This window comes from Falco peregrinus, chromosome 1 (genome assembly GCF_023634155.1).
Source record: "Falco peregrinus isolate bFalPer1 chromosome 1, bFalPer1.pri, whole genome shotgun sequence".
Lineage (NCBI taxonomy): Eukaryota > Metazoa > Chordata > Aves > Falconiformes > Falconidae > Falco > Falco peregrinus.
Genome location: NC_073721.1, coordinates 80,973,444 through 81,498,291, shown reverse-complemented (window position 1 = coordinate 81,498,291; position 524,848 = coordinate 80,973,444). Strand labels below are relative to the sequence as shown.

General features: G+C 40.5%; 14 protein-coding genes across 34 annotated transcripts; 7 read left to right on the top strand and 7 right to left on the bottom strand.

The window, feature by feature from the left end:
• Positions 1-57,318: 57,318 nt before the first annotated feature.
• Positions 57,319-73,163, bottom strand: EHF (ETS homologous factor). The gene is made up of 8 exons (XM_005243770.3): positions 73,040-73,163; positions 70,244-70,489; positions 69,868-69,927; positions 67,348-67,416; positions 67,190-67,258; positions 64,122-64,181; positions 61,470-61,665; positions 57,319-60,680 (listed from the first exon to the last, which is right to left on the bottom strand). Exons 1-8 carry the CDS (start codon positions 73,134-73,136, stop codon positions 60,581-60,583), a joined length of 897 nt encoding a protein of 298 aa, XP_005243827.1. The 5' UTR covers positions 73,137-73,163; the 3' UTR covers positions 57,319-60,580.
• Positions 73,164-128,359: 55,196 nt separating this feature from the next.
• On the top strand, positions 128,360-140,780 carry ELF5 (E74 like ETS transcription factor 5). Its single transcript, XM_055811267.1, is given in 7 exon segments — positions 128,360-128,486; positions 136,095-136,328; positions 138,534-138,584; positions 139,233-139,288; positions 139,743-139,838; positions 139,840-139,931; positions 140,559-140,780. Coding segments are annotated over 7 exon segments (825 nt in total). The 3' UTR covers positions 140,728-140,780.
• Positions 140,781-148,469: 7,689 nt separating this feature from the next.
• PLA2G4F (phospholipase A2 group IVF) lies at positions 148,470-177,466 on the bottom strand. 3 transcript variants are annotated; one of them, XM_005243769.4, is made up of 20 exons: positions 174,848-177,466; positions 170,622-170,694; positions 168,392-168,528; positions 166,943-167,071; positions 165,492-165,532; positions 164,839-164,881; positions 163,540-163,606; positions 163,077-163,246; positions 160,862-160,975; positions 160,332-160,369; positions 159,276-159,411; positions 158,431-158,567; positions 157,071-157,293; positions 156,368-156,482; positions 154,560-154,697; positions 153,966-154,073; positions 152,907-153,101; positions 152,415-152,581; positions 151,598-151,784; positions 148,470-150,343 (listed from the first exon to the last, which is right to left on the bottom strand). In XM_005243769.4, the coding sequence occupies exons 1-20, from the start codon at positions 174,956-174,958 to the stop codon at positions 150,114-150,116; spliced, it is 2,559 nt and encodes an 852-aa protein (XP_005243826.1). In that variant the 5' UTR covers positions 174,959-177,466; the 3' UTR covers positions 148,470-150,113. The 3 variants fall into 3 exon arrangements, with proteins under 3 accessions (XP_005243826.1, XP_055651667.1, XP_055651673.1); XM_055795692.1 differs by having other exon boundaries at positions 150,095-150,231; XM_055795698.1 differs by lacking the exon at positions 148,470-150,343 and having other exon boundaries at positions 151,646-151,784; positions 152,415-152,591.
• A 150-nt stretch (positions 177,467-177,616) lies between these two features.
• VPS39 (VPS39 subunit of HOPS complex) lies at positions 177,617-203,645 on the bottom strand. 4 transcript variants are annotated; one of them, XM_055795666.1, is made up of 26 exons: positions 203,407-203,645; positions 201,729-201,794; positions 200,852-200,878; positions 200,336-200,400; positions 199,506-199,548; positions 198,410-198,504; positions 197,185-197,280; positions 196,421-196,513; positions 194,685-194,868; positions 194,051-194,171; positions 193,575-193,695; positions 192,653-192,782; positions 191,352-191,494; positions 190,375-190,518; positions 189,670-189,811; positions 189,296-189,382; positions 185,959-186,032; positions 185,234-185,332; positions 184,862-184,979; positions 184,259-184,387; positions 183,669-183,771; positions 182,665-182,710; positions 181,945-182,094; positions 181,641-181,775; positions 180,956-181,047; positions 177,617-179,788 (listed from the first exon to the last, which is right to left on the bottom strand). In XM_055795666.1, exons 1-26 carry the CDS (start codon positions 203,477-203,479, stop codon positions 179,713-179,715), a joined length of 2,652 nt encoding a protein of 883 aa, XP_055651641.1. In that variant the 5' UTR covers positions 203,480-203,645; the 3' UTR covers positions 177,617-179,712. The 4 variants fall into 4 exon arrangements, with proteins under 4 accessions (XP_055651641.1, XP_055651637.1, XP_055651646.1 ...); XM_055795662.1 differs by having other exon boundaries at positions 197,185-197,283; positions 203,407-203,644; XM_055795671.1 differs by lacking the exon at positions 200,852-200,878 and having other exon boundaries at positions 197,185-197,283; positions 203,407-203,644.
• A 2,862-nt stretch (positions 203,646-206,507) lies between these two features.
• On the bottom strand, positions 206,508-231,159 carry TMEM87A (transmembrane protein 87A). 2 transcript variants are annotated; one of them, XM_055816724.1, is made up of 20 exons: positions 230,976-231,159; positions 229,963-230,020; positions 226,008-226,105; positions 225,026-225,142; positions 223,415-223,468; positions 223,259-223,315; positions 221,502-221,649; positions 220,702-220,763; positions 218,610-218,793; positions 217,667-217,766; positions 216,966-217,059; positions 216,480-216,551; positions 214,686-214,794; positions 213,479-213,537; positions 213,121-213,224; positions 212,688-212,761; positions 211,315-211,376; positions 210,070-210,125; positions 208,709-208,739; positions 206,508-208,352 (listed from the first exon to the last, which is right to left on the bottom strand). In XM_055816724.1, exons 1-20 carry the CDS (start codon positions 231,105-231,107, stop codon positions 208,311-208,313), a joined length of 1,713 nt encoding a protein of 570 aa, XP_055672699.1. In that variant the 5' UTR covers positions 231,108-231,159; the 3' UTR covers positions 206,508-208,310. The 2 variants fall into 2 exon arrangements, with proteins under 2 accessions (XP_055672699.1, XP_055672705.1); XM_055816730.1 differs by lacking the exon at positions 216,480-216,551 and adding an exon at positions 215,852-215,920 and having other exon boundaries at positions 230,976-231,108.
• Positions 231,160-231,303: 144 nt separating this feature from the next.
• Positions 231,304-258,831, top strand: GANC (glucosidase alpha, neutral C). The gene is made up of 24 exons (XM_055816675.1): positions 231,304-231,419; positions 232,464-232,526; positions 234,016-234,124; positions 235,632-235,759; positions 236,286-236,468; positions 237,333-237,378; positions 238,792-238,858; positions 240,213-240,309; positions 240,879-241,059; positions 241,931-242,084; positions 243,312-243,547; positions 244,706-244,832; positions 245,691-245,770; positions 246,672-246,815; positions 247,198-247,294; positions 247,675-247,776; positions 248,248-248,491; positions 250,191-250,255; positions 251,595-251,671; positions 252,893-252,967; positions 253,392-253,505; positions 254,067-254,179; positions 255,706-255,809; positions 256,716-258,831. The coding sequence occupies exons 1-24, from the start codon at positions 231,388-231,390 to the stop codon at positions 256,823-256,825; spliced, it is 2,748 nt and encodes a 915-aa protein (XP_055672650.1). The 5' UTR covers positions 231,304-231,387; the 3' UTR covers positions 256,826-258,831.
• Positions 258,832-258,968: 137 nt separating this feature from the next.
• On the top strand, positions 258,969-290,542 carry CAPN3 (calpain 3). Of its 7 annotated transcripts, none has more exons than XM_027795789.2 (24): positions 258,969-261,663; positions 267,793-267,862; positions 269,694-269,812; positions 270,445-270,578; positions 271,012-271,180; positions 271,821-271,961; positions 274,436-274,519; positions 274,916-275,001; positions 275,738-275,815; positions 276,273-276,433; positions 277,021-277,190; positions 277,846-277,857; positions 279,026-279,234; positions 279,920-279,956; positions 281,018-281,035; positions 282,194-282,295; positions 283,590-283,667; positions 284,354-284,411; positions 285,014-285,078; positions 286,106-286,174; positions 286,743-286,821; positions 288,390-288,506; positions 288,848-288,906; positions 289,538-290,542. In XM_027795789.2, the coding sequence occupies exons 1-24, from the start codon at positions 261,370-261,372 to the stop codon at positions 289,562-289,564; spliced, it is 2,436 nt and encodes an 811-aa protein (XP_027651590.1). In that variant the 5' UTR covers positions 258,969-261,369; the 3' UTR covers positions 289,565-290,542. The 7 variants fall into 7 exon arrangements, with proteins under 7 accessions (XP_027651590.1, XP_027651589.1, XP_027651584.1 ...); XM_027795788.2 differs by having other exon boundaries at positions 282,194-282,333; positions 283,616-283,667; XM_027795783.2 differs by lacking the exon at positions 282,194-282,295.
• A 1,092-nt stretch (positions 290,543-291,634) lies between these two features.
• Positions 291,635-334,557, bottom strand: ZNF106 (zinc finger protein 106). 3 transcript variants are annotated; one of them, XM_013304329.3, is made up of 22 exons: positions 334,401-334,557; positions 326,196-326,281; positions 325,164-325,225; positions 319,564-319,761; positions 315,249-317,339; positions 313,817-314,435; positions 312,861-312,930; positions 311,095-311,249; positions 310,940-311,000; positions 310,273-310,614; positions 305,746-306,526; positions 305,315-305,370; positions 304,702-304,847; positions 304,256-304,390; positions 303,212-303,328; positions 302,204-302,395; positions 301,070-301,132; positions 300,058-300,177; positions 299,535-299,606; positions 297,890-297,961; positions 297,163-297,309; positions 291,635-296,140 (listed from the first exon to the last, which is right to left on the bottom strand). In XM_013304329.3, the coding sequence occupies exons 2-22, from the start codon at positions 326,247-326,249 to the stop codon at positions 296,084-296,086; spliced, it is 5,610 nt and encodes a 1,869-aa protein (XP_013159783.2). In that variant the 5' UTR covers positions 326,250-326,281; positions 334,401-334,557; the 3' UTR covers positions 291,635-296,083. The 3 variants fall into 3 exon arrangements, with proteins under 3 accessions (XP_013159783.2, XP_027651582.2, XP_055672644.1); XM_027795781.2 differs by having other exon boundaries at positions 305,746-306,523; XM_055816669.1 differs by lacking the exons at positions 325,164-325,225; positions 326,196-326,281; positions 334,401-334,557 and adding an exon at positions 319,898-320,157.
• Positions 334,558-334,716: 159 nt separating this feature from the next.
• On the top strand, positions 334,717-354,654 carry SNAP23 (synaptosome associated protein 23). 5 transcript variants are annotated; one of them, XM_027795813.2, is made up of 8 exons: positions 334,717-334,735; positions 343,554-343,658; positions 344,224-344,265; positions 345,987-346,035; positions 346,559-346,676; positions 350,065-350,217; positions 350,785-350,929; positions 353,448-354,654. In XM_027795813.2, exons 2-8 carry the CDS (start codon positions 343,602-343,604, stop codon positions 353,511-353,513), a joined length of 630 nt encoding a protein of 209 aa, XP_027651614.1. In that variant the 5' UTR covers positions 334,717-334,735; positions 343,554-343,601; the 3' UTR covers positions 353,514-354,654. The 5 variants fall into 5 exon arrangements, with proteins under 5 accessions (XP_027651614.1, XP_055672719.1, XP_005243819.1 ...); XM_055816744.1 differs by lacking the exon at positions 334,717-334,735 and adding an exon at positions 335,840-335,977; XM_005243762.4 differs by lacking the exon at positions 334,717-334,735 and adding an exon at positions 336,205-336,436.
• A 5,436-nt stretch (positions 354,655-360,090) lies between these two features.
• LRRC57 (leucine rich repeat containing 57) lies at positions 360,091-365,205 on the bottom strand. Of its 2 annotated transcripts, none has more exons than XM_055816639.1 (6): positions 365,067-365,205; positions 364,179-364,356; positions 362,736-362,871; positions 361,444-361,712; positions 360,894-361,079; positions 360,091-360,298 (listed from the first exon to the last, which is right to left on the bottom strand). In XM_055816639.1, exons 2-6 carry the CDS (start codon positions 364,260-364,262, stop codon positions 360,257-360,259), a joined length of 717 nt encoding a protein of 238 aa, XP_055672614.1. In that variant the 5' UTR covers positions 364,263-364,356; positions 365,067-365,205; the 3' UTR covers positions 360,091-360,256. The 2 variants fall into 2 exon arrangements, with proteins under 2 accessions (XP_055672614.1, XP_013159788.1); XM_013304334.3 differs by lacking the exon at positions 365,067-365,205 and adding an exon at positions 364,724-365,020.
• On the top strand, positions 365,123-369,935 carry HAUS2 (HAUS augmin like complex subunit 2). 2 transcript variants are annotated; one of them, XM_055816626.1, is made up of 6 exons: positions 365,123-365,466; positions 366,022-366,126; positions 367,435-367,504; positions 368,335-368,467; positions 369,130-369,238; positions 369,376-369,935. In XM_055816626.1, the coding sequence occupies exons 1-6, from the start codon at positions 365,206-365,208 to the stop codon at positions 369,517-369,519; spliced, it is 822 nt and encodes a 273-aa protein (XP_055672601.1). In that variant the 5' UTR covers positions 365,123-365,205; the 3' UTR covers positions 369,520-369,935. The 2 variants fall into 2 exon arrangements, with proteins under 2 accessions (XP_055672601.1, XP_055672607.1); XM_055816632.1 differs by having other exon boundaries at positions 365,192-365,466; positions 366,022-366,114.
• Positions 369,936-372,518: 2,583 nt separating this feature from the next.
• On the top strand, positions 372,519-486,469 carry STARD9 (StAR related lipid transfer domain containing 9). Its single transcript, XM_055793754.1, has 34 exons — positions 372,519-372,632; positions 386,648-386,717; positions 389,482-389,598; positions 422,701-422,817; positions 424,828-424,860; positions 424,959-425,020; positions 425,636-425,748; positions 431,185-431,254; positions 434,453-434,525; positions 435,462-435,529; positions 436,515-436,612; positions 436,828-437,028; positions 437,439-437,536; positions 439,711-439,788; positions 440,632-440,706; positions 441,411-441,590; positions 445,432-445,483; positions 446,388-446,525; positions 447,421-447,503; positions 448,537-448,640; positions 450,876-450,923; positions 458,720-458,910; positions 463,254-463,737; positions 464,633-475,858; positions 476,665-476,862; positions 477,638-477,818; positions 478,750-478,896; positions 479,533-479,638; positions 480,260-480,402; positions 481,011-481,075; positions 481,164-481,369; positions 481,761-481,840; positions 482,243-482,401; positions 483,451-486,469. The coding sequence occupies exons 1-34, from the start codon at positions 372,586-372,588 to the stop codon at positions 483,550-483,552; spliced, it is 15,213 nt and encodes a 5,070-aa protein (XP_055649729.1). The 5' UTR covers positions 372,519-372,585; the 3' UTR covers positions 483,553-486,469.
• A 241-nt stretch (positions 486,470-486,710) lies between these two features.
• On the bottom strand, positions 486,711-520,269 carry CDAN1 (codanin 1). Its single transcript, XM_055793764.1, is given in 29 exon segments — positions 486,711-488,489; positions 489,229-489,336; positions 490,052-490,254; positions 491,445-491,508; positions 491,892-491,999; positions 493,554-493,711; positions 494,723-494,801; positions 495,304-495,367; positions 495,819-495,965; positions 497,474-497,577; positions 498,255-498,388; positions 499,409-499,463; positions 500,641-500,730; positions 501,426-501,507; positions 502,108-502,274; positions 502,924-503,067; positions 503,847-503,961; positions 504,714-504,922; positions 507,431-507,506; positions 508,557-508,646; positions 509,352-509,461; positions 510,494-510,614; positions 511,007-511,085; positions 511,987-512,106; positions 512,546-512,739; positions 514,956-515,128; positions 515,130-515,181; positions 516,786-517,486; positions 520,037-520,269. Coding segments are annotated over 29 exon segments (3,969 nt in total). The 5' UTR covers positions 520,133-520,269; the 3' UTR covers positions 486,711-488,363.
• A 180-nt stretch (positions 520,270-520,449) lies between these two features.
• Positions 520,450-523,312, top strand: LOC129783667 (uncharacterized). Its single transcript, XM_055793772.1, has 2 exons — positions 520,450-521,058; positions 521,925-523,312. Exons 1-2 carry the CDS (start codon positions 520,590-520,592, stop codon positions 522,581-522,583), a joined length of 1,128 nt encoding a protein of 375 aa, XP_055649747.1. The 5' UTR covers positions 520,450-520,589; the 3' UTR covers positions 522,584-523,312.
• The last annotated feature ends 1,536 nt before the right edge of the window (positions 523,313-524,848 follow it).

The following is a 524,848-nucleotide window of genomic DNA, read 5'->3' as shown; positions in this document are numbered from 1 at the left end:
AAACTACTGCAGGAGTGGGGTAAAGAAAACCATTACATTGCTTCCTGTTAAGCCACTGGTAAAACATTGAATCAACTCAGAGATGGGTCCAAACAGAACCAGAACTGGGGCAAAAGAGGAGATGGCTGAAGCCAGAGATGGCAGACGCTTCCCCCATTTCACAGGGATGAGTATTCAGACTTATTCAGCTACTTGTGGACAGGGTTTTGCTGTGGGTGTTCTGAATAATTCGGAAAGAACTGGAATTGTGGAAAGTATTCCGCTAAACAAAGAAGGCAGGAAGAAACTTACTTTTCACCCATTACTGAGCATTGAATTTTCTTTAGTTATGTATGTCAGACTACAGATTATAGAACTACATGCCATTGGTCTCTTTAGTTACTGAAAATTGTGTTGTACTGAACTTGCACAAAAAACATCCTACTTTGGCTTGGTAGGTATTTGTGTCCCCACATAACAGTCTGTCACTGGGCTTCAACAAAACTCCTTTGCAGTTAAGCCATCATGGTATAAGCGAAGTGTATGCTGACCTGATCCAGCCTGCTGGGTATCAGCTGTTTCTAAGCAGTAAGATGTGGTCACCTGTGCCAGGACAGTCTGGTGTAGGCCACCAGAGTTGTTGCTGCTATGCTGCCACTTTGTCAGCAGCCAGATCCCCCTTATCTCCACATGTAGCAGTTATAGCCTGTCTTTTTATGCTGTACAAGAGAGCATGTTCAGCATCTGATGCTACCAACCCAACAGCAGCTGTCAAAAATGATGTCAAGACCTCAACTGATGAAGTAACTACTCCACAGGAATCATTCATTATAGAAAGACCTGCTGTCACAAACTTGCTGAGTACTCATCTACCAGGGTAACATACCCTCACCGCTCTGGAATGCTTCACATTTTCTCAACAGGAAATACCTAAGCTTTGCTCTCAAATTTTCCTGTCCCTGTCAGTGAAATATCAGCTGAAGAGTTGTTAAAGATGTAGCCGTGTAGTTCAGATAGGCTTCTTTTTTCCCCCCGATGACTGGACTGCAAGACTCACCAATGTTAATTACGGTGAATTTAACAGAATCTTTGCCGTTCTATTCTTACATTAAAGGAATAACCGTGTTTAGTTCTTTTCTGGATCTCCTTATGCATTTTAGGAACACAAGAACAGCATTGGCCATTTTCTGATTTATGCCATTGACTTCATTTCTGAACTCCCATCAGAAATGCTTGTGCTACCTGATTCTTAGAATACATAAAGAGTAGTGCTATGCTGACGGACTGGCAGGTTTCTTTAAGATCAGCATCTTGTGACCACTAGGCATCTTTCTGCTTCTCTACTGTATGTAGTGTTGTACCAGTAACCTTTAAAACTTAGGGGGAGGGTGACCTTGATTATTGTGAAAGTTACTGCAGGTTGTTGACTGTATGTTTGTTGATAAATTTTTTCATTATTAGGCATTCATTTGTCAGTGGCAAATGTTTTGCAGTGACTCCACATCTATGTGGACTGCAGTAAGAATTTCAGTGAAAAATGGGTTTTAGATCAAAGAGTGACTTTAGACAGGCTGCATACTCCCCTACTCCACTTAAGCACAATACACATCCCTAAGTATTCTCAAGACTTCAGAGGTACAACCGACATGAAGGGAAAGCAGACTGTATTCCCTTAGATTTTTTCCCTATGGGCATGCTCATGAAAATACTTCTTTATGTGACAATCCACTTAGTCTTGAAATCTAGTTACTGTCTATATTGATTGTGACCTTTAATTCGTTATTTAAACTGCTAGATTTCTGCAAAAAGCAAATTCCTGTGGTATTCTGATGATGCTTTCAGAATAGGTCATAATTGTATCATTCCCTAACACTGATGTTTTGTAAGGATAAAGATGTTTTTACACTTGGTGTTGTTTTGTTCTGCATGTATAATGACAAACTACAAAAGAACACACACAAGGAAAGGTATTTTATGCCAAATATATTTCTCTGGGGTCATGTTCATTACAAATACTCACTTCCTCATCCAGCTACAATTTGCCACTCTGCTGCCTTTCTAAAATCTGTGTGTAATATCAAATTTCTGTGGTAGCAGTTAAGTTCTTTCATATAGGATTCTGAGATGCTCAGAGTCCCGTTCAGTGGCCTGGAAATGAGCTAAATACACTCCTCGCACATCTGTTTGTGTGTGAACTCTGAGCAAAGAAATCAATGACTTCACAGCTTTGGCGGCTTCATAAACCTGTGAAATGATTACTGTTTCCTGAAGTGTTCAGAAAGCTCTTACAGTTCAGCTCTGATTACATAGACCAAAAATATTGGAATTTCCCATACGATTTAAAGCTTCTAAACTCCCATAATTTTTAAGTCTAGATCATTTTCTGAATTGTAGGCTAATAAGCCTACTAGATATTTTTATACATTTACAGCAGACTTGATCTCCATCGAAGCAAATTATCTTGGTTTAGTATCACCAGATAGATAGGTTTATGTAAAAATGACATAATCCCCATTTCAAGTGGGTCATCCAAAAAACTAAATAAGTTCCAACATTTCCCAATAAAATTAATTTCCTAGCCAACATCTTATTTGCTTTCCAAGAAGGAAATAAATTTGCAGAATACAGCATCTTGAAATATTAAGAGATAGAGCTCTAACTTAAAGTAAGCAGTTATGATGCCAGTATAGGTCCTCTAGCAAATGCCGTAATTCCTGAACAACTGGCATCCTATTTCCTGTAACCCTGAAATCATAATTTAAAAATTAACATCTAAAAAGGTCCACTGACTAGTAGCCTTCCTCTAAATTATTTTTGGCCACACTTTTTGGCAAATATGTCTGTAACAATTTTTTGTCATTTTACAGAGAATGGCAAATTGGCAAAAAAAAAACCCCAACCCTGGAGCACTTTAGGTGGCTTCTGTACCAAGGAACAAAAAATGTGTAATTTGATACTAATGCTTCTTAATTTCAAAATTGTTAAAAAACCTCTGAGCTGATACAAGTTAAGATACCCCTACTAAAGGAAGTTATCAGTCATGTACTCCCTTGATAAGCAATGAAGAAATCAGGAGAATTCTTCATTTTTGAAGCCACGTTGGATTTGTAGTTCCCTTTTGTTATAAGGCGAGATGAACCCTTGCAGGCTTTGTATTTGTTTTCTTCCCCTACATGTCAGGTGAAATAAAAGCTGTGCCTTACAGATGTAGGTTGTTTCCAAGGACAGCACTCCGAGCTGAGGCTGACTTTTCAAACGGAGAATACAGAGGTGCCTGCAACTGCACTTTGCTGCCAGCTAATCAAAGCTTTCATAGAAGTCAGAGAGTCCGTATGTTTGGTTTAAGTTGGCTTAATGCTAAAAGTTTAATATTACTCCAGCAGAATGCTACCTGACATGATTCCTGAAAGAGCGAATTTCTAAGTCCCTGAGTCTAAAAAAGAGCTCTCAGGCATTTGTCCTGTGCTACCCAAGGGCTGACTACACAGATCAGATGGTAAATAAAATCTCACTGTTTTTTCGTTGACATCATTAGCACAGGGATGTGTTTCTGCTAAATTTGAGTGCTAGTGATTCAGCACACTGAGTACGCCACTGCAAAATTATTTTGGAGCTGGAACCACAACAGTAGGCTATTAGGACTTTAATCTATTGAAAACAAAATCAATTCCAAATGGTAATTTGTAAATTTTTTCTGTCTTCAAAGTTAGTCTAGAATCTGCTAGATTTTGCTGGAACAGTTAGAAAAAAAACCTAGTGACTGGCTAGTGCTCAATACCAAAAATGGACTGAGGGTGTTTGACTAGATGGCATTTAATGGGGAATCACAGCAATTCATATTGCCTGCATAGCATTTGCAAGCACCCACTCTCTCTGTACTTACGTATACGTGTTGGGTTATTTTACTCCAAGATACTATGCTGTTGTACTAGCAAGTTTCTCCCATCTCTGACAGACAAAATTAAAGAGTTTAATCTCCAGAAACCAGATCAACAAGAATTTATTTAAATAGTTAAGCATAAATTCTCGCTCCTTAATAAGCCTCAGATTAGCTCTGATTTCTCTGATGGTAATTTCTGGTAATTACAAACAGAATACACTGGATATAGAAGAAAGAATAGGTCTTAGATTTAAAGCAAAGAGCTGGATGTCTAGATTTTGTGGCTGATTCAAGTGTTACCTTAAGGTCATGCCTTGAACAGTTCACTTTGATGGGAGTTTCAAAAGAGCTTGAATGAATCAGATACTACCCTAAATCCCATTGGAAAGTTAGGTGCCTAATTTCATTATGCTGCTCTGTAACTGAGGCTTTAGCTGTCTGTGGTTCCATCAGCGCAGGTAACAAAAGAAAGGGGGACAGGGGTCACCTGAAGCACTAGCCGTCAACTTATCACTAGTGTATACCAGATTGACGTCAAATGCTTAACTGCTATTTTTTCCCTAAAAAGAAAACAGAAACCCTTAGTTTAAGAGAAAAAAGTTACCGAAGATAATTTCACCTAGCAGGGATTTAAAAAGTAAAAAAATCAAGAACCGGGCTTTCCTGTTGTGTGCTCAGAGATGTACATTAATACTACCACAAGTAGCACGACACAATTTTTGTGACTTCAGTTCTTCCCCTCCCAAAGGATGCCAGCATTCTGTCTTTCCAGATGAAACATCGGATTCCCATTCTTAAGTTCCTGTTCTCCAGACAAAGCAGGTTACTCTCACAGTCCCATTTTGGTGCAGTTCCTGAAAACAACATCAATAAAGTACGTCTATATGCATGAATGATGATGGGAGACTACCTGGGCTCACCAGGTTGCTGTACATTTAACGCTAATGGTTATGCTTCTTTTGTCTTTATGCTTTGTCTCATTTCCATATTTTATTCAGTTTTAGTTCTGCTTTTCTGTAAGATTTTTCTCTACTTCCCTGTTTTCCTTACAATCTTTGAAACCAAATGTAAACTTAATACCATAGACTTTCTGGTTGAACTTTCAAACCCAGGAATATTTTTGTGTTAGGAAACTTACCACTTTCCTGATTCATCTGCTACATCCCTGACATATCCGAGCATGTCCTGTTATTTGCATGTTTGCAAAATTTTGTTACTTAAAGGGTTAATGTGCCTTTTGTGCCTCAGACACACTCGGATTTTGCAAGCAAATGTCTGTTGGTTGCAAGAGCTTATGAGCAAGTATGAGACTAATTTCCTGTTAAGGAGTCGCTACATTAAAAGGATATTTGCATAATCATAGACTAAGATAATGTAGGGAAAAACCCAGAGATCATTCTGATGCCAGGATTAAGCCAAGCCCAACATGTAATTTATTTGAATGCATGAAAGCTGCTTCTTATCGTTCACTTCTATCTCAAGTCCCCAAGCACTTTAGTTGGCAGCAGCAGGCTCTAACTCCTCCTGGCTAATTCATTATCCTCAACAACATTTAAAAGGGTTATTTTAAGTTTAACTTAACAGTTCCTGCAACTTAATTCATACAATAAAAAAAATTATTCCTTTTATTAGTTGTGTCACATGTTCAAAATCAAGCTACCGCATCTTCTTGGGTCATCATTTTATTTAATGCCCTCGCCTTCAGGTTATGATAACTTCTGAAATATCACATGCACCACAAAAACAAGGGTTCAGGATTACACCTATGAAAAACATAGCCAAAGCCAACGAGGTTTCATAATGCAGGTGTTTTTTTCAAGTTGTATATAAATAAAGGAGTGCCCACATAGGAGTTTAGCAGAAGGGCCTCAAGAGAAAGTACATTAGCAATTAAAAAATCAAGACAAATGTTTCTGCACAGATTAATACTTAGTCAGGTTGGAGGTCCCTGACTTTCATTTTAAATCCAGTTGCATGCTTAAAATTTTTACTTGGAGAACCTATTGCCAAAGTAAAGAATTTCTCACGTGTCACCTGATACTTCCTCCATGTAAACACGCTTAGAGACTTATGGCTGGGGTGCTGTAGAGGTGTCTGAAATGCTATTTAGTTTTTACTCAACTTGGATGATTAAGTTATTTGAACCCGAAAGTCCAGTTGCCAGAAAAAAAGAATAAAAAAGAAAACAAAACAAAAAACCAAGGCTACTGTCATGCTTGCTTGCCATGGTTATAACAAATGGGGTTACAAAGACGTGTGTAGGAGTAGGAAGACGTCAGCTGCTGTTTCTGAAAAGCAATAGAGGGAGGAGAACTCATTCAATAGCATTTCAGTGACAGCTCAGTCTATCAAGCCTGAAGCCATAGCATAACAGGGGAATAATATTTTGAGTGAGGGAAGGGCAAACATTATGATAACAAATTAATTGTAGTAAATCAAAAAGAGAATATAATTAAGGTCTCAGACACCTAAATAAGACAGCATTTAGTAGCAATGGTAGCAACATCAGTAGATAAGCACAGTTAAATGAATAGGACAATGACCACTGCTTATTGCAATTGAAGCAATAACAGAACACTTCATTGTACTAGAAAATAGTACCATGTTTTACTATACTTTAACTATGATTAAAACAGCACAATCCTGGTAGTCTGAATGGTTTAGTCCAGTATTATTAGTTAAAACATCATATACTAACCTACATTAAGATGTATTGTCCTGTTTGAAATTTCTAGTCCTCAATAAGGAAGACTGGTATATCTGAAAGAGAGAGTCTAGACATTTTAAGTAGTTAATACAACACAGATTGCTCCTAAATTTTGGAAATGTTAAGAACAAAACTATCTCATACTGAAGATGAGGAACTTACTCTAGTTAGACCAGAAGAGAACAATGGCCAATCAAGTAGAGAATACATGATAACTTAGTGTAACCTGAAACTCATATTGCACAAAATTAATTACCAAAGAAAATTAAATGACAATACCTTGCAACCTGTTCCCATAGCAGCCACACTTGGCCTTGTGCTATAGATGTCAGCTAAACTGAAAGAAGATTGCCCATTGCAGGATTAAGTTTATCACACAATAAGCTGTAAAACAAAGGTGCAAATTGAATGTGCTCGGAAGCTAATTGAGAGATCAAGAACTTTATGGTCCATCCCACAAGCATCAGCTTAGTTACAGTTGTAATTATCCCCTCCTTTAAAAAAATATACTAACAATTGATTCAGGATATTTCTCATTTGCATATTTTTTTTAAATCCTTCAGCTACTATTTTGAATTGCAGCTGACTGAGACAGATTCTTTTTTATTTTTCTGTATTTTTTTAGAGAATTTTTTCATCCTACTTCATCCAGAATTAACATTCCAGTGGAAATGGCAGAGTTCAAATTCTGCAAATAAGAGAGGAAACTTGTTTTCAAAGTAATAAACAAAAGCCAGACAGCTGAAGCGCAAGAGGGATCACTGAAATGCCATTAGCCAGGGAAGGTTAAAGTCAGGATAGTTTTGTGAGTTGTATTTTCACACCTTATCAGCTGTGCGGTGGAATTGTACTTTTTTAATATTACTAATGTCTATAGAGGAAAATTTTACTGCCTTCTATGCTCTTTACATGGGGCAGAAAGACTAAAATGTCAAAAAGTCATAGGCCAGAGATAATCTGACCAGGATGGATAATAATGTGAGCAACTGAAGCCTTCCTTGCAGAACTCGAGGAAGCTCTCTGTTAGGGGTTGAGCATAAGACACTGATTTCAGGAGCAGAGGGTACAACTTCTTCAGGATTTATGGATGTCCTTGGGAATTCACTTCTGTAATCCAAACAGTCTCTTGGGACTGTCTATAATATCCTATTTGGTCATTTCAGCTTCAAGTGAGCACAGCAGTATGAAATTAGAACATCTTCCCCCAGACTGTCACTTCCATGCTTGAGTTCTTGGAGGGTAAAACTAGGATTTCCTAGTTGAGTAAAAATCACTTCCTGTTCAGAGAAGTAATAGCAGGTCTTTGACTATGGTCCACCTAAGCTCTGTAAAGGTTTTGTACTTCCTTATGCATCTTTCAAGCACTTATAGCTTTCAAGTGCTATCAAAAAGAGAAAAAGGAGTTAGGTTTCTGGTACTTGTGATGGACTTCCTTGTAGGAACTGATGTATTCAAAGGTTAAAGATTTACATTTTTAAAATACAAGCTGTATGTGAAGAATAAGCAACCAGTAGGAAACAACATGAACAACAGCAGGTCTTCAATCTTAGGCCATATCTGGGTGTTAGACTGAAAACAGAAGAGAGCGGCAGCCCCTTATTTGAGAAAACTCAGCCTAGAATCCATTCCTAAAGATGGATGCCCAAGCACTGTCTTTGAAAAATATGTAAGCAGGGATTATTAATTTATTCCCGAGAAGGAAGTACCAGCTCCTTCAAAATGTCACCAGGCAGTTAGCGCTCTCATTCAGAATGATGAAAACCTGGTACCTTTTCATAATAAGGAGGTGCAGCCAAGTTTCTCCCATCTCCATGAAGAGAGCTAAAATTTCAGTTATTCTAAATTTAGAGGGAGTACTCTCATTCCTTCTAGCTGAAGATGCTGTGAAACTATTGACTGGCTCTGAAAGAGAAAGCATGGGCACCTATGAATCCTCAAGCAACCAATTGATCGTTTACATGAGGAAGGGCAATCTTGAATTCTAATCTGTTTTTAATTCTAAATCTAATCTCTATTTCATTTATAGATAGATACTTGAACTGGAGAAAGATGAGTCAACAGAAGGACATTAAAGCACTGTCACTCAGCAAAGCTTTTGTCATGGCAGATGCAGATATGAAGACCCTCCAGCAGCAGAAGGAATTAAAGAGTGTTGAAGATTTCAGAACAAGTATAATTTATATAACGTGATATAAGAAGATACTTTCCTGTGTCACTTAGTTGTGAGAAATATTTTATTCAGAGCCTGACCTAGATGTGCTCACACCCTCCAAAGATCTATCAAGAGACTGCTTCCTGGAAGGACTTAGATTTGATATAGGCGCTTGGTTACTCAAGGCTTGTGGTGACTACATAATTCTAGGAGAAACACGGATGATAAAGGAAAAACCATAGATTAGAAACCTCCAGTGGAAATACTTAAGATGCTTGAGAATAGTCCTTGATGCTTGAAATGGAGGTTTGGACAGGCACTTTAGAACAAACCTAAAGAAATGAGCAAACACAACTTTCAGGCCTCCCTTTTAACCAAAACCTTTTGCTTTCCATGATTTTTACAATCTTCTTTTGGTCCCGAAATGGGTGACAGATGCTTTTACCAACCATTCATCTCAGCCAATTTTTCATTTTTCAAATTAGTAACCTTTAATAAACACACCCCTGTAATTTGCATTGATAATCCTTCTCCCCAGAAGAGTGGGTGTTGCCGCAGGAACATGTCCAAAGGTTGCTCTGCAGCCAGTTACTACTGAATAAAGCACCATGCCATTAGCAATTATGACTCAATAATAGATTGAAATCTCTTGTTATGTGTTAAAATGGGATAAAAACTCCCTTAGAATTTCCATTAATAATGAAGCCCCTTAACAAAATACAGACAAAACAACAGCTGCTGTGAACTTCTAGTAGATACTGTTTCTGCAAGATCTCTGTATTACATCAGCACTCAAGACATTGCATTCCAATCTTCCAGACACCCAGGAAAAATGATAACAGGCCCAATTCAGTTGCTGACATGTGGTACAAATGAGTAAATGCGATTTCAGACCATACAGTAACACAGGTATAGTGTGCCTTTGTGACTATGGTGATGTTACATTACATAGCATTAAATACTACATCATTCTGATTAGAAAGCAGTTAAGCTCAACTGAAATAAAGGCAGAAAAAAGCCCCTTGCAGTGTGTCACATCAGAGGAAGGGAGTTTGTTGTATCCATGTAACAGTGTCGTTGTAACTGGTGAAGCCTTCTAGTGTAAAGAAGTGATTTAACACAGTTAGGTTTTGTCTTGGAATAGGAGTATGCACTTTAGAACTTGAATAAATGACCTCTTATTTGTGCCCAACTTTATTTTGGTGTTGATCCTTATGTATATTGACTGTGGTTCTTTCTGTCCACATGAAAGCATGGATGCTAAAATCCATCGAGAAAACCTACTGATTCAAAACTGCTTTTAAGAAAATTGAGGAATAGATGGTTCTTTATTTTTCAGAAAGTCTGAAGTTCAATTTTCTATCAACCGAATATTCATTTCCATGTTGAAGACTTAGAATCTCATTATTAGATGCATTGATGATTATTTAATTTCCACTACCGCTAACAGAAGCTGATTCTATCTTGCTCTCAGAATTAGAAGTTTAGGTTTGGAGAGTTAGAGGTAGAAATAAACTGACAGAACAGTAGTCTTTTTCCTTTGTAAATGAGATAGAGCTGAGCATATGTTTTACCATGTAACTCAAATAACCTTCCTTCACCCAAATAATTTTCCACAGAGGAGGACAAAAAAACCAAAAAGACTACTTGATCTTCATTTATACATGTTAATCAAGTACCTCTTTTCTTTCTCATTCTCTCCTCCTTTGCACATCTTTCCACATTTCTGTGCAGCAGAACATGGGTGGAATTCAATGAAGGCACTTGCTCCATGTTTCCCCATTTGTTTTGAAATAAACTATGATAACTATTGTCAGTAATGTTTATGGAGGTGGTAGCCTTTTCTTGCTGTGTTAGCTTGGGATTTTATGTGCAAGCATATTTCCAAAATGTCGTTTTGTTTGCACACCAGTCAATTACATGATTAGTGGAAAACAGCACAGACTGAAAGCATTATCTTAAGTTAAACAAGCAAGTTACTGCCATTGCTGATAGAGTCACTGAATAGTTACCACCAAATAATTAATATTTTTTTCCACAGTAACTATGCAATTAACTTGTGTGCCTAGTGTTATTTCAAGATGGGTGTACTGTTCAACTTACTGGCGTTATGCAATACAGGTGTTCTATAGTTGATGAAACATCCTGTAACCTGAGATCATTGCCACTGGTTTGGGTGGAAAGATACCCACTCAGCAAAGTCGCCAAGGGTTAGTAAGCATAGAGAATAAACTGTTCTCTCTGGAAAAGTACAAAAGAAAAGAGAAAAGAGAGAGCACACAGGGGGGAAAGGTGTGTTTAAAAAAAAAGAGAGAGGGAGAGAGACATGACTGAAGGCCTTGTGTCAGTGGGACTCATCAAAACTCCCTTTTTTCCTGGATTTTACTAAGGGTTTTATTGCTGTCCCTCATACCATCTTTCTGGACAAGTTGTCCACCTGTAAGATGAGTAGGTTCACGGTATGCTCAGTGAAGAACTGGCTGAAGGGCAAAGCTCAAAGGATTGAAGTAAATGGGGCTAATGTGGCTGGCAACCAGTCTCCAGCAGTGTTCCTCAGTGTTCAGTTCTAGGGCCAGATCTGTTCAATGTATTTATCAATGATCTAGATACCGGAGTTGAATACACCATTAGCAATTAGCACCATTAGCACTGACAATGCACCACTGCTGACGATACCAAACTGAGAGGTGCTGTTGACTCTTGAGGGACAAGATGCCTTGCAGAGGGATTTAAGATTAGAGCACTGGACAATGATTAATGGCCTTAAATTTAACAAGACCAAATGCCGGATTCTGCACCTAGGATGGAGTAACCCCAGGAACAAATATAAATTGGGAGAGGAGTGGCTGGAAAGCAGCCCTGCAGAGCAGGATCTGGTGGAGCTGGTTGACAGCAGGTTCAATGTAAATCAGCAGCGTGCCCTGGCAGCCAAGAGGGCAGACCACGTTCTTCGATGTATCAGAAACAGTACAATCAGCCAGTTAAAAGAGGTGATTATCCTGCTGTGTTTAGCATTGGTGTGGCATCACCTTGAGTACTGGGTACAGTTCTGGCCCCGCAATTTAAGAAGGGTGTTAAGGTATGAAATGTGTCTAGAAGAAGACAACAAAGCTGGTGAAAAAGCTGGAAGGAATGTCCTATGAGGAGGGGCTGAGGACTTTGGCTTTGTCTAGTTTGGAGAAAAGGAGACTGAGGGGCAACCTCACTGCTCTCTGCAGCTTCCCGAGGAGGAGCAGTGGAGAGGGATGTACTAAGGCACGTGGGAACATTCAGAGCTGCATCAGGGGAGATAAAATCTGATGACATTAGGAAGCATTTCTTTAGAGAAGATAGTCAAACACCGGAACAGAACAGCCTTCCTAGAGAAGCGGTCAATGCCCAAGCCTGTCAGTGTTCAAAATACATTTGTACAATGCCCTTAAATAATATGCTTCAAATTGTGGTCAGCCCTAAAGTAGTCAGGCAGTTGTACTAGATGATCATCATAGGTCCCTTCCAGATGAGATACGCTATTCTATTCTGTTCTATATGGTCTCAAGCCTGAAAGCATTTGGCTTCCTTACATGGGTTAGGTCAAGACACTGACTGGCCAGAGCCACATTTTGCTTATCTGTGAAAGGAGGATAAAATTCCTTTCCGCTATGCTTTGTAGATTGTGACCAACATAATAGAACCTCATGCTCGGTTGAGACTGCTTAAGCGCAGTTAATAAATAAATACAATACTGGGGAAAAGGGGGGGAAATATGCAGGAGACAACGAAGGAAAAAAAGGCAATGAGAAAGGAAGAAGCAAGTATATTGAAAAAGTCAAACATGACAAAGACTTAAAGATATCAAGAGGACATGAAGACATACACAAAAAAAGAAAACATTAAAAAATATCGGACAAAGGGCTTAGAACAAGAGTATCTGAAGAACATAAAAATAGCAGAGCTTAGAAAAACATTTACTTTCTAAATATGGCTGATAACAGAAAAAGCAGAGGCTGTGTCATGAAACAATGAGTACCCTGTGGCAGACCATCCATTTTCCCCAGGCTGGAAAAACAAGTTTCTTTCCCCTGTAATTGCTTGCATTTCTCTGGTACAGCCAAACCTTCTGGACCCTTCTAAGATAATGAGAGCTCCGTAGTGCAGAGATCCTCACAGAGAAGAGCAGATGCCTGTGAACGGAAGATACTTGCAGAGAAGTGCTACTAATAAATTTACCCTGAGGGTAAGTTTAAGACAAATTAAAGTGGCTGATTAGCAGCTTTGAAAAGGGTGGTTCCAGTCTTCCACAGGATGGTCAGAGAGTACTTTTAGTTTGTTTCTGTGTACGTGGTGCAGCTAGCACATAGTTCCTGGTCCCTTGGAGCAAAGGTACTTACTTTTCTTCCTTATCCCTCTCTGTGGAAACTTCTGAAGTTACCAGTGCAATGGAATTCATGCCTTTGGTGGTCTTCCGTTATTCGCCTCTGCTAACCCAGATTCTACAAACGAACATCAGCCAGCAACGGCTGAAGTGACTAGCTTTGACAGTCGTTCTTAACCTTTGTGTTGGTGTTGACTCAGTTCGTTCGTCCTCCCTCATGTGCTGTGAGCTTCATGCCATTCCAGAATACCCAGAATAAGCGCAGGGATATGGTACCAATTTGTCATTGGTTCTTGAGGTAGGGATGGCCAGGGGCTTCCAGCTCAGAAAGATCTGTGAGAGCTGTAGGATGAGAGAAAAAAAGAGGAGGGGCAGCTTTGGAAGAAAGGGCAGCAGCTATGAGGAGAACTCTGCTGGAAGAAGTCTTTCATGCCTGATAGGGATTTAGCGACAATTTTGACATTGAATTATCTCAGTCTCAACAGGATCCTGTTGTTTTTGATAGAAACCTGGTGGCAATCCAAGGAAGTCAGGTTCAGAACATTTTGGAGGGCTGTTGAGGTTGTGGGGGGGACAGGGGATGCAGGGTTATTAAAATAAAAGGAAGAATCTTATTTTGCAGAAGAATAAGCAAAACCCTTGATTACCTAGCATTCCCCCACTCTCAGGATACAGCATTATTTTTTTTTAACTGCATTGATGTTTGCTAATGTGACTTCTGCTTTTATCTGCCCATGTCCAGGGCCTCTGTTAATTCACACAAATTCCTTGGTGCAACAACTAAACATGTTAAGCACATACAAAAGCCAGATGTATGTTTTGGTTCAAAAAAGCGATCCAATGAGGTGCTGTCTGTAACAGATTTCTTGAAGGCAGAATGCCAGCCTCAGTCAGCTGAGTATAAAAGGGCTCAGTACAAATTGTTTTGTTTCACCCCTGGGGATGGCTAATCAACAGCCTGGAAGAAAAGTCTGGGCCCTGACTTTTTAACAAGTCCTACAAGACTACAAGATGGAGTAATCAGGCCAGCTGATTTAGAACTACTGATGTATGGAGTGGGTAAGGACGAAAACCTAGACTAGGTCTGGAAGGTTTTAGTAAGTTACCACTGCACTGTGCAAACACCTCTATATCTTGCTCCCTTATACCCAGCTGGGAAGAAAGTGACCCCCAAGCATGATGAAAGTGACTGTCCTCAATTTGTGCAAACAACTAATAGAAACAGTCCTATGAACTGGGATACGTGTGTACGGTGTACACGGATTTTTCATACTGGGCAAGTACATAAATTATTCCTTACTTGACCTAGGGAAACACCACACCCACTCTGCACACAATTACATCTTTTATGTTCTGCATGAAAGAATATACTGTAAATGAATCTTAGTACAAAGTTTAAATAAAGAATTACCAAGTAATAATTAACCCAGCCTGTCATTTATTATGATTAGACACTAAGGTAAGGTCAGTTCCCTTTAATGCTTCTCAAAGAATATACTCATTTTAGAACAGGTATGACCAGTTACACAGAGGTCTCAAAAGACATAGTGTTCTCCTCCCGGCTTAGTGATGCACAGTGTATTCATTTTTATTGCTGGTTTTGACCCAATTATCGATATCACAGCCAAGGTGACATGCTGAAAGCCAAGTCACACTGAAGTTATGACCCAGGACTTTCACTGGTAACCTCTCCTGTAAGGTTTAGCTAAGGATCGCTTCACCTCTGTGATGAAACACTTTCCACTGCAGGACTGGATATGTTACTGTGGTTCAGACATGAGTACTCCCAGGTTAGCTTTTTTATTCCTAAACTCCATTAACGTGGGAAGCTTTTTGTGTGCAAGTGGTCAACCAGAGGTTAGTAACAACCAATAAATCAGTAAAAAAATCTTATGACAGCAATACTTTTTGTTCCAACTTCCTAGTCCAGGTGGTGTTTTGAAAGGAAACTGTGTAGACTTACATATGCATAGTTCCCCAAATCTGTTAGCATCGTCCCATATTACCAGGCAGGACTTGTCTGGTGGCGAGATTCTGTTGTGGCACCCCACTGCTTAGTTTCCTCCCAGTATACTGCTAATCACCTACTACTACTGAAGTCTTATTTTCAGATTTTTGGGTTAGAGATAATGCTAATCTAACAAAGTTATCATTTACTATTTATATTATAGTTGCACCCAGAAACCCCAAATGAAAGGATTTAATTTAATTAGGTGTTTTGCAAACAATAAGAGATAGTTCCTGCATCAGAGATCTAACAGTGTTCTTATCGGCTGGGATAAAAGCAATGGATAGAACAGATAAGCCACAAGGCGGGAGTGGATTGGAAAGACTGAATAACTGTAAAGAAAACAGACTTCACTGCAGCTCCCTACTTGCCTAACCAATGGGAGTGGTTCGCAAGCATCACTAGGGATTTGGAGGAGGATAAGGTATCAGCTTTATGGATTTTGGCAATGACTGGTTTCCACTGCTGGGTACTGCAGCAGAGAAAAGATTTAGGACATCTGCCTATCACTGAATGAAGCACAGCTGCTTAAGAAGCTGCACTAGGTGACCACCCCTCACTTTAATAAATTAATTTGTATAACCTCTGGTGAAAGATGATTTTGCTAATTGACACAAGTCCATTTAATATCTATAAACTGGAAAACAGCTTTAATTTTCATCTCCTATGAGTATATATAATTATATCCTCTCTGTTGTTTATCCTGAAGTTGATCGTGCTCCAGTAGGGCTGGAGTCCAGAAAGCATAACTGTATGTTGAAATGCAAATTGCACAATAACCATCATCACAGAGACTTAAAGGGAAAATTATGAGATTTGTTATAATCTGGCCTTACAGGAGATTTTAAACCAAAAAAATACAAAAACTGTTTTTTGAAATAGAAAATATGACTGCATTTCACAAAAAATCTAAAGTTTTTCTGTTGTGGGTTGAACAAGATTGTTTCTTTCACACCTACTTTTATGCTTTCAGTGGAGACAGTTGCAGTCTGTGCTCAATACAGTTGTTTTGGAGTTGATAATAGATAACATTAATAATAATATTGTATCCAATTTATGTTGCACTACAATAAACAGCTAAATTTAATTCAAGTTAAACTCTTGAGAATGTAATAAACCCTCCTAAAATTGATTATGTGTGCCATTGTCAGCTGCAAACCCTTTCTCTCACTCTGTTCCCTACTCCCACTGACTCTCCAGGGTCCCTGGATGCTATTCCAGCTGTGACTGTTCATCCATTAGCTCTGCATCCCTGGCAGGAGCCTCCCTCTCCCACCAGTCAGGAACTCTCATTCACCTAGTTGCCTTTAACCACATATTTAAATCAAGACCAGATTTGTTGCTCAGGTTCCCTTTACTGATGTAGCACAGTAAGTAATGAATCATGATGCTGGTTCAAGCTACTTTCAAGCAGCTGAATCAAAAAATTTGTATGCAAATCTCTCCTCCACACCTCCCCTCCCCTCTTTATTTACATCTAATCTGTTCCTTTTACATTTTGCCATGCTTCTCCTATTGCTTAGCTTCTGTCATCAATCTGCAACACATTTTTCAATTGTTTAATGATTTATCCATACCATGTGCACCCATGCTAGCTCCAATCACTGTCTGCACCATGTGTTCATGCTGTAAGTATTCGAAGGCTATGTTCGGTCATTTCCTGGCTTTCATGTCCTTATTAAAAGACAAACACAGACCCTTTGACGGACTATAAATAGCCTGCTAGATCACTTCCTCCCTAGCTACCAAGTCAACCTCTCAAGCACCCCATTACTTCAGTTGCACAGTTCCAATAATTAAGTCTATTTTTTTCTAGGCCTCAATTACATTGTTTTCACTGACACCTATAAAGTCTTATTTCAGGAAACAGGAAAATAAACCACAAACTTTATTTACATCCACCATCCACATAAAATAAAACCTAGCTAGAGTTGTTAAAGCACCTGGCACAGGTTTAGAAACATAATTACAGTATCAGAGAATCAGTCAAAACACCAGTTGCTCTTTCTCTCCTCTATCTCTTTCATCAGCTACATATCATTCACTATTTAGTGAGAAGATTCAGTAAAGATTAAAACGCATCCTAAACCAAATCCATTATGCAATCATATCTTTATTTTGCTGTGATAGCTAAGCACCCCTTGTACAATCTTTGGAAAGAGGCTATGGGGAATAAGTAAACAACTTCTAAAAAGAAGCATTAATGTCATCTTCTATCATGAAGCCCAGGTTACTGCACTTATGGCACGGTTCTGCCACTTCTATTGCTCAGAAACTGCTTTCATGTAATGGTGAGAAATGCATTGAACAAGTCTACCCTTCCCACCAAATCAAAAAACAAAGAATTAATCATCCAAATAAGATCTAAAATAATTCCTACAATATACAATTGTCTGATAGGTAGCAAAAAGTATTTTTAAAGGTCAATAGATATGGGGAATGCAGAATTAAATACTGATTAATCCAGATAGGACTGGTGGTTGATTTAAGAGCAAGTTAACCACCTACTGTTGTAAATAATTACTACTCTTGTAAATTTAACGTCCGTAAGTACAGCAAGAGAGGCATACGTTCAAAAAACTGGGGAATTTATATATATATATATATATATATGTATGGGTGAGAAAGGTTGCAACGGTGTTCTTCCAGGCAGCCTGCCAGGCATTGGGTACTGCCCACGTAGCAGTTAGGGGTGTAATTCAACTGGTAGCTGTACAGTTTCACTTGGGACACTTTCAGGTCAGCCAAGATATTTCTGCTGATCCAATCTGGATTTGCATCAGATTGCATTTTGGCTATTGTAGGTTCAGAAATCCAGGAAAACCACGACAAGATTGTAATTGTCAGTTAAATACACAAGTTTTCCAGGAACCCGTGTTCTGTACATTCACTTTAGATGCTCTGCAGAGGGTGAGAGGCTGGGAAAGAACTCCCAGGTTAATATTAGCACTAGCAGGACTGAAAATGGGAATGACATACTGTGTCAAAATGTATACCCAAAAAACATTAATGCAATCCAGAAACCTTAGTAAACAGGTACTACATTAAACTTAAATTAGTATAGCAATTGTCTGTCATATTTAAAAATCAGCTCTTTGTTAAATATGGGTTACATCCAAGTATACATTCTCTTATTATTTCTTTTATTAGTAACAACTTATTCTGCAGTGGGATTAGTCATGGTACTTACATATTTTCTCCACAATAGGTGGTGGAAAAATATGTGCAAACATTTCTCAGTAACATTAGTAAAAGCATGAAGCCTTGATGTAACTAACGATTGGAGTGCAAGAAAGACTCTCCAGGACTGCACTTGGACTGCATGCTCCAAGCCCTCTCAAGGGGCTGAGAAATTTGATTGATTACTTGCCTGGCTGTTTGACTTTCCCTCTAAATATAAAGTTTAGCTACATCTCTACAAAATCCAAGATTCCCCTTCTCCCCCTTATTGGTTTTTGTTTTGGGTGTTGTTTTTTTTTTTAAGCCAGCTAAAAACTGATAAATATCTGTCAACAAGCAGTTCATCAAATAGCAATGTGAATCTTTGGTATATCAAAGGGCAAGAGATCATAGAACAGACATTTGTCTAAAATGTAGCCAGATTTTCCAAAGAGCTCAAGGATAATTTTTTTCAAGTGCTCGGCATCCACCTCTATAGGCAAATTTTCAGAAGTGCTTAAAGCCATGCATGCTAAAAGCCTTTAAGAATGCTGCTAGTTGTTTTGATTCTTAAAAAGAAGCCAAGCTTTTTGAAAAGCCTGCCCTCTTTGAAATATTTCTGCTAAAGGATATTACAGTATTCCTCAGTTATTATTTTGGGTTCTATATGTATCTGTAGATCTCTACAAAATAATCTTGCTGTAAACCCGGGTTTTTGTTAAATGAAAAACACACACAGTTGCTTTGGAACATAACTCTTCCCTTTTGTTATTTTTGAAATGGCTTCCTAGGCAGCCTTTGTATGAAATACTTCATCCATGGTTTTGGAAACTTTGTATCGTAAGGACATGTCATTTTTCCTTTGCATCTATTTATTAAGCAGGCATTTTATTTTTTCCCCTTTACACATATATCTCTTCCTAAACTAATGCCTATTTTCCCAACTATAGATACCGTGACTTTTACAAAACAGCATTACATTTGACATGTGTTAATCAAATTGTTCTGTTGGTTTTTGAAGTGCTGCACCTACATTTTACTAAACCCTCGCTACTGAATAAAGCATGGAGAACCACCACAGAAAACAGCACCAACTGTTCTAGCTGTCAATAAGAAAATTCGGGAAACTGGAATAAAAACAGAATCAATTTAATAACAGGGTCAGGTGGAAGATGCTACACTTACACAGAGGTGTTCAACAGTACAAAAGGGGAATGACTGTCCAGAAAATAGTTTTGAGTACATGGAGACAGGGCATCTATCTGAGCACAGGCTGCACTTGAGTATGCTGCCACAACAGAAAAAAAAGAGAGGCTAACATCACCCTTGGACGTGTAAAGCAGAGCACAGCCTGACAGCCACATGAAATACCAGTTTTCAGTGTTAGACTTTAGCTGGAATACTGAGCCAAGGACTGGGAACCCCACTTCAACAAGCATGACATCTGGAAGTGACATAGAGGAGAGCAAGAAGGGGCATGGGTCTTCAAAAGACTGCAAGAACTACAGCTTGTTAGCTGAAATAAATAAATACATGTTCACTACACTTGCTGTTGCAAAAGGGATGGGTATTATCTCTTTATCAGTGACACCTCCAGCTGGGAGGAGTACAATTCCAAGGTGATAATCAAGTCTGCCAGAACTGTGAGATATATTGATATATTTCAGGGAGGGGCACCACTAGGTAACTGAATTATCCAGTGCCAACGGAGATGAAAAAGAGAAGGTTTGCGCTAGAGAGATGGAGCTGGGGAAGGCTCAGTGCCTGTTCAGCAGTAGAAGTGCAGACACTTCTCATGCTGCCACCTTTCACAGCTGCTGTTTTTGCTGAAAAGCGTACATCAAACGTAGAATGAATCCCAGAAGACTACTAAGTATACACCATAGTTTCTGACTGGGTATAAAGGAAAAAATATTTCAATGAGAAAATGGAGTATTCAAACAGGTCACCAAGAAAGGCTGGGGAACGTGTCCTTGAAGGCTTTCGAGACCCAGCTGGGCAAAGCCCTGTACAATGTGGTCTACATTCATAGTTCACCCTTCTCCGTGATGGCGGTCAGCCCAGAGACCTCCTGGTGTTCCTGCCCACCTTTATGACTCTGCACTGACCCTATGGATTCACCTTTCCTCAAGGCCACCAGCCTTGGAGGTGACCAATTGGGAAAGAAATCCCTTTGCAAGAGAACACTTTGCCGGTCAGTGGGTGCTGTGGGGGCACCTTCAGGTAAGCATTCCACCAGCACATGTCTCTGTGCACGAGCGTGTCCATGCACAGATAGCGATGCACAGGGCAGCAATCAGAGGCTGCGTTCAAACCTGGAGGCTCTCCAAGGCGCAAACGTCCATCATTTAGGTAGACTTCGACGAAAGATTAAAAGAAATACTTGTGTATTGCTTGGCTCAGAACACCCAGGAAGGAGAGGAACTATACTGAATTGCCCGCGGGAGTTTACAACTAGGAGCAATGGGGTAAAGTCAGGTAAAGAAAAACAGTTTGTACATCAGTAAAATTTCCTAACTGTGACTGTTATTAGACAGGAATAATCTCCCCTAAGGGAAGCAATAAAAACGACATCATTTGCATCTTTGCAAACTAGACCAGACAAAGCACTGGGAAATATCCTGTGAGGAATAATCCTGTAAAATGATTGCACTAATTTTTCCCATGTATTCTTTCTTCATAGGATTGCTTCATACATGGAATGTGCCATACTCTTTTTCCTGTTACTTTATTCCCTTTCCTGTGGGCTGAGTAAAAAAAACCCTGAAGGAAATTATACCATTCTAAGTAAAAAGTAACATATTAAAAGAATTTGCATCTTTATTTTTAAAAAAGACGTCTTTTCCTTTCAAAATATAACCAGTGATAAACTCAAGAGCATATTCCCTAGGACAATGACACACTTCAGTACCCTAGGCAATTAGATTTGCCTTAAATTAATTATTATTTGACGTGCTGCTCATATAAATACTATGTGTAACAGGAGGAAGTCAGTTTGACCTTAATTATTGCCTGTAAATAGTCCCCGAGTTGTAACTAAGTAGTGCCTTTTTAAATGTAATTATTATAATACCAGAGCTTCAGAGCTCATTGATTTATAATTACTTAATTGTTTATACTCATTAAACCACAGCTGTGATCGGTTCATCAGACCTATATGCACTAGCCCAGAAACTGATTAAGTATGGACAAGAACTTAGGTTGTTATCTGCCACAACTAAACGGCTACAAAATTGTTGCAGTCTAGTCAAGGCCAGCAACGGTCATCAGATGGCTGACAGACTGGGAAATGAGATGGCCATTTCAGCACGCATCCTGCGGAGCAGGAGAGGGGGATATGAAATACAGGCACCTCCAGAGTGCTGAGCTCTCACCAGCTAATTCAGACAAAAAGCTACTTCTTTGTGAGTTTGTCTTCACACTTTCAGGGTCACAATGTATAATGCATTGTTGGAAGTACTTTTAACTGTGCTACTGGGAAACAGAATAGCCATGCACACCCATAACCCATATTGTTATGAAATTTTCTCCTCCTTCTAAACACAAGTTATGTAGTTTGCACACTTCCATGCAAGGGAGGGACTGTCATTTTGCTTCTTATACCTTGCACCATAACACAGTAAGAGCATTTCCCAGAGCAGGTTCAAGCAGGCTGTCGTGGTTTAACCCCAGCCAGCAGCTAAGCCCACGTAGCCACTCGCTCACATCCCGCCACTGGGGTGGGGGTCCTAGCTGGAAGGGTAAAAGTGAGAAAACTTGTGGGTTGAGATAAAGACAGTTTAATAGGTAAAGCAAAGGCTGTGCACACAAGCAAAGCAAAATAAGGAATTCATTTACTACTTCGCACCAGCAGGCAGGGGTTCAGTCACCTCCAGGAAAGCTGGGCTCCATCATGCATAACAGTTACTTGGGAAGACAAATTTCATAACCCTGAATGTGTTCCCCTGCCTTCCTTCTTCTTCCCACAGCTCTATATGCTGGGCATGACACCATACGGTATAGAATATTCCTCTGGTCAGTTGGGGTCAGCTGTCCCGGCTGTGCCCCGTCCCAGCTCCTTGTGCACCCCCAGCCTGCTCACTAGTGGGGTGGGGAGCAGAAAAGTCTTTGGCTCTGTATACGCCCTGCTCAGCGGTAGCGAAAACATCCCTGAATTATCAACACTGTTTTCAGCACAAATCCAAGACACAGCCCCATACTAACTGCTGTGAAGAAAGTTAACTTTACCCCAGCCAAAACCAGCACACCTACACGTGGTCCCTTTGGCTTTAATATACTCAGTTTTTTTCTGCCACTATCTGCTAATCACCATCCAGACCACTCTGCTGTATTACACATATTTCTCTTTTGTGAGTGGGGAAAAAAAGGAGATACAAATAATAAAGCATTTAAAAGTAGTCAGCATGACACACTTTCACTTAAATTGTAAATCCCACCTGTCAGAGGAGTGGAAAAGCCAGTGCCTCTCTCGGATCTTAATTCTCAGAAACAGAACTGCTTTTTGTTGTAAAGATCCTACTACATTTTTCTCCAAAGAAAGTGGTGGTATTTAGAGATAAACTGTGTGGATTTTACAGCATTAAAAGATTTGAGCCAAGTAAAAGTTTTAATGTCTTACAGTGAAGTCAAAACCAGCTCAGAAGCATGTGAATTCTGTGTTACAGAAGTAGACCATAGAAGGAACGGTAGAGCTATGAACTAACCACCCAAATACCCAAGCTAGCCGTGAGTATTCACAAAGGTCTCGGGAGTAAGAGGTTATGTATATTCTCAGTAGTCACACAAATTCTTACATATTTCCTAAAAACGTAATATATTTTGAAAGCATGAAAAAACTTGTCCTGTGTTACACCATCAAAGAAGTTTCTACTATGAATTTCTTCAGAGTATGCCCAAGACACTGAAGGTAAGAACAAAGATTTTTGTGCAACCTGTACCTATAGTTTAGGAATTAAAGCAATTAACCCTTCAAGGATTTGAAGGCCCTGTTCCAGTCTCAGGCTTTCCTAGTCTGTACAACATGGAGGGAAAAAAAATACCAGCACCGTTCATCTCAGTCTCTGCACTCCTAAAAAGGGAATATTAGTCATGTAGGTTCACCAGTCAGGTTACATCTAAATTCCCCATGGTAAATGAGACTAAAGAAATGCAAACTATTCTAGTACTGTACAATCCAGATGGAGTGATAATGCCCTGCTTGTTATTACCAACATTCCACAGCAATTAGGGAATTGTGGCAGAATTCTAAATCTATGGGAAGAAAATCAGATTGCCTTGAAGTGTGGTCCTGTCCCATCATGTGACTGAAAGTGTAGGATTAAAGGAATCTCTATCTCAGTGTTTCTTGTGCACTTTCTAGTTTATAATTGAAAGCGCTGTTTTTTTCAACTGTCAGTTATGCAAATACAGCACAGGTCCTTGCCCTTCTGTGTACCCCCACCAGTCATCAAGGCTTTGCAGCCAAACTCTGCTCCCAGTTCTACCTGCACAGACCTATTCCTTTCAATCTTTCCATGATATATCAACAATAGGCAAAGAACAACTTGCTTAAATGCAGGAGCCATCCCTTCCCAAGTGCTGATCCCCTTAGAAAGGTGATAAACTCCTCTTACCTATTCTGCTTTTTCAGATGCAGCATGAAAAAAAAGCATAAATTAAAAGAAAATACATTCATTCAAAAGAGTTTCATTTATCTTCCTTAGTTGCAATGCCTGCTGAAGAAAATAATGTTTATATTTCTGGCATCCTGCGATTTTCTTCTTCTGTGACCCACTGGCATCTCCGGCTTATAAATAGTCTCTCTATTGCAAGTGCTTTCATATCGGTCTGTGTTCCTCCATCATTCTAGCCAGAGCAAGAACAGTAAGGAATAACTGTTTTGTTTTGTTTAACAGAGTATTTGGAAGACTAGCTGGTATGTGAACTGTATCCTGAAAGAGTAGAGTATTATATAAATAATATGGACATCTGGATTTTTCTTAGCTTCCAGAATTTTGAGTTTATTTTCTGAATTATTTTACCTTGGCAGAGTGCAGCACTTGGCTGAAATAATCAAAGGAACTTTAAGCAATAAAAATAACTGTAGATCCAAAAGCATAAAATGCTAAAGGTTAAAACTGATATCAGTGCTACACTGCATAGGAAGTAGCAAACACCCAAAAAGTAAGCAAGCCAAAATACTCACAATATAAACAATAGGGGGAAAGATGCAATTGTGAAGAACTAGTAAATAAATAATCATTATAATGCAAAAAAGAGTTACTTTCCTGACATACAAAGGACCAAAAGAAGGAAAATACAAACCCTAAAGCTCCTTATTAAAAGAAACTGACCCAAATCTGTGCTGGTAATTCAGGGAGTGAACTTCTGATAAGCCTGATGACAAGAACAGCAGAAGTTATAGTTTTGTTTTGCAGTATCTGGTGAGTTTACAGTATATTTGTTGGATATTTTAGCTAACTGAGATCTGGGAGTGGCCCTTAGCTGTTTACCAGAACTGCAATGAACAGCATTTTTGGTTAAAACTTAACTAAGGCAGTGTAGGATGGCCTTTAAGAAAACCTAAGGGTTGTTTTTGATCCATCAAACCACAATATTCAGCAACCAAAGAAAACAAAGGAAAAACAGGAACTTGAAAGCTCTATGATTTGAGTACATGCACTGAGACACTTTTAAAAAACAGATTTTCAGAGATGACTACTTCACACTAGAAAATTCCAAACAAAAACGCCACCAATCAATGCACAAGGACTGTGAGCACTCAGAAACAAAATTTTCCAGGTCCACAGTAAACCCTTACACTGGGATAAGTTAAGCAAATAACACCTCTCCCAATAATTCCTAATAGAAGCTCATTACTAATTCATTCAATAGTACTTTTCCATGCTGGGCAAAATGGGTGTAGCAGCGAGGCATTCCCCAATCCTGTTACCAAAACCTGCTCCAATATTTAGCCTGTATCTACACAAGCCTTTCTGCTTCTGCATCACCCTGTCTGACAGAGGAAGCCTTTCTTCCTCCTTACCCCACATGTCCTGCAGCTGTACCCGGCGTAATAACTGTGCATGCGGAAAACGAGCAAATGTATTGAACCAGACTGTTATTGACGGTGAGGCACATCCTTAAGGACTGCTCTTCCACAGGGGGAAATCAGGCACAGCAATTGCTGAAGGGATACCCACAAGTGCAGACAGAAAGGGCAATATACTACATCATATAACAGTCCTAAGCTTGTGCAACACATCCTAAAGAGACCTACTCATTCAAGCTCATTGGCAGAAGTTTGCTTTATCCTCCTCCAGTACTGCATGAACTCACTCCATTTTTCAGAAACATTATCAATATATAAAAATAACCTGTGCATAAAAAAGTTACTAATAAAAAGAAAATTATAGTAGCACCACAACATATAGCCTTCATTCTTTAAAGCATTTGTGTACATAACAAAGAGACAGCCCCTACCTGAAAAAAATAAAAATAAAATGTATGATCAAAGCATAAAACTAACTTTGATAATTGACAGTCTTACTTGAGGACACCAAACAGCAAATAAAGAAACACACCTCCCTGTGTTTCACTCCTCATTTCATCCTCCCAGAGGGAAACTTCTGCAGGCATGATGCCCTGCTCATACAGGACCTATTAGTACAGGGACTAGCACATTTTTAACCCTCTTTGAATTGAGATCTGTAAGTAGTAAAATACAGACTGATGTTGCTCCTAATTAAGTACACCTGCCTCTACCCAGAGCACTTTTCTGTCAGCTTGAAGGAACACCCAGGACTGGCAAAACAGATGCCTTGAATTAGCACAGGTCACAGATGATGACACGCATAATATAAGCAGATTGTCCCACTTTTCCACCCACTGAGTTCTTGTTGCTAATCCAATTAATGCCCTCTGATTACTTCAGATGGTCACTTGGGAAGGGACAGCAAAGATAAAATGCTCAGATGTCTGCCCCATTCCCAGCACACTTTCCTTTGCTCTGTTTCTCTCCTTCTATCTCCCATCTTAGTGTTCACCACTTGCAAACATGGTGCCTCTGCTTCCCAGCTTTTGGGAGAAGTATTGAGATACAAGGAACCTGGCTGAACTAGAAGCCCAATGTATCTCTCTCTTTCTCCTATGTTTTTTCAGTTTATTGCCTCTGTTCTCTTCTGTATCCCTTCCCCTTTTGCATTCCCTCCTCACCTCTCCCATCCCCGATACTCCCTACTCCTCACTTTGCCTGTGGGCCACGCAGCTCTCGCAAACCCATCCCCTGCCCACTGGCACAGTGTTGGTGGAGAGGCCACAGCTGGGGCTGAGGGCCACGCTGGGCAAGATATAACCCATGGAGCCGGGGGACAGTCCTCACCTAGAGATCTTCCAGACTATGTGAAGACAGGAGTGGAACAAACAAGGAGGATGCAGATTTGGTACAAGGTAAAATATTTATGTTTATTCTATGTTTGGCCATTTTCATGCATTCTGGAAACAAGTAAGAGACACTGATGATGTAGGGTGGTAGTTCCTTTTCCAGGCACAAAGGGGATATATTTTCCCCTCCTTGTTCTCATACTCACCTCAGATCAAGGCTACACAAAGCCATGAACAACCATGGTAAAACAACCCGGGAAACTACTAGTTTTTGGGCTTGAGGTGATCTGAAAAATTTTATATAAAATTGACTTATTTTCAGTAATAAAAGCTCACACCAAAATAAAAATAAGGTCCTTCTGTCAAAGAGTTCTGTTCCCAAAAGAACAGATACCAAACAGCAAAATATCTATTGTAATCCAAGAATGATAGTTAACTAGTATGTGTAGATGTGATAGACCTCATTGAAGAGGCTTTTTTAGAGGTGGTAAGCAAGTGGAAGCAGTGCATTAAAAATCATAATGCTCATTTATGTGAGAAACAAGAAGAGCTGCACAGACCTGGGAGGGTGGGAGCAAACAGGATTGTCTCTGCAGAATGGATGGCTTCATGACAAGCTAAGGGCACAGCAAAGGGAGCGGGTGAGTGGATCAGGGCTCCTTTGAATGAAAACCTGGTGATTGTCAACCTTTTATGTCCACCATTCCTGCACTCCTCGCAAGTGGCTCACCTTCTCCATTCAGAAAACACTGCCTGCATAACTAACACCATTCTTATAAAATGTCTGATCTAAATTCCAACTAAGTCATCTGGAAAAAAAATAAAGAAATTGTGATAACATCCCCCAAAATTAAGCAAAGACTACTAAGTGAGTGCAGTTACTGTGTTTTTTAACCTGAATTTCAAGTATTCCCATGGCAAGGAAACAGTCACAGTATGACTAAGCAGGTTTGTATGAAAACATAGCCTTTGTGTTATAAAAAAATCTTTGCTTATCTGAAGAGGGCTAGTATAGCTGTGCATTTTCTTTTTATGCAAACCCCACTCTAGTAAAGCAGAATTCTTTAGAAAAAGGCTTGAGAGATGAAACTTGAACTGTACTAAGACCAACATTTCACAAAGCTTTTGTTATGTTGGATTTAACATGCTGCTGGGAATAAATACAAAATTTTCATTCAGTCAGACAGAAAAAATAAAGACCGAAAACATGAATTCTTTATCATCATAGTCTTAACGCTAAATCAAAAATATTGCCTTGTTAGTTGCACCATCCTATTTTCTCTTTGGGAAGTCACTAGAGGGCATCATTACCTACTCAATCTTGCCTGCAGACCAGGTCAGAGCGTTCATACCCTGCCCACACCCTGAAGTTCACCAAGGAACAGGAGGGGTGCACCTACGCTGCTGCCTGTAGGATTGCCCAGAGCTCTGAAGAGTCCGCTTTCCAGTTGTTCCCACCACCCTAGCAGAGGGGGACTTGCATAGCACCCTGAAAATGGTCTACCTTGGATCACAGCAGAGAGAAGAATTCAGGAGTACTTGGCTCTCAGCACCCTTTAGCATTCAGTGCGCACAGCGGAGGACCCTGGACCACTCACCCCCTGGTTAGAGCTATCATTTGCTTGGCAACCACCCCTGCATGGCAGGTCCCCCTCAACTACCTCTTAAAAATGGCACTGCTAAACAAAAATGCCCATCCTCTGTCTAATACTCACAGTTTTGTAAGATTATCTGTAAAAGCGCTCACATAGTGACCTTTCCAAATTGCCCTGGCGATTTAGAAAGATGAAATGCTGAAGAGATCATGAGAAGATGATTAGTTTTGTTAGACTGAGGGCAGGAATAATCTCCCACAGTTTCATCATAAGGCTGAGAGAGTTGGGTTGTTCAGCCTGGAGAAGAGAAGGCTCCATGGAGACCTTATACCAGCTTTTCAATACTTAAAGAAGACCTATAAGAAAGATGGGGACAGACTTTTTTGTAGGGCCTGTAGCTATAGGACAAGGGGTAATGGCTTCAAACTGGAAGAGGGCAGATTTAGATTAGATATTAGGAAGAAATTCTTTACTGTGAGGGTGGTGAGGCACTGGCAGAGGCTGCCCAGAGAAGCTGTGGATGCCCCATCCCTGGCAGTGTTCAAGGTGGCCAGGATGGACGGGGCCCTGAGCAATCTGGTCTGGTGGCAGGTGTCCCTGCCCATGGCAGGGGGGTGGAACTAGATGACTTTTAAGGTCCCTTCCAACCCAAACCATTCTAGGATTCTATGATCATAAATGTGTCTACTGTGCAGCACTCGTACAACGACCCAGGTCCCTTTTTTACACTACTGTTCTTAGAGTGAGCATGACAGTGGATGGGTCTGGCTGTTGCATGAACTACAAACACAAGGGGGAATGTCCAGACAATGACTTGAGTATTTTGCACACAGCTGCTCTACCTCTATTCTTTATCTCTTTCTCTTGCTGCTTGTGCTTCCTAAAAAGGCCCAGGTGAGTCATCTCCATGGCTTGGTATTCATTACCATGAGCACAACCTGCGCTGTCCCAGGATTCCTTAATAACATCACTACTTGGACAGCTTTGCTGGAGGTAAAGCATACACATACAAACTGGGAGTCAGGGAGCTTCTGAGCACTCAAATCTGATTACAGATACAGCTGCACACATACAAACTCACACCAGGGTGAAACCCAGGTACCTGCTACCCCCTGCATATCACCACCACGTTCCCATCCCACAGCCCAGGAGTGGTCTGGGCATGATGGGGCCACAGGACTCTTGTTCCCTTGTCTGTGCCCAGGTATGGCACAGGGAGAACCTGCTCCTCAGCTAAATTCAGGGCAGGAGAGTTTTCTCTCGTTCTCTTTTCTCTCAAAAATTATTTTCGAAATTAATTTCTTCTATGGGTGGAGAGCTGTAACGTCTTGAGAAAGATCCTCATCAGAGGACTTGGAAGGAAGCACCCCTTTTTTCATGAAACAATGGAGTTCAGAGAGACCACGGACAAGTGACACAATGGCTCATGGCATGCATAACACACCTATGTCTCGGCAGGGTCTTCCAAGAGCAGCTTTGGACCATCTCCAAAGCCCGGAGCAGTGCAAAAAGCACCTGAAGTTCCAGTGTCAGAAACACCTGTTATACAAGGAGCAGGTCTACATACAGGTCATAAAAGGTTTGTGGCATTTTGATTTTTACCTGGGATTTTCCCTGCAAAGGGTGGGTCCCTGGAGCTGTTCTATCCAGGCTGACTCTCAAGTGTATGCTTTAGTTTGGAGGGAATAAATAAGCAGTAGGTGTAGAGCACCCCTGCCCTGCACTGTTGGCACTGCTGTACCCAGTGTAATGTGCAAGGGAGCAGCCTTGTCAACTTGTTAGCAAAACAGATCGAATGTTGGAAGCACAACAGGAGCCAAAAGGAAGGGAGCTGGAGGGGACATTGATGTTTATCACTAGAAAGGTGGAGGGGCAATGCCATAAAAGGCAGGTAAGGTAAGCAGACAGGGAGGCGAAAGAAGGGGAAAACATTGGAACTAGATTCCAGCTGAAGGGGTAATCTATTTGGATTGAGGCACAAACAATCTTGGTAGCTGCGTTGTCTGAGGCCTGGTAAAGATGACAAATTTGCATTCAAAAAGTCAAAAAAGTGGACTCAAGTGTGGTCACAAGTCTTAAAAAATTTGAGTATCAAAAACTCAAACCTGGTTAAAAACCTCTGCAAAAATGTCATGGGACTTTCTGTGATAGAAATTACCAGTGTTTTCATGGAACACCAAGAAAAATTCACTTTAGAGCGAAAGCTCGATTTTTTTTTTATTTTTTTTTTTTCCTATATATACACTGAGTGACGAAGGTTTCCCTGGACTGGAAAGAGTGGCTTCTACATATCTGTGTACATACAGTGGGAGGGTACTTGGTGATTATTATTCACTAAAGCTCCTGAACTAGGCAAAGGTACTGTCTGAGTCACTCTAACAGAAACCCACCCATTCCCAGGCCCACAGCACTTACTCACAAGCCAGCATTTAGATATGCAAATAACAACATATTGTTATCAGAAGCTTGTCCAATAATACTTCCTTTGTTTCATCAAAAAGGCGTATCAGTTTTGTACAGTTGGCAGTGAACATGCAAAGAGGAATTTGAAAAAGCAGGACCAGCCGGAACAGCAGCCTCTGCCAGTCTGATTGCAGGCATCGCTGATGTCAGGTGATGGATCAGCTTAGGGTGCTAACGACTTGTTGATGTGCTTGACGTTATACAGCTATCCCTTAGCAGGTATTTTCACGGGTGATATTGTTTTTATAGATGTTGCCATATTACGCACAAACTGGAGGTTTCAAGGGAAAATTTTGAGAACAGGATGAAAGCTCGAGGGGACAGGGAAGAAGTGAGAGATAAAGCTTGTCTGAACCCTCGCTTACGTAGTCCAAAACACAGAAACATGAAATATCTTGTCCTTGGTCACAAGCCTGTTATAGAATGAGAAATATAGGACACCTGACTTCATCTTCTCAGCTACAGTCATTTGTTTATATTCAGGTATACACATATATTTATAATCGGCTGTCATCCTTGAACAGAAAAGTTCAAAAAAAGAGGAGAAAATTTGAAGTAATAGATCTAACTAAATTATCATCCTGAAATAATCTGGCTAGTTTGTCATCTTTGGGTTTTTGTCTGTCTTCTTTCCTTTGGAGATTTGCAAGACAATCTTTAGAGCCCGATTAACTTTTTGCATGAAGATGCACTCCTTTCATTTTGGAGAATGAATCGCATTTAATCTGCAGACACTAGCCATTATAGCAAATCTGTCTGACCGCTGTGACAGATAGATTATGAGAAAATAAATGGAAAGTAACATTCGGCTTAGTCTGAGAATGTTTTCAGCAGCCCTCAACTAGCTTTTCTAGTTACCATGACTTTAACTCATCATCACTTTTTCATTACAACTACCCGATTAAGTAGGTTAGGTTGCCAAGTGGCTTTCCCGGGCATTTTTTATGACAGTAATGTTGTTTATGTTTGAAGTTATCAAACCCCTTCTGAGTGAATTGCTTTCTTAAATATAGAGTACCTTGATGTCAGCTAGAGACTGGGTGTGTGGGGCAGTTTTGGAGTCAAAGCACTTTAGGCACAGAGGAGTACAGATCCAATTGATAACAGGGGAGAAGAATTCATTAATGCATTTTGGGCTGCATACCCAAGGAACTTTGTTCCAGTAGTGAAGTGCTGGAAAAGATAACATTTTCTTACAAGGGACTTCTCACAAAATAAAAATGTGCGTACCTCTATGAGAAGGCAACTGAGCAAGAACACCAATGCAGGAAAATATGTTCTAAGAAGGAGTAGGGGGGGAAGAATGAGTTCTTTCTAGATAAAAGGATTCCATAACTATGCCAATAAAAGATTTCATAAAAACTATTCCATAAAAGGTTTCCATAACTATGCCAAAGAAAAAGAGATACTGGTTTTGTGTTTTGCACTTCAGCCAGAAGTGCAATCAGTACTTGCAGAATACGTGCAGAAATAGGGCTGTTTAGGAGAGCATGTGTTCTAGGGTGATTTATATCAGCTAAATAAAGGTAATTAAAGATATAAAGGACTGAAGCAGTAAAAACAGGACTGAGTTATTTAACCAAGTGTGACAGCTTTGCATGACTGATTATTCATGAACTACTCCTAGGTAGTTAAGAAGCATAAAATGTGATTCATAACCTCTAGAAAGAAAACAAGCTATTTATTAAGAAATCTAACTTTATGATGCTCCTAAAACTAGTATAAATATTTGAATTCTTTTCTAAAAACTTTCTTAAAGACATGAATAAATACACCGATTCACATAATACAGAGATATACATATATTTCCAAACTGACAGTTAGAAAGTAGGCACTCTATGTATGTAACATAAAGACATATTCCAAAAGCATTACAAAATTAGCTACTGTTTCTACCAAATTCTTACCATGTATTTTTATGGAGATCGGCTCTATCAACTAAGAAATGCTAAATTAGCAGGCTTTTAAAAAAGAAAAATTATCTGCAAAATTATTTTCTGATCAGGATGAAAGCTCCTCTTCACAGGTACCTAACTGTAGAGTGTATTAACAACTCTTCATTAACTCTACATGTGCAGTAATTGCAGCTCCTTTACTCCACCAGTTAGCTACTAACACTGACTTGCACTGCTAGCGTATACACATGGAGGGGTTAATGTGAGAGCCACTACAAGACCATGAATTATCAGGTCATTGGACAGCACCTAGGAAATCCCTAATTACAGCTCACAATTCAGTAATGAACTAAACATATATAATTCTGCAAAGCAATCTGTTAACAAAAAAAGTGGCAAGTAATTCTTGTTTAATCATCTGGGCATCACAGCAGGAATGGAGATAAGTGTTCATTTCCATGTGATTTGGGGTTTTTGTTAAATCTTTTTTTGTTTTTTTTTTTTCCTTTCTCATTTTCTCTACCCATTCTGCTGAAAAGTATGACTATTTCTTGTGGGTTTTCAAGGTTTTTTGCATTGATGAGGTACAGTATGTAAATCTATAGAATTACAAAAAGTCATGTCACTATGAGCGTGCTTTATTATGAGCCTGCTTTAAAGTGAACATAAAACGAACACAAGGAATTGCTATCAAAGGTAATTACCATAAAGCAATGTAGCTTGACTATCAAATGCCGTAACTGGATATTGCTACAGTTGCCAGTGCATCTGTAGTTCAACTTTTCAGGTATTCTGTGGAAGTAATTACCCTGGAATATCCAGCTGAATCAAACACTAGATTTCACAGACTAGCTTAAACATGGATATTCCAACTTTTTTTTTTCAGGGCAAAATCATGGCACAACTTCTGCAGGATCTGTTTTGGAATTGCCAGATTGTAGTTAGGTTTTCCTTCATCCTATGTTACTTGCATTTTACTCAAGAAGAAAAAGATTTTTTTAACATATGTAAGCACAAAAAAAGCCAACCCTAAACGCCTTCATATTGATTTCTACAATAATTTTCCTTCTTGTTTTGCCTTAGTATTTCATGAATAATGTATAGTAAAATTTCTTACATTCCTAGATTTGTTCAGTTTTGATTGCAACTACAAAGTTCCCTTGAACAAATCAAATCTTACATTAAAAGTCCTTTAAGTTATATTCATATTAGAGGTTACTTTTTAAAATGCAGTGGCCTTTATACGGTTGCTGCTGTATTTGACTCCACTGCAGCCTTGCTCGCTTTTCTTGGCCACCGATTTAAGAGTTGCAACTAAAGGAAAAGGACAGATTTTGCAAGGGATCTGCAATGGGATATTCAGCTTTCTCTCCTTTCACTGGCTGAAGTTTTTCTTTCTCTTACTACTGCCTAGGGACAAATAGTCGTAATAAAGGCATATATTCTAATTTTCCTCCTGGAAATTCTGTAGAATTTCATGGCTAATCTTTCTGTAAAAACTTTAAAAGATCTATGAAGCTCTGCTACAACAATAGCAATTTTTATATTCAGTAGGATGAGTTACAACATCCTACCAAAAAAAAAAGTTTATGCATGGCTTGAAAAGTTTTCCACTGGATTTTGCAGTATTTCCTTCCTTCATCTTTTTAATACAACTTATCCACAGTGCTTAAATGCAGTTTTGAATCTATGTCCCTAAAGATACTAACAGCTGTAAAACAGTGTCAGCAAAATAAAGGCAGACCTACCTCCAGAAAAAAACGTGCAGTTTTGCAAAACACAAATTAATGGTATGTTCATAGCATTACATATGGAAGATACTCATGGAAGTTGTCTGAGCTGCCTCTCTATTTAGGAAGGCTTGAAACATCTAGAGACTAATATAGCCAATACCAAACTGGTAAACTCTTGTGGTATCTGTTACTCGGACAACTGAACTTCCCATGTACTAAGCACCTGCTCTGAATTACCCTCCAAACCTACCTTGTTTCAAGAGGCCTTTGTAATAGCAGAACAATTAGCCCCAGTGTTTTAATACTGCAACATTGTCAGCCCAAAAGAGGAAGATACACAATGCAAATGATGACCTGAGGACTCGGGAATTTAATAAGCAAAAACACCACATGCAAACTCTGGTGGGTAGAGATTCCTCTAATATGTATGAGTGTTGGTTTTAGAGTGAGATGGAGTGATCTCGCTGGAATAAATTGTTGCATAAGTGTGGAACATCCCTCTTTGACCTGCTGGATTCAGACAGCCTGGCTCTGGGCTGACATGTGATGCTCTGACCCAAAGCTATTCTGTGGATACTCAGAAATACTTTGAAAGAACGCCAATGGTCTGGGTTTTAGCTGTAGTCAAGGCATTTAGGCTGTATGACCTAAGCATTTGCATTGCATGATAAAAAGTGTTTGTGGCATCTAATAAACTCATTGTCTGGTTCATGTAGGTACTCACTGCTGTTGTTATTGCTGTGGTTTGTAGCAGTAGTGCTAATATCAGAGTAGCAACTGCCAAGCTCAGTAGAGACTGGGCTTTGTGAAAAATTAATAAATTAAAAGCCAGAAACAGTCTCTAAGAATTTATGCTGGAAATAACATTTCAAATTTTCTTTAGCCGCAGCTGAGGGGCCGCGAATCACCGCCATGCACTGCCACGTTTCAAAGCAGAGTAACAAACCAAAAGCAAAAGAGCAATTTGTGTGCACTTATCAGCCTACAACCAGAGTACATCAGAAGCTGACACTCTGCCTTGCCTTCGCCCCCATTGCAGGGCAATAACCCCTGGCAGACAGGTGTGGCAGCCCATCATGCTGCTAATCTCTTTGATCAACCCAGCATGAATGGGTAGAGCTCCTGAATCAGAGTCCAAAGGGTGGATGCAAAAGCATTATCCTGCCGATGCCTAGGGAAGCGGAGGCAGCGTCTCTCCTGTAAGCAGGGCAATTTCATCTGCATTCGTCCTTGCCCTCCAGAGTGTGGGGCCTTCTTGGCTAGGAAATATGAGGAGCAAAAAAAAAATTTGGCACCACTAGGGCAGGAAGAAGCTTTGCGCTTTGCCGGGGAAACAACCTCACATTCGTGCCCCAAAGACCAAAACCCCAGTGCTGCCAGCTCACCAAAGGCTCAGCTAAAAAGGCAGCCTTCAGCCTGGGGTGCCCAAGTGACAGCCAGTTTTGTCCCCCCTGCTTCCCTGGGACCACGAAGCACGCTCCTTTTGCAGATCCTGCCACTAGGCCCCTGCAGGCAAACCGAGCCCTGCGGTCCCTGTGGCCATCGGACTCCCTCGCCCCCAACAGGCTTCCCGTGGGGAGCGGCTAGTCCTAAAACATGCTGGGAGCTGCTCGAGAAAGTGGCAAAACACGTGCCAGGGATGTTGTGAGACTGCAATGGTATAAATGATCAAGCAAGAAGTGTTTCCTCGCTGTTTAATTGATCATCTCAGATAGAGCCACAGAGGCCATGCACGTTTAGTTCCCGTCGGAGCTTCCCCGAGCAATTACATCCAGGCGCCAGCTCTGTGCAGAACGGACCAAATCCACTGCCACTGTGTCACCCCATTCATGTCAGCAGAATTGCAGGAATTTGGTCAGGTGAGAGAAGCACTGCACCCTTCCTGCTGGCCTGAACTGTCCCAATTCTTGAGACTTTACAGAAAATACTCACTAGGAGAGAGACCAGCTACTGTAAAATTTCTCACCGTTCTCTCCTCTAGCCCTGTTCACATGTGTTCTCTGAAGGGCTTCTAGTCAAAAATTTTTGCTTTTTTATTGCTACTGTTTTGCTTCAGTGTGAAAGTAAAACTGAAGAGAAAAGTTGGGGAAAAAGCATTTGCTCCTAGAAACAGAAGAATGCATAATGCTTGAATGGGTAGAGGGGCTTTTTCCTTACAATCTACATGCCCAAATTAATTTTGCAGTGAAATTATTCTTCCTCCAATTCTGCCTTCCCTTCTTTCATTAACCTCACACTGAAATAACACTCTTAATCCCAAGAAGCATCAATATTTTTGCTGCAAAGTGTTGCACAACTTGTGGTATGGACTAATGCCATGCATTAGCCATGAAGCAAGGTTTGACGTAGCTAAAGAACATCAAGTACAATACCACATTTTATCAAAACCAAACAGCAGAACAATGCACACAAGCCTCTTGCAAATATACCAGACCCGTCAGATTTAAATCTGATAAAGTCAATACAGAGAAGAAATATAGGGTACAGTCTGTCTTCATTAACACAGAAATAGGCCCAGGAGTTTCACTCTCCCTCTGCGCCATGCTCTTAACCCAACAGACCTGGGGACCAGCCTCTCAGGCTGAAATATTGGGAATTTAAAGATCTGTGTGTTTTTCACCAGATCAGATGAACCTCAGAAATGCCATGGGAGGAACTTGCCCAGCTTCTCACCCAGGCAGAAGGACCAAGCGACATCTTGGTCTCTTAGGAGGACCTCTCCAAAGACCTTCTGCAGGGGACTGACCTCTGTCCCCAGTTTTGCCTGCAGCTAAAAGGGAGGCACCACACGGACAATCAATTAGCCAATAGAGGCTTAACGTCTGTGTTAGGTTTGTCATATGTGCCCCTTCTAATGAGGAAGAAATTAAAGAAGAAGGTGGGATGCACCTCAAGGAAAAGCTGGAGAGCAGTTGGAGAGGGTCAGGCTGAGCTCTGGCCATCCATGTGAAACCAGGTGGCTCACCAGCGCTGCAGCCATCCCTCACCTTCCTGCCATGGGTGTCAGCACCAGGAGCACCAAGGACACCAGGGGTGCATCCTAATGGTGTAAGCAGGCAGCGTGATGGAGACAGACCCCAGCTGCTTTCACCTGGAGCTTGCAGGTCTAGCTGTGGTTGCACAGAGCACCGCGCGGGCTAATTGCCATGGGGTTTACCCCATTTCCCAGGCGGGTTTGGCTGCTGGCCACACATGCCCAGTTCACATGCCACCAGTACCTGAGCAGGCTAAATGAAAGCTACCTCAGGTCCACCTGTGTGCCCAGCTGACATATTCTGTTACAACGTGGGTTGTCTACATTGACAACTGAGTGTGCCTTTCATTGTTCCATTACAGGGGCAGAACATCTGATCAGATGGATCAGTTTGTCTGTCAGAGTGCAGGGCAGCACCATGTGAAAGTGTACAAACCAGTCCAAACACCAGAAGCAACATCACTCTTAGAGCAGCGATCCACCTGATGATACGAGATATTAACGTTGTGAATTAAGGAGCTACAACAACCCTGGGAGCAAGTGTAAAACCACCTGGGATGCCTCTGTGCTGCACCAGGTGCTGTGCACAGGCAGTTCTGTAGAGGGTCTGTACTAATTTTGCAGCTAGCCTGCTTCCAGCACCCAGCCTGGCTGCCCACAGTGACCCAGGGCACCCCTGCGCTGCACCCTCAGTTGCACCCCAGCTGAACCTGCTGGCTCCAATGCAGGGGGGGCCTCAGCACACCAGGATGCTTTTCTTATAAACACAGCTCTTACTGGCATCACCAGGTTCCTTGGTCACTTTTTCTGCTCGTTCTGGGGGGAGATGTATGGGGTGCACATTGCAGAGGGGCCTGACTGCACTCCATAACCCACCACAGCCCACGCTGGGCTATGTTTCTCTTCGGTGGAAACCACAGGGTTTGGGTTATGTTCCTTAGAGCCCCATCTTTGTGGTTTGCTTTCTGGTTCATGCCTCTTGTGCGGGGCCTAGAGGGAGGAGGAGGGTTGGAAGGAAAAGTATTAACTCCTAAGGCTGGAGCCTGAATAACGTAACTCACCTTTGACAGGTCTAACAAAAAAGGTTAAATCCTTGATTGCTACATTAGGCACTTGGTGACAGGGAAAGATGAACAGAGAGTGAAGTGCGAAACTGAAGATAAATGAAGAAGCACACGCTGCTGAAACTCCCGCTATGACGGGTTTACAGTGGAGCCAAGGTTTTGCTTAGTTCAGTAAATACTCTAATTTAGACACCAAGCCAAACTCCCTGCAATGAGACACATGGAGATGCTGCAAAGAGAGCCTTCCAGGGCTCCCGGCTATCAAGAGTTTGAAAGCTATACTGCAAGACTGATTTTCCCCACCGTGTTTTCTCTTTCAATCACAAAACCAGATAACACAAAAGGTGAGTGGAAATATTTTTAAAAGGAAGAGTTTCTAAATCTTTATTGCATTTGTTATGGGCAAAGACCTTGTCTTTCTGAACTGTTTTGTTCTATGCAGTAACATGAGTGATTTATTTTCTCAAGGCTCGTTTTAAGGGGCAGGTAATGGACATTTAGTTATTTCATTAAAAGAAGAAATGCATGAGGACCAAAGGTTGGTCTGATTTATGGCTGAGCTGTCTGATATGTTATAGCTTGGATTTACAATAAACCATTGTGGCTTAAAATTAAATAGAGACCAGAAGTGGAAAATGTTTAAAAGGCCATTACATAACTGAATAAATGGGCTGAAAAAGTTGTCTGCGTGCCTCTCCCACACACATTAGCTGAGGATGATGGCTTCATCTCAGATTGAATCTGATCTGTTGCTGCTATACCTTTTGCCAGGCTACAGCAAATATTACAAATCACGTATAATTATTTTTAACAGAACAGTGAGGGAAAACAAATATGATCAGATAAACTGACTCCTTTTGCAACTTCACTGTCTTCTCATTAACTTTGCTTTAGCATCACCACATGTAGCAGAGGCAAGAAAATGACAAACAAAAAGAAAATTACCTTTTTATATACAGAAACTAGAGGGGACAGTTACTAGGGGACAAAGGTTTACCTGCCAGGTGCTTGGTTTAGCACCCAGATATCAAGGTAAGCATTGGGTTATGCTGCCAGCCACCATTCTGTAGCTCATGTGGAAGGAAAGGCAGGATCTGAACCCGAGGAACCAAGAACATGAAGCCATGAGCTACACCTTCCGCACACAGCAGCGCCCCGTCATTGCCGAGAGCACGCATGACTACAGCCTGTAAACCGAGAGACACAAAGTCACCTGAGGCAAAAAACTCCAGCTAATATCTGATTCAAAAGTGACCATAGCATTGCCGAATGAGCACCGGGGGTGGGGAGCAAGCTTGTGTGACCGGCAGGGACTCTGCAGCAAATGCTGTGGTACCAGCAAGTGCCCAGGCTCCCAGCCTCCACCAGGCTCTCACTCCCGGGATTTTGCTCAGAGGCATCCAAAAGGCCACAGAGACACTCGTGTTATCCCTGGGCAGCTCCCCAGTGACCTGTGCTCACTTCGCCAAATCCTTCCCCCCAACATTTAAAAAATAACAGTTTGCTGATGCTTTCTTGTGAAAACCTGTCAAATGCTTGATCAACTGTGTTCACTTATAAAATTCTTCCACTGCTAGTCTGAATTACCTCATTAATTTCACCTATCTGCCTGGCTTTTTGTTTAGACTATATTCTTCCATATGACGAACAGAAATGGGTCAGAATAACAGAAACAAGCCACAGGACCATGCTCACCCTGGCACTGCCCACCCGGCGCCGGGCAGCCCCTGCCCTGCCCATGCAAACGTGCAGATCTGCCTCCAGTAAAGCCCGTTGTTCTCCGCCAGGCCAGGCTCCGTGGGTGACAGGGGCCCTGAGGTGCTCGGAGCAGAGCGTTTACTTTAACTTCAGCTATCAAAGCGCGTCTCCTGGCATTCCTGTGCGCCCCTTCTCGTCAGCTTCTGGGAAGGGTTCAAGGTTTCTCAGTCAGTTGTGATGATTGATTCTGCATGCGCCTCTACAACTTCATTTTACAACAGCATAGTAAATCTGTTATCAGTTCATAATTAAATACATATTAATCTGAAGCACTTCATATGAATGCAAATAGCTGTTTGTGAAGATTTCTCCCATAACCAACTTGGAAGGCCCCTAAATTATTTTTCACTGACAATTCAGTTGAAATCCATGGTGAAAAGTCACATCACAGCTTTGATTCCAGGTGACTTCTCTATAAGTGCAAGGGAAAACTCTAACCAGAGGAAGTTTCCAGTTTCTGTGCCACAGTGAATTTACAAATCTGAACTATTTGGTATGACAAGAGGCAACCCTATCAGTTCACAGTTAACAAATTGCCCTCTTTCCAGAGAATCAAGATCAGAATGTGTTTTTACTACAAATTGACAACTTTGGGTGTGTTGTATAGCTGAGCAGTGAGTAATTGGGATACGGAGTCTTTCATCTGCAGCAGTCAGCTCCAATTCACAGCCCTTGTCAGGAATGACTGAAACTGCCAGATGGTGCCGACACGGTAGCATCATCCCCGGTGCACAAAGGTGCTGCCTAACAGGACCGTCGTCCCCAGCACCATCTCTCCATCCCTCCTCCTGTCTCTTGTGGTTGAGGAGGGGTGAGGCAAGAGTTGATTTTAAAATTACCATGAATTCTGCAAAGAAATCATAGGCAAAATTTCACCTTAGCAGTTTCTAGAAGTAGAACATTTCATGCCAAAGTATCATGACTGCTTCTGGTCTGGAGCAGGGGACAGGAGTATTCCAAAGCTATAAATCTTTCCCAGAATGTCAGATAACAGGTAACAGTCTTAAATCTGTGAGGATCATAATTATAAGCAGAAAATTCTGCCACTCTCCTGCAATGGTGAAAGCAACAGAGAAATTGTATTTGGTGATTGCTCTGCTTTCTTACAACTTTTCAGTACTCTTCATTTACATTTCAGGATTTCTGTAACATTTTTGGCAAAGGTAAGTATATGCAAATGTTTTTTCTGCTCTGTTTCATTCATTAGTAACGTCTAATTCTGCAGGCTTGTGTATTTAAATCCGCATCCATAGCTTAGCTTGTGGTCAAGATGCCAGCTGTTCTTCCACATATATTTAATTTCCCTAGATGAAATGCTGATTCAAGTGGACTTAATAAAGAAGCAAATCATGTAAGCATGGAAATTAAGCTGTTGCATGTGAGAGATCTTCTCCACTCATCTCATTACTGCATACTAATGCTGCAGTTTAATCTCTCCATCTTTTGTTTGGTCTGATTAGGCATATCCCAGTTCCTATTAGGCATCAGGAAGAGAGCAAGTTATCCTTAGAAGATAGCAGCGTGAGGATCAGCCCTTGCTTCCTGACACATCCAAATCCCACATCATTTCATGTGCCTGAGGATGACAGTACCAGGTGCCAAGTCATTCCAGATCTCCAAAATCCTTTTTGCTGTGGTCTGGCAAGTTCAGTAAGACATTTCCATCTTGTAAACTCTTGGGTCATCCTCCCTCTTTTGATTTTGCACTGAAATTCTCCAAACACCAAGGTTTGTTGTAAGTAGTAGGACTAACTTAGTAGTATGAAGGAAATTAGTTGTTAGCACTTACCTATAGTTGCTACAAACTGATCTGGTCTGACACCAGAACCAGCATATGTTTTGCATAGGTTTTTTTTATTCCTCCTGGGGTGCTGTTCAGAGTGGGCTGCTTACCAGCAACAAGTTTGTCTGCTGACTCAACACAGACATCACATCTGCATGTCTCAAACTCAAATGCAAACACAAAAAGCTTTCACTGACTACAGGTGATCCTCAGGTGATTAGTCTTGGTAGGCTGCAGCCAGTCTTTTGTTACTACCTCCCTAAATACCAAGCATTACTCAGAAGGTTGATGTTAATGTATTTTCTTTGTATCAGCTGTATTCTGGATGGCTAGATCTCCTTTTCTTGTTGCTTTGTTGATAGTCATATGGAAGTTCAGTGGCAGGTGAGATTTCCCAGCTTCTCTTATCTTAAGCTACTTATAGAGAACTCAACTGAAGACTGAAACTAGAGGAGAATGATACCAGAGAATGAAAGTGTTGCTGAAGATATGATCTACATGGTATGTGAAAGGAAAAAAAAAAAAAAAGAGCATAAACTCCTTTAGCTTGTTCTGTTTCTTTTGAAACCGTTTCTTCCACATATCCACCTTCCACTGGGACTCCTTTGTCTCCCACTGGTCAACAAGAAGTATGAGAATGGCCAGAAGTTTGAATTGGACATGAAAAAAAAAGCAACCCAACTTGACAGGCTGATTAACAAGATCAACGGGATTTCCTGTTAAACCAGAAATGTTTAAGTTACTTTGCATTTTCCAGGGGTTTTTTTTGGGGTGGTGGTGTTTTTTTCATTGGTTGGTTGGTTGGTTTTGGTGGTTTGGTTTGTTGTGTTTTGGTTTTTTTTCCTAAGATCTCGCACTATTCATTTACCACAATCCATTTTGCACAGACTGGCAAATTTTCATAAGAATTTTTCTTAAACCAACAGAAAGATGACAAAAAATAATCAAGCCATATTGTTTTAACACTTTCATCAAAACCAAAAGCATTTCACTAGAAATGGGAGTGCCTCCACTAGGAAGTTTAGTGCCTCATGACAGGTAAATGAAAGGAAAGAATAATCCCAGTGCAGGGCAGCTGCCTGTATCTGGCATCTGGTAGATGCATTCGCATTCAGGATGTCTCTATTTGCATGACTGATGACGTTGCTTCAGCTCAAGTCTACACAAGTACACAAGCATCCCAAAAACACCAAACAGATCTTGGTTTTAATTTCTGTGTATAAACAATGTGTAAAAAGAGGATAATTGTACTTCTGTCTCTGGCAGCAATATTTCAAGGACAGGACTGAGAGGTGTTTTAGGATAGTACATCAGGATGGACTATATAAATGTTATATGCATTTAGGAAAATTTTTGTCTTATCTTTCCGTAGATAGAAGGGCAGTTACTTGCAGCGCATGATGTAGAAGTGTAGGCCAATCTAGATTAATGCTCCCCACAATTTGACATCAACAACCTCTCCTAATTCCTTTTAAAACTTGAACTTGCTTTATCACTTCCCTGCAGGGAAACAGTACACAGTAAACAATTACCTAGCAGGTTAGATAGGTGAGGCTCAAATGTAACTCAGAGTATGTCACTGTGTTCTGTTCTCCCTCTTGGCCTCTGTGGCCACTTTGAGTTTTGCACATACTCTCCTTTAATTGGAATGTCCACATGCTACTGTTCTGTCCCAGAAACACCTGTAATTTCTTGCAGAATATAGAAGTAAGTGACCGGATACAACACAAAAGGCAACTTTACAAACTGTCAATGCATGCAGCTTGGCCAAAAGATCTGAAAAAGCTATATTTGAAAAAAAATTTTTGAAAAAAAATATTTTTTCCATAGAGATATTCATGTTTCATCAAAACCTACATGACTTGCGAAGACATATTGCAGAATCACAAAAAGCCAAGCTGGAAGAGATCTAAGATCATGCCAGTCAATCCCTCACCCAAAGGAAAGATCAGCTGCAGTTATGTAATTCCCAGAAGATGCTGGTCTGACTTGTTCTTATAAATGTCTATTGTTGGGATTCCTATCCGTCCCATCACAAACCTCTTGCATACATCTAACCTGAATTTCATTTGCTATAGTTTAGGCTTGTTATTCCTCATTTTGTCTCACTGGAAACAGGGGAGGGTTTATCTTCTTTCTGACAACTTCTTACATGTTTGAAGAGTATTACCAACTTTTTGTAAGATAACCTCAATTTTCTAATCTTTCCTCACAAAACATGTCTATTACATCTCTAGCCCTTCTTGCTATGCTACCAGGCTCCTGGTTTTGCTTTGGTTTTTGGTTGGTTTTGTTTTGTTTGGGGTTTCTTTTTGAAGTAGGGCATCCAAAGCTGGACACGGTACTGTAGCTAAAGCTGGTCTCACTGCTGCTGAGTAGGCTGGAAGGGCAGTGTTGTTATCTCACAGTTGTCACACCTATTTATATTTTCTCATCTGTTTTTTCACAACAGCATGGCACTGCCAGCTCATGGTTAACCTGTGATCCATTGCAATGTTACAATCTTTTTTTCTACAAAACAGCCACCCAGTAAGTCATTTACTATCTCATACCTGTGCGACTGTTGCATGTTTGTGCAATATATTGAGCCATTGGTTTTGCTTTTGCCTGTCTGGAATGGCCTTTTACTTATTTCAGATCATTTCTGTAATGTGTCATCGTTGTTTTCATCCTTTCTTTCAAAGGGTTTACTACGTCTCCCAGGTGGCATGACCTACAAACTTAGTGAGTTGACTCTCTTTTTTTTTTAATGAGCAATGTCATTAATGAAAATATTGACTAGTACTTGGCCCATGACAGATCACAGTGAAGCTACATTAAATCCAACTTAGTTTGACAGTGAATCACTAATAATCACTCTTGAAGTACAAGCTTGCAACCAGCTTGAACACAGTTTTAAGTAATTTCATGAAGACCATGTTTCCATAGCTTGTTAATGAAAGATTCCTCTGAAGCAGTATTAAGTTGAAAGCTTAGCTCATTCTCTCTCATATTCCTAAAGAAATGTCAGCCTGTCGTGCTATCACAGAATAAAATTGGTTGGAACGGTGCTTGGAAATCCCTTGTGTTTTTTGTAGGTGTTTTGCAAATGCATTGATAATTTGTAGCAATAGTTCTGGAAAAGCTGAGGTTTTACTTCCTGACCTGTATTTGCCTTGGTCCTCCTCTCACCACCCCCTGTTATAGTTTCCGTATTTGTATTTTTCTGTTTACCAGACCTCTGCTTTTCTTTTTTGAATGTCATTGTTAATAACTCAAAGATTGCCTCACCTACCATCCTAAGCAGTTTTGAAAGGATTTCAAAAAGATCAGCTGATGTGAAACATCTAATTCATATTCTTTTACCTGTGCAGTCTGAAGTCTCATTTCTTTTTTTGCTGATCTTAATGTGTGTGGGCACGCTGATCAGAAGTCCAACAAAGTTTACAGTGAGAAAGTTTCAGTAGTTTGAAATGCTCTCACTAGTCAGATGGGGACAGTGAAAAAAGGAAAACAAATCTATTCCAAACTGAAAAACAACAATTTTTTGCATTGTAATATATTTTTTTTTTAAAAAAAAAAAAAGCTTACAAGAGATTTAAAAACATAACATGTTAAAACTTTGGAAGTTATAAGTTATGTCTGCTTTTACCTATTTGTAACAAGCCTTCGGGGGAAAAAAAAAGGGAAAAAACTTGTGATTAATTTAAGAAGATTAGTATTTCTTTTCTGTTTTTCCCTGGGACACACATCAAGGAAAACTTACTAGCAGCAATTTTCCTTTGTCATACCATGCTATATGTATCAAGATTTAAAGCTGTGTTATATGCCTACAGTACTCAGTACCCAGGCTATGATTTCTACGTGGTGAAATAAAACTGACAGCAAACAACTCCAGAGACCACTACCTGAGCTGTCTCATCTGTGGATTATACTGGTTCCCATTGGCAAATTATTGCTTTCTCCACATTAGTGCAGAAAATAAAGGTGTATAATAAAACAGAAAAACATTAACCTATTTTATTTTCAAGGCATTGCAGAAGTAGTATTTTCAAGCACATCACACTGCAGAAATAGTTTAGTGAGATGAGGTGCTGTGGCTTGATTCTCACTCTCACACACACGCATTTGTGTAAGTCAGCGTTCTGCGCGCAGTGCCTCAGCTGCAGTCAGTCACCTGAGGCACTGAGAAAGGTTTGAGTCTGGAATACAACACGGCACAGCGATAAACAGGACAGTCTCCACCTGAAATGGCTGATACCATCCACTGCAAGATCTCCCCAGGTGACCAAAACCAGTATGGCACATTTCATGTTCCCGCACACATAACAAGTCCCTTATTAAGCACCCACCCAGCACTCCACAGAGGTGTGAGCATACTACCCCAGTTATCAAAAGCAGGAGAAACACATTTACAATTACACTTGGAAGGAAAAAAGAATGAGGCCTCTAGCTCCACTACCTTAAGACAACAGCTGGAGAAAATAAAATCTGACATTACTGCTGAGAAAATGAGAGGACACATGCTGGAGCAAGTTTGGACTTCATAGTGAAGACCATTGGCTTTTTCTGGGAAACTGCTCATGGATGATCACATGGGTACATTTTCACACACAGGTAACGATCCAGGTCATATTTATTATTTAAGCTTTATTGCATTTGGTAGATAGAAAACAATATCTCAAGACCATCTTAAAATAGTAAAACTTTAACACTTTCAACATTAACCCTTTCCATTGCAAGGCACCCTCAGTGCATTTGCCTGCTTTTTCACCAGAGCCTGGCAGGCATAGGAGGATGGATGCTGCTACTGAACCTCTCAGCCTCCCTAGATACAAAGGGGTCCCATTTCTGCTAACCAAACATTTAGACCACAGACCTCTTACTATCTTGAGCTCCTTATGTAGGGTTAGATTGAAAGGATACTTGTAGCTATCTTGCCTCCAAAAAAACCCCTCAAATTTACTCAGTGAGAGTCATATTTTCTTTCCTGACTTTTCCTGGAAGCAAGTTTTACTCCTTTTGATTACTGGAATCATCTTTTACTCCTCACAGAGCAGTTCCCATCTCCCCTTTCCCACTGCCTGAGCCAGAGAAGCATCACGATGACTCCACCTGACCCCTGCGTCCTTACTCTTGGGAAGGCGTGTGCAGTGAACCCCAGCATGTAGTTGCTGCTCAGCATTAGGTGGGAGATAATTTATTCTGCCTTGCACCTTTGGACAGAGGTAAACACAGGGAATAATCTAGCCCAGAGAAATTAATTGTCTGTAACCAAGCCTTTGCAGTGTTGTAATGATCCACTCTGCCTGTGGTTTCTTTGGTTGGGTTTGTTGTTTGGTTTTTTTTTCAACAAGTCCTTTGAGTGGGCCGAGGAACGGAGATGTGGGAACTGACTGAGGAACAGAGCTGTGTGGGTTGATCACACAGTATTTTATTTTTTCTTTAATTTTATTATTTTAACAAGCATATTAGGGGAATGCATACAGCCAAATCATAAAAGTGTGAGATGGAAAGACCATAATAGGTCACACCTATGCTATCCCTTTGCCTGTACCAGATTGTTATCTGCAGTTTATTTTCCGTTTTGGTTCTTCACGGGGTAAGCGATTGCTCACTGCCTCTGAAAATCAGGCCCTACTGGTGCTCAGTGGTGGGGCCTCAACCACTTCCCTTAGGAGACATGAGGTAATTGTTCTTAGATATTAATATGCAAATGCAGCATCCAGAGTTCAAAAGGACTAGATGCATCACACTGCAATTTCAGTCATTACAGTCATAATGGTTTTTAATTCCAATCGTGCACTGCAGCACAGCGAGCACAGTGCAGCTTTGCAACCCAGGCACCTCCAGCTACACCACCAGCCCTTCCGAAGGACAAGCTGCACAGTCAAGGCGTTACTACCAAAATTCGTCTTCTCAGTTTCTCCTTTTCTTAATTATATTTTGCCACTTATAACACATCTCTTCGTCTTGGTGATACACGCTCCCCGCCCCCCCAAAACCCCAGACAACCAAACCCATTATCAGTAGGTTTGATCCCCTTTCTTCCCTTGCTCCCCAGGCAGCATGGGCTGTACGTACCCTCCCAGGCAGCACGGACGCCGGAGTTTCACAGATCCCTGTGACTCATATGACCTCCTTACCATCCTGTGAGGACATCCACTGGTGGGAGGTATCTTTCCCAAACTGACACCCTGTGTTACTAGCTCCTCAACAAACTCATCCTTGCCACTTAGCAGAGGAGCCTTGCAATCACCCTGGAGTCCCACAGTCTGTGTTACATCGGGGGCGGAGGGGGTGGGGGGCAGTTCCCCAGTTTCACACCCCAGTGTCACCAGTTCCTGGAGACCTGTGCTTTACCAGGTGCACAAAAGCACTCTTAAGACCAAAGAAACATCATGGCAAACACACGGTAAAACACAGAATTATTTCATTACTATAGAAAATCTAAGGAAAAGCATTGCTTTATTTGCCAGAGCATAATATACCTGCTGAGTCCCTCTCTGTGGAGCAGGTGATCACCTGAGGTTTCATAAACTGGCTCACGCTGACCTAACTGGAAACAGCTGCTAAAGGGGTAGGAAGCCACCGCCCCCTGCTCCTCTGGCTGCAGGTTTCTACCTTCTCCCTTGGGCTGTGACTGATGACCCTGTGACCTCAGGATGCACAGATCCAACCAAAGAACTTACCCTTTTTCACTTCGGACTGATTTTGGGAACCTGTGAGTGAGCGGGGCCAGCCCATGCAGCAGCACTGGGGCCAGCACCAGGCACCAGCAAGCACAGAACAACAGGACCAGGCAGCCAGAGCAGCCCTCCCAGCAGGGACCTCGAGTCAGCTTAAACAAGCGATGACTAAATTAACCTGCAATCAAGCTCAAGGTGCTTCACGTGGTGGCTGAGCTGGGAAATACACATCTGATAAGGCCCCGCTTCCAGCCTTGCCTTCCCCCCGGCTGCAGAAAGGCTTGCTGGTGCACAGCCCTTCTGGGCTGGTGGAGCTGCCTAAAGGTCCCCTGCCCACAGGTTCCCTGTACCTCGTAACCTTCACATCTGGGGAAAAAAGAGTGTCAGTCTGTACTATTTCTCCCACAGTGTCCTGGCTGTTACAGTGTGACTTTTCCTTGAAACGTAAAGAGGCTTTAAAACTGCTGATGGCCCTTGGGCGTAGCCACATGGAGCTATTATCTTGTGAAACCATTTATTAAGGGTGACAGCAAAGCTTATTAGCTGACTTTGTTCTTCACTTGAGTATAAACAAATGGGTTATCCGTGCATAGTGAATCAAAAGCTTTCTACACACCAGAAAAAAAGGAGTTTAAACTCCAGCAGATAACTTTTTGTTGTATGTGTATTGAAAAATTACATTTGATAGAATAAAAGATAAAAAGCAGGTCTCGTTACAACTGTTCATGGAGACCAGGCTTCATGGCAACAAAACATACCTGGGACGAGGTGGCGCTTGCTCAGATCCTGGGACACCGACAATGGGTCTTTGTGTTCTGCCCCCTTAAACTTGACAGCACTGGGCTGCTCCACACCGGTGCAGGCACACAGCCCAGCATGGGGATTACTTTACTGAAGTAGTGACCTTAGGTTTTAGGGAGCCAAAGGGCGATTCTCAGCCTCAAAATTTATTGCAGTCCTCCGATCCTTCACATTTTCAGCACTGCCACCCTTGGTCTCTGTTTTCAGAGCAAAACGAAAGAGCTGTTCCGCCTGGCACGCTGCCAGCCCCCTGCAGCCGCTGGCAGCGGTGGGCATGAGGGGGCTGCCGCAGCGGGGTGCTTTGCTCTCTTTAGCTGCCCGGCTCGCTCAGAGCTCTGCAGAAGCACACTAGCTCACAGGGGCATCGCGCAGCCCCCGAGCCGTGGGGACTGGCGTGTCTGGGCAGGGGTCACAGCAGTGGGCAGGAGCCAAGCTGTGCCGAGGGCAAGTCTGGGGAGGTGGAAGGGCAAAGCGTGTCCTTCTTCCAGTGGCAGACAGGTAATAGTTGGATTAGCTTCATCATCTAACTCTAAATTTCCTTGAATGCAAATATACCTTTTATTATCCACTCACCCCCAAACCTACCGGAAAAGCAGAGTGTCCATAAGCTGTATGTGGTTGTGTGAAGGCTGCTGAACATGCTGTGCATCCCCGCACAGAGTCCCATTGCCATTAGATGCCTCCTGGCATGCCAACGATTTCAGCCTGAACATGCTGAAATGTTTCACTCATGAACAATAAAATACTGAAAAATATTGGTTTGGCATGAATAACTGGTGAATCATTGGCATTTGTAATTCTTCGGGGGTATGGAGGCAGTCTTGGCTTATTTGTATTCTGGTTTCACATGAGAACATTGATATGAAACAGCAGTAATTGAATCTGATAAGCTCTGGTGAGCCTTCCCCCAGGAAAGGAGGTACGATTTAAAGAGAGATATAAGAGTACAGAGGGAACGCTAGAAGGATGCATGGAGACTTGCCGGTTGCCTCACATCGCAACTCATAGATTTTATATACTCCTGAAATGAGTGATCATCATCTTAGGCAAAGTTAATTACCTGAGACATTATGATTCTATCTGCCATGAGAAGGATGAAAATCAAGGCGTTTCCCCTGCCCCTCTTTTTTTAATTAATTGTCTGTCTATTTAAGCTTTCTTTGAAAATAAGGGGATCTTAGACAGCGTAAGACTACAGTCACAGGATCACAGAATGATCAGGGTTGGAAGGGACCTCTGCAGATCATCTACTCAAACTGCCTGCTAGAGCAGGTTCACCCAAAGCAGGTTGCACAGAGTCAAGTCCAAATGTGTTTTGAACATCTCCAGAGAAGGACACTCCACAGCCTCTCTGAGCAGCCTGTTCCAGTGCTCTGTCACCCTCTTTGAGTAAGGTAAGTAAGTAAGTAAGTAAAGGTCTTCCTCATTCAGAAGGAACTTCTTGTGTTGCAGCCCATTGCCCCTTGTCCTGTCACCTGGTACTACTGAAAAGAGCCTGGCCCCATCCTCTTGACACTCACCCTTAAGATATTTGTAGACATCGATAAGATCCCCTCTCAGTCTTCTCTTCTCCAGGCTACACAGGCCCAGCTCTCTCAGCCTTTCCTCACAAGGGAGATGCTCCAGTCCCCTCAGCATCTTTGCAGCCCTCTGCTGGACCCTCTCCAGTGGTTCCATGTGTCTCTTGAAGTGGGGAGCCCACAACTGGACACAGCACTCCAGATGCAGCCCCACCAGGGCAGAGCAGAGGGGGAGAATCACTTCCCTTGACCTGCTGGCCACACTGCTCCTAATGCACCCCAGGGTCCCATGGGCCTCCTTGGCCCCAAGGGCTCACTGCTGGCTCATGAGCAGCTTGCTGCCCACCAGAACTCTCATGTCCTTCTTGGCAGAGCTGCCTTCCAGGAGGTCAGGCCCCAGCCTGTGCTGGTGTGTGGGGTCGTTCCTCCCCAGGTGCAGGACCTTACACTTGCCTTCATTGAACTTTGTGAGGTTCCTCTCTGCCCAGCTCTCCAGCCTGCCCAGGTCTCACTGGATGGCAGCGCAGCCTTCTGGTGGATCAGCCGCTCCTCCCAGTTCTGTATCAGCAAACTTGCTGAGGGCACACTCTGTCCCCTCATCCAGGTCACTGATGACTAAGTTGAACCGGATTGGACCCAGCACTGTCCCCTGGTGAACACCACTAGCTAAAGGCCTCCAGCTGGATTCTGCCGTTGATCACAACCCTCTGAGCTCTGCCATTCAGCCAGTTCTCAGTCCCCCTCACTGTCCACTCATGTAGTCCACACTTCCTGAGTTTTTGTATGAGTATGTTATGGGAGACAGCGTCAAAAGCCTTGCTGAGGTCAAGGTAGGCAACGTCCACTGCTCTCCCCTTGTCTGCCCAGCCAGTCATTCCATCACAGAAGGCTATCAGGCTGGTCAGGCATGATTTCCCCTTGGTGAATCCACACTGACTGTTCCTGATGACCTTCTTTTCCTCTGCATGCTTAGAGATGACCTCCAGGATGAGCTGTTCCATCACCTTTCCAGGGATGGAGGTGAGGTTCATGGCCTGTAGTTTCCTGGGTCGTCCTTCTTGCCCTTTTTGACTACTGAACTCCTCAGGCACCTCTCCTGTTCTCCATGACCTTTCCCAGATGATGGAGGGTGATTTGGCGATAACATCTGCCAGCTCCCTCAGCACTTGGGGGTGCATCCCATCGGGGCTCATGGATTTGTGGGTGTCAGGTTCGCTTAAGCGATCTCTAACACGATCCTCCTTGACCAAGGGAAAGTTCTCCTTTTTCCAGATTTCCTCTTTTGCCTCCACGGTCTGGGGAACTGGAGGGCCGGCCTTGGCAGTGAAGACTGAAGCAAAGGTGGCATTCAGAAACTCCTCCTCTGTGTCCTTTGTCACCAGGGCACCCACCACATTCAGCAGTGGGCCCACATTTTCCCTAGTCATACTCTTCCTGCTGATGTGCAATGTTATATCTGTCCTACTTGGGAAAAGGGGATAAGGGAAAGGATTGGAGGCAGGAGCTGACAATGAGCAAAACTGGCAAAACTTGAAGGAGAAGGTGGATCCACTCTTCAACTACACTTCATGATCTGCAGTGGAGGGCTGTAGCTCAGCGTCCTCATGGCAGCATCACCTCCAGGAGCTTCAACAGTCCCATCAGTCTCCTGATCTTTCTGAAGCGCTCACAGTCATGGCATTTGGGGTGCTCCCCCAAGAATACTAAAAATCTTCAGCCTACACCTGCTCAGCATATCTGAGAAGTGCAAGACCCACAGCCTGGTAGATGAGGGTGTACAGTGGCACTAAATCTCTGTACACAGTGAATCCTACAGTCTCCAGAGGCTGCAGCCTGCATAAGTGCAGCACTTTTCCTCACCTTTTGGTTGCTATGGAGCCATCCTGCAGCCCTCCCTCGAAAACTGTGAAGCACAATAAATTCCCTGCCACACAGTGCTGCAGGTCAGATTATTGCCCAAAGTTTTCAAGATTCAGAAAAGCTTATAAGGTGTCGTGGTCAGCCCCTGAACACCTTCAATTCCAAGAAAGAGGCTTTCAGAGAACCTTTGTGCTATGATGGTCTCTGCACCATGCTTAGAGAGGGGTTGCTCCTCTGCAAAATTCACAAGATGTGTCACCGATAATGAGATCATTGCTTAAAAAGTCATTCACTCCTCACTGAAATACCCATAGCCTGAAATGAGGAAATCCTAGCGCTTATCATATACTTATGTAAAAATCTGGGATCAGTTAAGAAGCATCTGCCAATGGAAATAAAGTGATTTTCACCATAAATGATATTTGCAATAAATAGCCCACCTGCTAATCTCATTTTGTGATCTGATTGACTTAATAAGTCACTTGAACTAAATCACTAGAAGCAGAATCTCTTTCAACATCTTGAGTGCCGTAAAACTGCAGGCTCAGATACAAATGAAAAATCAAGTACCAGACACACACAGAATATATAACGCCAGTTGAAACACATTTATGAAGCGCTCCTGCTTCCCCATGGCCAAGAAGTACTGCATATGCAGCAATCTTGTGTGCAAAGTCATGGGGCAAAAGCACATTTTGTGTTGCTCTTGAGCGGGCCTTGCAGGCCAGCTCTAGGAATAGAAACTGCACTTCTGGCACAGCCTGTCTCCCCTTGACAAGATTTGAGAGGCAAAACAATTTGCAGTGTTGAGATTTTTGTCGATTGAGCCCAGATTTCCCCTTTTCCCACCTGGCATTCAAAGGAATGCTTCAGATCAAACGCCGTGTCAGACAGATGTTAGGGGCACGCACTGGGGCTGACAGTGAAACGTGATGTGGTAGACAGGGCGGGAAGCAAGGCAGCAGCAATGATCCATCAGGATGTAAATTTCATGGGGCAGATCTCAATTAGTTAAATTATAATAAAAAACTGTAATTGCTTATGTCAGATCTGCTTGTGAACCGTAACACTTTATGCAAAATACAATTCTAACTGCCAGGTGCGGTTGATTTTTACCTAGAAATTTTCATTAAGAGGGTTCTCCTAGAAAAACCTCAACCTGGAACAAACTTTCCAGTGAGGGGCAGCTGAATGCTGAGCTAGTGATGCCAACATAGTGAGCATGGGATTTCCAAAGAGTCTTGAGCTTCATGATTAAAGGTGCTCACCACTCTGTTTATCTTTGGAATTTCTTAAAACAGGCGAGTCACTGGGGAAGTACAAACGTGTCACCAATACCCCTCCTGGAGCTTCCCTTGACAGTCTGTCCACCTGTGGGGCTTCTCACCAGGCTTGAATTTACATTATCATTGCTGAATGGTTTTCTTAACAGATCTTTAGTTGAATTGTATTAATGTAACAATTTCTTCGAGAGATTTAGGCAAGCCAGTTCCTGTGGGAGCATCCCATCCAGGATATGTCAGCATGCATATGTCCAAATATGTGTCTATAGAGAAAGGTATTCAACAAGTGCTGTCAGTAATTAAAATTTCTCTCTGTCTTCATCTGCTCAATAGGATATAGAAAATATATAATATTTTTTAAAGGGTGACTCCATTAAGTCAGATTCACTGCTGGTGCAATGACTGTAAGGGAAAAGGCAGAAACAAAATGACAAAAAGGAGGTTACTACATAACCTTTTCTCAAAAGTTAAAAATAAAATGACAACTTTTTGTCATCCTGTTCTATTTTGTGTTATTTTTGTGCTATGTTGGAAATCTGTTTGGTTTTCAGTAACAAAATTTGCCAATGAGAGCTTTTGAACATTAAAATACTCTTGTAAAATATACCTTGGTGTTAGGCTTTTCCTGCAGAAACAATACAGAGTTATTTAAATCAAAATGTAAATAATTGATCATGTTCCAAATTTCTCACAGAAATAATCAGCCCTTTGAAAACAGATTTAGCTATTCAAGTTAACAGTCCCGTCTCAAGAAAAACTATACTACGTGGTATAGTAACTGACTGGAGCAGACACATTAGAACCTCAGTTGTAGAAAAAGAAACATTTGCAATCTTAAAAATAATTTTATTTTTCCTTTTCATTTTAGTGACATTACATATTTAGACTAAATTTATCCCCACCCTCACACAAAGCACCTTGTTCCCAGGAACAGTATAAATGCTGAATGAGGAACCAAAAAACTTAGGAAGAAGAAGCTTTACTTTGCCTATTCGATTTGCAGTACCTGCTACACCACCACAGATCATCCATCTCCCTCTTCATTCCTTGTGCTGAGACTGAATCTTATTGTTGAAAATTCAAAATGAGATGAAAGCAAAGGAGACTATCATACCATTCTGAAGACAGAGGGGGGAAATTGTTCAGCAGAAATAATGCTTCGTTCATTTTACTTTCATAATTAAATATTTTTTTAGTGTCACAAGATTATGCAGCGCACATAGGCATATTGCTCTAATTTTTTGTTCTCCTTACATTTATGATTAGACTTCTAAACACTAATTTATGTTTAATTTTTGCAACCAACCTCTGACGGAAAGACTATAAATACTGACTTCGATGTCATCAACTTTTCTGTGCATACAGGCTTTGTATTTCCACACAAAACTGTTCAGTGCAGTAAAACCTGGCCATCTATTCGGTCTCTTTCTCCTGCTTTTTTTGTTTGGTTTTTTTTTTTTCTTTCTCTATTATTTCCTCTAACATTTTAATGTTTTGAAACCGGTCAGGTGACTGAAGGAGCTAAATATCTAGGGAAAGTCAGCAAGACTGGTTGTTGGAGGAAATTCTTGGCTGATATAAAGCTCAGAACTTGGACTGCATTGTGCAAAGCTCCATTCGCAAGGGAGCAAATGCTGAAAACCCAGATAGATAATCTATCTTTCAAATTATTATAATTATCCCACTTACACTTCTTGGTAGCTATTAGTATTGGTAACCCTTAATTGCTCATCTTTCTGCAGTACCACATTTCACTTACCTGAAGCAGTTCTCACTCGTCCTTGATGCAGTCATGCCCACAAATTTGTATCAGGTTTAGATGTGGCTTGGTAGACTCTGTTTATAGTACTCCTCTTACTTATTCTCAATTTACATAGGATTTGCAAACTCTGAATTTTGCCTTGAATTTTTATTTCATATGGCCTTAGAATGCAGCTGAAAGCTGAAGTTTTGCTTGATTTTAAGTCTCAGCCAAAAAGAGTTGGTTTTTTTTTAAGTGTGCATTATTTGTATGTTTCCAAATACTATTCTCGTTTGTATTTGTCTCAAATATTGGCCTCAGCTTGCTTGAAACGAAAGGCCTGGCCATTTACTGTAATAACCAGCTGTGTATTTATTTAAAATTCAGTCTGAACTTGCTTAAAATATGGTTCCAATTCCTTTTGAAACCTGGCTTGGGACTCCCAAGTTCTCAAACTATGACAACCCTTTCAGGGCACTGGCCTGGTTTTGCACGTTAAACATGACGGTTGTAGCTCTATTTAAAATTCAAACATATTCTCCTACTTAGGTGGACATGATGCTGGAGCCCCTTGAAATTCTGGGTTTGAATCTAGGCTGATTCAGTATAGACTGAACACTTGCAAAGTCACTATCCTCAAACATCCATATACATAATTTCAAATGCAGTGCAGTGCAATCACTCACTTGCTTAAAATTAAGCACATTTGCAGATTATAGAGGATGACAGTGCGGTGTGTCCCATTGCAGTGAAGCTCCCAGTTTGAGAATCAAGCCCGACTCCAGACATGCTGGCACAGCGACAGGCACAAGTCGCCGCAGCAGATGTGCCGCACTGTACTACCGTGGTGCCGCGCGCTGCCCATCAGCTAGGGACACCGCACGAGGTGGTGGCAGGGGCCGCAGGCTGGCTCACGGCAGCTCCAGGCACCGCACCGATACAGCCACAGTCCGCCAGAGTGCAAATGCCAGACGATCCCACCTTGACTTTCTCTTAATTTTAGGGTTTTCACCTTTTTCCCTCAAGCTGCAGACCAAATCAGGAGAGATGTTCTCTTTGTTTATTGAGCGCTTTTGTAGCCACCACTTAGATGGAAAAATAACACGAAGGACAGGATTTCATAGTTTCAGCTGCTTTGATTCAGTAAAGGAAATGCTCAGTGTGAGTAATGGCATCCTTAATCAGCCTAGCCCTTGCACACACTTCAAAATAGCTTGAAGTTAAATCAGTGCTGAAGTAAGACCTTTGTACAGTTTAGCAGTCGAACAAGAAAGTCAATCTAGCTGTGTCGACACAATCAAGTATTCCAGCGAGGCCTGTGAGACATAAAACAGGTTTGGGAAATCCAGTATCTTCACAATAGATGGGCTATTCAGCATGTCAGCGAATTTATGCTATTGGATTTTGTGGTAATTACATCAGTCCTTTCGCCAATCTTGAAATATTGTCCAATATTGAAAGAAGTCACTTCCAATCTCAAGGCATAAAAAAGTGAAGATGAACATTCATCAGAAAATTTCTTTCATGAGTGTTTTATTTGAATTTATATCATATCCACAAAAATAGAAACAGCCTTTAGAACCATTTTGTGATACATCGTCTCCAAGCTGAGGTTTACAATGACAATAGTGAAATATCTAACTTGGATTTGTTTCCACATGTATACATTGAAGATGATGCTGTGAGAAGCAAGCAGGAATTACGCAATGTGCTGCAGAAAGATGAAAATGTAACTAAACATTTTAATGTCTGTGTAGTTCACCAGCTTACATACAGTTTCTCAGGATGTTTTTAGAGTAAATTGCTCTAATTTTGTGCAGAAAACATAGTTTGAGAGTGCTCATGCCAACACCTTTGACACTGTGATTTGCTTGTAACTATATAAATATAATATACTTTCCTTTCTAGAGCTTTATACATATGAAAAATTATGGTACAATGAAAATCTATACACACGGTGCTACCAGTTCAGCAGCTGCTAATTTAAAGGATACATCTAAAAATATGATTGCTCAGCCTCTGAAATATAAAATAAAAGAGCAATCAGAAATTCTTCTTGTTTAAATAGTAATTTACATAAACATTAATCTCTTCATTTTCTCCATTTGCTTAGGTCTGGTAAAAAGACTCCCTTTGCTTGGTTGCATCTGTCCTTGGCAAGAACTGTAGTTTTAAACAGTCCTTTTTGTTTGTCTTACACAAAGGTTAATATATTTGTAAAAGAGAGTAAATGTTGGCCGTCTTCTATTCCAGCTTTGTGCTATTTTAATGCTGAATGACAAGTACATAGTCTGAAAAGTTCTGCAGAGTGGGAACAGAAACCTGCATGATTTTCACGTGCTGAAAGACATGACGGTGGAAGACTGGCATTTATACTGCACCCCAGCATAAATCACTCTCCAGATTTATACAGTATGCTTCTAAATAAAGCTTTAGCCTTCACAACCTTTAAAAGCAGGTTTAGCTGCTGCTCAGTAACCAAGCAGTGACACGTGTATATCACAAGTTCATTTATCTCCCAAGAAGTTTGTTGAGAGATCTGGTAGAAAGCAGCTTTATGAAGGTATTACAATCAGTTGCTGTACAATGCACGGTAACCTGAGATAAGGTACAACAGTACTGCAGATTTGTGATGGTGCCACTCGTTTCAGATTTTCACCCAAGGTGTGGATTGGGAGTGGTGGGTGGTGGTGAAGAGCATGGAGCAAAGGGCTGCAAATAACCATGGGGTGGGGGGAAGGAATGGTCTTTGGAGCAAAGTGAAGATGTTCTCCTTGTCTGGTGGCCTGGTTCTTGTTATATGAACTACAAAATTATGGTAAAGGAAGTGAAATGTAGCTAATCAAGCTAAAAAAAAAAAAAGGAAATTATTGAGTTGCGCAAAAGCAAGCAAGGCTAGCACAGTCAGTCCAAAAAGAGAAAGAGACTGAGAGAAAAAAATGCTTTGAAGTACAGAGACTTATTATTTGATTTGTAAATAAGATGAACCTCTCTCCACCCAGGTTATGAAAAGTAAAAATTGTCATGTATGGGTAATTGATGGTGACAGCTCTGGCATACAGTGTAGGAGGTGGTGTTATTGTTTGACATGCCCTACATGTGTAGATAACAAGCTAGGCTCTGATGTTTGCTTACAAATTGTTGCTAAGCACATTTGATACCCTTTATATTGATACTTCTGTTGTCTCTTGATTTCATCTCTGTTAACTTTTAAGACAAACAAAAAATGGAATAACCTACAACCTCCAGCTGCACCTTGCTGCATTTCAGGCTAATCTTGATTAGGGGATCAGGGGATGCCTGAGGAAATGGTTATTGGATGGATTTAATATTCTTAATTTTCTTTTTTTTTTTTTTCTCCTGGACTTCTCAGTCCCCGTTATTGTTTTCCAAATTCCCCATCCCTGAAAAAGTGAGTTGGAATCAATCTTGGTTTCACCTCTGTTAACATCACCAAGAAAATCCTGTTTCTCAACTCCCATATCTCACATACTCAGTGACCTAGTGAAGTGCTGCCTCCTCTAGTTTTTATTTCCCCATGTTCTGTGTGTGCTTGGTGCCAGCAGGAAGCATTTGTGTCTTGGAGAAAGAAAAAGCTGCCAACAAACATTCAGTCTCTGCATTGCACTTCTAGAGATGAGCCCAAAATACTGACTGAGATCTGAATGTCCCCAGACTCTCAGGGTCTTTGTGTTGGTGGGTTTTTTTCCAGCTAAGAATCCCAAGCACAGCTGACAAATACAATATAGAGTTAGACTTGAGAAAAGCAAAGGGAACTCATATATTACAGGCAATGGAGCTTTGCATTTCTCAAAGTTTTTTTGAAATTATCTGTCCAGGTGAGACTTGATCTGCCAGGAGGACCATACGACTTGAAGGGAGACTGCTCCCTCATGCCATGGGATTAATAAATGTTCTGCTTGCCCACCCCCTCACTACTTCGTATGGCATGGATTTGAATGCTTTAATTAGGAGTACAAGAGGGTGGGAGGAGTATTAGTGTTTCTACTGGGAAACCAGTGCCTTTTAGTAAGTTTGCTCAGTGAGAAAACAACCTTCTTTCAATAGCTTTTGGTCCCCGAGATTGACTCTTTCTGCAGTTCACCTCAAAAATGTATAGCCCTTTTCCTGGGATGAGCTGAATGCCCTTTGGAGATTAGGGAGGATACACAGTACCAGGTAAGGTCAGGTCCTAAACTTCTGCCTACAAAAGAAGGTCCCAGTGGTGGAGGTAGTATGGGTTCTCCAAATAAATGCTGACAGCCACCTTGCAGAGCCACTGCTCTCTGTGGCTGGGATAAGCTAACTGAAGAGGAACCCACTCTCTGACTCAACAAAAGCAACTGGAAGCCAGCAAAGTGTTACTCAGAAATTAGAGGAGGGAAGGAACAAGTGATATTGGCCAATGAAAGCTATAAACCAGCTGACTATGGAAGAAGACTACTTGGCTCAGAGATGCTTTACTTTTCCTCCACTTATAGTGGCCTTCCAAAGTGTATTATCTTACTCCCTAAATGCCCTAGTATTTTGTTCCTTCCCTTTCTTTGCATGACTCATAAATCACATTATGCCTGTATGATTTTTAAAAAAGAGAAAAACTTCACAAGAAGGGAAAAATAATCATAATTCTATAATGTTAACTTATATCACAGAAAACTGTGTACATTTTTTCCCCATACAGGACATACTTCAAATAAAATAATTTTAACACCAATAATGATAATGCTCCTTCTTCCCGACAGAAGTAGAATTGGTTTTTCACCCCAGTTTGGTACATAAATATAAGAAAATAGTCTTTGAATATTTACATCCAGGTGTTTTAAATGTTATTTCTTGACATATTTAATTCTCATTTTCTCTCCAGCCACGGGCATTCTTTCCAAATTTATATACTAATCTCCGACCATCCACACGCTCCAGGATTTCTCTTTTATAATAGTATCTGTTAAAATAAAAACATAGAAAAAGATTGAAGATTAAATTCACCTACGGTCCTAAAAGGCCACTGCCAAATAGGCAATCACTTAGCTTGCTGGAAAGTCTTAATACCTAAGATTATTATAACTGAAAGATAGAGAAGAATAAATTGAAGTCTTCTTTTTACTTTATATTAATTATCTTCTTATTTTGAATTTCACCATATTTCAGGTCATAGCATACCGCTATATTTATCACACACTCATGAGATTTCACGGGGTTTTGTCCAGATAAGCCAGGATCTGAAATCAGACCAGGAAAGAATCTCAGCTTCCATTTAAAATTATAACTTTCATAGATGACAGGAAAATGCTCCAAGTGTTAAAGCAAAGAGCAATGGAAACTCTCACATACAATTTGTAAACCTATTTTAAGATAATGGGTGGGGGATATGTCTAGTTTCTGAGCGCTGCTGCAAATAACAAGGTATCTGGACATTACTGGGCCATTTAAGCCTTCCCTGATCAGCAGTAGCACATGAACTTTCAGCTTGCTACAACCATGTTTCTTTCTGACATTGGTTGTTTGGGTGGACAGCAACAGAATGTATGTGTTATATATATATATATAACAGCAGGGGAAAGAAAAGGCAAAGAAGAACACAGTGTTACAATTTCAAAATTAGTGGGAGACCCCCAAATGTCAAAGAAAGCAACTGGTGCTGCTGACAGTTCATTTTTAAAAGTCAACCAGATTCTCCATTCAGGTAGTTTCTTTACATGTCCCCGTCTCCTACAGCGACATCTCAGCTCACCTCATAGCCCGGCTGAGTTTCTCGTAAGTCATGCTGCTGTTGTTTTTCTTCTTTCCCCAGAGCTGAGCCACAGCTTCGGATTTTAAGAATCTGAAGACACCTTCTGACCGGTCTTCCCACTTGATTAATCCTGGATTTTTCTCAGGATTGAGAAGAATATCTCGAATAAATTCCCAAAGATGAGTTCCTCGAGGGTCTGAAAGAGGAAAGGGGACAGGAAAAAGGAGTGTCTAAAGAGGTCTCCAGGCTATGCTTGCCATTTTTATGTCATGTTCTTACAGCATGTCATCTACAGACAGTGACCACTCGGCCAGGACAAGCTATAGTTCCTGGAGTGCAGGACCCCCACCTCGGAGATATATAGGCAAAAAATGCTGACAGCCTTTTACGTGGAGGTGGAGGAGAGCGTCAGCCTTTGGCAGTCTGAGCCCTGTGGCAGGCAGGTAGAAGCCCCAGCAACCAGGGGAAGCAGAGTCCAAACCACTCACTGCTTCCTTCTGCCTTTGGCACTGTTCCTGCCCTGAAGATAACATGTTTAACTCTTCCCCTCATCTCATTTGCCCATTTTCCTGATATTCTTCTACAGCATGGCATGTAACCTGATATTATCATGTGGTACGTGAAAACGCCAAGATAATTGTGAAGCAGGCACTGAATCTCCATGCATTTAAAAGACAGACGGAAGGCAAAGGAGGTGAAATGCCATTCCACATTAATGAGTATTTGGTCCCAGGTCTCTTAGGTATACATGAAGAAGTAAGGAGGCATAGAATGAATAGAGGGATAGTGAAAAAGCTGGCTAGCCAAAATTGTATGTGAAAAGGGTGTAAAAAAGTTTGACCGTGGTATCAGAAAAGGCAAAACTACATCTCTGAGTTCAACAGGCATACCTCCCATTTTAAGCACAAATCCATCTCACAGTTACTGTAGAGGCGGCACCAGAAAAAGAGACTAAATAAGCATGTCAGATGTAGTAGTTTATGATGGAGAATAAAAAGCACAGTGACAAGGCAGGCTAGAAAGATAGGAGCCCTTTGGTCTGACTTCAAAAGTATGCGAGGGTTTAGACCAAATTAAGAAGGAAACAAGCAAGTCAAAGATGTGAAGGTAAATAGAAAGTGGTACACAGTGCGACATGAGTAGATTTCAGTCAACTAATCCAATATTTTTCTTTATTATTATAACTGTTTTCTAGAACCACCAAAATGTGGTGGACCTAGTCTATCTGGACATCAGTAACATACCCAATAGGTGATGACACAGCAGTCCTGAAGAAACTGAAAATGTTGGGGATTAGCCCAATATGACAAGATGACCTTTTCTATATGCCAAGGCTGTGATTGAGTTCTTAGAACCACAGAATATCTTAAGTTGGAAGGGACCTATAAGGATCATAGAGTCCAACACCCTGCTCCTCACAGGACTATCTAAAACTAAACCATATGACTAAGAGCTTCATCCAGATGCTCCTTGAATTCTGAAAGGCTTGGTGTTCTGACTACTTCCCTGGGGCGCCTGTTCCAGTGACTGACCACTCTCCCAGTGAAGAACCTTTTCCTAACGTCCAATCTGAACTTCCCCTGATGCAGCTTCATTCCATTTCTTCGTGCCCTGTTGCTGGTCACCAGAGAGAGGAGATCAGCACCTCCCTCTTGCTGCCCTCCTTGAGGAAGTTGTAAACTGTGATGAGGTCACCCCTCAACCTTCTCTTCTCTAAGCTGAACAAATCAAGTGACCTCAGTTCTTCGCATGTTTCTTCAGACCAGTCCCATCTAACCCTTTAATTAGCCACCTTGATATACACACAAGAAAAGAAAAAAGCTATCTGCGTGCAGATAAAAAGTTTAGGAGTTCTGGCTGGCGAAGTCACAGAGCAAGCTAAGAAGAGGAGTCAGGAAGAGACAGTCAATCTGGATACCATATTGAAACAGGAAGACATCAAATACTACAAAATGTGGTGAGGGACAAATATTGGGGGGTTCTATTACAAATAGGGAATGACAGAATGACACGGGATGCAAAAGACATACACAAGATATTTTCAGCATTAAAATCTCAGTAAAGTACATTAGTGGAACTATTTCCAGAAATCACAACTATGGTAACCTCTACAGAGTCAGGTTCAATCAAAACTAGCAGAAAAAGCAGATTAGGGGAGTACAAAGACTGTCGTATCAGGGGAGATGAAGGTGTCAGGATTGAGGGGCAGGTGCTTGCTTGTAATGCCGTACATGAGAAGTTCTGCAAGGAGATGCTGAGCAGGGTCTCTGGTGCATGCTGCGCCCAGCAGGTGCAGGCACAAGCGTGGCCATGCCCACGGACCTTCCTGATTTAGTCCTAGGTTGCCGTCATCATTCCTTTACTCCCTTCCACCAGCTCAGCTCAACATAGGGCAGAGGCAACTGGTTTCTGGTTGCTTCCCCATAAGCCCTCACTGATAAAAAGCAATTTGAAAAGTATAACAACACTGAGTCAAAAATAGCATAAGAAAACATTACTACAAGCAGTCAGATCCTTGGAGGATTCAATCGTAATAAGGATCTAACCAGTTTTGTTTTCAAAATGCTTCCTTTTCTCTCCCGAAGGGGATTTACTTTTAATGGGTTTCTCTTCCTCGGATCCTAACCGTCCTAAACATGGATGTCAACTTACTGTGCTTCTTGGTGTGGGACTTTGGGGCATGATCTTGCGATTTTTTCACATCTGAAGAATCTGCAGAGAAGGAAAATGAAGCCTATTTGTAAATTTGATTAAAGGCTTTCCATTGACTAGCAGGTTGAAAGAAATAAAACCACAAAAAAGAACGAATATCTCTTTTAAAGATAATCACTTTTCAGAAGGTAATCTAAGTAAGGAGGAAGGGGGACAGTTTTGTTTTCTGTACTATATGTTAATCAGCACACTTCACAAAGAGATCATTGATGAATAAAGAATGAATGCAGAGGTAAACATTTGGCTTTTGAAACCTAAATTTGGTTAACAAATACCTCACCTCATGTTTTGTGTGAGAGAGAAAAAAATAAGATGATCACCTCTACAAAACGAATCCTGAATTGTCCCATTATGTCTTAGTCTTTGCAGAAGCATGTATCTTTGGGGGCTTATTTGTTTCTGAAGAGATGATCTAATGTGAAATGTATGCACTGGTACCAATGCACAGAACACCTACCTGACTAAAACATAATGAACTGGCAAAGCACTGCTGTTTAGGGGGGAACGGGGAGGGGGGAACAGGGCTGCGCTGGTAGGAGTTTTTGGCAGCTGGACGTGCATATATTGTTCCATGGCTCAGAGCCATAGAAACAAGCCATTTCTCATCAATGGTACTTTATCAACTGCAGCCAGCCAGAGCAAGAATAGGATTTCTGGCACAAGTGTTTCTTCAGAAATGAAGAAAAAGAAAAGTTCTGCTTGTTCATAACTGTAACCTACCTTGCAGTCTGCACGTTCAACCCTCCTGCCCTCAAACCACCGCAGCCTGGCTCTCCTTTTGTCATTAATGAATATCTTTCATCTGATTGCTCTAAGTCTCGCAAAATCTGTGGGATAGTCATAAGAGGGAGCCCCTTCTGTGTTTGCTTTTCAGCCTACTTCATGCCTGAATTCCATAAAGCAAAGCTTAAGGTCCCACGCATGTTTTCCCAGCTTCTATGAATGCACGATTATCATACTTTTCATGGAACCCGGGCATTTGCATGGGAAAATGACTCACAGGAAATATTAATTTGCATAGAAACTTGTCAGATTTGCACAAGCAACTGCAACAACTGCATGTGAAAAGGTAGATGCAAAGCTATTCACACACCTGCTTTATTCATACATAACTGGAAATATAAACTGAACAGGTCAGTGAGGATAAGCCTAACCTCCACTGTTCTGAGCCTGACATAATTATTGTCCTTGACCCCCAAGCAGCAAACGTGCTCTGAGTCATTTTGCCTTCCCAGTCTCAGAGAGCAGGAACTAGCCTGAACCTCACTCAGCTTGGGGGGAAAAAGTAAAATTAGGCTTATTTCGCTGCCTTTCCCCAGATTACGATTCCCCTGATGTTATTAAAAGCCTGTGGGAACTCCGGGCAAGGAAAGCAGGACTCAGTCCTTTATTTGCCCTTACATAATTCCTTCTCATTTTGTAATCCCACAATTCGCTTGCAAATGTTTGTTATGCTCCACTTAGCTGGAGATTTATTCTTGGAAGTTTAGCTGCCTTCTGCCTATCTGGTGATATATTCTGGATTTCAGCTGTGTAAATAGCCTCCCGCTCTGCCTCCGCTCCTACGTGGAGACCAGTTTCAAACATGCCATGTTAGGAGGCTGAGGCCTGACAGATGAAAAGAGTTATGATGCAGTTTCAACAAAGCTGTCTTACAAAACTTTTGACAAAAGGTTGCACAGTATTTGCATATGATTCAGGAATGAGCCATTTTTTTACGGGATATACAAATTTAGTTTTTACAGGAGGCTGTGCCCTTGGCGTGCCACCCTAGCTCTAGGCTTAAGCAGTCAGCGGGTAAACACACTGTGCCAGGATCTTGACTGGTCCCCATTCCTGTCAGAGAGCTCTGAAATCCTGGTAGCCATCTTGTGAGAGTGGGTGGAGGCAGTGCAGAAAGCAAACAGAGTGCTTGGTTGGGTTTTTCTTTAAGATTTGGTGGTTTTCTCTTCTGGTCAGGTTTTCTCTCTTTTATTTATTTATTTATTTGTTTGTTTGTTTATTTATTGCTGAGTTTAAACTGTATGTCACTTGGGAAATGCGGCTGTGCTGGGAGGCCAGGGGATGCCGTGAACGGGCATCACAGAGCCTGTGACTGCCTCCCACGTGCAGCGACACCGGCTGCCCCCAGCGCGGAGGCAGCGCCTGTGGGGTTGCACCTACAGCAGTGTGCTTTCCTCTCTCATCCCCCCCTGAGCTTCACTGCTTTCCCCCTCGGGTCTGTTTGCTTAACAATCTCCTAAGAAGGACCTGCCTTTCCTTCCCGCCTTTCTCACTCCCCTGCCATCTCTGCTCTCCTCTTTTCCTGCTGCGTCGCTCTCCCGCCTCCACCCCCAGGGTATGGCCCACAGTCCCATGGCCCCTACACATGTGCCGGGACTGCACTTTTGCCAGGCGCTATGGCAAATGGGTTTGCTCTTTCTCCTGCCCTTTAGCAGGCAGATTGTAGCTCTGCCTCATGGAAGCATGGTGAAGAGGCGTGCAGTGCCTGACCTGCTGTCAGCTGAGACAGGCTCCACGAAGAAGCCCTTCTGCTGGCACAGTTGGACTGAGGGCTTGGTGTTAGCCCTACGGCTCCCCCAGGCCAGCCCCAAACCCAGCCACCTACTCAGTGTGAACCACTGGCTCACGAGGGAAATGCAGACACTTCTGGGGAGGAACATGGCACTCATTTGCCCAGATCCAGCTTACACCACAGAAAAGTGTGGTGGATCTGAAACATCTCATCTCTGACACTAACACCTTCCCCTTTGACTCAGCCATTCCAAAAGATAAGTGGAGATTGCAGATTATGTGATCTTCTTTGTCTTGACAGAGAGAAAAGCATTTCTTTAAAGCAAGCTATTGTAATAATGATAGCTAAAAGAGCGTCAGAATCAGTATTACTTGTTTTAAAATTACTGGAGGCTCAGATTCAATCCTACAACAGAACACCACAGAGACTATTACACGTCGGTAGCTCTGGGACAAGTGACAAACAATTAACAATATAATTACAAGTTCCTTACCAGGAGGCTGGTGACTAGGTGTCGTCATGGAAATCTGAGCACGACAGAATGTTTTACTGTCTAATAGCTCTGGGAATTAAAAAGAAGACGTTTATAGCAATAGCTTCAGACAATAAAAACCATCTCAGAAATGCATGAAGTATTGTGATGTTAGTTACCTACTGTGCTACCATAGCCACTGTCATATAGGTAATTCTCCTCTTTCCAGGACACCATTAGTGACGGATCTGAAGGTAAAGGACCAAAAGGAAAATTAGTTCACTAAAAGAACATTTTTTAGCACAGAGGTGAATACTGAGCACTGAAGGAATAAGAAATGTGCAAAAAAAGAGCTGTGAAGGGAACCAAGAAGTGAAGGGGCTATGCACGAAATTATTTTCTTTCACTCAAAATTATGGATGGGGTTTTGCATGCTCAGGCAAATGTACTTACACAAAGCACTGACTTTTAGAAATAACGTATTAGGCTCTTCCTTTTCCTGGCTAATATATCATTAATGCCTGCCCTTGAAAGAGGTTTCCTATGGCAGATCAACTCTAATTCTATCCAATCCAGTCCTGAATTCTCAGCCCCTGGTGATCATGACAGTGCTTTGGTGCCATAGAGATGAAAGTCTTCTCAAATATCTAGTAAAACAGGAGGATGCCTATAATGAGTATTTATTTCTATAATGGTAGAACTCAAAAGTCCCTCCTGAAACAGCTTCACGTGTAAGCCCATAGTGAGAAACATGAAAGCCTCATCCTAGATGAAGGACCATTTTATTCCAGGCATGTCAGGTCCCCATCCTTAACCTAAAAAGCATCTCCATGATAAAAGAGGAATTATTTTTAGTGACCTTCTGGTCAGATGGATCAAGATAAGCAGAACAGAAGTATTTTCTTTATGACCTGTACATTGCAAGATATACAGAAGTATTGTCTTTATGACCTGTATATTGGTCAGAAAAATATTCTCTTCACAGTGCATTTTTTGAGGTCAGAAGCCTTAAAAATCTCTTTTCTATTTGAGTCCAGCTCAGAAAGGATAAGATGTAAGGTTTACATCTAGGTTTTACTTCATTTTTTTTCATGTTCATATAAATAAAATTTTAAAAAAATCAAAAATTAGTTATAGCTAAATCATCATGTTTGGCTGAGTTACCACTTACGACATAGGAATTTAGCAGGCATGCTAAGTAATAGCTGCATGTTTGGGCACCCTGAGCTTGCGTTCCTACAATAGCACACACCCTTTGCTTGCTTGGACACCTGATCTGCCTAATGTTGCCTCTGAAAACAGGCCTTACCTAGCCAGAACATGGCGAGACAGCTTGTCTTCCTATTTTGGCCTTTTTCAGTACCCACGTCTTTCCAACTGCAACAGTCTACTAGGATGAGGCAGGCCACCCCTCTAAACCGCCAGCCCCATCCCTGCTGGCTCACAAGGAGTCCCCTTCGCGGCAGCCCTAATCCGTACCACCTGTTCCTCCCCATGCAGAAACTAAACCTACTCCCACTGCCCACGGTCAGCGCTGCCAGAGCCCCACCATGCCACTCCTGATTCACCACAGCTAGGAGAACCACCAGTTAGTCCGGGGCTTTGACCTTTCTAGGATGTGCAGCTGAGGTACTTTGCATTGCCCTGTGTATCTCTGGTGGGAGAAGGAACTAATATTATACCAAGATCTCATAAATTAGGACTTGAAGGATTACTGTAGTTTCCTATATGGCAAGCATTAAGGCTGCTGCATGCACATCACCCACACTATGCAGGCACAGGCAGAGAGTGGATGGCAGATTGTAATGCCTGGCCCACTGCAAGAAGAAGGTAAATAGTATCCCTGGCTGGAGAGGCTGGATTCCTCTGGATTAGCTGAATAAACAGGCTGGCAGTATTTGTCAGAGACATCGCACGCTATGAATCTGCATTCATTCTGCCATGAGATACTAAAACATGGCTCACGAACACACCCACATACAAAGGAGCTGGGACTAGTGGGATAGAGAGAGTTCGGGTACAGACAGAGGTACTCTGGCAAAGGAACCAGGAAAATAATCATGTCTGAAGAGTGGGATTGAACCTAGCTGATGTTCTTTCTCAGTGAAACAAAGTCCTGGGAGAAAAGGGATCTAGCTATGAACACAGTAGAAAAAGAGACTGCAACAGGAAAAATGCAGATTTATTCAAACCAAAATGCTACCTGAATTTCAGTTTCATTGAAATGTGAAGAAATGGAAATGTAACATTTTTCTCTCTCTCTAAGTTGTTTTGTTGGGAAATTTCCTCATCTTTCAAGCACTAATAGCACTTCACAACAAAATATTTTTTTTCTCTTTTTTTATAAACTGAGAATACTGTGAAAATAGTTGGTTTTCAAATCTGCTGAACGAAGCACAGAATGAAGTCCTCTACAAAGCCACACTCACTGAACACCGCAAACTATTCCAACTCTGAATAGGAGTATATACTGCTGATACTGCAGAGGTCTCCCAGGAAAAGTGGCCACATGCAAACTAAGATCGGTGGTACTACCTGAAACTTCAAAAAGGAGACACTGACTGATATTTGTGTTACTCCTTTATCCTGCATGATACACTTTCCATTTAATTTAATGCCACTTTGACATAGCTCTCTTGGAATGAAGAGTTTCCCCCTTTTGTCATCATTAAAAGACAGCTTACCCAACTGTTACTCACCTGTTTGCTCTGTCTTCACGATGACATTATGAGATTGGTACATGTCACTTCCACACTGGCCTGCAAGAAAACATGGCAGATAGGATGTATGACAACAAGTACAGAAGAATCAAAGGTATTAGCTCCAAGTGGCAACTGCTACAGCTGAGCCAGAGGGCTATATCTGGAGCAGGAAACATACTCTTTGCCCTGGTCCTTCAAAATTCTGTGTTATGTCATATCTAAGCAATTTAGCAATAGAGTGAATGAGGTGTAAGCAGTATAGTAAACATAGCAAATGAGACCTGCCAGCTAGGTCTCTGGGGAATGTAAGCAACTTCTGACAACCCCAGAATTCTGACCACTGTACATGCATCTTTGCCTCACATCTATTTACCGTTCCATTTTAGGTGTTGAAGGTTGCTGTAAAGCAGTTGCCCTGCTGTCCCAGCTGCCTGAGTGAATTCCTGCAGGCTCATGCTGCACAGATGTTCCCCGTTGATATCAAACTCCTGGAAAGGTATGCAATTGGCATCCAGTTGGTTGGTATCAAGAAGATGCTGCAGCCACTCCCAGACTTGAAATTTAGTCCAGTACTGCGGGTGTATTTCGTGCCACTGGGTTCCATAGAAGCTGCTGGACACTGGAAAAGAAAATAGGTGTTTGCTGTCTCTGTTAGAGCCACAGGATTACGTCTACAACAAGAAAGGTCTATAGCTAAATTGCACCCCCTGGAAGTACACAGATCTAGATTCTTTTCTCAGTCCTTAACACTAGCTCAGTAGCTATTTCTGGAGAAGGTATTGTTATGCGGTTTTGCCTCAGTTTTCCAATTAAAAACTGGGAATTATTACATTACACATCTCTTGGCAGATTGAGTATGTAGGAATTAATTTATTGATGTTGGCTAAATACACCAAAATTCTTTGATAGAAGATACCTTACAGAAGTACTGTTGAAAAGGTATGTTGATCCTCAAGTGGGAAAATAATTTTGTGCATCAGAAAATGATGGAGAAACCTTGCAAAAATCTCATAATGTGACATGGAAATTTTCTCTGAATAAGGACTTAATAAGAACTAAATATGAACTGTGGGATTTAATCAAAGAATGATAAAAGCCAAGGCACTCTCATATTGCTCCACAGTGAAAGCCTATCACTATTCAGCTTCATGACAGAGCCCACTTTCTGATGAATGCACGTTACTTCTGTAGTCTGGTAAGGTGATTTCTGAATGCAGTTGTAAAACTCATTTTTAGTTACGAAAGCCGCCTAATTTTCTTGTCAGGTTGTCTGAATCTTTTCCTGACAATCTTTTAAACTGCCCTCAGTTTTATGTCATTGCATGACAATAATTTATGTGACCAAATGAAAGAAATTGTATGTGGGGATAGAATAATTATTAAAGAGCAAAGGCAGCACTGCTTTGGTCAGCCATCACAGAAGGGCTGGCAAAAGGAGTTCAGTGCAATTTATTCCTTGGGAAAGGAGGACAATGGAGTATGCCAGGCACAGATGGTGGCATGATAAAATGCTCACAAGTGCATAAAGGGTTTAAGGATGAGAGAATGAGAAATTGCAGAGGTGGCTGAATTACAGGAGGAGCAAAGACTGCCACAGCCTTGCTCTACAGTAGCCTCACTCCAGGATATGGTGCCAGTCCGTTCTCAGTGTCCTCAAGAAAAAATTACCCACATAGCTGTCAGAAATACTGACAACAGTGGATAGTGCTAGAGGACCACAAGCAACAGAGCTGGCACCTTTCAGGAAATCACCTCCCCTCAGTTCCCACTAGACTTCAGGCCTCTTTGGTTGAGAAAGGCTGTGCGCAGTGCTAGTTTCCAGGTAAACACAAAAAAGCCCCACAGTTACTTGGGTTTCTTCATAAATATTGGCCAACAAGGTCCGTGTCAGTAACCTAGGAGTTTGCAGGACTGTCTCTTATCCTCCTGTTGAAGGATTTGGGGAATGAGAGTGCAAATTATGAAGTGTCATATGTCAGAGAATAAAGATTTGATGGACTGTCAAGTATACCCTGAAAAGGAGGTTGATATGTATTTCCATCACTTCAGAAGCATATAGGAACTTCAGAGGCCACTAGACTCTTAATGTAAATGGAGAACCTTTAGTGAGAGGAAATACTAGCTGGGTAAAAGGAAGTGAAGTGGTGAATGATGATAGAGGCTGGTCAGAGCTTTTGGCTTCCTGTCCCTCTAAAACATAAGTGAATCCTGAGGAGCTCCATCCACACTGGAAACATGAAAATAGACCCCACCGTTTCCCTCCACAAAATCCTGTGCAAAGTGAAACTCAGCTAGGACATTTTTCCCCATGAACATGCTACAGACAGGTCAGCACATTAATTAAGTGCATACTTACATATTCCTGTGTATTTAGAAATTTATAAATTTAGAATTAGTGTAATAAAACCCCCCAAAAGTTTAGTTGAGAGGGAATTTGTATTGTAAGTTTTGTACAGCATTATTTGCATTAGAACAACTGCACTATGTGTTCGTCTGCTTAGATTTTAAGATTTACCTGTCAATTGAGTGATAAAAATGATTTTGAAATTGTATCAGACACTATAGATAGATAGTTAGATAGATAGATATATACTTCTATCTATATTTTTATACCGAGGGGGAATATATATAAACATATTTTTATATATACAGCCATATAATCAGAAAATAGTAAGAAAAAAATAGTTCTCAGATCACAAACTATCTAGTGCTCTAACGTCAGTCTAATTAGAAAGTTATCAAGTAATCTGAGCTGAAAAAACAAATATGGTAAAGCAGCAAAAAGACCATTCCCCCTGGAAAGCTGGGGGGTGATTAGCAACGAAGAGTAATGTTGGTTCAGAGAAAGCATCAGGGGTAAAGATAAGAGAGAAAGAATTCCGGACCAAGGAGGGGGAATATTTGGCACTTTCAATTTACCACTAAATTAATTCTAAGAAAAAGAACCACTAAGGAAATGAACCATAAACCGGTCACTTTCAGAAACTTAGTGTTGCAAGTTTAGCTTTTTACAAATAAAGTAGCAAGGAAAATTTTCTTACCAGAAGTGAAACTCCAGTAAACTAGTATTACTGAAAAATAACATCTGTGCATGCTTAAAGGTGTAGTAGCCCCTTCTCCTCTGCATTCCCCAAAAAAACACGGCTCAGAGCCACTAAATTCCTCCTACCATTACATGTGGAATATCCGTCTGTCCAGGAAGGCTGCTGATGGAGTAGATTGCTGCCGGAATTGATACTCATTCTGCCAGCTCCTTCCAAAATCATGATCTGTAAGTGAATCGAACAGCTTGCTTAGTGAGCTGTGTCTAGTCCAAGAAGTAAATGGCAAAAAAAAACCCTCAAAAAATCCACTGAAAGTGAAGTGAGGAAGCCAATTTCATTTGTAGAAGATACAACTGAAATCAGGAACATGTTGCCACAACCCCTTTTCCACTGCCACAAAATCTCTTTATGATAAACATTACCATGATTGATTTGCATATGCAAGAAGCAAGTTTCTACAGCTGCCCATCCATAAATGAATAACCTGTAATCAGAAATGAAGCTGAATGAAAAGACAAAGCTCCTGACAGAGCAATACAGGAAAATTGCCAAGCTTTAAGAAATGAAATACTAAATATTTTCATTATTTTACATGTAATTTGAAGACAAAAATGGCTTAAACAAGCTTTTATTTTTTTCTTTTCTTTTCTTTTCTTTTTTTTTGAGAGAAAAGACTTTTCAGTAATTGCAAATGAAACTATACAGTTGACAACAACCCATGTTCAGAAACTCCCTCACATAGAAGGACGTACATGTTAATGCTACAGGGAGGTGATGTTACAAGGAATATTTTGTCAGGTGACCCACTTTCTTATCTGATCTGTGTCAGCAGTGTCTATAACACTTCTCAGTAACAAATATCACAGATCACACATTTCAAACTACTGAAAAATCAGATGGTCATAGATCTCATAAATGAGAAAGCCACTGTTGTAACAGAAACAGCATTTTGGAGTGACACCACCCCGAAGCCAGCATTCTCTCTTTTAAATAACACAAACTTTACTTTCTACTTACCTAGAATTAGCACTATGAATAAAACTGTCCTTTATTTCAGTTATACTTAAAAAACTCCACCCTGCTTTTACGAAATTTTAGAAAAATGTCACATATTTATCACATGCTTAATCATTCCAGTGAAGGTATACACAGTTCTCCAGGTATTTTTTATATTTTAACTTATCTTTCAGTGGTTTGAAGTTACAATGTTTAAAAACACACATTATAACCATGGACATTCTTCAAGAGTTTGGAAAAATAATTTGTTAAATACTATAAAGGCTTCAGATTGTTACTCTTATACAAATACACAGGGAAAAAAAAACAAACTGTTGTTCAAAAATATTCTAAACAGAAACCCACAAAGTCTGTAAAAACAAAATCTTAAACATCAGGATGGCATGTGCACGCAGCTAGACATCGCCCTGGAATTAAAAAGATGATGAAATACAAAATGGACTTGTGAAAAGTAAGGTCACTGGTCTTGGTTGTTTTCTCACTGAGGCCAATGAGAAAACTTCCATTGAGAGCACAGCCTGACCCCCTACAAGCTTATACCTGCAACCTTTTTGTTAGAAAGAGTCAATAGAAACACTTACCACCTTGGTTTTAAAGAACAGCCTGAAAATTACCTGGGTTGGTGTTCCCTTCTGTCATTTAAAATAAATTATGCAACTTTTTAAAATTACAAGTCTCTCTCTCTTCCCTCTCCCCTCAAAATGTATTTAGAGTGGGAGAGGGAGAGAGAATTTACCAAGAATTGCTTAAAAAGCCAAAGTGTTAGGGAGTTTATCACAGGGAATGGTGCTTCACAGTATAACCTAGTTCAGGACCTTTTTTTGTAGCTATACAAAATGGCAAAATCAAACCACGGATGTTTTACCTGTTGTTTTTCACTCATAATCCTCACCCATCTGTGACTCAGTGACCACCAGCAAGGAGAATTTAATTTCTCATAGAAGGTATGTGGGGTATAAAATATTAATAATTAAGAGAGGTACCTATTGTCCCGCTCTGGCCAAATAAGGCTGACTGTCATATCAGTCAGTGCATTTATGCAAGTCAAGACATTTTTTAGTCCCATTTAAAGCCAACTGACTTATTATTGTGAGAGAGAAAGTGTAAGGAAGCATTTAAATTTATTATACTGATTATAAAATTGTTCAGCATGTATGTAATTTATCTCATATACCTGATACATAAGACTTTTTAAGCTATAATGCATGTTTGACAGTCAATACATACACTTCTGAGACTGTATTGGTTGATGATATATCAAGTTATTTATTTACGTTGGGGTTTAATCATTTAAGACAATTAGGTATGAATGAATGAAGTATTAATGATGAAGACCTTAATACAGTATCAAATAGAGGTGAGGTAGAATACCGGCTATTCTGGAACAACTAGAAACTTGAGGATTAGCAAAACACTCTTAGGAACTTAGCCTGGTAAATTCACTTCTTTTTTAAAAATTACAACATGTACTTCATACCGGATTTCAACTTGTTGATCTGAAGTCACATTTTCAGAAGCCACCTCAGAATTTCAGGTGCTGTGTTATGTGGTTTTGTCTTCTGCAACTTACACAGTTTCTGGAATTCTACGCAAGTTTCATGCCTGATACTCATGCAAATAAAAATATGTCTGGGAAGATGTGTGCATATCAACTGAAATTATTTCTGTGTTCAAGCTCCTGTGTAATTTTGCTCTGAAAATTCAGTTAGGTAAACTCTCATTTTTCGTTCTTCATAACTAATCAGGAGAATTTCCAAACCAAAAGATCCTATGACACTTTGATTTAGCAAGTGAAACTATGGATAACTAAATAAACCAAATCATGTGTCTTGCATAGTTTTTGCACCCCAGCAGTACCCAAAACCAATGCACATTAGAGACTTCTGAAGAAGCACTCTGACAGCCTCTTCCCTAGATGTGGATTTCAGTTATTTTCCTCAAAAATCTTCTTCCTCCTTCACTGACTAGCAGACAACTCCTCTCCACAGTATCCGTAAACAATCATAGTATTTTCAGATAATGTCCATGGAACTTGCTTTACAAATTAATCAATGAATACATCCCATTTTTGAAAGTTATATAAGTCATCTCAACCAGAATAATCAATTTCCATCACCATCTGTGAGAATAATTGTGCATAAGAGGAAGAATTTGCAATATGACATCAATTACAGGAACAGGACTGGATTTAGCTTTAATCCAAACTTCCCCAAAGTTCTCTGTATTATTCAAGGCGCTGTTTTTTTGGTGACCTGAAAATTGTCAAGTCACCTCCTTTATCTTAATGCAAGGGTGTTCCTTATTTGGAAATGATTTTAGCACTCTGTTCAGGGTGAGCATAAAGTCATAATAATCTAACTTCCACACCTTTGCTTGGAAGCGTACTGCATCACCCTCAAGAATATTTTCCCTATGAAAACCAAAATGTGATTTTCTCCATTTCATCCTCTGTGTGCCTTTCTTTGACACAAGTTCATGGCAGATTTATGCTTATAGCAGCACCTCATCCCATACTTGGAAAGACTTTGAGTCAGGATATTGGAAGGGGTGTGCTCTTCATTAGTTTAAGGCCAAATACTCAAATCTCCCTTGTGTACAGACAAACCTGGTTAAAGGGTGTGAAGCCTCAAGGGGAAGGACACATAATATGTTCAGTTCTCTTTTAATCATATGCCATGTATCAAAGCGAACAGTGGAACTAATGAAGCCTGGTTTCCTATGAATGTGTATCTTGTGGTTGGATTCTCTAGTGTCTAGTAAGATGTGAGCACTGATTGAAGTTTTTCCCACGGTTGGGGCATTCATAATATCTCATTGTCTCAAAGAAGTGAGCTCAAGCTTCACTCTTTCTTTCAGACGGAGTATTAATAGATTTTCCTCCTGTACTTGGCAGCCAGTTTTCATTAATCCTGCAAGAACTTCATATCTTTGAGACTTCTACCCCATATCAAATTTAATTAAAATTAGTGATGGAACTCAAAGATTGTTACAGGCCAAATGCAAAAGCCAACACACAGGCAGAATAACTACAAAAGCCCCATTTCCTTAGGAAACTGTGTTAAAAAGGGATTCTATCTGAGCTGAGATTTTGGAAAGCAATATAAAGGTATTGGGATCTGTCTCTCTACTAAGATGGTACATTATAAATGAAAGCACACATGAAATATATGTGTATATATTCACATGTATTTATATACACACACACCCCTCTCTGTGTGTGCATTGCAGGTATCTGTACAATATCCGTACACACATTTCCACTCTTCCGCTGAAGAAGGGCCATCTCTGGCGTATAATCTTGTAACACTAGTAGGAACACTGCACAGTTATAAGAGGAAGCAAATAACACTTTACTCAATCAGCAAGGTTAAAAATAGTTGTCCACTGGTGTTCAGCAACATTCTTTCTAGAGAGAGTCCTATGAGAAAGGATGAATGCATTAAAAAAAAAAAAAGATCTTTCCCCTACATTCAGTATATCAGGTGGTATTCAAAGACCAAAGCCTTAAGGCCTCGCTTACTGAAAGCTCTTACTTGGAGTCAGGAAGAGCTTTGACCGAGCCACAACCCAGCAACTTGGCAGTAACAGGAGGTCATTTGCTCTGTTTGTCTTGTCTTCCTTGACCGCCTGAACACTCTGAGTAAACAGCAGTAATGGAAAGAGCAAGGAGCCATGGCCAGCCCATGGAGCAAATCCAGCACTGCAGAAAAACATATTTACAAATCCTTGAACCTTGAACACTGTATAGTGCACTCTATTCAAATTATTTTATTGCACTACAGGTGTGCTCTGAAAATAAATTACTCTGATCCTCATTTCCACATTCAACCCAATGAGTCTTAACATCCAGATAATGAGTTTCTCCTTTCTTTGAACCAGAATCTTTCAAGAAGAGCTCATATTACATGACAGGAAAAATGCTGAACACAGTATGAAAGGCAAGGAAGCAGCACAGAGAAAATGAGCAAATCCTAAAGTACTACAACCAGAGTGATTGTTCTGACATTGATAAATAAGGGTCTCATTAATTACAAATATGAGGGGGTGTGGGGCCCATAGGGGAAGGGAGCCTACAGCCTTCTGGTTTGCAAAGCTATGTACTCTATGCAAAACACAAAAAAAAAGATGTCTAAGGCAAAACTGACTGAAACTATTAAACTATGACTCCACCCGTAAGCTATGCAAAGTCTAAAAGTGACTTCTAGCTGAGACAAGCTCGGTGCAGCTCCTCCTGGCGTGTCCGAAAGGGTGGATCTCTTTTGGTGTATTTACCTATGGGATCCTTCCCCATTTTTCCCCTTTTACCATCATGGCTGAACTTCAAATGCAGATTTCACCTGGGCCTATTTTCTTTGAAGTATGTTATGTACACAGTGAAGACACAATCCCTGCTTTTCAGGGCTTGGAGTTTATGGAACAAGTATCTACAGAGTATGTTAAGTATTTTAGATCATTACTGCACCTTGGATTACAGTCAAGCACTTAAACATCAATCTAAAATAAATGATACCCAGTAATAACTGCAGCTGCAGAGGAATAGGATCTGGATTCTAATCTTTTTCTTGAAATAGCAAAAGACAACCAAGTGGGCCTACTTTTCAAGCCACCAGAAACAAAGGACATATACAACAAAGCAGGTGGACCTGCTTTACATATATGGTTACTTCAGAAACATAAATGCATTGTACTTGTATATGATCAATTAGCTGTTTTGCATTCCAACCACCTAGTTTACATCTCCAGTGGCAGTAAGGGCAGGCACAAACTGAATACATGAATGTTGAGAGTCTGTTTGTATGTTACTGTGAGCTTTAGGTCTTCTGGTGGGTTTTTTTCCTCTCATTTAATGTGTATTACTACCAGGTCTTATTCTGAGCTAGTGTGCCTATAGGTACAGTTATGGCTGACCCTAAGATTGCCCTGTGATCTCTCTCTGATTTACAAAGGTCTCAGGTTAATCCCTGGTGTCTGTGCCAAACTCCCAAATAAGATACCATCCCTGGCACAGCTCAGTTTCAGATATGACCTATTCTGCAGTGTGTTAGGATCTCTCCTGGCCATGTAGATCCACATGTAGCCATCGCACACTTCCTTGTTTCCACCTCTCTGTTTTAGTACCTCAAAAGCAGAGAGAAGCCTCAAAAGAAACAACTCATCTGCCAGCTGGTTCCCAGAAGAGATCTACTTCACAACAAAAAGCTCAACTTTGGACCACTTTGCTAGGACCTGCAAGGTACCATTCAGATGACAGCATATGCAGCTTGGCCTGATGATAATCTCAAGACTCACCACTAATACCACTGCAAACATACCCCGTAAAAATTTGTTTCCAATCTCTTTGAAAGCTTTGAAGAAAATTCATATGAAGAAGCACTATGATCACACTCATTATTTGTTGTATAACATACCAAGTGTTTGATGCACTTCATTTTTATTCCATCATATGTACCTTTGGGCCACAGTAACAAAATGTGTTTACTGAATCACATTGCGAGTGTGAAGTTCAAGGAATCATTTTTATAAGAAAATTTTCTAAATAATCTCCAAAACTCTTTGCATTTAGGATCTGGTTTGGGCCTTTGAGGCCAATCTTCTTCCCTTCTGCACCTCTCTGAACAGCACATACCTATGCTACTATATTTTTGGTGTATACAGCTGCGGTTCATATGCATAAACCTACCTTTGCATGTGCAAAACTGACTCTTGGTGAGCTTTCAGAGACTACATTAATACCTTGATCATTTACTGTTGTGGGCTTTTGGAAAGGAAGAGTTGGGTTTATTCTTTTGTTTTCTTTGAACCTTGTATATTAAATGTATACATGAAGGTAAACTGAAAGACCAGAAAAAGAAAGATTAATAGAAAAGGAGCATTTACCATTTACCTACATTACAGATAGGATCATGATAAACAAAATCAAATAAAGCTTGATTGGAATCTTTTATTACTAAAGATCTGATTTTCATGATGCACTACAAGGCAACTTTTGTATATGTGGTGGTTGTTTTAACATGTTCATATGGATGCTTCAAAATCTTGCATATATATTTTAACTAAAGAGAAGCTTGGGTAGAAAAGTTAGGATCTAGATCTGTATCTGCGCTATCCCTCCGCTCCAGGGTTTGGGTTTGGTTCTTATCTCTCTTTTAACGATGTAATTTAAAGACAAAACCATAGTACAGTTTCCTTTTTGAGAGAGAACAAAGTTCATTTTATGAATGCAAAAAAAGAAGAAAATTTACTTGATGATATGCAAAGTCTCATAGGTTGTTTTTCCTCTGACCCCTTTTTTTCACAATCAACAATCTTCATATGAACTGACTTCAATTTTCCAAGGTACTCATTAGTATAATGAAAATAAAAGGCAGAATTTTAAAAGAGGTTTTGTTTGTTTGTTTTTCTAAATCAGAAGCAAACAAAAGGCCAACTGTGAACAGAGAGTCCTCAAGGCATAGATGTGTCTGACAGTGCTAACTGACAAAGGTTGGTACTTCTGCAAATTTTACCTAAACAGAGGAAAAAGTCAACCAGAACCTGCCTCTTAACAAGGAACCAGTGTTCCGGATCGGTGCTTCCTTGCCACATCACAGACTAGATGTGCCTCTTCTTGCCACGCCACTAGTTTTTGAATATAAAAAAAGAATATCAACGCTTATTTTACTGTCAAAAAGCTCATTCTCCCCTTGCAGAAGATCTGTGCACAGATCTGTGTATTATTAGTGGAATTGCTAGTCATAGAGCTAAGACAAAAGAGAGTCAAGAAAAGGTTTTATTTCTTGTCATAAATATTCATGTCATTTTTGCATTAACATATCCTTAGAATGTTTGGAACAAGTAGATACATCTGCTAAAAACTGGCAAAAAAGCATGTTTTTTTCTTTTTTTATTTTTTCAGAGTTAGTGCTGCAAAACATGGCTTTGACCGGCATATGGCACTCCTTTCATTACTGTCTGCACCACCTCAGCAAGTTCATGATAATTTGGGTCAGCCATTTTTCCTGAATATTTAGAAGTCATTTGCCATAGATTCATCAGTCTAGCCTCAGGGATACAGAGTCTTGGAAACACAATAATGGGAAAAACTGCCTTTGCTCTTTATTCTTCTTTCAGCACTTAATACCACACCTCATGGAACAACTCCACACCTCCTTTCATGTCCTTCCTATCTCTCTGGTACATCCTTCCTCTAACCAGGAGCCAGCTCATCTCCCTAATCTCCTTTTGCTAAACATTTTTCTTTTGCTTACAATACACTAAATATACAAATGGCCAAAAAGCGCTCTAGATGGCCCTGAAGCTTGACGAGCCACATGTCTATAATTAGGCAGGAACCTCATCAGCTAACAGAATACTACCATCGTGTTCTAACACCTTCTCCTTTTCCCTTGGCTCTGGTTCCCCAACCACTTCCCTCTACCTTCCACGACAGCTTCTCTTTGTATTGTGTTAAATACTAACAGCATATTGAGGGAACTGCTTTCCATACTGCTAAGGTAGTCTGTGTGACTGTTCAGTTATTAGTGAATAATGACAAATAATAACAATAATAGTTATGTTTGTATTCATGTTTGGCTCTCATTAGCTGCTGAAGTGTTTCTGACATAACAGCCACTCAGATACATGCAGCTGCAGCAGCCAGTATTTCATGGAGAATTTTATTTTAACCGCTACCACCACCAGCACATCTCTCTTGTTATGGGACTAGTCTGGTTTTTAAGAGTAACAACCACTAATTTGCCTGCTTCCAAAGTAAAAAGATCCTTTTTTTTCCTCTTTTCCTTTTTTTAAACTCTGTTTCATACATTTTGTTTTTTCAAAGGGCATCTGCTTGGAAACTGCAAGTTTCCTCTTTGGGGCTGGTTTTCAAGTGAGAACTAAACAGACTAAGGAACGTGGGATGGACACCAAAATCAGGAAAGTGTCTTGGGGAACATGCAAATTTTCCCATTGGGACTACTGTTTTTTTACATGAATCAATTCATTCGATCAATAAACTAATCGTGTCTCTTCATTAAATCCATGAGGGGCACAGCACAAATTAGCTAGTATGGGGAAGCTGGAAGCTGAGTGTAAAGCATTTTATCATAAACTAAGTAGCTTGCCGGAGGACTAACCCAGTCAATAGCAGTGTTTACACCTTATTATAACCCACGGCCTGACTAACCACAATCTGATCACACTTTTGCTGGCATGATGGCAAAAGGCTATTTCAAGGAGGAGACACAGCAGAGGCACTGCAGAGCTCATGGTGGGAAGGATCATTCTGTGCAGCCAACCGGGAGGGTTTATATGGCTGACTATTAACTCCTGTGCCTGGGTCAGCCACATTTCCTAGTGCCAAGCTGGGACTCGCTGATCCCACCTGTGTGATAGCTCCAGCCAGAATGCCTGCTTCCCCTTCATTCCTCTCTAGACTACCAAGTATCCCAAGGTGAGCAGCTATTTGCAAAGTAAAGGGTCTCCAGGTGGGCAGCTATCACTGAAATACTTTAATGGAGCTCACTGACCCTGTTTCAGAAAACTGATGTTAGACCATTACTTGACTGTCATTAAGGTTTTCACGTTTGTGTGTGTTTACTAAACATTTATTTGGAGACCAGCTATATCCATGCAGTTTCTTCGCATTGTATTTGTTGTGTAAAAACTAAGAGTTTGCAATACCACCCTGGCATCCCAATCCACTGGCTGTACAAGAGCTTTCTGCTTCAGCCCTGGGTGTAGCAGCAGGCTTATTTGGCCCTGAGCCTCCTAGAGACACATGGCACTGGGACAGTAGCTGACATATATGTTGGAGCTCATTTATGCTCCCTGTCTTCACTAAAAATAACCAGAATATGGGGGGGAATGAAGTTTCCTTGCTCTGCAGCCACCTTCTATAACTAAGGCAAGAAGCTGTGGGAAACAATGTCTCTCCACTTTTGTAAAAGCTGAGAACAGCTTCCTCCTCACTCTCCTGCCTGTGGTTAAGAAGAAACACCTCCATGGCATCGCTCATTCTCACCTGGCACAGCAAGAACTGCCCATCCTGTTTCCATTGATTTCTCTAGTGGCTGTGTTAAACAATACAATGGAGTATTTATGTGTCAGTGTTAGGAGCAGGTTATTAAGTAAAACCCACCGTAAATAGAGCCGTTAATTCAGTTGCTGGCATGGTGCTCTGTTATCTTCTCAATACCTCCCAGAGGGTATTAGTCTTACCCTTTCGTTTGAGTTGGCAGCAGAGTTATTTTTTTGCACCTGCTGCTGTAGTCCGATAACTACACAGGTCAGCTTTGATTTGTTGGAATATAAACAAAAAAGCAAAGTCAGGCATCTGCCTCTACAGCCTGGGCCGGTTTGACGATAGAGCTTTTCCCATTGGGTTTTGTGCAAATGTACTCTTTCAATTCTTACGTGAACTCTCTCCCGCTTCATGAATAGTCCTTTGCTACAGAATAGCTTGGTGTCGGAGGACAGCTCAATACTGTACTTTTCCATCAACTGAAACCTCAACAGGTCGAAGTAACACGCTGTTCTAAGACTTAAGTCAGAAGAGGTATCATAAAATATACATGAAGAAAAATCAGCTGAGACACAGTGGTTCAAAAAATAGCAGGAAAAAGCAACAAATTAAGTGTAAGCAGTAAAGGAACATTGCTGAGAGAGAAAGCAAGCACTGGGAGGGTTTGCTTTCCATTATGAACCTACACACACTCCAACCCTTAATCCACTATTTTAAAATAAAAGAAAGTAAAAAAATAAGTCCATGAGAAGTAGGTACTCAGGTAGGAAATGGGCTACTTTTAAGTTCTGAAAATTAAGCCTGCAGGGCTCATCTACTGTAAAAGCATCTACAGTGATGGAAGAACTCCTAAAGCATTGACATCCACCAGACAGAAAAGGGAGAGTCCACAGAGACAACGAAGGCAGTAAACAGCACAAAGCACAGAAATGAAGGACCTAGCATTCCTTACGTTACCTCCTTATCACAAATAGGTAAATTGAGACACAGAGTTGAAATGATTTGCTTAAGTCATATAACAAGTCAGTCCAACTCATACCTTCCAGTTCAAGACCCATTGCTACCCATTGCATCACATCTCCAGCAAAAATTTCAACATGCAGATGAATTAGTCTGATCATGGGGTTTTTGAGGGTGAAGAGAAGGTATTAAATAAGGGAAAGAATTTTCTATAAAAAAAGAAACCTGTTCAGACTGAAACCAAGATTCATCATGGCTATTTCGTGCCTAGTAGAGATTTGAATGCTATGTTAGCCAAACAATTAAATCTACACACAAAGTATTAAATCAAAAAACCTGCCCTTGACCTATGTATGATCCTGAGCTAGAAATTCCTAAGTAGAGCTGGCTGAAATTCAAAATTTATGTTCTGTGGAACTGTGGCTATTTCAAGGCATTGTTTTTCTTTCTTTTTCTTTTTTTTTTTAATCACAATGAAAGAAAGGAATTTTAAAAAGCAAGTTCCCTGGCAACAGAGGGGGAGGATCCCCATTCAAATCAACTTACATGTAAAAACCTATATTCAAGTTGTCCAAGTAATGAAAGTGCAACTCAGACTGCTATGTAGAATTGTTTATAAAGGACAGAAAATATCAAATACCAAGCTAAGATATTACTGCAAACAGGCAGTAATGTCCCCATGGAGCAGCTGCGCTAGAAGCAATAAACTTGCCTAACATGGCTGTTGTGTACATGGTCACCAGGGAACCCTCTGCAGAGCCTCACCATGGTAATCCTGAAATGCAGACTTTGCGGACTACCAGATTGGACTGTCTCAGACACTACCTAGGATATGAAGTTTGCAGTCCTGTTCCTCCTCTTTTGCTGATTGCTGCTGTTCCTTCTCTTCATCCTTATTTCTTTTATTTTGCTTTTTTAAAAATTTTGTTTCATTTTTTCCCTCTCTCATTTCTTGCCTTCTACTTAGTCAGACTGGCTGACCTGGCCAAGGAAGCTTCTTTCAACCACCACTGTAAGCCTGTAACCAGTAAACCAGACAAAAACACAATCATCTACCTGTGGCACAAGAGTGCCAGGTCTTACAGTAACCGCAGTTTGTGGCTGGTCTCTAGGATGGAGGCTGGAGGAGTCAGAAACAGGGAAAAAAGCTTGCTTCCCTCAGTTCTTTTTGCTGCCCTGTACAGGTATATATCTCACTTTGTCCTCAAGGTAACTGGAACAGGTTTCACCAACAAAACCAATAAAAGTATTTCCGGACTATTTCAAACAACTGTTTTCTTCAAAAGGAGATTTATTACCATGTGAATTATACTAACTTTTACATTGTTCTAGGAAATTAGTGTTAGCAGAGATCCTTATAACAGCTATTTTCAGGTGCTGGAGACTGCTTTTGTTTTCTTTTTATCTTTAATGATTAAATCTTTGTAAGATTTTTAATATTGAACATGTGTCATAACACAAGGCAAGCTGATAACTTGGTCCTAAATGACCCAAAGCCGTTAGCTTTTCACATGTACAGCAGCAGCGATTACATTAACACCTTTGAGTCCGTGCCTTCTCCATTTTATCAGTGCCAGCGTACAAGAGCCTGGCTGGTGCTAGAGCTGCAGACCGGCCACCCACGGTCCGGGGTTTGGGGAAGGGCAGCCCTGAGCATACCAGCTGTCAGTCCGTGCACGTGTTCCTGCACGAAAAACTACCGTGGCACAGGGCAAAACCAGCAGGCGTGGAAGTCGCAGACAGCTCGGCCTAAGGATCTGGGCATGAGCAGCCCCTCGCTGCAGGACCATGCTAGTCAGTCACTTATACCTGCCAAAATACACATATATATCAAATAACAAAAGCAAATAGCTTTGCATTTTAAAGTATTAAATGAAGGAGTTACTCTGATTAGCAAATAGGTTGAAATTGGGGCAAATATCTGAATTCCTGTTTTAAAAAGTAAAGCAAGAAAGCCTGCACAGGAGATAAGGGATGTGCATGTGCATGTACTTTATGCAGTATGTTTGTGTGAGTGTATGCATATCAGGAGTAGCTACAGGCAGACTAGGAAAAATTTACTGGATTGACTACAATTTGACTATCATCCAAAAACATTTAATCATTTAAGATTTTAAAGAAGGAAGAGAAGTTTCTACCTGTTCTTACAAAGTATTACAGCTCCAGCCAGAAAAGACTTAGAGAGGGTAAGGATATCAACAAGTCACTAAATGAAGGAAAAACTGTATTTCATGTTGTACGTCCTGTTTTTGATAAGTCTGTAAGTATATCTTACTCATCTAATCACCTATTAATTCAGTCTTCTAAAACTTTTTACTCTTCCTCTGTCAGGGCAGCTGCCTGGACATATTTCAAGTAAAATTAGTTTTATGTGAGTAGTGTTAGACCCCACTGCAAAAGAGATGAGAACAGCACCCTTGAATGTGTCAGAATTTGACTCCCTGATAAAACCCTTCCATAGCCATGCCAATCTATGAGACAATTGCTTAACCAAGCATACTTTGAAAGTGCATCATCAAGATGCAAGCTTCTGAACTGTTGTGTAATAATAATTACATGTTTCAGTAAAAATCATTAAGAAAGTGGGGGGGTAATCATTATATCATGGACTTAGTCTGATTCCTGACCATGGCATCTTGGGGAGTTTTACATGAGTTCGCTAATCATACAGCAATATAAATTAGTTACCTGTTCACTGTTAGATGAAAGAAAACCCAGAGCAGCTTTAAAAAACAAAACCAATTCTCCTGCTGATGGCACTAGCAATTTGGACAACAGAGCATATTTTTACACAGAGTTGCTTAATCCTTACAGACTTGTAGGGGCTCAGGAGACTATTCTGGCTACATCTGATTGTGAGCTGAGGAAATACCTCAAGTTTATGCCTGCAGCTTTCCTCTATCATAGGCAGGAACTTTTATTTTACTCTATGTGTTTGCAGATCCTTTAAATACAATTACTTTCTTTTAATCGCTACAAAGCAATTCTTTTTTATTGCCCCATCTCATTGGTCTATAACCAGTGATTATCCAGCCCCAGCTAGCTGTTTTGTCTACTAGTTCTCATACCCTTTCCTGTGGAGCACATTTCACAAGATCAGCAGAGGAATAGGTAACGATAACCACGTGCAATGTCAGCTTTTAGAAAGGAAGCCTTTGAGGGCTCTACCTTAGAGAGAGACGCAAAATGCCAAACGCCAGTTGATTGCTCCACTGCCTACATGACTTCATGTTTACTCATTCTCACCTGTCTATAGACCAATGACCAACAAATGTCCCAAGTATTTTAGGCATTCAGTGAGGGATTTGGTGCAAGATGCATCCACAGTAAAGCTCAAAGGAGCTAAGAAGGACTCCAGGTGACTTCCACAGAAATTAATCTAATCCTTACTTTTCCATATACCAGCTCTGCAAACAAACCCTTCTTTGTTTACCCTTTCTATCAGTAATGTTACTTATGAATTTCACCCCTACCAAATTTGCAATGTACCCTTTCCTTGGAAACTTAGTAAAATAAACCCTTGGTTCACCAGGGGCCAAAACACATGTAAACTGCAGAGTGTGCTGAACCCAGGGACAGGGAGAAAGGGAAGCAGAGGTTTATGATAAGACATCTTGAAGCGCACTTGAGCACTAGGCTGGCTGAGGGGTTAAAGCCAGCACGCTTTGCTGAAGATGGTGTTGGACTTCGCCGGTGCTCACAAGGCACTTATTAGGAAGAAAACTCCATGACTTTATACTTGAAAGTTCAATAGCAACCAAGCTGTTAGACTGGGCAGAGACTTTACTGCACTAAACATCACAAACTATGCAAGCTACAAAAATCGTTAGCATTTGTGTTCTTTTCCTCATGTACAGCAAAGCCTTTTTATATTTGGTTCTACCACATCCTAACATCATGTGTCATTAGCAATGACAACTGACAATTAAGTTTGTGACCCTTTTCTTTTTATGTGTTGCTTGCCACAGAAACCTAGTCCTCAACAAGAATACCTACTTTACGGCTGTAGGAAGGCTGATGAGAAAGAGAGCACTGCAAGAACACCTCAGAAAATCCTATAAAGGGTGGTCACATTATAGGTGACATTCTATAAAATGGTCACATTACCATCAGAATAAGAAGAGGTCATTCGTCTATATCCGTAGCTTGATCTCGGCAGACTGACCAAGTTTTAAGCCAGACAGGCCTGTCCTGCAGCACTCACTTTCCAACCTGTCTCTCCATGCAGCTGGTCATTGCTCCAGTCCACAGAGATGGTATTCACTGTATTGCAGAAAGAGCTCAGACACTTGTGCAGGAATTGAATGTAAGTGAGTAAAGAGCAATAGAAAACATGTAACTGTAGGCTCTACAGGATAGATCCAGGCTACATTGCAGCCTGTAGGAAGTTTGCCTAGGAGAAGACTGAATGGTTTGGTCCTGAGACCAAGTTAGACATCTTTATAAAGAGCATGTAGGGGGTGAACAAGGGAGGGAAAGTAAGCACTGATTCTGGAAAGGTGTCTTGGCTCATGGGCAGATCTCTGAGTTCACTGAGGCAATAAAATCATTAATCCTCTTCTGTGAGAATTGTACATAAATAGTCCCTTCTTCATCAGGTGTAGAATTTCATCCTCACAGGGTTTTATTTTTGGTGCAAATTGCTATGGGACATGCAACAGGCTAACATATCAGTCCTGTCTGGAGAAAGACACACCTACAGAAACCCTCCTTTTCCTCTCTAATCAATCTTCATCTGTGTCTCTGGATGATTTTTTCTTTTAGTTTGATCTCTCTCCATTGCAATTTGTTACCTTGCACCTCCCAGACAGAACGAGTACTGATGTTAACAATAAAATTCATTGAGAATGAAAAAAAAAAAAGTTCAGTGGGAGCCAAAAGATTTAATTTTACCTTTGTCCAACTGTCCTATTGTCTGTTCCCATCACTGCTGAAAACTTGCAACACCCTGACAATATCTGAAGTAATATGAAATTACTATGGCAATACCACAGCGTATTCTCTCAGGTGAAAAGAGGGTAATAATATCTCATGTTAAACAGTCCACATTCTGTTACCTGTTCTTAGCATGACTGGGGTAATACGTACTGTTGTCACCCTATAAATTGCTGTGAAGGGCTACTTAATTTGTGCCAGGAAAAAAAAAAGCATTATTCTGGCCTGATATGAGAGCCTTTACTACTATGACTTGAGGAAAATATACTTTTTTACCATCCTTATAGGCTTTACAAATGACACTGGGACTGGAAAAAAAAAAAACAAAGAAAAAGAAAAAAGCAAGCAAACATAAACTCTACTAATGACAATAACCTTGTCTCTTCATGGAGGACCAATGCTCAAAGGCGAGAAGGGGGTCTGGAGGACAACAACTAAGAAAGCCTTGGGCATGCTTTATAAACCCCTGACCGTGACCTCCCAGTATATTGACTCACATTACCTTTGTGTTTGGCGCTGTAGTTCCTATAGCCTGTGTCCAGTTCTGACATCCAAATTTCACAGCAGATGTTGAAAAATTAGAGGGGACAACTGAAGTGATTAAAGGATGGAAAAGCTTACAGTGGAACAGGTTTAGGTCCTAGAGGTTTTCATTGTAGTGTAAGTTTTCTCATGAGAGGGATGAGCTTATGGAGCTCGGTCTACCACAATGATCAAAGACAGCTAAAGAAGGACTTGTCCCGAGCTACCTACACAAGGAAAAGAAATTTGCCACTCAGGAGGACTTCACACTGATCATCAAAAGACAACAAAATCAGATGGCTGAATGTTGACGCTAGACCACATCAAACTGAAAACGAGATAAAATATTTTTAGAGGAATGGTATTTAATTGCTGGGACACTTAAAGTTCTGGTGAATTTCCCATTACTGGACTTACGGATTTATATATTTTTTTTTCATTGGCAGATTGGAAGTTTTCTAGAAGATAAGCTCCACTTCAAGTCATGTAGTTAAACTCTGAAAAACTCTGGGAAGTCCTGTGTCGTTTCTGCAGCAGTCACTTCTGGTTTTGAAAACTGTAAGGACCAGGAATTAACCTGTCATTGTGATATTTGTTGGTGAAACACCTTAATCCTGTTGTTGTTCTAGTTTCATTTGCAACTGGTTTTTTTCTAGTTTCTGCATTTGCATTAAATATAAAACTCCTATAGTTTCCAGCTCTGTTATTTGCTACAGTGAAAAACAGGTGTCAGAAAACTGACTCAAATTGCCACCCTCAAATCTGCTACCAAAACAAAACTTAGAGGAGTGCTTTTTCTTATTCCACTACAGTTTTCACAAATTATAGGAAACACTTGTGTGAGATAGGTATATTTAACTCAGTCCCATGTGACACAAGTACAAATGAAATCACTAAATGAAACTTTTACCTCAAGGTTAATTTCTGTCATTATGAACTGGTTTCATTGTCTAAAGAATAGGAAAAAAAAGGATAGTTGGATGTACTTTAGAAGCGCAAAGGTGACACAATATTTTTAGATGAAGCAATCCAAAAGCGCATTACTGATAAAATTCAGTAACTTTATAACCATAGATACAGGAGTATGTGCCTAAAATAACTCGTGGTGAAATGCAAATATTTAAATGCAAAACCCATTACACATATTTTACAAAATCAACATAGATTTTGCACAACTTTTTCTTTACATTCACTTCTACCATTACTTTAACAGCTGTGTCTATACCTTAAGGGGCCAATTCTGGTTCTATTAAAATAAAATTACCATTGAAAGAGAAACAAATTAAACAGGCAAAGACACTGCAGGTCTCCCTACTCACACTGCATTTACCTACCCAGTGCATGAGCTGGGTTCTGTGTGGTGCTTTAGCTTAAAAGAGACTGTGATCGGCAGAACACGCATTACCACAGGAACTGCCAAGAAATTGCCTTTAGGATAAAACCAAGCCAAATTATAAATGTCCTTTAGGATTTTTTTGTTATCAGTACGATCACCATCAACATCCTTATCACTAAAAGCAACAGAAACACCATCATTGTAAAGTGTCTCCCAGTTCTGCGACACCAGCACTCTCAATGGTATTAGGAAGGTCTACTTTCTCACCCCTTGCCTTACTGAACAGATGACCACTCTGTGGACAAAAGCAGCAGACCTAGGACCCAGAATATTTTTAGATACATCATAATGAAAAGAATACTCAGGAATCTTTAAGTAATCCTGATGAAGCCACTGGCTCAATTCAAAGTCAATGACATTCAGGGTAAGTAAAGGCAGCAGGTCTGGCCCCAGTCAAACATACATAAACACAACAGAAATATTTAAACAGAAGAAAGATACAAATTCAAAATAGGAAAACAGAAGTCTTTACTGTAATGTTAAAAAAGCCTTTTGATGAAATGAGCTTAGCTGCTGTTCCAAAGTGGGAAGGGAGGGGCTTGGTAGGGTGGCCATGAATCCAGTAGACACCTCTCTTTTTTTTTTTTTTTTTTTTTTTTTAATTCTCACTGGTGTTAAATTAAAGGAAGTATATTAAAAAAAATACCCCAAACACCTTACCTCATTTAGCTGCAGATTCTGGAGTGGAAATCCTTAACTGAGGCAATGGGAAAACTGTCTACAGAACAGTAGGTTGGGTAAACACAGGTACTAGGTTATGTCTCCTAAAGACTCCCAGGAGTGAAGATAAATGAATGTGATATTAATTTTAAAACATTTTGCTGAACACTCGGGCAGCCAATAGGGAAATTTCTTAGGTCACTTCCTGTTCGTTTGATTGGGTCTGCAATGACAACAACCAAGATGAGGTTGGGAGCATTTGCATAAGGCCAGCTCAGTCCTCAGTATTCAAAGAGAACAGGTCTAACCGGGTTACACGCGTGGCTCCAGAACAAAAGAAAAACCTGGTAATGGATGAGGGATTGATTTCTTTGGAGTTGTTTTTTTAAGACCATCCCTATTTTTTTAATGGAGGTTATTTCAGGTAGATAGGGAGATTATAATTAGAATGAGGAGAACTGAAAAGCAGGAATGTCCTAAATTAAGATTAGTCTGGAAATAACATTAGGAGATGCATGGTATGGAATAACCCTGTGCTGGCAGGGAGGTGGACTGGGTGAGCCAATATCATGGGCTCAATTCTTGCTTTTCATACATTGAGCATCCTGTGAAATGCATGACTCTGCAGAAAGGGGAGTCTTCGAGCTTCTCTGGGTATTTAAGAGAAAGTAAAAAGAAAATGAGGAAAAAAATCATCACCATACATGTCTATGGGGTTGAGTATGAAAGCTCAACTACATGCAGGTTAGCAGGTGGGCAGATGAATGCTCAGTTTTACATTTCCCTGCTTTTGATCTTTCTAATTCTGAAGGTTAAGACCAGCAAGGAAAGCTAAAACTTTTCGTAAGGTACCTGCTCCACAGTACATGGAAGTCGGGCAAAATATTTTTTGCTTACTCTTGCGAGCCACGGCCTGAGCATCACATTAGAGGCCTTTCACTAATTCAGTCATCAGTTCAGCCCTCAGCTGGGGTGAAGAGCAAAGAAAGGCTGTTTCCTCATGGAAGATCGGTGCTTGCAGGACCGTTCTGAGTTGTGAGTCCAAAGTTTTCCTTGATTATGTGTGGGTTACCTTTCCAACTTGCAACCATGACCCTGAACAGGAAATGAGTTGCCTAAATGCAAATATGAACCCTCATCTGTCTCTCATTATTTCACTTGTCAGAAAAGGCATCTAACATAAAAACAGCTAAAAATGTAGTATTGTAAAATGTAGAAGGTTCTGAGGTTAATTTATGTGCATAAAACACAAGAATATTATTATACAGTGACTGTTCAGTGGTCTGTATGAGTTTTCCAGTCTTCGTTCACTGTTGGTTCTAGGTCTCATCATAAATTCCCCTCCCAACAGATGCTGACAAGCATTCTCAGTGTTAGATTTAGCAAGCACGGGGAATGAATTATTCTTCAACATCCAAAGATACTATTAATTATTAATCAAGGCTCATTGTCAGTGTAAGGGAAATATTTCATACATGTTACTTATGCTGAACCTGATTTCAAGATAAATAGTGGATCTCAGATTCAAGGAATGTCACCCTTGCTCCTATCATCGACACCAACACCAATTACATTAAAACCTGAGTTGCTTTTGTTCACACAAATATGATGTACCTGTGCACAAGTGCTGCTTGAAAAGATCCCATTGCTTTTCACCCAGATTACAGCCAAATTCCATGGCTGCTCACTTTGATTCTCATCTATCAAAGAAAGTTGCCCTTGAGGATGAAGGAAGGCTGTAAATGTCTGTCTTGGAAAGCAGTATTGTCTTGTAGTTTTAACACAAAGAGTTAAGGATGTCACTGAAAACAGCTAGGCAACTATTTGGAGATTTCATAAGTAGGTCTACTACCTGTCAGATTTCTCTAAGCATTCATGTCACCAAGTCTAAGTATTTGCATACCAGTTCATGTCTTGGTGAGTATTTATACTAAAGCTTTCATCATCAAAATCATGTCTTATCATATCAGCATGGATGATCAATCCAGAGCAGGAAAACAAGAAAAAGCTTACAAGTAAGCAAAGAAAGAAATAGGAAAACAATAAAGAGCACTTCCCTTCCCAGGAAGGACATCTTTAACAAGGAACCCACCTTTTACATCATCTCACTGAGCTAAACGTGGGAGATTAAGAGTCACACTGTAATACATCTCTTCCATATGCTGCAGAAGCACCACAGGAGGATGTGACCGCTGGATCTCAACATAGCTAGGGAAATCAGACTTTTCCTATTGCTAGAAAGGGTACCAGCAAAAGCAGCAGAAATTTGGTTCAAATACGGTTCTTTGACTGGTGTGTCACTTTCTTTTTGTGTGGCTGTAATCCTTTTCTGTCTCAGCTCCCAAGGGCAGAGACAGCTCTGGTTGCTAAGACCCAGAATACTTCCAGACAGACAAAAAAAGTACATTGTACCAACAGGTCTGGGCAAGGTGAGGCTAACTTAGTCGGCATACCAGCATGCATTATTTACTAGTGTGCTATTTTCAAAGGCAGGGTGCCACACAGGGGTGGTGGCTCCTTAAATTTACTGCCCTGCCTGGCCAGCTATGCTGCCCCCATGCTCCCAAGTATGCTTATTGACACTTACATGTGGTTCAGCACAGAGAGGCTTACAGGTGGCTTTCAGAGACAGGCAGACCTTTCCCTCTGCATATCCTTCTCCAGCACTGCAGCCACAAAATTAACATGATTTTGGTCCCCACACAATTCTAGCTGGCAGAGTAAACATGAAAACCTCTATAATTAGGAGCTAGGAGGCCACATTCACAGTATGGCAGAAGTGTCAGTGCAGATTCCCAGAATTAATTTAATTATAGCCATCAAGCATCGAGGGAATTATCTAAATCTGTCTAGATTCTTAAATTGGCGTCTGTTACTGTAGTGTCTGACATCTAATGAAAACAGAGAACAAATGTATGGTAATTTCTACTTTTCCATTAATATTAATCTCTGCTTAATTTGTTAAATTCCAGAGGAGTATCAAAAGGAGATTGTAAGAAGTTGATATGTAGGTTAGAAATGCCAAGCAATCAGAGAATTCAGGGTATGATTTTCCTGCCTTCATTCTTCAGCAAAATCAAAACTGATTCATGAAGTTTGCTGTAAAATAGTACACTGCCTATAAAAACATCACTAGAGAAGCCAGAAGGAGCAAGACAGATGTGATTTCCAAGATGTGTTCAATGTTATAGGCAAGCACCACCTATTACTAAGGTTGCCCATTACTTAGGCTTGCAAGACCTTGTAATTTTTTTCTTTACATTTTGACAAATTCTAGCCCTTAGCTGTTTGGTTAAACTCTAATTTTCCATCACAGACATTTGCTCTGCAATAAAATTTTGAATAATTGTCATCCATGATAGTGTATGTTTTTCTGACAAATTAAAAAAGACAGGGTAAAAAATACTGTGTTTTGTATTCATAGTAAAAAACATTCCTATCTTTTCTTTGGAAGGCTCAGGAAATATATCTTTGAAGCACGGACTGATTACAACAGGTTGTCAAGTTAAAGGTGTGCTATTTAGGATTCCCAATAAAATCCAACTAATGTTAGCCAGTTTAAAGCTCAATGAAAAATCATACTCCACATAATGGATTCCATGATGAAGAGCCGCATTCCTTGCAGCTTCCTTCTGCACTGAGTGTTCTCCACTTCCTGGCTTCACAGGGCTTTCCCAGCTAACCAAGCCTATTCTTGTGCATCCAGCCCCTGAAAAGGCAAATTTTGCAGCGAGTTCCCCACTTGGCCCAGCAGCTGCTTTTAGTACAACTGGCAGAGATCTGTACAGGGGAGCTAAAGGTTTTATTCATGGGCTTAACCGACAGGATCCCCAATGCTGAAATACCTGTCTCTGCACATCACTTATGTAAAACCTAGAAACCACTCACAAGAAACAGAACTAAAAGAAAATTATTAACATTGTGACAAGTTAGGAATTACTGTACTTAAGACATAGCCAACATGGTACTTGTTTGAAGACAAGCTAGCCAATACTATGCATTCAGGGAGTGGCCCTGAGCTGTATTTGCTGCACATGAATCAAACTTGCTCTGAAAACTTCTATTAATTTCCTCATGAGTTTTCTTATAGCACTCATCCTTATGGTATTTGAAGTATTATATTAACACATTTATTTATAATGTATATTAGTGCATTACATTATATTAACACATTAGCACTAATACTACCATTTTAGCACCAAAAATTTATTTATCTTTATGATTCTCTGGTGAGGTGAGAAGTTAATAATTTATTATCCCTATTTTAATGGGGAATCCTAAAGACTAGATAAAGGTGTGTAATAATTCAAGGTATCCATTCTGAGATGCCTAAGCACCAGGTATTTAGAGAGCTTAGTATAGTTATGTATGTACTGAAAGCAGAGCTCTCATACACTTCCATTTCAGAACTTAGCACATAGCAGCTCTGTAAACCAGACTCTTTTTCTCCCAGAAAAAGGAGGAAGAAATTGATTACTTTCTAAAAAATGTGAACAAATAGTGGCATTAGTCTAGGAGATAGCATAACCACTTTGTCTGGATTTTTCCAAACATGCTCAACCTCAAGCAAAAGCCCATTATAGCTGGTGACCATTTGGATAAATTATAAGTAAAGGTAGACACTGTGGAACTAGGGCACAAGGCACTATCAGCTTTGCATACAATTCTATGAAGGTTCAATTTCTAAACCAATACAGCTATGTATATTAATATTTTTTCAGCTTCTTCACACACATCCCAATCATCAGGCAGACCGTAACTTGCTGTAAATGGAACCAATGAACTGGAAGTAATTGAGTAACAAATCCTTTTGGTACTGTATACTCTCCTGATGAAAAGAAGATGCCCTGCAAATCCAGACATGCCTCAAAAGGGATACTGGACAACCTGATGAACAAAGGGACAGAAACAAGCCCCCTCAAATTCCTTCCCCAGCAAAGCCAGTTGCCAGCTAGCAAGTACCACTCAAGCACCACTTCTGTTCTGGGGAGGAGCCCCGCCATCTTGACCCATTGGTCTCCTTCCTACACATCACAGCTCAAGGGATGGACATTTTCTTTGAAACATCACAGTGGTTTCTCTTCTCATGGCAGTCTAAAGGTAAAGAGAAGGCAAAATCCAGTGTGCATCTGTTGATTTACAGACTTGCAGGAAAACATATGCAGGAATCTTTGCAAGGATTACTGCAAAACTGTCCGTGCTCTGAGAGAGAGATTCATGGAAAAAACCATAAGACACCTGGACTGAGAAACTGATTGGGGATAGGGTAGAAACCAAATAAATATTTCAAATGACAAGTTTTCCATGGAAAAGATAAGGGTAACAAAGGGCCAGAATGAACCAGCAGGGCAAACATGAAATGCTTACACAAACACTGAAAGAAAAAAATGCAAATCCTAGAGAAAATGTAGGCTTATTATTAATTATGTATTTGTTTTAGTCTCCTCAGTGTGCAGGTCAAACCAGCTCAATATAACAGTGCAGTGGCATCCAGCCACTCCTTTGTGCAAGACCCATTGTTGCTCAAACTGTCAGGAGTAAACTCGTGTGAGAAATGGAGAGAGAGGTTAATATTAATAAATAATGTCTGTGACAAATAAAAAGATATGTAGCACCAAGGAGAACACTAAACCCAGTGCTGCACCAGTTATGTTTCTCATTTGAAGGAAAAATGTGAAAAATTTGTAAGGAGTCCACAGGACCAATTTGTAAGAAACTATTTATAAGACTATTTTTTGCCTATATGAACCTGATGCAGTTCTAGGGATTTCTGTGAGGTTTTGGCAATGTACGTCTAACAGCATTTTTTAATATAGTTGTGTATATTGCCTTTTCAGGAGTCAAAAAATATATAAGGAGGCTATACTGACTATGAATGATCTCTCAGAGAAAAAACTTCATAACTATGCAATAGTAGGTGTTAAACAACAGGCAGGGCAAAATGACCTAATAGGTCTTTTCTATCTGTTGTGGTTTGAATCTCTTAGCAAACATCTTGATGCTGCCATACCAAAGCAAAACAAAACCTTTAATTTTTCAGAACATAAAACTGTCTTTCACTGAATGCAAACACAAAGTAATGCACAAATATAAACAATGGAGCACAAATACAGTGAGACAAACTTTTAGCAGGGCTCAAATACTTTTCCTGTTATATTCATATACCAGGACATGACAAAACCACAGGGGCGAGGAGAGGCACAACCATTCCTATGACCGTAGCACCTCTCCCTCCCAAAATGTGGTGAATATAGAAGTGCTTGTGCTATTACCATTCGTGACTACAAACCACTGTGTAATCCCCCAGTTGCCACTTGTTCACAGATACAGGAACTGGAGCACAAGTATAGAGCTTAGAAGAGGCCTTCTGTCATGTGGATACCTTAGTATTGAGCTGCAAATATAAGAACAAGTGGAGATAAGCACTGTGGGTTGTCTGAACAAGAGTTCAAGTTAATTCCTGCATTTAGATGCTCATCATCGACTCTGTACCTGTATTTCGCTATGGCATTTTACATACAGCATGTAATGGCAACCCTTTTAAGAAACCTACAAATAGGTAAGAGGTTCCCAGCTGCAGAACGCTGATTCTAACTTTTTCTTATCAAATTAAAATTCTGCCACTTCAAGGGTGTTGGATTCCCTAAGAACTGGCTGGGGTCTTTGTAAATCTAAATGGTTTGAAGCCTCCCAAAATTACAAGCTGTTCAGAGATAATCTGCAGCAGAGGCCTACAAGAGCAAGTGTGGTTTCTTTTATGTGCTGGGAAAGCAGGAAATTAAAAAGTAAGAACAACAGGCTGACATAAGACCAGTTATATGTCATAAAGATGATCAAGAAGCCAATAAAACAGGAGTGAAAAGGGATGGCAGGGCCAGTTATGTGAAAATGGACATTGTTCACACTGTAATCAGCTACTTTTCAAGGCAGTCACCCTTGTAATCCATATGGTACGGCAAAATGAAATAGAGATGAGGACTCAAGGACATGCCTGGACACAAATACCCGCATCCACATATAGATCAAAAGCAATTCAAGGGCAGGACAGCACAACATAGGCCCTAACGGAGAATACAGAGACAGACAGGCTGGGGTGCAGGGCATCTGACAGGGAGATTGCTGATTTGATTTGTTATGAGGAATCAATGGCACCAGTGCTGCTCCCCTGGACTGCTGCAGTAGGGACACACCCAACAGAGTCCCATGGCAGCATGAATATGTGGGTGACCAAGTTCTTCAATATGAACTTCTCACTCTTCATGACATTGAAGAGTAATGACATTCTGTATGAGCGCATTTTCATGCATGTCTGTGTGCATGTGGGTGAGCGTTGCATGACTGAATGACTGAGGAGGGGATTAACTAAGAAACTCATTATGCATATGTCTGTCTTGGTGCATAAATGTGAGCTGAGTGCATTCAAATGGGCGCATTCATGTATTTGGGAAAGACTATTAAAGAAGCCTCCAAGATTTCAGCATTTAGTCAGGAAGTGGATGCATCTGCCATAAGGCAAAGTTGGAATAGCATCACAGAAATGAATGAAGGGGGGCTAAGAACTGCATAGTACAAAGGATATTAAAAACCCAACCCTTTGTCGTTAAACATACCAGAAGAGATCTTTTGGGGACATCACAAAGCAAGCAGCTACCCCCAAAACGGCATTAGATGCGAACAATTCATAGGCTACCTTCCAATCTTTGTGATTATGAGAGGATTTCCTTTGCCAGCACCTGAGCAGGGCAGTGAGGGTTAACCCTTAAACATAGCTGAAGCAGTCAAACCTTTCCAAACCAGTTTATCCCAACTCCAATATCTACAAAATGTTCAGTGCCTGTGATATGCAAATATCAGGTTTATGATTAACTGTGTTAAAATTCCATGGAACTTTTATTTGTTTGTATAATGAAATTAAAACAATGCACCCTTTCCTTACTATACTTTCACTTTGCTAGCAGTTAAAAGGAAATCTTTCAGTAGATATATATGCCATATCCTTATATGTCCCAGGAGTTTCCTTGACATCCCTTAGTTCAACATGCCAGTACACTATCTGCCAAGGAACGTGCACGTTCACTGCATGCATGACTGGGGCAAATATTGTTCTACTGGAGATGGAGGATAGACTAAGCAAATATTTTACACTGACCTCAGAGAAAGTCAGCTGGTTCCCACTACAGAACTTGCACCGTGGAGCAGATATTTTTGCTAAGCAGGACATCGACAGGACTTCAGAGTCCTGAGTTGCCTTTCAGCAATTTGCCTCTCTAGGTCTATCTAGTCTATGATGCAAATGAGATAACTCTTCTTGTAACAATGTAACACTATAAAGATGAATCCAATCTTGTTTCTGAGACATTCCAAGGCTCAGTGGAAATGTCTAGATATGAAGTTTCTACAGAGTTAAGCAGGTACCCCATAAACAAAAATCTTGTGTATGTCAGACAATTGTACTAGCACTTCTCGTGCTTATTAAACTTGAGGGGCAAAGAAGTTCAGGCTTTGTCCTTAGTATTCTGCTGCATTAGTCTTTGAGACGGGCTGTCCATGTCTGGCAGCAATATTTTACACATGCCTTTTACTCTGCAAAGATTTCATTTTTCTAATCCTTACATTTGGCACATTGTTCCCATCTGAAAGTATGGAACACCATTTTTGCCAGGAGAAGGGACCAATTTTATTCAGCTATGTAGTCGTTTGATCAGTGAGCACTGGAGAGCTGTATTTGCCTTTTACCAACCAGGCTGTTAAATCGTGGAAAATGACCATGTGAACAGTATCACGGGTACTGCAGCGAGGCACGCTGGCGTGAAGCTGGCACCTCGTCACCCCTGTACAGTGTTACTATGCAACATTCCATTACTCAGAATTAATTACTTGATTTATTTAGAAAGAAATACCTTCTCTCAGGTTTCTCCCATGCCCTTTCTGAAATGGCTTTTAGCAGCTGGCATGGTGCATCTGTGGGAGGAAAGAATGAGAAAAATTGTAGTAACTTTACTAGGACTCATTCTGTGGCTTGCAAACTAGACTCAGTGACCCACAGCAAAACAGCCCTGAATTTCAAAGGAGTGAGTGTCTCCTTGAGCTGCTCCCTATTCTTCTAGTAAGCCAGCGAAAGCCTTGGAGCTGGAATTGTGATCTTCAGGCAACTCCACTGCTGGTCTCATGCCCTGCAGGCAATCCTTCTACTTACAAGAAGTTTCTACAGAAGAGCTCTACAAGCTTATTTTGTGTGCAAGTAATTCTATGTAAGTGTCAGAGTGTCAGGACATATTAACAGGTAGCAATGCCTGCTGCAATCACCCTAGTAGTGGGAGTCAATCCCCCCAAAAGAGTGAAGTGACCTGCTGATTAAGCAGACAGGTGGCTTTACCATGCACCTCCACACACATACACACATTGCAGAAATGCCTCTCAAGAGCATACCTGAAAGAAGCACCTATGGAGCATCCACATCTGGAGGAAAGAATGGTCACCGTCTTTAAAACAATTTCTGTACTAGTAGATTGCACCATTGCTAAAATGAATTAGCTATTCTGTCATTACTGCCAATTACATAATTTAGTTATTGCTCTTGATGATCTAATCTAAATGGTGACTGACACAACATGCTTATTTCTGAGCATTCTTAGGTATGGACCCAAGAATGGGTGCACAAAAAGCATCTTCTTGGATCACGACACAGCTACACAGGAAAGTGTGTTAATATGCCTAGGACTTAAAAAAGAAGAAAAGGAGAGAAGAAAAGGAGAGGAAAAAAAAGGGTGGGGGAAGCAGAGAGAAGGGGAAGTTTCAATTTACAGATTGTATAGGAAATGGTACAGTGACTTTTTGTATTTTTCTTCACTATACGCTTGGATGTATTTATTTCATAGGATAATTCACATTGGAAGGGACCTCTGAAGGTCTCTAATTTAATCTCCTGCTCAATCCACAGTCAGCTAAGTGACCAGACCAGGTTGCTATAGGCTTTAGAGCTTTATCTATCCCTCTAAATCAGTTCCTTGATCAATCAGGTGTATTCCACAAATTGCAACTACTATTATAACTACCACCGTAACTAGACTATCATCTAGCTAGTTTTAAGTGTTCCTAAGGGCAGTACTTGTACCTCTTTACAAGACCATTCAATGATTTATCACATTCTGTCAAGAAGCTTATCCTAGTCAGCTGTCTCAGTTTTGCTCTGTTCGTGTTCAACCATGTGCTCCAATAATAATCCACTGTCATATTCCTCTTGCCATGTCACTTCACCTTCTAAACTGCACATCATATCCCTTTTCATACCTCAAATAATGCTATATGTAAAGGCACTGAGTCACTGTGAAATCCATTGTCCACAAGGGTACAAGTTAAAAGAAAGCAGCCACCTGTTCATGTGCAATTGTGTATAGTAAAAAAATAACAGAAGAAAATTCACCTGAAAATGATGGTTAATTATACATGAGTTCAACCATTGCTAAATATCACCTTCAGCATTTCTCTCCATATAGCATAGCTGCCGAGAACAAGCTCCATTCCCAGCACCAGCTCTCATCCCTGGAAAAATCAGTGGTAGATAAGGAGGTAAGCCATGATATGTTCATACATGGATTCATCACTCAATGAAAGATATTAAAAAAAAGAAATTATGCTAGAACTTGCAGACATATCAGTAGTCTTACCATTCTAATCATCTTAACACCGTAACATATGAATTTAATGTGACTTTCTAATGACACAATTCTTCAAGAAACATGCTTTTTTTTTTTTTTTTACAGTCATAAGAAATATAGGATGTACACCTTAGCATCCTTGCATAAAATATTTGGTATGCAAGTTCTAAGTGAGGAACTTAATCTTGCTATTTACTAACACTGATTTATTATTATTAAAATAATGGAAAAGATGGAGGGGAGAGAAAGATTAGCAAGCACCTATTGAGCACCATTCTGTAACTATTAATATTTTTGAGAGGCAAGGTGAAAACCACAATCTGTGTATAAAACAACACATTTTAAAACCACCATCCAGATCAGATTTCATTCATTTAGAATTGAGAATTTATATATATATATATATAATTTTGACTGAAATCGATCTGAACAGAAGTGGCCATTTGCAATACTCAGAAGTCAATGAAAGCTTTAAACTACACAATGTACTTGCATAGAGATCCTAGAGCTGACAGGAAGCTTTAAACTGATATAAAGTTTTCCAAGAGGAAATTCTTTGCTGTTCATTCCTGACAGAGTGCACTCTAATACCCTGCCTAGAAGATCCAACAAATCAACTTGTTTTTTTTTAAAGGCCCTCTTAACATCGATGTTATTCACAGCCATGGATTTTGTGTCCTCATCAACTGGGAGCAGAACTAGTCCAAAGAGTACAGTAATGCTCTGATGATACTCAGTTTAGCCCTGCGTTTGGCTGTGTGCTGCATTTTCCTATTTAAAATCAGCTCCTCCTAACTAATATCCAATGGTGTCACTGCAAATAGCTACATCACCTGGTATTTTTCAAATTGTTTCAGCTGCAAATTTTATAGACAGGTGAGTCCATTGGACAGAGCTGTGAAAATAACAAATCTCTTATACGAAAGGACAATAAATCATGACTCTGGTGACTCACTCACTGTATAGAGGATGGAAAATGAAAGGGTAAGTCCTTGAATAAGAAGTGACTGAGACCTGAGTGAGACCAGTTACTGAGATAATTAGCCGATGAATGTGAGATGAAAGCTAAAGTCTTTTCATTTATACATTAATGAACTAGAAGATCAAAGACCTTGGCCAGGCCTAAAACCACGACTGCAACATTGGCTTGCTATGTAATAATGAACTCATTATTAGCTGCTTTCATAAATTACCTGTGGTAGACTATTTTATTTTTAATACTGTACATAAAGGAAAAAAACAACTACAATGTTATTTTAGAATATTTTAATTGCTAAGCATGCACTTTTGTGTAATAAGCACGTTCATCCTTTCAGCTGATTGCTGCTACCAACTCTGTTCTTCCCTTGGAAGTTTCCCGACAGGTGGCAAACCTCTTTGTATTTTGTGGAAGAAAGGGGAAATAAGCGACTGAAAGACTAAAGTGAACTTGAAGTGAGATGCATCACTTAAGAATCTGAAAATCTACCTCAGAGGGAGGAAAAACAGATCATCATGCTAGGACTTCGCAAGACTGGGAAAAGTAAATATTCTGACACTCAAGCTCACCCCATCATTTTGTGCCAGTATACTTCTGCCATTTATCACAGTGAGGACACTTATGACTGGACCCATGACTGCAGAGTTGTTGTTTAGCTTGGATGATTGTGCATTTAAGGGTCTGGGGTTGATCTTAGGAAAACTAGAGTGCATTTCTCTTTCTACCATAGTCTTTCTCCAAGACCGTAGGCAGGTTATATTATACCTGCCTTTCGGGTCGAGACATGTAAAACATTATATCATTTTATACACATGCTGGAAGAAAAAATGTATATATGTTCACAATCTATATTTGAGAAGAGCTTATAAATACACATCTGATTGAAACTTTCAGATAAAATACCAGCAGTTCATGAAGGAAGTTGTGAATCAACAGTAAGATGTGATATAGAGAAAAGCTTTGTCACAAACGGACAAGTAATTATGTGGACATGTTAGTACGTGCCCTCTTTTAAAGGGAATAGGAAAGAAAGGTATTATGTCTGTTGGCAAAATTTCTCATGCAAAGAAGATATGTTCTCATTTATTTGTGACCCACGCAGAAGATCTGACACTGCTGGTGAGAAGTTTAAGCTTAGGGGATTAAGCCATCAGTTGCTACAGCAACACAAAGAAATATTCACTGCTCTGGGACATAGGGTAAACCTGACATATTGATTTCCACTCCTCCCCCCTGCCCCCCTAAATATTTTACTTAACTATTTATGACCAGATGATTCACAGCTCAGATGCAAATAAGGGTGAGTGAAATCCCCACATTGAACAGTTTATTCATAAACTCTTGTTGCCTGGAAATTATTCACAAGCTAACATTTTTCTGTGTGTTCCATCATTCCGAACTGCTCTACAAACTTATGTCAACCCCCACAGTTCTCACTGAGTATTCACCAGAGCTTTTGTTTCCAGCATGACTATTCATAATGTCTTATTCATCCTTGACCTCAGTAGCATGTTATGGTTGTTTTTCTCTCTAACTGGATGACTTGAGAACCCACAAAGATCTAAGATGGCTGCAGGAACACTTCCACTGAAAATACTCGTGCGTGTCAGAGCATGCCATTGCAGAGGTGCAGCTAGATGGATGTTTATGGCTTGTCTCTATTTCACAAACACTATAGTAAACAAAATGTCAAGCCAAATGCAAAGACCAGCAAGTAGAGTCCAGGGTTGTTATTAAAACATATATTCCCAAAGCTCTTTGAATGACTCTTCCAGGTTCCCTTGAGAAAGACAGAGAGAAACTCATCATTGCTTCGTTAATATGCAGGTCCTATACAGTACAGTTTTGTCGGCTCTTCTTGTGCCCTAGAGAGAAAAAGGGGTATGACTGAGAGACCTTCAGCTAGATGCATTTCCCCAAGAAATGCTCACAGTCTCTGAAAAGGGTGTATCAGGCACAGGAGCTATGTCTCAGTGGGTGCGAAGGGGCATTGTCAGTGCTGCAGAGTGCCTCATACTCCTCACTCTGCCTTTAAACATCTTTCCTGGGGACTTTAGTAGTGGATGAGAACTTGACCTGGACATTGAATTCTTTTTGGTAATTAAACAGGGTGTTTACCATAGTGTCTATGGAGGGGAAAAAGTAAAAAAAAAAAAAAAAAAAAAAAAAAAAGGAGGAGGGAAAAAAAAAAAGAAAAAGAGCCCTCTAACACCCAGCACACAAATCTAAATGCAGAGGGCAAAGTCAGAAGACATGTGCCATCAACTTCAAGGACACCAGATAGTGCTAGCCCAGCAATCAATACCACAGCTCCATGCCAGGAACAGTGTCCATCTGAGCTGCATAGCTGATAGCTGGAGGCTTTCTGGAAGGCACATTCTTGTCACTTCAGCTCTGATAAGCTCTGAATCGTGGCAGTTCCTTAGTAACCTTTAGGAGGCAAAATCCACTCCTTCCTCAGAGGGTCCTGCTTTAGCTCACCTGATCATAGATTTGTAGCTGTTAATTTCAGAGTCGAGACAGAACTAAGACATTAGATCAACCTACCACTCTTTGTCAGTGCAAGACTATCTTCATTGTATTATGTGAGTCTATGACTCAACAAAAGCCATTTCTCCTAGTAACTTTTGGCCCATTAACTATCACTAGTGCTACGCTAAACATCAAGAGCCCAGACAGACTGCACCAGGCCCAGCAATAGAGCTATTCTTCCACTGCCCTAGGCCGGCTGGTATAGGGAGGAAGGATCTCCAGACCCTTCCCAAATCTTGACATTACCTTTTCTCTTGCCTGCCCATGCCTGAGACTGGTAAAGCAAGCTATCCATTCCTTTGATCTCAATACAAAGTATTATATCAGCTTGTTGTAATTCTGAGCACTAGCTTATCTCTATCCACTTGTCATTAAGATGTTTTAAGGAAGGCCAGCACAGTTTCAAACTGCGTGATTGTCTTGAGACAAAAACACTTTTTATTGGATTAACTCTACTGCACGCATACTATACAATTTGCACTTCAGCAAAGTGAGTATTTCCTGCAGCCCTATTGTCCCATCTGATGAAGACTTGTGACTGTTTCCAAATCAACTTTCACACGTCAGTGTAATGTTGGGTCATCTGGCAAAAAATCATTCACAGAGACAGATGAATCAAACAGTTCTGAATGGGAAAGAAAGAATTCATTTAGCCACAAATACTCTACATTTTTTTCACTTGGGTAGTGGATCAGATGAAAGCTTAAATTCTTCCAATAATTTTCCTTCTCCTGTAAATGCAACCTACTTTTAAAGTAGCTGGAGAGTGAAGAGGAGAAGCCCACTCCTATGATTTGGTTCTAAAGGTAGGAAAAGACCAAACTGAAACAGACTTTCCAATTCATACTAACAAGCAGATCTTGAGCCATAGGATTTGCTGTCATTTGCTGCCTTCAAGTATTTGGCACAAACACGTGATGGCTCTATCACTATAATCATAACTGTGGGGGTACATTTTTGCCCCTTTTCGCTTAAGCGTGAATCTGTCCATGAAGGTGATAGCACCTAGCCATTTGAAAAAGCAGGAAGCACAAACCTCACAACAGATAACGTGATCTGATACACACTAAAACATCAAGGAAAATCAAGCTCAAGACAGGTCTCAAGGTCCATGCAACTGGGCACCATGCAGACTGAGAAGAAGCTATTTGTAGTAATCAGCTAATTGTTGGTGAGGAAAATATAATGCTTTTTGCAATTTAACTAAATGCAATATCCACAATAGCATATAAGACCATGAAAAAACATGAAATCAGAGGGGAAAATGAAAATTGAAACTGAAATTATTCAGTTACAAACTTTTTTTCTCACTAAAAGAAGGAAAAAATGTAGAATAGAATTTTAGTTCAGCTTTCTAGCAAAAGTCCTAACTGTTTTTAAAACGGTACTTCATCTACAGCTGAAAGGACCTATGTGAATTAGCAGCCTCCAACAAGAGGTGATAGGGTTCAACAGTTACAAGCCTTAGGTTTATTACAGTCACATGTTCTCACCAAGTTTTTCTTTAATAATTTTTTTCCCTTTTTAAATCTGCCTCTGTTACAGAGTCCCCAGAATGCATTATGAAGATGCAAACTACAGCCCAGGCATACCTATTCAACACCGACTCACCACACACCCTGGGCAAGTGTCTGTCTTATTTCATGAAGAGGTTAACAAAGGAGTGATAATTCTCGGTCTTAAAAAATACTTTAAGCACTTCCTATGAAAAGTCTTAATTCCCTAACTACAATCTCTTACCTCCCTCCTTCCTAGCCAAGTAACATCACCAGAACAAAGCACAAAAGTCCTACAAAAAAAGCAAATCCTACTGCCCACCATCTATTTATATCAGATGTTGGAACCCCCACCCATTCCTGACACTGAGTTAATCATTGATCATCTGGCAGGTGTATCTCCTCAACACCACCAATAATACACTATCTCTGGGGGGGTGGCAGGGTGGGGACGGACAGCAGGCTAAATATATGGAGAGGGAGAAAGAAATAAAGGAAAAATTTTACAGCAAAATATATGCTTAGTTATTTTAGGAGTTTTACTTAAAAGAAGGTCCATGGAAAAGGCAGAGGTGAGGCCTATGGAGAGCTGTGAGCAGGCTGAGGATGCTGATAGCTGAAGGACAGGGCTGCAGCTGGGTCTGTAGCCCTCCCCCCTACCACTAAGCAGCCAGTGGCTGGGGGCTTCTCAGGTCCCACGAACGTTATTTGTGGACTGGTGCCTTTACTATTCTGAGTGGTGTCGCTACGTACATCTAAAATGACAGGGAATGTGTTATGGGACACAACATTTTATACTTTTCAGAGCTTTTAGTAGAGACAAACAAAGCCTTTACAACAACCTTTCCTGGCTATCTTCCTGGTACTAGACACATGGGGAAGTTACAAGAGCTCTTTGGTGAGCTGCTCTGGGTGAGCCAAAGTGCCTTGGCTCTGCCTGCTGGAAGATCAGAGCTTGCCCTCAGCAGGGAGCAGACAGCCTGGTGACCAGGCAAGTGCTCTGGAAATCACAGGATGCAGACGCCGTAAAATCAGATTTGTTTCCTGCTTGACTCAGCCTTTGTTTTTAATTTGGCATGTCATCTACTTGTTTACAGCGATATAGACCTAGTCTGGAGAAACCAATACATAATTTCCAAAGAGCTAACACATTCCATCACAGGTCATAATTCCATGCTTGATTAATGTATCATGACCACTACCAGTCATGCTGGTGTGTGGCATTGCACAGAGGATACCTCATTTCTTGGTTTGCTTGCCTCAGTGCCATAAAGGTGAATATGTATGGTGGTAACAAAGCATTGGGATGTATTGATGCAATGTGATTCGACTCAGTTGCAGTATCACAGTCTTGCAATGAAGCATAAGGTTTTGAAGAACAAAACAGACACCAAACATCTTGTAAAGCAGGCATGCACAACTGCAGGTCAGATCTGTGAAAGCAGAGCTGGCCAAAGGCAGTCACCCAGTGGCAATGCATGCAGGTGCACAGCGTCGATAGAGACAGATAAAGAGACGCAGAGGGGCCAAGTAGTAATTGATTCGGATTGGCCAACCACCACCTCAGCACAAGGGAAAGGGCACCACCTGGTGGACAACAAGGCAAAAGTAAAAGCAGCGATCGTCCTGATCTGTTTTGCATCATCATCTTGCAAAGAACAAAGGAGTTGCTATAGCCTCTAACTCACTTTGCGGAACTCTGGGAACACCTAACTTACTCTTCGCAGATCAGCTCTGTCCCACTTGACGTATGTAATCTGTGCAACTCATCACATATGATAAAATGGGTCTGTGAGTCTAGGGAAACTTGGAGTTGAAGTATGGTTTTGATTTAAATTCCTGAGCAGAATTAAACCCAGCTATTATATGTCTTTAAATTGAAAAAAAAAAAAATATCAGGGTTTTACTTTAATTCTAAAAATCTGAATTATCTATATGCAGTCTGTTGCAGTTCTTAAGACTACTTTCTAATGATATGCTTTATTGAAAATTCTCTGCCTGAAGTGAGTTTGAGGTTTCTCAGGGCCACAGGATATATAATTTCTTCCTTAATTATTCTGTTATTCTTCTGTTTGTTTGTTGTTTGGTGTTTTTTTCCCTTAATGAGCTAGTAAGAGAGATGGTTGCAAAATGAGTCTATACATCTCACGTAAGGCTACCGCAGACAGTCAATTGATGCCATTTACTGTAGCTGATTGATTAAGATGCATAACGAGTTTCAGATCAGAGTTCCATTTTGTGAAGTACTTACAAGGACTGGCTTATACATAAATTGTGGACAGAATTTTAATGGAAGCATATTCAAACTCCTGGAGCTCTAGAACACTTAATAACATCCTGAATGAGCAGCAAGGGACCGTTGCTGTTGATGTCTCCTCCGTATTTTTATCCTTGTTCTATAGGTAATTACAAGCAGGACTTCTGAGACAATTGTGCTATCCAAACCTGCTTTCTGCTGAGGTTTTTCAACAGATTCTCCTCTAAAAAAATAGGTTATGTATGGTTATTGTATCCATTTCAAGAATAACATTGCAATGACAGATGAAACACACTGATGCTACCTACCTTCCTATACTTAACCATTCATGTATCTTAAAGGATTTTAGTTATATTAATGGGAATGACACTCTAAAATTTACCTCATCAGGTGCCTAGGCCAATGAGGACAGCAATCAGCTTAAGCACTAAAGATTTCTTCCAGGTACAATACACAAATAAAGGGACTGTTCCCATTTGAAAACCGAAATGCCTATTAAAAATCCCTGAGATGCTAGAGATTCCTTCCAAAAAGATAATGTTCACAGCTTTACACAAAAAAAAAAAAAAAAAAAAAAGAGAGATAGCACAAAGAATAATATTAACTACTGGCTAAAAAAATGAAGCAAGAAATGGCTGTAAAACTTACATTACTTGTCACTGCAGAAGTGGTATCTGTTAACAATTGTATCCCACTCTGGGTCTAGTCTATAGGACAGCTAATGCTGTGCTAACGCAATCTCTGAGATATCCCAAAGGAAAAATTGAAATTTTAAAAACACCACTGCAGACCCCAACAGCAAAAATGAACAAGGACACCTTCCTCATCTTGTAGGTGTTTGGCACATGCGCAGGACAGCCGTTCCCCATTGCTCCCTGCCTCTGCCCTCCCAGGGCACCTCACTTGCAGCTCTTCCCCCATGGAAATGTACAGAGACATATTACAAGCAAATGTTCGCAAAGCATGACAACTGATCACTATCTGACTTGGCCTTGGTACAGCCTGAGCATGTTAAGACCTGACAGTATTTCAGTGTTGTAAGAGGAATTGGCCATGCAGTAAGGATGTGCCTCCTAAACTTCCTCACTAAAACTTCGTTTGGGAGAGATCTGTATCCAGCATAATGGAGAATTAATGAGTGGTAATAGGAGGTCATATAAGCTGAGATCCATATAAAAAGAAAAACATAGCAATGGTTGCAGAAACTAACATACTTGTTAGCTCCCAGTTCAGCTCCCTTGCTTCCTGGACAACCTTTGACTGTCATTTATCTATTCAGGAAAATGGACAGGAATTAGTCAAGCACGTGAAGTTGATATGTATATGCTAAACCTCTAATTCAGTGCTCTCATGTAGCCTTAAATCGCTGTAGCTTAATCCCCAAGAGTAAGATGTGCTAGGTTAACAGTTGGACTCTAAGATCTTAAAGGTATTTTCCAACCTAAACAATTCTATGATTCTATGATTCAAAGATGATGATATTTAACTTTCTTTTTAACAATGACAATTTATCCTAGTCTAGCTTTCAGTCTATCTTCCATCAAATTTTTGCAGAGCTGTAGTCATATAGTCTTGCATTCTGATCCTTTAAGAGCTCTTAAACAAGGCCAGGTCAAATACGACGACTAGTTGGACATGAGATGGCCAAAAGTGCGATTGCTGTTGGCAGGCATTGACCCAGCAAGTGGAACGGTTCTGTCCCAGTACCAGAGCATGACAACAGTGGATGCTGCATTGCTCTCATTTAAAACTTATATTGTTTATAATGGAGTTTGAAAAACACTTTTTACAGGAGTAAAGGTATTCCCAGTATTCTGGCCACCTTCAAACCTGGATCCAAGCTGTCTGAAACAGTATGGTAATGGACCATTCAGGGAAGGTGAGGCACTTTCTCCACTGATGCTTTTTAATAAGAAGTTGGATGAAAAATTCTCAGGTGTTATCTAGATGCTGATTATGCCTCAAAACAGAAGAATGGACTGGGCCAGCGATTCCCAAGATTTCTAGTTAAATCTTGCTGTATGTGTTACTGCTTTTTTCCTCTGTCTCCTCATTTCTGCACTGGTATGCTTTCATACCTATCATCCGCACCTCCTGCTCCTTTGCTTGTCCTCTTACTCTCCTCTTTGAGCAGAAATCTAGTTACCAGGTTCCACTTACAATGCTGAAAAGCCTTACTAATGAGGAATTAATGAGGAACTCCTCAGCTAAGGCAAGGACTGACTCCATCACTGCTTTTGCAAAATCCTGAGCAGCACCACAGTGACAATCTTTCCAGGATGTTTCCCTGATTGCAGTAGTGGCCTGAAAGCCACCTTCTCACCTCCCCTTTATAAACTGCAGCATGTAAACTCAGCACAAGTTAACACTTCCTCTGATCCATTTCTTGTCATGCACACAAAACTTTGCAGCATGTCCACCCCTGCTGCCCTTCCTCCATCACTCATCTGCCCTAACATTTACAGTTTTTCCACCAAGTTCCCTGGGATTCTTAGTTCAAAAGTGAATCCTTTGTAATGACAAAGGGTAAGCCAAATGCCCTCTCCCCAGTGCCTTGTTACTGGCCACCAGATCATGAGCATATTCTTTTGGGATGTGTGAAGGGTTAAGGATTGTTCTTCATGCACAATGTGCATTTATCTGCTAATCCTTCATGCTTAATTCCTGAAACATCAAAAGCATTGTTTGAGCCAACAGCATTGGCAGCATTAAGTTTTCTGTTCTGCCCAATGTTCCTGAGAAACAGCAGACACAGAAATTTTCATTTCTTTCTCAAATCCATCTAGTTAAGGCTTAGTTTCAGCTGGCTGCTGTGCCAATAGTTTACAAGGTCATTTGAAGGAGAAAATCAACATGATGAAACACTAAAACAAGCTTAAGTGACCTTTCCAAATAGTGATGGACAGTCACTGACTGTGCTTCCATATAGTACAAATTACTGCTACACCTATTTTCAGGATTAAACTGAAGGAAAACTCAAATGGGTGCATTTCCCCAAAGAAATGCATAGTATGGCAAGAAGCCAGCCACAAGTGTCCTTGTTGCTAGCTGCTTTCTGTCGTCCCTGGGCTGTACTTTGAGCGGCTCTTCACTGTGTCCCAAAGGACCTGCATAGGACACTGAGCTTCCCAGCCATGGTTTGAGAGGACTTTTGAAGCAACATTTCCTGCCAAGAAACTAGTGTGCAGTATTAATGGTATGCTGCTTGAGAAAGAAGAAAGTCTTCCAATGAAAAGATGCCTACCTATTTGACCTACCATCTAGACAGTCTAATTTGGGCAGAAGAACCATTGCTCTTTTCCTGTCTGTATCCTCCAGATGCATTTGAATCAGGATAAGTGAACATTTTGTCCTTCTATGTTGTACCACTGAAGATGAAAAAATGTTGTTGAAATCCAACTAGTTACTTGGATAGTCCCATTCATTTGCAAGTCTCCAGGACAGTAGAGGGTCTTGCAGGATTTAATGATTCTCATAAACCCGTTTTTTCCAACTAAGGCTGTCATGAGTATTTCCACTCTCTGATTCTTGTGCCGCAAGTCATGAACATCTCCATGAGGTTAGATTAGTATCGACAGACAAGCATAAGAGGCACTTTGTGCTCGTAAGAGAGAATTTGTTTCTCATACAAGGACAGAGAGGAAAGAGTTTATTTAACTGGAACTGTGTGCAGCTCTATGGTTGAGAGATGTCCACCTTTCTGGTCACTAAAACATATCAGCTGCTTTTGCAGGCAGTGACAGTCATGCACAGGTGTGTAGCAACTAAGAGGTTACTTTTCTGTGCCTTTCAGTTTCAAGGATTAAGAAACAGGCTCAAACACTTTTTGAAGTTTCATCTTTCATTGAATCCCTTAATCCCTCCAAACTTGGCACCATTTCTCACTCATTTGTTTATATTTTTATCTAGAGTTTCTCACTTGAGAACTACATTGCCCTTTTGTTTAAACCCAAGGCTATGAGTGATGGTGCAGCTGGGAGTTTTGTTACAGCTTTTCTAGCTACTTCTCACGCCTTGGGTGGGGAGGGGGGTGGGGGGGTGGCGGCAGGCAGGGGCAGGGAGTACGCACATGAACACCGCGTGACACATGAACACCGCGTGACGTTGATCACATCCGTCACAGCTGATTTGAGCTTTGCAGGTTTTGTCACTGGGCCTGAATGCTGATAAGCTAAGTCAAAGCAGTCATAGAAAGCAAAGGATCTGACACTGAAGAATGAATAAATGTCATCAGTCCCTGGGGGTTAGATGACCCTTACATTTTAAACAGATACTAATTAGAACTGTTAACAGAGGTAAGCATTTATACAGTGCTAGCAAAGAGTCAGATCTCATGTTTCACACATAACACTAAAAGCTTGGCTTTTTGGTACACTGTAGGATCACGAGGAAGAAAACTGTCTTGCACAAACAGCAAGTGCGAGGAAGAGAGGGAGCTCATCAGTGAGCGATAGGCAAATGGTCCTCTCATGCCAGCACGAGCTGTGAGTTACTGGGACCTTGCTTTACTCATCTTCTAGGGGAGCTGCAAAGCTGCCCTCTCTTATCACCCTGTCCTCTATCCCCACCAAATACCACAAATGGGTGCTGCTTATCTGTCCCGCTATGCATTTGCTGGGGATGACAGAAAAACCCACACCCATCCCACCGGTGGCTGTGATGCCCCAGCTGCAGCCCTGCACCCAGAGGCTATATGTGGGGTACAACACGCTCTGGCAGTCCTCTGGCTGCAATGGGACCCCACGGCCATGGTGCACCCTCAGCAAGGCTGTGTCAGTCTGTGCTCAGGCCTGGTTCTGGACTGGTCATCAGGAAGCAGTAAGAGACAGGAAACCAGATCCCTCCACACTGCAATATGCTGTGCAAACCCTGCCGAGCAAGGGCTCCAGTTGCTTTGTCTGACTTCCAAATACAGTAGCACAAATATTTGTCCCAGGTCCTATTTCCTTCCTTTCACCCAGCTTATGATGCTGCAGCTGGAATCTCTAACTTCTAACCTGCTTTTTCCTCCTTCATCCTTCCTCCCCTTCCTTTGCAATTTTTTGCTGGGAAAGGAGGGTGTTCCTCTACAGCAAAAAGAGGAAGCTCTGGTTCCTCTCAGCCCTTGTTTGAATTGCTGTGCTTGGAAGCAATAGTGGCAGGTTAGGGCTTGATCCACACAAGATCTCTTAGAGTTGACTTCAGCAAAGAGTCATACAAAACTAGACTGAAAATATACAGGAGGGAAAAAGGTTCCATTTCCTTGCTGCTGTGTTAACAAGACATTGCATTCTTGAAGATGTGTCTTAAGAATGAGGGTGATCAACAGTGACCCCTAAGAGGAAACATTTTCTACAGCAGCCCTGCCTGTAGAATTTGCTGCTGAAGGTGGTTATCACTGAGACAAACGGGGCAGCTGGGTTTCAACAACTGCAGCAGCATGATTATCCACTTCAGTTATGCAGACAGACAGCAATAAATGCTTTTGAACCTTATGGCTCATGGCATCAGCTGATGACTTAAGAGTCAAGAGGGGAATTTTTTTCCCCAACTTTCACAACTGGTTGTGCGCTCTCTGCGAGGCTTCCCCTTCCCAGGATATATTTACTGCCCTTCCCTCTTCTTTGTTCTGGCTTGGAAGAGTCCGGATAAGAGATGTGATCTGAACCAGGCTCTGCTTTGTGCCAGGGTAGATAATATACAACATGTTTCCCTGTACTTCCCTGTAAAACCTAATAATTATGTGATTACATAGCACCTTCCACTCAAATTTCACAGACTGACCACCATAAACTCACATAGCTGTCATGCTGCCCAAACCTGCAGAATCAGACTCACAGATTTTACTCAAAAGAGATCAAAAAATCCTCATTTATGCTGGTTATATTCTCCAGTTACCAAAATGTCAGGTTTCAAGCACACTGTCTAGGACCCACAGAGTCACCCTTCCTCAGCCACCATAATGGAGGCATCCAAGCTCACCAATGTCTCCAAAACTTGCCTAGCACAGAGGGCTTCAGCCAAGTCTTCCACAGAACGAACTGCCTTTCAGTCCAGGGCTTTGGATGCAGAATTTGAAATTCAGACTCCCCCTCTGCCTAAAGACCCCACATTCTTTACTGCTTATGAGACAGCCATGTTGTAGTATGGTATTTTTTTAATTAGTCTAATTAAGGGGATTTCGCATTGCATGGACTAATTAATTAAGCTGCAATAAGTCTGAGCCAAAGCATGAGGAGGATTGCTTTTACAGCTCTATGGTTAGGGCACTGAACTTAAATAAAGGTGAATCTACCTTAATACACAAGGTATTTTTAAAGGGTGATAGTTTTTGCAGCACTAAATTGATCTCTCCTGCTGTTTTCTAACCCTTATGCTGTCTCAGACTGATCAATACTATTATTTCCTAACCCCTCCAAGCTTAGTCTGTAGGGGAACTCCAATCACACTTCAAAGGTCAAAGACACACCTTTGATTTTCTGCATCAAAATTAATCCAGCAAAGCAGCCTCTTCTATACAGAAGTCAAAGCCATGATGCTGGGCTGGCTGGAGAACCAATGTTTCCTTTCCGACTCACCTCCAGCTACAAATGCAAGCAGCTGCAGCCAGATAAACTCAAAAAGCTCATGAGCTCCCTGTTATTCACCACCAAGGGTCTAATCAGGCTTTGGTTTTTTCTCAATATTTCTTTCTGCCACCAGTATATTCTAATATATGCTAATACTGAGAACATTCAACAACGGCTTCTCACAAAAAAATTTTAAGAGCAGTAAACGTGCAAGACATGAACCTTTAGCAGACAATGATTGTCCCACGTAACGCCAAGATTGTCAGTGCTTCCACCATTCCCCAGTCCCACTCTGTCTGGTGTAGAGGATCTATAGATACAAGGGAATGATATGTCAGAAGAGATTCTGGGAATCTGTGGTATGCTGCAGCCTTGTTTTAACATGTTACTAATTGTGTTATCACTTGGGGACTCCTCTGTCCCTAATCAGTAGCACTATTTCTATGTGGGATTACACAGGAAAAAATCCCTTGGAAAATCTGTACTTTTTCCAGGAGACTGAGAAAATCTGTGGGAGTAAAGGCTACAAAACCCAGCAAAAACCTGGATAACTAACTATTCATGCCACTAGTAAACACTGAGCACCAGAGCGCTATCAGAAGTGTGATAGTTTAGGCATGTCTATGCATGAGCTGATCACATTCAGGTTGCAGTGTGGCAGAAGGTAGGCATAGTGAATTACTGATTGGCAGATTATTGCAGGAAGACATTGAGGGGTTTTAGATATGCTGGAATGTGAGAAACATCTGAAATTCTAGTTTCTCCATTGGTCAGATCCACGGGGTTTCGTTCCTTACGGAGCTGTACGAGGAATCTGTGCAAGTTACACTCCTTTGTACATGACAGTTTCCTCTGTGGCCCCAAGGTTCATGTCATCCTGGACCAGCCTCCCAGTTGCCAGAAAAGAGCCTGGAAGAGGCTCTGGTTCATCCTCTGAACTGCCCTCCCCACTGTCTACCATGGAAAAAGCTCACAAAGTCATGTCTGTGAACATTTATGCCAGTCCAGGAGCCTGAGAAATCCAAACCAAAAATTACATCACAGTAATATTTCAGTCTATTCAACCACCTAGATTTTTGGAGCATTTTTACTTAACCTCACTGCAAACGTCAGGGTGAGACATGAGGTGACACAATGTTAAATGAGGGAGCAATAGAATATTTAAGATATATCATGCATGTCACTAAACCTTTAGATTTTTGTTTTTCAAACAGTTCTTCAGAAGTATGTCAGTATTTGTAGGGAACACTATTGTGGAAAAGAAAAAAAGTTAATTTATTCAGTCAGTCTATATTTCATTAAGCAGGATATCTTTTTCCAATAAATATTCTTCCAGACAGATCTCCTAGAAACTTCTGCTACTCTGGAAAAAAGTGGCATGATTCTTGTTAGAGGGTCTACGTGTGCACGTGTGTTCATTGCATCCTCTCCCATCATAGGAGAGTTGACCTTGAGTTGTTTGGTGTTGGTCAGTTTGAAATGGAGGAAACAGAGTTAATCATGTTTTCTGCTGTTTTAGCTGAAAGAAAAAGCTAGATTAGTGTTTATGTTATTATCACCACCACACTTTCCAGACCATATTGATATAAGATTTATTTACTTTAAAAAAGAAAAAACACCTGTTGCTGAGCAGAGTCAATCCCTCTTCACCTTTGAACAGAAGAACTCAACCACCAGAAGAAAAGTGCAGTTATGCTGGACTGTGATCCCATAAGGTTTCAAGAACAGCCCTGCTCCGGTAACGTATTGGCAAAGGAACTGGAGCCATGGCAAGGTAAATACCCCCACAACCAATAACTTGTCCTAGTGCCCCATGCAGTAACAGCCATTCTAGAACAGAAAGAACATCACTGGATCTCTCCTAGTCAACTAGTAAGATACCAAGCCAATGTAGCTAGAACAAGATGACACCGATCTTAAAACAGTAACCTCCCTGAACCCTGCCACGCTGTTGCCTCTCTCAGCACAAGAACCTAATCTTGGGAAATCAATGAGCAGATGCAGCAGCAAGAAGGCTGGCAATAAAAGGATCGATACTAGAAGCACTGATACCCAAAAGAAGAATGCGTTTAGAGTTACCAAAATATACAGAAAAGGAGATAAACTGGCTGGAATACTAAAACGTTCCAAAAATTCTGAAGGATGGTGGGTGACACATGATCATCAAATATTAATATCTGTAATAATGATGGAAAAACTCATGCAGAAATGGGGAACAGAAGCCTTAGTAGACAGTATCAAAAGATATACTGTAGGACCAAAAATGTAGATCCTTGCAGATATCACTGTGAAGAAGTGCCAGATGTGCTGCATGAATAATCCTAAAATCCAAAAGAAACCACTGGCAGGAAATGTGAAGAGTAGAATTGCTCCTAGGAAACACTGGCAAACAGGTTTTTCGGAGTTAACAAGGTGCAATCAGCACAAGCATTTGCTTCTTTTAGTAGATACCTTTTCACGATGGCCAGAAACTTTCCTTTACTGTACCAATTGGGCAAGAGAAGTCACTAAGGTAACATTAAAAGAAATAATTCCTAGATGTCGCAGTCACTCTCCAAACTATCAAGGTGCATCAAGGTCCTTTACCACCTCATACCAACACATTCTTCATGCCAGCCCCTCTGCTGCCTTCTCCTCATCTTGCCTCATCCACGGCCTGCTCTCTCTTCTCTTGCTTCTTCCTCGGCTGCTCTCTCCTCTGGCTCTCAAGCCCTTACCAGAACCAGCCACAGCTGCACCTTATCTACATCGACCAACCCACTGCCCCTGAAGCCAGCCCACAGCTGTATGTTATCAATGTTAATTAACCCAGCTTCATCCCTCTAAACCTATGATATGGAGAAATAGTGTGAAATGGGGACAATGGACATCGATCGTGATTGTATATGTCTGCTCAAGGAATGTGGGTATGGTGACTGGTCATGGGTGTGGTGTATGGTCACAGAGGCAACAGCTTTGAGGAGACACCTGCCCTTCTTCCTCTAACAAAGGGGCTATTTATGAAAAGGATGAGAGACATTCCAATGCTATCTAGAGGGAGGGAGTGCTAAGTCTCCTTGCTGGAGAAGATCAGATGGTCACAAGGACATGAACCACCTACAAACCTGCAAGACCACCACATTCCAGGCAAAGGACTGATAAGCTAATTAACATACGAAGCAAGAGTAAGCGGGTTTAGGTAACGAATATGTATAGGTGTTAATTGAATATTCATTTGCTTTATTGTATAAATGTGAGATGGTTCCTCACTTCGGGCATGCACGCTAGTGGAGGAGCGATCCCCCGTGCATCTGCACGCAATAAACATACCTACTTTATAACTTTCAAGTTATAGAGTTTAATTCCGTACGTCACCTAGACTTGGGATTCCAGAAGGACTGTCCTCTGGTAATAGACACCATTTTGTTGCAGAGATAGTCCAACTAGTGTCCAAATTCCTCCAGTTTAAATGAACTTTGCACACCCCTTGGAGACCACAATCTCATGGGAAAAGAGAAAGGATGAATTAAACAATTAAGAGATAAATAACAAAACGGTGCCAGGAAACTCATATGAAATGGATTGAGGTATTACCTGTGGCCCTAATGAGAATTAAGATTGACCCTACAACAACAGAAAGGGTTAGTACATTTGAAATTTTATGTGGGAAACCACATCCAGTCAATAGCCTAACCACAAAAGAGGACCAAATGCATATTCATAAATGAATAAATACTAAGGAGACACTTAATCTCTCTGTCATGGATCTTATCCTCCTTACACAGATATGTAAATCAAAAAGCTCCTTTGCCTTTGGATTCACCAGTACATCAGTTTCAACCAGGAGATTTGGTTTACCTCAAATGTTGGAAAGCTGAACCACTAAAAGAAAAGTGGAAAGGACCACGTACTGCTTTACTAACCACCCACACAGCAGTGAAATTAATCCTGGATACATTATACCCAACTGAAGAAAGGACCTATAACAAAACAGTGGACCATGGAACAACCCAGGGACTGTAATACTAAAGTTTGATGAACTGTACAAAGGATTCTGGAAAACTATATCTTGAATTAGATTGCACTTAATTTTGTATTATTAATGCTATTAATAGTAATAAGTAAAAAGAATAGCAGTAGTAATAGAGTGTGTCGTTGTACTAGAAATTGCTATCCTTTGCTTAGTTACAGTGATAGAATAATGTAGGAACCCTGAGAGGCAGCCATTAAAGGACCTTCGAAAGAAAAATATGCACTTTAAAACTAATACAGAAAACAATACAAATAGTAAAAGGAACCAGTTGCTGGATCTGTACGCACTTCTGAGGAGCCTCAGAATGAGGAATACCATTCTAATGTATCTTGGGGAGAATTATGGACAAACATATCCTTTAATATAAGCCATGGAATAGAACAGGAATGGGAAGTAACTACCCCTGATCTCCCAGCTCCAAAAGGAACAGGTAAATTAGATTGACATGCCATTAGCATCTAAGGGGGGTATGTGTACCAAAGTGGTAGAATATCTACCGACCTTAATGAGATTTGAAAACAAACTAAAAGTTTACATGAGATACAAAGGAATGACACTTCTGTTTGCTTTGCTGAAAAGTGGAAATGGCTGACCTCTTAGGTATCAGATTAAAATTCATGGATAAAAAAAGTGATACACACTGTGGTTCTAAGAGTTCTAATATTTGATAAGTATACATGTATTAATTCAATGTACATAGAAATGTTTGATTTTGGGTGGATGAATTAATGAAAAGATGAGAGTAATATACGGGAAAAATATAAAGTCTTCCCTTATACAGTATCAAAAGGGACATTTGATATAAGAATTATTTACTTTAAAAAAGAAAAACAGAGGGAGAAAATGTAAGTATCTATAGTGAAAAACAAGGGAAAGAATTTGAAAACCAGAGGATGTTAGTTAAATTCTTACAAACAGTTAAGAAAACATGGCCTTGGGAGAAGGAATAGACATCATAAAGATGTCAAGCTGGGACACAACAAGATAAGCTTAAGGAGAACCAAATGTTTAATGAGACTAAACAGAAAATTATTTGAACTATGTGTGAACGATCTTAATTAGCACACTAGAATATCCATCAGAAGAGGATAAATAAGGAAATAGGAAATGGACCATTTTAGGGCAAATTCTGTGCCTTTACCAGCTAGCCATTTTAATGAATTTAGAACCCTCGAGCAAAGAAAGTTTCTTACTAAAAAAGACCCCTCCCCACAAAACATATGCAGTGAAAAAAAAGAACGTTTAAATAGAGATGAGGTTCATAAGAAACGATGAGAATTAAGTGTGACTAAATGTAATTGTAAACAATTGGTCAAAGTTTTACTATGTATTAAGAGGGGTGCTAGCTTTGCGGATTACGACTAGCACCCATCTCTGCACAGACATGCAATAAACAATAAACCTCCACTCTGTGAGAGTGAGATAAAAAATAATAACGGGCCATAAAATGAGAAAATATCAAATGAATTGAGTTTAATAGTCTGTGAACAAAGTTCAACTGAGCCAGTCAAAATCTGAGATGTATTTGAATCAGAAACATCTCACTGTGGAAATCTTGAGTGTCCCTTTGCAGTCATCAGCAATACCTCTCCAATCAGGCTGCAAAGCTCTGAGATTGGCACTCTCATTAAAAACTGTGAAAGATGGTGTCAAGGGCTAATCCAGTAATAACTTCTTCCTGCTACTCAGTCAATCTTACTTAAAAGCAGGTCTTTGTTCATAAACTGAGCACCAAGGCTCAGGCACTTCTGTGCAAGACAAAGTACACAGCAGGGACCGACACTGCCTTGTGAATTCACAAGTGCAGAAGCATGTCTATAAGAAATGAAAAGAGAAGTCTTCCACATCCTTGAGAATTGCACATTTTCTTTAAATATGTTCATGGAGTGGCAAAGAAAGGAGAGGAATTATTTTTTTTTTCTGGCTCATTTCTTAGGGCTATACCTATCATGTTGTTTACACAGCCTTTGAGATCCGTTCTGCACAGTACAGTAACTGCTACTCCTTATTTAAACAGTTATTGATATTTACAAGGTTACCAAGAATTTCCTGTCTGGATGATCGCACAGTCTGTATGCTGCTTGATCAATGCAAAAGCCACATTGCAGGAAATCAGACTGTTGCTTTGGACAAACTGATAAGCTATTGCACAAACTCCTTTGTTTGGCTTCACACACAGTGGATGATTGTGTTTCTGAAAGGATCTGCTTGCAACAGAACGACCACAGCATATATGCATTTTCCCCATTGGTAGAGGCAAACTCCATCATTATGTCATTTTGAAAGAAAAGTGGAAAAAGAAAAACAGAAGAAAGGTAAGCAGAGAAGAAAACAGAAAGAAACAGAAAGAAAGTGGGAGAGAGAGAATTTAGTTTAAGGACAGCGAGGCGAGTGCAGTTGAGCAAAGGAAGAAGGGATCATCTAGGGCTAAGGGTCTCCCACATGGGAGCCCGCAGACGAAGCTCCAGTCATGTTTGTCAGACACCATCTTGTGTAATGGAAGGTACGTCGCCTGGTACAATTGCTGCTCTGAAATGGCTAGCCAGGACACTACTCCAGGTTGGCTCTCTGCCAGCTTCATTAGCACTGCATCTTGGCATGGCCCATATTATGTTGGGGAGATAAAATGTGACACTCCCTCTGAGTCACTTGTATTCACACCATGCAACAGCATTACCTTACATCAGCTGCTTCTCCCTAGGCATGCTGTGCAGCACCACTAACACGGCATGTGCACAAGAGCAGCACAGTGAAGCTGATGAGGCACTCTAACTGCACAGCAATGGAGCAAATACATGCTTTCACTTGAAGCAAGAACACAAAAGAAAAGAAGAAAACTGAACCAAAGGGATCCTGCAAGCTTCTGCCTCTGTTGCCTCATTTAGAGAGCTGGGCAGAGACAGACCTAATGAAGTTCAACAAAGGCAAGCGTGAGGTCCTGCACCTGGGGAGGAACAACCCCCCACACCAGCACAGGCTGGGGCCTGACCTCCTGGCAGGCAGCTCTGCCGAGAAGGACTGGGAGTTCTGGTGGGCAGCAAGTTGCCCATGAGCCAGCAGTGAGCCCTTGGGGCCAAGAAGGCCCATGGGACCCTGGGGTGCATTAGGAGCAGTGTGGCTGGAAGGTTGATGGAGGTGATCCTCCCCCTCTACTCTGCCCTGGTGAGGCCACATCTGGAGTGCTGTGTCCAGTTGTGGGCTCCCCAGTTCAACAGAGACAGGGAACCACCGGAGGGGGTCCGGCAGAGGGCTGCAAAGATGCTGAGGGGACTGGAGCATCTCCCTTGTGAGGAAAGGCTGAGAGAGCTGGGCCTGTGTAACCTGGAGAAGAGAAGACTGAGAGGGGATCTTATCGATGTCTACAAATATCTTAATGGCGAGCGTCAAGAGGATGGGGCCAGGCTCTTTTCAGTAGTGCCCAGGGACACTGAAACGCAGAAAGTTCTTTCTGAATACGAGGAAGACCTTTTTTACTTTGAGGATGACAGATCAGTGGAACAGGCTGCCCAGAGAGGCTGTGGAGTCTCCTTCTCTGAAGACATTCAAAACCCGCCTGGATGTGACTCTCTGCAACCTGCTCTAGGTGAACCTGCTTTAGGAGGGGGTTGGACTAGATGATCTCCAGAGGTCCCTTCCAAGCCTGACCATTCTGTTGTTCTGTGATTCTATCACTCCTCCCTCCTCCATCCCTCTGCCACCCCAAATGACAGGTCTGGTTGACAAATTCTTGAAGACGGGAAAATTTTAGTACAAAGGCCACCTAAAATACATTAACAATGAGGTATTTTCAGTATTAGAAATAGTATGTCTCAGGAGAATTGAGGTGACCTACGTGCCTAAATTTTTAATTCTTGCTGGTTATGCAGGCATCCTCAAGAGACTACTAATTAACATGGGCCTCTGTGGCACAAAAATATATTTTGATTTAGGCTGACCAAAGCTCTTCCTAATTTATACTAAAAAGAAGTATCATTTTATGTTAGATGTACTCATTTCAGTCTCCATCCTATCCACCGCTGGTGTCTCTGATCTGGTGCTTCTAATAATGCCAAGCATCATATCCATGAACATTCAAATCACTTTACAGCCATTTTAGACCTAAAGGCAGCTGCATCTGGGCTAAAATCCAGCAGGTTTTGTGGATCTCAGAGGCACTGTGCTCAGCCAGAGAAGTTGTCTGACACGAGATGAGTGCTGTCCTTTCTCTAACACATGCAGTGTGGTTTGCTGCATGACTTTAAGCCAGTCGTTTTTCTGCATCCTGGTCTTTGCCAGATGTAAATGGTGAGAATGTCACTCCATGGGCTTTGAGAACTCTGAACAAAATGCGACAGCCCTTCTTACATGCTAAGGTCTTGAAAGCAACAGTGAGAGTCTCCTTAGTTCAAGTGCTTAAACAAAAGATTTGCTTAAGGTGGTCCAAGACTCATGCTCACATGAATCAATACTTTTTAGAGAAAGGAAAAAACAACATGGGATAAAGGTAAACTTTCCACACTTGAGAATGTTTCTCCCTTGATTCCTGGGCTTTGTTATACCATATATTATCACTGTCATCAAAAGGGGTGTGTGTAAGAACTTGAAAAACTAAACGAACCTGTCTGTAAGGTGTTCCATGGATCACAGTCCTGCAGGCGGCTTTATTTCCAAAGTGTCAGGCTGTGCTGCTGTTAAAGCCTCCTGCTCCCCCTTGCTTCCAAGATCTGCTTCTGGACTTAACTGCCGCATCAGGCATAGTTACCTACCTACAAGTAAGCTCCATTTCTTTATTGAAGTCATTGTTTTTAAAAGAGCTATAGACTGTCAAAGTGGTTTTGCTGTGATGGTTTTATCAGGCATCAAACTGATGTACTGCCTGCCATTCTCATTTGTGCATCACGAGTTTTCTCAATGATAAACAATTGACCTGATTTAATGAATGAATAGTGGAGACAAGGATGAGCCTCAACAAATACTTTAAAAAAAATTAACAATCTAGGCCTGTCTACCTAAATCAAGAGATCGTTTGTAATGTGACAGCTAATTAATAGCTTCTTTGAACCCAGTACCAATTGGAGTAAAACCAAGAGCTGTAAAGCACTCCTGTTGTTTAGAAAAACCTGCCTGCCTCTTCCCCTTTCTATGTCCCCAAAGTGTATTTAAGCAGATATATGTGTGTACATAAGCAGCACCAGCTAACTGAAATACTATTCGATGTGACCCAAACCAATATCCTGTTTCAATAAAATATTTGAAAAGAGATTATCCTTGCCAATGATATGAATAATTAACATTATTTTCTGGAACACCTATAGCTCTACATGGGAGCAGCAGTAGGGATAAAACAGGATTTTTACTTCCCAAATGGCTTTTGCTGCCTGTCTCAATGTGGTCAAGCCTGTTGGTAGGATTTGAAGCCGGCAGCTTTGCCTCACACCTGTGAGCCCACGTCTAGTCCTCAGCAGGGGCTGAGGCTGCCATTCCACATCACTAAGTTAGTTTCCCAGCTTGGAGAAATAAGTTTCCCTCACAATAAACTACAAAACCAAGCATGAGCCTAGTTCTGAATTTTTTCATATCCAATGGTTTTGGTTTGGCTTTATTTCACACGCCTCTTTGCTTGTAACAGTTCATTCATCTGCCCAGGTATCATTTCACCTTGAGCAAATCTACTTTCCACATTTGAAAAAACATTATGAAATTCACAAGCAAGGTGCTAAATCTGCTAATCTGCCATTACCATTTGGATAGCAGCGGTGCAAATATTAATATAACAGCTTCTTACCTTTCTAGCTAAATCTTACCCTGATGGAGGAAGGATTATAATCTTGCATAACATTGTTTTATCTAAGCCGTGAGTATTTCCATTTTTTTTCTTTTTTCACTAAAAGCACTAGCCTAAAAATGTCAACAGAGAAACTGTAAAGAAAATGTGAACTCACCTTCCTCTCACCCTTTTTAATTTCCATTTCTAGTAAGAAGTAACTCTTAAACTTGTGAAACTCTCAGATAGAAATTATTTCTGCTGACAGCCAGTACAAATAAACTGTGAAATTCTATCCTTGATGAATTTGATGGGAAAATTCTGTCTTGAGTAGGACTGGGATTTCATTCTAGGCATTTATCTGTGGGAAATCTTACATATGGGGAGGCAGATATAGAGAGTGGGGGAGACACTCTGAACAGATTATCTTTGCAATCATTCTTAAAACATGTCTCTCCAATGATATGCAGAGATATTCTGTTCTCTCCAGAATGGCAATTTCGCTTTCAGTTTATTTCTGACCACTGAGTCAGTACCAGGGTATACTCACAACATGCAGCTCGTAGCCCTGTGGGGGTGACTGTTACAGGAACAGGAGTATGCTGGCTGCAGAGGGTACAGGTGGGAAGATCGTGGTCACAACACATGTCCTGAAGGTCTCCACCTTTTTCAGAATTGTTAACTGGCATCATTTACTGCACAGATGTAGGTACCTCTCTGGCAATGTCCTGTCACTACAGATCTGGGTTGTCAACGACTCAGTTCAACCTGTACTTCTGTGACTTTCTATCCAGCTCCTCTGCATGTCTCTGTCCTGCCACCCCTTGGTGATTAATGAGCAGTGAAATTCTTCTGTTGAAGAATTCCCATTGATTTCAAGAGGGCCAAAATAATTTTTCCTTTGGGTAAACAATTATTTTCTTTTACCTAGATGGTAAACATGAGTAGGTCTCTACTTTGTTGCTTTTCAAAGACACTTGGGTCAACACACTTGCATTGTAGTAAGAAGTGGTTGATCTCTTTCTACCTGGCCCTGTGAACTTCAGAATTCTGTACATAGTAAGCCAATATCATCTTATTAAAGTAGGAATTAAGCATTAAAGCAATTGCACAAAAAACTAAATAAGTGCATTTTGTACTTATTTTGATTTGGATTACATTATGCAATAACTCAGAACTGATAAAAATGTCACTGTTTTGACTTTCTACATGGATATGACACTGGGAACCTTCCTCTCTGTGGGGCACTCAGAAATAAAAAAATCAGACTGGAACCATCACAATCTTAAATTCTGGTAATCCTCTTATATTTCAGACAGGACCACTGGATTCGCATGGATCACTTTGTATGAATTCTGTAAAATTCTGTATTGCTCACTGAATATATGGTATACATCCAAAAGCACAATTACACATATATATGTGATGTTCGTGAACTATTACCTTGCCCTACATATGAATTTCAGCATATCAAAGGATTTCAGGAGCCTTCCAAATGTTTCCATGCTCCATATCTCACCAATTCTTTATTTAGACTGAGATCAGAGTTTTCTTTCAGTTCTGCAACCTATCCATGAAAACTTCTGAATCCTTCACATCTCCTCAGTATACACAGCTTTATGGAAAAATTTTGACTACACGTTGATCATATTACCCTTCTAACCATCTCAGATGTCTTTTGCTAAAAATAGTTATGAAAGGCAGAAGCAGCTTACGTCTGAAGAAAAGAGCCAAAACTAGTTCGAGCAGTTTTGTGCAATGTCTGAAAGTCAAGAGCCACAATCAGGTCCATTTGTGTGTTCACAGCAGTTAGTCCATGGAACATTTCCAGTCTATCTCGAACAGGAAAGCAGACATGAAATAGAACATAAAGAACCATAATTCCTTCCTTCAAGTCTTTTAAGCCATCACCATTTCTACTAAATCTCATACGGCAGGTGTAGGGACTCAGGCATTATGAGTCTTAGTCATAAAGAACAGATGAATCCATGCATGCATATGTATATGATACATGTATAAATGAAAGGGAAGGGCAAAAATTATCTTCTTCTGTACCTACTACTTTAGTTCATATTTTCCTTGGCCACTCGTTTGTTTCAGTGAAAGAAACATTAGTTCTCTGCTATTTTATTCTTCAGTCATCTCAGTTTTGGTGCAAGAACCTTCTTCCCTGAAGGTACAACCAATTTTCTGCATAATATCTCAACTTCTAATCTCTTTTGAAAACACATTTTTTTCTCAGACTTTGTTAATCTTCCCACACTCTGGACTGGCTGACATCTGTGGCAGTGTCCTACAAAGTCAGTATCCTTATGGCCCGAATGATGTTTTCTCATACATTTCTATGGGGACTTGCAAAAGATTTTTAACCAATGATGTCATTAAACCACAATCTCATGCACACGTTTCTAATTATTTTATGGCTTATACCTCATTCATTTTTACATACATAAATTGCATTCTCAAATTCCTATGAACGTATCATTACAAACATTTTTACTGTAAATCTACCTATTCTATATTCATCACCCACATTGTTTCTGAATTTCTTGATTCCTTCACTGTAGTTTCAGAAGACCATCATTAGCTTCTGCTGAGGTTTAGGCAATGGTGGGCAATGGTCCCTCATAGATCTGTACATACACAGTAAGGGAATAATGCCTGAAGTGTTATGACTTTGGTCCTTAGTACTATCATTTGATCTTCAACTAATGTGTTAATATTTTAAGATGATGCTAGAGTCAGTAACTGAGAGCATGTCTCTGTCAAACAAAATGGTTTGTGAGCCCCTGATGTCTTTGACAGGGTTATTTGGGACAACCAAATATTACTATACTGCCTGTGATCATCAAAAAGGTATGTAGATAGACACCAATAGAAAAAAAAGTACAATGTTCAAAACTCAGGAGTGATCTGAATTTAATTCATTCAAGACTATTCATGCAACAAACAGGCTATGGATTCCGAAACTGCTCCTTAAGCCTTCTATTATATGCATTCTATTTCCTCGTCTTACTGACCTTTTCAGGCATATCACCAGCCATGCAACATAAAAGTGCACAGGAAGAGTAGTAAGAAGTAACAGCTTTAGTTCTGTTATGCCTTGTGTTGATCTGATGCTTTCCCCTTCATCTGAAAAAATGCTACAGCTAATGCAAGCAGAAACTTCCAAAGGACAGCATGGTTCATTAAGAGGGGCAGGACAACTATGACCTCAGATTCTTGATTACTTTTGTTCACCCCATCTGATTGAAATGCAGCATTTATCACTGAAAATATTCCCAAATACAGCACTTCAGCTACGTAACAGAAGTGTAAATTTGGGAGATTTACAGTTGCTCAAATGCTTTGCAACTTTGTAATGCCTAGCAGTGACTATATAAATGAAACTAGAGCTGCAGAAAGCCACCAGAGAACGGTACAGCTGTAGAAATGCATCCATAACAACACAACAGTTCTCCACTTGGCAGAATTTGCCAACATCAAGCACGCAATCCTCTAACTGTGCATATGGAAATGCTACGCTTTACCGGGCCACACATCCCATGTGGAGATCCCAACTCTGAAGGAATTCCAAATGTCCTGGTTTCAGGCCAGGTTGCTGTTCAGAAGCTTAAGTATTACTTGTTAGAAATCTTCCCCCTTCTAAACAGTCCTAATATTCTTCTCTGCACTCAGGCTGAATGATTCAACAGGCTCTGAAAGGAAAATTAGCACAAGCCACTCATAGAATCATTTAGGTTGGAAAAGACCTTTGCTATCATCAAGTCCAACCATTAACCCAGGACTGTCAAGTCCACCACTAAATCATGTTGCCAAGCACTGCATTTACACATTTTTTAAACACTTCCAGGGATGGTGATTCCACCACCTCCCTGGGCAGCCTGTTTCAATGCTTGACTAACCTTTCAGGGAAGAAATGTTTTCCTAATATCCAATCTAAACCTCCCCTGGTGTAACTTAAGGCTGTTTCCTCTTGTCCTGTCACTAGTTATCTGGGAGAAGAGACCTGCCCCCATCTGCCTACGGCCCACTGTCAGGGAGCTGCAGAGAGTGATAAGGTCCCCCTTGAGTCTTCTCTTCTCCAGACTAACAACCCCAGTTCCCTCAGCTGCTCCTCACAAGGCTTGTGCTCCAGACCCTTCACCAGCTCTGTTGCCCTTCTCTGGACACGCTCCAGCACCTCAATGTCCCTCTTGCAGTGAGGGGCCCAAAACTCAACACAGTGTTTGAGGTGCAGCCCCACCAGTGCCCAGTACAGGGGGACAATCACTCCCCTTGCCCTGCTGGCCACACTGCTTTGGACACAAGCCAGGATGCTGTTGGGTTCTTGGCCACCTGGGCACACTGCTGGCCCACGTTCAGCCGGCCGTCAGCCAGCACCCCCAGGCCCTTTTCCCCCAGGCACTTTCCAGCCGCTCTGCCCCCAGCCTGTAGCGCTGTGTGGGGCTGCTGTGACCCACGTGCGGGACCCGGCACTGAGCCTTGTTGAACCTGGTACAACTGGCCTCGGCCCACGGGTCCAGCCTGCCCGGATGCCCCTGCAGAGCCTGCCTGCCCTCCAGCAGCTCAACACTCCCCCCAGCTCGGTGTCGCCTGCAAACTGGCTGAGGGTGCACTCGATCCCCTCGTCCAGATCGTCGATAAAGATACTAAACAGAGCTGGCCCCAGCACTGAGCCCTGGGGAACACCACTTGTGACCGGGCACCAGCTGGGTGTAACTCCATCCACCACCACTCCTTGGGCCCGGCCATCCAGCAGCTTTTAACCCAGCGCAGAGTGCACCCGCCCAAGCCGTGAGCAGCCAGTGTCTCCAGGGAAAGCTGTGGGAGATGGTGACAAATGCTTTACTAAGGTCCAGGTAGACAACATCTATCATGTTTAAGCAAAATATGGGTTTCTGCAACATTTTTTCTCTTCCAAAGCTATTTTTGTCCTTTTACATGCAAACACTGTTGATCTTACAGAAAAGACCATTCCTGCCAAGGCACAGTTTGAATAATAAGAAATAGAAACTTCTACATGGCTTCTGATGGTACTAACCCATGATCACTGACGATGTACTGTTTTGTTTCTGTATAGCCAAGTTTGACATACAAAGCAGAATACAAATCTCTTCTTTCAACTAAATGGCTGTATTTAAAGCTCTGCAGGAACTGAATTTTTATTGCTAAAAAACTCATATTGTTTCCATATTAGTTTTCATTCCAACTTAGAACACAATTCTAAATTCCATGTGAAATCACACAAGTATTCTGTTTTAGAATTTAAATACGCATTTTTAAATATCTGATGTGATTCAATTTAAACTTAATCTTGGATCAGTCAGATAATTCTTCTTTTGCCTTAATTTTTGTTATAGATTTTCCGGTTATTAAATTTTCTTCCACTTTTTTAAACAAACAAAAAAACCAACCCACAAGCACAAAACCCACAACAGTGAAATTGAAATAATCCCAAAAGAATTTCTGATATCAGCAGATCAGCATTTGCCAAAGCAGCCTGTTTGAGGCATTTTGACAATTTCTAGCTTTACTGCAGTCTGTTACTTATTAACAGTATAAAGTCTGTAACCCCACACCTGTGCAGCCCTGAATTCATCCAGGTGACCCGTGGTTCAGCATCTATACCCCAGCAACTTTGTTATCGAACACCAGTTGTAACTAAGTGCAAAGCCCCCTCAGTTCTTAAGATTCACATCTCTGGGCCACAATCAGGTCATACTGCCTCTTGCAAAGCAAAGCCAAGCTGAGGAAATAATTAGCCTTTTCTGACCAGGGTAGTAGCTCGACAATGTTTTCTATTGGAGGACTAAACATGGTCCTCCACATGTTTTCTATTGCTCAATTTTTGATTATTTTAGGTATTCCAGGAGTCCTTCACAATTACAGTAATTTCTCTCCTGAATCAAATTTAAACCAGTCAGTGAGTTGTCTTACCATCCTTTCCACAGTAGCCGAGGAGTACATTTAATATTTCTAGCACACACAAATAAAACCACTACTGCAGTGCCACTAGCATTGCACAAGCAACCCTTGAACAGAAAAGTACTTTGCTCTGAAGCCAGAGAATAATGTAAATCAACATAGTAACATTCAACCTACACCTTCTCCTGGTGACAGTAATAGGCTCAAGGGTTGTGATGGCTATAGCTTTTGAAAAACCAGTTTTGTACTTCCTAGAAACAAAGTAGAAGCTCAAGGTTCAACAAATGAAAAAGGGATGGCAAGCCTGCCTAGAAAGAAACAGATTAAGACCACTGATTTACAGGCTATCACTGGGCTCAGCTCTTGTGCTAGAAAGAGCACTAGTATTTTTATGTATAAGGCCAAAGTAATTTTCTACAATATTTTTTCAAAAAATGTGCAATTGTTCCAGCAAATCCAATCAGACTTCAGCCTGGAACAGTGCACCATGCCTATGTTCCTATGGGGTTTCCCTTTACAGTTCCCACATTGCTCATTTTAATGTTTTTATTTTCTGGCAATCAGAATATATCAGGATTTATATTTGGGGGCATCTTTTTTTTTTTTTTACATACAAAGTGGAGGAAGTTACAATCTGTGACACAAAAAATATTGTATCAGTTTAATTTCTTCTCTTTGTTTTCCAGCAGTGGGTGAAAAAGGAAAAGCAGTACAGAAAATACACAAAAATTCTAGCTCCAAAAATTAAAACATTATGCCTAAATGAAATATATCTTTTCCAGCTGACAAAAATCTGGGCCTAATTATACAGGAATGATCTGCCTCCCCTATATTAAACCTGGGCTACAAATAAACAGATCCTCCAGTTTTGGTATGGCTGATAGCAGTATTCCCCCACTGTAAGCACACATACCGTATTAGCTTGCCTGCACATGCCATGCAGAAATCAGTGCATCCCAGGAAATTCTGGACAGCTGCCTTTTATTTGGCCTGCATTCCTGAACCTACTTGATACTTACTGCCTTCCATAGCTTTGCTTGTCACCACTGATAAAAACCACGTCCCCCGCAAGGCAGGAGACTTATTTCAGCAGTGTCACCTTAGCTAGGGGACATGAATCAAGTCTACTGATTGAAACAACCTGTGCAGTCTGGGAAGATAATGTCAACAAATGCCATTCCCTGAGGGCTGGACACTACCCAGCACAAAAGGGTTTAAACACCCAGGCTCAAGGGGAAGTACAATAAGGTCATCTATGTAGTTGAACAAGCAGTGGAAATCACCTTAAAATGGTGGAAAGGGCAAGGTCTGAATACTGTGCTTTCTTCTCTGCTCTCAGCTACCCACCATCATCCTTCCAGCTGTCGTCCTCCTCCGCCGCCTTCAGGCTGTAGTTTTAGGCACAATTCTGGCATGTTCCTGCCACTGGGGTATCTACCTGCCCCCACCTTATCTTACTGCATAGCTTTTACCCTTATATTTTTGTATGGTGATACGAAATTCTACCTGCCCCTTTCTTTTTCTCTAAAAGAAAACCTGAATCTTCCATAGAGCCTTTGTCTTTGGCAGATCTTTTCTTCCACAGTGGCATAATACCTTGGGCACGTCCATCATTTAGAAGATGGGAAAGCTCCCTAAATGCTTAACTCTGATATGAGAAATAAAAATTGTGAACACACACAAAGGCGAAATTTTGGTGTCAGCACCTTTTAGATGCTCACCATACACAACAGTGCTTCAGGGGGACCTGAAATACTCTAAAAAAAACCCTAAACCCACAAAAAAATTAGCCTTTTCAAAGCCAAAGCAAACAAGGAAGCTGGACCAGATGAGTGCTGTTCCATGAAAGAAACATGCTGTACCATTTATATGACACTACAAATAATTGTCAGCAAAGCTGATATTTATCACAATCAAGTCAAAGTTTCAAGGCCAATGGCCAAAATATTTCAAGATTGTTCACTGTACTTATGAAATGGTGTAATAAATAGTACTGCTTTTCTTTCATGTTGCCTTAAGATAGAAAAAAAAATAAAGAGCAATCCAACAGTCTTGTAGATAGAAAAACAAAGCTATGACCTTTGCACTCGGCTATGTATTGCACACAGATACATGAAAGGGTCTGGGCTGGCTTGCTGCAGTAACACAGGGCTAAATCACACCCAGCCCCACAGGGAGGCCCCTCTGCCAGTCTAGCTGAGGATGGTGATGCTCCAGTTTTCCAAAGGGTGGCTGAAGGCTGTTGGCAGAGGATTAAAAAATAAGAAAAAGCCTGGTTCACAAAGGGATCGGTTCAGCTTTCTGCTTTTCTTGAGCAGCCTCTGAAGTTGGGATTCCTGTAGAGCTCAAGCCTAATTTTAAAGATTTTTTTTTTCCTGGCAGAAGCCTTGTGAGCCTGGTGCTCCCAGCACTCCCATTCTTCCTGAAGGAAGCCTTCAGACTCTGAAATAGCCAGGTGCGTGCAGTCTGCAGGGCTCAGAAAGCCGATCCAATGTCAAACTCATCTGATTTTCCTTTTAAATAAGGAAGTAAATAAAATCTGAGATTGAAATATCCTCAAGCTATGGGTCCCAAAAGTCAGACCCAGTACTTCTGCCCACCTCTTCACTTTGCTAGGATCTCACAGTAACATCTCAGAGTTTAAAACACAGTATTCAGTATGACATTAATTCTGTATGTGCATACATATGAAGATATTTATAGCATGGGAAAGATTCATGAAAGCAACCACAAATTCCTCTGTAAACTTTTATGACTTATAATTAGAAGTATTAACTACTTTACACGAAGCCATGTAGGATGCAAGGTCCACATTTCAGTGATCCTGTCACAAATTTTGAACCCTTTGGGTTAATTTTACTACGGAAACTCATGCAGCCTATTTGCGTCATTTTGCACCCTGAACTGGCTGTCTAGACAAATAACAGACACAATTCACTTGGCTTGCAGTGTTAGCATAACCCATTTTGATTAACAATTTTATATAAGCAATGCCTAAAATCAAATATTCAGGATTCATTTGAAAATGAAATAATAGATAATGGATGACTGGACTAAGAAACTGTGAAATATAAGTGCAAGATGTTGTAAAACGTGAAAATAAACTAAACCTTTTATGATTTCTTTACACTACTCTCATTCATATGTTTGATTGCCTTTCTGTCGCTATTTACTGTTCTGTAACTGTGCCACTCCAGTGATATGCTAAGTATTACAGATAACATATTCCAGTTTAAAATCTTTAAAGCTCCTAAAGCAATAATGTGTCAAGGCTGGGATACCTATAACTGCCTAAGAATCGCACCTGAGAGAAATTACTAGTTAACCTTAAAAAGTTTAACATAATACAAGTAACTTGAGTAATGAATGAAATAATGATTCCAAGATGTAGACTTGAATTCTATTTTCCCTAAGCGTTATCTGAACGGATACAGAAAGGACGTATCCTTGCCATTACTTAGAATTCTTCCAATCACCCAGAAAAGCCATCTGCATATGCACAGACATCCAACAGAAGACTGCAAGATTAGACCTTCCCATGCATGTAGCTGTCTGGGACAGAGAAAGAAAAAGCAGAGCTTTTTGAAGAGTGCACCCATCAATACAAACCCAATCAGCTTCAGTAATAGAAGCCTGTGTTTGATTCTAAAGAAAAAGTGTGTGATTCACAAATTATGCTTGTTAGCTGCAGCAAACAGGTTTATCATAGCAGGACTACATTTCACATCAGTAATAGTTAAAATATGCTATTGTAGGGAAAAAAATGTTTATTGCAAATACAGATATATATTTCTACAGATTCTGCTGGTAACTGCATTGCTGAGAAGAGAAGCCTGTTAAAAAATTGGGCATTTAACTGGCAAAGTAGTTTTAGGTTACAATAGCCTTGCAGGTTTACTTGGAAGCTCTTTCACTCTTCCTTTTATCTGTTAAATGCTTCTCCAGTGGTAAGTGTGTCAACAGTAACATATTTTTCAGTTTCTGATCTAAAAAACCCACTATATTCTCTACAACAACATTAACAAGATTATTTTAGATGAAAGAACTTGCTGGAATTGTAAAGAAAATAATAATAAATAGATGGTATTTACCCATCCGCCACAGAGTGTAGCTCGGTGTCTTTGAATGAGAGTACTTTCACATCTAAGACCCAAAGTTATTTCAGTCTAGGAATGCATCACTCCTTTTTATTGCAGAGTTCTCACAAATTCTGTACTCTAATCTTTTTTAATTGCTTTGAATTGCCATTTTAAGAGGGGCATTTTCTTTCTTTTTTTTTTCACACGTAAGCACTTTCTCTTGAAATGTCTCACACAATTAGTACGAATATTTGAAATACAAAAGGCTGTGACAACAGGAGACAGAAAAATGCAAAAGGCAGGGCTTGATGTGTTCTAGAGGAATAAGGAAGGAAGACTGCAGTTGTCACCGAAGGAGGAAGAGGGATTAGTTTTGTTTGAAATACACTTATTAAAATGAAGCACACTATGACTTTTACATTGCCATGTTCCTCTTCCTTATCAAATATGTTGGCAGATTCTTATTCTTTTTGGACATCCATCCACCCAGAATACCGGAGTAAGCACAACATCTGTGAATGGTTGAAGTTTTGCTGTGAGCAGTGCAAACTAGATGCCAACTGCATTTCCTTTCCCCACTTTAATATCAAGAGCTTACAGCTGTGCAACATGACTCAGGAAGAGCTCCTACATGCTGCAGGCATTTAAGGCAGATACTAGTATTTCATCTCACAGAACATCAGGATGCACAGTTAGTGTTCCAGATATCAAACACAAAATAAAAGGCATTGCATTTTTGTGTGTTTCATGATAACAGAAAATATGGGATACACACCTCAAGTACTGAAGAAAGGCAAACCATAGAGGCCATTTAGATATGAGGAGTACACAGAAATATGTCAGGCAGAAGAAAAGCCCAATGCAACTTTGGACCTCACAATTACACGCAGACCAGGCTCGTCTCTGTAAGCCAGTCAGATCTCCAAAGAGACCCCAGCACTGGTCTGTCCTTGGTCTTTCTACTGAAACTAGTCAGCCAGCATAAAATCTGAAGGAGGTTTACATCCTGGATATAGAAAGACATATAAATATTGTAATTCTTGTAATTCAAAATAGTGAAGGTTGCTCTGCTTCTTAAAAAGTAGGCAATTTTTTTTTTGATGGGGTTATTATCAGTGCAGTATGCACTGATAATCCACCTCATTAGTAGCATTTTTCATGATGCTCTTCAATGGAAACACTTGTAATTTACTATTTTCACCTTGTCTTGGAAGATTTGTTACTGCTTACATTAATCTAGGTTCAAAAACTAAGTTATTGACAGGTTTTTTTAAGTGAAATAGAAGTTAAATCTGTGTTGCAGACACCCTTTCTCTATATTCACTAGTTCCCAAAGATTAAATAGTGTCTATACCAAGATAGGGTAATTCTACCGGTGTCCTTTGTTATGGTATGAACAAAAGAGTTTCCACTAAGCAGGGAAATTCAGAAGTTAATTTCCCTATGCCCTAGCAATGAGAAACTGAGGAGCATTTTAGTTGCTTGAAGCCCTCAATAGCTTAACCCTTCCCTGGCTTAGAGGAGTATTTCACCAAACTGGAGCCATAGGGCTGCTGGAAAACGATGAAGGGCTTAGGCATGCAAGTCCTGAGGGTCCCATGGGAGCTGACACTGCCAGTGGCTCCTGATGGTGAGCAGCTGCTGTGTCACAACATGTTAAGAATTTAACCGTCCCTTACTGGTCCATTACCCACCTCTCAGCTGCCCAGTGGGCAGAGCGGCCAGTGACACACAGGGACCAGAAAGGGAGAAGGCAGCATTGCAGGGTGATCTAGGTACATGGCAAACATGATGGGGCAGGCTGAAGCTGAAAGGAACAGGAGCACTGAGAGACTGGGAAGACCAGTGACAAGGCAGTGCATAAGAAAATATGTATATGCCTTTTCAAATTGTTATAGGGTTGTGCAGTGATTGAGACTGTTGTCAATAGATGTGTAAGACTGGTAGAGATCAGCAAGACTTAGAGGCTGCCAGAAGAACAAAACAACTCTGTTTTAGGATGGCACAGCTCTCCTGTGGGACTGACAACCATCTCTGTCTTCCACCCAGTGTTCATGTATCATGTCAGACAGGCCATTCAGAAGAAAATTATCGAATGCAGAAGACAAAGATATTATTAAGGGAATTAAAGAATACAGAGATGGGAAGAAAAGTTTATTAAGAAAATTAACTTTTTCTAGTCAGTTCACAGACTGAACACTTGACAGTAACTGAAATACAACAGATCATGCATATTCACCTATAACGAACTGCACAAGGCCTGTGAGGAAAGGCAGTATATGGTCCAAAACTGTAAGAGTTTGCCACAACATACTTAAGTGATGGACCAAACTATGGCCACACAAGCAGACTTAATTCTAGCTTTTTCCAATTTTGCATGCTGGACTTACAACATGAATTAAGTTCCTTGAATGCAGATTTGTATGTGCGATGCATTTATTTATGAGTTGTAAATGTAATGACTCCTTTAAATGGTGACACTGTCCTACTAATACAGACAAGGTCCAGCCCTGTGAAAATCTGAGTTCAAACAGAGATTATTTTTAGTTAAGAGGAGGAGGGAGGGAAAACGGCAGGAGTAGTTTTAAAGGGACAAGAGGCTGAATGAGAAAGGACTAATACAAGTGTAAAGAAATGGTGAGAAGCTATGATACAAATGGCAGCAGAAACCAAGTGCAAAGGGACCAGAGAGAAAGGAAACAGTACACATGAAATCATTTTTGCAGCAGATAAATTGAAAAATCAATTCATACTTGTACAGTCTGCATTTTCTACAATGCCTATGCTGAGCTATATTCACTAGCAATGATGCAAAAGGCCAGGACTTGGCTCTCAATTTCAGTTCAGAAATTATGAAGAAAAGTACTGAACACTGAGTTATCTTTTTCCCTTTTAGGCATTTCCTTTCTTACTCAAGCAGAAGAAACTAAGCCAGCCAACAAGAACTGTAAGTAAACTTGTTTGTACATAATGAGCTCCATTCAATAGGAAACATACTTTTCAAAGATTAGCAGTATAGAGCAGTTCAAGCCATTTGTAAAAATGAAAAAAATCCAGGCAATTTTTGTCTAATGCTTTTCCTGAAATACCTGGAGTATGCAGAGAAGTAAAGATTAGCAGAGATCCCAACATTTCTGAATTGGTATTTTGAAGGGAAGCAGGATCCCAGGAGCCTTTGTATATTCACTGAGGCTGCAAGCCAGCCACTGAGCAGAACAAAGCTGTTCTTTTGGCCACAGATTTCAAAAGGGCAGAAGTACAGGTTCATTTCCACGAGAATACTTTAAATTTTTGCAGGAGGTGGTGGTGGACTAACATGCAGTCAGCAATACAGATCCTATTCATCCTAAACACAGCTGAGCTTGCTATTTATCCACTGAGGAGGCAAATGGGTAAATCTAGCAAAATATCAGGTGTCTGACTGCCTAAGCCCAAACAGAATATTCTGTAATCACTCAGATTTGGCTATCAACCAGCTCTAATAATCTAGTAACTCTCAATGAGCTCTGGGGTATTAGCACTTCTGGCTAGATTTACCTGCATTCCACATTAGGATTTAGGCAATGTGAGCTACTCCTTTTGTCAAACCCTTCAGCCAATAAAAGAATACTGAACAAATTCATTGACATGAAAGACACCAGTGAAAATAAAGTCATAAAAATATATATTCCAGAATACTGTTTTACCAATTCTAGCTCATGCTCTATTGGGCCAGCAGTAGACTCCGAATATGCCATGAAACCTTCATAACTGAAAGCATAAGGCCTTGGTGATCATTGATGATCAGTGGAACAGAAGCTATCAATGACATAAACGTTGCAAGACAGTAAAATTCACTAGTTTCTGGAGTAAAAAACAGATTCTAGCATCATAGGTGTTTTGCATCACCCTGATTTATTTTTTTCTGAAGCAAGTAATCTGAAGCCAGTTACAGCAAGGCAATGCACTAAAATTCTGGACGTTAAACTGAGATAAGTAGAATTGATTTGTGAGCTTAACAACCCATTAACAAGATGCATTGTAAATACAGTTATGCCTTAGTACTTTGGCATGAGTAAGAAAACATGCTCTAAATAGCTGTTTTCTTCCTGTTCAAGATCTGTAGAATTTTCATTTGTGGAAATTTGTAAGAACTCTGCTCCTTTCTCTTGAAGAAAACAGTGGCATCCTGGAATGGGAAAACAGGGGACAAGGCATTTTTGGGGGTTGTTAAATCAGAAGCTCTAGCAAAGACGTGGGGACAGAGGAAGAAAAATGACAGAATGAAATATGAAAAATTGAGCAGTGCTCTCTGGTGAGGTAACAGAAAGCAGGATACCTCATTTCAGCTGACTTCTACTTCAGCATCCATTTTTCATAACTATCCTGAAAACTCGGGGCGGGGGCTGTGGTGGTGGTGGTGTTAGGGTGACTGGTTATTTTCTTCATCTTTTTTCCTATAGTCGTGAGATAGCACCCAGTCTCCGCTTCTAAACAATAGCATGGGACTAAATGTAAAGTGGTACAGTTATAACTCTACTGATGACAACAAAGCTGTCTCACTACCTCAGCTGAGAATTTTAGACTGTGTTTGCCAAATGACACACACACACAAAATGGCCCTTGTAGCAGTAACACTGCTGATCTCTTCTGAACTGTGGTAATCTTAAGGAAAAAATACAACCAACCAAAGACCCCATTTATTTATAATTCTTTTATCTCTCAAACAGTGGAAGGCATACTCCAAAGCACCTGGGAGAGTTTAAATTGCTCTTGTGACTTTAAAGAGCTTTAACAGAAAGAGGAGCTCTCTGACTTTAAAGGACACTGACTTCTGCACTCTGCTGCTGCCATGAAGTCCACCTGAAGGACCCCTCCTACTGTGACTGGTACTACTACTTTCTACAAGGTTTCTTTTTTTTTTTTTTCCCCCACCCTGCAGTTACAATTATAAAACTGACATTTTTGAAAGAGTGGACAGAAGGCTGGTGTACAAGTTTGGAAAGAATGCCCACGGATGGCAGAAAACCAAGATAATGAACCGCCCCATGCTTCCTTCTCAGCACAAAACATGCCACAGCCTGAATTATCCAGGTGCAATGAACATTTGAGGGAACATTTTCTGCTCCCTCTCTCCCCTCTGCCAGTCTGGATAAATTCATTGTAGTCTGCTTCAAGAGACAGACTAGAGTAACAAAAACAGCACTTGAATTTTGGAGTCATCTTCCCCTTTGTGCTTTCTGCCAAGCACTATCTCCTAGTACACTTTTAGGAATATCCTTACTGCTGCTCAAGATACTAGGATAATTTTAATACTTAAAAATTCCCTGCATCTCTGTCTCAACCAGTTTGTCCACTGAGAATGATTAATTTCCTGCCCGTTTCACTACCATTAAAAAGAGATTGTTTAGGGACATTTCCCAGTTAGGTGCCCATACTTCAGAAGAACACGGAAGAGTTTTTTTCATTTCATAAGGAAATCACTTTTCTCATCCATCGTACCCTAAGCCACTGAATTTCTCAGATATGCTAGAAATCAGTATGTTGTCCAAAATGAATAGTTCGGCCCTGTCTATTTGTCTGCATTTAATATGTCCCATCAATATAGTTAACAAAGAAATAAAGCTCTATTCTGAATTATTTATCAAGCAGCTACCTCCTTTGCCTACTAACTCCATCCATGCAAATATATTAATCCATATATACTTGGTGTATTTGGATTTTTGAACCTAAAAAGAGTTCACTGTACTGTTCCTTCTGTAATATTGCTGAGTTACAATTCATCACACAATATAAATTCTGGTATTTAGCAGAATGAATATAACTTTTATTATAAAGAATTTTGAGGGAAAACAGTCACTTCTGTGAAATCCAAGTTCACTTTATACAAATTCTCATCCATGAAAGTTTGAATTTTCTTTCTATTAACCTTCACAAAGGTGTATTCAAGTCACTTTTGCATTTAGAAGAAGCCATTCTGGAAAGATTACAAGCATTTGCTGAAGTTACTACTTTTGAATTGCAAATGGCTATTTGTGGAGAGGTTTCTATAGAGCATTTGTCCACATCTGTACAAACATAGGTTTAATTCTTCAAGCAGCCTATACATACAGTTGTACCTATACCAATAAAAATGAATGTGCACTAACTGCTCTCAGCTGCTCCATACATCAACTTACAGTAGATCGGTTAGAATGAAAGGTGGTATATGAAAGTTCAGTTGTGGTCTTTGAAAGTATCATAGCTGTTTGGTAGTTCTTACGGGCATTGTTTTTCCCTCGTAATGAATGTAAGCAACAATTATAAATCCATCAACCATTTTAAGCCTACTACAACTAGCATTCAGGGAGTGTTGATAGGGCTCTGGTCTTGCTTTCCAACAGATTGCTCTGCAGCATGTTATTGCATGTAACCTCAGTTCAATTGTCAAGTTCCTTTGCTCCTTAGCCTTAAAAGTCTCATTCTTGTAAATCAGAAAACTATGGCAGTGTCTGCAATACCGATTTGTTTTAAAGAAAGCATTTGGTTTAAGAACTGGGATTATCAAATCAAGTGCTGCTGCAGCAATACTATTTTAGGTTGGTACCACACCACCGAGGGTTAACAGGCAATGGCTGGGATACAGGAGGGCTGTTACTGACTTTACAACCTAGATCATGTCCCAGCTTCATCTCTACCAACCAAACATTGCAAAATTCAGATCAGTGATGTCTATCACTGATATTTCTTCCAAAAATTATGCGTATCTGTTTGGATATCCTCCTCTTACTCATTTTTCCAACCATTTGTTTTTATCTGCATAACAGCTACACACATTCTTCCCGAGAGGTAACCCCCCTGAGGATATGAATACAGTATAAAAGGTGTACTGTGAAAAGTGCTCTAATTTTATTGCAGCTGCCTATTTCATAATGAAACAATTACTTTGCTAAAAGAAAAACCAATAGGCACAGCCAAAACAAGGGTACTGAACACCACAGAAAAATGTTTCTCAGTCTGTTGCAATAAATAGAATTAAGCAATGAGCACATTCAAAATAAATTTTACTACCTAAAATGCACAGTTGTGGTACAAACATATTCTGTTTGGGCTGCTAATTAAAGTAGTACTTTCAAAACCTTGAAAATTTGGAGGAATCACCTTGTGTGTCCTAACCTGATGCTGCACAGCCATCAGCATCATGGACAAAACCCACAGAGCTGGCACTCCTTTCAACCCATCTTCCACCATGACAATCCATCAACCACAAGGCCCTAATGCAGTTATGCAGATTTACTGTAAATATGCTTTTAAAATGTGAATGACTAAAATACCTACTTCTGGGCTTGTATAGTTTCCTTTAACTGCAATTTGTTAACAACATGAATGAAAAATTTAATAAGCAAGACACATGGCTTTTTTTTCTACTCATATTTTTCTAACCTGTACCAGAGGTGCCCCAGACACCTCTGCACATTTATGAACAGCTATCTATGACCCAAACACAAAAATGTTTCAACAGCCCATCTTCTGGCATTTTTCTTTTGTGTATAATGGCTTGATGTAAAGAGAAAAGCTGCACTAAAGGATCACATTATTCACAAGCCATGTGGGCTCTGAAGCATGTGTATGCAACTGCCTCCTCACGCAGAATCCTGGGGTTAGTGCGCACCCTCTGCGTTAGCAGTGCTGTAAGACGTACAAGGAGGAGGATGTAAGATTGTGCCAATGCCAATGTTGCTGGTAGGGCACTGCAGGGCTAAGGGCTCCAGTGGCTCCCCAGGGCCTGGCAGCCACAGCTTGTGCCACTGCACCAACAGGGAGAAGAGCCATATTATAATTGGCTGTTCCTTCGTGCCAAGAACAAAAGTACAGAAGACATCCCTGTGACAGGTATGCCATGCAGAACAGTTTTCACTGGGACAAAATTTAATCCCCCATCTTAATTTTCTCCTTGCACAATCCAACTGAGCAGCAGTAGCTCAGGGCTAGTGCAGACCAGGTGCTCCTCATCACCGCCACCACTCCACAGAAACACCTGTCTCAGTGCTCCTCACCTACTAACAAACCCTTCATGCTGTATGAGATATCCAATAAGGAGAGGAGTGACAAGTATCATGCTCATCTGTATCTTGATTTTTTGCAAATTATTTTGACATCTGCACAAGTATTTGCATAGAAGGAAGAAGAAGAAAATGAAGATTGCCTATACTGTTTCTCAGCAGGGTAATTTTACTTCCAGTGGTCCTGTATTGCTGGCACTGAATGTCTCCAGGACTAAACTCAGCCAACTCTCCCTACCACCCACCTAGTACAAATAACCTCTTCTTGCTCTTGAAACTCAACAGTAATTACAACTTCCACACTCCACAGCCAATGTGTTTTTTGTCAGAAGATGCTTACACAGGGTCCTGATGCAATCAATTATTCTCTTATCCATACAAAAGCAGAAACACAAGAGCACTCAAAGTCTAAGTAGTACATGCCAGCTTCCACATCATGCCTTCTAACACTGAGCATCTACAGATTCCTCTGCATCTCCAGAATTGTGAAGAAGGTATTTCCATCCACATCCATAAAAAAACACCAAGTTTTTTACTTCTATTACTTTCTTCAACACAGAAAGTACATTTCCTGGGCTATATGTGTGAGCAAGGCAGAGTGTGATAGCCAGCAAGGCATCAGGTATGAAGAATAATCATATTTTGGGTTGTTTTGCATTTTACTGAATATTCCTTATATTAAAAGGATGCAGAGAATTTTATTCTCGATTTACTTTGGCATTCCAGTGGGAGCACTTGTGCTCAGAAGTACAGTTCATCTTTTCACATTCTTGACAGCTATTTCAAAATCAGCTGATCTGCACCACTGCGGTAGTCCAGCAGAGGCTACAGTTGAGCTAGAACAGCTGTGTGCTGGGCAAAGCTCGGTTCTTTACCAAAACCCCAGAATTGTGCAGGCTCATAACGTTTTCAGAGATGCCTCTACTATTTAACTTGTAAATATCTCTTCTTTCAACTTGCAAGATCTTTACATGCTATGACAGGAGATAAAATTTATATAATCCCTATTAGGTTTTATAGGTAGAAAAACATTTTCACATGCAATTTCTCAAAACATTTTTTTTCTAAGACATAAATCCTCACATGCCATTTAGCATATTTAAATTTTACTCCAGCAAGGCTCCTGTGAAGAACTGTAAAGTGCAGGAGCTCAATCTTTAAGTAGTTAAGTGAAAGGCTATACCACTGGCTGGATTTTTTTTCCCCAGCAGTTACACTTTTTTGCCCATAGCACAAGAATGCTCTCTCCACACCACCTCTGAAAAGATAATTTATAGGCAAGTGATGCTTAAACAGCAATAGTACAAGCACAAGACAAGACTCCGCAATGGCTGTCACAAGCAGGTCCAAGTCCACAATTGCTTGTATCTCCATATTTCTATAGCTCTAACAATATCACTGATGAAAAAAAATTCTAAGGCTAAGATAATTCTTGGTATTTTGTATGTTTAAAAATGTAACGAGTATCAATATAACATTTTTTGCTTATCCTTTAATTTTAATCACTTAAACACTGTTACGTGAAGCCTCTATTGTTGATCTTTAATAACAGTTAATTCTTGAACAAACAGGAGTTAATTTAACAAATAACCTGGGGTTTCTGTTCTCAAGCATTATGGGTACTATAACGTACCCATTCATTATCCTTTTGATATTTCTATATAGATGTGGAAATAAATTTCACAGAAGAGAGATTAAAATTAGGTCATTTGACCCACACTTAAGAACTCAACAAGCCAACTCAAAATAATGCGCAAAATCCATGAGCTTTTTTGATGGTTTTAAAATCAAACCATTTTAAAGTAGTCAATTAACAATTAGAAGACTCTGTCACCTACTGCTTTGCTCTAACAGGAGTTTCTCTAGGCTCCCTTTTTACAAAGTGGAAAGATTTTCCTACTACAATAAATACTTTTGCATGTAGATGCATGGATTAAATCTGGCCCATCAGCGCTGTGTTGGAGGAAGAGGAATAAAAAACCCTAACAACAGATCTTTACTCTCCCCTAATCCTAGTAGGCCCTAACCCTAACTTTACTGTAACCCTAGACTTAACAGGCCCTAATACTAACCTAATATTAGCATGCCTTAACACAAATGCTAATGCGCCCTAACAGACCTAACCCTAATGGCCATAAAACTTACACTAATGGCTTTCACCTTTACCATAAGCCTAAATGTCACCCTAACACTAAACCTTATAGGCCCTAACCCTAAACCTAACCTTAATCCTAAAAATAAACCAAAATCACTAGGGCCCTATCCCTAACCCACACTTCTAACTCCCACCTGAACCCTAACCATACTCCTTCAACCTTGCCAGAACCCAAATTCAAAAAAGAAAATCTCCCATCTTCCTACACAGAAGATACAAGTACTGTGTTGCTGGCACTAACCTTCCCTTGCCAGCCTATTTACAATCCCATCTACATGGGGGATCTGTGCTTGTTCTGACACCTAATGATTTCCATCATCTACTACCTCCCTTTTGGCAGGTCTAATAATTAACAGAGAAAACTTCCAGGTAAGGCTCCCCCACAGGACCAGCAAGGGCTAGTGTTACCGGCACTCACCTTTTCTCGGCAGTTTACAGCTTCATCCAAACAGGGTCTCTTGTCTTTGCTCTGAACACCTCATAGCCCAGCAAGAAAACAGCCAGGACAGGTAGGGCTCCCACACAGAAGTGGCCAGGACTGAAAGCTGTTGCCAGGCCTCAGCTGCCCTCTGCAGCTCATCCACAGCACCAACAGCAGTGCTACTCGGTGCTTGTTCTGACACCTGATGATCTCCCTCATCCTTCTTCACTCCAGCTAGAGCCCAGATCCAAAAGGCGAAAACCTCCAGCAAGGGCTCCCAGGCACATGGGCTAGGACTGAAAGATCTTGCTGGAATTTACTTACCGACAGCAGCCCCATAATATCGCCAGCACCACTGGTACTCTTATCTTTACTGTAGAAACTAATCATCACCTTTGCCATAGACTACAAGAAAAGGGACGGCCATCAGCTAGGGCTCCCAGATAGAAGTGGCCAGGAGTGAGAACTGTTGCTGGTCCTCACTCACTCCCCTCACGGTCCCACCAACTGAGGGGATCTGCACTTGTTCTGACACCTCATGGTTTCTGTCGTCTACTGCCTGTCTCTAGCCAGACCTAATAAACAATGCAGAAAGCTTCCAGGCAAGGCTCCTACGGTGAACTGGCAGGGGGTAACAGCTGTTTCAGGCTCCCACCTTCCCTTGGAAGCCCCTCCACAGCCCCACCAACGGTGCCCTGCCCCTGCGCTAACACCTGACCCTCCCTTGCCAAAGGCCAGGAACCTAAGGCAGAGCCACTGCCCAGGGCTCCCCCTCGGCGTGGGCTAGGGCTGGAAGCCGTTCGTACACCTGGTTCTCTTTGCAGTCCCCTCACAGCGCCACCAAACGGGTCCCCCACGCCCAGTGCTTCCCTCCACGGTGCACCTTTTCCCCCACACGTTCACACCTTCGGGTGTCTCCCGGCAGTGCCTGGAGCTTCCCTCGCTGCGACGGCTGCGAGGCCATGGGGGCCGCGTTTCGCGGCGAGCCCCGACCCGCCGCAGCCCCCCTGCCCGCGCTGACTGACCCCCCGCCCCCGCCGGGCTCCGGCCAATCACACGGCCCAGTCCGCCCCTCCCCGCCAATCGGTGCCCGCCTCCCTTCCCGCCGCCGCTGCGCCCACGCGCTGGCGAGGGGGTTACGGCTGCAGCGGCCGGGCCGGGCGGCGCTGCCGGTGGGACCGAAGGAGCCGCCGAGGGGAGGCGGAGGCCGCCGACGCCTCTCGGTCCGGGGCATTCCTGCAGGGGCTCATCAGCTGACAGGAGTTAGTTTCAGACCTGGTCTGTAGCCAGGGCGAGTGGAATGCTGACGAGCAGCGTAGGGTGGCAGAGCACGAGCAAAGCTGCTGTGGTGCTGGCTTGTGAAGAATGCGGTAACAGGAGCTTGGAGCCACCAGCGCTTTCAGGCTCCTTTCCCCATTGGCACTCCTTTGTGAGAGAGCTTTAATCCTGGGCTCTGCAAAAAACCCCAAACCAACCAAAAAAAATCTCAAAACAAAACAGTCCCACAGTTACCCGCTTCCCATTTCTCCTGAATGCTCCTTTGACTTGGGATGCCAGGCTGATTTCAACTTAATAACTAGAATAGAATTTACATGCCAGGGACAAAAAACACATTCCTTCTAAAAGACAGAAGCTTTTTAGCAAGACCGAAGAACATACGCTGCACAGTGAGTGCACAGACTTGTGGACAGCGCTCCTGCCATAGCTTTAAGTGAGGGGGCTACTTACACACCAGTTTACGAAATTAAAATTCACTATTAGGGCCCCATACCTTGTTCCAACAAAGAAGCCCTGTCACTGTGAAAGAACTTACGGAGAAACTGTGCCTTAAAAGATTCCATTGTATATGCCTAGTAAATTTGAATAGATAGAGTTCTTGGAGAAAAATGTTCCATCTTCCCATCCATCTGCTGACATCTAAATACCTATATCTCCACAGTGCCCAAACACTTCCCATTAAGAAAGGACCTCAAAACCAAGAAAGTAAATCAAACCAGGCAGTTCAACTCAGTTTCATACCAGAAAAAAAAAAAAGGAACAACTCAGGAGAAACAGAAGAAACGACCATCCTGCCACAAACAAGCATTCAAAGGCATGGCAGCAGGCTGAAACGCAGGCAAGACAAGAATAGTTGCGAATCTTATGTGGAAAAAACACAAAGGTCGCTCAGTGAATATGAGATATCCAAATCCTACATAGCAGGTAGCTGCGTGGCAACAATTACACAGAAGAATGTTAACATTAAGTTGCTGTTTCTCTTATTTCAGCTTAAGTAGACACATACAAAGAACTTTAAGAATACATCTTTCCAGATACCAGGTAAGTCTAATCACCCAGATGAAGTCACTGTTCAAAATACATCTAAAAAATTCAGTTATGAGCCATGCTTCCTCAAAGAGGAGTCTCACAATGAAGAGATTACTTCCCACTGCTGTGGATACCAGTCCGAGATAGACTTGTCATTTTTCTCACTGTCAGGTATCCTGATGTAATAAACGAAACTAAGCAATATAGTATTACATTGACTTTTTTGCTTACTTTTTATTAGAATAAGGAAAAATATATTAAGTGTTTATATGAAAAATCATGAAAAGCACATTAACAAAACTAGTATTTATAAAGAGAAACATATTAAAAAAATATCAAGAATCATACCTGTTTATAAGCCTTTACATAATTTCAGAAAAGACAAATTTCCTGTCTCCAGTTTTCGAGTACAGAATCAATACATTCAGTTCAATGTAAAAGCCAGAAAGGTACATGGTGTTTGTTTGCCGCCATTTTCTATTAGATATTTTCCAAGTGCATAATTCAGTACTTCTCCCTGAGCTTTCTGCAAAGTGAGGTGAATTCCATCCCACACCGTAGCAGCATTTGACATTTTATTCATTCACATTCATAAGGTGTGCCTACTTTGAATATTGATGTTTCTAAAATATATAGATACACAGAAATAACTTGAACAAAGGTCTGGCTGAATTGCAAGCCCAAGTGTAAGGTAAAAATATCTAATTCAGATTCTTCAAAGGAGCCTTCCTTCCTCTTACAGAGAAAGCAAAAGATTGAACTTACAGCATTTTGACTGTTTCATCAGTTTGTGATGATCAAACTGTAGGAAGCAGCAACACAATCCCATGATATGTCTTTAATTGTTACATATAAAAAAAGGGAACTATTATTTCCTCAAAACCAAACAGTTACCTAAGTAAGGTACTCTACATTGAACTTCTGGGAGACTAAAAGCCATTATAATCCTTCCGAAGAGTAGGATGGGAATATCACAGAGATCCTTGAAACCACGAATGGCAAAAATGGAAAGCAGATAATGACTGTTCAGTCTTGAAAGTACATGGGCATCAGGCAGTAGCAAGTTGAAAGCAAAAAGGACACATTCCCTCTCTCAGCGCATAGGTACAATCTGTGGAATTCCTTGACAGACGATGTAAATTGTAGTTCATGGAGGGAGGTTCATAAAGCAAGAGAGATAAAGGTATAGAAGAAATTAGTGTTTCCTCAAACATTGCTGCACCTTTGACAAAAAGAGATGCCTCACTCAGTGGAATCTCAAAGATTATTCTCCTGATGCTTGAACTGTTTGAAAAGGTGGTCCTAGTCATCTGGTATCAGCCACTATCAGATGAGATACCATGCTAGATAATTCTCTACTCTTCCCCACAAAACAAAGCAACATCCATGTTGTACTGTACATCCCTTAAGTTTTCATAAGAACATCTGTTATCCAGAATGAATTTTCAGTGTCACTAGTGCCACTCACTTCCCAAAAGGGCAGCTTCCAGCTATGAGTTTTCAATATTGTGTCTCGCACCACATGAGTTTTGTACGCTGCAGCCTGTCTGTATCCTCAGCTATGGAAGCTGCTCATGTGTTGGATGTATTGATGACTTTCTTCAACTTTCTCCTTTGCAGAGCCAAGTTTAGGGTTTTGAAGAGAGTGTCCTTGCTGTTCAGAACGTTGTAGCGATTCACTTCCACTAACCTGTTGAAATCATACGGCTCAAAGGTGAAATTTAGTGTACGGTAAGGAGAATCTTTTGACTCAATGACAAAGTCACCAAAGGATTTCTCTTCTTCTGACTCACGTTTAACTCCTGCAGCAAGGAAGGGGGGTGGGGGAGGAAAACACAACCCAAATCACCACCAAAAAAACCCAGCTGTGGGACACTCATTTTAGTTAGGATTCTGCAAGGAGTCTATCACAGATAACTCTGTTGTACCCAAACTTTTTCCCCAAAGCTCCTCCTCATAGATTTCAGCTCCTTCGGGATCCAAAATGTTTGGAAGCTGAAGGTAAAGTATTGTTATCCTTCCACTAGATTGATAAATAGTTCAGTGCATCCACGATTATCATACTCAAAATGGGAAATACAAAGCTCAATCCTTCCTGAAAGTGCTGTTCTGTACTAAAAGAAAAGACACTAGCACCCTGCTTTCAACTGACCTTAGGAGGTTGGCAAGTACTCTTCAAAATACAGTAACCTGTGTTTTTAGCACCCTGCCACTTACATTTAAATACCGATCTTGAAAGACAAACGTTAAATTTGCTAAAAACACTTCTGCTTGTTGCTATTACAGAAATAGTAGTCTTGAAGCATATTGAAGCCCAGCACTTTGAAACTCTTCATTGTTGATGTGGAAAAGCAGCCAGGGCCTGCCAATATTTATAGTATTAACACAGGCAGCATCAACAGAGTCCCTTACACCTTCTTGTCTGCGTCAGTTCTGCACATTCCTTCCTACGTATTCCAAAGGACACTGAATTTTGTCTATCCCTTCCTAAATATACAGCTCTCTTTCATCCCAGTGCTCTTGCTTGATAGACTGAGCTGGGCCTTGTAGTTGGTATTTATCACATTAAATGAAGCAAGGATCATTTATCACTTGACCTTACCCTACAAGGGCACAGGTCACTTAGCACTGAGTTACATGATCTGACATACAGATTGGTCCCCAACACTTTGTTGATTAATGGTTTATTCATATCCAATAAATAAAATGAACTTACAATTTAATCTGATTTATAGTGCCTTCCTATATATTCAGAGTAACTACAAGTAACAAAATCAGGTATCAGGGCAGAAATGTTCAGAAAGAAGCAAAAATGCTGCCTAATTTTGATTCTTCCAGCCTTCAGATTTTATTTTTTTTAAATTGTCAGCTGCTTCTTCATCTCCCTCTTCCAAAAAGCTAGTGGAAGCTGATTCTTCTTAAAGTGATGTAATAATTTATTAACAACATGGTAACACTAAGAAGAATGAAAGGAGGGATATTGAGCCCACTGAAATTTACCTATCAACACACCCGAAGGATTGTTAAAATAGCTCTTTAAGACACAGCTCCCTTACCTGGAGCTTTGTATTTCTGGAAGGTGTCATTCACCAGTGGGAAATGGAGCACAATTGGAGCCTTTGGATTATCATCATCTACAAACATGTAACACTCTTTTGGCTTCTTTTCATCTTCCTCACTCAATTTGATTCTTGGAAAAGGAATTTCCCGCTCCTCACAGTATTTCTGAGTCAGTTCTAAAACCTGTTGTCAAAGAACAAAAATAATTTTGGTAGAATACCAGAAACATGTATAAGATCATCTAACTACAATACACAAAGGGAGAGAGACTTTCACCAAAAAAGTGACAGAAATCCAACTTCAAATTGGCAGAAACAGTTTTTCTGGCTAGTGATACAGAAGAACGAAGAGCAGAACTGAGAACTGCTACCAAACATTAACAGTTTGCAGCTGAAACTTTGTTTGTTTTATTGCTCTAAATATATTCACCTTTACTTTTCCACACTTAAAAATAAACACTCGTGTATACAGGAAATGATTTGTTTGCATGAAGAAAATCACCAATAGCCACTTTCCCATTAGAACCACATATCTAAGTAACATGGATCATACAAGCTACACAAACACTCTTATTTTAGGTAACAATCTATTTAGGCCTCTGAAAAGTTTGGAATCTTATTATATTTGTCACTTACTGTCTCCTCATGATATTCACAGTAAAAAGCATAGCACAATAATATTTGAAAGAGGAAAGGATTTGTTTTAATGCATTCTTTCATTAGTGTATGTATTCAACATCAACCGACCTGCTGCCACTGTGAATATGATTCTATGCTTTATCTTCATGTAATAATGCTCAGCTACATCTCTCACCTCAAACGGAGCTTCCCAAGAAAAATTGAATGACAAGATAACATCCACATCCCTCTCTGGCTGAAGTACCAAAGGAAAGGGAGAGTTGATAGAAAAGCCACCATCCACTAAATACAAGTTCTCTTCCATGGGGGTCAGCTGGTTGGGAAATGCATCCAGATGAGTGCCTGGAAGAGACTCCAAGTAACACAAGTAACTATAATGATTCGTTACACACCTCTCGGTACATGCAATAAACAAAGCTTATGCTGGGGCTATGAGAAGAAAAAAGGACATTCCAACGTGCACGTTCATCTGAAACTGACCTGTAAAGTCTGATGATAAGCTTATATGACAGAACATACATAGTGGTTCACAATTTTTGCTATCGTATGAGGGGGGGTAAATTCCCTGACTTCAGCAGAACCAAGTCAAGCTCACTTATGTTCTGTAACGACCGTTACAAATATTAACATACTATTTTATATCCCAGATACAGACAGATTCATTTACCTCTCCAAGCCACAAATTTCTTGATATTAACATAATCTTTATGAAGATACAATCCCTGCATGAAGTTGAAGGTTTCTCCACATGTGACCCGGGACTTGAAGAAATCCTGAAAAATTTGTAACAAGGGGCCCCCAGGTATAACCAAGCGAGTCTTCAGTCGTGTTGGATCTCGGAAATGGAATCTTCGGCAGTCATCTGCAGAAGCCACAGAACACATAGCAAGTGCTTGTCCAGCTCCAACATTTTGATCAGACTTTTTTTCTACAATTTTTAACCAGCTGTTCTAAGGCTGAATTTTTCCTTTAATTAAAAAAAGAGTATTGTCATGAAATTTAAATCAGCCGCATATTCTATAGTTGGATAATTTACCTGCCCTGTTTAAAGGGAATAGCATTATTCATAAATCATTGTCCACATTGATTTCAAACCCAAAGAAACTCTTGTTACCAAACAATGACTGCTTCTGTTTCATAAGACAAGACATCCACACACAGCAGCATTTATAGTTACAACAATAAAAATGTGGGCAGAAAAAACCAGGGCTGTGAAAGCAGAGAATTAAAAAAAAATATCTCCTCCCACTACTTACTGTAAGGCTATAATTATACACCTGAGCAACTTTAATACACCTCCTTTTCACTGCTAGGGAGGCATTGCACAAATGGAGAACAAAGCATAAACATACAACTAGCTTATCCAAGAATAGAAAAATCGGGCCAAAGAGGGAACTGAAAACCTATTTTTCACCTCCTGCTTAGCAGTACAGCTTCTGTTCTTCCTCTTGTCACAATTAAGACCCCTGCAATGCAGTATGTGTTTAAGACAGCTCCTAGAACTAGCTGATTTATAGTAAAGTCAGACATAAAATTTTAGAAAAGGAGGAAGAGAAAGTGTACTGATAAACGGTATGAAAGATCCGTCCAAATCCATCTTTTATGCTAATCTTGAAAACTATACACAGCACACTAAATCATATTATTTGTATGATTTGTATTCCAAAATCAGGAATCTTTCAAAAAAGTTGTACTAGTTTAATGTATGTTTAACGTATGTTCTTACCTACAACTCTGATAACATCTTTGAAAGAATCTAGAAAGCCCAGTCCTATACCAATCACCTTCAGGCAGATATCATCCAAGCTTGCAGCAAAGGCACTGCCCCAAATTCCTGCAGGAGAAATTTGGAAGAATTTAATATTCAAAAGGCTTTCCACAGTCTAACCAGAGGGCCTACAATTCAGCTGCCATTTGTCATGGGGAAAGGTGTCACATGACCCCTACTATTCTAAAAGATGATGACTGAGTTTAAACCTTTGATTTAATCACATGACAAATTCTGATATAATAACATTATGCAAAAATTTCTCCCAACAGAAAATCTCTTCTATCAGCAAGGGAAAGATAGCAAGAGATTGGGAAGATCTAGAGCCAAAGATTTTGACAGGCTGCTCATACTACAGTTGTCTTGCAACTCAGAATATTAGACTGTAATACTATGAATGTACACCTAAACCTTTGGAGAAAGATTTGACATTTTTCCCTTCTTCAAATTCTTTAGGAAGACACAAAAATGCATGGGTTTAAGTTGATGAATCCCAAAAGCAGCATAGCTCCCTTCCACCTGCCCATTTCATTCATTACTGTAAGATCATACCTTGTAGAAAACAAATCCTAGGCTCTGGACGTTTCCGGATGAGCCGTCCCATGAAGAACTCACTGTCAAAGTCCTCTGTTTGGACAAAAGCTCCATATTTGCGAAATCCAACTTCATAGGGAGTGAACTCGCACCATTCTAAGAACAAGCCAAGAGGATATTTACTCATCCCAGAGTAAACACTTGGTGAAAATGCTCACTTGACTTCTGTTCACACAAGGGAGACAGAACAGTCTCCCTCCACTGTTCACCATGACTATGGATTTCCCTGTCACTCCTCAGTAAATCATCTTACACATGATTAATATAAAAACTTGTACAAGCTTTCATTGACTAAATACAACATCCTTCCTTCCTGGCCTTTTTTTTTTAATTTTTTTTTTGGGGGGTGGGGGGCCATGGGGAGGGCAGGGAATTCATCTTGCTCCATCTTGACTGTTTTTCTGCAGAAATAGCCTGCCTACATTACTTCCACTTTAAACCATTCTGGTGGCTCCCTTTTCCATCACAAATGGAGCCTACTTCACTTTTCTCAGCTTTCTTCACACTACTTACCATCTCATAAACTGTTATCATACTGACTTGAAAATTCAATTGACCCATTGTGTCAGACTTCACTGACTGCTTATCAAAGAGTTCTCTCATGCTTGAAAGCTTTCCACAAATATTTACAGATCAAATTCACTGGCATACACACACTCTCCTCCAGAACAAGGAAGTCTCATAGTGGTACACAGATGGAGAAAAGAATTCACGTTCCTGTCCCACTGTATCTATCCTCGCTTGTTGCACCATATTTAAAGTTTCAAGTGACCTGGAGTAGGACTGGCCTTCATCTTTTACTGTAATTGTATAACCAGCAGAACCCAGGCTGCTAAATACCACAATTTTCATGATGCATGCTACAATACTGCGTTGAGTTTTGGGCCCCTCACTGCAAGAGGGATGTAGAGGTGCTGGAGCGTGTCCAGAGAAGGGTAAGGGAACTGGTGGAAGGGTCTGTGGCACAAGTCTTATGACGAGTGGCTGAGGGATCTGGAGTTGTTAGTCTGGAGAAGACTCAAGGGGGACCTTACTGCCCTCTACAGTTACCTGAAAGGAGGCTGTAGGCAGGTGGGGGCAGGTCTCTTCTCCCAAATAACAAATGACAGGACAAGAGGAAATGGCCTCACGTTGCACCAGGGGAGGTTTAGATTGGATATTAGGAAAACATTTCTTCACTGAAAGGGTGGCCAAGCATTGGAACAGGCTGCCCAGGGAGGTGGTGGAATCACCATCCCTGGAAGTGTTTACAAAATGCGTAGATGCAGTGCTTAGCAACATGATTTAGCGATGGACTTGGTAGTCCTGGGTTAATGGTTGGACTTGATGATGGCAAAGGTCTTTTCCAGCCTAAATGGTTAAACGATTCTAAGGTTACCAATCCATCATTTTACATGAATCCTATACAAATTGATTATCTGAGACTATAAAAGTCAGTCAGTCACCTAATAACCAAGGACTTCAATTCTCCTATTCGGATACAGACTCATGTACTGTAAGAATCTTCCCTCTCAGCTCCTGAAAATTTCAGGCACTTCCTAGCAAAACATGGGCAGTGGCCAGCAGAGTTGAATCTGTTTTCTCCATTATAGCCATGAAGACATTTACAATCAGGACGATAACACTCTGCCAATCCTATGGCCTCTTGCACTACCAGCTGCTACTTGAGCCATGTTTCCTGTTAGCTACTCACTACCCAAGGAACTCTATATGTTAACAGGATTTATGGATTTTAGCAAATAAAAATAAATTTGTGATGTTCATACCGGCAAAGTCGCCACTGCTAATATTGGGTCTCACGTTGACAGCTGCATAGATAGGATAAGGGTTCTGGGCCCATTTCACTGCTTCTTGCTGATCAGACAGCTTTGACGGATCTTCCTGGTCACAAGCAAGGAAGAAGAAACACACTTTAATCAGGTAAGTTCTATACCCTTATTTCAATAATTTGAAGCTCTTGCTTAGCATTTTAGACTAACAACACCACTAATTCAAAGTCCCTTTTCCTCCCTCTGCATAACCCATGCATATGGTTAGATTTTGCCAGAATATTTCTGCAGTTGCATGTTTCGAATGTTTGGTGTTTGTTAATAAACTAGTTACTCTCTGACTTCTGATTGCAACTAGCATGAAAATACTGGTTAAATACCGGTTTGCAAAACCAACATCATACTCTTTACCTGCCCAGTACAACAGCTATTGATTTAATAACAGTCATTCCAAATAAATACTACCTTTTCCTACAGCACTGGCCTACACTACTTCAAAATTCTTTACTAAACAAGGGTGCTGGGAAACTCAGGGCAGAAAGAGATAATAATTCCCTATGTTTATTCCACAACATCTATCCCAGGACAGCTCTGGGTAGTTAGAGAGAAGTTGGTTTCTAGACACACAATATACGGGGTGTTCAGAGCTCCCACCTGGAAGACAAACAGCAGTACACACCCAAAACATGAACTCTTTTACCTTCTGTTGTAGGAAATATTCCACAATAAGGCCCCACAAATCTGTAAAGGAAACCTTCCGTCCACTGATCTCCATTGCATTCAGCTCCTGGAAATAGTACTTCAGTCGTTCTGGGGAAAATGCCCCTGCTTTACTGCTGGACACAGTATCCTGAGCTCTTCTGATTGCATCTTGAAGGTCCTTCTGTGACCAGTTAGGGTCTTGATACAATGTTGATAAACACCTGAAAATGCTTATATTAATGTCATCAGTAGTAACAACTCTTGTGTAAACAATAATTTTAGCTAGTCATAATTAGTGCTGCAGCACTAAACTAAAAGCTTAAGAAGTCTAGCTAAAAGATAAAACCATGAAAAGAGACCATAAAAACGATGGATCTCTGAACTCTAGAACACGCTGAAAACCCTGACACCTAGAGGACTTCATCCTGATTGCTAACCTACTTTTCAAGGATGTTCCAAGCATCACATGCTAGCTAGCGCACATGAACCAGTTCATAAATATAAGCGAACTCCAGAACCTTGACAGACTGGCTGACAGTAAGGGTGCTATACTGCATACAACAATAGAGGCCACAGCCTTTATCAGAACACAGGTCTGATTAAATGAGAAACTAGTTTGGACTACTGGCTATCCACATGAACAGATGCCTACATTTGAAAGTTTGCCTCTGAATCAAAAGGCGCAGATCAGATCATGAGGTCAGTGGAAGAATACTAGGTACATAGGAGTTAATTTAACATACAAAGCTCTGGAAGGAAAGATTATACTGTAAAGTTGCACAACTTGGTGAAACCATTTCACAAAAACAATATGTACTTATGAAGGATGATTTCACCACAAACTCCAAGAACTGAGCTATTGAAACATTCTAGCCACATCTAACATTTCAGCACATTGCTCCAGTCCACCAAAGGGTACGCCGGTGCTATTCCTCTATTCAGCCACATATGCCATTTTGGAAGGTGGTAACCTAAGTGGTCTGTGAGAGCATGTTTCCAGTGACTTGCACCACCTCAGTCATCCTCTTGGAAAGAGCAAGGAAGTGGGGAGTGTTTGAAGTCAGGGCTCTGAGGGAACACACAGCAGTTTTATTGATGTAACACATTCTAATATTCAACTGCCAAGCTGTTGCAAAAGCAGCAGACTGATAAATTTAGGCAGTAGCTGTATCAGAAGTGATACTGAATCTCTTAGACTCTTTAGGACCCCCATCAGAACTCACAGATGAGAACTGATAAAATATTTGACTTTGTTGTCTCTCTACAGATGACACAAATGCAGTTTTGACCTTGATTTACATCAACACTACTACATATTCACATCTAAGTTTCTGAAATCAACATTGAATGTAACTTACCAAGTAGAGCCAGAAATCCCACACACATACATTGCAGCATCCAAAAGGCCCAGCTGCTGAAGCCCAGCAAGACTGCCGTAGAACGATGTCAGTGCTCTCATCCCACCTCCAGACCCCAGTACCGCTACAACTGGGACCTACAGATCAGGAGTCACAATGACAGACTTTTGAATTGCCAACAAATTACAGAACTAATCCTATTTAAGTCTCATTCTTATAAAAATAAGAGATAAAATCTCTATTTCTACACACATTTCAATTTCAGTTAGATTTCAACCATAATTCCTTTCTCTATTTTGTAATTGAAATATACTGTTTACTATAAGACACAGCATGTCATCTTAGGGACAATCACTGAAATTATTTTGTATATTACCACACATTTACTTGCATGCCATACAATATACACATAAGGACAAAAAAAAGTAATCATTCTTATAACAGCACACTAAGAACACAGAGCAAGGTATCAGGCTATCTAGATATAAGTGTGTCCTCAAATTATGAAGCTGTTCCTGTGGTCTGAGCTTCAATTTAACTATTCTGAAACAGATTTCCCCATCACAATTCAGAGTTCAAAGCCCAAGATACAAGAGTTCAACTAAAGAAAGTACACACATTCTGAAATTTCAATGTTTTGTGTTCCAAAACACACCCCCATCCTTCAAAATTTTAGAAATACACCATTTCAGACTTCAGAACTGAAATGTCCCAGGGATGTATTTCATGCCATGGTGACTGCAAACCATGTTTTCTGTTGGTTACAGGCAAGAATCCTACAATACCTAATTATCAACCAAGCACAAAGGATTTTATGAATCTCACTACAGCACTGAGCTCAATACCTCATCTTTTGGAGGGGATTCTTTTAAGTGAAGAGTTTTCCTCAGTGCCTCAGAAACTATTTTCTTCCTTTTGTCCAAAAATTCTCTCTCCTCTTTACAGAGGTCAAAACCCAGACGTATATCAAGATCCCAAGTGCTGAAATAGAAATTAAGACAAAAAAAACCCAAAATTTTGAAGGATTTGTAATTACCAGGGGAAAACAGTTTCTGTGAACACGCGATCTTGGTGCTGATCTGAATCACTGGATCAAACTCTTAAATGAACTTTTAGTGTGTATATCTATACACCAGCTATTTTGAAACAACCGCTTTTGGAATTTAAAATTAAATTTCTCCCTTAATGTCTAAATACAAAGCTTGTGTCAAACAGCTCTCAGATTAAGCTTCAGGAATTTCACAAAGTAAAGATTCTCAGTAGGTGAAGATTGTATGAGGTGCAACTGAGATCACTGTACTGACATGGAAAGAAATGAAGAGTAATTTTAAAACAGAAATTTCTGAACTTACAAGGCAGAAATGGACAAGTGAATGCCAATAAACTTGTTATGAGTTTGTAAAAGTGGAGCAGAATCTTCAGTTAATGACTATATACGAAATAACCCTATCAACTTACTAGCCAACTGCTCAGTTTTGTGTGTTATTCTTCCCCTATCACTCCTTTCTTGCAACCTTCCTCTACTTCACAGCTCAACCTCTTCACATGCAGAGACGTCCCTTCCTATTTGTCAGTACAGCGCTGCACATATTCTGGGAACCATGTGTCCCTAACAAAACTACTTAAGATTTACACTGTCAGCTATTTTACACTTAAGTATTAGGAACACAAAATTTGTTCAGATTTCAGCAAGACTGACACCATTCCAATACAGTATCAGCAAAGCAAAGAGTCACAGCCTTCAGAAGAAAAATAACCAGCAATATTTTTCTTTAACCTACCCCAAAAGATCAACAGAGACAAGAGACCTCCCCAGAATATCAGGGAGAATCACTCAGCTACTTCACTATGAGAAGAAAGGCCTTTCCTGATTTTTAGAGGTTTATGAGGTTCCCACTCACCTCTCTTCAGTTTTCAAACTCATATCCAAACTTTGTCCCTGTGAAGAGAGAACACATCTTGCAATTGATAGCAACTACGCAGGTGAAACTATTAACTAGAGGTTATAACATAAGCGGGGTCACTAGATACTAACCAGAACAGCAATCTCACCCACAAAACTCTCTCTGGAACACCTTTCCCTTGCACTTATTTCAGACACTTTCAGTAGTCTCCACAGAAAGTAGAAACAAGTACTCTGAGAGCAGGGTGAAAAAAATTATTTTTTCTGCAAGCTTCTTGCTTTTCTCTTCCTCTGATATTTTCTTTCACAACCTAACAGACTTTTTTCTTTGGGAAGTGATGTACTTTATACCTATTCTGCAAGACACATCCATGACAACATTTTTTGAATCTCAGTATTTCATTCCAGATATTCAAGAAAACAGCACTCCTAAGAATCACGTGCAGATTAACTTTCCAAATCCCTACAGGCAATAGGGGAAAAAGTTATTCCAAGCATGTTAAAACAAATGCAAAACATTGACGTTACCTCTCCCAGAGAAATGATTCTTTCAACTTTTTGTCCAATAGGAAGGGAATTAACTAGCACAGTTCCCAGTCCCAGAACTGTAGTATGCTTTTCAATATCAGGGTTCATACCATCCTAATAAAAATAAAATGTTATTTTTATATTTGGTGTAATGAATAATGAATAATAAAATAAATGAAAAATCCAGAAAAAAGTTAAATATATTACTTTCATGTGTCAAACCAGCAAACAACCCTCAAGATCATTATAACTAAATCTCTCCCAGAAGTTTAAGGTTTTTCAAGATCATCCTGCTCTCTGCTTGACAGATCTTTTCTGGGATTATTTGTGTCACTCAAATAGCTTGTTGTTGTTGTTGTTGTTTTTTAATATAGATGTCTGCCACAAGCAAAATTTCTCCATCTCCAAATAGAAAATTTCCCCCCAAAATAACTGTGGTCTGACATGTATCAGAAAGCTTACAAGTAAGCTTGGCATTCTGTCTTGAAAGCAGGATTTGGAAAAGATACCAGCAAGGCAATAGCATTAGACGTACAGAACAAATACCACAAAATAGAAAACAAAATACAGCCTTTGGGACAAATGGTAGTATGTAATTAAAAAACATAATCATCTTATACAAGCACAGCAAAACAAAGTTTGCCAGGCTGTATTAGCAAGAGCAAGTTCACTCAATACAGAGCTGTGTGCAGTTTCCTATATTTAAAAGGGGCATATAAAAAACCCTCTCATATCACAGGGCCACACTCAAAACCTACACAGCCTACCACGTGGGCTGGAGCCTTTACAACCACTGCAGGCCTCAACCCCTGGGAGGAGACAGCACCTTAAAGAAACAACAGGTGGTCACCCTTCTCACAACAAGAATTGGACAGACAAGGAACTACCCACAGATTCCACAGATGTATTCTGACCAAAACCATGTGTCCTAAGTCAAATGTCCCTCTAAGCCCACTGTCCTTCTAACAGGGACAAACAACATGCATTTAGGTACAGGGCAAGCAACATGACTATGTTCCTGTCACTCTCCTACCTCTGATAAGATAGGAAAGGTCAGACTTGATAGCTTTGTGCTCTATGCCAGCTCTTGAAGGAGTACATTCTGCTAGCTACCACGGGTGGTTTGGTTGAGGTTTACCATCTGGACCAATCTCCACAGTCAACTTCTACTGTATTTTTGCTTGCCTGGCTCTGAGGTTTTGACTGCTTAAGTCCAGGTCTCTCTCTTCAGCTCATATTTGCTGCCCAATCAACCCCACTGCAAAGCTATTCTTCCATATTATTTTTTGTGTTCTCTTCTCCATAGTTGCCTCTAGAGTAGTCAAGATCACCATCCGCATTCATGCTGCCCAACTGCTTGTGGGGATGAAAAACATCACAGAATATATAGTTTCCTTGCTCTCGTTTTTGGTGTTAGGCCATACTGGCAGCAGTTATCACAATGAATATTCAGCCATTCCTATGGGACAGACACACTGTGTGGGTATCTGTAGAAACTGTGAAGTTATAGACAAAGCTAAATAAACCTTTGCAAGTGGCAAGTGCTCCACAAGCTTCTAATAGAAAAGACTTTCTACAGAGTATCCCAACAGGCAAAAGGAAAGATGTCTTTAGGTGGCAAGCATGTGCAGAATCAGATTTTTTTAATCCCCAAGTCTGAACAGATTTTAAAGAGTTGGCGAGGGTATACTTTTAAGACAAGTTCACCTCCTTACCAAAGTCAAAGACCCAATGTGAAGTCTGACATTTTTCATCAATTTTTAAAATAAAAAATAGTAGTGTAAAAAGCAACACTAGAGAAAAACTTATATCTCTGCCCATAAATTTCTAATATATAACCAAAAAATAATACATCCATTCAAGACAGGCTTCTAGTCTAGAAAATTTTGATCTGAGCGGTTACAACATTATAGAGTTCAGTTCAAAAAGGTGTAACTGTAAGTGATTAGTAACCTTCATAACAGATGGTCCGCAGCACCACATACATATAGTAGCCCACAGGAAATCTGCTTCCAATGCCAGCTTTTGATATCCACAGGTACCCAAATAACATACCCAAAACTGACATCCCTAAACATCTGAAGTTGTCCCTGGTTGTCTTACGTTAAATTAAGGCCATTCAAGTACATTTTCATAGTCCAAAAGGCACTGCTTTCAGAACGGATTTATTCAAAAGTAGGCTGTAAACTTCCTAGCAGTCAGCCCAGTTGCTTACCTGTAAGACAGATATGGTTTGCTCCAGCTCCACTTGCAGTTCTGGACACATTTCTTTATCCATATGAAACACAAATGAGGTTCCATAATCCTTCTCATTGTCTGGTCTCCAAGGAATGCACAACTGCTTCTGATACGCCCCTGGAACAGACACCTTGACCTCACAGCTCCCTGTGCATTAGAATAAGAAGTTTAGACCACAGGAACCATTTAAATAGATGCTGAAAATCAGGTACTTGTTAAGTATAGCTAAGATGATGAAAACACAAGCAAAAACTCTTCTGTGGTACCTAGTGAAAGTGACATGATATTATTTAGCATTAAAAATAAAAGCAAAATTAAAAGTCAATTTGCTAGTCAGTAAATAAAAATGTGCTGGATAGACAGAGAATCAAGTCTCCCCTCTCTCCCAAGGAGTAAACATGCTGAAAAGTAGATCTGACAAACTCTTCAGGCAGCCCTACCTTTCTGTTTCTCTTTTTTTTTTTCCTCTTTGTTGATAGTGCCTTGCAAAGACAAGCAAGGATGAACCTATGAAAAGAAGAAACCAGTTCTGGTTATGAGATTTTTAGTTTGCTACTCTGTTGAAACTTAATCCACCTACTATAGAAGATGTAGATTTACAGCTGCAAGCTGTCAAAAAAACCCACTAAGTATTACATTGATCTTTCAAATAAAGGGCAAGTTGAGCAAATATCCCATCCTGCTGAAACATTTCAAAATCAAAACTACCCTTCCTATTCCAGTTACTGGAGGTTTTTTTGTTTGCAACCAGTACTTCATAGTTACAAGTTCTCAATGCCAGGGGTTTTTCCGTTTACCTTGGTTTAATGTATGTGTGAGTACCTATTCTGAGCCTGTGCAGATCCAAGCAAACACTTGATAAATTCTGCCATGACTTTCTGTCCTGGATTGTCCACATGCTCATGAAGTTTAGTCTCTCACACCGTTCAATCATCAGCTTCCCTTCTAGGGCAGCAGATAAAATACTTAATTGGCCATAATTGCCCTAAAGGATAAGAAACTCCTCCACTGCTTGAATGTAAGACTATTTGCTAAGGGAAATGGGAACACAAAAGTCTCTCTCCTGTGAAATAGTTTGCAGAACTGTGCTGTAAAATGCCACCGACTTTTCCTGAAAGAATGTTAAAACTCTACATTTCAACAATGATGAACTCCTTCCCATCCTCTTTTCCTTATTAAAAAACTTTGGTCCCTTTCCTTTGAGGGGACAAAAGAGGTGAAAACACCTGTATTTTTAAGATATAATGCACTGATTTTCTCTGATTAGGACTTTTCATCCTAATGGATGTGTCTATTCTGTGAGGGTAGAGTCTGGAGAGTGGGAAGCATCACTTACTTATTAATGGTACTGTTAAAAGCTTACAAATAATAGGTGTTAAAGTGGCAGACTATACCTGGCCAGCATCTACTCTAGAAACTCAGTAAAATGTGCAAGATTCACTAGCCTTCTAAAGACATTTTTTGTTTACATCTTTTAGAACAACCCCACTGGAAAAAAAATCAACAAAAAAACAACCAAAAAAACCAAACTACCAAAACCAACCCTTTCTGTGAGTTGGTATCAAGTTTTAAAAATTGAGGAAGCTTTTTAAACCAGAATTAAAAGAGAGGCAGATGCTGGAGAGAATAGGAGCTATTTGGAAGCCAGGAAGCCATTCTCAACAATTCTTGTCTTCTTGCTATTACCTACCTTCAGGAGTGAATGCCAACATGTATGTAATTGGCTTCCATGTACTCACCACAAGGACTCCATTAGTCAAAACCTCTGTAGGGGCATCTGAGCTGTGAAAGGAAGAGATTTAATGCAAATTAGTTTTGTTACTAATTTACTTCATCCTACTTTACAAACTATCTGCCTGGATAAACACTGGGGGAGAAAGTCCTCAGTGTGAGAGATCTATGCAAACTAGATTGACACAAGTATACTCTTCATGGAACAATGTGGGGGGAAATACTGAAGAAAAAAATTGTGTGCAACTATAAGCATGTGCTATAAGGTCTCCCCATCTCAGTTATTTTGACAACCTAGAGAAAAGCTGGGCTTAGATTGACTGTCAGATAGATAAAGCCTTTATTTCTTTATATTGCAAGGTTAATTGTGAAAGCTTTCCACTCCTAAGTAATTCATCTACAAAATGTTCATTTCTTTTGCAGCACTGCCATTCCCACAAAGTCCAGCAAATTTTATTATTTTTTTTTAGTATCCCAAAAGTTTTGGTGACTGGTGTTTTAAGGATATTTGTGATCTGCCATTGCTGAATCAACTCAAACATCACCGAGAACTGTTAAGCATTAGCCTTTTTATGGACAAGACTGTCCCTGCCCAGAAAAAGCAACTAAGAAAACGTATTGGTGGAGCACAAGTTCTTTCAGCTTTTCAGGTAAGACTCACCATTTCTCCAAGTAAAACTCTACATCCAGCTCTTCATTAGCCTTTAAAAATAAAAGTTGGACACAGGTGACCCTTGATCTTGAATATAAGGCTTTTTCCAAGAGATTAAGCTTTCTTCCTGTTACAAATTATAGTAACTACTTTTGTTGCTTTTACAGAAGCTCCAGTTTTTTGGAAGGTCGAAAACTCATGCTTTTTGTTGTTACTCTTTTAAAGATTCCTCTCCCCCTGGACATATCTTATATGACAAGACACAAGTACACACAAGTGAGAGCTGGGTCTCAGATCCACTACTCTGCTAATGAGAAAAAACACACTCTTCTGGCTCAAGTATCACTGCAGTGCCGCCTCCGCAAACAGGTTCTACATGAGGTTTTGTGCTTCCTCCCATTTATTATTTCAGTAGGTTGCTCTCTTCACTCATTGCTGTCTTTGTATTGTACACTTTGATCCAGCCATCTTTTCCCCTACCATAGCAATACAGTAAATGCTCGATAGCAGACCTAATGCAGTTTTTAAAATAACCAAGTAGAAGCCAATCTAGGTAATTCTATTTACTGAAGTTTCTAGTTCCGTAATTACTGATCAAGATGACTTAAGCATTTAGCAAACAGGATGGCTAGTGGAAAAAAAGGGAGTTTCTAACCCTCTTTCTATGATTACAAATCATTTAGAGTGCTTGTAACACTGACCAAAACCTTCCTGCTAACTTCATACCAATTAGCTTGCTTCTGACTGCACCAACAGCACTAAAGTCCAATTTCTCAAGAAACAAGCTCAAGCTTCCCTTTAATCCAGATCTACTGTACCAATGTGTTTGAGGCAGTTACAAAAAAGATCAGAGTGGTGATGTGGCTTTACGTACATAAAACAAGCTGTCTTATTGCAAGTCCATAAACAGGTCCATGGGGACTGAGAGCAGCTGATATGCACCAATGTCACCCACCTGAAGCAGAGGCTAAATGTAACTGAACATATCTCAGGGACGTAAGATTTCCTTAGGCTTTTGACTTATTAAATATAGAGCTAACTTTTACAGCAATAAACTCCTTCACTGCAAGCTGATGATGATCAACTAAAGACTGTCTGCAGACCCCACAATGACTGCTGCCTGTAAATGCTTTTAATTTTGAGCCCACTTTATGCCCCTCTAGTCTTCTGAAAAATCAATACCCTTTAAAGGTGTTTTAACATCTTCTGAAAGACAGCAGTCATTCCAAGTTTTATTTAGGTGGGCATCTCAAAAGCTGTGGAACACATAACACAAAAAAAAATCACTAGGGATTTTAGAAACATCTGACAGTAAAACCATATATGCTGTCATTACCTGCTGACACATTTTCCCCTTCTGGCTTCTACAACAGAAAAGTCAACCAGCATGTACTGCCAGATTTCTGTAATGATGAGCTGCCGCTATTCACAGTTGACCTGGGAAGAAGCCAAAGACTAACCTCAGGGTTCAACCTGAAAGTACGCAGCAGGGGCTGACCCAGCTTCATGCCCCCTACATCAAAGACAACAGATGTGAGCTCATCGCTGACGAGGACATCCTTATCATAGAGTGTCAATTCCAGAATGTTCTAAAACCAAACAGAAACAGCCTCAGATAAGACAGAAACACTTCCATAAACCTGGGTAGCTGTATACAATGGAAACTTTAAGCATTAATCAATACCCTTCCCACTCCTGAAGAGAATTCACTATTTCCAGCAGGGCTTACAGCATAGTTAAGCAAAAAGCTCCTAGATAACAGTTTTTAGCTAAGATTTTCTGAGCTTCCCAAATAAAGAGAGGTCCCAGATGAGTGCATGTGCCAGTATTCTCCACCACCTTCAGGTACAGATTTGCCTGAAGAAGCAATAGCAATTTCCACTCTTTCAGCATGATTTAGTCCAGGATGTTATAGGGAACTATCACTTCCTGCTCAGCAGTCTCAGAGCAGGTAAATCCAGCAGAAACTAATTGAAATAGACATAGTCAGTATGTATGGCACCTAAAAAGTGGCCTTGCAACAACTTGTCTCTTCAAGGAGACAAAACTCAAGTTAGAATTGTGCTGGCACAGTCTCGCAGCAGTAACCAGACTAAGGCCTCATGCAGGGGCGGCTGTCCCCCATGCAAGGGAAGAAAAAGGTCACACGCTCTAAAGCTTAATTTACAATTTCCTTATGATTTAGGTCAATTACTATTCTGCCTTTGTCACCAACCATTATGGAAAGGTACTCCAGTGAGGGAGTTTGTTTCTTGTTAATAAGCACCTTATTCCAAAGGCTAGGATGCTATTGAAAGCAATAGTGTCATAGTAAATCTAACCTTTTAAAGTACAGTTTCCTTCCATCTACCATTAGCGTCTACTTTGAGAATGAACGCTGACAATCTGAAGACTTTGTTCAATACTCTATTGGTCCTGCTCAGACAGATGTACTGTCTCTAGGAGTTTGAATTTTGCTTTTCTTGATCATAGGAATTGATGGCAAGACATGACTGAATGAACTAAGTGGCAATGTGACTTGAAATTTAGTTCCCATTACCTTCACTCAGCCACTTGGCTGTGTAAGGCAAGTAGAACTACAAGAAGGTAACAGCTACTCTGTCAAAGTAAAAAGCAACCTTCAAATAGAAACTTGCTTTACCAAGGAACTTCCTTGTACCGCCATAACTCCCCTTTCCTGAATTGCATCACAAGGATATTTATGGAAAATTCTAGCTGCAACTTGCATAAGTGCAGTTACAAATTGCTGTGGTTATCACTGGACATGCATGGTACAGCTTTTTGTACCACTGAAAACAACTGATACCTTACAAGCACCACTGGTTTTGAGGGTAATAATGAATGATCAAAAGTTAAGTCAGTACACAAATGCACACAGCTCAATCAGCTCCACAAAGCGCATTCCTTACCTTAACAGCACTATGGATTCGATACTTGAAAGTTTCATTCCATTCTGGGTTATCAGAGTTGTCAACAACCTGAGTTCGGAACACTTTGGGAGACGCAGTGGGCAGCTTTAGCTCCACATAGCAGTCTGCCTTGGACACTAGAGCACAGTGTAGAGACAGATATCAGAATAATGTTAATCAAACATACTCTTTCCCATGAGCTCATTTTCTAGATCTCATTGCATCATAGAAACTTGCAAAACCAAGGCTGGACTTGTAAAGCAAAAGCCTTTAATGAAATACACATTTTTAAACAGCATCAAAGTGAACATTAGGCACTTCTATTTATTTTTTCTGATTCATTCAAACCATAAAGCCCTTCATAAAAGAGACTATTATTCAAAATGAAGAATGTCAACTTTTCAAAAAAGACTACTCCTGATATCAGGCCCATTGCCTCTTGTTCTGTTACTGGGCATCACTGAAAGAGTGTGGCTCCATGTCCTTGACACCCTCCTTTCAGATACTTGTCCACATTAATACGGTCCCCCTGAGCCTTCTGCTCTGCAGACTAAGCAGTCCCAGAACTCAGCCTTTCCTTATATGAGAGATGCTCCGGTCTGTTTACAGTCTTAGTGGCTCTTCAATAGGCTCTCTCCAGTAGCCCAAGTATCTCTCAGAGGAAAGCCCAGAACTAGACACAGCACTCCAGACGCAGCCTCACTGCTGCTGAGTAGAAGGGAAGGATCACTTTGCTTGTCATTGCCAACACTTCTCCTAATGCAGCCCAGGACACTGTGAGCCTTCCTTGCAGCAAGAGCACACTGCTAGCTTATGGCCTGCTTGCTGTTCACCAAGACCCCCAGGTCTGTTTCTGCAAAGCTGTTTTCCAGCTCATCAGCCCGCAGCGTACACTGCTGCACAGGGTGCAGGACTTCCACTTCTTTTTGTTCACCTGCATGAGGTTCCTGTCAGCCTACTTTTTCAGCCTGTTGAGGTCCCTCTGGATAGCATTGTGACCCTTTGGTGTACCAGTCACTACTCCCAGTTTTTTTAACATCAGCAAACTGACTGAGGGTATACTTAGCCCCATCACCCAGATCATTAATGAAGACATTGAAAAAGATGGGGCCCAGAACTGACCCCTAGGTTACACCACTAGTTACTAGCTTCTAACTAGACTTTGTACCACTGATCATCACCTTCTGAGCTCTGCCACTCGGCCAGTTTTCAATCCAACCCCGTCTGCTTATCCAGCCCATATTTCATCAGCTTCTCTGTAAGAATCTTATGGGGGACAGTGTCAAAAGCCTTACTGAAGTCGAAGTAGACAATATCCACCACTGCTATACCCACATCTAGTGTGGCCAGGAGGTAAGCTTTCCGTTTCTTTTCTCTGAAAATAACCAATTGCCTCAGATTCCTTCCTTCTTCCAGTTAAGGCCCCTTTAACAACATAAGCATGGGGACCATTCATCACACCAATTGCGCAGAAAGGCCATAAAATGAACCTCTCTTCACAGTGTGACTCTAGCCCTCAGCCTTTCAGAAGGGTTTTTCATTCCCTGGACAGTCATTTAGCATTCCAGCAGTTCAATGTTGGATGTCAGATATAAACTTAAAGCAGGCAGACTACCTTACTACATTATATCTGAAGTAATTGAATCTCAAATTACTTTTAAAGATCCAAATGACCCAAACAGCCCTGAGAGCTTTACTCAACACAGATGCGTAACAGGAAGGGAATATATACCATGCTATCAAAAACAGGAACAGGTAAAAAGCAGCTTGTCCTGGAATCAGACAACCACCTACCTCCTTGAAAAGTTTCAATGACAAACAAAATAGCAGGCATGTGAAAGAAAGCACTGCTACAACTGAGAAACATCTGGAATCTAGAACTGAAGATTGCTGCTTCCAGGTGTAAGACGACTGCTCAGCAGAAGCAAGCGTGAAATTTGCCATGGCCAGAGCGCTGAATCCAGACCAAGGAACACAAAACGGGCCACAATAGAAGATGTAAAGAAGCAGGGAAGCAAAACATTACCAGGACTTACCCAATCTAATTCTGCATAGTAGAAGGGTTAATTTGCAGCTTGGCCTCAGATCAAGCTTTACAAGAGAAGCCTTTATTCAGACCAAAGACAATACACTATGTGTCAGTAAGAAGTTCCCATAACAACGTCACCTGTGTTACAGATAAGCACCAAACAAACTATCTATTTTCATATAAACTTGACTAAATACTTACGCAGATCTGTACCCTTGATGTTTCTGGCTTGGAGGACTTTTACTGTTAGGTTGTAGTAAGGGTGCTTCTCCCACTGAAAAGAGAGGAACAAGCTCAGCACCTGTCTCAATTGCAGTGCCCGTTCTATAACCACACTAGTATCAGTCCAGAGAAATGGATCAGACCAGCCAACCCAAAATAAACTATTGAGTCAGTCTGGGAACATATGCAGCACTCTCAGTGCCCTGCAAGAAGACTAAAGGAGTCTAGAAGGAAACTAAATTCCCTTTCAGCAGGGCAATGAGTGATGTCTTAGGGTAACTCCTCACAGACTTCAGAAAATAAGCTCCTTATTTAGGGCTTCCTCTAATTATAGATCAGTTTTTAATTCCTTCATTAGTTCATTCCTGCTGGAGGATAAACAGATACTAAAGCTGCTCAAATAATTTTAATCATGACTTGGATAATTTAAGACTACTTGCCAAGGGCATATGCATGCTTGAGTAATACCAGACATGACAAGAATCTTAACAGCATGGTCTAAAGACGTAAGAAGCATATGCTGTTTACAATGAGGGGGGAAAAAAACAACCACCAAACCACTTTCTTGTAGGAACACATACTTCATGGCAGTCTGAGCAAGAAAAGACAAACCTTAAATTCCTTTTCATTCTGGACTAGTTACTAGTGTCAGCACTCTAAACATGCATGTGCCAATTCACAAGCACAGATCAAAATGTAATTCTTGCTCTTGAAAGCTTCTGGGACACTATTTTTGGAAAGTAATATTAGTATTTAGATGTCTGGATGTGAAGAGGGGGAAAAAAAAGCCTGACTGAATCCTAGAAGATCAAGAACTGGCAGGGGAGGGCAGAAGAAGACAAGAGAAAATACCTTGAAGGGAATTAGTGCAGAGACTGCCCAGCAACAATTGTATACGGTGAAAAGAATGGGATTCTGCCTCATTTCCATAAGTTATGACACAATCCTGGCAGGCTAAGAACTTTTTCTATTCTTAAATCTCATTTCAAAATGCTTTTCACAAGTGGTCACTATTTCATGTTCATAATTTTCTACATAGCTGACCTGGGACCAGACTTTAATTTCAGATAGGCTAAGCATTCATCTACAACTGAATTCAACAGGATCTTCACTTACAACAAAGTGCTGCAGAGTGCCAAATATTATATAAAAACATAGGCCCTACATATCACTAACTAGGATCTCAAGGAAACCAATGAACCTTGAACTGTCAAACTTCTCTTGAATATTCCTTAGCTGATAACTGGAACTGTACTATGTTTGTTAGGCAGTCACACACTTGTGGTGTTTTACTTCTTATCACTTCAAGGTACTTCTCAGCTTACCAGGTGAACAACACAAAACCAAGACACACATCGTATATTGAATGTCTTTGTATTAAGTGACTACCATCCACCCTGATGAACGAGTGAAGGATAAAAGTTACACACGTTGTCTAAGATCTCTCACACTGGTGCCAGATTAAATTTGTGCAAATAAATTCCAATTATATTATTATTACTCTTAAAGTGTTCTTATTTGCAGCATCAACATGCTGAACATACTCTTTCCCTGATCTGTTTCTAGGAGCAAGACATACCTTCACATTGAACTTAACCATGAACTCTACCCTTCAGATGCTAGTTTTTCTTTTAAAACTTTTCCTAATCACCTCTATTTTGCTCAACCACCAACGCTAGTTTCTGAGGCAATACCTAACCTCCTTGCTACCTCACCAAGTTGCAGAATGGACTACAGAGAGAAATTTAAGATTGCATATGTTATTCTCACCAGCTTCCTAAAGGTGCTGCAACTCTTCAGGTTGTTGAGAAATGAAGCTACGTAATCACACTCCCAACTACTGCCAAAGCAATCTTTACTCACGTAGCCTGGCTATTGCCTGAAATTCAGACACTATCAGCAGAGGAAGCACAGAACACCCTCCTGAAGATAGCATAGCCTTCTTTTAACCCACACCATCTGTCAACGTATAGCTACATGTTCAAAAGAAAGTCCTTCTGAAAGTCTCTAATGAACTTCGATTTGCAGTCAGCCATCAAACAGCTGAGGACACATTTTCCACGCCCAGATCATAGTTTAAGGGCATATAACAGACTTTTCACTGGGCTTACAAGTCTGTGCTATACCAGAACCCTCCCATCTGCTTTTTCTATTTATCTTTTAGCCAAGGCACAGCAAGGTCATAGCATGGTGCAAGGTGAGCTTACAGAGTAATGAAGCTTGAGAGTATCAGATATGATCCATTTGAATGTGTCAGGGAAAAGGCAGGCAAGAAATCTGTACGGGAAATGAACAACAAATAATGACAGTTTTGCCTACACCAGTGTACATGACAGCATACCAGTGTATGCGACTGATGCAACCAAACAATTTCTACTTTGCAGCTTAAGGATTTTTCAGAATCACCCCTTTTCCAGAGCTCAAGAGAGTTCATTTGAAGCAAAAAGACCTTGAAAGCCTTAAATGAGGGTACAAAACTGAATTTTCACACATTCAGCCCCGCTAAGCACTGTCTGTATCTTCCCTGTAAGCTGAAGATGCTGATGCAGCAGCAAGTGACGGCAAAACAGATTACCCCAGCTGTAGGACCCAGCAGTCTTTATTCTCATATGGCCCAGAATACTTGCCTTTATACAGGGGGGTGTAAGTGCTGGGATCCACTCCACATCTCTCAGTGGATGCAGAGGACTCACTATAAGCATGCCAATCACATTACAAAAATGTCATCAATAGCAAATAAAAATGTAACTTCTAAGCCATGTTTTCTTTTGTGTTCACAGCTACTAGGCAAATCAGGTGGGCAGAGAAGTGTCTGGTTTACCAAGGAAGCACTCTCTCCCCTGTTCCTGCTCCCAAGGAAAACACTGCTGCCTGTAATTCCCTTCCTCATGGCCAGAGTGCCGGAAGTTTGCTTTTAAACCAAAAAGCAAACTCAGATGGCCTAGGCACCCCTAACTTTCCCTCCACCCCCAGAAGTGTACACCTAGTCATAAAAGGAGACTTCAGACCCAGTCACAAGAACCATGATCTTCTGGAAGGCAAGTTTTATAATCGGTCAGGCAATACAGGTAGTGTTACCAGCTTGGTATCACAATAGTGGCAAACAGTGGGCTTGTTTCCAGTTTACCATTGTCTTTAGATATGTGAAACCAAGGCTAAGCTTTGGAAAATAAGAAGATCTGATCACGCTGAATTCACCTAGAAAGCCAAAAGGGTGATCTTCTGTTCCATCTCTTGCTCAGTTGCTATTAACTAGTCAATACAAATTCTCTCCACCCCAGCCAGCATAAGTTTGCTAAGTAGTGTTGAAATTTATTTATATAGTGAGCGCCTAAAGGGGAAACATCACATCCAGTGGTTTATGGGTTAATGGAATTCACACAGGCTAACACTAGTCTCTTCTACCCTGATTTTCCAAGTACTAAACTACAACATTAAAAAAAAAAATCCACCACCTATCAAGATAATTTTTATCACAGAGCAAGCAGAAGTGTGGAGAGGCATACAGGCAGCAAGCCATACCATCTTGTGACATTTAACAGTCACCTCAATTTTAAGTTGCAGATTTTGGGAAACACACACACACACAGGTAATCAGACAACAGATCAGACCTCCTAAGCAAAGGCTCCTTCACAAACATTTAGCGTAATTCAAAATCAAGGTTACTGGCCAGACTGTCTTACACAATGGAATGATCTTACACCAGTTAAAGGACAAACACACTGAAACCACTTTAATGTAGTTGTACTGCATTATGAACAGGGGGTGAAGTAATCATTAATCTTTGTCTACTTCAGACCATTAAGCCCCATGGGATAAGGTAGAGAGCAGAGAGGAAGTGAATGGTAATCAAGGACATTTTGCAAGAAAACACATAAGCAGTATTTTGTCTCTACTGATGAGAAGCACAGTCTCCTGAACTCTCCCCTGCCCCACCAAAAGTACCTGACATCAGCTTAGCTGTTCCCCAAAACCTAAGGAACCAGAGACCTGCTCTGCATTGCCTCACACAGACCCTGAATTTAGTAAAAACCTGGAACATCCATTAGCACTTTTGTTATCCAAAATCTTCCCCGACAAACTTTTTGATCAATTCCTGCACAAGTGCAGGCCTGGTTTTCCACACATGCAGTCACAGCAAGTCACTACTGAACACATTGGCTAAGGAACGCTGTCTCAAAAACAGTGCTACCGTTCCTCTTACCCGCCAGTGATAAAACCCCGTCTCCTTCCTCTCCTTCCTTTGGAAAAGCACAGCTGCCAGAAAAGGCAGCACTCTGGGTGGAAGCGGGCCCCGCAGCACCTCATGGAACATGGGGAAAACGTCCTGTTGTCTCCACAGAAAACCTGACAGGGAAACGCAGAAAATAAGAGTCCCTGGACCCTTGGCTGTGGCAGGCTGCAGGCCACCGGCTCCGTCTGAAGTCTGAAGCTTTGCTTTGCGCAGGACCGGGCTGCCTTCCAGCTGCAAGCAGAGGTGTGGCCTGCACTTGACAAACAACCCAGTTCAAAACCTTGCTGGCAGGTTTTTCAAGTACTGGTAAGAAGATAAGGGCAGCAAAGCAGCACTGGACGGACATGGAAGCCCTAGGTAGGAGGAAGCACCGCTCAGTGATTCTGCCACAACCTCAAAACCCCTAGCCCAGATTTACTTTGAGTGTTCCAGCAACCTCATCTAGAACTTTGGCCATTTTAAACCCTTTCAAAATTTCAGCATACCCTAAAAGAATATTTTTAAACAGAAATACCCATCTTACAAGGCTGAAGCAAATCCAGACTTGCCATTGACTGCAGCCATTCAGAGAAGCTGCAGGGAGGCGAGTAGAGACACTGCAGCTCGGTCTGCGTTAGGACGCCCCAGAGGACACTGACTCACCACCTCCCCTCACTCTGTGAGGAGCCTCCATGGGTCCCCCCTTTATTCTCATTTTCCATGTAGCAGTCCTGATTCTTCCACCAAAGATTCCTGAAAAATGGTACAACTGATAGAGCAGATTTTTATATTTTTTTAATGAGTCTAATGTGCCTTAAAAAACATTTAAGCAGCAAAGGAGATTACCTGGAAGCAATTAGTTTATTAACAGCTGCTGACAGTTGGCTTGTCTGGAGCTTTTATTAAAGAGCTTGAAATGAAGCAAAACAAATTTAAGTGTTTCAACAATTAGAAAGTGGCAGAGAATGTACAAAAGCCAGTAATGCAGCGTATCACCAGTTCTACACAAACATGAGAATGTGACACATTCTCAGCAAGATCCCATTCGTTAATCATTTCCTGTCATTAGTGTCAGTCACTAGATCAGAATTTAAGAAAATTAATAAAAGCACAGGCACTGACATCTGGAACACAAGTCAGTCCTAGTTAGCAAATTTACAGGCTTAAGAGTCAACGCACAGGCAAAAAGCAAACACCACCATTGCAAAATGATCAGCAACGGCTGTAAAGCTCTCATGTGGTACTAAATGGTATGGTAAAGATAAGACACTGGACTGAAAAAGCAGTTTCTTTGCATTTCTACATACCACTGCATTGAAAGTCAAGGGCTATCATACTAGGTTTTATCTACCTTTGAAAATTGCAAAACCATGTGATTTATTTATATTTAATCTAATCTAAGCTTGACTATAAATTACAGTAAAACTGAGGTGGGCTCACACAGTAAGCTAACATGGAGAAATCAGACTTACTATAAACAGTTTATTACAGGCAGTAAATAAAGCCTGTACTTTATCTTGTGAGTGTCCACTTGCATTTAAAAATCTGGCTTACCTGCGTTCTCCTGAAGTTCTCTCTCCTCTTCCAGTGAAATCTCAGCACAAGGATCTCATGTTTATAGAATTTCTCTTGAATTTCTCTCTCAAGAAAAATCGAAAGCTCTTTAGAACATATGTTTAAGATTTGTTCCATTAGCAAACAGTGTTTGCGTGCAGTTTTAGCTATCTACAGACTCTGTTCACAGCCAGCTTAATATCCAAAGAGAAGCTACTTGCTTTTGTCATTTCCCAGCAGACTAAGGAAAAAAACGAAAGATGAGGCAACAGCCTCATACCTGGTAACTTTACTTCTGCTTGGATTAGCATCCCCATAGTGGTAAAGGTAGATTTATATCTACATTTCATTCAGTTATTTTTTTGTCAGCATGAATAGATGACACCAACTATACTATACAGTATTTAAAATATGCACAGATATCACAAGGGACCCCTTTAGCTCTCCTCTTAGGGCTGCTAATGGGAGCAGAGATGCAGTGCATAATTAGAAGAGATCAAGATTCCAAAGGATGCTAGCAAGGTTTGATTTGTGGTGTGTTTTTTTGGAGGTTTTGGAGGGGGGCGGGGGGTGGTTTTGGTTGGTTGTTTTTTTTGGTGGGTTGGTCTTCTCCAGAAATAGCCATATACTTAATTGTGCAATATGGAAACAAAAGACTATTCTTCAGTGCTGATTACTCCCATTTCTACAGAATGGCAGAACTGGAGATCTGTATTCTACTTCAAACGCTAGACTAGTCTATGACCTACAATTCAAACAGCTGCAAACCTGTGAATCTAGATATTTCCTGACTTAGTCACACAGAGCTCAACATTTCTCCCACCCCAAAATAGCATACCACCACTCAAAAAAAAAAAAAAATTGTCAGTAATTTTAGTGTTCTCTAGTAAGTACATATTTAATGGTACAAGACTTTCAAAAAATTACTCAAAGAGAATACAAAAGTGATGTAGTAGGATTCTGAGAACATTCACAAGCATACTAAAAACTTGTAGATTTAAAAACCAAAGGTGAGAAGCGATGACAGCTCTCATATGACATGGTCTCATCTGAGTTACATATACTAAAGCAGAAGTGATACTGGGAGTCCCTGCATTGGGTCTTCGAGGAGACTTTGAGGAGAAAGTGAGGACTAATATTAAAAAAACCCAACCCTAATCTACAGCACCCCAGAGAAACTTAACTGCACAATGACTGAAACACACACTGGTTCACAATATTTATTACAATCTATTGCTTTAGATAAACCTGCTGTATGGCTAGTAAACCCAAACCACATTATAAGAACCAACAAAAAAAAGATACAGCACAAACTACACCTCTGTAAAAGGTATGCAGTGGAGGTGAAGAGAGGCACAACCTTAACCATAGTAAGAGCACAATGAAGATCCTCATGTGAATAAAGCTCTCCTGGCAACAGATAATGAAGGTGAATAAAAATCAGACTAACAGTACTAAACATAAGATATGAAAAAATCAGAGCAATATTGTTATATCTGTATACAAAGAATACAGGGACTTTTTAAATACCCTTCTTCATTCTCAGTGACCTGTAAACACAACTCTCCCAAACCATCCTCCCTCTGTACCCGAACTAGTATATAAAGATCTATACAGAATGTGCAAATGCAATATAAGTATTTTCAGGCTCTCTTCTTCAAAAAGAAGAAATACAAGATTAAAAACATTAACACCACAGACTCCCCCTACCCAGCCTCTGCAGAAAGACATCAGCAGCAATACTGCCCAAGACATCCAAGTACAGAAGTAGCAAAACACCGGACCAAGAGATCCACAAAAATGCATGGCATATGAACAATAAATACAAACACATGCGGAAACAGAAAAAATAAGGCTAAAGCAAAATTATTAACACTGGCAAATGAAAGTGAATTAGGACTCGTCAGCCTGCAGCAGATCTGTTCCTAAAAAACATGTAACAATGGCTTAAGTAAACCTACAATGTTAACTGAGATCCAATTACATCTTAGGCAGACAAGCTTTATTCATCTACATGTCTGTTAAGAGGTGATACCTCATAGTTACATGCCATGCTCTGTACTATTTAATAATTACATATTTATAAGGATTGCTAGACCAGGATGCTGGGAGTCAAATAGCCACTCTACTGGTTTATTTGCTACTGCTGCCTTTTCATTACCACTGCACAGACTCTTTCTGCACCAATCAAACATTTTAATAGCCCTCATACCAATCTACTATAGATTAAAAGTTTGTGGAAAAATAAGTTAGACAAAAATATTACAGCCTACAAGGAGTACGGTACAATCTAGTTCTTGTAGTTAAGATTTCCAGCCCAACAGTAACTTCAGAACAATACTAGCCTGAGCAGAACGCAGTTCTACAGGATTTAAAATGAAGATGTTGAAATAGTCTGGATTTTACTTCAATGCTGGAAAGTGAACTAGAGACCAAAGAACTTACATACACAAATCTCAAGTGTAGTCTAGAAGCTCAAGCAATAACTATAGCTCACTCCCTTCAGAACTTGCTTCTCAAAGTGTTCTTTGCTTTTTGCTATAAGTGCAGATGTGAACTTCTTAGAACAGTCTCTGAGCTTCCACTCATGCTAAGAGTGAACATATTCAGTGCAAACATACAAGTTGATTCAATTTACAGCTCTTGAACTAAAGTAAAAAAAAAAATCCTTACTACTGTTTGTCTGACTGTCTCCTAATCAGAAGGTCAGGTGATAACACTGAGTACCAATAAAAAGATTCCTTTTGCCAGCACTTAAAACATTCCCGTTACTGAGATGAAAGTAAAGTTATATTTTCTAGGTCTAGAAATAGGCATAGAAGCCTTCTCCATGCCAAACCCCTGGTGATCTTCATGCAATACTGATACAGCTGCAAAGATTTTAAAATAATTTTCTTTTTTTTTTTTTAAGAACTATTTACATACAAGGCCAAATCACAATATTGTCATCCTAGGGAAGTAAGTTTTATAGTAAAACTTGACTTGTGAACACCCAACAGTTGTCTAACAATTCATTCGCAAGGCTGGAGTGTAATACAAAACTCAGTACAAAAATCAGTTTCTGTTCTTCACATGAGTACTGAGAAGTTCAGTGTAGTTGCCCACACTGTAACAACATGGTTAAAGTAATTTTCTAATAAATCAATATTACCAGGTAGGTACAGTCAGTCCAAAGATACAAATGACTTCTACCCAGTGTAAGAGAACCTAACAACAAGCCTCAAAAATCTCAGAGGCATCAACTTCTTAAGTCGTCAGTTCTGCATTTCATATGAATGTTGGGATTATTGACCATGACAAGGTCAGGTGTCCAATGTGTTGACTTCTTTGGAGCAGAAATAATGCACAACGATTGCATTAGGGTATCGAGCAAATGCACTGTGAAGAGACAGAACACAAAACCCAACTGTCAGTAGTTACAAACAGTTTTCCCCAATTCAAACAAAAACATCCAAGTTGTGCAGAACCATGCTTACAGGAAAGTGACACTGTGTAAATTACAGCCTGATTTATTCTCAAAAAAAAAAAAAAAAAAGACAGACAAAAGAATTCTATGGATTTTGTAAGCTTCATTTAAAAAAAGGAAAAAAAATCTATGTTTTTGTTTCTATAAATACACTTTACTTTGAAGTCACTGCTAACAAAAAAGACTGGGTGACATGCTGACATGCTTGGCCCTTTAAAATCTTGTTGAACTTCACAGCATTAGAAAAATCCTAAACACCTAAACCAATACTGCATATGCAAATTTAAAATCTGATGCTACATGCCACACACTAACCGCAAAAAATCATATATGCATAGCAATAAGTATATTTAGACTTATGTTCATTAAAATGCTTTGGAAAAAAACTTTCCCCTATCATTGTGAATGCTATTGATACCTCAGAAGGGTTCACATCAACAAAAGAAACAGTGAATAAGCTAGTCACATTGCACTTCACTGGAGTTCAGAGGGGAAAAAAAGCAGATAAAATTTATATTCTATGATAATTAACTACTAGGAATGGTAGAAGGAAAGTTATTGGCATCTGGTTATCAAGTGAATTAATTTGACTTTTACAAGTCCCAAGATAATTAGGCTACAAAATGTAAATAAGCCAGTGAACCACAAAGCCATCAGATACAGAAAAGTATTACACATGTACCTTAGTTTGACATTCTTTATATCATCCTTCTTAATTCTAGTTAAGTGGGTATTAGGCAGTGTCCTTAAAATTTTTTCCAAATTCAGTATGAGAAGCGATTTTCTGCCTTCTAGAGTTGTGAAATAAGAAGCCTTAAGAGTTTCTGAATGGATTTTATTCTCCTTTGTTGAAAGCAGGATTAAACGCTTGCAGTAAACTTCCCTAACTAAAGCTTTGATGTTTTCTCAGCCACCCAGTTGAGTGATGTAATTTGTAAACTGAAACACCCTTCAAATGTCTCCCTCATACTGCTATTCTGTGTACATAAAGATTCCAAGTTTTGCAATATTCTTAGTTTAAGTGTACCGGATTCATATTTGATGTAATTGCACAAGTTTTAAGATACATGGTCGCTCACCTGTTACCTATCTTCTTTTTACATACAGTGCACACTTTCTCCTCTGTAATAACGCACTTCACTTGCTGATGCAAGATTCGCTCCTCCTGGACCTAAAGAAGAAGAAAGAAAGAACTTTTTGAACAGGTAACGCCACACCACAGCTCCTTTCTAGTCCGGTGAAACTGAAAACTGTCACAGTGTTTAGTTTTCAGTGGCTATATCCACTGTATAGCAAGTTGTACAGCACAGAAGCAGCAGGTCTGTAGAGCAGAGCAGGTACGCTGAATACCCAACAACCACGCTATATGAATTGCAGGATGTTATTTTCAACTAGTCTGGTCCACAGATAAATCATTTTAACCACTGAGGGATGTGCAGGTGAACTACTGAACTGCACCATCTGGTTTAGCTTATTTGAAAGAAATCCAGTCCATGCTCTCTGAAATCATCCTGCAACGCACACCAGAGCACAGTGAGTCCAGAGACTCACAGCAAAGACACACACCTCATCCAAACTAAAATGAACGTACTCGCCATCTCCAGAAAAAGGGACATTCAATCTACTTGATGCCCATCTACTAATTTCAAGCGCACTAGAGTGTCACCTAGATGACACACATTCCGCCTAAGGAACAGTTAATTTAAATATTGAACATCTGTTTTACACCACCATTCCAATAAATGACAGGTGGTGGGTACTTACCCTCAGAAACTCTGCATGGAGAAGATTCTTGAGTACTTGATTAGATCTTTTCTTCTGAGCATTTTCTTCAAGGACTTTCTCTAAGAAGATTCGAATCTCACTAATCTGTGTATTTGCTGGGAGCAGGTTTATTGCCTAGAGCAAAATACACTTACTTAGCAAAACTTAAGAAGGAACAGAGAGCAAAACAGAATAGAAATCAGCACATTTAGCTTGACAACAGTTACAATCTGTTCACTTGCCTACTCCAGTGCCTTCTATCACCTTCTGTCAACAGTACAGAGTACTTGCAGGTCTTTCTTACCTTGGTAGTATCCAGTTTGCTGTGATGTAGTTCCAAAACCTGCAGAGCAGCCTGCAGATTGGCTTGAGGCTCCAGTACTTCCATCTTAATTGGTCCCAGGCAATGAACACTAGGTGGGGAGAGATACATCCGGAGCAGTGACAGATAGACCTGTGGCGCACAAAAGGAAAGTTCCGAACCCATTACATGCATCCAGAATTGACAGAGCTGGTAGAACACAGCGATGGTACTAGAACATCGTACCCATGCCATTCAAAAATTCTGAAGTGTCCATTTAAACAGCTCTATTCTTAAAACAGAAACTTAAAAGTACCAGTGATGTTCAAGGCCTTTTAAGACATGCATTCTACACTAAGGTTTTTCGATAAAAGCAGTTTTAATCATGCTTCCTTCATTTAACTCACATAACTCATAGCCTTTAGAAGCCAACACTTCATTGTTTTTTAACGTTAACTTCTCTGTAGATGTGGAATACACATGTACATATTCTGTCTTCTGAATTCTGTCAGAACTTTAGCTACAGAATATGCACTCAACTCCAATTTCAAACCCCCAATCATCTAGTAATTCCAAAATTCCAAGAGCTTATACATAGGTTCCCATCCACCTACAGAAACCGTGAAGTCTACATTGAGGAAAAACTTTAAAGTCCCTAACATGGTATGAATAGTCTAATACATCCTTAATGAAAAGGAAGGCTGCAAAGATGAAGCTACTTACATCTTTGTTCCCATCTTTGTTTCTGTCATAATGTTTATGGCAGTAGCTGGAACAGAAAAGAATCAAGTGAAATGCAGGGACAGTTTCAGAACCCAGAGAATCAGTCCACAGAAATTAACATTTAAACGCTTTAAATACTGAATTAGGTGACCGCACATCTGATTTTGATCAATTAATCAAGTTTGCACAACAAAATTACATCATTTACTTTGCATAACAATGCTGAGAAAAGGGAGATTTCATGCAAGTCCCCCACTTCCAATCAACTTAAAAAGCTTTAATGCAGAAACTTAACTCAATTCAGCTGTGTAAAAAAAAAAAAGGGGGGGAGATTTCTCCAGTCAGCACATCATAGTATAAAAATACGTGTAGATGTATCCAATTACTGTACCTGAATCATGAAGAGAAGGTGTTCATTAGTGTACACTGCATACCAGGGTTGAATGTTCTCCGACAGGCATTTGCTGAAATTAGCTTCAAAAGAAGCTATGTTGAACAGGCCCCAATGTTCAGATATATCTGCTATTATCAGTTAATTCCATTTTCACTTAAGTACTTCAGATTCATTCAGAAGGTTCCCTGACAAGATACATCCAGCAAAACGCTGTACCTTTACTAGAGAGGATTCTGCTAACTGAAGGAGCTTAACTTTGCATGTGGGCTAATGAACATCTCTCCAAAGAGAAAGGAAGCAAAACAACGTACAGAAGTTCACAAGCAAAGGACAGGTGGAAACAAGGAACTCACTGATGACTGTCATATTGCTCTGAAGTGCAATTACAGAAGAGCATGAGAAGGTAAACCTCAAGGGGACAGCATAATCATCTGTAATGAACAGATACCTGGAAGAGCCTAAAAGTCAAGAAAGCATGGAAACCCAGAAGATCCTGAAGGCTTACAGCATTTATGCTCCACATAAAGCAACATTTCATTACATATCCTATCCACAGGGCAGGGAGCAAACCAAGTCTTGCAAAAAACCAAACAAACAAAAAAGCCCTTACTTTTCAGCCATGTTGGTGTCCTTCAAAATATGAACATAAATAAACAGAGCTTGCTCATGCTTCCCCATACGACCCAAGAGCAGAGCACGTTCTTCTAGGAGACCTAGTGACAGCAATGAAGGATTAGCCAATAGCTACACAGAGAAGTGACAACATAAGCTCATTAGTGACCAGACTAACAGAAGGAACTATAAACCAAAGTCTAAGCACAGGTTAAAGTTACACTGAGACTGTAAGCCTACTTCACACTGGTCTCAGTAACATTTTATGAATTCTTAAGCAACTTAAGAAACAACAAACTTCAGATCTGTAGACCATTTCAGGCTCATCAAAAAGTTAGGCTAAATATTTAAGTGATGGGAGATGGCACAATGTCTTGGGCCCACAGTTACAGGAATCCTGCAGGGATTGGTAAACCTAACTACGCCAGCAAAAACAGTCAGTATACACCAGTATATACACCAGTGGTCTACAACTACAGATATAACCATCTTCTGTTGCTAGTTACCACGACTCTACAATAAGTGAGGAGGTTTTGCTGTGCAATGCAATAAGCTAGGGTTTAAATAACCTAGGAAAACTGAACTCACCATCAAAGGGGAAGTCACTAATTAGTCGACTGGGTTCATACCAGCTAGACTTCTCCAGAAAAAGCAGAAGCTTTTTCCGGTAATCCCCCAATTCTCCTCCTTCCTCTCCAGCAGGCACTGGAGTTTTATCTATGTGGAAGAAAATGACACAGGCCATGGTATTACAACTATTTCACCACACTAGTACACAGAAAAAAATAAATAATTATGAGGAAGAGCCAAGTGCTGATGAAACTGTTACAGGTGGGACTGGGACTCTGACTCTGATGCACCTGCCAAATTACATCAGCTCCTTAAAACGCATTAAGTGGGTGGTTAAACAATAGACTCAGCTATTCAAGACCCTTCTCCACCCTCAACATGCAGAATTCAGGAAGCAGTAGCTGCCATTCCACTTAATCATGAATAAAGTGTCGCTTGGTCCTTTAAGATCTCTAGGGAGGCAGACTTCCCTACAAACCCACAACTTCTGTTGTTCTAGTTCCTTCATCACTTGGGACATCTTCTGGATGTGAACAGGGAAGACTTAAAGCAATACACTGTGAAGGCTCCCCTGTACAGTCCCATGCCCCTGGTCTTCCCACCAGAAAAGGCTAAACATACCTGCAGGGAAAGAACTGAGATATTCTTTCATTAAGCCTTGCACCTTCTCACAGTACAGCTGGATCAGACAGTTGTGAAACTCTGCACCAATTTCTTCCCAGACATGAATGATGTGTTCCTGTAAATACATAGTCAGGTTCAGTTACAGACACTTCCTCTGGAAAGTCATTTGTTATAAGCCACAGTCCCATGCCTGCCTTTACCAACCTTGACTTCAGGATTTCATATATTTTAATTATTTTTTCTTTGCACAATTTATGGCAAAGCTAGCATGCTGTGAGATAGCATCAAGCTCAAACGCTTGGAGAACTAAAACCCTACATGTAACATGTTGTACCAAATGTAGTGCACTAGTAGAGACTGAGTTCTTACCAGATAAGGAATAGTCAAGCTTTTAAAATTTTCTATCAAGAAGTTGAGCACTTTGTCTCGAGGCAAAGCTTCTACTTCAGGGAGGTCTTCTGTAAATATCTGTTAAACAAAAGTTTATCCACAGAATGGTGATTTAAAAAAAAAAAAATAAAAAAAATTAAGCACCACAGTGTACTTTCCCCGAGACGCCAATACCCAGCATATCATCACATATGTCCACAAAGTACAGGAAGTATAAAAAAAATATCTGAACAGCTTATTTAGGCTCTGAGAAGCTCTCTCGCATCTGAAAGGATTAATAAACATTCCCACTTCTGCCTTAGTTAACACTCTTTTACAGTGCCCAACACCTCCCAAATACAGGGAGTAAATTATATATCAATGAGGAAAGGAAAAATAAGAAAGGCAAATTAACATTTCACATTCAAATACTCAGGCTCTTGTACAAAAACTGTGACATCAACAACAATAAATGTTATATCAAAGGTTTCTACCTACTTGTTGCAAGATAAGGTAACTCCAAGAATGAAAAAGCATAAGGAAAACTGAAAGGCTGTCCTGTTGTATCTACTGCTAATCTTACCGTAGTACTGAACATAGAAAATATAAAGTATATGTTTAATTGGATTTACCATTAATACATCACTTCTTACATTGAGCTCTCCCACTTCCATACACTGCACTAAGAATCTCAATGGCAAGGTGTCTGTTTCAACCGCACTTACCTTCAGTCCATCTTCAGGAAAATCTCTTAGCACCCAGACAGAGTAGGAAAACACCAAGTGCAAGTTCTCTGTGCCTGGAATACAAAAGACAACAGTGCTCAATGTTAAAATCCTTAATATCTATCTACTCCCAACACAAGCAAATGCTTTCAGAGCCAGCAAAGCTTAATTTACAGGAAGAACTTCATTTGGTTTTTCCCTGCTCCAGTCAAGTAAATTACACATTCCAGATTAAAGCCACAACTTCACTGCTCTACAAACATGATTTTAAACAGAAATAAGAACTCAAATACTAAATGCCACAAAACATAAATAATTCAGACCACAACCAAGCTCAGTCATCTTAACCACATTCCAAAGGCCTTCCCTTACAATTTGTTTTTATTACGGTAGAAAAAGCACTGTACTTTTCACTTGTGTAATTTGCTTCAGTCCATTTTCAGCCTGCGAGTCTACTAACTTCTACAGCAAATGGTCAAATAGTAGTAAAACATCATAGTACTGAAGTAACGGGCACAGAAACTACATGACAGGTAATAACTTTTCAACTTTTAAGAAAATTCAGGACCTGTCTCTTTAAAAAAACACTTTCATTTAGACAATTTGGTTTATAAAACATGTTAGGAAAACAAGCCTTTCCTCTCACCCTCCTGATGAGAACCACTGAGGCATTCACTGCCCAAACAATGGAGCAACACAACTATACAAGCTATACAAGAAACAGAACCCTACACCAACCCTACAGAAAGGCAGTCATTGCTCTTTTTTTCATCCCACAATACCATAAAGAAGTTACTACTTAAACAAAGCAGCATCTTCATAGTAGCAGTATTTTGAAAAACAGAAGATGGGTGCTATGAAGTAAAACAAAGTATAGTGCCCAGAAGAGTCAATTTCAAAGTTTCAGGAACAAAACAGTAACTTGGCAAGTGGCACTAAGGTCATGGGTCTGAATCTTGCTGAACTTTGATTAGCTTTCTGAATTAACAGGGCATTGTATGGTAATGGATTTGCTAGCCTCACTGAAAAAATTTAAATAAAGGGCAGGACAAGTCATGGGAGTAAGTTCTTATGTAGAACAAGAGACAGAGAAGAGGAAGTTAACTCCTTAATCAAGTGTGAGTTTAATAAGAATAGCTCCTTTCCAAAGCACTGAATCAAGTTGCCTCTGCTGAAATGGCAACCAAATCAAACATGAAGTTACAACCTACTCAAAATGCTCAAGATGGCAGGAGAAAAGGAACTCATCAAGCTTATAGATCACAATACTGAAAGGCCAACATCACACCACAGAACACTGGCTCCCTCAGCACACAATATTCAGCTAAATGGCGATTTATACTGAAGGTCACAGGCAAGGATATTTTCTGCTCCTAGAATTAAAGCCAACACTGAATTTCTAAACTTTCTCAGCAACAAATCCCTACTCTAAATATGAGCTATAATAGGAAGAAGTTCTGCATAACACTTTTAACAGATAAAGAATGGTGTAATACAGAAAGCTATCTACCACGCAATTGAATACATTAGTTCTCCTGTGCCTACCCCTGCACAGACTAAATATATTTTTGATGGACATGGCCAATCACGGAATTAACAATTAATATTTGCTTTAATGCAATGAACAATAAGTGCTTACTCTGCTGACACATGGCAAGTATCAAATCCAAGTCAGTAATACGTACTTGATGACTTAGAAGACCACAGCTACAAGCCTGAAGGAAATTTTCCCTAATTACCTGAGAACTATTAAAGACTATTTCATTAAATGCCCCAAAAAACAGATAAGAGATAAATAAAGAAGAGTTTCTACTTCACTCAATGTGAAGTGAAAGCAACTAAAAATCCATCCTGCATAAATAAAATTGAAAATGTATTATTTTTTTAAAAATCAAATATTACTTAGATTAGAAATTCATAACTACAGAAGCCTCACACCAAAAGGGGATGGGGCTGTCAGAGGGATAAATCTGGAGAAACCTCAGTCTGAAATGCTTTTATCACCTTATTTAAGGGACTCCCAGAAATGAAACTTACCAATCAAGGCAGAATGGACAGCACAATTTAAAAAAACACACACATGCACAGTATTACATTTCTGCTATTTACCCATCTGCAAATCTGCAAGCAACACTAGTGTGAAACATTCCATTTATTACCAATAGTTATCTTTCTAGGCTGTTTCCACCATATTTCACCACTCTGAAGTGAACAGACTCAAATGTCCTTTATCAGTTTTAAAGAGCTGAGCAAGAAGCATACAGGAAAACTGATTTTCAGGAGGTCCTGAAACAGAGAAGCTCCAGAAGTCTTAAAGAAATTTATCAAGCTGCCAAGATTTTAGAGAAGTATTCCAGACACCTCGGATAATTCTAAGTCTTAAACATCACCAATCTCACCAATGAAAAAAACAAATGAACAGCTGACACAGGTCAATCAAGATGAATTTATCAAGATAACAGAATTCTTTTTTAAGTTAGATTAAAGGTTTGTTTTGTAAAGCTGTATGCTGCATATAACATACCTATACTTCTCTGAGTGATGTTACCAAATTACACCAATGCACAAGAAACATGAGAGATGTGATACAAATAGGAAAGGTCTCATGTCATTTTAAATAACATTATCAATGAATAAACAAACTGCCAACAGAAGCCAGTAGTTCTGTAGTAGTTATTATAGAAAAAATATCAAACTTTGCCAACAGTATAAGACTATGAGATGAACAAAGTTATTTCCCTCATAAACGACTTGCTTTCAAACTAATAGTGCAATACTTTTTAAAAGCTGTGCATTTAGAAATAAATAATATTATTTGATGGGAGGACTATTCTCAAAAGTTGCAAAAACAAAAAAGGACTTGGGAGTTCACAATTAGTAGTCAGCCATTCAAGTTGCTACCGTGATGCTGTGACCAGCAACTACAACTGTTAGGTCATTATCTGTATCTACCTAAACACAGAAAAAAACCTTCTTATAGGACTCATCTCAGGAAAGATAGGAGCCCCAGCAACTAGAAGTCTGACTTTCAGCGGGAAAGCCTAAGCCAGAAGTTAGACTTTCCTTTTGTCAGTGATGGTAAATCATCACTGGAAGAAAATTCAAAATACTACTATGGCACATTTTCTACCAATGGAAGTTTTTATTGTAAATAAGGAGTGTTTTCCAGTAAGATACTCAAGTTTCAACAAGACACTCAGAAACTAATCCTTGAAGTTTCCCTTATGCAAGAAACCAGACAAGATGACAAGGACATGCTTTAGCTTAGTCGTCTCTATAAAGTTGATGAACAGTACAGTAACTGCTAAGCCCAGCAAATGCTCTCCTTCATACTCACCCAAATGCTGCAGATATTGCACTGTCCTCTCATGACCCTTCAATGGTGAGTTTGCTTTCTTTGACTGATCCACCAGTACCTGTAATGCTTTCAGAACAACAAAAAGGTTCATTCCTTTGTAAACAAAGTATCATCCCAACTTGACCCACAAAAAAGTGCACTTTTCCTTTTCTGCTACCAAACACAATACAAGGGTTTGTTTTAAACACACAGACCAAACCGGTAACAAGAACAAAGGCTATTCAATCACAAGATAGACCCAGAAACAAAGTCTCTTCAGAATATTGCCTGCTCACTGAAGGTAAGTTAAAACTCACTATTAGGAATACATGCTACTATCTCTTCTCCTCTCTCCACCCCAACCTCACACCTACCTTTCTCATGCAGACCTTTCTTCTCATACAGTATTATCAGCTCACTATATTTGTGTGCCTTCTTTAGTACATGCTCACTCTCCTCAATATGGCAGTGATTGTTCTCCAGACGTAGCAATGGTGCCACCAGGGCTACGTTTGTCTGCAAGCAAAAAGGGAGTACTTAATACTTGTAATGTGCACCTCCTAAGCTTATGGTACAAAACATGAGCTGGAAGAGAAATAAAAAGAACAGTCTGATAGCATAAGAAATGACAGTTCAAAATTTTAGAGCAAGGTCCATCTTCATTTCCATAATTTGTTGGGACAGAAAGGAAACAATATATGAGAGCTATTCCTTTTCAAGAATAGTGGTCAGCTTTGAAAAACACTGTTGACAGCAAAGATAATACTCGCCTGCATTCAACAGTACAAAGCAAGATGAGAAGCATTCATTAGAACCTCAAAATACACAGGCATGGCCACATTCCTTTGACAGAGGCAGCAACCAGAAACAGATACATCTGCTTTATTCCATGAAACTACTTCCTGACCAGTGAGCAAACTAGCTAACGCCAAAGTTTCACAGATTGTTTTTAGACCAAAGACAGATGATTGTGTGAGAATTTCTGAAGTAGCTCCTTATGCTCCTCAAACATTTCAGCCTGAAATTCCAATAGAGCTTGCATGATAATGGAAAGGTCTCTAGGTCAGGCAGAAACTCACGTGGAGGTAACACTTTAACAGGGTGGTATCAATGATTTGTAGCAGCTTCTTTCTGGATTTGATTGTGGGTGTTCCTTCCATGAGGGGTGAGGTACTGGACTGATGGTCAGAATCATTTAGCTTCTTCACCAGCTGACTTCTTTTCTGCAGGACATCAAAGGAAATTTTATCAGGAAGAGGCTATGGATTTCTCCATCCCACCTCAGTAAATACAAGCCACCAAGTAAAAAGACTAAATTAAACTAAATTAATAACTTCTTTTAACCAATTGAATTTCTATTGTTACTACCTATTCAACACGTCACCTTTCCAACCACATTCATGTATATATATTTGTTCTGCGAATTTATAGTTTTGCAAGATGTCCAGAATCTTGCAAAAATAGTCAGAAGGAAGTTCTGTTCACCTAAACAGAGACATTTTAGAGAACTCAGGAGACATTTAGAACATTTTGGAAAACAATTTAGGTTTTGAACTACTAGGCACAAAAACTATCTTCCTTCAGACAGAAGCTTCCTTTTAGTGTAGTAAGAACAGCAACAGAACAATTCAGATTCCAGTTACAACAAAATAGAGAGGACAGGAAGTTACAGTACCCACTACCTCCTGTTCCACCTTTTATTGCATGCTTTTGACCTGTCTCTTGGATAGTGTGACCTCCACAACAGCCACCAAACAAAACCAAAAGATCAAGAGCTGAAGTCCTCTTCAGAAGGCTTCTAGAAATAAAATACTGGACTCATATTCAGACCTGGTGCATAAGTATGATGCCTCCCACATTATCTGTGGGGTACCTCATGTCTTCCAGTTCGCCTGCTTTCTCAGGAGTTACTGCCATAGTTTCCAACCATGAAGACAGCCCATTATGGCTAGCATGACAGAGCTGGAACCAGTATACTGCTTCCTGTACAAAGTTAACCACCAAGTATGCTAAAACTGAATAAACCTGCTCTGAAAACTGATACAGGAGCACTCACTTGAGTTAGGTAGTCTATCAGAGCTAAATGTGCCTTCTCCAGCTCTGCCCCAGACAGCCCTGGCAGGGGGTTGGGATATTGTAGCTGCTTCCTGTAATCTGTGGGCAGGAGGTCAGGATACAGACCCATCACATGAGTAGGATCTAAGCAAAAAATAAGTAGTATTAGTAACCATTCATTATTTCTGCAAACTCTTAAACATATGTAACCATTGAGTAACCTGAGCTTTCCAACATCGGTGTTTGTAGTCAACTTGTATGTACACAAAGTTCAAGATAGCAAAACTTGCTTGTTACAGACAAGAAGCTAAAACAAGGCAAAAGCAGCAAGAAAAAGGCTGTTTCAAAGTCCAAGCACAACAAGTTCCAACCTGTGCGCTTGGCACACCTGCAGGACAAGCCACTATTATAATCCTCTTCCTGCTCTTCTTCCAGAATCCCAGCATTAACAACTCTGACAGAAGGACAGGATTTCTAGGAACAAGCAATGTTTTAAGAGACAATTTATGGGCTTTTGAAACAAGAACTGATTTAGTGCCATTTGTAACTAACGAGCACCCATTTTCATGAAATTTAGGAAAATTCAGAACTACTGCCCTCTGATTTAACTTCAAAGTATTCTGAGTTATCAGTCCTTTTCTTTCACTGTAGTTTTCCAAAGTAAATATGAAGTTGTGTCATCAAAACAAGTCAAAATTCTGTTTCAATGCACAAGGGATATGCTGTCACCACAGAATCTCAGTCTTAAGCGCTATTTTATGGTACAGTCCAGTCTTCAGGTGTTCTTCCAATAATCCCAGTACAAACCAGAGGAACAGCACCAGAGGCTACTCTGACTTCCAAAACCACTTAAAAGTTTCCTGGCTTCAACAGCTTGAGGAAACAGGGTTAAGGATCCTCAGTTTGGTTCAAATCCAAGGATTTAGCAAGTCTACAGATGATCCTTATCTTTCATTCCAAACTAAAAGCCGGCTTTTGGCAGCTGCTGAAACCCTCAACTTCCAAGGTCTATGTACATGCTATGCATGCTGTAAAATAGTCTACAATACCAATATATTCTGCACAACGGACGAATTCATGATTTAACTCTCTGACTGAAGTTAAAGTACTGTAACCAGTTTGACAAAAAAAAAGCTAAATAAATGAGTACACTATTTGCCATTCACAGGGGACTGGTCTGCACAAGACAACACTGTTTTAAAACAAAAACAAAACAGAAAACAAGAAAACCCACAGAACAGTCTGTGAGCTTCATTTCATTCCTCCTAACCTAGGTATCTCAATGTCAACCCAAGAATTCACCTGTACCAAGCTTGGCAAAAACTTGCATGGATTCATCAAAGCGCTTCTGGCAGAAGAGGTTGAAGGCAAAGAGGTTCTTTATGTGGTGAATTTGTTGTCGCTTCTCGCTATCTGAATCATCTTTCATTTCCTACACACATACAAATAAATGAACATTAAAAACCCCTGGGCCTTGTAAATAAAAAAGAAACATTCTACAGAAGTAATAGTCCTATTACCCTTTGGAGAGAGTAAGAAGAAAGATAACCTTCCAAAGTGAACACCTCTGAAGGTGGTTCTCAGATGCTACACTTATTGTGTCACTCAGAACCTGAAAGGTTTGAAAGCTAGCTCTGGTTATGTATATACTCACTCTATCACAGCAAGCATCTCTTCATTCATTTGCCTTTTCAAAATATTTTTTCAAGTTAGTAACACAAAATGTAATTAATTCATTTTAAAGTAGTTCCAGGGAAGTGTCCTGAAACCAGAAAATCCTAAAACCTAAATCCTAGGAGCAATATAACTAAATGTACTGCTTCAGCATCTCTAAGAAATTATGATGTTTCAGAAGTAATATGGAGGGCTATTAAAAAAAAACAAAAACCACACAACTCCAAGCAAAACTGTTTACTAGCAGTCTGAAGACTCTGAAGTCCAGCTGACTTTGAAGTTGAAAAGAAGGCAACCAATTAAGCAGCTAAGAGATAATCTTCCAAATACGAGATGGTATCTCAATCTAAACCACAATAGATCCACAGGGAAAAATGGCAGCACAAACCTAAAAAGTCAAAAAAGGCTAGAGTTTACCAGTTTGTGCAATGTGGACAGCAGGGAGGTTAAACTCTCTGGACTAGCTACAGTCAAGCAGAAGGAAAACACCCTTTTATATCCTCCTGCACAAGTGCATCCACTGCAAACCCGAAGGTTTGTGAGTACTTACCGCCAACTGCAAAGCCAACTCAAACTGCTTGTCCTGCAGGAGCTGCTGGATCTGTGTAGCTATCGATACCGGAATCAGCCGCCAGACAAAGTGATTACTTGCCACATATATAATATTTGTGCTGTAAACAAGACAAAAGGGTCAGTTACTAAGTTCCAGCCCTGAGAAAGAAGCAATACCCTATCTGAAAAAAACATTCCTGGTTAATACACACATGGATCAATCAGATACAAGGGCACTTTGAGCAATACTGCAAAGCAGAAAGGAGAAGACTGTATCTCCAGTGATGATAAATACCAAAAAGACACTCAACTCTGTCATTTACTCCTCAAAGTATAACCTCCACCCATCTGTTCATAAAAACCAGACTGATTCAATGCTACTACTTAAGCTGAGAAGCTATTCCTCTCCCAGTTTTTCAGAGTGCTACCATACACCCAGACAGCCTGACAAAAATTATCGTTTATGCTCAATACCCTCCAGAGGTGATGAAGCGTGGTCTTTGCAGCTCAATACTCTGTACCAGCAGCCGGGGTTCAAAAGTGCGGATCTCCACGTACCTTGGCAGAACAGCTATGATGTAGGGAGGCTGGTGTTCTATTAGTGAAACAAATGAAAAAATAAGTTGATTGTTTCAAGCAATACTTGAGAACAAGTCATGACTTAAAAGTAAGGCTTCTCTTCAATCCCCACCCCTGCTTGAAATATGTCCCTTTTTTTGCTTATTAAAAACAAAACTCAATGCCCAACACTGACAGCAATTTGCTAACAGACCACTACCAGGTTTTTTGTTCATCTTTCAACAGGAGGAATTTCTGTGGCACTCAGATGCCCAGGAACTACAATGTTTTAACATACTACGTTCCATTTAAAATCTTGTCCCTTTATAAAAGATAGGCAACATGCCGGTTTTCTGAGACGGGCATACAGACTACAAGCAAAAAAGAGGAAGAAACAAAAATAAACAATGTGAAACCTTCCACAGAGCATGACTTGAAATACTTCAGTGACTGCCACACTCCAAATTCAGCTAGTTTCTAAATACCAGGAACACATGAATTTTGTCATATACAGAGAAGCAAAGAAACAATTTTTAAAAAAATTAATCACCCATGGCTATAGGAATATCTGTCCAATTCAAGGCACACTTCTGAGTACAGATCCCTTCTTCATTGAGCACAACTGTTAAATCATCTTGGCCAACTGCAACTTTTCCATCTGCTACAGGAGCTACCAATGGTTCCAGTTGCTTTCCTGTGGGAAACAGTTCTTTGATGGATCCTTTTCCATCCACCTAGGATAATAAAGAAAATGAAAACCAACTGTTATTCAGGGGGGTTTCAGTTGAAAGTACCTAGAGGGATTTACAACCCAGACTAATCACTAACAGGACAAGTCTGATTTTAAAGAGCAGCAATAAATTTTTCTGCATATCATCATTTATCTTGCTTATACATCATTTGCAAATAAAGGGTTAATACTTTTGTGTCTGAGATGATGTATTCCTGTTACCCTAACAGCAGCTGAGCAAATAATTCATACAGGTTTACAAAATTCATGGCATAGTAGCAAAACCAGTTGAAGTGTTGAAACACATCTTGGTGTAACCAGAGGATTTAATTTAGGCCAAAACTTTAACCTGGTTCTATTCTGGCATGAGTAAATGTTGCCACATAAAAAACAAACTAAAGGCCTAGCAACCTACCTAGCCTTTTTCCAGCAGCCCTAGCCACTCATTCTTGTGGCCACATGCTGTCCAGGGAACTGAACCCACCTTCCAAAAAAGAAAAAAAACACTAATCCGAAGAGCTGTTTTGTGGGCTGATCTAACAACTTACTGCCACCAAAAAAGAGAATCCTTCCTCCTTCAGCTCCAGCTACATGTTCCTGCTGCTTCCTTTGCATTACAGCTCAAGCACTTTTATAAATCAAGACTTAGCCAGCAGAAAACAATACCATAAAAATATGTGTATTTTTTTCTGCCTATTTAGTGAAATAAAGCTATTCAGTAACAGGTCAGTCAAGTACCAGAGCCAACCCAAAGTAGATGCCTGGATGGCAAGTCTCCACTCTGGTTGCCTGAGCAGCTGCACAGCTGCTCCTATCACTAGAATGGCAGGAATCAACATCTAGGACAGGGATGCAGAAAGGCATCTTTTGTGAGCAGTGTCAGTTTGAAGGGACTGTAAAAATTACTGCGCAATTTTCCTGTCAACTACAGAGCAGTGTTGCCACCCATGTACATACACATACGTATGTGTGGTTTACCTCATCTTCATCTCATTTTCCTATAGTATCAGCAGAAGCCAATTGTAAAGGCAGAGAAGAGAATCAAATATAGTTGTCACACAAAGCGTAAGTGGAAACTCTAATACTAAATTAACAACACTAAGTTTAGAGGCATTCTAACTGAAACAACTACGGTTCAGCAAAAGAAAAAAATCAAAAAAAGAAAAAATGAAGCTCCACCATCCGCCAGATAAGAAGATATCGTAGTCTTTTTCTCCCTTTTATAACTATATCCTTTCTTAATACATTAAATAAAATGCAAACTGAGCTTACAGAGACTGATGTCAAACCAAAACAAATCTTTTCCAATGGCTTTTCTCTGCAAGAGCTTCCAACATTGGTTTCAACAGCAACAAAGAGAAGATCACTTCCTGACAAAACAGCAGTTCAAAAGAACATACTTAGACCGCCCTTTCCAAAACTACATACAGCAAGAGTACCAGATGTCGTTTTTGATAAATGTCTGTTAGCCAAATCCCTGAGCACAGGAGCAGCCTCCATAGTGTCTACTGCTTTCCAAATCATCTGAAACACTGTATTCCAAATGCCAGCCTTACCCGTATCAGGTAATAGTCCCTCTTGAAGCCTACACAGATGGAGTTTTCACACCAGGCCATAGACTTGGGTACATCAGGTACACTGAAGTCCCCCTGAGGAAAACAGGTTAAAATGGCTGTTACAAGAGAAAGGCAGGTCAGATCTGGCAACACTGATTGTAACAGGCAGCACTGTTGTTGACACTGTATTCCCCACCACCACACATCTGACTTCTGCTGGTCTGCTGGCAGTATTCACCTAAAAAGGCTATATTTCTGCACAATAAAGAGGTGGGCTCTCAAGTTAGCCGGTAACTTCCTAGAAGAGCAGCGTAGCTGAAAAATCATCTATTCATTTCCATTGGTTATTTTTATCATACCAATATCTGGTATTTACAAGTGCAGTTCTCTATGCCTGTCATCAGTAACTACCTTCTGACTTAATGACATACCTGGAAACCTTTGAATAGAAGTGACCCACTTTCACAGTGTTACTGTTAGCTCTACATTTATAGAGGCTGCAGGTTAATACATTTCACAAGTATGCTACAACTAGAACATTAAAATAGAGAACACAGCCTTCGATTTAATTGATAAAACTGCATTAATGCCATTAATTGTGATTTCAACCAGTATTTTCACTTTTATTTGCTGCTTCTTTGTTAAGTCACTGCAGAACCAACTGGAGTTAATGCTCCGAAAGTCTCTGTGTCTCTGAGTTACAGGGACTGCGTAACAAGCAGTAAAGAACAACTACAGTCCCTGTGTTGAGGCGCACAACTCACCTGTAGCTCGTGGAACTCTCTGTCCTTCCAAAAATACAGTTGTAGCTTCTTCCGCACTGCCACACACATTCTGAGCACCTCTTCCCCTGTATCTGACTGCTGTGAAAACAGACAGGCCTAACTCATAGGCACTCATAAACTAACCACCAAGTAAGACAATACAAGGCCAAAAAATCCTCAGCCTGAAGCAAAGCTGCCAGCTGAAGAGCAGCTTTGCTCATCCATGCCACAAGGGCATTCCCTAAACAAGGAAGCACAGAGAGAAGTGGGGCAGGATTCTTAAAAATTAACTTTGGCAAGGATTGTGACACCAACGAAATAAAAACAAAAAAATTAAAGAGTACCGAAGTCATACACATGCACAAACAGAATATAAGTAGAGAGTTATCACCCCAGCCCTGAAGACTAGGATAAGTAGCTTGAACTCTCTGCAGTATAGGAGAGGGGAGAAAATGGAATAATGTAAAGAACATGTTATACTGACAGATAATAACATGAATAGCCATTTAATATTCTAGCCTATCAGAAAAGTTTCCTGACAAGAGATCCCAGCAAACCTAAGTGCCTGTACACACAAAACAACAAGGCACTTTGGAATGACCATATTTAAAGGTGCTCTGAAATACATCACTAGTTTTAACAACTAGAAAACCCTAAGTATTTATTAGAAAATACTTAACACTTAAGTTCCCACCAGGCAGAGAGATAAAAAGTGCTGAAGAACACTAAGCCATCCCTTCTGGTTATGAATAAGGTTTCTGAATGGCATGGGTAGGCCGAGAAACTCACTTGGATAGAAATGAGTCACTTAAACCACAGTATATGAACAGAGAATTACTAAACCTTATGGAACCATTTTACAGCCTGAACCTACCATAACTTCCCCTGGTGCTCCTTGGGCCAATACAGTTTAGAAGAAACAAATATGTAACAAAAACAGTGATGAAGATGCTTGGCAGAAGGACTCACTATAAGCTAGTACACTAGCAATTTAAGGGAAGGAAATGGCTTTTATATTGAAGAGGATCTTTCAAAAAAGAAGAGACACAGAGTTACTACAAGATAAAAATCCCTTGAGGTTTTGTATCAGGAGGTCAAAGCCTACAGTCACAACAGGCACAGGAAGATATCTTAGGAAGCACAGGAAGAAAATCAAGGTGACTACATTAAAAACTGTTCACTTAAGCAAAGCTTCAACATCGTGTCATTGTGTTCTCTCTCTTACCTGAAGATCACAAGTAAAGAGAGATGCACCTTTTGCCTTGGAAACCGTGGTGATTTGTTGAAATGTCAACAGGTCATGCACATAAATGTTGTTTTCTGTTTAAAACAAAATTCCAATTATGATTCAATATTTAATACATGTAGAGCTCATTGCTAATTCAAGTATTTTATCACATTTCACGTTTACATAAAAAGAAGAACTTGTAAAACTAAGAGCTGCAAGAAAGGAAAATGAGTGTTTTCCCAAAAGCTGAAAAGTGCTAAGGCACATACAATAAATGCAGAAAAGACAACCAACACCAGCACTGGCAAAATTACACGAAGAAATTGAGAACAGGTGCTAACCAAGTGAAAGTGGGAACAAAAGAAACAGCAAGCAGGCCAGAGACCAAGTTCATGATGGAAGATTGTATGAACAAAGACCATTTTGAACTGGCTCCTGAAATTAGTGGAAAGTGAATGGCTGCAAATGGAGGGTACTGTGGTCAAGTTTTTGTACGCACGAGGACGCAGGCAGCAGAAATCTACACATGCTGGAGTTGGAAGAGCTGGGACTTGGAGATCATAAAGAAGGGAGTAGCATCATAAGCAAAAAAAAAGACATAGGAAGATCATAAGGTTAAACAAATATAGCCAGAGACAAGCAAACTTAGATCTTCCACAAGATGGTAAAAGATCGCCATCTGCATAAATTTGGTGTAACACATCAATGTGAGTTTCATACATCAAACAAGTCTGGATGGAAGTTTTAGCCCCTATCACATGGTGCACACACATATGCACGCATGTATGTATATACACATGCCAATACAGACAAACTGTATATACACACACTTCAGTGCACATACGTATTTTTTTGATTTTTAATCACAAAACTTCATGTTAATACTTTGTTCTCCAAGCTGGCTTACGACAAGCAAAGCTGCTTCTCAATCTATGCTGCAGTGCTTCCTCTGCAAAGTGAAAACGCTTAAATCCTACACAATGACTTTTCAACAACTAGACTACTATGCAGGTATGTAGAAAGGGTGCCACATTTAGCCAAGTTACTGCATCAAGAAGACCTCCTTAAATATTAAAATATTTTCTTCACTTACCTAATAGACTGACCAGAATTTTAAACTGAGAAACAACATGAATCTGAAAGAAAGAATGCTATCAGTGACTCCATTTATAAACTAAACCTCTGAATAAGGCTTGATTATAGAAAGTCTACGAAAACGCATTTTAGATACTCTGCAAATGACGAAAAGACAAGGCAGCTATGTAGGCACAACCTTCCTCCAGCTATTGCAACATCTTTCATTTACACAGTTTTTACAAGCTAGCACACAGAGCTTGCAACCCAAGCTAGTAAAAATTGCTCTAAGTGGTATGTTACTAGTACAAAAGTACTTCTAAAGGAAATGGAGAGCGTTACTGAAAGAGGCTGCATAATCTTTGAGCCAACTACTTTCCTGAGCATCAATGTAACAAATGAACAAAAGTTCTCAAAAAAAAAAAATTAAGACTGGCAATAGATAATCTGTTATTTTAGTTGTAAATTCCAAATAAGAAGAATTACATTCACATTCCTATAGCATTTTATCCAAGAATCAAACAGTCTGCTGGTGTATTACCATCATTTTAACAAATATTCTCAAAGCAGCTGAAGATTCACTGCAAACAGCATTTCCATAAAAGCCAAAAATAAACCTGTAAGTTCCAATTCTTTGCTTTCTGCTTTAGCAACCAAACCAAACTTATCCCTGTTATGGGAAGAGTGTGCAAAAAAAAAAAAACAGGCTGTGCCACCTCCAGAAGAATTTATAGTTCGGGGTATTTTTTTTCTTAAGCTTTACAGTTTCCAGAAACAAGTTTGGTATTTCATTTCTTGGCTGAAATCACTATAAAATTTTCCCCACTTCAAGAAGATGGTATTTCCTACCTGCTGAATCTTTTTTGAGAAGTTCTTGTTGGATTTCTCTAGCGTCACTTCAAACCTATTGCAACCTACCAGAGAGATTTGAGATAGCATGTAAACTGAAGTTGCCCTTAAATTTATGACTAATATACCTTATACTAAATAGACTACAAAGAATTATGAAAGCAAACTTGGCCACTTAAAACTAAAAGAATCGTCTGACATATGCGGGCTATCTTTTATTTAATAGCTAAATGCATCAGAAGGTCTTCTACACAGTCAGGTGAAAATGTAAATTACAGTTCTTGTACCCATCTGAAAGACTCACAAAGTTACATTTTTGCCTTTCTGGAATTTTAGGTTACAGGAATTATATTTAGGTATTCTGAAATCCAGAGATACATAGATACCCATAAAGAATTTATCCACACCAAATTACCAGCAATTTAAATTGCTAGGGAGCATATCACTGCAAAGAAAGACAAGAAATAAACACTACACCACAAGGGTTTAAAAGGAGTTTTAGGGATAAAGACTTACAGACACTTTCTGATGACATAACCTCTCCTGGCATTGATGCAAAAAAGGGGGAGAAATTTACCACATGAGACAAGACACTAGCAACTCAAGACTAGCATGCTTTGATTGGAACATATGGCCTACAAGTTTCAGAAAAAGCATGCTGAATTCAGTCTCTAGAATCCAAGTAGCTACAAATGAACACCTTTCCAAGAGCCAATGAACTTGGAAAAAGATGTCTGCTTTCTTTCTTTCCTGTCCCACACTACACAACTTTACTGTGTTCAATAACATCAGTTTCTACATAATACCAGACACTGCAAAATAGAAATCTGTTCAGTGAAAAATCAATTTTAACTAAACCAAAAATAGAACAGCTCTATTTGTGGCATCTGTAGAATAGACTATGAACACTTATGACTTTCAAAGAGGCAGGGAGAAGAGTAAATACATGACAGAACCAGTTAGGAGGGATCTCGCTGCCCCACCCCTTGATGGTCATGGACCTATTGAATAAAGCTGCTCTTCCACTAATCTAGTCCTTCACTAACAAATACCAAACCTCTAGCAACAAGCAAACTGCACTGGTTCTGCATATGTTTGTGCACTGTATTCACAAAAATTATACTAACTTACTATAAATTCAAACATATAGATACCTGATATAAAACACACTTTAAAACAGAAAAGAAGGCTGACACTACTTGCTGTCCTTCTTGCACATCTGATAAATGGTAAGTACACTTTCACCAAAGATACCACAAATATTCACTAAACTCTATGTAGGACAAAATCAGCAATTAAACACATTTGTGTTAACATTACTACAGCCTCTTAAAGTGCAGGGAAATAAAAATAACATCATCAACTTTTTGCGACTTTCTTGAAGTCAACTTACCTATGTCCTTCTTGATCCTGTAAAGCAGGAGATGCCCTTGTTTGGTACCAACAAGGAGCCACTCCTCTACAAAGATGGGGGAGAAAAAGAGACTAATTAGTTTCAGCCAAGACTGCCCTTCCCTGCTAAGTTACGTTTATCAGAACACTTGGAAAGTTGTTCCACACACCAAAGAAGACTTTCTGTGGTGACTACACACTTGTCTCCCATCATCTCTGCTGGAAGTGCTCAGAAGTAGCTCTCATTCTCAGGAGAGGACAGCCCAAGATCAAGCAGTAAAGCAGAAAGTACAGCCTAAACATGACATCCCACTTGTTTACACAAAAGTAAAGCAGAAAACCATTCCATTTTTTGTGCAATCCAAAGAGGCAAGAAACTACTCTTCAGACATTGCTATCTCCCAGAGAGGAACACTGCTACAGAACGGGAAGAACTGTCAGGAAGAAAAATGAGTTCTATATGAGTGAGTTTGGTTTTTTTAACTAGTCCAAGTTTTTATAAGAACCCTCTCAAATAGTCAGCTATGCCTGGAAGGACAGTGGCAGCTTTGCGTAAGTAGCATTTGAATTGCCTGAACAATCAGCAGTCCTTCAAGATTTATAAAAGACAACCTTTTTATGTACAAAATCTGAGGAGTTTGAGACTCTTCCTATTTATAGCATACGAAAGGCACAACGCCTTCATTGGGTCATAAAATACAACTGACATCCTTCCTCTTTGCTGAAGATCATACAGGAAAGAAGCATACACAAATACTCCTTTCTACATCCAGTACTCCTTCATTGCCAAAGATAACGGTACTCCAACAAAACCTTGTTTCCTGCAAGACCGTTCTTCCACTATTTAATAAAAGAGTTGTAGAGACAGTTACACCTCTTTTTACACAACTATACTGCCATAGGCCTATGGGTTTAGGGCTTTTTTTCTGCTTCAATAAACACTCTGAAAGAGCTGAAAGCCTAAATGCAGGGATAAAGCACCTTCACACCTTCTCGACTACATAACTCTAGCATAAACAAGCCATGTTTAAACATGGCACTGCTGCTCAGGTTTTGTTCCCCAGACAGATTAAAGGGGTCACAGCCCCACAGTGCCTGAGTTACTGTAAATACCAGTTTTGTGTTATGGTAGCATACCTGATGGAAAGCACTCAAGCAGCCCAAAAAGCCTTACCAAGCCCTCTCAACACCACAGCTGGTGCAATCACCTGACCAAAATGCTGACCGTCGAGTGTGCCCAAAAATATAACCCTGTGTTTGTGCGCCGCTAACACATGCAAACAGACCCTAACCCTGGGACTGGAACATACCACACAGGGTTTCCAAAAAAACTTTTAGTCAAAACATAAGGAAAGCTTCTTGGCAGGACACTAGCCGGGCCACGGTTACCGCACCGGGAATCACGGCAGCCTTCGCAGCCGGGCCGCCGCCCCCGCCCCGAGCGGCCCCCGGCGCCAGCGCCCCGGGCAAACGGCGGGGACCGCTCCTGCGCTGCCCGCACGGCCAGGCCTGTCAGGCGGCTGGGCGCCCCCGGCGCGCAGCCGGCCGGGCCCGAGCGCCGCACCGACCCCGGCCCGCAGGGCAGGCCGCGGCCGGCCCCGAGAGCGGCTGATGGGGCGCCCCGGCCGGCCGGGACAGGAGAGGGGCGGCTGGGGCTGCGGCGCGGGCCCCCGGCTCACCCCAGGCCGCCAGGCAGTCGATCTGCAGCGGCAGCTTCTCCAGGATCGGCACATGCTCGAAGGCGTCGTGCATGGCGGCGGCTTCTCGGGGCGCGACCCGCCACCCGGGCAGAGGCAGCGCCGCGGGGGGCTCCCCCTGCGCAGCGCGGCGCGGCGGCGGCACCGGCGGGCGGGGGAAGGGCCCCGACGGAAGCGCCGCCGAGGCCCGCAGCGCCCCGCCCTTCCCGGCAGCCGCCGCGCGCGCCCGCACGCCGCCGCTTCCACGCCGAGGCACCGCCCCGCGCGCTGTGCCCGCCCTCGCCGCGTCCCTTCGCCGCCCCGGGGGCGGGCGGTGCCGCGGCAGCTGCGGCCCCCGTGAGGGCCCGGCGGGCACGGGGCAGCCGCGCTGGCAGCCCGCACAGCAAGCGCTCTCCCGCAGCGCCTGCCTGGCGGCTGGGGCACCAACGGGAACCGCGGGGGGGGCACGGGCAGCGCCGGCGGGGGGCGCGCTCCCCGGCCCGGAGGGGCCTGGCCTCGCCCGGCCACAGCCCCGCTGCGCCTTCGTGCAGCCCCACAGGGGGCGAGACAGCCGGAGCCTCGTCTGGCTATCGGAAGTGTCAGGGTGCCACTCGCTAACACAAACCACAGCAGGCAGGACAGTCACCGCGTATATCAAGAGAAAAACTGACCTGAGTAACCTGAGGAAACCAGATGAGAACAGCAAAACATCTCTTGCAAGTAAATACCTGGGTTTGGAGGGCCTACGCTTTACCGTAATTAACTTCTCCAATGAACTTCGCAGGTGAAGCTCAGTCTCTGGGAAGGAATCTTCACTTGCTACCTTGTCCCTTCCAGAACAGGCCACGATGGCATTTTGGTCACAGAGAGGTGCAACGTTCACCACCACTGGCCTAGAATCTAAACTAATTGAACCGAACTGAAAAAGCACATCGTGCTGATTGGTGAGCATCTTCACTGACAGAGACCACTGTTTTAGAAAAAGGGGACTGAGGATGCTCTGTGCTGGGAGACCGAAGCACAGGAACAGGCGAACAAGTGTGGTATTCTTGCATCCAGCTTCTTTCCTGCTCAGGAATGAAACCTTGCTAGAGCACAAAGCCATGCTAAGTCACATCCCCTTCACAGGTACCAGAACTGCAAGTTGATAGTTATGGCTCAGGCACGTATCTGGTCTCCTTGACCTAGGATTCCTACAAAAGGAATACAGTGATAGCACCAATTTAGTGAAAGAAAATTTAAGTTTCACTAACACCAAGTAATCAGGACTTCACCTGATTTTTACCAGAATGCAAATTACGTGCAAGACACCTCTTCAGGTTTTAAAAAGTAGCATACTTTTCCTTTCACAAACAAAATACCATATAAAGTGTACAGGAAGGTTTTTAAAAAGCCCACAAACTCACACACCCCTACATCTGCAGAAAAAGACAAACATACCCTTCCTTACCCCAGGTCTTATGCTCCTGACTCACTCTGTGCTATCAAGCCTGTTGCATTTCTTCACCATGCCACATGATCCCTTATTACTCAGTCCCTCCTCTGGCACTCCTAGCAGGAACATCTTGTCACCCTAATGAAAAGCCGGTCAACATCATCTGCTTCACTGTGAATTTGTTTTCAGTTTTCTGCATTACACACACATGGTATGATTGCATCAGTAATACCACAGCTACTTCTCACAAATAAATCCACACACAGAAAACTCATCAGGCACAGGAACTCTAAAAAACTCCCTCTAAATTTGAATTCCTGGCAGACATTTAGTAGAGCATTATCTCAGTTAAGAACAGCTTGTTGAAAATATTTGGCCAGCAGCCCAATTTCCTAAAGAAAATTCAGGTTCTACATACTATTCTAGTCACCAAAAACTTCTGCGGATCTTAGACCTAAAGAGTAGATATGTTTTCTCCCTCCCACTCACCAGGTCTTCAGAGTAGTCCATACAGTTTGTTTTAAAATTACAGTACCCGTTTTGAAAGAACGGGTATGAATTTGAATGAAGTCTTCCCCCATCTACATAATTCAAGGTAACAATCCTGCAGGATTTCTGATTTTGTGCATCCTAGCAAACTAGCTTGCTGATGGAGCTTTCCTGACATGTCACAGAGCTCCCGCATCTTTAGGAACAAAATCAGGAATCCAGAGAGGCAAAGACCTCCTTAGTAGACCAAACATGCTGTCAGGGGAGAGGCCAGGTTACTGCAACTGCCATGCGCACATACACGTCACTCCTCACCCACATCTCATCTACTGCTTTTAGCCACCTCTTCCACAATCATAGTTGCGGCAGTAGCTCTGCATGAGCCCATAGCCTGCATGATACTGTGGGAACTGGGCTTTGATGAACATTCTCTGTAAGCCTGCAAACAGGGAAGTCACAGCACATGCCTGCTGCATGCTAGGAAGCAGATGCTACCTTCCAAGGACACGAACTCTGCCAAACTAGCAGAAACCCAAGAACAGGTAACTGAGGGAGCAGCGAGCCCCCTGTGGAATTCAGAACAACTTCAAATACTGATGGAAGTTACTACAGGGATGGAAGGGTAGAAGGCAGAGAGAACTGCCCAAGATCACCGTTAGCTGTAGGCTGAAAGCACCATGCTGCTACTAAATTTATTTTGGTCTTTAAATTATTTGAATTATATAAATTATATAAAATAGAAATATGAATATTTAAATTATTCATAAAAACTATGAAGGCAATTAGGAAAACTGTCTAGGTCTTTCCCTTTTGTTCAGAAATGTCTTCTTTGCCCTATCTATATTAGCTTTTCAAGTGACATACTTCCACTCTATTGTCAAACTTCACAAGAAAGAAGCGCTATTGGGAATAACTGCATTATAAATACCGTGCAATAAAGAGTTAAAAGAAAAAACGAGGCAGCTTTGTGAAGATGTTAATGCTGTCTGTGAGAGAACAGATAGTAAGAAAGTGGAAGGACACAATGTAAGCCTTTCTACTCTTTGCCTAGCTTTTATTAAATAGCACATACAAACTCCTTTTTGTGCTTCCAATAGAGAACGTTTTCCCCTATTTGTCTCAAAAAAAAAAACCAAAACAAACCCAAAACAACAGGACTTAAAAAAAAAACAACAAAAAATTAAATAGCAAGTTTTGTGTAGCTTTATTTCACAAAATTTCCTCTCCCCAAAAGGACATGGAGGTAATGCTTTTTCCACCTATATCAATCAAGCATAGCAAATTAGAAGTATTCTCTACTCAAAGATTCTACCTGTGGCCTAAAGGGGATGGCAGAAGAGCTCCAGCAACTCTTGCTGAGGCAGGCTGAGGTGTAACAGCCACAGCTTTTTTTTTCTTCGCCCATCCACCAAGGATTTGCTGCCCCCACAGCACAGCTAGCAGAAGACACTATGCACTTGTGCCTCAGCTACTCTACTGTAAAGTGCCAAGTTTCAGCATAAATCGCTGATGAAGATGAACTAGAGCTAAGCTACCCGACCTTACAGTGGAATGAGTGAAGTACAGGCACATGTTCACTTCTGCTGACATAGCTATGAGTGAAGAACCAGAAAAACTGACTCCCTGTGCCATTCCACAGCAGCCACAGCAGCTCTGTAGAAGCCCAGCTGTGCTGCTGCTTGCCTGGTAATTATCAGCTGTAAAGGTTATGAACCCAAATTAGAGCTTTTGTCACACAGTCCACAATGGGTTTCCATGTGTAAATTATTGCAAATGAAGCCTCTACAACCAAGCATCGAATAAAAACAGAACACTGTCCACAAGCTCTTTCTTCATTTGAAAAGGAGAAACAAAAAGCAATTATATAGAATAGAAATCTACAACTTTGACTTAAACACAGTGATCTCAGAGTACCTCTTGGCCACAGGGACCAACTGGGACAGGAAAGCCCACTTACATGGAAGGCAAGTCTGCACAGACACTGGGAGCAGAATGGTCCCAGCATTGTGGGCTTCTATTAAAGCCTCTTTCAAGTAAGGTAAGCAGTGCCTGCACCCTCTGAAAAGCAATGCCATCTTATCATAGAAGAGTGCCAGCTTCTTGCTGGGAGATGTTACATGTGCAGGGAGAAAAGTTCTGTTGAAACGTCTAGTTAATATCTGCTTAACATGAGTAGTCAAGCACTTGTGGAGCACTGCATGAGTGGGTTTGGTGATGTTTGGTTTTGTTGTGTTGGTTTTTTTAATTAAATCATGCAACACACATAGAAGGTAGGGGCAAATCATTTTTCTAGGCATCCACCACATTGCCGGCAATGAGATGTGCCACAACAGCGTTAGCTCTATGCAGCTGTTACCTATAGGTCAATGGCATTTAAAATAGAAAAATCTTTCTTACACAGTGTTATGAATAAAATTGCACTTGATTTTGTTAAAAACTCATATCACTGTAACTTTTCCAAATATTTCCTTTCTGGCATCTTAATTTTCTTCATTAACAGGAGCTTCTCTCTAAAAACCTTTCATTCATGTTCAGCACATGACATACAACAGCATTAAGCCATTATCTACCAGAAAATGGGTCTGTTGTTTCTTCAGTGCTTATTTCTCTCTGTCATCACCCTCCCCCCCAAAAAGGTACAGGCAGTTCACACCTCTAAGTGTCAATTGTAACATTGAAATATAAACTCCTCAAGCAGACATTAGGAATTTTAGTTTCACAGATTAAATATTTGAAAAGTTACAGAAGGTGCAGTACACATTTAAATTGCTTAAAAATCCAAACTTGCAGCAACGTTGTAAATTCAAATTTCCAAAACGTTTATAATGTCCTTGTGAACTTCTTCCACAGCAAGACGCCCTCATGGCAATAAAGCATCAGACTTCCAAGGCTGAGATCAAGAAATAAATCAGCAGGATGAACTTGCTCCACCAAACAACTTTAAAAGAGGCGCCTCCATTTCCAATAGCAAAAAGCTACTCCTTCATTCCATTTTGGATCTTTCAAAGTGTGTAATCATTCTTTCCTGGAAAATAAAATGCCCAATGTTGTCATTTCCCCCAGTAAGTTTACATTATTAAAAAAAGGTGGTATACTTTGCACATTCACAACAAATGCACACTCATATATGCCTTTTAAGTCAGGAGTACAACTTACACAGCAGATAGACCAGTTCTTTTAGAATATACATTTAGAATACGCATTTCTATTCCAAGCAGTTGTATCATGGTTGTCCCCCACTACCCTTCCCCTCCTTGTAGTATTTTACTGCTGCACTGGCAAGATCTGAGAGTGCAGCTCTAGTAAGCCAAGCCCTTCACAGCTGACTCATGACTCCTTTGGCATGTCAGAAGACTAATTTTGAACTGCAAGTTTACTGACCTCATCTGAATCCAGAAGAGCTGGAAGAGCACTGCAGGGGGCAAGGGAAGGGAAGGAAAAAAAAAATAGTTAAGCGAATTAGAGCACCTACTGAGAGCATATTATTGACAATCACTTTCAGTCTTGTGTTGCACTTTAAGCCTTTTTGGGCACAAGAGATCAATAATAAAGCCAGACCTTTCAACTAAACAGAGAAATGAGAGAAAGGCACAGAAAAGATGAAGAGCCCAAGAAGGATCCTCAATGACCTTTACATTTTTAAAATCCTTTTTTTCTAAGCTTCTCATTACCAACTGAACAATCCACGTTGCCATGAAATAAGCTGCATCATTCATACAGGAACACTGCTGAAATACACTGAAGACATTTACAATACGGTCTCATACTGCAAAAACACATCACAGAAATCAAACAAGCTACACTAGTATCATATAGCCTTATCAGCTACAATAGATCTCCCACCCACTGGGACCTCATCTCTTCACAACCCTGACCATACTTTTAAGAACAGAAAACCCTGCAGCAGACTACCTCTAGGCGCCCTTTCCCAGCTTATACAAGTGTAGTCCTTGTTTTCTTAAGGAATCCTACCATTCTTCAAAAAACAAGTACTAGAATGGGGAAAAAACAAATTCAATTGAAAAAATACACTTTTTCATCCTCTTGAAGCTACACTTGATTTGTCTTTAACTTCAAGCAGAGTTTTGTACTTAAATCCAGAGCCTCTGCCAAAATCAGCCATTCAGAGTTGTGAACGTAATAGATCTGTGAGCTTGTTTTGCTACAAAAAAAAATTTATAGACACAGACACTGAAATTTTTAGGATGTAAAAGTTATCAAAAGCAGAACAGATATGGACTGCCTACATAGCTGACTATATTGCCAGAGACATAAAAATGACTCAACAGACATTCCAAGTAACATTTAGACCTACATGACATTCAGTGGTTTACATTCAGCAAGATACTCAAAGGACTTCTCAGAGCACTGAACAGAAAGAGAAGGTTTGTTTGTTCCTTGTTTTCTGGATTTTTTTTTTATTTAATTTTAACTTCAGTGAAGTACAAACAAATCAGTCTATGATTTCAGAGTCTGAGACAGTTAAGTCAGCATGTGTTCAAGTGGCACAAACTGTAAGGCCGACAGACTGCATAGGCACAAACAGAACCATGCTAAGTAGTCAGAGGGCCAATTCCAGACTAAACTCTGTAACTGCTCATGTAAGTGTAGCATACAAGTTTTAAGTCATTCTAATGTATTTTTTTTAAAAAAATAATTGTTTTTTAAAAAATACAAGATTTCTAATTGTATTTTCCTATGTGCCATGAACCTGCTTTTATTGTGACTATAAAAATACTCACACATCTGTCACTGATGAAGGAACATTCTCCTCTACCCACTTCAGGTCATCCTCTTGCTATAAGTACAGAAATTAAATGGAAAACAAAAGTCAGTTCTCCCAAAATGCTGTCACATGCAAGCCTTTTTCTTCTCAGCTTACTTGACAAAAAACCAATGTATTTATAATGTCAGTTCAAAACACCACCAAAACCCAAAAAACCCACCTTTAACTTGCTTTCTGGATTATAGAAAACACATTCCAAGAAAAAAAGAAACAACCCCCCACCTATAACTTACTGAGAACTCTATAATAGTCTAATGGTGACTAGCAAAAGCAGGTCCTCAGGACACTTTGGTTACTTATGTAATCTAGTTTAGTCTCCCACAAAAGAACATTATCTTTAGAAGATGCTACAGATTAAAAAAGGTTATAAAAAGCACAACCTAGATTTTGCAAAGGTATTGCCAGCGTTTCTCATTTGTATCTGGTAAACACTAATTCACAACACAAGCACACTTGTTTTGAAGTTGGAGAACTGACCCTTTTTGATCACCCCATCCCCAAAGTAAAAAAGCTTGATTTTCATGTTATCCTCAGGTAAGTAGAATACAGTTGCAACTAACCTTTGAGATAAACATTAACGACAAATATTCATGCTACTATCGTGAATTCCTACAGGTTCTTTCAACTTTTAAATTTATGCATGAATTCCATTAAAAGACTGAGACATACTTTCTACCTCCTAGCTGAATGCGAAACCACCTCTGCTTGTAAACCACATGGAAAAAAACACAGATATATAAAAAATGTTACATCCAAACTACTTTGGTAGTTACATAATAATATACACATCAACTCACTTGAGTAATGAATCACAAATCTCAAACTTTGAAGGCAATTTATTTACTTAAAATACAGCTCAGCCTCCTCCTCAGCCCGACAAACTTGTTAAAAATAATGTATTGTTCATTACCAGAATATGGTATTATACAGTTCTATCTATACTGGACTATGCAAACATTCCTAAAGAACAGACTGAATTCTAAAGCTTCTATTGCACTTACAGGAAACTAGATGAAAAACGTGCTTACTTTCTGTTCACTAGTACTGTAAACATATGAAACTGACTCACTCCCACCCTAAAGCAAACTATGAAACTCACATTTATAGACTGAAAGCTCTGCATATTGGTTGCCTCCCAGCAGCAGCTCACAAAACAAGAGAGATGGATCTATAACCTTCAAGGTAGGGAGGGCATACTCACAGCTTTGTTTGCTTTTACATTCCCATTTGGTTCTTGCTTTGTACTTCTCATTTTCATTCCCTCTGAAGACAAGGAAAAAAAGATTGGGGTAACTGAACTGTCATTTTTCATAGACTGCAAGTGAAAGAGTTTAATGTTCATTCAGAATATTTTATCAAATCCAAAGAGACAGAGTAAGACAGGAAAAGTTAATGATTAAGACAATGCTTTCCCTTTGAAAGGCTTGTAGTATTTTTTCCTGACAGGTGGAATACATGGCTTTTCCTGATTTTTGCCATTTTACTTAGGAAATGCCAATTTCGAGTCCTTTTAAGCCAGGCACCAGCAGCACAGAACTCAAAGACATAGTCGCCTAGAGAAGCTGTGGAATCTCCACCCTTAGAGATACTCAAAAGCCATCTGGACAGAACCTGGGCAACCTGTTCTAGGTGACCCTGCTTGAGCAGGGAGTTTGGACAGGATGACCTCCAGAGGTCCCTTCCAACCTCAACCATTCTGAGACATATGCAACTCCCAAAATTTATTTTACATACTGACTGCTGACCAGCCACAAGGTTGACTTAAAAGCTGAGAGGCAACATGCATCTCCCAAACCAGCAGACAGCCAGAGAGAGCTGATTTGGCAAATCCACCTAAGGGATTATACACTGCTCTGCAGCTCCTAAACAAGCCCAACAGCACTGATATATGCCAGCAGAACTGATTTGTGGACAGACAGCATCAGCAGGGATGTCACCCTACCTTTTGCACAACTTATGAAGAGCAATGTTACAATGGACATAGTAGGGAGATAGAAGGCAGAGAAGAGGGTTTTACAGTAGGAGGAGGGTGAGTGGAGGGAAAGACGCAATCTAGTGTTACAGAGCAGGATTCTTTCATTCATATGTAAATTAATAAGTATGTAAACATATTCATCCATAGGTTTATACTGGACATTTTAGGCCCTGATATGGAAAATGAAGAAGACTGCAGAGTTCAAAGAAGAGATAATAAACGAAAATCCTTAAACTGGATTTTAAGAGCACTGCAAACTAAACCACTGCCTAGCAACAATATCCTAGAGACCCCTGTCGTCACTGGATCCAAATCTATGACTTGACACTTTTAATAAACAAAGTCCAGTGGACATGGTAAAGCAACCACAACAGCAGCAGTGTGTTCAGTGCAATCTAAACGCCCCAGAACTAAACAGGCAACGTAAAACACTAAACAAAGCCAATGTTTCCTCTACAACTACATAAATCAATGGCAACAAGGAGGCATGCACTCTGCTCTTACAGCAGTAATGAACTTTCACCAGAGAACAAGAGACCTCACTCCACAGAAGCATCTCTTCCACACTTAAGCTAGGTGAACAAGATCTTTTCTCTTACCAAAGCTTTCCTTTAACATTGGCTCTTTCTGCTCATCATCATCCTCCTCTTCAGACAGTGGTGAGAAAGCAAACCTTTAGGAGGGAAAGAACAAAAGCTATCTTAGAATAATACCTTTTGCCACCCAAGAGATTCATTACCTCAACATTCACATGACTTCACTATTCTGTGTGGTTCGTTGTTTTTAAGACCTATGCTAAACTACATAATCAGAAGTTCAAGTCACTTCTTTTTACGTAAGTTTACCACCAGGAACAGATTGGGTTTTATTTACGTGACTTCCTACACTTACTTTTCCTCAAGCCCCTACGCACTCTGCTTAGAATCCTTATGGAACAGCATACAGCAACTAAAATCACCCACCAGTACTTCTCTGGATCAACAAGCATTCCCAAAACCCAGTATTTTTAGAAAGAGGTAAGAAAAGATGAACCTTTGGTTGTTAGCAGATGGTCTCCACAGAATCATGATGACAAAAAGGATCATTGAAAACAATAAACGCCAGATGGCATCATCCACCCATAACTCCTGCCAGTCCTGTCAAGGCAAACAGCAGCACAAATTGAACAGGCTGTGGAGGAAGAGACTCCATGACCTCCGCTCCTTCCAAAGGTGAACTAAAAGCATCCGACAAAGGCTCATTACCCACAACAGTGAGAATTTTAGCATGTGGTATATTACTCTGGACATAATCCATACAAAATTCTGTTCCTCCAATCTCACCTCTTACACTGCCAAATGTAAAGTTATCAAGAGGCAGAAACGGCAGAAAGTATTAAATATTCACTTACCGACTGACAGTCCACCAGCCTGAACTTCATGGTGGTCCAGATGATAAATACAATAGATGCTGCAATATTAAAACAAACAAGCTGCTTATGACTACAAAAGATGCTAGTCCAAAAATACTACTAACAAGACTGTGCTTCCCAAACAAAGGGCAAAGACTTGAACAGTGAATTCTTGGAATCCAATTTATTACTGCTGGAAAACAAGAGACTGATTTATCACACTAACCTTATATGGTAATTTAGACAAGGACTAGTACATTTTCCTCATGGTTCTTCAGAGACAAGGCATCTATCAAGTATGAAGTATTTTGCCAACTCCTCATCCCTATTCACCATTTTTACATTACTTTCATCTAGCCACCAAACCATTTGTCATTATCAGTTGACAAATAAAGACTACCTTGAAGTAACTGAACCACCCAACCTGCCTCAATGCCTAGGCATTCAGATCCTGACCCACAGGAGTTCCAATGCTCAAACAATACTATCACCGCAGTTTTAGAAGATGACACTTTCCTCCACTAAGGTGCTCTATGATGACTAAAAACCAGATGAAAGGAATTTAATCAGAGCTGTTGATTAAAAGGAATTCAATTTTTTTTGGTTTAAATCCCCCCCAAAATTTGGTCCTTAGAAGTTTTCTGCTCATTGGATTGTACTTGGAAATAGAAGAGCAGCTGAGCACCTAGAAGCACCAACAGGTTTATTCTTGAAGTTCAGTTCATTACTACTACAAATGGAAAGCGATTTTGGATCTGTACTCTGCCAGAATACAGAAGGCATTATGTTACAATACTAAGAATACTGTTTTTCCAAGAATCACTCCAGTCTTCAGCCATCTTAAAAATTCTGCAGTACACAGACTGTGACTGTGGCAAAAACTACCTCTGTGAAGTACCTTTATGAAGTTAACAGCACAGGATAATAATCTTTTGCCCCCAGCAGCTTTTAGAGGGACGAAAGTGCTCTGTTAAGAGGCACTGCATAAAACCTACTGATTTTATAACATCAGGACCAATAATCCATTACCTCTGAAGTATCGATGTAACACTTGGCATACACCCACTATTAGAAATGGGTTAAATGTTAGAAATCCCAAGTACTTTGATTGCATTTAAAGAAAGGCCACCAAACTAAAAATTTGCTTTAGTGATCAAATCAAGCCATATATGGAAATGGCAAATGCTCTCAGTTATTTTCTGCTTACCTGCTACTGCCAAGATGAGCGTGTTGGTGAAGTGCCGATACAAAGAGAGTTTCACAACATTCCTTCGAAGTTTTAGCAGTTTCATTGTTTGAGTTAAGCTGATGAATATGTAAGGAGAGTCAAGGAAAGCCTCTGAAGGGACAAGCTGGTCACAGACTTAGGAGGAACACAGATCTTTGGGTCAACAGCTCTCCCACCCACACACTTAGCCCTTCAGAAAGGTAGACCAGACTCAGTAGAAGAAAAGTTCATCCTATAGCAAAGGTAGCAAACAGCAGGATACATCCCTTTCACGTTATTTAATCATCTACACTTAGAATTCATCACACAAAGATGGCATCCAAGCATCTACTTTGGACTACGGCCCATTCCTCCAGAAAAGTGTCAGATGTACTTCTGATAAATGAAAAATCAAGTCTGAACTAGAAGTGAGTTAAAATCCGATTAGAGCATACAAGTGTCTTTTTCCCTTTTGCCTACAAATTTATTTCCATAGCAAGAGAACAAGTGCTTAGGAGAAACATCATGGTAGGAGAGAATTGGGGTTGTCATGGCTGGGCAGCAAGCTATTCACATTTTAAATAGTTTTGTGATTGACTTTTGCTAAAAATACTTTACAGGGATTTTGATATAAATGGCTTTGAGTTCAGCATTTCAACAGCAGTTGCTACAGTCACACTATAGCAGTTTGTATGTAGTATGTCAAGACACCAAAAAGTTAACACTGCCCCATTTTGTCACCTACTTCAAGACAAGTTTGAATTTTACACAAGTAATTTTAGGTTTGATGTTGCTAAGCAACCTTCTCCCCAAAACATCAACTGAGTCTGTTCTCCAAAGGCTACTGCTATGGTACCATTACAGTGCTACACAACAACAAATTAATTTCATACTTCAACAATCGGAGACTGGTAAGAGGCAGACTTACCTAGTCTATGTTCAGGAGCTGCTCTAAAACAGGTGTCTACTGGTTACCTAGTTTTCCTTGAACTGGCTGTAGCAGAAGCTTACCTGAACACTCAATTACAGAGGTTCTAACAATTCTACCTGAAGTAGAAAGAACATATACTTGAAGCTGATCTTAAAAAAAGTTCAGCCAAAATGACTCCCCAAAAAAACAAATTTGAAAGAAAACACACCCCACCAAGTAAAATAGTGAAGGATATCCACCAGCACAGGGCAGTATCTAGGAAAGCCAGGGGAATAAAAGCCAAGGAGGCAAGATCATTCTGGGCCTGGAGACAAAGAGAAAGCCAGTAAGAACAAACTGAAAAGGAAACAAGGTACAGAAGAAGTGAAGAGGGTCAGGCTGTTTTATGAGAAACCACAAACACTCCATCACAATGTTTGAGCTTTACTACAGAAGCAGAGGGTTTGAACCACAAGTTAGCTCAATGCACTGAGGGGAACTGATAACACCACATTGTCAGTTCTCAACCAGCAAGGCAAGAAGTAGTCTTCCACATGAAGTAAACCTAGCACTGTTAAAAGGAGTCTCTGCTGAGGCAATGGCTGCAACAATGTGCTCTGGCGAGTTCCTTTACAGAAAACTAGCAATCAGCTTCTTAAGAGATGTAGTAATTAAGTCTTTTACACTATCCATGGATGAACTGAATGCTCCACTGGCAACCATGAGTTTGACTGAAACTGGCAAGAACTGCCTTTGTGTGTACATTGAGAACTACTGAAGTCCCAGCTGAAACAAACAAATCACCTTTTATTCCTTTTAAGATAAAGACAGAAATAATAAGCTGCGAATAAGCTTGGAACACTCTGCAGTTTATGAAAGGATATCCACAAAATCATACAGGCATCAATCATGGACAGGGCCAAGTTTGCTATCAGAGCCACAGTGTCATAGAAAAACTGAAAAAGTACCAAATATATGTTAAATACCTTATTCCAAAATACCAAACACAGAACAACAGCAATCTACTTCCTGAGATGCGCACTCATGGCCAGATGATTCAAGCTGTACATCTGTGTCTGCAACTAGCCCTACCTAATCTGAATATTAGACACAAGGGTCCAGGCAGAATATAGTGTCTGAAACCTCACTAATCAGAAAATTATTAACATTAAAATACACAGAATTACATCCTGATAAAATGAGAAGACATCAAACTTAAAATAATTGTCAATAATCCATATCCACAGACTCAACCACTTCATTGTCTCTATTCCCTTCTTTCAGGATAGCCCTGGGATTCTCCCTTAGCATGTAAGTAAATAAAGCCAGTAGCATCTGTGACATATGGGAAAATTCAAGCAGTTACTGACCCCTGTGACTCTAAGAACACCTTCCATGCCAGAAAATAACAGATAAAGGGCTCCAGCCATAACTACTTTGTGAAGAGTAACTCCAAGGCGAGGCCTGTAGGAAAACAAAGTGAAATTTAATTAAGGGGGGGGGGGGAAGGGGAAGAGTGAACTCATGTCAATTTGAGTCTAACATAAGGCATGAAGCATATGAATAAAAGGTCCTTGTGACAAGCCACTTCAAGGTCCAGAAATATTTTTATTATGGTGCTCAAAACTTATGTGACTAAGGAAGAGATGGGTAACAGTTTTGTTTCCTAGTTAATCTGTTTAGCTTTTTACAACCATTTCCAGAAGTCTCAGCCCACCTCTGCTTCATCAGTTCGCCCAGCACACCTATACCTGCTGGAAGCTTCTACTACCACACAGCATGTTCTTTTACCATACAGGTGGGGACAGACAGATCAGCAGCAATCTTGACAGCAGAAGCCTCCTAAAGCAGATCCTTTCCCCTATCAATAATTCCTGACCTCCCCCATTTCTAGAAGCTCCTCCTTGCCCAGAAGGAAGGCAGATAAAGCTCCCATTCCAATCCTTGCAGTGTTTCAACAGTGACTCAGAAGCCTACCCAACAGTGGTACACAGAAAGGGGTGGGTTATTAAAAACCAACAGTGAAAAGCCTGTTAATAGAACACAACAAATCTGTTACAGAATCACTCACTTGACTATCCCATATCCCAGGCTGACTATGATGACCAGAGTTCGAGCCAATGAGCGCTTCACAGCAGAAAGCAGTTCTGCCAGTATTACTGCTCCTTGAACTACCAAAAGCAAAGAGGAGGAAGCTAGGTTAATAAAACAGAAAATTTTAATAGCTACTGCATGCAATTGTAGCATGAGAGCAGACCATTTTTTCCAGAAAGTGGACTATTAAACAGTATAATCTTTTAATTACCTACAGCTGGAGTAAGCTTTCAAGAAAAGATACGTCACATAGCATAAAAAGAGGTACTGAAAAATTTTACATCCATAGAAATTGGAGAGTAAACGATCCATGAAACATTTATCTGTAAGATCAGCCTGGATGATCTTCCAAACAAGTCAAGCAACAAAACCTTCTATACCATGGGTGTGGCCAATTAACAAAGTCATAATGAAGTTTTACTTGCAGAGTTTGATTTATATGCATCCATCCTAAAAACTCAAAACCAAAGTCCCAAAGCTTTATGTGGAGAGAATCACTTAAGATTGATTATCAGGCTATGGGCTGAATATCAAGTCATCTGCAATGCTGTCATGTTGAAAAAGGAGTTTCAAAGTCTCTTTCCAAGGCCAACAGCAAATTAATTACAAGCTACACTTATGAAGTCCTATTTTAAACTTCAAACTAGCACTACAGTGAATACTTTCCAGAACCTAGCATTTTACATCCCCAAGACACTACACTCAGGAGTCAGAGAAGGCAACAGCATTTTAGCCTTAGAAGAACACAGATCACCGTATTTACAACATATTAAAAAAATGCAGAAATTCTGGTTTCCTGTTCTGTCTTGAAACAATCCCCAAGTAATCATATACTTAGCATGCATATGTCAGCCCAGTTTAGCATAAGCCGTTAGTGCTATGCCCCATCAATTAAACTGCAAGCTGCAATTGCTACCTACCAGATTCCCCCGTGTAGCGGATATTCTGGAACTCTGCATAGAAAACTGCTTTCTCGAGCATTCCCAGGAAGATAACAGCACCAATCCAGAACTGGATCCTCAGGAGATCCCGCCAGTAACAGGCTGACCATGCAAGCCATAGAACCCCGAAGAATACGTACACAATGCACATCACCATGAAAAACTATTACACAAAAAGAAGCAAGAAATATGAACCTTAGACCCAGAAAAACCATATCCTTGTTTCCATTCCACAACTGTAAGACAGATCTGTTTCCTCCTTGAACGTAGCAACTTTTGAAGTCTTATATACAAAAGTGACTAGAAACAAATATTGCTTCATTTGTCTTCTCTGGATTCCTTTACAGTGACAGCCTAATTTCCCACTGCCAGTACATGGAATCACAGTAATTGAATTTCGGAACAATTTCTCTCGAGAGGTCTGCCAATTTATTTCACAGGCAATTTTTCTAAGGAAGGTATCAAGTGCTACTACCTTTCAAGAACTCTGATAAGAGCTCAAGCAAATCATTGAGTACTAGAAACCCTGTTCCTTCTCACATATTTTTCTATTACTAACTTAATTGTACATTTACAGTACTCTCCAAATAAATTTACAAGTCACCTTTACACACCATTCCACAGAACAGAGATAAGCAACTGATGGTTTTAATCCCTCAGTTCAAATAATTTGACAATTTCTCTCAGAAGTTAATTTCCAGCAAACTCAGTTTTTGACCAAGCTTTAGGTCAGCCAAAAATCTGGAACTGAAAAAGAAACCTAGATATTCATTTAAATTAATTTTGTGATTTTTTAAAATATTTTTTCCCCATCTAGTGTTACTTGCTTCAGAAGAACTTTCAGGGTACGTCTCCTACAGCAAACAATAAGCTTGACTATGCTACGTGGTGCTGAATTTTCTAATTAACAGCACCATACCAGAGCGAGTTAAGTTTTCAAAAAGGATACTAGGTTAAGAAGAGGAATAAGGAGGAGAGTCTAAGACATTAACTGAATAACGGGAATTACTTAGCCAAAGTACAGAACAGTAATAATCAAGCAGTCTCCTCTTGCAGAGGTAGATTATCTTTTTTATAAACCAAGCAAGCATTGAAGTCAGCTGCAAAATCTGTTGAAGCTTTCACAAACTGAGAACACCTTCATTACCTTACTAATCCTTACAGATTTTCACATCTGACTGATCCATACAGTTCAAATGGTAAAGACCCAGACATGTAGTTCACATTTAGATGCTTCATTACAGAAGCATTTAGACAGGGATCTTTTTCTGGACCTGCCACATAGGGATATTCACACCAGTGGACTGTATGTGAACAGAGCTGCTGGAGGCTTTTTACTTCTGCAGGAAGTAAAACCTATGTTTCAGAAATACCCTCAGGCTCTCCTATTTACAGGCAACTCTTACCAATATAGTCAAGCTAGAAACCTTACTTGTTAGCAATCCCCAGCTAAAGTCTGTTTACACCACATAAATATTGAATTTATTTTATTTTCTTAGTCTCCTCAACAGAAGGAATGAGCAACCAAACCAACAACTCCTTCGAATAAAAAGGGGATTAGCTCTGTAGTTCAATTACGCTTTCACTGTTAGGCAGTATTAAGGACCTCCTCACAGGCTGCAAGAGAGCTGGTGGAGGAAGGATGATAAAGCTGTAAAAGAACAAAGAAAGCAGTGACAAATGAAAGGGTAGCTGTAATCAAATGCATAGAATAGCACATTTTCTAAGATACGAGCTAAGGAGAAAAACAGCATCAGTAAAACTGGTCAGTTTAGAGCTAATGATACTGGTAACTTCTTGAACTACAAATCAACAGGCACCAAGTCAAACAATCCAGAAAAGGACATTAGTGGCATATGCAAATGTCTAAAATCTATGTCTGTTTTCCCTAGCCTGTATTTAGTACAAAAAAGTCCCCACCAACCACCACACAGACCAAAAAACACCCTCTGCTAAATTATTTTTTCTGAGACACTGCCCTTCTGTTTCCTAAAGCATGGAAGAAGAGTATTTAATTGAGATTCCAATCAACGGACAAATTTAGAAGTCAAAGGAAAGCTGTTTTACTTACAATCATCAGAGGATAGTCTGCAAGAGAGAGGTACTCATATGGCCCCTTCAATTCTACTGTCACTGTCAAAAGACAATCCAATAATCAAATTGAACAAGAACCAAAAGGAGGAAGCCAGGATAAAATACTTAGCTATGTGAAGATTTGGAATTTCATTACACTTGAGTAAAAAAATCAGTTGTTAAATCTAACTTGAACTTAAATCAAAGACAGACAAGACTCCCAACACACTCAGCTAAAAGCATGCAATTAAAATTACACACTATTATCAAGTAACTACTTAAAAGTAATTTGTGCTGGAGATTCATGTGTAACAGGAAAGTTCAGAAACACACATAAGCTCACTTTTCTAAAGGGGATTTTCAAACTTCTCTAACGCTTGAATAGGTTATCAATGCACACTTAAATATACTGTAATATAATTTCAAGTGACAATTATGATCTTTGTATTCTACATGATTTGAGCTTATTAATATAAATCACCATGTTGGTCTGCACATTTCTGAAACATGCTACCAAGCCTCAAAATTGAACTGCTTGGGATTCTTCTTTACTTCCATCATTAATCTGACAGACCAACAGCCTTAGGATCTTCAAGACACTAACAATCACTTATTTTCTTATGATAAGAAAGCATTGTAGTACACAATACTTACATTTGTTTGAAGTGAAAGATAGCGTCTTATCAAACTGAACCATGCAGAATTAAAATATTAATTAACATATTAAAAGTACCTCAGAATACACTCAGACTGGTATACATAAAAAAGGCACTGTATTTTTAGCCTAAAGTATCTTACTTGTAAAGGGCTTATTTTGATATGAGGAAGGTGTTGTTCTCTCCATTCTTTTAACTTTGGTAGTAGAATCCTTTGCAGTTGTAATTCCAATTTGCACAATAAATATGTATGGCCCATCTCGCCAAGTTTTGATAACAGCATTCATTGCCTGAAAATAAAATGTCTACATGTAGACAGTGCATAGTCAAGATGACACGAAGATGATAGAATTAGACTTACCATACATGGGTGATATCTCCCATGCAAAAATAAAGTTCATCTCTTCCCAAGCCTAAAACTTGTTAATAAATATTTGATATGTAAACTTGAAATCTATTTATTAGACATGATACTTAAAATTTAGTTGTTTGAATCCAGATAAATCCTCAAAGACCTGGCAGGTAATCTGGGTTTATTTGCAAATTTAATATTGAAGAGTCATCTCAAAGGTGGCTACAAAAAACCTCAAAGAGCCATCTCAAAGCTACAAAGAATTCAGCACATCATCATGTTCCTTGCTTTCAGTCTAGAAACACAATGATCACCACACAGATACTTCATTGCTCCTGAAATCAATTGTTTGGCAACAGCACAGCTGCATATAACTCAGTTCCCTGGTGAAGGCTGTATCTTACAGTGTAAGATACAAGAGGTAGTTGGGAAATTAGAATTTTCTATAGTAGTTGTTTCCCCTGAAAACTACTACTGCCCCTGCAACAGCTCTCATACCTATAAGACTCAAACCTTGCCAACAAACTAACAGAAGAAGCTTGCCCAGATAAACATATGCACCACAGAATAAATCAGAGACTTGAGTTTCAGGATACAAAACTGTTAATTACACAACTGAGGAAGTTCTAGCCATCTCTGAAACGACAATATTTACGAAGAGCTTTAAGGTTAAAATTAAGACTATCCACATATATGCCACTCACATGACTACTGCAGAACTACCACAAAGGCATTTTCTATAATGGCTTCTCCAAGAGAACTTCAGTATTAAAAGCATGTATTTAAGAAACCTCCCCATTACAATACTTTGAAGTATCCAAAAAAAAAAAGTTTATGCTGATATTGACTGAAATTAAAAGACTTAGTTAAAAAACAGAGTAAACTTAAAAGAAAATGGGCATATTTTTTTAAAACACCAATTTTGCCTTTATATGATCTCCATCTCCTGCTGCACTGATTCCTTATTTCACAACTGCACACACAGCTATTTATGTTTTAGCTTTAAGGTAAATGGCCCTGTAAGTACACAGGGAATTAAATACACTTTCTTTGCTGGCATCCAGGACATCCAATTTGAAGTTATTTTGACAATCGTTCCTGGTTAAGGCTTGAACATAGTACACAATAAAAATACAAACAAATTTGAAAATCAGTTGCTCAACTTGTTAGGTACAATGTTTTAAAAGATTGACCAGCTGAAGACGAAATCAAACATAACCTCTAAGTATTAGTCACCATTTAAAACAGATCATACTTTAAATTACTATGAAAAAATACTTTTTTTACATTTATACCATTAGTTTGAATGGTATGAGTTTCATATTTCACATGTAGAAGCAGCAGTTGCTCTGTTCTTTCACACATTGCTACCTAGTTTCAAGATATAAACAATCCAGGTGTCAAAAAAACCCAGATAATTGCATCTTCCCTGTAAATGCTACCAGTAATTTCTTGAACAAGGAAATATAAATAAAAACAAACAAACCAGAAACCAAACAAATTAAGACTGCTGGATTCCAAGTCATGTTTAAACTCAATATACATACAGTTTTATCTGCCACCATTGTGTGATTTCCTCCACTCTCCTTCTTATCTTTTAAGCTCTTGAAGAAAAACAGAAAAATGGATAAATCAGTACGCCAAAACTATCTCTTCCATGCCCACACTCACTCATTATGAGGGGGGGTGGGGGGCAAAATCACCTCTTGTTTCTCAGGTGAGAGAGGCTCTGGATGAACAAATTCTTTATAGAAAATCTGCAAGATAAGAAATGTACAGTATTTATAGGCACTTAATATTAACATGACATTGCCAGAACAGCTTCCAGTAAACTTGCTTACAAAGGAAGGAGTCTTGTAACAGCTGTATTAGAGAACTTTCATTTTTCTAAATCAAACAACTGTCCATTTGCAGATGGAGTCTTGAATACTTAAATTAATACTGTTTCATTTGAGAGTTACTTTCCTCCCCTCAGACAACAGGTGTCTATTTTTAGAACTAGACCCACAGACATGACAGTATTTTATTTTTCAAATATGAATCTGTTTGCTGTCTCCATTACTAGATGAAGTCTACACAGACAGATACACAATTTGGAGCCTTCTGCCTTAGTCTGTGCAAAAAAAGTCCCTACATGAGTGGGTGCCTATTAGAGATCCAGATTTTGCCAACACTCAAACTATGGTGACTTGAGATCTAGTGAAACTGCTAAACCACAAGAAATAAGCTGAACGATCAAAAGGAGAAATTTATGTGAAACTTCAGAAATTAGTATCTGAGAGAAATAACTTTTGTTAAAATTTCAATAGACTTATCAAAGGAATTGGAGGAAAGTCACTTTGACTTTTAAAACCCCAGTTTCACCAACTTGAACATGCAGTTAAGACGCCCAAGTTCACATTACACATCTAAATCCACAAGATCTCTTGTATAAAAACAAGTAGAACTGACACTTCTCAATTATTAAACATAAAAAGCAAGCAGCACACAAATTTAAAAAAACCCCACCTTTCAAGCCATCTTTGCATATCAAAGGAATTAGAGGCATAAAAAAGGTTTTTAGTAACGTTTGTAAGTCACCTTTAGGCACACCTTTTTTCATAACCAAAAAACCCAGCAAAGAAAAACCCCGTAACAGAGAGACAACACTGCATAATTTACCTTGAATTCTTAAGTACACAATTAAAGACAGCATGTTATACTGACAGCCATTAGCATGATCACACAGCATTGGCTGGGGATACACAGCTGGTGCAGAGCCTATGTTTGCACATTACTTCCCTGTGCCGTTTTGCATTGTCTTCTCCATTTGATTTGTTTCAAACATGTTTTAACATTACCTATTTTTAATTTTTAACCTGCTATCAGTGTTTAAGCAACCCACTTCTCAACACACTTTAATTTACATTACTGTAAATGAACATTATCTGAGCAAAAAATGCCAGTCCTTTATCAAACCAAATTTAGCAGGAGCTTCACTCTGCTGCCAGAGATTCACACTTCTACTCAACTAGCAGCAGCCTTGTGCAAGTGAAACAAATTCAGAACACAGAACCATAAACAAAAAGCAGCACTGAACTTTACTGTGGTTTGGGGTTTTTTTCCCCTCATGGTGGGCCAAATGTTGAATAGCAAGCCAGAAGTAAAGCAAAATTAAAAAATTATCATTGCAGTTTGGTTGTCAAACAGATAATAACAAGCACCTCCCTATCTACAGTGATACTTACATAGGATGCTAACACATGTAACAGGAACTACCACCTTCTCTGTATACTGGATAAGAGAACAGAGCAAACAGAAGTTTCTACCCATACCTGAGGTCTGAAGAGCTCAGAGCAGTTTGGAAAGGGGAGAGAAGCTGTGGCATAGTATCCTGACCAACCAGGATGCTCTTCAGACGTAGCCCCAAAGTAGTACTCTGCCTGTTCATCCTGCCAAACATAGAACAGATCTCAGGTTAGCATCCAATATATCAAATGGTTTATCTCAGTAGGCAGCTGCAAGACCTGGAGAGCACCATACCTTCCCTCTGCACACCGCCCCAAAGAGAATTTAATAGCATAAAGGCCATCAAGACCACACAAGACTGTAAAAATGAGGGCCATAAAAGGGGGCGCAAAAAAACCCCTCATACAGGTTTTAAGTAAAAATTAATACCTAATTTTTAAAAAAAGAAGAAATCCCAGTATTTCTGCAATGGAGGTGCAGCAGCCATCATAAAGCCCAGTCTACACAAACAAAGTCTACATTATATTAAAAGACTAAAAACCTCAGTAATGTGTTTAGTAGTTACAACTATCATAATTAATATTTTAAGTAAACATGGGGAAGGTGTTACACAGTATGAACCACAGTTGTGTTCTACCACATTTGACAGAGACACTATAAATTTTGTCTAACTTAATACTTGCAATGTGCATCCATAAAGAACAGAATTTAGACTAAATATGAAAATAGTAATTTTTTTCTATTTGCTGTCATTAAGCATTGCTGTAAATATTTTCATCTACCTCAAACTCACACACTTCATTTCAGAATCAACGCACTTATTTAAGCTTCTGGGTTTCGAAGAATTCTGACAAACACTTCCACCTTACCCAAAACCCAGAAAAGTCAGTAATTCCAGCAAGCTGTGGATCAATTCCTTTCCATTCCCAATGATTCAGAAATTTGTTATCTACCAATGCACAAGTGTCTTTTAGGCCCAAAGAGCTATGAGGATGCAAGTGAGACATCTCCAATCTACTCAGCTCACCCCTAAAAATCATAACCCATCTTCTCCCACACAATTCTTACCCCAAAGTTGAAGACTTCATTGTAGCAGTCAGAATATCTTAAGTACCAAGTAACATTGTAACTTTGGGAGGGATCACAAGTTTTTTCATCTCCTTCAACTGAAAAACCAGATAAGAACATGTAAGACACCCTCTACCTGCCGTGCTTTTCCTCTCATTCTGTGCCAAACTACCATAATTAAACACAAAACTGAAAGCAAAACAATAGAAAAACATTTTTCTCAAGTAATCCATTACAGTTCAGTGAAAGGAAGCAGCATGTGGAACATTACACGATTCTTTTAAATTGCTGAACTTTTTGTTTTCAAGACAATCGGGGATATTTCAGCAACCGCAAATACCAAACAAAAGGAGAACAGCAGTGACTCCCAGCAACTAAAATACACAAAAGGACTTCCCTTTCCAAGATATGTGGGACACATAACAGGTGGAGAGAGTTGGGAACATATTAATGCTAAGGGCAATGCACAGGTAATTTAAAAATATCAACACCATCAACAAGAAAATAAATAAAAAAAAGCAAGATTTTGCAAGTCAACATCCACCCCACACACTCCCAACAAGACAAACAAGCCATCTATACATTAGCTCACTGTCAAAGCCGCAATCCTACTTAAAACAGCAATGACAACTTTCCACTTTGATTTATTAAGGAACAACATGCATGAAAAGTGAACCACAAGACTTCCCTCTCCCTCTTTGCTGCTCGCCCCAGGACAAACCGTCTGATTTTTGTGTTTCACATCTCATCCTGAAACTGAAGCCTGATCAAGAGAATTTAAGGAGGTAAGCTTCACCCTTAACAGTTCTGGAAGAGCCATTCAGATGATTATGTTTGGGTTTTGCCACCGAACAGATGGCAAAACTCTTTCAAGTTGACAGCTTTTTCTAGTAGCTGAGAAGTGCTCACACCTTCACAGGCAACACTCAACCTCAGACTAGATATCCACACACTTGTTACACATACAGAGCTTTTAATGAAATGTTTCCTTATTGACCACTGTTGGTAAAACCTGCAGTTGGAAAAAAAAAAGATCCTGCCATAGAGTCTTAACTGACTAATCCCACTTTAAACCATGTGACTACTAAAACAAGTATACATAGACCTAAAACCTCAACAACTGAGTCTCTAATACCAAAGATTGGAAAGAAAAAAAAAAAGAAAAAAAGAAAAAGAAAAAAAGAATGGAATACAATCACTGCAAAAACGTGAGTTTCCTTATGACACCTTCTGGTAAGCATGAAAACAAGGCACACATTCTCCACATAGCCCTAGATGTTGCAGAGGGCACAACAAAGAAACTAATAGTCAACACAAGCACTGCAGTGACATGGGTACATGGCAAGTTCATAGAAGACAAAGACTCTTTGATAAACTGATCAAATGAGGAACACCTCAAAAAAGTGCTATGAAAAAATAGGAGGGATTCAAAAATACCTTTTAAATACATTTTTACCTATTAAAAATAATTAAGATTATTGAAACTTTTACATTCAGCAGTAACACCACCTGAAGGCAAAACAGGTAATGACTAGAACAGTCCAATATCTGCAAGCATCAAGATTACGGAGACCTTGAAAAGGAAGTACTCCAAAAGACATAAAAGGCATCCATGGCATTTACTAGATTCAGCAACATGGAAATCCAAGTCCCTTAGCGTTCAAACAAAACCAGCAACATTCCACTCAAAAGCAGTCTTTGTACTCATTTACAGAGAGCAGGATTTCTACCATGATCCTAGACAGGAAGCCTGATGTATACTAGAATAGCACTTAAGAAAGGTAGAAGATAGAAATAAAATCATTATTGACAATACTAAACACCAGTGGCAGTCTTTCCAGCCAGAAGCAAAAAGCATCAGACACCAATACATCACACACACACACAAAAAACCCCCCAAAACCCCAAGAAGGGGAAAGAGGAGGAGGTGGTGGAGGAGGAGATGCAGGTGCTCACCAAAAACACCAAGAACAACCCATGAGCAGTCATGTTTGGCAAGAAGGGTCACATTGCCCGCACAAACATCCCAGAGCAGATGGAAGAGGCAACAGACAGCAAACAGAAGAAGAGAGGCTGGTTTCCACAGCAGCAAAGAAGCAGTATGTAAAGCTGAAGCTTCCCAGTACCAGGTGCAGTTTAAGTATCATCTAGGCTGAGGAACTGAAATTAAGTTCCTAGCCTTTGTTCCTTCCTCTTGCAGTGATTAACTAAATTAATGTAAATCCTTTAATCACACAGGCATGTAAAACAGGTGTCTTTAAGAATTTTAAGGCTTAATGACTGTTTAAAGGCTGACAACACAATGTAGTTGGAATCCACAACAGGAGCCAGGGGACTGAATTCTTACTGTCAGATCTGCCACAAACCTGTCTTGTAACAAACATTTTATTTGTTCTGTGCCTTAGTTTCTTCTTTCTCTTAGTATTTCAGCTGTACATCTCATGATTAGACTTACCACACATTTCACTGAGGGGACCCACATCTTAAGATGCCACATTAGTACAAGCACACTACTTCTATTCAACTTTAGATAACACAGACTAAACACCTACCAAAGCTACAAATGCCCTTTCAACTCCTGTCCCAGCTTTCCCCAAGCATCAGATTTCTACATTTTGATCCTGCAACTGCACACTTGCAATTGTCTTGCTGCAAGATGTGAAACTCAGCCTTTGAGCTACACTGGACAAGTGGGAAAACCCTAACCCTGACATAACGGACCTTCACTAATAACTACTGCAATACTAGTCTCCTATTTCAGATTCATGTGGGATTAATGGAGGAACTTTAACAAAATCCCTTTGAAACACTGTCTCAAGAAGGGCAGGTATCTGAAATTAAACCTGAAAATCGATAAGGTAAGTACTAAACGTAATGGAGCACAGCAACATGCAATTTCATCAAGAAGCATCAGCTAACCCTCACACCACCTTAATTTTCTGTTAAAAAAAAAAAGCACAATCTCTGCAGCAACAGAGTCTTGAAGTGACAAAGGCACAGATCCCACTAAACAGTCTCTACAGTTACTTTTATCCTTGTTTGACACAACTGCACGAAGGGCATTCACAGGCACTGTACCTGTATAACCACCTGGTTAGCAGCTGGAAATCAAACAGCCTCTTCTCCATTGCCCCAGTTAAGAACTGGTGCAAACACCTTAAAAGTGCTCAGAGTGCATGGAAAAGATTTCAAGCTTTTCTAATTCAGCTAGTGACTTCCACATGTCATCTACATCATCTTGTTGCCATCTAAGTACTGTCCTCATGTTCACAGCTAAGAGGTATTTTACAGAAACTCCCCTTTGAGCAGTAACCTACATAACCCATAGCCCTAGCCAGAATAGCAAAGAGCAATAAACAGAAAGAACAACTGGGACGGCTACAAACATGTTTGCTCTGTGGCACTCACACACTGTGACCAGGAGGAGAAAACAGCTCTCAAGAGAGCTGCCATAGCATGCAACAGCATTCCCTTACCACTCCCAGAAGCACCCAGCTAAAAAGGGTGCTCAAAAAGCACAGTCTCCTGCACACTGGCATCAATCATTCTGCAACAGAAATAGCCCCTGTCCCAGTCAGCACCAGATCTCCCAGCTAGAGGAATTCAGCGTATCTTAAACAGGGAAAGCACACCCCCACAGTAGGTTTCAGCACACCCCATGCCTGATTACCTGCTATCTGAAATGAAGTGGTGCTGCCATTGCCCATCTCGCCCTCTCCACAGAGGGCCTGAACAGAACCATTCATTTCTGCTACAGCCTAAACAGATCACAGCTGCGAAGCTTCACGGCTGCTAACACACCCAGCTGTATCAGAGCTATGGCTTTTATTCAGTGCTACGTTAGCTGTCACTGCAACCACTGCAGTTAAACACTTCACAGTGTGTCAAGTCCCAAGTGTTAAAGGGGTGGCAGCGTGTCAAACAGCAAACAGGTTAATCCCTTGTAACCACTTACATCTCAGGAAAATGGTGGTGTTGCTGAAGAGAATCTTCCCGAAGTTAAACTTCTTCCCCTGCAAAGACACAAAACCCGAGAAGGTATTAGTGGGCCTAATGTCACCTAGCTTAACTACACGTCACCTTCCACTGTAAGTTTTAATTCAATACAGCAATGAAAGCAAATGCCAAATCAGAAGCCAGCCTCACTGGACTTTCCAGTCATGCTTCACCACCCCTTCAGCTTGAGAGGCTTGGGGCTTTTTGTTCTGCAAAACTGAATCAACTTCATCGACATCTGTTGAAATAAGCATTTTCTTCCTGATAAGAAAGTCTGGACTATCCAACAAAATTGTCCTAAGAATCAACAGGAGCGTTCACCGCGATCCTTTAATTTTGTTTCTGAAGCTCAAGAGCCCCACAGAAAGCCGACACTCCCCCCTTCCACGGCCAGATGAAGGCAGGTTTCACGTGAGGCAAAATAACTTTTCTCCACGCAACTTCAAAAACACACGGTATAGCAGAAGTGCTGGGAACCACTCCACCTTCCCAGAGCCCGCACTTCTCCCGGTTCAGCGCTGCAGAGGCCCAGCGCTCCCGACAGCAGGCCGCAGCCCAGCCGCCCGCGGGGCGCGGGTGCCCCCTCCCCGCGCAGACCCCACCGGGGCCGGGCCCAGGCAAGGGGGCCGCCTCCCTCGCCACGGGCCTCACTGGGGACACGCTCCCCGCCGCCCACCCGGGCCATTCCCCGCAGAGCCCTTCCCTGTGCTGTCGCCACCGCCGACCCGCCGCAGCGGGTCCGAGCCCGGCACGGTGCCCGGCGCCCCCGCACCAGCCCTGGACGCGGTCAGGCGCCGCAGGCCGCAGCCCTCCCGCCGGCCCCCGGGGCGCTGCCCCGCTTCCCCCCGGGGAGGGCGAGCCGAGCGGCAGCGGCCTCCGACCGCCGCCACGCACACGTACGCTCCGACCGCCGCCGCAGCCCGCTGGCCCGGCGGCCCAGAGCCCCCAGCGCGGCGCCCCAGCCGCCCCTACCATGAGCACCGGGAGCCGCCATTTGGAGCGCTGCCCGGCGCTCGCCGCGCCCGCCAGCAGCAGCACCGCCAGCAGCCGCAGGAGGACGGCCTCAGACCGCCGCCAGCCCCCGGAACGCGACGCCGCCGCCATCCCGCCGCACGGAGGCCGCCGCAGCCGCGCTGGCCGCGCCCCTTCCGCTCCCGGCGGCGGTAGGCGGCTGCCGAGGGCCGGCGTGAGGGCGGAGCCGCCGCCCGACGGGGCCCGGACTGTCACCGCCCCCCGGGCGGCCGTCGCCGGCCCGGCCGCGCTCGGGGCCCGCCGGCTGCCGCGCTGACGGAGCGCCCGGTGCCGCGAGCCAGGCGCGGCCGTCACGGGGGGAGCCCGGCGGCCGCCCCTCCCTCCGGGGAGCCCTCCGCGCCCCGCCGCCGCCATGGAGGAGGCGTTCACGCCGGGGAAAGTCGGGTAACGCGGCTCCTCGGCCGGCCCTCTCCTCGCTCCCGGCGTTGCCGGGCGGGCCCCCAGCTTTCCGCAGGGGGTGGCGGGGTGCGGGCCCCGAGCGGGCCGGGGTGGGCGCGGCGGGGCGGGGGCGGCCGGGGTGCGGCAGCGGAGCCCCGCGCAGAGCGCGTGTGGCGGCTTCGGGCGAAACCGGCAGGGGCTGACTGGCCTCGATATTTGGTTGCTGCGCGGTCTCTAATAATGTTTAGGTCACGGTGACTGTGACTGAGCCTTCGTGGCTCCCATCTGCATGTTATATGTTGCGTGTATATAATTAATAAGTATTTTATGAGCAGCAGCTCATTGTCGGACAGCACTAAAACCTTATTATCTTCCACGTGTGTCTGAACTCTGCGTGTTCTGGCAAGTGTTTGGATGACAGCCACAACTGGCAGTCCGTTTTTTCAGGCTGGGCAGCAGCTTACTGTTCTCTAATAGATGAGAAGTTCCGTTAAGCCCGGAGGTAAGGCAGAGCGTCAGCAGGGCCATCGGCAGCCCCGCTGCAGGCAGCAGGGAAGGGTGCAGGGTTTCTGCTTTTCTGCCAGGCCAGCCCCTTCCTCCGTGCTTGTTGCTGGAACGTAATACTTCACTGCGAGGGTTGCAGGGAGAGGTCTGGCTGCAAAACACAAAGCCCTAAGAATTCACTGTTGCTGAAATTCAGCTGTTAGTCAGGGTTAGGGTTTTCCCACTTGTCCGGTGTAGCTCAAAGGCTGAGTTTCATGTCTTGCAGCAAGACAATTGCAAGTGTGCAGTTGCAGGATCAAAATGTAGAAATCTGTTGTTCGCCAAAATGGTCAGAGTTTGAAAGGAGGTGGTTTAGGGTGGGAACTAAATGTGTAAGAAATTCTTGCGATATCCAAACACAGTAGTTCAAAGTCCAACACATTTTATGTCACCACAGTTGTCTGCACCTTCTTTAATCCTTACCCCTCTTGAGGACCGCCACCATCTGATCATTCAGCAGGCGTTTAGTGAACACGTTTAAACATTTTCTTAATTTGCTCTTTCTAGTGTCCAAGATGAGGCTGTGGACAAAAGCACTTTTAAGGAATGCAACCAGATTGCGTTTTACAGGTAAAGAGAAGAATTGTAGTGAAAGGTGTTTTTTTTTAAAACTAGTAATATTAAAAGATACAAGAAGTAGTTACATATTGATTTTTAATCACAGTAAGTCTGCTAACTTTCAAGAGTTTATCTTTCAAAGTGGGCTTCAGCAAGCAATAGTCAGCATCTTTTAGAAGGTGTAATGTTACATCCGAAACCTCTTTGTTAAAATTTAAGAGTCAGTCCTCTCATCTGACAAAGCCCCAGCAATATTTTACCTATCGGTAAACTCAGACGCAGGTTGTTTTCTTGATGTGGATATTTCTTGAATATCCATAGTTCAAAACAAGAATTTTCAATAGAACCCATTAGTCTGTGACAGTCACATACATGATTTCAGTCCTGTTGAACAAGTACCTTGGCCAAAATTCAGCATCAAATCTAACTTCTAGCTTAGTAGTCTCTTAAAGCTAACCTTAAGCTAAGTGATTCTTCTCACCCCATTTCTAACTGAGATACCTTTCCTCCAACTTTTTTTCCTCCTGTCCTCCATTGCCTTCTGTCCTGTGCCGGCTGAGTGAAAGGAACGATTGCCCACTGTTATAGCAATTAGTCACTGACATACTGGGGTACATTTTCAGATACTTATTTCTGTTCTGCAGGAAATTATGTTCAGAAAACCCCAAATAACACTTTGCCAGTGGGAGCAGGACTCCTTCTTTTCACACCGGCCCTTTCTAGCCATTTTAACTTAGCACATCCAATTTCTTAGAAAGAGATTGCCACACATCGGCAAACGTCTTTGCTCTGCTTTTAAAAGAAATCCTTTATCTGATTGCTCACATTTGTGCATTATCTGTTTGCAAGGAAACAAAATCAGTTTACTAATGAGGAAGTTTCCCTTTAAGGTAGCCTCCACGACATTTATCTTCAAATAGTTCATAAAACCTGGGCTCAGCAAGGAGCATTCCACAAGCATTGAAAGAGCCTCTTGTTTCAGGGTCTCTGTCCTAAAAACATTATCAGGACCAAAAGATGTAGTCAACACTCTGTCGTCAGAAGGCTTGTTGAAAAACAGTTTCCACAGTATATATTGCTTCATCACCACAAACTGCAGAAGCTGTTCACCAGGGGGTTGCAGACCAAGCAGGGGTGTATGACAGAAAATTAAAACTGGATTATTCCACTGAAATTTCTGGGGTCATGAAGAGAAGAAAAAAATGTAACTGGACAGCCGAGAATTTAGTTGGACACTTGGATTAAGACTATTACTATCTAAAAAAAAATTATGGAGTGGTGATGGGTGGCCAAACCCCTCTAACATCTCATTCATAAACATGTATGTGCTCTCAGAACTATATTCCTTTTTTTCCCCTTGACTTGAAACACTGGTAATAATTGTATTTGAAAAACTTCAAGACAAAATTATTAAGTAAACATTTCTAATGATATTATGTTCCTCTGTATGATATAAGCCACAACAATTAAGGAGACCAAAAGTTATTTTCTGTCTTGACAGGCGTCAGAAACGTCTGCATCCTGGAAAATCCTTGTATCGAGCGTTGTTGGATTCAGTCATGTTAAGTGATGAGAATGTCAAATTCCATATTATTCATGAGGAGAATAAGGTGAGATCCCACCTAGCAGAAGAGTGTGTGTACAGAAAGAGCAGCCAATATTATCAACAAGTCTGATAGTATTTGCAGGTTTTGAGATTCTTCAGTGACAGATATTTCAGATATGCGAAGTATCAGCCTAAAGATGTCGTTAGTGGTCAGTATTTATTGGCAGCTTGAGACTGTGCAAGAACAGGTATTCTAAGGAACTAAAAAAAAATCTTTAGCAAATTTATGAATAGAACTCTTTGTATCTATTTTTAAAAAAAATTCAGAGTTTTCTCCACTATTCCAAAATAATAAATTCTTTTTCTATAATGTAATAAAAAGACCTATGTTCCAGCACCTCCTAACCATGTCTTTTGCATTCCTGTATTTGCTCAAAGGCAGTTTTTTGGGGAAAAGAAGTCGTCTTTGCATTTAAGACGACAGCCAGGAAGAGGTTTTTTTACCAGCTTAGCAGCTAGCACATTCAGTTAGACAACAGGCAATCTAACCCATCCTCAGATGATGAGAGTTTGGAACTACAGCTCTCTTCCATGCTCATAAGCATCACACTATGTAGATACTCTGCAAAAAAGTATTTTCTGCCTCTCTGGTTAATCCTGACCTTTGCAGTCAGCACAGAAAAGGGAGCCTATGCTTTGTCTAGATTTTAAGGTAGGTAAAAGACTGAAGGCTCTGTAGCTTCCTAGACTATTCAGGGGTTTATACAAAGCATAGTGTATTTCCTAGGAAGCAGAATCTGGAGCTCCAAATTAATTTTTTCTCTCTTGACTACTCTACCTCTGGTATTATGGCTCTTTCATTCTTCTATGTCTTTGAAGAGAGCAGGGCTGATTGGCTTTCATGTAGAGGGAAAAGATACCGGGCCAAAATTCTGCAGCCAATTTTGTGTCTCATGGAAGGAGAGATTAAGAAAGGAAAAAACAAAAAAAAAAAATCAGACTTGTGCTTTAGGGATCCTCTACAGAAGAGAAATGAGTCGTGTTGTATGAGCTAGAACAGGGTGACTTCCCAGTTCCCTGAATTTTAAAATAGCAAGTTACAGTGGGTAAGGCAGTGTTACACATTTTCTTTAGGTGTCTTTCTGACACAGTTCATCAGTGTCAGCACCACTGTGGATACTAGTGAACACAGAGCACTGACATTTTTGCAAAAAGCCCACATCTCAATAGTGTCCCACTCTTACATTGACAGCACAGTAATGAAATTGTCTAAACTTTGGGATTGGTGTATACTACCCCTGTTTTCCATGCTGCTTTTGGGGAAAGCTGCAAAGTGCAAAGACATGAGAGGCCTGAAGGTAAGGAGTCCATTTAAAAAGAGTTGCTTCTTCAAAGGGGAGTAGAGTTAGCTGGTGCAAGTTCATATGGGTGATGATTGTAGCTGACCAATGCTAAAGAATATCAAATCAGAAAGCAGGCATTTTTTTTCCAGACAGTAAGTGTTTGGTGATGTTGAGTTGAAAAGTTGGTTGCTATTTTTTATCGCGGCCTGTTCATCTGTTTGCTCCCAGGTTCTTCTACAAGTAGAAATTTGTGAAATAGAAGGCAATATTTTCAGGCTTAAAATTGATGAGGCAACTCCTCTCAGAGCAAGATACAAAGTTCCTGATGTTCTTACAAAGGAACCTACCACCCAGAGGTAAGTGATGGGAAGATGATTTAACACCTTAGTAACTTGTGCAGCTTCATTTGCAAGAATGTTTTCCCTTTTCCCTCATTTGTGCTCCACTAGTTTTCTCTACAACACAGAGTTGTTAACAGGAAGAGAAAATAACAACGCATGTGGCTAATTTACTTTCAAAAATTCATGTTAAATACTAGGAGAAAGTTTTGTCATATACATAAGAAACTTGAGGCTATTTGACCCAATCAGAGAATACCCTGCTTGTTATGATACATCATTTTTACCTAAGGCATTAATTACTTGTTAATGTGAAAGGAATGCAAACTCTGGGTAGTTTTCATAGCAGTTCTGCAGCTACCTGTTGCACTGTGCAGTGAACCCTGCACACAGCATGTATTTCTGATGTTCTTTGCCTCAGTGTTAGCCTTGAGGTTTTTATAATGTATGTGGATACTCTCAGCCCATCTTTTGTTTCAAATCATTGTTTAGTTACAGTGGATTTCATGTGCTGCTTGTTCATATAAAGCTGTTCATTTCCCAGACTCTTCATATCCCAGAAGGAGGCAGGTATTTTGGTGCTGTCAAGTGTTAGCGAGGACTACAAACTTCAAGTCACAGCAAATCCCTTCCAGGTTGAGCTACAGTCCAAGGGTGAGACTGTTCTGAGCATGAATTCCAATGGGTTGTTGTATTTTGAGCACCTACAACCACTTCCCTGTGATAGGTACAGTATCTGTCTATTGCATCATAGTATGTACTGATTATGCTGGAGCTCAAGATAAAGAATTCTGTGGAATTGCAATTTCTGTGTTAGAAGCTCTTACGCATTGAAATCTGTCTTCTCTTTTACTTCATACCAGTGAGTACAATGGTGAAGTTTTACCGAAGAAGTTCTAGATCAGTTAACTGCAGACTTTTAATCCCTTGCAGCAGCCATGTGCAAAATGCTAACCTCATTTAATGGCCAAACAATTTAGTGCAAAACACTGAAGTATCCTGGTACCCCTTGTCTTTCTTGGGAATGAGTGATAGTAGTATAATGAGGTTATTAGTTTCATCTCCTTTTATGACTAAACTTACTCTTTAGTTAAGTTTTACTTGCCATATAAGCTCTTAACAATGTGCCATGTAGCTGCAAGATTTTACAGGTCAATCCCACTAAGTGCTGAAAGGGTGAGAAACCACAGTGCAGGAGATGTCATGACTAGAAAAAGAGCATAGCAAACGTCTCTCCTAGAAAACATTATTTCAGAAATTGTAATTAACAGTCAGCCCTTAACAGAAAATGACAAAGAAGTGAGGATCTTCTGGGCAGGTAAAACGCTGATGCAAATGGAAATAAATGTGGAAGGCCAGGGAGCCGACCTAACTCAAATAGTGAGTGGAGTTTATTTTGACACATTGAATATTAAAATTATTTGCCATTTAGAGCTCTCAGCTATGGCATCAGTTTTCAGAACAGTCAAGCGAGCACCAAAACTCTTACATAATGTGTAAGGCAATGCATAATGTTTTATGAGTTTTCTGTTTGAAATCCTTCCTTGCATTAACAATAAACTGATCATTTCTGTGTATTCATTTTCGCTAGAAAACCTACAGGAGAAAATGAGGAGGCAGCAAGTGATTCCTGCAAGGTAACCCATGCTTACTGCAAATTCAGCATGAATATTTTGTAGAAAAGAGAATTAGAATCACATGTTTTTTTCTTCTGGTACAGTGTTTACAAGCATAGTTTAACCACTTTCCAGTGAAAATCAGAAAGGAGCTGCTATTTTGTATTGAGATATTTTGCAAATTTATAGCTGAACAAAGGTTTATGTGTTTTACGAGGGTTGTAGAAGGCATGTCAGACACATCTAGCTCAAAAATGTTTTTTCTGTGGCCTTTTTATGAAGAATTTCTTTCTCTTTTGGTCTCTTGCTTGATTTGGAGTAGACATGTAAAAGGGAGTTTTGTGGTGATATTTAGTCATTTTCAAATTCCCTGCTCATTGCAAGGAGCATTTAAAAAAAGCAAGACCTGTTTTATAACAGTCCAAAAATGTGCCTCCACATACATTCATGCTTAACACAGAAGTGAGAGTCTCTCTGAAAAAAGACTGGGCCCTGGCAGCACATAAAGGCACATACCAGTTTTCTCAGGAGGATGAGTTATGCCCATGATACAATTTTAGCCTTCTGTAGAGCAGATGGCTGCTTACTCCACCCTCCTGTTACAAATTGCTGGAGCTATGTTGCCTTGAGCATACTTGTGTCTGAACTCTGAGTCCTGCCAGGGAGCATGCTTGCTTTCGGGGAGTCACACAGCTGCAAGAGGCCATGCCTGCTTATTCTGGGACAAATGTAGAAAATAAAACTGGGAAAGAAGCTGCAAAAAGTGGAAATTCTAGGACAATGAATGACAGGGCACAAGGCTCAAAGTGTGAAGGAAGCTAAAAGTATCAGTTACACAGGACTCCAGAGAGTCTGGAGAGCTTTTGTGTTGTCTGACCCTTACTGTGTAGGGGACTGGGTCCGTTTCTGTTTCTATAGGTTTTCCTGTTTGTTCCATCCATGCAGTCTTTACATTTCATAATCATGTTCAACATCCAGAAGAAAGACATATTTTACAGTGAGAACAATCGTTGACTGGAACAGTCTCACCAGGGATGTGGTAGAGTCCCCATCAATGGAGGTTTTCTAGATGCAGTTGGGCAGGGTGCTAGATAATCTCATCTAGGCTCCCTTTCCCATGAAAGGTTGGATCAGATGATCTTCTGAGGTCCCTTCTAACCTGGGCTATTCTGTCATTCTGTGATTTTATCCAAGACCTCAGGTATTACTTTTGTGCTGTAGCAGAGTGCATGTGTGCTCCACTAGCACATCTGTTCTTCAGTGTGAATTGCTGAAGCAGGATCTGAATTGTGTTTTGGATTTACTTATATTAACCATATTTAGCAAAAAAGCAGTTAACAATATACAAAGCTCATGTGAATAAACATATTTTTCTTAGAAACAGATGGTGTGAGCCATTGCATTTTCTAGGTTTAGTTATTTCTGTTTATGCAGGGGAAACAGGAGGATCTAGGTCTCTGGCAAGAGAAATTTGGCAGTTTCTTAGATGTCAAAGCTCATGGTAAGTCTGTCTGTTCTGAAAACAGCTTTACTGCTTTGTATATACCTGTGTTCATATTTCTGTCTGCATTCTGTTTAGCTGCTTAATGTTTATCAGTGTCTCACTCGTGCCTTCTTTTAACCTATCAGATATGAGTAATGGGTAACAAATTTGACAAAAGTACTGGAAATATTCGTTAGATTTCTGTTCAGGAGGGAACACGTTAAATGCAACACATCACATCAGCTCACAGTGCCGTTTCTGATGCAGCATAGCCCTATCTGCATTGGTTGACTGGTATATAATGTATTATTTCCTTTTTATTTTCTTTTTTTTCTGTTTGAGTATCATCACATAACATTGATTTCACTTGTAGTTTATTCTCACGACATATAAGAAATCATATCTAAGCAGTAATAATTGTCGCAGAGAAACTTTTTAAGTAGAGGACTTACAAAAGGAAATACTGAGCAGTCTTAAGGGATAAGAAGGAGATTCTAGAACCATATAGGTCAGTAGCTCAAATGCAATTTAAATTATTAATTATCAGATTTTATGATCGTGTGCTGTCTGTCCAGTTATATTCTACATTAATTGAGTTGGTTAGTTTTGTCCATTACCACTATCGTGCAGACTTATATAGCAACCAGCACTACCTAGCAGCTGCAGTAGAGCGAGAGAGGTCTGGAAGTGCTTCCTCTGGGTGACAGCAGCTTCTTCAGTTCACAGTCAAGACACAGAGGGGCAGGAAGCTTGTTGTTTACGGTGTATCTGATGTATTAGGTCGGCGTCATGTTTTCCTGTTTCTCTGTGTTAGAGGAAGAAGTCCGTATGGTCAGGTTCTGATCCTGAGGCTGCTGCTTGTCAGTCTGCGGGATCTCTGGTCACCTGCCAAAAGTTGCTCTGGATTCAGTGATGTGACAAAATGATACCACTGGCAGGGGCTCTTCATGCTGCTTCCCTGGCTGAGGCTGAAGAGCAGTACAAAACAGGCAACTGACACTGAAGTCCACTGTGCTGCAAAGCTTGCCTTGTAGGTACTGGGATAGAAACAGGAGATAATTTTAAGCAGTTTCACTACAGAATAAGGAAGATACCTGCTATTACATGTATTGGTTTTTTTCTATTTAAGTGATTCATTTCATCTTCATAAGCAGATCAAAATCAGAATAAGTACCATAAAATCTGTTTAAAACATTACCTCTGTAGCATAGAGGTAATAATGGAAGTGAAGCTGAAAGCAAGAATGAAAGAGCTGATTATTAAAACCTGCTTTTTAATATTTTTCTTTCAGTTAGATTGCTCTGCTCTGTTGCTTTCAGCTAAGCCTGAGAATGGAACTCTGTAGTCTTCTCTTTTAATGTTATTCCCTCAGGTCCTAGTTCGGTAGGCACGGACTTCTCTCTACACGGATTTGACCATGTTTATGGAATACCACAACACACAGAAGCACTTCTTCTCAAAAACACCAGGTAAAGGTGGTAGATTGCTAGTGAAAACAGTATCATTTTTTGTAGACGAGAGCTATAACATTGTCTTTAATAATTTAATGCAGACAACAGCTCGAGATATGTGTATTCTATAGTGTATATTTTAGTGTAACGGTACAGCAAACACAGCCCCTGTCCACATGGAGTAAATTGTTCTGCTTTCCCTTTCCACTCTGCAATTTCATGAATGACCCCTTCTCTTCTCACGCAATTTTCCATGCAGTTTTTTCGTGAATTGCAGGACTGGTCATGTTTAAGCAGAACTCTTAGAAGAGCAACTCCATGGAAGGACAGGAGAGTTCAGAATTTATATTTTAGGACTTAGAGCAAATGAACAGTAGTCTGACTGGCAGCAAAAATGTTTAATTAAGATAGCTAGGACCAAAGCAAAGGAGTAGCAATCTAGGCTGTCCACATTTCAGCTTTGGTTGCTAAACAAAAGACCATAATACAGAGTGTGTTCATTGGGCTTAGAGGAATGGCAATACAGCTAAAATTGGCCTAGTGTGGGATGCTTATGTATAACAGACACATCTGTTTGTTTGTCCTAGTGATGGTGATGCCTACCGGCTTTATAATCTGGATATCTTCGGCCACAAGATACATGACAAAATAGGCATTTACGGTTCGGTGCCCCTTCTCTTAGCACATAAGCCTAACAGAACTGCAGGGATTTTCTGGCTGAACTCTTCAGAAACGCTGGTGGATATTAGTACAAAGGCAGTAGCTGAGGTGAGCTGCTCACTTTCCTCAGAATTTAATAAAGAAAACACACCAGGGCAAGTCCAACACGAACATAACAACATTGTTGGAGATTTATCTTTTGCTCCCTAATGAAAATTGTCAGTCTCTTCCTCCTGTCCTCCCTATTGCTAAATTTATTGCATCAAACCACTAAAAAGAACAAGGAGATGACTCCTTTCAAGAGTCAAGTTAAAGAACTTGTGTCTTAACAAGTCTGCAGAGAAGGCAGAGAGGAAATATGTAATATTGGAGCAGAAAAAATCTACACAAGTGGATGTAGAGGCAGAAAAAAGGGTGGACAGATATCTTGACAATCTCTTGGGTTTGAGAAATTTTTCTGAGTTTTTAAATTCTTGGAATTGCCACACATTTCTGCTTAGTAGTCTTATTCTTCTGTGGATTGTAACTGACCTTCAAGAAACATAGAAAGTTCAGGAGATGAACTCCCTCAACTCTTGAAACACAAACATACAAATACTGTTACAATTGAAACAGTGAGAAAAAAAATCTTGCTTCATTACATGGTTAACATTATTAATTTTCTTTATTATTTATGATGCAGTTACAGATACTACTCAAAACTCCTGCAGAAAATGCATAGTCTATAATTACAGAAAAGCTTTAATTACTTTGCCCCTCATTATCCGTTTTTCCTCATTAACTATTACTCCATCTTGTATAACCAGCATGCAAGGTAAAGGATTTGTGAAGGATATATAAGAGACATTCAGTGTATATTCCTAATACTTGCCAGGTACCAGGTGTGTGTTACTGATTTTTGTGGGTTTCCATCGTTGCTCCTTGACTGAACAAAAGTTTGATAGAGATGTACTCACTTTTACCTTGGTTTCCTTCAAAGCCCATGTCATCCGGATCTGCAGCAGAGGCTGCTAAGCAGAGAGCGGTGCCTCTGACTGATGTGCGCTGGATGTCAGAAAGTGGGATCATTGATGTTTTCCTGCTGATGGGACCCACTGCATTTGATATCTTCAAGCAGTTTGCACAACTGACAGGTACTAACTCACATAATGGGAGTCAGTATGGCACATTTACCTGGGAGATTCTCAGAGTAACATGCTGTACCCAGGCATGGGTTAATATTTACCTAGCCCACTGTGTGCAGGAGGCCACTTGTTCCCAAACTGCAGTTGGTAGAGCAAAGGCTGGTACTTTGTGAAGACAGGCCTCCATCCTTGTTTTCGTAGCATTTGCAGCTGGTCACATTTGGCCCTAGTTGAGAAGCCAGCATAGTTACTGCTGTCTGAATCTGCTGCCTTGGATGAAGTGTGGAGACACAGGGGGCTAGAACTGCCAGTCACTGTCAAGGCAGGCCACCTTATAATGAGAAAAGACTGAAGTCACAGAGTAACATATCCTGGAATGTAGAGAAAGAATATTGGTAACTGTCCAGTGGTTCCATTAGGGAAGGGAGAAGAGACAACATGCAGATAGGGGAAAGGAAGGACACAAGGGGCTCAGAAAGAGATGAAAAAATTGAAGGCAAGAGGATGAACATGTTACAAAAGCAAAATTCTTTACGTACTAAATAGAATTAAAAGTACAGAAACATCCCTGATAGTTCTTTGGTGTATTAGCAATGATTGTTTGCTGCACAGATGTTATGGAGAGAACGTGGTTCAGCTGAACAGGAATAAGAAAGTAGCCAGGTTGCAAGAGGATCTCTCCCAGCAGAAGTGCACACTCAGGAAGGTTTCCCAGCTCCCTTTGGCCATATACATATATACATACATGTTTTCTAATTTTAAAAATTCCTATCAATTGCAATTCCATGGTTCTTCTTGTACGGCAGCACCTGTGGGCCTGTTTACAGTACTCAGGTTCAAGCAGTCACAGGAATTGCATTCTACTGATTAAAATCTATTTGTTTGCATTAATGACAGTTAAGCTAATCTAGACTATATTTACATTAGAAAAAAAAAATAAATTACACTGGTTACTGAAATAACACTTCATCATTATGGAACAGCGAGTTCCTTCTCAGTCTTGTATTATTATTACAGCCCTCTGCTCTTTCTGGCTGTTGAGCTGGTTGTAATGTTTGTTATTTCAAGAGTTCAGTCACTTCAGTATGAAGAATGTGCTTTAGGCTCAACTCAGGCTAGCATTTCCTAGTTCCAAACAGATACATATTAATCATGTTAACTTTTCTAGAGTCTCTAGATAAAATCCTGAAGGGCATTAACAGTGCTGCCTTGATTTAATTTATATACTCTCCCTAGGCACTCAAGCCCTGCCCCCCCTTTTTTCTCTGGGCTACCATCAGTGCCGGTGGAATTATGAGGATGAGCAAGACGTCAAGGCAGTAGACGCTGGCTTTGATGAACATGACATTCCTTATGATGTGATATGGCTGGACATAGAGCACACAGATGGCAAAAGGTATTTTACTTGGGACAAAAAGAAATTCCAGAACCCCAGAAAGATGCAAGAACATCTCAGGAAGAAAAAACGCAAGGTAAATAATATAGCAGGAAGATATAAAATACTTCTTCGTAGTTTGAAGCTACCCAATCTAGCTTTAACGAAGGTATTTCAGATACTGGAAGCAGTTTAACTACAGTAGAGTAAATCAGACTGTGTTGCAGTCTGGTGATGCTTCCAGTATGCAAGCTATGTTGTTTAATACAGCTTCTCTTGCCATTTTATTATTTCATAGTTCGTTTTGTACCCTGACCACCAGGCTAAGTTTGACCCCTGTGAAGCTCCACCTTACAGAAGCAGCCCAGTGCTGTCCTTGATGGGCACAGTAGAAAATTTTCCTACTTCACTTGAGCTTTCACCATCGGTAGTTACTATCCTTGCTTCAGCTGTTCTTTGTATTGACACTACTTTTTAATTTGTGCTTTCTGTTGATAGGATTACTTACCATAAACGAAATTGGTTTTTTTTTCTTCTGGTGAAGTCCTGGTATGATATGCAGCCTGTTAGCTTAGTTAGTCTTTGTTTCTGCTTTTACAGCTAAAATATTTTCCTTGGAATTATGGAGGTATTAAAATGTAGACAGTTAATGCCTAACAGTTGTGGAATGGCTTAATGCCTAACCTTTGCTAAAAGTCAATGAACAGAGGACTGTTGAAATAGCATTCAAGTTTTATAATCTCTTAGTTGGAACTATAGTACTTTCACTTAACAGCAAGGCAGTTAATGGCAGCAGAAAGTAACTGCAAAATACATTATTATTTTTTTTAATTAGAAATTTCTTTTGCTGTTGTATGCTATATAAATTAAGATATGTTTAAGTGTCTTAAGGCAAATGATTTTAAGCAGGGACATGAACATGGAGGTCAGGTGTTTTCCCATTCACAGAATACAGCAGTGAATTAAACATGGTGGTTTTAGGGGTGAGGGTACTTGCTTTTGTCTGAAACAATGGAGTTTGGCCCTTATTTCAGAGGGGTAAGCATGAGTTCCTGCCCTCCTTGTAAATTCAGCTATTATACATAAGTCTAGCACAGTATATACGAGAACTGGTAACTGCTTTGTTAAATTATTGACACAGCTACCTTCTTTACCTGAAGTGAAATCATTATTTTCCCTTTATCAAAAGTGAACTCTACTGTTTTATTCAGTACAGTTGTTGCTAATGATGCATTTTATTTTCTTATCCTGGCAGCTTGTCGTCATTGTAGATCCCCACATTAAGATTGATCCCACGTATACCCTGTATTCACAGGCAAAAGACAAAGGATATTTTGTGAAAGACAGAAATGGGCAAGATTTTGAGGGCATCTGTTGGCCAGGTAAAAAGCTTCTCTGTCTCTACATTTCAAGCTATTTATTTTAAAAATTTTGGAAAAGTTTAATTGGGATTCTTACATTCCTCGCATTTTTGGTGAATATTCACAATTTCATGTACTTTGTGGTTTCTTTGTCATGTTCCAATTGCTTCAGCTGTACAACTTCCTCTGTTACATCTGTTGGATCTGTAGATAGTCCAAGTGTCTCAAACTAAAAAAGTTGGATTTGTTGGTCAGAACAGCTATCCCTCTTCCCAAATTGTTTTGGGTAACAGAAATGCAGGCTGGTCTGTTGCAGTGAGCACAGCTTATGTGGGCTGGATGAATTAAGTGAACCCTGATTTGACACGTTATTTTTCATGAGGAGATCTTACTGCAGGGAGGCAAAGGAGCTTGTCCCCCTTCTTTACAGACAGAAAACCCACAATTCTGGCAAAGAAATGAAAATGGGAAAAATCAAGGACATATTACAACTTCTAGTAGCATGACAGGATTTAGTTATTCAGCTTTTCAGTGACACTTTCCTGTTTGAGCTCAAAATGCCAGGGATGCTGTCTCTCCCTGGCGTTCTGTTCACATCTGAACATGCTTCAAACTGCTAGCAGTCATTTTTAAGTGGTGCTGAGCTTTAGACCATCAGCATCTACATGTGTTGGCCTGCAGAACGTGGCAAGAGGTGTACTGAGTTCCAAGTCAGCCTGGAATTTGCTCTTGAGCTTTTGTCTCAGAAACAATAGCAACTACATTATTGCTGCCCATTGTGGAAAGCATCCTAGCTTTTGGCCACTGTATTTAGGTGCAAAGACAAAGCAAGTCTGCTCTTAAAATCAGGTAAATAATTGGGATCTCCCATATCCACAGGTTCCTCTTGTTACCTGGATTTCACCAATCCTGAAGTGCGAAAATGGTATGCAGATCAGTTTACCTTCAAAACATACAAGGTGTGTATTTATTTGCTCTGATCTGCATATTCCAGAAAGCCTGAAAATGGTGAAAAGAGAGAAGATAAACTATGGGTTAAGCAAGTTGGTGGCTTTTGTAGCTGTATTATGATAATGTAGAGGAAAGTATCTTGATAAGCTGAAGTACCACAGAAGGATTTTCTCCATGAGCTTATCTACACTAAGAAAGTTGGAATGCATATGCCACTAGTGAACCTGCTCATTTAGTTGCAGCAGTAGGATGGACAAACTGCAGGCGTTTTAGCAGCCTCTAATCTAACACTGCTGCTGCAATTCCAGCTTTTACTACCATGGTAGCACACAAGGAGTGATGTGAGAATGTTCTCTCATAGCTCATGGTAATTTCACCCTGACCTTCCTCCCAGCACTCCTGCCTAGTGCTGAAGGTGTGTGGGTAAACACTGCTGGACATCTCGAGTTCTACCACGTCCCGCCCCGAAGTTCTGCTTTGCAGTAGGGTTGTTGAAACTACTCCTGTAGCAGACATGCATAGTAGACATTTCCCATGCTGCTTTTCCTCTCCAGTCTTTCTCTTCTGGCCTTCTCTGATCTTTTTCCTCATGGCTATTTGCTACTTCTCTTTTCCCTGCCTCTTTTCCCTCACCAGCAGGCAGGAATAGTAAGTACCTAGTAAGTATTATAAGAATTGCAAAAATCAAGTGGGCTGATAGGCCACCACCCTGACCAGAAGGGCCACCAGGAGAGATGAGATGAATGACTGGCAGCTTTCAAATGACCACAGGAGTATAATTAACATGTCTTGCTTTGCTGCTGCTGCTGTTTCAACTCATACCCCAGACTGTTTGACACCCACTAGAGGTAACCACACCAAGTCACAGCAATGGCTGTGTTATGTCCTAATTGCTACCCTGTATCGTAGGGATCCACTAATATCCTGTTTGTGTGGAACGACATGAATGAGCCTTCAGTCTTCAAAGGGGCAGAACTAACAATGCAGAAAGATGCTGTGCACTACAACAACTGGGAGCATCGGGAAGTACACAACCTCTACGGATTCTACCAGGTAGAATATCTGGAGACACAAACCACAACAAAATGTGGTAATTTACACAGTAGTTCGTATTGTGTAACCTCCATCAAGGTCCATCAACTCTGCTGTGCTGGATGTTGCCATGTTTGAAATAAACTCTGTGACTGATCACAAGAAAATGTGACAACATCCATGCCTTTCTACCATAACAGTGTAAATGACATTGGCTGTAACTACACAATATTAATATTTTTTTTCAAGTGTATTATAATAAGAAAGTGTTACTTTAATAATAGTTATTATTTGTGGGTACAGATTTCTTGATTTTCCTGCCTTGGAAGGGCTAAAAAGGTGGTGTGGCGAATATCCTAATTATAGAGTTTATCTTCCTGACTTTTATGTTCGTGATTTTCAGCAAATGGCAACTGCAGAAGGACTCATAAGACGTTCTTCAGGAAAAGAGAGACCATTTGTCCTCACACGGTCTTTCTTTGCAGGATCACAGAAGTATGGTAAGTAAGGATGAGCTGGATGCCTTCCATGCTGTTTTGTTCTATTAAGTTCAGTGTGTAGTAGTAATATCTGGAGAGGACAGAAACTATCTTAGAAATACTGACACAGTGAGCTTATAAGAGTGCAAGTGATTAAATCAAGAGAAGTTGGTAAAGTGTGTACAAGTTAAAGGCAGAATAACAACCTGTGTCCTGTGACAAACCACTGCCTGCTCTTGTTGCATATTTCAGGAGTGTGTGTGTATAAAGAAAAAAAAGTTGCAATGAACAGCAGTTCACCGGTATTTCATGACCATTCTTGTCTTCTTTCCTTAACTGCAAGCATAAACTGAAGCATATGCCCAACTTCCCTGTGTAATGCTGAAACTGGGTATTTCCAGGGGCAGTGTGGACTGGAGACAACACAGCAGAGTGGAGTTACTTGAAAATATCCATTCCAATGCTTCTCACCATCAGCATGGCAGGGATTTCTTTCTGTGGAGGTAAGGTGTTCGGCTGGTTGCTTACAATCACTATCGGTGGTGCCACCAAGCTTGTATTCCAAGCTAAACAGTTCAGTGCATTTCTAGGCAGTTTTACAGATTAGTCTGGCTTCAGAAGCCAGTAACTTGACTCTCACCATCATACCTCCACTAATTTTTATCTCGTGTTTGCATCCCATCTGGAGGAGCAGTCCTCAGGTGGTGGTCTGTACCATCACTGTGACAGTCCTCTGTCACTGAGGAAGGCATTCACCTAGCCTCCAAAAGCTCACTTGAGATTTTTATTAAAGGATAACATACTACACCAGTTTTCCACTCTCATTTGGACAAGCAGCCGTCCAACAGCAGAACTGCAAGCACATTGTGAAATGCATGGATTTATACACTTAGAATGTTTGTTAGAGAAGAACTGCACATTTTTCAGAATAATTTCCAAAAATGTGTATTTTTATTTGTCTGCGCAATATCTAGCTGATGTGGGAGGGTTTATTGGAGATCCAGAACCAGAATTACTTGTTCGCTGGTATCAGGCTGGAGCCTACCAGCCCTTCTTCAGAGGTCATTCTAACATGGAGAGCAAACGGCGAGAACCGTGGCTCTTTGGGGAGAAGAACACCCAGATCATCAGGGAAGCCATTAGAGAGCGCTACGTCCTCCTGCCATACTTATACACACTGTTCTATCGGGCTCACACAGCGGCTGAACCAGTGATGAGGTAAGAACATGTCAGGAGGTTTAGTGATTATCTTCAGGAAATTACTTGGAGGAGGGAAGTTAAATTTCCATCTTCTTTTTGTGATTACTTATTTAAATTTTAAAGACAAAAGACACAAAAATTACTAAATTCTGTTGTCGTGCGTTCTGCAAGCTTTGGTAGGGTTCACAGAGGAAGACTACATTTTTTGTGTTTTTTTCCAAATGACACCTGGACCACACTAATTCAGTAAACACTGCACAGACTTTAAACATGTTTTTAAAGTATTGTGGGCTCCAAACTTCTTGTCATGATAAAGAACATTATGTAGTATTCCGACTCACACTTAAAACAGCGCTTGATGGTCTCTGAACCTGCTGATCTAAAAACCTAAAGGTCATTTTGCCCCTCTTGAAAATATTTGTTATGGCTGAATTGATACTGTTATAAAAGCTTATTTCCTATTGATAATCTGATCATTTATCTCTGCAGTATTTCTTACAATTTTTCTTTTAGTAAATAATCTAGTAATCTAGAACAGAAGTGAAATTAGAAAATAAACTTCTGTTCTGCTGCTCTCTAACCTCTAATAAAAAAGTGACTCAGTGGAACTGAATGCAACAATCCTTTCAGCAAGAAATGAATGTCACTGATCTGCCGGGTATTGCTGTGTCTTTGAGGTTGTCTTTTTGCACTACATTTATCTTTACTTACTATTATCCAAATACAATACATCTCCTGAGTTTTAAAAACATTAAGGTCTTGTTGACTAGAGTTGAGTGGTTTGAGTTTCAAAGACGATTTGCATTACATAGTGTGAGCATCTGTTGCATAGGTATATGGGTATTACACAGGCATAGATGTCCCTGTTGTATGCACTGACATAGAGAGTGGGTTTCTGTCTTTCTTAAAATGAAGTTTATGTTGACACATGCACTGCCCACAATAGCAAATAAAACTTTGAGTATGCTACATTTGCTGCAGTAGGTACAGAATTAGAGGAAGCATGATATTTTTTTCACTGAAACAAGCAGAGTGGAAAACGTGTCTCATTAGCAAGCACACAAACAGCAGGGCTGCAGTGAACAAGTGGATGCCTGTGAGTACGCAGATGAGCCAGGCTTTTTGTGTAAGAAAACCCAGAGCCTGCTTCTGAATGAGCTATTATTGTCATGATCTCTCAGATTTTAAATACACAGCTCCTGTTCTGTAACCAGCTGGTGATTGCGCTACCCTTTTTTGAGAAAGACTGAAAATTAACTTGTGGTGCAGGTTTCTCAGTCATGACCAGGAGGAGATGCTATGAAAGCTGTAGTGGGCTGCTGAGAACAGGAAGGACTGTGCTGCAGGGACTAGCTCATCAGGTGTCAGCGCTGCTGGTAGGCTATGACAGACAGGCTCATCCACCTCTCCTTTGCTAGAAGGAAGGTATATGTGGTGCAGGTTTGTAAGGAAGAAGGCAGGAGGGAAGAAGGTGATGCTGCAGGAGGCCAAACCATAGGTGTATTGGAGTGTCTTAACCCATGTTTTACTGGGAACTCTCATCAGTGACTCAAAAGGGGTACTTTAAGGCACAGAAGAGGACCTTGCTCTATCTTCAGTTCTTTATAGCTGTACCCTGTAAAGAGAGAGAGAAAATGGAGCCTGAAAATGCCAGAAAGCTTTGAGCAGGCTAGTGGGAGTGGAGAGACTAACTGGATCTCTATCTTTCTTTCTACAGGCCTCTCTGGGTAGAGTTTCCAGGGAAAACAGAAACTTTTGGTGTGGAAAATGAGTACATGCTGGGTAAGCAGGTGTCTTCTCATTCTCTGGAGTTTGAGTTAAAATATTTTTGAGGTGATAGTGTCAGATAACAAAAACAAAACATGAATTCTGCCTAAGACTTAAAAATTATATTGTAACTGAATATAGAACTTGAGACCTCTTTAAGGGACTCATTTTTGACAGCACTTTGAAAACAGGGGTCATATGAGATGGAAGAACTTGAGTTCAGTCTCACTAGTCACTTTGAAAAAACATGGTCGGTTTTGACCTGAAATGTGGAAGTTCAATGTAGCAGCTAAGACCGCAGTTTGCTTCAGAAATGATAGTAGCAAACAACTACCATCCAAAGCCGATCATTTTTTACTCCAGTATGGCTGGCTACTGAAGTCAGTTTTCTCAGAAGTTAAGCTGAAGAGATGAGTGTGTTTGTGTAAAGCACATTCAGCCTATATGGAAAGAGAGAATGGGAGGGGGGTGTTGCATTTCAGTATTACCGTTTTTTACCTCTGGGCTCAAGATTGCCTAATAATGACTTTCAAAGGAAGGGACATTCTCTTCTCACACAGAAGTCTGACCAAGGTAGGCAAGATGCAGCAGCAAAGCTAAGTGTGGCAAAGAGCATTTCGGAGGAGGAGAGGAATAAAATTCAAACGAAGGGAAAAAAAGCAAGTGATGCACGATACAATTGTTCACCATCCACTGACTGATGCCCAGCCAGTCCCTGAGCAGCAGTCAGCAGGCCCAAGCCAACTCCCTCCAGTTTATATACTCAGCATGACGTTCTATGGTATGGAATATCCCTTTGGCTGGTTCAGGTCAGCTGTCCTGGCTGTGTCCCCTCACAATTTCTTGTGCCCCTCCAGCCCTTTCGCTGGCAGGGCCTGAGAAACTGAAAGGTCCTTGACTTGGTATAACCATCACCTACCACCAACAGAAAACATCAGTGTGCTATCAACTTTATTCTCACTACCAAATCCAAAACACAGCACTGCACCAGCTACTAAGAAGAAAATTAACTATCCCAGCTGAAACCAGGACAGTTAGAAAAATGTGTTCTTTTGTTCAACCAAAGAGCAAAACCAAGTCATCTCTTAGACTACGAGGGGCCAGAAGTGCCTCCAGGCTGGTGGGTATGCAGCAAAGCACAGCTGCATCCCAGTGCCGTAACAGAACAAGACCCAAGCAGCCATCAGCTCCCTACACACGCCTTTTTTTCCAGTAGAAAGTGAACCTAAGCATATGGTGTGCCTAAGCAAGCCCCTAAAATGGCTATGGGAGGCTGACAACCCCACAGCACACAGCTTCTGCTCCGGTGAGATGTGGCCTTGAGCACCACAGCTGTGTTTATGTTTTTCTCCAGGAAATGCTTTGTTGGTGCATCCAGTCACAGAGCAAGAAGCCAAGGCCGTGAGTGTTCTGCTTCCAGGGTCAGAGGAGGTGAGGATGAATATGAAGCTGCTCAGCTGTTCAGTCCAAAGAAGTGTTGTATACAGCAATCTTCCAGTTCCTCATCTCATAACTGCAGAGTACTGCCGCTGTGCCAGTGGCCGGCTGGCCATTCCATCTTGATACCTCACATGCTTGGCTCACAGGAAATTTACTTTTGCGCTTTTCCAAGAGTTGCTGCACAAACCTCAGGTCTCCTATAATTTAAATCTCCCCTCAAGACTTGCTGCTTCTCATGGAACACGAAGAATCAGCTTCACTAAATTGTCAGTTCCCTTTTTTTCACGTATTTCTCGTTGGGTTAGACTTTTATGTGGAAGGAAAGTGATCTTTGAAGAAAGGTCATAAGGAAATCAGTGGGAAGCTGTGGGGAGGGAAAATTATAACAAGGAAATACAAGCCTCAGTAGCCTGGGATGTGTGTAGCAAAGGCTTTGACATGTAGAGAGATCAGTTCCTCTCTGAAGTAAAGTTCTCTATCCACAGGATGGCACTGTGGTCCACTCCTACAGAGTGGCTGAAACAGCTGAGAGGTGGGAGAAAGGAAAGAATTTGGGGGGAAAATAGTTCCTAATGGAGAGCCTGAGACTCTAGAAAGGCCTAAGAGGAAAGAAAGCAGCAGAGAGGAGTGTATGAGGCTATGCGGAGCCTTGTGACTCTGCTAATGCACGGAAGGACATTTAGAATTCTTCTCAATATAAGGAGAAAACCAGACTAGGCTCTCCAAACAAAAACGTTTTTTATCAATATCTCTGTGGGAATTGACTGCTTGGCACACTTAAAGCAGTTAAACGTGCTGGCAGGTGTGGTATATGGGAAGTTTCAGATGTAGCTCTTTTTTTGTGACCTGTTATTAGCAACTTTGTTATTAATTTTCACTTTAATGTGAATACGCTTAATCTAGAAATGCTGAGTTCCAGAATAAAAAAAGAGAAAGGATGGTATTTCTTTGTTTTGCACTTCCAGATGCTTCAAGACATAAAAGATGTTGTGCAAACTGTAGCAAAGATCAGCTTATTTTGTGCTTCAGGAATGAGGATTTATTCCTTCCATCCAGAAAGTAATTTGATTTGAAAATTAAATTATATTTCTTGCACATCAAATAGGTCACTAAGAATAGTGACAGCAAGGTTAAGCAGAAGCGTAACTGCATCTGCAGAGGCAACAGATCTTGCTGTATGTATCACACTCATTCTTTTTTTGTTTTTTATAGATTTGGTATGATTTCAGGAAATTTAAACGAATGGAAGATTCAGGCACTCTGAAGATCCCGGTAACACTGGAGAATGTATGGTTTTGTTTTAAAATACTACTTCCACTGAGCAAATAAACCCAAATAGACTTCTGTTTTGTCAACATTTGAAATCAGAAAAGTGACATTTTAATCTCCTTGTAGGAATGTAATCTAAAAGAGCTTTTGTAGAGAAGAAAAGTCTCCTTTGTAGTTAGATGGAACACTAATGTGTCCTGGTGGCAGAGAAAAGTGAGATGATGTAAGCATGACTTCTATAAGCAAAGATACTTTGCTTGTACTCATACTGGAAGATTACTACTTATTCCCATTGTTACTTGAATAGTTTTCTTTATGTACTCCTGGTAAAAGTTCATTTCTGAACTTTGTTGAGAGCAAGCTTCAGTTATCCCTGTTCCAAGTTAAAATTACATGATCAGAGTCTATGAAACCTTTCTACCCTGGCTTTGTTTTTTTGCAGATTCCTGTATTCCAGCGGGGGGGCACTGTGATACCTCTGAAGACCAGGGCTGCAAAATCCACTGAATGGATGATAGATATTTCTTATGAACTCCACGTGGCCCTGGACACAGAGGTACTCTGAGATGACGTTCCCTTTACAAAGTTGTCTTTTACTCCATATGACCTTTTTATGTCCTTGCTGCCTGTTTGATCAGCACAATGGTATCTGATCTCTATGCCCAGTGGCTCTCCTCCACTTCTCCTAGTTGGGGGGGGGGGGGCGGGGGGCGCTCCCATCTCCCTTCCACTGTTCCCTCAAAGTAAGACTATCCAAGTATAGCAGAGGCAGAACATTTTTCTGACCTTTCTCATCCCTCCTCTAGTCTCTCGGAGGAAGGAGCAGAGAACGAGTAGGCCACAAACTTCTTGGACACAGAGGGAGAACTTCCCACAACTGTCTTTTCTAATAAATGAGATGACATCTGGCACCTATGTCAATTTAGAAAACCAGGACGTTCAAGCCTTCACGCACTCTCAGAGCTGGACTCCCTGAGCCTTCCAGGGATACAAGTCACTAAAGAAAAATAAAGACACACCCTCACTATGAAGCATTACATACAGTGAGACATTTTTAGTTTCATTGCCAGCATTAGAAGCTGCTGTTGATTTGTACTCCACCCGGTGTGTTTCACAGGCCTGTGCAATAGGTGAGCTCTACCTAGATGATGGACATTCATTTCAATATCTCCACAAGAAGCAGTTCCTGTATCAGAAATTCACTTTCCAGAAGAACATTCTCTCTTCCAGGTAACAGCCATTATGGACAAAAGCCACCAACACACTGTCATTGTAAATGCCTTTTCTAATTCATGAGGCCTTCTTACAAACATAGATGTATTAGTCTTGCTGGAAGCTCAGTGAAGTCCCAGACCATGCAGAATCTGTCATTAAAACAGCAGAGGTAAACGATGTTCTGCAGAAGTCTAAGGGCAGAAACACATGAAATACTGCCTTGACTCATACATGTCTAGAGATTCTACAGATTTACTCAAATACAAAGGAAGTAATGAGAAAGAGTAAATCCTACCAGAGAGACAAAGATAAACTGGGAGATTTGCAGATAGGCAACACCTGGAGTGTTTGTATTTTCTAAGATATATTTTCCAAGATATTCTTCACTGAGAGGGTGGTTGGTCACTGGAAGAGGCTCCTCAGGGAACTGGTCAAGGCACCAGGCCTGTCAAAGTTCAAGGAGCATCTGGACAATGCTCTTAGGTCATATGATTTAGTTTTAGGTAGTCCTGCAAGGAGCAGAGAGTTGGACTCTATTCTTATGGGTCCCTTCCAGCTTGAGATATTCTGTGATTCTATGTGCGAACCACAAATAGACACCATTACATGTGGTCTCCAAAAGTAATCAACAAGTGCACCATAAATACTAGAATGGTAAAATATATAAGAAAAGCACTTGAAAGGAAGCATGAGAGGACACAGCCTGCAAAGGCTGAGTGAAACAACCTAAAAGCAAAAAATATCCATAGCTGCTTGTAAGGAAAGAAATGCTAAATATACCACTATGACACTTCTACTATTGAAGTGTGTTGCCCATGAGGCTGTGCAGTGCATAAATCACGATTTTACAGGTATTTCTTTATTCCTTTAGGGTTCAAAAATATGCAGGAAGTGGTCTTGAAACTGTAAAATTTAGCACAGAGTAAAACTGTAGACTAGCTTGGATAATGTAGGTAAAAGTATGCTTTAAATCTCTTTATCTGGGATATGCAATCTTGAAAAGCTTAAATCTTCAGACTGTAATAGAAAAATGTTGCTAAATTGCTAGCAAACCTAGAAGTTGAAAAAAGTAATTTTGAGATGAATGATATAACATTCTATTTGGAAAGGAAAATTTCAGTTTGGTTTGAGGTTTTTTTAGAGCTTTTGAATAAAAATTAAATTAGTTACAAAATGAAAGGCAATTGTGTCTCAGATCGAAATATCTTACTTGAAAAATGTTAAAAACAACTTTATGTTTATACTTAAGAGTTTTAGCCACTATTTTGCAAAAATACAGAACTTTTCTGGTTGTCAATACCATGATTTTTGCCACAAAATACCTTCTCAAACTTTTTTTCTTCTAACTTTTTGAAATCTGCTACGCAGTGAAAAATTAGCTGCCAATGGGGGAAAGTTTTACTTCTTTCAGGAGAAAGGCAGACAAAAGGAAACCAGTATAGGGAACTTACAGGGTGAGACTGAAGTAATACTTTCTCTGCGTGATGCTGAACTGCTGATGAGCAGAAAGTAACATATATGAAATCATTTTCTTTTTTCAGCCGCACAGAAGAAAGCGGGAAGTACCACACTACATGTGTGGTTGAACGGGTGATAGTTCTGGGATTTGGACAGCAGCCCACTTTTGTGACAGCCTGTTCCAAGGGTAACAAAATGACTTCTATTTTACTACAAAATTTTTAAATACTGTTGCTCTGCTGCCATTCACTAGAGGTAACAAAGTGACAGCTCTATAAAGGAAGTGTTACTGTATAAGGGAGCATCTTTGTTTACTTTTCTTTGCTACTTTTTTTGATATCAAGGACAGAATTTAGTGAAAGGAACCAGCGGTTACTCACCACTAATACTACATGCAGAACTGAAGAACGCTTGCTTTGTAAGGCAATAGATACATCAGTAAAAGTGGTTCAGAATTAACAAATTCAAGTAACTTTATCCTGCACAGAATATGGCCCAAGATAGTGTTTCAAATGAAGGACCATTTGCTCAGATCTGTAGGCCTGCCTAGTCTAGAACAGGAAACTTGCAGACAAAACCAGAATTATTTTTCTGTTTTCTTGCTCATTCAAAAGTGTCTGGAGTTCCTGACTATGTGGCGATCTGTAGAAGCTGTGAGGGATCCCATATGAATAAGCAGTAGCATCTACAGAAAGGGCTTATAATTTCTGGCTGCTTTCCAAGCACACCCCTTTGCTCTGGGAATCGTGTGGACATGGACTTTCTGCCTCCACCTGTCCATCTTGAGGACTTCTAGGGTGCTTGGAGGAAAACCTGTGCTGAAACAAGGGTTATGTTTTTTCAGAAAAACCCTCAAATAGTTCCATAATTTGATGTACCGTGGTTTTGAAAGGTCAGAAAAAAAGAAATAGTTTTTCCAGTTCTGCTGTGTTCATATGTGTATACCGGGCAGATTTGACTACTGTTTCTTTTTTCATCAATCCTTTCCACCAGTGGCAGGGACAATGAGAGTTAAAAACTGGAGGAAGTCATGTGTGACTGTTTCAGAAGGGTTCTTCTTAAATCATATAGTAAACTCTCTTGTCTTGTTCAGATGGTAAAGGAAAAGAAGTGGTTTTCACATACAATATGAAGACCTCTGCACTGACGTTGGAAAATTTAGCCCTGAGTGTTGATGCTGACTGGCAGATCTACATCAACTGAAAGGAGACTCACCTTCTTCAGAGAAGTCATTGAGAGGCTGAGGGGAAATAAGGTGGGAGGACTTAAATATTCACTTGAATCCAATGGAACCGAGGAACCTATTTCCCACCCACACCCCCAAACTAACATTTCCTACAATTTTTTCTTTTGAAGCAGTAATTTAAATTTGGATACAGCAGGAGTAATAGTGCTAGGATTGTATCTTTGGGGGAAAAAAGCTAAATACTGTCTGCTCCAGGCTAGCTTCAGTTAGGTGTTAGGATTTAATTCTGCCTTCACTTGCAACAAAAATCATAGACTGTGCTCATTGTCATGGGGTTTAATGTAAGTATTTGGAAGTCCCACTACTCAGAGACTGGAGTACTTGAGGAGAGCAGATTTGGGCCAGTTTGACGAGCAGCATCGGTACATAGCCAGACACAGAGGTTATCATCAGAGTTCTGCCTGCGAGCTGCCTTGTGAAAACAGGAGCCACCCAGTGTGATTACAGACACTTCCCCTTTCCAGCCCTTGTGACAACGCAGAATTAGGCACTCTGTACAGGAAAGTAAACAACAGGCTAGCCAAACAGTTCAGTCATTGAAGGTATGGTTTGAGTAGGTTGGGCCAGTTAGTTGTGCAATAGTAAAAGACAGTATTCTCTCCAATAGCCAGCTTTGAAACTGCTATTTGGATTTTGAAAGGGCACAGGTCTATGTAAGTGCAATACTGGCATAGAGTAGCAGCTAGACTCATGCGGAAACATTTTCCATGTTATTGCTCCCCTCTCTCTGCAAGTACTACATAAGAAAAAAAGTCTTTTGTTAGGAAAGAGTTGGCATTTTTGGATGATGGAATGCCATTGGTTAAAGGCAGCCCAGTGAAGCAACTCTGCTTAGGGAGAGCTCTGCTTCTCCACATCTTCCAGTTCTTGCCAAGGTTTGGCTTCCTTTACACATATTTTAGTAATTTCTTGGTTAATTTTTAGTGTCTGGCTGAGATTTGAGCTTGGTATTTATGAAGAAAATTTTTGGTTTTAATGGGATTAATTCTGCATTTAGCCATCCCACTTCATGCTTATTCCCTCATTCTCTTACAACTCGGTCTAGTATTCCCTTGCCTCCTTCTCCCGTCATCTCTGCAAACAAAGCTGGTATGTCCTGATGCTTTCTTCCCTTTCAAAAATAGGAGACATCCTGAGTCCCACATCCCCTACATCCTACCTATTCCCACAGCCTTTTCCATATCAGGCTTGTCTTTTCACAGGCTACCAGTGCTCCACTGCTCAAGTTGTTTGCCCTTTCCATTTGTACACTTGTCAATTATATTATTTTAAAAACAGTTCTGCTTTGAGTCAAACTTGGACATGCCATCAACTGGGTTTTGTGGATATAAAAGGGCAAAATTTACTTAATAAGAAAGTTGTTTTTTTTTTTCTAAAAATACCAGTAAATTAATTCTTAGGAAACAGAGAAGGATAGTCACCATTTTTGCCAATTAAAGGCAACATAACAGTCCATTTGTACGTTGTTCCCTACTCTTACAAAGTCCTCCCTGTGCTCAGTCAGTCATTCCCACCTGCTGCTGTTTGTCCTCTGCAGGGCAGATGCCTGGGAACAGCAAATGCAAGAGCAATCTGTGACTACTCCGCTCTTGACTACCAAGGGCAGTTTGTTCCCCACCAGACCTTTAGGTTCCTTCTTTTTTATTCTGCAGAGCTGTTTGTCAGCCCCTTCTAGCAGACAGTGTGAGCCTCCACTCCAGGAACTGGCAGCCTAAATACTGCTGTGCTTAATGCAGATGCTTAATCCAGGTAGAACAGTAGCAAATAGATCTTTTACATCTGTGTGAAGAGAGACAGACCCTATTTTTCTATCAGCTTCTAAGCTTTAATTGACAATTGCTTCTTATATTTAAGCATAGCAGTGCTTCTGACAGGATACAATTGTCTGGAGCGTTTTAGTGAAATGTTTTAACTGGTATTTCTGAAGTCGGAAAGTAAGTGAAATAAAATAACAATGAAGCAAGTTACACGCCTTATTCTTTCCAACCTTATTTCTACTGTTGAGAATCACTACCAAGCATTCTTCCAAGAGTATCTGGTTAAAGCAGATGACTAGCTTTTACACTCCCGCCCTCAGTGTGATATCTATCTATATATAGTGTATATAGATACAGTAAGTACTTATGGGGCAAATTTTCAGTAGTATGTGCCTATCTTCTATGGATTTCGATAGGAGTTAGTTGCTAAAAATGTTAGCAGTTGTGTCTTTAAATCTGAGGAAATACATTTCAAAGAATATAATTTACGCTGTTATTTGTAGCAACTCACATACTTTTCCATATACTTATGCCATAAGTGAAGAAATAAACTTTTATAGTATGTATTTACAAAAAAGGTAACTGAATTCAATTACCTGGAGATAAAATTTCATAAAAATTAAATAGAAATATCATCTCACATAAAAGACCTATATAACAAAACCATCTGTCCAGTAAAAACTAAGAAAGGGAGAACTGTTTTTTGAACAGGTATAACTACAAAATACTCCTGAACATCCATAAAGAGCAACATTGGGTTAGAAGCAAGGAGTGTGTGTCCACCTGCTACTCCCTATGCAGGCACTAGCTGAACCGTTAGCTGTAGCTGTAGCAACAGGTCATACTGTGACACTTGCTGACCATCCCAAGAAATAGAAGCAAAAATATAAAAACATGGCTAATCCTTCATTTGATCCTCCCCAGCAGCCCACAAGGAGTTTGTCAAATACCACACCTTCCTGAAACAGAGCTCTGTGTACAAGACGAAGAACAGTTTTTATAATCAGGCAAGAAGGGAGAATATGAGAGAAAGAACATATGCACAGGCTACAAAATAAGCATTTTTGCTGAAGCTGTGCAGTTAGAGAGGCCCTTGCATCTCACTACTTGCATTGCTCTTGAAATGTCCTGGAAAGAGTGATGCATGGCTTTGCCAAGCTGTCCTACAAAGTAATGTCAAATATGAGACTTGCAATCCTTGCATCTAAATGTGATGAGGAAGTCTTCAATTCTGCATCTGGACAACCCACTCTGAAGCAATTACATTTCTATTTCCGCAGACACTTGATTCCATTCTTTCTGATTGTCCTGTTGGTACAAAAAGGCTTGTATTCATGATAAAAAGAAAATAATTTAGGCTACCATTAGAAGGCTGAGAATTAATATGCCTAGAGGTTAGTCAAGCTTGTCAACTATATTACCTTCTTTAAAAGTTCCCCTAGTGGAGTTTGTTTAATGAGCTGTAGAGATGGTCCGTTGTACTGTTAATTTGAAATGTGTAAGCCAAGCAAATGGCTGAGAAATGAAGAATCAGTGCTTTGGAAAACACCATAGCACTAGGGCAGAAGGTCAGCAACTACGTGAGCCAGAGTCCAGAGACTAGTGTCATCAGGCAGAAATAATACTGATGTCATGATGTGATTTAAGACTTCCCAGTCAAAGAAAAATCAAGGTGTAGGGACTTTTCTTGACACATAAACAATGTCACCTTTTAAAGAACTGTGTTATGAAGAAGAGCAACGTCATTAAATCTTCTTTCACAGGAGACTGATTTTGTCCCTTAACCCACTGTTGTGTGACAAAATAAATGTGCAAAGTCAGACATCTCCTCTAAGATTAGTATATCCTAACACACACAGAACACCCCAGTTTCCACACTGAGCCCCTTGTAAACTTTTCTGCACCTGTATGAGAAGGTGCCTTTTACATGGGAGGTAGCTGTCACCAGGTGAATCTTAGCACTGGTGAGCTGCTCTCTAGAGGAGCCAAACCCAGCTGGCAGGTATCGACCTGACCTCAGTAGCATCAAATAATTACCTTTTTCACTGTTTGGTGCATGTGTTTAGATAATCCTTTCTGCTAGTGAAAATATGTATCTTGTCCAAAGCAATAAGTAAAAGCAGCAAGTCGAGTACAACAGCTCCTTCAGGGGTGTCACGACTAGTTTATTGGCTGGCAGTACTTCATAAATACATTCCCAAACCAACAGGAGTTTAGCTTCCAGTTTCACTGTGCTCTCTACTTAAGGAAAGGATGAGCTGCGTGCACCAGGAGTCAGCCTGGAAGCAAGAGCCTGTCCCAGGAACATGCCTGGCCCCCGCATGAGCTTCCCAGAAGACTGACACCATCTCACTAAGCCCGGCCCTCTCACTTTCCCTCTCCTCTCTTTGCCTGTAGTTATTTTTAGATTTCACGGGTTAAAGCTTGTCCCTTCTGGACGCTTGTATGCACAGGGCAGGCACACACGTGCTGTAGATACTACAACTCGGGCACAGGAGTTAGCAACAGATTATCTTGTTCCTCCACATCAACGAATAAATTCCGACTTCTTATGACAAAATACTGCCCTCTGAGAGGATGCACAACGTGCTCAACCACAGGGAATTTTGTTGATTGCAGATTTGACTGGGAGACTTTAAACGGATAGAAAAAGCAGTTTACACAGCAGCTTCCTCTTTTCTCAGATTTCCTTCCAGTTTGCAAGATCTCGCTTTCTTTCAGCATTTGCTATAAGCCTGATTCCCATGCCGTCCGCCATAAATGCAGCAGTGGCTCAGCAGACAGCTGCTGGGTCCGTTCCCAGCGCTACTATCAGCACCACAACTGAAGGTGTGGGTGGGGGCACAGGGGGGATTTATTCTGCCATCATAAGTCGCAACCAGCCCATTATCAAGGTAAAGCAGAAGACCTATGAAGACCTTCACAAGGCGTGCCTGGAGAAAAACATTCTTTATGAAGATCCTGATTTCCCGCCAAATGAGTCCTCCCTCTTCTATAGCCAGAAAATCCCCATCAAGTTCGAATGGAAAAGGCCACATGTAAGTAACATGTTTTCTGAGTGCCTTTTACTTTCTGTAAATTGAAGTATTCACCCTGAACTTATATTTTCGCAGAAGGCGTGTATCGGGGGAGGCAGGGGGAATAAGCTGGAGAGGTATTTCCTTAAGAGCTCTGGAAGACGACTAGCTAGGGCTGTGGAAGCTCAGAGTGTGTGTATATAATGACTAAAATACAATAAACCAAAATGAAATCAAAAAAAGAGATGGAATTAAATGCGTAGAAAAACAAACATGGAATTTAATTTTCTTGTTGCATTATTTGCTAGGGATTTTCTTGTCTGAAACTACCAAAGAAAAATTTTCATTCTGCAACAAGTTACTGTGTTTGCTGAGGCTTAATTTTTAAACACTATCTTATTTCACTTACAATTTTACTTCAGTATTCTGCTGTTTTCCTAATCTGTGAAAATAAAAGGACAGATTTTGGTCTGAAGCATGTTTTTATTCAGTTGTTTTGTTCCCAGCATGGCTTAACTAACTTGAAAAAGGTGTTTATCATATTATCCACTTACTATGAACTTGGGAGTTGTAACCACTATGAGTACCCACTCCTGCCTACTAATCCTATTTCTTTTTCCTATTTTGTGGGCGTTCCCCTGCCAGCCTTCCTCTTCTTTCCCACCCTGAGTCTCTCTCACGGGCAGAGGACTAATTCCTCAATTCCCAAGTGATTTCCTGTCCTACTGCAGAGGAAGTTACCCTCTTTCCCTGCCATTCCTGCTGGGCAGGTGCTCCCCGCCAACGGGGCAGCCCCCAGGACATCGCCTCGGCCCCTTCTGTCCCCTGTCCAGCAGCGAGGACGTGGTTCGCAGAAGCTTCCCCAGCTCCCTCTCTCTGGCAGGTTTTGGCCACCTCTTCTAGATTTGCCATACTTCCCCAACACCCAAATCTGTGCTTCAGTGGCAAAGTCAGTGGTGACAGATAAAACTGACCGCAGGAATGTAACTGAATAGTGGAAGACCAGGCGCAGAGGAAGGCCATGTGCTGCAGTCACAACACCGTGAGCAATGTGGAGGGAGCAACATGCTGTGCCCTGTGCCTGTGTGTTTGTCATTCCTTCATCATCACCATGGCTACATCAGCCCCTGGAAATGAGTGCAAATGAATTAAATGCAGCCACAAGTCAATCAAAGTGATTGGATTTCCTGTTTCCACGGAGAGGGAAGCGCTATAGCGGTACAGTGGATGAGTGTCGGTGCCCTGGGGCAAACAGACTGCAAGTGTGCATATGAGAAAGCATCAAAACAAAAAAACCCACAGTGTAACCTCAGACTTGTCTAATATAACTGAGCATCCGCATATCCAGCCTTTGTTTTTGGGAAGGTTCAGACTTGAGGGTCTTTATCCCAAAGACATTTCTTTAAGCCACTCATTAACAAATAAGTTTGGAAGCTCTATACTTGGGTAGCAACAAGCTGAGGACTGTGTGAAGACTAAAAATACAGTGCAACATCAAAACCAAAGCCACCTGTGTTGATACAAGTGTTCAGTTACCTGATGTGTCAGTGGTGCCAGCTGCAGGTAGAGCAAAGGAGATCCAGAGAGCTGCGGTCTGCACCTGCCGAGTGTTGGCATGCTGTGGGATCATAGATCCAGTCAGTCCTGACCCCAATAGAGATGGTTGTTCTGCCTGGGACACACTGGGTCGGATTTATAGAGATCCCTGTGCTTTCTGTTACAAATGTGTTTGTTTTAAAACAAACCCTGTAATTCAGTTCAGTGCTGTACCCAGCAGGTCCCCGAAGAGGAGAGACTCACATTTAATGCTCTGTCACCACAACTGCAAAGTGAGACTTCTCTTGGGCACTGATGCAAAAGACATATCTGTTGGCACTGATCTCCGACTGACCCAGGACTTCAGTGGATTTTGAAACTCTAGGTTATATAGCAATGACAAGAGGACTTGTCTGATAATATTATATACACAAATAGCCACAATAGACGTGTTAACAGAACATAATAAACTCAAATGAATATATTTAATATAATGTTTATAATAAATAACCTAAAGGGCACATGTTTGTTGGTTACCAATGCTATAACCAAGCCCTGGTGCCAGTGCGGTTCCTCAGCTGAATAGTGCTGCTTCGCTGCAGCTCCCCGCACACTGCGCTGGCATATGGAAAGGCTGGGAGTCTGCTTTTGTGCCTGGGGTTTGTGAGCACCCCACAGCAAGTCAGTCACAGGGATGACACTCCCCGGCTCCCTGGCTCCGAGCTGAGCTGCCCTCTGAGCCTGGCATGGGGAGCTCCCCTTCGCACGCGCGGGCTGTGGGGACCCTGGGCTCTCCCCACTTCCCCTGGCAATGGCTGTGATGTGACTCGACCCTTTCCCTCGGGGCTCCTGCAGTGCATTACCAAGGTGGTGAGAGGTGTCCAGCATCCCAGCCCAGAGCTACCCCTCGTTCTCATGCTTCTGGCCCTACCGGCTCCTCTCCCTGCTGTCGGTGCTACCTAGAGGTCAGGTCTTCTTCTGCCACCCCCAGAACGACTGGCCCCTGCTGCTGCAAGGGCAGCGAGGGCACAAGGGCTAGTCTTGTGCCTCCAACGGGGGTGGCTGCTACACAGGGCAGCCGTGAGACTTGGCAGGGGGGCTGCGAGAAGGCCCCTGTAATTCCACTCAGCTAGTGAGTGCCATGCCACCACACGTATGTGCAGAGCAGACTCCTAACAGTAAATCCATCCACTGTTTCTGTTCAGAGTATGCATGAGCATGATTTAGGTACATAGAGGGGAACAAAAATCCCCCTCAGTTAATGCATAATATTAAATAATTTGCTCACCCATGGATGGTAAGAGGAGCCCAAAGAGCTGTTGTCACCTGCACCTGATTATATCCAACCCGGAGCTGAGCTGTGCTCAGGTTTCTTAATAGCCTCCCACACCCAGGCTGCCTTCGGAGGCTTCTCTCAGCTGGGAGCAGGGATGAGGTTGCTGATCTTTGAGAGCTGAGAAAAAGTCTGTATTGTAACATAATGCAGAGCATCGAGGGGTCCTGCAACAGTCCTCTTTGGAGCTAATGACATTAGGGCATTAATAGGATGGCTCTGCCATGACACTGTACTTTCAAATGCACCACTGTCATTGTCCCTGCTCACAGCCAGGAGGTCACAGCATTAACTGCCGAATTTGATGACTTGCCCATGGGGATCCTCTCCATAGTAAGAAAATCAGCAGGAGGAGCTTTCTTTTCATAATGAATATAGATCAAATCAAGTCAGCAGACTAGTGGATTTTGCTTAGAATGAAAATGAACCAGATCATCTGCTGCACAGGTGCAAAGCTGTTTGAATTTAGTCGCCACAGAATGTGTGCTTCTGCAGGCAGTACTGCAATGCAAAGAGGGCATTTAGTGCCACCAAGGCAGGACTTTCAGATGAGGGTAATCCAACTCTGAAACTCTAAAACCAGCCTGGTATCTGACAACATCAAGCTCAGCCTTGAAGTGTGCAGCACAGCCATTTAATAGCATGGTCCAGACCAAGAGAGGCCAAGGGAGAAACACAGGGCCACAAATTGTCTTAGGCAGACCAAAGAAAATGATTCCTCTACTTGATAGGATCAGTTTTTAGTTAGATCAGAGTTTAGTTAGAATGCTATAGTTTATTAACAGCAGTGTTTAAAGGAATGAATGCCTTTTGCTGTAACAGTATAAGCTGACAGGAAGATTTTTCCTGACACAGAGGAAAAGCTACTGAAAAATATAATGAAGGTCAAATGTCATTTTTAGCTGCATGCTGTCTTTGCATTTTCCAGTGCTCCCTTCCAACTGACTCATTTCTTATGCTCTGCCCAGAAAGCAGCATGCAGGGTTTTCCTAGGACTCTGTCTCCTTTGCAGTAACTTTGACTGTTTGTAGTGAAATTACCATCTGAACTGAATCAACCCAGTGAAACCAAAGGTCCTTTGAATAGTACCAAGGCAGTCTGAGGCACTCAGATCAGAGGCATGCAGATCTGGATGAATCACTGCTTCAACAAAGTGCAATGTATTCTCTGTGATAACTCGACCTAAGAGGTGGAGAGCAATCCCTCGCTCAGCCAGGAAATCTGGAAGGACAGACCTGCCACCTGTACCTTCAACACCAGGTCGTCTCGCTCTGCTGAGTACTTTTCATCAGCCGTGGAAGACCTTGAAGCCTTTCCATGTAACTTCGACTGTACTCAGCACATCCAGCACAGTTTTGCAGATGAACGAGAGTAATACAATATTAGAAACATATCCGCAGTGTACTAAGCACACCTGGCCACCACAAAAAAAATGCAAGAAAAGCATTTCTGTCATAGCTAGATCAGTCCATATGACAACTTTATGACTCCCTTTGCATTCCTTTTCCAACCATCCTACAAAGCAAACAAGCCCAAGATGTAACAAATGGCTCTGAGGAACGATCATTGCAGTACAGTTAATATTTGGAAACACTTAGACACCATCTAACTACCTTTATCTAAAACACAGCTTGCTGGATTTCAGAGCTTTTTACTTCAATAGAAGCAGGATCAAGCTAAAATACAGTAACAGAGGTTGAAAAAAGCACAATCCGAAAACCTGGCATCTCACAGATAGTTTTCAAGAGAGCACCACAGCAATATGAGGAAGGATACTTTCAACAAAGCAAGTGTGTGGAAAAAAGCATGAAGGCATCTCAAACAGCTGCCTTGACAGAACTGGATCCCAGGACAGCTGACCGAAGCCCAGAATAACAGGACAATCCCTCCATTCCCTCCCTTGAGGCGAATAAGATGACTGCTACTGGGAGCTGGAAGCTGGTCTCTCTATCTGGCTATACGACTAATCCAAAAATTTACATCAAAGCAACTCTGCTGATTATTGTGAAGGAGCAAAGAAATGGGTGTAAGCCAAGTGAAACTACTAGAGCTGAAACATGAGTCTGGAAACATCCAGGGCTACCCGGATGATGTGAGAAAAAAAGTTTTAGACTGCAGCCAGCTGCCTGTACTGCCACACAAAAAATTGCCAGTTGTTTCTACTTTCTGCTTCCTACTCCAGCTCTGCCATCTTCCAGCAGATTGGGTTCTTGGACCACACTTTGTCCTCTTCCCCGTTCACAGCTGCTCAGGAAAGTGGTCCTGAGGTAGCAATATCTTTCTTTCTTACCCTCACAAGAGATGGGTCCAAAAGTTGTGTCCTCTTTTCGTTCCCCATACCAAGTATTTGAGTATACGGGATGGGATAAAGCAGGGACTTTCTGCAAGAGAGGTTGTACCTGCTTCTTCCCCTGGCTTCCTTATATACTGTGGTTCTTTGTCCCATATAGAAAACGTTCTGTGTAACCCTGCAATAGTCCCACCTCATCTGCTGGCAGCTCCTACGTAGCCCTTCCCTCTCTACAGCAATTCCTTGATTATTTATGCCTGTACAGCATCTTGTGCCCATGCCGTACTAGTATAAACACTGATAAAGCCAATACATTGTTCTAATTGCAGGACAAAAGAAGACCTTCCTCTTCTCAGAGACAGATGATGTCTGTTTACATTTCTGAATACAGAGTTGGTAATTAAAAACGGCAACATGAGGAAAAGAATAAAATCTCGTAACCAGCAATTGTTTATTCCTGAGAATGAAAGACCTGATCCTGGGCAAATTTTAAGGAGGAGCATTACTGGGTCTCATTCCTGAGGAAATGCATTCTTCAGCTTTACTAATGCCCCAGCACACTATAGTTACTGCAAATTGGACATGTTAAACCTGCAGTCATTTTAAAATAATTTAATCTGGTCCCCTGGTGCTTTTTCCACTGACCTGCTCTCCTGTCCTCTCCAGTGTTTTTTTCTTCATTATTGTGTAGAAAAATATTTTACCCTATTCTTCTCATTTTGATGCAGTGTTTGCACCCTGTGCAGAGGGAGCCCCCCAGGCTGGCTATTAGACCCTGTAGATACATGGAGAAAACTCCGGCTGAAGTCTGGAACATCCATATTCCAAAACATTTTCATAGTGAAACTCTGCAGCTGAAAACTCTGTCAGACATTTTGATACCCACAAAATATCCTATGGAGAACACTGTCCTAACACAGCCTTTATTCCTCTGGCAAACAGGTATTGTAATGCATGCTTTTCCTCTGATACATCCGTTTATATTTTGCAGGAAATCTGTGAGAATCCACGGTTTATTATTGGTGGAGCCAACAGAACAGATATCTGCCAAGGAGAATTAGGTATGAAACTCCTATTTCAACTCTGCACTTTTTATAGTCTACATCATAGTTTAGCTCTCAATTTTCTTTTGCTTCCAAGGTGATATTTGAAATCCTCTGTCTCAGCATACCACTACACATCTAGCAATTCCTTCTCTCTATAGCGGATCATCGATATCAGCCTAGTAACAATCTAGGGAAGAACTTGAAGACAAGATACTTTACAGGGTGGTTTGCTTTCAATGAACTAATATCATAAGTGCATTATAAAACACTGTTTAGGCTTTCAGAAGAGACAAAATTAGTTAAGACAAGCATAAGAGATAAAGAGGAGTTATTTGACTGAAAGAAAAATCTAATCAGCTACTGTTGTATTTTTTCAGGTATTTAGACCTGTTATTTCCATACAGGAGCTTCTGAACGCCTCCAGCTAAGTGTGCCTTGTACTCAAGGACAACCTCTATATTGAAGGCCTTAATCTCAGATGGTCAAAGATACTTTGATATAGAGGGCCACTACTTAGGTACAAGTGATGCCTCTGCAACAGCTGTCTACACAGTGCTCACCTGCACTGCTTCGTAAAGTCGTTCCCCACTCAGCTTCCCCACGTCTTTCATGGTTTTATAACTTCTCCTGTGATATTTTTCCTAAGCTAATAGATCCTAATTTGAGTTAATCTTTTCATTTAATTGCTGTTCTGTGCTTCTGACTGTCCTCATCACCATCCCAGTACTTTTTCTGGTTTGTTTTTTTTTTTTAATTTATTTAAACTGCCTTTCTTTTTGAGGTGACTCACAGTTGCCAAGGTGTGGGCACAATGAATTTACATGCATATTTTCTCTTCTGTCTTCTATTCCTTTCCCAACTACTCATAACATGGTTTACCTTTTTTGACTTCTGATGAATATTGATAGTTTAGAAAACTCCTGGTCACCGTGGCCCCCACATCCTTACTAATGGGAAATAGGTAACTTAGGAGGTACTGCCATATGTATAGCGTTGGCTTTCCAATATATATACATATATGTATTTCTATATGTTTTATCATTCCACCAGTTTCACCAATTTATTTTACAACTTCCTGCAATCAGGTTTAGTTTTCACTGCCTTGTGTAATTCTCTCACCCCACTCATTCACACTGCCCAGGCAAGCTTACCCTATAATCTCTCTTAAAGTAGCAGCTAGGAGGTCTTAATTAAGAGTTGAGGCAACATTTGCTGAACACAGAAGTACTATAGGAGAAAGCCACGTTCCCCAGGCTCCCACAGAGGCAGCAAACTTGTGCAAGTGTCTGAAGGAGGAACTGAAAAGCACTAAAGGGGACAGTGTTTACAACAGTGCAGAGACAGATTCAAAAAGAGGAAAAAGCATCAGAGCAATGAAGCAGGAAAGAGGCCCCACAGAATAATGATTGGGAGAGTGGTTTATCTTGAGAGCAGAAAATGAAAACTGAGACACTGAAACTCAGCTGTGCAGAGCTCCACCTGTGAAAGAGCCCTCTTTCAGCTGGTCTCTGTCCTAATGGACAGCTTGGAAGGATAACTAATGCAGGAAGTCAGATGGGCATTCACATGGAACAGAGTTCATCAGATTTTAGGTTTTTTCCTAAAGTACAGGGAACATCATCTATTTAACAGCTGTGTACCTAGCCATGAATGATGCCAACAAGCATTGCCAGAGCACAAATAAAGTGCTAAAGTACTGCAGAACACATGGAGAAGAGCCCTCTCCTGAAAGGCGACAGCATGCATTACTGAAAATTAATGTGTCACTTTGCAGTATCTCACGTTTTCCCTTTGATTGTAGTTGTTCTATCCCTTCATTTTGTCTGCTGCTTTTGCTCCTTTGCAGGTGACTGCTGGTTCCTGGCTGCCATTGCTTGCCTGACACTGAATAAAAAACTACTCTGTAGAGTCATACCTCATGACCAGTCCTTTATACAAAACTATGCTGGCATCTTTCACTTCCAGGTGAGTCCCTTCATCTAGCAGGAAGGGAATGTATTTACCCGAGAGAGAGCTCAGCTCTCAGCATGCTCTTCCCTCTTGCTTCTCTGCCCTTTGGAAGCATGAGCCGCAATGGAGAAGGAAGAGGGACTGAATTGCCTCACCCCAAACTCTTCCAAGAGGGCAGTCACAGAAGGGCCAGCCCGTACAAGCAATTAGGGAGCATTAACCCACCAAGGAAGCATTTGCAGATCGCTACGTCCTGCACATAAGGGATAGCAACAGGTGCCTGGTCCTGCCTCGCTGCTCAGATGCGGCACTATGGCCAGCACAGACACGTGGGCAGTTGGGAAGAGCATCTATTTTTAGACCCACAAGCAGCTGGTCTGTCAAAAACAAGTTATTGAAGAACCGCTAATTCAGGAAAGATTGACTGCTTCCCACATTTCCCTTGGCTCTCATAAGACACCTCTCACTGTCCCGCAGGCATTGCCCAGGGGAATTCAGTATGGCTGCCTCCCTCCCGATAGCCATCACTTTTTGCCACGTTAAGAAGTTAATTTACACATTTCTCCTTTCTCAGCCTGGCTTTTCAGCCAGCTTCCCCTGCCTGCACCAAGACAACCGAGGTTTTTTTTCTGTTTGCCTTTATTCAGTTCTGGCGCTACGGAGACTGGGTGGACGTCGTCGTCGATGACTGCTTACCCACATACAACAACCAGCTGGTCTTTACGAAGTCCTCCCAGCGTAATGAGTTCTGGAGCGCCCTCCTGGAAAAGGCCTATGCAAAGTAAAATGACCGGCTGGACCATGTCAGGCTCCCTGCCAAAACTTCGGCTGGGGAGGTGGTTAAACCGCTGTGCACAAGACTTACAACGAGCATGTAGAGAGGCTCTGAACATACCACTGCTTTTCCCATACATTCTCATGCCTCAGAACTGGGGATGGGATAAAGCATATTTTCTAGGGGGGGGTTGCTACTCATTCAGAGGTCTACATTTCATTGTCAGTATGTCTTCTTTTTGTTTGTTTGTTTGGTGTGTGCAGGTGGCATATTTTGAAACTTTTATTTTGTGGGTTACCAAACAGATGGGTTGGGGGTGGGGGGTGTTTAGTATGCGGTTTTACACATCTATGTTTATAAACACACAAGATAGATATAAATATATAGGCAGGTATCTTTATCTGTGTACAAGAGGATCTTTTTCTTTTCTCTTTCCAAGACTTCATGGATCATACGAAGCTTTGAAAGGAGGCAACACCACCGAAGCCATGGAGGACTTCACCGGAGGAGTCACAGAGTTCTATGACATAAAGGATGCCCCTAGAGATATCTATAAAATCATGAAACATGCCATTGACAGAGGATCTCTCATGGCCAGCTCCATTGATGTGAGTCCACATGAACTTTGCAGATGAGCCATAAGAAATGGTACAGGAGAGTGACCCCTCCGTCCATAATCAAATACATGCCACCTTTTGCAACTGCTTGGTTTAGTCCACGTAGTGAACATCCATTCCTAGGAGATCAAGTAATCTCCACTAGACACCACCCATTAGCAAACAGCAAGCATGAAAAAGGAAATGAACAGAAGCATGGAGGTGGAGAGAAAGGATGCAATCAGCAAAACCAGCACCCCCAGCCCTCAGTGCCCTCACCCAGTAAAATGAGGTTAGTATGGGGGTGCTGCAAATCTGTTAAGACACAAATTGTCATGTCAAAGATGCTAAGTGTGCAAACAATTAGGAAATTAACCCTTTGATTGCCAACACAGCCTCAGATTGTCTTAATTTATCATTGTAAATTTAAAAGTAAAAAAAATAATTTTGATAAGCATTATAGAGCATGACATTGCAGTAAAGGCAAGAGAACAACCAGTGCTATCAGCCACTGTAGATAAGTAGGGACATAATGAGAGAGAAGAGAAATTGTCTAGGCTATCTTTTACCACTCATCTTTCTTGTATCATTTCTTTTCCCTCTCCCTGCCTCATCTCTCTGCATGATACTTCTCTCCTGTTGTCTGTACCAGGATAACCTAGGCTTTTCCTATGGATCAGCTCCTCGAAGCAACATTGGGGAACTGATTGCTCGAATGGTGAAGAATCTAGAAAATGCGCAGATGACTCACTCCACTATAGACTACCATGGGACAGATGAGAGGCCAGCCTGGGTTCGTATATCTCCAGAAGTGGTTGACTTCACAGTGTTTTTATTTACAAACAGTTAGCGAAACGTATCACCTATGCTTTTGAATCATTATTTGGCTTCACTGAATTATCCCAACACTAAAGACCTGTTCTTATGGATGCTATTTGACATATGTTAAAAGACTTCTGTGCTTTCAGACACAGTGACTGATACTGGAGTGCTTTGCTGACACTGAGGCAAAGGGCTGTTGGCTTGTGGGACGAGCTTATAATTTCCAGAACAGGAAATGATTAGTGGATTTTATCAAGTCCCTCGCTTGCAAAGGGTGGAGAAAACAAGAACATTAAAATATTAGAGCAGAACAAGATCCCTGAGCATGTGGGGAATGTGAAAGAAAGAAAAAGCAAACTCTGCATGGCTCTCACTCCGGGCACAAAAGTACTTGGTGACTTATTTTGAGACAGAGTGCTATGAGCTCTGCCCACAAATGGAAGGGAGTCTGCTCTCAGGATGCTCCTTTTAGATTACTGCCATTAAGATCCTCATTTAAACCACCTAACAAGGAAAAGAAAAAACATGTAGAATTTTATATGTGTAGTGAAATACACAGTAACTCCAACATACCTAAGTATCTAGGAAAATAAAGAGAGGGATGTTAAAACCATTTAAGAAAAATTCCAAACAGGTAAACCTAAAAACTTTCAAATCTGTAGAGGGACACATTGCTTTCTCCTTCTCCCCATCAGGCAGCTGTGACACCTTGCCCTTTAGGGAGCTGCATTTCCGTGACAATGAAATTATGTCCGCTGTATACACTTACATACACTTTAGAGAGGGACAAAGCAAACAAAAAGCCTCCACAATTACATCATCTGAAACTTTTGGTTGTGCAAACTGTCTTCTGTATTTGCAGCAGAAATAGTTGATTTTTCCTCTTTCAACATTCGTATTTAGTCTTCCTAAAAGATTGAAATGGTGTAATTCTTCAGGAAAGCTGAGTGTGACTGTCTCATTTTGCAAGCACAGCTGCCCAAATCACCCATGTTTTGGGGGGAATTTCTTCCCCAGTGCCTGTCCACTGAACGAAGGTTGCAAAACTCTTTCTACAGTTGCTGTCCCCATAGCCATTGTGCTTCTGGTTATTACACATTCTGAGCCATTACCAGAGAAAAAAATCATGACTCTCTATGAAAAGAGGCAGATAGTGCAGGCTTCAGAAGCGCTTCTGAGAAGTTGTCCAGAGCACCAGCAGAAGTTAATGTTCTTAAACAGAAAAGACAGAAAGGGGTTCTGGTAAGTAATGATGGCAACAATGTGAGTAGAAATGAAGAAAAAAGGAAATAGATATGAGGTTCTAGGCACAAAAAGTATGGAAACAGGAGCAAGGAAAAAAAAAAAAAACGAAAGAAAGAAAGAGGAGCAGAAAGGAAACAGCCAGGATGTATGTGGGTGGAATCCTCCCTGTGCAAGCTCAGAATGTACCTGTGTGACTAGTAATTCTCCGTTTCCAGCTCTGCCTTTCTCATGCCCTCAGATGTGTCAAGAAGGGATGGCAGGTTTACTGGCAGGGCTTTGCAGTCACCTTTTGGTGACAGACATAATGAAGGAGGGGTCCATGGTCCCCACACACTGTCAGAGCCCTCCCATCCCACTGATCTCAGTGTTTCTCTTACAAGTACAGAGGACTGTGTGCACCTGCCATCTTGCTCTCGACTCTTTATCTCAGAGATAAATAGTATTCTGAGATTTGCAAATTAAAAAAAAAAAATCCTCAGGCACACTAATAGTTGATTACCAAGACAGCAAGTGTATTTGCACTTGAGCAATACATTGCTGAAGAAAGCTATGCCTGTCCTGAATGTCAGCTGGAAAAAGATTCATTCATGATTTTAAAAAAAAAAAAATGGAATAAAATGTATATTTCCACAGGAAATTAATTTTTTTGAAAAATAGTGTAAGTTAGTAGGGACAATATATTAAATAGGGTGTTTTAATGTCATTGTGATAAGATAGCAGCCGTGTGTAAAGATGAAAACATTCTTCTAAGTGTTGATCTGCTCTGATGTTTCCAGTTAATATGCAATAGCCTTACCAAGCCAGACAAGAACATACTACCCCAGAAATGGCTGAGTAGTCCCACTAATACAAAATTTGATTATTTTGATTAAGCATGCTATATACTAGCATGTTATAAGTGCACAAAGCAGTGACCTACACAAAGGGAAAAAACAAATCACAAAATGTCCTTTCCAACTGATATTATTAACTTTTTCCTTTTTTAGTTCATGCTTCACTCCTTTATGATACCAACAACGTTAATTCTGTGGGCATGAAGCTTGGCCACCTTGGCAAATGCAAAGAAGAGGACAAGATAAAAAAATCTGTCACCTGAACGGTGTCACTGTCCCTCCAAAAGCCCTGGGTGGCAATACCTGCTTTAGAGCACCTGGCTGAGCTTTGCATGACTCTTATGAGTTTTTATGTTGTGTTCAACAGACCATAGTGCCAATGCAGTACGAAACCCGGATGTCTTGTGGGCTTGTCAAAGGCCATGCCTACTCTGTCACAGCCGTGGAAGAGGTACGTACAGGCCCTTTCCTCCAGCTATGGGGAACCGTGGTCTACATGGCCTAGTACCATGCATGTCAGCAAACCTATGAGCAGGGAAAAAAAAGCAAAACAAACTATAAGCTAAGGAAATAAAATTACTATTTAAAGAAATGAAAGCCTCATGGGGAACTAAACCTATCCAAGTTTTGGCTTTCTGGGGAGATGGATATTCCACCACTTGGGCAAAGGTGGCCACATCCAGCCACCTCCTGGTCTTACAGCCTTCCCCGACTCACCCCAAGCAGGTCAGGCTGGGTGATGGCCCAGGAAAGCACCATCACTGGAGGGGCTGGTATCAGTGATTTGACAGGCAGAATGCTTCCTCTTGAAGCTACTCTCAGTCTATTCTTGTTCTTTTTCAATTAGACAACATTTAAAGGGGAAAAAATACGTCTGGTAAGGCTGAGAAACCCCTGGGGGCAGGTGGAATGGAACGGACCTTGGAGTGACAAGTGAGTAAAACAGCACTCCATGTGATTTGGGGGAAAAAAAATATGCAACTTTATTTGCCCTTATGCAGCTTGTGCATGGCATGACCCTAACATTTAATGATGAGGTATCTGATTTGTCTTTGCTGTCATTTTGACACATGCACTCTGAAGGCGATCATAGCTGAGCACTTAGCTGAAACTATAAAGAGTACCTAAAAAAGATGTTGAGGGGCTTCAATCAATGAAAATTCAGAGACAGACCATTCTAGTGGCACACTCAATCTGATTTTACTGTCTAGAAAGTTCAGCAATGTCCATTTTCAGAACAAGATGTGACAGTGGAAAGATCTGTTAAGTTATAAGAGAACTGGATGAAGCAAGATGTCAGTACATAGCAAATTTGGATAAAGCTTCTCATTAGGTCTTACAGAAAGGAATTTCAACAGCTACTCCAGCAATAAGTCTGCAAACACTTCTTTTCTTCAAACTAATAAAATGAACTCAGTTCAGATTTCTGAGAGCTGCTAAGAGGAAGTCTGAAGGGGAGAAGGAGGGCAATTGCTTCTTTAATCTGGGCATGTGGAGAGGAGGGTAGCATTGAGAACAACAAACGGTTGCAAGACTCACAAAGAAAATATTATATGGATGTAGCAAGATGACTCTTGAATTTCTACTCTACAAGGCTTACAGTAAAGAGTAGAAATCTTCATGAAAACTGAATTGCAAATCATAATCTAACTTGTTAACTCCTTTGAAGGTCAGAGGAGTGGAACTTCATTAATGAAGAAGAGAAAATCCGCCTGCAGCACAAGATCGTCGAGGATGGCGAGTTCTGGTGAGAATATCAGTTAAAAAGCTGTGCTTCTCTAGGAGATACACAACCATAGCAAAAATGAATCACACTGCACTACCTAAATCTGCTAAAACTATTGCAGTAATCCCTGTTTCCCTTCATATTCTAAATAAGTCCTACTCTGCAATCCACTCATTCTCCCACCAGGGTTTACTAAGTACCACCAGCACAGTCCTAATTATGCCACACTTCCACAAGCTCTCCATCACCCTTCCTATGTACCATTCTCTCAGCTCAGATTCCCCCAATTTGGAGCTGCACCCACATTAACTGGCCAACCAGTGGGCCAAATGCATCAGAAAATCATGGTACTCCCACTGCAAACTTGCCCTAACAGTGCCAGCATCATTGGTCACCCTCTGCCACCTCACCAGGATCTTTCAGACAACCACCCACCACGTAAATCCATCCGGGTTCAGTTTCCCCTCAATTCCTCCAGGATAGCATTTGAAGATTTCATGAGGCACTTCACAAAACTTGAGATCTGTAACCTCACGCCTGATACTCTGGAAGCCGATAAACTCCAGACCTGGACTGTGTCAGTCAACGAAGGGCGCTGGGTGAGAGGCTGCTCAGCTGGAGGCTGCCGCAATTATCCAGGTAAGCAATGGGTCTTGAGAGATACAGCCTCTTTGATGGGGTCTGTGTTAGATCCCACGGGCTGTCATACCACAGCCTGATCAGGGCTCAGCCATAGGGAAAGCCTTGCTTCCCCAGTGGATAAGGTACGTGAATTTGTGGCTGGTAATCTTCTATGTTTGTGACAGCACTTCACAAGTGCAAAAGGCAGGCCTGGCAAAGATAAATCATTCTAATTTTTCTATTATCTAATGATAATTATTTTCTAATATCTAACTATATTAGAAAATAATCGTTCTAATACTTCACAGTGCAACGGTTACACACTAACAGATTTCACTTGGGAAATCCACTTTCTGATAGTTTTAGGTGTTTTGGAAGTTTGTCAGATGTCAGTTCTTCATTTTATATCCTCCTTTGCTGTGCAGTTTTGTTAGAACTATGTAAAATCCATAACATGTTAAAAAAGAAATACATGCATTAGCCCAGTTTTAACCTTTCCCTCAGGACCCACAGGCAGGGAACATAAAAGTTCTCTTTGGTAATGAGTATCATTAGAAAACTGAAGCTTTATGTGTTTGCTTTGGGTTGTCGTTGGGATTTCACAGATACATTTTGGACCAATCCCCAGTATCGCTTGAAGCTCCTGGAGGAAGATGATGATCCTGAGGATGAAGAGGTTGTCTGCAGCTTCCTCGTCGCACTGATGCAGAAAAATAGGAGGAAAGAACGCAAGCTGGGAGCCAACCTGTACACGATTGGCTTTGCCATCTATGAGGTACCAGCTTTAGACTTTGTTCTTTGCACCGTGGTTGCAAATCCTGACAGTATGCATTCACCAGGAGAGTCACTGAATCATTCAGCCTGATTACATCAACTGCAATTTTTACTTTGTGAGGAAGTCAGGGAAAATGGAGGAGAGGAAGGAAATTCAAGGCTTTGTAAGCATTCAAACTCTAGTAACCTCAGGCTTTACTCCATCTATAAGTAACAAACTTTTTAGGCTTTTATAGTGACTTAATGCCAGGTTTTAACATATTCTTCCCCATATATTCTCCAATCTCCCGTTCATGCTTGCTGAAACTAAGCATTTCATTGGCAGAATAGTGTAAAAAAGGAAACAGACATCCATAATGCATACGTAGCAATTAACCTCTGTCCCTGCTATCAACTTCATGAAGAAGTCAATTTACCCTGTCCCTTGCACATATTTAGTTCAGACCTTAGTGGATCTCATGTAGATCCCAAGAAATCTAGAAAAGACGAGAGAAATTAATTATTTATTTTAAAATTAATTTTTAATTAATTAAACTCGGGGCAGTTTAATTACTGGCTGTGTCCCCAGAAATCTATGTGAACACTCTTGTGTGTGATCTACAAACAAGTGGACTTGCCCAGCGGCTATGACTGTTTCTTCTCCGTTTCTCCCCCAGGTGCCCAAAGAGGTATGAACAGAGCGGAGGCAGCCTGACATCTCGGTGTATGCTCACAGCTAGTGTTACTGTTGTGCCTGTCTGTAAGTCAGCAGGAAACCGCCCGGTCAAGTTTGTTTTCAGGGATGTAACAGACGTGAAACTGCTAACCTTCCTACTTCGAGTGTTTATTTGTAACACTTCGCCAGCAATTTTCAGTTCCTTCTCACCCACACCTGATTTTCACTTGCACCTTTTCCTCAGTCCTTCTTTTCTAGCCGGTATGAGACCCAGCCATGGCTTGCAGGGCTGGTCAGTGAGCCTGTGCTGCAGGAAGCGGTGTCAGCAAGCACTTTGCCTTTCCACCCCATGCAGAACCACCCTAAACCACTTCCATTTCCTCCTGCAAATAATGCCAGTGGACCATATCCTGCAGCCACAGAGTTTCCTCATTAGCATTAGAATTTGTTTGGAAAATCAATGGTATTTTCAACCATTGAAGAAAATGTATTATAAGTACACAGATTTAAAGGTTTTCTGAGCCTGCCAGCTGTGAATCTTAGGTGTCACAAGTTTTGCAAACAATCTCACCTGAAGGCAATGTTACCTGGAAAACATGAAGATAACAGTCTGAATGTTGTCCTTGCTGACTATTTTACAGGTGGTTATTTCTGCAGAAAACAGCCTGCAAGCGTTCTTAGCCCACAATTCTTGACTTAATGTTCGTATGTGAACCAATGCAATGTACCATGTTTCTTCAGCAGATACAGAATCCATGGTTCATCCAGGCAAGGGCACGTTCCCACTGCAAACACCTTCACCTTACCACAATGCATGCAGGAGCTTGCATATACCATACCTTGCCATGCCACCCTCCAAGGAAAGTAGATGAACTTTGGTTACACACAACTTAACATCTAACAAAACAGCCAGATAAAAGTGCCCACACAGCAGAGGTCAGCCAATGCTCTGCAGGTGGGTCCTGAGGCAGCCCTCAGAAGCCAACTAGACCCAGCCAGTAGCTACTTAAAGGTGACAGACTCCGTATCTGTTACCAGGTACCATCCCTTGACAGCTCCCTGCTTGCTAAGCTGCTGCTTCATTTGTGGTTTCTGTCCCAACTATGTACTGCCCGCGTAACAAGCCACCTGGGGAATGGGTAAGACTTCCTTGAAGACAAATTGACTTATTTGTTCTGCAGATGCATGGTACTAAGCACCACCTGCAAAAGGACTTTTTCCTCTACAATGCCTCCAAAGCTAGAAGTAAAACCTATATAAACATGCGAGAAATCTCCGAGCGCTTCCGGTTACCACCCAATGAGTATGTCATCATCCCGTCAACATATGAACCCCATCAGGAGGGAGAATTCATCCTGAGGGTCTTCTCAGAGAAAAGAAGTCTTTCAGAGTAAGTTGCAGATTCATTTATCTGGCCATAAAGGTGGAGGTGAGCTTGCCAGTCTGCTAAAGTCATGTTTCCAGTTTGCTCCATACACCCTGCTTGTAATTTTCTTAACCTCACTAGAAACTCCAAGCTGCAAACTCATTTCCCAGGACTTCCCGTATAGTCTAACAAGATCCTGCTTTGAATTGTCTTCGGAGAAGCTTACTACTTGCAGAACATCCTTTGTAAACATACCATTAGCCATTTTTAATAATGAAAGTGAACCTCTTTGGGGGTTTTTTGCTATATGCCACTGGCTGAAATTTTGGCCAGACAGATCGTTGAAGCAGATCTAATTTCAGTCATGAATGAAACACAGAAGTAGGTAGTTCTTTTCTATCCTGCTCTTCAACTAGCTCCCAGCAGCTAGTGTGACTCTACTTAAGCCAAACAGCTCCTGGTTTAGTCCCAGCTGTCAGTGTTATCTAGGCTCTTTAGAGGAGTAAGCCCTTCTGGAAGTGGTACTTGGGATGCTCAGCTCAAACTGGGAAAAAGCTTCATCTGGAGCCTGCAGCTGTACTGCTTGGAAGCCAGCCCACACCGCTGGCTGTTTGGAAGGTTCAAGTGGCTGCTTACAAATCAGCTACAGAAACAAGCAACGTTGGTAACAGTCACTTTCCTGATTTATTTACTTTCTGCTTTCTTCTAGGGAGGCTGAAAATATGATTGAGGCAGAACGTCCATCGGTAAGTACCGTCCTGAGCCTCTTCCATACATGAACAGGAGTAGGGAGAGGAGGAGCATCACATCTAGGGAAACCTACAGCAGAAAACCATTTTGCAGCCACGTGGCAGCTCCTGGAGCATAAATTCCCACTTTTTTTCTCATCAAGATACTTCTATTAACACTTTATATACACTATTTGCTGATTTGGTCAGACCAAAATCTTTTACCAGGTTTGAAATCTGCTCCTGACATAAAGCAGCTGGATGCTAAGTACTGCCTTTGCCTCATCAGTGAGATTATTCATTTACTAGGGGAGACCTAATTGTGCTCCAAGATATTTCGCGTGAGAAATTGGCATTGCACCTAATAAAAAAAAAAAAAAAAAGTGCAGAAGTGCTTTATTTCGAAGTACATGCTTTCTGGAAAGGGATCTTAATGATACTCTGTTCCAGCTAGCATCCATGACAAGCTCTAACTTTATCCTGGGGTTTTATACATCTTTGTGGGAATATACTAGATTATATACAGCGTAATTAGTTGGGGGTGGGGAAGGAGGAAATCAGAGGAAATGCTCTTGCACAGAGTTGAGCTCATCAAACCTTGCTCAGAAGTGTTCCCCTTTCATTTACTGTTGTGCTAACAAAGTATCTGTCCAGATCTGATGGAATTTCATTGCCACTTCAGATAGCATTGATGTGTGGGCAGAGAAGCCCAATTTCCAGTGCATTGACAGGTGGGGAAAAAGAAAAGGAATAGTCAGGGGTAAATATACAACAGAAATTTTACTCAAGCAGACAAAGCCCCAGATGAGATGGGACACTGTTTTGCTATAGTTTCTGCAGTTTCTGTCCTTCAGCATGCAATTTCTTGGTGGGAGCATTTTCCCTAATTTTTTGAGATTTGAAAATTGTGAATACAGGAAATGGGGGAAAAAAGTATGAATATAGGAACAAGAAAAATAAATGTCAGAAAGGGCAATAGAAAAAAAACCCCTGTCGTTAGCTCTGCATAATCTAGGTAAAAACTGTAATTCTATTTAAAGACACATTTAAAAAAATAATAATTGTCTCTTTTTGTACAGAAGAAGAAAAAGGGCAAGGTGAGTACTTGTGCAATGTGCTGAGTGCCAGCAAGGCAAAGAGCATGCGCAATGCATGCAGCAGAAGCAGAGTTCCTTGTTATTGTGATTTCTGTTCATCTGGAAACTGACCTCGTTAATGAAGTGCACAGGGTAAGAGGTCATTTGCAGGCAGCAAAGATTTTATCTTTCTACGCTACATTGTAATGAAATAGCATTAGCATCATATACCCCTCTCACTCAAGGGGCGGGGGGGGGGGGGCAAAAGGGTAACAGAAACTTTTTAGCTTTATAAGCTTGATCCTCTGGGTTGCTCAAACTGCCCTTCCTTCCGGCCCCTTCACAAGCACCCTGACACAGCATTCGGTGAAAAGCACCCCTTCTCCAGACACGTGCCCTCACATTTGCTTTCTATTGCCTAATGCAGCTAACTCCTCTTTCCTGAGGAGTAGCTACATTTCCTCTTTCCTCACCAAAGTCCAAGATTCTCCTTTTGATTGTACACGACACATTTAGGACCTTGAAAATGTAATTAGACGTTTCAATCTCCACACAGGCTGCCTGCAATTCATACTCTATGGTAACAGATTCGCATCTTGTAGCAGCTTTCCCTGTTTTAAATGCACTAAAACAGAACAATTGCATGTGGCTCCTTACAGCTGACTGCTTCAAGAATTAATACAGAGAAAGCACATATGCTTTGCATAACTAACAGGCTCCTACACAAATAGTCCCTTTCTGTGTAGGATTCCAATCCTGGGTTTTTTCAGTGCTACTGTCCGTCGTAGAAAGGGTCAAGTTCATCAGTTTAACTGAGAATTGATAATCTGTGAGGCTTATTTTGCAGGGGTGGTGATGATGGGGAGACCACACAACCCATTTAAACAGTTAATGGTTACTTGCTTTCTGAGAAGGAAAGCTAGAAACAGATTGCACTATTTTGCAAAAAGGCTTTTGCAGCTGTTTTAGCATGAGGAGAGCAGTAACTTCAGAAATTCCTCTGTCTGTTTTTTTCTTTTATTCCCAGCTCTAACTTCCCTGGTCACATTCTCGAGGACAGGAGCTGTTGCTGCATGTGCTTTACCACTAACTGGTTGTCACCAAATATTTCTTGTGTCACATCCCAATATTTCTTGTGTAATTTCCATTTTTCTTTTGCTTTCTTCCTTCTTCTTCTAGCCTATCATCTTTGTTTCTGACAGAGCAAACAGCAATAAGGAGCTGACAGCAGATGAAGATGCTGGCAAAGATGGTGAAAAAACCAATCTAGATGAGAAAAAGGTTTCTGCAGCAAGTGGCAAAGGGGAAAATAGGGCTTGGTCTCACTAACATGAAAGTGGCTGGGTAGAGCACAGGAATGGGGCAAAGAAGTGTCCTAAGATACTTAACAGCTTTTCATCAAATCTTACCATAACTTGCATCTGGTTTATGTGGATCTAATGAGCATGAGCGAACAGAGACTACCCCTTCAGTTATTTAACACCTGTGCTGGAGGATTTAGTCCATTGAAAACATTTCCTGGTTGCTCTCTCATACAAGGATCCCAGCTGTGAGAGATCCCTTCACCACGAGCAACACAGTTCAATCCACTCTTGCTCAGCCCCTTACATGGTACCCGCTTTACACAGGGCACATGCATAAATTGCACTCAAGGGGTTTCAGGAGCTTCTGGCAATGATCACAGCCTCTCCCCATTACAAATTACGCATCCCTATACCAGTTCCTGTTTGGCAGAGGAGAAAAGGATGAGTAAACCCAGGAGCTACTGCATCCCTCCTCTTTTCTCTCACTACCAGAAAGGAGGAAAGCAGCGTAGCAAAATTCAGTTTCTGCCAGCGGGTGGGTGAGGGACACAAGATGCAACAGCCAGCCTGCATCCAGGCTTGGGGCATCTAGAGGCATGGCTGGAGTGTCTGATTGCAGGGAGTGTGCTTTTCTGCTACATGACTGCCAAAGCGTGCAGGTGGTGAAGCGTGAACCAACCTTAACTTTTCTCAAATGAAAATAAGAACTAACTTACGAAATTAATTTTACTTTGTTACACACAATTCCTGTAATAAACTATGGTTTCCTTTTTCAGTACCAGCCTCAGAGTTCAGGCTTGCTCTTTGCATGTGTCTGAGAAAGCTTCACTTTTGCTTTCCTGTCTCCTGTGCTGCTTCTCTCCAGCAAGGGGCCTCCCACATTACAAAGAACTCTCAAGCCCAAGTCTCTCTGGGCAATTCAAAGCCTACAGGGCGGCTATGGAGCAGATAGGCCTCTTCTGCTCCAACTTCTCCTTTGCAATGTTTTGAAACAAAAAAATTAAAAGATAAATATCTGTCAGTGAAAGTAATCATTTAGCTCCTTCCAAGAGAAAGGAGAGCAATGGGATGAAGTTAACTACTCAGCAGTTTTGCCAAGGAACACATTTAACCAAAAAAAGGTGAAAGGAACAGGAGGACAACCCATCCCACCAAAGATCTCTAGATTCACAAAGAGGTTCCCTTACGTAAGGGCAAGTGAGACATCCAGGCCCCTTCCCTTCCCTGCTGAGCTAAGGGGATATCCCTCTTCTTTGCTTGTCTCTTTTCAGCGTCCTTCAGCAAAAGCTCGTGAGAGTAGTGAAGAGGAAAACCAGTTCAGGAATATTTTCCGACAGATTGCTGGGGATGTGAGTATGCGACTGATCCCTGTCTCTGCCATCAAAGCAGCCTAGCGACAACAGCACCTAAGTCAACTGCTTCATGGATTCAAAACACTGAATTTTAAAATTTACTTTGAATTTCCTTCCATCAAATTTCCTTTGAGACTTGAAGCTAAGCAAAACCAAATCAAAATCCAATTAAATATACAGCTATCCTCATATGTACATATAAGCTATTCCCATTGTATATGAGGGAGCCTTATTTAAATTCAGGCTTTTACTTCTATCACTACTACAAGATGCTATTTTGCATAGCATGTATAAACAAGTTAGAAATGCAATGCTTTCCAGTACATGCCTAATGAGGGAAGTTAAAAGTAAAACATATCAAAGAACTGTGTAAGTCAAGAGGCTGCAAATAGGTTACAGGGATTTTCACATTTTGCTTTTTGGTTTGCAAAGTGGCTTGAGATTACTGGTCGTTCTTGTAGTTGTACTTTAATAATGTATGGTAACTTTAGACTGATCTTGCAGTCTCAAGAAAGATGTGGGTGAATGTTTACATGAACTAGAATGCTCTCTCGTTTGAAGCATGTATATGCCAGACTGAAAAGTGACCAAAGACTTCATACGTGTAGCATATTCATTCATAAAATAAACTGCTTAATAAGGAATGCTGTAATTAATGGTATTCTCAACACATTTCCCACCAGGACATGGAGATCAATGCTGAAGAACTCAGGAATGTTCTCAACAATGTTGTAAAAAAACGTGAGTTTAAGCATGTTTTTCAGTAACCCTGGAAAAAGAAATCTGTGATATAATGTAACCTTCCACTCCCAAGCTGCACTCCAAAAATTATTTATGGTTTCAAACTCACAAATTTCAGTTATACTTCCATAGACTTTGCATCCAAGACTTTAGCAAGCTGACCTTTTCATAGAGATGCTCTCTACAGGTGATCAAGTACTGATAACACAGAAATGAGCAAATGTTTGTTGGAAGCACCACACAGGATAATACAGTATTTCTAGCAGTCTGCAAAAGCCCTTTAAAAAAGATAAAAATCTAATGGAGAGGCAGACCTTTCCCCTTTTTAGCAAACTTCAGCCTACAGACCCTGGGCTTGCTTAATTACAAGGAAGTTAAGAGTTTTCCAGAAGTTTTTACTGTGTATAACAGGTCAAGAAAAGTAATCTCTAATTCACCAGCAATAACCATTACTTAAGAGTCTTTTCAGATTCCTCTACTGCTCCCTTGTTACTATATGAAGGAAGTAGGTTTGGCTTCAACTTTGAGTACAGTTACACCTAAGAGGAAGAAGCGCTTGCTGACATGCATGATTGGTTTTCACCTGGGATAATTTATTTCAGATAAAGACCTAAAGACAGAAGGATTTGAACTGGAATCCTGCCGCAGCATGATTGCTTTAATGGATGTATCCTTTTCTGGTGAAGGTGGAGTGCTTGATACCACAGCAGTCCACTTGGGTTGTATTTCCCACCACTACACACACCCACACACCCCTTAGCAAGCCAGGGAAGCAGAACAGTACATTATAGTCTGTAGTCAGATAACACAGCATTCCTGGTTTGGCACACCTTAACTCCGGTCATCTCAATATAGCTGGCATGATGAAAATATCCCCAAACAGAAAACTACAGAATGAGTCAGTCCATATGATACCCTTCAATCAGGGATTGGCAGCTCACATGCTAAAGCATGATTTTAAAACTATTTTTTTTTTTAAACCAACTCAACAGACTATGGTTCTTCTCAATAGACTTAGTATATTTCTCTCTTATCTTTAAGCTTATAATGTATTACACATTCCACTGGGTGCTTAGCATGCAACACATATGGAAATTGTCTCAGAGTAGGGATAATAAAACACACTACAAGATGCCGTATGGGGCTACCTCTGATACAACATCACTCAGTTTTCTTGTTTGACATAACACATGATTTTGAGACAACATAAGTGCATTCAAGCATAACCAGAACAAAATTGTAACTACAACCCAGAGCCATAATGGTTGCAACCCAAACACATTTTTGTAACTGGCTTTAGTCAACATTTTGCTTAGTTGTCAATTCATTTTAAGTAAGGCAGAAAGAGCTTCAAGCTAGGATAAAGCTCAGTTGTCTTAGAACATGTTGGGTAAGCTTCACATTTGGAGGTATTTGGAAAAAACCTAAACCTCTGCTTATGTACTTTAGGAGCAAGCATCTCTCCTGTACTAGATGTTTGCTTTTATACAAATAGTGCTTCACATTCCTGAAACAAAATACTATGCACAATAACCAAAACGTTCACAATATTTTACTGCACAGCTCAGCCAGCCTGTAACATCGAGAAGATCCTGAGCTTAGTTGCACATTCACCCCTTCACCAGTAGTTGCAGATTTAATTAATTTTCTCTTAAAAATATTGTGGGTTTTTTACCTGAATGTTTGTCTCACAGACAGATGGCTCAGGGAAGATAAATTTTGATGAGTTTCGACATCTCTGGGACAAGATTAAAAGCTGGCAGGTATTGCTGGTATTCACAGTGCTGTTCTTCACAGCTTCTGCAGCGCAAAAGCTTGTGTGGGAAAACCAGAGCTCTCTACATATGCTACAACAAAAAGAAAACCTATAAAATTGAAAATTAGCTTCTAAAAAGAAAAGTAGTATCTCTTTTCATTCACCCTACTCACAGCCTAAGCAAATAGCCTGAATCTCTGAAGCTCCAAGTCATGTAAGAACTTCCCCCATGACAACAGCACAGAGGCATACAAATTGGAGGAGGAGGAGGGTGGGAACAAGAATCAGGCCTCACAAATAGCTTAATTAGGACAATCAAAAGAGAGTGTAAACTCAAATTAAACTAAGGAGAGTCTCAAGGGATGAGCTTTTTGCCTCTCATGGTATGGATCTGAATTATTTTCCTTTGTGACTGAGTTCAAGTGCTAACAACCCAGACTGCCCAGCAGCAGCAATATAAGGCAAACAGCAACACCTCCAGGTGCCTGAGGCACACATCCCATATCCAGTCACCGGGTACATTCAACACTAGTATAAGCTTTTCTTTCTACTGTGTATTTTTTTTCTTTTTCCAGAAAATTTTCAAGCGTTATGACACGGATCATTCAGGAACCATTAACAGCTACGAGATGCGCAATGCTGTCAATGATGCAGGTACTTCCCCCAGTGTCCAACAGCTGAAGAAACCTTATTTTGTTTGATGTATCACAGGGTGAAATCAGGAACACTGTGATGCCTGTTAAAGACTGACCCTGGAGAAATTTATAAGTAAATTTTTTTCTCCAGCAGAGCTTCTCAAATATCCAAACAGCAAGCCTTGTATGTCTTTCCAACCGAATTGATCTCTTCAGCTCTTTAAACTTTCCAATGAATGATGCTCTGTTGTCCTAAGTATCTCCCGCTCAGGATCCTGCTGTTCAGGGGGACCAGGGAGTGCCAAAGACATTTGCTCTCATTTAAGCTGTGGATTCTTTATGTTTGCATAAGTAACAAACAAAGAACAGTGGAAAACCTTCAACCCAAGTGTACAGGCACCAAATCCGAGGCACAGCAGGTCAATGTCCAAGTTTGCATCAGAGGCAACTGAATGGACATTTCCTGAGTCCTGCTCATGCTTCTTAGGCATTAAGCTGCTGTGGGCTCAGTCTCCTCTTCTACCTTTGCAGTGAGAAAAAAGAATTTCTGCAAAACCTGCAGTTAATGAAATTTGTTCAGCAGAGAAGCTCTCGACATTTCTTGCTTCTTGTCTCAAACACACCAGTGTGCTCCTTCCCCTCGACAGCGGGCCTCCCCCAGAAAATGTCCTTATCAGCTCTCTAAGGGAGCAAGATGACTTCTTTAATCAGAAAATCTGTAGTGTCCCTATAAACCTAGATGGGATGATTTCAGTGGCACTTCAGTAGTATTTTGGCACATTGTTTTCCAGTTCAAGGAACAGAAATGGATGGCTATCTTGTACTTTACAAAACATCAGTGATTCGATCCTTTGCTAAGGACAAAACTACACCTGCATTTGGGCCCCTGCTGCAGTAGAAATACGGGTCATTTTTATTTTCCAGGTTTCCATTCTCACCAGGAAAGCTGTCAATGTAAAAAAATTATTTTAATACCTCCTGCCCTGATTTTAGACTCGAGAACACATTCCACAACAAAGGTTTCTTATGCAGGCTGTGCATGACCTCACGTTTATCCAACAGCCGGCAGCACCTAGACCACAACAGAGTCCTCAGGAAGCACGGCCACAAGCCGTCAGCGCCACGCTTCCCTGACGTCCTGCCGAGGTGTTACCTCCTCATCTGCTTTTTGACCATTGTGTAGTTTTGTTTTCATAGCGACCTCCTCCTGCATTTCTGTCGCCCAGCTTTTGCTCCTTTGCTCTTATCAGGCCCAGCTAAGCCACAGACTGCTGGGCACAGCCCTCTGCTCTTGATACAGCGTGAGGTAACTCACGTGCTGCTGGCTCTCCTAAATACCCTAAATTATAATAACAAAAATCCTAAACTGCGATTTCAGAATATTACTACTGTCTTAAGAAAGCGGCTGGACACAGGGAAGCTCCTCACAGCTTTCCTTCATTCCATGTAGCGGCTGCAGCGGGACCCTCCGGCCGAGCCCCGGCCGGGCCCAGGAAGCGCCGATGGCCGAACAGCGGCCACAGGCCTGGGTGTCCCAGAGCCTCCCCCGCCGTGGCACAGCTCTGCCCCATTTCTGCTCTTCCGCAGGGTTTCGGCTGAACAACCAGCTCTACGACATCATCACCATGCGCTACGCTGACAAGAACATGAACATCGACTTTGACAGCTTCATCTGCTGCTTCGTGCGCCTGGACGCCATGTTCAGTGAGTGGCCGCCCCAGTTGTACTTCCCCCCCTCGACCCCAAAATGCAGCCATACTCAAAGCGAAGTTTGTTTAAAGCACTCCTGCCTATATATATGGTATTAATAATTAAAGACGTGTGCTTAGGGAATCTAAAATATGACAGCCATCTCATACAAACACAAGAAACCATTGTATTGGCTAAGGTAAACACGTATGCAGAAATACTTTATGACCACATAAGTAAATACCTGCACAAGTCTGTATAACACACCAGGAGCACAATTTGATTTACTACCTGGAATTACCTTTACACACAGAGCAATTTAATCTACTCCATATATTTTTGTTTCCTTGCTTCAGGGGCATTCCACGCCTTTGATAAAGACGGAGATGGCATCATTAAGCTCAACGTCCTGGAGGTAAACAGCTTTATGCTACTATTTCTAACACAATGTCACAACGCTAAATTTTAGTCGTATTATTCATTGCACACATTCTCAAAGGAGCCTACAAGAACTGGTCTGAAATTGTCATCCAGTTGGTAAGAGGTCGCAAAACCTCCTAAAAATTTTGCTACCAACTTTACATGGAAAACATCCATAATCTGCCAGTAACAGCTGCTCTGTAAGACTCCAGTTGGTGCTGAAGAGCACAGCTGCGGACTCTTTGTATCATCTTTGAAATGCTTCACAAAACTTTTGAGACTTTTTTTTAAAAGGGCGATTTAAATCAAACCTACTGATATAGCATTAAACGATAACAGGGTTTAACATAGTTCTTTCTTTACCTTTTTAAATTCTTACTAAGAAGACTTACAAAGTTTCAACTTAAAAGCATGTCTTTTTGCTAAGTAGGCCATTAAAAAGACCCCTCACTTTTTGCCAAGTGAAGGAATAGGAGCAAGAAGCTTAAAATTCCCCACTGCCACTATGCTTCATACCAAGTGTCAGCAAGGAGCTGCCTTCCAGCTAGAGATGGTGATGTCTCAAGTACGATTTGTTGGAGGATGCCAACCAGTTTTCCATCCTTTTATTCTAACTCTTCTTTCAGTGGCTGCAGCTCACGATGTATGCGTAACACCAGAGCCAGCGTCTACCTTCATCAAGACCTCTGTTTTGAGTGACTAGCTCCATTCATCTCCAAGTGCAAAGAAGAGCATTTCCCAATTATTTGCTTCGGTCACTGAGATAATGGGAAGAAGCCCTTAGGAAAAAAAAAGACGACCATACTGCAGTAGGCAGACCAGGGCGCATATTCTGTAACTACTGTTACAATTTCTTGGCATTTTCCTTTGGGCAACAAGGATTAATTTATTGATGACTGAATTAAGCTTTTTCTGCATGGCTGAGACACGGAGCATGCATTGTTATTCTGCTTATGCTGACACCTGGAAAAGCCTTCCCTCAAGTCAAGCAGAATTGGGACTGTATCTAACTGTGAAAGTCAGAGGTGTTCACTACCACCTTGTAATTAGTCATTAACTCCTTGTCCTCCTTTTCATATTATCAATTACAGCCTCTTCATGATATTGACTGAATATTTCACAAGACTGTGCCAGATTACATTAATATTATGCATCCCAACCACGTTGTTACAGATGTGGCTGTGCAGGTTGGCTCCCTGCTATGCTAGGAACGTGGCAGTAAGGCACAACAGACTGCAGTATCTAGGTACAGCCTAGTCTAGTGCTTCAGCAAAAGTACTGGAACCAAGCAATTTGCTCTCATTTTTAGTACCGCCATAGTATCTTAATTACACATTGGACATTTGGAATGTTTTCTATTGTAACTGCATTTTCTGTAACATTGAGAAAGTTGTTTCCCATTTGAGACATAAACCCTCTTATACATACAAATGTATATATCTACACACCCACTCTCCCCCCACCTCAGGGTCTGATTTCCTGACAGTATTCTGTATTTCTTTATTGTAAGATGTGACTTGCAGCAGAATCAGACACTATGTTAGCATGACCACTTTGGCAAGGTTATTAGAATGTGTAAGTACAATCAGTTTAATTGAATTGAAAATAAAATCAACTGGATTTTGGCCTAATTTTTAGAGGTTCTTTTTGTTTTTATTTTGAAAGAACAGCAGAAGATGAAACATTGAGCGCTCTTCCATCATTCTCCTGAATATACAGCAGCTGTTGGGGTTTTATGGCAAGCATGAGATCAGCTTAATATCTCAAATACCTGCCAGTGCACTCCTTGAATGCATTTACAAAAAAGCACTTGAACTTGACAGGTTCCATCATTACCAGCTTTAAGGATGACAGGCTTTCACAACTGGTCAATTGCTGATCAACATAAAACTGGAAGGAAAAACAAAATGTGCAAAAAAAGGTGTGAAGAGACCAGACTTTGTCAGGAGAACCTTCCACTTAGTTCTCTAGTGGTGAAAAGTAACAAAGCAATCCACTACTGTAATGCAAAACTGTAAAACCAAATCATAACATCCACTCAAAGTAATTCTGGTAAATAGCACATTCAACTGAAAGGTCATCAAGAAACAGAAAAACTTTTGACTAAAAAGTTCTTAATGTTGTCTTGCAGTGTAACTTACTCTGAAAGAGTAAGAAAATCCTAAAGTTTAGCTAAAGAAGAGTTACTCTCCTTTACATTCAACTCCTGTTTTAATCCAAATCACATTTTTAAGATGACTAGAACACTAGGAGACCTCCGTTCCAGCCATGCATTATCTCCATACAAAAAAATATGGCCAAGATTCTCTCAGTTGGGATGTTCAGAGAAACCCAAAATCTCTCAGTCAAAAGATCAAAATCAGGATTTTTGACTGGCAACTCAAAATCAGTCCTTCAGGTCCTGGTGAGTGAACTACCAGGTGCTCTAGAGAACTTCCCTTTGCAACAGGCCATGAAGAAAGGGAGTCAGTACATCATCTTGGAGGCACCAGCTGGGTGGACCGTTCCTGTTTTCCCTGCTGAAGGCCTAGGTCTGAGATTGCTGCACACTGGGAGCAAAAACTTGCAACATTCCTGCCAGTGCTGGAGCTTCCAAGTGGCCTGTCTTGATTTTATCCAGCCCTCTTAAAAAAGGAAAAAAATCCAGAACAAAGTCCAGTTCTACCAAATCCTGTGAAAGAATCACTCTATTCCAAACAAAGAAGAATCAGACTGACAAACCATAACAATATAAAGAACTTTTATTTTTATTGGGTTTTTTCTTTTTCTTCTTTTGCTGTGTAGTTTTGTTATTACGCTCACAGCTTTGTACCAGAGTGAGAGAAGAAAACCATGATCTATCTGTGCACATATTCTACACAGCTTAAATGATTAAATATTCAATTATGTTGGTTTATTCCACTTCCATTCTTCAAAAAGACTGTTTAACACTTACAGCAAAATGAAATTTGAGAAGCTGGCAGGTGCATATAACAGAATATATACCCACACAGTTTGCTCTTTCACAATTAAATTTTACAAACAGTAACTGAAACAGTTTCCTTATCCTTCCTCACATATTCTGCAACTCCGGACAACCTAGACTGTTTGAATGATAGTACCATACAAGCCTGAAAACCAAGATTCATCTGTACCTGTGTTTTATTTCAAAAAAAAGGGAAAAACATTTTCTCAACATCACATTTTTATTTCTGGGAGCCTGCAGTTTACTGCGAGTTTTCAGTTACCATTTACCTTGATCTGGCATTATTGTAGTTTGAAAATGTGCATTAAGAACTGCACTACTTCAAACGCACCGCACAGCCGAACTCCTGCTATTTTGCAGAAGTCAGCTCATGCACTGATAATATGTTTAAAGTCTGCAACCCACACATAAAGTGACACAAGGCAGGCAGAAGCTGGGATATTTAACGCATCTTCGTACCAAGAGATGCAGCAGTTTTCCCTCCAGCCCCTTCCACGTACAGAAGCAGCAGTGTTAGGCCATAGAGTATTTTGCACTGCCAGTTAGCTGTTATTTGTCTCTGTGATTTGAAGGAGAAAGAAGCAATGAATATAGACAATCCTACCATTGTCTTTACCATTCAATACATGCAAGGCTATCTGGGTTTGGGAAGGTTAAGCTTTGCAGCCCATGTGAACTTCAAGTCATAACTTTATGCTACACACCTTCCTTCCGGAGCTCAGTCAGGGCTTGGTTTGCCTATAGCACAAGTTCTCATGCTTTTGAAGAGAATGATGTAACTGGTTTCAGTAGTGGCTGGCCCACTCTTTATATTGTAAAAGTGTAAAATGCCTCTGAGCACCTTCTGTCTGCTGAGGAGGCTCATAGCTTTATAAGCACAATGTCAGTCCTGCTAAGAGGAAAATGGTGGCTTGTCCCCCAAAGGGCCTGCCATATGTAGTCAGCCACCTATCAAGTCCAGAGCTCATGATTTAACATTTGACTAATAAAACAAGCACAGATAACCACAAAATAAACCCTCATTCTACCCACTCTTCCACTTAGAACGTTTTACTTGCATAAAAAAAACCCCAAACCTGAAAACAAAAGTAGTCCTGAAACAGGCTCGTGTGCAGCGCTGCTTTTCAGGCAAATATTATTCTGCTAAATTTGGCAAATAGTCTGCCTTCCCAAAAGTCATTACACTCTTTGACTGGAGGTGTATCAAGAATCAAAACCCCAAGCTGCAAGACTGGAGAGGATGTCATTAATGGCTACCAAGCCAATACATTAGTTTGGCATCTCCTGCAATTACCTCCAGAAGAAGTGAACGGCCAATAGCGAAAGCTGCACCGAGTTCCAGCTGAACTAATAGGAAACCTTCCCACAGAACTCCAGAGATGCCTGGGGATTTCCACAGCTGCACAATAACTTCACAGCAAAACCTTTTAAGACACCCTCAGGATGAAGCAGCACTGCATTTTCCTCCGAACCCTTGAGCAATTTTTAAAATGGTTTTTAATTTATGAAGCAAAATTTTATGAACACTCATGCGGCTGCTACTGCCCCGTCTCATCCATTTTAAGATTCTTACAATATATCTGAAATTAGCTGGATTTCAGAAGTCCAGTCTTTTCAGAAGTACTCCTTTCAAGGACGGATAAGGAAGTATCATGGACTACAAGAAAAGAAAGTTTGCTTCCACCAACTGAAACAGATAAACTCAACAAGCAATCAGGAATGCAAATAAAGTGTAATAACTGTGTCTTTTGCAACACCTAGTGAGAAAGATCTTTACACATTCCTGAAAACAGATGAAAGAATGTGAAGAAGCAGTAATAATATCTAGTCTCACACACCATTTTTCAGAATGCTACAATCACTCCACATGCTCGTCCTAAGGACACACACTTCCACTTCAAGTGCAGTCCATGGAGGACCACTTGAAACATTCACATTATTTATGCCACATGTTGACATGCTCCCTCATTGTGGTTGAAAAAAAGCCCAGAACAACTCTTGAATATCAATAATTTTGGAAATGGTTTAAGTATTACGCAGTCTACAGCTTTTAGGTCATGAAAAAAACAAATACTCTCAGAGACATTAGAGCAATACAACCTACATCAGAAAACATGTACGATGCTCAGAGATCTCCCTGAACTTGATTCTCTCTTGAATTGTTTCATCCACAGACCACAGAAAGAAAGAAAACCAAAAATCAAAACCACAAACACACACACACACACACACACACACACACCCCTTGAAAGCCAAAATAAAAACTCCCTCAAAACAGCGTGGGGTCTGAGTCACATATCGGGAATTTTTCCTGTTCACAAACAGCTTAATAAAAACACCCAAACAAATCACTGCAAAAGTATTGGAACCTGAGAGATTCCCATGTCTTTGAAGTAGGATGCTACTACATCTCATTCCTACTTTGTTTCTGTCTCTCACAAAAAAGTCATCCATCTCAAGCAATCGCAGAGAAATTATGCTTGTCCGCTAAGACAATACAAAAACAGCGTGCTTCAGAGAAGGCCCTGAAGTTCCTTGATTTGACGGCAGTGGAACATCCATGGGCTCTCCTCAATCACTTTCTTGGCCTAAAAAGGCTTCTTTGTAGTCAAAGATGAGGCTATAAAACTCATTTGGTCTATGGCTGACATACCAAGCCTCGAAGAAGTGGTGAAAGCGATGCCCAGTCAAAATAGTACATTCAATTTGTTTGAGAAGCACGGGATTCATTTACAAGCAGCTCAGTTTTGCCACTGTGCTGTCTTTACCTTCTGTTAGTTAAATTTCACCTTTTTGTTATCCTGAGCAACAAGTTAGGCAAATGTGAACACAAAGCCCCTTACTAATTAGTCTCATTGTTCAAAAGAGTGCTTTGCTAGACTTGTGTCATTACAGGCGACAGGACTGCAAATACAAGTAGTACATTTAATTGAACTTAATGGGTGAAGTTTTCCATGCCAAGGGACACCTGCAGAGGAGTCCTGACAAGTAGAAACAATCTTCCCCTCTGCACTGGTTTCTCTGTGGTATCTTCTTGCATTAGTAGAACCAAGACTCCTATACATTATATGCATTTTGTATCCTCAGCTTCTGCTTGAGAACTTTACCCTTTAAAATCCTGCTCCATTCTTTCCAGCTGAGTTTTTGTGAGCTTGACACAGCCCAAGCCAATGAAGCCAGTTCACAACAGAAACAAAACATTACCTAAGTGGATGCACTTAGGCAGTGCCTTTGCATTTCTCTGTTTGCTATGCCATGAAGATACAGAAATACAAAACTCAGTCACTAAGATTCCAAATAAAATCAGGAATCCAGCTGTGGTGGCATATCAAGATAGCAGAGGCTATGCTGGTATTTAACTAAAACAAAAGCCAACACCACTTCTTTCCTGTATATAAGGACCAATATTTAAAAAGACTTAAGATTGCAAAGCATGTGAGCAGAGCCACTCTTCTGGCTGTTTTTCTGCTCCTGGCATACCTCTCAAGAAGTAACTGCCTTCCTGCAAATAAACAAAATACCTCAGAAGGTATAGTATTTTGGGAAGTCTGTCACTGTATATATTGTGCTAGTTGTAGCAATTTTTACACAAGGAATAAAAAATAAGTTACAATTAACATTAAAAAAGTTAATTTATTCCAGTTCTCCATAGAATACCTCTTCTTTTTATGAAGGAAGTCAAAATGTACACTGGAAATTCAGGTTACATTGTTAGAATCTGTCATATTCTGGTTTGCAGAATTTTATTAAGATCAGCTAAAAAAATGGGATACGACATAAAATCAGACATGTCTTAAAGACACTTCACAGGCTTCAAGTTGAGTTTGCAGACACCAGCACCTATTGTCATCTAAGTTCTCAACACCCTCTGGACTTCCCAAGAACCCTCAGACTATGCTTCTTAAAAAAAACCAAAACCAGAAAAACCCAACAAAAAACCAAGGCAGACAAGTGGAGGGAATATTCTTATCTGTCAACGTATTAAAATCTTGCAAGAATCTTCCATTTGGGCCGAATTTTACTTGACCAGCCTTATTTCTACAGAGCGCAACACAACCTGAAGTCTCTGTAGCAAGGCATTTCAGCCCCACTCTAACTTTGGATTCCAAGTGGGAAAAGAAAGAGGAAAGACTGGAGTAAGAAATTGATGTTATTTGGAATAATTCTGACATATAAAATTACTTCCCAATGTGGGAGGTGAAAAGCTTCATGAGTCAATCCTGCTGTCATCCTCGGCATGTCTTTCAATGTGTCCTACAGCATCCTAGAAAAAAAAACAACCAGAAGACAGTTAAAAATAATAGTAATAATAGCAACAACAATAACAAATGACTTTGCAAAAGATCCTTGAAGCCTCACTGAAAGTGATATTCTGGATAATATGCATTTTTTGGTTTAAAGCTTCTAAAAAAAAACCAAACTTGAAAAATTTATCAATGCCAAGTTATTAAATCACTTCTATAAATATTTCACATACCACATGATCCAAGGTAAGTAAAACCCAGTTCCCTTTCTGACTAGATGTGCATATCAAATAAACACAACATATACAAAGCTAGTGCTTGAAGAAAAAATTAAAGATTCTACTGCTGGTTCTTAGTCTTCTAAGAAACCTCCTTCCATAGCATATTTTGAGAAGCATTCAACAGGAAGGTAGTTTATATTGCCAAGGAGTAAAACGTGGATTTTACCAATCAGTCTGCAGGTAACAACCCTCCTTCCACCCACGCCCCCCAACCGTTTGCACATCACTTAATCCAACTGTTATGCCTTCTTCATTTTTTTCCCACCTATGCTAACATTCACGCAGAAATGTATGCACTACTTATTTAATGATTCTTAGCAAAACCAATCCCATATGCCAAGGAACAGTATCAGCATCCACAACAATGAAGGGGGGTAGTGATGGATAAAAGTTAAGAGGATAAAAACCTGTTTCAAGACTGATGTTTGTTCATCTTAAAAAGTATTTTTTTCCTACAGAAACTTGCATCCTGAGTAGGGTTATCAGAATTTCTTCTAATATTTCAAGAATATTACTATTTCCATATAGTATTTCTGTTTTAAATTGACCATATCTCAAGTTATAATACTTAGTTGCACTCTTTATCAGTCACAGGTTGAACTGAAGCCTATTAGCCTTGTATGACTAACTGTATGCAGTCAAGCCTGTCAAGACTATAAGAATTTAACCCTTTTTAAAGAGAAATAGGATCAAGTCCCACAATTGTGGTGATGCAGATACTTTATGCTACCAAATACAACTATGTTAGTTCAACCACATACCTGCTTGGAACCCTTCCTGGAAGTAAAGAAAGCATCACAGTTCTTCCAACGACATTTTAGGGTCTGAAAATTAGGGTTGGTGTGGTCAGTCAGCAAGTGTTGTTTCAGATGATCCACAACTCCAAAGATCAGTGAACATCCATGCCACTGGTAGAAAATATACACCAGAATAAGCCAAAGAAAAATAATTTTAGCTAGTAGTTTTCTTCTTGCAACTTCACAATATTTTACCAAGACATACATGTTCACATGTACGCCACCTCCTGTACATTTTTTCATCTCTATTCCTTGAATTATAGCTTTACAGAAATTCATCCTGCCTCTCACCAAGCCTAGACGATCAGCAAGAATGGCAGGAGAAAGAGAGGAACCAAGGCTCTTACAAGATTGAAGCTTACCTGAGACAGAGTCATTGGGAATTTAATTAAATTTATTGAGCAGAGTAATTTAGCTTTCTATGTCACTCAGCTGAAGCTTTTGGTTTTAGAGTTACGTGTCACTATCTAAAATTTGACAGAAAGAAAAATAATTTAAGATGCTGCTATCAACTTGCCCCAAAGCATACACATACACTAAAGACCATGCAAAATGTACATATACATTTTAAAAATATTATTGAATTACAATAAATTAAAGGTCAAGCTATCCAAGACTGAGTAGTGACCATGCCCAGAAGATTCATCCAAAAACTATAACAAAAGAAGGCTAAAAACATTTTTCTCATTACCCAGCAACGATAATTCTGCATCAGATTAAGCCTCACAGCTCTGACACTGCCATCATAGCATCCAGTATAGATCTGTGAAAAAAACATTTATGGATAAGCAAACTGGGAATAATGGGGCGGGGGGGTGGGGGGAGGAGGAGGAAGTAAAATTTTGGAGGAAGCTTCAGTGCAGAGTATATTAGGTGAAAAACAAGAAAAGACCAACTTGCAATGATTCTGAATTTAAAAAAAATGGGTCTAACCTAACTCTTAAGATTTGCATTCATAGTTTACAAAAGCCTACTAGTGAATAAGAAATGTTTCCATAATTTCTATTGTTGATAGTGTCCTGTGTGTAAAAGTTCAGAATACTTTGAAATATGTTATTATCCACTGAAGTGAAAAAAAAAACCAAAAAACAAAAAAAAAAGAAAAAATTGGGTGCAAATGTCAAGTTGAATATATTTCCAAGACTTAAACAGTTACGTGTATATCAAAAAGGGATGAAGAGGAAGGGTGAGGAAGAACATCAGGATTTCAGAAGACGACGACTGACACAGATCCTAAAAACATAGGCAAAATGTCATCTTGAAAAACACTTTTGTTAGGCAAACACACCACACAAAATTGTCCTTGGGAAAGAAAAAGATGTCAGATGCTTGTAAGCCCATAAAGAACTTTCATCATATAATACATAACAGAGAATACTCTCTTAATATTATAATTACTCACATAATAAAGAAAACTCTGCAAGCTGAAGATTTCATTTGTTATTTTTGTTCAAGTATTTTTGTCTCTTGGAAATTCATCATTAGGATATAACAGCCAATCTGCTGTGTGTAAAAGACTACACTTTAGTACTTAAGACTGCTACAGAAAATGATAATCTTCCACTCATCACTAAGCTCCTGATCTGAACATTTTTTTGAGAATGCCCAAAACAGATTATTGCTGGGAGACAGTTCAAGCCTCAGACTGTGCGAAGCTTGAGTGCACGTAGCTCTCAGTCTCTCTCATGTAAGAAGTGAGGCTTGGGCAGTATGCATACCAATTAGCAGGAGACAGTTCTGTTAGATTTGATGCTTCTGTTATTAGAGATCATCTCTATACCTTTCATTTTACAATCTGAAAGTTTGCAAACAAATTCCTACATATGCAGGCAAATAAGTGCTTTTAACGACTACTTTAAGCTACTTATTTATCCAGAAGTGCTTCTGAAACCTATCTTGCAGGACAGATGTATGAAGAAATTCTGTGTGCCTAAATCAATTGCATACCTTTGTTTACATTCTATCAAAGGTTACTAGAGGTTTGACTGTGGGTGAAGTTTTTCTCTAGCATCTGGGTGACTCCCCTGAGTAAAAGTCAAACATGATGCTTGAAAAGAGGTAATATTTTACTATTTCTAGACTCTTCATTGCAATCATCACTTCAAACAGAATAATTGTTTTAATGCTACAGTAAGTTAGAAGGTAATTTTTCCCCAGACAATAATATTACATCAATACAAAGCCTTTATAGTAACTTAATTTTTTGGCTGATGTTTCTAAGTTCTTCTTAGTCAGACAGCAGGTTGATTTCATTATCTGAAAAAATGAAACTGTCTCGCATATGCTTGTGGAAAATACAACCTTCTCTTTGAGACCAGCAGAAAGAAGGAAGTTACCATGCTCTTATGGATGGTCATACACATGATCATATCGCTGTGGCCTCCATACACTTGCAAGCGGTCGTGAGACTTGAAAGAAACAGAAACAAACATTTAATAGCATGACAGTTAACAGCCCTTTTTCACAGACTCACAAATGACAACGCTTCCAACAGCAGCTTCCTGAGTAGCAACTAAACTACTCTGGTGGATTCCAAACCTCGGAGCCACCAGGAAATCTCACTTTTGCTTACATTACTTTTGTGAGTCTTTTTGTCCAACTAAGCACTTAGTCTTTCAGCAGACAAAACTAACATTTCCCACTTTTCTGAGCTGTCATTGTCTTAGGATAACCCGGGTTCTAAAAAAAATGGTTCAGGTTACATTCTTTAAAACCCATGTATTTTGGCTGGTGAGATAATGATATAGCCTGAGCGACAGGAAAGAGAAGGATGGGCCAGAGACCAGTAAGCACAAAGATGACTCCTAAATAATTAGCACGTGTTAGGTAAATGTCATTAGTAACTAAAAGTTTTCTTACCTGTAGTTCATAAACACGAACAAATTTATCCAGACATGCTGTCACCATCACTTTCCCAAGAATGTTCACAACCGTTACTGCATGGTTATGACCTTTATAGATCCGTACCAGCTCTCCAGTCTGCATCAAGAAAAAGCAAAGGCAAATAGGTGTGTGTTTGTTTTTATTAAAACAAAAGTTTAACCTAACCTAGATAGGATAGCTAGCTTTAACGCTCACTGCTCGGAAAATGCAAACACCTTTTATTAGATTCCATCTCCTGTGAAGGTACTTCTAGACTATGATCAAACACTACTTACCTTTTCCTCCCCGTGTTAACACAGAGCCATTCCAGTACACTAGAAACGTGTACCACTACGAAAAGTGTCTACTTCTTCTATCATTTATAACATGTTCCCACCTGTCCTGCAACTAGCACTGTGCAGCTACTACTAGCAGTATTTATGTAGCCACAAGGATCAGTGAGCAAATTTAGCTGAATACACATTTCTTTTTTCAATTAAAATTTATCTCTGTTAAGTTTCTTAATCTACCTTGTTGCATAGCTACATGAATGCTTCTGCTAGCACAGGAGAAAGATGGTGTAAAAGAGGAAAAGAGCGGCAGGCTAGAGACAAAGCATTCACGACAGTATAACAGCTTTTGAACCAGCTAGTTTGGAACACTGTATCCTTCAAGTTTTCCCTGTAACAGAGGAACTCCTCCCTCACACACCTTTGCTCTAAACCCTTTCTACATTATCAGCACATTTGTGTAGTTTTTGCAAAAGCAAGATCCCCAGATAAAAAGGCATTGCATATCATATTACAAGAGTTAGCATGTTTATCTATCCTCTGCGTGCCTCCTTAGTTAGCTAGAGTGCACAGTCACATTAACAAAGTCATATGACTTCCATTCCTGGAAGCAGTTTGCCCCACCAGTCAGTCAAAAATCCTGGAAATACTGACTTTATAGCACAGGAATTCACTGCCTTAATAGCAAAAGTCATTCCAACTTTGTATATGAGACTTACATGAATGTTGTGAGCATGGACAGACTGATCACTGGAGCCACTGAATACCAGATCATTCACAACCTTACAAAAAAAAGTATTTATTACTTTTGTAGCAGACATGGAAATGGGCAAGCAAAACATTAAGACGCTGTTCAGTTTAAAGTTGTACTGTAACATCTCCTAAATTTGACAGAATCAACAGAGTATGCCAAAAAAGCATGCACTGAATTTTTTACATAAGAGCTATAAAATGTACTACGCTATCCCCTAACAATGACTTTTGACACTTTCACAATTGACATTAGAAGCTGTTAACTTGCAGCCTACGAGGCCAACTCATCCTACCTAAGGACTGTTCTCAGGGACAGCTCAGCAGCAGGTCAGGGGCCAAGCAAACTGGATGCAGAATGCTGCTCTGCACATGCATAGTAAAGCTCACCGCTTCCTGGAAATACTGGATGTGCTGTGTACTTATGTTCTGGTTGTGTAAGAAAGACTGTGTTCCTGACTTGTACTGATCTAGAAAAGAAGCCTAACCGATCCATCATGGATCAAGAAGGCACCACAGTATGCTGCCATGCAAGCAGGACTGGGACAGTCCACAGAGCAAAAAAGGCCGAGCCACTGCACCGTAACATCTAAAGTGACAAATACAATTTATAGAAGTCATCCCCTATCTGTTACATGGTGGTCACAGCAAGGCAGTCAGACAAGCATATGCTCCAGCTTGTAATCTCAGGAGCCAGAAACCTGTAAGTGTTAATTATTCCTCTATTAAAAAAGAAGAACATTTCTCTAGAGTTAATTTTTTTCTAGTTTCCTCTGAGGTCTGTACTATGACAGTATGTGAAAAACTTAACCTTTTCCCTAACTTTTCCTCTGGTGGCAAACTCAAATTTCAATATTCCCTGAATCTTCTAACAACACAAAATAAACATGCTTCCTACATACACCCCCCCTACAGCTTTGCTGGGAACACGAGATAAGGCAGCCAGCCAGAGACAATTTTGCTACCAAATTACTCAGTTTTTTATAATTTAAAATGGAGGAATCCTTTATTTCCTACCACAATCTGCTCACTTTTAGATGAGGAAGAAAAACCACATCATTTTAAGCATTCTTTGTCAAAAATGTATTTTCAGAGACACTTGCCTTCATGCAGAGTATAGTCTTGCTGTGACCCTCCAGGGTTCTGAGAAGCAGCCCATTCCGTGCATCTCGCACGCTGATGGTGCAGTCATAGGAGCCCACTACCAACAACTTGCGTGCTCCTTCCTGAGCTGTGGCTAGACAGCTCACTGCTCTAGGAGCATGGCATTCAAAGGTATCAACCTGCTTGTTGTTCTGTTGGGGGAGGAAAAAAAAAGTGGTGTTTAAGAATTAAAACTTTGCTATGACACTGACTAGGCCATCAAGTCTTTTTTGTGTTGTACTTGTTACAGCATCTGAATTTAGTAACACCCCATTTCAGCAGCGGTAAGAGTTGCATCTTAAGAACTAAGCTTCCAAATCAAGGAAATGACTCCTTATGTTAGGCTTCCATTTCCTGTCTTTTTAAAAAATATTTCATTATTTAGCAAAGGTCCAGTAATTCCTCCTTCCAAATTAGAACAATGAGAGGAAATATGAGAAAAAATGCAAACCAGAATGAACTTTTACAGATAAACTTGAGAAATTAGTCTAGGATGCATGAAGAAAATAATCTATTTAAATAATTATTTTTATTCATCTTTTAACATCATAGGGACTGCTGATTAAGCCTCTTTGCCAGAAAACCCGTGAACGAGTCTCTTCTATAACTGCAAATAGAGCAGACTAAACCAGCACCACACTGAAGTCTCTCACACTACTTTGACGGACAAGAAAGGAAGATTCATAAATAATCAGCTGTGTCAGCAAACTCTCATGACACATGACTGGTAGGCCATGTGGTGGAACCTTAAGGAAAAGTGTGACATCAATACAGCAGTTAAGAGAAAGGTAACCAGAGGGAAGAGGAGATGGGACAGCTTCATGCACTGACAAAATAAGGGACCGAATGGGCCAACACTTTCATTACAAATACACTTACTACTCAAGACAAAGAATGGTAAGAAACACAGAGTGGAAAAAACCAATATCACAACAGGCTTTTAGGTGCCAATATTTACATGAACTAACCTTTATGCTGAAAGTAACCACACTGCCATTTGCAAGGCCTGCATAAAGGATCCGCCATCTACTGTGTAAACAGAGCACTCGATCTTCTAATTTAAACTGTTCCATGCATTCCTTGGTCTGGCAATAGAAAGTTTTTAAAGTTTTTCATTAACTGAAAACAATTCAGGGAAAAAAGCCTGAAGTGAATGATGATTTTCACCTACAAGCTGCATTTTTTGAACCAACAGCGTTAGAGAAAAACATCTGAAAGGCTGGTGTCACATGGCAGTTTGATCCTATTTTTACTCGGCTCACTCCCATCTCTGAGACTTGACCGTACTTCAGCAACCAGTTACAATCCTAAAAGCTTTATTCTAGTTACAACCTCTAATGTATATAGAAATTTAGACTACAGACTATATACACACACATATATATATATATATGAAAAAAACCCGTTACATGCTTGATTTGAGGAATCCCCATGAAGTCCCCCACAGATAAAGTGCCATGAAGCATCAGCCTAAGAGTTAAAAATCTCTAGCAGTTTGCCCCCTGAAGCAGATACTTGCTTTCTAGTCCTTCAAGCCACAGGCTGGACAAGCCTTCCAATCAATTATCTGTAAAAATCCAGGTTCAGGAAGACTCAAGTCTGCTCCTCCACCTACCCTTAGAAAAACAGATACCTGTTCTCTCTACAACTTCTCTACACAGAGAGCAGAGCCTTCCATAAGCAATGAAGTTCAGAATACAGCAAGACATACAATCGTGGTCAGACAACCATTCTGCACTTTGGTGTTCCTGACATCTGGGGTCCTATCATGCTGTTCTGGCAAAAATTACACTGACAAGCTAGCCAAAAGATAAGGATAGTAAATCATTTAATGGTTTGCTGTTTGTTTTGGGTTCTGGGGTTGGGGTTTTTTTCGTGCTCTGCTCTAATGCAGTATGAATTGGGGTTCTTGTCCAGTTCATATGGGTTTAAAAGGCTTTCTTCATTTATATTTGCAAAGAAACACTCGCATAAAAATGCGGTACATACTAATCAACACCAAGTTTGAGTACCTTGATACTGTAACAGTTGATAGTGTGGTCACTTGAGCCAGTGAAGAGTGCAGCATTCTTCCCATTTGTCTGAGTGACCAGGAGGCAGTTCACTTTCGAAGTATGTCCTTCAAAGACAGCCACACACTTCCTGCTCTAAAAAGGAAAGCACAGGATTTGTCAACATACAGGCCCATAATGCCTCTCAGGATCTGTGCCTGATGGAGTAGGGTAGGACAGCTAACAAAAGGAGGATACATGCGGCAATCTATCTCCCCTTACCCCTCTCACAGGGAGAAGGAGTTGGGGAGGGGGAGAAGCGAGGTTTGAAGAAAAAGAACAGCGTAAAAAAACCCAGGTGCTTGAAAAAGCAGGCGCTTTCTTAACTATATAGTAAGGCTTTACAAAACCAGAATTGTAGCCTTGTAACTGCAATTAATTAACACCATTCCCACAACCTTACTTACTACCAGACTGTAGGCACAAACAGTTTTGTCTGCTGAGCAGGTGTACAACAAATTCCCAAAAATCTGAATAGCATTCACTGCAGCCAGATGTCCCTCAAAGCTTCCCTCTGTAGGTTCTTCATCCTCACCTGGCTCTGAAGACACTTCTGTAGGACAGAGACATGAGTACTTTGATTATGGGAACACACTCAAGCAAACATACTGCTGTCGTTTGTATTACCAAACAGCAGAACTGTTTTGTGGTCTCAGCATCTTAAAGTCAGATTTCATTGTGGGTCCCAGTTAAAGCCTGTGAGCAGCAGGAGGCAACATAAAATATCAGAAAGACCTTTATATGACATTGAGTCCAGAAAGATCTTTAAAATAGCAAAAGGATTGTATATTGTTTGTCCTACAACACTATGGAGACTGTGGTGCAGAAGTGTTCATGTGGGAAGAAGAGGGAGGATGTGGAGGAGTCAAGGCACAAAGCGTGCAGTGAGAGATGATGTGAAGTGAGTATGCATCAGTTCCCACTTCAGTTTTTCTCTTAGGGGCCAAATTCCCCTCTGGAAGCAGTCTGATCGAGACTTAACATACATAAAGCATGAGAAGAAAAGCTAAAAAGATATACCTGATGAGTTCTTTGATCCTCTTAGTGATGATATGGAAGTCTGTGTCTCAGCCACACTGTAACACAGAAATAAAGAGTATTAAGATTAGACTCTATATGTTCATTTTCAGACAAAATATTGCTGTAACACAATAGAAAACAAGACACTGCACTTAGTAGAAAACAGGCCGTAACAGATAAGCTCAAAAACAAACTTTCTGTGCAGGGCAGCCTTGTTTCTTGTATTAAAGAAATTAGTAGGCAACAAGACACATTCATTTGTTGGACAAAAAAAATTTCAGTTTTCATTTTCCCCTCTTATTTCACTCCTGAATGAAATTAAAAAGTTATTGATGTTGTAAGACTTTCTGAATAGGAAAAAAAAAATAAAAAATGAGGCCCTTATGAATATTATATAGTGCTTTTACTTTTGAGATCTACAATAATCTCACCTTCTTTTCCCGTCATCCCTATAATTTGTGCCAATCTCACTGGTAGAGCTCACTTCATCATAACCGGAGCAGGACGCCTCTAGGACTGCTTGATTCACAGAGTTGCGTGAACCCCTCTTTGACGGGCTGTCTGGTTTCTCATCGCCCGACTCTGATGAACCTACGTCAACCACCTCACACTGGGGTGCTGGAACTTCCACTAGTTCCAGAGAAGCATCACTGTCATTCTCATCTTTGTTTCTTGCTGTTTGAGCAGCAACTCCATCCTCCTGTCTTGGAGGAGTGGATGTAGTAACTTTTTCTCCTTTAGGTACCTTTCCACCCTTGACTTTCCGGACAGGCTTAGAGTCAATTATATCCTGTTCTGTATCACTGTTCTCTGGCACGTGGGCTGCCCTCAGAGTTTTCTTCTTCCTTAACTTTCTCCTCCTCCTGTTTCCTTTTTCTGCTGGGGCTACAGTGGTTGCCATCTGTTGCTCGGACGGTTCTGCTGACAGTTTGGGGGTTTTATCCATTGGTGTTTCTGGAAGGACTAAATGCTTCGCAAGAGGAGTGCTACACTGATCCAGTAAAAAGCTTTCAGTCACCGTATCATTTATTTCTCTCTTGCTAAAAACAGACAGTGAATGAGGAGAAAGGTTTGCAGGAAGTCCAGCCTTTCCCCTGTCCGCAGCAGGCTTGTGAACATCTTGATTAGTGTGTTGGAAACAAGCTGCCAGCTCTGATAGGGATATGGTTTCAGAGATAACTGGATATACTGAAGTCTTCTGGTTGGTCTCTTCTGAAGAAAGCAGACTAGTGTTATATTCAATCTGTACAGCAATAAATATTTACGCAAAATTGCTTTCCCTGCATTTTTCTGTTTATACTTAATTGTGCATGCAAAGTAATTTTCCCACATGTTGAAAGCTACATGCACATGCAGATTCGCTATCTCAGTCAGCTATCCAGCCTTTAAAAAACCCCACAACATAGCTGAAGAATAAAATGTTTATCTGTGTACCCAGAACCAAAGGAATGGGGCACATCACTCAAGTTGCTGGCTGACTATATGCTTTTAAAGTTCTGACAAACAGCTTTTGGTGAATCCTATATTGACGGCTTCACTGGGTGCTGTCTTACCAGCTGTCACCACTGCTGCAGGACTGGTATTAGCCAGTGCATGCCTAGTATGTCTCAGCTGCTCATGTTACAGATTTGCTAATAAGTTAAGATTGACTGACTTTATTTGATTTTATAAAATCATTTTTAATAGAAATATAGAGGGACAAGAAATATATTTTAATGAAACTTACAGTTGCACAGTAAAAGCTGTTATGAAATCCTTTGTACAGTCCCGTACCAAGGCCAGAAGAATGGGCTAGAATCAGTGTTTAAAACTTAGGTAGTAAATTGAGGGTTTGAAAGGTTTCTTTGTAGTTAACTAGTCTTCTGTATGTAGAAAGTGTATTGAAATGTCAGAATATATGATTAATGGGAACTGGGGAGAGTCGACTGGAACAGCTTGTAGTTATCTGCCAAGAAACCATGAACTTTAGTAAAAGGTAATTCTGGCAGGGGGAGATCGCGACCACTGACTCATATACCACCTACCCAAATCGTACCCCAGACCCATTTCTGGACCTTTCTAACCTTTACTGCACAGAATCGGATATGGGAGGAGAATATGTTAATGATTTTCGGGAAATATCATGATTATGCATGAATACTTAATGACTATGCATGAATAAGTTCTATATATAGTGTCTGATTTTGAAACTTGGTGTGCGTTGATCGTGAGAAGACTCACTCACGCACCCAGCCGTTAATAAAGAAGTGTCTGCTTATCTACATCACATTGGTGTCAATAAGTTCTTCATTCCGAGATTTCGGTAACACTCAGAGACACAATTTGAAGATCTTGCACTTAAGCCATCTGCATTAGTTATTTCTACCAAGTTACTTGGGCCCAATTGAAAGTGAGCCATGCACAACCCACTCTGCAACCTTTGGTCCTGGGAATGGCAGCACTGTAGCCACCAGGGCAAGCTTTGTAAGTTCATCAGTGGTGGCCTAAGCAATGGGGCAAACATACTCTCCCTGTCACTTTAATTCGAAGCCAATATGAACAAATGAATCCAACCTCTCAACTGAGACAAGCTAAGAGCACAGGCAGCATCTCTCACAGCTGTGCTTCCCACACCCTGAAGTTCCACAGCTGCATTTGCAGTAACTACAATCCAGAACAGGATGTTTCAAGTTCACTGCATTTACTGGGTGGGATCTCTCAATGCGAATGGGAAGCTGGCAACATTTGAAACACCTCCCTGCTTCCCTCTCTTAGAAACCAGCAAATTAAACCTACAGCAATGATTAGACAAAGCTGTTGGACTGTTTAACACATCATAGTACAAATGTGATGCTTTGAAATCACACATCCAACTAGACACAGCTTAAACGTGAGCATCTCGCCCCACAACCTCCTCAGGTGGGAAGTTCCAAGATAAAATTAGAACTTGCTGACAGCCAAGTTTATTGTATTTAAACTAAGTCGATGGAAAGCTATTTTTCCCCTGACCCATAGCTGTCACACACAGCTGCAACCTGTTAGAAAACCCTCTAGGCAGAAGAAATGAATGCTTAGACACGGTTTGAAGTTACTGTGTGGAATTATATTGGGAAGGCGGCATACAAGCCCTTGAATTCTGAATACACCTCTAATATCATGCATCCCTCATTACCCACAGGAAGGGGGAAGGAAGAAAGTCCAGTCACTTAAAAACAAAACAACCAGGAAAATCAAAGTAACTGGCAACTTAAACTGAAATTTCTAAACCCAAAAGTTATTAATTGTCAGCACTTGGGAGTACTGTAGGTGTTAGAAAAGGAAGTAGGAAATCACCGTGTAGTGCAATAAAACAGAATCACTCAGTTCCACAGGTGGGAGAGATTGCTGGGAGTTAGGGGAAACCAAATGCAATCAGCTCCTTCAAAGCAAGGCTGAGCTGACATCCTAGGAAAGCTAACAAGCCAGGTGTTCAATCCCCAGAAAGCATACAGCCAGCCCCCAGAGAGAACTCCTCTCCACCAAATTACAGAATTTACCTGATGGCAAATCCTTATTTTTCCCAAAAATTACCAAATTCATTTGATGGCAGACATATTTAAAATTTAATGGATACAGAAGTTGATCAATACCAAAACCACATTTGACAAACATCAAAAACAAATCTGTAGGAAACTGAAAAATATGCTAATGCAATGAAGACAATTAAAAAGTAATCATTTAAGTAATAAATACAGCTATACATTGAAGGTTCACCTTTATGAGAGAAAAAACCAAACCGCACTCTTTAGTTTCTGTTGTGCCTGCACAAACATCAGTGAAGTCTGAAGATTTTGCAAGCAAGGTGCTTCATGCCACTGTAGCTAGTGATCACTAAATCTTTATTCTGAATATTCCAACTCTAAAGAAAAATTACACCTCTCCCTACTGATGTTTCAACATAAGAGAATGGCATATGCCAATAAAAATGGGAAAGTGAAAGAAAGATAGTGGCTTCCTAAAAGCTGAGTCTTAACGAAGCAAACAAACACAAAAGCAGATTCTCCCCTGCCACCCAAGTTTACTTTAGCGTACACCCTTAGAGCTTCATAATCCCTGTCAAATCTTCCAAAAAAAGATGAAGCAAAATTCACAATACTACATCAATGTAACTTAATGTAACAGAGTGGAATACAGGAAATGCAATGGTGACTGAAAAAGCACAAAGAACACTATTTATACAGAATTCTACATCTGAAGCAAACTGCAAAAAGGTATAAAACCAAAAACCTTTAAAATTCTTCTATTTACAGTAGTCTAAGCTTAAATTCAGCCAACACTTATCTTGTGCTTGAGAAAAAAACACACTTATAAAAGTAGAGCAGCACAGCTTTTTCCAATAGTGTTTTCCACTTAAACCAAAGAAAAACATTTTGTGTTGGCTATATTTACCTTCAACAACGATTTTACTTATTAAACTTTATATTAAATTATCTAAGTTAAAGGTTTGGGTAAGTGACATTGTTATGGCAAACAACTGTCATAAGTCACCTGGCTTGACTTCACAGGCTCTTAGGAAGCAGAGTAGAAGACAAAAATTACAGGGGAGGTTTTAAGGTTTGGGGTTTTGGGGGTTTTTTTGTTTGTTTTGTTTTGCGTTGGGTTTTTTTGGTTTTTTTTTTTAATTAACTAAAAGGATGTAACTTTCAAATTCATGTCTGTTCTATTTTTTAAGTAAAACTAGAAATCTGTAGGTGCATATGACTACAATTTGCATGTGCTTGATTTCAAAAATGTAGAATCCATTTGGATGTGCTGTAAAGAAGACCCCAGCTTCTAAGACCATTAAGTTGACAAAGCCCTACACAAGTTAATGGGAGTTCACCCCTGTACAGCACGCTGCAGGTTTGAGACCCAACTTCCATTCTTTTTTGGGGAAAAAAAAATATTTTCCTTATTTTCTTAAACCTAGTTCTCTTAAAACAAAGGGAAACCATACATACCATCCTTCTGCTTCACCTCTCCTGCTCGGGAAGCACATGCAGAGCTCTGGAGGACTGAATTCACATTTTCTTCTGCGCTTTTTGGAGACACAGGTTCTCGTTTAACTTGTACTGTGGAGTCAGGAGGAGTGGTAGGTGTGATGCCAGAAGACTGGAATGGTGAGGGCATGCTTACATGAACAGAAGCTCCCAGTGGAGATACAGAAGACGACAAAGTGTCCAAAAGGGGCAGGAAGGAGCCTGCAGGAATTAAGTCAGCTGTCATCTGTGATTTGCTATTTCTTCTCTCACTCAAGACGCTGCAGGAAAGTTGCTCTGGCAGTTCAGAAGGCTCATATGTTTCTAATGGAAAAAGAGGAGATGGGAGGAAAAAAAGCACAAGAAATTCACAGAACAAAAATGTTCACATTTTACAATAAAATTTAGTAGTGCCAAGAGCTCATTTACTGTGAGCACAGAAAGAGAGTAATTTGTAAAAAAGCCACTAGATGGCACTACCAAAGACGACAGACCAGACTTGAACAATAAAGACTTCAATTTGAAAGCCTACAATTTATTGCACGTTTTAAATGACTGAATTCAAGCTAAACACAACTTTTACAAGATGCTTAGCTCAAAGAATATGAGAGTCAGCATCCCACTGTTGTGGTTTTGTGGTATCATGTACCTTGTAACCCCTGCAAGATCTGGATTCTCTGACTTCTCAGTGTACTCATTTCCATGGTTATCTGCAAAACAGTTGTGGTTTAAATCAGTCCTAATTAAGGCAGTTTTACAGGCTGCTAACTTCTAGTTCGGAGGCTCTCGAAAGCCGACTGTTACCTGTTGCTTTAATACGAGGAAACGTTGAACCTCAACATAGGCAGCCTGCAGGGCAGCCCTAGCCTGCAAGAGACTGCTGTCCACACTGTGCAGGGACTTGCTTAACTCTTCTTCCCTCAGTGAAATAGCCAACAACTGATCTACCTGAGAACGCTCTGAAAAAGAAACAAAACATAAGAGTATAACTCTACTTGACCAGACATTACAATACATTACACATGGTACCTCAATAAGTACTACCACCCCAGAACATAAAAAAATCACATTAATCAGGGCAAGAGTCACCCAAGGAGCTGGAAAGGAGTATCTATGCACAGGAATAGTCAGGTCTACTTAAAACAAGTGCAAAGTTGAGTAATTCCTCTTTACAGGATCTCAACTTTGACTCTACTATTTCCATCATAGCTTTGTCAGCACTGATTTAGTTTAGCTGAACAAACCACAAAGATCTTTTATTGAAGTACATGTGTACATAAAGTACAAATACACACTTGCCTTTAATGTAATCAAAAAGGCAAAAGCAAATTTAAGCTAAACAAGATTTAAACTAAATTAATCCAGAAACTGAGGAAAGGCAGCTTAAGAGAAAAAGAACCTAATGATAACAAAAAAAAATAAAATCAATCATTTACTGTCCAGGATGATCCTGGGACTTGAGACTCATGTTTCTGATATCTTGAGAAAGAGTCTCTGAGCACTGTACTCAGTAAAAGATCCTACTATACTACCTTCTACCATCCTCTGGCATTACAGAGATTCTCCAAATTAAGTTTCAGTTGGAGTACTGCTTAGTTCATTCAGGTTATAGCTTCCTTCAGTAGATTTAATACCTTAACAATGATGCTAAAGCAAAGTCATAGAAAAGGAGAAAGAAAGATTTCACTGAATGTGTTATTAGTCTCCATAATAAACACCAGTCATCAAAGACACAGAGGCTGATAAAAAACCCCACCTTTTCAAGCAGTGAAATTTCATTTGCACAAGAAGATCCATATTAATTGCCCTGCATTCCAAACACCTCTTGCTATAAAGAAATAATTAATAAAGAGAAATTGAACATTTCAAAGTTATCTTCTGGACCCCAAAGCTCCCAGGTGGTGATGCAATGATTTAATTCCCAAAGAAAACATTCTGCCTAAAACACAGATGGTTCATTTTGATACACAGTGATGTGGATCTGTTAGGCACATTTGAGAAAGACCTTTCTGATGCCAGAATTAGAGTTTTGTTTGGTCAGGAGCAGGAGGGAGTGAGGCATTCCACATTCATTTCCATTGAGGACAAGGAAGGAGGAGTCAAAAAATAGGAAGTCTTGCCAGAGATGTCAAAACCAGAACACAGCCCAGGTTACACAGAGTACAAGTTTTCTGGTGAGACCACCCAGAAATAGATAGGGAAAGTTGCATGGCTGAATTAGAAGGGAGTGATGGGTGCTTCCCGCTTCAGAACTTCCATCCGAAAAGGAAAAAAAGGTCTCTTCCCTGAGCAGGGGAAAGCAAGCGTCCCATCTGTGCAAACAAGCACATAAAGTGCAGGCAGAAAGGAGGCACAAGATTTTCTCTTAGAAATAACTTCTGACAAATTTACATGGAACTCTTCAGAGAATAATGTGTTGCAGACTTGAGAGACGTCCACCTTATGATCTTCATTAAGAGCCCAAGAAGCACTAAAATAACATTATGGAACTAGCATTTTAACCAAGTTAAAATACTACTAGGTATTTATAACCTCTATATCAGATTCACACGTGTATGATATCCACTCACCTTTTTTCCCTTTGATTTTTCTTCTCTTATTCTTTCTTTCTAGACTAGGGATTTCAGGTGAAGACCCCTCCTGCAAGTAAAAATCATTTATTAACAAAAGCTACATGAACCATTTTGCCTAGATCAAAAAGTCAAACACCCACTGTCTTTTCAACCATTACCATAACCCTCAGAGAAGAACACACAACCAATTTTGCACATTCTCTATAACTCATCTTTTCGTCTGCTCTTAAAAAGAGGGAAGGCAACAAAGTGAGCACCGTGTTTTCATCTCAGCTACAAAGAAATATCAAATAAGCCAACAGCCTTCTAGTTGCTCAGATGTTTAAGACTACACCTTGGGTCAGATTTTCTGCCCTTAGCTGAAGGTCTAGAGGATTAAATCGGTGAGGAAATTAAAATATTACTTTCTGCACACAACAAAAACATTTTGATCAGAAACATTTTTTTCCCCCTTTGGGTAAATCCAAGACAGGACAGTGAAATAAATTCAGATTTGAGAAATAATTTTAAGCATATAATTTTGTAAAACGGTTGTCTTGCTTGACCATAAGATCAGGAACATCAAGGAAAACAAATTTCTACTACAGCCTAGCTTCCATTTAAGTTTTGAAACAAAGACTCTTGAACCAAGACAAAGAGCCTTTCCGCTACACCAGGTACTTTGATGGAAATATTTTAACAGCTCTCATTTACCAGCATGAGCATGCCAGTTACCAAATAAAAGTTAAAGAGCATTTGCCGTTTCTACTATTAAAAAAGATTAAGGAGAAGTCCTGCACCTTGAAGGCAGAAATGGAAAAAAATCTTAAAGCAAGTTCAGTCAAATAAGCAAATTAGTTTGAGGCTACAAATGGAGAAAGTTCTCTTTGCAGAGATAATTCCAAGGCTGAATAACCATTGACAGGAAAAAACATTTTTTAGGGCACCAAAGCTGGACAAAATTGCACACTTACTCCAGTTGCTCTTCGTTTCTTTCCAATTCCTTGGCTGTCATTCTGCTCAGTACCAGATGTGCAGCTACTATCTGTAGCTGCATCTATGTTATTAGACACTGCAAAAAGTGAAGCATTATTTGAAGCTGGACGATTTTCTTCTGAGATTTCTAGTACATTTTCTTTTTCAAGAAGAGGAGTTCTCTTCTCTGGGCTCTCCTGGTCTTGTTTAGCGAGACCTGTGACCTCAGAGGTGGCCTGTAGACTGTCACTCCTTCCACTAGTCTCAGTTCTTTCAGACATAAATGGTGACAAAGGAAGAGGAGATGTCTTCCGTTTCAAGTCAGCCTCAATGTCAGCGCGTGCCTCATACCCAGATGTTATGTGATGTGAGTGGCTGGCTGCAACTATTTGCCCACTTTCTTTCATTTTGGCTTGTTCATTGAAGAAACTATAAGCAGAAGGATTTCTGTCTGCAATGACACTGCTTTCAGAAAAGCTACGTTTTCTGGCTGAGCCAGGAACTGCTAAGGAAATCCCTTCCCACTGGAATCCTTCTAGAGTAGACAGATCAGATTCTTCACTGAGCTCTAGACCCTCTTGCTCATTTTGAACAAGAGGCACCATTTCTATGCCAAACCTTTAACAAGATAAAAAGAAAAATAAATACACATGTAACAAGCCAGCTAAATCTAGAACAAAGCCTCCCCCTTCCCCAAATGCACATTACTGCTTTAAGAGATCAGGCAACTCATTACACCGGTATTCTGTGCTTTCTGTCTCATCTGGCAAAGGAGTATCTTCTTGTGTATCACAGAATTAGATTTAGTGGCTAAGAACCGACAGCATGATTTCCAAGTCAGAAATCACATTACTATAATTATTCTAAACTTGGTTTGGAATAAGCAAATATGACATCTTTTTAAGATGCTTCAAAAACTTCAGGCTTGAAGAACGTTTCAAAAGTGAAGTATTATATAATTGCTTGCCCTAAACACAAAACCAGTGTATCAGATTAAAAGACTAGCAAGTGAAGCAGAAGCATTTATTCTGCCTGCAGCAACGCAAGCATTTCCTGTAGTCCTAAATAAATGAAGAAATAAGCAAGTCACAGCACTGTTCAGATTGTGATTGAATTTTTACATTCTTCCACTTACTAGAACTTGAAAAGCAAATATATTGCTAGTCTCCATATTCAAATATTAAGCAACTATTATGAAATGATCAGAACCTTTTCTGAGCAGCAGACTGCTATTATTTATGGATAGACATCCATAGTAGCAATCAATCACAAAACCTCTAAAGTTATTTGTATACGCAAAAGATCGTGGTATAGCAAGCTTCATTCTGAAGTCTTAGTTTTAGGATTCTGGAATTCTTTTTGGATTTGGAGAAAAACCACCCACTCCCCTCAACACGCACACAGAGCACATTAGATCTGAAAGCTACCAACCTTGGTAAACCTTTGCCAAGTTCCTGTTTCTTCTTTGTTACCTGCTGGATGACTTGATCCCAGTTTACATTTCTCCGGGAAGCACTAAGAATCTGCCTAAGGGTGGGTTTTAGCCCTGACTCCTTCTCTGTCTCACTTCTCCGATGGCCGCTCACATTCCGAATACGCCGTGCATTATTGAGATTGGGCTCTGGAAGATGTGTCCCAGCTTTGCTCTTCAGACTAATATGTCGTGTCAAGTCTCTTTGCAGGGAGGCAGGGAGGCCAAGTTTGCTTAAATCAGGAAGAAGGAGGCCTAATGACTGGCTTCCTCCTTTTTGCAACTCATGATCTGAAGGATTTTCAAAACCTTCCATTTCAAAGTGATCATGTGACTTGACATGCTCTTCGTCCCCTTCTCCATCCTGTGAGGCAGTTTTCAAACGCACGTGCAAATGGTCCTGACCACTCAACGGAGAAACTGTGGATCCCATCTGAATCGCAGAATCTTTTAGATTGGCAGAAACAACACTTGAAGCAGCTGGCTTTTCATCACCTTCCTTTTCAGAGGTGGCAGGTTTACCTTCTGGAGTGTCACAGGGTAAACAAGAACTAACAGAAGAACACAACTTTTCAACTCTTGCTTCTGACTTCTCACGTACGGTCAAATCGTCATCGCTCACATCTTCTAATGAATCTAGTCTGAACTCGTTCTTTGGTGATGCTTTCCCAGTTTCTTCACTATTCTGGTTACTTGTATGCTTGCAAGAGCTTAAGGGAGTATTTTGCAAGGAATGGTTGGACTGAACATCTTTGGGGTTTTGTTCTGCTTCAATGAAGTTATTAACAGGCTCTGGATTGCTACCAAGCACATCTGTGTTGTCTTGTAAGTTACCAGCACACGCACGATGCCGGTTCAACGAATAAGAGGAGACACTGTTTGTTTCCAAGTTCAGTGCATTCAAATGATTCCGCTCTTCACTAGCTGAGGATAACAGGAGCTTGACATTTTTTAAAAGACTGTTTGTGTCTTGCTTTGGGGAAGATAACTTTATATCTGTGATATTCAGAAGAGGAGACTTCAGTGATGGCATCCTACTACTCCTGCCATCATCTCTGTCAGGCTTTTCACCACTGGAACAGTCTTTCATTACTTTGCAAGAATCAAGATGATCTGAGGTTACATTAGAAGGGGAAGATGCTTCTTGTTTAAGTCTTGAAAGACTAACATTGGCTTCACAAGCTTCTCCCTTCATTGCTGAATCAGTAAGAGGCATAAATACAGAATCCATTTTATCTGGAGTTTTAGAAACATTATCTTCAGACCATGGTTGCTGCTCTGCAGCTTTCTGGGACCGGTAAGGAGTCCAGCGATACATTTTATCTCTGGAAGGACTGCCACTTTTCCCACTGACTCTTGAAGTTTTGCCTTCTGGTTGCTTCAACATACCAAAATCCAATGCCCCCTCAGAAGGAAGTTTATCACTAGTAAAATCAAGCAAGTCACTCTTATTTTTTCGATCTCTATATGGCAGAACATCAATATCTTTCTCCTGCTGCTGCCATGCATATCTTTCCTTATTATATTTAATAGGATCTACCAAATATGTACCTCCTGAGCTTCCAAAATTCCAGCCATTTGCACCATGAGGACTAGATTTCCAGTTTCCTCCATAACTCTTTGAATTCCAGCTAGAAAAATGACCTGTTCCTTCTGAGTGCCAAGTAGAATTTCTCTCCCTGGCACCGTGATGCCAATTTGACGTTCCTCCTCTCCGCCCACTTGGATGCCAAACATTTCCAGAATTCCCATAGTTACGCCAATTTGAAGAGCTTCCTGAAACATTCTGGTGCCATCCAGAGTGTCCCCTTGGGCCAAGTGAATGTCTGTTTATATTAAGGTTCCTCTGAGAGTGTGAAAATTTGCCTTGTCTAGGGTTAATATAATCATCCTTTTCCCATTTCCAGTCCCTTTGTGATGCATTATGATGATGCCACAATGACTGGTCATAAGCTTCTCTTTCTTTGTAAGTAGCTCTTTCTTCTCGCCTTCTCTGTGATCTCCTATCATCACATTCTAATTCTTGATTTGCACAGCTTGATTCAGCTTGCCTACAAAACAATTGAGAAAACCTAAATACTGATGCCTTTCCACACAAATCCAACAGCACACAAGTCTCTTGCGTTTTATTTGCACTGGGAAGAAAACTTTTTTTTTAATAAAAAGAGACAGAGGTAGTTTATTTAGCTGCTTTACTATTCAGGCTTCTGTATTCAAAACTAATGTAGTACCTTCACTTTAATATGGTATTTCAAAATTGCTCTTACAAGAACAACTGGTTTGGTGTAGGGACAGTTCAATAGACTAAATATTTCTGTTTAACTCAGAAGATACTAGTCCAATAACTAGTAAATAGAATGGAATATTAAGAAACAAACAAAAAGAGAGCTCCTATCTGTTGTATAATCTTTGTTATTTAAGTAATCTTGATAGATGAAAAATTAATTAGTAGTAAGATAATTTTTTTCTGAAGACTATTCCATTGGTGTTAGATAGCATATCTAGAGCAAATTGATACAAAATAGAAGGAAAGTTTGGCTGAGAGAAGCAGTTACTTAGTGGAGAAAACAACTGAGATCATGACCCAGTTTATAAAGCTTCAGTTAAAACACAGATGTAAAACATCCACAGAAATTGTACCTCAGATACAAAAATATTTCTTCTTATTTTAACCAACAGACTGGAACAGTCCACAGCCTGCAACGCTGAGTCTGTATGAGCCTCCCAGAAGCGCTATGTACTGCCCTTTGGATAGTACTTGTGCTTGACAACTTATCACGAGCATGTGGTAAATTACTAAATGCACATTTAAAGATAAATGCTACCTTAACACCAACAGCTATTCCTAGGGTCAGCAGTCTAAATGTTCCAAGTATTTATTCCACATTTAATAAAAGTTTTTTCCAAAACCTGATTACAGAAACGCTTCTTTCTGGCATCACAGGAATACATTCGTTCCAGATTCCTAGATACACAAGACAGGAAACTTTCACACTACTGCTCAAAAACAATTGATTTGAGTGAACTAAAAATTCCTATTGTACCACTCTAAGTTTTCAACACATTCCAATTTTGCTAAAAGATGCAAATAATTACTCTCTAATAGTAAATGGCGTACTGCATAAGATAAAGTTGAGCTCTAAAACAAAGATTCAAAGAAACAATGCCTAAGTGATACTGTAAATTCTAGGAGCTGCCTCAACTAGATTATGATCTAGTTGACTATTGCTGTAAAAGAAAAAAAAACAACCCTGCCGTATTAGTAACTTAATCCACATACTTTCTTTCCCCCCCACTCCAAACCAGCATCCAGCAGAGACACACTTTCTAAGATCTCAGTTGCCTCAGAATACCACTGTACTGACAGCATTACTCCTTTACTATAAAACAGGAAAAGTGACATTGTTGCTACCTACGTTAACCAATATGAAAACATTACCATCGTGCAGTACAGGGACACCCTAGTATGACAGAACACTGTCAAAACCAAGTAACAACCACAGATTTGTGCACTGGGAGACACTATTTGAGATTTCTAGCCACAACAAGCAAGAGCTTCTTTCAAAAATCGTATGCCCCTTTAATACCACCCCCATGCCATAAATCTATTCAAACAATATATTCCCAACTGGAACATATTTGCAATGCACACTTGCAGAGTTACACAGAAGATAAAAGGCAATACTTATTACTCTCTGCAGCCTTCTATTTCATAGTGAGCCACCAGAATTATGTTTAGCTAATGGTAAGCAGCAAGATAAAACAGGTAAGAAATTTCATTCAAGGATTACGGGATTTCAGTGTGACACTGACAGAGAAATCCGATTAATTTTAAAAATAGACAGATTAGGGTTTTATAACATAACCTTTTCAGCAACAGTTTCTAAAAGGCCAGTTCCTATAGACACACCTCACCCCAAAGAGTATTAGCACTAGTGTCATGTTTATTAAGCCTTTCAGTTAAATGGGTATCAAATATTAAAATAAAAATATTAGGGCTCTCAAAATACACGATTCCACACTGGGGACTGTTTTTATCCATAATGGAGAATAGCTGTGCTTCCTTACTAGTAGCAGATCAACAGAACAGGCACATTCAGCAGAACCACATTTACATGTTGAAACTACAATATCCACACAGATCACTTGGATTGTTCTCGTAACATATACGCTGGCTACAGGCATTGTACATTTCGTGAGCACCTACACCTTACGAGCATACCCCAACTGTGTTAAAAGCAATTCTATGACCTAATAGGAGAAAGGAAGACTCACCGGTTCCGTTCCTTCCTTTGCTTGATTAGTTGAATCAGTTCTTTGTCAAGGTATTCTTCTTCTGCCTCTTCTTTCTCTTCCTCTTTCCTGTCATGGGCATCAACATTGTCTTTGTGCAGCTGGCTGGAGATGTGCTTGGCATATGCTGACAAACCCACCAGGGTCACCCTGCACACCTGGCATTCATGGTTACTGTCCCTAGGAAGAGAGGCAGAGGGTGGACTTTCAGTTCTGCCAACAGGCATGGCACGGCACGTATCTCTGGTCTTACTTTGTTTCCTCTGAATGTGCCCAAGTTCAAGGCAACTAGTTTTGCTCAGTATATTTAACTTACTTGAATTCTCTGGGGTTTTTTCTTTCAAGGTCTAGTTTCTTGATGGTCAGTTTTGAAGATTTTTTTTCCAACAATCAAGAGGTAAACGACTTGGTAATAAAGCTGTGTTAACTGAGAGAAGGAATTCTTCTTGAATTGTTGTACTCAAAATCTTATCAGAGGAAACATAGTGAGCACGGAGGCAGAGTGGAAGGCTTACAGAGCTAGCGGGAGCTGCTCTGAAGCCCATCCATGGTGCCAGCTGCACTGGGGAAGCCTGGTGACAGCTTCTACATTTAATCCTTGCCTTGAGCCTTCCCCCAGTGAAATTTAGAAGAGGGAGGACGCAGTACATGCATACAGCCAATCCTGATACAACATAATCTAAACTGGGACAGTTGAGACTGCTGCCTGGAATGCAAAGACTCCACAGCACAGCGAGTGATGGAAGGGTGTCTTCAGTTCACTGTACTTTATTTGGTTCAAGTGTGCATGAGGTCTGCTTTCTACTTTAGAGGACTTGATCTTAAAAAATACAGAAATTATTTCAGCTGGAGGAAGTTGACAGCTGTGTCAGACAAATGGCTTTACTCATGTTTCTGTGAATACTGGATTAAGGTTACAACATTTTTTTACCTCCCCCCTCCCCAAGAAATTCAGATTTCTAAAAATACCCGATTTCTTTCTCCGGACAAAACCTTTCAATACTCCACTATTAAGGAAATATGTTGTTAATAATAAACCTAAACAAGGAAAGTATGTGCACCAGTTAAAAAAAAGTCAGAAAAAAATTAATGAGAGCATAGTCCACTGCAAATAACTCAGCAGGACTAACTTAGGACCCACTGCCTGCCTCCACAATGCTTTCTTCAATTCTGTTTAATTCATAAAAGTAGATCTGCATATCCCTATGGCACACTTGAGACCAAAGTCTTGTAACAGTTGCATTATAATACCAACACACAGTTCATGACTGGGGGTCAAAAAATCAGATCCATACAAAAAAAAAAAAAAAGAAATCTGAAGTCTTTTTTTTTTTGAGCAAAGTTAAAAATAAAATAAGAAAAAAAATAATCTAAAGATGCACCTTCACTCAAGATATTGAGCAAACATCCTTATTGGAGTTGTTAATGGCGTGTCAGCAGCTACGTCTTATTTATCCTGGAAATTTGTGGGTTTCCTGCTAACATAGTTGAGCTATTTAACCAATGCTGTCATTCAGGCACAGTTAGAGAGGATTTTATTTTAAATAGACTAATTATTAGAAATTATTTTTTTACATTTATTTTGTATGTTGCAGCCTAACTAATTCCAGATTAAGTATTTGGATAAATTTTTACTAAAGTCAGAAGCCTACAATTTAGTTTGTATTTTCCAGAGGGGGTACTTCATTTTGCACTTCACACTCACTAATAAATATGCAAGTTAACCCAATAAAGATAAGCAAATACAATCAGTAAATGTTACTAATGCCACTGGAAGAATCCTCTCCATGTTCATAAATGCCACATCTATGCATTGCTAATAAGACTTGTTTTTAACTTAGGACATCGCACAAGGCAAACTGCAAATAGAAAGCTGGTTTCTTGCTGAAAAAGGTGTTCTTTTTACATAACATTCCACTTCAAACATAAGGAAACTTCAATGAGAAACAGTGGTACTAATTAGGTTTTAGAAAACAATCCAAATCCTCCCTATGACTCATGTTTCAATTCTTTCATAAAACCATCATCCTCATTTATAGACTAACTGAATAAATGCAAGGTTTTACTTACTTTGGAGAAAGCCAGTGAGTTAGCAGCTAGCCTAAGGACAAAGAACTTCTTTCTATCACTTATAACTTGCAAGTTCCTAATTACAAAGCTGTCGCTCTTGGACTAACTGACCATCTGGAAAGAAAAGACTTCTCTGTCCTGTTCTTAATCTCTATGAATCCGACGAATAAAACCACTATTTTTTTCTATAAGAAAAACTGCTTTAATTTAACATGAATTGGTTAGTGGTTCAGCTAGTTGCACTTCAGGGAATTTAGATCTCCTTCAGTTCTTTCCTTCACCTATCCCCATTAGTATCAGCCAGAACTGAGCACACTCCATGACACACACTGATCATGTCTATGCATTTCCCTATCATACAGGAACTCAAATCACAGTTGCTCAACAAGAAGGCCAAAAGCAGTTTGAAATAAACATAACAAAAGTATTCTCAGTATGAACACATTCAAGAGCTTTATTTACTGGATGTGTGTGTGCGCTTCAGATGGCAGACTCAATATGCCTCATACAAGATTATTATTTCATTTCAATTTAAAAACAAAAAACAAACCAAAAAGCAAAACAAAACCACTAAAGCTCGGTACTTGACAACCAATTCTCCCTATGTATCACATGGAATAAGACTTCAAGAAGAGAAGAGTCTTACAATGTTTCAGAAAATTATTCTAGCTCTTGAGATTACTAAATTAACTTTAAAAGGAGGAAACTGTGAACCAATGTATGCATTTCCTTTACCTCTTCCCTACAGAAAATCTAAAAAGTGATGATGCTAAACTTGAAGGTAATAAGATGCTGATACTACACATTTTAACGGTATTATCCTCTGTTACACAATTCAACCACACTCACAAGGCTGTTGCTTGTGCTTCACATTTTCCACTTGAGAGTACCATTTGCTTTACAAGGCTGCAAGGCTCTGAAAAGACTTCTACTCATCTTAAATGAGAGGAAGAAGGAGAGGCACAGGGGAAGAGAACAAGGCTGCTTCTGCACAGTGAAAAATGAAGTTCATCATTCATTTTGAGAACAAACATCTTCCATGCATTCTTCTAAAAGTAATGAAGACAGTTACCTTTGTAACAGAAAATGAAATGATGATGAAACAAATTTAATTTAATTTCAGTCTTATGGAAGTGGAAACCCAAGAACTGTCAGATCACTTAAAAGTCACTGCAGACACATACGTAAACTTGAAATTACTGTGACCTTCAAAAGTCATAAACTAACAAAAATAAACAAACATTAACTTAGAAGGCCAGAAATAAGATGCCAAAATGTGTGAAATTTTAAGAAGACCTCAGAATCACCATCCAAAGAAAGTCCAGAACACAAATGTACTACAAGTTAGCTGACCAGAAGCCCCAAGGCAGGTTTTAGTGCAGAGGACATTCCAGTTTCTGAGCACCCCCTCCCAGCTGTTCAGTAACAGAACATCCTTTTCACACTCAACAGGACAGATACCAAGTAGCATGATGTGCTTGATCCCACTCATAATTTCAGAACGTTCCTAGCTCCCAAGATACCGTTGTACAGGGCAGAGAAAACAAAATTATCTGGGAGTTTTGTTTGTGTTTTGTTTTTCTTTTCTTTTTAAGTAAGTAGCTGAATTCAGAAAAAGAACCCAAGAAATGTAGGGCTGAGCAAGGGATGGCAATGGCAGGACAGGGGGAAAAAAAAAAAAAGGGTGGGGAACATGAAGAAGGTATCACTTTTATGTCCTCCATCTTTACTACAAAGCAATTTTTACTGAAAAAAAGAAATAGCTTCCAAAAAGCCGCTTTCATATGTTTTCTCAGTGTGACACAAGAACAACTTTGCTGATCTGGATAACTTGAAGGTTTTCTGAATCCCACTAAAACAAATTTCATTTCAAGAGTGATTATTTTTCTTTCTGATATATTTTAACATTTTGATAGTCCACAAACCCCCGCCTTAAAACAGGTTGGTGATAAAGATTCTAAAGGTGGAAGTTTTTTTCCCCAGTTTACTAACCTGCTGTGAAGCCGCAGACAAATTAATCAAATATTAAATGGAAGCAGAAATTAGACAACAGAGGTTGTTAACAGACAGTTAATATGCACTTCAAGGTAAGCAGTATCTTTTTACTTACTGTCCTGCCATAAGGGTTATATTATTTTACACAGAATTTGAAATGTTAGCAGATGTAAGTGGACATACACATACGCTATGCATTTTCTGGAAGTCTTAACCTAGAAACATTTTAAAGTGCTGATTTAGACAAACTACAGCAATACTTAGTGATTATACACAATAGTAGTATAAAATACTATACAGCTGGCTCAATTAAGGGTATTCATCTGTGGCAGGTACGTAATACAATCTTGTACTCCAAATGCGGACACTTTTCTGCAGCTACTCACATACTTTGCATATAGAGTTACTGAAGAGAAGTAAGTTTCTAACTTCCTCTAGTTTTGAAACGTAGTAAAACAGAACAGTTTCAGCACAACTTAAACACATGGTACGTGGCCATTAGTATCTATCATGGTATAGATCAGAGCCTTAATTTCATTTAGCCTTTCTTTAACAGTTAACTTTTTTAAAAAGGGGCCTGGAGCAGCCCTAACAGCTGCTTGCTTTCACCTTACAGAAAATAGCGTAAAAGCTATGTGAACAAAAAGCTAGCGTGTGAACACAAATGGTCTACAGTTTTTCTTCCCTGGATACAAGATAGATGTCCTGACAAAATGGATCTCCCACACCTCTTAAGAGTTTTAAGAGGATCACTTCTTAGTCCTTTAAAAGGCATTAAAATATTTGCCATTTCCACATAAAGTTTGTGCTGCAAGAAGATTAAAAATTAGTCTGTAGATCGAATATTTAAGTGCAGACTATCTGATCTTGCCAGGTACCTCAAAATCCACACATCTGAAAGCATTTTTAAAAGTGCACTCTGGTTACAACCTGACTTCATATTATCAGGATGATACTTAAATACCCCTTAACTCCCTCCTCCTGTTTTCCAAAGGTTGCAAATTAAACCAAGGAAACCAGAAGGAAAACACCATCCACATGGTTAGGTCCCTTAACCAAACAGCTGGACCAGGGTGGCACAGGACAAGGCAGTCACTCAAGCAGATGCAGTCTTTACATACAAAATATCAGTCTTTTCACAGTGGTTTAAAAGATGAACAATTGCTTCTATATCACTGAAAACTTTTTAGAAATGAAAACACCAGTAACTCCACCAAATGTAGTATTCCAGCCCTTCCAAAAACCAAGCATGAAACTGCCAAGACCTAAAAAACATGTTCTTTATTTCACTGCAGTCCAAGAAATACAAGAGAGCTTTCTTCCACATCATTCTTTGCCTCCTGAGTGGTTGACATTAAGAGAACATGTTAATTCACAGCTTTATCACAAGGCATGCAATTAAGCGATACATAAAAATAAATTGTGCAACTCAGCTTGTATGGGAAAACAGGACATGATTTCTTCCAGAGAGTGACAGACAAAATGCAGAGAGGAAGGATGCAAGATTGTTCTCGTACCTTCCCTTCAGGTTTTCAAGTTCTCTGTGGTGAAGCATGCTTCTCATGTGTTCTTCCATCTCCTTCAACATGGGGGAAAAACAGTAAAATTGGTCAGAACTGAACAAAATGGTGTATCACAGTTGAAAAGCTCACTTTTGAGAGCTCTCCTGCCTTGCAGGAAGGTGTACTCTACTCCTGTAGGGCTGCAGCAGTTGCCATTTCCATTTCTATGACTGTGAAAGCACAGTCACACTCCCAGGAAGTTATATAATGTTACCTTTCCTGAGGAAGGACGCGCAGGAGTCACCAGAATTCAACAGAAGGGGTGAGGAATTCCAAGAGAAAGACAAATAGGAGTGCATGTGGCAAAGTGTATTAGACTGATTTTTGACAAATTACTGTTGATCATTTTTATTAAAAGTCTCATTGATACCACTCTCCAGAATCACACTACTTAAAACAGTTTTCCTGTGCAACCTGAGCAGTCTGTGTTTGTATTATGACATCGCTGTAATTTCATCATCATCACATCCTATTTTACTCTGCTAGATGCACTTCAGAAACTGTGATGTATATAACACCTACAACTTGTTTACAGCAACCTTGATCCATGAAGTGCAGTGCTGTTATAAATAGTTGCTATTGAAAGACAACAGCTGGAAGAGAAACATTCCATGTTTTCCTTCCATACAGAAACAGAGCTCCCAAACGGAATTTAAGAAAATGCGGTATGTTAAGAATACTATGATACACAATTTATAGCCAAATGAGTCAGTGCTTTTCACTTTCGTATCTTTATACAACAATATAAAAAACTCACAAGACCTCAACATTTTTAATGTTCAGAATCAAGTATACTGCACAGCTCATTTCAAGAAAGATACTCTAAAGCACATGCAAATATATCACTTGATTTGTGATAGACCTAGTTCAATGTATTCCTGGTAGAGGGAGAAATCCTCCACACTTCACACAATTTTAAAACGAAAGCATTTCTTACACACTTTTCATATTGGTATCTACCAATAGATGTAAGCATGAATTATTTACCTTTTTTGAGTTGTACACAATATGACATAATATGCATTTTCGTTCTTGAACCATGCTTATTACTCTGGAGAGATCTTATCCCACACCTGCAAATAAACATAATTTAAAAAAGAACCAATATTTAGGATTTTTTTCATTAACCTGTTTCAGTAAGGAAAGTAAAAATAAGTTACTATTCATGAAAACACCTGTGTTGAGTTTCTTTAAAAGAATACTCACCTCTTGTGCATAGTCAATATTCTCCAAAAAAAAAAAAAAAAGTAGTTTTGAACAGTCATCTAAAACAGCTATAATAAAAAGTAGCTTTCCCTTTCTTTCATTTTGTTCTTTGTTCTCCAAGACTTCCTTCTACAAGCAAATACAGCTCTGTAGGAATCCTCTTGCTACTGAAATCATATTAACAAAACACTTTTCAACTACCAAGATGAGAGGGAGATAAGGAAATGGGGAAATCAAGCACTGTAAACTCAGATCTTCATTTTGGTACACAGGGCAGCAAAAGTAAGATATTTAAGTCCCTAGGAAAATGAAATTAAGGCTATGCATACATGCAATGAAAGCCAGCACGTCAAGTTAAATGCTATACGTATTTTTGTCACAATATTTAATTCATAAGGAGAACAATTAAATCAGAGAGGTACATAACAGTCTAGGTTATAATACAAGGATAGACATGTCTGCAGAAGTAATAAAGTACAATCTTTGCCCTTTTTTTCTTAAAAGACACTAAAATACAGAATAATTGTGCATTGTAGTAATTTTTTACTGATTGGCAGAGGCAGTTCCTCACCCTCAAGTGGAAAGAAATGTATCTTTTTACTACTAGGACCTTTTATATCCCCAAACAAAACCACAAATCTTTCCAAGCTTTGCCATTAGCCAACTTCAGAGCTAACTTGGATGATATCATCAAACAACCTACAAGAGCTTTCTTCACAGCTCATCTCCACAACTTACCCTACAAAGTTAATTCTAATTATTTATCATCAACCTTCTGTATCAGGGGCATCAAACCCTCTGAGTCTGATACTGACTTGAAGCTGTGAGCAAAGGGCAAGAACTGGATTTTTACCAAATCCAGATTACCTAAAGAAGCTCTGACATTCAGTGGTACTGTCCAACTGTAAACAACTAAAAATAAGCAAGTAAACCCACACTGACTCTAATTCCAAAATGTAGTTCTCTGACAAACAACTCTTTTCCTCCATGTTCATTAACATACACTCTAGTTTCTGTCTAGCTATCCACCAGTATCAAGGGGAAGGAACTGAGAGTTGCAATAGCCCTTTCACCTTTAAGCAACAGAGAAAGCAGTTTCTTCCCTAAAAAAATAAAAATAAAAATATCCCTATCATCATACCAAAACAAACACACTTAAAACACAATAGGAGATTCAGTCACCTTCTTATGTTACCTTACCAACACTCCTAGGGTGCCATTCTTGATCTTACTGAAATACCTGATAAGTGTTTAAATATGCATTCTCTAGCTTCATCAAACAGGCACCTGATGTACTCGAATCGTTACTAACAGCTATTTATTTTGACAAATCGCCCCCAACAAAGGTACAAGATCATTCAGAACTTTGTACCAGCCTAGGTCATACAGAGCATGCATATGAATTCATATGGTATCAGTGACGTACATGCAAAAGCACCTACCTGCCTTCATGGAAGGTCGGCACACAGAAATAGCAACTTCTGGAACAAATTATTTTGAAACCACACATAAAGAGTATAACTTGGGTTTAAACGTATTTCAACCGAGACAGCGGTTCAAGTTAATATATTGAGTAGAGACAAACTGAGGTATTTCAGTCTCATGATTTTCCAGTAAGTTATTAGATGAGTAAGGGAGCACATGACCAACATATTGTTTATACACAGATCAGTGCAGCTGCATCAGATCTAAGAGAATTCTTTATGATTATACGCAAGTGATAAGGGTTTGGATGACTACCCAATATAGGAGCTATTTTAATGTGATTAATATGAGGTTGCTCCTGAAAAGCAAGGGTGCTAATCCTTGCACCAATTTCAGATACTTCCTTTTGCATTAAAATATTCTGTGCTCGCTCCACATTCTTCACCAGCATGACTTTGTAGTTTAGAGGAGTAATATCCTACATGTGTTCAAGATTACTCAAGCATTTACAGAATTCATTCTGCACAATGGTGAAACAGCAGCACGGGACTTGGATCAGGAAAAGCAGGCCAGCAAAGTATGGTGACTTGCCAACGCCAGTTTGCATGTAACATTAAAAAGCTTCCACAAGTACAGCTAACATTACACCCGTTTTGGCTAATTAAAGCATACAGTAACTATACATGATTACAGGAAGTTTTAGGCTAACTGCCCAATCAATGGGGCATTACTTATGACAGAGTACTAAAAATACCAGTGGAATTCAAATGCTATTGGATGTCACTATGAAAAGTGAAACTTTCACCTCCACAGACACAAGCCATTAAGAGGCAAGGACTTAGAAGTAGAGAGTCAGTAGATGCTACAGGGACTGGGAGAAGACAGTCTCATGTTTTCTTTCCATTTCACCTCTTGACTTACCATCTACATAGAGATAAAACACTTCCTATCACCCTTAGCTTTCTCCCAAATCCTGCTATAAAACCCGTGGCTCACTTTAATGAAGTACTTTGAAAAACATTATAAATCCAAGGTATACCCTCACTATGCAACAGCGACAAGAACCAGACAGCTTTTGAGCTATGCAATCCGTGATGGCATTTAATCTCATCATATACCGGTCTGTTCAATCACAAAATTTTCATACTGAGAAACTTCAGGAACAGAGCTTTCTCTACATAATTACAGACATATTTGAATTCTTAACAACAGCAACAAAAAATTCCCATATTTTAAACAGCAGACAACCTTCAAGCTTTTATTGGATTTAACCGTTTGTGCTTTTGAAATCACCAGCTTGCACCATAGCATAGAATACTTAGGGGACATTAATAGGAAAATGAGCTACTCTAAAACACAAGCAAACTGCAAGCAAAGATAAGGTTTTACCCCGAAAGCCCACACCATCATATAAGGAGAAACACGTCAAGAGCAAAATGCAAAGCCTTCAAAACAAATGAGACACTACGACAACTATTTTGAGGGAATGTAATCCTCAGTGTTCAATGGGTGATTTTTTATTTGTTTGTTTTAAAGGAAGGGATGCATTTTCCAACTGTGTGATACAAGCGCAACTTGCCCATAGCCTGCACCTGCCCAGAGCTTGGAAATACCACAGAGTTTTTAATGAACTTAAGCAAGGCAGCTACAGACACTTTTGGAGAACACTTCTCACGAGTAAAAATAGTCTACAAAGAAAAAAAGTCATTAGACTCCTTCCTGCTACAACATCCATTTGTCCACAGTTATTCAGCCTTACCGGATAACATACATTAAAAATGTACGTCAAGGTTAAATCTGCTACAGACCAGTGGCTGAACACTGACTATATAAAGCGACAAGTACCATAGAGTGGGGCAGGCAGCCCAGCATTCCAGCTGCCTAGAAATCCTCAGGAGGCCTCAAAGAGATCAGCAGCACTGGCCTGTCTTAAAGGCCTGCCTGAATGCTGCACGTCCCTACAGACAGCAGTGGAAACTCTACACTTGAGAAGAGCAGCAGTCTAGAAGTTCACTGTGTCAGAATGCTTGGCAGCAAACGATCCTCGGCTCCTCACAGGGATGTGACTCCTTCTGCTTTAGTGACTTCTCTCCTGCAGCAACTGACTGCAGACATCCTAGTTGAGCTGCAAAACACTAATCCAGCTGCCACAAACACGGGAGAGGAGAGCAGAGAGGAAAGAAGCAACTCACCACAAAGTACATTCATAAAATCTTTAGTTGGTCGATGGGAGGAAGTGGTGGACACAAGGTCATTTTGACTCAGAGAAGCCTCTTGCTCAGAAGAATTAGAAATGGAAGCGTATTTAGGCCCTGGGAAGAACTTAAACAACCACTGCTAAGCTAGACCATAGGTACTTTCATTATCAGCACAACTAACTTTGCTGATCTGTCATGAAGCCTAGTCTTTTCATAGGAAAACCTGGAGAACTCCACACAGGCCTTTGAAATCTGTATCCAACCACAGAATACGATAACTGGATCTACAAAGCAATATGATTGCTAATCTAACTAATAATAATTTATTAAAGCCTAGTATTAGAGAAATATTTTCTTAAGGAAAAATTTTGTGACTATAAAACCATTTCCCTGTATTACATGCTGCTCCACACATCAAAGCCCTGTAATGCTCTAAGAATGCTGTATAAAACCAAGTCATTAATCATAACAAGATAGAGGCCTATGCTCAAATTTCACCAACTTAAGCAGAATTTAGTGGAACAAAGCACCAACATTCAAAGACTATCTTTCCTTCCCGGATTCACTGCCCTAGAGACATCTGAATTCACTATACGTTTCCTTGCTAGACCTTAAGTTTTAACCATTACCTTAACATTACTTCTGGGTATATGTGGGAGGCACTTTAACCTTCCTTCTGAGATGCTGATCTATACAACCTAATCCAATCAACAGACAGAAAAGTAAGGACTTACTACGGTTAAGTGATGATTAACAGCATTATTTTCTAGCACACTATCATGCACTGTATAAACTACTTTGTAGTCACCGGGTTGTGGGTTTTTTTAACATGACAAAGCGATAACTATATTACAGCCCAACAGTTAAAATACTTGCACAAGAAGCAAGACTTTTATGGTAAATTCCTCCCTGCTTTTAAGATTTAAATTCACCCTCTTGACAGGGTACTCTAGACCTCTCGGCACTGAAGCAGCACCACTGCATAGCAAATGTTATAAATGAGCAGCTGAGACTCAACTGTTTTGACACTGAGCCAGGAGGAGATTTCACAGATCAAAGTTCTTTAAGTTCCTGTTAAAAGCTATAAAGTAGACTTCACTAACTAGTCTAGAAAACACCTAGCAGAAACCACCTGTGTGCTATCCCATGAGTACAGCTGGCTTTTTACAATATACAGGAAAGGTATACTGGAGATAGGGAGACTATAGAGAAATACCTTAAACAGACACAGGAACACCCAGCATGAACAGAGAGTTTTTACAGATGTCTATTTTTATTTCAAGTAAATCTAAGAATGGGGTGCAGACCAGAACAATATACACACTTTAAGTCACAATCAAACCGCATCTTTCTAATTCCCTATATATAAGCAATGCTAATGATTTCCTAATATCCAAACTTAAGTTTTCCTCGCTGTAAAGTGAGATGATAACTCCTCATTAGTGTAAGTAAATGCCTTATCACTGTCTAACTTATTATAGCTTTTTACGTACTGGAAGATTCAGGGATATACACTGTCCTAATTGGAACGGAGAGCTGTTCAGCATCATTGCTGTATGCTGTCATTTCACACACCTAAAATCCACACAACTGGAAAGCTTCTGTTTTCCCCTATACTCCCAGTTCATTTTTAGACATACACAAGCTCTTTTTCTTCAGATGTTTTCCTTAAACAACACATTTCCTGAGCCTATTAAAATTGCGGTTCCTCTTTCCAAATTGCCCAAAACACTCTAAAAGAAATTGCCAAAACTGGACACAGCACTCCAACTAAGACCCCTATTACCACCCTTCAGAGAAGGGAATTGTCTTTATACCTCTATTACCATTACATAATATGTCTAAAACATAATCAATAATGATTGAGCAGAGTCTTATTAAGAAACAACATAGTGATACACAAGATGTGGGACAAATAACTGATTTAGGTATTTCCTATTTGACTTGCAAAAGAATTCACATCAGCTTATTCTGATAACCGTGTGTCACTTAATAAAAGGTCTTCAACAAACAGACCCTTATAAGAATGACAGAAATACAGAAATAAGTGTAAAATTAAGTGGTGGGTAACATTTAGCTGTATCTTTTTCCCTTCCTAGGGTATTTAAGCTCATATTACCCTTCACAGGTATGCATACTCCCATCTTTTTCACTGATGAGAAGTTAAGAACAGGGACTAGGAAGCCATCTTAAGACAATTCTATACATCCTATCTACTGCAGTTCCACAGAAGCAGGTAAAATGACCCAGAGTCCCTAAGAAAGACCTATGTAAACACAAGTGTGTGTAGGAGAGCAGTCAGTCATTGGGATTTTTCTGTTTATACAGTCACTACAGAGTAAGAAGAACCACTGGAGAGTGATTTGAGGCACTCAAACCAAGGTAATCAGGTCACTCCAGTGCATGGAGCTTTGGTGCCAAGTAAATTCAAGTTAAGGATCCCAAACATTAAGACAACAGTCACTAACGACAGCGCAATAGAAATAGAGGGGTCTGTCTGAATTCTTACATCTCTGTAATGCAGTTTGTCCCAGGGCTGAATATTAGCAGCTCCATCAATTTGGGATCAAAATATAAAATAGTCTAGGACTAGATGAGAAAAAACAAAAAAAATTCCTTACGCTACAAATAAGAAAAACATTTTTATAAAAACAGAAGTTATTTGTAATGCGTAACAGTCTCTTGTTTTCCTATAGGCTTGAGTCAGGCAACATCACAAATCTTATGACACCATCTGGTGGCAGAATTCACAGGCGATGATTACCAGCTGTTAAAAAGAATTTGCTTCCAGATATCTTATTAATTTTTCCATTACAAGATGAAGTGGAAAAACTAATGGAAAATTACCTTAATGTCCCCTAGATGAAGGCATCTACAAGTCTTAGCATCTCCGTACACAATTTGAACATGTGATTGCTGTTCTTTGTATTGGATATCACAGCCCTGCATAAATTAAGATGCATTTGGCTGACATCTCTTCAAACGTGACATTTTTTGACATACGGGCTAGAAGTTACTCGAAGTTTGTCACAGCAACCAAACTGATGCAGGAAACGGACTAACAAAGTTGGTTAAAACCAATGACTTGTTCCAAATTGAAAACACTAGAATATAGCACCTATTCAACAAACTTAACGTACAAAAATAAGTCAGTTATGGAACATATGTGGTGGTGCAAATGCAGTTGCCTTATACTGCTAGTTCAGTTGAAATCAAGCAAGCGCAAAAAAACAAAACAAAAAAAAAAACCAAACAAACACCAAAAAATAGTTGCCTTTAACAGAAGGGACTTCAGGATAGGAATCTATTTTCCAAGGTAAGAAATTACCAACCCACATTGCGTTGACCCTTAGGACTTGCAGTATTCATCCCAAATATTGCAGTGCTAATGGGGAGTTTCTTTTAAATTTCAGCAAAACTATTAATCAAATTTTTGGAAGGCTTAAGTGTTTTTTAAGGCTAGGATCTATCAGTTCACCAAAACAGTCAATTAGTTTAATACAGTAATTGAGGCTTGACTGAAAGAAGTAGCAAATAACAAAAGAGCAGAAATAACCAGCAAAGGAACTCATGCTGAAAACAGTCAGTCAAATCTCAGTCCTCTTCTCTCTCAGGTCATGCCTTAGAACTCATCTGTACTACAAAGCTCCTTACAGCTGCACTTCAGAAGGCAAATGACATAAGGTGAAAAGGAGAATTTCTTACTCGCATAAGACCATTGTTATCAAACCACTATCAACAAAATATATTGAATTATTAATGCCATTTCTATCCAATGTTCATAAACTTTTCCAAGTTGAAGTTCATAAGCACCCCTGAACAGTTCTTAATGCAAGTTTGCATGTGAACTACCCTGCTTGTAATGATGACTGATTACTTTTAAATATCTCATATTTTGTTGAACTATTAAGACTTGTTTCACACCATCAGTCCCACTCCTTTTAGGTTAACAATATTTACCATCAGATTTATACATGCTTTCACACATCACGTTTTTAGCTGTATGTTGTAAGAAAGGTAACTAGGCAACTTTGTACCCAAAGTCACACTTCAACGCTGGAAACGCTTCTAAAGGGTATGAAGAGACAACATGATAGCTAGAAACCTGCTCTAACAAAGCTAGTATTTAACAGAATTAACAAAGTTTAGGCATCACTACCACAAATATAGGATGCTCACAACGCAAAACAAAAGGTATGCCCGCCCCAAAGAAGGATGCCCGCTGCACGCCCTCCAGGCCGGGCCTGCCCCGCTCCCCTCCCTGAGGCCGCCCCCTCCGCCAGAGCCGGAGTAACCCCCCACCACCCCCGCCACCGCCACCGCGCTCCCGCAGCCCTCTGCTCCCCGCAGCCCCGGTACTCACACATCGCACCCCCCGCCAGGGCAGCGGCCCGAAAACCCATCCCCCTGCCGGGACAGAGCAGGCCCGGCCGCCGCCTACCCCCGAGCCCGCCGCCCACACAGCACCAGCGCCGGGCCGACCCCACCGAGACCCGCGGCGCACGGCGGGGTGGGGCAGCCGCCCGGCACAGCCAATGCGCCCGCGGGACAGCGGCCGCGCTGCACGCCGGGAGCGACGCCTGCGCCCCCCTGCTGCCTGCCGGGAAATGTAGTCCCGGCGGCGGGACACCGGGCGCGGCGTGCGGGCGAGGGCAGCGGCGCTTGTCGTCAGTCAGGGGCGTTATCCAGCCGACAAAGGTAACAGACGTTGTTATCATCTGGAAACGGAGCGCCGTAAATACACGTAGCGCCACGCGCTACCACTCTGAAAAGCGGGCGCTGAAGGCGGCAGGTGCCTCAGCAGCGAGAAGCTGGTGCAGGGTGCAATAAGCCTTAGTCTACCGGGCCTTTCTAGGGGCCAAAGTCCGCAGCAGCTCTGAGCATCCCCAGAGGGAAAGCAAGGCCTGGGTCCAAGATCACAGCGGTTTTACTGGAAGAGAGACCTTGGAAGAGCATCTAGAGAACAAGTCTTACAAGGATCGGCTGAGGGATCTGGCGTTGTTTAGTCCAGAGACGAGAAGACTCAAGGAGGACCATACTGTTCTCTACAACCACTTGAAAGGAGGCTGTAGGCAGGTGTGGACAGGTCTGTTCTCCTAGATAACAAGGGACAGGACAAGAGGAAATAGCCTCAAGTTGCACCAGGGGACGTCTACATTGGATGTTAGGAAATATTTCTTCGCTGGAAAGGTGGTCAAGCATTGGAACAGGCTGCCCAGGGAGGTGGTGGAACCACCATCCCTGGAGGTGTCTGAAAAACATCTAGATGCAGTGCTTGGTGACACGTTTTAGTGATGGACTTGGCAGTCCTGGGTTAATGGTTAGACTTGATGATCTCAAAGGTCTTTTCCAACCTAAACGATTGATTATCTGACTCTACAGGCTCAAAGAACGGCTTCGATGCCGCGAGAGCTGCCGGCAGGGAAGAGTCACCGCACCCAAGAAGGCTCACGTCTCAGGAAAGGCTATGGAAGACGGGATCTGCCATTCCCAACAGCCGTTTCCCCTTCTGCCCCTGCTCTCCTCCTGGTGAAGGCACGGGGCGGACGCACTTCCCGCAGCCATCCCCGGCCGGTAGCCACCGGGCCGCCTCTGCCCGGCGCTGGGTCCCATCGCGCCCGCCGCCACCGGGGCCGGGCCGCGCGCTGCCTGCCACGGCCAGGGGCGGGCGCTGGCGCGTGCGCACGAGCCGTCGCGCGGCGCCACGCCGGGGGCTCGGAGGCTGCCCGCGGCGCCCGGCGCGCCTGCGTCCTCCCGCCACGTCGGGAGCGGCCCGCGGCGCCGCCTCCGGGGGGCGGTGCGGGGCCCCGCTTCCGGGGGGCGGGCAGCGACGCGCTGGCGGGTCGGCGCTCGGCACCGGCGCGGGCGGGACATGGGCTCTTGAGGGGGCGGTTCGCTACAGCGCGGCGCGGTTGGAGAGCGGCGGCGGGGCTGGTAGGTGTGCGGTAGCTGTGGCTTACTGGCTCCCTGCGCCCCGGGCGCGGCAGACGGCTGGCGGCTCCGGTCGGCGGCCGCCTCCCTGCCGCGCAGTGCCCCGTGCGGGGCGGGCCCGGCCCGGCGGGGGCCTCTGCGGGGTGGGGCGGGGCGGCCGCGCTAGTCCAGCGGGTGCCGCCCTGCCGCGGCGGCCGGGCCCGCCGGGCTGCGCGGGGGTAGCGGGGCGCGGGGCGGGCCCCCCCGGGGGATCCGCCAGGGCCCCGCCTCAGGCTCTCCGTGCCGGAGGCCGCGCCGACCCTCCTCGGCGGGGGCCCTCGGTGCTGTTTCCAGGTGGTTTTCACTTGCCTGGCGAGGGCCCCGGGGTTGGGCTGTCGGGAGGGTACAGCAGAAACCCCTCCTCTTGGTACGCCCTCCTCGCCTTGGGTGTCATGCGGCCCTGAGACTCGCCGGTGAGGTGCTGTTGTGGTACGTGGTGAGCAATAAGCACCGAAATTAATCTGTACTTTTGTGCTTCTCTTGGTTGTACATCTTGATGCCCTTGGTGCTTCTGGGAAGGTAATGAAGGGTCAGCTTTATTTTTCATTTTTTCTTTCTCCTTTTTTCACTTTCGTTTGTGTTTTGCACAACAGAAGTTATCAAATCAACACACGTGATTTGATGACCTAAGAAAAATGAGCTAAGGAAACTTTGGAAATGTCTTTATACAACTTCTCTAGCTGTTTACCTTCCTCTTTTTCACCCTTTTAAAAAGGATGGTAGTTGCTCAGCATCCAGAACTATGCAGCTGGGTATTGCTTTACTTCTCCTTCATAAACAAACCAGATTTTGTGCTGCAGAGAGAACAGCTCTGTAGGAATGTGTTTAGGGATAAAGGAAAAGCCTCCTGTAATGTCAATTGCTTGATTCATTGACTTGAGCAATAATTAATTGCTTGCTGACAGTCTAGTGACCAAACTATATGCCTGACTTCCTCTGCTCTGCCGTTTTTGAAGTACATTATTATATAGCACAGTTTGTGTCATTAGAAAAAAGGAGGATTTGTTACTGTCTGTATGTGGATCTAGGGTTGATTGTTAGTTTGTATTGGCCAGTAACTAATTTGGAGGAGGTATCACGAGGCTTTTCCAGGAACAGAAATGAATTGTTGAGACAAGTATAGAACTGCACACACTCCACAGAGGAGGTGGCATTACTAGAGCCTGTTCTTTGTGTTATCGCCTCTGTGCAGTGTGTTCAGGAAGCAGATAAGACAAAGCAGGAAGCATGCAAGTAGTGTCTTATTCTTGTGCCCTGGCCTTTTTCCCCAGGGTCACAGATGCTTTATTCATTTATCTTGTAGGCAGTACATTCTGGTGCTGATACCTTGTACCACCCTGCATTAGCTGAGCTGAATTTCAGCTGACTAACAAGTAGGATAACTGTTTGTGTGAAGCCAAGGGTTTAAAAAAACAACTCCTTTTACACTAGTGATATGAAGAATTTGGAAGAACAAAAAAACCCCCAGCCCTAAGTAATCTAATTTGAAAACCGTCTAACTTCTGATCTTTGCAATAATGCACAGAAATTTCATACATTCATATAACATTCATGGTTTTCGAATAATATGTTTTCATGATTTTGTCACGATCATTTCATGATCTTCTGGGCAAGGCAACAACTTGCTTTACAAGAGAAGGAACCGAGAGAGATTCCATGATCACCTGAGGCTGTACCAATTCACTGATGGCTAAAAGTATAGCTCGTGTGATACTGGCTTTCAGTTAACTGCTGCAACCACAAGGTTGTGTCACTTAGTTCTACCTTTGTGCTAAGATTACACAAAATGAGGCATAGGCTGCATTTCTCAATCATGCTTTCAGATGTATTGGTTAGTAGGTATTATTTAAGTTTTCTTTCCTGGTATGTATATGAAACATTCAAGGAAAGAATTAGTCAGATGAGGATTGTAGGATTTTAAGGTTTAATACTTTGGTATTCTTACTAGTGGATTATTTTAAAAGAATAAAGTACAAGTATTACTTTCAGTTTTATCTGAATTGAAGAGGTAGTCAAATATAGTTATTTGGAAATAGAAAAGGTAAGATTCTTTCATATCATGACTGTATAAAAATGAGTTAACTTGAACATAATGTATGAAAGCTTTCCACTCAACTCTCCTGCATTTAGTTCCTGACTGCCAAAAACTTTTGCTAGACCTTGAAGAGGAAAACAATGTGAAGATATAAGCATGGAGTCTTGCTAGAACATGTTGTAGGAGTTGTGGTTTTCATTCACAGCTTGGAAATAGCTCTTTTGAGAGAGAAAAAAAATTATTCTGAAAGCAAACTTAATATGCCTTATGGTGTTTTGGCATTAAAGAGATAAACGTACACCAACTTCCAGCTCTCACAGCTATTGTCTTCCATGGCCACAAATACTATGCCAGTTTCTTCTTCTGTCACTTTATTTACTGCTCAGAAGAAAATTGCAGACCTCTTATTCTCTATTTGTGGAACCAGGCACCAAGGCACAGCCTGCTGTGTGCTATTGATATTATCAAAATATCTTTAACAGGAAAAAAAGGAAATGTTATCATTGTTATCAATGTTATCAAAAAAGTTATCAGTGAAGGAGGAAGAAAAGTTTGTGATACTGTTTTAGAAGCATTACTTGATAGAGAGGGGGCTAGGTTCAAATAGAGGGCCCCCAGGTGGTGAATAAGGACTTAATTTATGATATTTAGCAACTGTGATGGATCTATGACAAATTTCTGAAGGGCATTAAGCCTGTCAGAGGCACAAAACAGCTGCATGTTAGCCAGAGATGGAGGGCAAAAATCTTGGCTTTGTGAAAGTGCAAGCAATCAGAACAATTCATTGGTCTGGTGCAAGTAGACCTGTCTGGTTTAAGAAAACTTGTCACCATAGATTCATGGTGGTTTGGATTGGAAGAGACCTTAAAGATCATCTAGTTCCAGCTCCTCTGCCACGTGCGGGGACACCTTCCACTAGACCAGGTTGCTCAAGGTCACATCCAGCCTGGCCTTGAATGCTTCCAGGGATGGCAGCCTCTTCCTGCCTGCAGCCCTATCCAGGCGCGGACTGTGTAGTTGCAGTTGAAAAAGCACTTTCTTATGCCTTGTGGTGCCCTGCAGTTGGTGCAAATTCACAAAGATTGGTAAGACAAAAAATTCTTATGAATTTTTGAGTGCTTTGGGTAGCACAGCCCGAGTATGCTGTAACTGTTGTAAAACAAGGAAGTAATTTTTTGTTTTCCTAGAGCTAATAATCCTTAGAATTGCTTTTCAGCTAGTGGTGAAGAAAAGCAGATTCAAACTGCATGTAAATTGTCTACTATAGATTTCATTATCTTGGAAGTGTTTTATAAGCCTCAGGAGGTTACTGGGATTGAAAAACGGTTGAAAAGACTACGCAACCTCACTGTTGTTGTGGCTTTTGAAACTTGTTTATGTTGGAAACTGAGTGTTGGCATAAATAGCTGGCAGCCAGTTTACAAGTAATTCTGAATGAAAAAAAACACTTGCAAGAAAAACCCTTAGTGGTTCAGTGGAGTATCTTAGACCAATGACAGAGACCACAAAGAAAGATTTCATGTTAATTTTTTACTGTGTGGTCTGGGGAGACAGGTGGCAAAGATGACTGTTGTTGCAGGCTGCAGAAAACAGTACTTTGATCTTGAGGCTCTGTCAATTCAGATGCTTAATTTTTTTTTCCCTCAAAGTTTTTATAATGTATCTGTTGTCAGGGAATCCCAGCCAGAGAGCTGCTGTTGGATAAAATGAGCCTGCTGCAGTAGTATGCAGTAATGGTGCTGCTGTTGCACTCAGTCTTAAGAAAATTACAGCTTGGCAGGTGTTAGCTCTCAATTCAGTAGCTGGGGTAGGGGCAGAACTCTGATTAAATACTTGTGACTGATCCAGCTGAAATGTGGTAATGTGAGCAGCACTTTCCCCAAACAAAAGCTTGCACTGTACTCTCACAGGATCACCCTACTGCTAATGTAGCCGTAGCCATAGTTCACATCAGTCTGTGTCACCTTCCAGTTTTTTCAAGTTAGACCAAGAACCTACTAAGATGCTTCAGCTGCTGTGTGATTGTGTTGATTAACCAAATAAAGATCTCTAAGCCAGTGATTCTTTGAATGGGTCTGGCACAATGCTAAAACCAGCTCAAAAGTGCCTGTCATGTCCCTTGTTTTCTTACAGGAAATACCTCGAGGTTTTAAACAGTTCTGTTAAATCACCTTTGCTGTGTGTTTTCCTCAGCCTTGTCCTACCCAAGTTTCACATAAAGAGAGCGAATGTAAGGCTTTTCAGGAGCCATGATTGAATGTGTAGTAAATGGAAAAAAGTCTGTGCAGACAAATTTATTTGCCTTACCTCATTGTTCCTCTTGTCCAAAAGATAGAAGTAACTTAAGTCTAATCCATCCTCAACTGGCTTGGACCATAATATCCTAATTTTAATATGCATTATAATAGTGAGTTAGTAGGATGGCTAAGCATGATATGAATAGTCTTATGAAGACATAACATCTTATCTAAAGCTTGTGGCTGGAATTGCAATTTCAAAGCACTCTTTCTGCCCCTGCAGTCTCCAAAATAAAACACAGCAGAAAAGAGAGATTCTTATGATTTGCAGGTCCTGTGTTCATTACCTTGATGCTCTTGTTTTTTTGATGAATCTTCCTTTTTAGGATAGTGATGATGGCTGACAGTCATAGTTATGATGAATGTGTTAGTCTTCTACGTTTCCTGGTAGAAAAGTTTTATGAGGCCCATTACTTCAAGAAAAGGTATTTTTGTAGCAAGCTTAGTTCTGCATACTCTGTAGGTGCCACATTTTCCTATGCAAGAGGTAGAGGGGGAGTTGTGCTGAAATATGTTTAATCCTTGCAGTTTGGTAACTGAGTACATTCTGCAGAGAACTTCTTGATAACAAAGTAAATACAGCTGACAAACTTCCTTCTTTGAAGGAGTTCTACTTTATATGTAGACATACTAGTTTCATGTTTAAAACTTTCCACTTTAGAGAGAAAATAAACTAAAATAGCAGATTATTGTTGTAATATAATTCTAAAGTCTCTTTGTCTTTTTTTTTTTACATTGCGACTAGGATTTTTAAAATGGTAGGAGAGGGAAAGCCACTAGATGTTGAGCATTGATATTAAAATAAATGATTGCCTTAGCGAATCGTGCATTATAATAAAAATACATGCCAGGAATACTTTAGCTATATTGAATATTTTCTCCCTGAATATTTTGTCTTTATTAAGGAATCTTAATACCTTGGATATAAAATCATGTTATCATATGCCATTAGCTTAAGAGCTGGATACCTCAGTGGGTGCTTACGATTCCTAGGCAGAAAGATTAATGCATATCCTTTATGTATGTATGCTGTGTTCTGTTGGAATAGTTGAGCTATTATTTCAAAACAAGGGGCCTCATCTTGGGTGTTATAACTTCTTCTTTAGAGATATCTTGCAATGAAGGCACCTGCTATATGCAGCTATTTCAATTAGGCTTGCAACTATCAAGTATGTACTTCAGTCGTTGGGAACAGGCGTGTCATTCCCTTGCCTCAAGAAACTGTGTAGTGTTGGCTGCAGTGTGGCTCTTCAGAAACTCGATTACAGCCTCTGAGCTGGGATTACATCATACAGCCATCGGTTATGCTTATGCTGGTACGTGAACTCCTAGGTAGCCTGAACCCACAGCTGCAAAGGGAAGTGGGACACCAGGGCTGCTGAAAAAGAAATCTGCAGCTCACTCTGGGAATACAGCTGCATTTCTGGCCCTATTCTGCAATTACAGTGGAATTGTTGGGAAGCTGTTATATTCAGAGGGTGGGGACATCTCATCTTGCAGAGCAAAAGGGATGTGATATGTTTTATGGCTCCAAGCTGCAGGAGTACCTAACCATAGCAACCAAAGTAGGGAAAGGCTGGCCAAGCCTGCAATAATTACAGTAACTGAGATATTGCTGCTTTGGTGCAACTATATAATTGAAAACTTACCCTGTTTCTGAATATTAAATAAATGAGATTTTCATCCAAAGAACCAGCTTGATAGCACTTTCCAGTGCAAAAATAGCCCATTTCCTCCCAGTCCTTGCTTTACTAGTCCTTAGCTGTGTAAACCAGCTTGAAGGGCATTCTCAAATTCAAAGTTAGGATTGAGGTGCCCAAAATAAACCTTATGGAAGGAGCTTAAGGCTGTGAATGAAAAGGTAAGTCACTGATTATATAATGATATTGGACTACTGCAAACTGAGCATTAGAGACCTTGTGTGAGAATGCCATCATGTAAAAAAAAGTCAGACAAAAAATAACATTTGTTGACACCTACTTAGAAAAACCTCCTAGAGCTCCCGTCATAGGCTGAGGAGATATGTTAGGTGCTAAAGATCAGACCTGCTGAAGTATTCTCTGCATCCTTCAGCTGTAAGGGATTAGGTGTCTTGATGACAGTTGACTGTCAGAGGTCTGCACGTGTCCTGCAAAGAGCTGTTGTCTAGCTAATAGCTGGGTGAGTCTGCATAAATTGCCCTTCTAGGGGCAGTTACTAATTTTATGTCTTATAAAATATTGACCTTGTAGGGAAAAATGGAACATAGTCAAGCAGAATATTTGGAGTGATCTCAAGGGATAATGTGAACTTAATGGGAAGCTACTAATGTGAAAGAGCAAGGGTTAATCTAAAGTTAAGGGAAAATGAATAGATAAAAAAACTCTTATTCTCAGCTTATGTGCTATCTCATTAAATGCTTGTATAGCCTGGATGCTCTATATTCCCGTTGGTAGGAATGCTGGCTTTACTACCATTCCTCCAACAAAAATGCAGATTCTTGGCTCTGATAAGAATACAGTTATTGATGGGCTTGCTTTTTTCCCTTGTCTCCTCAGGCAAAAATGTATCTTCTGTTTCTAGCAAAGGTTAAATCATGGTGTGTTGGGACTTCAGTTATCAGAATCTTGATCCTTTCTTTATTACGAAAAAGGTAGATGTGAAAAACCTTTGCTGGAGTTGCAGATGTACCATTTAAAACTTCTGCTGATCCATTTGCATTTGAAGGATTCACCATACCATAAGAATTAACTATTTCTGGAGTGTTACTGGAACCATTTTAGGTGGTACTTGGGCAGTGAAAATGTTTTCCCTTCTGTCTGAATTCCCTCAAAGGGAAGAGGAAGAACACTTAAAGTTTTATGGTAGTAATTAAATGCCTTAATGAATTTCTTTATGGATTATTGGGTAAATGAATGTGCTTTTCCAACATGGAGAAGCTTTTTTATTTTAAGACTTCCTGATTTGTACCTTTAAACTAACAATAAGTAGAATATTCAGAAAGTGTTTTGGAAAGGGAACTATTTTACCTACTGATTATTCCTACGTTTTTCTTAGCTCCTCTCTTAGGTCATATCAGTTGAATAATTCTTTCAGTGCATTCTAGTCCTAACCAGGTGTTGTACCAAGCGGAATGAAATGTATAGGCTCTCATTCTTTGAACTGTCTTCCAGTTTAAACTGAAAATACTGATAAAAAGGTAATTCTGATGCTTAACTGGTATCTCTTATTACAGGGGGAAGATTCTATTTAACGTGACTACTTGAAGTAATAGTTCCTCATCATGGCTGAACTATCGCATGAAGAAATTCAGCTGAGGGCCAACCAGGTCACTGATGAGGTAAATATTATAGGAGGCCATCTAGGATTACAGTACTTACCTGCCAAGATTACAATATCTTTTTAAAATAAAGGCAGTCTAAGGTAGTGATTCTGCAAGGGTATTCAAATGTTTCAAACTCTTGCTTTACTCGTTAAATGCCAGAGCAAAGACTACTCCTTCCTGAAAGTAAGTAAACTTCTTAATTGTAAAGCCACCTACTTGACTGAGTACCGATCAGGTACCCAGCCTGTGTTGTCTCAGTAATCATGACTGGGTGAACTATTTGTAATCATGTTGATACTTCATGACTGTTTTAATTAACTAAAATTCATTTGAATATATTTTGTTTCATAGTGACTTTCAGATGGGATAAGCAAAGTATGAGCAAGTACTAAGAACCAAGGGGTTATGCTACTGAAAAAACATCTCTGATGTGCTGCCAGTATGATTGTGTTGTAGTGTGTATTACAAATAGGCTGAGGATCCTCTGTATACTAGTTGCCTTACTGCAATGAACTGGTAAAAAAGCTTTTCAGACACTGATATGTACTGTTAACACACTCATTTAAAATTCTCTTTCTAGTCTTTGGAAAGCACAAGGAGGATTCTTGGCTTGGCCATTGAGGTGAGGAAAAGCTTTTGCATTCCCTGGGTATTTACTAATTTTTGTATAAGAGGCAGCATGTTAACTATCATGAAGTCATCTTAATCACTTTTTTGTCTTTCTCAAACTGAGATACATATTTCATTATTAGAAGTTGCTGATCTGATTTAGTAGTACGGTTGGAATGACTTAAACCTAATGTTTTTCACACTATGTAAATTCAAGGATCAGTATTCTTTTTACCTGTTTCCCTCCTAAGCAGAATGGACTAATCTCCAAATGCTACAGATCAGTTATAAAAAATATTCTGTGATGGTCAGTTATGGCTTTGGCTGCTGCATCACTTGCTTCTCATAACGTCTTCCATTTGTCTTTGAGCTCACTTTGCTTGTGAACAGTGTGAAAATGTCTTTTTGAGGAGGAGGGTGGAGCTCAGTTGGGTTGGGTAGTAGAGGGTGGGGTTTGTTTCTGAACAAAAGTAGTTCTACATACACCTTCCTACAATCTGTTAATCAGTTTTAACTTTAAAGGTAGTTAAGTATGCTGGTTAAACTATTTAACACCCTTGTACATGACATTGTGTGAGAAGTCTGTTCCTCTACACTTATGGCATGCATGCCCCATTGCAAAAATGACTTGATAATTTTGATACTGTAACTTGAAAAAAAACCAGAACATCATGTTGGTAGGGAGTAAAATAGGATGGTTGGTGGTCAGCTCTGGTAGACTTAACAAAGCTTGACTGGTTCAGCAGGACAGTTTTGCTGGTACTTGGATATGGCATAGACAAATGGGAATCCAGAGGCTAAGCAATAATGCCTTTCAAAGCTAATGTCCAGACTTTTAGTGCTGAAGAGTTGAGACAATTTATTGTGAGTGTGAGAACGTTAAAAAAAAAAATCCTGTGAATAAGGAGCCTAAAGTGTTTGGTCACTACTGCTTTAGAGCCTGTATTCACAGTCCAGATGGTAGCAGGCTGCTGTGGAACTGAGGACGGTACTGTTGTCAGTGAGGCATTTGAACCAGCATAGCCTAATGAATGCTTCTCAAACACAAACGTTAAGAACATGTAATGAGCCACCATAATTTCTCCTGATACTATAGTCTGGTGATTCCTAGAAACTAAAATAACTCCTACCATACAGCTGTATGTTGCCAGTTTATAGTAAAGCATTGGTGTGACTTGCACGCTAGATTCTCGAGACTTTGAGGCAGTACTATGATTTATTCCTCAATGCTGATTTGTTTTGCTTGCCTCTAAAACTAGTGAACAGCTATTCTCTTCCTGATCTCTTCTGCTGAATTCTCAAGAACGGTTTTGCAGGCTTTGTTTTGCTTTGTCTTATTCTGTCTTCTAGGACTAAAGGCCTTGTCAGCCCTAGTGAAGGGCGTAGGGATAAAGAACAAACTAAATACTACTTTTCAGAACAAGGCACAGCTAGGTTTACTTTTTTAGCTTGATAATTGTAATAGATTGAACTATGACAATAATGTTATCTTGTTGTAATATGAAAAAACTTCACAAGAACCCACTGATTGAGATAGGCTGACAATCTCACCTGTTACACTAACATAGGGTCTAATTTGAAACTTAGCATAATTTTACTGCAGAATGTATTCTTAGGATAGTGTTCTATTACAAACTTTGTTGCCTTATCAAATTTCCTATAGAGACCTTCTGATTTAGCACTGCTGTATTGAAATCTGTTTTTTCATATCTGCAAATAATCTTGTTTCTGCAGTCCCAGGATGTTGGTATCAAAACTATTACCATGCTGGATGAACAGGGAGGTGAGTTCTTCCTCCTTCTCTAATACTAAAAATAAATTTTGTGACTAAAAAAGGATTATCATTCAAGAGTTGTTGCTGAAGCTAAAGGCTTATTAAAGACTACTTATGTGAGCATGAAATTTGCTGATCAGTTATTCCTGTGTGCAGTATTTAAAAGAGGTTTTTAAGTAGTTGAGAGATCATGTTAGTTACAAGTAATACAGCTCTGCTACAGAAGCCCATCCTTTCCACCACAGCATGAATGTAACTGTCTGCATTTACTCTTAAAAGCAGCAACAGAAGTGCTGCCCTAAGAATAGGGGTGAAGTATCTTTAATGTAGTAAACAAAACTTACTACTCAGTATCTTTCTAAGAAATAATAATAACAAAAGAAAAAATTTAAGTCCCAGAAGGCAGGAAAGAAAAAAGGCATTAGTTTTGGTGTAAAGATAGAACTGAAACTTAGAAATTCCTGCTTGAGAAATATTAATATCCCCCGCCTTCCCCCAATCTGTTTATTCAGGTTACTTGTTTCTCTTCTAGAACAACTCAATCGCATAGAAGAAGGTATGGACCAGATAAATAAGGATATGAGAGAAGCTGAGAAGACACTGACAGAGCTCAACAAATGTTGTGGGCTCTGTGTCTGTCCTTGTAACAGGTCAGTTAAATTGGTACTTTTGTCTGATGTTCTAGAATATTCCCAATAGCTACTGTATGGGAGATGGTCGCTAATGAAAGAGCTAATTAAAAAATGCTGGATCTGTAGGAAGGTCAACTATTCTGGATCATAGAGCTGCATCCTATTAGAATGGTATGAGAGTAGCTAAAGCTTGCTTGCATCTAACTGTATACTATGCCCCTTTCACTGTAAATATAGCTGCTGTATAACATCCTGCACAATTGTGCCGGAATCACCTTAAGGCTTATATTTAATGGAATACTATCAATGTCCATACAGATGAGACCAAGTTGGACTGCAAACAGCTATTTTTAAATGCTTGTCTGTTAGAAATTTGACTCCAAAAATAATTTTTTCACAAAAGTGCTTTGGTACTAACTTAAAAGCAGGAAAACATGTTTTGGAGAAGGAAAGTAATATTGATTCTCTAGGCATTTAAAAATTTTTCATACTGTAGTGAGGAAGAGTAGGAGAACGGACGATGTTAAAGCTTTTAATCTTTCACTGGTACTACATAAATTCTTGCAGGCCTGCTTCACACTACCTCTATAACATCAGTGTTACAGCTACCACATCCAAGTCAGTTAAGATTAATCTAATCTTTTCTATGGCACTTATGCTGTTTAGGTGTTTAGAAGTACAAACAATGATCAGAAATCAGTATTATAAGGAAAAGTATTTTATTTAGAGGTGTGCTAGCTTTATGTTTAGCCAAAGTATCAAACCAGTTTGTGTGAGTTGGATGGGATCATAGTTCTTCCAGCTGAAGGAGAAATAAGTTAAGAGTTTGACCACTGAAATGAATAGTGGGTGTGTTCACTCTGTAAGCATGAGCAAAAAACATTGTCATTCAACTGAGAGATAGAAGAAATTTAGGTAAAAATTCCTTGGTGTAGCTGAGTCTGCTTATCCAACAGAATAATACTTTGAATCACTTAGGATAGATGGGAACATGGACTCAAAGGCTGAAAGTTGTAGTGCTTTAATATCTTGAAAAAACAGTTCTGTCCTGACCTCTGGATAGTGTCCTTTCTGTTTTGTATTAGTTTTATCAGGCTGATGGACTCTGAGCATTTTGACACTCAGTCTTTGTTTTCTGTATTTGACAGTCTTATTTCACTGAAGCTAAGCTGCTTATTGACACTGAGCAAGCTCAGAATTTAACTCTTGTGGCAATAAATGGATAACAGTAAAAGAAATAATGATTTGTGTACCAAAATGGGCAGTAATGTATAGAGAAAAACCACTAGAGAAGAAGTTGAATGCTTTATGTATATCTACTGGTACACCAGTTTTTTCTGTCAGAGTTATTTGTCTAACCAGTTATCTCCAAAGCTTTTCATTTTTTTTCATAAAGCTAAATTAGAACAGTTGCTGAATTAAAATATTGCTTTGCACATTTCTCCTAGGCTTACACTATTTATAAAAGCTTTGTGAGAACACAAAATACTGGCAGTACTCTCATCTATGTACTAATAACAATTTACCTGTTTGCTGGTCTTTACTATTCTTTCTTCTCTTTTCCATTCTCTCCTAACACTGATGCTTGCTTTCTAAAAATGAAGACTAGGATAAGAAGCTGTATTCACTTAACTGGTGAAAGCGGATTTTAGGACAAGGTCAGTCTTATTAGTGCATTTAACCAGCTGTTTGAAGTGGTGCTTCTATTGGATTTGTGCTTGCCGAATGCATGATGTCTGCATGCAGGTCTCCTTGTGACTGTGATGTGTTGTAATGCTCATGTGAACAGAAAATGTCAGTTACTACAGAGTGCATTAGCTGTGGAAATGCTCAACAACTGCTTGAGCCCTTGCTGGTTTGACAGGTTGTACAAAATACCTTACTCTTACAGAAATGAAACATGAGAAAAGTGAATGTAATTTGAATAATGGCTCTTTAAAAAAAAACAAAAACAGGTGGTGAGAAGCTTTGTTCTTAACTGTGCTTAGTTTGAGCAACAATTCTGTTTCTAGTAGCCTACTTCAGATGTGCAAATAGTTTTCAGGCCACTTGTTTTTATGCAATAAATTGCTCTGTTACCTCTGGTACCTAAGACTTTGGTAATCCAGAATCCAAGCATACAAAGTACTCCTGCTGTTGCAGCTTTAGTATGAATGAGATAAAAAATAGAATGCTTGATCTAGTTGTAGTAAACATAAAGATATCTTCAAGCCTCTGTATGTACCAGGAGCTAGAATTGACTAGTTTAGTTTTGTTTAGGATTCTGCTGGGTGCTACAGTTCCATTATAAACTGAGAAATTATTCCATTTCTTCCTCTTGATGTATTCCTATTAGGTTACTTTTCATAAGTTCTGACCTATGAAATACAATTTCCTATTTTGGTTACATAAATGGCAGAAGAATGAGGGGAATATTTCTTCATTACAGCTAATTTCACACTTCAAATGTGAAACATCTGAGCTACTGAAAGGCAGTATAAATAAATTGATTACCTGTAGTTGCAAAGTTAGTTGTTCTGAAAGACACTACAGGCTCACCTTCACAGGCTTTTAAAGAGACAGAAAAGTAGCAGTGGAGTCTGGATTATCTACCTTAAACCTGAAAATGCCAGCAAACAAGGTGACCATGAGAATATTCTTCTCAAAATGTGTTCTTTAGAGTTCATGAGAACTGACCCCCAATTTACATTCAGGTTTTTTTCGTTTATATTTTCTTCCCCTCTTGCTTTTTGTGGGTCTGTGATTCTTGAGATTACCATAAATCAGAAGAGGAAAAAAAATTAAAGGACACTGACATGAAGCAATTTGATTTGCCACTTCAGTGGAGTTAGTACAACTGAATTGCAGAATGAAGGAGCTATTTAAACATATTGCTGTTATTTCATAGTCAGAATTAACCTGAGAAGCATTAGCTTTAGAAAGAAAGATTTGGCAACAGAAAATGTTTGACAAAAATCAGTAGAGATTAATGATTTTGTTGCATACTGTAGCTGTTTGTATTTGAGGGGAGTATTTTCTTTCATCCCCATTTGTTCCCTGAAAAGTAAGTAGTCCTGACTCTAGACTAATTCCTGTTGTAAATGCAACTTTATCATATGACCATGTAAGCTTCCCCATTACTGTCATAAGCTTCCCCTCTTCTGGTTGAGTATATTACTTTAAGGAAATTACCATGCTTGTATTAAAGCTTAACACTGAATTAATCACCGTCCCTAGAGTAACCCAGTTGTATCTGGAGAGTACAAACATAAGAAACACTATTGTATAGACAAGGCTTTGTGTATACAAAATCTAATGTCTTTCAAGCACAAGACTTGTTTCTGAAAATCCTTGATTAATACAGAACTTCAGTCAGGAAGCCATATTTCTGATGTAGCAGTTCAGATTTCTTATTTTTACGGAGTAGGACGAAGAACTTCGAGGCTAGCAAAGCATACAGAGCAACCTGGGGAGATGGAACGGAGAACTCTGCAGATCATGTGATATCCATGCAACCAAGAAGTATAAATCAACAGCAGCCTCAGAACTCTGGAGGACCAAGTGGTGGATATATTACCAGGTTTGCTGCTTCATATTTCTCAATCTCAAATGCAGAAATCCTAAGTTACCGGTTGTCTGCTTCTTTTGGATGCATTTCAGGTAAAGTTGTTAAATAGTAAGTTTTCTCTGCTGCTTGGAGGAGCTGTTACTGCTTGGAGATGAGATGAGATACCTGTGCTTTCAGTATTGTAGTGCTTATCTTACACTTCCATTTTTTTTTTTTTTCATAGTGGTGGTATTATCAGTCTGTTTCTGGATGTGAGGACTTAATGCTCAGTTATTGAGGGGCTTCTTAAAAAATACCAAGTACTCTTACTGTCATAAAAGATATTTGAGACAAATTCATGTCTTAAGCTTCTGGTAGCCATTCTTTTGAATTCTAAGGCTATTTTTTGTAATAGCAGCTAGCTTAGTACCATTTTTGGTGGGCTGCTTGCTTGGAATAAGTGGGGTTTTAAGAGAGGGGAAAAATGTACCTTGGCTTGAATACATTGCCTGTCAACGAACAATTTCTATTAAAGTAAATTGAGGGTAGGGAAAAGCAAGTTCTTGATTCGTGGAAACATTGTCTTAATTATTTGAACAGGATAACAAATGATGCCAGAGAAGATGAAATGGATGAAAATCTTGCTCAAGTGGGAAATATTCTTGGGAATTTGAAAAACATGGCTTTGGATATGGGCAATGAGATTGATGCCCAGAATAAACAAATAGACCGGATAAATGTAAAGGTAAGTGTCAAAGGGTGTTCTCTGCCTTCAGCTTAGAGGTTATAACAGAGAAGTTATAAGGAATGGGTTCACTGTCTTATCTACCTGTATTTACAGTAAATATGCATTAAGATTATACCATCCTCTAGGTTGCAGTGATTGGAGCAAAGCATACATCTTGGCGTTTGGATATGTAGCTGAAAATTCAAATGCTTCAGAGTGTCAGTAAACCTAGATAGACACAGGTCACCGCTTACTCTGGAAACAACTACACTTTATCGGCTCAAAAGGGCAGACGTTTACTGGAGGTATAACTGGGGGATTGTTGCTTGTAGGGAATCTTGTATGTGGTAGGGAATAGGTATTTTTAACAGTAGCAAGATTCTTCTGGAAATTCGGAAAACTCACTATAATCATTGAATGTAGAATAAAACACAAGTAGCTCACTGCCCTAATTCTTATGGACAAGTTAATGTTGGGGCTGGGGAGACTTTGGAATAGTAGGTTTTGTAGGTGCTCAGGGGTATGGTCTGCCTTCATCTGCACGTGAAGTTAGTCATAGCCAGTAACATTTTTTTTATTGCTTTAAAGATTAACAAAACAGGTGAATCATTTATAAATATATTTTGGGGAATTTTCTTTCAGAGGCCAACTTATGAGGAAGTTACCCCTACTTTTAGAAATCCTCATTCTGAAAATGAATGGAAGCTCTTTTACAGGCATCCTGGTTAAGAAAGGAAATGAAACCTTTAATGAATAGTGTATATTAAAGATTTTTAAAAGCAGAAGTGAATACCAGTTGATGTAAAGTATAGTATTAAGACAAAATGGGAAGTTAAAGATACCACTGAAATGCCCAGTAAGGTTAAAAGTAAGAGGAATGGAATTTTATCAAATATACAGAGCTAGCCTGACACAAATGCTGGTTGTACCTATGTCAGCATCTCAATTTTTGTCTAGTAATTTAGGCATTGGAGTATTAATAAGGCCAATCAACATGATCTTATGGAAGATTACAGCAGTTTCAGGGAACACTGAACGACAATGAAGATCTGAGGTGATTGTCAAGTAAAAGAAGTCAAACTTTTTAAGGAACACTAGAAAATTTAATCTGGTTTTAAAGCAAGGTGTGAAATTCTTACAGATTATTAAGTGGACTGAAAATTTCCTGGTCAAACTAACTGCAAGCGGGAATTACTGTTTTTAGCAGTAGTGTTTCTTGTAGCTTCAAGCACATGTTTTGGCCTGATGCTTTTTCATTTTAGTGGTCTGAATAAATCTTGCTTATCAGGTCTTACTAACTATTAAAATATGATGTAAACAAGTTAGAATTGCTTTACAAAACAGCAATAAAAATAGAAGTGCAATTCCGGGCTCTGAGACTGGCAGCCTGTCTCAGGACATTTAAATTAAACCGTTTTTGCTGATAACTGTTTCTTAAATCTAGTGAACAGTGTGGAAACCGAATCAAAATGTTGAGGGTGAATTTCCAAAGGACCGTATAAAGAAACAAAGAGCAGTATTAGGCTTAACTTCAGAATAGAGTTGATGCTTTTATTTTTACTTTAAACAATAAAAATACGAAAAATTCCAACTCACCGGGGAAGTAAATAGTCTTGACTGGGTGACTTACATTACTGTCTTTTCCTGAGAAGATGATCTAGTAGCTAGGTCAGTGTGTTTCCAAAGTGGTGTTAACAGGTTGGGTTCTCACTTTTCTGTAGTAGATTCTTGCCCCTCCCCAGCCCTTGACCGGAAGTTCAGGAAGGAAAGAACTGGAGGGAAGGGCTAGAACTGCCAATGCCCTCTTCCTAGCCCATTGCAGGATGGAAGTGTGAAATGGCTGATGCTAGGCACAGGTAGAGTTCTCGGGAGTTCCACTCATGGTGAGGGTAGAGACTACTTCCGTGCTTTTTGCCCCTCCTGCTCGTTCCCCACTGCAGGGTGGATAATCAGGGAATTTCTAAGCTGTTTATCATACCTTTTGGTAAAACTGTATTGTGACATTTGTTTAGCTTAGATGCTGTGGCTGACTTTTTATAATGGTAAAACAATTATAAAGTGCTTTTTGTTTACAGATACCATAATATGACACTAGGACACTGGAAGGCATGTGGATTAAACCCAGGCATTTTAATTTTGACTTTATGCCCATAGGTCACGTCCAGTTTTGACTATTACTTCTAGTCCATAGCAACAAAGCTGCTCTGTAGAGGTCATTAAGCTGTCTAAACATTTGGAAAGAGGGAATTTTTATCCTCTTGTTCTGTTAATATACTTCCTGACTTGCTGAGGCAAGCTGCTCTGTGTTTTGAGGGTCAGCTTAAGGTTAAAAACTACTTCACCTGCTTCTGTTTCTGCCAGAATTGACAGCATATGCTGGCTAGGGCAGGAAAAAGAACTATTTCCAGCTTATAAAAGTTGGTCTCCTTCTGTCTGCCACAGTGAAAACACCCTGCAATTCAGAAGTTCATGTCAGTTTGAATTTTGAAACTATTTTGCATGGAGTCTGCATATGACCTGTGAATTTCTCTTTCAGGCCGATACAAACAGGGAACGTATTGAGCAAGCCAACATCAGAGCCAAGAAACTAATTGACAATTAAAGCCTGCTGTCATGGTTCAATGACATGGTCTCTCCAGCTGCAAGCCACCATATTCATGGATCTGTGAAACTTCTATTCTGAAATAAGAGGGGCTGGGAGAAATGAAGCAGTACTCTTTCTATAGGGATTGATTTTCTTTTACGTTTTTATTGCTTCATGTAAACATGGCTGTGACTCCAAGAAAGCAGCCAATGTAACTTCCTCCTACTCATCTGCCTTCACGTTCTTTAAACTGCTCAGGGCTAAAAGGTTATGGCTTTGAGAATCTTTTTGCATGCTTTATTCCCCTCTCCCATGTCTCTCTCTTTATTTTTTTTTTCCTGCACCTAAAATATAGTCCTTCATTGAAGATGAACAAGCAGGGTAACCTGAATTCACGGTTGTGGAATGCTGGAGAGGGCACTATGCACTGTTTGAAATACCTCATAAGTTGAGTGTCTTCACTAAAATAGGGACTTGGTGAATATTGTCTGACTTGTATCTCTAGCAGGCTAACCATAGTTTTACAATCCAAACCACATAATTGATTTGGGATTGAGTTTGTGGATTACAGAATTGAAGAGGCCCACTACTTAAAGGTTGAGGGTTTAAAACACTTCCTAACCACACAAACATTAAAGGTAACTGAAGGGATAGGCAGGTTGCCATTTCTTTACTATGAATTGACGTTGATTTGGAGGTCATGACTAGGAAATTGTGCTGCATTGTTCTGATAATTGTTGTGTGTATATATGCCTGATCTAAACCCCCTGCACATGTGAGTAGAAGAAAATAAAACTATCTCCTTGAAGTATTTATTTGATGGAAAATTTTATGCCCCACGTTTAAAAGTTAACTCTTAGTGTTTGAATGATGCATCTTCACTGGAAGAAACTGAATAGAAAAGCATGCAGCTTTCTCACATCCCATATGAGACTCTGTTTTGGCCAGTTTTCGCTGGAGTTCAGATTATGCCTTTTTCCAGTGCAAAATAATGACTGAGATGTGGTGCAGAGTTTGCTCTCAGTGGTGACTTTGGGGGAGCTTCTTAAACATATAGAAAACAGAAGCTTACTATGAAACTTCTTTGTCACAAGTCTGGAGGAAGCAGAACCTATTTATGAACTGTATGCTAGTTCTAAATAAACTAGTTCTAAATAGATTACTGACTGGCTTATTATTGCAGACTTTGGGACTGGCAATTGGAAATACTGCACATCCAAGTTGCTTGCAACATAAATGTTCCTGTTCTGTTGCAGAATAGAGGAGTTTCTGACCAGGTGAGGTAAAGCTGTCTTCTGATGAAGAAGAAAAATATTTTGATTTTACTGTAATATCATCAGATTTATTCCCAGGGTTTTCTTGTAGTAAATGGCAAGTGACCTGTATAATTTTAACTCAGAAATATATTATGCCTCTTTTAAAGGTGAAAATGATGCTTTGGACTAACCTGTGATACTCGGTGTTGGATGGCAAAAATACTCAAAGTCAATGGGAGGAATAATTAAGACTAATAGCATTATGGCATGGCTTTTTGGAAAGACAGTCCACAGCATCCTGTAGCTGTTAGTAATGAATCCTAGGGCTAGAGAGGTGACACTAATCTACTGAAATGTAAGACAATATTAAGTGTTTTATTCTCTTTTTTTTTTTTTAGGAGAAATACAATCGTTATTACTGGCAAATTCTCAGTTCACTTCCAGAACAACTTAAAAAAAAAAAACACAAATGACACACAGGTGCACACACAAAACCCAAACCCCCCACAAACATAAAAAACCCCAACAAAACAAGCAGGGAGAAAAACTGACGAAAGGATGGAGCTGATGCATGTAATAAATAGGCCAATGCTAGACTATGGTAATTGCTGGAAAACTAATCAAAAAAACTAGTCTACCCCATTAGAAAATGAAGATTATGTGCTTAAAAACACAAGTAGCAAAGAAGTACTTTTAAGAACGTTGCATACTGCATTTCTAACAAGAGCATGTATGGGAAAGCATAGGGGATTTGTATGCTCAGGGGTGTTTTTGTCCTCCTTCGAGTAGTACAGAAGTCTCCAAGGTGTGGTGCTCTGACAGATGTGCTCTGGAGTGGAGGATTGTGCCAAGGCACTGTGGGGAACTTTTCATGAATCCGCAAAAAGGAGAAGCGAGAGCAGAGAGATGGTGCCGCAGCTCCCCCTCCCTTCAGAGTGGGAAGTGGTGTGTCCCTGGGAAGTGTCAGTGCTGACTCGGTGATCAGGGAGGATGTTCCCCTAAAATCCCATAGAGGTGAGCTCTATAGTGGTCATTGCCTTCTGCCCCGCCCCCCCCCCCCCCCCTCCTAAGAAGGACCCTTGCCATGGTTTCCACTCAGCCAAAAGCCAGTGCCAGAAGGCATGTGGTGGCCCAGACAGCTCCCAGGTGAATGTGCAGCTGTCCAGGTCACATGCTGCAGGGAGTCCCTGAGCCTGTCACTGCTGCTGGGGGGCAGCTGAGGTAATACCTGTGTGAGATGCACAAAAAATAACACCCTTTATCACTGAATGTGCTTGAAAACTATTTTCTCTTAGAAATGTCTGTCCTGGTTTCAGCTGGGATGGAATTGATTTTCTTCTTAGTAGCTGGTGCGGTGCTGTATTTTGGATTTGGTGTGAGACAATGTTGATAGCACACCGATGGTTTTGGTTGTTGCTGGGTAACAGTCGTGCCAAGGACTTTTCAGTTTCTCAGGCCCTGTCAGCCAGAGGGCTGGAGGGGACACAGCCAGGGCAGCTGGCCTGAAGCAGCCAAAGGGATATTCCATACCATAGAATGTCATCCTGACTATATAAGCTGGCGGAAGAAGAAGGAAGGGGGGGGAAGGTTGTCTGTTAGGTCATTTGTTTTCTCAAGTAACTTACATGTGATGGAGCCCGGCTTTCCTGGGGATGGCTGAACACCTGCCTGCCATGGGAAGCGCTGAATGAATTCCTTGTTCGCTTTGCTTGTGTGTGCAGTTGTTGGTTTACTTACTGAACTGCCTTTATCTCAGCCCATGAGTTTTCTCACTTTTACTCCTCCAATTCTCTGCCTCATCCCACGGGGGGGGGGGGGGGGGGGGGAGTGAGCACACGGCTGCGTGGGGCTTGGTTGTTGGCCAAGGTTAAAACACAAGTGTTTATGCTTGGTTTCCTGTCCTTGAAAAACTTGGCAGAACTAGTTGCTGCTCTGCAACTAAAAAGTTTCCCTTCTATTTTTATTTCACAGAAATCCTAATGTTAACAAAGGAATGGGTGTGGTTGGAAAGACAGGATTTTTTTTTAAAAAAAGAGGAATATTTTTTTAAAACTCTAGTTTTCATCCCTGCATAATCAACATCACCTAACTTCAAACTATGAAATGTGTCCATCTCTTCTTTGAAAGGCCGTTATTTGACATGGGACTATAGTTCAGGTTGATAAAGGAACTAAGTAAAATAACAAACTTTCCAGTCAAATATTGGTAACAAGATGCCTAGCAAATACCTAGATATTAAATCACTAGATTTCACCTACTGCTATTACAATCTCACTTCCAGGGCAATTTAAATTGTATTTTTTCTGATACTAGAATGTTGGATTCCCAGAATGCTCCTGGGGGCAGCTTGTGTTGACTTCCAGCAGTTTTGAGCTGCAAGAGAGAACAACATACCTGGGAACGGCCTGGAAGTACTTCTCATGTAGTATATTCTTACCCATAACTGGGCGGAAAAAAACTGGGGACAGCCTGTATATGTAACTATTCTGAGCTTGCAGCACGTCCCGTGGGTATGCTTAAATGACGATAATTGGTAAAATCAAATTAACCTATTCTTTGATAAAAGATTAATTAAGCCTTTTATTCAGGGGTAGCTATAGCATGAACTGCAGCACATGCTGCTTGTGCAGCCACTTGCAGAACCTTCCTCTGTGAAGGCTATATGGTGAAACAATTTGCTGTTTACACAGTGCTGTGACTTGCAGTTGCTAATTCACCTTTGCTGCATTTGGGAACAGCAATGCACTATCTAAATGTTGAATAGATGCATAAAAAGTTTTACCCCAACGAAAAATTGAAAAGCCAGTGATACAGAACTGAAATAAAATACATTAATGGTTTATGTTGTTAACTAGGGTCGCATTTTCTACCTCAGTCATTCCAAAACAAAAAAGCTTCTAGTGTAATTGTGTATGGAAATAAAATCGTTTTCTAGTCGCCTGTTGTAGAGTGAGGGTGATGAGAAGGGAAAACTGAGAAACTCCCAATATGAAACTACTAACAGATTACATGCAGTGCTGAAATGTACAGAACAGTGTTCTACTAAGTGACTCAGTCACGGTTATTTATTGCTGTGGTCTAAAACATGTGAGGGTATTGGCCAGCTTTTTTTCTTGAAACAGAAATAGTCTTTCTCTGTTCTGGTACAAATTTGGTTAATCCAGGACTGACTCAGCACCATTCAGTATTTTGCATGTTTTCTCCCTTTTGCTTTACAAAATTTTTGATAGCTGTCGTAACTTCAAGGTAGGAAAGACTAACAATAAGTAATTGAAAGGTTTCTAAGTGTACTAGCGATCATATAAGAGAAATGTTGACTTTCTCGAATAATTCCAAAAGCAGTGAGAATTTTTTTATAGCTATGCTAACTACGTAATTTTTAAATGTTCTGATCTACCATCTCTTCTTACACATCCTTGCTGAATAGACAAAAGAATCCTGATAAACAAATGTTAAATGAGAGAAGCAGCATGTCTGAGCAGATACTTCCAGTTAAAAAAAAAACAACCAAAACCAACAAAAATCCACCACAGCACAACATTGCCAAGTGCATACATATTGATGACAGACCATGCCCTTCGTAGTCCAGGTTGGTGAATGCAAAGGGGGACTCTGTTAACGGAGGGGCTTTGTTCTCTGGGTGTCTCGCACATGGCAAATCTTTAGGAAAAACAGCTAATACTTCAAATGGGCTTTAGGTACCAAATGGAAGGACCTGAAATTTAAAACAAGTCTGAGGCTTTAAACTATTCACGGCTGGATTTGCACATCAGAATCTGTGAAGTCTGTTAGTATGAAGCTGAATAAATTTCTAAGTATACTGGGCCTTGTATTATGGTAACATAGGATGTGTTCTTAAATCAGTTCTCTAGTTGTCTTGCAAAACAAAGTAGCCTTGTAGGCATTGTCTGCAGTCAGCTACTTCTTAGAGGAAGTTAGTAGTTCTTCCATAAAGTAACACCTAGAATAGGGGTTCTAACGTAAAACTAGTTCCCTGTTTAATGATGGATCACATCCATCCTTTGAATAAGGAGTTGAAGTTCCCTAAAAAACTTTTATAATAGTTATCACTATGTAAGCACTGAAATAAGACAGCAACGGGGTCAGGAAACTAGATACCTCTTCTGAGCATCTTAAAAAAGAATCACTTATCACTAATCTCATTATAGTTGTTACGTTGAGGGAAAAGATGGGCACAGGGGTCACTTCATTCTTCTTAACTGCAGATGGCATAAGAAGTTGAATACATTTAATGATTACAGCACCAACTTTAAGTGGTTTGCTGTCCTTTCTTCTAACGTAGGAAAGCTTAAGTCTAGAACAGTAATTAACGTAAGAGTTTTATTAGGAATAGATGTCCATGCTTATCTTGCCAAAAAGTGTACTTAGTACAGCTCCTACTTCACTGTTTTTGAGTGTGCAGTACATACCAATAAAATTGCTACCAAGATGTTGACACATTCATATCCTCTGCATTCCCAAAGCAGTTGAAGTATAGCTGTTAACAACAACGGATGGAACCAAGTACGTTAAGTAACAGCTTTCAGTGATGGCTTAGTACTACTTGTTGAAGTGAAAACAGCAGCAGTTACACCAAATAAACTGGAACTGATTTTTTGAAAATTATTTACTAAAATAAGTACATTTCCATTTTCAGTATAAGTTACACAATTGCATACATTTTTAGCTCTTTCTAGGTGCTTTTGGTAATAAGGCAGTAGCAGCAGGTTGATGACTAGAACTTTCAGCATTGTTCTGTACACAAGGATTCAGTGCAAGGATTTTCCAGCAGTATACATTTTTACTGAAAAATTTACATTTTTACATTGAAGATGAACCTCGTCTTTTATTTGATACAGCTCAAGCAGAAGTGGACTGTAGTGCAATTTTTGCTTATGGGAAAAGAAAGCCTGTACAGTGAAATACGAATGAATGATGCCCAAACCACAGTTTGTTTACCAGAAGCAGTTAATAAAACACTTAACTTAGCCACAACTATTTGTGCTTCATAAACACCTTATACAGGTTATAAACTAAAACCTCATCTGTAAAAGTTCTCTGTAGAATAGTGCTTACTGCAAGACAAACAATGTTTCACGTCTGCTTTGGTGGTAGAACTTCCATGTGTTATCATGGAAGAGTGTTTCCAGAAGAAATAATCCTCTTGCACATCAACAGCCAGCTTCCTGACAAAAGAGAACTAGCAACTTTGAAATGCTCATTCCCTTTTGCTGTGAAAGAACAAGCCCTGAAAAAGGAGAGCAAGTATTGTGTTAAAAGCTATAGCGGCTCAAAATTCAAAAACTGGACCCTGGGCAGGTTCATCAGTTCAATACCCATGTTCTCTAGTTCAAGTTGGTTCGACATGGCTTTAACAGACCATATCAGACTACTAAGGGAGGAGTGCTCTGATGATCTCCTTCATCAGTCATGGTTTAAGTCAGTGAAGCAGGTACTTCAGTCACTAACTCTTCTTACTGGGAATACACAGGGTCAGAATAATGATCATGCAAACTTCTTCTTTGTAGCTGTAAATCGTTCCATGTACTAAAAAAACCAAAAAAAGGTAAGATTCAGAAATTAATACAAGATTCATTACTATTGAAAGCAGCTAAGCTTCTGCTCTCAGACTCAAAAGCACTCTGCATATTTTCATTTCCCAGATATAACCATTACAGCTGTACACTGAAAATTTCAAACAAAAAAAGTCCAACCCCCAAATTTTCTGCCATTTGCTGTAAGTCAGATTCATGTTTGAGAAAGAAAGTCCTTACAGTGCTCAACAGTCAAATCTCAAGTGTTAAGGATGAACTAACGTTAAACAGTTAAGAATGCTGCATAATAGGAAGCATCCATTAATTTTTATCTGATCAAAGTGAAGACACACACTTGTTATCATTAGCTACCCTTCAAAAGATGCTGATGAAAGAACACTGATCCTGAATCCTATGAAAAAGTTAATCTTTGAAGAACTCTTGAAATTCTTCTCAGATGTTAGTTACAAATCCAGGAACAGTGACAACAGCGATAGACTGATCATGCTTTTATTCACTAGCATAAATACTTAGTATTCTGAGGAGGTACTGGGTTATGACGTCACCAGAAGCTTCTTTAAAAAAAAAATAAAAAAAAATACACAAACCTTGTCATAACCTTCCAGTTCTCTGAGTTTCTTGATTTCAAAAAGGTTGCCTTCTACTGCAAGCAGTGAGATCTGGGAATCACTGAGGATACTTTGAGGAAGCATACTGAGTTCTAGACAGTTTTCTTCTAAACGCAAGACTTTGAGGCGTGGACAGTGGGAGATCCGCACTGAGATCTGGGAAATCTGGTAGAAATTAAAAAACAAAATAATGGGATTAAAAATTTAGTGATCCATGATTACTTGCAGTTGTTTCAGACTAATATTTTCTTCCATCATGAGAGGCGAACTACATGTCTTTATCAGATTCCTACTGAAGAACTGTTCAACCAGTTTTCTGTATGACTAAATTGAGGATTTGTTAGTCAAATCAGGCAGTTGGATGTATCACTACATAAATTCTAGTTATGACCCTTCATTTATGTTACGTTTGGGAGATGGCTTTTAGCTACGAAGTTTTGATGGTCTCAGCTTACGTCCTGTGAATGTACTAAGTCCAAGATAAACCATGTCTTAAATCTACATGCCCATAATATGTCAGTTACCGGACCTGATTCTGATTCAGATTGAGTTCGATAGCCTGCAAATCTCCCACAGTGTCGGGCACATTTTGAATCTGATTTTTGGAAAGATCTACCACATCCAGGTGGCGAAGACCACAGAGTTGCACAGGCACAGCCCGAAGCTGGTTTCCAGAAAGGCCCAGGGTTTTGAGAGCCGAAAGTTGTCCAAACGCAGCTGGTAGCTGCCTCAAGTGATTGCCATTCAAGTGTAGTGTTTCCAGTTTTTTCAGTTTACATAGCTCCTCAGGTAAAGCAGCTAGAAATAAATGACATAACAAAGAGATGACCTAAACAAAGAGCAGTAAACATTCATACCCATTTAATTCAAATAAGCTTCTGCATGGTAAACTGTGCCATATTACAGTAATTTCTCACAGGATTCCTCCCATTTTCCAATGAAGGCACAGAACCCTGCACAGAAACTTAAGCCCACTGACAACACATGCTTTTTAACCATCTTTCACAAGTATCTTAAAAATCGTATGCAGATAAGACAAACCTTCAAATCACAGGCTGAAAACACTACCCTCAGAGGATTTTAGCCTATCAGTTACGCTCCTTATTAACCACTTTGCCAATGTATTCTATGACATTTGAGGTACCACACAGTTCACAGCTTCAGGTCTACTGCAGCGCTTTAAAGGCATTACTCAACACACTCAAAAGTAAGTTCTCAGACAAAGCTTATCATATCATACCAGCATATAAGCCTCACCAGATAAGCTCTGCTGGCATTTATTCACCCCTCATGCTACCTACACACATGTATAACCTGTAGCACTCCTGACTTGCACTACAGAGTCAAAGAGGTTTGCAAATTACTTTTCTTTTTCCAAAAAGGCAGATAATACATTCCACAAAAAAAAAAGTTAAGTTCCTTAACCTCATCCTAACTTTTCCATGAAGTCTGACGTTCAACAGAAACTAACAACCATTGAATGGCTAGCACCAGTTTCTACAGATCATTTTCACTACCTGTTCTCTGTGCAAGTACTAAACCACCTGACATTGTTAAACCTTCAGATCAGACAAGTCATAGTGCAGAAGCATTATGGTTTTAAGTACTTACATGTCATTGTAAAACTGATAATACAACTAAGCTGGCAACTAGTTTTGAAGAATTTATGGGACTGTAAGTGAATTCCAAAGATTTCAGTTCAGGCAACTAAATTCCCTATTTACATCCCGTGAGAGTTAAATTGTTAAATTTAGTTTCTCTGATCAAAAAAGTCAGGTTATTATTTTAAAAATCTGTGGAGGTATTAATTAGCAGGCATACTCAGTTTGTTGTTGTTTAGAACAAGGCTCTTCAAAAAGGAAAATTTTCCAATGAGTGGTGGCAAGAGCTCTATTTTGTTGTTTGACAAGTCTATTGTCCTTAAGTTGCTTGTTAGCTTCTGCAGATCCTCAGGAAACTACGGGGGAGAAGAAAGATACAGCATTTAAATAGTTGTATTTAGTATTAATTAATTTTAAATACACTTATTATAAATATAAATAAATATTAAATACTTCAAATGTTCAAGTTACACACCTTAGAATTTTAATTGAAATTTGTATCACTATTATATAGTCATATGTATCACAATGTCCAATCACCGCAGTGTGCAACTAAGTTGGCAAAGTTACTTAATACATATTTTTATAAATATTTATTCATCTGAAGAAGGGAAAAGGGATACAAACTAGACAGTCCTAACATCTAGGAAGAACAGTTTTTAACCTAAAGAATTTAAATTAAAAAGGGAGAAGGAAGCACACCAAGACACAAGCTCATTTATGTTTTAGTCCTCTTGTATGTTTCTCTTAAACTTGCCTATAATTTAAAAATATTCTACAGCTAGTTAACACATCTAGATTTTGGCAGATCAGGACTGGCAAATTTTTGTCTTACTTTCTAAATAATGATGTAAGGCATTTTTCTTATCTTATTTACATCCTGTACTACTTTAATCTGCACTTGGCACTGAGCTAAAAAAAAGAAAGAAAAACCTGACAATCGCACCAGCGAATCTCAGGCAACAGTGGTTTTGATTCTCCTTTGGTTTGGCACAAGAAAAGCAAAGTCAGAAGGTAGGATAGTGGAAGAAGACACTTTAGGAAAGTCTTGGAAAAAATACTGCAGTGTAGAGTTATTTTGGCTATGCTCTGAATTGTTACTCGACTTCTGGCCCCAGGACATTGTGTGTTTTTCTGCAGTTCAGTCAAAGACACGACAATTTCTGACTTAATAAACTTCAGGATGCTTACAGCCCAGTGAACAACCTGCACAGACTATTCATATGACTACGATTAAATACAGCGTAAATATCTAGATGTGACAGATTGTGGAGTGTCTTTCTAGGTAACAATACGGTTATAAAATTTACATTTGTTCCCTCAAATTTATTTTAAAAAATATTTTTATTATTTTATTAATATATTTATTTATTATTTTAAAAAGCAAAACATCATAACTAGTACTTCTTGAACACACATGCATTCTAAAAGCATAAGCTCATAAGCATACAGGTGCCCTGACAGGTAAATCCTCAATCAGAAGCAAGTGCAAGGAAAAATCTGCTCTATGAAAAGGAAAAAAACCTTCTTGAAATAGTATTATCCATCACTATTTATGAGAAATACATGCATGCAATGCACTATGACACTGAGGTGGGAAACTTCTCTCCAGAAGCACCAGTCAGGCACACAAACAGCCACATTTCCCCTGTGGTTACATTACCTCTGTAAGTCCCTTTCCTGTTAGCTGAAACACGCCGGTTTTCTGTGCTGTCTCCAGGTGGGCTTTTAATGCACTATTGCCCATCCTAACAGTTCTCTGCAGGCGTACAGAGTTTGAGTGACAGTCTCTGCCAGTTTCTCTCAGTTATTCTGCACTAGAGAACTGCAATCCAAAGTCTCTGTGATAAAGCAAATGTAAAATGACTTTTTACATACACCATCTTCAATGCTACATGTATTTCAACATGCTGAACCGTTCCACTGCTGCGTTTTCATGTCCCTCTAACTAAACCCTTGAACTTAAAAGATTTATCTAGTTTAAGGTGCCTTAATGAAGGCAGCTTGAATACTGAAATGATGCGACAAATAGAGTTAAGACTAAGCGGAAGACCTGCACGCTTTCCGCATTTTGCCTCTTGCAGGGCCCAGCGGCGCAAGGCGATCCTCCGCGGAGGCTGGCCGTGGTTGTGATGGCATCCACCAGCACCCACCCGCTGTCAGTGCCAGGGGGTTATTTGCTTTTTTGGAAACATCTGTTCCACTTACGGACTTGGCTCCTCTGCGGCGACTCTAAATGCCGACGTACGACACCCACGTCGCGCAGCCCCAGCGGGGTCTAATCCCCAGCACCGGCTCAGCCGCGCCCCAGGCCGAAGGAGCCGCGCCAGGGTTGCAGCCGGGCGGTGGGCGCAGAGCCCAGCGCGGCCGGGACCGGCTGCCCAAGGGAGGAGACGCCCCGCGCCGCGACGGCTGGGAGCGGCTCAGCGGGGCCCTCGGCAAGCGGCGCAGCCAGCAACGGCCGCCGCGGGCCCCGGGCCCCCGCCTCGGTCTCGCCCCGACTGCCCCGGCCCCCGCCCGGCGCCGCCGCCCCCCCCGCGGCCCAACCCACCTGCACCGGCGCCCACACTCCGCGGCGGCGCAGCCCCCCGCGCTCCGCCCCCGCCCTTCGAGCACCGACGCTCCGACCGCACTTAGGGGCTGCCCCGGAACCGGACGCCGGTCGCTCCCCCTGGCCCGTCACACCCAACATGGCGGCCACCCGCATATGGCGGCCGCCGCACTCCGCCAGGGCCTCCGAGACGCTGGGCACGGCCGAGCACCGCCCCCTCGGCTCGGCGGCCGTGGCGGCGGGCCCCGTGCAGGGGACGCCCCGGGGGGCGCCGGAGTGGATGCTGTGGCGAGGCATGCCGAGCGACGCGGCGGCCGCCTGCCGCCCCTGGAAGGGCGAGCACCCCACGGCGGCGGCCGCCCTGCTGGCGCGGTGCCTGGCGGCGGGCGTCGTGAGCCAGGTAACGGCCCGGGGGGCTGGAGCGGTTGCGAAGGCCGGGGGCGGCGGGTGAAGTCGCGAGGGTCGGAGGAGCCGCGGCTGAGGCGCTGCAGGGCGGCCCCCGCTCCCGCCCGTGCCCGGCGCCCCCCGGCGCGGCCTGCGGGCCCGCACACCTGGCTGCGCGCCGGGGCTGCGTGGCTGGGGGTGCCGCCGCGTTACCGGTGCCGGGCCGCGCTGCGGGTGGGTAAGTGTGTGCGCGTTAACTTGAAAGGGAGAGAAATCTTTCCCGCTGCGGTGGGGCTGTCAGGCTTTTGGGCGGCGCTCCCGAGCGGCCGTGGCCCCGCCTGGCGCTGCGGCGGGAGGGGCTTTGTTTACCCCTGGCCCATTTTTCTCCACATTCCTGTTCGTTTTCCCCAGGCGGTACGTGTATTCTATCAGTTGATCAGGTGAAATTTGCTGTCTGGCGTAGTGTGAGAAATTAACAGTAACTTTAGACTATTAAAAGCCAATCTTGAGAATTTGCCTGGTATGTCCTGGCTGCTGACTGTGTTTTTTCCCCGTTGTTTTCCTTTCACAGGAGACATTGGATTTAACCTGTAGAAAAACCCCTTGCTTCGTGAAATTATCAGAGATGGAAAAAATGGCAGGCATTCAAGCTGAAATCAATGAGGTACAGCCGGAGGTACACTGTTGTCAGTGCACACTCAACGCTTCAATACTTAGAGATAATACATGGCACCGATGATGTATCGGACTGCCATGTACTATTGTTTCATGTTTTGGGTTTTTTTCACAGTTTAGTGGTTTGACTGTGGTTGGCACTTTTCCTCCCTGGTGGACTGAGTTGTCATAAAAATACCCCAGAATTATGTAACAAAAGTTTTTGGTGTAACTGGAAAGAGGCAGCAGCCTGCATCTGTGACTGAAGTGTTACCTGAAGTCTTCTGAGGAAACTGAAGAACAAATAAGAATTGGTAGTTGACTTGAATTCGCGAAGACGAGTTTGTTTATAGACAGTGTAACCATCTTGTTGGCTAGCAAGGGGTAACCTCAGTCTTTTCCTACTGACTGAATTGGCTATTGACTTGTATTTTGTGATAATGTGTTCTGAGGATTTGCTGGCTGGTACAAAAACTTGTGCTTATTAAGTTGTGCAGTGTGGGCTTCAGCAGTTACAAAGGCACACTGCAAAGCAGTGTTAAAAATTCATCATTTGCTTTTTTGGAGGATGTGTTAAACAGCTGCCATCATCCTGTATTGATGGGCAGAAGGAATGAGCAGTTTTGAGGTCCCAGTAAGGTGGCTACTCAGTCTCCCTTGCTGAAGGATTTCACATACGAAGTACTCTGACAGATGTTCAATATGCTATGAGTGAAGCATATTGAAGAAAAGCAACGCAACAGTGCTCTGTGTGTCCTGAGAGACTTGATACATGATCCTCTTCTGTATTTTCCTCAGTCTTCTCTTGTCTAGCCAAAAGTACCACAAATTCTTTCAGCCACAAGAAAGTATCTGCTGCTCTTGTGCTGATTTATAATTGGAAAGACTTAAAGGTAGGAGTTTCACCTGAAAGTGCTTTTCCTACAGTTAAAACAACCCAATGCACCATAAACCAATCTTTGCCAGAAGGAGGAAGTTTGAGGCTGTGAAAAGTTTTAGTAGAACATAGACTATGAAACTGCTTTGTAGGAGATGTAAGTTTCTGTGTTTTATGAATTAGTTGCAGGATCTGTCTTTTCCATCACAAATTCCCATTAAATTGGTTTTTGGTTTTTTTAACAGTCTTTTCCTATTGACCAAAAAAGCCTCACCAAATAATAAAACCCTCCAGAGAGCATGGTAACATGCTTTCATGCAAATGCTCCCTCTCCTTCACACGCGCGTTGTCCCCCATGCTTCCGCTTTCTCCCTTTCTACTTCCTCCCCCACGCCTAAAAAGTCAACAGTATCTGGATAAATGCATTTTCATTTGATGTTACTATTGTTGTAGAAGAAACTGAAAATTGAAATTCTGCAGTTGGAGAAGGAGACAGCAGACATTGCTCACCATTTTTACTTAGGTAAGTGCAGTTGTTCCTTAGAAAAACCAAGAGTGTTAAGTGACTTCATCAGCATATTAAGGTTTTATCTGACTGTGTGACACTTCCAGAAGTTAATTGCAGCTGTCTCCGCTGAACAGCTTGTTAGAGATGGCAGGTGTTTTATTAGCCCCTAAGAAATGTTTCCATACTATCTGAACTTTCATCCTCTGCTGTCTGAATAGCAGCTCTGTGGGTAACTCATTCTCCACAAAAGGGGTGTGTGTGTGGTCAGTTTCCCAGGGTCAGTGCAGCATCAGGAGTTCAGAGATCATCAGTAACCTGACTTGCTTCCCTTGCCCTGTGTGCTAGTTTGCTGCTTTTCCATGAACTCGATGTTTTTTTGCTGCATCTGTATGCCCCTAAAATCTCTTGGGTTTTTATTGTAGTATTGTAGGAGCAATTTATTAATTTCTTTATTATTTGGCACTTTTCCAACTATGATTTGACGGATGCTTGAAAACATTCTAGCTTGCTACTGCTGTGTTAGGCTAGTGAAGTATATTGTAATGCTTTAGTGTCATAGTATAGTTTTAAGAAGTTGGTTTCATCTCAAACACAGTTAAAACTATAGATAATGTAAAACAATCAACAAAGCTGTATCTTTAAAAAGTAGTTATTATGACTTTGAGGTGCATGCTGATATTAAGTTCTATATAATCCCAACAAAAATAATTCTGATTAATGTTCTCTTTCTCAAATGTAACCTGTCCAGTGCAATAGATCAGACGACTTCTCAGTCTTTCTCCAGAAGAAATTTTGCTCTTGTTTTAGCAGGACAATGAGTTCAATTTTGCAATTTTATTTTACAGGCAAAAAATGTGAGATTTTGCAAGATATGAACAGACACTTGGAAGCCGTACTGAAGAACAAGAAATGTCTTAGGAAGAGGCTGATAAAGCCCAAATGTCAAGACAGCCTGCCTATTGAGGCTACTTTCCACAAGTAGGCACATAGAAAATAATAGTTCTTTGTTTGCATGAGTTCAAATTAAATTTGAACTAATAGGCATAAGAATTGCATGCTTGCATTCACTTTTCCATTTATAGGAATTGTAGTAAAAGGTAGCACAACCTCAGCTAAAAGTTAGTAATTAATTGCTAAATTCTTAGAAAGGTGGTGATACTTATTTTCATGAATAATTGCTTAGGTTATTGGTCTTGTATTCTGAAGATTACAGAACAATTTGTGATGTGTTGCTTTGAATAGGTGTCTTGAATGCTTGATTCGTTATGCTTCTGCATAGGTAGGAATTCTAACTTAAGCATTTGCCATCTTCCTTCCACTGTCACTTGCTCAGAATAAGTGTGTCAATGATTCCCAGGCATGCATAGTACAAGTTTGAAAAATATAATCCTTCTTATTGTCTAAAAATCTAGTCCAGTTACTGAAGAAATGCATATTAACTTCTGTAATTCCTGCCCTACTTGTTGCCGAGAGTCATAAAAGTGTAATTGCAGAGAAATTATTAGATGGTTAGGAACCTGTATAAAACTAGAGGACTAAGACCACCCACGGGGGCGGGGGGGGGGGGGCGAACAAGAGCTTGGAAGTATTGAATCCTTGTTTTGCACAACTTTTGAGTAGGGTGCTCATTCTTATTACAGATACATAGTAGAGTTGTTGGCTGAGGCTGTGACTTTCATTGAGAAGCTTGAAAGCCATTTGCAGGCTTTAAGAAGCATCCCTCGGATACCGAACATCATGAGGGATATGGTGAGTAGCAGAAGACCTGAGCCTTCTGTCTCCTCCAGCATTAAGAATTCAATGCTGTTTGGTTGTATAGGTTGTTTTTATGTCCTGCTAGATTGACAGAATGTATAGAGATGAACTCTAGCTCTTTTCTGCTTCAGAACACTGCCTGGACAAAAACAGAGCTGCTCGTGATGGAGTTAGAGGAGCTGACAAAGCAAATACTGAAATGGAGAGAACTGCAAAAAGAAGTATATTCTGCCAGCATCTGCAATACTGCTGAATTGGACTTTGGCTTATCTTGAACCTGACAAAAAATTTTCATTAGATGGGATGGCTTTTCAAAGAACTACCTCCTTACAGTCTGTGAAACCCACAACAAATTTGTGCTTTAATCCAACAGGGCCTTTGTAGGTAGCTATATTTCTGTTCTTCTGTAACAGTTCTTCAATGACTTTTTTTGGGGGAAAAAAAGGGGCGGGGGGGGGGGGGGCAATGAACAGTAGCTCATAGGAAGGCAGACTACCGAGAAGACTGTGGTGGAGTTCCTTTTTTAAATAGTTGGACAGTACTCCCTTGGAGGCTATTTCTTCAATGGAAATTTGTTTTGATATTTCTTATGCATTTGCTATAGTGTCTGTATTAGTTTTTATAAATGTCTTGATGATACGCTGTATTTTGTATGTCACTGTAAAACTTCAATGAAAGCACTAGATTTCAAGAGCTGTTTCTTACTTTTTGTTTTGTTTTAAGATCCTATAATTAAAAGAACAGTGCAAAGTCTTAGGTCACTGCTTATGCTTCCATAGGAGTTCCAACCAAGAAACCAAACTAGTTTTAAGTTAGTTTTTATGGCTATGATGTGGTTTTGTGGGAAAGCAGGGAATAGGCTCTGCGATACATGGCAGGTCTACTGATCTGCAAACTACGCTTTTGTGACAGGACAAATACATTCTTCAGTTTCTCCTTTTCTGTTGCTTGCCCCATTTTCTGTGCCCCCTTTACAGTAAGACTCTTGTGACACGATTACAACTGGCAATTTAGCGAAAGCATCGATTATTCCAGTTTGCAACCTTAGCAACTTTTATGTCGTGAGATTTGCTGGTAAAATGTCATTGGCAGGACATCTGTAAACCAGGATAGTTGGTTGTCTGTGAAGGATGTCCAGTTTTGTATTCGGGATATAAAACAAACTGGAAGCAATGCCGATGTATGCTTTTCTACTGATTGTTTGTTAGCTGAATTCTTTGTATATCCAACCTGTTGATTTCTGTTTCTGAAAATGATACCTTTATTTTTTTGAAAGTAACCACTAGATGGCTCGGTACTACACAAATTTCACTGTATTTACTTAATTCTACTTTTAAGGAGGAATCTTTGGTTCTCTGAGCACACTCTGATCTGAGTTTACTTGTGATCAGTCTACTCTGTATCTGAAATTTTCTGAGAATGCCATTTTAATCCTTGTAGACCACACCATTCTGCTGAGTGTGGTGACAAGGTGTATAGCTTAACAATTCTCTAGTAAACTATGCAAATGTAGCTCATATTCCTTTCTGCGGCTGTTGAGAAAAGTTAAGAGGATAGTAACCATTTGAATTCAGTCAAGCAGAATGTCAGTAGATAGAATCTGAGAATAGAACTGACAATTGAGTCCCATAAACTTTAATGGGATCTTTGTGAGAACACTTGCTATGTATCACTGCAACATTTGAGTCCAAAATCCCATGTTACTGTTTCAGATGCGGAAACTAAGGTCTCCCACGCAATTGCAGAGGAGCTGGCATTTTTACTGAGAATACTTTGCACGTGAAATGGGAAGAAACAGCATCCAGACTTCTGGAATCGTTGTCCTGTGTATCTATCACAGGTTTAACCTCTCTCTGATTGCATTACAGTGATGGTTGAGGTGGGGCAAATTAATGCTTCCAGAAGTTGGATGAAGACATTTCTGGTTAGTTTGGTCACTATAATTCCTTGGAGTGAGGACAAATGTGGTTTTGCCGTACCCAAAGAGTCAAGCATATTTTCTTCTTTTATGGTATCTTACTAGACAGTTGACGATGGGCATGATAGAGTTTAGCCAATATTCTTTGTGAGTGCTGTACCAATTGATTCTTCAGTATGATTAAAGGGATAAGTCTATTGAAGTTTGCAGTGATTCACAGCTTGTAGGTACTTACTTTAGTGTCTCTGTGGTGGCTCATGAAGTGGGAGAAGTGTTGAGTCTAAAGGATCCATCCCATATTTCGGTCTGGAAGGTTTCTATATTGTGGTGTCTTTTTCATTTAGATTTGTTTCTGGAGCATAAGGCAAATAGTCTCATGAGGAGAACTGTACTTAAAGCACAAATAAATAGTACAGTTAAAAGGCCATTTAAACAGAAGTTGTTAAAATGGATTGAAAAACAGCCCTATACAGTATTCAGCTCACAGTTTGAAATGTAAAACCAGAAAGAGTCCAGTTAAAAATTAAAAACCAAGCAGGAATCTTGTTTATGCCAATGCTACTTGCTCTCACTTCTTCCCAATAATGGCAGCAGCTGACAGGGATGATATTCTAAGAAGCAAATATTTTTTACTCTTTTGGTGGTTTTTATATTTCTCTAAGTGCAAACCCTTTGTAAGTGCAACAGGTTGACATTGATTTCAGTGACAGTTCTTTGGAAGTTTCAAAAGTTTGTTTTACACCGTTAAGTACAACGCAGATAAAGATTGGAGGTTTTTTAAACTCCTTCAAACACTTGAGAGTTTTCCTTTGGCGCTTGCCTTCCTTAAATTGCTGTTAAATTAATTAAACGTGGAGCGCTTTGCGCTTTAAACGGTGCTGGTTTTCTGATTGCTTGCATGTTCCTAGGAAAAGAAACCTGATCAAACGGTAGGTGGGGCTGGGCTGGCAGTTTTCCTCTGAAACAAACTGGTTTCTCTGGGGTAGCCCCTAGGGAGTATGTCCGTGGCAGCACCCATCTGGCTGACCGTCGGCCTGAAGCCCTGCGAGCGAAACGCGGGTCGTTACGGGGCTGCCGGCGAGCGGGCGCTGCTGCGGGGGGAGCGCGGGTGTCGCCGGGGGCCTGGGGCGTGGAAGCACCGACTCTTGGTCTGGAGGCCCCGCTCTCCCGGGCGGAGAAACCCGGTGTGGGGGCTGGGGAGGCTGCTGCGCGGCTGCTTTGGGGGGAGCCTCCCCGAAACGCCTCCTTTCCGTCCGGGGAGGTTCTCCCCCGCCCGGGGGCCGGGCCGGGCGCTCCCCTCCCCCTCGGGCGGGCCGGGCCGGGCGGCGCCGCTCCTCCCCTCCCCGGGCGCTCAGGCGCCGCGCCGGGGCGTGATGCGGGGCCGGGGCGCGGGCGGCAGCGGCTGCCGGGCGTGAGCTGGGCCATGGCTAACGTCAAGGTGGCCGTGCGGGTCCGGCCTCTCAGCAAAAGGTGCGGCGGGGGGACGGGGACAGGGACCCGGGCGGGGAGGTCCCGGTAGCCGCGTCAGCGGGACAGTTACGGGCGGCTGCGAGGGGCCAGCGGCGGCCGCTGGTTCTGTCATCGGCGGCGGGGAGGTGGCCTGGCTGGGGCTGAGGCAGGGGCGGCGGGCGCTGGGCAGCCTAACGGTGCGGGTCGGGGAGCGGCAGGGCTCGGCTCTCCGGCTCGCTGAAGAGCTTGGAAGGTTTTCGTGGAGAAGTCTCCCACCGGAGCTGCGGGGCTGAGTTCCCCCTTCCTGAGCTCCCCGAAATAGGACAGCTGCCGTCCGGTGTCAGGGAATCTTCCCTTCCCCTCCTGTTGTTGCTGGTTTTTTCCAGCGGGAGGCAGAGCCGGATATTCCCATTGTCGCTTGGCTCCGCTCCCTCCCCGGCGTGCTTGGCTCCAATAGAATTCCCAAAAGCTAAATGGTACGGCTTGAAGACAACTCCCACAAACAAGAAGATGCCGTAGCACAATGCTTTGTGTTGTTTGGATATAATACATAATTAAAACCTTGCAGACTTTGGAAACTCGGGGAGGAAAAAGAGAAGCAGCGAGCAGCCCCAGTTTCAGCGGCTGGTAACTTGCTCCTCCTGTCACAGAAGTGCAGTAGCACTTCAGGCAGGGATGGTCTGGAAAGTGGTACGAGCTCTGAGGGCCCGTCTTTGCTTTGATGGCACATTTCTTTGTAGCTGAGCTCCTCGTGTATTCTGACTGCATTGACTTTCTGTGATAACTCTTCCATGTAGCACAGCAAATGATTCTTGAAGAGTTGCCCAGCCAGAAAACTATCCTACTCATTTAGCCAGAAAACTATCCTACTCATTTAGCCAGCAGTGCACTAGCATATTTTGGACTCTTTAAGTTCTTATTTGTCTATGGATATTTTTTCTTTTTCGATAAAAGGTACCAGAGAGTGTTGAACAAAATAAAAACTCCACCCAAACCAAACCTGCTACTATTAATAGAAAAGGAAAAGGTGGAAAGTAGTTCACAGATTTTCAATATATTTTACCTTAAACTCAAAGGTAACATTAAAAATACACTCTGTCCATAATTTCATTTAAAAGGGTGTTTGGGTACTGTAGTTCTGATCTGTTGTACAGCTGTGAATGGAATAGCTTTTAACAGATACTGGCATACTGTAAGAAGAGTTGCAGCATTGAAGTAAGCTAAGTTTAACCTTTGGTTGCTTAGTGTTGCTTTAGTGTTGGAGATACTTGGTTTTTATTTTCTTTTGTTAGTCATTCTTAGCATTTGCTGGTTAAATAAATAGCCGTTATACTTTCTAGAAATAAAAAGCAGTATACAAGTGCTAACTATTAACATTAAATGACAATTTGGTAATGATAAGCAAGTTATCCAGAGCATAGGACCCTTTTGTTAGTGTCTTGCAGCATTCACTGGCGATTGAAAGTATTTAAAAGTCCAACTTGGTGATGTATTTCATTGTGCATCAATGACATACTTGTTTCTCCCACAACAGCATTTGGCTGCCTGTTTGCAATTATGTAGTGGACTTGGTAGGGTGTCCTGTAGGCATAAGTTAAAATGAGTGTTTCTTAGCAGCTGGGGAAGAGAGGCCAAAGACTGAATTGGCAGGAGTGTAACCTTCCTTGATGAGGAACTTTGCACCACATGTGTCTTGGTGTTTTTTCCCCAATGGGTAGCATTAAATAGTGCCTAAGAGTGCATACATCATTACAGCATTAAACAGAGCCTATAAGTCTGTCAGATAAGGTGTGCTAAACAGGAGAACCTTCGATACAGTAGGTGTAGGCCAGCTGTTTCATAAGGAATGTAGTTTGGAGAGGAAGGTAGGATCAGAAATGTGGAAAGCCTCCTGCATGTGGGAGAAGCTAATCTGGTGCTAGAACAGAAATGTTCGTACGAAGGTGAGAGTGGAAATGTGGAAGAGACTGTTAAGTAATTCCATCTACTCAGCCTGTGGGGGTGTAACAGATGGGATGGGAAGGCAGAGAGCAGTCTTGTGGTATTTGACCCCAAAGGCAACAAGCCATTTGTTCCTTGTATTGCGTTGCCACAGCTGAGGTCAGCAAAAGCATTTCAAGATGGATTTGTGTATTATAAATGGGAAGGGGGCATGGTTGGATATTGTCTGTGAAGGATCTGACATGAGAACTTGCTTTCTAGCCCAGACTAAAATTGTCCAGATGTAATGACTTCAAGGCAAATACCAAATATACGAAGGCTTAAAGTAACCTTGATGGATGCTGAAAGGACTAAAGCTGTCAGTGGGCATAAAGTCCTTTTTTTTTTCTATTCCAGCTTCTTATATCACTTCCGTATTGTGGTCACACAACCCTCTCACCCTCTTTACACACATGTCATGATCGCCTCTAACAGATACCTGTGCTGCCAGAGCTCCTAGGATCTCTTAGGTGCTTTAGAAAGAAAGCATTCCTGCAGAAAATTTTCAGTTCAACTGGATTGAAGTACTGTAATGTGTACAATCGCGAATCACAGCCCAAATTTTTTAAGAGTCCCCAAAACTGAAAAGCTGGGGGCAAAGGCTGGAACTAGAGGGTATGTTGGTTGTTTCTAAACTATCATACAAGCTTTACTTGTTCATTGCTTCTTTCATTTAATTTACGATGGCAGATGAATGTTGGTTTTGCGTCTTAAAATTTATAGAATATTCAGATGTTAAAAGTGTTATTAATAGGGGAATTCATAAAATCATGCTTTCTTTTTAAAGTTTCCAATTTTTATAAACTATATTAATCACATCTGCAACTTGTTATTTAGCATAAGGCAAAGAGTGGTCTTTTTGTTCTGTGCCTGTATGGTGCCCATCACAATGCATGCTTTGACAGAGAGCTGCTATGCACAAATAATTGCTGATCGTTGTAAAGCAAGTACAGTTATACAGAACGCAGTTTTTCCTTTGCCTAAACTTTAAATACCTTGTAGCCAATGTTCTTCCTAATGCCATCCGTCATTCTGTTACAGACTAAATGATTTTTTTATCACCAAAACATTGTCAGTAAATTCCCTCAAATATGTTCCCTGGAGTGACATTGCTTTAAAAAAAGTCTGTTACACATTTAGTATTATACATAGTAAAGAAGATTTGTTACTTTGTGCTTACATGGATACTTGTTTTGTGCAAATACATTTTTCCCCTAGGAATGAAATACGGGGGCTTGAATGTGTGCTATAAATTGACTACAGTGGTAGGTAATAATCAGGTAAAAATATTAAACAGGATCTGGGAACGGATGAAATCCCTTTATGGTTTATTTCTGGACATCTTAATGCTTGGTCCGTTAGATATTAGACCTTTGTAATGAAAGTGTAATGTTATTTTTGGCTGTCAGTCAGAAACTGTTGATGGAAACACTTTCCATGCTAGCACGTAGCTATGTGAACTAGGAATGTTGTTTCTTTTTCTTTCTTGATTTCTGCTGTGGGGTGTGCCAACACCATGGTCTGCAGCATGGTGCTGTGATAGCAGATCTGACCCCAGATCCTGACCTGGAAATAGCATGACTGGCTGAGAAGGAGGGTACATTGCCTTACAAGTATTTCAGTACTCTGTCTAGGGCTCTCCCTTGGGTAGCTCTCTTAAAGCTAAGTTGGGTGTTTATATGCTACAGAAACACCTGCAGCATTCGACATGCCCTTTTACTATTTATGTAGGCCAGTAAAAACCAGTGTTAGTTTTTATGTGCTGCTAGTTTCAAAAATGTTTGTCCCTGTGGTATCCCATCACAATTCTACTCCCTAGTTGTGGCTGCTGATGGCTTTTATGGTGGACCTCAGCCCTCTGTTACATGAGAGGAGGAAGGGAGGCTGTGTTTGTACATGAGATGCCTTCTGGGAGGGGAGCGGTCAGTGTGTCCAGGACCGTATCGTTGGGACCAGGATGGAGCACAGCTGCCTTGTGCCTTTCCCTCTGTGATCCACTTCCACTGCATTTTCTGCTCTGCATCCAGCTGGCCTCAGTTCACTTGTGCATACTCAGGATGTGTTCCCTTGTCATGGTGTAGTTTGAGAACTGCTGTATAAGCAGTCTTAAAGAGGGGAAAGAAGAATTTTACAGTGTTCTATACTACAGTGAAAAAAGCCTCATGCATTACTATAGGATTCTTTTTTTAGCATGCATCAGTGGCTAGAAGGCGTTGCATTCCTTTATGGATCATGCATTGAGGCCTGGGTAAAATCATTCATAGTGAGTTTGTTTAATTGAATTGTAAAATTATAGTGGTGTTAGTTAAAAAGCTTGGGAGCTATTTGTGCAAGACCCAGCAAAACAGAAGGCATATTCTGCTGTTGAAAATACCTTCTCCACTTTTCAGCTGCCTCTCTGGCCTGGAAAAGGAGAGACTGGCAAGAAACTCCTGTTTGAAAGGTGTCTTTAAAAACTCACAAATGAACATGCTCTACAAACTTCATAGACATGTCACCTGAAAGAGTTGCTAAACAGATTAATTACCCCGAAAGCTGCCCTTTGCCTTTTTCTGCTTCTCATTGTTTCCAGGCTGTAACCTGAAGCCTCCTGGCCAGCTGTTTATTTCCCGATCCTCTCGGGAGTTCCTGAGCTTGGCCTTCATCCTTGGCAAATGAGAACATCAAAGACATGTCTGGGTAGTTCCAAGTGGCAAAGCTGAACTGAACTTCCAGTTGTGTAGGTGTTTACTATCACATTCTGAGCTGCAACAGTTGTTTTCCTTGTTACTGCTGCTCTCTATGGCATAGTCCTCTTAATTGTCTTCCTGGGTTGCAGCTGGCAATGAGGGTTGAGGATGGGACAGGGGTAGCGGATTAAAGTTTGTGGTCCTAAGAACTTGGGTGATGGGTGTGAGCAAGCCCAAGGCTGGGAGGAAATTGTAGGGAAAGTTTCTTGCGAACTGTTTACAAAACCATGCTGCTTGTGCCAGGCTAACCTGAGCAGCGCGTTGAGCACAGCTGCATTGAATAGGTGATAGAAGAACTCAGATGACTGGTGCATTATGATATGAATATCTAAAATTAATGTCTACTCAAAAGGAAAGCTATGTGGAAAAGCAGAATTGCTTTAAAAATCATTCTGGAAATGGTACGATGTAAGTCACTATTGGTTTTTACTGGGTATGCCTTTATTAATCTGCTGCAGGGTCAGCTTTGTTAACTAGTCTCTCTGCTGCAGTCCACCTCCTTTGTTCTTTGTCATCACATTGTGGTAAGTAAAAGGAAGGATTGTTTTGTAAGCAAGAGACTTGTTGCTCTTTTATAGACTGTGCTATTAGCTATTTTACATGCTTATGTGTAACTACAAGAACTTAGAGCAATATGGCCTACTGCTGGCAAGAGTGATAAGTTGTATCAAATTTTGTAGAAAGCAGTTCCTTGAATCTTACGCATAACATGTTAAACGCTGTATCAAAATAAAATTAAACCAATAGCAGATCGGAGATTATTGTTGTTCTCCCTCTTACCCCACCAAAGCAAATTCTTCAAGCATATTCCTTTTAAAATGTTTGTTCTTCACTAGCTGCTCACTGCTGCCCTTTTAAGGCACTTTTTGAACCAACCCTGTTCAGGTGCGTGTATCTCTGTCTTATAACTTCATAATGCCACTGTTAAGAGGAATGTATTCTGAGGAAAGATAGCCATAGACATTTAGGTTAACATTTCAAAAGCTTTTCCAACTATATTAAAAAAAAAAAAAAGAAAAAAAAAGCCATGATCCTACTTTATTCAAATTGTTGTTGTGATACACTACTTCAAATGTATTTGATCCAAGTCAAATATAATGACACAAGATACGGGCATCACTAGTATTTTTACAGTTGGGGTTTTTTTTTACACCTTCAACTTCTGCTTAAGTTAGCTTTTCTGTGCTATTTGGATAGTGTTTGTATTTAACTGTCTTAGAATAAAACCCCAGTGTTTGCAAGCAGAGAACATTTATTTCCCTTTATATTTCTAAAGCTAAGTGTGAGGCATTTTTTTCTTCCCTTTGGTACTTTTGTTGAGTTGACATAAACTTTCCTCTGTGACCCAAGTGTGTGTTAGATAAATTAGCTCTCTGTTAATGGAATAGTGCTATCAACTCCATTAACAGCTTTACTGGATGTAATTGGAAATAACTTCCTTAGAAACCTGTATATATTTTACATTAGCACAAGAAATACATTACAGTCAAAAATTCTCTGGAAAATTGATGTAGTATAATTTGGTTTTATAGGTATTCAACATATGTTTCATATGGATTTAATTTTCAAATATAGAACCACTACTTTTTTTGAAGAAAAGGACAAGGTTGTCATGTCCCTAAACATGAGGGATGAGACAGTGCATCGCAGCATTCAGTGTCACAGTCATTTATTTAATCTGTGATTGCAGATTGAAGTTCTGTCGGTGGAATGAAAACTGACCACTACATCCAAATTCTGGTTTGCATGGAAATTGCGGCATGTGCACAGAATTTCTTCGATGCAGAAGTGTGTGAATTATATTATCTCATTGCTCAGTAAACAGTTGGGAAATCAAGGGTGGATGAAACTGGACCGTAGCTTTGTTTTAAATCCCCCATATTTCATGCTTCCTTAAATGCTGGGTAGGACAGATGAAAAAACCTTTTCCTCTCCTCTTTCCTTCTCCCCTCAATGCCTCTGCATTCAAGAGAAAGCAGCACTATTCAGCAGCTGTTCAAAGCACTGATGGATCATCAGGAGTACTTCTGACTTGGATTGCTCAAGGAATGTGCCTGAAGCTCTTGTTCTAGCAGTGCAAGACTTCAGAGATGGTGTAGGCAGAAATGCTCTTCTCGTACTGTGACATTGCATGGGCAGGATTGCAGAGCTTACTGTGACCGGAGGAAGCCATCCCACGCTTCCCCTCCTAGCTCATGGATACATATATCAAAAGTCGGGTAAGATTAAGTAAAGGCTTTAACTGTTTGAGCAGGCCTGTATCCAAAAAGAGCACTGACAGTGCCTCACGTTTATCTCTGCACCAAATATTCCCCATTTTTATTGCTATATAACATTTGCAAAGAAGAATAGGGGGAAGCCACACGTGGATGATGGTGGTCACTAGGAATGGTGATTTTTGACTTTCAGATTGTGTTAACCTTTATCAGAACCAGTGAGAGCTCTATGCAGCTGGGAGCAGGCTTGAAAGGTAACTTGAGCAGCATGCCTAGTATAGCAGCATGCTGTCTCGGTGAACTCTGTGTACTTGGCTTCAATATAGATTTTTAAGTTATTTATAGACTTCTGTTCAGATTGCTGACTGAGTGTGCAATGATATTTGCCAGACAGAAAAAAAAATACTTAAAGAGAAATATCAGAAATGGCATTGGGTAGTAAATAAACTTTGGGTAAAACAAACTTTAGTTTACATTTACTTGATCATTGATACTTTTTTTTTCAAATAAAAAATCCTGGATGAGCCAAAGTGATGATGTTCATACTATTAGCAGTTCGACTTTCTTACGTTACGGCAGGAGGGATAAGGATACAGATCATGCTGGTGTTAAGGAGGGGGGGATGCTGTGTTTGGGAAGGTTGTGGTTGTAGGTGCCTTACTTAGCTTGTCAGTAGAGTGCAGAAGCTGTAATGGCTGAAGGCTTTGACATTCTTCTCAAGAATTTCTGACGGAGCAGCATGGACTCAGTGCTTTTCTCATTGTACCTTTGGTCTCTCAACAGATGTGTCCTCAACCTGTTTTGTCTGGTACAGTGTTCTCTGAAGACTAGCAAAACTTAGAAAATATGCCCCCATTGTTTGTTTCTTTGTTTCCATGGCCAAAGTCAGTCATCACCTCAAAGATACCTTTGCCAACGCCACCAGTAAGCAAGAGGCAGAGACACTGTACAATATACTGTTAATGGAAAGGAAAAGATAAATCTGGCTACCTGAAATTTTCCCCATAAAACCTTTAGACTTCATGACCAAGAAAAACCTTGAGTTAGATTTGCCTCAGGATTATACTTCAGCTGCTGGCATGGTGATTGCATAGATAGCCATTAGACAGCACAAAGTGTCCCAGGTACAAGTGGAGGTAGTTTGGTAAATGTTGTGCCTTACTTATAGGCTATTGTAGTCATATGATAGTCATTCCCCATATCCTGGGAAATGGCAGGGTCCCAGAGACAGCAGCAGTGACCGCTGGCATGCATCCTGCCGTGCTCACGAGTGTGCTTTTGCGTGTGTTTGTAAGCAGAGTGTGAAAATGCATTCCATGACAGTAAGCCACATAAAGCTAGTTTTTTTCTAGAAAAGTCTAGAAAATGAATTGTTCCAAAAACCAGAACCTATGCAATTGCCCAGATCAGCAAGAATTTTCTGCAAGAGGAGAGGGATTGACACCATTGCCATACTGCTTTTGAGGTCCTCTCAGTACAGGTTGAGATTGGGTTCAGAGTTTACTTGGGTGATAGGAATTGGTAGGAAAGCGTAAGTACTTGCAACAATTACATTGCAGGGTTATTTTGAAAGTTTGTGTGAGTAGATACATATGCAAGTCTTTCAAAAATTATTTAGCATTTCTCATGTACTTGAATGGTATATATTGGCTTTGGTGAGTAATTTTGGTGGTATTTGTAGAAGCTGTATTGTTGGATGACATGACTACTGTTAATGACTCCAGTATTTTTGCTTTATTGCATGTACATGTGACTCTTTAAGAGTCAGCTCCTTTGTTCTGCAAGAGCCTGACTTACATTTGAGAGGGTGGAGAAGTGGGGAAATTTTGTAAAGCCTCAAATGAACAACTGCCCCATTTTTTTCCGTACACTGCTTCCTCCAGCTCTACATACCTTCTTGCATTTCTGTACTCTGTTTCTGAACTTGTCAGTGAGATCCAGCAATCTGTGGAAATGTTCTTCTCAGGGGTCTTGATCTTCCCATGTTTCTTTTCTGCTGTTTTGTACTTCTACATCTTGCAGAGTGTCTCTTGTCCTGGGGTTGCGTTAACTTTACGTGTTGACTGCAGAAATGACTTGTCATGAGAATAGCAAATAACATGAGGAGATTTCCTTTGGGCTGCCCCTGTTTTTTGGACTGCCACAGCAGCTTTGGGCTGCCCCTGTTTTTTAGATTGCCACAGCAGCTTTGCTGCTGTCCAGTCTCTCTCGTAGCTCCCCGTTACAGCCCTGCCACTGCATTCTGTACTTGTGTCACTGTTCTGTTGCTGGGTCTGCATTTCTCAGACTTTCTGTGTCTGAGAAGATCCAGCTCTTTCTTGGGATGTGTGCCATTAAATGGTCTTTCTACAGCTTTATCTTTGTAGAGATGCCTGGTTTTCATGCAAAGTAATTCAGAAGGGAGGAATTTCCCAAATATAGCATGAATTTTTCAAGAGGTAGGGGAGAAGGGAGGATGGGGAAACTAAATGTTAGGATCACTGTGACTTCTGAGCTGCAGAAGTCAAATGTGTTACTAGAGAAGCATACTTTAGAGTTGATTTTATTGGTACAAGGAACACAGCTTTCATACTTGTGGAGCAGAGGATTCCTAAGGATGCATATGTGTTTTATCAGTCAAATGCAAACTGTGATGCACATCTGTGTGAGATTGTACTGACGAACAGGTTTTGCTGAATGACCTTTTGTAACGTTTGCAGTCTGGAGTTAAGTCCAGAACATCTAGAACAGCTGTGAGTCTGCTTTGCCTCCTGGGCTTTAGATATTAAACTGTGGTTTCTTTCCCAGAGTTCTCTTGTTTGTACCTAAATGAAGCATGATACAAACACAAGTTTATGGGGAGGTTGAAGTATGGTTTGTAGAGCTGAGGATGGCTGCAGGTCGAGTTTTGTTTACGCTTAATGCTTTCTGGCTGTGAGGTGCTGCTGAAGGGAGGGGTCTCTGTTCCCACCACCATGCGTGTTCCTGTCCTGTCTGTTGCTTCGGCTTGGCAACTGCGCGACCACTGTGCTCTGGAAGAGCTCGCTGGTTCTGTGGTGCCTTGGTTATTTATTTTGGTGTGTTTTGTTTTCTGATCACAGCTGATCTGAGTCATAGCATGGGGGTGTGATTGCTAGATCAGATGGAAGAAAAGAAGTGGGAAAGTGGGAACACACGTGGGAGGTTGGAGCAGCAAGAGAAATTGCTTCTTGCAGCAACAGCCTGCAGTTAAGATAAAAGTCTGGGTGCTGTGAATTTGCATGCAGAGCAAGGGGAGAGTTTAGTTCTATCCCTGTTTGCTGGTAGTTTTTTTGTTGTGTGAGACTTGAACAAAGCTATTTGATTGCTGCATAGAGCTTTTTTGCCTGAGTAGTGAGGAATCCTTGGTAGCCTGCCCTAGAGGGTGGTGTGGTAATTTTATTTTGTTGTTTATATTTTACAGGGTTTATAGTTATTTTATAATATAAATATGACTATATGATTTCTATATATGAAAAATTTTTGTACCTCAAAGGTTTTATGTTTGGAATTTCTTCTTTATCTTGACTCTTCAGTAATGACTGTGGCCTGGGAGAACATCAGGTGATGAGAAACCACAGCATAAAGTCATTCGTTCATAGGGTTGTGTATAACACAAGTGGACTGAACACAGTGAATTTCATTTAGTTGTTACAGGTGGGGTTGGGAGCACTGCTTGTTGTTGAGGTTGCCTTACATCTGGCATTTAAAACCATTAAAAGCTTTGCCAGGTCTTTATAATTTGGTTAGAAATTTTCCATTCATGAATGCTTGCCTGAGACTAGATATTTTTAATTATTTTTAGGCTTCATCCAGAACGGTTCAGCTGCTACTGAAGGTGAAATTAAGGGAAAACTAGTTTTTAAAATATTTAAAAGCAACTTAGGGTGACCATTTATTTGAATTTCCCAATTGATTTAAAAGTGGAAATCTGGTATGTATTTTTGAAATTCCCCATCTGAATCTACCCATTTCTGCTGAAGTTCTAAATAACTGAAACTCTTTAACATGCTTAGTGAAGACTTGTAAGAATACAGCAGATGAAAGTTTTAAGGGATCTGGTTTCCCTGAGTGCATCTGAACTTGTGTTCCTTCATGTTGACCAAATTGTGCTTGCACCATTCCTTTAAGTCAAAATCAGTTGAGCACTGCTTTAATAAATTGAGCTCAGTGTTGTCCAGCTCACAATTGAAACCCAGGTATAGGAACTGAGAACACGGTCTTCTATCCCATTTATTCTCAATAATTTGTTTGCTGACCCCGGCTGGTGTCAAGGAAGAAACACTGATTCAGCTGTGGAGTGTAAAAATAAACTTGGGATAGAGACTGGAAGAGCTAACGAAGAGAGTAGGATTGTGTACCTTAGGGGCAGGGAGATCAGCCTAAACCAGCTGCAGTGCAGTAGGAGAAGGGAGACAAGACCTGCAGAGCAGTTGAAAGCACTAAAATTGAATGTGGGCCCATGGTCAAGATGTCAGAGAGAACAGGTAGCAGGTACCTGTAAGGGATGATGTGTGTGCGGAAGGGGAGGAAGACAGGAACTCAGTGAACTGTAACTAGGGTGGTAAGACTGGAGGGCTAACAGTAGGACTGAAAAATAGGCAGTGCTCTTGTCCTTAGGAAGCAGGATAGGGCCAAGATCATACTGAGGCAGTAGAGGAAACAGTATGTGTAAGTGAAGCAAGCTCCCTCCTAAGGGATCCCTCTGGTTTTGTCTGCCTTCTGCTGTTCTTAAATTCTTGTGAAATTCTTTGTCACAATGTCCCATTTTTTTTTGGATCTGGTGTGCTGTACAGGGTTAACTGTCAGCTTTGCCCATTAGCTCACCTGGCAGAGGTTTGTATGAGGATATGCAAGTCCCCAAACTTACTGTGTTGGAAAACACTTGCAACTTTGTATGTGCTTTGAAAAGCACATGTACAGATTAAATGCATCAGTTGCAATTTTCTACCTTAGATGCTCACAGCCTGTATCCTTAGATGCTTGCCCTTGTTTGTTGTTTTTTAGGGAGCCTTGTGAGGCCTCTGTTCAGTAATCAGCTGTATGTAATGAAAATTCTGTCTCCTTTGAGTGTTCCACTTTCCTCTGGGGCTGAATTCAGGGCTCTGGTGGCTGATAATATTGCACTGGTGCATACTCACAGCTTAACTAAAACGTCTGGGAGCTGCGCGTGTATTTTCTAAGTGAAGTGCTGTGTATAAGTATGTACTATAGAAATACTAAGTTCAGTCTGTCTCCAGGCAGGTGCTCAAAGTTAGCAACATGAAGCAGAGAGACGTTAAGGTTAAGCATTATTTCTATCTGCAAAATGGGGACACCCTATGCTGAGAAATGTGTTTAAAACTCCTTTATGCTTGTAAAGCTCAAATGAGTGTCTCTGTGGAAGCCTTCAGTGTTCTAAGGCATTGTTTTGAATATTGTTTTGGTACAGAAAGTGAGAACCAGAGGGACCTCAGAGGTAGGGCACATTGTGCTCCCTGGAAGAGCTGTCAGTGAAGATTGTAATGGGTGGGGGAGTAAATACTTCTGTACACATGTAAGGAATCTGTTAAAAGATGGATCTAGGGCCATGAATGTATGGTGGGCAACTGGATTTGAATTTCCTTACTCTTGTTTTATCTTATCTAGTTTTTAATTGATCTTATGGTACTGATCCAGCTGATTATCAGGAGATAGCTATACAGCTAGTCTCATATGACAGTGTCTGTGTCTTCAGCTTACTTTTAAACAAAGTGTGCCAAAACTGCACTAAGGGCATTGATTTTATTTCTAAACCATTTCCTTCCAAATTTACAAAGGCATTAGGTTTCATCAAAGTAAAACTTTCTGGTAAAGTTACAGCTTACAAGATTTGTCAGTATCAGAGTGCAAAGCAAAATATAGAAGAGATACAAAGGATACAAAAATCTTTCTCCTGTTCTTAGCTTCTCAGTAATTAAGTGTTTGTTTATTTTTCTGCTGTGAGAGAATTAGGCTCCTGACCTCTTCTTCCTCATTTCTATCTTGCTATGTATTAAAAAAATACATGATAATTATTGAGAGGGATGTGAATCAACACACCTCTAAATAAGAATCTCCTTAACTTCCAAGTAGCTGTTGTGCTGTTGGCCCAGAAATAAGTTGGTTGGGGTTTTGGTGTGGGGTTTTTGTTTGTTGTTTTGGTGTTTGTTTTTCTTTTTGCTTTGGCCACATCTTTTTTTCATTCTTTTCTAGTATGACTAGTTTTGGAAGTGGAAGTTGGCTCTAGAAGCCATTCATAGCTGTGTTCAGTGGGAAGTTTAGACAGTGTATAAGAGTGCTTGGCCCTTTGCACTTGAAGAACAATTCTGTTAATTTACATTTAAGGACAGTTTTCTTTTTCCAAAGCGTACTTTTCTGAGGACTACAACAAACACTTTGGATTACAGGGTAAAAATGAGACAGCGTGACTTGACGCTTGCAGCTTGCAAGTCTGTGACGTGGATCCCTACTCCACAAAGCACAGGACGTCTACTGGTGCTCCACTCTACTTCCTTGTAAATGTAATTTAAAACAACAACTCTTAATTAGAAATAATATCCTAACAAAGTATTTAGGACAAGAACTTTGAAACTGTTTAATCGCCACAGTCCTGTGGGTTTTTTCCCCCCTCTCACTACTGAGATAGCTGGCTGCAGATTTCCTGATGTTACTTAACATCACAGAGCGTCTGTCACAGCACCCTCAAAACTATCAAGCTACAACAAGGTCTTTCACCACCTCATACCAGCATCTCTTCATACAGCTCTCTGCTGCCTTCTCATCTCGCCTCATCCAGGGCACGTTCTCTCTTCTCTTGCTTCTTCCTCAGCTGCTCCCTCCTCACTGGCTGCCCAAGCCCTTACCAGAACCAGCCACAGCTGCACCTTATCTACATCGACCAACCCACTGCCCCTGAAGCCAGCCCACAGCTGTATGTTATCAATGTTAATTAACCCAGCTTCATTCCTCTACAAGTGTCTTACAAGTATCTGTTTTATAGCTCTGATTTATAGTTTGTTGAAGTAAACACAAATTTCTGAGATTTATGGATTTGATGTGCATCTTTCTGTGTCTTCATATTTTAAATGGATTTTTAAATGTGTTCTGTTTCCAGAGAGAGTGCAGAAGGAGGAAGAGTGATTGTAGAAGTTGATGACAAAGTGGCAAAAGTCAGAAATATAAAGGTATGCTTTTTGTTGTCTTCTTATATAAGGATCCTGATATCCTGATGCTTTTCTGTGTTTGTTCGGCTATTGGATCATTCTAATAAAAATATTAAGGGAGAAGTTTAAACTGGCACAGCTCTAGAACAATTGCAATAAAAGTGTTGGGGAGGATTGTTTTGGTTTGGGGCGTGGGTTTTTTTTGTGACAGTGGATTTAACATGTAGTTATGTGTTCTGTATTTTATATTTGTCAAAACTTCTGCTGTCTGGCTGCATGCCATCATTCAAAGCTGTTAGTAAATTGTTTAGGATTTTGTGCTTATCTTACTAAACATCTGGATAATTTCTTTCCTTGTGTGTCTCCTCTTCTCATGTTTACACTCAAAGTGCAACTGACTTGCATGAAATGAAGCAAAATGTGTTCAGCTACGCTTCAGGCCTTGATAAAAGACCAAGAACTATAAGACTAAACTGAATGTAGCTGTCATCCTTGGTGAGAGCTCCGGAGCCAGCGTGCTGGGGAATCAGCCCTCTGGTTTAGACTCTTGAACTACTTAAAGCTGCCATGGTCCTTCACAAAATTAATAGAATAGGAGCAAAGCAATTTTGTGTTGTCAAGCACGTTTCTGCTTGAAAGGCAAATAAATGAACAGTGAGATTACTGTGGGGATGCTAGAAGGCGGGTTTGTTGTTGTATTTCTTGTCTCCTGTTTGTATCTGCAAGGAACCCAGTGATTCTAGATTGCTGGTTCAAGAGAAATGCATTGAAGAGAAACCTTGTCAAAAATTGAACGGAAAGATTTGAACTATTTACTTTTTTCTGTTACAAGTATTCTTGTATTGACAATACAGGTGCTTGTTTTTAAAGAAAGGTATCACGGATGTAAAATGTTGCCTATTTTCTGGGTATTTCCTTTCCAAAGGCTGTGTTTGCAGAGTCTGACACTCATTACTTTCTGAAATAATTTTACCCAGTTCTTCATACATTTGATGAAGCTCTCACCCCGGTGCAAGGCTGCCCATCCCCAGGCCATTCTCAGGCAGGCTGGGGGGCCCCAGGCTGCTGCGAGGGGCCCTGGCCTGAGGGCTGCCCACCCCCTCCCGCAGTGAGTGGAGGCCTGGGTGTTGCAGCTGCCTGACAGGGTGCAGCTGAGCCTTATTAGACCTGGAGGGTTTTTAATTTTGTTTCAAGAGGCGCTGTGGGCTGCCTCGGGACTCTGGGGCTACCACAGCAGTGGGGCAGACTGCGCGCAGCAGGCCGAGAATGGTGGTTTGGAGGCACAGTGGCTGGTTTGTGGACTGTTTCTCTCTTGAGCTTTCCCAATTGGTGAGTTTTGTAATGGGCGTGAGTTTGCTTTACGCATAAACTAAATTTAGGCAGCCTTTGATGAATCCAAGTTAGTGTGTAAGTTAACTTTATACACTAGTGTTCATGTTATATCTGGGGTAGGTACGCATTGTAGTTCAGAGCAAAATTATCCCAGCTGTGGTCAGGGGCTGCTTTTCCTGAGGTAAAAGGGAATTGTTTTGTTGGTTTTTTTTTTTGTTTTTTCTACACATTCCAATAGGAAGGCAAGCTGTCTTCTGCTTATTGCTGTAGAAAACCAAAGAAAATAAAGGTAATCATAAAAATCTCTGAATCACCATGTTGAAAATGTCATTACTGAAGATGATCAATAGGTTTGTTAAGACATTAATTCCGACTAAAGGAAACCTTGGTTGTACTTAATTCAGTGTGACAACTTTGGACTCATGCAGGGTTTAAAATACCTACCTCTTTACTTCAAAGATAATTTAAAATTGTGTCTGTCCTCTTTTGCTGTGCTCTTTCTTGATTTAATAAAGCCGTAAAAGTCACAAACCTGTCAGATGAGCCTGTAAGTTAGTTTTCCCTGGAAACATCACAGCTAGTGGCAGAGTTTGGTGCTTAGAGTGCCCTTTGTCCAGTAATCTGGCAGACAGCACTGTCACCCCTGGGTTTTGGCACCGTTAGGTAGCAAATTATATCAAACCTTTTTTTCTGCTTAGATTATTCCAAATGTCAAGGCTACAATAAAGTTAGTGGTAAGATCAGAATTACATGTGGATGGTGTTAATTTTGTGTAATGTTTTGACTCATTGCTCTCCTTTGATGAGTAGAACAATGTATAGTTCATAAGCTTATATATTTTATTACAAGTCACTTGGGCAAGATTATACAGACTTAAACAATTCCCTTAATTTCAGTCACCATTTCTGACTATTATGCTAGAAAGGCTTCACTGTCATTATTACTAAACTGTAAATGTTAGGTTTGTAGCGCACAGTTCCAGTGACAGAAGCATTTGCTTGCAACCATGACAAAGCAAAGGGAAAATGGGGGAAGAGACCTGTGTTTTCAACTATGCAGTGAGAATATTAGTTTTGTTTTCTCACTTGGGGCCTCATTTCTGTCATGTGGTTCTTGGTGAAACAGAAGGACAGAGAAATATCTAAAGGGTTATAGAGCTTTCCTGCCAGTATGTAGATGTTGTGAAGATTAACTAAATCGCTTTCATTTTACTACATTTTACTACAATATTAGCTGTAGTAAATGAACCCTTCAGCAAAAAGGCTTCAGCAGGTCTGTCATGGAGGTCTCTGCATCACTCTGAACATCAAAGAAAATTTAATAAAGAGGATAAACTATTTGTCATTCCTTTTCCACAGCACAGATCCTAGTTAAACTTCCTGTTTTAAAATGCTTGCTTTTCAGTTAGCTTCAAAGTGAATGGTTTTTTCTGTCTGTTTCCTTCTGTTGTCAGGTTGACAGTAGGCCTGACAGCACTTGGGACTCGAGAGAGAAGACTGTCGCCTTCAGCTTTGATTACTGCTACTGGTCAGTTGATCCGGAAGATCCAAAGTATGCATCTCAGGAAATGGTAAGTGATGCTGTTCTTCATGTCTGTGTTTCCATTCTGTTTTGTCCTTTATAATCACATCCACAGGAAGAGACAGAGACGCAGGATACCTAAAACTTTGTTTTCTTTTCTGCCCCCATCTTTTTCTTATTTTGTTTCTAATACCACAGTACTCGGTCCTTTTATCTTAAGTTGGTGCAGTAGGACTGTAATACCCTTGTTTTTCAAGTAATGCATGCTTTCATTAGATATGTTAACTTTGGTAGTGATCATTAATTTCAATGATCTGAGGACTCTAGGCTAGCAATGAGACATTTTGTTTGGGGGTGGTGGGGGGATCAGATTCTAGAGGGACAAAGCTCTGAAATGAGAGGAAGGAGTGTTGAGGCAATTCTGAGAGGGTCAACAGTGAAGTAATCACATCTTTAAATAACAGTACTTATTTTACTTATACAACACTGTTCTGAGAGCACTTTTCATTAATGAAACATCAGAAACCTCTTATAATTAATGGAGATTACTTCTAGCTTGAGGAGCCAAGGTTTGATTAAGAAAGAAGGTAGAAGGATTCAGTATTTAAATTGAATATGGTTACAAATTTTTGTTAATAAACAAGGAATTATTACATCTATTACAAATAAATATAATGCACAGCAGAACTATCAAAATGTTTCACTATGCATGCATTTTATTACATGTTGGCATTAAAATAATTTTTTGCCTCTGTTTGGTCTTCAGAATTGTACCATTTCATCTTTGTCTGTTGTTGGTGTGATTGTTCCTGAAATTTCAACTTGTATAATTGTGTTGTTTTCACAGAAAGTATCACTTAAGGCTGAGCTAGTCTGGTGAAGTTTGTCTTTCTGGTAGTGATGAGCACAGAATTGTTTTACTTACGGGAGTCAACATTTGAAAAACTATCAGATTTGGCAATTACCAGAACTACAGTTTAAATTCTTGACTGTGTTCCATTTCGTTCTTGGTGCAATAGTGTGGAAGCAGTTTGGGGAACTTGGGAAGTGTATTTAGTGTTTAAAAAAGTAAGTTGTCTTTCTAAAGTATCCAGCACTAGGTAAGATTCCATTTTAACAATTACAAATAACAAATCTTTGAGTGCTGAACTGCTGGGGTCCGTCATTCCCCTTATGTTGTCTTACTGGGTTATTTTGATTGTGTTCTTTGTGAGTTTCTCTCATACTGTGCTTAGAAACAGCCTTCTTAGAGCTGTTGACAATACAGTTGGCTTTCTAGCTGAAATGGTTCAGTAGATGAAATGTTGATAAATACAGTCTGCCAAGTCAGTTTTATCTCTACTATGTATGAAAAATTATCAGAACTGCCAAATGGAAAATGTAAATACTGGCTACGAAGTGTAATATTTTGTTCTTGTTGTTGTTAAATACAAGTGCGATCAAAAAAGAATGTAAAATGCAATATAAACAGTGCAGCTTCCTTGCTGGGGCTGAGTAGGTATTTCAGACACTGTGGAGAGCCTTGTGTTATCATACAATACAGTTTTATGTAATAAAAACACTGAGGGAAAACATGAACTCCTTGGCCTTAGAAAATTAAGTAATGGGCCATAGTTTCCTTACTTGTGCCTGATGCTGGCTGAAAGGGCACCCAGTGCTGCTTCATGTAACCATTGGGTTACTGAGCCTTAGACAGATGTATTTCATCAAGTTAAGGAAAATTTAAAGATGGACAGGTGCTTTAAAGGGCCTGGAGTCATAAATGAATTTCTTGGGCTTTTACCTGTCTTGGTGATTGTAGAACCAGTAAAGCATACTTTAAATGTCCTTGAGAAGAGGACTGCAAGAAGACTGCAATCTTACCATGCTTTTGTGCATTTCTTTGCCCCCTTACACTGTATGAATGAAGTTTATTGTATTAATTCCATGTTTTGAATCATTACTTCAGTGCTGAGCTTGACATTTCTAAGCTTCCTTACAGCAGCGATGCTATCAGCAGCCAAAGGAGGTTCGGTTAACATTGTCATCCAGTAAAAGCTTGCTTTCATGAGCTGACCTTGGATTGCTTTTTCCTTGAAGATGTCCTGCCAACAGTTATAATACACGATTGGTGTATTGGTTGAGGATGAAAAGTAGATTAAAGTATCTGCCTTCAGGTTCATTTTTGTAGAATGCTCTCTTGTAGTAAACTTTTTTGTCCTCTGGGTGGATGTATAAAATGAAGTCCTTGCAGTTTCTTCAGTTATTAAGGTTTCTGTGACAACAAAACAGTAGTGGAAGGGCTGCAAATCTTAGTGTTCAGGTAAAAGTATGATTTTCAAGATGCAAATCCACTTCTCTGAATACTTCTTAGAGTTTCTTCCAGATGTTAACATTGCTCACTTAAGGTTCCAGTGCCTTGCATTCCAGAGATGACTACACAGAATGCATTTTATTCCCCTTTTTTTTATCATGTATTTCACAGGTACTTGTGACAGACTTAAGTCACACATGTGTAAGTACTTTAAAATGTTTGGTTGAAAAGTTTGGATTTATTGTTCTGTTTATAAAAATTGTGCTTTTTCTGCCACCTCTGTTCTACTTGTATTTGCCAAAATGGGAATACATGTTGCCCACCTTGTTTGTTTTTCCTAATATATTCATGTTAATATTTCTTCTATTGCCTTATTTTAATCTAAAAAAAGAAAACAAAAAAGGTTGGGAAGGTGTTTTGGTGTGTGTGTGTTTTTTTTCACTTTAGTTTGGGGAGAGTAGACCTTGCAATACAGTGAACTGAACCAATTTAGTAAAACTTGCAATGCCCAAGTGACAGATGATATGCCTTTACCTCCCCACCCCACCCCCACCCCTGACTTTAACAGCACTGAAACTGGAAATGTTTTTTCCCTTAAAAGCTGGAGCAAACAGAGTCAAATATATAAATTATTTTTAGGAAATGTTGTCTATGTATTTATTTAGGGCTGAATTTAAAAAATAATTCTCACTTCATTATATACACAAGCTTTCTTGATTGGCATTACATAAATAATGTAAGCCTTGTCATATCTCTGAAAAGAAGAGAGTTTCCTAAATTAAAAACAAAGCTGATTTTTGACTACTGAAGGAAGAGCACATCACTCATGTCTGGGAAGCAGGCCTTTTAGCAGAGAGAACCTGGTGGTTTGTAATTGGTTTTGGAAGATGGTTTCAGGTACAAGTGGATAGTCTTTGATTGTTATTAAATATTATTCTCACATTTAAAACATTTGAGTAATTAGATCTGAGGCAGAGTTCTTTTTTCTTTATTTCTCTCCTAACTGTGGTGAAATATAAAGCTATACGGTGTTTCTAATGATAACCCAGTAATTTATAAGCTTAATTTAGAAGTCCATTAGTAGCAAACCTAATTCTTAGTCTTCATTTGGAAGTTACATAAATTCTTCACAAAATGTAATATTTTTGCAATAGCTCACCTATGCAAGTATTCATAAGATAAGTAGAATGCCAAATTTTACAATGAGATCTCTGTTTTTAGGCAGCCAGTTTTTGATCCTTGGGCCTGTTGCTTTTGATTTCTTACTAGGCAGTAGAACGCTTTGCGTTGATATTGAGCTAAGGTTTTCATCTGCTTTCACAGATGTGCTGTTCTTTCCAAAGTGGAGCCTACCTTCTCTTTTTAAAGACAATTTTTGTGGATTTGTTGGTGCATAAACAGAATAGAGGAATTAAGAAAGACCCTAAGGGAAGAGTCACTGTCTAAATCAACCAGTTGCCAGCCAGTAAAGGAAGAAGGAAAGGAATCAGATGTGTTAAATCATTCTAAGTATGAGAGGATGAACTAGGCACTAAGGCTACATGGGTAGAATGAGGGAAAGAAACTGAGTATCAAAACATTGTGTGGGACCAGAGAAAGAACTGCAACAAATAAATATGAATTCACATTTAATGGGTAAAATATGAAATGAGAAACAAAAAGAAATTCTAAAAGATTATAGGCATTTATGAGAAAAAGGTTATGCATGGTTTTTCTGATCTTAATTTTGCAATTCGTAACATGCATTTTCCATGGTTATAAACGAGGGAATGGTCTTCCACACCATCACTGTCAAGATATAGTTATACTCTTAAAAAAAAAAAGAGAGAGAAAACTAAAACCAACCAACCAAAAAAAACCCCCACAAGAACCTGTAATACTTCTGGTGATGTTATTTTTCCTGCCATTTTTGACACAAACTGTTGATTTTTCCCTGTGCCATGTTGCTGCAGAATTAGTTTAGTCTGCACCTGGGCTTTACTGCTTCCATAAAATGAAGTAGTTTCACCATGTCTTCCTGCATTCTTGTGTTTTGGGAGGTTTTTTTGGTTTTGGTTTTTGTTTGTTTTTTGGGTTTGGGGTTTTTTTTTGGAAGGTGACCAGTAGCAGGGGACATTTGTGTAGAAGTGAGGGGACATTTGTGTAGAAGTGACTACTGCTTCCTTTTCCCCTGCACCCTTCCTCCACAGATGTCTTCAGGAAGCTGTGTGTAGTTCAGGATTGTTTTCCAAAGACTACATTTGAAATCCATCAGTTTTTGGCCATTGTATAACTATGGGATTATCCTTTAATAGAGATTCATGACATATTTCCATTTTCTGGTAAAAATACTGTGTGATAATGATATTTAGGGTTATAACTTTTATTCTTATAGGCAGATTCAGGCTTACTGATTCATTCTGCTGGATGAATATGATAATTAATATGTAGGTGCTTTGAGACCTTTATAGTTGTCCTGCAGACAAGCATCTAAATTTAAACTTACTTAATTTTTGTCTGGCATAGAACAGTCTGTTTCAATCTTTTGAGTTTCCTTTTTAAAACCTAAGGTACCTCTTAATGAACTCCTCAGGTCTGTTTTAGCTCCATCAAGCAAAGGAAAATGTTTAAAACAGTTGCGGAACTTAAGTAAATGCCCATTTAAATCCTACTGACAAAAAGAAAGAATAGTTCAGCTTGATCTAATGCAAGTGCAGTTAAACAAAGTGTCTGCACAAGGGTATTCTTAAGGCTAAAGGAACACATGCAAGCATTAAGTATTCTTGTAGCTGGTTGTTATAGCTCCAGTCCTCACAGCTTCCCTCCAGCCATCCTACCCATCCGGTTATTGTGTATGCACAGTAAGCACGGTGGGCAGGCTGACCCACAGGATGTACAAGCAGGTATTTACACACAGCAGTTCCCATAGATAGCTGGTGTGTAGCAATCTGTTCTTTTTGATAAGAGGTATACATCCCATGGCTAATAGGCTTTGAATGGTAGAGAGAGAAATCTAGAAAAGTGTTTAAGTGCCCAACTCGCACTGATTTTTAGTGGGATCCAAATGTCAGACTGGGTTTTCTTGAAACACTTTTTGTAGATCTCAAGCTTAGTTTTTGTACCTTAGTGCATCAGTTAAATGGAGATGTTAATGTTTATAAGGGAAATAATAATTTAGACTTCAGAATTTTTACTCAGGCTGTCAAAAGAATGACATAAATGATATTCATATTGGTCAAGGATTTCTGGGCTTGACTTGATAAGGATTTTATTTTGGTTTGGCATACTGTATTAGGTTTATGCAGGTGTGTATCTTCCTTCACTGTGTCTCTGACTATTATAATTTTCAGTAACGTTATGACCCTCATTGAACCTTCTAAGATGCAGTCATAAAAGCACTCAACCAAAAAGGCTGTGACCAAACAAAAATAAGGTAGATACAAGAAATGTGAGAGTGCACTGAGGCTGTTATAAGTAGCTGAGTGATGATATACTCTTGCATCTTTCCCCCTGAAATATTACATTGTCTGTTTGATGAGAAGTGGCTGCCTATTAAAAAAAAGAAAATAAAAATCTTCATTTGAAAATTCATGTGGATTTCCCTGTATGTGGAGATTGCACTGTGATGTCACATGTGACAAGCATTGTCTTAACGAATCAGGATGATTTTACAGTGAGAAAGCAGTAAGGGTACAAAACCAAGTCTTATTGCAAATGTCAGTAACTGCTCCTAATTTCTTGACCTTATCACTCCCTTCCACCCCCCACCCCCAGTTCTTCAGCACTGGCTTACTAATATAAGTGAGAGAATAACTGTGATTCTGGTTTTTGGTGCACTTCCACTGTGCATTTGAACCATTGAGGGTTTTATAAGACTGTCCAAAAGCAAAACTGTGTTAAATTTAAAGTTGTTTATTTCTAAACTTTATATGACAAGTGACACAGGTTCTCTATGCCTGTCTGTCCATTCCAAATGTATGCTAGGAAGAACTCCTTTCTGTTCAAACATATTATCTAATTATTTCTATCTTTGTTTATAAATAGATTCATTGGGGAGACTGGGGTTTATTCTGTGCTCTGAAGGCAGAAATGGGGGTTGCTGATGGCTTAAGTGAGTGAATGCACATGACCCTTTTAAACAGATTTTTTCCCATTTATTTGTTTTTAAAGTACCATAATTGTTTTTTATCACATTTGACTTCCCAGCATAGTTGGGTTTCATACTACTTCCAGCTAAGAAAAATAGTTGGGGAAAGAGGCAGGCAAGCAAATGCTTTTCTTACCTCCTTGTCAGAGTATAACCAAAAAGCAAATAGAAGCAGCAGATGTGCTTGTTTTAATATGCAAGATCTTCAATATGGCAGTGCTTTTTTGTTTTGTTTTTTGGAGGGTTTTTTTTGTTTGCTGACTGCAAAAGTTTAGAAAAGTTACACAACAGTATTGTTTGGAAGCAAAACATTGCAACATACTTTCCCACCCTTTGTCAAACTAAGTCACTGTACTTTTTCTTTTTTCTTCTTTTTTTTTTTTTTTAATGCAAATGTAGTCACACTTCTGAAGAACTTTAACTGAGAGACCTTTCCTTTGTAAGCTGAGTCTGTGATACTTCTGTGCCTCCATACGTTCCCTGTGAGATTTAAGTTTTTATTTGTCTTGTGAATTCTCAAGACAAATTAAAAACTGTTATCTGGCATATGTGCTTAATTCTAAAAATTATGACATAATAAAGGTTTAATTTAAATATTTTGAAAAATCCTTCAATTTGTTCTCTTTTCTCTCTCTGCCTCTCTGCACCCCCACTCCCCTTGGTGTAGAAGGAGACAGAAAGAAGAGGCGGCAGTGGTTGTGGGTGTAAATGACATTTTTTTCATTAAATATTTGAGAAGCAGTAAGCATTCCATCCACAAGATGATTTTTTTTTCTCTGAACCAGCGTGAAACAGAAGTAGAAAGGAGAGCGTGCTATAAGAAAAAGGCTTTTTGTGCAATAATTGGATCACTATATAATGGATTATGATGGAGGGAGGGAAACCACCGTGAGTGCGTGCTACATATCTTCTGCCAGCAACACAGCTGCTGTGTTTAGTTTGTGATCTAATAAGGTCGTTCTTTCTGGCTATACCAAGATTTCTTTTCAGAAAACTTACCTGAAAATTGTCATGAATAATTGCAAATTTCAAAGCAGGCTTTATTGGAAGACAAAGAAGAATTAAGTTGACTTTGAGTTTACCATGCATAACATTAAAAATATGTTTTGGGGAGAAAAAAATTAGTTTCAAGTAACTGAGACATTGAGTTAATTGACAGAAATAATTATATAGTCATATGCATACATGTGCAATTATAATTTAATGCAGATGCAGTTAAAATATGAAGCCTAAACAGGAGTACACAAGAAAGGATTAAGCTTAATATTGGTAACAAGTTGAGAGAAATCAATAAACTGTTTCACAAACTATGAAATGAGATATTTTCTGACTGTTCAATCTGCTAGTGCTCATAGTCCCTGATAGGCACTGACTGTTACTTACTAGATACCTAGAGCACATTCTTTACAATATGCAGGCAGTATAATTCACTAAATAGTATTGAAAAGATGTGTAAGTGCATTCAGCAACTTAGAAGAAAAAGAATAACAATTGCTTTGGGTTGTCAGTTGTCATGCACGTTGCAGTGAACCTGCTCATTCACAATCTGTGTTACTCCTATAAACCTGGTGATTTTTGTGTGTCTTACAAGTAAAACCAGAAACTTGGTGCTGGTGACCTGTAAGCTTTCTGAAGTAACTTGACAGCATATGGTCATTTGGAAGGATGACTTTTTTTTTTTTTTTTTAACTTCTAGTGATGGAGGTGTATTTTAAAAAACAGTGTTATATAGATAAGCTGTATGCAGATGTTGATTGTTCTTTCTTACTTGCAGATTAACATTCACAAATAAAATTCCTCTATGTGATCATACTGATCTTTTTTCCATGCTCATAAAGTAGTGATACATTTTTCTTATTTTAATCTGAGGAGCATTCCTTACTCTTTCTGCTTTGCAAACAGGTTCCCTTACTCATCTGCAAGTACTTCCACAGTGTGGCTGGACACAGAATGGAAGGTTATATAAATGGTTCTTCCAAGGTAGCAGATTGATCTGAGACTAGTGTTTAACCTGGAGTGGGTTTCCTCCGATCTTGGCAATTTTGTGTGAATAATTTCAGTTAGGCTGGTCTTTTGGGAACTGAAATTACTGAAAAATTAATATGAACTTAGCAACTAAGTCTCCAAGATCATATAGATCTGTGAGTTCTGTAGTAACTGGATGGAAGGATGCTGACAGACTTTTAGTGGGAGACTGGGCCAGGTTTGGGGGTTTTATTTTATGGGTTTGGGGTTTTATGTGGTTTTAGCAGGCAGCTGGCTTATGAAAGATACTGTTGGGCAGGACTGTGCTAGTACAGAATAGTGAGATATGTTTATTGCAGCAGCTGTGACCAAGTTCAACACAGCTATTTTGTTTATTTCTGAAAATGTGCCCTGTTTCTGACATGTTGCAGCCATGAGATTGGACTTGCATGCTTAAGTAGCTAAGGCCTGAAAAACCTAAGTAATATGCATGTGTTCTGTTATTACTGCTTATTGAAGTGTTTGGTGCGAACAGCAATTGTTCCTTTATATTATAGCAAAAACCAGGACGTCCCTTTTTTATAGATTTGTGCTTGTTCTTGTATTTTTCTGTTAGCTAAGATGATATGCCTCAGAAAGATGTGTGGGGGGGCTTGAACACAAACTGAATGAATCACCCTTTTGGCTTGATCTGAGCACCTGCATGTTGACTCCCAGTTCTGTTTTGTTTTTAATTAATAAAAACTCTGGCCCTTGAGTGCTCATATGTGAAAAGCAAAATTAACATCTCTGTTCAGTTGTTGCTTTTCTGCTAAAGTAGATTCTGTTGCCAGTGCTCCTAAATTGTGTAAGAGTGAAAAGGAATAACATTAACTCAGTCTAGAAACACAGTAGCCTCACCACATGAAAATAAAAATTTTGAGTGTCAGTTTAAGGTTCCTTACCCCCAAGTGTATATGCTATGATGAGGTTCTCACTCTTTATAACTTCAGAGTTACAATGTCGGAACATTCTCAGCTGAAGCAGAAGAGATGATGTTCTGTATCTTAGATTGGCAAATGTATTTTGAAGTATGTCTTAACAGACTATCACTGTCACATGAAATAGTTGATTAATAAGTTTTGGAATGGACCATTTATAACCTATCCAGCAAGGATTGATTCATTCCTGAGATATTGAATGGCAATGAATATTTTCCTGGATTTTGTTTTGTGCCTGTAAGGAGTGACTTGCTTTCAAACTACATCTACTAACTTTAAGAAGGGTCCCAGCTTGTGCTCTGCTGTTACTGCAAGGTTTTCCATTCTGAATTTTCAGACATCCCTCTTGTGAACACAACATATGTCTTTACGAGTGTATACATGGATTGTATCATTGATACTGTGTGCCTTTACAGTATTGTTGCCAGCTTTTCTTATGAAGAAAAGAGTCAGTCTGTAAAGAGTATGTGCCTCATCCCATGTGCCAGACCTACATATAAAGCATCAGGTCTGAAAAATTAAGGAACTGTAAGGATCCAGGCCAGAATGAATTACTTTGGGCTACCTCTTTTTCTTTGTATTTATAAATTTAAAATAATTTTATTATTTCATAGGCAGAGGTCAGTAATTTGACATCAGTGGGTAAGGAAAGCCTTAGCATTGGAGAAGCAGAGATATGAAATTGCAGGGAATTATGTATTGGATTTAAAGTAGGCAAGCTTTCAGGGAGGTTGTATTTGTATTTCATAGGTGGTTTTGAAAATGAAGTGTCTCTAGGACTTTGTTTTGTTTGGAATACAACTAAAAAGAAAAGGAGCTCAAATTACTGGTGCAAGACTGCTTTATGCTTTTTGCTTTGGTAGCTTCTTTTCTGAGACCATAAATGTTTTGCAAGTTTTGCCCAGATTTTAGTAGAAGGTCCTTCAAGGTGTGTTTAAATTGGGCTTCGGCAAAGCAACGTTCAGGAAAGGTCCAGTTGCTTTGAAGGGGGACAGAGACATGTTTTATCTTGTGTTAGGTTTTGCGAAGTGTGTTCTGTTATCATACCAGAAAACGGATTTGAGAAACTGCTCATAGACTTAGGAATAGATAACTTCTTTTGGCTAGAACAACAATGTTGAAAGCTTCATGGGTGTAGTGATTTGACCCTGGCTGATGGCCAGGTGTCCACCAAAACTGCTCTATCACTCCCCTCCTCAACTAGACAGGGGAGAGAAAATACAACAGAAGGCTTGTGGTTCGAGATAAGAACAGGGAGATCACTCAGCAATTGCCACCATGGGTAAAACAGACTCAACCTGGGGAAAACTGGTGTAATTTATTACCATTCAAATCAGAAGAAAACCTTCCTGACCCCTCCTTTCTTCCTGGGCTTAACTTAATTCTTGATTTCTCTGTCCCCTCCCCAGAAGTGGCACAGGGGTATGGGGGTTCTGGTCGGTTCATCACATGTCGTTTCTGCCACTTTTTCCACCTCATATTCTTCCCTTGCTCCAGTGTGGGGTCCCTCCCACAGAAGACAGTTCTCTGTTAACTTCTCCAGTGTAAGTCCTTCCCATGGGCTACATTTCTTCACAAACTGCTCCAGCGTGGGTCCCCCACAGGTCCACAAGTCATGCCAGCAAACCTGCTTTAGCATGGGCTTCCCACAGATCACAGCCTCCTTCAGGCATCTACCTGCTTGGGTATGGGGTTCTCCACAGGCTGCAGGGGGATATCTGCTCCACTGTTACCCTCCATGGGCTGAAGAGGACAGCCTTCCCTCACCACGGTCTTCACCACAGTCTTCATTGTGGGCTGCAGGGGAATCTCTGCTCTGGCGCCTGGAGCACCTCCTCCCCCTCCTTCTTCACTGGCCTTGGTGTCTGCAGAGTTGTTGCTTTTACATAGTCTCACTCCTCTCTCTTGCTGGTGCAGATTTTTTTCCCCCCTTCTTAATATGCTATCACAGAGGTGCTACCACCATCGCTGATGGGCTTGGCCTTAGCCAGCAGTGGGTTCATACTGGGGCCAGCTGGCGTTGGTTTCATTGGACATAGGGGAAGCTTCTGGCATCTTCTTACAGAAGCCCCCCCCTGTAGCCCCCCCGCTACCAAAACCTTGCCATGCAAACCTGCTACAATGGGTAATACTTTTTGTTATCCTCATTGTAGAAGAAAGAGGTTTCCTGATGGATTTTAAAAGCCAAAAATCTCTTAAAGCAATGATGCCCAGTCTTTTCAAGCAAGCCCTATTGGACCTGTCTATGACCTTCACAGTAAAGATCACAATAATAATTTTGTGGCATGACCAATAAATGTAACCTGAGCACTTGGAACCTTGGAAGTATGATGAAAAGAGCTTCCTTATATAGTAGCTTGGAAGCATATATCCCTTTGGGATGGGAGAGACGCACCTACAAATTCTATGTGCAGAACTGAAAAGTGCTCCTTTAGCTGTTGGCGTTGTGACCCACATGCTTGGGCTTTGGACTTCTGCACTCCCTCTCACACATCATCTCCAGGACCTGATGTACACAGGCAGTGTTATTGCTGATGGTTATGGTTGGTTAACTCAGGTTACCCTGCATCGTTCATGTCATGCTGCTCGAATAACTGACAGTGCTCCAAGGCCATTTTGTTTTCTAGTCTATCTTTCTTTGATGCTCTTAGTTGCATCTTGTTTCTTAATGACTGAAAGTAATAGACACAGTAGTTAATGAATTACTTATATATAAAATTTATTTTTAATTGCTGTACGTTGTAACCTGTTTCCTAATAGAACACAAGTTCTGCTTTGAAATGTGTCTGAATTCACTGACCTTTTAATTAGCTAAACAAAATCTGAAACCCACTCGCTTTTATATTTTTCTTTGTTGTTTTCCTTTTGTTTTTTATTAGAACTAAGAGCATTTCTCATAGCTGTTTTGAAATAGGAAAAAAAGGTGGGATCATATTAACAATCTAGAAAGTGAGTTGATACAAATTTATTATTGAAACATTGAGTTTTTCACATATTCCAGTCCTTACTTTTAAATTCCAATCAAATGAATGGGTTTGGTGGAGCTATTTAGCATTTTAAAGCCAAAAATCATCACATTTCTTTAACAACCGGGAAATATTCTAGTCTGCAATCTGAGGCTGTAACTTGTTCCTTTTTATTTTTTTGACAACTAATATTGTAGCACCTTTTAGTTATTTTTAGTGTATAACTCTAAACCAACTAATGCTGAATTTTCAGCTCACGTTCAGAAAATTGGCAACCTTCTTGATTCCTATATATGAAGAATGAGATTACTTAAGCCCAGGCTTTAAATTGCTTTTGGTATTTTTAACTTAAACTTGAATTCAGCAGAAACTCAAAAGAACTATGAATGCCTTAAAGATACATTTAGTTTGAAAACACAAATATTTCAGAGGACTGTAGAAATTTGCTACCAGCTCTTCACGCTGTCCTCCTTTACATCATTCCTGTGTGTTTGACTCTGATACAGCACAATGCTTTTATTGTCTCATCCTACTGCATGTCATTTGCATAAATTTATTGCTTATTACAGTGTATGGAATGTAATCTTTCTATTCTATTTATTATGAATGTAAGTGCCTTTCTACAGCTGAATGTTATTGGCATGCTGAGTTAAAAGAGAGAGCAAAACAGACTTGAAAGTCACCTTGTTTTATTAACTTGGAGTCTATGGGTTTTTCCTCATACCAAACTGAGTCTGTATCTGTACAAGTAAATAAAATGGCCCCGTTTAATGCCCAGGAATATTCCCTGTGCTCTGCAGCTTGGTTATCTATACTGCTAAATTGTTAAGGCTCCTTCCTGGTACTGTTTGGGCTGGGATAGCTGGTACTTCTTATAACACTTTCTAGACACCGTCCAGTAACTGACAGGGACCGTGACCATTGCTGACAGGCAGCTTGCATGTGGCCACCCTGCTTTGGAGGCTGAGAGTAGTTGATAGGATGAAGGTAGGCAGGTCTGTGACATATGGGTGGGGGGTGTTTACATTGCTAGTGTTGCAGCTGTAATTCCATGGTCCTGTCAGAAGTGCTTGTAGCCCACCCTCTTTGTAAGTGATTCTGAAATGCTTCTGCAAGCAACTAGAAGTTATCACTCGGAGAAGGGAGAATGTCTTTCAGACATATGCCTCTGGCTCTGTCTTTCCAGATTTGTGGGGCAAGTAAGTAATCACGTTTTATGTTGGCATTATACCTGCCTGTGTCTTTGTGGGGTACAAGATCGCCTGCAGTGCATAACCAGCAGCAGACCTAAAGCCGTGATGGGAGCTGGTTCTGTTCCCAGCAGAGGGATTAGGGGTGGAGAGTTAATTATGGGGGCTGAAACTTGTTGCACGCAGTTCAGCACCTTTTGTTTTAATGGCTATGTTTCATGCTAAGCATCAAAACTTTTTTCTTCTTTTAATATGCTGTCCACAAGATGCTTGTAGCACGCGCATCATGATGTTGTTCTGGGACTGATACAACTGAGCAGGAATCTGGAGCCCCTTTGACAGTGAGACTGTATAAATCCATTTCCTGTGTCTGTATACCAGCCTTCGAGAGTCCCTGCAGCTTGTGTTTTAAAGATGGATTTACCATTAGAGCTGGTTCTGTATAGCACGCTTTCTGTGCAAGTTTCTACATTTGTTCATCAATTGAGGCACCCGACATTGCATCCCAGAACACGAGGGCACGTTCTTTAGCATGTCTATACAATGTCAGGGATCTCTGAAAATTTTTAGTGTTTTCTACCTTCCTTTTGTATTCTTTCAGCCTCCTGATTTTTTTTTGCTACTGTTACAGATACAGAAGTATTTCTCAGACTCTTTTTTTTTTTTTTCTTTTTTTTTTTTTTCCCCCCTGAAAAAAAACAGGGTAGGAGTCAGGAAGAGATAGCAGACAGAAATAGGACAAAATTAACACATTTGTGGTAGTGAATGGCTGCTATTTAGAATAAAACTCTTTAAGAAACATTAATAAGAAGTAAAAGGCTAGGCAGGGTGCAGAGACAATTTGTCACTTGAAGGAAAGAGAAATTCATTAGGTCCTTTTTTATGCTTCTAAGACCCAGCTGTAAGAAACAGCTCAGGCTGCAAGGTAAGCCCTTGCAACCATTTCCATCACAGACACAGTTCGCAAGTCATCCATGTAACACTGGCTGAGAACTCAGAAAATGCTGTGTTCTCACAGAAAATGCCAGAGTAGCTCTGTATAGAATTAACCTCTACCCCCATTTTTCCTCCCAGAAGGAATGACATGAGTTGCAAGTTGCTTCTAATATAAAAAAAGTATTCTTACTGTCTACCAGAAGTTTTTATACATTCATAAATTTATTACAGTCAGTAGTGTAAGCACTGATACCTTTATGCACAAAGCATCAACAAAATTTGCTTTCAATTTGCAGTGCAGTTAGCAACTGTAAAATGTTATTAATGAGGCAGTATAAGATGTACACCTTTAGTTCAAGAAATAATCTAAATAGGAACTGGAAGAAGTTTTCAATAGACTTGGCTGAAATATTTTAATGTAAAGTGTTCTCTTGTTGAGTTTAAAGTGGTATAAACTTGGTTAAAACTTGTAGCGTACAAAAAGTTTTCCATGCTATGCTTCCTAAACAACAATCTAGTAACTATGCTTTTTTCCAATAATTTTTTTTTTGGCGTTCGTTTAAATAGAAAGACCTGTATTACTAATTTGCTAGAATTGTACATGCAGTATATACAAAATTAAGATAGCAGTTAGTGGGTAAGGAAGCATCTTGAAATGATGAAATTATTAATGCAATTTAAAATACTGATATGAAATAATGTTACTCAAAAATATTTTGCCATAATATTAACTATTTTTTCTATTGTTACTTACCATAGAATAAAAGCACACTTAACAGAAGGTAATTTCTAAAAATGAGGAAAAGGACCTGGAGAGAAAAATTATTTGATGATGGAAATCTGGAGGAAACAATGATATACATAGAATAATATTTTAAAAGTATGTTTTAAAAACCCATTTCAAATCAGACTTTGACTTTTTAAAAATGGTTGAGGGACTAATAAAATATGAAGTGTTAAAAGTGAAATGCTCTAATTTATACAGAGCACGGTGCTACTTTGACCTGTTTGTGCAGCTTTGATCGAAGCTGGCAGCCATTTTTAAAAACGAAGAATTTGCAGATGCTGGGGCCTTTTTTTTTTTTTTTTTTTAAGACAGCAGACTATATATATATTGAATGTAAGAAACACTCAATGTTTCTGCTGTAAGTTATTACACTGAAAAGAGAGAAGCCTGAGCTGAATTCCTTGGGAGATAGATCATTGCCTTAAACAGCACAGTTATCTGAAAATCATCCAGTAACTTAGGCATGTGGTCATTATATTAAATAATCTTTTGAAACGGAAACAATATAATAACTGAATTTCTAGTTATGTCAATAATGCAACTGTTCTCTGTCTAAAAGAAAATAGTGGAAGCAGAAATATGCATGATTAGGTTGTCATATTCCAGTATGTCCTCAGGTTGTGTGTGAACCTGCCTTTTTCTGAATCAGTTTGTTGTAATAAGACATTTGTGTTAAAAAAAGAGTTAAGGAACATGTATTAAAATGTATTGATTTAACATATGCTTAATATAGTAAACTTAATTTGAGACAGAACTGACAATTTAAGTTGCAAACTATAAGTGGCAAAATCTACACTTCATTAAAACGAGTATTGTACCAACATATTGGAAAGTATATGCAGAAGGGTGGATAGTTACTTAAACCCAGTGTAAATACATAAATAGCTTACATTTCAATCCTTTCAAAATCCCTTATTTTGAACTACCAGTTCTCTGCCCATTGCTTGTGCTTTTCTTGCCTATTTTAATGTGCTGCATAGCACAAAATTTTAATGTGTAAAGAAATAAAATTTAATGCATCTTCAGCTTGGAAGAACTTTAAATGCTGATGAAATTTCTTCCTCCTTTCTCATTTTAAAAGGGGAAAAAAACCCCAAAACTAAACCCCTTTTCATTTATTTTATTACTCCAGGGTAAAAGTATGCTGTTTTTCTTAGGCAATCAAGTGTGTTCCTCTGAATATTTTTAGGGCCTATTTTGGGGGGTTTTTTTGTTAATCCCAGAAAGCCTCATATCTGAGAGGAAAACTCCAGTATTGTCTTCACAGGAAATGTCTTGTCATAATATTATGAGGGTGGGGGTATTCTGACAGTTTGCCAAAGGGTCTTTCTTTTTTCATCCTGGTAATACCAAGGTTTTGGTTTACTACTGGGTTTGTAATGACAGAGAAATATGTGACCTTAATTGGGACTTGGGAATTCCCTGTTTCTGATGCCTGTTTGTTCTCTGTTTGTAGCAGATCTGCACGTTTTTCTTTTTGAAAATGTATGGGTTTATCTTTTGCTTTATGGAATTATTGGGCTGGTTGACACGCACCAGCTTGCTTTTTGCTTTCTGTCTAGTTAAGCAAAGTGCAGTAAGAAGCACTGAGCTGTCTTCATAGTATGGCTTGCCTCGTTTTGAGGTTGGTGTGGTATGAAGTGAGTGGGGAAGAGAAGAACAGTAGAAAGAAGCAGTTATGTCCAGCCTAAGTAATTTCTGTCACTAGGAGAGCAAAAATAGAAGAAAATGATAGTCCCTGCAGCCTTTTTAATGCAATATTTCTAATTAAGTGTGCTGTGACTGCTCATTGCACCTTTGGCTGTTAATATGCAGGCCCCCAGTACTTGTAAGCTGGAAATGAACAGAGGCCAGTGACCTGGCAAAAGATCAGAATTAACAATTTACTCAACCACTGGTCCTGGCAAATTTTATTGTTCATGCGTTCTTGACAATAGGATGCCAAGAGCTCTCCATGAACTCCTAAGTGACCTTAAATTACCTCCTGTTGTTTGGATTTTCCGAGAAGCTGCTAAAACCATATACATGTAGAAAGAACTTTTTTTCCCTGAGGATTTTGTACAGCTCCAAACCTTTTTTTAAAAAGTTGTGGGACGCACTGTAGACGGCATTTTTTTTAAAATGTAATTTAAAAAAATCCCACGAAGCTTCAATTCTGCAAGAATCTTTGAAGAACTGAACCATGGTCAAGAAACTCATTTGGGGATTCAATGACTGGTTCTCACTCTTCTCAATAAAAATTGAAGTAATATCTGAATTTGTACAAGTGTATAAATTTTTTCCTTTATATCTCTTTTGTGCACATTTAGTCCTTGAGTAGTCAGATAGGTATTTCAAAACACAGGTGTAAAAATAGTTCCATTGGTGTAAAGACCTTTACTCAGCGGAAGCATCACTGTTGTATCATTGTTCCCTGTGTATTGCAAGAGGGTTGGGCTAGATGACCTTTAAAGTTCCCTTCCAACCCAGACTATTCTGTGATTCTATATCTGTCTCTGTGCCTGTGAAAACAGTGATTGCAGATTCCTCCCTTGTGAACCATGCTTAATGAAGATAGCTGGTACTTATAAGTGTGGGATGAAACATATATATATATATATACACACATATATTTATATGTATGCAAGTGGGGTTGATGAAGTATCTGTTTCTCAACCTGTTCTTTTAGCAATAAGCCCTGCACATATTCTAAAAGCTGGTCAAACTTTCCTATCAAAAGGTATGTATTTTTGTATCTTTAAGAAAACAAGCAACAGAGAAAAAAGTCCTTCTAATGATTAAAATAGATGTAGTCCTAAGTCTATTGCCTGAAACTAGCAGGAATACATTAATCTACTTTCTTTCTGTGAAATACAAAAGTAGAAGTGACTACTGTGTATTATAAATAAATGTCCTTTAAACCTTCTCATCTCTCCAATTATGGAAGCATAATTTACTTTAAATATAGACTTTCGTCTTAAAGTGGCAACACTTCTGGTGTGTCCAGTATCATCATAAAAAGAGTAGTTTAATTGCTTTATTAACAAAAATGCTGCTATAGCTTGCTTAATATCCCAAATTAGAAACAAAATATATGTCTATATTGTATTATAGAATCAGGTTAAAAATTGGTTCTTCCTTTAATACATCTGTAACAACTTAAGTCAAAGGATTTATTTTTCCCTGGCTGAATCTGACAAGACAACCAGTGTATTCACCAGAGTAAGAGAACAGGGTAAGCCACTCCTTTCTTTGCTTAGCTGCTGCTGATTGCTGTGTGAAAAGTGCAGATTCTTCAGTCCCAGACTTGGCAAGTAAAACTGCATTTACTTGTGTGCTTAAAGGGAAACAAATTACTACAAGAAATCTGAAACCCCTTTTACATATGCTGCTAATAATACAATTAATTTGTTATGAAGTGGAAAATTCTGTTGTTGCAAAGGTAGTTGCTTTTTATTTGGATTTTAATGTTCTGAGCTTGGACAGTGAAAAAAAAGTTTAAAAATGGAACTGTTTAAGTAGCTGCTGTATTTTTATGCCTTTTAAAATCTTCTAAAGTCTAAAGAGAATATTTTTTTAATGCAGTTTTCAGTGGAACTCAAAATCTGTACTTCTAGATTTTCAGTTTTTCAAGAAGATTTGGCTTTTTAGGGTTTTTTGTTTGTCGTGTCCCTCCCCCTCCCCCCCTTTTTTTTTTTTATTTATCCGTGGAGGTATTTAAAAGACATGTAGATGTGGTGCTTAGGGACAGGGTTTAGTGGTGGACTTGGCAGTGTTAGGTTTATGGTTGGACTCAATGGTCTTAATAGGTCTTTTCCAACCTAAATGATTCTATGATTCTTTTATTAGCTTATAGTATTTATGTAGATGAAACTCAAGACATACTTTATTGAAACTGTTACTGTGTATCTTTCCAACAGCTATCATAGTTGTAATTACCAAAAACTGAAATTTGAGGCGCAACTGAGACCAAGCACTACCAAACTCCATGAGTGCTTGCGAGCCCAGATTAAACAATGACAAACCCAGGAAATTTGCTTTCAGAAGCATGAAGTGAAGCCTATCAGGTTTGGGTACTGTTGAAATTCAGTTGTTGATAGTTTTACAAATGGAATCTGCCTTGTAGAATTTCTAGTGGTATTTTAAAAGAGTTGTTTATATAAATTAGTATTTTCAATGTCTTGTCATTTCTTTTGTTTCATTTCTACTTTCTTCTGGCAATGCAAAAAAAGTCTCTTATATGAAGGTGAAGAAATGAGATTATTGCTGGGAAGGTATATTTTATAGGCCTAAGAACTGTTTTCCAGTGTAGTAATTTTAAGAGCTGATGATCTAATAGCAAAAACATCAACTTGAATGAGCTGACACGTGAAAAGAGAATACTCATTTCTAGCTGAAAGGAAAAAAGCAGAAATCTAATCTTGATAATGATATCGTGCTGTTGTCCAAGTGTTACAGATGATTGTTAGCCCCTACTGGATTACCAAAAAACTTGGATCACTACTTTTTGCTCCCATGCCCTTGTAATAAAGTCAAGGAACATTCTTTTTTCCATCTCCATCCCCTATCTTCTCACAAAATTAATGGTGGTTATTTTCAGAGAGACAGCTGAGAACTGATTTTGTCCCTGCTGCCTTAAACAATAAAACTTACTAATTTTATGTTGTTCTTTCCTTTCACATGGAATCACAGACATCCGCTAATGACCTGGGATTCTAGCCAAGAGCTAGCAGTGGTGGTAGAAAATGCAGGATATTTATAACTTCATTATAATCTATTATTTATTCCTTGCTCTCTTCATTGCAAGAACGATATAATTCAGTATTAAAAAAAAACCCTAATAACTCTCACAGTATTTATTTTGCTCATTATAAGGGATATTAGTAAAACTACTCCCCTCCCCACCCTCCCTTTTTTTTTTTTTTGTTTTGTTTTGTTTGGTAGACATTCAGGCACAGATAATGATCACATCACAACATTTAAACTGACAAATTAAATTTATTTTTCTGGCATGAAGTAATATCTGGGACAGGGGTGTGGGATGTCTGAAACATTTTCTGGTCCTGGTGGAGTAAAACAGTATGACTACATGTAGAGAACATTGTGCTTCTTCTTCCAGCTGTGACATTTGCTTTTGCTAGGCCTTTAGAAAAGCTGAAGCTTTTAGTTTCCCCTGTGGTTCCATTCTTGCGTGGTCTGACCCAGAATTCACTCAGGAGAAATATTGCTTAGCTGCATATTGCTGGCACTACTGTAAGTCAGCATGTTGCTATTCTGCTGGTGAAGATGCATAGCACAGGAAGGAATTCTGTTCCAACCCAGCAAACAAGCATCTCTGGATAGAGCAACATTCAAACCTGCAGTCTCAGGTTCCTGGGACAGAGAAATAAAATAGTTGCTCGTCTGCTCGTGAAGTGGTTTGTAGACACAATGTGGCAGGTTGTGTGTGGCTGGCTATTTACTTTTAATTTTCTCCTTGGTTTCCCTGAGGATGCTTGTTCGTTTTAATCTCCATAATACAATGATGCCACAGTCTTTCATTGCCTTCTGCAAGAGAGTCATTCACTCTTTTGCAGAAAGTAGGCATAACGAGAATCTTCTGTGTTTTTTGAGCATGTCTGATCTAGTAATGTTCATTTTTTTCCTAACACATGGATCAATTTGACTCTCCGTGCCCCCTCCCCCCCCCCCCCCCCCCCCCCCCCCTGCTTTTAGTGCAATTGTGCCATGATAGAAGTTCTCATATCAAGTGAAGAATTGAAAATCAATCAAGGAGTGTTCTTTAGCTGGGAGTTAAGCAGGATGTATTCCTGAAGGAAATCCAGAATTATACAACTGCTCTGAATTTTCCTTTGACATGCATGAGAAATTGTGTATGTCCAAGTAACTGTATCTGTAAGGGCTATTTTACATAAATTGAACAGGGCTCTTGGAAAAATAGAGTACCTGTGACAATTCTGTTTTACAGAATATCTGTACTGAAAGAGAATTCAAGTCTGAAGTTGGACTTCTGCCAGCTGATCCATAGGTTTAGATCAGAGGAATAAACAGCTCCCCAGACAGTCTTTTTCCTGTGATTCCTGTTACGTAGTAACGGTTTATACCTATTAGCTTTTGAGGAAAAACAGAGGCTGTTTTCACTGTATCTCCCTAACAAATACTGCTGTTCTCCTGAAGAGAATCACCAAGCCTAACATCTGCTTCACAATTCACTGAATAAAAGGGGTTTAATTCAGTCCTTAAGGGATAGGATTCATCTACCTTAATTCGATGGGCAGATGAAGGAATTACCAGGATAAAATTTAAGATTTACACGCTACATTTTGTTTTATTTGAAGTATTCATTAGTAAAGCCAAAAATCATATCAGGTTCTTTTTCCTGTGTGGAAAGCTTTGTTTTGACAAGTATAACTGGACTGAGCTAAGTCAGATATTGATACAATGTCAAATGCTGTGGGGTTTGGATTGTGTGGCTGTTGCATTCAAATTACTTTTCTGTAATTCAGTGATTGCACAATAGGAATCCCTGTTGGGCAGGAAAAGAGGGATCTGAGAAGACTGTGGTGTTGTACAGGTAGGTGAAAATACCAGGTAATATTTTTGCAATGAGTGTCTGCTCTTTCATGTTGATGTTTACAGTAGAATACCAGCAATTTAATAAAAAAAAAACAAAAACAAAAACACCAAACAAAAAAAACCAACCACCACCCCACCCCCCCCCAAAAAAAAAACCCAAAAGAAAAACAGCAAAACCAAACAACAAAACCAAACAAAGAACAAACCTGAAAAGAAGAGGGTGGAATTCCATCCTTGCTGATTGAGTACTCCAGAATTTTTAGAAGTTCAAGACTTGTATCAGAAAGTTTATAAATTAGATTGATGTGGTAAGCACAGTTGGTGGTTTGTGGTTTTTTTGTTTTGTTTTGTTTTTTTTCTTTTCTCAAAATGAAATAGGTTTTTGATGAGCAGATAAGGTGTATTTCCATGATTGTATAATTCAGTAATAAAATGGCAGGAATATAAAGCAACCACTCAACCTAGTCAGTGTTTCTCATATTCTCACTCCTGCCCCACCAGAGAAACAGTATATATTTGTCATACATTATCTGTGACTTTTTCTACTATTTTACAATAACACCTAAATACCTTCATCAAGTTTGAATTTTCATGCTGTTAAATATAGTGTGTGTATGTATGTTACCACAAAGAGCAGTTTTTCCACTGGAAAAAAAAAAATTACAGCTGATAAGATGAAGAAAGAAATCATTGTTGTCTCTCACAGGGAGAATTAAAGCACGAAGGGATTTAAGGACACACACGAAGTCTGTTGGCAGAGCCAAGAACTGAACTGTCTCTTAAGTTCTGGTGCAAATGCCACTGCCACGGGCCAAGCTTCTTGAGCTGGAGAGAAGCTGTCCCCTTTCACTCCCCTGCTTCCGGTTTGACTGGGAAAATAAACTGAAAAGGCTGGATAGAGAGAAGGAAAAGAAGTAATCCTAGTTGTGAAGCTGCGGCCTCTTAACAAGAGAGAGGAAATGTTCCCAAACTAACCAACTGATGCTTCTGCGCCCCCCCTCCCCCCCCTTTTATCCTATTCAAACCAAAAAGTAGTGTTGCTGAAGTAATCCTAACATCGCAGTAGAGGCTTCTGTGCAGCTGATCAGCATAATGTGCTTCCCTCTGCTTGTGCTTTCTTTGGCCATGTATAGAAAGCCCTTCAGCTGACATTTAATATTCTTTAAGAGAAAACATGTGCAGAAAACCCGTTGCATTATTGGAACAAACCCCTAAATTTGTTTTCAGATATTCTTTCCTTGCATCCTCTTTCTGCCTTTTTTATTTAAATTAATTTGGGGGAGTTTGTAAAGGTTTTAGAACCAAGGCTTTCATTATTTTGGCAGGAATTGTTTAGTTCTGCATAATATTTTTCCATGAGATATTTCTTCACCTTAAATCCACGTCTTGGATGTTACAACTGAGATGTAGCAACAATTTTAATTAAACAGAATTTGTTCATAACCCAAACAGTAACAGCTTGAGGGGGGCAAGATTCTGTAAGGAAAAACACACCAAATATAAGATCCTGCGCATCTGTAGTTCATAGCGGAGATGGTGACAAATAGATACTGAAGGACCGAGCCTCTTATATTTATGCACATGCTTAAACTGTCCTGACCTATCAGTTGAGAGTGATTCTGTTTGCATAGTAAATAACAGCACCTTTTTTTTATACTAAGTTCATTTTATACCTGGATCTGCTGCAACTGTCTAGATGCTCTCAATCTTTTGATCTACAGATGAAGCTTTCTGTTTTCTTGCTTGTGTGGCAAACCTTTAATGGAAATAGAGCTGTTGAGTTTTTCAGTATTAATAAAGTCATTGTTGATTCTATGTTGAAAAGCAGTTGTTGGCATATGTCTTCCTTTAGTCTTTTCCTCTTCCATTATATCAGTGAGGTTTTAAAGGCTATTTTAAAATTGTGCTATGCAAGAAGATTATTTTTTTCTGGTTTTGGTTCCAGTTATTAATCTGTGGGTATTTATCTTAATATTCTGAATTTAGTCTAATGTTTTACAGTACAAGTAGTTTGTTTTTAGTGAGTTGTTTGTTCATACTGATGCATGTGGACTATGCCTGTAACAAGTAGCAATTTTATTTATTCAAAAACCTCTTCTAAAAATTACCAGAAGCTTTTATTCTTGTCTGTTTTTTTGCCTTGACCAAATAAACTCCCTTGAAATTTCCAAGTTTAATTTAGTTTTTTAATGATAACATTAAATATTGACCATTTCAGACACTTGCAAATAAGAAATCTTACCATACGAATAAGACGTGATAAATTATTGTATTAGCTTGTGCACCTCAAAGGTGTAGCTCCTTCTCTTCTACTTTTTCCACTTTCTCCTCCCTTCTCCTCTGCTTCAGTCAGAGTTGATCCTAGCCTGTTCATTGTAGTCTAAGCAAAATGCAAAGTACTATTTACCAGAAATTATTTAGGGTAAAAAAACCAAAACAGAACCCAACCGACCAAACAAAAAAAACCCCAGCAAACCCCATAACCTTTATCAGTATTGATCCCTGAAATTTGCAAATTTTCAAATTTTATGCTGTCCCTGGAGGTTTTACCGAACTATTTCCCCCCCCCCCCCCCAAGTTACTCTGAGACTTCGCTCAAGTGACTTGGGAAAACTTTGTTTCCCAAGTTATTAAACCCCAAAGCATAACAGACAGTTTACTGTAGTTTAATTTTAGTTTCCTTCTGCAATTCAGGTTCTGATTGGATTAAGAAAGGAAAGTTTTTATATTCGGTAAATTTATATTGCCAAAACTTCATTTCTGATAAATACCCCCATTATATTCAAAATTAAAGCATTTGTTACTATAAGAGGGAAATTATCACAAAATAAAGGAAGCCTGTTGCAGTTACAATGTAAAGTATATATTTGCTGTCATCAGCTGTCCTAGTTGCATATCAATTCAATTAAAAGTCAAAGATACTGATATTAACTAAGCCTTGTGTCACAATAGTCAATAGCTTTAGTTTGAATCATGTGCATTAAAGGAGAGTTTAATTATCTCTAACTTTTTTAAGATCAAAAGAAACAATGACAACCAACACTTCTGTCCTTTGTGTGTGACACACAGAAGGTTATAGACTACAGGGTTTATCCACAGGCCAGTGGTTTCATAGTAACTTGGAGGTCAAGGAATATGGAAGAAAGGAAGGGCTTCATAATATACACAGGCAGCTGGGAGAAGTAGGATATGCTAAAACTTTTATTGCAAACATAAATATGCCTTTTTGTAAATATGAGTTTAAAACCAAGATGCTTCACACTTCTAATATTCAAGCAGAGATTTCAATGTAAAATAACAAAGTCCCAAACTGTCACTGTTAATAATAAATGCCTGTCACTTATGATGTCTGACTGGATGTGCTCCATGCTATATTTTATTTCTTCTTGGTATGTTTTCATTCCAGAAAAAAATACAGTCATGCATCTGCTATGCATATTTAGACAGAGGCATGCAGGTCTAATGTAATAAAATGTGATATAATCTCAAGCTAATAAATAGGGGTTTTTTGAGTATCTTGAAAATTTGCCGTCAGAAGATTTCTGATTCTGCTGTCCAAATGGGAAAAAATCAGAACAGAGTATCATTCCCTGATATAAATATCCTGATAGTGAAAAAGGTTTTGTTCTTTACCCACAAATCTAATTGCAAAGCATACTCACAGTTTCTAAAAAGGAAGAGTTTCATGATTTTAATGTTGTGAAACAGTTTTTATAAAGGTTTATTCAACAGGGAGAAAATATGTCTCCCATCACTTGGGAAAAAAAGTCTCCTGTCACTTGGTTATCACTGTTTCTTTGGACAGGGTAGTGTGCTTTCATTGAAATCTCTTGGGCTCCTTCAATTTTTGTGTCTTTCCATAATGCAAGGTGCATTTCCAATTAATATTCTTCAGACGCCATTTTAAAAATGGTCTGTGGGGAAAGGTTAAAATTCTCAAGTACTTTAGAAAAAGCAACCTCAAAATGTGGCTCAGTTTTTATTTAATTTCATCGATTTTTATTTTCTTTTGAAATGGGTAATAAATCCACACTTTTTTATCAAGGGTGACCTGATACAAACTTTGTGTTCCAAGCTGACTGCAGTTTGCACTTCATGCTGTTTTGCTTCCAACAAAGTTTTGGAGGTTGTTTGCAGAGTGGCAAATTCTTTTGGCCTCTAATATATTTGGGTTTCAAAGCAAATATATAATCAATCTTCCTAGCTTTTAATTTTAATTAGGATTAACTCAATAGTAATAATTAGACTGCACTAAATTACAACTTTGTCTTTGTTTCCCTACATAACAGCAATTAGAAACTGAATATATCCTTATTTTAATGTTTGCTTATATACCATATGAAAATTCTTTTCTTTGATACATTTGTTTATATGAAATTGAATTTTTAGGATTTAGATGGCCTCGGAATCTGTGTTCACATAAATATTTGAAAAACATACACTGTAGTGAGACTTCATCTGACGTATTTTCTGTTTGTGTCTTCAAAGTTCTACAGTCCAGGTCTAAACAGTATGTGTTAGAATTGGTTAAAAATGTCCTGTGTAATACGTAGTGATTAAAGTAAAAGAGCTGGTGTGCAAACCAGAGGAGAAAAAAAGCACGCAGCATAAACTGGTGGGAAGCAGGCACACTTACCCCACACAGAAGCATTCACTTCAGCATGATAGCCAATGGTAAACTTGACCTTGTAATTCTAGACGAAGATGCTGGACTTGAGATGTGTAAAATCTCTTAAGAGTGACATTTTTTTTGTCTTTAAAACAATTTTGAATGAGAATATAATCCTGAAATTATTTTTTAAAAATGTTAATTTAAAAAATTAATATATTTTAAGAGGGAGGCAAGGAATAAAACTTTCTGTGATCAAATAGTCTACCATCTCATAGACACTTAAAGGCACTTGTCAGGGCTGTTAATACCAAGCCCAAGTTTCTGGAGCATTTGATTTGGGTCTGTTATTCTTTACTTGAATAGTAGTTTTCTTTGGATGATGTGGAATTTCATAAGATTAAAAGGTTTTGCACTGGAGGTTTGTTGAAACCACTTATTTGAAGAGAAATGGTGCTAACTGAAGGAGGGGGAGAGACAAAAAGAGGAGAAAGACATTGGGCAGGTCAACAGTACTCCAGTGCACTGGCTATGCATTTAGAAAATCATTTATCTGCTTCAGAAAGATAGTGTAACTGTTCAAGCTGTTGATGATCACAAGGTCCTTCTGCATGGCTGGGCCAGGATCTTCTAAGTTTCCTGCATTAACTGTTGCAGCTTGCTCTTGTACCACCTGAGGCTTTGAACTTCGCCTGAGTAGCAATTGCCTATCTCATGTGCTGAAGTGTGATTTCAGTCTGGTAGTACAGCCAAAGAGGATTGAAAAAGTTTGTATGTGTTTAAAGAGTGTAAGCTTATGAATTGTACAAATGGCTTCAAAAAATCAAGAAAACAGGTAAGATCAAACTGAATATAGTTCTATTTTTAACTGAATCATAGTAAAAGTAGCCTCCCTGGCACATAAATCTGTAAACCTTAAAATGTTTTTTAAAAACAAGTTTTAGTTAAAATGGCCTGGTTTTCTAGTTTGGACAAGGGCAAATTACTAACACTGTAATTTTCAGAAATTAAGTTCTGTGATTCCTTGTCTGAGTTAGGACTGAGTCATAAAACTTTAGGTTGCTGCTTAAGTGTTGGTAAGCCTTGTACCTTAATATATACTTGAGTCCTTTTTTATATGTTCAATTATGTTTTTTTAAGGGCAGGATTCCTGCTGCGATCTTTCTATATGCTTCTAACATACAGGTACATAACTGCACAACTTCTTAAACAGGATTTCACAGTGAGCAGCTTAACTTACCTGTTCTGCAAATATTTAGACTGAGTTATTTCTTGTATCTTCTAAAGGAACACTGAAGTAGGTTTTAAAATGGTTAAGTGATCTGTTGTTATACTTGAAGCAGATTATCCTTATCTAATATTAAACAGTTTCAACCCCAAATATGTAGATATTGCAACAACATGGACAGCATTTTGGTATGCCTGAACTGCATAATTAAGACCAAAACTTCTCCCCTTCTCTACATTACATCTGTACTGCAAGTCCTGTAATGAGGGCTAACTTGTATGATTCGGGATTTGTTAGATTTGAACTGGAACCTGGCAGCTTTGTAGTGAGCATGCCAGCCAAGAACCTGGAATGATAACAGTTGTCTTTAATGCCTTCTCATAACTTTTTCAGAAAGGCATGGTTTTTCCACTATTAGGACAGTTGACAGGTAATAAATTGTAGAGTGTTTCACAGATCACCATGTGATATGGACCTCATACAGCTGGGCAAGTGTGAGAACAAGGCATAGCAAAGCCAATTAAGGCTTTGTTGAAAGAAGCATTCTTGCATGGAACAAACTGAACAGTGTCAATCACACAGAGCAGCCATGCAAGGAAGACATAGCTGTCTTGGCCAAATGGTGTGCTCTCTGCAGGAAGCTGTATCCAACGCATGTTCTTTGTAAAACCTCATCTTCATGAAGTTTCATTTCAAAAACGAGACTTGGAAGAATCCCAGAAGAATCCTTTTTTTTTTTTCTTTTTTCCTCATGATTAACAAAAACTATTATTCATTCCATTATATCATGAAATATGTTAGTAGGTATGTCCAAAATGATTAATCGTAGTACTTCTTATATAATCTGCAGCTGTTGATACTGATACGTATTTGGACTAATGCCTCTGATATTGGCAAAGAAAAAGCTTTGATTTCGATTACTCTTCTTTATTTTTAAGCAAGCCATAAATTCATTGCTCTGCTTCACTTCTCCATTTTTTTCTGCAGTACACTAAAACAAAGAGGCTTTTCTGACTAAATTGAGACTATATTCAATTAAATGAATTTATCCTCACAAAAGGAGAGAGAGAAATTCACCAGAAAGAACAAACACAAAACAGTATGAACTGACTTATAATTGGATTTCAGTAAATAATTTTTAAAATTCTCATTCATTATCATCATAGTGTTATGGCACTGTTTTCAGAGTTAACCAGTTTTGTTTGTAATAACACAGCTTCTCTCAAGGCCTAATTCAAAAAGGACTGATTTGAAACACGTTTGAATTGAAGCGTCTGAGTAGCCACGTGTATTCAATAGAGACTAAATGTAACAGAGCTTTGCTTAACTGGGACTTTGGAGTTGAATATTCTTCTTTTAGGAGATAACGCATCCTGTCATTTCTTAATCCTGTTCTTTATACTGCTTGACTCCAATCCCATGTGGCTTGTCCCAAAATTCTACCCTTTAGACTCCAGATCTACAAATGTCTGCCTTTCACACTTTTGTCCCTGTTCCTTGTCTTCCATATCAACCCAACACAATGGTTTCCTGAGCTTTGGCTTCCAAATTCAATCTCTTTCCCACTGATTTGTTGCTCCAAATGAATACTAGTCTCATCTTCCCTCCTTTAACTCTGTCCAGTTTGAATCCGTAACCTCCTTCTCCTTATTCAGAGCCTTATATCAGTCCCCTTCTCTTTTCATTCCTTCCTTTCAGTATTACTGTTTCTCAGCAGTTGTTATTTTACCTGGTTGTTCCCCGGTCCTCTGTCAATCTTCAGATTTAGCTCTTTTCATCTTGAATTTAGCTTCTTTCCTCCTCTCTGTTCACATTTCCAGCTACTGAAAATCATTGAGCCACTCACACAGGAGAAACTTTCTTTCTCCTGCTCTGAATTCAAGTGACCTGTCTTAGAGGTGTTCTAGCCCACAGTAGTCCAGTTTGGAATGTGAGTGAAGATCCTTCTCACCTCATGAGCTGAAGTATGCCAGAGCAGGCAGAATCTACAGAAAAAAAATAGCTGGTGAAATCTTAGACTCTACTGAATAGGTAGTAACCACAGTCTCTTATCCTGATTTTCTGAAAAAAAAAGTGTTTTTACAATGGCTGTCTGGTTTTGGCCCATGTTAACCAATAATTCTTGACCAAACTGGCTAGGTTGAACCAATTTGAAAGAGGGTTAGAGATCTCTGATATTACGTTCCTACAAGTTTTATGTGTCAACCAACTAGGAAAGAGATCCTAATGGTGCGTCTGCTGTCCAGTGCTTACTGGAGAATTCACATCGGAGCACAAACCTAAGAGGGAAGGCCTTAAGCAAAAAGGTTAAGTGGCTCAGGAATTATGTTATGATTGTTTTTCTTTGCAGTCTTGGAGGATTATGGCATCTAAGTGAATAGTAAGGAGCAAAGTGGAAAAGCCGGGGATGCAGAGAGGAGGTGAATTCTGGAAGCTGGGGTGCAGAGGGCAAAGAGTGGAGGGGAGGAAGGCAAGGACTGTTGAGTAACATGGAAGACATTTGGAAGAGGGTACCGTTCTTCCATCTTTTAGAAGTCTGTATGACATGCAGTTGATGACACATTTAAATTATAGTGAATTTCTTTGTGGCTTGCCAGGGCTGAGAATTAGTCTGTGGTATTTGGTGCCAGGCTTGTATGCCTCTCCACTGGTAGCTGGCAGCTGCTGGAGCAGTTGGCAGTGTCCCATGTTCTGACTGATCAGTCATATCCTCTTCCCCAAAGCATTACACCTTGTGTCTCTGCTCTGGACCAAGGACAGCTGAGAGTGGATGAGAAGATACGCAGGAGGATGGCAGGAAGCAGTGTAGGGGTGGTGGGTGCTGAAATATCCATGAGAGAATTGCAGGAGGCACAAGAGAGCGGAGATCACATATAAAGCCACTAGTTTGTTTAGTGAGTCATTATTGGCCTGCATACTCGTTTGAGTCTCCTGTCTTGTCCTTGGTCAGTGTACAGATTTACTGTAAAGGATTAGTTAAACAGATTTCTGAAGTCATTAGACTGATCTATGGGCTGTACAATGTCAAGGAACTTGACTTATATCTTGCGTTGATTGATGACTCCTGCCAAGAATCGGTTACAGTGATTTGCATGGCTGCTGTTAATGCTTAGATGCTTTTCTAGATATCTTTGTTGATGGAAACCAAGTTAATCTGTTATAGTGATGTAAATATGAGGCCGACCTCTTTCTTTACTGAGGCTAGAGGGAGTGCATCAATATTAGTGAAAGGAGAAGCTCCAGAATCATTGTGTTTAGCATGTAGCTTGTTCTGTTTACCACCATGCTCTAAAGCAATGGCATGCTTATGGTCAAATCAAGAAGGTCTGTACCACCTTCTCACCAGCTTATCCAGTTTGAAGTTTGCTAGCAAATTACACATGCCCACACTGATGTATATCAGCCTTCTAGCCCCATCTCTGCCCCCCCCATCCATGGTGCTTCTCTACTCCAGGTGCTGATGCCAAGATGCTCATTTGCTTCACCTCACCTACCCCAGGAGCTGGTACCTGCAACACAGGCCCTGGGACCCATGGTCCCCTCTCCAGCTGCTGACACAAACCCTCACACTGCTCCAGTTCCCCTAGTAGCTGGGACATAGATGCTATGACACATAATCCCACTCTAATGGATGGCACTTAGACTCTAACTTGGTCCAGTTGCTGGTACCACAGATATGGGGGACATATAACCCGAGGCTGATTTCGGTTGCTGACCTGAATTTACTTCCCCCCAGTTTCCCCAGTAGCTAACACCCTGGACCCACACTTCTTAGGTCCATGGCCACACTGGCTACCAATGCTGAGGTTCTCACTGGCTTCATTTGCTGGCACCACTGATGTGATGGCTATATTGCCTGAGGTCTTCTGACTCCATTGCTGTCCCCAAATTCACTCCAGTCTCTCCAGATGCTGGCGTCTAGTCCTAACAGCATTCACACATGGGATGGAGTGTGGTTACATGTTAAGATCATCAAGAAAGGATTTAGTAAGAAAATAGGACAGACTGTTGTAATCAGGCACAGGGCTCAGTCAGACAAGCGTACTGATCTACTGTTGCTTACATGAGACCAGCCCCGTATATACCCTCTTCTCCTTTCTGATCACCTCACCTTAAACATTCCTTAATGAGTTTTGTATAGCCCTGCAGGCCCTCCTCAAATATCCAAAATCCTCCTGTTCCTCTTGTTTCCCCCACTTGTTGGTTATGAAGTCCAGCTTGGCCCTCTCCAAAGCTATGCTTCAGTTTCTTAATGGCCTGTCCAGTAGCAACTGGTGAGTTTGTCACTATCTTTGTTATACCTTGTCTATTACATTTGTATTCATGTGTTTTGTTTATGACTTTCACTGTATTCTTTGCATGGAAAAGTTACTTGATCTGATAATCCTAATGAAGCAGATGTTCTGACATGCCACATACCCTTACAAATACACGCAGGAGTAGCCAAATTCTGCCGCATGGGAACGTTGCTGATTCTTCAGCTAGAAACTAGCATCTTGTCTCAGTTTGAGTTGAAATATGATGTGAAAATAAAAGTCTTGGCAGAGTTTTTTTTACTAATTTTTTCTGGAGAGTATAGAAAAGTGGTGATATTTATGAAATATGTTTTTCTATTGATTCTTATTAGGTTTAGTACATTTATCTGTCCATTGGAGAAGCAAATGACCTGGCAGTGAGTGAGACTTCACAGCAGTGAAACACTGAAATCATATTCATCTCTCTATATGTACTAGCTAGTTTTCTGTGTGAATAGCAAAACCATTAGTACTTGTAACATTTATTTTGAAAGTTCAAAATACACAAGGAATGACTGTTCAGATCTTGCTGTACGGGTAGTCTGGCTGTGATGGTCCAACTTTTGCAGCCACAGTGGGAACAGTGCAAGCTTTAGAAGCCCCTAGAGGCTGACACTGACTTGATGGTAACAGTTCCTAGCTCTGCATTACAATGAGTGGAAGGTGGCACATCACTATGTGTGTGGCATGAACAGAAAATAGTGTTTAGCCTTTGGTGGTATCACTTACTGACCAGATAGGCAAGATAGAAGTATTGCTTAGGTGAGGTCTGCTTGCAGGCTACGGGTTAGACTTTGCTTAGCTTTTGACCTATAGTTCTGATGCCTAATGCTCCTATTAATGTAATTGCGTTAAAGAGCTTTGATCACGTTTTCTGTCAGGTTTATGCTGAGGACTGTAAAAACTTGGGGTGGGAGAGATCCTCGAGAAATCATACAGTCTAAGTGTAAAGTAGTAAAGGCAAGGAAGCACAATTAAACACTACTGCTTGTTGTCAGCACCATGCTTGGTGTATCAGCATCTGGAGGAAGATCTAACAAGTGAACACTGGGTGCTTAATATTGTGCCTGATAAATTAGAAAGACAAATACTGTGGAGATGCTTGTTCCCGAGGAGTTATTAAAGCTTCAAGACCTACAGGTAATGCAGAGTGTTTATAGGGAGGAGTATTTAATTATCCAATTATTCATGGACTGTTTTGTTTCTTTTGGTCTTTTTCAGGTGTTCCAGGACCTTGGCACTTCTGTGTTGTCAGGTGCATTTAGAGGATACAACATCTGCCTCTTTGCATATGGACAGACAGGTTCAGGAAAAACTTACACAATGATGGGAACACCTGTGAGTTACGCCATTCATTTTACACTCTGAGTTGAGGGCAGGATGTCCAGCAGAAATATCGCTTTATTTTGAAACAGTGATTATGGTGCATGTTGAGCAGAAAGCTTTTATATATGTTTTATTTGGTATTTATATATATATAAAATGAGAGTCAAGCCTTTACATTTAGGTAAATAACGTAGTTTCAGCTAAACTGCTAGAAAATATGACGGTACTTTAAATATTTATTTTAGATAATCTTCATTTTACTATGTATGAATCTTACTGCTATGGCGGGGGGTGGGGGTGAAGAAATCTATGCCTCTGAATAGTTCTGTATTAGAAATCTATAGCTCAAGATAGCCAAAAAAATCCATGAGAATATTTTGTATTATCTGACCTATGCTGAAATTAAATCACTTTCACAAACAAAACTGGATACAATTCACAGGAATACTTTTGTAACTTCTTCATTCTGTACTTGAGACATTTATCTGTTGCAGAAGTTATCCTTTGGCCTGTGGAAACTAGTACTTTCTTCACTTCCAGTTTTGAAATGTATTTGAATGAAGCTGTTGCATTTTAAGATTCTTGTCTACCAGGAACCACTTAAAGTGCATTTTGGTCTTGGTACTCAGATCAATGAAGTCAGTTGAGGATTTCCTGTGTTCTGCTGCAACACAAGACAATTTGATCTCTGTCCATAAATATTCTCAGCTGATGGTGAAACCTGTTACTAAAGAAAAAAAAAATTAACAGTTTGCATGAGTGGACTACTATTTCCTACACCCATGGGATTCAATTTTTAATGTGAAATGAGGGTAAAGTTTGTTCTAACCCTGAAGATAAGAAAAAAAGACTATTCTGGCATGGTTTGTACTTTTGACAAGAGTTCGGATTTTTTGATTTTGTTTTCCCCACAGACATCAGCAACAGGTTTTTGTTAAATCATGACCTGATTCTCCATCCATTTTCTGTGAAATCAAGCTTAACTCCATGGAAGCCTGAAGAATTGTTAAAGTTGTGGTTAATAGGTGACAAACTAGGATATTTGTTATTACATTATTTTGAAAATATCTTAGCAATTCAGAATGTTCACATCTTGAAGTTATCATTATTTCTAAGGCAATTTCCAGGTGTTGTGTTTTGAAGAGATTTGTGGCTTATAAAATGATTTTTTTCTCCAGTGGAATCCTACTTTGATCTGATCTTTAATATTTCATGGTATTCACTGTTAAACAGTGTTCAAAACTAGGAAGAAACAAGTGTTTGGTATAAACTGAACTTTTGCCCATGGTGGTTCACTTGATGAACTTGGACTTTCTTCCCCTAACACCATTTCAAGTGTGCCTTCTAAAATCCTTTCGTGCTGTTCAGCAAGCAGATTCTACCTAAGTCTTTCTCAGGGTGTGTTGGCACTGGATCACCGAAGTGCAAGCAATCATGTTGTAAGAGCAGTTTATCACATGAAAAACACTGTTACTTCAGTTTGGTGTAGACTGTTTTGGCAAAGTTTAAATTGGCTAGTTTGGGTGCTGTTAGCAGCCTTATACCATTCTCTCTGAGAGACTGGATTTATGAATCTAGAACATAAAGCTGTTCCAAGCCTGTTCTGTGATGCCATAGCATAAAGAAATAAAAGTAGAATAAGAAAAAAACATTATACTCATGACTAGTTAAGCTAGTTTCAGTGTTGCCTCTAAACTTCTCATTGCTGCTGTATAGGTTGCTCTAAAATGACTCCTGCTGTAAAGAACGTTTGCACTAAAGCTGAAACAGCTGACATGGCACAGCATGTGAGACCCTGCAGTTTCACATGCAAGATGCTTCAGCTGGAGTAGTAGAACATTGCCATGCTGTTCTGACCTACAGTCCAGGGTGGTTTGTGTTGTAATCCACCATACAGTCATTACTTTAATGCTGCACTGTGATTCTGTCCTTTTCTTGTAACTTGGCTTTTATTTAAAAATAAGTTTTGCAAGAGTCACAGCAAGTACATTGCTTAATTTTTTTTCTGTTTATTATTTGAAGGCATCCATTGGGCTGACACCTCGTATATGTGAGGTACTTTTTTTTTTTTTTTTTTTTTTTACTTGCATTTGTTTAAGCAGTTAGATTTTCTCAATGGATTTAAAACTTATGTAAAGTTCTGATTTGTACAGGGTCTTTTTTCAAGGAAGGATGATTACTCAGACCAGACAGCATCTTGCAGAGTAAAGGTCAGGTAAGCTTGTCAGTGTTTTGGCCAATGCTATGAAGGCTTTCAACAACATATTCCTGTAATCAAACAGAGTAAAGACTAGTTTATTTTGTTTCTGTTTTCTCAGTTGCCTAATCATTTTGGAACAAGGGGGAGAACACAGAGAATAGATGAGAAACTGTTGGTTTTATTTTTTGATCTCTGTATAGTTCTTTAGATGCTGTCTGTTCACTTTTGTATAGACAGCTGAAATAGGAGTGCATTAAAAAATTGTTTCCTGTTTGTTTAACTCTTAAATTTGAGCCATAATCCTACATTCCATTCTTATTTGTTGTTCCAGTGATCTAATGAAGCATTATGTTTGGAAATCTGTGGACTGTGTCCACAGTGTTAAAAAAGCATATTTTATGAATTCTTAAATAAAATACTAAATGCCTCTTGCTTCTTGGAAATTTGCTACTATGTGTTCTTTCTACATGCACTGCATGGGAAGGGGTAGTAACAGAGATAACACAAATGAATTCATCAACTATATCATAAAAGATCTATGTAAGATTTAGGTACTTACATTGTCAAAATTACGCTTCCTTTTTTTTTAATAATTTGCATTTTACATTCTTTTTTTTCTTTGCTTTTCAGTTTTCTTGAAATCTATAATGAGCGTGTCCGAGATCTGTTAAAACAGTCAGACCGAAAGAAACCTTACACACTTCGAGTCCGAGAACACCCTGAAACAGGACCATATGTACAAGGTGAGAGTGGGCTTCACAACTAGCATCAGAATTTCAAGTAAATGTGGATCAGATCTGTATGTGTCTTTGCATATTTTCCTGGTGTGATCCTAATTGCTTCTATTCTTCAGGCGTTACTTTCCTCAAATATTTTGCTTGTTAATATGAACATGTGTAATACACTGAAAGCTTTGCCTCTGTTATCCCACTGACTAGATATCCTACACTTTCTTGTTGCCTTTCCAGGCATAAGTCATATGGAAGCCATAGTGTTTTGCTTTCTTTGGTTTTAAAGAAATCTTAATCAAGAAATCCACTAACGTCAGCTCTAAATGAGTTCTCCAGACCAGCCTAAGGTCCCTCTATACCTGGTTCAGTCCTTGGCAGCAGTACATATATAAAATAATTTAAAAAGTAGATAAACTCAACTTGTTTGATGTTGCAGGCCAGGCCATGAGAAGCAATGAAAATCTGTATTACCCAAGTGAGAACCCAGTAAGCTTCATTTTCCTTCATTAACTGAAAAAGCACAGAATGGGTAATGTAGGTGCATTATATGATTAAAAACATCACACGCTTTAATTCACGCCAGCAGCAGCAGCTCCTCAGGTGACTTTGCATTTTCTAGTGAATCATAGCTTTCAAATCAGGTGACACAGATGAAAACACTCCCCCATGTGTATTTTTTCTGTTTCACTTGTGTGTCATTTAGTTGTTATCTTCTCATTGTTTTTGTACTTCCAGTTAATTTTCAGTTTTAATTGGTGCGTTCGCTTCAGGGTCTTACGTAGCTTTAAATTTGAGTTTGGTCATTGGTACTTTGTAAATTGATTAGCTCCTGATCTAAAGTTTGCCTGCTATGTCACCCTTTATCTGACCAACAACTAACAAAAGGCATGTGTCTCAAAATCATTGCACCAGTGCAAAATCATACAGAGTAGCTTTACAGTGGAGGTCAGAAGGAAAAGCCTTTTCCAAACTCATGCAAATTTCAAAAATTAGTGAGTTTGTTTAGAAAGTAAATGCATATGTTTCCTTTCAGTGTGCCTTATATCTAGTGGGCAGAATTCCAAAGTTACCTCTGGTATCGCTGTCTCTAACAGGCTGGCCACCAAGTGGATAGTAACACGTGGAGGGTGTGTATTTAGTATGCAAAATGCTTATCCCACAGAATTTTATTGGTCCTGTCAGATCAGGTCAAATACTGATTTGTTCTGCCTTGTCTCTGTTTTGTGAATTCCTTTTGTTCTCCCTGGTTTACTTTTGTCCCTCTTTCGTTATCGTGGCATTACATGTCAGGTTGTTATGCTTACTTCAGAGATTAAGGCAAGATGTAAGAACAGATAGGGTGACTTGACAATGTGATTGAATGGAGTCTGGAATTTGCAGCTCTTATTCCCTGGGCACCTGCAGTATTGGTCATAGGGCATCTAACAACCAACGCTTGTTAGCAGTTCCTCCTCTCAAAATTTGAAATAAGCACTTGGGAAATGTTGAACTTGCATGGTCCATTACACAAGGGACTATCTGGCATTCTGGTTATTTCAGCAGTGCTTTCCCAGCACATCAGCATCCTGTTCAAGGAGATTTAGAAAATAGATGAATTGATGGTCTCATTAGTATGGCAAGCTTATCATTCTTTGTAAAGCAGGTTCATAAACATTTGGCCTTTGCTGAGGCCTTTCCAAGATTCTCTTTCTACCTGTTTGTTATTGGAGAACTTAATTGTTGGTGGGATACAGATACTAATTATTTTCTTTTAGCAGCTGCTCATTCACCAGGCAAGAAAAGGTCTTTAAACTGCTTCCTTCCTTGGCAATTTCCATCCCTTTTCTCAGGCCTTATATCTCCAGTGATTCCTTGGCTGCATAATGGCGTTTCCTTGTTTTAAAAGAAAATGAAGTTACAGCTTCTGCCAATGGGCTGGCTTGCCTTTTGTCACTATTTTGTCTTCATCTGCAACCTTCCAGGCCAAATCTGTCACTTCTTTTTCAGTTCTGGGTTTTTGGGGGTTTGGGTTTTTTTGGTTGATTGGTTGGGTGGATTTTGGTTTTGGTGTCTTTTTTTTTTTAAAAACTAAATTTTACCCCTTTTGAATAAGGATTTTATACTTAGACACAACTAAAAACTTTAAGTGGAACAATTTTATGCTAGTATTGTGAAATATCCCATAACAGTTCCCAAGTGATTAGAACTTGTAAAATCTGAGGAAAAGATAAGGGAGAAAGATTAACCTAAATAATATTTGCCAGCTTTGGCCACATATGTAAATCCAGTATGAATACTTTATTTTAGAAGATCCTTTCTCTGTGTATCTTATGACAGCCTCAGAAAAAAAAATCGGTGTTGGTGTCTATAAGAAAAAAATTAATTGTAATGATAAATGTGATTCACATTTTTAGAAAATCTGATCACAAACATAAAAAATGAAGTAATTTCTCTGCTGAAGGCATGATGGGGTATAATTAGATGTTGTTGTGAGAGAACATGAACAGAAGTGATTTCAGGCTGATGAGTCAGTGGCTTAGGGCAACGGTCAGATGACAGTTTTTTTTAAAAATATGTATAAATAATATATATTAATAAACAAAGATGCTTATGTACAGTTTATGCAATTAAGAACTGGAACAGTTTGTCTTACTTGAGACAACCCTGGTGTCTTTTGGAGGAGGGACTAACAAAGAAGGTGTGATGACATAGCTCCTTTTGGAACTATACTCATTAGCTCACATTGAAAATAAACAGTAGTGAGAAAGTCCAGAGGTGTTTTGAATGTAGGTGAGAGGAGTACAGTCAGCTTGATTTTAATAACATCAAATTCAAGAAAATGAAATGGTTCACAACACTGGTACAAAATGCCCTTGTCAGCTGCAGGAATGTATTGCTGCAATCAACAGCTGCTGATCTCTGTAATGAGGGCCTTCTACGTGCTAAAGTAGTCTTTGGCAGTTTTATATGTAGTGTCTCTGTACAGGATTAGAGTGTAAGAGTATTGTTTCCAGTAGCTAGATGGCTGGGATCATAATTATCAGCAAGCTTATGAGAAGGGGCGCTTGTTTTGTATTGCCCTTCCGGGTGATTTGCTGTATGAAAGAAATAAAGATGATGAACAACAGCAATCCTCAGAAATCTTCTATTATTTCCCACGGATCCAGTATGTTAAGGATGAGCATCTTATTTGTTTACATCATATTTCTTGCAAGCCATCAGCAATTTTAAGGTTTGCTGACTTTGATCAGGAGCTCCCCAGTGTACCGTTAGTTTATCAGTTGTGTGGTTGGTGTCAATGATACCCAGAGTATCATATATGTATGTGTGTATACCATAGCACTAGATGAAGAACAGAGAAGTAAATCAGAAAACTTACACTATTGAAGGATGCTTAGATGCTCTGGGCAATGCATTTTCCATTTGCAAGTCCAGTCAGGAAGTCCCAGCTCTGAACACCAAGTATTTTGAATAGTTTCCAGCCCATCATTTTTCCACGTAAAGGCTGTGAGATTGTAGCCTTTAAAATGCTGAAAGTGTTTCAGTGCTTTGGGTTGGAATCATTTCAAACTTCTCCCTCACAGATGGTCGCACTGTTAAGGAATCAGCCTCTCTTAAATCAGGAAATGATGCAATCTATTTTGTTACTCTGAGACACTTTTCTGGGGGAGATCCTTTCTTAACTCCAAGGCAGATTTCTAGACAAGCAAGTGTTTTTGATCTTTCTTTGGAACTTGAACTTTCTTTCTCTAGCAGCCAACAGAACACTTTGTCAATTGTTTTCAAACATAATTTACAATATTTCATTTACCTTATTGAAAAACTAAAAGTTTTGAACTCTGCTAGATTCACGTTTCCAGTACTTATGGAAATGTAGGTAGGTAAGAATTTCTTCCATGCCTCCATTTTGTAACTGGATTTTTATTCAGTTAAATAAGACCCTGAAAAAGTGTCTGGGAAAACAATATAAGATAGTTTCAATGTTCTGAACTTTGAAGATCCCAGTGCTGTTGGAAAAATAATGGGCCTCTTTCTCAAATGGAAAATGTGATGACTTCTGGAATTAATGTATTGTAAAGGGACACTAGAGAGCAGAAGAAATGCTTTTGTTTGAAAATCATACTATACTTCTTGTGTGTGTGGGTGTGCACGCATGCATGCTACAGTTAGGGTTTCTTTTCTTTAAAGTGTGGGTGATCCAAAAATCTGGGGTTTTTTTCTTTATGTGTATCGGTTGTTAAAGGACTAAAAGAAATTCCCATCTTCGGCTTAGATCGTGCTTTCATTTAAAGTTAAAAAAGCTATTATCATGTAAGGATAGACTCTAACAATGTCAGAAGTACTTATTTCATTCAGTCTTGTTGAATTTTATATTCATCTTGACACATTCTAGCAGTACATAAATTATTTGATCCAAATAAACCACATTTTTCAGTATTCTGCCTTCATCCACACGTTTGTGGTCTGCAATAAAACAAACCAGACCTAAATCAGTGTTGGGGGGCAGCAGATGTCCTGCATTCCAGCTGGGATAAAACATTCCCCAGAGGAGTGTTTTACTCGGTATTGTATGACAAAGGCTTGCTTCACAACTCAGGTGTTTTGTAGGAGTCACTGCAGTACAAATGATAACTAATCATCACCATGAAATGCAAACAAGGTATATTAAATTGGATTTATGTGAAATACAAGTCTGTTGAGGTTAATTTTGTGCATCTCTTGGAATTTGCATTTTTGCAGGGGGTTGGCAGTGCCGCTACAGCACAGCAGCACACTGCCCTCCGCTGGGGCCCTGTGAGTCACAGCCACCACTCCCACGCCGCGGGCTCCGAATGCAGTGCTGCTTTCATTTGTTTTCAGTGGGTTTTTTCCCCCTTAAAAATAAAATAAAAATTAATCAAAACGCCTGAAAGTAGAAGATATGAAAGGGCCTGATGTTTCATGTCATTATTTGGTTATCCTATGGGGAGAAAAGAGAGTGAAGACTCCTATGTGTTGCAGGCTGAAGACTGGTGAAGTAGATGGTAAATATTCACAGTTCCTAATTCTGTTAGTTGCGTGAGCAGAGCCGTTATCCAGAGGCAGTGGCAAAAAGCTGCTTTACAGGATCTGTGTCCAATTAGTATCAGTGACATAGCTGAAAATTCCTTATGGAGTTTCAACTATATTGGTTTTTTAAATACCATTATTCTGCAGACAGATAGGAAAAAGGTCTGTACTTTGAAGGTACAAGGCATTTTTTTATGCTGATATCACTGCATCTGAAGGATGGACTGCAATTTTTCAAAAAAATTTTTTTTTTTTTTAAAAAAAGGTAAAATAGTTACTCCAGTTAAGAGACTACTTAGAGAATAGACTGGCATCCCAGCAGAACATCCTTATGCTCCTGGTGTTGGGTAAATTGTTGGGTAAACTGACTGAAACTTCCTGAGAAAAATATGCACTTAAGTCTTTTTAAATCTTTGGCAGGATTGACTCAACATTTAGTTACAGACTACAAGCAAGTTGTAGAACTTCTAGAAGAAGGAATAGCTAAAAGGTATTGTATTAAAAAAACCCCAGCTCCAACTTTATTTAACACTTCTTTCACCATGTGTTCATTTAATTGATGTTTATTTTGCTGACTGTGTTGCCAATGCTTTGTGGTGACAGGATGATGTACACCTGTCATATAAGTGTCATATTTGTATTTGTCATATACAAATAAGATGTTATGTATCCTTGTATTATCCACAGTAAAAGCTACAAGCACTCATGAAGTTGTTTCTTCAAAACTGATCCCATGCTGACTTACCCACAAGATTCAACCATCTGCTTGGGATAAAAAATGCATGCCAGGAAAATGTTTTGCTGTAAACAGACTTCTCTTTTTCTCTTCCACTTGTTCATGACACTGTAGACTGTATAGCTTTCAACTTCTCTTTTTCTCTTCCGCTTGTTCATGACACTTTAGACTGTATAGCTTTCAACTCATTTGTTAGTGTAACTTAGTGATTTAAAACTGTTGGAAAGAGAGTATTTTTATTTAATTTCTAAAAGTACTTGTTTTATTGCTATTTGTTTTAATTTTTGTAAGTATTTTTCTAAGTTCTTAGACCAAATTGTGCATGTTTGCTATGCAAGAACTGTAGGAATTGACACACCAGTGAAGCCAATGATTTCAGCTCCAATTAGTCAAGACACTTTTTTACTTTTTCGACAGGGAGCATTGGATATCGATACAACTGCCATTACAGTGATGTAAATGAGTTATATTTGAAAGGATCCTCCAAATACAAATCACAGTTCCAAAACTGATGTTAAGTCTTATCATAAGAAAGGTCAAGACTTTAGAATATCAGTGATGCTGGGAAGTAAATAAAAACTAAGCTGCATTATTACAAAACCACATAGAATATACGGCAGGATTAAGTTTGCTGCTTCTGCTTGTATCAATCAAGAGAAGCAACTCTGTCGTAGGAAGAGACTTTTTCAGAACAACACAAAATTCCCGTTTGTCTCCTAGTGCAATCCTACAGTTGTTTTATTGCTAAGGAAATAGAAGATGCAGAGAAAACAAAAACTTACACACAAAATACTGATTTTGTGATGCTGAAGTTTCAAACTTTATCACTTGTATGAAACCAAGCAACTTCCTTTTCTGAGTAACTTTTCAAAAGCTTACTTGGAATATACAGGAAACTCCTGTTTACCTTAGTCTTTACTCTGCAGCATATTTCAGAAAAATATTTATTATCACATTATAAATGCAAACAAAGTAACTTAAAATATGTGCAGTCTGGCAAATGGAACATGATGAAACATGAACATCAAGATCTTATGGATAAAGAAGGTGGTGGACAGGTTGCAGTTGCCCCATATAGGAGACAGGAGAGGAGCAGGTGGGGAATGACAGCTCGAGGTCTGACTATATAGGAAGGATAGGGGGGGAAGCTTCCATTGAACATGGGTGGTGCCTTTCATGGGTGGGTGGGCAGGCAGTTCCTATGCCAAAAATAAGCAGAGTTTACTGAAGGCATTTTTTTCTACCAGTTGGGTTTATCAGGCCAGCTCCAGCCCTGCTCTGGCTGCAGCTAGCTGTTATAAAACAAACAAATATGATTTTCAACATGCAATCATTATTTTTGTTGTAACTCTTAATGCTATTTTTTTTCTCTTGACACTTTGAAAAACTCAGTCTCAAATGCTTAAGAACAAAATTTTTAAAATGCAGGAAATACAAATCTCAAAATTTCCAAAAGCATAGCCCCTTGTGCTGTGTAAAGCAAAACAACTGATGAATCTAGAAAATATTATTAGAGTAGGTAAAAGTATTAAAATGTATATCACATACGGTGATGAAAAACTAACACATCCATTCTCCCATAAAATGCTCGCATAGGTTGTGAATAGTTGAGATGTGAACTTGCTCTCCAGTTACCCTGTGTATTGTCAGAGGTGGGAAGCGAGTACTAACACTTTCTCCTCCAAATCCTGGGGCTCTTTCTATTTTTCTCTTGCTTTATAAACTTCAGTACTGTTCTGTTACGTTCTGTGCCTGCTGTAGAACAGTTTTTTGTCTTCTGCCCTTTACCTAATTGTTTGTCTTCCTCCTCCAACATCTGGAGACTAGTTCACATTGTCCTGCTTCCTTGCCTTAGGCTGACTTATAACTATGATGCACTAGGCTGTCTGTAGCTTTTGGCAGTGCCCGATCACGTGGCTCTGGAGGTGTAGGAAGCAGAGAGCAATAGGGAGGAGAGTCCTGGCTTTGGCCTCCTGTGGCAGGTGCTCAGCAGTGTACGTACAATGGCAGCTTTCTGCTCTCTAGTGCAACTGGTTTCTACAGTCCTCTGACAGCTGAGCTTGTAACAAAAATGTGGTTCTGCAGTCCTTGTCGGCACTACTAAAATTATGTGCTGTTGTGGAGGGTAAGCTGGGCAAAACTGATGTTAAAAGCTGTACATATAGCTGATATTCAAGGCAAGCTACAAGAACGACAAAGCAAAAGACCTGTGACCTGGCTTCTGCCACCCTGCTTTCTTTAGGTTTGTCTAATCAAAACAACGACAAAGAAAGCAGAATTTCCAAAAGTTTCTGTTACAGTCAGTGGGAGAGTGCTGCTGCTCCTTTTCTTCCTCCTCTGTATGTATGTATGGTACCTCATACTCTGGTACCAGCTAGCCAGAGTGCAGTGGGTCAGAGAGCTAGAGCCAGTGGTAAAGCCAAGCGAGTGCTACAAGAGTGAATTACATTATTCATTTGGTACTCGTATGGGTAGACTGCCTAATCTAATTGGACTCCTCTAACAGTGTAAAACTACTGTACCAGCTCTGTGACAGAAGGGAGTCCCACAAGTGGTGTATGAAGCTTTTTGGACCCTTTGAAGTACCAAGAAATAAAAGTGGGGACAATACGGAGTGTACTGGACCAGTACGTTCCGTGGTGTTGAGGTTGAGCTGTATGATACTGTTGTTGGCTCTAGTTCCCTTATGCAGCGCCTTACACCTGGGCTGTAAGGCTGCTTTAAGATATTTCTTCAGAGTGCTGCAGGTGGACAAAAAAACTTCTAACTGACCCTCAGTTTCCACGCTTCCAGGTCCTCTGCCAAACGTTCTGTGATCAGATCCAAGGATACAACCTACCATATTCTCCAAGTTTCATGTTCCTTCATTTATCTTCTTTATTTGTTATTTTTGCTTTCCCTGAATAGAGGTAAATAAGCCTTTGTAATTGAATGGTTTGCTTTTCTTTCTAGAATCACAGCAGCTACACATATTCACAATGCCAGCAGCAGATCCCATGCTATCTTCACCATCCACTACACTCAGGTTAGATGAAATAATTCAACTTCCTTTTCTCTTCATGCTCAAAAAGAACTGTTCAGTGTGTTGTGCATTCTTTACTTGTCACTGTTTTGTGCTGTTTGTAATAACCTCAGTGGAAGCTGTTACTTATTTCCTTTGGATCACACTGCAGCTGTGTTACACTTCCTACATTGCCTGATGTGTTGAGAGTTTACTGAAGTATTCTTGTTCCTTTATGCAAGCTTATAGTCAGAGGCGATGCCAAAGTCTCACTGTAAAAAGAAATGCTTAAAGTTTTAATCAGCCCTTTGAAATGCAATACTCCTTCTAGGATGCTGTGAAAATTGTGTGTGAATATGTTTGAAGTTATGTTTTGTCACACTTGTTTAGGATCCTTAATTGAAGTATAAGCAGTGCTTACCAAAATTTTGTATCTGTCCAGCTTTTCAGATGTGCTCATCTCTTTAGCATTTGGCATCTAGTACTCTCCCAGAGACAATGCACTCTTTTTCCAGAGGAATTATATCCTTCCCTGGCAGGGAAGTCGTTCAGTGATCCAATAGACCTTTTCTATCTCACACTTCTAACATCCTGTAATCGCAGAACGTTTTGGGATATTTTTCAGTAGTTTCACAAAAGACCTTTGGAATACATTAGTGGAAAATAACTCTGCAAGATCTACAAGAAAGCCTTTCACAGTCACTAGGCAGTAAAGTTGTTTTTTTTCCAAGAGGAAATGGGCATAAGAGGATTGTTTCTCTGTTGGTTGAGAGAGCTGTTGAGTTAATGGTTTGGACGTAGTCAGTGAGTCAAGGCCACAAAGGAAGACAGTGGGACAGTCATGTGCACAGCTCAGTTTCAAATAAAAGATTTTCAAACAAAAGATTTTCAAACAAAAGAAATTAATTTGATTAATTAATTAAAAGGAATAATCTTCCTTATGTATATTTTTCTCTTCAGGCTATATTGGAGAACAATCTCCCCTCTGAAATTGCAAGCAAGATCAACTTAGTGGACCTTGCAGGCAGGTAATAATATACTGAGGGGCAAAAAGGTAATTTTCTTTGAAGATGCTGGTAGTAGTGCCTTAAAAGCTGAAATTTATTATTTTAAAACCTCATTAAACTAACAATAAGACTGATTTTTGTATACAGTAACAAGGAATATTGAGCTAATATTGTCTCTGTCATATGTTCTTCTGTATTGGGTCTTGGATTTCATTAAGGAAGGGAATTCCTGGGTCCTCAGATCCAGTATTGTGCTGTTGCATACACATTTAAGGTAATTCCATTCAGCTCTGTGTTCTTATTAAGTGGCTTTTCCAGTAGCTATTGGTGTAATTACCAAATCTGAGATTGTAAAGTGAGAGAGAAAAAGAAAGTATTCCTCATTGCTTCCTAGTATGGGTGGGAGAAAATAGTCATAACTCATTGCTTACGTTGTTTGTGTTCCAAAAGTTCCCAAGTCTCTGATCTTAGCTATGTGTTTCAATGAGGAACATGTGGTTATGACATGTTATGCTGAACATGACTAGAGAACAGAAAGATGGAAGTTGTGCTGAAGAGCTGTAGAGCAGCTGGAGAACAGGAGATTTTTATTTCTCAAGAATGTAAATCTCCATACATGTCTGGGCAGAGAAAATAGTATTGAGGAGATATACAGACTTTTGCACTGAGCCAGCATACTCTTGCAGAGTTGAGAAATTTATGTTGTTGTTTTTTTGGTTCAGAACAATTATGATTGGGTTGCCCAGTTCAGGCTGGGATTTATGTTTTGATGGGTCTTTAACAGTAGGTTGCGCCAATGGCCTTTGCTCATGGTTGTTTGGATTTTCTGAACCAGAGAGCAATGTAAAGTATTCAAAGCATATTCTTTTTTTTAAATTTCAAAGATCGCAATTTCTGTTTTCTTGTATGTCAGTAAAATACATCATTTTTTTCGTATTGATTGTGTTTTAATAATTAAGTATTGTTGTTTGGTTTGCATTGTCTTTTCCTTGCTTGTGTGCTACAGTGAAAGGGCTGATCCAAGTTACTGTAAAGATCGAATTACCGAAGGTGCCAATATTAACAAGTCATTAGTTACACTTGGAATTGTCATCTCCACTTTAGGTAAGCACAATAGTTCTTTATATTGAAGGGTAGTGATAAAAGCATAGGATTCACTCATCATGTGCTGTCTTAATATTTATCTATATTTACAACAAAACACTGAACAAAACAGCTGTGTGGCATCTTCATAAACTGTAATGCCATCTAAGAAAATTAAATAGTCGTGACAGAAGAAGATAACCCCTTTCCTGAACTCTGTGGTGTTTCTCCTTCAGCACAAAATTCACAGATGTTCAGCAGCTGCCAGAGCATAAACACCATAACAAGCGAAGGGGAGAGCAGTCATGCGGACAGTCCTTCCACAGGCAGCGTCAATGGGAGCCGGCGACCAGCTTATATCCCGTATCGTGACTCCATACTTACCTGGCTTCTGAAGGACAGTCTGGGGGGCAACTCCAAGACCATTATGATTGCCAGTGAGTTTGGTTTCTATTCATTGTTAACGTTTTGCACTACATTACTTCCTTAACATATATCTCTACTACAGTGAGAATACAGCTAGATCACTTAGAATCTGTCCTTGTAAAGATTTTCATAAATGCTTCATAGAATACTCAAGGAAATGAAGAGGCATGCTGATTGTGCATGAAGTTAAGCTTAAGAGTATTTCCAAGGTCATAGCTTTGATTTAAAGTGATTTATTCAGTTATAAACACTATCTTGAGAAGACATTATCTGTAAGCTTGATGAAATATCCCTAAAGATGGTTTTAGTTTTGTTTTTTATAGAAGCAAGACTGAAAAAATCCACCTTTTTGAAAAGTGGTGGGTTAAGCTGATTACTTTTTAAAATAGTGTTTCTTTTTCTGTTTGTTTTCTGTCTGTAGCTATCTCTCCTGCCAGCTCCAGCTACAACGAGACCATGAGTACCCTGAGATATGCTTCAAACGCCAAAAATATTATTAACAAGCCCAGAGTGAATGAGGTGAAACCTTGAGTTCTGCTTTTCATTCTTGTTCTGGTTTGTTGTGTCTATTATTTAAGGTTTATTCAAAGTATCTGCTCTCTGAATAAAATTCATCCCTCTTTTTCCCACGTTAATGAGAGCTGAATAGGAGCCTGGATATTACAGAAAAAAATTCTTTGATCCCTTGTAGTTTAAACCATTTCGAATTTCACACCTATTTTACATTCTTCATCTTTGTTCATTGAGCTTCAGTCCTCCTTCTCTTTGAATTGTTATGATATGAAAATTTACCCTATTTTTATCCTAAATATTAGCAGAGTTACAGATCTGTTAGGATCATTTGTTACTATTCAACCTGTTACTATAAGCACATAACCATTGTGGTCCTTTCTTTTGACATGTTAAATGAACTCTGTTAATGTCGCAAGGAATTCAGAAGTTAATATGCCAGGCCTGAGGCAGTCTGTATAGCCTCAATTTGTCTTCTTTTCAGTACACAAAATGATGAGTCCTTTAAATACACGGAAACAAATTTTGCCACAGAACCCCAGGTTCATTCATTGCACAAAATAGGCCTGTTCCAGGTATGAACTCTGATCCTTATGGCAGATTCATCTGTTTGATTGTGCAGGGGTCCTTCACAGGCTGCACAAGTTAGAAGGTGGCAGGGTATTAAGGGGGGAGTCTGATGCTGCCTTGGAGGACTGGATTCTGTCACTGCCCTAGCTACAGCATTCTTTTTCAGTGCTAGCAAAATTTCAGTGTGTCCTTGTTCCTCATTTTCCACCCTTACCCCAAGTCTACATTTATCAAATGGGAAACACATAAGCTCTCCTGAAGACATGCTGTTAAAACAGATTGATTAGCAGTTGTGGAGGTTTTATACACTATAGTGATGAGAACAGGCATAAAAAAATCCATGGGAAATGCATAGTTCTCTCTGTCTTCATAGTCAAAACTAAAATAGCACACAATAATCAAGATCTTTAATCAGACAGGCTAGACATATAAAACTCTTGAATTGCTGCTTTAACTGAGCATTCTTCACCTGGCATTCTGCATGAGGCTGCTGTCTTACAGTGATCCCATAACTTAAGGACTGAATCACAGTGTGTCTGTTAAAGGAGACTGAATTTAGGTTTCAAAATGTCTTGATTCCAGCATTTCCTAATCTTTGAGCAGTTGACTTTATAACTTTAGTAGGGTTCTTCTGTGATTTGACCTGGGTGTATCAAGATTTTATCCATAGACAAAAGGATAGAATCTTAGAAATGTACTTCATTTATTTGCTTTCCTAAAGATACTCTTAAATCTTGTGCAGAAGGAAATCCTTCTAACCCAAGGTTTCCCAAATCTAATTTGCATGCTTGTTACCAGTGACTAAAACTAGTTTTTAGACATCACTAGTGGCAGCAATAGTGTGTTTGGTTTTGGCAGCAGCAGTTCTTAACTCTGTGGCATGCAAGTAAATACAGTCGTCCTGGGTTAGCCTCTCACATACAGCCTCTCAGCCTCCCAGCTTGTGTGCCCGTTGCTGTCTTGCACAGCCAGTGCTAGACCCTTAACTCCATCCCTTCCTCTAGCTGCCGCCTTCCCCTCACTGCAAATTGGCCTGAGCCAATGTGTCACTGGACGCCCAGAGAAAGTTGACTCTGCTCAAGAGTTTCCCTGAACTGTCTGCAAAAAGCTGGTCTCCAGACACTGCCGGTGCAGATGCTTACTCTAAAAGTGAGATAAATGCCACCTCCCAATTAGGCAGGAAATGCTTTGTGTAACGGGGCAAAGGCTTTTAATATCATGGTTGGTGACATTCTGACTTAGTCTCTAGCCTGATTTTCTCCTCTGCGTGACAGAAATAACAGCATTTTTCTGACCTGATGGGGCTATTTTGAAGGTAAATCCATAAAAGTAGTGATGTATCCAGCTATTGTCATGATGGGAACAAATGCTATGGTAGGTCTGTATTCAGAAAAGAGATGGAACAAATTTTATGTGAAAAGAGAACCTATGGAAGATGGGAACCACCTGCCCCTAGGCAGTACATCCTGGGGTTCTGGAATAGTGGAGCAAGGAGTGCTGCTGTGAGTGTGCCTGTTCTCTTCTCCTGACTCTCGGAACAGCTCTGCCTTTATTTCTTTAGCTAGAAGTTTTTGAAGAGTAATTTTTCCAACATCTGTGTCTCAATGTTTCAGGATGCAAATGTAAAACTGATCAGAGATCTGCGAGAAGAAATTGATAGGTTGAAAACTATGCTGATGAGCTTTGAACTGGTACGTAGGAATACTTCCCAGCTGGAGCTGTAATGGTGCTTTAGGTAGCTACAATAGCTTACTTTCATCTTACCTGTTTATCTTTCCATGTTTATTGTAACTGGAGGGAAATTAAAATGTTCTCTGAGTGATTTCATGATGATTATAAGGCTAACTGCATTTCTGTCATTTCTCTTTTTCTGGCATTTTATTGATAATCCTGAAGTATAAGCAGTCATGTAATGATTAGAAAGGATTTCCTTGCTTGTCTTTTGTAGAGTCAGATGGTTTTGTTGTCCAGAAGTACTGTGAAATAGAAATATTTTATTTGTAGGGATATGGAAGCACCAAGACTGTAAAAAATGTTCACCATTGATGTAATTTCCCAGCCAGACTTGTTACAATCCTCTTTCCCCCAAAAATGAACTGGTAGACCTCAACAGTATTTTGCAGGTTTCACCATGCCTGCACAGTCTGTCGCCCGAAAGATGTTGTGAACATCTCTAAGCTCTCACAATACAGCTGATACCCTCTGTTTTTTCTCCTTTGGAATAATAATAGCATCTTTGCTCTCCATGGCGTGAAGGGCATGTTTTGCTGGGAGAGACTGGAACTACAGTCCAGGATTTATTTACACAGAAATATCTCTCTGTTAATGCCCTTTCACCAGGTCTTCACAAAAACTTGCATGCAATAGTTAAGAGGTGTAGGCTAGATGCTAGAAGGCAGCAACAAATGTCTGTGTATTTTGTCTTCCCTTCTCCTTACTTCATCTCCTTGAAATCCTGGAGTTTGAAAGAACATGCCTGCCAGTTGTGAATAAGGAAACTAACATGTAGATCTTGCTGGCTGTTGTTTGTACAGAGAAATTCCAGTCCTGCTTGGAGCGATGAGAGAGACGGAAATCTGACCGAGCTGGTTCTTCAGAATGAAATGAAGGTGTGTATGATGTATTTGATGCTGTAACTCTCTCCTGTTTCACTGGGCCAGGGGGGATAGCATTGTTATAGTTCTGAAACAACAGTGAAAATGTTTTTGACCTGATCTTTTCTTGTTTGCTCTGAATATGCACAAAACTGCTATTCTTAATGCATGTTGGGTTCTCTCTACCAGTTTGTGATGAAAGTCTCGTGTCCTTAGCAGGATACTGTCCATTGCATACTACTAAGTCTGCACAATCTACTCCATGTTTGAAAGCTGTCTCAATATATCACAGTAATTCCTTACCCAGAGCCTGTCTCTTCCAAGATTAAACTCCATCAATTTATTCAAAGGAAACTATTGTGCAGTCACTAAATTACTAAGATTTGATCACTAGTGACCTGGAAAGGTTTTGGAGATCTTAATTTTAAGTTTTGCTTAAAGACAGGTAAAATAACTAGTTAGCATGATTATATATCTTTCTGATATTCTGGGAATGAGTCTTCAATAAATTAAACGTGCTTCATGAGGTGGAAGTGCAGATTTACCTGATTTTTTTGTTGCCACAGAAATGTACTGCAATTAGAAATACACTTGCACTGCAGCTGGTGAAAGACTTTTGCATCCAGTAACTGGAAAAAAATGCTGTTCTTTCTGAAGAAATTTGTGTGGGAAAAATTAACCTGCTTAATAAGTCAAAGTTTTTTCTTCTATTCTTTAAGATTGAGCAATTGACCAAAGACTGGACAAGTAAGTGGACAGACAGAAAAGCCATTATGGAAGAATATAGTGTGGACATCAACAAAGAAAAAGCTGGAGTAACAATAGATTCTAGTTTACCTCATCTAATGGCCATGGATGATGATATCCTCAGCACAGGTGTGGTGCTGTATCATCTCAGGGTGAGATATTGTCACTTGTCTTATTTTTCCCTTGAATTTGAAAACACTTGTTTTCTTTGGAAATATAGAGTGATTAAGGTGGCATCACAACAACAGTTATTAAAAAGTAAAGGCCACAGCCCACAAGACGCACATAACGGGGGAAAAAAAGCAGAAAAGTGTACATGAAAATGGAGGAGGAGAAGACTTTGTATATGGAATACTAAGTTGACCTTTTATGAATGCGTGTGCATTAATAATGTATCATAAGCAAAGCAAAATTCTCAAACTGGGCATTAGTAGTTTGTCCACAAAACATGAGGATGGTGTGTGTGTGTGTGTGTGCACGCACACATGCGTGCATGTATGTGTAAACATACAGGGTGCTGTTTAAGTATACCAGAGGTACTGGTCCAGATTTTACTAGGTACTTGTATACTTGAGACTGGAATACTTGTGTATGTGTAGATCAAAGATAGAAGTGAGCTTTAACAAGCACAAGTTCACTTTGGCAATGACTCGTGTATGTTGCTCTTATAACCCTACCAGGCCTCCCTTGTGAATTCTAGGTGTGTAGCTTGAATGCTAATTACTTGTGATCCCACTTGAGTGGTTATTTTCCAGGATCAGGTGGAAATCCTGGCCTCATACATGTTGTTTTGCTGCGTAGCTGTTCATTTAAGGCAAGGCTTCACTGAGAAACTTAGCTAACATTGTGTATTACTCCACATTGCAGCTTATCACGTGCATGGCTAGGTCAAATAGTTTTAGGAGATTTTATTTTTAATAATTCAGTGCTAAGTTGGACTTTAACTTCTTAATGTTGTATAAATGAATGGACATTACTGAAATATTGGTGCTGTTTAACATAAAGGGAATGATGGATGGGCATCTCCACAGAGGTGTACTCATTAGCAAAAAATGTGCTGTAACTTAATCTGAATTTAGGTTTTGTGGTACTTGATATAGTTTAGGGACACAGGAATTTTTTTTCCCATTAAAAGTCGCAACAAATGTTTGAAGCAGAAACGATGCTGTTCTTTATCATGTTGAAAGAGAAACCTGACTAATTTTTCTCATGCCTGCACAAAGAAATTGTACCAGGTAATAATTAGGGACTAAGTAATAATGTCCATTGCTGATCAACATGCAGCTTTAACTACTCAATCTTACATTAACATTAAATATTTATTGAAAGTAATTGCTACTACTTAAGTGTCTTTCCATTATGTGCCATTTTGGAAATGTCAGGTATTTTCACATACTAATTTTGACAAGATCTAAAGTAATTTAATGATACTTATTTTTATGGAGAAGCCTAGTTTGAAGGTCACCTCCTGAAGTCACTGTTGTCTCTCTGTCACACTAACATCATTGTCCCCTCTTTCTTTGCTCCTAGATGCTGCCTTTTCTTTTCTTTGTGCTTTGCATCTTTTAGACTCTGGTGTCTATTACCTTCATCTGAACAGCAAGAAGGTAAAACAGTGGTTCCTTACGTATTAGGGCTTCAACATGTAACAGCACTTTATATTGTACTTCTAGAAAGAGGTCATGGCAGCAGTTTTCAGATCATATAGAATAAACATTGTGTTACTCTTTAAATCTGTTCATTTTCCATAGTATTAATTGCACTGATCAGTGCTGTGTCTATGCTTAAAGGACCTTTCTTTCTTAGGTTCTGTTCTTTTTTTCTGGCTTTCATTAACAAAAAACACATTTTCCCTGTAATTTATCTGACTTTTTTGCATAGCTTAAAAATACGGGATTTTCTTATGTTGTTTTAGAAACAGATGTGCTTCACAAACTTTTTTGAAAGTTGTAGTACTCCCAAAACTGAAGGGGGAAAGCAATCTTAATCTTCACGGTTATATAATGCACTTTGGGAATTCTACCCTTAGTCAGGAAACACTGCCAGAAGAGATTTACAATATAAAAGCACTTCAACGGATACCAAGATGTACCTCGATATGTTAAGGTGAAGTGCAATCATTTCATATGAATCATCTGTCTTTTGCTTTTTCAGGTAGAATACTCAATATTGAATTAGGAAAGAGAATAAATATTTAAATTATTAGCTCAGTAATAGCATTTGAAAAAATTAAACTGTCATGGGACTGGGTTATGGTTATTTTTGTTTTGTTTTCTTCTTGAGTTAGTTTGCTTGTATTGTTTCTGTACCCTTGCTCTCAGCTGTAATTTTTAGTTGTAGTTAAACTCACCCAGAATTACTCCACTAACTGGGATACTGTTGTGAATTTCATGAGCCAATACTGCTGTAATATACTTTTCTGAGTTGAATTGTATTACCAGAGAGTTGTTTCGGCACACTGGAAAAAAGTTTATTTTGGAATGGCAATAACTATTTCTTTGCTTAGTTAAGAAGATAATTGGTAAAGAAGTCTTAGGTGTTGGTTTGCTTCTCTGTATAAAATACATGTTGCTGACTCACTTGATTGTGTGAGGTGAGTCAAAGGCTGTATGGATCCTAAGTTTTCTACAAGTTGTGTCCAAGTCAGGTGGATATTTCGTGTTTGAGTGCACTGAACATTAAGCTGACATGTAGGCTGATAATTATTCCAAAGCAGGGGCACTGGACACAGTTCAGATTTCAGCCTCTCCAACAAGGGAGTTTCAGCAGGGCTTGTAGCAGCGGGGTCTGTTTGTTGGTTCAAACAGCTGAGCTCTGCGAGGAACTGAATTATAATCACTCCCTTTCCCTCCAGTGCACAAACCCACTGTGATTTACCCATAATTACCTATAATTGCATTCTTTTACAGTAACACACAGCTTCTTTTTTCCCAGTCTTCAGGCTTCTGATCACTACTTCCTGTTTCATCTTTAAATCTAGGTTGTAATATACTTGGAGGAGAAAGCATATTCAATTCATTCTAAATAGAAGACAAAAATCAAGTAGTTTAATGACCATAACTAATTGTAGTATGACTGACAGAGTTGCCACTAAAGTTGTTTTAGATTGCATTCACTAATCAGTTTACAATAATCAATAATCAGAGCTGGGAAATTATCTCTCTTTGTTTTCCTAAGGGAAAATATAGAACCGTAATGGAACATACTAGACAGTGGTAAATTTATTGCTTTTTTTGATAGTTTTTTTCTCATAGTATTGATGAAATGACTCTGTTTTGTTGATATTTGCACTATGCCATAAGCAAACTGTCTCCCATCACTGACTCGTAATACAGTTTGAGTCTGCTTGTTCTAGAAACTTTCGTTCACAGGCAGTTCTTTTCTTTGAAGTTATTAAATCTTCATGTTTGGGAACTTGCCCATATTCCATAACTGCCAAGAAGACTTCTTATAAATATCATTTACACTTTGGAAGAAAGTTCTCCTTTAGTAGTTTGTTTGAAGATTTCATAATCTCTGACAAAGTTCCTCCCAAAATAGGAATTCTGTTACTTTTATATCTGAAAAGCCTAGTTAACTGAATAATCATTTTGCAGTTTCTTTCTTCCTGCATGGATATCTGTAAAAAGAATTATCTCATTTCCACAAACATCAAGTCTTACTGTAAAATTGCAAAGCATCATAACATGTATTCATATTCAAAATATGTGTCTCAAGCACAGTTCAAAAATCATTCACTGAAGGTGACTTCATCTACTGAAGTTGTAATAAGAGGAGCTGACATAGCTTCAGGATAAGAAGTAATTGCATCGCTATGAGGAACAGCAGAGTGTAGTATTATGAATTAGTAGATAGTTTGCTCTAAAACAGTTCAGTCATTCAGAGGTGATTTATTTCAGGTATTTGCTAACATGCTGTACCAAAGCTTTTTTAATTATTAGGTATGGTTCCTTTCAGTAACCAACTTTTAACTTGATTCTTTTCTTCTTTTAGGAAGGAACAACCAAAATTGGAAGAAGTGATTCAGACCAAGATCAAGACATTGGTAAGAGAATGATACTACACATTGTTTTATTATATGGTCAGGTCAAATCAAGAGGTCTGCATTTGTCGTGTGTAATAGCTGGGTAATGTTTCTGTTTGTCAGCTTTCTTTATAGAAGAGGTTAAGTAGAAGAGAATAATTAAGTTGGTTAAAATCTTTTGGTTATTTTTCGTTTTTCTTTAAGAAGTCAAAAAGTCAATGGTCTTGACCTAATTGAGATCTCTTCAGAATTTTCTTCCTACTTGTGAGATGCTACACTAGAGTTTAAAAATATCTTTGTCCAACATCCAAATCTTGGTATGGTCTAGTGGTGCAAGTGATCATGAGACATTTAAAATGCTTTTCAACTCTGCTTGGGCAGAGTATTTTAGATACAAAATCCAAATGATCCAAAATATTTTTTATTTATTTCTGCTCTTAATTTCAATAGTCAATCTCAAGAGCTACGAATTATGATAGTCAGCTGAAACTTTGTACTGAACTTGGAAACTTTGTAAAATCTCAGTTCTGGTTAGTTCTGCTAAGCTTACTTAAGTTTGATTATTTTCAGCCAGTAGGTTAGTAAAATATAAACAATAAATACTATAATACCAATACGAAAATCCAGGACAACAGAAGAACTTGCACATCAGCTCACAAATCAGAAAGTATTGTACAGTTTTCCAAAACCAGGAGTACTTTAAAAGAGCAATGTCACTATTTTCAAGTAAGTTTTTTCTGTGATGGGGTACTTGGCTAGCAATCAAAGATGATGATTTAATCTCCTTGTTCTGCACATGACATAGATCTCTGAGGTATGAAGTGTGCAGCATAATGTCAAACAGCACGTGACACTTCATTCTGAGGAAAATATTGCAAACCCAAGCGCTTCAACAGGTGAGATAATACAAATCTATATATTGTAGTTTTGCAGGGACGGTGGATTGAAAGGGATCATTGTATCATAGATAACAACTGTGGGATTGTGACCCTGCGACCGGTTCAGGGTGCACACTGCACTGTGAATGGATGTGAAGTCACTGGGTCATGTCGTCTGTCACAAGGTAAACCTTGCTTTTTCTGTGAATGTTGCATTATAATCAACTTATATCTGGAGTTTAGCGACAAAGATTTATGGAACTCATGCAGATCCAAGAAACGGATCTCTGAGTCTCCTACTGCTGCCTAGCACCACAAGGTCTGGTCCATGGCTAGAGCTTCCAGACTGGGACAAATAAAGTAAGTAACTCACAGAAAGTAAAATGAAGACACAGATGACAATATTAAGACCCCTTTGGGCAGCAGTAGTCTGTGACCTTCTGAAAAGGGAAGAGCCGTAGTCAGAGGGACTGTTGTGAAAAGTAGTGGAGACTGGCTCTAAGTCAGCTGACCACTGGTGGGTTTATTTGGTTATTATGTAATATGGTTGAAATGACCTTCAACTTTTTCACAGAGCGTTTAGGTGGAGGGTGCTAGCCGCTGAGTCATAGGCTATGGTGAATGAGCTCAGATGAAATGGGTCAGGCTTTGATACTTTACAGTTGTTTAAAATAAAAACAGTCAGCTTTCTGGGAACTTGCAGTGATCTGGAATCTTAAAAGGGCAATGTAAAACCAAGTTTCCAGCAGTGAATTGGTTGTGTTTTTCACATGAAGTCATCTTTAATATGAACAGGGAATTTACTTTTATGTTGAGTTTGCAGAGATCTCCAAGATTAGTTTGCTGTCATTATAGAATGATAACTCTGCTGTTCCATAGTGGCAAATTTTAAAAATAGTTCCCTGTTCTGTGATAGTCAGAAAGCTGTTGGTCAAAACAATATTATTTTTTTTTAAATGTACTATTCTGTAGTAGTTTGTATATACAGAAGTCTGTATTCTGGAGTTAAGAAACTGCTAATGTTCTAGGGACCAGCTTTGATGAATTATGTCTCTGTAGGTTTCTGATTTTTTTTCACAGGGGCGCTTGTTGTCCTTGGCAAGTCTCACAAGTTTAGATTCAATCACCCAGCAGAAGCTGCTATCTTAAGACAAAGAAGATTGGTAAGTTCTAAAATTGTATTTTTCTCTCCTAATTCTTCATTGATTTTCCTAATTATTCTCCCTCTTAAAGGCAAGCCCGATATAGGTAATATTTCTTCTCATCTTCGTATTTACTTGCTTCGTTTCCTCCATCTAATGGTCTGTAATGACACTAAACCTTTTGTAGGAGGACACTAGCGCTTCTTTCAGATGTGCTTAGCTAAAGATGATGCAGATCTCTTAAATAATTTAGTGCTTCCTATTTCTAGTCATGACTGTAGTAGGATTGAAACAGAAAGGCAGAATGCTGCAGTGAAAACACCAGTTAAGAATCTTTCCACATTTAATAATTTTTCGAATTACCTTCTTTCTCTGTAATTTCACTGTCCTGAATGAGGTCTACTAGAAGAAATGGAAAATTTATAGGATTAATTGCTTCAGTATTGTTGACTCTTAAAACATGTAATTGTTACATACATCAGAATTAGATAAAATATTTTTTGGTATGTTAATCCCAGGAACTAACTACTGCAAGATATTATTTGGTCAGCTAGTTCAATAATGTTTCCAAAAAATCGGGTAATTCTTAAAATGACTGGCATATATAACTAAAAAACCTAATTTAAAGAACATATATTTTCTGCTTTAGGACATAATCATATTACCGACTGATATTGGCAAGAATCTACCTTTTAAAATGGATTTTCATATAGTAACATTTTATACTTTCTGCTCCATTGTCCTTTTGTACTCACCTCTGTAGTTGAGATAAGGGGCTTAACTTCCATTTGTTTTCATTCTTAATTTCTTGATTAATGAAACATGCAGCACATTAAAACAGAGCTACAAGAAGAGGTGTACGCAGTAACAAATACTTAGCAGTTTTGCAAAGCATCAAAGGCTAAGCACAAGTGTAAGTGAGATTATAAATTCACATGGAGGTATTGTGCAGAATGGCACACAGTAGTTAGCAACGGTGGTATTTTAATAACTTGGAAGTTCCTGGGTTGCTGTGATATTTTTTCTTCCTGTTCTTACATTGTGTGCTTTGTAGGTTAATGAAACCCGACGCATTCTGAGTTGTGGAGCATTGGACTGGCTCAACCTGGATGGAAGTTGCACCCATTCTCCTCACTACATCCTTCCGTCTCTTGACAAGTAAGTTTAAAACTAACAAACAAATTTTCATCTGGGATGATGTCTGAAACCAGGACTTGGTTCAGACAAAACTAACTTGTATATAGATTAGGTCCCATCGTGTTTTCAAGTGATCAGATAGAAGTGTACAAGAAAATGTTGGCCAACTGACTAATACAGTGTGTTACAATATCCAGACAACAAACCTGAAAAATTATTTACTGATGCACAATCAAGAAAACGCCTCAGATGAGACTGTCCGACAGCCTTAATTCAGTTCACTTGCACATCTGCATTACAGCCGTTTTGATTTATAAGCTAATCTGTAATTTTTACAATATTCTTACTTCAGTGCATAGAATGGATTTCTCTAGATACGATTTAGGCAAGGTAATTATTACCAATTCGGTATCCCTGCTAATTTGTTGTGGAAATCAGAAGGCTGGTTTGTTCATAAGTTCCCTTCATTTCAAGCTGTCATTGAGCCCTTCATCTCGGAAAGCCATTGTGATTCTCTTCTTTTTTAAAACTGAGCAGTAAATAAGGCATAGAATGCTTCTGAAATGTTGAAGAGCTACTCATACTCACAGTGTCTAGTGTATGCTTTTCATGGCAGAGCCTTTCTGAAAGGGAAAGGATTGGTGTGATTAAGACAGTGATTAATATGTATCAGAAAAATGAATTAAGATATCATATAACATATAATTTCATAACACTGGAAGAACATCATCACAGATTTAAATGTAAATGGGTTTTTTCTCTCAGCATGGTACATTCAATTGATCTGTTAAAGGCAAGAAACAACCATCTTCTCATTCATATCTGTTGATAGTTCTGCTTCTTGCTAGATTGTTTTTGGTGTGGTAACATACTGGGAAACTTTTATCTCTTTCTAGAGGATGTTTTGGTTTTCATCTTGTTTTTAGGAGTATAAAATGTTACCTCTGTTTTGAAAATCTCTTCATACATCTAGTCAAGGGGCTTGCTTTCTACCTTGGATAGTGTGTTTCTCTGTGTTCTCTTTAATGTATCTAATCCTCATTTGCATTTCATTTGCTGCAGTGATACCTTTCTATACAAAATGGTATTTCATTTTATTTCTTTACTGAGGTACGTTTTGAACATCACTGCTTTTATTTTCTTTGTAAAAATTTTAAAGAATTTTAAAACAAGGATTTGTGTCATGATCGTCAAAAGTAGATACTAAGTTATTCTTTACATGACTATAAACATCAGAGGTGGAGCTTTTGTCACAGAAATTTGTTTGATTGTCCTAGAAAACATGCTGAAATTCCAAAGCATTGTGAACAGTTTAGCACAGAATTGCACTTGGTATTCCCCTTTTTAACCTGACAAAACTGCAAAACATTTCTGATTCATTGTTTTCAGCCCATGTTTAGATAGCAGATTTGTTTGTGTTGATCATTTCTTTTAATCACTTGGATAGGACCATACATACAGCGTTACTTAATATTACACTTATACTTACCTAGAGTGTTTTAAGTGGCTACTTCAGTGAAAATGAAAAGCATTATGCTATTGCGTTTCCATGATTTTTATGAATGTCCATCATCTTACAGGAATAAGCTAATAACTATGCCTAATATTAGTTATCTTTCACCCTACTTAATCCGGTGGTCTTTTTTTCCTCTTGAATAGATTTTGGGCAAAGGTAAACTGAATTGATCCACTCAGCCTTCCTTTACAGTAACCAGTAAGGCTGTGTTTCTGTCCAGACAAGTAGTTTTGCTCATGGAGGGAGTTATGATTGAGACATCTATCCTAAGATCTATAATATGAGAATAAACCAAGACATATTGGTCTCTCAAATGTCCAGCTTTTGTGAAGAAAAGTCATTGTCAAGTACTACAAGGTGTGTCTGAGGTACTTTGCAAACAGCAATACAGGACTAAGTGAATGACAGGGAGTGCTTGTTTGCTTATCAGCAGGAAGTTCACCTAGTGCAGGATCTTGTCTGTCAGAAAGAGATGCTTAGAGGAAAATATAAGAACAGGACAAACTGTGTCTGGGTGTCTCTGTGTGTTCATGTCTGTCCCTCTTTCTTCCCCCTCTCACTTGATAGATCTCACAAGAACTCATATTTCTTGATGTTCTCCCAGATGCTAACAGTCTGCATCTTGGAGTCTCCCTCTACTGAAAAATACACTAACCCCTCTGTGTGTAATAGACTTCAGTGGCATCTATTTTTGCCTTCTTTTTGAACATCTTTATGATTTGCTGTTTTTATTTTTACAGTCAAAAATGTAGAAACTGTAAAGAAAACAAATATTCTTCTGAACTAAGGTAAGAATATTAATATGTCTAAGGCATGCTGAACTTTTTGGCCCCTCTAGCTTTGTCTTGTGTGCTACACTGATTTCCTCCAGAAGAGATGCAAACTAGGCTTCAAGCTTTAATTTGATTTTATGATATTGAAACAAGAATCTGTACGTGCAGCTGAGCTACAGGCAACCATGTTCATTCTTCATACTCAATCTTGTGCAAATGGCACCTTTTCCGCATGTGTAATCTGACTAGAGTGGGGTTTATGCTGAAGATGCCACCAATTTACAATATGTAAGAAGCCTAAAATATGTTAAATTTTATGTCAGTAGTAGGCACTATGAATACTCTAGTACATTGAAAATTCCTTGGACAAATTATGTTCTCTTCTGGTGAGAAGAAAACAGCTTTATGGAAGTGTCCAAAAAAGAAGCCCTAGCACTGAACATGGTTCATTCACGCAAAGAAGCACAGCAGCTGCTCACAAAAATAATTCAGAAATTGTTGGTCATCCATGGGTTTAAGTACTTTTTAATCAAGAACTGACGGTACTTTGCTTTCTTCTGGATTTTTTATTTCATAACATATAAACATATATATCATGGTAATGATTACTTATAGTCTTATCTCCCGTGCTGTCAGTATGATGACTAATTTTTCTCATCTGCTTTTCATGGGTTGAATTACTGGTTCAGCCTCTAATTGTATGTTTAAATGTTTTGACAAATGAGAGGAAAAACAAATTTCTACCATTGCAACTAAATATTAAAACTTTAGGCATGAAACTTTCCTTGAAAAGGGGTGTGATCCATTGTACTCTTACTTGGCGGCTCGCTTATACACCCTATGCAGAAGAGCCCCAGCACTTCAAACTTCTGACGTTTGTTGTCAGCCAGCAAACATGCAAAAGGCTTGTGACTGGTGTCGGTTTTCATATGATAGCACCACCACAAATAAGTAGGTAATTAAGCTGTTGCTCCTGCCATTGCCTTTATACCATACTGCATATAAATATAAACATGATATTGTTCTCTTAGTTCCATTAGAGTCCAGTGATACAACACTGGACTCTAATAATTAAATTTAGCTGCTTTAATTATAATTATATAATTATAATTATTAATTATAATAAAATAATTAATTTTAGCTGCTTGGAACATGTTTAAGCTCTCTTTCCTTAAAAATACCAACATTATTAAACTGAGAAAAGAAGTATCTTATAAGTATGTGCGAAATTCTACTGAACTGGAAGGGAAACAGAGCCCATAGATATGGCATCTGATGCTGGAGAACACAACACAATTATTATTCTAATGTGGTATAGTTAATGTGTTTAATATTTATAAAAATAATACTGAGTTCTTCCTAACAGCTTTCATTTGAGAATTTCAAAGTGCTTTACAAATGCAAGTTAAAGAAATCTTTTGTATCTCTTAAAAGATCCCTCAAAATTTTATTTCACAAAGAAATGCAGTGTGGCAATTACAGCAACTCTACAACTTACAGCAGAATCACATATAATGCGTTAGCAGGGGAACTAACTGATTCTATATATGACTAGAATTGTAAGAGGAAAATCTGTAGTAGATCGTAGTTCCAGCTGAACTGGAATTTAGCAAGGCAGTGGTGACCTTTACTGGAGTGTGTGGCTACATCTTGCGCTTGCGACTCCTTGCCAAAAAGAGGTGTGTTTTAGAAGTGTATTTAAAGGGTTGCCTAAAGTAAGTTGTTGCCTTACTGTTGTTTTGGGAGCTTAGGCAAATAAAATAATGAGGGTTTGCATAGAAAGACTGAACACCTGCCCCCCCCCCCCCAAAAAAAAAAAAAAAAAAAAGCTCAGATGTGCTTTCCCTGTGAGCAAACCAGCTAATCAGAAATCCAAACGATACTTCTGATGGTAATTTCTCTGAAGGGCATCACTCTCTGTATACATTTCCAGAGGTCCCTTATTTCTAAAGGTTTCTGACTCTGCTGGCTGTTTTGACTGATTTTTGGTTGTGTCCCCCAGCTTTTGCTTTGAATCGTGCAAGTGGCATTGCTTCAGGAGGCTGGAAAAGATGATAATACAAGGTCTTTGTATCTCCCTCATCGCTCTTCCCTTTGCTTTAGGGAGGAGAAGGGAGAGGTTTGGGCCTCTGTGCTAGGCAGGAGCGGATGTATGATCCTGTGCAGCTGCGTGGTGCCTGCTGCTGTGTGATGCTGTGAGGCCCTGTGAGAAGGGCCCTGGAGTGGACATGGGTGGAGGGGGAGGGTGAAGTGGGGGTGGATGTATATCAGTGGATAGGCTTGTAACCTTGTCTTGTGATTGCTCTCAGTGCTGGGATTTGCAAGGGTGTAAAAATGCCTTGCCAACATCTTTTTTTTCTGCTTTATTATTAACTCTTCTTCCCCTGGAAAAAATAATCTGTGAAAGAAAAATGGGGCTTGAACACTAGGAAGACCGAAGAATGGGGATGCTAACTTGACTGATGTTTTCTTTGGGAAAACTGGCAAATTCCAGCTTTTAGCAACAGTGGTTATTTTCACTTGAGTTTCTGTCTGAGCCTTAAGATTTTGTTGCAGCCTCACCACAGAGCTATTGCTGCCATAGTTACTGAAAACTGCATTATGCTGTAGCAGCCGCCAGCGTCTGCATCAGCAGTAGAAGTGTTTGGGGAAGAGGGGAGGAGAATTGCACAATACAATCCTGGAGAGCTGACAACAGAACAGGCTGGAAAAAATGTGGCTTTACAGATGGTTCATTTAGCATGCGTCATGAAAACTTTGTTTTTCCATCTCATTTTTCTCTCCACAATCGGACAGCATCGGAATAATATGAAAATTTTCTCATTAATTTGTGATTACCTTTAATTTAAGGTTGGTGTCTTTCTGTTTTAATTTTATTTGCTGGTTTAAAATGTTTGCTTGGAGGAGGGGTAACTGTTGACACTTTTTGCTGCATTTAGTACACCTAAAAATCTGCATGCTTTTATGAAATCCTGTGCTGGGTTGCTTTTTTTTTTTTTTTCTTTTTTTTTTAATATGCTGTGTGCCAGAGTATGCTGGTCCCATGAAACCAAGATTTTATGTATGTCTTGATACCTGTGAAGTGAAGATGTTTGTCTTCTGTTTGTCCTGAGGTTATATTATTTCCTGCTAAAACTATACCACGTATAGATTGCTTGTGTAGGCAGGCAGCAATACAAGCCATGGCAGAAATTCATCTATGCTTGATTCCTGTTTCTCGTAGTATTCCTATATTTGCAGTATATCTAATTTGTTTTAGGTGAAAAGAATTTAGCCATTTTCTGTCATAGGTAGATGAGACCACTCAATTCTATGTTAACTGGATTGATATTTGCTTTTAGTTTAACCATTCAGAAATGTGATACACAAACTGATTGGTCTTTAAATTGTCTGTTAGGTGATTTAGCTATGAAGTGTGTGGAAATCTGTTATTTTCTTTCTGGGCCGTTGTCACCTCATTTGTTTGTTGTGTGATTTCCAGAAACCATCAAGAGTGTGCTGACGTGACAAAGCATGTTCAAAGGTAGAAGGGGAGCATTCTTACTTCATGTTCTTGGTTTCAGCAGTTTCTGTGAGGGACAGATCTGTATCCCATACCAGCCAGTCATGTTGCTCTCAGTCAGTAGTCTCACAGCCAGAGGAAAAACATCTTCTGGCATACCTGTATTATATAAGTGGGTATGGTGAATTTTCATTATCTTTTTGTTCCACTTAGACATCTTTTTATGAAATTGCTTCTTAAAGAGGGTTTTCTAATGTTCTGTCTCTGTATTCAGACCTGTCTTTACTGTCCTGCTTGGTTTTTGGTTTGAACTCTTAAAAATTAGAAGATGAAGAGAGTCACTGAAATAGTAGCAGAACTGCAATTTGTATATATACCTTCAGCAACAGTATTTTATTACAGAATCTGTAACTTTAGTGAGAATTGTACCAACCAGCTACATCACCAGAACAAAAGCAGTAATAATACTGTAGCGCTTATTGTGTGTGGGTTTTTTTCCAAGGTTTAAAGTATGGGTATGTCTCTGTACTATGCCTTTTTGGGGTGTAGTCATAGTATGGAGCTGTGATTAGTAACAGCAGTTTGGCCTGCATCGTATTCTGCTCTGTGTGCAAACACACGTGCCTGTTGGAAAGGATCTTACAGTTTTGTGGTAGTTCAGCAAAAAGCCATTACCACACACATGAGGGAATATGCTAATGCTGCTGAGAATAGCAAACAACATACTTCTGTGTGCATTGTTTGCATTGCTTATTCTCTGATACTTTGGAGGGATGTGGGGTGCCGTTTCAGCACTGTTGGGAAGTATGGGAAGAGCTTGTGACCCTCTCCCAGCTGTAAACAGATGTTACCTAACCACCTCAGTGAGCATTGTGAGGTCTTTGGATTGAAATGCGACACTGAGTTGTTTTATATACTTAAATGTTCTGGGTTTCAATTTGTAATCAGTTTGAACTGTGATAGGTTGATTTTATGAAAAGGATGGCTTAGAACTAAAAGTCATGGTTAGGAAGAATATGAGACATTTTGTAAGAGGAATTTTTTTTTAATCTTCTTCTAGTAAACAGTTGCAGAACAAGAATTCTATTGTTTTAATATCACACTCCCTTTTTCAGCCCTATTGGCAATGATTTACTCCATTTTTCTCAATCTCATACAGAATGGTGCTAATAGTGTTAAATGAATAGAAATCTACGCATTGATACTTGACTTTCTGAGATTTGACAATGTTAACGGATCCTTGTCACTCCTTTTGGATAAATGTACTTTGCTTCTCTCACATATGTCTCAGATTGACTTGCCCAAGGTCACAGAATTGTCCAATAACAAATTTAGACTGACGTTTTTCAACTTTCGTACCACCGTAGGAATCAGAGCTTTTATGTGTCTGTTAGGAAAACAGGTTAAAGACTACCCCATCAGCAGAGTACATGCAGAGACTTAACATTTACAATTGCTCTTAAGGTTTATTGGTTTTGACATACCAGCAAGAAGAGGCTTCAGCGGACATCAGGGCTGTTAGGTGTAGTGCATAGGCAGCCAGAGGCAGTCTGCGCTCTGAAGATCTTGCAGTCTAAGTACATGAAGGCACAGAGGTGACATAATTACTCCAAAATCAGAGAGGTTTTGTCTCAGATTAGTACTTTAATCTCCACATTATTTGGCTGCTCCATTACATTTCCCTTTGAAAATATGGAAGGTAATCTGGATGCCATATTCAGGGAAAGCCTCCCTCAGAGTTATCATTAAAACCACAGGAGCTTTTCCTAAACAAGATGCTTCAGTTTTAATACTATGTTTGAAAAGTGATTCTTCTTCAGTTGACCAATCTAGCTTTAACCTTCGAGTTTGTCCCTTAGTGGTTGGTGGCATTACAAATACCTGAACAGCTGGAGATTTGTGATGGCCATACGAGTGTTTCAGTGCTGCAGTCAAGTGTCAATTCAAACCTCTTTCAGCTGAATGAGAAATGAGGCATCCCACTCCTATTTCCTGGGGATCAGCTAAAGTGTATCCAAGAGGAAAAAATTAAAAATCACAGATTGTTGGCATCTTTGTAGTCGAGCCAAGGACAAATGGATCTTGGAGTTGCCTATTCTCACAATTTGTTCCTGTGGGTCCCAAACAGACACAAACCATTCAGCAGATGACAGTAACAAAGTTTGTACTCTAAATATTTGCACTGTGCCAGACAACTGAACAGATGATGTTTCTTTTCAGTTGTTCTCACCAGCATTACATTTATGTAAACATTAAAAACAAACTGAATTCTGTTTTCCTCAGGTGAGCGAGAGTCACATTAAAATTGTAAATTATTGAGAATCTTAAGGCTTTTATGTAGTGAAGCTTTCCCACTGCTTAATAAAGTTGTAAAGGTATTCCAGAAGATTTGTAGACTTTGGCTGCTTGTTTCATCTATTTTGTCTGCTAATCTAGCACACAAAATCAAAGTAGTTGCTGTAGAAATGGTTGCTTTGAACACATACTTATAATTCTAAATAAAGATGTTAAAGTAATTCTTATGTATCAAAGGTCAAATGCTCTTTTCATATAGGTGACCTTGTGTTGCAAATGATTTTGCGAACAACATGATGTTTCCAAAGCATTTCCTTTGAAATTATATTTTTGTTTTCTTTTGATCTTCAGGGACTTTTTACAGTTTTGATACCTTTGCTCTTTAAAAATATAATAATAATAAAATATAATAATAATAAAAATATAATAAATACCTAATTATAATAAATAATTTAATAAGTTCCTGAGGTTTCATGTAATAATGTGTTTAGAAACAAAACAACAGGCAAAGATCATATATCACCTTTATATACGATACAACTTCAACATCAAGAATTTCTCATGATAATGTGTGAACAGGTAGAATATATATTCCTTTTAGAAGGTTAAAGTATTTTGAATATTATCATGGATCATGCTAAGAATAGATACTATTTTGTTACTGTGTCTGTGTGTGCATGTAAAATTTTGGCACACAGTCAGGAGCCAAACATCTTGGAAGGGACTGCAAGGCAGTTTTTCACAGTTTATAGTCACTTTTCTGATCACAGTTCTGCTCCGGATACAGGCACAGTAACCTAACAGAGTTGTTGCATCCAACAGAGAATTGCGTGATCAAGTTCTTTCCTTGGTACTGCCAGAGACCCAGTGTAACCTCAGCAATGCCTGTAACCCTTTCTAGCTTGGAGATTTTTGATCTGAAAACAGAGCAGAATGTTATTTCTGTAAGGCACTGTGAAGTACTTAGATGACAAAAATCCTGTGTAGTGGTTGTAAAGTTTTGTAACACATAAAAATAGAACCATAGAATCATTTAGGTTGGAAAAGGCCTCGGAGATCACCAAGTCCAACCATTAACCCAGGACTGCCAAGTCCATCCCTAAACCATGACCCTAAGCACCACATCTATGCATTTTTTAAACACCTCCAGGAATGGTGATTCCACCACCTCCCTGGGCAGCCTGTTCCAATGCTTGGCCACCCTTTCAGTGAAGAAATATCCAATCTAAATATCCAATCTAAACCTCCCCTGGTGCAACTTGAGGCTGTTTCCGCTTGTCCTGTCACCAGTTATCTGGGAAAAGAGACCTGCCCCCACCTGCCCAGGCGCCAGCTGGGTCTAACTCCATCCACCACCACTCCTTGGGCCCGGCCGTCCAGCAGCTTTTAACCCAGCGCAGAGTGCACTCGCCCAAGCCGTGAGCAGCCAGTGCCTCCAGAGAAAGCTGTGGGAGATGGTGCCAAAGGCTTTACTAAGGTCCAGGTAGACAACACCCACAGCCTTTCCTCCATCCACTGGGCAGGTCATCTTGTCACAGAAGGAGATCAGGTTCATCAGGCAGGACCTGCCTTTCCTAAACCCACGCTGGCTGGGCCTGACCCCCTGGTTGTCCTGCATGTGCCGTGTGATGGTGCTCAAGATGATCTGCTCCATAACCTTCCCTGGCACCAAGGAATACCTCCTCCCCAGTTTTGTTTTTGGAAGATGTACAGCAAAATGAAAAGTGATAATATTTTTTAAATTCTTTTGGCTGTTATCTTTCTTGTGATGAAATTTTCTGCTGCACGATAAGAGCTTTTATGTTTCCTGGGATTTATGATACTCACAGGATTGTAGCCTGCTGTGACGTGCATGTACACAGCTATTTTACCATCATGAGGTTTTGTTACAATGCACCTTTGTTGAACAAAACATCTTCAATATTGTCTGTCTTTCTTTAGTAAGTTGACTTGTTTTATTAGAAATGTTTGGTATTTGTTTCTGGTTTAAATTCACTGTCAACATTTCTAACAGCAGAGAAATAGATGCTGTGCATGAAGAGTACAAGCAGAAACTAAGAGACCAGGAAGCTTTCCACAGAAAACAAATTCAGCGGCAGCAGCTCTATGTTGAGGATTTAAAGCAGCAGATCCTGAGAGGACAGATCAAAGCAGAGCAGGAACTTGAAAATGACCAAACACTAATCAACCAGCAGATCCAAGAAAGTGGGTACTTGCCTCTTCCCCTCTCTCACTTCCCTTCCATTGCTGCATTCTTTCATCATCTTGATGTTTTTGTCCTAGTTATGCTTTATATTACGGGTGAAACTTTTATTACAGCTTACTACTAGTTTTCTCTTATAATTGCCTTTTGCTTGAGAACAGTTATTAAGCTTTGATTAACAGGACTAAAGGGCCTCCTTTGCAGTGCACCAGCAGCACTGTTTAATTAGCTCTGCAGGTTCACTGCTGGGAGAGATGGCACCAGCCTGCCATCTGTGGCCCTGAGCCTCTTGTCTCCCAAGCTGCTGCCCATCCAAGCTCCCCGCAGCTTTGCTCTGCACATACTTGTAGTGCAACTCTGCCATGTTGCAATGTAGACCAAAGCTACTGTTGTGTTTTAAGTTTTTCTTGTGATATACCGGTGCTTCATCCAATGAGTTGTTCTGGGAGACTGAAATTGAGATGACTGTGGTAACTCCTACCATAAGCTTTCAGGGGAAACTGCTCTAACAACAGGATGTGATAGGAACCAAGCAGCACTTCTAAGACAGTGACGTGTGTCAGCTAGGGTACTATCTTTACGCATTTCATTGATGATGTCACCTGTAACAATATAAACCGTTTTCATGTGCTTTCAATGATTTTCACTCATTAGGAAAAATGGAGCCATGACATAAGACAGCAGCTCAGACTGAGTTTTCTGTGGTTGCTATGTGAGTTTTAAACAATCAAAACAAATAAAGCGCACCTGAGAAGTAGGTGGGACACAAAGTTCAGAGCTAAAATCCCAGCCCCAGTTAAGGGAAAGAGAGTTTCACTGGCTTTTATATAGTCAATATTTTACACCACACACCCCTTTTATAGTGTGAAGAAAAATATATGAAGATATTCTGTCTTAGAAACTAAAGTGTGACAAATTAATATTAAAAGTAAGATGCCAGTTTTGTTTACCTTATAGATGATTAATTAGTGGTGTTGCATTCTCCACTGCTGAATTTGTTTGAAACCAAAACTGGATTAAAGGAAGAGAGGCATTCTTCTGTTCAAACAGGAGTTACTTCTAGGAAGTTCTACAGTGATATGCAAGAATACTAAAGGCTAGATCAGTGATCATTTTGAAAGGCAAATAGCTATGTCAGAAAGTGGAGCCACAGTCTATTTGAGGAGGTATTTTTTAGTGCCAGTGGCTCCTGGCCCCAGAGGTACTTGCTTTGCATGCTGGCAGACATAATCAGCAAGTTGTCTTGGTGGGGTTGGGCTGCCCCTTAATGAGTTTATAGACTGATTTGGGAACGTTTTAAACCTTGAGATATTTTTGACTACTGAAATTGGGTGGTTATAGTGTTCTCTAGTTTGTCTTCTAATTAACGATTTGATCCAGGTTTCCTGATAAGCAAAATATGCCTATTACAGAGGCACTGCCCCCGCTTGGCAAAACCTGCTATTGGTTCCTGGAAGAAGAAAACTGAATTTTTTGAAACTTGTCAGACCCAAACTTACGCAGTTTGCTGTCTTGTAATTGTACCAGCCACAATGAATTGGTTAAGAGGAAATTGTGGGGATGGAATACAGAAGAAACGGACTTAGGATATCTAGATAATAGAGAGAACTAGGACAGTTCCCAAAAAATGTCTTTATTTCATGACTCTGTAGACTGATTCTCTGCTTCCATCTAGTTCTGCTGGTTTTGCTGTGTTCCCTTTACACTTAGCCAGGCAGGTAGTTCTGGCCAGCCAAATACAATTCTTCACTTGGCAGCCCACCAAAGTTCTTTTTATTTTCTGTGCCTTCTGTGCCTCTCAGCCCCTGACAGAGGCAAGTTTGTGAGCAGAGATTAATTAGCATCTTAGAGCTTGAAGCTCTCTTGCAGGGAAACATCTGCCACATAGTTTGCTTCCTAGAAACATGCTAAAGAGAACCGATGTAGAAATAGATTTGAGAAAAAAATGTTGTATGTGAAAGTTAACAATGTTATTAAGAAAAATTAACAAAAATAATTAATCAAATATATCCCTTTTATCCTTAGGGTAACCATAGAGTTAGAATTCCTACCTCTGTGCACGTGCTATGTGCAGAGCTGCCAACACAAACAGGACAGGAGACTCATTGTGGTAGGGGACACCAATGAAATATGTTTAAAAGATCGCCAAGCAAGTGATGCCGACATTGCCTGTGCACTAATGATTTGTTACATCAGGGAAACTTCCACAACCCAAAGTTCCTTTCTTACAGCTCAGCTGTGCAGAGCTGTGGGTAGCCTTCCTTCACCACATCAGACTTAAATACCTCTTAATTCCTAACCCCCTAAATAAGCAAAGAAAGATTGCTTATTCAGTAAAGGACTGCAGATTGAAGGTAAACCCAGCCAAAAAAATGTTGCTTCTAGTAAGACATAAGTGCTTTGCAAAGCTTTGGTCTGTTAAGAAATGCTCTCCTTCTCAAGAAAGCTTGCCTATGATTTTTACATTGCTTTTTCAGCTAAGGATATATTTGTGTTTGCTTTGTGCAGCTGAATATGTATATTTTTATAGCAGCACAAAAATGAATAAACTGCTTTAAGAGAACATGTCCAAGCCATCAGACACGATCTGGCAGTGGAAATCTCAGTAATCCCTTCTTTTGATTGTTACCGTTCATCATAGCTCAGATTGAAGCCAGTGCACTCTGAAAAAGCTCTAGCCACATCCCCGGCATGGTATAAAGTAGTCTTGCACCCAGGGTTTAAAACAAATCCACCTGGTGTTCTGTGTTCTCTACTGCTTCCCCATTGAGTGCAAAGATCAGGTTCTGAACCTTTAGAGAAAACTAAGTGTGTAAGCAGAGGTAACATATTTTATTATCAAATTAAGTTAATTGGTTGGTGAGCATATTTAGCATGTATGAAATATGGGGGACAGTAACAAAAGCAGAAAAGCTAAGTCTTTTTGTGGAGCGGTTATTTTATTAAAAATATGTGTTCACTGGTGGTATGAGCCTGTCTTTTTTGAGTTGTGTTGGCTTTACCTGTGTCCTTGCCGTGAGGGTATTTGATTTATTTCGAGTACATTGCCTGCTAAAGTGCTCATGTACAAGATATGTGGGCTTCTATCAGGCTGTTCTGGCAAGTACTTGTTGGAGCAGCTGTAGTTGCAACAGGTAGTTAATTTGTGGTTGTTGCTTTACCTCAGCTAGGTGCCACACAGGGCTTGTGTTGCTTGGGAAGTTTTCATCTGGTGGGTTTAGAGAGGCTGGCAGAACTGTGCAGCAGGTACCTGTACAGGTGGCTTCCTTGCAGCCTTGTCCTCAACCCACTTTGAAAGCTGCATGCCCATCTGCGGGACTGGCAGCTGCTCCCACAAATGAGGCACGTCCTAGCGGGGGTGTAAAGAGGTCTAGCCTTCAGGCTCACTGAACTTGCCACTGATAAGGGAGAGCATAAAAATTGCCATTTGCTGTACTAAACAAGCTCCCTTAGCATGGCTCTGGACTCCCTCATTTTCTGCATGACTAGGTAAGTGAGAGAAAATCGTTTGCAGGTGGGTTTTGTTGGTTCAGTCAAGAAGGAAAGGATAGAAGGAAAAGGCACAAAGAGAAATGTTCATTTTAGAATCGTTGTAAAACATTCAAATGCTGTGGTGAGAAGTTAGTAACATTTTAAGATTGCACAAGTACTTATTTTTTCACTTGAAATGTGGGAATTTATTAGCCAAAGGCTTATTACCATGTGCATGAATTTCCATTTGCTGCATTAACACAGAGGCTCTGTTTAGCTCTGTACAACTGCCTTTTCTGGTTCCCTTGTTAACTCTGCTCTCAGTGCACATGCATTAATTCCCGAAGTAACACGTACAAAGTTTAGTATGTGACTTCAGAATAAATAAAGCAGTAGTAGTAGCATATTTCACAGTAAAAAGCTAATTAAGTCATACTTTGCTACTTGTGAATATATACCCTATGTCTAAAAAGTGCACAGAATTGAACTCAGGCCTTTTAATGCTTCTGCTGTATTTTAACAATAACATTGAGGTGACATTTGAGTGTATTCTTTGAGAAATTGAAATGTGTTCTACTTTTTCCTTACAAACAAGGTCTTATCCACTAGTCTCCTTAGGTGTATCAGCCAAGCTCCTGCTTATCTCTCGCAGTTGTTAGTGAGTCCTTATCGCAATGGAGAGGCTTTCGGTTACCATTAAAGTGCTGCAATGATACATTTCTCTCTGAATGGTTTGTCAAGACTCTGCTCTACACGCATAGAAATTCTGTTCTCAGATGAGCAATCAAGGCTGATTAAATTAAGAAGCGAGATAGTAACAAACAATGTTTTCCCTATGATTTGTACTTTCTTTTAATCATTGTTTTGTTTACAGACCAGCAGTGGCTTATAAATGAAAATAAACGACTGGCTGCCCTTCAGCAACAGCAGAGGGAGTTTGCAGTGCAGACAGAGTCTACACTGTATGCAGAGGCTGAGGCACAGTGTCCCATTGGGCTGGAAATCTGCCCTTCCCTGCTCCAGCAGAACAAGAAGAGACTGGTGCAGTTGGAGCTTTTGCGAAGATACTCCTTAAAAAAGGCAGAAAGAAACATCAGGCGGAAAAAGGTCAAATTCCAACTGGAAAGGATAGTCAAGAAGCAGAAATTACTCGAAGCCAAGCAAAACCTAGAGCAGCTGGAAGCTAGCTGCTGGCTCAATGAAGAGTGTGTGAAACAATCCCAAGTCCTAAACGAAAATACTGCTGTATGGTCCTCTTCAGATGACCAGTTGCAAAAGGGAAGGAAGTTATTTGGTTCGAGTTCCTTGCAGCACAGGCAGCATTCATTCTGTAACCCACATCTGCCCCAGGTACCCAGGTAAGTTAACATCTGCCAATTCTTCTCCACTTTCAAAAGTAATTTAAATTCAAGGTATTTTCAGTGGCCATCCAGAATGCCTTTCAATGTATTGAAACAATCTGAAAACTTGCAATATCAGTGAACTTAAAAAATATGTCACACTGGAGCTGTTTGTCCTTTTTCCTCAGATCTGTACAGCGCATTCCCTGCTTAGCGCTTTGACATGATCTTTCTCACTGTTTTTTACTTTGCTCTCTCAAGTCTTTCGGCACTTTTAACCTCTTTGTGCATGCTTTCCAGAACTGGCTTAACTCCTGTTCTTACCTTGTCCAAACTGTTGGTTAAATACTAATTTCTGCATCGTTTTATCTTGATTAGGGTAAAACTTTTCCTTCAGAATATTTGTGTCATTGGGGTGATTCTGGATTGGACTTCTAAGTTGGCCAGCCTTTCTCTAAGCTAAATAAAGATCTCTATGCTACGTTAAAAGATCGAGGCACTAGGGTGTCTATCAGAACATGGTCCTGGAGGCAGGAAAACTAAACTAAGCAGCTAAACTCTGCTAAGTGGTTTTCTGTGACATAGAGCCATTCTTTATTTTTAACTAATGTTTGCAGCTACTTGAGCCTACAGAGAGACTAAATTTCAAGCTACACCATGTAGCATTGAGTTATTCCTTTGTGTTGCAGAACATATTGCAGGGTATCTAGGGGACTGTATGGTAACTGTCAGAATTTTCTTTTTTTCCTCCTTTTTGTTTCTTTCTGCTAGAATTTAGAATTTGCTTTTGAAAGGTATTCAGATTGTTGTTTCATGTGTTGTTACTCTCAACTACAAGACATTACTGATGTGGAAGTGGTTAAATATGTTATTCAAGCAAGGACTGGGCTTTATTTTTTCTTTATTTCCATAGCTGTTTGTTGAAGAGGGAGACTGTCTCAAAGTTATCTACCTCATCAAATACTGATCAATGCTGTGAAGGCAGTACAACAGGGAGACTGTCATCTGTAGAATATCTTTGCAGAAGAGGTGAAGACGTTTCTGGGAGTGATGACCTTAATGATGAAAAAGGGATCTCCTTTTCAGTCCAGAGGCAGCTAACTGAAAAACAAAAAACATCTTCATTTGGAAATAAAAAAGTAGCAGAAAAAGACTCCAATGATTCAGCTATCATGGCATATAACAGAAATGATCAAGAAATTGAAAAGTTGGATAATAACCCAGGGCAAGCTGGATCTCCAAACCAGACCTCTAAAGGCCCCTCTCCTGATCTTTTTAAGGAGAAAGATGAGCCTGAAACCTTTATTACAGGGACAAGAATGACAAAAGCAAAGGTGCTAGGAGATTTAAGTCAGCCTGTAATTAGCAGCCTAGAACAAAATAGAGCTCAGGTATCTCATAAAAAGACTAGAATGGATAGCAATGGAAAAGGCCACAGGTCTTCTCCAGAAAACTTTCCTAAAGAAATGAAGAAAACAGTGTATGGAAACCCACCATCAGTGCATCTAAACCAAATGGTCAAGAACTGGAAGAGAGAGCCAAACTCAGCCTTGCCGAGTCACGAGAAATCAGTGGAACAGCAAGAATTTCTGGTGGTAGCAACATCAGTAGGAAATCTCACTAAGATGAATACACATGCACCACTCTCTTACGTCGAAAAAAAGTGGCACAGTGCTGAGGTGCTCAATGCTGGAGTACCCAAAACAGCAACAGATGTGCTGGGCAACTGGCAAGAGGATGATGAAAATGAGATTTCTGATACTGACAGTTCCTATTCTGTAGATTCTCTGTCTTGCGCTTACGCAAAAGCTTTCACAGAGAAACTGAAACAAGAGGATTTTGACAGAAATAAATGTCTTGCCAACCCAGAAGATTCTGAGAGTGATGACAGTCAAATGTCACAAGACTCTCTGGTAGAAAAGGAAAATAAAACCAAAAAGCAAAATACAAGTCGATTTCACAAGTCAAAGGCCCACCATGAGCCAGCTAAGCTTTACAAAAGCAGAACAGATCACCATGTCTCATCTTTGGTGACATCATATGCATCTCGTAGGAGACTGGGAAAGCCTGAAAGGAGCTTTTCTCTCGACAGTTTAGCTGATGGAGAAGAGATGCCAGCAGAAGATCCAGTAGAAGAATCCAAATCTGATTCATCTGATGAAGTGCCAGCAGAGATTTTTTGGAAGTTACAAACTCCTAGATCACCAACTATACAGACTGAGGAAGACCATGAGTCCAAGACCTGCGACGGAGATACAGAAAGGACAAACTATGATCTGAAACTGAGCAGTTCCTTTTATTTGGACACTAAACAACAACCTGCTTCCAGTAATGCTTGCAAGCAGTTGCTGAAGGAGACAGAAGTCTCCTTTGTAGAACAAGAAAGGTCTCTTGATAGACAACTGTATTACACAAGTGGAAATCCTTTGCTTACTGCTGATGCTTGGTCTTCCTGTGACTCAAAGGTTGATATCAGCAGCCCCAGAATAACAGTGCCTTCTTCCCATGAAAATTTGGAATTTCAAGAAGCTCATCTGTGCTCTTTGAGCGAACCAGAGCTTTGGCTGAAGAAGGATGATCTAAAGCAGTCAGCTGCTGAAGTTTGCTTTGTGTCTGGCTCTAAGCAGATACACAGTATTACTCATTTATCACATCGCATAAACGAAATAAACACAGTTTTCTCATCTGACACATCAGAAGTACCTTTACCTGAAACAACAACTGCAAGCATTGTTCCTGGGAGCAGATCATTAAATAAGATTCTTAAGGGATGGACACACTCTAATGAAAATTCTTCCTTGGAATCTGAAGACATAATGTCCTCATTTGTCAGCTCAGTAGGACCAAGCTCCTCTTTTGTTCCTATTTCACCAAAGCATGATTATTATAAAAATTCAAGGTCAAATCATCCTGAACAAGAACAAATGAGTGAATTGCCTACTTATAGGTCTACCACTGAATGCACACAAACATTCAGCTGTTTTGAAAGCATCTCCACTGCAGACTGCTTGTCACTGGTACCTGGGAAAGAGGAGGATTCTCTCTCTACGACTCACCCAGACCTGCCAAAAGATTGCAATCTGAAAAAACCACCTTTTATTACTGTGTTGCCAATGCAGGTTTTGGAACAGAGAAACGGCTGCATAGATGCAAATTTAGAAGATGATTTCATCAGAACTTTTGAAAAAGATGACCTCAATGATGACTACAATAACTTGATGACAAAATCAACAGATTCGGGCAGTACAAGTGCCTGTGTCAGTGCACCTGCTGCTGAACCTTCTACAGGACTTGCTCATAATATGACCTCACCACAGACACCTGCAGTGAAACAAGTCCAATTTGGAACCCACGGGCAGCTTTTTCCAAGAGGGGAAATACCAGCATGTTGTGATGAGGGTTTCTTTCTCAGTGAATTAACAAACAAGAACTGCTCTCTAGTAAGGAGTTATGAGCTTCAGACATTGGCTGGACAAGGAGCAGAATCACCTGTTACAGTAGGTCTCCTCAGATCTGGGGAGAGTAGTTTGGAAACAATGCAAGAAATGGATTATGAACAAATAGCTGCAGAAGAAATAACAACAGAGACAGATTTTTCCTCACAGAAGACAACATACCGATGTAACCCTTCAGTTGTTGCTTGCAGTGCAAGTTATGACCAATCTGCAACACCAATAGAGATGTCTCAAAAAGAGATTATCTGTATGGAAATAAGCACAGATAGCTTGGCAGAGATTGTGCCAGAGGTGCCTTCATTCAGAGATAATGAAGAATACGAATCAAAGGATGAAGACTTGTCTTCACTGAATCATGAATTCAAAAGCAAATCTGTTTCAAAAAACTATTCCCATGAATGTGCTCTAGCAGAGAGTCGGGCAAGTTGCTCATCCCAACAAATTTCCAAAAATTCTACATTATGCATTGGTAATATAGGAGAAGAAAGCAGTGAAAGCAAAGAACACAATATCTTGAATTCTGAGGCTGTAGTTCAGAAAGAATTTTCATCCAAATATGAAAACTTAGTGGTAAATGAACTAAGTTATCTCATAGTGAATGTAAATGGGAAAGACACGGAGTCCTTCCCCGCCGATATTTGTAAGAGTACAAATGATTTTCTCCCAGAATCCAATTCAAGCATTTTTTACAAAGCTTCAGCAAAAGCTAATCTTTTTCAAAGTGCATCTGAGACTGAAAGTTACGATAAACGACTGGAGCATGTCACAACAGTGAAAGGAGATTGTGATGCTTCATCTAATCTTACTGTGGAAGTCAGTGCCACAGAAAGTTGTTCTGATGCACGTTCTGGCTGCCTTTGCACAACATGTTCTTCAAAATCAACAGGGCAGAAAACCAGTACACATAAGATGACCGACATTTCTGTGGAATTTGATGCAGCCATTCTCTTGGAAACAGAAACACAGAACAAATCTTTACTTGAATCAAGAGAAGAGAAAGAGGCCTTTTTGGAAGGTGATTGTCCGGAGGGTATCTTGCTTGTTGATGATGTAAACTCAGAGTCAGGGAGAGTATTTGAATACAACACAAATACATCAGCTACTGTTTCTCAAGAGGAGAGTCCATACATAAATAAAGAATTCAAATTTTTAAGAAACCCAGAAGCTGATCCAGAAGAAACTGTGACTTCTTATGATAATACAAAAGCAAACACTGATGAAGAAATAAAATTAATCAATAGTGCAATCAACTTTGAAAAAAATGCATTGGAAATTAAATCCAGACAGATTGAAAGTTTACCTGACTACCCAGTAGCCAAAATCCAAAGTGTAACTGAAGACAGGAGCAGAGAGGATTTTAAAGGCATTAGTCTGTCTCAGAATCCAGAAAAACCTATTGATATTGTAGCTTGTGAAGCTCAGTGTGAGTTTTATACAAATCTGTGCCTGACACATGAAGAGGCTGAGAAAGATGAACTCCGTGTAGCCAGCACTGGGTTAGAACACACGCGGGAACCAAAAGCACTTGTGCATTCTGGCAGCCAACTTGAAACAAGCAGCTTTTGCCAAAAAGAAAACAGCAAGAAAACAGAAATGGGTATTTATTCACCAGCATTTTCTGTTGCTCCCAAAAACACTGCTTCAGCTGCGTGTTCCCGCATGGCAGATACTACTCAGAATACTTCAGGCTTCCTTAATACTTCTGAGGGGCTCTTACAGATGAACAGAACAACAGAAAATGTGTTTAATACAGAGGACGTAGCTGCAACAGTACTAATCACAAGTAGGCAAGGCAATGTTTTAGCAAAACCTGAAAATGAAGGAGGAGAAAATTCTAGCAATTTATTGAAAAGTTGTGTACCATGCTGTTTGCCTCGGGAAGACAAAATTAATGAATGTGATGAGACTGGGAGTGAAAAACAAATTACCATGACAAACACTGAGGGGCTGATTGTCACAAGGCAAGAAGTCATATGCACAGATGAAAATGTTTTATTTACTGAAGAGTCTCCAGCTGTACATCAGATGTACTGTGACAGAGATAACAAAGAGAAAATTTTAAATCAATTTAAGATTCCTGAAAGATACCTGACAGCTTCAGGACTAGAACAGAATATACTGTTAGAAGATGATTCAAGATACCATGACCCTACTGAAATGAATGAAGATGGTGGCTCAGTGGACTCTGTTACAGATACAAGTGCATTCATGAAAGATATCAATGCATATGAATATTCAGTTGATGATAGTACTCGTATTGGCCAATATAGAATTGAACAAGAATTTAAAAGTCTCCACATTAAAGAGGACAGCCATATGTATATGAGTTGCTCTATGCAATATCCTGAGTGTGGTGGCACTTCAGAAGACTTGAATGTCAGTATTGTTAGAAGACCTGGTATTTGTGAATTGGATCCAGTAGGCTCCAGAACCGAGCAGGAGAAAGTGCATTTGATGAATCTAGTACAGATGGCCAAAACAGACAAAGAAAAGCAGATGTTTGTAGAAAACACGGAGGAGGTAGAACTGATAATTTTACAAAAGCTGAATGAACTATTCCCTGAAGACAGAGGCAGCTGCCAAATAACGCGTGATGACAGCAGATTAAATGAAATCTTAACAGAAAGCCAGTGGGTGTCTACCAGCTTTTCTAGAAATAATGAAGATATCAGCAAGCAACAAAATCCACCAACAACACTACTGACGTCTACTGAAAAAACCCAAGAAGTTTCACTTAAAGACTCCCCATTCCAGTCTGTAGATCATCTTTTGTATCTTGGAGTCGGTGATGATTCCCATCTTGTACAAGATGTTCCCACTGCATTGAAAAGACATACAAAACTGTCTAACAGCAGTGTGGGAACTGGAGCTGTTCTGCCTTACTATGAAACATTTATGGAGAGTGAGGTCTGTGCGGGTATGCCTGTTGCAGTCAACAAAGTGGGAGAAGACAAATATCTCCCTGATAAAATGCAAAGAAAGAATGTAGCTTTTCTGCAAACCAGGACCACACAGGACAGGCAGGAGGAAGAACCCTTTGAATTTAACAGTGCACCTGATTATGCCATATCTGGGCAACCTGGCAATGAGAACACCTCTTCCACCCCCTACAGTGCAGGCGGTCCTCAGTCTGAAGCTGCTGTACTTCAGCAAGGGGCCAAAGGAAACTCATTTTCCTTGGAAAAATCAGATTCTTCTGAAGATGTAATTCAGGATGTTAACAGCACTCATGAAGAACACAGTGTGGATTTAACGGTTAATAAGCTATCAAAATACTGCCTTAATTGCGTAGAAGATACAGCTCAAGAGGAAAAGGGTACCATTGGGCCCGATTCACTGCTCTTGGATAATTCAAACCTGCATTCTTTTTCAGAGAAAGAAGTGATGGAAGATACAGGGGGGCAGGAAATGCATCCTTTACTAGAAATCTCTACACAAAAAATGTTTTACAATATTAATACAAGTCAGAAAGTACTTCACTCAGGGACTTTATCACAGCATGACGAGGAGAAATTTTTAAGCACAAGCTATACTACAACAAACAGTAAAAACAAAAATGCAAATTCTCCTGGCGTAGCTGGGTATCAGCATGAGCCCAGAGAAAATCAGGGACACGGGACTTCTGAAGAGCACTGTGTAGACCAACCAGGCAGCACTGTTTCTGAGAGTGCTTCAACCCTTTCAGAAGGCCTGAACAAGTCTCCGTGGGAAAATCCACATTATAGTAAAGAGTTTCTAAATGATAATAGGAACTCAGGCATTTCTGAACATTCCCCTGGTCTCCTGAATCATCCAGCATCATCTGCAGATGTTCTGATGGCCAGCAATGGAGACAAAGGTAAAACCGATGCTGTTCTCTCTGAAGAAACTAAATATTTTGAAAGTGATTCAACAGTTTCAAGTGTATCTGTAACTTTTCCTGACGTTTCTCAAAAAGGAAATGAAAGGAAAAATAATTCTGCAGTTGCAGAGGCTACATATGCTCAGAACAATAAACTCCCTGAAAAAGTTGTGGGAGCAGATCAAAAGGAGGAAATAATTCAAGGTTCTTTCCAGAATTGCAATGACATAGAAGAAAATAAAATTCATGAGTACTCAGAACACTACAGTAACACTTCTAGCGTGACTATACCAGAATCGGGCTCACTTGCTTTTCAGAGCCAAGGACGGACTGGCAGCAAAGAATCGAAGTCTCATCCATCCTACCTTGCAGGTGATGCTCCAACTGATAAACCACTTCAAAGCTCCAAGAACTTCAGTGCTTTTGACACTTCTTGCTTACTTGATGACTCAAAATCTCTAATAATTAGTCAGCTTGAGGACTCACTTCAAGACACCTTTTTGACCGAGCAAGTGTCCTCCAGTTCTGCAGATGTGTGCTCTGTGAAAGACGGAGGTTTTCCCCAAGTATTTGCAAGTGACAATCACCCATCCTTAACACCATTTTCAGAATCATTTTTAACTCCAGATATAGGCCATGGTGAAACTGGCATATACGATATTTCACATAGAAGCACATTGAAACAATCTCCATTTGCTGTTTTGCAAATACAAGACACTCAGTCTGATAAGGCTGTGGTATTTGACGAGCCAATACGTGCCTCAGGAAGTATTTTACTTTCTCTTGCAAAAGAAAACAGGCATTGTCCAGTATCAGACACAGACTCTACTTCATATAAACATTCTGCTGCAGATGGGGAACCTGTATATGGAAGTAATCATAAAAAAATTGACAATGATATAAAAGTCGATCAGCACTACTGGAGTAAAGTTTCACCACAAGAAGCTTGCACAGAACACATAGAGCAAGTACTAAATGATAGTTCTCTTTTGTTACCATCATTACCTTTTTGGGATACTGGAAGGGCAGTTCTTGTTAAAGAGGGACAAATGAGAAAAATACGTAACAGAAATGAGGAAGAGCTGCATTCAAATACTGAGGCTGAACATTTTGCAGTAAAGACAAAGCAGAGACAAACATTAAGTAGAGAACCTGTTGAAAAGCAAACTAATGCGTCCTCAAATTCTGCAAATGAATTAATAGGCTCAGAAGTTACAGTGTTGGAAAATCTATATCCAGAAGATGTTGATGTGGATCATGAACACACCTGCAATTTGTTTAGTCCAGCATATCCCACATACAGCAGAAGCACTCATTCCAGGCGACTGTATCACACGGTGTTGGGTTTTGAAAAAAACCCTGCAGATGTGCAAGATAATTGTCAGTATATGCCTGCAGGTGAACAGATAGAACAGGTGCCAGACAAAACAAATACAGATGGTAGAAAAGAGATTTTACTTTGCAAAAATAATACAGGTTCAAGTGTTGATAGCCTTGATGCTGCTGCTGATGCAGACAATTGTTCAACAATGGGAGATGCTACAATGAGGAATAAGACTCTGAAATCAGAAAGACTGAAGTTTTCTGTAATGAATAATGAAAATACCTCTGTAAATTTTTCACCAGAAGACCATAATTTGCTTCCTCAAGAATCCAAATTGGTGCAATTCAGGAGCAAAAGATCATATTCTACTACACGGAATACAAAGAGCTGTAAACAAAGTGAACAGAGACCTTATTTATACAGTCACAGACTATCAGCCCCAGCTATTGCTGTCTTTTCTGATACAGAATATACTTTGGAAGCTTCACCTAAGGGAGATCCTTTGTTATATTCTGCATCTAAATCACTACAAGATTTAAATATGAGTGTAGAGCCTCCATCACCAACTGAAGATGATCTTCGTGGAATTGAAAGATTTTCAAAGCAGGAATCAAAGAACTTTCTACAGGTTAAATCTAAACCCAGGTTTCAGCAAAGAATGGCACAAACTAAGAAGCTTGCAAACTGTGACCTCAAAAATTTGCAAAATTTTTCAGCAAGAACCCGAAGCAGCCAGTCTTTACAGGACTGTAGTACCCAATCTCCATTGTCCTTACAGCACACAGCTCACTGTTCTGTGGGTGTAGAAGCAAATGTTGGTTCAAAGAGTAGTTCTGTAGCTCAGTGTAGTGAAGGGGAAGTTGAAGAAGCCAGATACCAGTCTGAAACAGATTTATTTTTGCAAGACAATAAAGATGCGATGCGTTTTAGTTCAAGTGATATCAACCCATATATTCAACCATGGCCACAAGGTGGGTCATGCAGGATTGGCTGGAAACAGTATGTTTTTGGAAGTGCAAGTGATGTCTCTTGCAATCAAATTCCCTTAAACCTGGAAAATCGTAAAGTTATGAGATGTTCCAGTGTAGACAATGGATTGAATTCTCAAAATTCTCCTTTTCACTCTCATCTCAGTTCATATGCTACAGCAAAAGTTCTGTCGAGCACTTTAAGCAGCATTGAAGGTCTTCAAGGATGGGACAGTGTCAGACAAGACTTAAAATCTGCATACTCAAGTGACAGTACCAAGCGATATAGCAACGCATCCAGTGAGATATTGGAAACTAATCCAGAAAATAACACTGCTGAATTTGAGAATCCTTCTGCACAACCTGGTAACTCTTCAGTTCAGGTTGATGAAATTGTACTATTATATCCTTCTGAGTCTGAAAGGTCTGCCAAAAAACTGCCAGGGATTACATGTGAGCAGGGAACACAAACAACAGCTACAGGAAGGTATAAAAGGCAGAGAAGACATCAGAGAAGCTATACAGATGTTTCTGCAAGAAAGCAGGAAACAAACAGAGATTTATTTCATCAACCTTCTTCTTGGACAAGCATGCAGAATCTGTCCATGCATCTGTCACAGCTGCTTCAGAACACTTCTGAGCTGTTAGGAAATCTCTCCCAACAGAGTATTATAGAAAATGAGCAGAATGCCAAAATCAATGAAAGAGGAACTGAAGAGGTTGTAAAGGTTACTAGATCAGATAGCTGCACTCAGACTACAGCAGATGTAGGCACTCAAACTGAGATTTTGGAAGAACCTCAAAGCAAACACAAAGAAAAACAACTGGAGGCAAAAATAGAAAATGAATTGAGGGCAGCTCAGGCAGTAAATACTGATTGGAAAGGAATAGGTGCAGATGCAGTAGGTAAGATTCCCAAAAGGAAAGAGGAAACACTCTCTCTTGAAGAAAGAACACAAGAACGAACAGGGATGAGAAATCTGGGTAATCCTGACTTCCAGGATAGTCTTGACAGCATTTTGGAAGACTCCTTTATGAGTCTGCCACTCTTACCCAGAACCTCCACTCCTAACTTAGATTTTCAAAAAACATCACTAAATGCACAGCAGAATGTTACTTCTGCTAGTACCAGAGTTTCATCTGTCACATCGTCTTCGTTGAGTTCAGGGCAAGATGGCTCCTCGTGCACTGTAGTTAGCAGCCCTACTAATAGCACCGCTCAATCTCCAGCGTCTTATGCTCGGGATAAAAGAAGTGTTGGTGAACTGGAGGTCCCAGCAGAAAGAAAATTTTGTTACAAAAACACCCTGCTAGTTGATAGGGCCTCTTCCCCTATTCTTACTCTTAGTGCTAGTCCCAGCAGCCAGACTGCTTTTAGCAAGTCTGTCTGCCCTATTAAAGAGCCTCTTGGACATTCTGGTGACACTTCAAGTCCCCGTCACAAGCAGAGAAAGCAGAGGGCAGGTCCACAGTCCATGCAACCTCGTGTGGACAATTTTTCACAGACAGAAACAGACACTGAATCTAGCACTTCCAGAGAGCATAAGGGTGTAAGAAAGAAATTGGAAAGTTTCTCAGATAAGAAAGCAGCCAAAGAGCTTTTGGGACAGGATGCTTCAAAAGACTTGGAACAACAGCCCAGAGTCATGGTTGACTCCCATGCTACCATTTGTGCAAAACGGCTGTATCACTCCAGTAGTATGTTGGAGGTGTCGGGCCATAGGGAAGTTTTAACAGGAGACCTGAGAGACCCACTGGCACATTCGCTTCATTGTATGTATGTCACAAGGGGAGGAAGAGGTTCTTCAGCTGGAATCGCACATGAAAGATATGTTGGTAATTCCGATACTGCTTTGATTCATAACTGCCCACCTCCAAATGCTGACTTACTTTTTAATCAAAAAGCTAGTGCCACTTTTTCAAGTCAGACAAATGCTGGTGTGTCCTCAGAGCCTCTGGTAGAAGCATCTTCTCTACAATTTCACGATTTCTTCTGGAAAAATGAAAACAGCTGCCTTCCCCCCCTCTCTGATGTGAGCGACGTGCAAACTTCCTTCCAAGACGACAATACAGGTTCTGTCAGTGAAAGTGAATGTGACACTGAAATTCCTCTCAACAAAAACACTACTTTTGCAAAGCCTTACAGACCTCGCAGCTATAGCCTCCGTGACTTACCCATACACAACAAATTTAGCAACTGGTGTGGTGTTAAGGGGAGCCATCCTTCTTCGTTACTCAGCTTGAGTGGCAGCGTGACCGATTTACGAAGTCAGGCAGAAAAGAAACCTAGAAGCACACGAGCAACAGAAATGGAAGGGAAGGCCCAGCTTTGTGACAGCAGGAGCAGAGAGATCGAGAGACTTCAAAGAGAGCGCGCTCAGATCATGTCTGGCATTCACCTGGATCTGCATCAGCATCCCCTCACTGTGGAACTGACCGAAGCAAAGCTCAATTACGGCATCGGGGAAACAGACGCCCTGCTGAAGGTCCTGCAGAGTGGAACTACCGATGACCTGGTGGCAATTCCAGTGAAGCAGCAACTTTATGAAAGGTAATTACTTATTAAGTATTTTGAATGCACTTCCTGTACGCTTCATGCAGCATAAAGAGCATTTAGTAATGAGCACTTAAATCACTTAGTCACACAGAATGAACTATATGTGAAGGGATACAGTATTAAGCTTACTTTATATATAGTTAAGTAATGCATTTAAGACAAAATTTTGGGCTGACTTCAAGAAAACAGGGAAAAGTTTAAGAATCCAATCTAGTGTCACCTCACTCAAAACTTCTAGCAAATATAAGAGTGATCATGAGTACCTGGTGATCGTGGGAATGTATTTTGTTGATGAATTGCAATGTAAAAATAATGGATACATGCTGTTTATGGGAGTATCTCATTTGTGCTTCTGTGAATAAATGCTGCTGTATGAATATGCAAAAACATTTTTTTAAACCCCATAAATATACAAAATTATGAAAAAATCAAGATCCTAGATGCTTGCAATTGGATTATAGAACTCAGTTTAGGAAGCTCTTGTAACTAAAAATATTTAGCAGTAGCTACGTTAGCCTCTGTCTTCAATTTGTCTCTCAGCCATTACAAATAAGCAGTAACCAAGACCCTCTTAAGCATCTCCTACCATTATAAAAGCAGTGGAGTTTTAGTATTTCTGCATCATCTGTCACCATATGGCCAAAGGGGTATTTGCAAAGAGTGTGTCTGGTACTAGGTTCCTATAAATTTGACATTACAAAGCTACCTAATATTTAAGTGTTTTCTGAAGTACAGGGTTGTAAAGGTTACTAGAAATGTATAGGGCACATTTTGTTGCTCTAATCATGTTTCCCCAACAGACACATGAGGACTATTGAAACTCTGAGGAAAGAAAGGGAAAAAAGGCTGCAAAGATACCAAAGAAGCCGAAGTCTGAGTCCTCAAAAGCATTTAAGTCTGTTGCAGACACTGGATGCAAGTCAGAGGGATCTAGATCTCCCCAGCAGACGCCGAGAATATCTGCAACAGCTGAGGAGAGATGTGGTAGAAAATACCAGGTAGGGCATTACGAACCTCTCTTTCGGCCTGGTGTACGTTAACTGTTCACAGTGGGTGCGCATTAATGGTTCTTGCTGACATCTGAGACTTCTGTGACAGAATTCTTCTCAATGCAGAAGTGTTGAACTTTGCGACAGAAAGTGCTTTCAGGAAAAACGTGGCTGATTTTAGAAAACATTCATTGAAATATTCTGTCTAGTTTATTTCGGTCCATAACAAGCGTCTAATTTGTTTTATGTGTATGATTTATGGGGACAGCCAAGTATTCGGTCTTGACTCATTACAGACCTGTCTGTCTTCTTACTCCTTCACATACTTAAAAGCCAGAGGAAATAGCTTCATGTTAAATATCGAAGAGTTCTGCAACACTTTACCGTTTAGAATTTCTCATCCTCCATCATATCCCCTGAATGACTTTTGCTGCCTTTGAGGAAGGTCAGGAGACAGTTATTTTCCCAACACAATTATTTTGTGTGTGATATGCCAAAGTGGTAACCTTAGATCATTTGGAGAGCTGACTCAGAAACCAGTGCAATTTCTGGAGTAATCTCAGTGGTAAACTGGACTTGCAATCTGAATAATTTTCCAAGGTTAATGTCTGTGCAGCCTTTAGTGAGCAAAGAGAAACTTTTTGGAGGCTAATCTGGTGGGGTTTACTTGCTTTTCTGGCAAATTTTCCTGTTCTGTGTTGAAAGATTATTTTCTCATGGTATTTTGTCAGGTGGCCTGATTTCAAGTAATTATGTGTATTTTCCCACTTACCTATCCTTACAGAGTTCAAGAACCAAAAAGAAGCATTCAGCATCCTTCAGACATTGAACTGTTGCTCCGAGACTACCAGAGGGCACGAGAGGAAACCAAAACTGAAATTGCACGAGCTAGGGACAAACTTCGGGAGAGAGCTGAGCAAGAAAAAAGGCGCATACGGGAGCAAATATTTTCTCAGTTACAGAAGGTGAGCATTACGGAGGAAACCATTACGCGTTCTTCACATCAAAGCATTTTTTTAAAAGGCCTTGTTCCATGGCTAAGTAATTCTCCTGTTTGATATGCATCAGCATAGAAAACCCAAAGAATTAAATGCAAATTTGTGCTTTAAAAAGATCTCAGTAATACTGAATGATAACATTCATGCTTCTGAACTACATCTTCCTGAAGCCACATTTTATGTGCAAGAAACCCTAACGTTTTCTCATTGGATCAAGCTTACACAGCCATCCTGTGGGGCATCTGCCCAGTCCATGGAAGAGTTTTGCTAAATAAACTGAGTTTATTTCAGTATGTACTTAAACATACAGGTCTTTTTTTTTTTTTTTTTTTTTTTTCCTGTTTCTCTTTTTAGATTGTCTTCCATGTGTGTTTTTGTCCTGTACTTTTGGTTTTTTCTTCTGCATTTTGTTACCCATCTGGCACAGCCCAGGCATATGCATTTTTCTCCTGGATGCAAGGATGTGGGGGTGTGTCTGTTCTGCCCCGTTTCTGACTATACTTTCATGCAGTAACCTTTGTCACTGCCTGACAATGCAGCTTCAATCACACCTGCAGACCTCCTCTCCTCATTCGTGTGTATCTGGCATAAAATATGGTGAATGCTTATTTCATTGCTCTGCACCCATTTTCCATTGCATTTTCCCTGACTGCCAAGTTTTACAAGGGTGTTTTGCTCTATGGCTTATATAATCTTAGTCTTTCAGACGAGCCCGCTTATTTAATACTTTCTGTATGGCAACAGCTTTTGTCCTGTCAACACTACCTGAATGAAACGACTTAACTTCAGATTATTCTTCCTTCATCTCTTAGTGCTGTTATCATTGTTTTGACTAGCTGTTGTGCAAGGTGAGTTTTGCCTGGTGTTTTTGTTTGTAATACTGTGATACCTATTACAGGAAGAAGCAAGGCTGAAGACTCTTGCAAGTACAAGTAGTTTATGTACAGACTCCAGCCTCAGCCTCTCCTCTGGCCCAACATCTGGTTACAATAGCAGTAATACTGCTACATATACTGCGAGTAACCTCAGCAGCCAGGAAGGACAGGTGAGAAACAGCTGACTTGTGTGACTGATGTCTCCTGATGTTTCAGCAATTACAGAGATAATGTAGGAACAGAAGCGGGTTTTTTTGAGATGGCTCATACTCTGTCACAACTATCAAACAGGACAAGTTTCTGTCACTAGTACACAAGAGGGGTGACACGGGGTGGAGGGAGCACTGCCATGTAATTGCAAAGGACAGTGGCACACTTATTTTTTCAAGGGGTGGGGGTTTTTACACTCAGATAAAAACCAGATAGTGTTGCTATTGCCAGGAATGGCACTGTCTGTCAAATGTTTTGGAAGCAACAGGCCTTTTCTTGTGATAAACAGAACCCGATATTCTCAGTGTGGCTCCCTCAGTGATGCACACACTGACTTAGGAGTTTGTGTATGTGAACACGGACCTTCTTGAAGTTACAGTTTGGAGTATGCACCTGTGCTAGCTCCTCACACTTGGTTTGCTAAATTTCCTGAGTCAGGGTATCATTTCATAACGAGGGGAAAGGCAAAGGAGTTACCTTCTGTTAAAGAGAAGCTTCCAAGCTTGTAAGGCACATTTGCTACAACTATTCCATTTGCTATGTAACATAATTTATTTTTCCCACTTCACACCCACTTCTGCTCTTTCTTAAATCAGGTTTCTTCTGGAAATGCTTTGCTTTCAAGAGATACACGAGGTCGTTCAGCTGTTAGAAACAGTCAGCTTTATGTGCTAGAGCAGCTGCAGAAGGATTCAACATTTGGTAAGAAAAACATAAGTCTGCTAATATTTTGAGTTGTATCGCAAAGCCTAAATGAGATCTGTCATTTATGCAAATCAAAATCTAATTTGATTGTAGGTATCTTGAGGATGTCCCTACCATTGCATGACTTAAGAAAAATACTGTTACCAGTAGTCAGAGCTTGCTTAGAATTTCATGGAAAAGTAAATGGTGATTTGGTCCCTGTGAAGTTGGTCTTTTGATCTGGTGATGTCAAAGTACATTGTTCTGAGAGGCTATGAGGACCATGCTTTGAATGAACCAAGGAAGCAGGCGGGGCAGGGGGGGGTGTGGGTGCTAAAGATGCAGCGAGTATAGGATTGTACGTGCAAGTTCTTATTTTTATCCTCAAAACCGATGTTGCTTGCTCTTCTTTAGGTTATTTTAATAGCTTGTATGTGGTAATAACTTGTTAAACTTGAGTAACACAAGACGTAACTGCAGTGCAATTACCAACACCAGACTGTCTAGAAAAGGGATGTTACTAGTCCTTCATCTGGATTGGGTGCTCCAGTGAAGGGTTTAAGTCCTTACAACTGCAGAATAGTGGTCGGTTAACTTTTTTTTTTTTAAATTCCTCTATGGCTTTTTTGTTTCCTGCAGAAGCCGGCAGAATTCAGCCACCCCTTCCTTCTAGCAGCATCAGCTGTAGGTTCACTCATGGATTAACTATTTCTGTCAGCTCCTCTTCAACAAAAGGATACCAAGATCTATCCAAACATATCTTGGCTAATGCTACCACTGAGGTAAGTAAACAAGCAGTTTTCACTTATTCTCTACCTCTTGCTGGAAGTTCTGGCAAAAATGTGTGGGACACGCCAAGTTACCTGTTTGTCAGTTACAGAGACACACACGGGATGATTTTAAATGGCAGGGGAAAGTGAGCCAGGCTGCAGCAGTGGGTGCGGAAGAGACTGCTGCACGGCAGTTGAAATGTTTGAGTGAAGTGGCTGAACTCTTTTAGTGTCCATAAATTCCTACGACATCCAGTGCAGGTTTTATGTGTGCGTGTACGGCAAGAAGTGAGTGTGCAGCTGGAAGGAAAGCATACCAACTTTGTATTTCAGATCGGGTGGAGTCACTTCGTCATTTGGAGATACAGGCTCCTCCCGTCTCCCATTTTCTCACAACAGTTTAGGCTAGTATACAGGCTACATTTTATATATATTCTCCTTCAGCAGAGAGTATGGCAGGTAAGTCAGCCTGGCTGTTAATACTCCCTAGGGATTACTAAGCACTGTAAAACCATTTGTGGTAGGGCCTGCTTAGAAGATTGTGTAGCAGCATGTAAAAGCTGAACGCAGTTTATACAGCTTTCTCTTACCCGTACATTTGTCATTGTTTATTTTCTAAGGTAATGGCAGCATGCTCTCATAACCTGAGGAACCTCTACACCTGCCAAGCCGCAGCTGGTTGGAAGTAAGCTTATGGCAGATCTTTACAATGGAAGGCCCTTCCATGTACCTGGCCCTTTTGTGTGCAAATACCCTTCGTTTGTCTTTGACAGATATCAATGTACAGAAAAAGAGGTGCAGGTTTACTACAAAGTCTTCCCTTCAGCAACAAGGCACGGGTTTCTGGGCGCAGGAGTGATAGAAAGACCTCTTCCCTATGTGTGGGGACTAGTGAGAGACCCTGGCAAAAGGCATCTGTATGACAGAACTATCAACACCGCTCGAATACACAAGAAGGTAACCAGCCATATTCAGCTGGGTGAGTATCAACGCGAATGGCTGGCCGCCATTAGCATTGTGTACTTTCTCAGCTCAGGTTGCCAGCCAGGGAGAAATTTAGAGGCATCTTACTTCATTTCTTCAGGTTTGAATAAACAGTCTCATTATTTAATACAGAAACTTCAGGTTTGCAAGACTATTCCAAAGTAAGGATAATATTAAACACGTCTTGCTGCAGAAGCACAGCTAGAGACAGTGGTTTAAAAATAAAACCAAACCTTAAGTGGCTTGAAAGAACATCTTAATGACACATTATAGCATATTAACTAGAGCTCTGCTCTTTAGCAACAAGAAATCAAAATAAAGTATGCACGTGCATTTAAGTCTAATTCCCCATGTTTTTGGTTTTTTGGGTGTTTTTTTTTTCACAGTGTATTTAGTGACTGATACCTCCCTGTGCTACCTAAAACAACCCCGGGATTTCTGCTGCATTACTGTAGAAGCCAAAGAGGTAAAGTGAACGCTCCCTCTGAAGTGTAGAGGAATAATTGTTTTGAACTCATGGTTCGAGGACAAAGGAGAGAAGGAAGGAAAGTCCATGCTCACGTTTACAGAAGTGACAGTGTAACAGGAAGAAAAGCCACACTGATAGGGCAGAAGCGAACCATAGCTAAAACAGCCTCGTGAATGACAGTCACCAACCAAGCCCCTTTTTAGGCAGTAACAGCAGTGTAGCAGTATATTCTGGTTACAAACATGCAAGAGTATGACAGAAAGTTATTTCATAAATAACATGAGAAATATTATTTCTTTTTAAGTGATCTGAGAAATATGCCTCATGGCAAATAAAAAAAGTCTTACTCTATGCATAAAAAATTTTCAAATTGTCATCTTTACACTTTGTCACACGCAGGAGAACTTGTCCGTCTTGGCTATTCAGTCTGTGTATGATGCATCCATGCCTCACCCGTGTAAGGAAGTGGTGAGAGGGGAGATTTTGCCAAGTGCTTGGATACTGGAACCTGATGTAGTCAATGGAAGAGATATCACCAGAGTTATTTACATGGCACAGGTAAGGTTTTGCTGTATGTCCAACTGTGAATGCAAAAAGCTATTATGTATCAGCCATGAAGTGACTAAAAGTCACCTCCACGCTGTTACCTGGCACAACGTACAGCAATGCAGACAGAATCTTACTGGGCTTGTGCTTACGCACATGGTGAGCCAGGATGGAGGGTCTTGTTTGCATTTTCATCTTGCTGTGGACACAGGAAGTCCACCTCAGGTTATGCTGTTTTCAAAATGCACAGAAATACTTGTTAACTGTTTCTAACTGAAGTCATTCATTCCTCATGCTTAATAGATGCAAAAGAGAAGTCAAGATGAGGACTCTAGTTAAGAATAAGAAAATCCTGCCATCCATTTATTACAGACTCATCTGAAATGGAGGCTCTCTTTGAGACAGTGGTACCAAGTACTTAAAAATGCCCAGAAGGGAATACCATAGGTGTAATTTCAAGTGCTCATCTGAGAGCTAAATGGCATTAGTCCTTTAAACTTACCTATTTAAAACATGTTTTTAAAATACAACTCTAAAAGTATTATTTTTTAATTAATTAGTATAGGCATTTTACAATGCATACTGTATTTTAAAATTTTATGTGCGTTTTATATTGCATTTCAGTATACACACATACATTTTCATAACACTGTCTCAAACAAGCAATATTTAAAATTAATATTTGCATATTTTTAGTTAAATATGATTTTATCTATATAGTATGTAAATAATATATAATATGTATTTGTAAATAAGAATGTAAATTAAATAATTAAAATATATTTAGATAGATTAAATACTTAAATATATATTTTAAGCTTAAACTCAAAAGCAGCATGGGCCATACTGCTGAAAGTAACATCAAATAACAAAGCTTTGAACGTGTATAGAGTAGGGGGAAGGAGACGTTATAAACCACACCATGACGATAGCACTTGGCTCTGAACTACTTTTGCGCTTAACACATACTTGCAACATCAGAGCTGTACCAGGCTGGAGACATGTTTTGTCCAAAACCAGCTCCAAAGCCCAGCGTGCGGCCTTTCTTCTCATTCCTGCAGGTGGATCTGGGTGCCCCGGCTATCCCCGCAAGGCTCCTGAGCTCCATTGCTAAGCGGCAGCCTCTGGTGATTGCTCGACTGGCACACTTCCTTGCTAGTTAGCATCTGGCACAAAACTGGACGCTTAACAGCGGCTGAAAGTTCGCGAAGATTGCCACAACACTATGCAGCATCAGTGCAAACCACCACACCTCAGGACACAGTTTTACTGCGCTGCAGAACTAGGTGCTTCGAAATAAAGAAACCAAACTGACAGTTGGAAACAGTGACACTTTGTAATTAATAGGGAGTAATACTGAGTAATCAGCTTGTTTCTAGAATTTAAATCCTGCTCATAAGAGTAGTAGCTCCAGCATTTTTCCACACTGGCTTTTTCCATTGGTCCTTCTACGCTTACCCAAATGCATTAAGAGTTGAAAATCTAGCCTGGTCATAGTCTTACTGCACTTCTTTGTTCCTAACATGACCAGCTGTCTCACTGCAGCAAATACAGACTCTTCCCATTCAATACCTCAAGGTATTTCTGTTGTTGAACTTGGTCCAACAATCCTGCTACCAGGCTTTATGTGTTTGTTCCAACACACTCCCTTAGTTTAGTTACACATTCCTAAAATTGAACAGAACCGCAAGTATCTGAATAACTTCATGTAGTTCTTCAGCACAACAGTAAAGAATCACTTTAGATCTCTTATCTAAGCAATAAAAGCTGCTATGATATGCTTTCTGTAGCTCAAAAAAGCCCCCATTGTTCAAGAAGCTGTTGCACTATAAATTTGTCAAGTGAGAAATACGTATTCAAGTATCCACCTTACCAGAGTCAGCATCTGTACTTTAACACAGTTACTTTCAGTAAAACTTGTGTTTTCCCAGCCTCCAGTGAAGTTAGCTGCACTTCTCACCTTTGAGTTCAAGAGCCAAGATCTGCTTTGACTGTACCTTTGCACAGGTGTAATTCCCGCTCTCAGCTTCTATGTTACTTCCTGTTCCTAGGATATTAAGTTTTAAAAGAAAAGATAATAGCTATTTTAAATTGATATTTAAGAAAATAGCAGTTTTGAGACATAACAGCCCCAAGCTTCCCCCCCCAACTATACCAGGTAGGATAAAACCTTTCACTTACAAATTTGCTTTGTTTTATCTTTAGATGGTGATGGTTACAATCTTAACGCCAATATAGTACTGGTCTCTTTTGGTGAGACTCAGCCTTTTCTTAAAAGCCTGCCCAACTGAGTCATGGCATGGTTCATTTCAAGCGTCATGCATCTTCCATAGCCCCTCAAGGAAAAAGGGGTGACCTGTCACAAAGTTTTGTGCAACTGAGCAAAAAAGATGGCTTTCCAGATTTAGAACCTGTCACACAGTGTCCCCGCTTCTGGTGGAACCCAGGAAAGGAAGGGCGAAGGTAGCAGTGCATTAGAGACGTAAAAAAAGTAAGCAGAAACAGCAGCACAGTGTGTTGGCTCTGTCCCCAGTGCTGCTCCCATGGGCTTCCAGAGGAGGTAGGGGAGGTCTGCATCCAATCCACAAAACTTTGCTCAGTGCTTCGCTTTTTCCCCCTTTTATTTTGGACATGGCACTAAGTGATAAAGCAGTTTTTGTAGGAAAAACATCTAGGGGGACTCCTGTTGATCAATGGTGCCTGTGAAGGATAATGTCTTATTGTACAGTGCATCAGATGTTTATTTTTATATATACATAAGATTTTTTTTTCTATGTTTACAAATTAAGTTATTTATATATGCTTGTTTTGAAGTGTTTTTATATGCTATCAAAGCTAAGTTTTATTTTTATCAGTAGTGAATTAATGTAACTTTTTTTTTAAACAATCGTCAATTGATACTAAAAAGCCTATTTATATGAATGTTTTCTTTTGCAAATACAACATTTTATGGTACGTGTTAATGTACGGCATTGGTTTGTTTGGAAAGAATAAAAACGCAGCAGACAGCTAATTTGTTAAATTACAACAGGCAAAAACCAAATTCCTGTAAGTTACTGCTGAGCAGTAGATGATCAAACCAAGTGTATTGTACCACCTACTATTGCATCTCTGCTCTTAATCAAGATTGCTATTTTCATATCCACAATAAATGGTATTTTCTACACAAGGAAACGAGCCCCGCCTTATTTTGCTGCAGCTAAGATACCCACCTATGGAACTGGGCTGGATGGAGAAATAGCATAACGGCTTGTGACAGAAGACGTAGGTCTCCCAGTTACTTACCTGTGGAGGAACATGCATGGAACCAGCATCTGCGGCACAGCAGCGAAGCAGCCCGTCGCTGCTGAAGTTTGGTAGCCACGACCCCGTGCCTTGTCCAGGCGAAGGGGGTTTTGTATTGCTCTGAAACGAGGCCCTGGCTGGAGCGTCTTCCTGAGCGCTCCAGGGTCACGGGACCAGAAGGCAGTTCGGACAGAAGGGCGCGGGGAGCGTGCAGCAGGGAAGGCCGCCAGAGGCAGGCCCCGCTGACCCAGCTGGCTGTGAGCTCGCTCCCTCCTGCAGCACCTCTGGCACCGCAGCTGGAGCCGCAGCGCATACAACGCCTGAAGCGCTCCACCACGAGGAGCCTACCAGCCCAGGGGGACCGCAGAGCCATGCGCCCTCCTGAGCGGGGCCCGCTGCTGAGTATCCCTCGGCACCAAACAGCGCGCTGCACAGCCGTTCCTCAGCTTCAGTTACAAAGTCAGGTGTCCGGTGTTACAGAGCAAGGAAGGCCGAGTACCGCGGGATGCCCAGGAACTAGAGCAACCGCATCAACCCGGAAGAACACGGAAACAGAGGTGTCTTACCTGCCGGTTCCCGCTGAAGAGCTGCCTGCCTTCTGCCCCATCGGGCACAACTGTGCTCTCTGGACACAGCAAACTGCTCCTGGGGGGTTGGTCACCTTTTAAATTAAAAATTCCAAGCATGTTGTACTAGAGAAGAATAATTCAGTACATAATTGAGTACGTGAAGACAGCTGTAGCCATGGTATCTATGCAAACAGCTTTACAATAACCAAATAAAGTCAGTTCCAGAGCTGAGAGCACCTTTTTTACCATCGCAGATTCCAGCTGCTTCCCCCTTCCACTGCCTCCATCCCCCTCCTTTTATAACAAAATGAAAGTTGTATTTCAGTATAAACAAAGCAGCAGCAGGCCAGACAAGCAATATTACTATACTTTCTCTGCCCACTGCTTTCTGGCAAGGCAATTTTTTTTTTTTTTTACTTCACCCCAATACAAAGAGGTTGTATACCAACAGCCTGAACACAAACCAGGACATTTAATCATGTTTATTATGACAAACAACAACGTCAACAAACACCTGCAGCAAAATGTCACATAATGCTCAGCCTCAGGGAGCAGGTATGGTACGATTACTTGCTATTTCAATTTGTAGTACCATGTCCTTGCTGCATACACAGCATGCTTACACTTTTAGGGACACTGTGCTTCATTCATATCAGAAAGCCCCTAAAATGAGGTACGCAGGTGCAACATGCCAAATCTTCCAGTGCACTGCTTAGTAACCGAGTCAAGAAAACGCTCGGTACAGTTCAGACAGCCGTGTGCCTCTGTGGTTTCTCTATCTGTATCACACACATTTTACCAGAAGCCACAGTTCTTCCTAATTAGTCCTATTTGTGGTTTTTCTTCAGTCATCAACTGCAAGACGTTACCTTTTCTCACCTTAGAGAAGGAAGAGGTTAGTTAATTAGCAAGCTAAAAAGCCCTGGGCTTCACTTTGTCTAAATATTGTTCTTACATAACACAGTATTTGCTTTCTGGAAAAACCTGCACTAATAGGACGCTCCCAGACAAAAGGCAGCAATATCCTCACGGCTACGGGGAGGGGGAATCCCATGAGACAGCAAAGAGCGTCTACTCATACTCTGCTCACAACCAGCAGTGCCTACCACAAACCCCAGCTTAAAGAAATACTGGGGGAGGGGGCTCGGTGCAGTGTGAACAGGAGGTCACACCCGTGGTAATCTATCCACAAGGGCAGAGAAGCAGAGAACACCCGTTGTCCTTCACAAAAGGGATTCCTTTCAAGAGCAGCCCTCCAGGGGATGTCACAGTGCTCTTGTGCTGCTTTTTTGTCTGCTCTTCCAGGCTGTAGTTTTCTTGCTGCAGCATTTCCTGTATGATAAAACCCAAACTCAAGGCAAGAAGGTTTATAAAAAAACAGTGAATAGCAGCCAGATGCCATTTATGTTCACATACTACAAAAGTGTCTTAAAAATACTGCCTTCAGTAAAAAATATAAACAGATATTTTTCTCCCTTATTTCTGTTAAAAACCTCAGGAAATTACAAGTTCTGTTTCCAATGAGAGATGGAAAAACACTTAAGCATCTACATCCTTTAAGAAAGATGCCATCAATGTTCTGGTGTATATATTTAATATGGTTTAACTTTTAAAATGAGCCTTCAAAAAAATTAAACCTTCAAAACTGAGCTTACAATGAAAAATAAATACAGGCTCATCTCCATGTCATACAGGTTCAGCTTTTCCCTCCCCTAGGCAGAGTGAGAAATCACATTTACTTAAGAGAAGAGACAGCCACCAGGAAACCACCTCTCTGACCATGAAGTAACTTCTCCACGTGAATTGCTTCCTGGCTTTGGTCACAGCCTGCTGCTGCGCACGTACAAAACGTGTCTCTGAGTCTAAAAAACGGCTGCTCTGAGCCACGATCAAGGTGCTTAAAGGACTTTTGACTTGGAGATTCATTTGCTCATGTAAATCCTTCAGCATAGCATCACCATGGCAAAACATCCATGAACAGAAAGACCAGTGCAGGTTTTGCACAGTGACCCCTTCTCTGCGGTACGCTCCCAGCAAAGAGCTCACGACGCATTCTGAAACACTAAAAATTCCATTTGCATCTTCATTAGTAATTTGTGCCCCCAGAGAGTCCACCTCCGCTAACTCTGGGCTGTCACAGCACCTAGAGATTGTCTGGTCAGCTTGCAACGATTAGTCCTGGGCTCTTCTCTACGAAGTTCTGATACAAATGCTCTGGACAGTATTTCCAGTTCTTTTAAGAAATTCTGTAACAAACATAAACAAACCAGAGAACCCTTATTAACAAATGTCAGCGAAGAGGCTTACCTAATTTTTCTAGTAAAGAACTTTACCAGGTTAAACATGTTGACGGCTTTCCAGCGCAGAAACCTAGACAAGCTACAACATTGTTTGTAAAGATGAATGCTCGTGGGTCTACATGTTCGGACTCTCCTCTAAGCCCCACAATCTCCTCAGAGGAGATCAATGCCAGTTTGAATGGTTAAACATCTCCAGTATGCAAGTGCTCACCAGCCTTGAAACGCTCTCCTTTTTTAGCAAGGGTGCTGGGTGGTCTCCTGCATTTGGACTCTGGCTAGAATAGTCCCACTCCTCTCCCATTCTGGTGGTAGGAGGCAAAGAGGTTTAAATGCAAATCTGGTCGATGAAGACCCAGCCCGACACGTCATTTTCAGCTGGAGCACGGCAAACACACTCAGGCTAGAACTGAGAGCTGGCAGCTGAGCCAGCTGGTCTCCAAACTTTGTTTACAATTTTCTTGGAAATGTTTGCCCTGCATGGCAATGCTGGGATCCACACAGGTACAGCTTTCAGCTGAACACCTGTAACAAGCCTGCTGGAAGCCACTGCTTCTGCGGCATTCAGCAGGAACTATAGATAGGAAGGTTACGGGTTTCATGCAGGTGAAATAAAACTACAAGGATGGACTGTTTATGTAGCTATACTTCTTATTTCACTTCTTGTTCTCCACATCTAATTACTTACTGAAGACCAAGGGAGCTCTCTAAGGCCATGCAAGCAACTCTCTATTTCATTAGTTCTCATTAGGTCATGTTCTACAAGTCCATGAAGCATGAAAAGGAACAAATCCCACTGCAGAAGAGAAAAAAAAAATAAATCAACAACTCAAAAAAAAATGGATTTTGTGATCGCTTCTTTAGACCTACATACAATTCATGTTTTTCTTCTTGGATCAGAATGTGTAAAAAAGGAGCAAAAGGAGAAAGCACATTAATAATCTGGGTGTGGCAATGAAGGACACCAAAGAGCAACATCCAAAATGAGGGAACAAAACTCCTTCAGTTCCTACATTGTATCCTAAAGTCTCAAAATTTCTCATTCCCAGTTTCCAAACACACCAAGTATTTGATCCCTGTGTGTTCCAAGAAGAGCTTGAAAAACTATTTTCTTACCTTCTGAAATAAACTGGGTTTAGCCTGCAACTAAATTATTTTCAGCTTCATAGTTGAGGATCTTATAACACCAATACGCATGCAAAAACGAAAGCTGATAAAAGATACATGAATGCAACCAGCGTCACACGCATTCAGTCCTCGATCTCCCAGGCCAAATGGGCCATTTGGCCATTTGTTCCTAAATCAAACAGTCCCCCCAGACAGGTATCAAACACTAACAAGTAGTACGCAGCTGCCTTTTTCTCTGCCCCTGCAGAAACACCAGCTGACAGCAGACCCAAGTCCTGCCGGCCGCGTTCGCACAAGCAGCCCGTTAAGGCTGCAGGCAGGCAGAGCTCCGAGGGAACGGACCAGCGATAACTGGCAGCTCCACAGGTCGGATTAAGCTTTACCTCTCGCTGCTTAACTCCTGCAAGGTAACTGATGTTCTTCTCACTGAACATCAGCTGCACAGGAACAGGTGTCCCGAAGTCCTCCTTCCAGACAGAAAGCAGCAGTTTTAGAAGGCCATAGGTGGGATTACTCTTTACATGAAGCCTCTCGGAGCTCTTCTCTGGGGACTTGGTCCTGAGACTCAGAGGAACACGACCTGAAACTAAGAAAAGGAAGAAAAGTGAACTTCTATAGCTGCGTTATTTTCCTTTTACAGTCATCATCTTGGTCCAACAGCACATTTTGCATAGCTGGTATCTAAACAATCACTGAAGTAAAAACACCTACTAGTGTAAACCAGTGAACCTAAGAGGGCTGTAGTTCAGAAACATGCAAGATTATAAGCTTTGAAACTATTCAAACAAGTGTTCCATAGTAAGAGATTTATACTACTCAGATAAAGAATACCATTTTGTTGGCATATAGCCCCAAGCCTTGAAAGATGACTTAATAAATACAAGTCAGCCTAATGTTTAATAAAAGAGGGCCTAGGTGTTACTTCAAAGGAGAGGAGAGTAACTCAGTAAGACAACATTTAAATCTATAAACAGATTAAACAGTTGCTCAGTTTTGCCTATAGGCAGAGTTGCATAACTTCATACAAGTGAAAGTAAAACTGAACGGTGTTTAACTGCAGCTAAACATACACAGAGGGAACATACCAGATCCTCCTTGGTACAGTCTCATGGAGCGGGGCAGATTAACAATGCTACCCCCCAGAATGAAATTTCAGTATATTCAGATGTGAACTGCTTTCTGAAAGAATGAACCATGTATAAAACTTCTTAAGAAGGTTCTAAACTCAGGACATTAGAAGGTTGCCAAATGAAAACACACCTGCATCCAGATCACTAGCTCCCACTGAGAAAATTATTGTATTTAACACATTAGAGCAAGAGGGGGAAAAAAACCCCCTGAAAACACTCACCAAACTGACAATATGCAGAAAACAAGTTACTTCCATTCTCTCCAAAAAGAGCCATAAAAATATAATTCAAGGGAACAGGCCCTTACTTTTAGGGGAAAAAAACACTCAGCTGCAACTTTTCTGAGGTGGAAATACTGGAAAACGTAACACACGTTTAAATGAAGGTATCAATAAATAACAATGGAGATGTGAACAAGAACACCGGACCTGAAGGACGGTTAGTCACAGTATAAGGCTGTTTAGCAGAAGGTGGAAGGGAATAAGACCAACCACTCAATCTGACAGAAAAAAAATCTGCAGACTCAGTGAGAGCAAAAAGAATCAAACATCCACGAACTCGAAATACTGCAGTCTCTGACCCCAAGGACTTAAGAGAACTGTAATAACAGATTTCCGTCTTAAATAGCTTATCATGACTGACTTACCTAGCAAAGAAGCCAACTCAACCGTGCACTTTGCCAGCTGCTGTTCTGATGTGGGACACATAAACTGGAAAATACAAAAAAAAAGTTGTATCTTTGTCCCCATACTGCAAACTGGACAAAACAGGGCTTCACAAGGGATAAAAATATCAGAAAAGAGCAGGCAATTTACAGCAAGAAGCACAGAGCTGTAATCAGGAAACCATTAAAGACTGAAAGACAAGAAAAGATCATACATGAAAAGGGGACCCACAAAGGCTAACTTGAAATAACAAGCAGATCTACAGTATAAAAAAAAACAAAACCAGTTCAACTTCGTCACATTTGAGCTCCAACAAAAAACACTCAACTGAACTCAACTGTGAGGCAAGGGAAGCTAACAAGTTTACAGGTACGGAGAGAGCTCAAAGCAGTCCAAAGGGAGTTTTGTTGCTTTTTTACTTCTTCTACCTTTCTGCATCGAAGTGTCTGACTCAGTCTTCCTAGCAAGCACTCCAGCCAGGCGTAGTCAATCACTTCACCCTCATCCCGTGGGCCCACAGCAACACAGAGCACATCCTTGATAAAAAAAGACAGCAGTAATTCACCTATTAGTAACCTGCACTTCCACAAACAGATTGGACCCTTGATAAAGCAGTTCAGACAGTCCTCAGGTCCTCATTAAAAAAAAATAAAGTAGCAAAATTAAGCTTGTATCCTACTCACTTCAAAAGACAGATTAAAGCTGATTTTTTCACAACCTCACCTAGGTCTGATTTTTCTACCATAGTTCTCGCTAATGTTATGAAGTCAAAGTCAACGTCAACCAGGGCAACCAGTTCATCCTTCCTAAAAGAAACTAGCTCCCAAAGCTCTTGGTAGATGTGGTATCACAGCAAGCGAGCCCAGGGTAGAAGTGCTACAGAAATGCAGAGTCCTCTTACATTGTCAAGGTAGCTTCAGTGTCAACACAAAGCTGAGTATGAAGAGCGCTAACAGGGTTACGGTGTGAAAACTGGCTTAGACAATTTTCATGTGGTAGTGCTTTCCATCACCAGCAATTTACCATCCAGTATCAGAAATCCAGGATGGAAAACAAAAGAAAAAAAATTTAGAAGCTGTATCTCAAGATACTGGATCTTCAAAAAGCAACAGTTTATTAAAAAGGCCCTTGGTTTCCTCACTTTACCTCCTCTTTATTTTAGCTCAAGCAAGAAAGCATTAAAGGATGTGTAGTCATTCTTATACAGACGCTGGGAATGGCAGTGAGATCCAGTATCATTGCTCAAACAGACAAGAAACAGGAAAAAAAAAAAAAGGCAGAACATGTAATGGTAAAAAAGTGAGGTTTTTACAGTTCTTTTCCTCACGGGTTACTCATGCAGGTTATATAACTGCATGATTTTTTTAAAAAGCATAGCCCTTTTAAAAGCCTGGGAGAAAAGACTAAAATGTAATTTGAACCAGCTCGAGTAGAAAATTGTTTAGACCTAAGGCTGAAATTAAGCCTATACCATCATCACCTTTTTAAGATACTCTGGTTCTCCCTTACTGTAGCTGAACAAAGGTGCAGACGCAGACTGGCAAAAGTCTTTCAACAGATTTGTACAGATCCATCTGACACTTAATTCAATGTAGAATTCCTAGCATGTAAGATGGGACAGTTTACCAAGTTCTACAGAACTGACAGGACCAACAGAAACTACTCTGAACTCCTGAGAGGCCAGGAGACTCTCCATAAAAAGAGTAGGTCTACAAAAAAGTAGCCATTTCAATATGCTGACTCTTCAGCATACAGCTGTATGTAACACTCCCCACACTAGGGTTTCTATGCTACTCGTGTCAAACAGGCTGCTGCCATGCTACCAAAAATCCTGTGTTTGAGACAGTACTCCTGACCAGGGAACTCTGATCTACACAGACAGCAAACAGAGGGATGAAAAAACATGAGACCTTTTCATCGTGCTTCCTGAACACTCACAGCCAGATCCTTAGAACCAGAATACCCCTTTTTAAAAAAACCAAAAACCAACCAACCCAACAAAAAAACCCCAACCACAACAACAAACAAAAATCACCAATGTGAAAAATAAAAAGGGAGTTTGGGCAAGCCAGGAAGCGAACCCTGCGTACCTTAATCTCATTGATGATTTGGGAGGGAAACTGGGCACAGTGCTGACAGCCTGGAGGGCAGTCCCTTCTCGGCTCCAGAGCATCCTCACCAGGCAAGGGAAATCCTGGGACCCTGAGCATTCTGTTGAAGGTTGCCTTCACTTCTCTTTTGATGAGCGCTATAAAGAACAGGGAACAAATCCAGACTACTTCAGCTTTTCTCTTCAGCGAGGCAGACAACTGTCTCCAAACGCTACCCATCTTAGCCTCTCATTCTGAGGGCCACGGCAAATGAGGAAACGAGAGTTTACATCTTCAAACCACCCCCCCCCCAGCTCCTGTTATATTTAATGGGCAGGGGCACAGGCACAGGTGGAGCGTGTTAACCCACAGCTCTAAAAGGCAGCCACTTGTTACCATCAGGTACCACTGGCAACCCATCTCATTTTTTATGAAAATATTTCAGCAGGTTTAATGAACACAGTAACTAAGCCAGGAAGCAATGCCAAAGCAGAAAGCTGAATCAGCGTGATCATACCAGTTCAACCACTGTGCCCATGAAAACCATACTTTTCTACCAAAATAAGTTTTGACCAGCATCCAAAACACTAAACTCCTGCTGCTGCTGCAAATGGTGCTGGATATTCCTCCCTGGATTCTTGGCACAACCTCCTGAAACAACATGTTTTCAGAGATTCTGAGGAGCTGCCAGAGCACTATTACAGAGTGAAAGGACCACAATTGCCTTCAGCCTGCTGAACACACACCCAGTCCAAGAGGAGTTTGTTTTATAAAACACTTCAGAAAGACCTTGTACATGTGGACCAGAAGGTGGCTTGAAAGAGCAGCCATCTGTATCATTCATTTGAAGTACTAAGACAACTTCAGCCTGGATGACATTTTAGAAGAAGCTTTCCACAGCATTCATTCTCACCATCCTACGAGCCTCCGTAACTAAAAATCACTTACACGGGCCAAGCCTGAAAAGTCCCTGAAGAAGGTTCCTGGAGCTAGAAATCATTCCTCTTATTTCTAAACAAGGAGGGACAGAACAACTGCATACTTCCCACTAAAAGAAAAATGAGTAGGGCCGAGTACTTTATACCACTGGAATAAATTCTACCCCTTGATCTCAAAAGAAGAGTACAATACACAGGTCAGAAGCCCCCGTTCAGAGCAAGGAGACTCACCTGCAATGTTGGCAGAAAGCCAGCCACAGGCTTTCTCAGTAGCCAGTTCCACTGCAATGTCTTCTGCACTACTTAAAACCTTACAGGAAGGATAACAAGTGATAGAAGATTACTACCAGCCACAGCACCAGAGTCAGTGAGAAGTCAGAAGGAGGTCTACAGGGGATAAAGCTTAAAATCTGACATGCAACATTTAAATAGAGGACCACCACCTCTGTGGGAACTGCTAGTCTGAGCAATAGGACTGACCCATTTTGATTTCTCAAACCTCATCAACCCCATACAGACCCTATCAACTCTTGAGGCAGCTGATGCTAAAACAATGAGATATCCTCACAAGATGAAGGCAATTTATATGCCATTCTAGTCTCAACAGTTAGCTGTTGGCTAGGGTCCCCAGAATACCCAAGGCAGCCTGGCAGAGGTGACTCTCCTTAGCTATTAGTCCTCACGTGAGGGCATCAATAGATTCCAACATCCTAAGCCATTAATGGATAAGTGAAGCAGCAATGGAAAAATGGTAATGGGTCCAGACTGAAAGTCAAGGCCTTTAGTTAGTAAGTTTTAATGGAAATACATACTGCTGCAGATGTCTCTTCTGGCAATAACACCCTTACTGCCTCAGGACCCTTCTTTTTGCAAAATCTGCAAGAAAGGAAAGAAAACGTGCCGCAGCATTAGTCAAAGTTCTTGGACAACACTCAGAGGTTACCGTAGCAACTTTCACATGTTCTCTCACAGTCAAAACCAGTTGGAAGACTGCAGTGAAATAATTCAGACCAAAAGAACCAGACAAAGAAAGAGCGATTACAAGCCACCAAGCTGCAATACTCAGTTTTCCAAACAGGGGAAATAAAATAGCTGCAGTGGATGTCCGCTTGGAGCTGGATGCAGAGGGACACACAGCACCTTTATTCCTTCCTACAAATACGATTAACTGGCTGGAGGCACAGCAGACAGTCACCCTAAGAAGAGCAGAGGTCAGGGATTATAACCACCAGAACCTGAGCATGACAGGCCAAGCCGAATTAGGCTTATAGATTCCTCAATAAGACCAGAAGGGAAGGCAGAAGTTTAAATAACTTTTCCTCCTTACTCTCTGCCTTTGATGAGTGCCTGGGCCCCTTCCTCATACAGATGAGCGCACACCTCTTCAAGCAGTTTGTCATGATTAGCATCCTCCTTCACTTTATCTTGCAACATGACTTCAGCCCTTTGAACCAACTCTGCTACCAGTGTTGCCCTGTAAAAAGACAAGAACAATCAGAGAGACTGAAATCAATGCAAGAAACAGTGCACACTGACTGTAACCAGCTGTCCTCCCTGATTTAGGGGGATAGCCATCTCAAATGCAATAAAACTCTGCTAAAAAAACCAGTTAATCACGCTGCGTTCAGTACTGTACCATCTCCTTGCTCTTTTTGTAAGGAAGAAAGCAGCAATGAAGATATAAAAATATTACTAAGACTCAAGAGTCAAAAGCCTTTAGGTTTTAATAGAAACATATATGGTTACAGGTATTTTTTCTGGCAACAATACCCTTATACTCTTAAGCCACGGACAGTGGTCAGAAGTTCAAAACTGTCCACAGCAGCCCACTACCACCAACATTCCTGTAGGCTGGTATCATTTTACTGTCTTCAACACACTGGACAACAGGACAGTGCAAACTCTTCAGCAAGCTCAGGAGTGACATGCTGGAGGGCAGGGCTGCCATTCAGGACTGTGACAAGGCGGAGAAAAGGGCTGACAGTGGGGTGGTGACTGTGCACCTGTACAGGCTGGGGTCTACTGGCTAGGGAGCAGCTCTGCAGAAAAGGATCTGGGGTTCCCAGTAGACAAGCTAAATAAGTTAGCAGTGTCCAAAGAAGGCCAGCTTTATACAGGGCTGACATTAGCAACAGGACAGCCAGCAAGTCAAGGGAAGTTACTGCTTCCCGTGGTGCTGTGAGGCTGCATCTGGAGTACCCTGTCCAGCTTTGGGACCCCAGTACAAGAAAGCCATCGATAATTTGAGTGACTGCAGGAGAAAAGAAAAAAAACATCGAGATAGCTGGGATGCTGGAGCACAAGACTTGAAAGGAGACTGGGGGAGCCAGTTTCATTTAGCCTGGAGAAGAGAAGGTAAAGGGAGAAGAAAGGGTTATGGAGAAGACAGAACAAGACTCTTCCAGGAAGTATGCAGCTAAAGGTTGACAGGCAATACACACAAGCTGAAACAAGGGAAATTCTGGTAGGATATAAGGAAACATTTTTGACAAAGTCTGGGGAAATTAAGCATTGGAACATGGCCCTAAGAAGGTGCTGAATCCCCATCCTTAGAGACTTCCACAACTCAGCTGGGAAAGGTGCCAAGTAACCTGATCTAACTTGAAAACCGGCCCTGCTTTCAGCAGGAGTTTGGACCAGATGACCTCCAAAGGCCCCTTCTGACCTGAGATTTTCCTATCACTAGCAAGAATGTTCTGAAAGGGATATAAAGTCTCAAAATGCTGCACTATGTTCACATTCCAGGTGTCCCACAGTCATATAAGCCTCCTCTCTGCATCCCTTCACAAATTCCCCTCTACGATGGCAATCAGATGTTACTGGACCCCACTGTCTTAGCCTTTTATAGCATTGGTGTTCTGCTATACAGCATACTTCGAAGGAAAATTTTCTTTCCCCCATACAAAGTTTTAAAGGATCAACATTTTGTCTCATTAGTGTAAAGTTACTTCTTCAGTCACAGAATAGATCACGAGCACTTACTTGATATGCTTGACACAATTGGATCCCACCCTCTCTGCCACAAATTCAACTGTTCTCCGTAGGGAGGGAGGCTGGTTGTGGAAGAAAGCTTGTTCCAGCTCTACCTGTTCAAGAGAAAAATGCTACAATTGATTAGAGCATTCCACTCAGATCCTCCTCTCCTCAGCACAGGGGTGGACAGAGCTACTGTCTGGAATTGTGCTAAAAGGCATGCAATTTGCCTACACTAGAATTTTCTGCTACTGTAGCATTCAGCACCCCTGTAAAGTATTTGCTCCCTATTTCCTTCTAATCATTTAACCCAAAGCTCATTATCAGGGCTTACGAAGCTACAAAAGCAAAAGCCCAGTAAAGGGAAGAACGGGAGAGTTCTGACAGCACCTACTAATAATGGGTCACCACACAGGATTTGTTTTTAAAAAGAATCCTCTCTTTTAATTACAGGCTGGTAATCCTGTAAGCTCCTACACAGTTCATTCTTTTGGTGGAAAGCATGGCTCTAATCTAACCAAAACAAGAGTATGAGAAACACACCAACTTTTAGGCTATTTGTTCCAATTGCAAGAACATTTACTGAAGTTACCTGGATTTCAACAACCACACAGTATCCCAGCCACATTACTATAACAGAAGAATGAGAAGTAAGAATACCTGACTGTTTAACACAACATTTGCTGCTGCCCATTCTTTTCTTTCCCTGGCATTAGGATACCACTGTGTACCCTACCCTCACACAATTTCTCCTGCCTTGCTTCCCCTTGTGACTCCTTTATTTCAATACCTGCAGTTTCCGCTGTGTGACAGATGCCTTGGGTGCCAAGGACTCTGCTGCTGTGGGAGTGATTTTCCTCATAAAGCCACCATTTTTTGCTCCACTGCCAGCCACAAAAGAGGCAAGTAGTTTCCGCAGCTCACCTGTACAGGAAAAAGACACAAAAGCAGTCATCATCCCCATAAGCAAGGAAACAAATCAAAACTCAAGAGCCTTTCGCATTGCCAGTCCTGGTTCCAGAGCAGATTCTCTCAGCTTCTGTAACAGGTGAAGTTCCAGAAGAGCAGAGGGGCATCCCACCCATTTAACCAGCAGGGCACAGCAAGGCAGGCAAGGCTCTGATGATAAATGACGAAGCTTCCAAAAAGCTCCCTGGTACATAGGACTTGTTCAAAAGGATCAGGGAGCGGTGATTTCTACGCGTCCCTTTTTAGCATGCCAAGCGGAAACTGTAAAGTCTACAAGGACTACAAGGCAAGCAGCTACATAAAATTCCAAAAGGGTCAGGAGAAAATACCTGGGGAAAAGCCTGAAGACATGTTTGACCCCTAGAAGCTTCATGATACAGGTTTAACATGACAGTTTTTCTTAGCAGCTAAATCCCAAGAAGCAGAGCACCATCCCAGCATCTGGGTGGGACTGTTGTCTAGAGAGGGATTTCACCAATGGCAGTCAGATCCCAGGAAAAAGATACCTCAAACATCAACTTGATAAAGCACCAAGGCACAAAGGGATTCTTCCCCTCTGCCTAGCAGCAGAAATACGCTCAAGGATCAAGGCATTCCTCACAGTACAAACATCTTTCCCTACACCCTGGGATGGAAAAGTTATACACTTACTCCTTATAATGTTTCCTTCCAGTTTGTGAAGGATGAGTTCCCCTGTCCCTCTGCATTCAAGCTCTGTAGATCAGCTATCCTGACTGTGTAGCCTCCCTCCCACAATTTCAACAGATATTATTCACAGCTGCATGAGCTTCTGCAATACAGCTTTTTACCAAGGTTGACTCAAACACAACTGAGACCTGAAGTTGTGAGGAGGGGCAAGAAAGATGATCTGAGGACTCACAATGCCAAAGGAGAAATATAAATAAAAATAAAAAGCGTAAGTGAATACAGATAGATACTAATATATTTTATTTATATAGCAAATAAAATACTCACCAAGATAGGGACAGCAGGTATAAAGTAACTGCTGATCCACCAAGGGTACAGAGTCCTGGTGAGAAAAGGAAGGAAATGCTGAAAGGACACAGCAGGAAAGGATCAGTCTTCAGCAAGTCAGATATCCCACGTGCATAGTCACAGGCAGGTTTCAGAACTGTCTTTCCATGAAAACAATAAAAGATAAATGGATTCCAAATCCACAGTAAAATTATGAACGCTGCAGCCCAAGCATTCAGTCCAAGCCACAACTGAGCTGCTCTACATTTAGTCAAAGCCCAGCTGAAAACTGATGATTACAGAAGGCAACAAGGACCGTTGGCAACAGCTGCTACGTAAAAGAGAAACCTGTCCATGGAGAAGAATAAATGAGACACATCTGCTACGTGTTACACCTCCGCAAGTGTCTTCACCGATTCTCACTGGAACACCACACTGCAGAGTAATGTCACCCCAGTATTACACAGCACAGCCAGAGGTATGGGAGGAAAAGCAACTTCAGATCCCATCCATGCAGGCAGCGTACACTGCACTCATTTGGTGGGGAAAAAAAAGTAAGAAGAAAACCAGTTGATCTCTGCGTATTATCTGTGACACTGAAGAGAGAGTGCAAAACAGAACTTTCTAGTTAGAACAAGATACACCTGTATCTTAGCAAACACACTGCTCATTTTTTAAGGAATACCATGTATTCTTTTGCATGTCTGGGACTTACCAGAAACATCACACGTGCCATAAACTCACCTCCTTTTCTGCTGGTTCATACTATTTTCAGTTCAGTTACCCTTTATCGTGCAACTGGAAAACAGGTAACTCCAAAGACAGCAACCTTACTCTTATAGTCCCATCTTACTATTTCTGTTGAGTTCACCGTTACTATGGCTTATTTCTGGGAAGCTACAGTGCTATCAGCTCACCTTGTACTGCAATAACCAGTGAGTAGGAAAACAGCATCTGACCCTCCAGCGTAACTTGGCACACCTATTCTGCAAGCCATTGCAGCAGGTGAGATGGCTCCTGCTGGACAAAAGCCCCAGAGCTGTAACACACACAGTTTACAATCCAGGGCACAATGCAATTAAGGCACCTGGACAAACTGGGGCATCACATCTATTGGATTACACATGCTCAATGCAGCTGCACTGAAGCCAAGTTCTTGATAAAACTCCTGAGGCCATGGTTGATCTACCCTTACCCACAGATTCAGAGGACTTGCTACTGCACTAACTCACCAAAGCCTCAGCAGATGTCACAGTATCCATTATCAATCCCTCCTGCTTGACATCAGTGGTAAAGAACAACTCTTCAGGGACTGACGGAACCTGAAACAGAAACCCCAGCAGTTACAACCCAAACCATCAGTCAGTAACTGACACCATTTCTGATAAAAAGGACAGTAAAATCTCACCAACCTGCCACCCACACAAAACATAACTAGCACTAAGGGTCCTCTCTTCTGCCCTATGGAGAACCTTTCCATAGAATTAAAGATATAGTTTGACCACAATAACAGAAACTGCCTTCCTTACCCTCCCCAGACAGCACCTTTCACCCTTCCAGCAGGTTCCTGCTAAGCAGTTACCTTGCTTCCAGCTGGAGGCATGGAAGGATTTTAGAAGTTCATCACCTCCCATCCCTTTTTCAGACAAAAAATTCCCCAGGAATTCAATGCTGCCAGCTAGCACTCCATGTTTGTGACAAGAGCTTCCAGTTCTAACAGGAATGAGCTGTGAATTTGCTTACAAGATTCAGATTTCCAAGTACATAATATGTTTCAGCAGCAATTAGAATTCATATTGGAAAAAAAATGTTGCGTTACACATTTCCACTAAAGGAAAATAATTCTCCATTACAATACAGAGGATTCTTTGAAAGTCCACATGACTGTAAAAAGACCCCAACAAAACAACAAACTACTGTTTTGCACTGTTTTAGCTGATTTTAATACTGTTTTCTACTGAGTTCTGTGCCCAGGTTTTTCTTCAGGGAAGAGCTGTGTACACACAGGAGAGACTACCTGAAAAAGCCAACCCAGTACTGCAAGTATCAGCAGCTTGTTCAGGAAACTCATCTCCTTATCTTCAGAAAGGACCGTTAACCTGCCAGGAAGCAAAAGCAGCAACAGAAAGTGTTAGATTACAGTAGCTTCATTTTCATTAAGGAAAAAAAATCTGATACCGCTCACTTCCCAATTACACTGTTTCTCACCATGTGCACATGCCTTACTTGTATGCTTAAAGGAGTGGAGAGCAAGCTCTACTTTTATGGATGTATGCATCTGAATAACATGCTGTTTTAAGCTTACGCTGGAAAAGCCAGCGTTAACTAACTCTCTAGAATGTGCTTCAAGTTTTCCTCATGTATATAGGAAATAAAACTAGCGCATTACTTAGGCCCGGGAGATTTCGCAGGTTTAAGGTTCAAATTCAACATTTAAAATTCACAGCTGCATCTGCAGAATGAGTAAGTGGGGATCTAAAGAATTTTGTTTCCTTAATGAAAACTCACATATTTAAATCAAACAGTAATCTCTGAGTTTAGGATGTGCTCCTTTTGCAGCTTTATGCACACAAAAAAATGTACTTCTAATAGAATCTCAAACTAGGGCCAGCATGCATTCTCAAACGCCAGGCACCTCAACTAAATAAGCAAACGTTCACAGAAAAGTTCTTGATAAATATACTTTCCCAGGCTCTTACCTGTATACCTGCAGCAAGAGACAAAATACTTTCCTGTAGTAATCAAGTAAAGGAGCAATATGATCCACGAGGGAAAGGTACTCCACAATCCAAGGAATAGTGAGGATAGAACGTTGATCCCGAATAGATTGTCTCAGAAGCATTAATACATCCAGTGCAGGCAGGGTCTTTATGGACAACAGAAGTTAAAGCAGCAGCTTTGAAGTTACCTTTTGATACTTAGAAAAATGTTATCTACATCTTGACTTTTCTTTCTAGGATTTCACCTTTTATACAAGTAAGAGGTGACTTTCTGGCTAGTTAAAACATTTCTCTGCACATGTGTAGAAGTAAAAAACACATCATGATGACAACCTGAGGTCCCACGGGACTTTCAGAAGTAAGGCTGCATGCCTGGCTATGTACAAGTGGACTCAAGGTCTAAGCCCTGCCTCCTTGCATTCAGTATGACATACTGCTAGGAGACAGGTGCAAAACTAACAAAAACATTCCTGGTAGCGGGATTTTACACCATAAATACAAGCCTCCTTGGCACGGTCAGAGTTCTGGTATGACAGATTAGCAGAAATAACAGAAGACTCAGTACCTCACCGTCAGTGCATTCGCTCCCTCTTTTCTAGCTTACAGAAACTCTCCTTTCCTTTGTTCCCAATCCCAGCATGTGCAGCAGGGGCACAGAACAGTATAACACCAGCCCAGGAACCACTGGCTTGCTTTGAAAGGGCGTAACTATTCATAATCCCCTGCTCGGATTAGAAAACCTGCCTGTCAAGCAAAAGGTCGTATTAGACTTCTTAGAAGAGTTTGGTTCCTTACTTTGTTTCTTAATGCTACTGCAGAGTCTTGCAAGTCTCTGGTTGGCTGCTCCACAGTGCGATATGGCAAGAAAACAAGAAACCCCAGGAACTTGGCGAGGAGTCGTAGGCTTAACAGGACCACGGTGAAACGCTTCTTTTCATCCTGAAATGGAGAAAAGCAAGCTGGGGCACTGCCACCCTAAACTGGTAAAGCAACTACCTACACTAAACTTCCAGTCCCTTCATGTAAAAGGACCACATAGCTTCATCACTTCTTTTAATAAAGCTAAATTTCCAAACTAGATATTAATCATTTTAAATTCCTTCTGCCTCCACTGCTTCACTTACAGTGAGAAGAAATTAATTCAAGAGCTTTCCAAAACAAGCAGCTATTCAATCATATCTTCATATTAACAACTTTGGAGTCAACGAGAAGGCAGAAAACTGATCTCCTCTCGTCTCCTTTATACCACTACTGCTCTGCAAGTTCACGTGAGCCTTTGGCTACTACTTTCCTAACAGACTATGAGCTGTGACACCTCTGATAGGTATAGATGAGTGCAGAAACGTACGAACGGGTATGAACAGGGATGACTACGAATTCATTCTAATTAAAATCTTTCTACATGAAAAATAACAAGGAGCTATTGCAACTAAGTCCAACAACTGGACTCAACTATTTAATTGATCTAACACAGGGTACTAACTACCTAAGAAGAGGCTCTCACTTTTCAAACTATTGTGCATTATCCTCTTCCGACACAGTTCTATGAAGCATCCCAAAAACCACAAGTAAATGATAAAACCAAATGAAGAAGCTCTTGTCCTGCAAATACAGCAGTGGAAGCTCTAGGCAACTCACAATCAAGCCAGTAATTCTCTGGGTACTGGAAAAGCTCAGGGAAATTCCTGCCAGATGTGTTTGCAAAAAAACAAGCTTACTTGTTCATCCATATCTGCTTCTCCATCACTGTGTTCATGCTCCACCAGAGTAAGGCCATTCAGTTCAAGTATCTTCAGGCACAGACTGTCCATCAGGTGCTGATTGAACTGGTAACTTCAGCAAAAGATGTTGAGTCAGACTGGGCTGAAAACAGCAGTAAAACCTCAACTAACACAATGCAAAATTCCAAGCTTGTCTCATGAGTTGCATCAAGCATCAGCAGACAGGCTGACAGACAAGAAAGCAAAGGACAAGACTAGTACTGGCCAACCCCTTTCTTTTCCACTCTTATTTTATACTTGTTTTTGAACAAACACTATTTAGCAAGTCCCAGCATAAGGATAATAATATGGGTCTGTCAAACGAGGAAGCTGTAAAATAACTGAAGAGTCAAATCTCCCATAGATCACAACTCCTCCATGCTGTGGATTGTGTAAAACTCATTAAACAAAACCATGAACCTGGCTCCATCCTGTAACTCCTTAGCTTCGCGCACTACCACACAAGAAAAACTTGGCCAGTCCGGTGCCCCTGCTAGGCAGCACTGCAAGCCTCGGCACTGGGAAATGCTGATGGCCTGTGACAAGATATTATGGTTTTATAGAAGGAAAATTATTACCATATAGTCTAGCCTAACGTAGCACACATACACATTCCATGCCCCAGACAGAACCTGCCTGCTTATTGACACGTTCACCACGCATGCTGGCCAAGAACACGAAGCGTAGTAATTTTTTTATACGCTCTGCCCAGGTTACACCACACCTCAAGCTCTCTGGACAACTCCCCGCCACAAGAGCAACATGCTGGTATTTCCCACTCACTCACACATTTCATGAAGGAAACAGCAACCACGAGCAGCTAACCTTCCTGCGCTGAGGATGAAGTCCCTGAAGAACTGCTGGCACCCTGGGAACGAAGGGGGTGGACAAGGACCTCTGATGCTCTGAGGAACAACAAATCTTTCCTGCAGCCTCTTCAGACGGCTCAGATTATCAGAACCCAGCATATTAAGGACATCCTGGTCTGGGGCGTCTCCCCAGCTTGCGCCGCCACCAACAGGACCTTTACACATCTTCAGGAGATAGAAAGAGTAGTGAGGCAGAAAATCTGTAATAAGGCATCATTTCACTTCATCTCTCATGCCACGTATTCTCCCTTCCTCACAAGCGTTTGTTTTCAGAGTAATCCAAGCATGGCCTTTTCAGGCAGCCCACATACAGAAGGTCTCTTTTCATGCCAAAACATGCTACCCACCTTGGCCATGAACAGCTTAGAGATCTTGAGAGATGTAATTCTGATCTATACGTTCAACTCAGGCACATCTAGCAGGCTACATGTGGATGCGTGAAGAGAACACCTATCACTTGCATAGTCTTAACGAACTAATTAGTAGGATCTTTAGCCCAGTCTCCAAGAACTGTGATACTGCAATATACATTCCCAGACCAGGTCTTCCTGGAGTTTCCACAGAGCTAAATAAAATTAAAAAATTAACGCCCCCATCCCTCAAACTCATAGATGCTACTCAATACTCGAAGAATCACACAGTTGCAAAACTGTTTAGGTTGGAAGGGACATCTGGGATTATCTCCAACCCTCTTGCTCACTCACGGTCAGCTACAGCAGGTTGTCCAGGACTATGTTCAAGTGGGTTTTGAATGTCTCCAGACTGGGATTTCACAACCCCTCTGGGCAACCTGTTTTAATGTTTTACCGCTTCTGCAGTAGAGAAGAGTCCTCCTGTGTTCAGGTGGCATTTCCTGTTTCTCAGTTTGCGTCTATCACCTCATGTCCTGTCAGTGACCACTACTGAGAAGAATTTGGCTCCCTCTTCTTCATTCCTTCCCATCAGGTATTTGTGTATAGTGCTAAGGTAACCTGGAGCCTTCTCTTCTTCAGGCTGAACAGTCCCAGCTCTCTCGGTTTCTCCTCACACGAAAAAATGCTCTAGTACCTTAAACATTTATGTGGCGCCGTGCTGGACTTGCTCTAGTAAGTCTGTATCTTTCTTGTACCTGCGAGCCCTGAACTGGACACAGTACTCCAGTTGTAACATAACCAACCCCTCCCTTCTTCCTGGGCTTAATTCCTGATTTGTCTGCCTCCTCCCCGAAAGTGGCACAGGGGAATGGGGGTTACAGTCAGTTCATCATGTTGTTTCTGCCACTTCTTCCTCCTCACACTCTTCCCTAGCTGCAGTGTAGGGTCCCTCCCATGGGAGACAGTTCTCCGTTAACTTCTCCAGTGTGAGTCTGTCCTACAGGTTACAATTATCCACACACTGCTCCAGCGTGGGTGGGTGCCTTCCACAGGGTGCAGCCCTTCAGGAACAGACTGCCCTAGCATGGGTCCCCCATGGGTCCACAAGTCCTGCTGGAAAACCTGCTTCAGTGCAGGCTTCCCACAGGTCACAGCCTCCTTCAGGCATCCACCTGCTCCAGTGTGGGGTCCTCCACAGGCTGCAGGTGGAGATCTGCTCCACCGTTACCCTCCACGGGCTGAGGGGGACAGCCTGCATCACCACGGTCTTCACAGGAATCTCTGCTCTGGCGCCTGGAGCACCTCCTCCCCCTCCTTCTTCACTGACCTTGGTGTCTGCAGAGTTGCTGCTTTCACATCATCTCACTCCTCTCTCTCACTGGTGCAGATTTTTTTTTTTCCCTTTCTTAATATGTTATCACAGAGACACTACCACCTTTGCTAACAGGCTCAGCCTTGGCCAGTGCCTGGTCCATCTTGGAGCCGGCTGGCATTGGTTTCATTGGACATGGGGGAAGCTTCTGGCATCTTCTCACAGAAGACACCCCTGTAGCACACACCCCCTACAAAAACATTGCCATGCAAACCCACTCACTACAAGTACCTAAGACTAATGTCGTCCTGTTGATGCAACAAAGTCCATCTCTAATCTCTTTCCCACAATCTCCCTGAACATACACATCAGACCAAAAGGAGCCCACAAATAAGCCAGCCATTTATAGAGAATACAGTGAATATCTACACTCCAATCAGAAGCATCTTTTCTTTCTTCATTTCTCAGTCACAGCGAAGTCAGATGATGCTTAAAACTGGCCAACCCCCCCCCCCCCCCCCCCCCCCCCCCGTAAACTACAACAGCAATACTGTATCAAAAAGAGGCTGCTGCAGTGTTACACAGAACAACTACAGACTCTGCAGGTAGTACACTTATGTTGCTAATGAACATAACTGGCAAGCCTCTGCATTTGATACATATCAAAATATATCCTTACAATTTCTAAAAACTGTAACTGTTCTAAAATTAGCAGGTCAAAGTAAATAACCACGAAGAATGAATTCTTACAGCTCATTATGTGCTCAGTGTGCCTTATCCCCAATTTACAGAGTTCATCAGTAATTTGCCACTGATTTCTGTTTCTGGAAGAGGAAGGAAATTCCCATCCTGAAAATCTGGCTCTTCCAAAAAAGTTTCAATAAGAAAATCTCGAAGAAACTTGCAAGACATGGTTTGTTTTCTCAGGCAAAGGAAGGTGCAAATCTGCTTTGATGCATATCTTCATTAAAAAAAAAAAAAGAAAAAAAAAAAAAAGAAGTCATTTACCTGGATAAGCTGTTTCTGAAAGAGCCTGGCAAAATGGCTGTGGTTGCAGGTTGCAGATAGGTGAGCCATCATGGCCCTGTGAAGGAAAACATCACAAAATGCTGACTGGATTTCTGTGGTACAAAAAAACCTATTCTAACCTCAAACTATATGAAAAGAAAAAAACAAATGCTTTTAAGAAAGCAATCTCCAAAGTCCATTGCAAAAAGCAATGTCTTTATAACTAGGTTTCCCAAGTGCTGAGCCCCATCTGCTGAACATGTAAGCAAAAGCTCTCCCCGAGCACCTGCAGTGCAAACACAGCTGTAGAGATAAAAAGATTCTCTCTCTTTTCTGCAATGATCATGTTATTTAGGAAGAAAATTTAACTCGTTCTGCTCCCATTCTCCCCTGCACAGAGCAGCAAGTTGAGAGTTCACACATATGCAAGTAAGAAAACAAAACCTGCAATGCTTCTGATGCCCTAAAAGAAGGAAATTTTCTTGGTTTTAATCTCAGCCTTGTTTTGCTCCTGTGGCGAATTCACCTACATACATGTAACTTGGAGTAGGCTGGTGGTTAAGACTACGACAGAAACCCAAAAGGCAACTACTTTCAAAACAGTAACAGCTTCTTTATATATATTCTATTTTGATAAAGCAATAAATGAATAAACCAGTCTGCTTTCCAAAGAAAGAGCCACAATTGTCTTGTTTTCAGAGCCAATACACTAAGAGTTTCTGAACAGGTAACATACTTCTCCAGACTTAAGAGTGGGGCATTGGAAACATGCACACACGTGTGTACAAGGACAGTGTTCAGACCACAACATACTGGTTGTGTCAGTGGCTCTTCCTGTGATTATGAACAGGGAAAGAGCTACACCAAGACTGATCAAATTAGGCCCTTGCCACTTACGGTTCGTTTCTTCAAGATAAAGAGTTGATACTTCCAAATACAGAAGCAAGTTTATATGGACAGCATCTTCCAAGAAGCACAGCTCCCTACAGATTAGTGCAGAAGACTTGGGGAGAACATGGAACTTAGGATGCTGAGGCTAGTACGCTGAGTCTAGTATGCTTTACCAGCAATCCAGCTACATTAAAGGGCTAGCTGAAGTTGCTTAATCATTCATTAAGACTCCTACCTGATCTTGTTGCCCAGCACTCCTTCGAAGTTCCAGCCAGTTTTTTCATGGTTATCCTCCCATTCACGCAGCAGTTCATAAAATATATCCCTGAGAATCAAGACATTGAATGGTATGAAGCTCTTCAAAATTTGAAGTAACAACAAATGAATATTCAATTGCTCCTAAGTTCCCCAGCAAGAACCTAATTCAGTTTAAGTCGAGCCTCTAAGCATTCAGATACCTTTGCAAAACTCATTAATGTTAGCGGTACTTCAGCGAGTTTCCATTTTCCATGTCTTTGACAGCAAGTGCTTAAGCTTGTTATGCCCAAGCTCTGACGGACTGACCAAAACACCCATTACCAGACATACTGAAGACTGAGAGGCAGGAAAGAATAAGCCACATGAAATAATACCTATGAGGAGAGAAAAAAGGACCAAGACAACTTGCCATTCTCCCCTCACCCTGTTGCTGCAAGCATGGAGGGAGGTGGCAGGAAGAATAAAAGCATACCAGATTTATATGCAGAAGCAATCCAGTAGGGTGACACACTGTACTGGCATTTACCAGAAGTCTCATTAACTCCTGAAGAATTAGGCTGTTCTTCTCTAAAGACATTAAGCATTTAGCTCCTGCAGTCAATATGGACAAAGACTTTTTTTTTCTTTTTTCTTTTTTTTTTTTTAATCAGAGTGAAAACTCAAGATTTTTCTACAGCATGTAGTATACACGAGACATTCTTAATATCCTTTGTTCACAATCATGGAAAGATTACACCCCCTGAGCCATACAGTAACAGTAGAAGAAGCTTACCTTTGTTTCTTAAATATGTGAAATGCTCTGTCACTGGGAAAGTTAGAGCGATTGTCAGTTTCCGGCTGGAAAGAAACAGACTGTACAGAGCATGGGAGCATGAGAGACACCTGTTAAAAATATAAAGGCAGCCATTAGACTAACATAAGACTCTAGTTTATCCAACAATATGAGATCTCGAAAAAACAGGGAAAAGACATGATGAGGAAACCAAGTACCACTAGTTGAGTTGTTCAGACACTAGCCATTTCCCAGTTGCTAACTGTAGTAAACACCAACAGTTTTACAACCTACATTACACTACAGAGGCAGAATCACTCAACATTATGAGTGGAAGCACCTTGTCTCTCTCTCAGAAATCTCTGCAGAACAGATTACAACTAGTATTGATACAGCTTGGAAAGAATCATCTGCAAACAGCCAAAGCGTACCTTCCATACAGGGCTCCAGACGATGCAGTATAGTAGCTGGAAATTCCTGTATTATTCTTCTTTCTCCTATCTGAAAAGCCTATGCCTTCAAGTAACAAAAGACCCTTATTTACAGCTTTAACTAAAAAGCTCAGCTATTGAAATGCCCTAGTCTCAGAAAGTACACTACTTTCTTTGCCAAGAGTCATCTCCATTTTTAAAAGACAGATGAAACAAGATACAAAATACATTAAGGCATTCCTACCATTTAGCATTAGTTTCCTAACCCAGATCAGGAAATGAGTTTTCACAAGCTGCATGGTCTCCTCTGAAGCTTCGCTTGCCTAAAAGGAGTCTGTAGGTATGAAACAACTCCACTTCTTCCAAACTACACTCTTATATTGCATCTAACCAATCACTCTTCTGGGATCCATGTTCATTAAATGAGAATCTCAAACAAAATTTGACCCTGTTAAAGTCACTGGTTGAGGTCAGTGCCTGAAGCACAATGCAAGGCTAGCCAGCAGTGGCTTGCAGCTAACAATCACTGGACCTAGCAATTTACTCACCCACTGAGAAGAAAAAAAAAGTAGTTTCTAGACACTTGCCAAAGATGACACGACAAGATACTTGAAGTAGAAGGAATGAGATTTAACATCAAAGTCATCACAGATAAAAGAGCAACACCACAAAGGTTTGAAGCAACGTCAGTTAAGGTCTGCCAATTCTTACCTTGGCTGTGCTGCTTTCATAAGCCTGCCTGAGCCTCTCATGCAAGGTGGGAGAAAAAGATGCAATCCGTTCATTTTCAGCCAAAAGCTTCAGCATCCCCTTTTCTAAACGGGAAATAATTCTGCCAAGACAACATAGTTAAAACCCAGACAGACAGACATAAACAGCACATTATCAGACCTAAAGACATGCTTATGCTCATTTTTTATGAGGCTCCCAAGTAAAGACTTCTAAGCCCCAGGCACCCACTGTAAAATCCTACTGGCATCTGTAGGGCCATTTTTTATCGTTACAATCTCGTGACTCTCCCATTGTTGCACAATTACACTGAAGTTCAGTAGACAAACCAGTGCAAGAAAAACTCAAGATATCCAAATCCAGGTCAAGTTGTATGTTTTGAGGGGAAATTAACAACTCTGTGCCTGTAAGGTAAAAGCTCTCAAATCCAAGCACACTTGCTTAATCTCACACATCTGCAGACATAAGCAGAGGGGGAAAAAATACTCAACTCACTCATACTGATAATCCAAGACTTGAACAGCAAAATAAACACAATTGTGCACACTTCGGAAATGCTGTCTCCCTGGTGCATCTAAGGGAAAAAAAGAAACATGAGACAACAGCATCTATCACCATTTATAAACTAAAAGACCAACAACAAACTCTCAAGGAAAGTAGGAACTGCCATATCCAGAAATAGTCTTTCAGAGCAGTATCTAATTTACCCAAGTTTCCATCCCCTGCCACCTGAATAGACAAATCCTCCCGTCCCTATCCTTCCTGTACTAAAGGCAACTGAAGTGTTTAATGCTGTATGAAGAAAAGATTCCTACTCAGCCTTCTGGCCAACAGTAAGCAGATCAAGGATGAAAAGCAGACTGACTGCAACCAATCACCAGCTGCTGCTCCTGTAGCTGGAGACTTCGTGTTCCTAATCTTAGCCCCTAAGAATCAGTAAGTGGCAAAACAAAAGTCAATCAAGCTGGGGCATCTAGAGGTGGGCGTTGTCCCATCTTAAAGCCACTGTTTTGTTTTTTATATACCCATATCAAAGCACTAACTGCATCAAGCTAAGTGTGAATTTGCCAAAAAACAAACGCAGTGATTACACATCTGTATGGATAGATTCTGTGCACTTATAACCCAACCTTAAATTTAAGAAACACGTATCAGATCAACAGCACTTCTGAGTTGCAAGCACCAATGGAAGAGAGACTTTAGCATATGCATCCTTCTCTCTGAAAGTCAGTGTTCGCAAGTAGCTACAGCAAATCTCACACAACAGCAGAAAACTCAATTCAAACAAGATCTAGCAACTCCACGTTATCATATGGTAGAGGCACTCCCCATACATGCACGGTTTTTGTCAGCATTTCAGTTAAGTCCCATTTCCATGGAATTTAAGGCTAACTGTCCATGCTAAAGGCAACTACTCTGTATCATATTATCATTCCTTGAAAGTAGCATTCTTTCCGCTCAGTACTAGTGCTTACCTTTACTTCTTTCATTGACCTCAAGGTCACTATCTTCATCTTCTGCAGTAGAAGTGCCTTTAGATGTCAACAGCTGCAGAACAAAAAAGAGCTCTAGAAAAATATTTGGTACCAGGTTTTCTGGAAGAGAGGAAATGAGATACTAAAGGTGGATATTCAGTATTGACCTGCTTTAATAAACAAAGGTAAAAGACAGATACCTGTTCTATGGCACAGTCAGCAAACAACTCCTCCCCCACCCCACCCGAGCCACAGTGTAAATCAATATGAGAATTACAGGAAAGATGTGTTAGGGAGAGGCCTGGTTTCAGACAGGGCCATACAACGTCAGCCTACTACAGCTCAGAGTACTGCATCAGATTCACCTCCTTCCCTCAACTTTTACCTAGCACCCATTTTTTCTAATAACAGTGTTGGCTTAGTTTATTTTTCCAGATGTTACTTGTTTGTACACTGTAACTGTCCCACAACTTTCACTTCTCATCTACCTCCCCCTCACAACACACATGCAAGTTCAAAGCTCAAAGAAAGGTCAGTCTCACATCTTCTGGGCCTTCACCTGCTATACACGATGAATAGAGCTGTGCCAGACACTCCAACTGTTTCTTGCAGGAAACCTTAGTAGGATTTGCACAAGTCACCAGATGGCTTTCAGCAGGAAGGCTAGCACTGCGAGTGTAGCTAGGCTTAGTAGCAGTACCAGGATCAAGAGATATCCCTGCAGGAGAAGATGCCTGGTGCAGCAGTTTGCATCTGAAATTCAAGAGCAACAACATAATACACGACTGAAGATGAATACACAGCAGCCATGTGGCCAGAAGAGGTCTTTCTCTTGCAGTCTAGCATGAAGGTGTTCCTGCAATAACTAACCATTTAATTTACACTGTCTAAAGCTGCTTTTTATCGTAATAGTATTTGAACTCGTCTTTCTCTTAATGAGGAAAGATCTTGGGGCTAACAATCAAAAAACTCAAAAAGAATGACATTCATATTCCAACTCTACTAAAATAGCGTGGCACTTTGACCAAATCGTTTAACTAACCTATGTTATTGCTTCTCATCTAAACCAGTATTTGTTAAGGACATGGAATCTGTTAGAGACCAGGTCCTAAAAAAAATTTTTACATGTACAATTTCTGACAGCTAGACACTTCAAGAAATCTACGAAAATAAGGTTCACATCCATACCTTCAGATGTATTTGTAAGGTAACAATGCCCTGAGAAGATCCAATATCACTAAGTTGAAAGGCAATGCAACAACTGATTAAATTCCATACTGGCAAGTTAAACAACAGAAGGAACAAACTACTTTAATTGCTGCATTCTAAATTAACAATGATCACTCAGTTAAATACACAGATATTGTAAAAAAATATACCTACAGAGGTCATTCAAGAATGCAGCAGCAGAGTGGCATATGTAAGACACATGAGAAGCAGGAAAAAAGCCAGTAACAGCAGTATCAAATGATTCTGAAAGACCCCAGTGGAACATTCACACTTGGACATCACAGCACCTCTTACCACATTGTCTCAAATAGTAAAAATCTTTGAAAGTCACTTCAAAGGCTGTGGGGAAGACAGAAACCTTTTTAATTGCAGCAAAGAACTTTTTCTATTGGCCAATTTCTAGTGGAATGGCTGTGGTGAAGAATAAATTAGTCCCAAAATGGGAGTAGAAAGGTTATTTAATATCTCCCTTGCAATGAACATAAGCACCCAACTGACAGAACTCAAGAAAATTATATATCAAGCACTTTGTAAACCCACCAAGGTAAGACTTCAATAATGTAGTTAGATTCTGCTTCACCTCTGCCTCAGTGTTGTCATCTACCTCAGCATGAATTCCACCTCCTGCCCTTGCTCAGAGCAAGCTAGGTGCTGTGTTAGTTTTGCATCTCACTTCGCCACTACTATTGAGGACACAACAGCAGCTCCCAGCTCTCAAGCATAATGGATCGGATGAGATCACCTCACAGGCAAGATCCAGCCCACATACTGCTATTTCGCTGAACTTAGCTTATACAGATTAGGGGGACATTTCTGGTAGAATTCAGACTGAAATATGTGCTTCATTGAAGTGCAGAGAAGCAGATTTGAATCCTGAGCAGTTCTGTTACAGCTGCAACACAAGCAGTGACTCATGAAACTCTACTGGGTCTGTTTCAGCCAGTTCTGGTCCTGCTGAAGTGAACTGCAAGGCTTAGCAGGAAAAGACTACCCACACGTCCTGAGGAGTTTCCCCAGAACAAAATCTACAAAGAACTGCAACAGTTCTGACAGCAATTATAAACAATAGTTTCTTTACTACTGTGCTTTACTTTTTTTCTGAAGTATCAGTCCTCACAGACTAACTTTACAGAGGATGAAAGTCACACAGTAACTGAACAGCAGACAAAATTAGAAGCTAGAATTCACCTAATCTCCCAAACATCATTTTCAACAGATAACTGCAGCAGTAACTTTTAAAACAAAATCTCATGCTACCCATGTCCTGTTTTCTCTGACTGCAAGCCTGTGTTAGTCTGCCTACCTTGCAAAATCACTAACGCTTTCCCCACATGTGTGTCTTCCATCACAGACACAGTCTTTAAAGACAGCCTTATTATACCAACTCAAACCCACTTACTTCACCTGTGCAGTCTAAGGAAAGCTGCACAGGGGACAGCCACATGGGCAAGCCCACGGAGAGGTAATCTTATGAAAGCAGTAAGGATTAACTGGACTTCTGAAAAAGTGAGGGTCATTGTCCTAGTCAGCACACCTCTAAAATGATAAACATGAGCTAGCTGCATTAATATCCTAGTCTGATATCAGAGTCACACTTGGTTTTAGGCAAATTACAGTTTAAGGTCACCAATACTCATTTTGGATATTCTTCTGATTGTTTCACTCTTGTATTGGTACCACCTTAAGACAAGAGAATTAAATATCAATACAAGCCTATTGCCACCCTGCTCAAACTGTACCGTTCTTTCTTCAGCATCTCCCTCTCCTCCTGAAGGCTGGTGCTTATCACAGATGTAAGGTTTCCTTCCTGGACAGCAGTAAAGGCCTCAAGGCTTGACCCAGATGAAAATCGAGCAGCTGGAGACTGGCTGACAGGCGTAGAAGTGAAGCACATCTTTGGTTTTGAGAGGGGGGCGCTCAGCACTTACAGGAGTTGGGTTGATTCGCCTTGATGGTTTGCTTCTGCTGAAAAAGTGAGAAGTGATTCCACTGAAATCAAGCTAAACAACAAAAAAATATTAGGTCTCAAGACAGATGTATGCAACTCTTCCAGAAGAACCTAATGCTAAAATAAAATGGATATGAAGTCAGAATATTGAACTTCTAAACTGTGCATATAGTTGCTGACTTCATTCTTGTCACTGAATAAAATGTCACAGAGCTACAGGCTGCTAAAAACAGCCTGCTGACCCTTGCTGTGAAGTTAATTATCAATCACCAAGTCACAGAACAGATAACACACTGCCACACAACTCTTCCAAACATTTTTAATTTGAGAGGACAGGATGTGCCTCATTTTAATAAGAGACTAATTCACTGGCAGCTTCTAATATGACCATGAGGGGAAAAAAAAACAACCAAAACCCCAGAAACATCACGCTGTCATTGTCTATCAGTAAGAGTCCAGGCTTCCGAGTTACCACAGGCCCTTTCAGTCTAGGAAAACCCATCCTCCCTGCATAAATCATACCTAGATTTGTCCTTTAGGAAGTGGCTCTGTAATGCAGTAAGAGACATACTGGAAATGAGATATAGAAACCTAAGGCATTACATTTCTCAAGGAAATGCTGGTTGCTACATATTAATTGCTACAGTATTCTCAAAATCACTACAGCATTGGCTTCCCAAAACCCTGTAAACCTCCTTCCTTACTCTTTTTCCTAATCGGGCATAGTGCAATTGAGGAAGAGAGACTTACTGGCTATGCCAGAAACACACCTTATCTCCCTCGGCCAAAGCATCATCTAGAGTGCCATCTAGACCCAGCATCTGTGTCTGCTGTACAGACCCAGACCTATCAAATTTCAGCTGGAATTCTGCACGTCCACCTAGAAAGGCCCACTTTCAGAGACCACTGCTGGTTACCTGGAGCAAACAGACTGACATAAAAGCATTATATTTGGTAATGAGGACTTTAAAGAGTAACATCTCAAAGATAAAGAGACGGACTGAGGCAACCACAACACAAACAGCTGCCCAGAAGCTAAGCCAAAGTCATCAGGGAGACCAGGGCTTGCTGCAGACCAAAAAGAATACAGGCATTAATAACACTAGTTATTTTGTCCTTGACCACACAGCACAAATGAAGCCGCATGCTAACATCTGTTACGAGAAGCCACAGAACGTCAATCCGAAAGCTTTTTTGCTAGCATCAGTAAAGGTGAAGAGCCTTCCAGGACTGCTCTTCATTAGCAATTGCTATTGCGTTAAATGAGAAATGTGAAGAGCCAAGATAATGCTGACTTGCTAGAACATGCAAGGGACAAAGATGTGCTCAGCTTCGTATCAGCCTGTGTACCACTAAGCTGTGGGAAGCATCACAAGTGAGAGGCTAAAGAGGTGCCTTGGGTAAGTTGCCAGAGTAAAAGCCTGACTACCCATTGAAACAATTCCCCTACACGGCAGCCGTAACAAAGCAGTTCTGACAAAGGAGCTCAGAAGTCGGCTCCCAGATATTGTTTATTACGGCATCTTCTGTGTATCTGGACACGCACAACAGGATGAGCTAGCCAAGGAACAGTAACCCGCAGCAAAATCCAAATGAGACAGCGAGGCAGACTTGCTCTTACTTTGTCCAGCCAGAGGCAGCACCCATAGGCGGAAACTCCTCCAAGTTGTTAAGATTTAGCTGGCTGGGTGGGGATCTGGCAGAAACAAGAGGCACTTCACTCCGCTTCCTTCTCCCTCCGCTCCAAGATAGACTCTCATTCTTTCCTTCTTCCTCGTCAGCAAGGGAACGCCCCAGATCCCGAGCTACCTGCCGGCCAGAGGCACTGACCGAGTTGCTGCCTTTCCTCCGGCCTCGTCTCGCTGGCAGGGCTTCAGGCGTGGCTGTAAGGAAGCTCCCCAGGCTGGCCTTCTGAGATGACCGCCTCTCACTGTGGTTAAGCACAGGGCTGTACCCAAAGCTCGGGCTGCTACTGGAGCCCATGCTAGGGAAGTCACCGCAAGGGCTAGACAGGTTTGACCCAGAAAAGGAAGAGGAGCTGCTGGGTGCTGCAGCAGGAGAAAAGCTGGTATCTGTGGTGCTGGTGGTCACTGAAATCCTTTGGGAAAAGAGCTGCGCTCGGCTGCTGGTTGCGTGGCCTGCCCTTCTTTCCGATCCTATCCCATGGCTCCCGCGGGCCTTGGAATTAGGAGTCTTAGCAGGAGTAGAGGGTCCATTAGTCAGGATCTGGCTGGTCTGCTCCCTTAAAAAATTTAGCAGAAAAGGCACAAAGTCTTTCTGAAGCAAACTAAGAGATATCAGCTTGTCGTGGATGTGGTTCTCCTACAAGGAAAGAGGACAAAGCATTAATGTAAAGATGCTACCCGATTCTTTCTGTCCACCTACCCAGACTCATTTAAGTAGTAACTGTGGGACTGCAACGCACAATAAAAAACATGACTTTTCAAAGCAGGTCACTGAAATTCAAACAACCTTAGCAGTGGCCATAGATCTGAAACTCAGCCTCCACATAAGATGTTTTGGCAGAAGATTTCAGATGGATTCATTCACTTTGGTCTCTGACTGGAAAACAGTGGCACTGTTCCATGGGAACACCAGTAATACTTACTGAAGCTACAGCCAGGGAGAACTTGGAGCAACTGGCACCCCTAAGTTCAACATTTCAAAGACACTGATAATGAAGTAGCTACTTCTAATAGAAAAATCTAAAATCTGCAACTTCTCCATACCCTATGTGTCTATGAATGGCACCTGCTTCCACAGAGGGGTGCTATAACAACAGTTGTTTAAGCACTTTGGGTCTGGCAGTGTCAAATACAAGACCAAAGCTGCTCTTGCATTTCAATTGCCTAATTTTGCTCCCTTGAGACCTCACAGAGGTCTAAACCAAGACCTTGCAGCTTTTAAGGTATGTGGAAGAAACATAAACAAACAAACAAAGCCACCACAGACTCAACACATTTAAAATCTAAACAAGCGGTGGTGATCTTACAAGGGTAAATGTAGACACACACAAAAAAAAAAAAAGACTTTGTAAGTTTTATTTCCTGGGTAAAATTTCTTTTGCTCCTAACACTGCACCAGGTTTCTATTTCCTGTCAATGGGAATCGGCACCACTTGCAGAAACAACAGAGCTGCTCTCACAGGCAGCGACTTATTCCTTACCAATATTAAAATCATTGCACACATATTCCTGTTCATTTATACTCACACCTCCACTACATGAAAAGTCAAGAAAGCAAATGCTATTTCTGCATGACTTTTTTGTCCAAAAGGAGGCGTGAAAGCATAGCCATTACTAGACTCCTACAATCCTTGACACTTAGGCTGAAATTCACGTTTGAAAGTATGAGACCAATTCAGCTTCCTGGAGAAGCATGAGACTCCAGCACAGCCTGGATAACAAGCCAAGCAGCCAAGACTCCCTGCTTTAGCACTCAGTGAAACAACCCAGGTCAGAACACAAACCCCATGAGGTGTCAGGAGATCCAACTTCTACCAGCAGCAGTCTGAAACTGCCAGGGAAGCTAGTGCAAGACATAGTCCACGGTTTCCTCAGGTGCCCCCTGGGTTTAGTGCAGAGGAACAAAGACAATTACAGTCTGTGCTATGCACAAGGTCAGGTAGTTTCTTCAGCTTTTCAGAGCACAACATGCTTTCAACTCATCTTTCCGTGTGCAAATCAATAGAGGCTTATTCCTCCATGGCTGGGTAACAGCAACCTGTTAGCAGCAACCAGCTGCCAACCGCGAGCCTCCCACTTGCTTTCTCACTCTGAAGCAACCAAGCTGCTCCCAGCAGCAAAAGGCAGTTGGCAACTCCCTTGTAAGGGCAAACATTCTGGCCTCTGCATCCCTCAATCACGCAATGTGAGCTGAGCTGCCAGCACCTCAAACTTCACAGCCTCCACAGGTCTGCTTCTGCAAGTCACGGTTTAGGAAATACCTGATATCATGAAATGCTGGTCCCTTCTTCCTGCTGAAGTTCAGGATGACAGCGATACTCGACTAACTCATGGGGGTGACAGTTTTGATTTTAATTAATACTAGGTAACGTGCACCGAGGGGCTCAGGCAGAAAATGCTTTAAACAGAGGTCACTTCCCCACATTAGCAGTGAAACATCTGCACGCATAGTCCATCTACGGCGATAAATGCTTTTATTGCCACAGGAACCCAGATTCCCCAGCCGCACCCTGTCACAAAACTCAGGCGACCCAAACGCAGCAATGCCCCTCTCCCTGCCCCAAGACCCCCCTCAACACCCGGGCCGGGACACGCAGCGGCGGCGATCGCACGCGGCCGCGCCCCGCAGCGCCAGGCCCGAGGCCCCGGCACCGCACGGCGCCGCCGGCAGCGGGTGACAGCTCCGGCCGCCCCGCCCCGCCGCTTTCCCGGCAAAGGCGCGGGCAGCGTCGGCCCCTCGCGTACCGCGGCCCCTCGAGACGCCAGCTGCCCCGCCTGCCCCGCCCCCCCGCGCTCCGCGGGCACACGGCAGCCAGGGCCCCCAGGCACCGCGCCACGCTGCCCGCCCCGCCGCCGCTCCCGCCCCGGGGCCGCGCGGCACCACCGCCCGCCGGAGGCCGCGGCCGCCGGGTCCGGGCGGGCTCAGCTCTGCGGATTTTAACGGTTTGCACGCCGCCGGCAGCCGCGCCTTCCCTCCGCTCCGCTCCGCCCGCAGCCCGCCCGGGGCAGGGGCCTGACCCCGCGGGCCTCGCCCCTCACCGCGACGCGGCGCGGCCGCCCCCGCCGCCGGCTGTCCCGCGCGGCCCCGGCCCGCGGCGGCGGCAGGGTGCGGGGGGCGGCGGGCCCGGCCCCGCCAGATCTAGCGCGCTGCGGTCGGGCGAGCGGGGCGACACCTCCCGCGCGTTACCTCAGCCGGGCGGTGGCCGGGGCCGTGCCGGAGCCACCGCACCACGGCGCTGACCGCCACCTCCTCCCGCAGCAGCAGCTCCAAAACGGCCGCCATTCCCGGCCGCCGCCGCCGCCGAGCACGCGCGCAGCCCGCGCCGGGGCGGGGGGGCGGGGCGGGGCGGGCGGCCGCCGGCTGCGGGCGAGCGGGCGGGAGAGTTCGCCGCGCGCGCCCGGCCGGGCCCGTCGCGTCCCTCCCCGCCCGCCGGGGCGGGGCGGCCGCGGGGATTCCCGCCGGGGAGGCGGGGGGGGCGGGGCCGGCGCGGGCCGGGGCCGGGGCCGGGCCCCCTCCCCATGTCAACACGCGGGGCACGGGGCGCCTGCGCCGGTCCGTGCGCGTCTTTTCCTCTCATGCGCGGTATTTGCTTCCCCAGCAGGGCTCGGAGCCCGGCCTAGCAGCGGCGGCGGCGCCCGCGGGCCGGGGCGGGGGAAGGGGCGGCGGCGCCCCCAGCGGCTCCGCGCCCGCCCGGCCGCCGGCGCCGGGCTCGGGCCGCCCCGGCCCCCCGCGGCGGAGGATGGCCGAGGACTCGCCCAAGCGGCGCAAGGCGAATTTCAACGAGGCGGAGACGGAGGTGCTGATCGAGCAGGTGCTGAAGCACGAGCAGCTGCTCTTCGCGGCGGGGCCGGGCCGCGCCTCCCCGGGCCAGAAGCGGAAGGTGTGGGAGCTGATCCGGCACAAGGTGAACCCGGTGGCCGCCTGCCCCCGCGACGTGGAGGACCTGAAGAAGCGCTGGCGGGACCTGAAGCGCCGCGACCGCAGCAAGCTCTGCCGCCTCTCGCAGGGCTGCGGGCCGCCCGGCCCCCCCGCCCTCGGCCTCCTGCTGGCCCCCGAGGAGATGCCGCCCGCCGTCGCGCCGCCCGGCCGCCGCCACCACCTGCACCACCACCACCGCGCCTACGGCTCCCTGCTGCCCGCCGAGGCCGTGCCCATCGTGGGCGGCATCGACACGCTGGAGCTGCCCGGCGCCGTCGTGGGGGAGATGGGTGAGTGCGGGACAGGCCGCCGCGGCCCTGCCCCGGGCCCCGCGCCCGGCCTCCCCCCGCCGCCACCGCGGGGGCCCCGGCGGCCGCATGCTCGGCCCCCGCGGGGAGCGCCCCGCTCTCGGCCTGCCCGCCGGGCGCCGCCGGCACCGGCCCCGCCTGAGGGTGCCCGGCCTGGCGAGCGGGCTTCTCTCCTCGTAGGCGCGAACAGTCTGTAAACGCGCGCAGAACCGGGATGTTTGCGCTGTGGGCCATAAAAAGGCGCCTACGGGCGAGCCCTGTCCCGCGGTAGATGCCTGCCTGTGAGGCATCGGACCCGGCCGCTGCGTTCACCCTGCGCTGGCCGTGCCAAGGGCCGTACCGGCTGGTTCCGGGCAGTGCAGGCAGTACAGAGTGCCGCGAGTACCCAGCGTTGTGCGTAGCAGAGAGGCATCGCGTTAGTGCGCTGCAACGATCGCCTTCAATACCGAGGGATTTCTTGCAATCACAGTGTTTCAGCAGTGCTGTTGCTGGCGTGCACGCGGAATGAGCCTGCAATGAACTTTGTCTCTCGGAGCCTAAAACTGCTTTCTGTGGTGGGGCCGGTAGGGGATCTGTAGCATGCAAATATATGGTTAGCTGGTGAATGCTTCCTCATGGTTTTCGTCCCACCTGTCAAGGTAACAGGCGTTTTAAAAGCATCAAAGATAATGCAGTGCAAGTTAGAGTCTTGGTTCGAGGACTAATGTTAGCCCTTAGCGGACGAGAACACATTTCACCGAGGACGAATATTAGTCCTAAGTGGATGAGAACACAGTTCACTGACCGCCGAGGTCATGAAGTTTCTCACTGACTCTCCTTTGCTTTTCCTCTCCCCCCATCTCCTCTAGGGTTTAATGATGATCCTGGAACATCTCATCAATCCAGTCTTGAGAAGATGAACCTCAAAGAAGAGATAGTAGTGAAGGTGGTAGAGCCAGAAGAAAGCTCTGAGGACATGGCAGTGGTTCCACCTAGCCAAGAACAACTGCCTTTTCTGGGGACATCTGGTGGTGGTTCCTCTGGGAAAGTAAAAGCCAAAACAAAAGGCAGATCCCAGGCAGACCAAAATGAAATAACTGAAGAGGACCTAGTGCAGATTCAGCAGACCCAGATGCAGGTGATCCAGTCTGGCTTTGACAGTGTCAACCACAATCTTCGGCTGCTGCAGCAAGGCATGCAAGATCTGAGTAACAGCCTCAGCATCATGGCGCATACGCTTGTTGCTATCAAAAACGTCTACGTGAAAAACAACACTGGCCCGACGACGTATGCCACTGCCTCTACTCAAACCACGGCTGGGTACCTGAGCCCAGGCTCCCCCCAGGTCTCTTCTGCTGAGGACAGAGGTAGAGTGCAGGTGGCTGGAAGCAGCAGCAGAAGCAGCAGCTGCAGCTCCAGCTCCATGTCACAAGAACCAGGTCCTTCAGAGTTTCCTAGGCCCCCCCTGAGAACCATTAAGAAAGAACATCCAAATGGCTGCTACTACTTCTGCTTTGCAGATGTGTAAAAACTTGAATATATGTAAAGTGACTGTGGTGTTAGGTGCTGTTGTATGTTCTGCTCCGGCCTGTGATTTCAAAGGAGCAAAGTGGACTTGCCTCCCACATTTTTCCCAGTGGGAAACATTTTGCTATAGGTGGCATTAAACACTAATTACCAGTCTATTGTTTGTTAACTCTGTGCAGTTGGCTAATAATTTTCTTCTGTTTTCTTTATCCTCTCATTCTCTTAAAAAAACAAACAAAAAAACCCAGATTTATTTTGACTAAGACTGTTGTCTGTATCATCCTTTGTTTAATGTGACCTTTTGAAAAATAAAAGGCATGAGTGGGGTAAAAAAAGTAACATTATGGTTACTGACCAGCAGGAGCTGTCTTACACAAGTTGCTTATACAAACCTCAGAAGTAGTTGATTTTTTTTAAGTACTAGTTTTTCCAATAATTATAATGTTGGGGGTGTTTGCTTGGTGGTGTTTTTATGTTTTAAGCCTGCGCTGTGCAAGGCATCACAGGAAGAGTGACGTACCTGCTTACTTTAGGAATGGTTTAGGACCGAGCTGTTGATTCAATTATGAATGTACTCAGAATTCATACAGCACTGTTGCACTTGGCTATTGTTCATTCCCAGCTTGTCAAATGCACCTTCTTCACAGAGGTATTTTGTTTTACTGCACTAGCAGGGTAGGCTCGCTCTTGTCACAAGATTAAAATAGAGAAATACAGCAAAAAATAGTAATTGATGAGTAATGCCTGTTTTTTACATGGAATAAATTTTCTCCATATGGTTTATGAGCAGGCTGTATCTGCACCAGATTTTGCAAGACTTCTGGAATCAATACCGCAACATTTGAAATACAGAGAGCAAAAAAGTTTCCTTATTCTACATGAAACAGTAGATCGGCTGTTAAACAAATTACAGGAGGCAAGAGCTGACTTCGCTCCAGACGGTACAAATGCTCCTGCATAGTTTCTGAAGTGTTCCTCTTCACGTATTGGAGAGATGAATAATATCTTCCATTCTCATAACTATATATCCAAGGAAGAAGAAAGACAAGGTAGAGTTGAAGGAAAAAGCAACCTGTTAAGTGTCAACTCTAAAACAAGCACAAAGGAATCATTTTATCCTAATTTGAAAAAGAAAAACCTCCTTTTCACATTTAGATAGGAAGAAACTATTGTCACTGGTGCTATTCTTAAGATGAGTTTAAGGCTTATATGTTAAGAGTCGCTCTACTTTCCACAATCCAAGATTAGCAGAGGTGCTGTGTTCTTACGTCCAGTGTCCATGCTGAAGGGGAAACAAAAAGCTTCTCACCTGTAATTTTATCCAATGACCTGAAAAATCATGCAGTTCTCTTCTTAAGCATTTATCACCAATATTAAAGTTCTACAGATAAATATGGCCTATACCAATGACTAGCTGCCTCTAGTTTTTGAATCATTTTGCACAAGCGTTCCTACTGCAAGAATTTAGCAAATGCAAATGATGTAGAGAATGGCAACCCAATTGTCCCTCTCCCAGCAGCATAAGAACATGCAATCCTGGGGTAAGATAACGTCATTTTTGCAGTCAGTTTTGACAGAACGCTATAGCATATGAAAACATACTTTGAAGTACTACTTCTGCCCTTAGACCATTATGGTATACCAATCACGCACATGTACGTCTCAAAAAACAACAGCTGCTGCCTAATGAAACGTGAATACAGGATAGTCATGTTGTTAGCAAGTGCTTCCCTTCAGTATTATAGAGGGAGTGAAATACGCAAATATCTCACAAAATTAAAACATAAGCATTGTTAATTGGGATTAACGCCTTGAAGAAGAGGAGATTCTTGTTTTCAGGTTTATCTAAACACAAGGAGATGGTGTGGGTGACAGGTATCACTGCCTTATTCCTAAATTGCTCATTTTAGCAGGATTAGTTATTTCCTGTTTTTAAATGTAATGTAGAGTCTATTTTGTTAAAACTTCCCAAATTCACGTGTTGGAAGCATTATTTCTCCCCCATTAGTACAGATGGGCTGTCTCAAGCAGTGTTTTCTGTAACTGAAGAAGGCATCCTTCATTTGGATTTTGTTCTCATGTACAGAGACAACAATTAACCCTTCATTTGGATTTTGTTCTCATGTACAAAGACGACAATTAACGCTACTGTGACATTCCAGGTAGATTAGTAAACTGTGATCTACAGTTTACCTGGTCCTTCTGGGCAGCAGTTTGAGCTTGTCCAGGTTGCATCAGCTGGTTCTTACCTTTCTGACTTTTTTTT

Coding starts and splice junctions, on each gene's coding strand:
- EHF (XM_005243770.3), bottom strand. CDS start 73,136: ATGATTTTGGAAGGAGCTGGCAGAATGAGTATCAATTCCGGCAGCAAT. Junction 67,417..69,867: donor CGTGAAGACAGAGCAAACAG/GTGAGTAACAGT, acceptor CTTTACCTTCAG/ATCCGTCACTAATGGTGTCC. Junction 61,666..64,121: donor GTCCCACACCAAGAAGCACA/GTAAGTTGACAT, acceptor TTCCTCTTTCAG/ACCCTCGAGGAACTCATCTT.
- PLA2G4F (XM_005243769.4), bottom strand. CDS start 174,958: ATGTTCCATGAGGTGCTGCGGGGCCCGCTTCCACCCAGAGTGCTGCCT. Junction 156,483..157,070: donor AATATTTCCTACAACAGAAG/GTAAAAGAGTTC, acceptor GCTTGTGACCAG/GAAGATCCGTCAAAGCTGTC. Junction 152,582..152,906: donor GAAATTTGTGGCTTGGAGAG/GTAAATGAATCT, acceptor AGTCTCTTCCAG/GCACTCATCTGGATGCATTT.
- VPS39 (XM_055795662.1), bottom strand. CDS start 203,479: ATGCACGACGCCTTCGAGCATGTGCCGATCCTGGAGAAGCTGCCGCTG. Junction 194,172..194,684: donor AGATATTCCTATAGCCATGG/GTGATTAATTTT, acceptor TTTCACTAATAG/AACACCAGCCTCCCTACATC. Junction 182,095..182,664: donor ACAAAGATGGGAACAAAGAT/GTAAGTAGCTTC, acceptor TGTGCGCCACAG/GTCTATCTGTCACTGCTCCG.
- TMEM87A (XM_055816724.1), bottom strand. CDS start 231,107: ATGGCGGCGGCGTCGCGTTCCGGGGGCTGGCGGCGGTCTGAGGCCGTC. Junction 223,316..223,414: donor TCTCACCTGAGAAACAAGAG/GTGATTTTGCCC, acceptor TTTTTCTTCAAG/AGCTTAAAAGATAAGAAGGA. Junction 211,377..212,687: donor AATGTTAAAGGAAAGCTTTG/GTAAGAGAAAAG, acceptor CCTTGTCTTCAG/AGGGAATGAAAATGAGAAGT.
- GANC (XM_055816675.1), top strand. CDS start 231,388: ATGGAGGAGGCGTTCACGCCGGGGAAAGTCGG. Junction 237,379..238,791: donor CAGCAAGTGATTCCTGCAAG/GTAACCCATGCT, acceptor CTGTTTATGCAG/GGGAAACAGGAGGATCTAGG. Junction 243,548..244,705: donor TCAGGAAGAAAAAACGCAAG/GTAAATAATATA, acceptor TTATCCTGGCAG/CTTGTCGTCATTGTAGATCC.
- CAPN3 (XM_027795788.2), top strand. CDS start 261,370: ATGCCGTCCGCCATAAATGCAGCAGTGGCTCAGCAGACAGCTGCTGGG. Junction 275,002..275,737: donor AACGGACCTTGGAGTGACAA/GTGAGTAAAACA, acceptor ACTCCTTTGAAG/GTCAGAGGAGTGGAACTTCA. Junction 283,668..284,353: donor TCCGACAGATTGCTGGGGAT/GTGAGTATGCGA, acceptor ATTTCCCACCAG/GACATGGAGATCAATGCTGA.
- ZNF106 (XM_013304329.3), bottom strand. CDS start 326,249: ATGGTTCAAGAACGAAAATGCATATTATGTCATATTGTGTACAACTCA. Junction 311,250..312,860: donor AAAAATCAAAGGGAAAAAAG/GTGAGTGGATAT, acceptor TTTCTTTTTCAG/AGCGTTCTCAGGTAGATCAG. Junction 297,962..299,534: donor TGACCATCCATAAGAGCATG/GTAACTTCCTTC, acceptor TTTTTTTCACAG/ATCTATACTGGATGCTATGA.
- SNAP23 (XM_027795813.2), top strand. CDS start 343,602: ATGGCTGAACTATCGCATGAAGAAATTCAGCTGAGGGCCAACCAGGTC. Junction 343,659..344,223: donor CCAACCAGGTCACTGATGAG/GTAAATATTATA, acceptor TTCTCTTTCTAG/TCTTTGGAAAGCACAAGGAG. Junction 350,218..350,784: donor AGTGGTGGATATATTACCAG/GTTTGCTGCTTC, acceptor TTATTTGAACAG/GATAACAAATGATGCCAGAG.
- LRRC57 (XM_055816639.1), bottom strand. CDS start 364,262: ATGGGCAATAGTGCATTAAAAGCCCACCTGGAGACAGCACAGAAAACC. Junction 362,872..364,178: donor CAGGAAAGGGACTTACAGAG/GTAATGTAACCA, acceptor TCTCCCCCGTAG/TTTCCTGAGGATCTGCAGAA. Junction 361,080..361,443: donor TCAATCTGAATCAGAATCAG/GTCCGGTAACTG, acceptor AATTTCTACCAG/ATTTCCCAGATCTCAGTGCG.
- HAUS2 (XM_055816626.1), top strand. CDS start 365,206: ATGGCGGCCACCCGCATATGGCGGCCGCCGCACTCCGCCAGGGCCTCC. Junction 367,505..368,334: donor TGCTCACCATTTTTACTTAG/GTAAGTGCAGTT, acceptor TTTATTTTACAG/GCAAAAAATGTGAGATTTTG. Junction 368,468..369,129: donor ATTGAGGCTACTTTCCACAA/GTAGGCACATAG, acceptor TTCTTATTACAG/ATACATAGTAGAGTTGTTGG.
- STARD9 (XM_055793754.1), top strand. CDS start 372,586: ATGGCTAACGTCAAGGTGGCCGTGCGGGTCCGGCCTCTCAGCAAAAG. Junction 386,718..389,481: donor CAAAAGTCAGAAATATAAAG/GTATGCTTTTTG, acceptor TTCTGTTGTCAG/GTTGACAGTAGGCCTGACAG. Junction 477,819..478,749: donor TATTTTCTCAGTTACAGAAG/GTGAGCATTACG, acceptor TACCTATTACAG/GAAGAAGCAAGGCTGAAGAC.
- LOC129783667 (XM_055793772.1), top strand. CDS start 520,590: ATGGCCGAGGACTCGCCCAAGCGGCGCAAGGCGAATTTCAACGAGGCG. Junction 521,059..521,924: donor CGCCGTCGTGGGGGAGATGG/GTGAGTGCGGGA, acceptor CATCTCCTCTAG/GGTTTAATGATGATCCTGGA.